The 496677-nt window shown below is 40.1% G+C and overlaps 13 protein-coding genes, 3 long non-coding RNA genes and 1 other non-coding gene across 54 annotated transcripts; 7 read left to right on the top strand and 10 right to left on the bottom strand.

Annotated features, from left to right (window-relative positions):
- The first annotated feature begins 944 nt into the window (after window positions 1-944).
- LOC116062836 (zinc finger and BTB domain-containing protein 7C) lies at window positions 945-20048 on the top strand. Of its 2 annotated transcripts, none has more exons than XM_031317574.2 (4): window positions 945-1148; window positions 17006-17743; window positions 17878-18551; window positions 19345-20048. In XM_031317574.2, exons 2-4 carry the CDS (start codon window positions 17033-17035, stop codon window positions 19958-19960), a joined length of 2001 nt encoding a protein of 666 aa, XP_031173434.1. In that variant the 5' UTR covers window positions 945-1148; window positions 17006-17032; the 3' UTR covers window positions 19961-20048. The 2 variants fall into 2 exon arrangements, with proteins under 2 accessions (XP_031173434.1, XP_035847343.1); XM_035991450.1 differs by lacking the exon at window positions 945-1148 and adding an exon at window positions 10394-10818.
- LOC116062838 lies at window positions 15443-19960 on the bottom strand. Its single transcript, XR_004108110.2, has 2 exons — window positions 19876-19960; window positions 15443-15531 (listed from the first exon to the last, which is right to left on the bottom strand). It is a non-coding gene; the product is annotated as an uncharacterized LOC116062838 (long non-coding RNA).
- Window positions 20049-34862: 14814 nt separating the features above from the next.
- On the top strand, window positions 34863-39415 carry LOC116062837 (sphingosine 1-phosphate receptor 3). Its single transcript, XM_031317575.2, has 2 exons — window positions 34863-35171; window positions 35657-39415. The coding sequence occupies exon 2, from the start codon at window positions 35733-35735 to the stop codon at window positions 36876-36878; it is 1146 nt and encodes a 381-aa protein (XP_031173435.1). The 5' UTR covers window positions 34863-35171; window positions 35657-35732; the 3' UTR covers window positions 36879-39415.
- On the bottom strand, window positions 38890-55851 carry shc3 (SHC (Src homology 2 domain containing) transforming protein 3). Its single transcript, XM_031317573.2, has 12 exons — window positions 54426-55851; window positions 48671-48741; window positions 46134-46197; window positions 45329-45448; window positions 44632-44685; window positions 44425-44476; window positions 44205-44334; window positions 43951-44104; window positions 43702-43795; window positions 43396-43587; window positions 41705-42030; window positions 38890-41554 (listed from the first exon to the last, which is right to left on the bottom strand). The coding sequence occupies exons 1-12, from the start codon at window positions 55095-55097 to the stop codon at window positions 41426-41428; spliced, it is 2058 nt and encodes a 685-aa protein (XP_031173433.1). The 5' UTR covers window positions 55098-55851; the 3' UTR covers window positions 38890-41425.
- A 23554-nt stretch (window positions 55852-79405) lies between these two features.
- sema4d (sema domain, immunoglobulin domain (Ig), transmembrane domain (TM) and short cytoplasmic domain, (semaphorin) 4D) lies at window positions 79406-123281 on the bottom strand. Of its 6 annotated transcripts, XM_035991445.1 has the most exons (19): window positions 96652-96739; window positions 93573-93706; window positions 91994-92139; window positions 91834-91896; window positions 91611-91709; window positions 91420-91513; window positions 91129-91245; window positions 89990-90141; window positions 88465-88640; window positions 88185-88341; window positions 87715-87937; window positions 86891-87003; window positions 86036-86208; window positions 85795-85840; window positions 85231-85612; window positions 83045-83275; window positions 81774-81986; window positions 81463-81554; window positions 79406-80500 (listed from the first exon to the last, which is right to left on the bottom strand). In XM_035991445.1, the coding sequence occupies exons 1-19, from the start codon at window positions 96720-96722 to the stop codon at window positions 80480-80482; spliced, it is 2703 nt and encodes a 900-aa protein (XP_035847338.1). In that variant the 5' UTR covers window positions 96723-96739; the 3' UTR covers window positions 79406-80479. The 6 variants fall into 6 exon arrangements, with proteins under 6 accessions (XP_035847338.1, XP_035847339.1, XP_035847340.1 ...); XM_035991446.1 differs by lacking the exons at window positions 79406-80500; window positions 81463-81554; window positions 81774-81986; window positions 83045-83275; window positions 96652-96739 and adding exons at window positions 108242-108300; window positions 114425-114540; window positions 123127-123281 and having other exon boundaries at window positions 84328-85612; XM_035991447.1 differs by lacking the exons at window positions 79406-80500; window positions 81463-81554; window positions 81774-81986; window positions 83045-83275; window positions 96652-96739 and adding exons at window positions 108242-108300; window positions 114425-114540; window positions 117970-118214 and having other exon boundaries at window positions 84328-85612.
- Window positions 123282-128587: 5306 nt separating this feature from the next.
- On the top strand, window positions 128588-155622 carry add1 (adducin 1 (alpha)). Of its 24 annotated transcripts, none has more exons than XR_004894977.1 (20): window positions 128588-128755; window positions 137197-137405; window positions 138482-138644; window positions 139052-139203; window positions 140341-140421; window positions 140619-140768; window positions 140850-140993; window positions 141226-141324; window positions 141672-141845; window positions 142407-142757; window positions 145373-145468; window positions 145595-145687; window positions 146045-146062; window positions 147291-147377; window positions 148251-148407; window positions 148635-149045; window positions 149893-149985; window positions 150951-150988; window positions 152842-152895; window positions 153343-153464. XR_004894977.1 is itself a non-coding variant. In XM_035991269.1 (20 exons), the coding sequence occupies exons 2-19, from the start codon at window positions 137211-137213 to the stop codon at window positions 152891-152893; spliced, it is 2532 nt and encodes an 843-aa protein (XP_035847162.1). In that variant the 5' UTR covers window positions 128588-128755; window positions 137197-137210; the 3' UTR covers window positions 152894-152895; window positions 153343-153554. The 24 variants fall into 24 exon arrangements, 21 of the variants coding, with proteins under 21 accessions (XP_035847162.1, XP_035847163.1, XP_035847165.1 ...); XR_004894976.1 differs by having other exon boundaries at window positions 150951-150984; XM_035991269.1 differs by lacking the exon at window positions 150951-150988 and adding an exon at window positions 151611-151626 and having other exon boundaries at window positions 153343-153554.
- Window positions 155623-157126: 1504 nt separating this feature from the next.
- Window positions 157127-169625, top strand: nop14 (NOP14 nucleolar protein homolog (yeast)). Its single transcript, XM_031317549.2, has 19 exons — window positions 157127-157338; window positions 157731-157913; window positions 159369-159503; window positions 160253-160394; window positions 160540-160685; window positions 161561-161692; window positions 161810-161932; window positions 162031-162162; window positions 162295-162616; window positions 162866-162996; window positions 163116-163201; window positions 163373-163508; window positions 163918-164019; window positions 164449-164602; window positions 164703-164862; window positions 167998-168145; window positions 168256-168374; window positions 168910-169065; window positions 169157-169625. The coding sequence occupies exons 2-19, from the start codon at window positions 157731-157733 to the stop codon at window positions 169251-169253; spliced, it is 2604 nt and encodes an 867-aa protein (XP_031173409.1). The 5' UTR covers window positions 157127-157338; the 3' UTR covers window positions 169254-169625.
- A 1266-nt stretch (window positions 169626-170891) lies between these two features.
- LOC116062829 (alpha-synuclein-like) lies at window positions 170892-181070 on the bottom strand. Its single transcript, XM_031317552.1, has 6 exons — window positions 180760-181070; window positions 180157-180316; window positions 179865-179894; window positions 178164-178294; window positions 173180-173251; window positions 170892-171502 (listed from the first exon to the last, which is right to left on the bottom strand). The coding sequence occupies exons 2-6, from the start codon at window positions 180275-180277 to the stop codon at window positions 171482-171484; spliced, it is 375 nt and encodes a 124-aa protein (XP_031173412.1). The 5' UTR covers window positions 180278-180316; window positions 180760-181070; the 3' UTR covers window positions 170892-171481.
- LOC116062830 lies at window positions 170892-187763 on the bottom strand. The gene is made up of 2 exons (XR_004895001.1): window positions 187707-187763; window positions 170892-171256 (listed from the first exon to the last, which is right to left on the bottom strand). It is a non-coding gene; the product is annotated as an uncharacterized LOC116062830 (long non-coding RNA).
- On the top strand, window positions 185595-263695 carry klf4 (Kruppel-like factor 4). 2 transcript variants are annotated; one of them, XM_031317551.2, is made up of 5 exons: window positions 185595-185969; window positions 260580-260691; window positions 261382-262273; window positions 262844-263014; window positions 263490-263695. In XM_031317551.2, exons 2-5 carry the CDS (start codon window positions 260602-260604, stop codon window positions 263663-263665), a joined length of 1329 nt encoding a protein of 442 aa, XP_031173411.2. In that variant the 5' UTR covers window positions 185595-185969; window positions 260580-260601; the 3' UTR covers window positions 263666-263695. The 2 variants fall into 2 exon arrangements, with proteins under 2 accessions (XP_031173411.2, XP_031173410.2); XM_031317550.2 differs by lacking the exon at window positions 185595-185969 and adding an exon at window positions 260167-260448.
- LOC118493058 lies at window positions 206801-224098 on the bottom strand. The gene is made up of 3 exons (XR_004895002.1): window positions 224087-224098; window positions 210037-210040; window positions 206801-206929 (listed from the first exon to the last, which is right to left on the bottom strand). It is a non-coding gene; the product is annotated as an uncharacterized LOC118493058 (long non-coding RNA).
- Window positions 263696-267057: 3362 nt separating the features above from the next.
- On the bottom strand, window positions 267058-276096 carry rad23b (RAD23 homolog B, nucleotide excision repair protein). Its single transcript, XM_031317764.2, has 10 exons — window positions 275857-276096; window positions 275169-275250; window positions 272926-273005; window positions 271937-272118; window positions 271770-271825; window positions 270705-270832; window positions 268778-268910; window positions 268530-268657; window positions 267820-268002; window positions 267058-267602 (listed from the first exon to the last, which is right to left on the bottom strand). Exons 1-10 carry the CDS (start codon window positions 275920-275922, stop codon window positions 267489-267491), a joined length of 1152 nt encoding a protein of 383 aa, XP_031173624.1. The 5' UTR covers window positions 275923-276096; the 3' UTR covers window positions 267058-267488.
- Window positions 276097-279259: 3163 nt separating this feature from the next.
- trnas-gcu lies at window positions 279260-279341 on the top strand. The gene has a single exon. It is a non-coding gene; the product is annotated as a tRNA-Ser (tRNA).
- Window positions 279342-285937: 6596 nt separating this feature from the next.
- znf462 (zinc finger protein 462) lies at window positions 285938-338461 on the bottom strand. Of its 5 annotated transcripts, none has more exons than XM_035991135.1 (14): window positions 338098-338460; window positions 333439-333665; window positions 310694-310944; window positions 305177-310410; window positions 304451-304585; window positions 301775-302205; window positions 300440-300558; window positions 298498-298695; window positions 295985-296243; window positions 295560-295723; window positions 294250-294473; window positions 291751-292051; window positions 290808-290940; window positions 285938-290428 (listed from the first exon to the last, which is right to left on the bottom strand). In XM_035991135.1, the coding sequence occupies exons 3-14, from the start codon at window positions 310902-310904 to the stop codon at window positions 290212-290214; spliced, it is 7626 nt and encodes a 2541-aa protein (XP_035847028.1). In that variant the 5' UTR covers window positions 310905-310944; window positions 333439-333665; window positions 338098-338460; the 3' UTR covers window positions 285938-290211. The 5 variants fall into 5 exon arrangements, with proteins under 5 accessions (XP_035847028.1, XP_035847029.1, XP_031173755.1 ...); XM_035991136.1 differs by lacking the exon at window positions 333439-333665 and adding an exon at window positions 336986-337029; XM_031317895.2 differs by lacking the exon at window positions 333439-333665 and having other exon boundaries at window positions 298609-298695; window positions 338098-338461.
- Window positions 338462-405493: 67032 nt separating this feature from the next.
- tmem38b (transmembrane protein 38B) lies at window positions 405494-418025 on the bottom strand. Of its 3 annotated transcripts, none has more exons than XM_035991595.1 (7): window positions 417559-417687; window positions 410621-410700; window positions 409205-409361; window positions 408586-408770; window positions 408401-408488; window positions 407469-407586; window positions 405494-406420 (listed from the first exon to the last, which is right to left on the bottom strand). In XM_035991595.1, exons 2-7 carry the CDS (start codon window positions 410649-410651, stop codon window positions 406127-406129), a joined length of 873 nt encoding a protein of 290 aa, XP_035847488.1. In that variant the 5' UTR covers window positions 410652-410700; window positions 417559-417687; the 3' UTR covers window positions 405494-406126. The 3 variants fall into 3 exon arrangements, with proteins under 3 accessions (XP_035847488.1, XP_035847487.1, XP_031173602.1); XM_035991594.1 differs by having other exon boundaries at window positions 410603-410700; XM_031317742.2 differs by lacking the exon at window positions 410621-410700 and having other exon boundaries at window positions 417559-418025.
- Window positions 418026-463674: 45649 nt separating this feature from the next.
- On the top strand, window positions 463675-486013 carry LOC116062885 (inactive tyrosine-protein kinase PRAG1). Of its 2 annotated transcripts, XM_031317660.2 has the most exons (6): window positions 463675-463947; window positions 467460-467801; window positions 467904-469657; window positions 479101-479240; window positions 480668-481431; window positions 483372-484532. In XM_031317660.2, the coding sequence occupies exons 2-6, from the start codon at window positions 467535-467537 to the stop codon at window positions 484530-484532; spliced, it is 4086 nt and encodes a 1361-aa protein (XP_031173520.1). In that variant the 5' UTR covers window positions 463675-463947; window positions 467460-467534. The 2 variants fall into 2 exon arrangements, with proteins under 2 accessions (XP_031173520.1, XP_035847435.1); XM_035991542.1 differs by lacking the exon at window positions 463675-463947 and having other exon boundaries at window positions 467535-467801; window positions 483372-486013.
- Window positions 486014-489083: 3070 nt separating this feature from the next.
- On the bottom strand, window positions 489084-492363 carry edf1 (endothelial differentiation-related factor 1). Its single transcript, XM_031317753.2, has 5 exons — window positions 492086-492363; window positions 490932-490983; window positions 490616-490776; window positions 489752-489845; window positions 489084-489665 (listed from the first exon to the last, which is right to left on the bottom strand). Exons 1-5 carry the CDS (start codon window positions 492161-492163, stop codon window positions 489604-489606), a joined length of 447 nt encoding a protein of 148 aa, XP_031173613.1. The 5' UTR covers window positions 492164-492363; the 3' UTR covers window positions 489084-489603.
- Between the last annotated feature and the right edge of the window lie 4314 nt (window positions 492364-496677).

Genomic DNA, 496677 nt, shown 5'->3' on the forward strand with positions numbered 1-496677 from the left:
ATATTGATCAAAGATGCTTTGAATGAGATTTTACAAGCATTCATTTTCCATAATTCAATTTTAAAATGGAAAAAAAACATCCAACCTTTATACACTAACACTGCTAAAGATAATAAAGCTAATGTATTTTTCTTTACTGGCCAAAAGTCACAAAATCACATCATTTTGTCTGAGTTATTAGACCCCATGGTGTCTACTGCTCTTGTATCACCTGATATGACACTTTCAGCAGCATTTACATAACTGATTACACCCTCTTATTATATTCCCATTACGCTGCATTATGGGCTTCAGAGCAGCACAATGGTTCTTACGTTTTGCCATGTACAAGCTGGTACAGTAAAGCACACACCCAAATACACTCTCTATCACAAAACCTTTCTTTGACTCTTTTCATTTCTACCCTGATATTTCTTTTGTTCGATACCTGATATGAACCCCTCTAGCTCCTGTTTGGCACAAGCAAAGACCCACCCACTGGTTCAACCCTGCATTATACTGCAACAACCTCTTCCCCACTCGTCCCTCTACCCTGTTTGAAATCTCAGGGCAGTTGATCATCAGCCTCAGTTTGGCTGTTTTATTACCAGTCTCAGTGTTTCCAGCTCTTGCTCCCGACTTGGCCTTTGCCCCAGCTCTGTAGCCTCATCTCTGGTTTCAGAGCTTCAGGCCCTGTTCAGGTCAACCAGCAGCCTTTCAATCCTCCACCCCCTCTGTCCTCCAGCCCCAGCACCAAGGCTCAGCTCTGCCTATTCCCAGCCATTACCATACCACCCAGTCCAAGCTCGCAAGCAGGTTTTCAGGCTTGGCCCAGTGAGTGTGAGTGCGTGTCACTCCCCTCCCCTAAGCACAGGTGGACTTCGTAGGGAACGCTGCCAAATACTTTTGGTTTAGTGGGAGGGAGGGGTGTTGGCTGAGGCTGGTGGGTGTAGCAGTTTTTGTTTTGTTGTGTTTCTTAGATAACCGTTTCGTGGAACGGTACCTTTTCACTCCTCAAAATCACTGACACACCTTCAGAGCAAATTTGAGTCTCTGTCTCGCCTGCTCTCACTTTCACAAGTTTGCCAGTGCTGAGACAGTGTTGAGTTTCCTGACAGGGACTGAGTGAATGAGCGAGGAACTGAAATCAAAACTTCACTTCTTAAAAGGTCAGTTACATCTTACTGTCTTTTTTTACTTTCTTTTCTTTTGTTTTTTCTTCTTCTCCGTTGTACTATTTCAATCATAATGAGAGGTTCATATTTTCTGTGTGTTGTGGCAAAATTTCAAAGCAAAGAGCTGTCGGCTACTCACTGAGCGCCAGAATCAGACTAAAGGATGGCTGACCTTTTGTAGAATCAGGTTCCCCTGTGTTCCCATTTTAAGTTGCAAATTGCTCCACGTCTCAAACTTTTTATAATAAGACATAGAGTAAAAAAAGGGATGTTCAGCTATTCTCAGTGCTGTACAGTAACTTTCCTGTGTGTGTCTTGCAACAGATGTGCTCACAACGAATGCCTCCCCCTTCACATAACAGCAAGCGAAAGCTGGAACAGATTTTAAAGACAGATATATATATATATATATTTTTTTTTATATATATATATATATATATATATATATATATATCGCAGCAGCAGCTTGTATAACTAATGATTTATTGTGTATTATCTAGATCTCTAAACTATATTTGTCTTCGTTATCATCACAATTCTGTCACCAAGAAGCTGCCTGAGTGGTTGTAAGATTAAATGTAGTACATGTCACATCTCTTAATTGGCATGACAGTATTAAACTATCTGACAAACGGGATGACATCTGTCTTCTAGGAATCTATCTTGAAATTCACTTTTATTTTCAAATGAGAAATTCATAATCAGTTAGTGATCAATTTTATACTTCAGATTCAGTTTCTCTGTGCAACACATGTGGGGGCAGAGGTGTGACATTCAAGATTATTTCACTCTTCCTGTCTGTGACCCCGCTACCAAATAGCATGAGTAAATGTTAACCTTTAAGAGTATTATAAAAGGGTGATTATGTGCCAGCTAGTGCATTGTTCCATCTTCAGATCTAAGATATTATACTTGAATGGTTAGTAAAATTATCAAGCTATATGTCAAGTGTCTTTTTCCTTTTAGTGAGAATGACATTGTCTTGGAGCTTTAGTGGTTCATTTCAAAGAATCTGCCAATGACTACACATTTAAACTTTTATATAAACTAATTTCAGTTCATGTAAATCATTTCAGTCCCCAGTTGTGGTCTAAAAACAGGTACAAATCTGATAACACAGCTTTTCAGCAGGTGAACTACCAAACAAAACTATAAAAAAACTGAATGAAAACCTTTTAAAACGACTAGAAATACTTTACATGTATAGAACAGACATGCTTCACCCTGAAACCTTTATCAGCCTTTATCATTAATGAATAAACCACACACACACAAGCAGAACCTACAGAGCTCTCTTCCTGTCACAGTGGCGGTTAGATGGGGATAAAGTGTAGAAGACACTACCACACCTACTCTCGTCACACACCCTCCTGACTACAGCCCTCTGTCTGCCTCTATCTCTCTCCAGGATTGAACCTGTTCCTTGCAGGTCTTTTGTTACAGGGCTTCTCTTACATTAGTGTGTTCAACAAACATTACATTCATGTTTGTACAATCTCACCTATAGTATACTGTATATGATAAGCCAATATTCAATATAAAGAAAACTATCTTTTCTATCTATCTCTAAATGCATCCTATAGTGTGTGTAAATGTGCATGTGCAAAGTGCAAAAGTACTTGATTGATAACATTTGAATGTGTCAAGTAAATGAGGACGTAGCTTAATAATTGCAAAATGGTGCAATGTGTTCATTATGAGACTGACAGAGTGAATGAGTCCACCCGCCTTCTTCCCACCTGACAGTGTGTGGGCATGCCCATGTAACAGCATTTACACAGCAATACACAATCTGATTTTAACCCCCCATGACACAGAGTCATCTTGTCATAGTTCTCTGAAATCAGTCTCAAATGCCCTGCTTAAGTTCAGGTTAATGCAACGCATGCAAGTTTGTACGTATACAATGGCCGAGTAGCTGTTTGTGTGTGCATGTGTGCGTGTCCGCCCTCCTCCGTAGGATCGAGGTCCAGGTTTTGTGTGTGTGTGTGTGTGGAGTTGGGCTGGGTGAGTAAGCCGCCCCTCACAGATGAATAGAGGATGGGAGGAGGCTTGAAGAGGCTGCCGTGGGTGGGAGGCCCGAGCCCTGCCAAAAAAGCTCCTTCTGTGGGATTTGTGGACTTTTGCGTTCCTCACGAAACGCAGTGCCTTGCTCAAACGACAAAGCCGCCAGGGAGGCAGGCACTCGCACTCCCAGAGGTCGGCTCGATCTCAGTCTCTCTGCTTTTCAAACTATATTCTTTCTTTCCATTTACAATTTCTCCATTTCCTCAATTCTCCTCTTTTTTCCTCCCTCTGTCCCTGCTGCTGCTTTTCATCACGCGTCAGTAGTTTTATTTAATAACGTGATTGATTACATTCACATACTTTAACAGGTACGTCACCTGGGAGCAACATCCTGCCCCCAACTAACTCTTTAGCAATTTTGAGAAACTACAGCCTGACTTTTGTAATATTAGACATTTATTATTATCAATGCATTAGTTTATAACATACGTTTCGAGGTATATTTTTATTTTAAAGTCTTACTTAATTGCAACACACCAGCAGCTACAGAGACCCAATTACCTCACAAATCACTTTTCATTTTTTCACTAAACTATTATTTCATGAATTCCTTATAATACTATAGCACTTAATTTAGCATAATATTTACTAATCACAGTGGATATGTCTCTTGCAGTGGTTTTTGTGTTCGCTAGCAGTGTCAAAGTCATCAGAAAAATATTTATTTGTGATACATTTCAACAGCTAAAATGTCAGTGGCGACCATAATTTGTATTGTGCAATGAAACATTTTACATATACAATGTGGGTGTTTCCTGAATGTTACCTAGATAATAGAAAATAGGCTTCTGTGACCAATGGCAACCCACCTAGCCTCAGACGAGTGACAGTAAAGAGAGACATGATTCTCAGCTTTGCAATCAGGCAAAATTATCACCTAGTAAATAAAAAAAAATGTAAGCTCTACTTTGTAGAACAGATCTGCAGGAGACAGAGTTGAATGTCATTCAGCATCAGGGTGTTGGATGAAGCAAAGAAGAAAGGGAAAAAAAGATAGCACGATTTCATAATGTCTAAAAGAAAGATATGGGTTGAATAAGTGGGTCCACCCACCTGTGTGTGAGAGGCAGCGAGAGAGAAAGCGGGGCTGGATGGCAGTTTTAGAGACATGAGTGTGTGGGTTAGGCTAGCTGGCCTGCTTATGCTATCTAATCACTGGGAGAGAAAGGAGAGCAGCATGCCTTGATCCACCCACCCACCCCAGACAAACAGCAGTTAGCCTGCTAAGTACTATATGTGGTCGCCTGCAGCTCTGGGCTGTACATGGGGGAACAGAGATAAAATGTGACAGACTCTGTAGGTAACAGACATTCAGCACAATTGTGTCTCATTCTGTGGCGGGGAGAAAGAGAGATGTGTCAATCTGGAAGCTACTATGGGTCACGACTGCATGTGAGAGAGTGTGTGTGTGAGTGAGTGTGAGACACGCTTGGTATGTGTCGCTGGTGAACAAGTTGGCCATACTCCAGCAGGTTTCAGATAAGAATACAACTAATGAGAGTTCATTCACTGATTTTTAACCCAAATTAGCTTTAATTAGTTTTAACCTAACCACTGAAAATAAGTAATGGATTCATTAATGAAACTCAAATATACACCAGTCAGGTAGCAAAAGGATACATGTATGTAAAAATGTTCTTTGTCTAGGATTATTAGCAGCCTTGTTAACATGAATTATGTTACTGCTGTGTTGATTTCATGGCTTCTCTTTTGTGATTTGGCACAGATACAGATTAGTTACCTGTGTGATACCCGAGCGGGTGGGATAAGATTGGGTGTGAGTCCAAAAATAGTTGACCTACGCATCACACTTGTGTATTTGTGAGTATGATAAGCATTTGGTTGAATGTGGTCCGCCACCTTATGTGTGTACGTGTGTGTGTGTGTGTGTGTGTGTGTGTGTGTGTGTGTGTGTGTGTGTGTGTGTGAGTGTGTGTGTGTCATGACAGGCATCTGTCTCTCCTGCCCTGCAGCCTGACTGGTTTTAATTAGGAGGTGCCAGAGTGCCCGAGGGCTCTCCTGCTGATACACACACATACACATGCGCACACACACACACACACACACACACACAAACATGCATACACACACACACACACACACACACACACACACACACACACACACACACACACACACACTACCTGAGGGCAGACAGAGGCTGTCCCGCCAAGGCTGGCCTCCTTCTCGTTATCACCATAAGGAGTTGTCCTCATTCACCCCACGACCCTCACAACACACAGACACGCACACACACAAATATTCACACCACGCAAATCAAATGAACACAACACAATACTGACATTCACTCAGAAGCAGCAACGTGGAAGTGGTGGTTGGGAGGTTTGAGTCTTTTTACATTTAGTTTGCAGTTTCGGATTCAGAATACATTTCAACGTAATAAATGTGGCCTTAAACATAAAGAATAATCATATTTGTCTTCAACAAACATCATCACAGACATTCGGGATATCCTCACACATGGCAATGTTATGGCCACCTGTGAAACACTGTAACTCTGACTCCTTCAGTACTCGCAGCTCTAAATATGCAGATTGTGTACTTTTCCTCCCTTCTGGCAAAGCTTCCAATAATGATTAGGATGTTTGAAAAAAAGAGAAAACAGTAGACGGTTAAAGGCAAAAACAGACAGGTCAGCAGAAAGGAAACGCCCTCAACTCACTCATCCGAATGGCATGCTCCAAGGTGAGTTCTAATGACCTGACAGATAGGTGTGTGTCTTTGTGATTGAGAGAGGCAGAGTGTACAGTAGGTTGCACACAAGCCTGCCTCCCGCTCTGTGTTTAAGCAACATTGCATCTGTGTGTGTGTCTGTCTCCGTCCTTGGACTGGAGACAGGGGGTGTAGACCTGGGAGGCTGCTGCAATGCTCTATCTCTAGACTGTGGGGGGATGATTGCCTCCCTTTCCTGGTTCTCTCCCACACCAGGCCACAGCTGGCCTCCGACACATCAGGGTAAAGGGCATAATTCAGGCTGGTTGTGTTTTTTTGTCTCTACAGTTATTAATCCAGGAAAGGTCTGGTACATACTTCCCTGAACTATTTTTTCACGTTATTTTGCTATGTACACATTGCTACATAACTTGAAACCTGTTGTGAGCTTCTCTCTCTAGTTTTTATTTTCATTACGGACACAACTACTTCTGCTGCTATTGATGTGTACAAACGAGTGCAGGAATACGAAAGCCTTCCAAGAGATACTGTGTGAAAATGTGTGCAGTTATTCCAACAAATCCCTTCAAATTAAACCACCAAATATGTAATTTGTCCATGTTGTAAAATACATCATATTTATAAAGTGGTATGGTTAAGCTTTGGTTAGGTTTACGCATTAAAACTTTAGGGAAAGATCATGTTAAAATGACTACTTCGGTGGCCGTTTAGCTCAGTTGGTGGAGCGGGCACACGTGCGGAGGATTGTTCCTCGACGCGGGAGGTCCGGGGTTCGGGTCCGTTTTCCCCCCTCTCTCTCCCCTTTCATATCTCTCTCGCTTCCCTGTCCAATGAAGGCAGAAATGCCCCAACAAAAAAAAAAAGACTACTTCGTTAGGCACAGGCACAGAGGCAAAGCTATACGTCATGATTGCTTCTGGCTTTGGTTGCGATATGAAAGGTCAGCGGCAACGAGGTCAAAGTTGAAATCATTTGAACTTTGAGCGCAGCGCAATTCTGGGTGGTGAGCTACGCCAAGGGTAGAGCTTCCTCCAAGTTGTCTCCACCGCTCCCCCCATAGGAAAACAATGGCACAGCCAGCGCAGAGCGGTTTTACCGCAGATCATGTGTAGGCAACTTTAAGGTTAAGGGACATTCATTGTCATGGTTATATTAATAAACATGTGGTTAAGGTTAGGGGACGATTGAGGTCATGGTTTAAAAAAACGACGGTTAAAAACGAGAAACAAATAGCTGTCTACCATATTAAAGTGTATGTTTTATTGACCTATCCATCAACCACTGACCTCCTATACGTAGACTTTGTCGCTTTATAAGCAAGTCACCTGACTTCCTTTGCTCCCGACAGACAAGACTCATCATTACTACGGCCACTAGAGGGCTTTGTCACTTGAGCATATGATGTAGCCTGTAGTGTGTATTCTCTGTACCCGAATCATAACATGTGATGCCTTAACTCCTTTGTGGATTTGCCTGCCCAGGGACTGCTGATTTTGAAATTTAGCTATTGAGCTAATTCTGGAACAGTCAATGACTGTCCATTGTCCCTGTTAAATAAATAAATAAAAATAAACATATGTTGTTTTGGGGCAGTTCCTGAAACAAAACAACTGATGATGAGGAAAGTCTCCATTAGCACCGAAATTTAAACAGTTATAGCTTCCCCCTTATAGAGTAGGTAGTGAAGGGAAAACCTTTTTTCTAATAATATTAACAGCATTAAGAGATCAGCATTCAGGGATACTAGGTCTCTTAACCATCAAGGAACTGAATTCATAATATGACAAGCCTGTGAGTGCGTCCTTTTGTTTTACTGACACATAGTGCTTTATGGTATGTGGCTGTATTGCTGCTACAGTTCAGTTTGAGATATTCTAATCAGTTCTTTTCTGAGAGAAATCTTACTGTGTTTGTTATATTGTACAGCATCAAAGTCTCCATGACATCAACTTCATGTAATGATGCTTCACACCTCATCCCCCCCTCCAAAGTGTCAATCTGGTGTCCTGGAACGTGTATCCTGCTGGGCGAAGCAGGTGGCAGTAAACAGGTACGTTGAGATGCCAGACAGACAGACAAAACAGATGACTCTTACTCAGCCCCTTGAGTCCTCGTGTTTTGTGACTGTTGGCACTCAGACTGAGCGACAAGACACACCACGTCTTGGTGTAGCCTAAGACTCACAACAGACTAAGGGGGGAAAGGAAACAATATTTCGCCTGATGATTATATACTACAGAATGATAAAACACTGAAGCACTAAGATCATTTTTCTTGCTCCTTAGATAATAATGTAATGGATTTCATGGTTGTGTAACAATATATAAAACTGTTGCAAGCATAGTCATCATGTAAATCTGCCCTATTAGCCATAAGGCATGCTGTACTGTGTGCACATTGCAGTTGGGCTGAATCACTTATGAATTTACACCCCAAAATGAGCTGCAGAGCAAATCAGTGTCTTTTACACATTGCATGTCTGTACCGTTACCACTGGTTTGTGCCTATCATGGCATATGGCAGTTTGCAGTACAAGAGCCTGCAGTTTTAGAATTAGGAACAAAGTAGTCCACACAGGTACCACTTACAGTGTGCTGCTATGACGGCAACGGCGTGTTTAGAATAGATAGCCAATCTTATAAGATGGCAAATGTTTTTCTGGCCGTCTGGCTGGCCTGCTAGCAGTTAGTGGCTAACCCTGTTTATATATACTAGATGCCAATGTGAGCTGGCCTCGGCTCTCACCCTGTACAAAACAGTGTAAACCACCAGGGCATGAACTGTGGTTTGCTTTAGTCCATGTTTTCCTCAAGGGGAAGTGGGCATAGCAGTCTGATGTACACTCTGATGTCTACTTGTTTGTAGAGGTTAACTCAACACAATTTGACTGCTTTCACAGTCATTATGATTTATGGATGGTTAGAAATATTTAGGTAGATTTGAAGGTCCTGTAACCACTAAGATAACAATGGCTGACTTCATAGTCTACCTATATGAATGAAAAAAAACTGCTCTTAATTGTTTGTTAGATTATTAAATTTAAATGTATTGTCTGTACCACATTTTTGTTTTTAGGTCTGTCAAACAAAACACAGTAACCTTTAAGTGTAAATGATATATAACTCAGAAGTTGAAACCTTACTATTATTCCTTAATTTAAATTAAGTATTACAAAGGGCGTGGATTATTAGTGTCACACAGGAAAGCCCAATGGCTGTTTTAGATACTGTGAATGTGCTAAGTCATAACATTTGGCCCGTCTGTGAAAGCAAAGGAAACACTCTCTTTCAGTTTTTTTGCTGTGTCACACACACACACACACACACACACACACACACACACACACACACACACACACACACACACACACACACACACACACTTGACACACAACCTGAGGAAGCAGTTTTGTAAGCCATGCTCTGTACCATTAAGTTTTGTTGCCACCAACTTGTTACAGCAAACTCTCCACATTTTCTTGACGTTCAATATCTCCTCAAACACCTGCTAAACAGGCTTCCTCTTCTACACTGAAGTCTATACAGAATGGCTTATTTCTACACCTTTCTGCATTAACTTCCTCCTACTCCAGATAGAGGTAGTGGTGTGATCACCAACTGTTACCCTACTTTGGCGGCTTTCTGACTCAAAACGGAGCTTATGCTCTCTTCAACCTGGTTTTTGAAACCTTGGTTAAAAAAGAAAGAAAGAAGAAAACATTTCAACAAAAAGGAAATTAACACAGTCAGTCGCTTGTGGTATTTTTCAGCATTTGTGGTTCAATTCTGTCTCAGATATCGTCAGCTTTTAAGTAATATTTCCTTTCAAATTAACACCACTGACTAAATCAGCCAGTTTTAAAGGGTTCTGAATATAAGGTGCCGCACACCAAAGTGTGTTAATGCGTTTTCAGTAATTAGTCTGTTGTGACTGAGTGTTTATGGGGGCTACACTTAACAGCATTTTACCCTACATTGTCTGAACACATACACAGACGTCTCAAAGAGCTTGTTCAATGTTAGTTTTGATTACAGAATTTAGTTTTGGCAGAGTTGAAAGAGAATAGCAGGGCTCCATTTTAAACAGGTGCAAAACTGAAACTAACTGGCTTTAAGTTGCAGTTGTTTTTTCTGCTTCTGTGTGACTACTTTTAAGTCATGTATATATCTTCATCTCAGCTTGAGACTAACCAACAGAGGTGCACAAAATAGTTTTTCAACTTCTCTCTCTCATTCTCCTTTCCTTTTTTTACCCTGCCTCAGTCTCCCCAAACAACCCCTTCGAGTTTCTCTGCCCCGGTCCCTTTATACCAAAAATCCACTCTAACACAACTAAAAATTCATTTTGTCTGACCTAAATCAGAGGGTGTCTGCGCCATGGGCTTATTACACAGTGCGCTTAAACTTGTGTTGTGGAGGAGGATGGGGTATTATTATCTTCCAGCTACCCACCCTGCTATAAAAACTAGTGGTGCGACATCTCCTCAGCGCAGTGCTGCTGCCCTCCCTCCCTTCCTCTCACTCTCTCGCTCGTCCTATGAGCCACACACAACAGTGAGCCTGACTCTTAACTCCACACTCTGCTACACAGACAGACCCAAGAATCACACTCTGCTCTCCTCTGTTGCGCTGCTTTTGCTCCTCTCCATTGGATATTCCTCCTTGGGTGTTTTTTTGTTTGTTTAAATGTATTTTTGTGAATGGGCATCCGTTGCCGGTGTGAGGAGCTTGTGAATGGACTGACTGCCTGGCTGACTGACTGATTGACAGACTGGCAAAGAGAGAGGCAGCTACATTTCAATTAAAAAGGGCAATGCTGAGAGGTCAAGTGAGGAGCAAGAGAGCCTCTTAGTAGTCTGGAAATACATGTGACACGTGACGGGAATCAAGAAACTGAAGGCACGGTAGGTGATGGGTGCTGAGAGCTGTGGAATGCTGGGGAACGTATCAAGACATGTGTGAATTTATGTGGAAGCCAGAGTTTTGAAGTATGCACATGGGTGTGTGTCTGTGCGTATATGTCTATAATAATTTGTCACATTGTTTCAGAGTGTGGGAACAAGCTTGCACTTGTGCGTTATGTTACAGTGAGCACACGTGCAACGCTTTGTGTCCTTTTTTGTGTTTAGAAGTGTATATGAGTGTTGTAGCCTACTGCTGTAGATCCTAAATGTCTTACAAGGTGCAAACAGGTCAATAAAGTCGCTTAATGACTCATGCTATTTCCAAAATTCTACAGCACAATATTTACACTACAGCGTAAATATTGTGCTGTAGAATTCTGGAAATAGCATGAGCGTTTATAGCTTCACAGCACGTCTTGGAAATGTCAAACATAGTAGTTTAAGTGGGCTTAAGTATGTGTTGAGTCTCCAACAGTAATTATACATTGCACTTTTAGATATTCCATATCTATATGACATTCTTCTTCAAATTCAAAACACTCAGGTAATTCATAAAGATAAATGGGATGTTTGTGAGTTGGGCCAAAATAAAAACATGTTATGGATTTGAGGCTGAGCTGTAAATTACTGTTTACCACAGGCTTTTTGTCAGCCAGCTTATAGTAGTCCTATTACCTCATGTAGTTACAAAATTCAAAAGTATTACCATTCAAATTGTTTACCAGTAGTTGTTTGTCATTCACGTATAAAGATTAGTTTGTACTCACTAAATTCTAAACTTACTAAATTAAAACAATTGTTAAAAATGCAGGATATAATTCAGTGTAAGTGGGAAATTAAATACAGAAAATCAGCTGCATTTACAAATGTAAAATAAGGGTATACTTTATGTTGTATTGTATCGCTGCTTTATCAGATACTGGAACGTTTGTTAAGTTACTTCAAAAGAGTACCTGTAGTTAAACACCTACTCAACAGGCTCACAAACTGTGACAGGAAATTCATTAAAGATCAATGTCATACTAATAATAGGTTTGCTTAATCACACATTGTAACTCTGATTATATCTCATTAGCTGCAGTCAGTTTTCAACCTGCACCTGCCAGTGTGTAGTGTACTAAAGGCTTTTAACTTTTTAATCTTCAACATGGTAATTCATGGAGCCATTTTAAAATATCAGAAAAATACAGATGGATACATTTTTAATCAATGCTTAATTATGAAATTGCAATAATACTGTATTCCTCTTTCAAGAATTTTTTTTATTTTATATTGTACCATTCTCGAATACAACTTTTTCTGCTCACTTGGGCGTCTTTACTCGGACAAAACAGAGATGTAGAGAAATATAAGTATGTAGAATAAAAAAAGAATCTGTCCATTGGATGGAAAATAGTTTAGAAGTAACATTCTTAATCACTGAGCCGATATTCAGCAGTGAACCATAAACTTTTGTTTACTTTGGGGGTGAGAGAGATAATGGTGTGTAGCTGTGGGCCCCCCTGAAGGCTGGAGAGATGACACTTAGTGCCAACGGGCTCTTTAAGGAGCCGCGCGAGTTAAATTGGCCTCCAGATCTCTTAAGACCAGACCCAATGTTTTCTTCAAATATTTATCATACTTACAATAAATATAAGTATTAATTAAAGGCATACATTATTGATTATCTTCTGAGGCAATTGTAGTGAACAATTTCATTGGTACACCTGTTGAAACATTTCAACAAGAATCCCTCTTAAAGTGAGGTTATGGTGCTAGATTTTACAAAATGTATTGAACTCGCAGGCTGATTTTCTACCAAAATGATAACATTTAATATAAGTCAGTCTGTACTGTTTTATAACAGTGTAAATGTGGAATAAATGTGCACCAACTCTGTGTAAACTTCCCATAAATAAGTTCCAAGCGACCCTGAACTTTTAAGCAAAACTTGTGCAGTTAAATGCTCAAATTTGGCCTTGACATTTCATCATTACTGTAAAGATAAAAAAAAAAAAAAAAAACAGCCCATTTTGTGTAACTGGCATTATATACGGTTCACCTGCTCAAGTTGACAGCAATTAAGATTAAAAACTCTCCCTCTGCGGCCTATAGGCTCCAGACAATTGTCATTTAAAACTCCAACCAAGGAAGTATCTCCTGGAGAAACTGTGTTTTACTGGTGATAATGGACTAGCTTACACAGTAGGTCAAATGAATGTCTACTCCTAATAAGGGGGTGAATTTTGGCTGTCAATACGATAAATTATTGGCCGTGCAATTGTCCGTCTGTGACAGTTGTTTAGCAGGTGTTTGCTATGGGCAGTTGGTGACAGGGGTAAACTTTGGCTGCTGGTGATTTAGCATGTGGGTCAGGTGGATGCACTGGCCTGACAGGGATAAACTAGGCTTTGGGTGTTGTAGCTTACAGGCCAAATGAGTGTCTGCCTGTGACAAGGGTCAAGATGGACATTAGCTGCTGATTTGTGGCCTGAGCGGTCAGGGCTGGGGACAAGTTAGCCACTCTACTCGGGGCATAATGATGATACAGCTGCAACAGGGACAGAGAGGAGGAGGAAGAGGAAGAGGAGGAGGAGGAGGAGGAGGATGAGAGGAGGAAGAGGAGACTGATTAGGTGGAGGAGGAGGTGGTGGTGGTCAGAGCCCAGAAAGCAGATGAAGTTCCTGGGAGAAAAATGACACTGAATGAAGGTGACACATAATTTGGGGTGGGAGTGCTGAGTTGAACGTGTTAGTGACTAAGTGAGGCAGGAGAGGAGACGTGGCCGGTACAGGCAAGCCGAAAGAGAGACAGACAGAACGGCAAGACTGTCCATTAGAGGTCAGTTTAATAATTTAGCTGATATTGATCCCGGTATGAATAGTTTTTACGCATGGAACTGAAATGCTTGTTCAGTAAATTAATTCAGTGATGCATGTGTGATGAACAGAAATAGGTACTATAGCTGATGATTGCAACAAAATATGATTTTCCATACGTATTTATTGAAAAATCATGTCACCTAATAATGGCAGATTGTTATAGGCTGACAATAATTTACTGAGTCAATTTTATCAATAAAGAAAAAAAGTTGGGTTGTCCTTCCATGACTTTACTGGAACAGTAAGATGGATAAAGAGCCAAATGACTTAAACAGTAATTATCAGAGCCCTTTCACAAGGCGTCCACACCCTGGCTGCTCTGATGGGTGGAGGGGGTCGGGGGTGGGGTGTAAAGGGTTAAGACTGTTTGGCTGATGAAATGTCGCTCCAGGACTTTGTGGTGGGAAAGCTGTGCCCTCCTCCCCTCCCTGTCTATGTGGCACATCCTCCTTAGATCCTTTCCACATTGTAATTAGGGGCCGGCCGCTAAGAGCTAGCGTTAGCTCGTGGCAGGCAAACAGTGGGACCAGAGGGGAGTGGTGCTCGCTGGGGCACCAGGCGAACAAACAGCAACAGCAGCACGTGTTTCATAGTTCCAGGAGTGGGTGGGATGGATCGAGAGCAAACGAATGACAGTGGGTTCACCAAGCCCTCCCAGTCAGACTCTTTTTCTCTCCCTTTTATCCACTCTGTGTTGTTCCAAGCTCTGCACTATTGTTTGCCTTGGCAGGCTGTTACAGGGAGGGGCCCCTCCGCTGGTGTTTGTGCAACCTGTTAGGGAACTTTTAGGGCCATCTGATCGCTCCCTTCTCTCACCTTCTACCCAGGCTATTACTTTTTATGGATGTTGTATACATGGTACATAATAGAAAAAGGATATTGTTCTGTCTTTGTAGAGGCAACATTTTTCCAGACAACAAAATCATTGAAAGAAAGTACCTGAGCTTATAGTACAGGATTTACATTACACTGTAGGGTTTGTATGAAATTCAATACAGATAGAATCCCTTTTTCCATTCATTATTTCTGTTTTAAATATACAATTTCATCAGCAACTTTCTCCGTGGCTCTTTTGTTTCAGTGTTCCCATCAGGGTAGTTTGAGTTCTGTGTAGTAGGTCTGTGGGCCTATATCCTATACCACCACCCCCTCTATAGACATTTTAATTATGACCACACTGTATCAATGGAATGAACATAGCAACAGTTACCTAGCAACAAGATCGACAAGAATAAACTACATGTAAGATTGGTGTCCAAGTTGAATACCTGCAGGTGAACTAAAGGATTTTCTGAAATAGTTTTTTTCTCCTCTGGTGTAATCCCCTGCAGCACAAAGCCAAGACACTCGATGCGTGTGTGTGTGTGTGTGTGTGTGTGTGTGTGTGTGTGTGTGTGTGTGTGTGTGGCTTTAGCCCTGGTCCATTTAGAGCCAGTCAACAATGCAGCTGTGGTAAGCGGGCCCGCTTCAAAGTATTTATCTACACATGCCTCCAGTGACCACCAAGTGTGGACGGCTAAGTTTAAGCTCTATTCATAGATGTGAATGAATGAGCACCCTGCCAGAGGAAGTTTTATCACTGTAACTGTAAACAACAGCGCAGTGAATCAACAGGTAGGAACTCAAGAAAAGTGAACAGGGATTTGTGTGTGAAACAATATCGAGCTCTTAAGTCACCGTGCTGTAAATCAAATGAGTGCAGAGAGGATAGACTGCATACGTAAGCATTTTGACAGGATACAGTATCTAGAGTACAATCTGACCTCTTTTGTCGTTCTCTTCATTTCTCACCACATCCCAATCACACGTCGTATTGTTCAAATGAAGGTATCAGCTTGCTCCATGCTCATATCTGGTAGAGACAGACAAGAGGGATGGACGTTATCACAGAAACTCTCACGCACTTATCACCAAGTGTCAAACAGAACAAGGAAAATATTATTTCAAGAAAAGCCTGTTTGAAGTCTTATCAAGATGATGGGTTTCCCTAACTCACACTCGCAACACGATCCTACAAGAATTTGTGATGGCACATTTAAGACAAATATTACCCGATATGATGTTTGCTCAAAGTGAGACATGCTGTATTTACCACTTGTTGCCTTTGGTGCACAGATGGCACACAAACAAGCATGCCTACAGTATATTTTAATAAAGCGAGACTCACTCATCATCGTTAACAATATCGGCTTCGGTTAAGAGCCTCTATCTACTTAAATATCAACGCTTTTTGAAAATACTTTATCTAGTGAATGCTGCTTGTCATCAGTGACACCGAGCTCTGGATCACATGTCACTCCTAATGCACTCTTGAAATCAATGTTTTACATTAATGAACAGTTTCATTATTTGCTTTAACACACCCCCATCACCTTCCTGTTGGCACTTCCTCCTCAGGAGAATCCCTGTTGCAAAACCAAGTGCAGCTTCATCCCTGTGATAACTAAAATATTTATGATGCTGGCGTTCGTTTGCTGAGGGAGTGAGAAACCAACTATGTGGATTTGCTTTGTGAAAATTACTGAGACCAGCGATCATCCAATAGCAACAGGAAATCAAAGAGAACATGTTCAAACGAATCACTGTATTCTGCAGGTATTTTCAGATTTCTCAAAGACTCATCTGTCCATGTGACAAAAAAATACTCAAATCAGCTGCACAATAAGAACTTTTATTTTTAAACTTCTTTGCCAAGTTTATTGTAATCCAAACCAAGATGGTACCTTTTGACAAATGTCCTTGTTAATTAGTTAGGCTTTATTTATTCAGGAAGTCTCATAGACAGACCAGAGAACAAATTGTACAATATGAACATTCTTTTCATATTTTTTGTCTGTTGTACAAAATAGCTTTTTTTGGATTAGGAAATAGTGTTGCAACTCTGGAAATGTGTTAAAAATATTTTTTAGGTGGCCAGGTTGGCTCAGTGGGTAGAGCAGGCACACATATATTTAGAGGTTTATGCCTCAATGCGAGGTCCAGGATTCAAATCCGACCTGTGATGATTACCTGCATGTCAATTAAAGGCGGAAAAGCACAACAAAAAAAAATCTTTAAAAAAATATATATTATTTTTTTAGTGTGTGACAGACTGAATACTCTTTTATCCTGACAGACTAAAGAGTCTCAATGGATTTTCAAAATACCTTCAAAACTGTTGTAAGTGTTAATGACGTCACATGAGAGGCACAACCCTAAAGACAAGACTATTAGTAAAACAACACAAGTGAGGATGAGAGCAACAGAGCAACATGTGGGTCCCACAGAATTATGTATTTTTCAGTTTGACCATATTTCACAGTTCACTGTTATTTCCTTCTTTCTAGATAAGCAACAGAGTCAGAGAGAGGAGCATGGTTCATCACAGAGAAGAGGACCTGATCGGGATCCCCTTCCCAAATCACAGCAGTGATGTCCTCTGCAGCCTCAATGAGCAACGTCGTGAAGGGCTGCTCTGCGATGTCATCCTCATCGTCCGTGACCAGGAGTACCGCACCCACCGCTCCGTTCTGGCCGCCTGCAGCCAGTACTTCAAGAAACTCTTCACAGTGGCCAACGCTGACGGCGGGGATCACCATCAAACGGCGGCCGTGTACGAAATTGACTTTGTGGCTCCAGACTCTCTCACAGCCATCCTGGAGTTTGCCTACACCTCCACTCTGACCGTGACGGCATCCAACGTTAAAGAGATCCTGAACGCAGCTCAGATGCTGGAGATTCCCTGCATCATCAACGTTTGCCTGGAGATCATGGACAGTGGGGGCGGAGGCAGCGGAGGGAGAGGGGAGGAGGGAGAAGAGGAAGAGGAGGATGCGGAGGAAGATGAGGAGGAGGAAGAAGAGGAGGATGAAGAGGAGGATGAGGGGTCGAGGAAGGACGAGCAGGAGGATGAGGAAGACAATGTCAGCGAGCGGTCCTTGCAGTCCTCGGAGAGCAGGGGGGGGCAGACGACTCCGGGGACGGAGGACTCGCCGCCTCCCAGTACCTCCACCTACCACCAGCAGTTTGAGCTGCACAGAGAGTCCTCGCAGTCACAGTCTCCAGACACCGTGAGAGGAAAACAGGTAGTTCACTGGATATTTTCTTATTTCTATTACTGATATTGTATTTTCAAGGCAAAAAAAAATAATCTGACTTTAAATGACTATTTCTAAGTTCAAAAGGCTGATGAAAAATATACATGCATCTTGTGTTGCAGGAGAGTGTGGAAAGTCGGGCTTTGAAGGATTTCTCTATCGAGTCTCTCCTGCAGGAGGGTCTCTACCCCCGTATGTCAACACTGGACAGGAGGGCCAACTTCTCTCCTCTCCTCCCAGGCTTCTACCCCTCCATGTGGGCCGCAGAGTTCCCAACCTTCCCCAAGCAGCTCCTGGACCCCAGCCACCACCAGCATCCCCACACAGGAGCCTCACAGCAAAGCAGGCTCCCCCACGCCTTCCCCAAATCTGCACCGCTTGAGGCTTCCAGGCCCCTCGATCTAGCTGTGAAAAGAGAAATCATAAAGGAGGAGATGAAAGAGGAAATCCCGCTCAGTCTGCTCCACGGCAACTTCCTGAAGGAGTTTGTCAGCTCGGGCCTAAGCAGCACCATGAACGCTGGGTCAGTGCCGTCAGAAGGTCACGCTCTGGGCCCGTTAAAGGATGAAGCCGACTTCCGGTCGTACCTGAGCTTCCTGAGTTCCGCGTCCCACCTGGGAGGGCTGTTCCCTCCCTGGCAGCTGGAGGAGGAGAGGAAGATGAAGCCCAAAGCGTCGCAGCAGTGTCCAATCTGCAACAAGGTAATCCAAGGAGCTGGGAAACTGCCACGACATATGAGGACACATACCGGGGAGAAACCGTACATGTGCACTATCTGTGAAGTACGATTCACCAGGTATGTGAAGCAGCACTTCTTCTCACATCATCATTACTTCACTAAAAGTGTTTCGTATTTAAAAAGCCACACAGAAATCAACTTGAGATCTTCCTGTTCCTGTGCGTTTTGACTTCAAAGCACGAAGTTATGTAAAACTGCAGGGTTAACAGAAAAGTACCCCATGCTCTTTTGACAGAGGTTAATATTTTTTCATCAAATCTCAATATCAAAGAGGTTAAAGTGGAAAGCCCCCTCCACTGGTTTCTTTGCATTAGTGATATCTTACTCACCAACATCCTCCTGCATTGGCATATTTTCCACCTGTATTTTAGAGCAGAACTGCATCATCTTTACTGACTTTTTTTTTTTTTTTTACTTTTTATTTGTCAACTTTTTCACATTGTACATCTGAAGTCCTACGGCAGAGGACTAAAAAAAAAACTAGGAAAAGAGCAAAAAAAAAAATGGGTTATGCAAAATCAAAGCAGCATATATACATCATATAGATATACATTACATATCTCTCTTTTCGGCAATGTAAACAGGCCATTTCCCCCATTTTTTCTCTCCCAGCTCTTTTTGGAGCCGTATAGAATAAGTCATTTGTTCGAGTAGGTGTAGGTGTTTAACAATACCAACAAAGCCAGTACTTTGTAATAGCTTTCTTACCCGCAGCCAACAGGATCTTATCTTTACTGACTTTTAAACTCACTTGTATCAAACAAAATCTAAAAGGGCAAATAAATGCAATGTTGTCAACCTTTCCACCCACAACACACTGTATGAAAACAGGGTTTTGTTCTTTCCTCAGACAAGACAAACTCAAGATCCACATGAGGAAGCACACAGGTGAGCGCCCCTACATCTGCCTCCACTGCAACTCCAAGTTTGTCCACAACTACGACCTAAAAAACCACCTGCGTATCCACACGGGCGTCCGTCCGTACCAATGTGAGCACTGCTACAAAAGTTTCACACGGTCCGACCACCTACATCGACACATCAAGAGGCAGAGCTGCCGCATCTCCCGCCCCCGACGAGGACGAAAGCCAGCTGCTTGGCGGTCCACACCCACCAGCAACTTCCTGTGCCCCCCCACTGCTGCCACCAACCGGTTTGAGGAGAACGGGTTAAGCCCTGCATACCAGGGAGTCAAGAGTCACGGACTTGGGGGAATGCTTGGCAACAGGGGTCTGGGATTTAAGAGCGGGGACGGCGCGAGCAGGGAGAGCAGGGAGGAACGGCGAGCAGAGGGGAAGCATGTCGCAGAGGAGGAGAAGGCAGGAGCAGGGAGGCAGAGGGGAGTGTTTGCCTTCGCTCTGGCTGGAGAAGAAGTGCTTACCCACTCTCCATTTTATGCTGCGACCTCTGAACCCTGGACCATGAGACTGGAGCGTGCTCCACCCATCCCTGAGCCGGCCAAATGAACTGTGGTCTGTAGAAGAAAAAAAGACAAGAAAGAAAGTCTCTTTAATCTCTGTGTCTGTTCTGCTTCAGGAAGCTAAAGCACCTTTTTAAAAAGTGAAAGTGAGATCAATGAACTTTTTGAAGTCTGCTGATGTGGCAGTAGTAAAACAGACTTGTTTCTTTTTTCTTTTAGAAAATGCAGCCTAATTAAATAATTTCACAGATGTCATGTTGAATAATTGTTTACAAATATTTTGATAGCATTTAAGAGGAGGCAAACAGTTTGACACTGCTAACAAGGAAAACATATCGGAATGCTGTTCTATATATTATTTGCGTTATTTATCTACAGGGTTGTCTAAAATACTATTAATTCAAAGACTACATAATTCTATGTCCTCTGAATTGAAGCAAGATGAGATGAGGCTTTTATGAAAAGTATTCATATGCAAGGAAATATAAATCTATAAATCAGAGCAGGACCTATTGCAGTTGATAAAATGTTGAATTAGTGACTATAATGAATGTAAAACAAATGACATGTACAAAATAATCAAAAAATGTATTGTAGAAAACGGTTATTATAACATTTCAGTGGAGTAGACATAAATTATTACAATACAATTTAACAAAATGCATAAATAACCTTCATCCAAACAAATTACAGTGAGTTTTATTTTGGATGGTTGTGTTTAAGTGTTAAAAAAGGACCAGTGCTTTCAAAAAACCCACTAAAAATGGTTTATCACAGGAGGGCGTTGTCTGGCACATGTCCTGTACGTATGTTTGATCCTAACATGGTTATTTAATGGTATTCCAAAACAAGGGGAACCCACTTGAAGTCTGATAAATCAGGACATTTGATAATGTGTTGTAATCCTTTCACTGCCTTGTTCTGATTTAAGATCCTCGTCTGCACTATTGTACATAGACAAAAAACTTTTTGGCCATGGTGGTGTTAATTACGGTTGCGTTGATGAAAAAAAAAAAATATATATATATATATATATATATATATATATATAGATCTTAAAAAGGCATCTATCCAAAGATGTGTACTTTGATATGTCACAGACTTGAATACAACTTTGTTCTAATGTTTATTGTGTCTTCACATGATGTACATTTCTAACTAATCAACTGCCGCTTTAGCTACAGTATGCTTGTGTTTTCTCTGCTGCAACAAATCAAGAGGGTTTTAGCCCTGTTTTTCATATGTTTATCTTTGATTTGTGTATAAAGAAGTTCAAAAATGATTTGAATTGAAATGGGAAAGTATTTTCTTGCTATTTATGCATATTTAAATGAATGAGCCTTGGCTATATTTTGCAAATCTGTTTTATAAAGACACTAAATGTAAAACTTTGCTCTTCTTTGGTAGTATTACTTTCAGAAAATAACCATGGTGTGTGTGTGTGTGTGTGTGCGCGTATGTGTGCGCGCGTGTGTGCATGCGTGTGTATGTGTATGTAGCCTATGTATTGTCCTATTTTAGTGAGGACCAATTTGAGATTTAGACATTGATAGTGATGAAGGTTTTCGAAAGTGAGGACATTTTGTCTTCACTTCTTTAATGCATTGCTCGAGTTGAAAATTTTGTTTTACGGGGGTTGGGGTTATGTATAGTTGTGATGGTTAGGGTTAAGAGCAAGGTAGTCTGGATCAACTGAAGTACATTTTCAGGATAAAGCCTGATCCGGCCCGTGGCTCACATGCAGTTAACTTTAACTCATTTAATATTTTCTGTGGTGTGTTAATATTTTTTGCAGAGGCACGTTCACTGCGTCCGGAATTTAGCGCCACCCAAGACAATTGTGATTGGTTTAAAGAAATGCAAACATCTCCTATAATGTATGTGTGGAGGGGCCAGACCTAACTCTGAAATACATTGTCAGTGAGGATCCTGCAAGGTAACATTAGATATTTTAACAGATTATAACAGTTTGCAACTATTCCATATTTTAGTTTGGCTAAATACACACTAGGTAAAAAAAAACACTGTCTTGGTTCTGATAGGTGACCAAATGGTTTTCTTCCCATAATGAGTAAAGTTAACCAAGTATAGAGTTGGTACTATATTAAAACCAAACTGGGTCAAATTTAACACAGTGATTTTTTGGTGTGTAGATTATTTCTAAAACTTTTGCATTTATTGTGCAATATTGCATTTTGCATAAAACTACTTCTCCAAAATGATTTAGTGGTAAATTAACTGGTAGGTAATCATTTATTTCCTGGGACATATTTTGCCATGGCTCACATCAATCTGAGAGTCACTAATACATATTTATTCATTCAATGTTATATGGAGAATTACATATATGTAGCATAGACCAATGCCACACACCACAGCATGTGTATCCCCTGATGGGTCTTTAAAATACATAACATTCAACAAGAAAATACATACAAAACAGTACAAAACACATACATTGATTCAATCAAATTACGATAAATCTCAGTACTACATTCATTCATGACTACATGAATGATCCTTCCTTATAAAAGGTTCCACATGTTGATCTCCTGAACAGACAAAGGTGTCTGTCCAAAGGAGGATTCACGAAAAAGGCACCTTACAGCTCCCCACAGATGCCAGAAACCCTAAAAAGGTACCAGCATGTCACTGAGCACCTTGGTAGCCTGGTTATTCCTGTTTTGATGAAGGATTAATATTTGCAAATTAAATAAACATATTTAGTTTCTTAACAACATGTCAGTGGTGGGATCTTATTGGCTTCCTAAGTTACACAAGAAATGAAATGTCCATGTTACAATAAAAGGGTGAGTAAAATTAGCTTCAAGTGTATAAGCCTTGTTAAACTGGGTACACTACCTGCCACTATGCTGTATATTGTTCACACCCACACAAATAAGACCACAGAAGGCGCCAGCTCCTCAGCTGGAGGCTAATAGGTAGGCATTATTTACTGTAATGTTAGGTCACACAACACCTGACATCCCTGCTGAGGTCAACTCTGGATTTGTGCCCGTATAGTACGTATGAAAAGAAAAAGTGTCATTAATAATGATTGATAACACACAGAGAGTGTGGGTAAAAGGTTTGAGGGATGGACAGATGGACAAACAGGAAGTTGTAATGGATGGTAAATGTGACACAGAATCAAATACAGTAAAATACAAATAATAGTATAACAGTATAAGTCAAAAGCAATATGTTACAAAAGTCACTGTTACAAGGTGAGCATTAGTCTTTTGGGGGGGGGGGGGTGGTGGATATTGACAAATTGCATATTATTACTCCAACTATATATTGTATGTGAGCTATGTACGGCTGATTACTGCAACAAATTATTTTATTATTATTATTATTACACGATCAAGTTGAAGGATATTGGAATCATGGTAAATATTGCATCAAATACATTATATTTCAATGATACAGTAATGTGGTTTAAAGAGGTGTATTGGATCAATACATAACTGAATACTAATGCTCACACTGCTGAGACTCATTTAGTCCTGTCTGATCACATTGACCTTGTGGCTTTGATGTTTTATCGCTGTATCGATCAAACCTTTATAGTCAGATCATTCACAGTGGTGCATTTTTATTATTGACTAAGAGTGTATTTGTCTTCTAAGTGCGTGAATACCATGAAGCAAGTTGAAGAGCTTTTTGGCAACAGTTAACTTGTTTTCATGATTTAAAGTGCTAATTTCATTGGCTGTGCTTCACACAGACCTCGTCTGTTTCTTTGCCCAGGCCTCTAGTGGAGATAAGTGGTACTGTAACTGACCCTGCTTACATCTAACATTATATGTTTCATCTGAATATACAGTGTGACATTTTATAAATAGTTTAAATGCCTTAGATTGATGTTGAAGTGACACAAATACATATCTGAATATAAGATTAAAAGCACATGAAAAACTACTGCTGCTGACTGTTTCACCATTTTAAAAGATTTTCCAGCCAGTGGCTCATTAAAGTAATACAATCTCACTGACTGTTTGAAACATCCCTTCCATCCTGATATGGCTTCATCCCTCTGGAGGGCGCCAAAGACTTAAGTTTGACTCTGACAGAATGACAAGAATGAATTTGACTTACGGTAAGACCCTCACAGTGAAATACATTGGGCTTGGAAGTCATTTTAAATTAATAATTAATAATTCACAAGAATCAAAGAATCAAAATAAGTCAGAAAAATATGTTTTGAGGTGGAAGATGTGTTGCTTTCTTATTTTTAAATTCTGGTGAAATAATAGAAAGATAAATTGAGGAAATGAAATAAAGAGACTGTGGTGGAAGCTTTTTTTTTTGGACAAATACAGCACAAACCACATCCCTTTATGTGGGGCAGAGATGGTCTGCAGCAGCTGCCTCCTGATGGTTTCAGTTATTTCTTTGCGCAGGATTTATTGGTGTGATGAATGGTTGCTGTGATAGATTTGTGCACCTACAGTAATGGAGTGGGCAGTGACCCATGTAATGCCACAGGAAGCAATAGCTTTAAGGAAAGTTCTAGTATTTTTAAAATGAATTAAACGTCGCAGTAGAATTTAATTCTGTGATTGACTTGTTAGGCTGTCAGCCACTGTTAAAAAAGTGTTGCTTTGAATGGATTTGAAACCATATTTGAAATTACTTGTATGCAATTTGGTTTTAGTGTCCCATCACTTAACCTTGTACGAACTAACACAATAGTCCTGTAACTGCTTTATAAAAAACAGACAGAAAATCGTATTGACAAATTTAAAAGCACTGATTATTTGTAGTTCAGGTGTGTGATGCTCAGAAGATATTTTGGAAAAGGTTGACTTAATTCTCTCATGTTACTTTAAGGACACTTATGCCTCTATTGTAAGTTTCTGTTTCTCTTTGGCTGCGTATAAAACTGTCAAATGCCAACACAGGATTGAAAATGTGTGTATATAAAGTCAATTGTAAATTGTTGAGGTTAGCCTAAATTAGATTAATGGCACCTTGTGGAGTTTTTTTCTAAACAAACAAAAGTTGTGTTGACATTAATGTTACTTACCCAAATGCACTGTGTGTATCCTTGGAGTCTAACAACCGTGTTCAACGTATTTCCTTCCTCATAAAACATTTGCAAAACCAATTTTTTTTAAACATTTTAAATCCTCCCGTTTGCATCCATGTTTAGTAGCTTGCAGTCTTCTTCTTTAATGCCTTTGTTGGAGCATTACTGTGTTATTTGGTGTGTTACTGCCACCTGTAGATCAAAAACACCATAAGTTACCTTTAATACAATAAGGTTAATAAAATGGAATCTAGTGCCATTGATTAATAAAGGTTTAAGGTTTATTTTTATTAGTTACACCTGTGATTTGAAATTCTGCATAAGGAGGAGGCAGGTTGGAGTTGTGGATGTGCTAAACAAACAGGACTGTCACCCAGGAGACTGGAGTTTGTGTCCTTTTACGTAAGTAAATGGCAAGTTTTTTTTTAACTTTACGGAACAAACGGTGCTAGGTCATGTTCTGCGTCATGTTGTCCAAGCAGTAGTAAAATAGCATCTGATTTGAATCCAAACCACAATCTTCTTCTAAACTTAACTAGACCTGCCTAAACCTAATCAAACTGTGACTGTTGTACACAGTTAATGATATGTTTAAAACTATGACCTATATCAGTGAGGTTTGGGGGACTTCTTGAGTGTGAGTCAAGGATGAGACACTTAACTGTGAAAAATCTACACCCACAAGACAAAGTGTGTGTGTGTGTGTGTGTGTGTGTGTGTGTGTGTGTGTGTGTGTGTGTGTGTGTGTGTGTGTGTGTGTGTGTGTGTGTGTGTGTGTGCGTGTGTTGGTACACGACTTCCTGAACCCCAACCCTCCTGAGGGGTGACTTCCTGACCCATTAACCCGCAGTCCTGTCTGGGTTCCTCTCTCTGTTTTTCTACTGTCACCACTCTGATGATCCTCTAAGGTCCATGTTGGTACACACAGCCTTCGTTGCCGTTATACTTGCACACACAAAGTTTTTCTAATAGGACATCCTCTGAGGAAGCTGTGCAACAATGCAGCTACACAATGCAGCTACAAGTTAGACCAGAGGGACTGTTGGCGGTAACACGGTCTGATGTTCTCCGCGGGGTTTCGGAGGCGCTGACGAGGAAACACCTACAAAACAAAGGACCTTGTCTGCGACAAGACCTCAAATACAAGGAACAATATGTATGACATAATTACAAAGCTTACTGATATCCACGTTAGTGGCTCTAAATTTACTGAGCGCTCCAAATCTTTCAATGCTGATCGAAGACATCATCACAGCGTTATTATTATTTGAAGAATTTATTTGTATAGAATTATATTGTGTGGTTATATAAAAAGAGGTCACAAATGCCTTAAGGACACAGGGAAGTGTGCACTGCCTACCTAGGTGGCTCAGACACATCTCACTCACTTCTTTTTTGAAAATGGCAAATAAATACATAAATGCACCTCAAATGAGGTAGTGTACGGTGTTTTGTTTTTTTAGAGAAGTTAATGGCTATTCCTAGGGTTAGTTTCGGTAGAGTATTCAATACTGTTGTATTAAGCAGACAATACAAGGGCAGATAGCAACTTTGTAACAAGCTTTAAGTCAGTTTTCACATTTAGCAACTTTTAAAAACATTGGTAGGAAAGTGAATCGGCTGAAATAACATCTGTTGGCAGGAGTTTATGAAATACACTCTTGCAGCAAGTTATTTTGAATAAAGAAGTACATTTGAGCTTCTTGTTTTTTTGTGGCTGTTTGAGGTCAAACAAAATCCTTCAAGACATTACAGATAACGCTGTTCTATGTATGACCTTTCCCTCCCTTAATACATCACAAGAAGCTCACCGCAGGTACTACTGCATCTTTCTCAGCTGCAGCTACAGTTTGTCAGCTGACCTTTATTTGACAGGACAGCTTAGACATGAAAGGGAAAAGAGAGGGGGAATGACATGCAGCAAAGTGCTGCAGGTCAGAACTGAACCCGCGGCTGCTGCGGTGAGGACTGAGCCTCTGTATATGGGCACGCGCTACCAGGTGAGCTATCCAGGTGAGCTATCCAGGCGCCACCTCTCAGTCTTTTGTTTGTATGCACCAGTCGATCACTCTGACTCCGAGACAATCCTATAGTCGTCACTGGCTGACTGTAGTAAAGTGTGTGAGTGTATGTGTGTGTGTGTGTGTGTGTGTGTGTGTGTGTGTGTGTGTGTGTGTGCTCTGAGACGCCCAGAGTCATATGGTCTTAATGAAATATGTATACAGTTTGGGAAAAGGGATACACGGCTGGAAGGTTTTACTATACAAAGCATTTTCACCTGTAAAGTCAAGTCCTTGTTAAATGTGTCTAAATTGTGACACAGCCCTCAGCACATATGATACAATACATCTACAAGGAAACATCACAATAAAGTGAATATCTCCAGGAGGACTGATTCTGCTTTTCTGGTTTATTCATATCTATTTTTAACAATGATGTGATGGAGCCACAATAACTGACAATTCTGTGTGAGGTATTGTTCCCTTTCAGGGAACTAGGCTGAATGTTATCGCATGGCTAAAACTGGAATTTCAAATAATACAATTGGACATTTTGATCCTCCTTGTGTGCACATCTTGCTGGAAACAACACACACTCACAAACCACTAAAGTGCAGCTGAGGACCTCAGGGAAACACTTGATTATCAGGTAAAAGAGTGTGCAGTGATTTAAAGTGACTATACAGGTATGTAACTTTTACACGTTTCTGATTCTGAAACTGTGTAATGTTCCATCTGATGATCATAAATGACCTCTAACAGGAAACGAGACTTACAGTGAAAATAACGCTATTTTTCTATAGTTTTTATTAATGTCTGTGCCCGGGTCCGATTTTTCACGCGAAGTCACAAAATGATTTACGGCAGGTAGACGGTGCTACTGAGCACACATTCTGACGGGTCACAGTTTTCGGTGTAACACCAAAAAAGCCTGTGTTATTGTATGCAGCCAGGTAAAGGGTAGCAGGAGATTTCTTTATATAGGCCTAATTGTATTTTAATTTTATTTTAGAAGTTATCTGCTGTAGTTATGGCTGATACTGGGGCAGGGCCATCATAGAAAAAAGGAAATTAAATGAAGAACAACTGGGATTGTAAATGATTCAAAAACGTCCCCAAATTGTCCGTCAGGTATGTAATATGTCTATTTCATTCATAAAATAACTTTAGATTGCACGATGTGGTTGTATGCCAGTAGCTTAGATTAAATTACGTCCCCCTTCCATTTAGCGCGGATGTTTTTTTACTTTTAGTCCGTGTTTGTGTTGGCCTATTGTCTTTTTGTCCCCCTGTACTTGTGTGAAGTGTCCTTGGGTTTCATAAAATGCGCTATATAAATCTAAGTTATTATTATTATTACGTTGGTTGCTACAACAAACTCTTAATGCTTTGGCTTGTGACACAGTGACAGTGATAGCCGGTTTAGCTCATGATACATCCAAAGTAGGCTAAGTTTGTATGCAACACTTGAAATGCAACAAAGCATCTGTAACGTATTCTCTTATTATAACTGTAATAGAGCACCGTAAAGAAAAGACCTTTAGGACAGCAGGTGTGGTAAAAACACTAAAGCTTTTGTCCAAAGCGGCCACTAGAATCAACACAAACTGAAAGTTACAAATAGCCACTTTAAATATTTGTTTACACAACATTATTTAAGTTCATACAAGCTGGACTTACTTTTCTCAATCACTAAATCATAGCCCTAAACTGTTTTTATTTGTTTACTCATCCGTTTTTTCACTAAAAGCTGTGTGATGTATAAAACTCCATAAATGAAGTATTTAATATAATTCGTTTAAAAACTTTTGATAATCAGAGTTTGAAGAGATAAACAAAAGAAATGATGGTGTTATGTGGATTAGCACATTTTTCTCTCTTACTTTTAGAGTCAATGAGTTACAAATACCACAAATTATTTTACAAAGCTGTTCTCGCCATATGTAACCAATGTCCTGTAGTCAGTATGGTCACGTCTTCAGTTAGTTTTTTAGAGAAACATCCTGCATCAGCTGCAGCAAATGTGGCTAGAGAAACCAAACCACATGACCTTAGTGTTTCTCTCTTGTTTGTAAAGGTTATTTATATGTCAGCAGCAACAACAGAGCCAACTAATCAATGTTCAACTTTAACATCTGTAGATATGTGAGGTACACATACTGGCAAGCCTGCATCTGGCATGTGCATTCATCACCTGTAGGAGTTTAGCCTAATGCACACCTACATTTAGTAATCAGGCCAGCTATAATGGTTTCCTGTACACTTACTATGCATCTTATTGTAGTAATTTCCTAGCTGAAGAGCAATTATTATTGATTCAACCGGAAGGAAGCAAACAGTAAGCAAACAGATGACAAAGAATCTTTAACTCTCTTGAGAAGTCAGCCTAAATCATACAAAAAATATGATTGATCTGAAATAAGAAAAATATGTGTTATTCTGAGTTTATTCTGCAGACATAGAAAAATGAAAATATTGCATAATGTCGTTCAACAACACCTGCCATGCTATTGCAACACCTGAGTGTCCAGTGGGCATTAGTGGAGAAACAGGACATTGATCTAACAGAACATCTACTTTAGATAATCTTATTATATAAAACTAAGTTGTGGGGAAAAGCAACTGAATGAAAGATCAATGAATATAATTCATGTAAGATGTGATATTTGGAGTCATACAGTATGAACTTTGCCCTCTGCTGCAGACTCCAGACTCCTCTCTAGTTAACGACGACCTAATAGCCATCCATTCAGCGGTAGGTCAGGCAATGACCAATGACTGCTGGACTGTACATCAATACAACAAGGACTGAGTACTACAGGCCTAATGGGCATGAGAGACAAAAGCCAGACCTCATGGTAAATGGACTATTACTGCACACTCACATTAACTGTCTGGAAGGCCAATGCAATTGCACTCAACAAAAAGGAAACGGTTTTGCTTGCAACCTAATGCAGTTGTGTTGTATTAGTCTGACTGACAACTTATCAGGGCCAACAAAAGTCTCAACATAAGCTCAAGACAGTCTCAGAATAAATACCAGGAACTGTGTTTACAACAGGAAGCACTGCTGAGAAAAGTCTCAAAATCTATCTGACGCTGAAGGGACCAATCAAATTTTACTTTTGGTCTAAGTACAACTGTAAGATATACCCATTAGTTCCCAAGAAAGCTGACAGTGGCACAACATACGCAGAAAGCGTCCTCATCATCAGACAGTATTCAATGAGATAGCCCACTACCCTATAGGTGCATTATTACAAAACAGAAAGGAAAATCTCATGCAAACAACCCAGAAACCCCAAATTAGTTTTTTTTTAAAGGCTTAACTGAGCTTATCGCATAAATAACTAATTATTTGGCATTAATAAAGTTACTGTATAAACATTTATAAAGGGTGCCTTAAGACAGTACCAGAAGAAACACTCATTTCAAGATGCTATCACAGTAAAAAGCAACACATGGCAAGCTTAAATGTTGTTGGTTTTGATGGTACTATATTAAACTATATTTCTGATATTTAGTTGCCATGTATGTAGAGGTAAGGAAATATTATGTGTGCTAACATGCAGCAGAGCAGGCAGTCACCTTGGCTGGGAACCATGCAATTATCACGGAAGCTTCAAAATGAGTCTACTACAGAAACACTGTGGCTTCTGGTTTTTTTCCAGGTCCAGTGTTAAGTGATTTCAGTCCATTAAATTGATGCTCGTACGATAATGTCAGCCAGTTTGACACTAGATAGTCTGTTGAGGAGCCAATGTAGTATTATTGAAGTCAGACCTATTGGCAGAACTGAAATAAAACCATCCGGTTAATCTCTCGACTGGAAACAAATGAAATGGAAAGTTTAAAGCTATGCACTTAATGGTGAAAGAACTAGAGGTAAGAGTGCTAAATATCCCTGCAGCAAAAGGAAGTGACAGAACTAAAGACCTATTTCTGTTTGTGTGGCCTTCTTAAATTGGCAGATCCTAGACTAAACTGTGCCACAGCTGAAATTATGCCTCAGTAACGTCTCCGAGGCCTTGTTCTGTTAAGTTGCATGCAAGAGACCGCCGTGCCTAGAAATACTGCTGCCACAAAGCCACAGGGCAGGAGGGGACTGTCCGCCTCAGATTTGTAGCCCAGACTCATGGGGTGTGTTTTTGCCTCAAAATGGCGAGGGTGAAATTAAAGGCAGGGTTTTCATGTAATTGCACATGGATGTGCCCACTGCCCACGGCTTTGACCCCAGCTCTTGCACTCTAATGAAGGGTTGAGAGCTTGAACAAGGCAAACCCTGGCAAAGTAATGGCTACAGTGATGCCGGCCAAATAGATTTTGTAATGTGCTTATAGTACTAAAGCACAGGGTCCTCATCTTTATTCCATCCGGCCATTCTCATTTAACCATTAGATCTCTTCTTTAAATGAGAGGCTATTATGCTACCAGTCACATATACTGCATAGTAATCTATTATGAATGTTCTCAGAATACTGTATACATGTAGGCATTTGCAAGTGCTCACTGCTTTATAATAAATAATAAATGGATATGCTCATCTCCTGATTCAAGGGAAGTTCGTTAAATGCTTTATATTTATGACTATATCTACAGACAGCAAGATCCTGTACACAGATATATTTCTATGTCAAATATCTCATATTCTATTTTATTTTAGCCGAAATCAAACAATGTCCAGCAATGGAAAGTAACTAAGTAAAGTTACTTAAGTGCTGTACTTTCAGGTACTTGTACTTTAATTAAGTATTTGAGGCAAATATTGTACTTTTTACTGTATTTACTTGACAGCTGTGAATTTTGGTTACTTTGCAGACTAAGATATGAATACTTCTTCCAGCCACTGACAATGTCACACATAAACTGTATACTGTAAGGTCCAGGGCAGGCTGTAGCTGAACAGTGGAAACTTTCCCTGAGGAATGGTTTTACCAGCTGTGAGGCCAACTATTCTAAGGGAAGGAAGGCTTTATTGTACAACAGCCTACTTTCAAATGAGGGGTTGCAGCTTGTAGGTTTATACTTAAATAATATAGCATTATAATAGTAGGAAATCACACATATGGTGCATTGATGATTTAGGGGAGACGTTCAGCTCCTAATGGCAGCTGCAGTATAGACAGCTTTAATTACTGTCCTGCTGACAAAGATGACAGGAAAATTCAGCTTCACTTAAACCAAAGAAGTGGTTGCTTATAAAGTAGTGAGGGTGGTCCTGCAAAAGTGAAAACCCTCCACCCATGCTCTTCTTCAGTAGTCTATGAATACACATAGACATAGACTCACTCTAACCACATATTATGGGTTTGTACTTGCTGATGGTTTCATATTTGGCTCAAAGTTTATGTAAATGCAGATGCAAGCCCCACATCACTGTAGTTTGCTGAAAAAACCAAGGTTTTTCCAACCATGTTCCCGGTCTGTTAATCCAGCTGCCTTTACGTAGACCCACTCTGTGATTGGTACCAGATTTGCTGCGGGTCCAGAGTAACTATTTGGCTTTTTCACTGAGATTTTCCCATTGCTGCTGGCACAGTGTGACCTGCAGGAAATGACTGAGAATTGTGACTGTAACAATGCTAATGGACTAATGCCAGACCACAGCTGTTTATTCAACCACACAAACATTCCTCTGGGTTAATAACCACAGACACTGGAAGAGATCTGCTATTTAATGATTTGGTCTGTGAGACAGTACAATATGTGCTTAGTTTAGGGGAAACTGGAGGCAGCTAAATGTGTGGCATCAAGTGAAGCAATAAGATTCTTAGCATTTGAGTCATATTCACAAACCCAGTGCACAATGCTCATGACTCAATTAATCTTGGTGCAATTTCTTGATTTTGTTTGAAAATCAAGTTTATTGTTTTAGTCACCTTTTGGTCATTTTATGTTTAGGTTAGTCTGGAAAGTCCTAAAATCTGTGCAGTGTAGATTCCACTCCGTCACATCTATTTCAAAGAGTCATCATCTGTCTTTCTGCCTCACAGACTCTCTGAGTCCCTCTCCTTGCTGCCAGCCCTGCCCATCCTTCCTGGATATGAGGTCATGACAGAAGGACCAGAACAAAGGATGGGATGCAGTCATCTTAACAGCATTGCTGTTCTTTCTCTTTTTAACACAGCAGGGAAAATCAGCTACTACTGTACGAAGTATAGGCTTTTGTTAAGGTTAGCTATGTTTATGATGTGTAACAAAATCTAGAGACAAGGCTTTTGTTGCATTATTTAAATGTACCTGAGCTTTGTACATAATATTACTGTGCACTTAGTTATTAAAGGGTATGTTCCTAGTTTTAGTTACAGTAAGTCTCTATTCTGTTTTTATTTTATATTTAAAGGTCCAATATGTAATATACTGTATACTGTAATAAATCCAAAAATGACCCCAATGCGTCATCAGATATTAAGGAAACTAAGCTAAGTTGAAATACTATATTTTCTGACAACAATGCTAATGCCAGTATTTTCTCCTTTTGAAATTTCCGTTCCGTGACGGAATTTCTGTTTGTGTTTTGGCCTGTGTGTTGTTATCAACTACCCAGTCTGTCAGCCAGGCCGGGTTGCCAGATATACCTGTAAAAACGTAAACCCAGCGCGCTACAGCTGTAACGTTAGTACAACCATGAAAGCAGCAAACAAACGAACAGGATCAACGGAGATAGATTCTACCCGATGTAAAAAAATTTGCATGTTTCTAACAGTTGCGTGACCAGAGACGTAACAAACCCCTGGTAAATATTGGAGATGTATTTGGAAGATGGAGACAGCTTAGAGCCCAAAAGGACGCAAAGTTGAACAGGTAGCATTAGCTTCAGGCTAATTTATCACTGCTACAAGGGACGGGCATTTTATGTCATTTCAACATTTATGCACTCACATTGAATTATATAGCTAGAGTACCCGAGTTGGTTACTCACAAAAACAATTGAGACACAGCCAGTAAAGTGATCCCGACTGGTCCTGGCTAACGCCGCCATGCTAACCCTGCCAACTGCTAGCTAACGTTACCGGAGGACCAGGCAAGCGGGCCACGGCTGTTTACAACGTGTTGCCTATTCAGCGGCCGTAGCCGACAACGGTGAGCTATTTTAAGCCAAGAGAGGGGGGCTGTAAATCGGGAAGATATGACTATGAGTTTGCAGTGTGTTTAGTGATTGTTGCAGTAATTCTAAGTCAATAAAGTGTGTTCAGTCGGGTGGAGAGGACGGCAAGGTTGTTGTGTTTTTAGCGGTTCCTACCGTAATTCTAAGCCAAAAAAGTGTGCCTGTCAGTTGGGTACAGAGCTCCGCGTGAGCACGGGCATTTATGACTGTCAATATAGCCAGCATCTAACGTTAGCTACTCCGCTGTGCTGTGGAGTAATGTTGGGCGATATGAGACAAGTGGCTAGCAACATTGTTGTGGATGCTGCAGTCTCAGCCTGGCAACCAACGTGAACTTCGAGTCTGGGGAGAAGGGAGCGGGGAAGACGACTCTCTCCAGTATTTAAATTTGTACTGCAGTAACTATTTTAAACATTAGCTGTAAGTATTACATATGGCACCTTTAAGTTTGGTGCAATATGCACCAAAGTTAAGTTTTATTTATTTATATTTTTTATGGAATTTTTTTGTATTTTGTTTCTTTCCAACCTCATTTGTTTTTCAATTAGAAATAAGTTTATCAATAAAGTACTGTAATTACTGTATCTGTTAATTTATTCTTTCTATCCATTCTATATATCTTTCCAATTAATGTTATCTATCTAGCCTGATAACTAGTGGGCTAAAGTAATTTGAGATAGCTAGCTAACGTTAGCTTGAATTAATTTAAGCTAGTTAGCTAGCTATTAAATTATAAAATTATAATATAATTTTGTAACATGTCTGGGACAATATTATTGCAACATCTCTTACAACATTATGAGTTTCCACATACCTGGCTGGCTTTGATTTGCTTCATGAATTGGACTGACCTCCAGCTCCGTCCCTGCTCTCCCTGCACGGAGTGAAGGAGGGGGAGGTGGGGGTGTGACTTCCAGCCAACCGTCGACAACTCCAGAGTTTAGACTTTAGAGATCAGTAAAAGATGAGGAACTGCTCTCTTCCACTGAGCCGAGTGAGTACGAGTTAAAGTTCGACATTAAATCTGGGAATTTGAGAATCGATCAGCAATGAAATGTATGTCTTTCAGTGTGCGTTTCACTTTCAACTAAACCCCGACTGCGAGCATCCCCGGGTAAGTTGTGTTAAGGCTGTCATTTGGGAAAACTAAACTGCTTGAATTGGCACAAACTCGCTAATTAAGCTACATCTAGGCTAATTTACTGTGATGTGGAATCGATTAGGTCTATAGTACATGATTGTGATTACAAATATAGCTGATTTAATGTCTAAAAAGCCTCTAAGTAAAAATGTTTTGCATTTTTTTTAATGAGCCCCTGGTAGTTTGGGCAATGGTTCAAGATTCCTATGTAAACAAACAAACAGCACTTGGTGTCTTTTAGGGTGTAGAGACTGTATGTTTTTAAACGTTTTCTGCAGGTATTTGCTATTAAAGATCATTTGTTACCAAAGGAATAAAGAAAACTAGCTAGATTATTCAGTTAAAATACATCAGATAAAACCAGTAATTGCTGTATTGCTGCATAAATACAATGTTTTGAACTATAAATTGGCTGCTTTCTGTAATAATACTCACGTTCCTCACATCTTCCACTGCAGTTGAACACGTGGATCTGCTGACACTGGACTCCTTGCTCACGTCTGACATCCAGTGTCAGCAGCCGGTGCTTTGAAGATGATCAACCCTCAGATATACCTCCACTACAACTACACAGGCAAGCTGGACCACCGGCCCAGCGTTGGCACAAGCCCTGGCACAGTGGACACCAAAACCATTGTGTTCCTTATCATATGCAGCTTCATCGTCCTGGAGAACCTCACTGTGCTGGTGGCCATATGGAGAAACCAAAGGTTCCACAACCGCATGTACTTCTTCATCGGCAACCTGGCGCTGTGCGACATGCTGGCCGGAGTCGCTTACCTGGTCAACCTGCTCCTGTCAGGAGAGAAGACCCTGCAGCTCTCACCTGCTCTCTGGTTTGTCAGAGAGGGAAGCATGTTTGTAGCACTTGGCGCCTCCATTTTCAGTCTCTTGGCTATTGCTATCGAGCGACACCTGACTATGATCAAAATGAGGCCTTATGATGCCAACAAGAACTACAGAGTGTTTTTGCTCATAGGGACCTGCTGGCTGATTGCTATATCTCTTGGAGCTTTGCCTATTCTTGGCTGGAACTGCCTGGACAACCTCCCTGATTGCTCCACAGTCCTCCCTCTCTACACTAAGAAATATGTAGCTTTCTGTATCACAGTTTTCATGGTTTTGCTCTTAGCCATGTCAATCCTTTATGCCCGCATATACATCCTGGTTAAGTCCAGCAGCCGAAAGGTAAGCAAGCACAGAAACTCTGAGCATGCGATGTCCCTGCTGCGTACTGTCATCATTGTAGTTGGGGTCTTCATCGCCTGCTGGACACCAATCTTTATCCTGCTCCTGGTGGATGTGGCATGTGAGCAGTACTGCCCTATCCTCTACAAGGCTGACTGGTTCATTGGCCTGGCTGTGCTCAACTCAGCCATGAACCCGGTCATTTACACTCTGGCCAGCCGCGAGATGAGACGAGCCTTCCTAGGTCTGGTGTGTGGCGTTTGCTTCAGAGGGAAGGCTTCTGTGAATGGCAGTGGGAACAGGCAGTCTCTGGAGCCCAGCCGCAGCAGAAGCAAGTCGTGGAGCAGCCAGAACAACCCCAACCAGAACCAGCAGAGCTCCAGACAGGCGGAGCTGGAAAAGGGGCAGGAGACGGACACGGCCCGTGGTGAGGTCTCAGTGGTGGCGGGAGGTGCTGCTCAGGCCGTCATTGAGAGTGACAGAGGAGACTGAACAAAGGGAGCAAGATGTGTACAGTAGGACGGTGAGGGTGGTCCTAATGTGTAAGCTCATGGGCTTGTGGAGTGGTCAGAATTGGTAACGAAAAGGAATTTGAGTTGTGATTGATTCAGAATGATGGATTTCTTAGACTGCAGGGAAGTGGTTTCTCCTGTGTGATATTGATATATCTGCAACATCCATAATTGGGAAGCGTATTAAAATGTCCACACTTGGAATTAGACTGATTAATGTATGAGGCCAATACGTTCAACGACACAATCAATACCATCTCTTTTGAAGTACAGGTCATATTTCATCACTGTCCAGTGAGAACCACGTATCTCCAACTTTGTTCATTTTACAGTTGAACTGAAGGATGAACTCTTTATTGGTCGAGAAGATAAACCATCGAAAAACCCATTATTATGGATTATCCGGAGAGAAGAAAATGCATTGTCACAAAGCTGAAAACTGTTTTTCTTAGCTAATGCAAATTGGACATTTTGGAGGTACAGGGTTTTTCGCAGGACAATGACGATTTGCTAATGCATGGTGCTCTTACGCTTGAAAGAAAAACATTTACCTCCGTGGTTACAGATGTGACCAGATGTGACCAAAAAAGAAGTGAAAAATCACCTGCAATGAATTAAGTGCAATTATAGTTATGCAAAAATAATGAAGAATGATTGTAGGCAATGATTAGTGTAATGGCAATGGAAGTTATTTATTATTCTCAGTCTAGTCTGTAATTTTGTATTTACTCAGTAATACTACAGTATGCTGTGCAGTTACTGTAATGAAAACTGCATTATAAAATTGCAATGTAAATGAGATAAAAAGCAAAAACCTGCTACTGTTTTCTTTATATAAGCAGCATCGTGTTCAAACCGCTTCTGTTATCACCGTACAATGAATTGGTGTGATGTTTAATAAATATATGTAGTTTTAAGTGATACCAGGGCTCCATCTGCTGGTTAATAATGGTAGTTATTATCCTCGATGCTGACTAGATATTTTCATAATATGCTGCATGTTCAGAATCTTTTCAACCCTCATTTTAGTACAAAAATGAAGTTGTTGTGAGCGTCTGTGTTTCATCTGATTATTCCAGTCAACTCAATCATCTTTAGAAGCATGAGGTCAGTAAACTGAAGGAAGAGGCATGTGAAATAGTAATACTTAACTACATGCAGCTGTTTTTGTGATGCAAAATATTAGCTTTTACACAACAAACCTCATGTTTCCAGTAGAGTGCAGTTCTGTCCTTGTTATGTGCAATGTCTTCCTGATTCCTTTGAGAAAATAACTTAAATGTTGATTCACTCATTTACAAACACATATGTATTATTTACTCACTTATTTGTTGTAGTATCTAACCATGCATGTCATTTTTATTTGTCCAGGCTTAGAGATATCCATCTCTAAGATGTCTTCAGCCACAACAATACAATTAATGGATTTGTGTTTGTGTTGCTCACAACATTGAAAAAATACATTTTTAAATATTCAACTGCAACATCTTTTTTTCTCTCTCCAGAAACCGCTTCCCTCCCTGTTACTGTGGATAATCCAAAGATCTCATTGTGAATCGGTTTGATGGGGACTACTTTTTTTTGTACAAAAGAAATACCTATTAAAACTGACAGTGTGTTCAATGGATTATCCAGAATAACAAGGACACTTAATTAAATGGATTGTTTACAATGCTCTCAGTACCCAAAAATAAAATCCCATTCTTAAAAACTATCTGCATGGAAAGATATCACGCAAATTATGTGAGAACATATATTATTATATGATAATGTGGATGAACCAATTCTTTAAAATATTATAGGAAACTGTGAGGACACTGGCTAAATGCTGCATCTACCATACATTGAAATATGTTATCGGTTATTACAGCAGATACAACAGAGATTCTACACATTCACGGTTTTATTGCCAACAGTCATACAGAATAATGATAAACCCATACAACCAAAAGATTAAATCTGTAAACATCATTTGGACTCTTTTTATTTCCTTTTTTTTTTTTTTTTTTTACTTTACCTGTTCCAAAATAGTGAGTTTTTGTGTGATTCCCTCTGACGAAGATTTATATTTAGAATCTGGAAATGATACATTTATAATATATAATAGAGAGGGAGGGAGGGAGAGAGACAGATAGAGAAAACAGTAGTCTCAAGCAGCAACACGCAGCAGGGCAAAACACAACCTCTAGTGAACAGGCATGCCCCATTGAAGATCAGCTATTGCACTTTGAAGAGAGAGAGAAAAGAGAAATAAAAATACCATTTGTACAAATAAAAGGCACATTTTCATCAACAGAAATCTGGAAAGAAGCCATGTTCTTTCTGTGTCCCAGCGTGTTTGGTTGTATAATTTCTTTATGCCACACAGCTAATCATCACGTTATCGGAGAGTTTCAAGTATGGAGTTGTTCCTGCTTTATATGTATATGCTTTGTTCAAAACCTTTGCACATTTGTCAAAGGTGATTCTACAAATTTGCTTTTCAGAAATAAAGACTAATCACAAAAGAATCCTTTACATTAGAATACTGCTTTTTTTAATTTAGCGCATTATTCCTTCTCCCAAGATATTAGATTTGATGAAATTATGTCACAAAGAAGTGGAATTAAAGGTAATGATGGATTGTTGTAAAACAAAACAAAAAAAAAAAAAAAAAAAACTCAATGATTCTTTGTGCCATTTTCTTCTCAGCATTCTCTCAAAAATGCCAGTATGTTCTTCTGCTCAAAGGGACACAAGGAATCAAGTCGGCTTAAACCAAAAGTAATCTGGTGGTGGATATTTTTCCATTTTGATCCCAATACTGTTCTTTGCTAAACATATGTGTTGTTGTGAGATGCATGTACTGTACACTCCCTCTTGCAGCAAAATACAGGCACATTATATTACATTGCATCTGTCTTGTCAAACTCATTGAACACATGCTGATTTTCGTTCAACTGAAGTGGTCCAGTGCATATCAAATACAATGCCCCAATCATTTGGTATCCATCAGAGTACTGACAATAGTAAAGATGAGAGCATTTTAAAAGTATGTAGCTAGAACTGCTGTGTACTATTTCTACTAGCCATTTCAATTGTTTGATTCCCTCTCTACAAACAACAGTCTGTATAACACGAAATGCAGTAAACTGCTCTGAGGAATGATTGTGTACAGTGGAAATGCAAATGACCTCTGACCCGTCAAGCAACAATGGTTTCCCCCCCTGTACTGTAGTATGTAAAGCAATACACAGCCTGCATCCTTTGCTACTAATAACACGAGAGAATTAAGGTGAGTGTGACTGACAGGGGTAAACCAGTATTTCTGTGATGACATCTAGTGGCAATACAGTAGTCTTGCCATAAAATATCCACAGAAATATAATATTTTTGTTGAACATCAATAAGTGAAGGTCATCTAATATTAAACATTCTGTATTGAGTGCACACTGTGTGTTTGTCTAATTCAGTCTCTTGAGAAGAAAGGGTGAATTACATCTTGGTAATTCGTCTTGGTACAACTGACACAGATGATCTAAGTGATCAAACTTTCTGATTGTGCTATTTATTTGTGGTCATTCAAATAATAACAATAACTTTTAAAAGTTCACCCAAAACAAATGCTAAAATTAAGAATGTGAAAACATCCATTGCATGACTCAAGCCCCAAAACTAATCATTGACTACACACCTAAAAAAGAAGAATTCAGAGAAAACCAATTCAGAAATAATTACTGGTTGAAAAGCATAAATACTTTTTACAGTGTCAGCATACACAAGCACCTCTTTCAAATAAAGGGGTATCAAGGTCTACGAACAATGTCCACAAGAACAGTTGATTTTAAGTCATGCGACTGCAGTGACACGAGAAAATACTTCATAAAAAGTTTCTTTAAAGCCATTGACAGCACTATGAAGGATGTCTGTTTGCACCCCAACACTTTGTGACTACTGCAAAGCAAAACACATTCAGTTCTAATCCCCAATAAAAGCAGATTTCATATAGTGACTAATTGAGTGAGCTGTCACGCTAGGTGAGATGAAAGGACATTTTAAATAATTATAAACAGCATTTGTTGTCCAAACTGTTTTTTGTTTCCTCGACCTCTTAGCCAACGTTTCCTGAACGAGAAATGTGGTTGTGCTTGACAGACAAAACTAAAATTTGCGGTTTTTATTCTAAAATACTCTTGTTAACACCTCTTTGAGGCTTGATTTGCACTTCATCTAAACTACAAGAACAATTGTCTTTTTTATCTTTTAAAACACCAAATCAAGATATTATCTCCAAATGCACCTATGTCTTCTCAAAAATATAGCATTTCAGTCATCAGAACAAAATAATAACAGTTCTATAAATCTTTTTTTTTCTTCAAATCTTGCTTCTTCCAGTGCCTCCAGTAATGTAACCGTGGGCCAATTTCCCAAAAACACTGTCAGCCCATAGAGCCTTCAAGCATCTTCTCTTCATGTTTCATCTTCAAGTTTCAGGATGGTAGGAGAGACTGTTCAGAGCTTCCCATTTCCCACCATGCATTGCAAGCATCACTGTTTCCTTCCAACAGGCTGTAAGAGACACAGTTCACTCCCAGCTGACACAATCGGCAGATTGTTGTCACGGTGATGGCCAATAAGATGGCTAATGCTGTCAAATATATGATCTTTTGTCCGTACCTTTGAAAAGAGAAAGATATATTAAATGTCTGTTGAAGTTTAATTTTAGCAAAAGTTGAGTTTTCTTCCACTTGATGCATTCCTACTCACAAATCAGTCATTTCTATCTCCCCTAAAACACACTCTACATGTCCTTTAACCCCATCTTACCGTGCCCTCAGGGTCCACCAGCAGTAGGTGTTTGGCAAGTCCATTGTGCATGCCTGTCAGTACGTAGGACCCTGGGTTGGTAGTGCTCTTACGAACCAGGAAGTCCCCGTCTTCTTTCAGCAGTTTTTCAGCGTCGCGGCGGCTCATTTTGCCATGGTACCACGTCTGGCCCTCCAGCTCCTCCTGTGCTCGGAAGGCCACCGAGCGAACAAGAAGAGGGCTCGAGTTGTCCACGGATGCTTCCTTCTGAAGACTGGAGACCTGGGACTGGGCTTGCCCCTGGGTCGGCGGATGGGACTGCGACTGAATGGCATCCTCGAAGGGCTCTGGTATAGGTGAGGGCAATGCCAAAATGATGAATCAAGAGAGGAATGATATCTGTAGTACAAAGTTTAACTTGACATGCTACAGCTGTCAAGACTCATAAACTATGCTAATCCATAATTTCACCTACTATAATTGTTTGTATAAAAACTTAAACACTCTCGGAAACACAAGATCATCATTGCTTTAACTTAAGAACAGTGTCTTAACTTCTTCATGGTAAAAGATTGTACCTAGATTACTAGTGTTATGGTAATTGGATAATCTATTCTATTTCACACCATTCCACTGATCGACAGGTGGTGGTTATACAGCAAGAAATGCAGAAATGTAGTAAGTAAACATGGATGTAAACGATGCAGGTTTTAAAACGTTTAAAAAATTGGCTTCAGGATGCACACAATGCATTTGGGTGAGCAACACTAAAAGAATCCTGACCCTCTGCCCTTCCTATCAAGTCAAACTGCCTTTCTATACCAACTGATTAACTAACAAACATGTTATTTCAACAGGATATGCATCACATTAAAGAAGTCTGCTGAGCTAATGGCGCAAATCCTCACTTTTATGACGTACTAGTACAGGCCAATTACATTTTCATCACTATATAATAACTTAGTACATATAGTACTGCAATTATTTACTTATTCAATAACTTTCCAAATCAACCAACTAAATTTTTCAGGGCGACCTCTAGCTTACCCAGTAGAGTGTGCACCCCATGTAGGCTGAGTACTTGGCAGTGGCCCAGGTTCGAATCCGACCCGCGGCCCTTTGCTGCATGTCGACCACCCCTCTCTCCCCTTTCCTGTCTTCAAGCTATCCTGTCTATTAAAGGCCATAAAGGCTAAAAAATATTCTTAAAAAAAAGATTGATCAAATTACGACTTTCTGTGCTGGAGTTGGTTAGTGAAGGAACAAAGTCAAATGTGACTGTTAACTTTAAAGAACTACAGTAGGTGGAGGATAAAATCTGCACTCAGAGTTCATAGGAGAACAGTTCACTTTTTAATGTTATAGTTCACTGCTCACATGTAATTTGTGTCATGGATTCCTCATACATAGTTACACACATCTTTATGTAACTGACCGTTCATGTATAATAATAGCAAAGCTAAGGTGGAAATTGAAAGGAGGAAAGAATAAAGCTGTACACTCCTCCTATTGTGTCCATACTGATATGGTGTGATTATAATACCACGCCGACGTCACTGAGAAACAAAAAGCTAGGAAACCTCTATAATTAAGAACTCTGAAGTCATTACAATGTTATTCTGAAAGCAAGGCAAATATCTTAATGAGTCCACTACTCAAATCATATGACCAAACAGAAAGTGAAACTTCAGCACAGACCCGCCAAGACTTACTCATGTCAAACAGGTCCTTCTGTGGGCTCTCTTTGGCTGCAGCTGCCATGCCCTTCGTCACATTTTCCGCCTCGGCCTGGAGCGCTGCGAGCACCTGGGCGTCAATTTGCTGAGTGTTCACATAAGCAGGCATCTCTCCTGTTTTCGGTGCCTGACCTTTACTCTCGGGCAGACTGTTTATATCAAATGATCCTACAGTAGACATTTGGAGAAACAATCATAGCCACAGTGTTGAATTGATGAAATTCAGCAAAATTAGAACATGTCCTATGTGTTTATAAAGTGGTCAAGCATGGACTTTCTTACCCTGTTGTATGAATATGGGCTTTCTTTCATCTCCCCAGTTTTCTCCACAGTGCCGCCCTTGGTAATATGTCTGATCGACTGAAACTGGGCCCATCTGATGACATACAGACACACAGTTATCAGTTAGGAGATCATGAGTTCATATTGTTAAAAAGACTCAACATTAATGATGTTATTGTGATTACGTCCACATGGAAAAAGTCAATCTGCTTAAGTTCCTAAGATCAATCCACATAAATTGAGTTGTACCTGGCATCCATCTGGCGCTACATTCTGATTGGTCAGCCTGGTGTCGATGAAGCCTCCAGGGGGTGGCATCTTGCCGGGGATGTTGTTATAGTAAGGATGTTCTGCTGACTCCTCCTCTTCCTCTGTCCATGGTAACTCCTCCATGTTTAATACCCTAAGAAAAAACATGGTTTGATCATGAAACTCAATACTGCCTGTGTGGGTGCGTGTATTTGTGAATATGTACTTTTGTGAGTGTTTCATGAACACTTCACCTGTCATGTGTGGAGGATAATTTGCTTGAGGGACACTGCAGGTACAGCTGGAAGCGAAGGTCAAAGGCCTGGCCGATGGTGCTGATGACATCCTGGGCCAGCCCGTCAGAGCACTCCAGGATGTGGCATGCTGACGAGGGCCAGCGCAACACTTTTTAATGAGAATGTTGCATGTGAGGTATGAGAACCTCTATAAAGTATCAAAGGAATGAACACCTACCTCTTCTGTTAACGGGGTCCTTTGCTACATAGGCAACATAATCGGTTGTGTCCTGAGAACAAAAAAAATACACATTGTAAACTGTTATAATATCATAATACCTTCATACCACAACTTTTACTTTCTGGTTTCTGGTTATCAAATATTTTTGTTATGGAGAAGTTTAGGTTTGAATTATCACAAGACACAGATGCCTTAGATACTTACGGGGTCTCCACCTGAAGCAAAGGAGATGGACTGCATGTGATGGTTGGCTATGATCTGACAAGAGCAAAATGATGCAGTACATATGAGTTAACAAACGTCTCTTTAAACACACACAGATAGATACAAATGCACATATGTGTAGGATTATTAATTATATTTATTATTTTTTTATTTGGCACCATCTGCTGGCAGTGTCAAGAAAGACACTGGGGTAAACAGCAAATGCACACTGTGACCACTGACCACCACATCCACAAAGAAAACTGGCTATATATATATAGTGACGTGCATACGAAAAGTCTAGCAAACATCTTCTGGTTATTCTAGCAACATCTGGAGAGATCATATGCTCATGCTTGTCTTCCTCTTAACTGTTCTTTTATTAGATAAAACTTAAATTTGATCACTTTTTTCATCTTTTTTAGTTGACTATGGAGATTAATTCTTGACCTTGGGGATACATACTGTATGTGTGGTAAATATTCTAAAAAGCAAGGTCTACTTACTTAGCTACTCAATGAGCTTTCTAGCATGTCCCATGGCCTTCTTCATTGTTTTCTTAACACACACACATAGTTTATGTGGTTGCTGGGGGGTTTGTGCAGACTCCCTAATACAATGGTGCTGCTATTTTTTTTTACACGTAGCATCGTGGTTCACATAATCTCATAATCGTTTACAAAAGTTGCACACCGACCTGTTTGCAGTCAGGGGCCATCAGGTTGAGGCTACTGGTGGAGATATTTAGGTTGATGGACATGCCAGCAAACTGCAGGTTGCTCTTCCCCAGGATACTGGACAGAGCTTTAGATGGTGGCTGAGAGGATCAGAGGACACAGACAAACACAAATAAAGCAAATTGCAGCAACAAGCAACAAGTCTCTTCTTTACCAATTTAAAAGTATATCTTAACATCTATTCTGAGAGAGAAACTAGTCGGTGCTGATGTTGTGTTATATACTCTTCCCTGACATTTGAACAAGCTCTAGAGAGCAGAGTAATGCTTCATTTCACACCCCACATTAAGACACAGTCTCCTCGCACACTGTGGACACACACCAAGCACATGCACACACACATGGAAGACAGACACACACACACACCCTCCTGATCACAGATATTGTGCACTACATGAGTCACTAAGCACTGTGTGCGGTGTGCAATGCATCGTGGGCTGGAGCTACGCCCACGCACATACAGTCCTCTCTCTCTCTCTCTCTCTCTCTCTCTCTCTCTCTCTCTCTCTCTCTCTCTCTCTCTCTCTCTCTGATTTCCCTCTCTTTTTACATGAAGGAAGGATGAGAGAAAAGGAACTTACAGAGGCTACATGCTATATATAGAAAGTGGAAGGGTAAATGAATATCTAATGCTGTTTCCTCTTTTTCTCGCTACTGTACCTTTCACTAACATTCATTTTCTCAGCTCTCTCAGTGTGGCTATCACTTCTCCCGTGACCACTCCATCTCCCTCCCTCCTCCCTCCCTCTCTGTCCATCCATGTACCTTTCTCTTCCGCAGAGCTCCTTTGGTCCCTGGAACAGCCTCACACACCAGGCTGATGGCTTCCCTAGAGGGAGGGCGAGAGGACGGTGAAGCCAAGATGGTGACCAGACACAGCCACAGAATCACAGTTATTTTGGCATTAAGTTAAGACTGTATTTACAGTTTCTACTCATGATTACGTACTTTGCCAAGAAATGTGTTTTGTTATCTTGAAAGGAACAAGTACAGCCATGCTAGTGGCTCTATGCTGTGCAAAGGCATAGCAGAATTCTCAGCTAAATGTCATCATGCTTGCACGCTAACAATGACAATGCTAACATACTGATGTTTAGCAGGTATAATATACCATGTTGAATGAGCATGCCAACATTAGCTAATTAATACTCATCACAAAGCACAGCTGATTTTAGCAGATTTTATTTTAGGGTGTAAGCTGGTGGGGTTTTTCTTTAAGTGATTTCTAATTGTTATGTGATACTCTAATAGTTAAATTCCTTGGATTTTTATTTTTTTTTACCATGAATTACTGCTAGTATTTATTTCTCTTCAGTTACACCTTTGCATAGTCTAATGTGCGAGTTACTGGACTATTTAGTAATCATTGAATGAAATAAGTGTTGGCTAGATGTACTGTAAGGGGAAGTTTATATTGTTATTATGTTATGTTATAATTTTAACTTCATGTATTTCATGTTTTTCTTTATTTAATGTCATTATTGTTTTATTTTTTAATTAATTTGCTGTTGCTGCAATCTGTTTTGGGTTTGTCTCTATGAATATATGGTGGATGAAATTTTACAGAGTCAAGATTCAATATGCAGTGCAGTTTTATATGGTGTCATTGGGAATATTACAAATGCAATGTCTCTCGTGAAACCATGCAACTGTATCTGATATAAAGCACTATACATCACAGAGGGAAATCTAAAACTGTCTTTAAGATGTGAAGTAAACCGTTTTATCTGCAGCGGCCATCACCGTGCTGTCATTTTAATGTAAAAGACAACAATATGTGGATTAAATAGGGGCTAAAGATAGAGCTGCTTTGATGCAGAAAAGTCAATTTTCTCTCTGAGACAAAGTGAATATTGGTTTCATGATAGAAGAAACAGAAACGTTCATTTTTGTATCCTTTCTACGTGGATAAATCACGCACAGCAGTCTGTTCTTTTAGAAAAGGCAAAGTCTAATAATACCAATAGCATGAGACATAACATTTTCTCTCTGTCTATCTGTCTCTTTATTAGAGGGAAACAGAAACGCACAGTGAGCGAGAGACTACTACTGTGTGGCCTTGCAGGCTAACGTTAGTCTGGACTGACTTCAGGAAGTCAAGCATAAAAGTGGACATGACACAATCCGATTCACTTTTGGCCTTTGCCTCACTGCACATTGGTCAACGATTTCAAAGATACACATGGAGTCACAAAAAAATTCCATGCAAATAAATTGTGATAACGGCACCCTAAATGTACTTTAAATAAATATAATGTCAAAATCACATGTCACATTTTAAATTGTTTTTTTTTTTTTTTGGATTACAGATTGAACTTTATTAATACGGAGAACGAATTTTCTGCTTGTAAATATAATTTTTATCTGCTAAGGCATGACAGAGAGCAGTGTTTTTCTTATAAAAATAAAGTGTTTTAATAGACAAAACTAAATGTATTATTTACTAACCCTTTGGTCACATCAGATTTTCACTGGTCAATTTGAACTGAGAATTCCTTTCATAAAGTTTTACTACAATGCAATTCTGATACTTTCCGTCTTTGCTCTACATGTTTTCTGGTGTTCTTCTTTTCGGTTTCCTTCTCGTTACTTTACTGCTCTCAAATTTGCTCCTACTTGTTTGCCTGGACAAGCTCTAGAGTCATCACTGTCAATCTCTTCATCACTAAAATAATTGTGCGTCTGCTGAAGTACACAAGTTATAAACACACACAAACCCATAGGTAGAGTAAAACAAAATAGCCAACTAGAAACTTAAATGCATCATAGATTTGTCACAGTAACTTTGAGTTACCAATAATAACATTCTTGCTAACTGACATTAGCATATCATTAACAAGCTAGCTAAGCTAGCATGGTAGCTAATGGTAAAAAAAAAAAAAAAAAAAAAAAAACACTTCACCAAGTTCATTCAAGAAATGGAAAATAAAATACTGAAAAAAAATAAACTGAAAAAATAAACTGAAATACAGTTACCTTATCTTATAACATCAGTTCGGAATTTTAGAAGTTCATGAGTATCAGCTAAAATATGATCTTGTAGATTTGAGGTTTTAAGATTTAGTTTTTGGTTCAATAATCTAACCGTTCAGACCTGATATAAACAAGTTTTCTGACGAGTTTTAATTCAAAATGTTTACGGTTTTTCAGTAAAGCTTTAAAAAAAAAAAAAAACTCATACCAGTCTTTTGTGCGTGTTGTTTGTGGGTTTAAACAATACTGATCCGATGGAATAATAACCGATTTGTTTTATAGGACATCTAGTGAATCATTAAAAGTCAAAATACCAAGTGTGGACGTACCTTGTTATTTGTGATCTTGTGGTGAAATCCAGGGACCTCATCGACCGAAGGACTTCTATACAGCCCAGATACTGGAAAGCAAAAATATCAAAAGTTACATGACTGGCATATCATCTTGTACAGAAAAACACGCCTGATTTGTTTGCGTCACCAATGCAAACTCACTACATCCAAATAACTGTTAGTCCTTTAATGTATACCAAATCACTACAACATAAATATAATATTAAGAAACCAAGGGGCTAATTCCAGAAAGGAAATTTTGACTCAACCAATCAATTTTTTGACCACTAGTAGCGTAGTCTATATCCACGACCTTCCACTTCTGGGATTGCTCCTTTGCCGCCGGAAATTCCGCCGTATGTTCTTCGTTTCGTTTCGTTTCGTTTCCTGATGTCCGCCGGTACCTTACGCTTTCTTTGTGTTGGAATTTTAAACTCCGGTCGATTAATGAAGACTATAATGGTTAAAGCTATAGTGCGTAGATTCTGCTGCCCCCATGAGGAATTGTAATGACAACAACACTGTTGGTGCGTCCACATGATACAAGCCTACCATGATCGCGCAGCACCCCCACCCCTACTCCACGCAGTTGGTAGTATGCAAGGAGTACACAGAGGATTAAAAAACATGATGGACTCTTCAGAAGAGGTAATTGTAGAATAATTAATTATTCACTCGAGTTTCTGCGTGCGAAAGTCACCGGACGACACAATCTTCTGAACACAGCCATACTGAGAAATACAGAGAGAGTTGTGTGGAGCTGATAGTCTTTGTAGCAACTCATTTGGTAATGGCTTGAAGGTAACGGACATTCATTAATATCAAAAAGTAGAGCTTTAACTGCTCCTTAGATCTCTGTAGGGTAAATTGAGACAGCTAGCTAGTACCCGTCCAATCTGAGTTTTCAGTTGCACGACTAAAACAACTTTTGAACGTACACGTTTCACCAAAGCAAGTTCCTTCCCGAGGCTATTTTGCAGCGGCACTGGGGCTTAGTAGCGATGTGGAGGAGGGTCTGGCAAAGAGAGACTGCTAGTAGTGTAACTGGAGCAGTATTTTTGTGAGCAAGTCCCCGACTGGTTTGTATATGCTGCACATGCACAAACACGCAACACCCATTCCTGTTATTAGTTTCAGGCTAATCCACTGATCGACAATTGGTGGCAATAACGCACCAAAGATACTTGTTTCAAGAAAAGGTGGTGAAGAAGAAGCTGTATACTAGCAAACATGAATGTAAATAATGCAGGATTTTAAAAAAAATGCTTAAAATAAAATCAACTTTGCAAATGTTTTATGAGGAAGAAAATGCATTCAACCCAATGGTTTGGCCTCAAGGACACACAATGCATTTTGAAAAGAAATACTTAATGAAAAGAAAAAATGTTTGTTTGCAATAAAACTCCACGGGGTAACTTTAAGTTGCTAATTTTGCTTTTTGGAATACCCAATACTCAACCGTCCGATGACAAACACTGTGATATGAAAAAACTAATGATTTAAAACTGTGCACATGTATATAAGAGTTGCACGCAGACCTAAACCTGTATTACATCAGCAAATTTGTATCATTGTTTTCTACTTACTAATTAAAACAGAAACATCCAGCAGGAGTTCACAAAGCCAAAGTCTGAAATGAGTTGTTGCAAACTTGGAATAAAAAAAAATTAAGTGATTTAGAAACTGCATCAGTGAGTTACTATGCCACGTGAGATGACTGTTGTCCTCCCATCCCATTAAACCATCTTTAGTACCAACCACCTACTCACATTACAACACCTCCTCTAAATTAATATTGCACAGACTGAGAACATTTTGTGCTGACGACATCCTGTTATCAGAATCACATCATAATCTGGCTGTAATCAAAACAGACATCCAGACACACTGACATATCTATTTCCACTCCTTTTTAGAAAGAACTAAGTTATTAGAATCATAACTTTCATATTATGAGGCCCCCTTCTCTCCAGTGAGCGTTTTGCAAGCACCAGCATACAAATTTTGTCAACATGACGTTTGCAAAATTTTAATGCTATCTATTTTCAGTGTGCACAATTCAGCAGGGCCAAAAATATATCAAACAGTGCTAAAATTGGTAGAGACCTACAGTATTCTGAGCACAACATGAACACATTTTCTCTCATGCTGTAGAACAAACAAAGTACATAGTTCACACAGTAAAACTGTGCTTTAAAATAATTATGAAAATCAATGGGAGGCCAGTTCTGAAGAGCCCATAAATGATCCCAGTGAGTAACACATTTCTAAGTGAGCATATGTTCTTTAACATGCAAAACTACAGATACACACACACACACACACACACACACACACACACACACACCACACACACACACACACACACACACACACACACACACACACACACACACACACACACACACACACACACACACACACACACACACACACAACTGGCTTTATAACAGGCAAAGACCAGAAACGTGAAGTCATATATCATACCGGCTACAGTTGTTTCTTACTGGAGGTTTGATGTTGTGCTCATGAATTCAAACATTTAGTTTATTTCCAAATGTAAAAAGTGGCTTTCATATCACTTATTTGCCCTCAGGTTAAACATGTTACAAAACGTGTTCCATTGTGTACAGTTGTTACTTTAGAAACATTTTATGATACAGTTCAGTTCTGTGCAGTCTAGACAGGATATGTCAAGTCAAGAGGATAAAGCACTTGTTCAATAAACAGGATTAAGTAGGCTAATGAAAAAAGTATTAATACATTTGAATAACATGAAACACTTGCACCAAATAAGGGACTGTTCGTTATTTAATTAAGGGGCCACCGGAAAAAGACGTGGCCCTCCCCTCATCAGTAATAATTTTCCTATGACCCTCCAAAACAATTTGAAAAAAAGGAATGACCCTCCCCTCGCGTGCAAGTTTGCATTTAGCAAAGAAGTACAGATACCGTTTGATTTTTACAGCCATGATGTACACAAGTTAACCTCTGCATTCTCATCTTACACATCACACTCCTTATTACCATAACCATTACCATAACAGTTATGGTGTGGTGGCCATTTCAGTAGATTTACTCACTAACATTGTTGTGGAAACACAATAAGCATGGATACTAAATGCACACTGCATGCATTACTGCATTACTTCAAATACTGAGTTACTCCTCTAGTAAACTAGTATTCATATGAAATAAAACAATAAAACATTGAGGCCATTCAGCAAAGGACGCTGGGATATAACCAATTCAACACTGGTTGCTATGGACTTGTCACTATCGTCATTGTATATTTGAGCACATAGGTAAAGCTGCCGAAGCTGAACATTATATTCCAAAACACATATGTTTATTTTTAAAGTTTTTAAGTTACATTGTAACAATTTAACAATTCGCCCTTATGAAATCCAATCGTGGCACGGCTGTTTTGGAACGCAATAGACAGACGCTTAAATTCAACTAAAATGTAACGGTGAACAATCAGTGTTGGACCTACAGCCTGTTGAGATGACTCTCCAAACGCAGAAACCAAGCGCAGTCACACCATAAAACGTTAAGACACGTTGAGAAAAAAGATCCGCATTTTGCCGCAATCCAATGACACAAAAAAAAGTAATCCACAGCGATCAGGAGATCCACAAAAAGGTAAATGATACGGTGTATCCAGCAAGGCCGATACGAGCGTCACAAACGAGGGCTCTCCACTTTGCCGTTTAAACAAAGTGGAATAAACGTATAAAAGTCCAAATCTACACAAAACCCGCAATCAATTAGTAAGCTGACATCACATGTATATACATGGCATTTAGGAAACCTTTATTGCAAGGTTGGCACGGCAAGATGTCCAGACTAGTGCAACAGTAACTTTCGTTTTTTGCGTCCTGCTGCTCCCATCGTCAGCCAGGTAATATTTTTTTTTACTAAAGCAGTATATGAAATCAGATGTATTACCTATCACCATTTAGTTGTTTTGTGTTATTTAAGATATTTATTTAATATCTGGTCATGCCAGATGTAATTAATCCACTCATTTTTTAAACAATGCAATTACCCGTTTGAGCCACTAGGGGGCAGTGCTCCTCCTGCCCCCCCCCAGCAAACTCCGCGTACGCGGTCAGACCCATCTGCTAGGGGGCCGAGACTGAGAGCTACATGGATAAATATGCACCAAACAAGCCACTTTGAAATTTTGCTCTTTTCATGAATAAAAAAGTTGGGTGTCACCCAGACTAAAAAATGTTGGATGACCCTCCCCTCAGCAAAATATAAAAAGACATGACCCTCCCCTATTTTCCTCCGGTGGTCCATTCCATAAATACCGAACGGTCCCTAAGTATGATAAACAGGCATGAGCAGTAAATAATTACCATACACTAACCAACACAAAAAGGATGGTGATTACTAAAGCAGCTTTAATCAATATTTTTATATTCACAACGATTCCCATGACTATTTGCGAAAGGGGGGATGAACCCTCAGAGAATTATCGCCCAAATCTGCAGTTCCCCTCAGCTCTAGGGAGCACTGTTGTTGTGGTTTGTAGCTAATTTTAGCAATTTGTTGTGGCCTTTTTTTTGCATAAACAAATATGGGCTAAAAGTGTGAGTGTAAACAGTGTCACTGTCAGTCAATGTCCTTTTAGAGTAATGGTGCATGATGCGCAAGGAGTGACCACATGACGTTAATTAAAAGTGCTGTGAGCATAACACCACGTTGAACTCAATACACACAGGACCTCAAACCACAGGAAAAGCAGAGGGTGGGGGAGCACGGACCGGACCCATTTTCCCTCTCACAGTGTGGATGCTTTCAGCAACATTGACTGGACAAATAAGCGCTCCCGTCCTTAATGCAGATAATGGAATGTCACGCTGGTCACAGATACTGTAGGCTTTGTTCAGGCAAGCTGTAGTAGGTGTCATATGATGGCAATCATACTGTGTAACTTGATTTGGAATATAACACATTTCACCTGGCATTGGCCTTCAGTATGCTCATTCAGCTCTACATTTTACTTTTTGTTTAATGTGTTGCCTACATAAAAGGAAGATGTTCAGGCAAATGCACACTTTACTGCTAACATGGGTTCAGTGAAAATGGTTTGTTGCATTTTTTAATTCATTTTACACCGTGAAGAGCCAGGGCTCAGCTTGATCACTCCTCATAGTGACTCATTGCCGGCATGATCACATTCACAGCTCTCATAGTTCTGCGCCAACTTGTGCCCTGTTTAAATGATGTATGATGGCTAACCAACATTAACATGAGATACGGATGCTATGAGACAAACATGCACTGTATGTCGTTTGTTTCTTCCTATTCCACCATTTTACTATCTGCAAGCTTAAACAGCCATAGAGCTCATAGATATGCACAATGTACAGAAATAACACATCACCATGGTTACAAAAGCATAACGCTGTGGCTCCACATGCACAGGACAGACAGTGTTTTTCCCATCACAGGTTTTTCCTATACTTTCCCCCAATATTGACCTTCACTATTTCCTGAATTATTCAATGTTCTATTATCTGGTCGCTGTTCCTTCACTTAGCCTTCTGTTGTAGCCAACCTATGTACACCCACTCAAGGGCATGTTGTGATGTGCCAATGAAACTACATTATCTCTCCTTCATCCCCCCACCCTCCCCTGTGCAGGTAGCTGGGCTTGAGTCATTGAAAAAAGAGAATTTGTAAAGAATGGAAAAGAGGGAGAGGGCAAAAACGGAAATGAGAAAGAAAGACCACCAACCTTCACAATGTATGTCACTCCTGGACCAGAGATCTTCTCGCTCGAGTGCAGCCATCCTCTGGAGGGTTTGCTCACCAGTCCACCACCTCCACCTGGATGCCAGTCCTCTCCGCCGAGCTGGAGCTCATCCAGCCTGCTCTTCTTGCTCATGCTGACGGCTGGCTCTAGCTGCGAGCAGGGGGTTGAATGGGAGGCCGAGCTGCACAGAGAGCTGCCCACACCAGAGGCTGCTGCCGCTGCTGTCGGCGCACTGGGGTTCGGGCCACTGGAGCAGCCTGAGCCCGATCCCCCACCCCCCTGCAGCTTAGACACAGCCAGGTCCTTGACAGCCGAGGGCAGACCCTTGATGCCCAGCAAGCTGCCTGAGTTGCTGAATTTCAGGCTGGACACCTTGTTGATGAGGGTACAGAGGGTGGTGCCTCCATCTTCCAGGTGATCAGAGCCGTGGCTGGTGGGGGTGCTGGAAGCAGTGGTGGTGGAGGAGGGCTGGACCTCAGTTGGGGGTGTGTAAGATGTCTCGGCTGCAGACTGGGGGGTGGCCGAGACCTTGGGGTTCATGGACAGGCCGTGGAGAAGCTCATCGACGGATGTTACTGACTCATTCCTGAAGCGGTTGTATTTGGTACGGTGAAGCATACCCTTCTCTCTCTTGCTCTCTCCACCAACCGACATGCACAGCTTGCCTCTTTCACAAGTGTGCTGGCAGATGTGGCTGAGCAGTGCTGATTACCCTCTCCTGTAACATAGCAGCAGCAGTACAGGCAGCAAACGCCTTTAAGCAATCACAGGCCACCTGACTGTAATTTTCTCTATTGAGGTTACAGTGGTGGTTGTGTTGAGCTGCTGCTGCCGCTGCTGTCGCCAAAGTCCAATCTGCTCTTAGTCAAATCCAGAGCTGCAATCCAATCCGTCAGAGGGAAATATACAGACACAATCCATGGAAACACAGCATTGGGGCAGAGGAAGAAGAGGATGGTGAGGAAAAAGGTCTCTAAAAGGCTGCCAGTGTTGTGGTGCAGCTTGTTTGGTTTCCAGTGGTGATGAGGCTGCTGCTGATTTCTAGCCTTAAAAATCAAAAAAGTACGAGAAAAAGGTCTATGTTGTCGATGATCACGGATACTGCGAGGGAAGAGCAAATACTCTCTACTGACTGCTGCCTGCCTGCCGGCTCAGAGCTAAAGCATGACTCACTGATCTGAGGAAACCTTCTCAACAAAAGGCTTGCTGAACACTGCAAATCACTTCCTGTTGGAGGGAGAGAGAGAGAAAAAAAAAACTCCCACTTACAGCACACTAGAAGCAATCAATTTTTAAATTCCCCAGTCTGATATTTATTCTCTGTAATTATTTCCTTCCCATTTGTTTTTCCGAGAAAAGGAAATTAAGAATGAGAGGTTGCTTGAATATTTAACTTCGTAAAATTACTGATAATTATTTTTATTAATTATTTAATAAAATAATTTGCTAATTTGAATTCATGTTATCCACAATCTACATCTTATTAAGTAGATGAACTGATAAAAGTTGTGATAAAAGGATGATGCACACAATAAACTAATCACAGAAATGAAATGAAACTAGTATCCATTTAATTGACAGCTACAATCCTGCCAAAATCTAAGAAAAATACGGTTGTTTTTAATTCAAGAATAAAACCTCTATTTAAATCTTTCATGAAGATGTCATTTTCCTAAAAGGATGTAGAAGCAACATATACAGTGAATTTCTGAAAGCAACAATACAGTAACATTTTAGCATGACTGGAAATACGCAACATCATTAATATATTGTCCATGTTAATTTTAAATAGCCGCAGAATATGGGCAGACATCAAACCTGGTTCTCAGTTATTTACTTTCAAAAACCTATGACTACTTGTTGTTTCTGCACAAAATATTCATAATCAGGCATTAACGCAAAAATGAATAAAGCATATCTAATGTGCAGCAGTATTTCTCTATCAGTATTCTGCAACAAAGGAATACAATTTCAGTTCACAACAAGGAAGCAGTCCAGGTTGAATTACATGAATGACAAAAAAAACACAGTAGGAACGACATGTTTCTCAGGCAGATAAGTCAATGAAACAACCAAAAGGATAACGGAAAAAGCCCATGAGCCTCCTTAAAACCAGCAGCAATGAAGCATCTTTGTCTTCCCTGTAGCGGAAAGCAAACAGCCAGACACCATTCATGTAAAATGTCCTCAGGAGCATCTAGCAAAGCCGAAAGACTGACACTCATTCATAAGCAGCTTCCGCTCTCACTCTGCTGCAGATTTCGCACTGCAGTCCCTCCCAACATCTCTCTTTCCTGCCTGGCAAATATAGAAAAAAAAAAAGACAGAGCGTCTGCGTTCTCTCCTCAGAAAAAAAAGGCAAACACAGAAGCAGGGAAGAAAAGGCAGACCCTCGCAAATCAAAAGGGGAAGCAAAAAGACAAAGGATGATAAGAGCAGAGGACAAAAGCATGCAATATTTAGTCTTTTATGTGAATGAAATAGCAGGCTGGCATACCAATGTTTCTGTGAATGGAAGCAAGGCCTTTCTGCCTCTGCAAGGCAATCCCTTGGGATGGCATGGTCTTATCCAATGAGGAGCCGGCTGGATGACTCATTCAGGGTAGGCTTGCAGAATAGTGGAAGAGACCATTCCAGACACAGGTGTACATTTTGTTTTCTCTTGACTGTCTTTTAAAAATGATATGTACATCATCAGATATGAGATGTTTGCATGATTTAATAAGATAGTGTTCTGTTTACAAAAAAGAAACAAGAAAAACATCCAGGAAAAGACATTAGAAGTAAAAATGGCACCCCTGTGATTTTAATTGTCACCATTATCAGATTTTCTTCCCCCACATTCATGTGAACAGTTACCACCTAAACATTTAATTAGCAGTTTACTGTTTATATGTATGAGGGCAAATATTACAAATGTACTAGAACTACAAATGTATTTCGGGTTTATAAATATGGTTAGGCATATATTTGTCAATAACATTTGTCTTTTGAAAATACAAGATTAGCATCCTATTTGATTTGATTATTAGAATTACATCATGCATTCTAATGTATTTTTGTTACATTTTAATCATATATCATCAAGTCCTAAATGTCATCCTTTGCAGATTTATAACCCTCTGAGACAGTGATCATTAACACATATAAATAAAATCAGCTTTTAGGTATTTGTCATCTCATTGTATTTTATATTAGTCTTACCTTTCTAGAAAAATAGAAATTAAAATTACTTGAATAAAGAAAGACTACACTTTGTGAAATGTGTATTTGCTAAGTGCTGCAGTACTGTATGGAGGCTTAGGAATAGCAATATTAAAATTAAATAATTTTATCAAATTGAATTTCAATTAGCTGGTATTCCTTTTTTCAAATTTTACTACTGCCAAAAAACTACTAACTGCTCTGTAAAATCATTTTCAGTGGTCCTGCTAAATAAACCTGTACAACCCTGCTCGTCCTAGTATGCTTATCTACCGTAAGTACCCAAACATGGTTATGTTAACAAAATAATATGATCTGATATCATGCTGTACTTTAATACCAGGGCACAAGATTGAAACACTGACAACAAAGAGACGTAGCAACAGTAACTAAGGGCTCATGGAAAGATCAGGATGAACCCTGCTGACTTTTCGTCAAGCACCCCCAGCAGGTCAACATTTTTTTCTTTTAGTGAACTATCTCAATATATCAATATATCAGTTAGATGGATTCCAATTGCATTTTTCTAATTATTTGGTTTATGACCAAATACCTGCAATCCTAATAACATTACCAAAAGCCTCAGCTTTACTTTGGTGCTAATTAGCATGCTAACACACTAAACTAAAATGATGAACATGGTAAACATTATACCTGCTAAACAGCAGCATGTTGTAATGCTGATGTTAACATTTAGCCCTTTAGCCTAACAGAGCTGCTAGAATGGCTGTAGACTCTTAAGGCCTTTTTATGCTTCTGCGTAGAATCGACGGTGTACCCCCGCAGACCCCTCTGTGTCTACGCCGGACCCTACGCTGTAGCCTGATGTGCACCTCTCGAAAAATGTAACTACACGTCGCTTGGCCTTGGCTTGGTAGCGTTGCATTTCCCCTGACTCATTTCCAGGTTCTCCTTCTCCATAAACAACATGAAATCAAGGAGAAGGTTAACTTTTCCTGCTACATATTTCCCACTTTGGTCAGAAAACACAGGGGAGACACTTTGTTTCTCTCACTATGACTCTAGAGTCAGCACACGCTCCAAAGCTAATCGCCGTCACTCTCTCACTTCTCCCTTGCTCTAATGGCAGCTACACACCGGACCAATAATCAGCCGTTGGACAGTCTGGCGAGGTCAGTGACTCGAGTCTGTTCGTGTTCCGTGCCGTCGTCCGTTGGAGGAGCTGTCAGCCTTCATTTTGGCCAACCTGACATGCTCAGTTGGAGACGGGGCAGTCGGGACTCACCCGGAAATGGCAACCGGGATGACCATGACTAAGCCTCTCAAAATCTGACGAAAATCTTTTAAACTGACCTTTGTTGATCTGAAATGAAGACAGATTTAGCAACTGCATGGCCTATTTCTTGCTTAAAATGTTTTCAGAAACACGTTTCGGTGAACTATTTTAGTACAATATGAGATCGTATTCTGAATGAGTCACCATTAATGGCCGGTTGAAAAATCCAAAATCCGGAAGCAGCAGCCAGACCCACGTGACGCGTTCGTCCAATCAGCTGCCGGTTTTCATTTTTTGGGCGACAATACAGATTAGCCTGCTGTTAAGGAGACGTATTACGTCTCGTCGCTTTGGTGTGTTCCGAGGCAAGTTTTTGACCAACTCAGGGAGACTGATCAGTCCAACTGCCTTTTCTGCCAACGGTCGGCCATCTGGTTGGTCTGCAACGGCCTTAACACACACACTCCCCACACACACACACACACACACATATGCCGGCTTGACGCACACACCAGCGCACAAGAATTTATCAGACCACTTACGTAGGCTACGGCGAAAGCTCTACGTGGAGCCTCCGCAGAACCATAACACAGCATTTAGTCTTGTTAGTAGGGATGCACCGATACCACTTTTTTTAAGATCAAGTACAAGTACTTATATTTGGGTACTTGCCGATACCGAGTAACGATACGAGTACTTAATAATCCCTCTGGGGTCCGAGGGTATTTTCAGACACACAGATGATTTTGGCCTTCTCGGATATGGTTGTCAATTAGAACAAAGCAGCATTTACAGTACCATGCCTTTTTTTCTATTCAAAGCTCAGTGCCTGGGCCCTGACATTTCCCCGGGCTAGTGTCAATAAAATAAATCATAAAATTCAAAAAGAAAAAAAGTTTAGAAAGAATGAAGAACGCAATTCGTCATTTACGTGCATATTAATTAGCCATGTGGATTTACTGATCCAGCGGGGAGGATGGTTTGTTTACGCCAGCAGCTAAGTTCACAAGATTTTGTCCAAATTTAAAGACTTATGGCAAACTATAACAGTTAAAACACACCAAAAGCTTTCGGTTTAGCCTGTTTGTGAAAAAAATAAATAAATCGCTCTTTACAGAGTAGCGCTGTGGTTGTTAAAACAGAGCTGTGTAGAAATCGCATGCAGAGCAGATTGAAAGATCGCTTTCTTCATGTTTATGCCTGTTAAGCTGATGAGAGACATTGGGCTAACACCGCTACTCCAAATATCAGTGGTGAAGTTTGCGGGCAACAGGCTAATGATGTGCTTTTTGATGATGAGATACTTATTTTCATACAATCAAGTATCAAAAACTGAGGTGGACACGCTGTTGGATGCTGTCCTCCTCTCCTACTCTTTCTTCAATGCCTAACAAATCTATCTATTTCTCTCCCTGACCCTGTCTTTATGATTGAGCAGCACTAGTTGAACCCTGAAAATATTGTAAACAAATTAATAACATAACTAATTGCACTGGTCGGACTGTTCAGCTCTGTTTCAGACTGATACCTCCAGTTCAGGCTGGTCCTCATCCTCAACACATGCATTTTTCAGTGTAAGAGTAAAAAAATGACATAACATTATTTATAATAAGTTTATTTGATTCACAGCTGCTACATATAGTGTTTTGACCTCGACAACCCAACTGTATTTTACCGCAAACTTGCGACTAGTTAACTTTCTAAAGCAGGCACAATCGGTTGTTTGCTAAGAGTCGGGTCGGGACTCCAACATTAACACACACTGACAGCATTGTATTCAGAATATAAAATATTTTTATAGTACTTTTTAATGTGTGATTGTGTAAAGGTGTTCACGAGATACCAACCTTTCGTGAACTTGTGAATTTCGCCAGCCGTCTTCTCCTGTTTCTCCTATCATGGAGACAGACGCTGTGTGCACGGGGGGAGGGGCTGTGTGTGTGTATGTGAGCGAGACGCAAGTGACAGAGACGGAGGTGAGCAGGGAAAGGAAATGCAGCTGAACGAATAAGCTGCGTGTTTTAAATAGCGTTAAAAAAAAAACATTATAACGAAACGCAATGTGCGGCGGCCGGTGTTGATAGTGCGGTGCACCACCACGAATTAGTGCCATTAACAGAGTTCTGATCATAGACTCTAGCAAGCTATTTCAATCAATAAAATCATTTTTAAATCAATATTTGTGCTCATATGGATCTTATACCGCTGATCACAAAGGGAGAGAGAGGGTGGAGGAAAGAAGGATAGCTGACAGCGCTAATGGCTACCAGAGCATTAGTTAGCTTCATGGTTAGCTCACTCACCGGGGCGACCTGACTTCCGTCGGAGAGCCGTGCTTATCAGCAGTAAAGTTAACCGTCCCGACCGGGATGCAGGCGTCATCAGTGGGTAACCTTTGTATGAGTAGCCGTGTAATAAGCCGTGTAATAAGCCGTGTAACAAGCGGGATAATGTAGAGCAAGCCGGTCATTATTGCGAATAGAACCCCTTCAGGCTTATTCGCGTCGTCCTGCATCACCCTGTTGGGGTTTTAATTCATAATCATGACGGGCTCGCTACATTATCCCTTACAAATCTAAAACATCATTGTTTTCCTACACTATTGCACTATTGTCTCAATGTGGAAATGAGAAAAGCCTGCTTACAGTACCCCTAAAGAAGGGTGCAGATCTACAACCGAATTGGGCCTTGTAGACATTCTTCTTCTTTTTTTTTAGCTCTACTCACGAATCATAGTGTTCTGTTAGCAGGTGTCCAGAGATCCTGAGGCACTGAAGGCCCACCCACTGTTCCCCTGCCACTGCGGAGAGAAACACAAGGGAGCTGAGTGGAAAAGAAAAGGCGGGAATATCTAGAGTATATGCTGCTGCTGGAATGACCATTGATGGCTGATCACTGGGGGTGTTTCCTGTGCAGTAAGCTGCATAGGCCACAGCGTGGAGCTTCCTGTATAATGGGGTCCATCTGTGGACAGGTCACAGAGAGTCTAATAAATAATGGTTAAGATGACACAACCATAAACAGGACTATCATCTTCCAATGAGATTCTTGTAACATTTTAACAACCCACAGGTAAATGCCAGGTAAAGACAACATAAATATGTCTTCTACTTATTATATTAATCATGCATATTATTAATCATGCGTATTAACTAAGAACTTTCACAAAATATACATATAAGTTCTCCAGATAAACACCCACAGTTCATAATATTAGTCCATAGATGTTAACTCTAAACCCATGTGTCATGTAATATAATGTCATTTTGTTTTTTAGATATTTTTTATTTTTTTCTCTTGGGTTTTTTAGGTTGTTTCCTTGTTATTTTGTTTTATACTTGTTAGTTTGTTAAGTTTCTTTTCTTTTCCTGTATGTGTCATGAAATGTTTTAATATGGTTTGATTTAATGTTGTTTTGGACCCCAGGAAGACTAGCTGGCCGTCTAGGCGTCAGCTAATGGGGATTCTTATGATAAACTATAAACTATAACATTTAATAGATGTAAGAATAACTACATGGTGTAAGTAAGAACATAAGTTCCATTGCAATTAAACATAATCAGATTATTGTCAGGTTTCTATCTCATTTTTCAGACATACATTAAGAGTGAATGAGAAAGGAGAGACAGAGGAAAAGAGCATCCATTGGCAAGGAAAGCATCAGACACTTCTCCACTTGACTACAGTTGCCAGGTTACCAAAAACATTCAAAAAGCAAGAGTTATTTTCAGACTAGCTAGAAGCTGATAGAGACTATTCTCTCACAGCTGTTTAGGTATCTCAGTGGCATTAGTAAGGCAGACAACTCCTCAAACAAGTTAGTTTTTCTCTCTGCAACACAGCCACATTGAAGGGACCCTATGAGGTACGGTGACAAAGTCCAACAAAGCACCAGCAAGGGGAGTTGTGAGAGACCCCACACTAGCCTGGCACATGAGTTGATAATATCCAAAAGACTGTAAAGGTCGAGACATACCGACCAGACGGCCGACCCTTGGCAGAAAAGGCAGTTGGACTGATCAGTCTCCCCGAGTTGGTCAAAAAAGTGCCTCAGAACCATAGACTGTATATATTAGTGGACAGCGCATCCGGTTCAGCAAAATGCGGCAAATGCGGAAGTGCCTTAAACCTGCATTCTATCTGAATTCCAGCAGGGGGCGACACGTGCGGTTGCAAAAAGGAGGTCCGTTTCTATAGAAGTCTATGGCGAAATGACCCACTTCTCACTTGATTTATTACCTCAGTAAACATTTCAATTAAGAGTTTATATTCTCAATCGCTAGTTTTAAGTCTTCTGCAACATAGAATGATGTTCATTTTTTGAATTATGGTCTCGTTGATTTTAAAATCGGCGATAAAGCGGGGATGTTTTAGGGCGTGGCTATGATGTGATTGACAGTTCGCGGCCTGTCAATCATGACAGAGGTTTAGCAAAGCTTATCCATGGCATGTAAACTTCACTTTGGGGGTTGACCAGCTTTCGTCTTCGTGACTGTGACAGTTGGTCGCCTAATAATGTCTTGTTCAACGTTCGGTTGTACGACAAGACACTCAAAGGAGTCGGCAGTTCAGTTTTTCCGGTAAGTAACGTTACATTTTGTTTTAATACCGTTTTTCGTTAGCCAACGTTAGCATCCCAATGAATATCAGTTAGCTAGCTAGATTGCACCTTGCTAACCAAGCTAGCGGGCTAACTAATAACGTTATGCAGACCAGACCGTATAAGCGGATTAAAATTAATGTATTTAACGTTACAGTCGTATACAGTAGGTATGCACAACGGTCTCGCCGGTAATCTGTTTTTAACCATATGTGATGTTATTGCTAATCGATGCGCATGTAATGGTAATGTTAGCTTAAAGTCAAAGCCTGATATAGCTAACGTTATAGTGCAAATTCATATAAATCCTATTCGTACGGGATTAGAATCATTTTGGGACCGCGTGTGATTTAGAAAGTACCCCCTCACATCTGAGTTTTGTGTGGGGCATTCGCACGGGACACGGAGATGGAGATGCTTTTACTTGAATATACTGAAATATATGTACCCCGCCCGAGAGTTGGGCAACGTTACCCGGAGGCACCCGAAGGACAGGCACAGACACCCACACAGCATCACCGTCACCCTCACCTCGGACAAAGCCGCGCTGGATCGCGTCGACGGACGGGGCAGTAGGCCAGAATATCCGTTTTTGCAATAAAATGTCGCACATGAAAAAAATATATATATTATTGTAAAGTTACATAAGTGTTCTATCTTGAAAAATCTTCAGTTCTGCAGCCAAATGTATTGTATAAAGCACCAGGTTCAATATTCTTTTCTCAAAAATCTAAATACATTATTTCAGACTGTTAATGTACCTAACAAGCATGCTGTTGCAGGAGTTACTAACCACTGTTGTTGATGCTGTTACACTGAGGTCTTTCTTCCACTTACTGTAGTTGTGTCTGCTAATCTATTTGAAGACCTTCTGTCAGCACATTAGTCTGTTTTAAGATGAGTCACATACATGTTACAATCTATATTTACAAATTCTGTTTATTACTAAAATGTAAGTAATGTAAGTGTTGCGTACAATACACATTGTCTAAGATAAATTTGACATGTAGGAGTATGTTTACTTAATACTGCATGTCCTCAACTGAAGCATGCCTTCATGTACAAGCTCATATATTAATATAATTCATTGTGATCTACCATCTCTTAACTACATGTTTGTCTTTACAAAGGTATCCACACTGAAAACTGAATGACCAGAGCCAGAGGGAAGACCTGGTGTATAGAGCAGCGTATTTGGTGCCATTCATCTTGTTGTGGAAAACAGATTGCATTGACCACATCCAAAGTTCTCAAATGTGTTCTGATTATAATGATGCCAGAAAATCATTTTCGGTTCAGCTTCTTCTGCTGAAAGGACAGACCAACTTTTAGCACTTTAGCAGTCATTGGTATTTAGAGGTTTAAAATTTGAGTCCTGTAATATTTGTGTCCTCTTATGTTACTGTTAGGCCTGCTGCTCCTAGGTAGCTTCTCTGTCTCTCCTCCCTCCCTCTCTCTGTCTGTCTCTCCTCCCTCCCTCTCTCTCTCTGTCTCTCCTCTCTCTGTCTGTCTCTTATTGCAGGAGTGGAGTCTAGAGGGTGGGAGTCTGGGTTCCAGCTGCCTCTCATCTACCACAATCAACCAACAATTTGTGATAATACTTTTGTTATAATGAATTTGCAATAACCTTACACAGATTAAACAGCACCTAGTGCATTTTCAATTACCTACTAAACACTTGACTATGTATGTCAAAATAAATATGTCTATAAATTAATCTAAAAGGATTTTGGTGAAGTGTTTTCATGGTGATTAAAATTGACAAGTACATAAAGACACACAAGAAAAGCACAAACTACATTTCCCTGATCCTTCTTTGTCAACATTCAAGTATGGTAACATTTGAGAAATCATATTTTTGTTGATTAAAGCCAAAATAGACACTTTTAATCAATTACAAATTCTATCAAATTACCAATGTCTTCTTGTATGACTACAATATTGTGTATGTTCCTATAGTTGCTTCAGAAAAACAAATGTAGCTTTAGAAAGACCTTTATTTCACATTGAAATGGGCATTAACTACAAAAACTACATAAACCACAAACAACACTGGCAATATTTTTAAGATTATGTTAGGGTTAGGGGTTAAATTGATGAATTAAATAATGTAGTTCACCTTTTACAATCCAGTGTACATTCCACACATAAAACACTGCTGTGGGTCAAGGTAAGACATGTCTGCATATGAAAAAAAGGGTAGTTGAATCACTAGTGTCACATTGTTAATTACAGTAGAAATGGTTGACATTACAAACCACAATATAAAAATATAGCTTAACATATAAAGCTTAAAACACTTGTGCAGCACTCTGTTCCGTCAAGTCCAAATGCCTGGGTAAAGAAATAGAAGCTGCCTTTACAATTAAAGTGAGCATAGTGTGACAGTCTGTTGGTTGTCTGTAATGCACAGTGGAAAAAGAAAAAAAACCCTGCGAGCCTTGTCGATCTTCCCCGGATTGTTAACAGCCCTCCACCTGCATCTCTGGGTGATGCCAGAGAAAATGGACTTACTTCTGAGGTATTGGGTGGGTGACCATGCCATCGTGGCTCTCCACACTCCTATTTGTGAAAAAAAAGAGTCATCAATTTCCATTTGAGCCCCTCATAGTTAAATATATATGCACACTAGCATGTAACTATACTTCATTAATTATCGGGGGAGAATACAGATGAATCAACAACAGTCTATTGTTCTTTAGTGTAACTTTAATTTAGTTAAATGAGCTTATTTCTGCTAACGTTAGCTCTTAAAAGCATGTAAAGGCTAATTGTGCCAACCATAGACTGATGGAGCAAACAGTAGCAAGACATTATCAGTGCATTATGGTTGTTACAGTTAACCAAACGTTTTAAGAAACTTTGTTATACATCTGCTAATACTTAGCGTTAGATAATGATTATTGATTATGAGCATTAACAATCCCCGTTTTGCATTTCGCTGACACTACGTTTAAATTAGGACAACGTAAACTTCGATTTGCAGAAAATTAACGTTAGCATGTTTTACCAGTGGCTAGCTAACGTTACAGACAATTTACATGGTAACTTCAGATACATTTACTTTACAATGTGACTCATCTTATATGTAATATAACTATTGGACAAAGATATATTTAAAACCTAGCGAAGCTATATTTTACCTCGAATTATGTATGCTAGCTTTCAGCAGCAGTTGCGTCCAGATTGCCAGTGAACGTGTGTAAGGTAACGTAGAGTGTAAGCAGCGTTGCCAACTCCAAAAAAAACAAACAGTCAGACACCGCCCAACAGTCTATGGCTCCTCCCTCACTCCGCCCTCTCGTCTAAAAACGTCACATCCGCAACCAGGATGGCTGCGCCCATAAACGCAAACTCGACGACGGATAACTGATCTCCACAAACCAATGGGTGACGTCACACATGCTCTGTCCATTAATATATACAGTCTATGCTCAGAACACACCAACGCGGCGAGATGTAGCCTAATAAGTTTCCATAACAGCAGGCGGCACTAATCTGTATTGTCGCCCAAAAATGAAAACCGGCAGCTGATTGGACAAACGCGTCACGTGGGTCTTGTTTCTTCGGAAATTCAAAGACAGACTGTCATGGCGGCTTGTTCAGAATACGATCTCATATTGTACTAAAATAGTTCACCGAAACGTGTTTCTGAAAACATTTCAAGCGAGAAACAGGCCATGCAGTTACTGAATCTGTCTTCATTTCAGATCAACAAAGGTCAGTTTAAAAGATTTTCGTCAGATTTTGAGCGGCTTAGTCACGCTCATTCCGCTCCCTGCTTCCAGGTTAGCACTCTACCAATCAGATGGGTCATTTGAGTCCGACTGCCCACCGATTATACATGTCAAATCGGCCAAAATGAAGGACGATGGCCCCTCGGATGGACGACGGCACGGAACACACCCAACAGACTCGAGTCACTGACCTTGCCAGACTGTCCGACAGCCGATTATCGGCCTCGTGTGTCTGAACCTTTAGACATATTTAATGGCTCTTGTACAGCACAACAATGTTTTTGACAAGGTATTTATGATTTAACATACTGTATGTGAAATGATGAAGCTGCTACAATCTGAGTGGAATATGAAAGAAAACAAGACAAGCAACTAGTCTAGAGCCACGCTAGAAAAGTCAGGATATCGCCAAAGTGACTACAATTCAGCCTGAGCAGTCTTAAATTACAAATCAAGCACTTTATTTCAATGGCTACTTGTCAGGTTTATTGTTTTCTTAAATTATTTAAATGTGTTGACAAAGGACATTTTGTGATGACCTGATTATATCTGTCTTATAATATGTCAGCAAGCAATGCATCATCAAGGCTGTGTTGTAGATGTTGATGAAAGCCTTTTACCCTTGCACAGTTAACCATTTGCAGTGCACCCATCCATATGATGCACATTGCACACATAATTTGGGTGATATGAATGTAAGATGATTGCAGAAGTGACACTGATCTGTGTTTTTGTTTATTATTTTTAAAGAAATGGCAGAGCAGATTCCGAAAACAAATCCAGTGTGGCAGGGTTTACATTTTTATGATGTAAATTGAGGGAGCAAAAGCAGTACCGGCTCCAAATATCGGCTCAAGAAAATCGGCAGCCTGTATCGGTCATCGGCTAAGGCTGATGAAAAAAAAATCGGTATCGGCATCGGCACTAAAAAATCCATATCGGTCGATCCCTAATACACAACCATGCTATATTTAGCCAAGCAAGTAGCAACTATAAAACTTCGAATTTAAACAAATAGGCAGAATTACCTGTCAAGAAGAAAGCAGGCAACTTTGGCGTCCCTTTTAAAATCCTTGCTCCTTATGAGCTCTTTCCATCTTGGAAAAGCCACTACAATATTAACTTTGGTCTTTGCCTGTCGCGTTGTCGTTTTAATTCTCTTTTTAACCTCCTTGGTGACTCCGTTACATGTCCTAGAGAATAGGCGTGATGCTCCATCTTCAACCGGCTTTCAAATCTGCCGGCAGTCGCTAAGTAATCTTCTACCCCTCCCTGGCATTCATCACGCTGCCACTGAGTGTAAAAGCGCGAAACGCGGAGGTATGTCCCTCTTTGGCTAATGTATTTTAAAGATGGAACATGGTAGAATAGAGCGAGTCACTCCTATGTATTCTGAATGATTCTGAATGGCAGATTCTACGCTTACCAGAATACTTTGATTAGTTGCTGGAAGTAATTACACATGAATGAGCACATATTTGTGAAAGAACAAAGGTTTTTTTTGCTAAGAATCAACTCAAAGAATTACACAATGGAGCTTTAAATAATATTGGGGGAAAAAATGTATATGTCCATTGCACCTGTTTGCTGCCACTCATTTGCTTGAATGCTCCAACACAGGGGTTTTCTAACAGCCATCTACTTGTTTCACTGTGGGATACATCCCACTATCACTTTTATAAGGCAATAATGGCAACAAATACTTAACCCCATATATATTCAGTCTATTTGTATTATATGGGACAGGGACACCTCTATATTTGATAAAAATATAAATTAAAGTTACACAACATTTGGTTACCATTATGTTCACACTGAATGAAACTGTCATTATCTTGCCCTACATCCATGACTAATATGAGCCTGTTTGTGACCACATTTCAATAACATCACTGTCTGTGGTTACACAATTGTGTGTCGTGTTTCTTAAAAGCTCATTGAAACACAATAAAATGAATAGCCAAGGGAAACAATATTGATAGCCTACTTGAAGAAACCACAGTGATGTAAGAATTTCCTGTGTGGACAATGTGTAGCCTTGAGAGCTCATTTTCATAATCATGTCTGGGGCATCATTTGAGCTTTCTGTGAATGGTTTCATTATAAAACCATCAGAAGCAGCGGAAGCACAAGAGGAACATATATGCATGAGTGTGTGCGCGTGTGTGTGTGTGTGTGTGTGTGTGTGTGTGTGTGTGTGTGTGTGTGTGTGTGTGTGTGTGTGTGTGCCTGTCTGTAGCCCTTCCATTTCTATAATCAACTAACCAAATACTGCTTAGAACAAATAATGCAACAAATTAATAATTGTGATTTTAATTTCTTTAGGGATACAGCACACCTCATGAGTTTATTGACAGCCTACTGTAATATTAACACAGTACAAGTGCAGTTTTTTGTTCCCGGTCAAAAATGACCGTTCCATTAATACTCATCATACAAATTTAAATAATACATTTATTCTTTGTTTTAAATGTTATTTTAAGTTAAATTCTTATGAATAATTTAAAAAAATGTATGTCTATTTGTTATGTATGGCCTGTGTGCCTCATTGATCTGAGCTTATACATCTTGAATTCGATCGAGTACTAAAAAACATAATTGCTGGATTATTTTGACTATAATAAATAATCAGATGAAACATAGTATACTGTTTATCACATATGTTTAGAAACCATTTAAAAATGTATACATTCACATAAAGTAACACCTGTTTGGGTCAAAAGTGAGAGATTTTCTGTCACTTTGGAAAAAGAGAGAGACTCTGAGAAAAGGTTAGCGTAGTAGGCGTGAAAAAAGCAGGGAAATATTTAAAAAATATTAAAAATAACAAAATGATCTATGGAAAGGAGTGCCATGTCTTTTTGGTACATGATAAAGTATCTGCATTCAGGAAAAAGTTGGACCTGTGTTGGGCTCACATGGAACACATGGATGTATTGTGGAACAGGACCACGCATGCATTGAAACACTTGACGACCAAACATCACAACTTTTTTTTTTTTTTTGCATCACAACTGGCAGCATTTTTTTTTTTTTATAATAATATTTAAATTAAAAAGACTTGTTGTCACTGATCCAAAACCGTGTAGCGACGTTGTTGTGTTGTTTATGTTAATGTTTTTACTTTTAATACTTCGTCTTGACTAATAACCATAGACTGTATATTATTAATGTGATGAAGTGTAAACGTACACATGTCCTTTCGAAGACGGGATGACAGCTCTTCCAGCCACCACTGCTGTATACCACTATAGTAGCTACATGCTAACGGCAGTAAACATGTCATCTTAGCTGGCAATGTTGTTAAATTCTCCCCAATTCCGGGTCACATTCCTGCTGAAACATGTCTGATTGGGTAGTGTTTGGTTCAGAAGCCTTTATCTGCGATTTCTGACGTTAAAATAAACCTGTTCGAGTCGTGATTCACTCGGATCTTTAACCCGAGTCTTTAAATTGACTCACGAATCGCGAGTCTCTAGTATCATTAACCCGGTTCAGATGAGTCCTACTACAATTCAATCTAAAATGATAACAGCGCCACACACAAACCTCTTGCAACATTAGCTTCTACTATGCTAGTAGGCCTGCACGATTAATCGTTATAAAATCGCAATCTCGATTCACCCTGTTCACGATTTAATTTTTAAATAACTTATTTTCTTATGACTTTGATTCTCATTTAATTTTACGAGCCAACTGCATCACAAACGCTACTACTTTCTTCTGTGAGTTTTAAACGTAGACTGTATTAAAAAGGTTTTAAAGCACTACCCAAGCGCTGTGATGCTCTCCCTTTTCTTCATTGTAGCCTCTGTGTTTACAGGCTTGTGGTGATGACCAATGTGCTATAGGTGCCAAAACAAAATCTATGTTTGGTACTGCCAATATGTTTTGTTTTGTCATGGTTCATGTGTGCAATAAACATTACACTTCGCGAGAAAAAAATCGTGGCAGAGAATTGTGATTATCAATTCTAAGCTAAAAAAATCGTGATTCATATTTTTCCCCAAATCGTGCAGGCCTATATGCTAGCCATCTTAGCTGCAAAAAACTCTATAACTTACAATTTCGTAGGCAACAGCAACTCCACAAGTCAACTCAAGCACCTGAGTGAGCAGCGAGACAGTCCCGACTCGCAGACTCAGAGCCGGAAGCACGCAGACCATGGGATTCACTCATGGGAGTCATCGAGGGCTCGTGAGTTGTCGGGTGATTCATGAGTTGTCGGTGATTCATGAGTTGTCAGGTGATTCATGAATTCTCGCACGAATCAGCCAGCTATATGAGTGGATCTGATTCAGACGAGCGAGTGAAGTCTCTCCTTGAGCTCAGAGTAAAGCAAATCCACAACAAAAGCCATTCTTTCACTTCTGAAATAACATAAAATGTTCTGCACGTAGCCTAGCTAGGCCTACTGTAGGTTTTGATGTATAGTATGTTAAATGCAATTAGGTCGAGCAGACAGCCCGAAACATTACAAGCTCGCCTCGGCTCGGCTGGCTCGGCTCGCAGACAACTCATGAGTTGCCGACAACTCACGAGTCCTCGATGACTCATGAGTTGTTGATGACTCGTGAGTTCTCGTGGGAGTCAGTCAATCCCACGAATCAGCCGAATCAGCCGGCTACGTTGTTATGAGTGGATCTGATTCAGACAAGCGAGCATAGCGAGTGAAGTCTGTCCTCGAGCTCAGGGTAAAGCAAATCAACAACAAAAGCCATTCTTTCACTTCTGACATACAATGTTCTGCACATAGCCTAGCTAGGCCTACTGTAGGTTTGGTGTAAATGTAAATGTAGTATGTTTGTCGGTACACGATCCGTTCTGCCTGCACGATCCGTTCTGCACATGCGCAAGATAATACTGTTTTACTGAGGATACGACCTGCACGATCTGTTCCACGCTAGCCTATGGCTAGCCTCCACCGGGAAGCTAACGTTAGTTTAGCTAACAGCTAATTCGGCTAACCGCTAGCTGACAGCTAGATTCAGTCTAAAATAACGTTAACTCAAACGTAATGGGAAAAGCAGGCTACAGCTAAATTAAGACTTCACAGTAATAACAATAAAGACAAGTATTGAGTGATTGTATTTTAAATGAGCACAAGTAAAGTAGAACTGACGTAACAGCTGTTATATATGTTAGGAGTTTGTTATATATGTCAACGTTTATTTTCAAGTTTTATTTTGAGGGTCTTTTAAAGTTATTACATGCTGTCTCAGCTAGCAGTTAGCCGAATTAGCTGTTAGCTAAACTAACGTTAGCTTGCCTGTGGAGGCTAACGGCAGACCGCTACAATCAGCTAGCGGTTAGCCGAATGAGCCGTTAGCTAAACTAACGTTAGCTTGCCTGTGGAGGCTAACGGCAGACCGCTACAATCAGCTAGTGGTTAGCCGAATTAGCTGTTAGCTAAACTAACGTTAGCTTGGCTGTCGACCGGAAGCGTGGAACAGATCGTGCAGTGTCGTAAATCCTCGTACAACTGCGTATTCGCGAACATTTTGCGCATGTGCAGAACGGATCGTGCAGGCAGAACGGATCGTGTACCGACACAGACAATGTTAAATGCAATTAGGGCGAGTAGACAGTCCGTAAGCTCACCTCGCCGACAACTCATGTTTTTTTTGTCTTCAAAAAACTTTATTATTCAAGTACAGATATACATACACATTGAAAACATTAAATGCATACATACACATGAAAAAAGGGCGCATGGAATTTACATTAAAGAGGTTGTAAGTCATTGTGAATGTTCAGTGTCCGGATGGCTTTCTTATTTATCAGTCCTATTAAAGTTTCAAAATATAATTTCATGTTATTTTTAAATGAATATTCGGTTTTCTTTCAGACCATTTACATTTATGGATATAACGTTTTCCAAATAAAATTAAAAGATTCTAAATGAAAACATAGTATTTTATCCAAATCAAAAGCTCGCCTTGGATGTAGCAATACTGACTCAAGTGACTCAAGTGACTCGCACAACCCGGATCAGTTTAGTGAGTGATTCAGAATAACCCGAATCCTTAAAAGGAATCGAGTTTGCCAGGCCTACATTAAAAAGTGCTGCCTCGTTCCACTATAATCTAACGTTAGCATACTCATAGCTAACTATTATGTAGCTGCAAAAAAAAAATGTTTTTAATTAAAAAATGATGTAGCTGCATGCATGCTAACGCGACATAGCGGAGTATATATATAGCTATATATGTATGTATATAGCAAGACTTTGAAACGTAAAAAATCACCAATAAAAGGCAAATACTAAACAACCGGACATGTCCCAGCAGTAAAGTGACCGGAATTTGGGGTGAAATGTCCAGCATTGAGCTACATAATAGCTAGGAGTATGCTGGTCTCTCACAGAGATCTCATTTGTAGCCCTGTTTTTACCTGATACTTTAATAAAAGTATAAACACATGAAGTGAGAGGTATATACACATGCTTAAACTTTATTTAAAGCATGATTAACCTGAAGCAGGACGGATCATGACTTAAAACACCAAAGCAAGGCTTCTAGCTCAGGCTAGCTAGCGTTAGCAAATTACCTTCAAAGTTGCATATAGCTAGACTATTAATTTTACAGGCTAACAAATACAGTGTGGGTAAACTCTTAATTTGAAAAACAATGAATGCATATCCTGCCAATCAGATTTAGCACCACCCACAGGGTAAAATCGGAATATTAAGTGTTTTTTCTGATTTCCATGCAAGAACGGGAAAACCAAAAATCAAGTCATAATTTCGTTTTTTAGTTTTTCTAAAAAAAACGGAAAAAATAGTTGTTTTCTCGTTTTTTCGTTTTCATATGTGAAAGCAAAAACAAATGAACGAGACCTTCAAGGATGAAAATGAACTGGTTGGTATGTCAAATGCACGTCTGGTTAACCATCCCAGCTCTGTTAAAGAGCGATGGATAGCGCTTCCCAAACTAGCCACCACCAAACTAGGTTAACTACAGCCTGTAAAATTAACCGTCGAGCTGTAGCTCTAAGCATTGTATTGTAGTGCTGTAGCCTTGAGTACCTAATAAACTAAAATGCTAACTCTAGACTATGTCTTTTTGGTACATGATAAAGTATCTGCATTCAGGAAAAAGCTGGACCTGTGTTGGGCTCACATGGAACACATGGATGTATTGTGGAACAGGACTCAGCCCCTGTGCGATTTGTACCACGCATGCATTGAAACACTTGACGACCAAACATCACAACTTTTTTTTTTTTTGCATCACAACTGGCAGCATATTCTTTTTTTTATAATAATATTTAAATTAAAAAGACTTTTTGTCACTGATCCAAAACCGTGTAGCGACGTTAGTGCTGTAGCCTTGAGTACCTAATAAACTAAAATGCTAACTCTAGACTATACAGAGAAGTTTACAGAACATCCATCAGTCATGATGCCGTCTCTTACAATATCTGTAATTTTCAATGTATGGAATTAATGGTCTTCAAATGCCTAAATAACGCTGCTCCCCTTCCCCTTTGCAGGACAATAATAAAACAGCGAAGTGGTACCAGAACCATCACCCAAGCAGCGTTAAAAGGCAATTGTAGCATCCCTTTCCGTAGAACATCATTTGCCAAAACTGCATTTTCAGTAAAGGGGCAAAATTATGGAACTTTCTGCCAGACCACTTGAAATGTATCCCAACATTAGCCACTTTAAAAAAGAAATACCAAATTGTGGCTAATTCAGGAACAATCTTGCTCTCATATTTAGTTTTTTACACTGTGCTTGTATACATTTTCATTTCATTTCTTTTTATTTCATCTTTATTGTATTTTTAATAATAATGTAAATCTGTATTTTTATTTGTAACCAAAAACCTTACTAGGGACAAGTGTCAAGAATTAGCTTTGGCTAAAAACACTATGATACATACATCAGATGACTGTTGAAGTTTATCTATGTTTTTTTGTATCTGTCCCTATCTAACTAAACCTTTAAAAAAAAAACAAAAAAAACTGTCATATCTGCATGAAGGTATTATGCATATAGCTGCATGGTCACAATTGATACTACTGTTATTATTTTAGGGCTGACATGATCCCGCTGTTGCTCATCTGAAAGACTGCTCCTGTGGTTTTATTATTTAGTGAATATACTTTCTATTGTCTGCTGTGCATTATCTGTTTTTTCTCAGCCAAAGAGTTCCGTTTGTATAAAGATCTTGGATCTTGTCTGTTGCTTATTGCAGCATACAACCCTACTGGTCCTGCTGCTGTCAAGCAACACTAGCCTACATCCAAAGTGCCTAAATGATCAACTTGTTGAAATAATCAATAAGATATTTTTGGGTCTGATCTATGTTAAACCAGTATCGGATATTGCCTTCTGAAAAAAGAACTTCATAATGTTTAGATAACTTTGTTGCCTTGACACTTGAGTCATGATGACCTAAACCCAAGGGCATAAGCTTCTCCTCGGACCGCATACCTCCTATGGCGCCATTTTGATGCTACCAAGCCATCACCTCCCGTTAGCATTCCATTGACTGCCATTCATTTTGGCGCCACTTTGACAGCGAATAACTATACATCTGAAGCGTTTAAAGACTCTATTTGTCCGTTGTTTATTTCTAAAGACACGACAATGTATAAGAGGCTCCATTACCTTGTATCTCACGTTATGGCTCCGTAGCAGACGTTTTTGTAAAAATAAGCTAACGATAGTGTCAAAACCACGCGACTTACTGTCGCATAGTAGAGGAATTACCGTATAGTACAGGAGAAGCTCGCAGGCAGTTTCATCTCACATTAGCTGTTTAAGTTTAATTACTAATGTTAACTAGCATTTTAGTTAGCAATAATTAGCCTGTGCCTATGTTATCTCCTTACATATACCTACGCGCTCCGTCTCTGCAAGATTGGGAATGATTGAGATTTCTCTTGGCACAGCTACCAGCAGACTTACAACTTTCAGACAGGTTGCTCACGTCACATTTATGTCGTCTCTCTCAGTTGGAGGCTGCGCAGTAATGCTCAGCGCTCACCGGAAAAGTGCTTCTAATATCCTTCACTGGTCTCCGTCCAGAGCAACGGGATCTGTTGGTCCATTATATATATGTCAATGCCTAAACCGTTTTTGCAGGATGGTAGGGGAAGAACCCGCCCTACTCTCCCTCTGAATGGCTAGTCCTCGTTGCCTGTTATGTTTAGGCAAGAGAGCTCAACAGTCCCGCCCCTCCACTGAGAGACCGTGGGTTCCGGAAGTAAATTTCCCATTCATTTCTCCCATTGGCATCTGGAAAAATCCGTACATAAAGAGTTTTAGACCATGCCTTAGGCTAACCAGATGGGACATGACTCATAAACATACAACGTATCATTTCGAGTAAAAAAACAAACAGAAAATCCTAAAAAAGTAAAAGGTACAAGACTGTGTACATATCGTCATCTCAGAGCGAAGGAACTACTCATCCCATAAACCACCGCGCGCCACTGAACAAAGGAAGCTAACGTTAGTTTAGCTAACAGCTAATTCGGCTAACCGCTAGCTGAGACAGCATGTAAAAAGACTTTAAAAGACCCTCAAAATAAACCTGAAAATAACCGTTAACATATATAACGGCTGTTACGTCAGTTGTAGACGGCTTTACCCAGTGATAAGTTTGAGTTAACGTTAATCAAGCTGTCAGCTAGCGGTTAGCCGAATTAGCTGTTAGCTAAACTAACGTTAGCTTCCCAGTGGAGGCTAACGTCAGAAGCGTGGAACCTGTCGGTACACAATCCGTTCTGCCTGCACGATCCGTTCTGCACATGCGCAAAATGTTCACGAATGCGCGGTTGTACAAGGATTTACGACACTGCACGATCTGTTCCACGCTTCCGGTCGACAGCCAAGCTAACGTTTGTTTAGCTAACAGCTAATTCGGCTAACCGCTAGCTGATTGTAGCGGTCTGCCGTTAGCCTCCACAGGCAAGCTAACGTTAGTTTAGCTAACGGCTCATTCGGCTAACCGCTAGCTGATTGTAGCGGTCTGCCGTTAGCCTCCACAGGCAAGCTAACGTTAGTTTAGCTAACAGCTAATTCGGCTAACTGCTAGCTGAGACAGCATGTAATAACTTTAAAAGACCCTCAAAATAAAACTTGAAAATAAACGTTGACATATATAACAAACACCTAACATATATAACAGCTGTTACGTCAGTTCTGCTTTACTTGTGCTCATTTAAAATACAATCACTCAATACTTGTCTTTATTGTTATTACTGTGAAGTCTTAATTTAGCTGTAGCCTGCTTTTCCCATTACGTTTGAGTTAACGTTATTTTAGACTGAATCTAGCTGTCAGCTAACGGTTAGCCGAATTAGCTGTTAGCTAAACTAACGTTAGCTTCCCGGTGGAGGCTAGCCATAGGCTAGTGTGGAACAGATCGTGCAGGTCTTATCCTCGGTAAAACAGAATTATCTTGTGCATGTGCAGAACGGATCGTGCAGGCAGAACGGATCGTGTACCGACAGAACCGATCGTGATTCGTGCAGTGTGGTAAATCCTCGTGAGGGATCGTGCAGGCATGCCTCCTCCCCCTCCTCACCAGCATGAGTTCCACCAATCAGAGGCATCACTGTGGGATTGTGGGATTGTTCAGGATTGTGGGTAATGAAGTACTTATCCAAGACATCGCGAATAAAATACATTTCTCTCTAAACAAGGTTAGTGCCCCATGATTTTTGGCGTCTATGTGAGCATATACAATCGCTTAATCATGTCGGCAAGCTGGTTTTAAGTCTACCATCGACGGTTACGATTTTATGGCTTATACTGCAACTGTCAATGGAGAAATTGCATTGTATTTTTACTTCCGGAACCCGATGTGGGCGGGACTGTTGTGCTCTAGAAGAGTGGGATTGGTTATGAATGTCAGGGTTAGCCAATCAGGGATGAGTTCCCTAATGAATATTCATGAGTCTTCCCCCTACCATCCTGCAAAAAAAAAAAACTCGCGTCCCGCCCACACCCGACTCCAGAAGTAAAAATCCCATTGATTTTCTCCATAAGGATTTAGAATATCAGTCGTAATGTCTAAATCATCCGAGGTAGACTGACCCCGAGCTACGTGGTTGTGAAACGAAGGTTTCTGCTCCTGTAGAAGCTAGAACTCCGTATGAAATCAACCTTGTTTTAAGAAAAACATGTTTTATCCTTGATTTAATGGAGAAAAACTACACTACCCACAATCCTAAGCGTAACAGCAACGTCTCTGATTGGTCCACCTCGCTGTTACCAAAGAAACGTTTACCGTACCCGCGAAACCACGAACGGCTAGAGCGAGCTTCTACCATTGAAGTCTATGATGGTTTCTGTACACGGTCTTGTACCTTTGCCTTTTTTTTGCCGTTTTCAAAAGGTTTTTTTGCGCCGAATCAAATGTGTTATGCTCACTATTCATACCGTAGCTGGTTGGCTTGGTTCTAGACTTAAAACTCTTTATAGAAGCAATTTTCGAAACGTCAATGAAACAATTGAATGGGGAAAACCACTTCCGGAGACAGAGCCGAAAAAAAGTGGGAGGCAGACGGTCACTGTTGAGCTCTATGAATTATTTTCATGTTTATTTTTTATTTTTCTGCCTGTGCTCCTTTACTTGGTCACATGAGGGCGCTATGGCTCCAGTTATGGTATATGGCGCCATTAATAATATAAAAGCATCACAGTACCATGCTGAGCTGCAGAAACTTGGCCTATAAACATTGATTTTCCTCAGTTGCATTTTTCTGTTATACATTAAATGTCTTATACTGAACATAACTATTTAAGGTCTAACCTTTTTCTGATTATTCCTAGTTATATTAGATATGTAATATTAAATGCCAATTTGTCTATAAATCTGTGAGGCATAAGTGTCTGAGATAAGGTCTGCAACCTACATCTAGAAAGGAAATTCGTTTTCAGTCAAGGATAATATTGTATCATTTGACAATGTCATAACTGGCTTCCAAGGAGAAATGCGCGGTGGTCGGTTGGTTAATAATTCAGATGGTAGAACGTGTTCCTGTGGAAAAGGCTGACGCGTCACTGTGCCACTCTAGTTTTGATCCTGCAGGAGTAAAAACCTGTTTATAAATGGGTGAATCACGTCTGTGAATATTTAATCGATCATCTGACATAAAAAGTGACAAATGTGCTTCATTCAAACATAGCAAAAAATGTGACGCATTGATGTTTAAGTCAATGTAAGCAACAGATATAACAAACTCACTTTATTTCTGCTTCAAAGGCAAATAGGTAGTCACAGTTTTAATGTGACTAAAAACTAACTGCAGACAACAGCAGTAAGATACAGACTAACAAATCAACCTATGCCAAGTATGGCATTTTGAATGCTAGGTTTTATCTGAATTTCACCAATCAGGAGTTACACTGTGATTGAAAAGAACCTTATGTCCCACAGTAACCGGCTCCATTTCCGTAATCGAAATCCTGTGAATAAGCTGAATATTTGAATCTCCGGAAAGAAAACAAATAAATGCCCAATAAAAATTAAAGACACTGTATAATCTCAAGAGAAAATGTCAAACAGCAAGGTAGCTTTGAAGGACAGCACTGGGGCTTTGGAAGGCGGTGAAGGTGTAAACATCTCTTTGTAAAATAAGCCAAGCTATAAACAGGTGCTGCACCCATAGACATAATGTACAGGGGGGATGTAATCAAAACTGGCCAGTGCAACCCACCCCAAAAACCTATGATAATTTCCTTTACATAAATAAAGACATTTGCACCATAAATTAATGCAGAAAGGGCACAAACTGTTGCAGAAAAATTCACCAGAAAATGAAGTGTTTGACGTTAAAATTTCAATCTTGCTCAAAAGTGTTGTGAAACACTGTTAAACCCAAAGTAACACCCTTGGCTGCACCAATAAATACAGTTCAGTGCTCCTCATATACCATCAGTGTTATTGTTCCATACAAGCACTGCTTCAAGGATGTTCATTTGCATCAGGGAAAATAGAAATAAATGCATATTTGGAAGGAAAGGCAGCACGTCCTCAGACCTTCATCTCGTCGTCAGTTTTGGAAGGAGTCCCCCAACACCATCATCACAGCCAGGTGAGCCCCCTGCACAAGCCAGGTGTTGTGAAATCTTCGCTGCATGCTCCATCAAACTCCTACATCAGATGACACTGAGACATTGTATATCCATCTGTTTATGTTTCAGTGTCAAAAGGTGAGGTCCACCTGGGCTGAAGACCATGTTCACAACCAGATACAGCCAACACAAGTGAAGCCCATGACATCTTCACAGAGCTCAATGGCCATCACAGTTTTCCTGTGGAGGGAAAAACAGTTGTACTATTCAAGTAGAGGATGCCAAAATGGATGAAATGTTAATAAAGGAGGTTGAACTAGCCTGGTTCCTGACCTCTGAATTGCTGCTCACATTTCAGATTGTATCAGTTATCAAATAATAATAGAACAAAATGGTAATTCAGTCTGAATACCACGCTAGAGTTAGGCTAGTTTACCATTTGGAAACTTGCAATGAGGGAGCTTGCATGTTTTTTAGGTCTAACTTGATGAAAGTAGAACAAATTCATCCAAACTAAACAAAGAGACTGGATCTGAATCTTGAAACTTTTATATGTTTATCCAAACTTTTACAGCTACAGATGGTTGATAAAATGTTACTTTAATAATAAAGTCCTATCAATAGATCTAATGACATGCTCCCAAAAGAAGAAACAGTAAATGTAGTGAAAAATGTCACAAGACATGTGTGCATATATCTTTGGAAGTACCCTTTAGTAATCCTTTTAAAAGTGTTTCGGTATCTTCCAACACAATTAGCTGAATGTGGTGAATGGATCACGTGGAACAGAAAATGTGGTTAAATGTAATGCAGTTAAATGGGATGGCTAAAATTAGTTAACAAAAAAGCTGCAGGGACAGCTAGTAATAGTTGAATAAGTGCATTTCACTTTTTTTCAAACCTTGATAAACACCTCATTCAAAAAAAAAGTAGAATTAAAAGATATTTTGCATTACACTAAAACGGTTTATTTCATGGAATATCAAACAGCTGACTTTAGCTTTGTGTCCCTATTTGCCCCAATGAATCTGGACACTGAACCTCTCTAGTACCTCTGGGGGGGGTTCAAACCACTTGCCTAAAACAAAACACTCATAGCAGGTTTAAAACTGGTGCATGTGATTCCAGTCAATCCGGCAACTGAACAATTACTATTATGAGGTTGGGAGAAAACACACTCACATGCACAAACATAGACCTACCCAGGCCTTTTCCCATCTTTTTAGCAGTTGCTCATGCTCTGTGAGTGCACCTCTCCATTGGTTCAAATCCCTGGATGGAATGCTCTCCTCATCTGTCAAATACCAACATCTTTAATGGAAATAATGGCAGCGGCATCGCTGACAACCAATCCCAAGCACTCCATTACCTCTCTACATGCATTACTCACAATATATCTCACATTTTTGAGACATACTAGGTTTTAACACACATATTGTCAAGGAAAACCGAACCATAATGTTCTACACACTGGACATTTTTTCTCAGCCATACAAGCATCAGGTCCAGATACCTCCAACAGTGAGGCGGAGGTCCACCTCAGACACGTCATTTCCCGTGCTGGCCTCAGCGACACAGTTGTAACGGGCGTCCTTGATCAGCGGCCCCTCTCGGAGCCAGCTGCTCACTAGTACCTTCCTCTGACCCAGCGGCCGGCGGTACTCCATTATGGGGGTGTCCAGACTGTGCCCATTTATTAGCCAGTGAATGTGGACATCACTGGGACCTGGGGGACAGAATAGGACTTCATGTTGACCCCCCTGATGGCCGAGACACTGACACGCCACATAGACATACTGTACATGAAAGGGAAATACTTGCCTTTGGTAGGTCCGTGTGGTGTTCAAGTTCCAATGAACAGTTTGAGGTGTGTGACTGAATATACATGCAGTGCAAAAGTATATGTGTAATGCCTGATCTCAGCTGTTATTGAACAGGCAGAGTCACTGATGAAAACAGATTTACTGAGTTGTATGTAGTTTGCATAGAATTTTTATAATTTGAATTCATCACAAGTAAGATTAACATTTTTCTGTATATGCAACAGGATCCTAATGTTTGGGCCACATACAGTAATTTTCTTTAGTCTTTTTTGTCATTATCATCCTTAATGAGTCCACATTGCTTAAAAAAAGGTGACGACTGAAGTAAAAAATGTAAGAAAACAAACCAGTGTTGAAAACATTTCACAATATTTATTTAGCCTCCCTACCAAGAGCAATAGTCCCAAAATGTCCCCTAGATTTATATACATCTTCAAATGGTATTTTTCCATATATACAAATATATTTACATTTGTTTACAGGCACAAAAAAAGATCCAGATAAAGTATTGAGATGCAAGACATTTGAGCCTGCAATAACACCCTGGATAAAAAAAAGGATCCACTTTTAAATTGTATATCTTTCATGTCAGACTGCTGTTACATAATACTATACACAAAACTATACCGTAGAATTGAGAATTGTGAGACAACTGGATCACTGAGAGGTTGACAGTTTAATATCGAATCGTAATACAGTTATCTTACCAGACACCTAAAATGGAGATGCACAGTTCTCTGCGAGTCCCACACCGTGAAGCAAAGGGCTGGCTTGTTTTAAACAAATCCAGAAACACACACACACACACAAACACTCCAGGTTAGTTTATGTTTGGGACATGGTAACATGCAACATGCAGAAAGGAGAGAGAATGAATGAAAAAAGGAGGGTTAGAAAGTGAGAGGAATAGGTTTCCAGTTCTGGAGGTGTGTGCCGAGTCAATGTCACAGACACCACTCACCCAAGGCCAGGCAGAAGAGCAGGAAGGCCTCCTGGGCATGAACCCCCCAGGCCTGGTCCTTCAGCAGGGGAGGCAACAGTCTCACCTCTGCCTCCCGGGCCTCCACACTGATGGGCTTGGTGGAGGAAGAAGTGGAAGAATAGGAGGAGGAAGAGGAGGAGGAAGGAAGGGCAGAGGGAGTGCTACTTCCAGAGGAGGACAGGGAAGATGAAGTGTCGGCAGGAGAGGAGGCTGTGAGGGAGGGAGTGATGGGAAAAGAGTATTGAGGAAAATAGGAAATCTAAACACGGGGTGACATGCAAAACAGACAAGAGGGACACTAATGGGCTAGAATCTTAATAAACTAATCTGCTGCAATAAATAAAATAAAAACCAATGAGGAAGATCACAACTACTTACACACAAAATATTACCACAGATGTGACTCATCTTAAATAATAATTATCTGAAAATGTTCTAAAACTGAAAGCTTCATTAAAAATACAAAATAAAATTAATTTTAATTCCAAGATTCCAGGGCTGTTTTAGAAAAAGAAAAACCGATGACTGATATTTTCAAGCATCACGTCGTATTTATGTTATCAGATCACATGGCTAGTAGAGGTTAATCCACAGGACCATCAGAGTTGTATCAATGTAGGAATGTCGACTTCACAGAAAAGAAACAAATGAAATACAGAGATACTCAACATTGTCACTGAAAGACAACGGTTTGATTTATTCCAGCATTTATCTATCATGCAAGTTGCCGCTTGCACACTTTTGTTTTTTTCCTGACCTTCAAAGCGTATACTGCCACCTCACTGGGTGAGAATAAGGCCCACATACCAGGTGCTGCAGATGGCAACACTGTACAACAAAGCTAGGCTATAACGTACTGAGCAAATCTTCCCTGAGAAATAACTGTAATGTTGAAGCATTTACTTAAGTCCAACAACCGACATGTTACTTCGAAAAAAAAGATGCAAAAGCTTCAAGAGATTATATTTCACCCAGGCTTTACAAAAAACATGACTCCAATTTGGAAAACACCAAGGTAACTTACCAATTTGGTAAACAACGTTTCCAATTTGGAATTTAAGAAATAGCTTTTCTCGGGGAGGCCTCTAGCTCACCAAGTAAGAGTGTGCGCCCCATGTAGGCTGAGTCCTGCAGCGGCCCGGGTTCGAATCCGACCTGCAGCCCTTTGCTGCGTGTCATCCCCCATCTCTCCCCCTTTCACATCTATCCACTGTCACTACAATAAAAGGGAAAAGCCCCAAAAAATAGTCTTTAAAAAGAAATAGCTTTTCTTGCTGGACTAAGCTGAGAGAGCGCAGCTTCTGTGAATACAGTTTTTGCATTATCATCATCATAAGCCCTACATCAGGAGTTAAATGTCTACGAGCAACGCCTGGCTTAAGCCTTGTGATGATTAAACTTCAGGTGATGCTGTACACTGAACATACTTTTATATAGGAGGCAACCATTTTGACTTGTAAGTTGTGGGAAGATGCAGCAAGAGTGTTGATCCCCTCTAAAATAGTCTATGCTGAGAGAAACGAAAGCTTCTGGCTAGCAGTAAGGTTAATCTGCATCTGCAAACTGGATGGGCTGAGATTCACATTCCACATCAAAGGGTTTCTCCTGGGACGTGCTGTCGTCTCCAAAAGTGTGAGAGGGGATTTGACCGTTGCCACACTCCGGCTCAGTCTCATACCCGGTGTCACGGAGCGCCCGGAGGTTTTGAGTGGTTTGGCTGCCGTTCTGCGTCGGCTGCTCCTTCATGTTCATTTTGTCAGTTGCAGATGCCTCCATCATTAGACCTTCCTCACAGTCCCGATACTCAGGCTGATTGGCACTCTTGTGACTGCCCAACAGGGCAGCTCGCAGCCGCAGACAGGGAGCTGGAAGATATTGCTTGTAGCAGTTGTACGCCAACGCAGCCAGAAAGAGGAGGAAAAACAGGAGGAAGAGGAAGAGGAGGGCGATGCTGTTGTTGTGCTGCAAATACTCTGCCGCTGGGTCCTGGCTGTCGGGGCGCGGCGCGTTGGAGCTCGGGGGAAGACGCTGCTTTGACAGGAACTTGATTGTGCTGCTGGGCGGCGGGGTTAGTGAGTCAGTTTGGGGTGGAGAGGTGAATTGGACTGTGGCTGTGAAGCTGGGAGGGGCAAGGGCCGACATTAGTAGGGCTCTGTCTGTCTTACCATTACCTTCAGCTGCACGTGTGCTAGATGTCTCCTGGCTGCCGAGGGTGGTGGTCACGTGGCCTGCCTGGTGCGGGGCTCTGGGCGGGAGGTCCAGAGTGAGGACATATCCAGCCAGGAGGCGGCTAAAGTTCTTCCCAGCAGCGGGGGCCCATTCCACTGACCAGCACTCATAGTGACCTTGATCCTCTGGAGCAACGCTGTAAATAAGGAGGCCGTTTTCGCCTATGAGGAGGAAGCGTGAGGCCTCGGTGAGCACCGAGCCGTTGGATTTCCACATCACCTGGGCTAGGTTGGAGCGTACCAGGCACGGCAGCTCAGCAGAGCTCCCTGGTTTCACTGTCACACGCTGGTAGTCCTTCAGAGACAGACCTGACGCTACGAGGCAAAACAACAAATGTAACTATCTTACATTTAGAATTGTGATATTTTACATTCATTCAGCTCAACTCAAATGTAGACTAAACATAGCATTCAAGTCATGTTATTAGGATAATCAGTATGCAGGGGTTTTACATTAAATTACATGTTATTAGGCCATATGTGAGCATGTCGAACCCTACCTGAAGGACACGTGTCTGCGTCACCATTCAGGTTCTGGATTAGCTTCCTGAAAAAACAAAGCATTATTTTCATAGCTATCTAAAATATGCCCATGCACAATGAATCTAGAGGCAGTATAGCAGGTCAAACTGGATGGAGTATCAGTAAAGACACATCTCGATGGTGGTTTTAGTGTCGTTAACCAGTGTAATAACGTGTGAATGGAGTACAGGTATGTAAAAAAAAAAAAAAAAAAGATTACCTAAGTCGTTGGCTGGGGGCATCAAAGATATTGACACAGGCAGCAGTGTGAGGGTCCCAGGCACAGTATGGGTCTCGAGCCAGGACACAGTCCTCGCAGGACGCATACCGGCCACAGAAGGCTGTGGGTGACTGGACTACACCCGAGTCTGAACCGGCGTACAGGGATCGTGTCTATAGAAGCACAAGGTTGTTCATGTAAATATGCCAAAGAAAGCATGCATTACAAAAGATATACACTTATAGATCACTCTGGAATTTTACTAGGTCCTTAACCATACACAAGTCTACACATCACTTTAAAAAAGGTAAATCAGCACAATTGCTGTCTGCAAAAGTCCAAAATACAAACTCCAGACAACCATAAACACGCCGCAGTAACGATAAAACGTGCAGTCTCATCTGATTGACACAACTGCAGGTCATGCTATCTCCTTGGTAAATTCCTATCGTGAGTTTTTTCACAGCAGAGTAAGCACATCAGAAAAACATGCAAATGCACACTTGCAAGTTTGCGTGAGGGTCGACTAACAAAAACACCTCTCTGTATAATGTCTCACAGTTTTACAGCACCACAAACGACACCCTCCAAAATGATCACACAGTTGAATCAACACCTCTAAAACGGTTTCAACAAAAACTGAACATTTGCATGACTGTTGTATTAGACTGCAACTGTTTTTAAACTACATATTTTATCAATTAAACTGGCAACTGAGTGCAGTATACCAACACATCGACACACTGCCTGTCTATGTGCAGTGTATATCTGCTGAGCTCAAAACACATGTTCTAATTCTTGTGCTGCAGGTGTCTCTTTGTACAGTTATTATCCGTTAAGAGTGAAGCTACTGACCTCAGAGGATAGCAGCAGGTTCTTGATGGACTCAGAGTTCTTCAGGAGCTGGATCTCCTCCACAATGTGAACTTCTCCTCCATACACCACTGACTTGTGCACGACTCCCTTATCTAAAAGATGAGAATGGTAAAATGTCAATCATTCAGCCAAGGAGGAAGCCAGATTAGCCTTTTAAAAACAAAAGATGACAATATGGGATGTACTGAATTAGGTAACACTTTACTTGAAGGTATCTACATAAGACTGACATGACACTGTCATGAACACATGACACTGTCATGACACATGAACCCTAACCCTAACCTGTCATGACAAAAAACAAATGACACTTAATGACAGAAGTGTTATGTCATAAAACATTTATGACTTGTTTATAATGTCTATGACACGTTCATGACAGTGTCATGTCACTCTTATGTAGATACCTTCAAGTAAAGTGTAACTCTGAATTATCAGTACACGCAGCCGATCAATTGAATGGTATCAGATATACTCAGACTGATCAGTTTCTTTCCCTTGTCTATTTTACCATATTATGCTCCGTCTATGCCAGCTTTCATTGGTGTTGTAAACAGACATTAACCACAATTATTTTGTATTGAGACATGGCTTTTAAAAAATTAACAATTATTTTAAACTGTAAAATGAAAAATGTCCAACGGCAGCTTGGCTAAAATAAACTTTGTACCGGGGCACTGTATCAGCACAAGAGTACTTATGAGTCAGTAACTCAGATTCAGGGGCTAATAAACTTGATGAGGAAAACCTTATTTATACCAGTCTAAATTCGAAATGTGTATTAATAACTAATGTGTTCTTACCTGTTGCAGTGAAGATGACGTCGTAAATGTTCGCATCGAGCGCACGGACCCGATCCACAACGATCTGAGTGTAGTTGACGTCTTTGGTGATGAGACGAGGCCTGTTGCCGATGGGCAGGACGGGGTCCTCCAGCAGGGGGTGGTCCTTAACAAACTGAAGGGTCTTGTCTGGCAGGTGGAGAGAGCTGCTGATGTTCTGCCGTCGCATCAGGTTGTTAATACACTGGTGGAGGAAAAAGGCAGGCAGGAGACATTAAATATTTTGTTATCAAGTATGTTCACACCCGTCTGTCTATTAAAAACGACACAAGACAAGCACAGGAATAAACTGATTTCTTTCCTATCTATTCATTTTCTTTTTACATCTGCATTGTCATTACACAATAAAGCATTTCCTGGATAGTTTGCCAAGCATTTACACAAAACTGAGCTCAGGTCTTAATTATTGGAGCTGTGTTAAAGGTACTTACTGCTCCAGGACGTGGAGTAGGAGTGATGCCGTTGTACCGGACCCACTTGGTGTGGGACTGCTCCACTGTGGCCTTCTGCATGTACTTGCCCTTGGAAAAGACTTCTTCCACAGCTGTCATGTTGTAAGCGCACACTGCTGACAAGCCCACGTTACCCCTGGGGGAAGAGAATGATGTGGGGGAGGGAAGATAAGTGAATTTAAAGGACCTGCATTATACTGACATATTTTCCCTTTCTGACCCCTACAGATCTTCTTCTCAAGATCTTCAAATCACTGACCACTGGGAGGTGAAGACCCCGTAGATGACTGTGTCCCTCCAGCCTGCCCCCTTCAGGATGAAGACATCATGTACTACGTTGAAAACAAAGTTGAGCTCAGGCATGGAGCACACCAGCTTGGCTTTCAGGAAGGACGTCCACTTCTTCTGCAGAGTGCGCTGCCCCCCAAGGTCGCCCTGTGGGAGAGAGGTTTATCAGCACATTAGGCGGTGGAGGGGGAGAGGAAATAAGGAGTGGGAAGAGGGAATGGCAGGTGTAAGAATGTGTGCAAGGGTGTATTTTCCACTGGGGGATGCGGGGAACATGTCACCATTACTTTTCAAAATCTTATTTTTGTCTGAGCCCATTTGCTTAAAACAATAAGTGCTACGAGTGCTTGGCAGAACTTCTTTGCCCAGCCTATATAGTTTTTTGATTAATATCTATTGTTTACAGTTAAAATTCTCCTTAAAAGACGCTAAAATTGAACATTAGTTAAAGAAAAGACAGTAGAGCACAGAGCTCTTTGTAGTAAAGATGCAAATAAAACATCTATCAGACAGCATCAAAACTATTTATAGGATTTTAAGATGGGTTAAAGCATAACAACACAAGCTTTAGGGGTTTATATAACATTTCTATTTTGTGTTATAACAACATTTAAACTAAATTATAAAAATGTTAGCCAATTTTACCTTTTTCTTCACCAAACATCCACCCTTGAGTATGTGTACAATTGATTCAACAGCTGTTAGTCTGATATATAATGAATTTAACTGCTGTGTCTTGTTTAAAATGAGTCTCATGGCTTTTACGGGAACTATAAATTGTATCAGTTTATTACTATTAGATCCTTTCTGGGAGTTCACAACAGCTTTGGCCATCAGTGGTGATATGGGATGGAAACGTCAGATATTAACAGACTTGTGAATAATGCCTGAACAGCTGCTCACTAAAAACATCTTTAAGATCTTTAATTGAGACATTTTGCATAAAAAATCCCTGGATTAGTGAGGTGAAATCTTTTATTTTGCATTATTCTTTTTTTTCTCTTTTTCAAACAGACAACAGTGTGATAATTATGATGCTCAGGGTAGATAGTTCCTGATGTAGGGGGAGAGATGGTCTGTTGAAGTTTGGTACAAAGCTAAAAATTGAACATATTATCTCATAAAAACTAAACTACAGTGTAGAGCCTTATGTGAAGCAGAAAAAAAGATCTCTTTGTGCACAATTATGTTATGTACACTACCGTTAGCTGTAGAAACAGGTAGTTTTAGAGACCAAATGCTCTGTTGTGATTTAGGTTATGCTGAAAAAATAATGTTCATGTTTTAATGCCAACTATATAATTCAAGGGATTTTATATATATATATATCCACTGACTGTAGTTGATTTGTTTTAGGATATGAGCTCAGGTCAGATCAAGAGAAGAGATACAAGATAATGGAAGGAGGAAGAAGGACACACACACAGACAGCAGGTGGATTGGGGCTAAAGAGGGTTGCTGCTGGTATGTGCAGATGGTACATGACGTGTACTGACCTTACAGACGCGTGCCACCCGGGGGATGAGCAGCTTGCCAAAGAATTCATACTCCACTGACACCTCGGTGAAGAAGTAGTAGATTTTATCATCCTCGCCATCTACTCTGTTTCTCCCTTCACTTATCACATCAGCAAACACAAAACTGGGCTCTGCAAGAAAAGCAGGGAGGAGAAAGAGGGAGAGAAAGGTATTGGTAAAGAAAGACTAGGAGGATTGATCTGCTACTGTGAAAGCCTCATTGTGTTCCTGCTGCGCAGGGTGCTACAACACACAATTCAACAGAAAGCTTTAGAAACTTATTTTGAACCCTAAACACCAGACACTAGGGATGACCAGATCTATAACTCCCTCTCACACACCTTATTTTTCACGAACTACTTGATCCAATTACTGGAGGTCTAAAGGTTAAAAAAATATTAAGTTGATGAGCTTCAATTATTGATATGAAAGAAAGTTTAACGGGAGAATTCAACTCCTGAAATTGACGTGATGCGAGAAGATCAGTCGGTCAGTCAACTTGCCGTTGTACCGTGGTGATACATAGTGGAGCATCTTTTACCTCATAAACAATTTGAACAATTTAATGTTGGCCTGATATCACGTTCCTCAAAGAATTAAAATGAAGTAGCAACAGCTGATATAAGCTACTGCTGGCAACTTTTGCAATTTTATTTGGTGAACACGACAGTCAGCGCCGGATACAAATGAGAAGCTACTACCTGAATGTTTTGTACTCTGCTCTTTGCTAACGAGAAAGAGCAACATCTGTGTAATTAGTCGACCCCAGCGCCTGAACTCTGAGTCACTAATACCGGTGCGAACAAATCATTTTACACATTGTCACACTGTAATTTTCACTCGCATGTGTGAGCGAAATGCTTGCACATTGGGTTGTCTTAAAAGAGGGCACCGCTGCAACACTAGCAGGCTGAGGTGGACGAACATGGTGGAGTAAAGAAAGGATCAGATTATGATCCGTTTTTATTTGAGCCAATACTGAACCAGTAAAACAAGTCTTGATCGGCCCAGATACTGATCCTTAGGTTTGGCTCGGGGCATCTCTACCAGGCACAAAATCTTTTTTCATCCATTACTTTATTCAAGATGTTCACGTGTTACATATTGTCCCAACTCACCATTGAGCCATGATGTGGAGTACTCTGTCCTCAGCAGGGACTGGGATGGAGAGTACCTAGAAATAATCGGTTCACTGCCTAAGAAGTTATAAGCTGTCCCTGAGTACAGCTCTCCATCTGATAGAAAAACAGGGAATAAAACAACAACAAAATGTTTCATTGTCCAGCGCGTCCATTTTGCCTTCCAAAAAAAAAAACAAGAGATTATTGGGGATTATTAAGCATTTTTACAGCGGGGCTGACAACCAAAAGAGCTCTTTGTGAAATGACATAAAACTGGCACCAACTCACCAACCATGACGGTAGTAAAGCTTTGTGATGGGTCAAAAGAGCACTTTCCCCGGCCATCTTCAGGTCGACCGCCCAACGAAAAGTCAGCGAGGTTCTGAAGGAAGTTCAGGATTAAATTTCAGTTAAAAGGTTGCTGTGATGATTGGCGAGCCCAAGCACATGTTTATTTGTGGCCATGAGCATGAACCTACCAAGTGGTCACACTGAGGTTGAAAGGCGTGCGTGCCGCAGACATACAGCTGCTCGTCGTCTATGACTTGGAGCACTCGAATGTAGTTTAGACAATCCCTCTGGAAAGCAACAATCAAACTAATTAGAACATACTGATATTTCATAATAGACTGTTTATTTATATCACTAAAACGAGTGACTGACACCGTAGTAATAAACATTAACATTAATTAGTGAACAGACCTCTCTCGATTTTCCTTTTTGAGTGCACATCAACATGTGATTTTCTGCAACTGTCCACTGAACCTTAAAATGGTTAAAAAGAAAAAAAGAAACTCAGAATTCAAATTTTTACAATTTTAATTTTCTCTGGTTTTCACAAATCTTATGCGTGTTTCGATACCTTGTTGTGTTTGACCGTCACATTCTTCTTGCTGAGCTCAAAGATGGCCTCCCTGGCTCCCACATACAGCGCATCTCTTTTCTCACTCAGCAACAGCGTGGAGTAGTTGAAGATCGCAGGCTCCGAAAACTCCATCAGATCTAAATCTGAGCACAAAACCATTGGAAAACATTAATTTAACATTCGGTTTTACTTAACAACGGTATTGAGAATTGAATTTAAAGCTGCTATAATACATATTATTTATAGTAACAATAGATCAAATGACTATGTGTAATGTGAAAAGGGCCACTTGTAGTGATAAACCCACAGATAATTATCACCAAACTCCACCACAACCATAATTCTGGTTTTACATTAATCAGGTGGCTAGAAACATGCTTTTCAAATGAATGCTAATGTTGCTACACGTCTGCTCAATGTGTATATATAAGTTCCTCATAACAACTTTATTAGATAATAATATGTCAGTGTTGTGTTTACAGCTTGTTTCTGCTGCCCCCAAGAGGCCAAAAGACAGTTAATGCAGGTTTAAGTTCATCTGAAGTAAATATCAACAATGTCAACAAAAAGGTGACAGAGGTAGTCTGTGAATAAAAGGCACCGAAACACAACTTTAGAGGCTGAATCCTCAAACGTAGATGTTTGAGACACGTTTCTGCCTCTCCCGAGTGAGTGTGTCTCTTGTTATACTGAGTGTTGTGATTGATGGCAAACTCAGTGGAGCGCTTGTGTCTGGCAGGCTTTGGTTGTGCCAGGTGCAAGTAGGTTCGGGTTGCAGGTGCCTGGACATAAACACCACAATGATGAAAGGAAATACCCTCACTGATTGACTGAAATAGTGACTGTGCCACAGTGAGCGGAGAAAACTTTGTTAAGGGGTGAGCTGCGCTGGTTCTCACATGCTTACTGGAGCTATTTATGTAAATGGCAGTGTGCAAACAGCACTTCCACCGGACGCCTAAACGTTCTAACTTGAGACCTGTGAGACTGAGGTTAGCCTGAGAAAACAGGTGTCCCCTAACTATCTATTGTGAAACTGAAGTTGAAAGAGTTCTGTATATCTATACAGTATGAAGGCTCAGTTCAGTTGCATTGCTAGTGGAGCAACTGAACTTTACGTTAGTGGCTCCCGTTTCTTGTTTTAAGATTGTGTATGCTCATAAATACCAAGTCAGACTAACAAGTAGGACTTCCTTAAATTGAGCGCCTGTAGACTCTCGGTGACTCAAGCATGATTTGAATTTAAATCAGCCCAGGGGTTTCAAAAGAACATTTACCAGAAATGGTTTCGATTTCTGAGGATGGGGTTTACTGTAAAAAGGACACAGAACTATACAAACAAACCTTTAATAATAACTAATATATTAAATATTTGATTAGTTGATACATTTATAATGGATTGAATAGAGAAGCAAAAGAATAACAAACAGCAAGTCAGTGTTACCAGAGCCAAAATCTTTATTGTAAGCAAATGTTTGGCATTTTTACCTAATAAATGGTCAAAACTTTAAACAATGCATCTTTCAGTCAATTAACAGATCTCCCAGAAATACTGTATAATGACATCAAGGCTTACCTTGGTGTCTCCAAGAGGTTCGAGGCACAGCGTGGGGTCCATGGGTGGAGACCTCTAGAAGCAGCCCCAGAAACACTCCCAGCACGCCAAATCCCATATTAGACTCTGATAACTTCGGAACTGTGAAGTTTCCTCTGCAAGGCAAAAAGTAAAAGCAAAACAATCAAACCTGACCTCTTTTACAAGGATGTAGAAATAAACAAGTTCCTCACAGGCTGATCTTATCATGCAGGACAGACACTAAAAAGGGGGCCGGCATCAAATCAACTTCCTTCATACTGAAAGCTGGCAGGATAGATTTATCGTCTTTGGTATCGCTTAGGAGGTTAGAAAAGCACGTCACACGCATTTGAATAAAATCAATGGAAAAATATATTTGGGACAGAAACTGCACAATAAAAAAACACAATGAAAGCATGTGTGAAATTCATATTTTCATTTGTGAAAAACAGATATTTCTCATGTGAAGATGTTAAAAAAAACAAAAACATTCTGAAACTAGAGCTGCAAATATTAGTCAATTGGTCAATGGAAAGAAGTTAGTTTTTCAAGCAAAAATGACAACCATTTGCTGGTTTTAAGTATTCTTCGCCATATATGACAGTCAATTCATATCTTTGGACTGTAAAATTGTGATGGGCATTTTTCACATACAGTTTTTATGTTATGTTAGACTAAATGATTCATCAATTAATCGAGAAAATAATCTGCAGATTAGGTGTTAATGAAAATCTTTAGCCCGATATGACATTTCGTTATGTTGTTGTAAAATATCACAATACCCAGCGTGCTTTTTTATTTCACTTTTTTTGTGCTTTATTTGCAAGGGTTTTTTAAAAACCACATTTAAGCCACATTTAAATGAGGAACAAATGCTACTCATGTCCTGTCTCCTTCGTGCTTTTGAATCAGTAGTCGTTTGTTTAACACACCGCAAAAAAAGGAAGTAAACTCTTCGCTAGATTTCAGAAACTATTTCCATCCTTTCATTACAGTGTTCACCTAAAGACAATCAAATAAATGAATGGTTGCTTTTGGAACTTGGAGCCATTTCAGAAATGTTAAATAAAGCAGGAAAAAACAGATGGGTGTGAAGTTCCATGTGAATGAAGAATTAGACTGGGGGCAGTGAGGAGGAAAGAGAGGGAGGGCTGCAGCACATGAGGGCCTGAACTAACACGACTTACAGTGGCAGAAAAACACCAGCTAGTTTGTAATACGCACAAAAACGACACACACACACACACACACACACACACACACACACACACACACACACACACACACACAAACACACACGGCCTAATACTCTGGCATACGTGTTTAAGCTCTATTAACAGTGCAGTTAATGTGGTGTGTTCTATGACCACTGTTTGACACTTCAGTTGATTGTTGGTATGTGCGTTATTATGCAACAATTTGCCACCTCGGGAGAAAAATCACTTTTTTTTTAAAACGTATTATTCTGCGCTGCACTATTGTTGAGACATAGCAATAGGTGTATCCGTTTGCCTCGGGTGATGATGACAACAATGACGATGATGACAGCATTCCTGGTAGCCATCAGCTCTTATCAGAAGCGGGTGTCGTTTTCCATTTATCCAATTTGTGAAGCATTGTGATCTTTTTGCCTTTCAACAGCTCTCTCTCCTGGTACATTCACGTCAGGATGTGTGCGATAAGGACTCCATTATGCTGCTCTGTGCCATTTAAGGAAGCGTTTCAGCGTATCAATCATGACATGTTATAAAATACTAAACAACGTCACAGTTGTCACAATAAAAATTTAGGACGAGTACATGAGTATCTTGAAATGCTGTGCATTTTATTCTGGAAGTGATGCGTCTCAAATATAGAAGATTCAGTCACTATAGCTAATAATATTTTTGTACTTTCATCTAAATTGTTATCTAAAATGGTGATATTCTCTGGTTGATAAAAACATATTTCAAGTCGCCTGTTTCAGGTCAGCAGAAAAGCTGGGGGGGGGGAGCTCATGCTTTAAAGATTAAGTAAAATATTAAAATAAATCTCTAAATCTGTTCACAATCCTGCTTGTAATACATGCAAGATTTGCCAAATGTACTGCAATGCAGGGCACATGAAAAATAATCTTTAATTTTCATGACCATCAACCAAATTCATTCTAACATGGACAGAAGAGTGATTACCTTCTTTCGCTTTGTCAATATTATCAACAATGAAATGGTATTAACTCAAAGTGATTAACTGACATCATTCAATTGTAAGACTCAAGTGCTTCCTGTCTCTTGATCCTATCTTGTGAAAGGGGCAGCATGGGGCGTGTCGGCACAACTGCAGCTTTGTACCCTGACTTTTCTCTCGTTTAACACAACTGAAGTTACTTTTTATAATATCGGAGAGGACTCTGAAGGCCAGGTGGCTCTGGTCAGTCAGCTGCATGCAGTTCTCTGAGGAAGTAAAGTGATCTGGCACAGATCAGGTTATTCTGGTTTTCTACAACATGCTCAAAAGAAGCTTAAATACCCGCAGCACACCTCCGCAAATGGGTGGGCCGGCAAGACAAAGAAGGGGATAAAAGGTTATCGGATGTCTTGTTAAGATGAGGATTTAGATAAAACTTTTCTCTCACAGAAACCAACAGGCAGTCTCACTCATCTCTCATGTCACAGTAATATGGATTTAAGCATTCAAGCTACTGAAAGGAACGGTGTTCATTTAAAGTGGCTGAAGGAAGACCTAGTGAATAGAAATGACATACAAGAAAGGATCTTACAAGGAAAATGTAGTGTTTTTTTCTTCTTCTTTTTTTTTATTAGGTCATTTGTCCTCATTTAAGATTTTCTAACCAAAATTACAGAACAAACGATACGACTACAAGAAAAATAAATCATTGTCAACCACTTTTTGGTGACCTAGTAGCACCACTGTGGCTCATCCTACTCAAATATAGGTTAGTAATCAGTTACCCAGCCGAGGGGGAGATATATCATGTAGCACAGCACGTTCAGACAATCAATGAGGGCCACCACAGCTAGAGAAAAAGAGAGAGAACGATAATTCATTATTGATATGGTTGTAAATAAGAATAAATTACCCCAAAGGTATGACCCTCCTAACACCAGGAGTTTTTGTGAGGGTTTCCATCCCGGCTTCAGCCCAAGCCATGGACTCCACTCTGCTAAAGAGCGGGTCAAACGCACAAGGACCTATTGTTTGCTGAAGATGAGGGTAGCCTCCACTCCACTCCACCCCCACGCCCCAATCACATCCACATCATCACTGCAGAGTGGGCAACAATGAACAGAGAGAGAGAAGGGAGGGAGGACAGAGAGCGAGGGAGAGAGAAAAGCATCACTTCTCCCTCTCATCCAGTTCTTTTACAGTCTTGCCAATCTAAATGCCAGGACAGCTTAGCCCTGAGCCAAGCCAGTGTTTTCAAAGATCACACAAGCCCATGAGATCTAGGTGTGGAAGCATCCCATAAAAGATGATCCATAAACTGTCTGATGACGGCAGGAGAAACTGTTAAACTGAGACAGGGAGAAAGAAAGGGAGTGACGTAGGCACAGTGTGAATGGAGGAGATAACAATACTGAATCCATGATGAAAACCCCAGACAGACTAAATTTCTCTCCGTTTTTGGCTTCTTTCCTATAGCTGCACGCTGCATAAATAAAAGCCTCAAACTAGATTCATCCCTCTATCAATCTTACCACTCTGAGCCCCATCAAGGGCAAAGCTTAAAAAAAAACTTCAAACCCTTTTGAGAGTCAGTGTTACAGTAGCAGAAAGAGCAAACTGGCAGCTACTCTATACTGCTGAGAGATTTAGAGGAGTGGCTACACTGGCCTGGGATATTTAAGACGGTGACCATGCTGGCAGGTCTCTTTGAGCCCTTTGTGTTCCTCTCTCAGCTCCTTTGGCTGAGCAGGGAGGTTGACACCTGCTTGGGGCCTTGGGGTTCCCAGCACTGTGCTGTTAACTGGGCACAGACATTGGCAGGCTGCCCACTGAGGACAGGGCACAGAGAGGGGGGAAACTGGAGCTCTGCCTATCTGTGCACAAGAACTGTGAATGTGTTAGTGAGTATGAGAGTAAGAGAGAACATTTGATCTGGAAAGTGATTTATTGACTTTATGCAACACAAATCATTAAGGGTGTGCCAACCATTTCATTTTAATGGAGGATGGTCATCAGAATAAATCACTGTATAAACAGATTTAACAGCTGGGTGGGGGTTTGCGGCTACGCACTTGTTTTTCCTTTCAGTACACACTGTTAGCTAATTAAGCATAACCACAATGACAATTAATTACCAAGGCAACCCACTACAACTAATAAGTAATTTCTGTACAAAAACAAATATATAGCCAGTTTTAAAGGAAAATAACTTAAGTTTGTTTGCACTTCTTACTCAAGGCAGAGCAGTGGCCTTGTAAAATAATAACTTTATTTATATAGCACTTTTTCAAACAAAGTGCTTCACAAGACAATACAATGGCCGACCAACAATGATAAAAAAAATGAAAAAGATATTATAAAAAGATACAGACTGGCATCTTCACAGCCAATAATCTTTGTTTAAAAGCAAACAGGTGTACAACATGTATCTGCAGGATTGTAATAAAAAGGGGAAATCCTAAAGAAAAACCCACTTAAAATGCTCAGCAAAATGTTGAGGCGGCACAGAAAGTCAACAGACTACAGTGAGAACTGTGGTGAAGACGAATATGGACCATTTTGCAGTAAGCTAAAACTTTTGATTCCATAAAGGTGCCTGAAATATTATGGAGGACAAGCTGACAGTTACACACACACACACACACACACACACACACACACACACACACACACACACACACACACACACACACACACACACACACACACGGCGGACCTTCCCACCCACATAACTGAAGCATGATACGGTCTAAATCCTGTACGATGCATGCATTTAGTGTTGCACTGTTGCTATGAATGGGAGAAATCTGACACTGAACAGTAAATCAAAACTCCCGTTAACCTATTGTGTTGACCATAAATCTGGCTTAAGTGGGAATTGGCACCTCAGCTGTTTTGACGGACTGGCTTCATTCAAATGAATGCAGGGCTCAAGTCGGTCTGAACATGAATTAATTAAGTAATTTGATTTTATTGGTGGTGATTGCCATTTGTTAAAATAGTAAAAAAGAAAGTGCTTATAAGGAAATAGTTAAAGTGGAATGAAGCTGTATCAACTAAACCAACCATGTGTGACTCAAGGATAAGTTCCCTGATGAAATGTTAGGATAGCGGCTTCACCACTTGCCACCTCATTTCCAATGCAGAGTGCAAAAAAGAAGCTCCACATCCTGTGAGCAGAGATACAGAGTGTGAGGGAGGGTGATGTGAAGGAGTTGGACATTCAGTGCCTGCCAACAACTCCAACCCCTCACTCCTTTTCCCCTCACTGGCTCTCTTTTCCATGTGCTCATCAGCATCAATGCACAGAGTTGCTCTTCTTCCTTTTGCTGCAGCACGCCAAGAGGCTGCTACTCATTTTCTTTTCAGCTCCGTCTGTTGCTATAATACTAACGGTCCTAACCACGCACAAACAAACTGTGTAATGGGAAATGTGCTTTAAGTAGTTCATTTTGTGGAAAGAATGTCTCTTTTGGCAGTTCAGAATGACATTTCCATGTGGTGCTGCGCACTAATCTTTGCTCCAAGTTGCTCACATTCCTCCTTGTGAAAACAACTTCTGCTGTTGTCAAGATGCTGCTTCACACCTCCATGTAAAGGTTTAAAACTATTGTAAATTCAGCACTTAGGAGTGGGAATTGTTTAACCTGTAACCATCGCAGGTCATTTATATCAAAGACGGTAGACTAAATAACAGAATCCCTAAAACTGAGTGCAAACAGGACCATCTGTACGACAGTACCCACCCAGCTGTGGGAATGGTGATAAAACAGCACTGACAATGTATGCTAATGAGGGTGCTTTGCTGAAGGATTTCTAATAAACCCGTCACATAGTTTGACATCATAACTGGTAGTAATGTAATGATCACGGGACTCAGTGGATATTGCTGAACATTTTTAATCAAGATCTAGATCAAAGTGCAGGTCACATTTGTTAAAAAAGAAAGAAATCATGGCCAGTGTATGTCCAGGAATAAATAAATATATATATATATATATATATATATATATATATATTTAAAAAAAAAAAAAAAAATAATCAGCAGATATTCGTTTTTTAAATCTTAATTTTTTTTTTCAGTGTCTCAAAGTACTGTTGGTTCTTCCTATAACAGCACTACTGTGGTGTTTGTTCTTGTATTCTCCAGGGTAGGGCTGGGACGATTCGTCAACGTAGTCAACGTCATCGATTACGTAAATGCGTCGACACAAATAATTTGCGTCGATGCGTCACTAAATAAAATAAATAAATAAAACTTGCGTGCAAATTCATTAATGTAATGCGAAACTAATGTAATGCGGAACTACTGTTAGAAATGCGGGTTCTAGGGACATCTAATCTGTAGCCCCGCCTTAGCTCTGAAGCTAGCCGAGCTCTCCACCTACATTCAGTTTTTTTGTCAGGTCGACGGTCCAGTTAGTGAGTCAGAGATAGCATCACGAAAGGACGAGTACGGCGAGTAGTGGCGACCCACAACAGTTAGAGGACCCGCCGGCCTCTTTAAGATCGCAAGTTTGGGAAAACTTCGAGACTGTATGGCTGCAGCATGGAGCCTCCCGTGTCCCGTGCCCTCCCGCCTGGTGCCGTCCCCGCCTCGAAAAGTTCGGTCTTCGGGTCAATTACAGTAGTAGGCTACGGGCGAGAGAGTGGTGTATAAGACGAGGACTGTGTGTCAGCGTTGTAGGGCTGAATGATTTTTGAAAATAATCTAATTGCGATTTTTTTCCCCAAATATTGTGATTGCGATTCGATATTCGATTATTTTTTTAAGCTCTTTGTCTTCTGTATTATTCAACAAAGACAAACAATAAATAATTTTATAGTATGAACAACACACAATTACACACTACACAGTTAAATAAGTAAAAATATAATATATATATATATACACATATATATATACATATATATACATATACATATATATATATATATATATATATATATATATATATATATATATATATATATATATATATATATACACACACACACACACACACACACACACACACACACACACATACATACATACATACCAGTGTTTTTTTTTTTTTACAGTGCACAGAGAGGAGCTGCCTCCAGCCCTTCCCCTCGTGAAGTTGCGTGCTGCCGTGTGCACTTGCTCAGAGAGGCTATCGTTGCGTTAGCTAGTTGCTGGTGTTCTTGACGTGGGATTAACTGTACTAATAAAACTGTTGAAACCCCGCGGCCACGCTGCTGTGAAAGCTCCCCGAACGTCATTTATCAGTCTGATTGTTACCCCTCTCAGTGGCAGCTCCTCCACTCCATATCTTTATAACGGAGCTAACCGCTAACCGCTAATCAGAGCTAATCGTTGCCTACCGAGCCTTGAGTTCTGTGTGCCTGTAGTCATTAACTGCATGTATAGACTCAAGCCCGAATAAAACCCTTCATTTTATTAAAATGGCTGTAAAAGTTTTAAACTACAACTCAGAGTTGTTTGAATGACAGAAATCTGCTCAAGGTACGACGTAGCATTAGCGTGCTAAGTTGATGCTTTCTCTGCGGAGTGCAGACTGATTTGCTCTTGCGTGTCATGTGACCAAATCGCAGCCTTTTAACAGCGATACTATCGCGTTGTTCAGCAGTTGTTGGGTATGTGAGTGGAAATCAAGGGGGTAAGCTTCGCCAAAGCCCGTCTACGGAAAGCCGTTCCACTCCCTATTCAGCCCCATTGTACCTACTTTGGTTGCAGTTCCACCAGAGTTCCACTGGGGGTGATCACGGTCCAGTGCAAAATGAATGGGACCCTATGGAGCTAGACGGCTAAATTTGTCTCTTTCACCTGATTGTCGTTGAGAAATCTCAGATTTGATTGTAGTTTTTGCAAGTTCAACATGGATTATAGGTCAAAAGTTGAATGAACGAGTACTTATGCCCTTTCAATTTGTTACAGGTTGAGTCGTTGTTGCCCATAACACGCTAGCATTCTGCTAATGAATGCCGATTGGTCAGTGAAAGACTGATTACGATCGGAGATCCCGCTTGACGGCATCCGAAGCAGAACCAGAATGCCAGAGTGAATATTTCGGCATGGTCTTTAAAACATTAGCAAACCTCTTTCTAGCACGTGTATTGACAGGGAGAGTCTAACCTGTCAGCTGTGTTGTCGATGCCTCGAGAGAACAAAGGAAGTTACTCAGAGCTTGCTGTAAAGCAGAATCTCTGGCCATATATGTGTATGACGTCATTGACATTTTAAAAGGCTTTTTAGAACAAAAAAGCCACTTCTCTAACACCCAGCAGTGTGTATTTTCTTAGCCTCCCCTTTCAAATGCAACATTCAAATTACTAGACAAAACATTACATCCTGAGAAAAGTGGATTTTGAGGGGTATAGCTCCATAGAGTCCCATTCATTCTGCACTGGCCTGTGAGCGCCCCCTATACGGAACTCTGGTGGAACTGCAACCAGTTCAGAAGCCAGAAGTAACGAGAGAGTGGAACTTCTTCCCATATTAGAAATTCTTTGGCTTCGCTTCAGAGCTCGAATCTCCTATGGCGCCATTTTGATGCTACAAAGCGATCACCCCCCGTTAGCATTCCATTGACTGCCATTTATTTTGGCGTCACTTTGACAGCGAATAACTTTACATCTGAAGCGTTTAAAGACTTTATTTGTCCATTGTTTATTTCTAAAGAAACACGACAATGTATAAAAGGCTCCATTACCTTGTACCTCACGTTATGGCTCCGTAGCAGACGTTTTTGTAAAAATAGGCTAACGATTGTGTCATAACCACGCGACTTACTGTCGCATAGTAGAGGAATTACCGTATAGTACAGGAGAAGCTCGCAGGCAGTTTAGACTTACATTAGCTGTTTAAGTTTAATTACTAATGTTAACTAGCATTTTAGTTAGCAATAATTAGCCTGTGTCCATGTTATCTCCTTACATATACCTACGCTCTCCGTCTCTGCAAGATTGGGAATGATTGAGATTTCTCTTGGCACAGCTACCAGAAGACTTACAACTTTCAGACACGTTGCTCACGTCACATTTACGTAGTTTCTCTCAGTTGGAGGCTGCGCAGTAACGCTCAGCGCTCACTGGAAAAGTGCTTCTAAAGGCCTTCACTGGTCTCCGTCCAGAGCAACGGGATCTGTTGGTCCATTCTTATATACAGTCTATGGTGGAAATACATCTAACATGCTACCGCATATCCGACGCCATCACCCAGATGTGCCAATCACTGGAACGAGACAAGAAAAACTGTCCAACTTCTCCTTCCTACAGTGCTTAACCAGCCTTTAGATTCAAAGAAGAGCTTGGATGTTAAACAAGAGCTTATTCATTATTTTACCTACTGTTAAAAAAAGCAAATACAGGCTACTCTTTTTGCACTTGCTCTTTTTACTTTAAGTTTTTATTTTTGTATTCCTCCTGAAAGTGACTTTATTTTGTGATTGGATTGATAGCCTACATCTGGCTCTAATCTAAATTTACTTGAACGGTGCAGTGTTAAACAATTTGAATAAATAGAGATTTGAACCTTATTGAAATTTGTTTTGTGTAAACTGTTAATTGAGCAATGGGAAAATAATCGCTAATTGAAAAATTAATCGTTAGATTAATCAAAAAATTAATCGTTAGATTAGTCGACTAATTGAAAAAATAATCGCTAGATTAATCGTTTAAAAAATAATCGTTTGGGACAGCCCTACTCCAGGGGTATATTGTGGGTTATTTGGAGCCGGGCCTGTATGAAAAAGTGAGTGAGCGAGAGAGCCTTCACTTGAAACAAAATACTAAGACCGCAGAGAATGACACACTGATGGGGACAGATGTCTGCTCCAATGTCATTTGCAGATTAATGGAGTTTGGCTATAGATGTGGCAGAGACTCAAGCACGCTCATATGTGTACACAATTATGCCAACTGGGGGCTTGAAATCTCTCCAGACAGGGACCAAGACCCCTTCTTAAAATACTGCCAGCTGCACCAGGGTTTTGGGTTGTTTCTCCCCACAGGCTGATGAAATATTTTTGACATTGAGTTGACAACCGAGGCTTTACTGTCTCTCACTACAGGCTAAGCGACTGGTATTACAACTTCAGCTGACTATTACACTTCCATCTGATGGTCAGAGCTACAGCCTGTCCCCCGTTTCGGAATCCGCCATCTAGCAGTATGTACTGATTTGGCCAAAACGCAGCATGTAGTATGCAGTATGCAAACAAAAGCTAAATGTCGTACGGATTTAAAAAACATCTTCAGTATGCATCAGACCAGTCTACATCGCCTACTGTGTCCCACAATGCAAAGCACTGGAATGGTCACAACGACCGGTCAATACTTTCGTTTTCCAAAAATGGAAACTGGCAAAGCCTGGCCTAACATAATGCAAAAATAAATTGATTGACCAGTTTTCATACTGTTTCGTTGGTAGTATGTAGTAGACAGTTTTAAATACAGCCGTTGTCTGACTCACGATGGCGATCAAAATCAATACAGCAGAACCAGAGATACCTTTTTATTATTCAACACTTTCTTCTTCCTTGTCAAAACTTGGTGCCTACATTACCCACAATGCAACTCAAGCACAAACAGTTATGCCAGTAGCAGCTAATGTATCCTTGAGCTGGTAGCCTCAAACGGAGATGAAGAGCGGGCTACAGGGGTCTGGTAACCTCACTTAACTCCACAACCCCAGATTTGTTTTTGTTTCCAAACCTGTAGTCTTCAGTCCCAAACGACACCAAGTGACATAAGGCTTTATACAACTAGGATGAGTAAAATTGGGGAAGTTCCTCTTACTTTCTTATTTGCTTAATTTTTCAAGCTGTCTGGATAAATCAACATGCAACAGTTGTGGTCCACGTCCAAACCATCTGGAATTCACTTAAGACAGACATCAGCCTTCAGTCGTGAGGTGCAAAGCCACCGTGTCAAAGCCACATCATGTTAACACAAAGTCATCTGAAAGCCAGTGAACAGCTGACAGACCTGCACTGCACAGCGGACTGTTGTTCATACAGAGAAAATCATCTGAAAACTGCGACAGCTGATGCAGCAGTCATTGTACATTATCCATGGTGAGCTCACTGGATGACAGATGGGAGGAAAACTTTTAAAAAGCCAGATCAAGGATTAACAGCATTATCCACTAGACTCATTCATTCACATCTACAATTAAGGCTGAATGATGACAAGGGGCACATGCTGCTCATTTATGGTGCAGGCTGGACACAAAAACTACTTCTGGTTATACTGAAATGAAGTAGGTAAAATTAAAATATAGGTAAACCATCAATGACAACCCAAATGTCTATTGAGGAAAAGAGTTTGTGTGAAGGCAACACTACACAGGGGATGTTAAATGGAAACCCTTCTATATAATTACTAGTTGTAGGGCCCCTGCTGAGCTAGCATGTCGACTTAAAGTGGCCACAGCAAAGGCAAATGAGGGGTCAGGTCCAGTAAAGGGTATATTTAGTCTGCCGATGGCAAGCTCTTAAAAACAACACGCCCTTTCCTTGAGTCACGTGGCGCTGAAAGATCTGAAAAACGTCCCTATATAAAATACAGGCAGTAATGAAGTAAGCTAACTAGAGGAACATGGATTGCTGCGTGGTGTTCCCCTTCCAAGTACTGAATGTGCCTCTGTAGTCTAACATGAAAACATTATGACCATGCGCTTTTTCTTTTTAGTTAAAAAGGAGAAAAAAAAAGTGGACGAGTTTTACTATTGACATTTGCATTGGCAAAAATAACAATAAAAAGGAACTTAGCTGCCTTTCATGTCGTCATCTTGATACAAGCCTTTTCAGACAGCCACGTAAGCCGTTTCCTGAAGCCATTAAGGCATTATTCAATATAAGAATAATGTACTTGTTGAAAACTGGCAATATTACTAATAATGCACACACAGTAGTAAATTGATAACATTTTCTGGAGGAAGACAACTCAAACTTCCAAAACTAAGCTAGAGGAGAGCACATTGGTGACACTGCTCCACTGAAAACACTTATCTTGGGGTGAATACTGGTACATTTTATAGCCTGGGGTGACATGGAAGCCATAGCTCACAGTAAAGTCATAAACCTTTCACTTGATGTAGTTTCCTTGAGGCTACTTTGATGCCAGCCAGGCCTTGGGGCGTATAATGTGGGACTATTTTTAGGAAGCTGCAAAAGCCCAGCTGAAGGTCTTGTGGTCCCGAGCTGAAAGCCTTGCGGTCCCAAGTTAGTGAATGGTGATCACATCGGTAGAAGCTTTTAAACAGCAATAGCCAAGGGCAGGTGACTTCAGCTCCCGGAGTGTAATAAATCTCTAGTTCTGGGGTTTGAGTCACATGACGTGGAATATAAATATATCTGATATGTTTGACTTTCGTCACATTTCAAACATTTTACTTACATGTTTTGGTGCATTGGTGAAAGAGTATGATGAGATAAAGAAAGCCTTTCAAATGAAAGTTACTAAGCTTTCCCACCAGTCAGGGGACATTTGAAGGGCTATAAGCATCTAAAAACCCTGCTATATTTTCCTCCTCTCCTTTCTGCCTTTAAGGAGGACTCCTTTCTCTTCTGCTTTTCTCTCAGCGGGCACTGATTTCATGGTGGTAATTTTGGCCCGACAGAGACAAAAACCTCCTCTGGAGTGCTGTGTGAAAACTCACCCCATCACACACACAGGCTGTCACACTAACAGTGTGTCCTCCTGAACTTGGCATACCAGGAGATAAAATACTAATTTCACCGTTTCAGCACAGCACAGAGGGGGGGGAACAGAACAAAGCCAAGCCGGACACTTTAAAACACTTATCAAAATGTTTTTCACGTGATCTGGCGGGCCGATTTAGGGCACACTTCCGTCCTTGTGGTAATGAAAATAATTTAAGGCATTTATGTAGATTAGGTCACTTAAAGGGACAGTTCACCCCAAAATCAAAAATACCTATTTTTCCTTTTACCTGCAGTGCCATTTATCAATTTAGATGTTTTGGTGTGGGTTGCCTAGTGTTGGAGATAACCAACATTATTACAATTGCATAATAATAACACTGGGCAACTGGCACCAAAACCATCTAGTACTGATCACTGGGAGACTGTTGGCATCAGCTGAGCCTTCGCTTAGCCCTGCCTCCCTTAGTTACTGTTACTAAGCATGTCATGTCAATTCTAACATCACGGCACATATGCAGTTTACAACTCAAAATTCAATGTGATTTTTGAAGCAGTGGGTCATTGATTTCACACAGAAGTAAATGCAAGCACGCTTCTCAGTTCTATCCGATGACGGTCGATTGGGTCGGCTCAAATTACATTTTATAAGCTGTAGCAACTATGAGTTGGTTGCTAACTATCTCCAGCAGACTTCTTTATGTTTCCAGCTGACTTGTTTTAAAATAAAAACCATGTTAAAAGGTTCTTAAACTTGATGGCTACATATATGATATCAAACCGAACAGTTGTAGTTAGGTCTAACATTATAACGCACAGCGTTATAAAAAACATTTATTTTGTTCTTACCGTAGACATTTAAATCCTGCCTTTATTTTAAAACGATACGTTTCTCTTTTACAAGAGAAAAAGCTTTGGAGGTTGAGGATTAAGCAATATATACTTTTTAGGAAAGATAAGGCAATCTTGAGTAACGAGTTATTTAGTTGCAGGTGTGTAAACTTCCCCAAACCGAATGAAGAGCAAGACGGAGCTCCTATTGTTATCGTCAGCAACTTTGCTCCCATTCAGTCAACATGTTGCTCCTTAGCGGGGCTTTTTGTAATGTTATAAGTAACGTAGTTGGTTAAAGATACACTCCTTAGGTTAGCCAGAAATGCAAATATTGTAGACATACACACTGTTAAATCCATAACTTACACTTCTGCATGTGTTCTTGTTTTTGAAAAGGCGATAAAGAAACTAACGTACAAACACTTGAGTTTAGAGCCCCATTTACACTGCTTCAGCATTTGGAGCAATTCAAAGATGGACAGGTCTGCCGAGCTTAAATACGGTTGCTAAGCTATGATTGGACAATCACTTTTGGGGGAGTGGTTTAGTGAATGGTCAATTGCGGAGCAAAGCTTGTTGCCTAAGAGGCCACTGAGTGCAGGCAGCTGCGCATGTGAACACCATGTATGTCACTATGAACATCATAAGATATAAATAAGACATAGGCCATCAGCTTGCTTCAAAGCAGATATGAACAAAGAGGATCACAACTTAAAGAGGGAAGGAAAACCAAATCACATGGTGAGAGCAAACGACAAAATGATTGGTAAAAAGTTAAAGTATCATTGCAAAAGGCTTTTCTTCACAAGCACCAAAGCCAAGCAGAATCAAATCATAGGTGGATTGCCCCGGTGTGGTCATGCAGGGGGAATAACAAAAAGGAGAAAAGCCCTAAGGTGGGGAGGGGTTGGCGAAGCATGCAGCATTCATGTTGAAGCATGCAGGCCCGTGAGCAGCTCAGTGCCGGTCTGCACAGCATAAAAGGGGGGAGGGAGGGAGAGGAGTAGAGTTTCTGACCTGTGGCTCCTTACAAGATGCGACGCTCTTCCTCTGGAGAGAATTATAAAATCCTCAAGCTAGGGAGGGGGGGGAGAAGACAGAAAGATCAGACAAGACAGTTATGTAGTGTGTGTCTACAAGAGGGAGGAAGCAGTTTGTGTGTGTTTTGCATGTGTGTGTGTGTGTGTGTGTGTTTTGCGTGTGTGTGTGTGTGTGTGTGTGTGTGTGTGTGTGTGTGTGTGTGTGTAGGTGTGGCTAGTTGTCTAGACCATGGTTAGACAGATATAATGATGAATCAATGAAAATACATATTGCAAAATAAAACTGACATTGAATAACATTTACAAAGACATATGAATATGATATACGAATATCAACCATTTGTCCATCCAAACACACAAGTGAGGCAGATAATTCTTAGAAGGACAAAACAATTATATACTGATTTAAATTTCCACTGACAACTAACCCGGTGATATCATATGATGTCTGTCAGGATACTGTGCTAACTGTTTATAACCAAGGACAAATGAATAGCGTGCAGCCATATGATAAACATTATCTTGTGCGAAAACCATCAGGAGGAACCTGAAGCATGACTGCTATATTCATTTCCTCTTCTTTGTTCACCACAGAGGACTGACTGTTCGCTGTGGCTTTTCACCATTTTCCAGTCCAGCACAATTTTGAAGATTATCATGATTGTGGAATGCAGAGAAAATGCAGAGAAATGTTGCATTATGCATTGGCTAAAATAAACTTCTACATATTTTTTTCGCACTTACATCTAGTGAGCTTAAATGTTTCTCTTTTCAACTGCAGGTGGATTCAAACGACTTGTCATTAAGAGCACTCTACCTTAAAAAAAAACAACCTGAAAACTTACTTACAGAAGTATTTCTCCTAGGTCTGCATCGCACAATTATTTTCTCAATTAATCTATTTGATTACCACCAACTAAAATTGTTTAAACTTTGACATCGCTCACACAAAGATGATGATTGAGAAAATAGGTCTTCAGGGCCTTTAAAAGTCTGTACAGCATCAGCAGCACTGGAGTTAGGCATCACCAATGAATCAAGATGAGAACAAAGACTTTAGGGAATAATCTGCATCAGCAGCAACATAACAGTCAGCTGGAAAATTCCTTTGCTTTTCTTTTTCAGTGAGTGAAAACAAGATTTCATAAGTCAAAGGGAGGGAAAGTAGAAATCTTCTTATTGCCTTTGTGACAGATGGCTGGTCCTCCATTCACAACACTTTCCAGTCTGTTCCCTTAGACTGCTTCCCTGAGAAAAATGAAAACCTTTACAACAAGGCTGAATACATTCTCCCTGCACAAGTACACACGCTTTATTCCCACAGTCCACTACAATCCAACTCTGTTTGAAAAACATGGGCTTACATATTTACTTTGCCTTGACTATAGTTCCGTTTGGGACTTTCTACTGGTGCTTTTTAAACAGGACCAGAAGTGGCAAATTATCTCTATATCTCAAAAAAAACTATTAATGTATCTTTAAATAAATAAAGATAAACAGTAACCTGACTGACTAAAGCTGTTGCTGACAAAGCAACAAATACTGTCCCAGAACAAGGAGACAAATCTTCCCGACAACTGAATTCAGGTCACCCAAATCAACCCAAATATGCAGACTCATTAGCATTTGCTTGATGGGGTAGGTTACTGTAATGCAGTTACTGCTGCTCTACTGTATAAAAGAATAATCAGATTATGTTAAACAGAGATGATACACACCAGACTACAAGCATGGGCAGGTCACTTACAACTGATCACATTTAGGCAAGACATAACTGCATGTTATTCTGTAATATCCTGTAATGAGTTGGTTGCGGTGGAGAATATTTATCCATATTAAGATTTTGTATTGCATTTCTTTCAACTAATATAGATTTTAGCTGACTTTAAATAATAGCATTTTATTTCAGATCAGTTTCATGGTTGCTATCAGTGTCCCAAAGCCAGAGGATGATTCTTCATGTAGATCAAGGTCAAGAGCCATGCTTGACAGTTGCCGTGAGTTGCCACTTTAAGCCTTTAAGTATCACCCTGTGTTTTTCCATCTTCCTCCAGACTTTACCATTCTCCTGTCACTTCCAATCCTCACTCAAAGACACACAAAGAAAAAAATACACGATGCAGCAAGTCCCTGCCTCTCGCCCTCCTCTGACAGCATCAATGGACCACTGGGAGAAGATGACAGTTGCGCAAGATTGATGAGCTGTAGGCCAAAGGGTGCGGCCCCCTTGACATCCTCAGGAAGCACTCTGACTTCGCTTCCCTCGGCCCCCACAAAACCCTGTGACAGCCAATACAGACTTTTTACTATGCACCCACAAATCCCAATGACATCAGTGACACTGTGCCTTCACGTCTCAATTCAAGATGTCCTGAGTGGGTGTCGAGCCCGGGTGTGAGCCCAGCCGTGCCCCCAAACCACGCCCTTGGTGACACAACGGTCTGGAGAGGGCACAGAGAGGAAGTGGAGATGTCACAAGTCTGTTTTTTTTTAAATTGATGAGTGGACTTGAATGAGGACTGGGCAAAGACTATTCAAGCCAGAACAAATGTATTAATAAGCCCTACTTCCGAAACCCAGCCTATGGTAAACATACTGACAGGAAGGGCTATTGAGCTCACTCCACTGTGACACCTGATTTTCCCCCGAGCTGATAAAAGATCCCAGCTCAAGCTTTCGTCTGTATCTTATGACCACCACAATTCAATTTCTCTTACAAGTACCCTATGTATTATATGTATTCAGTCTTCAAGCGTTTTTACTCTCAAGGGTGCAACTTCTGACCAAAACACTTTGGAATTTAGCAGATGTGTAACTAGAAAACATGTTGCAGCTTTGTGTAAGTGACAGTTAAAATGCTCTTAACCAGCTTCTGATGGTGGTTTTGGATCCTTGCCCCCTGAGACTGACATGAATACACACACATGTGGCATCTTAACGGATACAAATACACAAAGCAAACAGATATACAGTAGACTGGGAAAGGGCCTCTCATCTCTATGACAGTGTGGTTATTCCAGTAAAAGCACCCCCCACACACACACACGCACGCATGCATGCATGCACGCACGCGTGTGCAGCCACCTTTACTGTCTATCTATAAACATCCCAAGTCTCTGACAGGGCTGTCAGCGTGCACCACCACAGGTGGGGGAGGGAAGGAAAATGAGAGGGACAGACGAAGAGAGAAAACAGAGTTTGCTATGAGAGAGGATATTCGAGTGTGCAAATTCATACAGTGGTTGAAGAGAGAAGACAAAGAGAAGAACAAGGAGAAATGAGTAGGAGGAGGATTCTCCTCATGGAAAACAAGAATGAAACCATTAAAAGGCTTAAGGAACAACTCATTTTTCCATCTTGCTTCCGTTTTCCCCCCAAATAACGGGGGCACCCAGTTGAAAGTACAGTCTACAGCTTACATTTATAAATGTGTTTTAGAAAAGAAAAAAAAAAACTTTATTTGTAAAGTAACATATTTCCATATGACTATTCTCTTTGTGCATGTGGGGCATTGTTTTTCTGTCCTACTTTCATACATGATGCAATACAGTGAACCCTGCTGCAGATCATTTTGAAAGAAGCAAAAAACAGAGGGTGAAATTCCAGTTCATTCAAATCCTGGATGGAGGGTGCACGGACTCTGTACTTTCTCACACACACACACACACACACACACACACACACACACACACACACACACACACACCAGTGTGCTGAAGAGGATTAACGCAGGCTTGAATTTCAACAGAAAGAATCCCCGTCTACAAGCACTACAGAGTAAATCAGGCTTTAGAAACTTTCCTCATCCCAGAGCATCCTGGTACAATAGGAGACTGAACTTAAAACCCTGCAATTGAAACATGTTCATTTTTTAAGGTTGTGAGAGCACATTTTCAGCTGGATAATCAGTTCCCGAATCAAAAGCAACATCTGCATGGAAAACACAGTCCTTTCCTTTGTTGGAAAGTGTTACACAATTGTGAATGCAAAGTATTTAATTTGTTCTAGATGCGTTGGCGGGCTTGCATGTATCTGGGAATATCAATTGGAATGCACATATCTACAGGAATGTCCACTGATATCCCACTATGTGTAAATGTTTGCTAGAGTGAAAAAAGGGGGGCATTTGTGTGTGTGTGTGTGTGTGTGTGTATTAGAGAGAAAATAAGTAGCCGTCTTCTTCTGCCTTTGTATGAATTTTAAGTAGTGCCATGTTGAGGGAGGCTTTGTTCACCGTCACTGTCGGGGGCACGTCCTCCAACTTTTCCGCTCACTTCCTTTTGGCGTAACATTTATCATTCTTCCCCGATGAACAATCATCCTACAACATGGACTACCATCTAGCGCACAATGAAATACCACCCCCACCTTCTTTCTGGTTGCTCGGATACCTTTCATCCAACGGGACAGCTTGTCAACAACATCATCACTTACTTAGAAACTCCCAGCCTTCACTTAACTTCAGCAGAGCCATTTAAAAAAAATATTGCTACATCTCGTTTTCAAAATAAAGCTTCAAAGAACATCTTTTTTCTTTTCTGCCTTTATGTTGCATCCAAAATACTTAAACTAAACGTCTGGCTCTGCAGAAATTGCAATGCATCCTTAAGGGAACGGCTGAAGTGGTACAACCTTCTAATTTGCAAGAAAAATTCCCCTCTGGGCAAATATAGCATTATCCGGCTCTACTAACCAATTAAGATGCACAATATTTTATACTGACATTATATAGAGCTGTTAGCAGGGGAGCTATCCTGAGGCCTGTTTCTTAGAAAGACTGAGTTCTCTCTCTCTCTCTCTCTCTCTCTCTCTCTCTCTCTCTCTCTCTCTCTCTCTCTCTCTCTCTCTCTCTCTCTCTCTCTCTCTCTCTCTCTCTCTCTCTCTCTCTCTCTCTCTCTCTCTCCTCTCTCTTTCTCTCTCTCTCTCTCTCTCTCTCTCTCCTCTCTCTCTCTCTCTCTCTCTCTTCTCTCTCTCTCTCTCTCTCCTCTCTCTCTCTCTCCTCTCTCTCTCTCTCTCTCTCTCTCTCTCTCCTCTCTCTCTCTCTCTTCTCTCTCTCTCTCTCTCTCTCTCTCTCTCTCTCTCTCTCTCTCTCTCTCTCTCTCTCTCTCTCTCTCTCTCTCTCTCTCTCTCTCTCTCTCTCTCTCTCTCTCTCTCTCTCTCTCTAACGGTGCATTAATAAGTGTTGAGATGCTGGAGGTTGACTAAGTGCATACAAATAGTGATTCCCATCAACCCTATTTCATCTATCAACACTACTTTGGAAACTTTACAGTATGCATATACATCTCCTCCACCTCTTCACTGAGTCCTGCACAAGCATAAATCATCATTATCACCACAATTCATTACAGCATTCTGAAAACAACCTGTTTCTTCGGTTTTGTTCCGGGACAAACTTCTTTTTTTTTTTTTTTTTTTTTTAAACTGCCCATTTCATTTTCTGTAACTCAAGCACATAGTAGGCCCGGCCTTGTTAGGCCTTCGCCGTGTTTTTACGCCTATCCCTTTCAGCTGACTGGTCTGCACCACTTATTCCGCTTATTATGAATGCTGACAGCAGATTATTTTCCTTACTGCACCCTCATTCTCCATCCTCTATATAGATGAAATCCAAAAACACTGGACTGAGAGACCAAAGGCAAAGTTGACAAAAGGAGAAAAGAGATAGGGAGCAAAGAGACTGGGTCCAAAATGAAAAGGGGGAAGAAGGAACCACGAAAAAAGGTGGAGAACACAGAGAAGGAGCAGAGGAAGAGGTAGTACGGCAAAGGCTCAAAACCCTTTAAATGACTGTGTTTTGTCAGGGAAATAAAGACCACCTAACAGCAGCAGCAACATACCAGCACAGTGAACGAGAATGCAAATCAGCCCTAATGCAAATGTCATACGTCTTCAGGGGCAAAACAGACGGTCTTTATAACCAACCCCCCCAACACAACACACTTCTCTCTGTGCTACCAGAACCCCCCGATTCTCCTCCACTGCTGTACTGAAAACACACTCACACAAACACTTCCAGGAGGCAATCTTGTGCAGAGCGAGAGTGTGTAATCACAAGAGACAACATCATCTTCTTACTTCACACTACACAAAAGGGACACAGTACAGTGGGCTCTTTACACAAATACAAACACTTTGAAAGAGAAAGAGATAAACTTACTTGTCTGTCATGGCGTCGGCTAGCGAATACTGATTCATTAAAAATCCTTTTCACTTTTCTTCACGCAGTTGGAAATGGTCGAGGGAGAGGCCCAGGGCAAATGTCACAACACCAGTCTACAAGAGAGGGGAAAAGCAACGCAAGCGTAAATCATTCATTCGCACCTGCAGTAGATGGACAGCTGCAAAAGCTGCAACTGACAATTATTTTCAATATCAATTAATTGTTTTGTCTACACTAACAAAGTGTCAGAAAGTAAAGAACAATGCCTGTTACAGATCAAGGTGATCTATATGCATGTAGGTCAAGTAGCTAGATGAGTCAATGCTCTCTGGTGAGAAACAAATACTATTTAAAACAAGCAAACCACTTCTACTGCGATGATTACTGCACGACACGTCTGTGAAAATCAGTGAAAATGAAAAAAGAAACCCCCTTAAACAGGCCATCGACCAGGCTAGGACTACAGCTAACTTTGCAGACACGCTTCACTTGCTCACAATTAGCCTAGCAAGGCCCGGTCTCTTCAACTGGGGGATACTGTTACCATAGTTACCAAAGCAGCCGACCAGCCAGCTAGCTAGCATAAAGAGAGTGCACCAAGGAATCCTCCGGGCCCCAATCACAGATGAAGAAGGCATTGTGTGACTGAGGAGCAATGATGACAGTTTTGGATCGGTGCAGCTGGTTCCTCATCCGGCATCAAAGCTTGCATAATCCATAAATCATCACTGATAAAAAAAAGCTAATACAAATTATCAAAAGGGTGTAACAAATGCCAGAATAAAAAAATCAAAAAAAAAAAAATCTATAAAACACACCTCTGTTAATGATGCATATTCCGGAGGGCACATAAATCAGCAGCTGTTCACTGCCAGCATTCAGATTTTTAATTTTTAATAAGGCGACAATGAGACGAGGCGCATCCTCTGTCCTGCTGGCTGATGAGCAACCTCCAAAACCCGGCATTAGCTTTTCAGCTTATCTGCCTTTAAGAGATTACGATAGCAGCACATTAAATTCATAGTTCAGATCCGGTTATGTGTTAAAACACTGACATAACAGATTGTGACCTGCTAGAGTGGGATTTAGGTTCCGTAAGCAGATAAAGGTAAGATGTATACATAATGAACCTGAAGCAGAAAAGCAAAGCTTTTAAATCATGTTTTACCTCAGAAATATGTCTATTTCGGCTATTAATCCAACACTGATCAACAAAAGAGGACTTAATGGTTTTATCGCTGACAGCTCCAACTGGAGGGAGACAGAAGAGTGAGGGTAAAGCCCACCCAATCCTATCTGCCCCAAACCCAGACAGACAGCCACCAGCCTCAGAGGCAGCCAGCGGCAGTCTGTCTGTCTGTGTGGGGATCTTGGCTCAGGATGCTGCTGTGCCTCCTTTTCCCTGCTTTCCTTTTACCACATCCCTGAACTCTGAACGTTGTGTCTGCAAGACCGCTCTCTTTTCTGATGCTCTTTGCTTTGCCTGTCAGGTCTGTCTGATGGCAGAAGCTCAGTGAACGTTTGTCCAGCGCAGAAACGGGCATTAGCTGTATACACCCAAGTAATCTCCGGTAATCAATTAAGTCCCATTTCCTCTGGTCTCTCAGCCACTGTGTTTATGAGAAATATTTTTATAACTGAAAGACTCCAACATCGCATTTACCTGTGAAGGAATTTGACTGAATTGGGGTGAAATTTGAACGAATAGTGCCAGAATCTGCCAATTCTATTGTTTTTTTAATCCTTTGAGTTAAAGAGGCTCCACCAGAATGTTATGGACCAAATGTCACCGCAGTTGACAATAAGTCCATTTCCAGGCATATCCTTACATTACTGAAATATGCAAGAATCTATGCTTTCGCACAATGTGGCAATCCACCCCAGTATGAGAGCTTTATATGAAAAATGCCCCATGCTCGCCCATGCATGCTGTTGTGATGATGTATGCAGCGTTTTCCTGCAAAGCCAGGAGTTTCTTACCCAAAGCCCAAAATGAAACCGTTGCCTTCTCACACAAACAATGATACAGTGCCTGGATGCTGGCGTTCCAACATAATACCAAATGCAGTGTACAATAAAGAACAGTCAAACTATGCTGCAAGAAATCTGCAGCTGGTGGTTAAAAAAAAAAAAAGGTCACGTGAACGGCTAGAATGGTTTCTACCAGTGCACGGCTGAGATAGAGATATACTCAGAGCCAGAAGAACAGTGCTCTTTGAAGTGGAGTGATAGCACTTGAAAAGACACATTAGATAGGTTTGATCTACCTAAGCCCAGTGCTCACAAACAAATCAAGCATCTTTGTTTTAAAATCAAGTGTTTCGATGCCCGGTTAAAGAGAACAATTTGTGGCATGGTGAAGGAAAAAATGAAACTGAAATGTCCAAGTTGAAAGGGCAATGCCACTCCTTCCCCTCCTGAGGGGGATATCTCCTGACAACAGGAAGCCAGGGGAAGACAAACTGTTTCCATATTTAAAGCTTGGCAGACACTGTGCAACTTTATTGTTCTTGTACGTTGGGTGTAAATCACACTACACATTTCAATCTGCCTTTGTGCACAGTCAGAACCTATGACTTTTATGCTCACACTGTACGGATCAATTGACCTGCCACGACTTGGCTCATCACAACAAACGTAAGCACAGAACCCTTGGTTGGTTATGTCTAGTGACAATTGCAATAAAGTTTATTAAAACAAGATGGCTGCATCCTCAATGATGACAAAAGAGAGAACGGCAGCATTACTTTGTGTAATTCGATTAGAAAAAAGTAAAATGTAAAGCCACAGATGTCTGGAAGATGCAGACAATATGGTCTAAATTTTGTTTAATATCACAGCAGTCTCAAAACTATAGTTTTAGCCACAACATGTAAAATACTACTCTAGTAATAATAAAATAAGCTAGCCGTAGTTTGGAACCGATCTTCTGACAGCAGCCATGAGGGAAATCGGACCGTGGAACTGTTAAACCTTAAGACAGCCGACCAGAATTTCGTATATGCCAGAAACCCATATGATCGTTAATCAGGCGTTGTGATCCAACTGCATGCCAATTTGGCAGAAATTCGGCCCTATTCTAAAATAAGTCAGGGGCCAATTTGGACCAAATCCATACAGTGTCTGCCTGGCTTTACTTTTAAAAAAAAAAAAAAAAAAAAAAACAGTAGACAACAGTGAAAATCTTTCTCTTTCAAATCTCGGCTCATAAAAGTGAAACAAAAACCAGCCAAGATGAAAAAAAGCGGCTAATCTATGTAAAATGTGCTGGTATTTCCTCAAATAAGGCACAAAATAGTAATAGTCCCACTTACTGCATCATGAAAACATGCCATCCACCACAACACTGAATTATTTACCTCCCAAATGCGATTTGGGTAAAAATAGCATGCGCTGTACTGGAAACGCTCTCCACTGCACATAGTGAGCATAAAAACATATCTGGTTGCTATGGCAGAGGAACAAGGTGTTGACATTGTGAGACGCCAGCAGTCAACACACTCACAGGCATCCACACAAGCTGTTTGCGATGTGAATCTTACCATAATCTGAGTGGGAAGATCCTGCAGGTTGAGAGAGAAGAACGCTAAAAGAGGCTCTTCCACCCGGGCTCAGTCACACTGTTATTACTGGGAAAGTCAGCAATGGTTTGCATGACAGATGAAAAAGAAAATAGAATATGATCAACCAGCACGAGCAGTCTGTCACCTCCTCCCTCTCTACTCCCCGGTAATGCTCCTTCTCTCTCTCACTCCCTCCTTCGCTCTCCCTCTGCCTCTCTCTATCTTGCATTTGGCTGCAAAGAGTGAAGAGATAGTAATTGCATTAAAGGGCTGTTTCACTTTAATGCATGTCAGTGGCTGACTGTCTTCGTCTGAGTGTGTAACAAAACGCCCAAGACCACCTTTCCCCTGTCACAGCAGTCAAATGCTGCTCGCCAGTGGAGAGCGACAGTGCAGAGATCGCGCTTCTGGAAAGCGTCAATGCACACAATTGCTGAGGAGGGGGAGGGGGATTTTGGGGTGGCGGTGGAGTGGAGGAAGATGGGGGGAGGGGGCTGAGGTTAGGGTAGTGTGTATCTGCAGGGTTGCATCTATTGTTGTGGGGAACTTTTTTTTGTGAATGGGGACTGCAGGTCCAGCTGCTCCCCTCTCTCAGCACCGTATTTAGCCACTGATACACTCAGTTAACTGTTTATTAGGTTCACCTAGCTAAAATTAATGCAGTCTAATACAGTTTCAACACAAACAGAACATAGAACACCCCAGAAGGTATGATTTGTTTTATGGCTGTTGCATTAGTACACACACACACACACACACACACACACACACACACACACACACACACACCTCTAACAATGAGCGACAATCTGATAAAAGGAAACCTGATTAAAATCGGCTTACTGTAAATTAAGTTTCTGTCATCATGCAACATCTTCTAAATGCAAAAACTACCACCTTCAAACAAATGCTGCTGAAATTGCACAAAGACAGAGAGCACCTTCTCCATTCAGCTGAGTCACACAGTGACAACCTCCACAGCAACAGAATGTAGGCCTACTGTATGTAGTCCAGCTTCCCTCTCCATTCCCTTTCTAGCTCCCTGCTCTGAGCAACACAACGCTGGGAACCTTTTCAAAACATCAAGTAAGGAGTCAATAGTACTGCAGCAATGCATCAGTACGCTTCCTGCACTCTCAGCAAAAGCAGTCATAGCTGATTTGAAACCACTGTTCAATCATGAGACATCTCTGGAATGCAGCAATGCATTATGCTTGGCTAGTAACACACATAAAGCGCCTAGACATGCCACTGCTGCTGATACGGAGCCAGATGCTTCTCTCTGCCAGTAGGAAATGATTCCAGCCTGAGGGTGTTGGGGTACTAGGGTGTGGCAGGGGAGGTTTGTGCGCGTTTCAAAAGGAGGTGGGGGTTGCCCCAGATGTCTGTTTCATAGACCCAGCACAGCACACCTCAACATCACGGCACCACAGACTGGCCCCTGACCTCTACCCTTTAACTCCTGCAGGACCAAAACAATGAGGTTGCTGCAAGACATACATCAAAATCGACTACCTTGTTTCCTAAAAGGCTCTTATGAAAGGACGCTATCGTTGTCATGTGCATCTTTTAGTTGTGAGCGCGTATGATTTTAAATTAAAAAGTGAGTCTTGTTTGCTGAGGCTACATCTACATTACAACGTTTTGGTTTAATAACGAATATCTTTTGCTACGTTTACGCCTGCCTCGCATCCACACTACCCCGGCGTATCAGAGCCTCTAAACCAGAGACCAGACATTTGAAAACACTGCTGACCCCATTTTGGTTTGAACACTCCAGGGTTGCTTTTTAGTCTGGACGGTCACAACCTTTGACCTTTGGAAATAAAGATGCACATCAGTCAGTCTGGCTTTCATTACTTTCAGTAACAGTTTCTCCTCGTCCTCGGTCCAAGCAAATAAATCCCTGGTCTTACTTTTCGCCATTGTTGCGTTTTCTTTAAAGTATTTTCTGTATTTTTAAACAATACATTTATGATTTTCAAGCACAGAGTAACACCAGCACACGCATGCCCAGTGCATGCGAATGGTCATGCGAAATTAGTTGTCAGACATGTTAATATGGACGGAGATTTGTTTTGCTACTGGAGCTAAAACTCTTGTGTGGACGGAGATCCTCTTTGTCCCTTAAACGCAGTAGTGTAGATGTAGCCTGACTCCACTGCCAGCAGATTCCTTATAATTAGATTGCTCTTGTGCAGCAGGGAACAATGAGGGATCGTGGGGTTGTGTGTGTCTGTGTCAGACATAGCACCTTTTACAGTGACCTCCACAGCAGGAGGTGAAGTGTTACTGCCCAGACCATTTACAGGTATTCCAGCCTTTTCTACCAGAGGAGACTGGCTTACGACCAAACCCAGCAGAGAGGACGAGAAGAAAGCCTCCGACGGCTCATGAATGGTCACCCTCAAATCCATTAAGAGTTTATTCAATTACCTGACAGTCACTCGCTGTAGGCATGTGAAGAAACGTGGCGTCTCTTAAAAGTCTCCTTTGAGGTGGTCGAATAATTGCATTGGGCTCTGAGGAGTAACACACACAGCGCTCCAGTAAGAACCAATTTCAATGCTCCCAACTTTTTTTACAAGAGAGAAATTTGACAAACAGCCAGGACTTGATCAGAAACCCAAACAAGGCATCCAAGTAAATAATCCCTGACATCCAAAACAAGTGCCATTTCTGCACAAAGTTCAAGTTTAAAACAAAGCTCTCTTTCAGCCACGCAGTTCCCATTTCCCATCCATTTTAAATTGATTAAAAAAAGGAATCTACAGACAGGCTTGCGTGCTTATGTGTGGTTATCATACACAAGCCATAGTGTTGTGTGTAATTTCATTTAGCACATGTGAATCCTGTGCTTCTAATGAATGTGAGAAAAAGACTGTCTGGTTCCTCCAGTAATTGAATTTAAATAAATCAAACAGTCGCACATGTTAAAAATAGACTAATACGCTTTCATGAAATGGGAAGTACTGGAAAACAACATGCATGCAAATATTTCCTCCGATAAAAAGCAGGTAAGGGAAAGTCTGAAAGTCTAGAAAGAAAGACTACAGTTTCTTTTTCTGCCTAGGACTATGACCAGCAGAGAAAAGGGAATGGAAAAATAGATTTCCATTCTTACACCAGCCTATCTATTTTCACACAAACTAATCCATCTACCATATTTACCCTGCTTTCCCAAGGCAAATCCAAAACCTGCAAGAGGCAATGACAACTTTACAACGCAAACACAACCTCTAACCTGAGGTTAGTGTGACAGACCGAAATGCCTGAGCCTCTCAGCGGCACGCAGCCACTGGTTTAATGATTTGTCTGCTTCTGGTGAATGATCACACAGCAATATCCTGTTCTGGCTAGTTCTCCGGCACCCCTGAGGGTCTGGTTGACATGATTCTGGCTTGCCCGGGTGCCACCCAGCCCATCATATTGACAAGATCCGGCTGGCTGCCCCCATGCCTGATATGACCCAGCAAAGGACCTGTGGAATCAAACTCGATGAGGCAGAAGAATTACTTATTGGGGCCGGGAGGGACTGGATGCCATAGCCCATACATTTTGGGGAGCCCTGAGAGAAGAGGAGGGGTGGTAAATGTCACTAACGAAGCAGTGGAAAAACAGATTTAGAAAACACAACAGCTGTATTTAAAAGGGAAAACTAAATAGCTGGCATGTTACAAAATTCCACAGTGCTTATGCAATGTGAGCTTGTATATAATCAATGCGAGGGGCATTTCTTTACTGTTAAGTGAGGAGCATTCATGCATTCCCAAGAGCATGTGGTAGAGACAAATAGTGAAATTTGAAATCCTTCTGTTTATCAGGAATAGGGCTGCAACTAATGATTACTTTCAGTATCAAATAATTGTAGATTTTTGGCCTAAAAAACATTAAAAAATAGTTTAAAGAGACCCATAACAATTTGCTGGAGCCTAAGGGGACGTCTTCAAATAGCTTTTTCGTCCAACCCACAGTCCTAAACCCCATAATTGTCAGTTTACTATAATGTAAGTAAGGAGAAGTAGCAAATATCCACATTTGAGAAGCTGGAATCATCCGTTTAGCATTATTGCTTTAGATTCATTTTCTGTCGATCAACTAATAAATCAACTGTTTTGGCTCTACGCCGAAGAACTATGGCTTGTGAAGGCATCGGTCTCTCCTTCACGCTCTCAAAAGCCTGAACTTCATTTTAGGGTTGCTGAAGGTTAAGAGAAGGACCACGGTGATGATGGTGTAGATTGAATTATAGTGCACTGAGCCAGGAGAGTCACACATGAGACACAGGGCTTCAGGTAACCAGGCCAGAGGGCAAATGGTGAGACAGAAAGTTACTCCATAACTTCTTATTACTCCCTCCGGTCTACACCGACTAAGACTAGACATGCTTGCAGGTGAAAGGTTTATGATTATCCACTGATGAGCCCCAGCACTGGCCTTCTGGCACAGGATGCTTTCAAGGCTGAAGAATTATAAACTTCAGAGACAAAAGTGCATGCTGCAGGATATTATTTCGTTTGATGCTCCAACCAGCTTTAATATAAACTGTGGTAACGTGGATATGTGCTTCAAGGCTGTCAATAAAAAGTCTTTTGTTGTTGCAGTGAAAGAGAACCCTTTATTTATGCATGCCAAGAGTAGAAACCTCTGAATGACCTCTGGGTGCCAGAATGGCACTTTGAAAGTGCAAGGGGAAGTTTAATCTTTAAAAAGATTTGTGTGAGCACGGCTGGTGAACACGTAATATTATATTCAGAAGGTATTTTGCGCGTCAAGGACAGTGACAGCGACTGCGTGGACTCTTGCCGCAGTCGTCCGCTAACATCTTATTTTTTTCCGCAGTTCGGCTTTAAAACGTCGTGGGAAAGTATTTTAAAAGCTTTATGTGCCGTCAAAATAAGTGGAACTATTTGAATTATAACGCTGTATTTTTCTTCTTTTTGTGTCTCAATGGGGTTTTTCGGCTTCAGTGCAACAAGTGCAGCTGAGGTTGAAGTCCGCGACAGTACGCATGAACACGACCAGCGGGGCACAGGCTGAAATAACTTAGCAATTTTGAAACAAGAAAGCCCCGACACTACTTAGCTAGCGCTAACTCAACTGTGCACTTAAGTAAAAATGTGTGGTGCTGCTCACCGTGGGGAAGTATTCCTTGTTAGTCCTTGTATGTACGAAGATGAGCGTCGGTACAGCAGCAGCGTGAAAGTTTGGTTGGTTGGTCGCTCTCTCTCTCAGCTCAGCATGGCGGCTGGGGCTAGAGACTGGATTCAAACCTCTCCGGGCTGCGATATCAACAGACAGGGGGAGGGGGAGGGGGAGGGGCAGGGGGGAGGCGGCGGTGGTGGTGGTGAGAGACCCAGTGGTGAAAGAAGTAGGCCTACTCAGATCTGAGTAAAGCAATCTAAAAAATACTCCGTTACAAGTAAAGGTCCTGCATTCAGAATTTTACTCAAGTAAAAGAACAGTAAGTGTTAGCATAAAAAATGTAGGCTATATTAGCTTAATTATTGATGCATTAATGTGTTTATCACTTTAATGTTGCAGCTGGTAAAGGGGATAATTATTTTATATAGGCTACTCCTGGTTAGCTTGTGAATGAATCAATTCAGTCTTATCTTAATCTATAATATTCGCCTATATCATAATATATTAGTTGATTGCATTTTGTATTATTAATCTGAATCTGCAAAGTAACTGCTAATTATCAAATTAATGTAGTGCGTTTCAGAGGCAAATATTTTGCTTTTTTACTCCATTACATTTATTGACAGCTGGAGTTGGTTACATTACAGATTAAAAATTCAAAGTATGATGCATTACTATATAAAACTGGCAAACACAATATAAGTAGTAAGTTAAAATGAGCTCTGCCTCCCCCGGCTATAACATTGAAACATAATATGTTAAAGTGGAACGTCAAGGATATAGACTAATGCATCTGTAGTAATAGTCCGATAATATAATGATATAACACCCTGAAAACGGCAATTCTGCATTGCTCTTAAAACTTCTGTACTTTTACTTTCTTAAATTTTGAATGCAGAACTTTTTCAAAGGTTTCTTTTTTTATTTACAGGTATGTTATTTGGGTAAAGAATACTAAGCATTTTATTTTAATTAACTAATTAATCAATTCATTCAATATGTCCTCTGTGGTAGCCAGCTACAGCCCTGGTGAAGAATCAATACCTTAAACCTTTGGTGTAGGGGAATCTCTAGGTGGGACCAGTGGGTTTAAAAGGTCCCTGCAGGAGGTCAAAGGTTATACAACATTTTCATAAAGGAGAAGTGAATCAAAAACACAGTGAAGGAAAGACAGGCTGACCCTTGTCTCATTGTGCAGGGCAGAGAAGGAGGGAGAGGGGCTTTCCATGGCACTGCAGGCTGAATACAATACCATCTTTGAGTAAAAGACAGATTGCTGCTTGTGGATGATAGAACAGCGTCGCACTCTACCTCTGTGGCTGCTTTGTGGGTTCACTGAATAACAAATGTTGAGAAATTTACCTGCCCAATTGAGCTCCAGTAAGTAATGTACTTTTTCTTCGCCGCATCCTTAAATATGCCAAAACTCCCAGGCATCATCCGCTATACTACAAATTGTTTATTTTCATATCAGCCCCTAGTGATTTGAGAGCTCAGGGTTAAAGGCTGGCTGGAGTTAAAAGGGGACAGTAAGTGCTGCCTGAAATGAATACGTAAAGCAGCTGGGTTTATCTTCACTCACTCTGTGACATGTGCTGCTAAGAGAAAACAGGTGACTGAGGAATGTGTGCTGAAACCCAAACGTAATACTGGTGCGCAAATGATTTGACGCCACTTAGATAGATCTGCATTTTTAAAGTTTATTTTTATGGACTTTATGTAGGTTTTTCTTGTATTGTTTGCCCCTCTTTTCATGATCCATCTCTCTTTCACAGAAACACAAATTCTACTTGTTGGTGGTTAATTTAATAAAAGAATGCCATCTTAATGCGTCATTTGTAGATTTGAAAGAAAGAGGGACACAAAGACATCACACAGTGAAGCTTATTTTAATGCTGCTCTAGATAAGAAAATCAGATAGGCTAATGCCCAAAATGTAAATGCAGCAGGAACAGAGAGTCACATACACACACACAATAGATGAGAATTAATAGAGTTAGGTGTAAATTTCCAGTGTAAGTATATGATCTTCATGCCTGAGCTCTACAGACACACCAGTTGGATATATTTAGAGTCCCTAGCTGGTGTATCCATGCTACAAGGCAGACCACAATGATTCACAATACTGGAAGGGCCAGCGCTGGTCTGAGATCAGTCAAGAGGGGACTGCATGTGTGTCGACTGGTACGGGACAGGATCGACACCACAAGAGTCAGAGGTCAGGGCCACTCAAAGGTAAATACAGTTAACTCAGGAGTTTGAAATGAAACATTACCCCCTATATGACTTTTAATAATACGAGAGTCTGCAAAGCTTAAGTTTTATTATGCAGCAACTGTTAATGCTGATATACTTTCTAAAGGTCTTACAGCTATGAACGTGGTTAAATGTGTCAGTACAGTTGCCGTACACCAAAACAATGGTGTAATGTTGCTCAGTGATTACTTGACTAACCATCAAATATTCACAACAATGTCTTCCCTGTTTTTTGAATCACTGAAGATAAGAAGTGTAACAAAGAGTAATATCACAAAAAAGACAAGAAAGGAATTTGCAAAATAATTACTTTTGTTTTGGTTTTTTTACCTGCTATGGTCAACCATCTTAAATTCCATTAAATAGAAATAATTCCTGTGGGCCAAACATACAGAAGTGCAAAAATGGCAGAAGTTTGGTTCAACTTGCTTTCTCACTTGAGTAAATGCAATGGCATATTTTGTTATAAGTCCACACCAATAATAGTGTAATATATAAACTCTGATCAGGTTGACTTCAAGAAATACCATCATTATTTTTGCAATAGTGTATTACAGGTTGACTAACACCAGTGTGGAAAAGCAGTACCATCTAGTGGCGAATACCACACGTCATCCTAATATTGCATGAACCGTTGCCCTTCGCGCTCACATTGCTGTTTCTTGCGCGTGCACAGACCCATGGCACATACCCTATATGTGTCCCGGGTGTCCCTATTTGTTGCTTTAGTTATGATGAAAATAATATATGTGCTTCAGCTACATATATTTAAAATGTTCCATCAGACATCATGGAGGCGTTATTATTGTGATGTTTTCACCGGAAATCCCGCCTCACTTCTCTGCAACAAATCAATTAACTGCGCCCCCTGGCGGGCACTTAGAGGTGAAGACTAAATGATTGTGTAGCCCTATGGCCCTTTGACTGTGCAGATGATTTGGCTAAAATAAATTTAAAGTAGTGTGTACAAAACAGGCCAACATCTCCCGAGCCCAAGTACTCTATGGTATTGATTATTTTGTGTCATCTTTCAAAGAATGGACACGCGTGTTTTAAGTTATGCAGTGAAACCACAACATTACCACAGTACCAGACTTCTAAAACAGTTCCCAAAAAGTGTAACTTTATCAGCAGCAATGTGTTTGTCAACCTCACAGCTTTGATCACAATGCAAGATCAGTGAGATCCCCCAAAAGGTAATACGTTCAGTTGCATGTCCTTGCACAGCATGCCATCTGTCCAGCCAGCTCACATGCCCAAGCTGAGCTGAGGTCTGAGTTGTTTTTGTGTTATACAAAATGGTACACAGAGATGATTACTAAGTGCTGCATCAATACCGGAGATGTATACATTAAAATGTCTCCTGACAATCTCAGGCCGTTCAATTCAATGATGGGCTATTATTTCCATCATAACTCAAACTTCATAAAGCAACAGATGAAGCTTGTTTTGGCTCTGTGTAGTTGAGCAAATACAATCTTAGACTTTCATTTGATCTTATTTTGTTTATGAAAGCATGTAATGTATTATTGTGAGTGTTGCTAAAGCTTGAAAATATTTTGTCTACAAAATGTGTAGCACATGTTTAGAGTGTAGTTAGTATATGCTGCAGCACAGGAACAAGCAGATGGAGGAAAAATGTTGTGATCTAAAATGTAGTGTCATGCCATTTAGGTTAAAAGTTAAATTATATGTAGCAGCTTGAATATAAAATGCAGGTTTTAGACATACATTGTGAACTCTTTGTTCTTTCATTTTCTATGGCAGCTTTCAACTTATTGGTGTATACTGCCACCAACAGTGGTGGACGTACTCATATCCATTACTTAAGTAACCAATGACACACAATGTAGAAATACTCCATTACAAGTCAAATTTCTGCATCCAAAATCCTAAAAAGTACAAAATTAACAACAAATTAAAGTATCAAAAGTGAAAGTATCCCTTAGCAGAAAAATGTCCCCTGTGACTGATATATAATTATATATGACATTAGATTGTTAATACTGATGCATCAATGCAGCATTTTACAGCTGTAGCTGGTCGAGGTTAAGCTATTTCTTTTTTTTGGGGGGGGGCTTCCCCTTTATTTTTTGTTAGTGACATTATATAGACAGGAAAGGTGGGAGAGAGAGATGGGGGTGACACGCAGCAAAGGGCCGCAGGTCGGATTCGATCCCGGGCCGCTGCAAAGGACTCAGCCTACATGGGGCGCACGCTCTACTGGGTGAGCTAGAGGTCACCCCGAGGTGAAGCTATTTTAACTTCTTCATTTGCAGTTAGGTTGTTTGGTCCAGTGGTTCCCAAAATGTCACTAGATAAATCTAGTGACATTCGGTCAAAAAGTCATTAATGGGAGAGGAAAGAAGAAAAACAAAACAATTTGTTCTGATACTCACATCTTTCTTCATTTTCTGGATTCCCCACCCATGGATTTTTTTGTGAAATATTGAATATTGGATTGGATGTACATTTTTGGGCCTCAAACAGTTATTAAAATGAAACAATGTGGGCGCCCAGATAGCTCAGTCTCTCTCCCCTTTCATGTATTCAGCTGTTCTGTCAATAAAGGCCTAAAAATGCCCAAAAAATAATCTAATATAAAAAAAAAAATGTGTCTTTGATTCGTTGACATCTGAAGCATGATAAAGGGCTCCAACTAGACACTGCTTCTTTTTTCTTTTCTTTTTATAAGAGGATACAAGTCAAAAAGATTGGGATCTAGAAAGACCAGCAAGACCTTGAGACCAGTTTAATCTTGTGTTATATTTCATTAATTTATCACGTTTTAATGTGAAATCTTAATCTAAAAAAAAGCAAATGCATAGTAGGCCAACAGTAAAGAGTAAAATATTTCCCTCTAAAATGTAGTGGATTAAACGTAGCCTATAAAGTAGAGTAGCATACAATGTGAATACTCAAGTAAAGTACAAATACATTAACATTGTACTTAAGTAGGCCTACAGTACTTGAGTAAGTATACTTTGTTACTTTCTACCACTGACCACCAATAGGACAGGTATATCTTATCAGCTTCATGGGTTTAGCATTAGCAGTAAAATGAAAAACATGGATGTATTTATACCCAAAGCCCCTTTCTATGGGGCGGGCAAAATGCTCGTGCTCCAACCACTTTCCCCGGAGCTGTCACGTGCCTCCGGATGTCCAATAGCGAGCCACAGATTAACCAGTTTGCCGCACCCAAGTAGGATGATGGTGGCTGGGCGGAGCGACGCAGGGACGACGAGCGGAGAGATATAAACCCACTCTGAGATCACCAGGGTAGGGGATAAAGATAGTGAAACCCACCGTCTTGATTTCACCGAGCACTGTTTATATATTTCATCACTTCATCAAAGAGAGGGTAAGCTCGGAACCAATCGATACTGTTTGCATTTTCAGCGGTTTGTCCGGTACAACATGATCCATGTGTGTGTTTTTTAACGTTTGTTCCACAGTCTCGTTGTGTTCCAGTGTGGCGCTCTCTCACTGTTTTGCTAATATGTTGCTCGGTGCAGTCTGCAGAGAGGCGGCTGTGTACGTTTTCACACCGTAAAACGAGCATTTCTGCGTTTTAGTGTTATTAAAAGAACGCGCCTGAGCTCAGACGGTTTCCTGCGTTGAACAACAACAGCCCAGGGGCACACACTTGTGCATGGTGTTTGTCGTTAGCCTGCTGCCCGAGCAGGCCTGTGGTTGCATTATTTTGCATTTCACATGCTCACAGTTACTTGAGCTATTTAATATGGGCTGCTCTGGTCGATGCGTTTCCTAATGTAGTGTGTGTCTCTGCACTGGGTAGGTCTGGTTCCAGTCTGGGCGTGTTTTGGAGCCGAAGGATATCTAGTTGTGTCGTGATGGAGCAGTTTCCTGTTGTTCAGATGGCACCATGTCCTGCATAATAATACATAATAAGCACAGTAATGTCTTGATTGAAAGCGCATCACCTGTCATTTCCCAGTACAAGAGAAAACGATATGCCACACTGCATCAGATAAAGTACTTTATTAATCCCAATGGGACATTGTGTTGTTACAGTAGCCAAGTCAAATCACGTATAAGTGACATGCATTAAACACAACATATAGAAACCCAAAAGTAACAACACCAAATATACAGTATACATGCATGGTAATACACTGTACATTAGTAGTGTAAAATGCAATAAAGTTAGGCTATATCATGATATTTATGCTTGCTTAAGTGTGTTAACACAAAATGTATCCTCCACAAGAAAAAAATCAAATGTTTGCCTCTTCAAGCATCCTCCATGAATTTGCTGCATTTCTCGGTTTTATATATAATTGTTATTTAATCTTCAAGTTTGGGGCAGATGGTCGGACAAAACAATGTCACCTTGGGCTTTGTGAACTTGCGATGACTGTTATTCACCAATTTTATGACATTTTATGCACTTAAAGATTGATAGAGTAGTCGAAGATATAATTGATAAATAATGAAAATAATTGTTAGTTGCAGCGCTATCTAAGAATGAGTTGTAATTCTAGTAAGAGTGTCAGTTGGAGGTTTGACAGGCGATAATAACCTGAGATTTTGTAAAGGTTTAATGTGCCTTGTTGACAGTTAGCCATTTGTTTTTAGCCCCAAACTGGAGAACATAACCACTAAGCTGTTGCAGTGTCTGACTTCTTTGTAAAGTCCCTTCCCCCTCATACTGTATGAGGATTAGCAAACCCAAACTGCCTGATAAAATGTGTGAGTGTTAAGGGATGGTAACTCCCTGGATTTGGTAATTCTGTTAGAATGAGTGAAATTCCCAATGGAGGAAGCTTAGCTCTGTCAGTCTGGCTTAATGTTACCACCCTCAACACACACTACTACACATATACATAGACACTCACTTTAGATACAGAGTGTTTGTTTTACTCCCACTCCCCACGCCCACACCCTTGACTGCAGTGCAGCTGAAAATGTGTTCCTCATTTCAAGTCTATTCTCTCTATTTCACTCTTTCCTTCCTTCCTCCCCATATGTGATCACTTAGCAGGATTTTTTTTTTTTTTAAGTTTGAGATGTGTACACAGTCACTTAAACTTGTATTTACGCCACCGAGGCCACTAAAGATCGAGTCAATATAGGTGTCTATGTTTGGGTCAAATATTTAACCAGCAGAAGGCTGCACAGATGTAAATCATGACAGTACAGCCCAAAGTGGGGCCTAAGGAAACTGTACAGGGAGGGGTGTGTTGTTTCAGAGAGCAATCTTCCACCACTATGTCCCATATGACATGTGACAGCCAGATAAACCCCGAGCCACTGTACTCGCACTCTAACACAACACAGAGTCTGGCATGGCCTTGGTGGTCCGCAGCAGATAATACCTTTCCCATGAATATATTCCCAATACATACAGCACATCTAAACAACAATCATGTCGTTGGCTTCGTCTCAGGAGCTATTTACTTATTTCTTAAATTAAACTTGGATGCATCTCTTGGCTCTAATCTATCTGATCATTCATTTAATGATAGGGTGGAAAAGGTGACATATTTACCAAAGCAGAGGAAAATCTTCTCTTTAGCTGCTAAAAGCTAAAGTTTGTCTTTTGCAGGAAGCATAAATACCTGGAATCTGCACCGTGTGATATAATTGCATAGTGGAAAATGGATAAAGACTTAATTTAATCTAGTGGGTGAGTGGATGACGATGAACTATAATCCTTTAGCAGTCCACCTGACTTCGAAGAAGAAACAAACTTCGGCACAGTGATTCATTTAAATGTTAAAATATCTCCAAAAAGACGATTATTAGGTGAAAAATAAGCTTTGGCTGTGCACGACTTTACTATAAATTATACAACTCACATATTCCCCATTTCTACTTTTGTCCCAGACAGGAAAGACAATTTGGCCAAAATTCCTCTGCTGCCATCTCAGTATTTCCCTGTCTACTCTGTTTAGCTTAGTAAGATCACACAGATGTATACCATGATTTAGAGATTCAAAAAAAAAAAGAAATTAAAATGCCTTTTTTTTTTTTTTTTTTTGCGTGCAGCGTGGTATGATATTTATGATGACAAAGATAATGGCACAAGTTGAAGCAGAGTATCACAAGTAATGTTGCAAGACCTCTTTTTTTTTTCTTGTGGTTTGAGCAAAGAGGTCAGTAATACACACATTTATTGTTTCCTCCTCATGTACTGTATTTTAGTTTGTCTGCTGTTAGCTCATGTTTACATAACGCTGTGACTTCTATGTGTACGTCAGTTACTTTCTGGTGCACAAACCATACATGGGGCAGTGGTAAAATGATACCTAAGGCATTCCTACCAGTTTAGTAGTAGTTAGGGCCTGTAAAAAACACACACACACACACACACACACACACACACACACACACACACACACACACACACACACACACACACACTAAAAAGCAGTTGTTGGTGGATTCTTCGTCCCCAGTAATGTCAAGCATCCAGCTCAGAGATATAAAGAGCCTTGTCCGAGTGCTTCTCACGTCTGAAAACTGCTTGAAACACCAACTGTACACACACACACACACACACACACACACACACACACACACTAAAACTGTTACAGAAAGACCAACTTTTTTTCACACCATAATGATCTTTTCACTGCCGATGGCTTGATTGGCATACTTTTGGAACAAACTAAATGGATCTTTTTGCTTCAGATTGCTTTATTTTTTCAAAGAGCTTAGTCATGCTGAACATTTTTTAAGTGCAAGCTTCCGTCTCTCAAAGAATTATGATAAAATTGAAATATGCACAATGTAGGCCTAAACCCAGTGCATTAAAGTTGACAAAGCCAGCCACTGAGGGATAGCAGAGAGCCTGGTGCTTCTCTACATATGCTATCTCTAGCTTTTCTTCCTTTCTCCTCTCCCATCATTTGCTATTAGCAGCCTCTGTGGAGAATGGAAACATCTGTATTTAGTGGTGTCATTGCAAGTTCAAAACATCAGTTTAGTCAATCATCTAGACGGAATTCAGTTGCTTGTTTCATTTTCCTTTGCCAGTGTGCACTGTTGTGGTTAGCAGCACATAAGTTATGGGTTTCGAAGTAAGAGGAGCTTTTTGCCTGAGGAATTTGATTTTTCTACTACGTTTGAGCGATATGCGATGATGCATATTGTAAAATGATATGTGTAAATGTGTCAACTATCAGACATCTCTTAATATTTTTGAGTTTATTCAGCCTTTGTGGGAAATGCTGCACATCGATTAGCAGGACTGATTTTTGCATCGGTGAGATGAGAAACCTTGATTTGTCAGGTATTTAATTAATCAAAGTGTAGTTAACTTTATCTACAGTTTCTTAATTGATTCCCCAAAAATGTACTAGGTCTAAATTAAGAGATTTAACTAGCAGTCTGTGGCCAACAAACAGGCAGCACAATGAGCACATATAGTACATCTTTGTATAGGCTGCTCTTTCCTTTGCTTACATTTGTGGTGTTAGCAGGTCTAAAAAAAGACAAATCCAAATGTCTCACTCAAAGACAGATGGCATATATTGTACTGTATGAATGTGATTCATCGTCACATTTTTCCTGTTGCTTGGAGACAAGAAAACCCTTGGATGTATCCAGCGCAAGGGTTTTCCACAGTGAAATGTAGGCAGAAATAGCAGCTTTTGATGTGCATAAGCTGTTATATTTTCTGTTTATCAGAGGTCCTCAGTAAACAGACAACTGTCAATATCTTAAAGTCCTAGCAGGCACTCTATAGCAGTGTCGATTTTGCTCTTACTCTAGTCAGAGATAAGAGACAGTCTGGCACTTGCCATCAGTCAGAGCTGGCCCATAGCAGGTCTTTCTATCCACAGCTTAAAAATAAAAATCTGCAGGCTGGGGTTAACTCAGTCATGGTGTCTCTTATTTTTACTTACTATAATTTAGGAAGCTAGCCTAATCTGTGATTGCAATATGCAACTCTGTCTTTACATGGTCACCCCAAAACCAACTTTGCTTAAATAGTTTTTTAAACAAATATTATTCTTTTTCTGCTTTTGGAGAAGCTCTTATGCCCTTTTTTTTTTTGTTCAAACCTGCAGGGCACAGAGTGCTGTCAGGCCAGACAATACAGTGCCAGGACCAGATAGTTATTGTCAGGGCTGCTATAAACTCCTCAACATTTGGAGGGTGGTGCATGAGTTACATATTTAGACACACCCATGGTTCCACTCAATGAGTACAGGATACTTTCCAATACAGATTATTTAATGGCTGCGGTTATGGAAGCCAGGGTGAATCTGCCTTCAGGGAGATGGGCCATGACAAGATGCTCCATTTGTACCATTCCTGCATTTATTTATTTATGTTATTATGCCTCTCTTAAAACTTTCTGGTTGTCATGACTTGTCCCATCCCTGATGCACAATGACGGGTGCTTCTGAGTTTTCAGTTAATATCTTGATACTGAACAAGTGCATTTATAGAACTGTAAAATATCTTAGTCTCCCTGCACATCAGTCTCATTCCATGTGATATGAGTAAAAACCTTGAAACCTCATATTTTATTTTATTAATTGGTTCAATTCTCCATAAAAAAATATAGTATTTGATTCCCAACTTGACTTGGTCTTAATCTAAAACAAATACTATTATTAAGTCAGTGTATGTTGCATTTCTCGAGTCCCTGACATGTTTTGAATCTAACGTAAAATGAGGTGTGCGCCTTGTGACACTGACTGGCTTGCAGCATGATGTTGGCATACAGCTGTTACATAACGGCAATCTTTAAAAGCTGTCCCATGTTTCCATGGTAATGTGTTTTGGTTTCCATAGCAATTGCACTCTTAACAGCAGTGGAGGCTAGCCGAGCCCCCCTGCACCTACATATCTGAGGAGAGATGAGAAGTGGGGGGTCTGGTGAGCCTGTGGTTGTGAGATGACAACATCGTGCATAGATAGTGAAAGCTTCCTGCATCTACGACCATTGTTATTGCTAAATTGTCCAAGAAATAAGCAACCTAAGGATCTGGACATAATTTACACCACAGAAAAAGATGCTCTGGAGATGTTTATGTTGGAATGGTGTCTACTATTGCACAGCTGGATTCAGTTAACATTTGTGGGAGGGCAGAGGGCAGCGTGAAATTACTTCATTCAAAGAAATGCTCCGTGAGATGGCAGTGAAAGCGACCTGATTCAACTCCATTACTAATATTTGTGATGCACAATACGCCTGTATTCCCTTTTATTCTCCTTGCTTTGTTTACTCTGACATCGAGGTCATTATACTGACACAGAGCAGAAAACCCAAGGAAATATGAAAGCCACAGAGAAGATTTCTGCACATCGTCTGATATTCTCTTTGCTCCTGCTGCTCATCTTTCATCTTTCTCCGTCATGCAGTTTTAGTGATACTTATGGTTCATTCATCATGTATTTGCAGGCGTTAGCAGATTTTGTGGCTGTTTGCACTGCAGTGTTGGACCGATGGCAGCCTTGAGACAATCCAAAGGATCCTATTACACAATTCCTGCAGTGCTTTAGTGCATAGAGAGATGGGTCATTGTGAGCAAGATTAGCACTGATAACAAGCCTAAATTCTGGTTTTAGTGCTAACGGTGGATTTCTGAACAAGTATATTCTGCTCTCTAAACAAAAAATCAGCAGCACAAATGTCTTATTTTATTTTTTTTCCAGTTGTCCCGTTGTCAGCAGACATGTTTGATTACCATCGTTGCCGCTAGCAATAAACACCAACATGAACAACAGACAGCAAACGCAGCATTAAACACGCCTTAGTAAAGTGAATGAGATCAGACTAGCAGTCTAGAAGCATTTAGTCCATCTCCTGTAAACCTGGCTGACACAGGGCAGTCTTGGAAGGGCTGCAGACACTGCAGTGTAGTCATTAACCTAATAATAAAATCAATAATAAAGATACGTTATTATTGCCATGCAACGGTGTTGTGTGTAATTGTTTTGGTACTGCATGGTAGCTTAGTTCCAGTGCTGAAAAAAGAGAGAACATAACAAGCAAACGGGCACCAGTGATGATGAATTAACATCCTGGTACTTTAGTTTGTTATAAACTGATATACAGCATAAATAAGATTTATTTAGTTAAACCAGCCCGCTATGAGGTAACTAGCCTAGCAAAGTAGTTGTTACTACCATCTCAGCTTTTGAGTCTAGTGGAATTAATGATTTCTTGTGAATTAATGAATTATGTTTATTAAAGGTAATTATTAACAAATGGTATAGGTGGAAATAACCCATTTTTTAAATATATATTATAATACTGTGTTTTCACTTCATATTTCCATTTTACTGAAGGCAGAGTGCAGCTTTTAGGTCTTATCTGTGGTTCATGTCCGTTAAGTGTTGTTGTAAAATGATCAGTCTTAAAAAACATGTTACACAGTTTACCCAGTCAGCTTTAAACCTTTTTATTTTTTTCTCTCTACAATGTTATGTTGTGATTATGTAATTTCCCCTCATTTAATGTGTTTATGAGGTGAAAATGGACCAAACATTGTTGGCCTAGAATTAGCCAAACCGGTTGCAAACACAAAAACCTTGATTGGAGCAGGTGACCTAAGATGTGTGAAAAAAATGTTGAGTTTGATGTGGAAAATCTCAGTACACCAATAAAAGTGGCCAGCCCTGCCAGCTCTCAGTGTGATACTGGATGCTTTGGGTTTGGTCTGCAGTCGTCATGGTAGTTCTGGCTGAACACTTTTATTGATGCCCAGCCGACTAATGGGCTCCATCAGTTTCTGCCAGAGCAACCCCACATTACCCATGCATGCTTGCACACACACACATTTCCCTGTGCTCATAACTGGGTCTGCATCCTTTAGAGTCAGGGCTTGAGTAGTCTGTTCTGTGACAGACAGGCGGTGACTATTTATCCACACATACACCCAGCCAGCTGGATGGACATGGATCTATAGGAAATCTGTCTCTTCAGTCTCTTTATGTCTCTAAACCCCTCCCTGTTGTCAGTTGGAGGGGACACATGGTGATAATTATTTATCAAGCTGATTGCTACGATACCTTTGGCTATATTTCCTTTGCCCAGCCTTGACAGTTGAGTGGTGTTGTGATTCCAGGAAACACATTGTGGAAATCAATGAAAAGCCATCTCAGCTGGGAAGAGTGTTCACATGATCGTGACAGGAAGTTGGGCAGAGTGTGGTCTGTGTGATTGATTTTCTGGTCTAATGAATGGCGATCCTTCCGTCAGCATCTTACTTCCTCCTACTTGATTTTTCCTTAATTAATTTATACCAAACATTTAAGAAAAAAAACTTTATAATTATATATAAAGTTTCAAACGGACAGTAGATGATTTAATAGTATGTATTATTAGTCTGTTTTAATCCTAATTGATATGTTTTAGGGATAGACTGATTATTGTCCCTAGGCGATCATCGGGCCGTTTTTGGGTAGTTTGCAGATTATCTCTATCTGCGTTTTATTTGCCTGATAACCGATAAAGTTAATTAAAAAGTGCGCTACTTTGGCCCTGCTACAGCTCTGTGTCTGTCCCTCTGCTTTGGTTTCACTCACCACTGAGTCTGACCTTATGTCCCGCCCACAACACTATCTGACTGTCTTTTACTGTGTATTATGTTATGTTTCTAATTTATTAAAGAATTGCTTAAAGCATTTAAACAAAGTTTTGTGTTTGAGTTTGTAACATTCCAAAATCTTAATTTTGACTTAAAGATTTCCATTTTCAATGTAAATGCATATCGGTTCCAAATATCAGTTATCGGTTTCATTAACTAATAATAATCGGTATCTATATCGGCCTTGAAAAACAGTTCAAACATTATCTCTTATCACTCCCTCCTACAGGAGGCCAGCCCAGGATGAACGGCAACTCAGGTGCCGGCGTGGTGACAGCCCCCCCTCCCACCACAGCCCCACACAAGGAGCGGTACTTCGACCGGGTGGATGAGAGCAGCCCGGAGTACCAGAGGGAGAGAAACATGGCACCCGACCTGCGGCAGGACTTCAACATGATGGAGCAGAGGAAGAGGGTCTCCATGATACTACAGAGTCCGGTCAGTGGAGCAGACAGATTAAATATATTCAGATTCAGGAGCATATACTACATTTGCTCGACACTCACTACATTAACTGACAAAAATACTGTGGTCATACTGCCATTACCAGCATGGTAAAATTTGAAAAGGCTCTTTTTAGTGTAAAGGCAGCAGCCTTCTCAACAGCACATGATGGATCCAGATTATTCCCCATCAACAGTGTGTGTGAGCAGCTGAATGCTTAGGACAGAGAACAGCACTGTGTACAGGCCTATTGTATGTGTGAGAAGCACGGATGTATTCAAGTCCTGAAAAAAAGAGCCCAGAGTGGTGCCTATATGAGGTTTTTACTTTGTTAGGGTCAGGTCAGTGTTTTCTCTGTATCTCAACCTTATGTACTGTGAATATGAATTGTATGCAAATTACACTCAGTTGCCTATTTATTAGTTTCCCTAGCTATATCTAATGCAGTCTAATACAATTCAACAGCAACACACACTGCAGCCTCCAATCTGACCATAGTTGAATCAAAACCTCTTTAAAACAGTTGCAACAAAAACCTAACCTTTGTGAAGGTAGGATGTATTGCAGTTTGTTGACTATTGTATTAGAAGGCATTGATTTGTGCTAGGTGTACCTAATAAACTGGAAACAGAGTGTATGTTTGGCTAATGTGTGTACTTGTGTGGTTGCCTGCCCCTCTGCCAATATGGCGTGTCTGTTAAAAAGCATACATTTAAGTTCATGTTACTTAAAGTAACCTAAGCACACTTATCTGTCTCAAGTTTCTGCAAGTTCATTATTATACCTTTTTATTGAATTTAATAAAAAACCTAAAAGGGTTAGTACACTGTATGCTGTCAGAAATTGTCAGCAGTGATGTGAATTCGCAGTAAATAATGGTATGGTTGTTAAAAGCTTGTACACATGGTGCCAGGGTATTAAATTTACTAAATATGGAAGTTGGTTCTAAAATTTCCGTAGCCTCTTAATCTCGAACAAGCCTTCTTTGTTTGGTCATTATGCCCCTATGTGTTTGGTTTTTTTGCCCTTACATTTTTTGGTGTTTTTGTGTCTTTGTTGATGACCGGCAGGCATTCTGCGATGAGCTGGAGACAATGATCCAGGATCAGCTGAAGAAGGGGAAGACGCCCACTAGCCTGTTGGCTCTGCAACAGATCGCAGACTTCATGACCACCAGCATGCCTTCCATGTATCCCGCTGCACCTCAGGGAGGCATGGCGGCGCTCAACATGAGTAAGCAGAGAAGTGTGTGTGTGTGTGTGTGTGTGTGTGTGTGTGTGTGTGTGTGTGTGTGTGTGTGTGTGTGTGTGTGTGTGTGTGTGTGTGTGTGTGTGTGTGTGTGTGTGTGTGTGACTTTTTGACCTCAGCCCTGCTATGTCTGTGCTCACAATGAGGAATGCAGCATAAGCCAAAGTTAATTATTGGACAAAGAGTCCAGTTGGATTCAGACTCCATCTAATTGCTATTATCTGTAACTGAGATTATTTTCTTTCCCGCTAGCAAGGAATCAGGAATGGTTGTTATTTTTGTTTGGTACAGAGCACTATATTTGACAAATTTTTGTTTCTTTTTTTTCTCACTATTGTTTTTATTTGTTGTCAGCCTCTTTCATGTAAGCGAACCCTGTCTTCTCCACTCAGGTTTGGGTATGGTGACTCCAGTGAATGATCTGCGTGGCTCAGACTCTATTTCCTATGACAAGGATGAGAAGTTGCTCCGCTGCAAGCTGGCTGCCTTTTATCGGCTCGCTGACTTGTTCGGCTGGTCCGAGCTCATCTACAACCACATCACAGTAAGATGAGATTCTTTCTTTATAATATAACTGAAAATGTTGACTGAATTTGTCATTCAGCAGTTCATTAAGATATATTTACCTTAATCTGTTCCACATAAAGAACTTGCCTGAAAATTATCACATTTAAAAGTAAAAATCCAGTGATAGTTGTCTGTGCATTCATAGTAGGGATGCTAAAAAAATAAATTCTGATCCATAGCTGACCAATGTTAACCGATCATTAACTGTTACGACAAGCAGGCAACGAGTCTCTGTTCACCTGTCCGTGAAGCTCGGACCTGCGTTCCGCGTCCATGGACAGCTTTGGACTTATACCGGTCACGCAGCCACGTGGACATGGATGGATGTCGTGGACACAAGCAGCCACGTTCATGGAACCGCTTGTGCGACCGACACAAGTCTGCAGCTGTCGGCGGAACGTATGTCCGAGTCTGTTTCCACCGCATCCAGCTGCGAGGTTGTAGCTGTGTGTCTGCTTGGCATACTCTGTGTGGGACGGCCGATTTAACCCGCTAGTCCTCATATAGCGGCGTGTGTCATGTAGCAATCCGCTGTGATCGTCGTCCAACAGAGAGCCACAAAATAGCAGAAAGAGAGCTTAAAATTTGCAATAGCAACTTAAAGTGGCAACCATTAAGGTTTTAGTTCTAGTTGATTTAGAAATTCTATTAGAGTGAAAACAATGGAATTGTGCTGAGAGTTTAGCAGTCTGTAGCATATAAATAGAATATTTCTCATTCTAGAGCTGGAGTCTTGTTGATATATGAGCTTCAATTTTTCATAATAAATGTTGTTTTTTCCTGTTTTACTGATAGTATTAATCAGTCAAAATTTGTAATGTCGCTTAACGATTAAATGGTTAATTATTAACATAACCTAATCCATGGGTACATTGCAAACAGGAGCTAGCTAATTCAGCATTTTTTTAATGGTGCCATTTTGCCAAAATGTAAACAAATATATGCTCAAATTCAACAAATAGTGGCCACATTGTACATGTTCAATGCTATGTGGGTATATGATCTGAATTGTAGGTTTATAATATATTCTAAGAAGGTATGCTTTGGTGTGTGTAAGTGAAATGAACATTAAAGTAACACTATGATCTAATGTGACTGTCAACTGGTCCTTTAGGTCAGGGTGAACTCAGACCAGGAGCGCTTCCTAATTATCCCTTTTGGGCTCCTGTACAGTGAAGTCACCGCTTCCAGTCTGGTGAGAATCTGTGCTGATCTTTTATTAGAACTGCATGTCTTGTCTTATGGTTTCTTTCTACTTTTATATCAGTGATATCTGTGAGCATTGGTGTACTTCTCTTGTGATAAAATATGTTGTAATAAGTGAGATTCTTAAGTCATTCAACTTAAACCTATTGTTTTGAGTAACCTCTTGTTGTCTGCCCTCCTGTCCAGGTGAAGATAAACCTTCAAGGTGAGATAGTTGACCGAGGAAGCACCAATCTCGGGGTCAACCAGGCCGGCTTCACTCTCCACTCTGCCATCTACGCTGCACGGCCCGATGTCAAGTGTATTGTACATATACACACATCTGCGGGTGGTGCGGTAAGGAACAGCACATACAAATGAATATACCCGATATAAACACAGAGTCTGATGTCATTTGTTGCGTCTGTTTGATTGCAGGTGTCCGCCATGAAATGTGGCCTGCTGCCCATCTCGCCTGAGGCACTGGCCCTGGGTGAGGTGGCCTATCATGACTACCAAGGCATACTGGTGGATGAGGAAGAAAGTACCCTCATACAGAGGAACATTGGGCCTAACAGCAAGGTAACAGCAGAGTGTATGTCTGTATGTGAAAATAACAAACAAGATCAATATTGCTTCCGCAGCAGCTGTGCAAATGTCAATTTGAAATGTAATAGTTTTATTGGAAAAACCTGCTAAATTCTATTTATTTATTTTATTATATGATTTTATCTATTTATTACTTCTGTAACACATGAGACTGTGCTTTTCTTTGCCTTTTTTTTTTTTTTTTTTTATTTCTCCTCTCTTCCAGGTGCTCATTCTAAGGAACCATGGCTTGGTGTCTGTAGGCGAAACAGTGGAGGAAGCTTTCTATTACATCCACAATCTGGTCACTGCCTGTGAGATCCAGGTAGGAGGCACGCTGAACTCTGTAAAGGAAATATGAAATATCACTTGGGAATTGCATGTAGCGCATGGACATTTATTTATGTCAAAAGTATTATCACTTTGCTTTTATTGTGATATGATGTATAGAACCATTTTGTTTTCATTTCGGTTGTTGTATTTGGCACCATATGTTTGTCTGCATTTTTCATAACAATTGTCTTTGTCCCTTGTCTCTCCACATTTTTATGTGTTCATTCTTGATGTCTGTATGCGTGTTTGTGTGTGTCCTCATGTCCACATTTTATTTTCCTTCTGTATTCTGGATCTGTCTGTGGTTTGTCTGTCGGTATCCCTCCCAATTTCTTTCAGGTGAGAACACTGGCCAGCGCTGGAGGGCCAGATAATCTGGTGTTGCTGGACCCAACGAAATACAAGTCCCGCCCGCGGGTCCCGGAGCCAGCCATCGACGGGCCTTCTACACACCCCAAGTGGCTAGTTGGGGAGCAGGAGTTTGAGGCTCTCATGAGAATGCTCGACAACTTGGTAAGTACAAAGAGAAGGGGGAAACGTTTGCTGTGGAGTGGTAGTTCTTCATTCTTTGAACACTTTTTTTTAATTTAATTTTAATTTATTTTTTATTTTGGATAAACTGTCCCTTTTTTTAATTTCTGGAACCCTGGCTACTGGATGAATGACTACCCACTTCTCCACTCTCTCAGAGTGTAGGCTTTAAAGCAACACTTTAGGTTTTCCTCTATACCGACCACAATGGACAATATTGGATAGTGGTAAAACTGACTCAGTAATGTCAGTTACACAGCAATCTATCTAAAGTTTGCTAACATTAGCTAGCATTAGCCACCATAAGCTACTGGTCATACCAGACCAGAATGTATTGATTTGAACAACGCCGTGTTCTATTGCCGATTAAAGTAATGTTTTGTTTAAGAGAAGAATGTATTATTTCTTCTTTTAAAACATAGTCATAGTTACATAGTGTTTACTTAAAAGTAGCTACTTAAAAAGTATTTTAAACATTGATATACAGTTGGTGTATTAATGATTTGTTAACCCCTGTTTTATGTTTGTCTTCCTGTTTCACAGGGCTACAGGACAGGCTACCCTTACCGCTGCCCAGCATTGCGAGACAAAGCTAAAAAGCACAGTGAAGTGGAGATCGCTCCCTCCACCCACGGTGGTTACTCATACGGGGAGGACAGTGACTCAGGTGCTCGCTCCCCAATGAAACAGAGCTTCCAGCGCGGCCAGCGTGACAAGACCCGCTGGCTCAATGCCGGCGGCCGGCCTGACGAGCCCTGCGAGGATGGGCCCGACGGCAGCAGTCCCAAGTCGAAGCCTAAGGTGTGGACGAACATAACACACGATCACGTCAAACCCTTGCTGCAGTCTCTCTCGTCTGGTGTCTGCGTGCCAAGCTGTATAACCAACTGCTTGGTCTGTGCCTACCTTATTGTTCATAGTAAAGATTTTACAGCTACCTTGTTGGTGGAAATGGGCAGGTGGTCGGCATCCTTAGGTTCTGGGGACAGTGAGGAGTAGAAGTATAGTTCAAAGCTGAAACTGTTGTAAGTGCTAGGCTAAAAATGGAAGTTGGTATAATCCTGCTTTTCACTACTTTTGGGCTTTTTAGGCTCACTCACTGTAATTTCAGATGTCCTATTAACCCACCTTTCAATGCAGTTAACTCTGCTCTGTTAATTACTTGGTAGCATAGCTGTGAAGATTTGTTGACCCTCCTTGCTCAGTTTTCCCTTCTGGTCTCCTAATGCTTCATGATGCCGGGCCAGCTGCCCAAAGCATGCCCCACTGCATGTGTAGTAGTGAAATGCATTGTTGGTGTTGCTGTTTTTCCCAGAGGAGCGAGCAGCAGGGGTGTGGCATGAGTCCTCAAGTGGGCAGGTGAATGTGGCAAGACACGGTGACGTTGCTGCTAACCACACTTTTGCTCACCGCCCCGCAGTACACACACTCTTAGTTTTGTCTTTGCATGTTGAAGTTGTCCTTTTAACTTTGTTGCTCAAACACGATTCAGCGAAAAAGGACAAAGAAAATGCAACTACAGTGAGTTTTGAGGCTATATTGTTGAGCGTATTAATAAGATTTACATTGCCCGTATAAATGAGGGAGGTGGTGGCATGTCTCTGATAATCTTTTATTAGAATAACAACAGATACATTATAAACATCTGATAAGAAAAAAGAATTGGTATAAGAAAAAAAGCCAAATTTTGCTTTGCCAAAGGGGTTATGCAGCCTGCTTTTCTAATTTTATTTTTCCTCAAACACCTTCAAGTGCTCCCAGTTGTACTTTTCTGTTTTTTTCTGGTTTCATTTTATTCTGAAAATCGTATTTCAACCCCTCAAGGCCTGCATGAGTGGATTTGTTTGGAAAACAAAAAAGCCATACAATTTGACCTGACTTTTGAATCAATTATCTCCTGTTGGGAAAGTAGGAAATGTTGTGTTGTGAGACTCTTTCTCAGTGAGTATATCACTTTTACATGTTCATCTCATACTCAACCAACCCAGCTACTTCCATCCAGAAACCTTCCCTCATCTAGCCCCTGGTTTGGCAGCTAACCAGCCAAGCTTAAAGTAAACACAGGAATAGAGTCATGAGCTTACGCTTTCCACCGCGAATTACATGCCTAGTTTAAAAAGGTTAAACAAAGTATTTTGCATGAAAGCTGAAGATTTGATGTGTATATTCACCCGCTGCTCATTCACTTTGGTGCAAGAAGTGGGTGCAAACTTTATTTTTTTCCCTCCAATCATGCTGAGCATTACCAGGTTTACAAAAACATTGTGAAAAGTAGGTGGGGTATTTTTTTCCACATTTAAAAGGAAAATGTCAAGACACTAAAAGGTTTCATGCTCTGCAGGAACGCTACACTCTTGTCTTAGTTTGCAGCGTTGTGGCTTTTCTTTTATCCCAACGTGTGCGAGTGTCCTCGGGTGTGTTTCTCTCTTATCTCTGTCGTCCTTGTTGTTGTGTATCAGCCTAGGAAATGACTATGGTGATGCCAGCTCACCCCTCACTGCCACTCTCGCTTCGTAAGCCAGCCTCATCATCTGTCACCCACCCAGCCATCCATCCCTCTTGCCACCCCCCCCCTCACTTCTCCCTCCCTGACCCCTTTTACCTTTTCTTCTCATTCTGTGATGTTTTCAGTTAATCTTCAGTGTGCTCCTTCTGTTTGTTTTCTTAATCTAATAGCACATCAATGATGATGACAAATGGTTTTCAGTAGTACAAGTACACTGTTAGGCTTTAGTCGTTGCATTTTTAACGGTCGTCATGCGCGAGGTCTGTCATCAGTTTCTGACTGAGCATCAGTGACACTGATCACTTCAGAATTATTAATCCAAAAACGGCGTCTAACCATAGGGAGGATTTTTAAAACGGTATTTCCTCTCTGTGTGGGCTCCTAAAATCTGTCGTATGTCAAGCTTTTACTTCTCAGCAGCTTTAAAAAAAATCATGAACCACAACTCTTATTGTATCACTTCAAGCTGCCTCTTGCAGGTTCATCTGCGAGTTTCTGGTGTGTTAGCATTGACTTTTCTGGATGAATGAGAAATTAAAAAAAAAAAAAAAAATTCCAGAATACTTGATAAAGTCCTTCCTTTTTTTATGACATTTAAGCTTAATGCAACAGTTTCTCAGTAAAAAAAAAAAAAATTGGATCAATCATGTGTCAGGACAGCTCTAGCGCTCTTCATTTTAGATCATTAAGTCACTGCACCACATTACTGGGAAAATACAATCTAATATGGGTTGATAAGTGAGCATCAGAGAGGTAATGTTGTAAAACAATCCTTCACTTAATTCATAGAAGTAGAAATTAATCTCATCATCATTGGTTCACTTTTTACATTTAAACCCTTTTACAGCCATCCAACGTTTGTCCATTTCAGTTCAGCATGATTCATGTATTGTGAAGCCTGCATAGTATTTTGTATATCTATTTTTGTGCCTGGGTTTTCATGTCATTCAGTGTATCTGGTTTTAGTTGTTTTTTTAAAAAACATTTTATGTGGTGTTTACAGTGGACAAAGGAAGACGGACTCCGCCAGTCTGCCGCAGCCAATCAGTTCATCCCAATGAACACCAACCCAAAGGAAGTCCTGGAAATGAGGAATAAGGTATCACGTTTGTCTCCTTTTTTACTGCCTTTTTACTTTTAGTGAAGCAAAGACCATCTGAGACTCCTGAGGCACATGGATGCACGATAAGTTTATCATTCTCTTTATGACTTCAAATGTTTGTAGATCCGGGAGCAGAACCTGCAGGACATAACAACAGCAGGGCCCCAGTCTCAGGTTCTGTGTGCCAGCACCATGGTGGAACGCTCCTTCACCCAGGTCAGTGTTTGAACTCGGCACATACAAACCTCGCTGCTACAGCAATCCTGACCTGGAGATGAATATGTGTCTCATACTGATAATATACTTGAGAGTCTGTGCAGTTTGGTCACTTTTATGCAGTTTAAATAATAATCCTAATATATTCTGTCCAGGTCTGGAGTCACCCCCTAAACCAAAATGCTGCAAATTGTGAATAGTGTGGGTGAAGTTGTCCTTAGCTTTAATAAAAAACAGTGACCTCAGTTTCTGAAGGAGTAACTTCACCACTAATAACAGAGAGCAAAACATAGCCTCCATGTTTTGACCCAGAGAATGGGGTGACTTTGTAACTGTCACATTATTCTTTGACCACAGAGATTGTCAATCTGGCAGGTGAGTTGTGTTTGGGAGAGGTAACCTCACTCTGCTCTCCAAAACTCCCAGCTCAGGTTGTGGCCATATTCATACATTGTTTTTGTTTTCTCTTCTTCATTTCCTTTTTTATATTTTTATTCTTTTACTTTTCTTTCCGGTAGTACAGAGTTGAGGCTGTTATCTGTCTCAGCACTTTCAGACTAGTCATTTTGAACTCTTGCATTGTTCAACTAGATCCCCACTGCAGTCCAATATACTTTTATTTCTGTGCATGCACTCTTTATCCTATTTCGATATGTGAAAATGGAAAGAGGCTTAAAATTTGACTTAAGAGTTCAGTTTGCATGGTTTGCCCTCCCTTCGCTGGGCAGCTCAATTCTTCCACTTCCTGGACATTTAACCCAAACACCATGAGCAGCAGGACATGGACATGAAACAGAGCTGCTAATTATTTTAAAGTGCACATTAACCAAGTTTTAGGGCTACCTAAAACTTATCCCAGCATGTCCGTAGCTAGACCAAAGGAGGCCTTGGTGTACTGTTATTTTGTTAGATTCAGATTGTATGGACTGCATACTGTATAGAGTATAGAGACCCCCCCCCCGTGTGGATCGTTTGTCTTTACAATGCATGATCTCGGCTATTTGTTCCATCACTGCTATGCTTTTCACAGCCCCACATCACTTTCCAGAACCATCTCGCTTTGCATTTCCAATGCTTGTGAATGTCTCTATGGTATATGTGTATGCAGAGGTGGAAAGTAACTAATGAAAGAGGAATGGAAAACAATTAACCCTACTCTTTACCAAGATTTCACACATTCTTCTTTTTAATGAAGAAAAAAATGCAACTACTTTTTAAAAAGGCAGACTTGCAGAGCTTTATAACCAGGAGGACGTATTCACTTTAAGCCTCTTTTCTGAAAGGTAATCTCTCCAAACTTTACATTTGGGAGACTTATAAGTGTGTATTCTTATTGAAATGGTCATGGTCAGGTTGACAAATTGGATCCCTGTTACCCAAAGTAGTAACCTCACATGTGCTTGAGGATTACTTTCATATTAGTACCTAATAGCAAGATACCAAAGTACTCTTTCCACCTGTGTGTGTATGTGTGTGTGAGAAAGGTGGAATGTTTCTGAATGTCTGCACACATTCGTGCCTGCCTGACAGACTGCCGATTTGAATGTGCTGGTGTTTAAGAGTTGGGTTGTGCTCCCTCCCCTCACTGGGTTTACTATTGCAGGATGCCCCTCTGTCTGACTGTACAGACACTATTGATGGCCTCGATGTGTCCGAGGGGTCCTATAGTCCTGCTAAATCAATTAGAAAGGTACTTACTGCTCCAGTCACAAATATTCACCTGTACTTCACATCATCCTCCAGTCTTTCCTCTGAGTCTGCAGATAGACACTTGATATCTGGGCTTATATAGATGAAGTGAATAATAGTGCTAGAATGAGGCCATTTTCTCTCTTATGCTTGTATGGTGACCTAGTCTTTCCTACATGTTTATGAACTCTAGAGCCTGAGAACTTTGGATACAGTTAAATTTAATGTTTGTTTTTTGTGGCAGCTAGGATTCTTGAAAGGTTGGGTATCTTTGCTGTCATGAGTCTGTCTGCAGGAGAGATTTTCACCTTTGTTTCAAAATGTATTGTTGAAATGGGCAATAAAGAGGGCAGGTATTATATCCAGTGATGGTGGTGTTTTTATTCAGGTAGGAATAAAAAAAAAAAGTCCTTGAATAAAACTAAAGTTTTTGGTTTAAAGAACACAACTATTGTAAGTTTACTGCAGCTATGCTTTTTCTGCTTCACTTTGACTTTTTTCTTGTGTGCCTGGTGATATAATATTGGCTTGAACTTTTTCTCAGATCTGTCCGTGCTTGGCTTTTATGCATCAGTGTTGCTGTATAAAATGAAACAGGAAAAATGTTGCTTATTCCTAATATAATAAGAAGTAGCCTGTTATTTTACATCATAACGTGTGGATTTTGAAATGGTGAAACATCATCTATGGCTGATACTTCTGCTCACGCTGCATCATAGTTATGTGTGTAAACGGCCTCTGATCTGATAATCCAGTTCAATGAGAATTTCTGCATTCTACAGCTAGTTTCTTTTAAATATATATATGGAATCCTTCTATGTGTAACCTGCAGTGACCGTTACCTCTTTCTACCTTCCTTCTGTGTGTCCTGAAGGGGGAGCTAGTGACCGCATCCAAAGCCATCATCGAGAAGGAGTACCAACCCAAGGTTATCGTCAGCAAGCAGGGTCCCAACCCCTTCACCAAACTCACCGACCAGGAGCTGGAGGAGTACCGCAAGGAGGTGGAGCAGAAACAGAAAGGGCCTGAAGGTAAAGCTGACGAGTGGAGATGATGAAATGTATCTAAGTATAATGTGAAGGGGGAAAAAAAATACTTTCCACACCCCCTCTACCATGTTATTGTTTTTTATATATATATATATATATATATATATATATATATAGCGCTATATATATAGCTGCATTTTAAAATAAACATGCTCATGATAAAATTTTTAAAGGATATATGCAATAAAAGAATATTTACCTTCCTGCAGAATCACTTTATCTCTCCATACACACACATACACATGACACAGTGCAGGGACGAGACGATAGTAGGGAGGGATCAGCCTCCAGCGTACCCTATCCTGAGCCTGAAACGCTACCGAGGGGTCGAGCCTCCGTCTCCACACCTCTGCAGTCTGCCACTGAGTCACCCAGCTTAGAGATAGCCCCACCTCCAACTGCCACACCGGCCTCTGAGCTGGGCTCTTCCTCCATCGTCCTCTCCAGTGGGGCTGGGCCAGCTCAGGGCGGCACGGACTCTGCAGACGACGTTTTTTCGACAGCAGAAGAGGTTTTTTCAGCTCCAGATTCCCCACACAAGGAGTTCCACTGCGCCGTGGTGCGAGCCCTCAGCAAGGAGCCCTCGGTGGTAGAGGCAGCTAAGGCAGAGCAGGCTCCAGGTACATCAGATGACGCGGAGTCGTGCCTAAAATCCGGCCTTCCGCTTCCCTCCTCCCCTGCTCAGCCCTGGTCCGTCTCGCACACTGCTGCACTGGGAGTGTGGATATCCCTGCCTGGTGTGTCCTCTCCTTTTTCTTGGGGTTTGGAGTCTGCTGCCATTGTTTTACCAAGCATCCTCCCTACCCACAGTTCAATCTTCGAAGCCTTTGCTTGATTATTTCCCACCCCATCCCCTCTCTCTGATGCCTCAGAGGCATCAGAGTTCTGGCAGATCAGATAGCTTTCTGCAGTTTGATTGGACGAGGAGCTGAGTAGAGATGATGCGAGGAGCTAAAAGCAAGCTCATTCTAAAATTTGAAACCATCCCCCTCACTTTGAGGGCGCCCTCTTCGCAAGTCTAAAAGTGCTTTTGCATTGGAGTGTTATGCTAACCTTTTTTGAGGAAGCTGTGTCTGAGCTCAGTAATCCAATCAGAGCATCCCATGTGTGGACATAATTGTGTCCTCCTTCTCTTCCTGCTAACATGTCCTGGATATGTCTCTGTTGGTGTCTACTCTCCCTCCTGTACCTCTGACTGATTTCCAATCAAAATGAACGGTAGTTTTGGTTGGTTTAGCTCTTCGGGATAAGTTAAGGTTGATTTTTACTGGTATCGTTTAAAAAGCGTTTGCAGTGTTCTCCTGATTAAAGCTTCCTCCTTGGTTTGGTTCTTTGTGTTGTCCTCTTTCATTTGTGTTGCAATGTTGTTGGTGTCGACCTTTTTTAAGATTCTTTGAATGTTCAATCAAAATTAAATTATTATGTGAACAGTTTCTGACGGTTTAATTTCTGCTGATCTTCATTTAGACCAGGAGCAGCTTGAAGAGCCTGAGGAGGCAGAGCCCAAAAGTCAGAAACCCACCACCACTCCACCCAGCACCCCCGTCAGAGCAGAAGAAGGTAGGTTGGCCCGACATACTTGACACTCCTGGTGCGGCCTGGTTCAGCATGGGTTTCTCCAGTCCTCTTGCTGGGTTTTGGGGCTTTTCTAGGGTCTACAGAGGGAAAGCAGAAGGCTTCTGCCCGTCTACCTGCCTGCCTGTCTTGGGGTCTGTTCATGTTGTGGTCTTTAATAATACTACTACAGGTGCTGTGCTGTGTTTACTGTAATAACAGGCCAAGAGGTTTTGATTATTTAATCAGGTTTATGCTATAAGAAATGGGAAATGGCAGGCTTTCAGATGTAATGTCAATTAAATAGTTTGAAAAGACATATATTATACATACATCATTAGGGTTGGGTATCCGATACCGGTGCTAAAACGATACTTTTAAAATGGTGCCGACATATCAGTGACATATTGAATAGAAAGGACAAAATTTATTTGTCAAATTTAGCATTTATTGATGGCCCTGTGCAGACGTCACACTATTTTTTTATGTTTATTTTTCTCCCTCTTGGTCTTTATTACTATTGGATTACACCTATGTGAACAGTATCCTCCATGATGATACAAGAACGGGCTCTAAGAGTTCTTCATTTATAAAGTAATTGGCATTATTCCAGTCATACACCTCAAGTTTTCCCTTTTTTAAATGAGCTACAGTTCACATGAGGGAGGAAGGTAATGAATAGCTTTGATCGCAGGTGTAATCTAATACCTGAAATGTTGTTATATAACAAATGTCTCGATGTACAGTAACTCCTTTGCCCCTTCACTTCCATTCTCCATCATTTTGGAGTCTACTAAGAATGGTTCCCAACCATTCTTTTAAGATTTTCTTCTGCCGTTTTTATTTCTCTATTTCACTTTTTTTTTTTTTTTTTTATTTATTTTTGTTTAACACTGTGCCTGTGGTTTGATCTGCATAGACATTTGTTTCTACTTGTTCTTTTTCTTCTTTGTGGCTGCGATTACAATCAGGAGATGGAAATACAAAAGAGTACCTGTTGCCATAGTAAGTACGTACTGTTCCAACTCCTCACCACCCTCCTAAATCACCTGTCACCCTCTATTCCTGTTTTTGATCATGTACCCTTTTTTCTTTGCATGGCTTCACTAGTAGAGCTGTTCTGTGGTCTGAACTAACCCTTATTCTGGGGTTTGAGACTGTTCAGTCGGTTTTAACTCTGAACTCCTCTGAATCTCTTTCTTGGGGTTGATGGGGGTTATTTCAGAGCTCCTCCCTTTTTTGTTTTGTTTCCCGTTTTCAAAAAAAATGTAAGAAAAATGACTGACAAGAAATAGTTATCTTAATTCATTTTCCTTATAATCTTATTTCAGGTGTGATCCTTAGATCTGTAATATCATGCATTAAAGTCCCATTTACTGGACTGATAGTGACCTGGTCCAAACTAAAGTGGAGGGTGTTCCTGAAGTAAATCTCACAGCTCACCAAAACCTTTTTTATGTTGGATAACCTCTCTTTTCCTCCTGCCAATGAGTCACTGTCTAATTAACCAACCTCTCTTGCACATGTGCACATTTTATCAATGTTATATGACACTGTATATTTGTGTTCCATGGGGGGGGGGAGATCAGGTAATGTTTTGAAAATGTGATGAATGTTTGTTTGTCTTCCAGACGAGTCCTTTACCAGGTACATCAGTGCTTTATTTGGGTGTGGCTTTCCAACCAGACTCACTGCTGTCAGCTTTGCTGAGACTCTCTGTTGGTTTAGCTTGAAAGGATGGTTGAGGTCCGATGCTTTTGGCTGTGTGGTGTTGTTTAGTCCATTTTATCTGTGTGTGTGTGTGTTTGGCCCCATCTCCGTTCTGCCAGAATAGAGAGATGTAAAATGAAGACTGCTGTGGGGACTAGTTGGGTTTTCTCAGGTCTTCACAAAGGGATTTTCTCTGTGGCATGTGCGCATTATTAAAAATGAACAAAGCTGTAGTTGTGTTGCACTTGGCTGCACTGTGTCAGCTTGTATCTGAGCTTCAAGCTGTGGTTTGGATGCTGTTTGGGCCATTAATCCTGGAAGGTCTGCTGGAGCAGAGCTTCTGGATCCAGCACCAGCACTTGTTTCTTGACTCTTTTTAGCTGGGAGTATTTAAGTTGTATATAAGGATGACGCAGGCTTTTCTACTAACTATCTGGTGATGGTGCATGGACACTGATGTTTGCAGATTTTTAAGATTAACTAATTATTTTTATGTTTAGCTAGCTAGCCATTATCATTAGCCCTGTGCATTTGATCATGTCTTCTGACTTTTTAATGTCAAGTTGACTCAAATGAAAATATTGAATATTTGCTAAACCGTCTTAAATGTGGATTTTGCTCAAGCTAACACGCCCCATAGTATTGCAGGGCTGCTTAGCCCTAGTATTAAAGTATAGTATGATAAGGAAAATCTAATAGACTGTTAACATAACCCTCTTCAGAAGCTTACTATAACATACTTGGATAAACACAAAGGCTAGATTAATTTAAATATTTAAAAAACAAAATCAGTATTAGCAAATTGATGTATCATTCCAAGAATAATTTATAGATTACTATACTTCATTGTGATCTATGTAAACGGACATACAAACTGTTCTTGCACTCTTTATTAAGAACAAAGGGAACATCTCGAGTTAGTCATACTCCCAGCAAGTGGATTAGATTGCAGTCAAATGATTATTCAAGGCCTAATTTTAACTTATTTCACCTGAGGGCTGCGCCAGTTCTACAGTAATTTAACTTGTTCCCCTCCCCTGACTTTTTATGTAAATTCGCTTGTGTGGTCATGTTATTAAAAACTTTGAAAAAAAAAAAAAAATACAATATTTTCACTGTTGTAGAAATTGATTTTTGCTTGTTTGTACACAGGGTGCAAATGAGCCAGGGAACTGCACTCATTAAGATTTCCCTCATTAAATGAAGGTAAATCAGAAAAATGCTGTGTAGCAGCTTGGGATAGTGATTCAATGAGAGATGCGTTTCTGTTTTGTAATGTACGAGAGACGGTGCATCTTGGTTTGGCTTTTGATCAGAGGAAAGTTAGTGTGTGTTTGTGAATTTAGTGGGAATGTTGCCTTTGGAAGTGTTAGACTTTTTTTTTATAATTCGATTGCTTAAAGTCGGTATCATCTTGAACTGATTTTTTTATCAATCATAGATGGATAAACTAAAGAGCCAAGTTGTGTGGTCTTGTGCAGTAACGAGGGAATGCTTTTTTTTTTTTTTTTTTTTTTTAAAGTAGAAAATCATGTGGATTTAACAGCTTATTCAGCGGTCGATATGTAGTAGCCTCAGTGGTGTGTAAGCTCAGCAGCACAGATCCATCAGTTTGTCCTCTGAGGTCAATAACACTCTCTCTTTCCCCATTAGAGTCCCTGCCAGAACAAACCTATAAGGATGAGAGTGACGCCGCCACCCTGAGACAGACCCTTCCAGATTTAACACCTGATGACCCCTCCGATGCCCCAGCACTTCCTGCAGAAGACTGCCCCTCTGCCCCTGCCACCGCAGACGCAGCTGAGGTGGAGGAGCCTGCGGACGCTGGCGACCAGGAGGGAGAAGAGTCTCCCAGCAAATCACCCTCCAAAAAGAAAAAGAAGTTCCGCACCCCTTCCTTCTTAAAGAAAAACAAAAAAAAGACAGAGTCCTAAATTAGAGAATGTTGGATGTTGGATCGGTCCTCAAGTCTGGCCTCTGCCTCTTTTCATTTTCGCTTCTTGTCTGCTATCAATGCACCCTGCGAGCAAGCCACAGTAACACACAGTTAAGCTTTTTTTTGTTGTTTTGATATTATTTGTCGCTGGCTTATTAACCTATTTTTCCTCGTTAGTGTGTGCCAATTTTGTATACAGTGTAAAAATGATTGATTGCACAAAGGTTTTAATTATTAGAGGCTTTTTAGTTGTGAGTGATGCATTCTGTCTAGTCCACTCCATCTGGCCTTTGATGCATGTCTATTACTACAGGCCCACACTTAATTAGGGTTTGAGGGTGAGATTTTAGGGTTTTATCGACCCTCATTTATTTTAAAAGAGTATTACTAAACTGTTGTAACCACTAGAATGTATTGGGATTGTATCAAAAATATGTCAGTGTCTTTCAAAAACCGTGAATGCAGAAAGAGAAGCTTTTACTCATTTAACTGGTGGTCAATTTGGACAGTGAGAACTACAAATTGCATAGTGCTAATTTTACCCTGTGAAGCTGTGCACCCATGTAAGTACATGTTAGCGGGCCAGGAAAACAGTTGGGATATTTTCAGGTAATTAATAATGGAAAATGCAGTCATACAAAGTCAATATTAATGTTTCCATAATCAAGTGTTTTCATTAAATCATCCACAAGCTAAATTCCATTTGGCCATTTGACTTTTTTATTTTATTTTTTTTAACTCAAAATCTTCTACCCACACAAGCATTAAACACGGCCTTAACTTACAGTTTTAATGAATCCGCGGTGCTGCAAACCTGCAGATAATCATGTTTGAACCTGGTGATGTTGAGCGTGGTTCACAACCATGTCTGAGTCATCCCGGGAAGCGTCAACAAGCTTTGTGCTTGTTGATTATTCCAAGGGTTGATAATATATTTGCTGGAAGTCTTTTTAGTATGAAGGAATGTGTAAAAAATAAATTCAGTTATCTCAGTTTTTTTTTTTTCTCTCCATTTATTCTCATTATTTGAGCCTAGCTTTGTTTTGCATTTGCCCCTTAATTTCTCTCAGTCTGTAAAAAGTCAGAAGCAGACAGAAATGCTACATATTGTGAGATTTCATTTTTGTTCTCGATTTATGTATTGCTTTTTCTCACAACGTAGATTGAGCCATGATTGATTGCGGTGAGAGAGCACTGTGAACCTCCTCTTTTATAAACCACTGTCTGGGAGCTCATACAACACGTTCTATTATAAACATAGATACAATTGTTACAGTACGTGAAAGCTGCATGATCAATCATATGTCCGAACCCTCAACCTAGACTTTCCTGTGTAAAACTCCACTCTGAGCAAATACGACTTTGTCATTGAATACCTGTGTGTTTCCAGCTGCAGCAAAAACACAATGTACACTGGAGAAGCATTTTCTTTTTAGGTCACTGATGTGTAATCAATGGTGTGATTGCAAATGAGCGTTGTTTAAGGTTGCAGGGCATTAATACATAGGCCATCTCCATGCATTAACTGTTTTAGTTAAGGTTAGTCGTCAGTCTAACTCGTGATGAACCAAAAGGCAAAACTAACGGGAAGCATCACCTAATCTAAGGCGCTTAATAAACCTTGGTTCATGACAGATGGTGTATCTACATCATCACATACAAGCTGAGAATGTCTAACTCATGAAGGACTTTGTGTAGAGTACTTAGAGTGTGTACTATCCTTTAAATGAGTGTAACTACCCCTTTTATTTGAATTATATATTTTATTTTAGGTTTAGGACTAAAGTCCTTGTTATGGTTTTCATTTGAGTCAACCATAGATTTTTTTTTTTTTTTTTTTTTATCTTGCAGCTATGCTGATTTGTATTCTCTGTCTGAACTACTTCCAATTTAAATGTCTCATCATTATACCATCTACAGACTTAATACTTCCACCTATCTTTTCTCATGGTTCTGCCTCTTTTACAGCCATGAATAAAAAACACTATTGAAAATCAGTATTGTGTGACTGTAGTCATTTACGTAAACAGATTAACTTTCCATAAACCATATTTTTATTAGTTATTCAAACCAAATTTAAGAGCAGACGTTATAAAGTTACCTAAGCTAATGTATGATCAGTTTAGGAAAGCTTGGTAACAATTAGGAGCCCTCGACTCTAACATTAATATAAGAAATTGTTTTGGTATTATAATTCATGAGGCTAATAAAATGAGATTTTCAATAACATCCATTTACATTTAGTTAAAGTGTAAAGATTTAATTCCAAATTCTCTTTTATATGTTTAAGTTTGTTTCAATAAAGTCACATTTATATAGATCAGTGGTTTCCAACTTTTTTTTTAACTGCATGTATGAGTTGTAACCTCTATCAAAGAGGGATTTTCTCTTTTCAGACTTTTCCATTTGAGTATGTTAAATTGTCAAAGAATATAGTATTTAACAATATGAATGCAAAAATTTGGAAAATGTTTAAAAAAAATAGACTATTTTGTGTTGCAGAGCTTCTTTTGTCATTCATGTTTGCAGGTATTTGGCCATAAACCAAAGTATTGGACAAAATGACATTTTGGCCAGATAAAAAGTCAAGAGATCAAGGTTATTACACTTCATCCTCTGGGGTCCATGAATGTGTATAACAAATTCCACAGAAGATAGAAAGATATTTCAATAAAGAGCTAAAATGTCAACCTCATGGTGGCGCTAGAGGAAAAGACTGAGGACCCCCAATTAGACTACATCGCCTGTGAACCATGAATGTACCAAATTTGGTGTCCATCAAGTAGGTAAGTAAAAACTTTTGACCTGCTGGTAGCACCAGAGGAAAAGTCAGTTGAAATGTTACCTCCAAGGACATTTGAATAATCTGTTGTAGGCTACATTTCATGGGAAATCATCGGATGGATGTTGAGGAACTCTGAACTACAAATGTCAACATCATGGTGGCGCTGGAGGAAAAGCCTGAGGTTCTCCAAAGTCAGTAAGATTCATCCTCTGGGGACCATGAACGTCTGAACACAATTTAATAGCAATCCATCTCTAGACCAAGGTGGAGCAAATGCAGTTTCTGCAGATACTATAATAAAAGATATTTATTATTGTTATGTTACTTATGGAAAAATACATATACACTAGTATACAATATGTAGACTAGCCTACTTTATATTTTACCCAGTTTTCTGTGTAACCCGTGCTCTTATCGGAGTCGGGTTGCTGCAGCCTGGAGACGGGAGGTGTCACTATCCGATGTGAGTCGAGTGCAGATGTGAGTTGCGCATGCGTCACTTTGCGACCTGCCGCCTACACACTTGTCTGTAAAGACCCCTAGTATCTTATTTTTGTTGTATATACTGTTTAAGCTGTAAACACGTTTTTGACAAATGTACAAACACATTGTGCCTTGAATGTTTGTATGACTGTTGTATAATAAAGATAAAAAAAAATAAAAATAAAAAAACTCTTGTCTTATTGTAAAAGCTTGTCAACGCTAGAGGCGCTGTAGGGAATCTCACACCGGAAGTAGCTCTTTTCTGCTTCTTTGTTTTAAACTTTGACCTCAGACTTGTGCATGCTGGAAATGGAAACCCAGTGAAACAACGTGGATAGTTAAATATTAAAGTGTTATTTATTAAATTCAGGGTTGGCAGAGCGTTAGTGTCCCATGTTTTCTTCCGCCTGGATTTAATAACTCGACTCCTCAGCGCGACTAAAAGGTAAACGCTGCCTCTGCGTGATAACGTCAGTTTGTTTACCAATTGTTGTCGGCTCATAGCGAAGCTAGTTAGCTGTAAAGTAGCTCCAGGTTTTGCCTTTTGTCGTATAATGGTCGTTTCTATTACATGTTGTTATACTTTTGCTTTCATGAGTATATTAGAGATACTAGAGTCTGTCAGAGTATTCTGGGAAGGAAACTTCATGCAGGAGGGATATTTGCACCATTAACGTTATAGCAGCACACATTCAAAATGTCATGGTTTTCAGTGCCCATTTAATTCATGTGGTGTATCAAGTGAGAGTTTCTCTCAGATGGAGGTAAGGCTGATGAACAGAGTCTGTAATGTCAGTAATGTTAGCTCAATATGTCCACCAACTTACTCTGTTACAGATGGGGAAGGCACCCAAGAAGAGGAGCATGGCCGACAAGGTCCGCAAAACCAAGACTTCAACTGAGATCAAAAACAACCCTTTTGAGGTGAAAATCAACAGGAAGAAATTTGATATTCTGGGGAGAAAAAGCAAGCATGATGTGGGTCTGCCTGGCGTGTCTCGATCCAAAGCCATTAATAAGGTACGAAAAAAAAATCTCAATCTCATGTTTTTACTCCTACACCTTCAGCAACTTCTCTCTTTCTGCAAGCAATTACACAACCAGAACATTTCTGCTACCTTCAATTTCTAAACTCATTAAATGGACAAACATATTTGCTTTGTAATCAAAATGACATTCATCATGTCTGCAGTGATTCGTTGCCAGGTGACCGGTCTGTGAAATAAATAATTCATCAAAACACAGGGGCACATTTAATTACATAAATAGATAGTTTTCATTAACACGTTTTTTATGTTTACATAAAGCATATTCAAATATTGATTTGTTTAATAGATTGTTTCTGGCATCAAACACCATCTGCATTTTGATACTGTGAAATTTACGGTTTCACCTAAGAATTATAAATAATTATAATTCTACATATAGCACCAGTTCAGTCCAGCTAATGCCTTGAAATCAACTTTACTTTTTATACATTTATTACAGATGGTGATTATTTAATGTGCATTTAATGACGTGATGATTTTTGGGTTGATGAATAATTCTGACTATTGAGATATTCCATAATCGTGCAATCTTCTTATGCCGAAAAATGCTGCGCGACCCAACATCTCGGAGGATTGCATGAATTTCTTGATCAGTCAATTGGATCCTTATTACTTCAACTGCCATCAAATTGTATTTTTGTAATCATAATCGGTGTAATTTTACAAAAGGCAAAAGTGATGAGGTGCATTACCGACAGCAGCTGACTGATTTTACCAACCAAAAACGTAGGAGTTCTCAACTTTAGGCCCTTTATTCTTATGAATTCCCCCTATTTTGGCCAGTCAGGAGATACTTATTGCCTTAGGATGTTTTGTGAAAATGGCACCTGGTTCTTTGACCAAAGTGACCAAACACTCAGGGAACTGCAGCTTCACATAGAAACCATAGAAGTGGGAAATGTCAGTGTTAGACAAATCTGGGCAAAACAACAGAATAAAGAAAAAGGACGGCAGACTCTGAATAAAACATAAAAGATTCCGCCGCCTGATGAAATGAAAAATAAAAGATAAACTCTTCTACTTTAGCACTGTATCTGGCAGTCATGGGTCACAGCTCATCATCCCTTTAACACTATCTGTGCTGTGAAGCCTGGGGCTCACAGTATCATGCTGAGAGGGGACAGAAAGTACCACGAACTAAGCACAACTTAAAGTGAGGACAAAAGTAGAATCTGCACACTTTATTAAATATTGCTTCTAATTTATGATTTTGTATTTATGTATACATGTGAGGTTTTAGCTGCTTATCAGATCATATAGATTGATCAGTAATGCATTGACATAACTCTTGGTGCACACAAAAGGAACACATTTGTAACTCTGTTATGAAGGATCAATGTTTTAGTAGCGCGATGGAGCTTTGTGTGTGTGTGTGTGTTTTGGAGTGGACAGAAATCATTTGTAATTCTTGATTTTTGACATGTAGAGAAAAGAAACCCTCCTGAAGGAATACAAACAGAAGAACAAGTCCAGCAAATTCATTGACAGGCGTTTTGGAGAGTATGACACCAAGATGGCACCAGAAGACAAAATCCTGAAGAGGTTCGCAATGGAGAGACAGGTCAGTGATGTAATGATTTGCATTACGACACACCCAACATCAGGTCTTGCCATGCACGTCACCTTTAAACTAGTCTATATCCACGACGTTCCACTTCCGGGTTTGGTCCGGTGCTGCTGGAAATTCCACCGGATCACACTCTTTTCGCCCGGATGTCCTTTACCTTCCTTTTTGTTTGTGTTGGAATTTTAAACTCCGGTGGATTTCTGAGGACTATGGTTAACTGCTCCTCAGATCTCTGCAGGGTAAATCCAGACAGCTAGCTAGACTATCTGTCCAATCTGAGTTTTCTGTTGCACGACTAAAACAACTTTTGAACGCGCACGTGTTCCACCAAAACAAGTTCCTTCCTGAGGCTATTTTGCAGCGGCACCGTGGCTCCGTCCGGCGCCTAGCGCCGCCCATGACGATATTGATTGGTTTAAAGAAATGCCAATAAACCACAGCACGTTTTTCTCCCATCCCGGAATGCTGTGTGGACTAGCCAGACCCTCCTCTGCAACGCTGTGGAGGAAGGTCTGGCAATGCGAGACTACCTTTAAACTGAATAAACCTTGCATTCAGACAGATGTGAAAACAGATTGAGTACAGTAATACCACTATCCAAGGAGCCGTTTGTCTCTACTTAGACTTCCTTCATGTAGCTACGGCCTTCTGAACTTTTTACATGAGTCATTTGTTACTCACAACGTCAAACAAATCTCACTATGTATACTAAACTCTCAGTCAAACTGTGCTTTATCGTTCAGCGTAACCATGATAAGAAGGATGTGTACAACCTGAACGAGGAAGAGGAGCTGACTCATTACGGCCAGTCGCTGGCTGAGATGGAGAAATTCAATGACCTTGTGAACAGCGACGATGAATCAGAAGAGAAAGGTCTTTTGTCAGGTGAGATTTGCTGGGGTCCAAACACCAAATGAAACAGAAAGTTAATTTAAGTTTTTCCCCTCCCTCTTTTATTATCAACCCCCCCCCCCCCCTGCTTTTTTCACAAATCGCACCCTGAGTGACACTATTTCTCTCTCTCATCTAGCTGAGCTGACCGCCTCTCACTTCGGAGGAGGGGGCCTCCTCAGAAAGAAAAGCTTGGGGGAGCAGCAGGAGGGGGAAGGAAGCCACAGGGCCAAGTCCAGACAGGAGCTGATCGAAGAGCTCATCCAGAAGTCCAAGCTGGAGAAGGTGAGCCAGTAGCACAATCCTTTTGGTTAACTTGGTTTCACGCAGACCTTTTCCCTCTGGTAAATATGGATACAGAGATATATGCCCACAAGTGAACTGCACTCTCCCCATATGGAATTGTATTTAGTCATTAAAGAAAAAGTCAGGGCATATCTTATATTTTAAAAAAATCTCATAATCTCATAAAAAAACTAAACCAACAGTGAATTGATCTCACTAACAAGTGGCTAAAGTAGCTAAAGCCTGATATTGCTTGATCCTCTGTGTCAAAGAGCTCCATTGTTGTCCAAAAACAATTAAAAACACAATTAAATGAGCCACACCGTAGCTTCATTACAATGAACACGATTGTAGTTCATTTTGAGTGAATCCCACATATATCTTCCTGTTGCTGTAAATACTCGCTAGCGCACCACTACTATTAACTGCTAATTTATGCTAAATGTCATTTATTCACTGTATAATAACACAATGCCATACACAGTCCTATATATTTACTTCCTATATTTAGCTAAAAGTTTATTGTTATTCTTATACTGTATTTTCTATACTGTATTTTTTATATCTATTTATTTTCTATATAAGTGTTTTGTAAGCTGCTGAAATCTGCTGCTGGAAATCCAGTTTCCTTGCGGGAGTCATCCCATAAATCTAAGTCTCACATTCACAGCTGAAAATAGTCCCCAACAAATGCCCCATTTATTCCTGTTTGAGGAACTTTAGCTTAAAACACCAGTGCCCAGCTGTTTTAAGGTAATCCTTCAGCATATTTTAAAAATGAAGGAATTCTTGAGTGACCTGTTTTTTTTTAAAGATTTGCTTGTAGTCCAGATGATTAACTTCTGGGTTTTCTTGAATTTCGTTGACGTTTTCAGCGGGAACGACAGGTGCAGAAAGAGGAGGCACAGGAGCTGACGGAGAAGCTGGACCAGGAGTGGAAGAGCATCCAGGCTCTGATGGTGAAAAAGACGCCCAAAGGTGAACGCGTCGAGGAGGAGAAGCCCAAGGTAGAGTCACACCAGCCAATCAGCAAAATGTTGTTCCTCCGCTGTGCGCCTGTTATTCATCAGTGTCAGAGGCTGACGTTTGTTTTGTTCTCTCCCTGATGCCTCTGTGCGTTCCAGCTGGAACAGTATGACATGATGGTCAGAGAGCTCGGCTTCGAGATGAAGGCTCAGCCCTCGGAGAAGCTGAAAACCCCGGAGGAGCTCGCCCGGGAGGAGAGGGAGAAGCTGCAGAAACTAGAGGTATGTTCGCTTTTATCTCAATGACAACAGCTTCTTGTCATCAACACACAGTTGAATGCTCTGTGTGATAGTACAGTTCGTCTTTCTGCTTTCTCCAGGCTGACCGTCTGAGGAGGATGATGGGAGACGAAGTCGGGGAGAGTTCTCAGAGTCAGATCCACATGTCTGCTGATGACCTCAATGATGGCTTCATCCTGGATACGGACGACAAGAAGACCCTGTCTTATCAGGTAAGAGGCGACGCTATACGAAGGGCCTGTGTGATAAAGAACGGGTTTGTTTCTGGAATATTCCTCTCTGGTTTTGTTGATTCATGTGTTGATACAGAATGTGTTTAATTCACATTTCTTTTGTGTGCCCAGGACGGAAAGTGGAACATTGGAGAGGAGTCCGAGGAAGACAAGGGTGAAGATGAAGAAGAGGGACAGAGTGGAGAGGAGGAGGAATCCGAGGCAGAGGAGGAAGATGAAGATGGAGACGAAGAGGAGGAGGAGGAGGAGGAAGAGGAGCAAGAGGGCAGCAGTGAGGAAGAAGATGGTCACTCTGACCTAGAGTCCGAGCAAGAAAGCGAGGATGAGGAGGAAAAACAGGATGAGAAGGCCAGTGCTAAACCGAGTCTGAGCAAAGAGGAGATAAAGGCCCAGCAGGAGGCAGCTAAAGCCGAGCTTCCATACACATTTACTGGTAAGTACGCACCGAAACAAACGTATGAAACTCAGGACCGACGTCATTAAAATCAGACCTCAATTTTACCCTGATTAATAATAAAAAAATAAATAATAATAATACTAATTATTTTTTCAAAGTAAATTTCTTAACTTTCCTTTTCTGTTGGAGTTGACTTCTCTTCATCATCTGAATTAGAATCATTGGAGCATCTTGAGTAAACCTGAGATTAGGATCATCACCATTCTGTGTTTCCTCCTCTCGTAGCTCCAGAGAACTACAGCGACCTGAAAGATTTGCTCCATGGCCACACGCCTGACAACCAGCGCCTCATTGTGGCCAGGACTCAGAAAAGCAACCATGCTAGTTTGGCTGTGGGCAATAAGCTCAAACTGCAGGTACAATATAGCAGGCTATATATTTTTGGAAATGAATGCTGTGCCTCGGTCTCGGTGGCCAGTTTCAGGTTGCATTCAGTGCCGTATGAACTTAAAATGTTATCCTGTGTTTGTCCCAGAAACTGTTTGTCTTTCTGTTGGAGTACATCGGAGAACTGGCCACCAGGAGTCCGCCTGAGCTCACCACCATAGATAAGCTCATACCGTGAGTTCAAAAAGTGGCTTTCTTTCACCTGGTTTTACCTCCTCAAATTTTTAGTTCTCGAAACGAAACATTGTCTGCTCATTTCTGCGCTGTTGTTTCTTTTCTCTCTCTCTCTCTCTCTCTCTCTCTCTCTCTCTCTCTCTCTCTCTCTCTCTCTCTCTGTGTGTGTAGAGAGTTGTACACTTTGTGTCAGATGTTTCCGGAAGCAGCGTGTAAAGCCATGCAGAGCATCCTCGGAGACGCTGGTCATAGCATGGAGGAGGTGCTTGAGGTCAAAGGGCATGTTGCTTTCCCAGCACTGGACATGGTATGGATTTGCTGTGAATACCGTAAACATGTTGAATGTTTATCAGGGTGGTTTAGAGGTTTTAAATGTTGCTTGACCGCCCTATATCGATTCTAGCCTCTGCTTAAAATATTGTCCTCTTGGTCAATGGGCAACAATGTAAATAAAATAAATGGTTAGATATGTTGTACTTACTGTACATCTTACTACAAATGCTGACTTGAGCTTTGATTCATGTTTGATTTTAGTGTCCTAAGAGAGTATTCACTATCAATAAAAGTACAGGTTCAGTTCAAAGTAAGGGAGGTGCAGTTTGTCCCCTCCCATCCTCAGTGGAAGTGATGCCCCTTGCTCTTTCTATCAAATGAGAATATTCGTTCTTCTGTATATGACAAATGCAGCTACAGTATGTTTGTTTTTGTGTTTCAAGCTCATCTACCTGAAGGTGACAGCCCTGTTGTTTCCTACCTCAGACTTCAGACACCCAGTTACCACTCCAGCGCTGCTTTACATCAGCCAGGCTCTCACCAAGGTACACACAGTCTTCAGTGTGTTTCTTATTGTCTGTATCATTAGAGCTTTATTTTGTACCGCCTTGACTCATCCTGCCTCTAGTGGGATTTCGCCATCTCTCATTCTGTTTGAATCCAGCCCTCTTCCTCTCATTAGTCATCTTTTTTTTGTGTGGAATTTCTCCAGATAAGAAAGAAAGGGCATAACTCAAACATTTTCAATTATTCATTATAAGTTTTCCAGGTCAAAACAGCTGTATGAAGTTACACTGGTATTTTCTTTCCAGTGCTGCAGCTGAAACACTCACATGGAAGTTATGTTGAAGTGAATCTCCTCCTTAAATAGCACAAAATCAATGTTAAACGAATGGATTTTTGATTTTCCGCACTAATGCCATAATCATACCTGCGTGTGTGTGTGTTGTTGTCTGTGATTTGTACGTCCTTAGTGCCCAGTGAGATCATTACAGGACTTGACGTCCGGTTTAGCACTGTGCTGTCTGGCAGTGGAGTACGTCTCGTTTTCAAAGCGCTTCCTGCCTGAGCTCATCAACTTCCTGGCTGGAACGCTACATCTGGCCGTGCAGGACAAGACCGCTCTAGGTAGCTGCACACACATTTCCACAATTCAATCACGCCTTTTATTTGGTGCCAGCGTTCGTAAGGTGAAACCGAGCTGATAGACCTTGACATTGTGTTGCAGGTTACACTGTGGTGCTGCCCTTTAGGCCATCAGGCAAGTGCAGTGATCTGCTGGTGTTGTCAGACTCCGAGTCCTGCCAGAGCTGGAGCAAGAAAAGCCTTCCATTGTCTGCGACCCAACGCCTGGAACTCAAAAATGAGCTCGGCAGAGATCACCATAGGTAGGAGGGGAGTACACCTGGAGGGAAAGAAGCTGGTCAAACCCCTAAACCATACACTCATTTTGATGTTATTTCAGTCAGTTGGCAAAACAATCTAATAATGGCTAATCTATTTTTACAATTTTCTGCAACAACATAGAAAAACACGTTAGTCAGCAATAACCTAGGAACCCATCTTTTGGCCATGAGGTACCAAATTGATTAGATTTGAAAGCTAAGTAGGCAGGGTGAGAGATGACTATGAAGTTACATAACTTTATGTGATACAGTTGTGCATTGAGTAGTTTAGAACAGCCCGATTATGATTCTTTCATCCTGACCGTTCTGTTAACAGCAGCTAAATCTGCCCTTAACAGCACTTCACAAACTTTCATTCTACATCCCATCTTTAACCTCCTTTAATCTGTGCACCTTTAACTGTATGGACTGGAGGAATGATTATAGGGAACTAAAACATATTTCAATGCAATATGGGCATGTGAGCAATGTTTTGAGAAACAATGTGAACCTATCCAGGCTTATCAGAAAGATTTTAAATGACACAAGCATTTTTGTAATTTCTTTATTGAATTACTGCCCCTGGTTTACATTGATCACTGTTCCAAAATGATTTATACATTAAAGCCAGATACTGTTTGTATACCCCTCTGTACTGTATATACAGCTGACCCCCAGAGACATGGCATTTAGACACCACAGATCTCAGAATCCCTTATTGGCCATGTAGAATTGAGTATGTAACAACACCATGTAATAACAGGAGTGAACACTTGCTTGGAGACAATTATAGGCCCAGTAGGAAGAGAGGGAGGGAGATTAAGTGTGAGAAAACGTTTTGTCTTCACACAGCTTCTCACGTTCAGTTTGGACCAGAATGTGACCACCAAAAAATAAAACGGCGATAAATCAAGTTAGAATGATTAATTTACATTTTTTTTTTTTTTTTTTTTTTTTTTTTTTTTATATATAAGTGATGAAAAGACAAGCTTATTTGTTCTTTTGCAAAAGAAAAAGACAAAATGGAAGCACACAGACATGCACTCATCACTCAGATCTCTTCTTTAACCAGTTGCTTTACAACACTTGATAAAAGATTAGCATGTCATGCAGTGCTGATAAAGAATGAGTGTGTACTGAGGGTCTTTATTAATGCATAGATAAGATAAGCCACCATACTGTGTTTACCTGTAACTGTGTTTAGACTGTATGGCTCAGAGCTGATACATTCGCTCGTGTGATTCTGATGAGTCGCCAGCGTGGTTTCACACAGCAGCTGGTGTGTGGGCACCAAGCAAAACTTGCAAACAGACTTTAGCAGTCCATGATTGTGCACAGTGTGTGAGAATATACATTTGTATTTGTACTCAACTAAAATAATGCTCACAACATGCCATACATCACTCAGACTCAAACACGGTTATTTTGGAGAGAAATTCATTTCATTTATTGGCTATATTTGTCAAAGAAAAATAAGTATACCTGCAATTCACGCAGAATAAACGCCATTTAATCATCTATGTATCTAATATCAATTACAAAGATTAGAAATTCAAAATCATTAAGCGCTTTTTTTTGTCTGTAACCATTAACCAAAAGAAGGATTTGTTTATACGGTGTTTCTATTGGAAAGCAGAAGTATTTTAATTCCCAATAACTCTGACTGAGGCATGCTGCAATCCTAAATACCTACTCTCTAAATCATCTTTAAAATACCTTGCCTTAAGGTCTGATCCACACGGTTATGAACACAGAGCTGCATGTGACTCATGCTCCTCACACCTGGGTGGCCGGTCCTATCCTGTATTCCTTCAGACGTCACTGTGACTCATGCCACACCAGCAGCTGTGTGTCAGGAGTCTAGGAGCTGTGGTTAGAGGGATGCAGCATTTGGGTAGGAAGGGGCAGAGTGAGTGTACACTGCATGAAGGCCACAGTGTGTCTAAATGTGTAAAGATGAATGTTTTGACACACAGTGTTGAACTCCTGGAGTAATAGTGAGGAACAGTTCTTGTAGACTCTACACAAACTGTCCTACCTATTACTCTACAATGTAGACTAAACTAGAAACCGTAGAAGGAGCTATAATTTCCACCTCTCGCATAGTATTTCGCACCTCTTCTGGCCTTCAGGACAACATGAATCTGTCTTTTTATTTCTCTTTCTACAATATTTTAGTTTATGACCAAATACCTGTAAAAGTGATGGCATCCCCATCAGGCTCAGCGCTACTTTTTGTTTAGTGGCAATTAGCAACATAACATGCTAAACTAAGAACATTATTGCACATTACACCTACTTAATATCAGCTTTCTAGCACTGTCATTGCGTGCTAGGCTAGCATGCTGACGTTAGCATATAGCTCAAAGCACTGCTGTGTCTGAATACAGCCTCACAGAGCTGCCTGCTTGGCTGTCAGTGTTTCCCCTAGGTCTGTGGAAGACTTAGGTGCATGTATTTGGCAGGGGGTTTAGGGGCCCTCCCTTAAGAAAATCTTATTAAAATAAATGCAATTTAACATAATTTTAGACCATTATTATTACTATATCTGTGTCTAACACATTGGAAAAGCTAGAGCAGATAATATATAAATAACACTCAAAAAGCTTGCTAAAGAAGTCCACTGGGGACCAACTACAATCATTAGATCTGAGAAAGGTCATTTAGTTAGTTTTTGATGTTTTTTTGTTTTGTTTTTTAACAACGTTTTATTAATTTTTCATTGCAAATACCATTTAGTTGATTTTACATTCGTTCGGCTTAGGTGGTGCCCAAAACGACTTGGGTGCTGCACCTAAGCCTTGATTGAAGACAAAAGTGAATCTAAGACTACGCAAAGATAGAAACGGTTCATTGTCCCAGGAAATGTGTGTTTCTCCTGAGACATGAACATGTTTCACGCTCTAGATACACATACATTGGTCATATGGTATATGTATAGGGTATACCGCACATTCATAAATATGAAGAATGAACGACACTCCTGCCAACATGCCAATGGAGGTAAGGCGGAGAGTAGATTGAGGGGGTGATTGAGTGCTGTGGGTGTGTTGGGTTATTGAGGAGTCTAATAACCATGAGAAAAATATCAAAATGTAAAACTGAGATGATCGTCCATGTTTATGTATCACTCCGCAGGTTGATGTGTCTGTCTACTTGCCTGGACCTGGTGAAGCGGTGCTGCCTGCTCTACAAAGACCTCACATCCTTCGCATGCATCTTCCAGCCAATCAGATCGCTGCTTTCCAAACATCTTTCAGCCCAAACATTACCAGAGCTTTTACAGGTTGGTGCCCAAAAGAGGTTTTGATACGAGGTCTATCTTTTTCTCTTTCTCTCTCAAAGTATCCTGTTGTCAGTTTCTCCTTAATAATCGTGGTTGCTGTTTTGTTGCAGGAGCTTCACAGTGAGATCCTGGAGACCATCAGCAGTGCTCCTGTGACTCACAGTCGGCTGGTTTTAGAGAGGAAGAAGCCAATTCCTCTGAAGCTGCTCACACCCAAGATTGTTGAAGTGTAAGTGATAATCCAATTAATTACAAAAGCAACACGTTTTCATTATTGTTGAAATGAGTTGCCACGTCACAAAGCTGAGGTAAGGCATGCACCAGTGTTGTATCGAGACCGAGACTTTGAGGGTTTGAGTCAAGACCAAGACCAGATTTGTGTTGACAGCCAGAGCTTCTTCTCCTGTCTCCTGCACTTTCTTGGGAGTGCGTGTAAAGGGGGCAGGGAGAGGGGGGTTTATGGTAACAAATCTCAAATTAGATATAACTCAAGTTATTGGTTGCATTTGCAAGTTTTAACACATAGGCATAAAGCAGACAATGCAAGGCAATTTAGCAAAATCCCTGCAGTTCCCTGCAATAAAATCCCAAGATCGAGACAAGACCGAGTAAACATGCGGTCGATTCCGAGACGAGACCTTCAAAAAGTGAGACCAAGACCGATCTCGAGTACTACAACACTGTTAACTGTAAACACTGGTATGCACATTTGCTGGTTGGTCATCTGCTTGAAATATCTCATTTGCTTCTTTAATATTTGCCAGGTTGGACTATGGAAAGAAGCGTGGCAGCACCAGAGAGGAGAGAGAGAAGGAGCGACTGCAGCACAAATACAAGAAGGAGTTCAAGGGTGCTCTGAGGGAGATCAGGAAGGACACGCGATTCCTGGCCAGAGAGAAGCTGAATGAGGTCATGAACAGGTATGGATAACACAAAGGGTCCGTCAGAATGTTTCTGTGAAATGGTTCTGTTAGTAAAAGCTTCTAACTATTCACACGTTCTGTGTTTCAGAGATTCAGAGAGAAAGAGGAAAGTGAGGGAGCTCTTTGGCAGCTTGGCCACTCAGGAGGGAGAGTGGAAGGCCCTGAAGAGGAGGAAGAGGAAATGAAATACAGAATCTCAGTCTTCATCGCTTCTCTCCATCATCCGTTCCCTGTCAAATGCCATCCAGATATGGATAACAGACTGTACAAGGTTGAAATTTGTGGAACTGGGAACTGTTTTGTACTTTATGGATTGTTTTTAATCGAGAGATGGGATCAATTCAACTTCCTTGTCGCAACACGCATTTTATAGTGACAAATAGCTGTCAGAAATGCACACCAAGTTGTCGTTTGATGCAACAATCGGATACTGTTAGTCAACACAGCAGTGAATACTTGGTCTGCATTCTTCTTTTCTCCCACCAGAATCCATCAATATAATGTGCTTACATCCAGAAAAAAATAAATGTCTCTGTTCTCTTACTTTCCATCAACAATGCATATGTGTTTTTCTAGTCAAGCTCAGTAAAGTAAGATTTAGGGTTATTCCGACTATGATGAAAATGTAAAATCATTTTTAAGTCATATATTTTTGTGACAGTCTTCCGGAGAACTACAGCACCGTGTCATAAGTTTACATAAGCACTTGAGTGCAGGAAGTCTAATCCAAATTAAAGTGATCAATGCATGTATGGCTGCTATTTTGCACTCACCTCTCAAAACAATGATAAAGTAGATAAATGTATGTATTTTAAAACATACACATGATATGTGTAGTTAGGTACAATGCCAACAATAACATCATCGAGTCATAGAATTCTGCACGGATGTTCAGGAAACCGCAGTTGACAGGTGTGGAGAATAACAAATGAGGATGCGTACAAGTGCAGGCCTCTGCAGGATTTATTAGTAAGAAATGGAAGTTAAAAGTAGAGAATTAAATGACCCACTCTATTGAAAAAGAGTGGGAGAATTCAAATTCAGCAATCCCTGAAATACCTGCTCTGAAGTGGTGTAGTACAAGAAGTAAAACAAAAAGATGTACTGCAGCTGTAGATGGATTTGTTGTGAGTAACATACCACAGTACAGATGGCCAATAAAAATGGAACATCAGTCTTGGCGTTAATGAAGCAGAGCTGTCTGTCGGAGGTAAGATGCCGGAGGAGATGGTTACAAGGACAGACCTTGGTAAGTGCATGTCCACCTCCTTTTTCTCTCTTAAACACATTATGGAGCCTGCTACTGGACAGCAGAGTACAGCACACAATCAAGGCCAACATGTTCTATTGTAATAATAATAAACTGGTTGATTCAGTCTCAGTGGCTACAGGCAGGATTATTACTGCCTTTAAAGCAAATGCCAAAAGAAATATTTTCCTATGATGAAAGAAAACAGTACATCCAATCATGAATCCTTATTTTTTTAGCACATATTGAAATCCTTAAAACAGCAACCTGTTATTGGTGCACATGTTGTCCCCCAGAGGACGCAACTAACACACACACACACACACACACACACACACTATTGTTTCTGGCTGTTTTTTGTCCTACTTTCTCATGAGATAATAATGAGAGGGGATAAGACGACTTGACATGCAGCTGAAGTCAGGCGTCGCATTGTCTTAATTTACACTTGCAATGATTAATATCATTACCATGTTTAGCATATAATATTCATCAAAATTAAAACATGTTAAAAAAATGTGAATTTGTGTCATATAAACATACAAATAAATGAACAAAACCTCGGAATCAAAAATTTTTAAACATTTTATTTAACACTTAACTCCAAATAAATTCATATCACAGCGGTTAAGCCGAGTGGTTTTACATGCTCTTGGATTTCAAAAGTCCATTCAATATGACATATATTTGTTACAGCAGTGATAACATAAAAAATACAATATGAATGCACAAATAGCTCAGCACTTTATAGTCCACCGCAAAAAAACAGTGACAGTATACAGACAAAAATAGAGAATATCATTACGATTCCATTTCAAACTGATCACTGTAAATTGTTCATTTATATAGAGACACTTAGGTGCTTGAAGTGGTATATTTCCATGTTTGAGTTATTGACATAGTCACACAGTTGACAGAAAAAGTACATATAGACACACACTCACACAACATCCCTCTTTCTCTACATTTACACATATACTGTACAGACATACTGTACGTAACAACACAAACAGAAACACACACACACACACACACACACACACACACAGACGAGCAGAGACTCCATAAAGGACCAAAACGAGGCACAACGGGACTTGGCAGAGCGATATGGAATGTTTCGGTCATTGATCATTGATCATTGATCTTTGATTGTGAAGCTCTAAATCAGTTGTCATCGGTGTCGTCCTGAGAGAGAAGAGGGACAAGAGGTAGGCAGTGAATTTACTGTCCTTGAATGATCTATACAGCATGATGATATTACAACTGTGTAAACCAGTTGAGGTATTGTTACCCTTGTAAGCTGGTTTGTTTATTACTCTAGCTGCTGTCAGGTTGTTGTCTTTGCCCATACCAAGTTAGGAATGTTGATTTGTTTTTCAGGTTTGGAAGAATATAAAACAGTTTGAGGAGAAAATTACAAACTAAAATGTATGCAATTTAGTACACTTTAAGGATAATAGCTGCCAACAAATTCCATGTGACATACAAATATTTGAATGTTATTTAAGGTTGAATGTTCCTATGCTTCCCCAACTCCTTCCATCTGATTTCGTTAATTAGTTATGGGCTAATGAGAGAACAAAAAGCACCACAAATCTACCCATGAGTATACAGTGAACCAAATTACTGTATGTATATATATTTTAATGTCCTAAGGTCCATAGACTGCATCCAAACATCACATTAATACATTCTACTGTAATACAGCAGTGGTGAAATCTGTTCACTCTCACAGAGGTTGTTTTTTTTTTAAGATTATATTTGGGCATTTTTAGGCATTTATTCGACAGGACCGCTGAAGACATGAAAGGGGAGAGAGCAGAGGTGTGGACTCGAGTCATGTGACTTGGACTCGAGTCAGACTCGAGTCACGAATTTGATGACTTCAGACTCGACTCGACAAAATGTACAAAGACTTGCAACTCGACTTGGACTTTAACATCAATGACTCGTGACTTCACTTGGACTTGCGCCTTTTGACTCGAGAAGACTTGCTACTTCCCATGAAAACTGGGGAAGAAAATGTTCACACGGCCGCACCGCTCTCAGTTTATCTGCATCTGTGAAAAAAATGTGCACCACCTGTATGCATGCAGAGAGCACGCACGCTGCCTGCCAATCACTGTAGTCCCACGTTGTTTTGATTCGACAGCATCTAAGCAGGGACATTGCAAGACAACCAATGAAGCACAAGCAACAACGCGCCAGTTGGCAAAATGATACCGAAGATAGTTTCGTTTGGCTATAAAAATTACGAGGTAGTCGACAAAAAAAGAGTTGCAATTTGCAAAACATGCAGGCCCTTATTTGATTAATGTCATTGTATAAAAAGAGATTTAAATAAATACAAATCTTACAGACATACATGATTTGTATAAATTTTATTTCTGTGGTAAGAGGACTTGAAATGACTCGAAACTAAAATGGTAGGACTTTGGACTCGACTTGAGACTTGTTGGCTTTGACTTGTGACTCGACTCGGGACTTGCCTCATCTTAGACTCGACTTGACTCGGGACTCGAGGGCAAAGACTTGAGACTTACTTGTGACTTGCATAACAATGACTTTGTCCCACCTCTGGGAGAGAGAGGGGGAATGACATGCAGCAAAGGGCCGCAGGTTAGAGTCAAACCTGGGCCCACTTCGAGGAGGAGTAAACCTCTATATATGGGCGCCTGCTCTACCAACTGAGCTATCCGGGCGCCCATCACAGAGGTTTTTTTTAACCTAAGGCTCATCAATAAACCTACCCCTGTCTGATACTGACTGCAAAATATTTAGACTGTCTATCTTCTGTTCCTTCTTTAACTTTGAAATTCAGCTTTATATTAATTGTATTGACTATTGCTAGTGGAGTCTCACCTCTGTAGCATCAGCAGGGTCAGTATCAACCGGTGACTCTGCCATGTCCTGTACTGCTGAGGCTTCATCACTCTGGAAAAAGACAAACAGAAAACATTTTTATTACTGTCAATATGATCCAATTTGATATATGCATGATCTTAACAATAAAGGAGGAGGGGCGTTGAATGCAGAGAAGTGCCATTACTGTAACCAGCTGTGTTTGTGCACATATTAAGCATATTAAATTAATTCACTTTTTCTTTCACTCTCCTCTCTTATTTGTGTTATTACTGACCTCTTTGGGAAGCCTTTATATACACTACTTTTTGTGGCCAAAAACGAAGAAAAAAATAGACACAGGTAGAGCTGCAACGATTGGTCAATTAAGACATTAGTTGATCAACAGAAAATTTATGTTAATGTTTTTCTTGGTCATACATGATACTAAACTAAATATTTATGGTTTTGAACTGTTGGTCAGACTAAACAAGACATTTGAAGATGTCACCTTGGACTGTGGGAAAGTATCATAGGCATTAATTACTATTTTTTGACATTTCTTTTGACAAAATGGTTAAACAATTATTAGAGAAAATAGTCAGCAGATGAATCGATAATGCAAATAATTATTAGTTGCAGTAGGTAGACACAGATGCAACTCCAGACTATCAGAACAACATCTGGATGCACGTAACTCAGATTATAATTATATATTATTATATATATAATGTATACTATTATATAACACAACAACAAGTTTGAATGTAAACAACCCACAGATTTCACCCCTCTCTTGCACTCACTCATTTCATAATGGTCATTTTTGGTGGTCACTCTAGTGAATGGGCTGCTGCGATACAGACGAGGCATAAGTGGGCTAATGAAGAGGTGGGGGTGTGTGACGTCTCTCCTGTCTCGCTGACAGGGTGGCGTGATACACCGTGCCATTGAACTGACCTTCCTTAATGGGGAGTGGTCACAGTGCGCTGACATGTGCGTGTTTGTGTGTGTGTGTGTGTGTGTGTGTGTGTGTGTGTGTGTGTGTGTGTGTGTGTGCCGCGCTCACCGGCGCCTGACATAACCTTAAACCACTTATTGCACCTTCTCATCCTGCTGTTGCATGTAACACCACCCATAAAGCCTCCATCTGTTTACCCAACAGAGCCGGAGAGATGCGTGCTCATGTAAACACACAAACACATAGTTGGACTGCCAATATACACCACCTTGTCTTTTCTTTACTGTGGTCAGATTAAACTTTGGCCAAAAGTTAAAGATTTGTTCGTTTTTCAGGACAAATCAAACCTGAACTATCTGTGTAAACCATCTTTCAAAGCAAAAGTAATTCCTCACCTCCTGTCAGTATTGTTTCAAAGCAGAAATAGCTTCCTGGGGACGGGGAGTACAGCAGCCTCTTTTATTGCATGTTGCGGAAAAGATCCGAGCAATAACACGTGTTTGTTGAGACCATTTTCTAGTTCCTGTCAAGTCTTCTCCTCAGATCCCCACTACTCTACCTACCACTCTCTATCTCATTGTCATTTACCTCTACTTCTACCTTTTGCTGTTTTCTGAATGATATGAGTCACCAGCAGCTGATGAATTGGTGAAACAACTCGATGAGGAGATTAATCTGACTCAGCATCCCACCATCCTCTGTGTGTGTGTGTGTGTGTGTGTGTGTGTGTGTGTGTGTGTGTGTGTGTGTGTGTGTGTGTGTGTGTGTGTGTCAGACACAGGAGACAATCTTTGATGGCTCAACCTGGCATCAATTTTTTAAATGAAATCAATATTAATGACGTTCAATGGCTGAGCCGCCTGAGGCAATGATGGTTAAATGAGCACTATCTGCTGCTGTCTGCATGTCAGAATATCAGGATTTAGTTGTTTTTATCCATGTTTATTCCTCTGTCAGTCAGACCACCATTTTACCATCAGTCAGTACACTCTGTGTTTGTTTGTCCATCTGTTTGTATGTGCTGCCTGCAGATTTGGCTTGTCAGAGTTCTTCATAATGAGCCTGATCACAAGCCAGGTGGAGCTGCATCAGTGTTTTATCTCTCAGGGTGAATATTATCTATCTAGCTGCCTTAATAACACAACTGCTAACAAGGATGAAAGGATTCAATTGAATGTTTGTCTGAAATATCACAAGCATCTTTTGATAATGAAATCAAATGCCAGCAATGGATGATGAAAACAGTAGGGGAAAAATAATTTGATAGCTTCAATAAAAGAACTGCTAGTTCAGGTGTCAGTATTGTTGCCACTGGCTGGAAAATAACTTGATAATTTCTTTGGTCTCTTATCTTTTTATATGGTACTTTTCACTGATTGCAGCCAATTAAAGCAGAGCTGAAGACATGTTTGTGCTTATGTGTGTGTGTGTGCTGTTATCTCTTGGTGTCTAAGTTGTGTTTCATCGCTAATTAAGGGATGGGAGATCGAGCATCACAACAAACATTTAACAAAGTGTTGCCGTTGCCCAGGGAAATATTTGATTGGCTTATCATTTCCTGCTACTCACAGCGATGTAATGAGAGAGGAGGGTAATTAGTCATCCTTTCAGAATAACATCCAATTTGAACACCTTATTAATCCAGATATAAACCTTGGGGTAGTGTAACTGCTGCTTTGACAACAAAAGATTGAAAAGATGTTTTTTTTTAAAACAAAAGCAGAGCATGAACATGAGGGCCATCTGTTCCTCTTGTTTGAAGAAAGAGTTTCTGCGCTAATATGAGTTGGTGTCAAGTAAAAGTAAAAATGTAGAGATTTATGTTAGGGATTTGTGCACATTGGGAATCTTTGAACAAGGATTATAGGATGATGTTTACATTCTACCCTACCTAACCCAGTTTGTCTCACCTGAACTCACTGCGTGTATCCTTGAGCTCGCACAAAACTTTCTCATAAAACATTTGTATTGTAAACTCAATTTTGAAAGTATTTGAAAAATATGCGCTGTTTACGACAATGTTTACTTTCAGTCTTCTTTTCGGTGAATTGATGTGCTTTTTTGTGCATTGCTGCTACCAATTGTTAATGAGTCCCGAAATGATAGTCAAAAGTGTGTACAGTGTCCTTAAGCGTGTGCGTGAGATACAAACAAAACAGGGACCGACTTGTGGAAGCATTGCTCCATAGCTCTACTAGTGGTTGAAGAACTCAATGACTCAAGTCTCAAAAGATGTTAAATGTTAATGTGAAAATATTTTAGAAATACTGAAGTCATGAGTCTAACTTTTCCCAATTCTCCTCAAGTTTTTGTTAATTTTTTTGTATTTCATTTATTTAGTTAAATGTTCAATTGTATTGCCCAATATGTGCCAATATCTATGTTCTCCACATTGTTTTTTGATTGATTAAAAGTTTGGCTTTTTGTAGGGCTATAATGATATGTCTAAGAAATACTCATTGCTAGTAAATTCCCAGAACAAAATACCTAAGACATGACCTGTCTTAAGTGTCCTGAATGGTAGCTACGACCCTGACTGCATGTACAAATCTACATGACTAGCCCAAAATCCTTTCTAGAAAAAGGAGAGTGCAAAACAGAAACGTTAAAAGAAATTATTTTTCATATTTGATTTGTCGCAGCAATGACTTGTTTGCTACAATAAACTGCCTTCACCTCCTCCTCCTCCTCCTCCTTTGGACAAACGATGGCCAGACTGACAAGATGAACAATGCAGGAAAGCTAACAATATGTAATGGCTTTCATTTCAGAGAAGAAAGACTCACAACAGATATGAGAAGTGATGACAAATGACTCAAGGTCAGGAGGCCATTTTGAAACAGTGAAGTATTATAGCAGCCACTGTCATGAAATGGAGGGATGTGCTGTGCTGCAAACTTTAAAGGTTATATTGTATATCACCAGTCTGTGGAGAAGTGTGAATATTTGCTAAGTGTGGTCAGAAAAAAATGAAAGCATTAAAGTCAAACTGAAATTTGAATTTTTTTTTTTTTTTTTTGCCTCTGGCTAGACATCTCCAATGGCAGCAGTGGACTGACGTGTTACGGCCAGTGTTGCTAGGAGACCCACAGGAAACTTGCGTACTGCGCTAACTAGAATCACTGTGACGTTAACATCAATCACTTCTGGCAGTTGGTTTGAATTATGGGGATATGTGAAATCTGTGAAATTATTTTTGTTGTCATTGTCAGCCGTAACTGTAACCTTTAAAGATATATAGTTGAACACGTGGTCCGACCTATCTGATGTTTCTGCTGTGCTCATTGTATGTACTGTGCTGCTTTGTTAGAAGTTATTGTACACAAACACTGTGATTGTCTCTATAGCATGTCATAGTCCATTAAAGCAGAGCCCATGCAGGCCATTAGCAATCTAATATGTCTGTCCCCTTACAACATCCAACATTTGGAAAATGGAAGTTGGAAAGCTAGGCTACCACCCCTGATCAGACAGAGCGTGTTTGCAGGTTGCACCCTTCTATATACAGTCTATGGTTGCACTGCACTGCCTTTTTTGTTTTAGATGCTCCAATCAGAGCGATGCCAATTGCGTCTTTTTGTTTCCTTGCTATGCATCCACCGAACCACCCATCCTCAGCCAACCTTTATTTTGCTGTAAAGTTAAAGGATGTCTGGCGCTTTTCCGCTCTGAGTTAAAGTTTTTTTCTCTCTCGTTGAAATACAATTACAAAACGTTGCCCCAGGCTGTTAAAACATGCTCTGTTTGATCGGGGCCTTTCCACTTACAAAATAAGCCATGTAGCTGGTTAGCTGCTTGTATGGAACTTAAGTGATGTTATGAGCTATTTATTTGTACCTGCCCACAAAGATATTTTACCAATCAAATTACAGTTGGGCTCAAAATTCACACCCAATGGAGAACACTGCTGCAGGGGGCACTATTATCAACAGAAAAATAATTATATCTTAAATTTGGTACACTTTTAACACACTTTTTAAACACCAATAAACTGATTCCTTAAAAAAAACTAAAAATTCAGTTAAACTTTTAATGAAGCGTTACTTGTTTGGTAGGATCCTTCTTGACCAATCCAGTGGCAGCGGCAATGTTCCCTGCACCCTCCACAGTTTTGTGGGCCACAGCGGTAACCCCGGTAACCATGGCTCCACCCACATGAGACACTCCAGACACAGCTGTAGTGAGGAAAGATGAAGAAGGGCATTTGTGCAGTGTGTTCACTGCTTGTTTCTGTTGCCACAAAACCATGACATGTATCGAATTGAGCATGGTATGTGCTTTTTTAATACATTCATTTGTAAGAGAAAGGTTGTGATACTTCTCCTTTCAAAAGTTACATAGTCTCATTTTATAAATAGCACTTTTACCTCGATATAGGATATTGTAGCACCAAGATAAATCTGGATTTTTTTTTTTGCCTGCTCATTTCCTATTTTTGAAATAGTGTGCTCTTATGTGGTGGAAGCTACTTTCTGCATTATTACCCGAATTCTATACGGAGTTGGGTAAAAGAGTTATTAAATACTGCAATGCTTCTACTTGGAACGCCCTACAAAGTTATTCAAGACTGGATCATCACCTGTAGTGTAATTTAACTGAAAAACCTCAGAAACAGACTGGATTCATTTTCCTTTTATAGACTTTTATAGACAAGTTTCAGCACACCGTTTACAGTTTGAGCAATGCATTGCTGTGTAATGTGTGATTTTGCATATTAGTGCATCTGATATTACATGTGCTTCTTATGACTTTTAAGTAAACCTTTTGTGTAACTACTTTGAAGAGGTTTATTGTAAATCAGTTATTTTAATTCAGTGAGGCTTCATTCTTAAATTAAGGATAAAAAAAGTCAATCAAAAAAGACATTCTCGGTGCATAGCCTACGTTCACGACAAAGCTGCTCGATTGAGGGTCACTCAGTGCTATTGTATTTACACCAGTGGTTCCCAACCTGAGGATAAGGGCCCTAACAAGGGTTGACAAGTTAAATTCGAGGGGACACTTTATTAGCAGGATAGGACAGCAGAAAGAAAAACATTACACAAAATAAAGTTCATTTTTATTTGTCTGTTTTTGAACTGGTCACATACAACCAGTGACATGGGGTCAGAAGTAGAAAATTGTTTTAGGGGCTACAAGCCAAACACATTGAGAACACATGCTCTGCACTGTATGGCGATGGAGTGTTACACATAATAATAAATCACAACTAAGCTGCACTTTGCCATAATGCATCATACCTGCCTATGTGGACCTTCTGAATGCATGATTATCAGATCATAGGTCTAATGTAGGCCACTTGATCCCACTGAGAAAAAAGATATCCTCCCTCATTTAGTGGCTTTAATAAGACATTCTGTATAATCCCAGTTTCCAAAACACTCACTTTACTTGCAGCTATGATACAACAATACAGCCATTTCCCTGGATGCCTATAACAGAGTCTCCCTTGGCTTCTCTGCTTGTTGTGTATGAGAAATAGCAAGGCCTGGCCCGTGGAGAGTTAAAGCGGTGAAATATGACACCTACTCACCTGCTGAGTTACAGTAGCCTATCTCTCTTACTGACCATCTGAGGATCCAGTGAGATTACATCTGTGTTTGCTTTAAAATCTACTTGTGTTGAAAAATGTTGATGTTAACAAGAAAGATTGGATATACAAAATGTGTAAATTCATACACTATTGATTTTTTTTCTCTAACGTTGTAACGATTAATTTTAGCCGGCATTGATATGTGGTGTTACCTGTTGTGACTCCATCCTTTGTTTTAGAACCTGAAAGGAAATGCAGGTGTAGCTCAATTAGTCAAAAATATGAACATAATAGTAGCAACCAAATGATCAAAATGCCCTGCTTCATTCATGCTCAGAAGAGTGTTGAATAGTCAGAGTTGTGTAGTTGTAATATTAATGATGATGATATAGGCTATAATAATAATAACAATAATAATAATAATGAACAAACAACGTTTTAAAGCTTTCTGTCCCTTTTTTCCTCGTAACATGGTGATCAATCAAATTAATTCCCAGCACCCACCGACAAACATAACCCCGTCTTTCGTCATCTCAGCTGCTCCAGTCACTCCCTGCTTGGTTTTCTCCGCCGCCGCCACGACCCCATCCCTGGCTTTAGAGAAACCCTTCATGAACGCGTCCATGGCTGCTTGATTGGCTCCCAAATTAACACGCACACACAGCTGTGAGGATGTCAAAACACACGCAATGAGAAGACACTCTCGGTTCCAAGCGCTCGGTATTACAACGTGTGACAAGACACACAAACGATGCCACCGCCCTACTTTTCTCTCTGTCAGGTTTGTCAAGCCAATATCACCGTCTGAAATAGGCTATATAAGCAGTTGATACAAGCAGCCCTGCTCTGAGGCTGCTCAAAATCCCACCTGTAGGAGAACTGGTTACAGCCCAATTGAGAAACCATGAATGGATTAAGGCAAGGCTACTATTCATTGAGCCTAAATAAAGAATAGGGAAATGGACCTATATATACCTATATAACCTATATATATTGCAATGCGATAGGAAAATAAAATAAAGTAGTAGCTGGTGTTGTCATATAAAGGATTTAAATATATTTGTAGGAGAAAGAGAACAAGAAATCAAAGAGCTGTGGTTCACGCACCTGTTCGCTTCAACTTCCTTTACGGCGAGAATGTGATAAATCTTCCGGGATGACAGCGGAGATTCCCCCCAAAGAGCAGTAAACCCGTTTTATTGTCTCCAAAACTACAACTACTCCAAAAGCCGACGTGTGTGTAGTGTCTTCCGAACAGACAGACGGACACAGACAGAGAGAGAGCGACAGACAGACGCTCCACAGGTTTGACAGACGCCTCCTACGCCTCGGTGATGGAGAAAGAGCGATTAAACCCCGTGATGCTGATGCGAGAGAAAAGAAGAGATGCTCGCTGTCTGTCTGTCTGTCTGTCTGTCTGTAACACACACACACACACACACACACACACACACATACACGCACACACACACACACACACACGCACACACACACGCGCACGCACGCACGCACGCACGCACACACACACACACACACACACACACACACACACACACACACACACACACACACACACACACACACACACACACAGATTACGTAGTTCTTTCTGTACGTGGGTTGCCCAGCGTGTAGGTGTAGCATGCTCTGAATGCATCTGCGGCCGAACTACCAATTAGTGGCAGTAGGCCTATAATTATGCAAGAGATAACAGACTATTCACTGTTCCCATATGTGAGTAAGATGTTAACAGCTGCACAGCAGGTCCCAGAGGATTTTTTTGCATTGTAAAGGCCATGTTGGAATTAGCTTGCGGTAAACAGACTGTGTACGATCATTCACACTTTTTAATATCCATATAGTGGAAACATCTCTTGATAAGGCATGTGTTTCTATAAAGGGTTTTTATAATGGGTTTATAAGTGGCACATCATTTATTTCGTCTGTTTTACAGATTAGTTACAAAACATTAATACGTATTGGTTTGCCAGGTTGTGGAAAGTCCCTCTATTCACTCTAGCATCACTCTATCCACTTATTAACACTTACCACTGCAGGTTTGATGATTAAAAGCCTTTATTAATAACTTATTCAACATTTATAACTGCATACTTGCTGACTTATTAGAAAGTGAAAAACCCATGAGCATTTATTGATGGATTACAAACATTTATATATTCTCTATTATCAAAAAGAAAGTAGCTATAAATACAACCTGGTTCTGAATAATCTCTTCCTTTCTTGTGACCTTTTCTTCTGGGTCATCCATGTCACATTTTCAATGTCTTCACATGTTCCACAGTTTCTGTCTATTTAGGGTCATTTGGTTGTCAGTGGTGTGTAACACAACTCTAACCATCTACAGTGTAAGTAAACAGCTGCAAAGTTATAAAGCAATGATTTATGGAAATTCATCAACAGTACTGTAGTGCTGGAACAAGGCAAGTTTATTTGTATAGCAAATGGCATTAAAAGTGCTTTGCATTAAAAACATACAATCAACACAGCACAGAGTATTTTTGCAAATTGTCCTCATTTGTATAATACACACAAAATACATAAATAATTATGAAAAGACACAAGCTGGAAACATTCACTACTTCTTCTGGCTACTTCCCTTATCACATGATGCACTATACTTCTGTTTCTATAGCCTCTATAATGCACTTACATATTGTGCAGCCAATCTATAAAATTTTTTTCCAACAAAAATAAAAATAATGTATGTAATTTCAGAAACAGATCACTTGCTGAAAACATGGCTCTGAATCTTAGAACATGACATGAGGTCTGAAGAAGAAGAATTGTGAACAGAGGCCTGATGTGAGAAAAAAGACAACACATATCACCTTTAATTGTTCAGGGAGGGCCACTTGAGAGCAAGCTCTCATTTCCAATGACACCCTGATTACATGCCATATAAAATTACTGAACATAGTAAACAATATATAATATACAGTTGCAATACACAGTATACATAAAACAATTACAGAATGATAAACAACTCAAAATGCACATGCACATTCAGAATACATGGACTCATAAAGAAGACATTTAAAGTGATTAAATGGAATCAGGCTGTTCAATTTCAGTAGAATCTGCAGGTTATTCCATTTATATGGAGCATAATACTCAAATGCAGTTTTGCCTAATTCTGTCCTAACAAATGGAATATTTGGGACCAAGAAATCACTATTGCGAGTGCCATAGTGACACAATTTAAAATTCAGCAAGCTTGTTAAATATACAGGCAAGCAAGGCTTTGCAAATAAATAAAATGCAGTGTTTCTCCCTTCTTAGAGCCAAGGAAGTCCACATTTTGATAAAGGAGACAATGGTGGGTACTGAATCCATCACCAGAAATAAATCTAAGGACAGAGTGATAAACTGCATCAAGTGGCTTTAATGTAGAGGGAGCCGCATCAATGATATGTACGTAATCTAAAACTGATAGAAACGTAGCTTGAACAATCTGTTTCCTACAACTTTGGGTGAGGCAAGATTTATTTCTACCAAAGAATGCCAATTTTGGCTTTAATTTCTTTATACATTCAGGTATGTGTGTTTTAAAAGACAGCTTATCATCCATCCAAATGCCCAGATACTTATAACTAGAAACTTACTTATTTACATATAGTAAATAAAAAAGGACCCAAAACAGACCCATGAGGAACCCATTCACAGATTTTTAAAAATCTGATTGATATCCATCAGCCACAACAGCTTGAGATCTACCAGATAAATAATTCTCAACCCACCTACATGACGCAATATTGAAACAAATGTTGTTGAGACGCTCTAAAAGAATAGCATGATCCACTGTATAAAAGGCCTTTGAGATGTCAATTAAAAGGGCAGCACAACTGATTATCTTGGGCATGAACAATATCATTCACAACCTTAGAGATTTCTTGTACTGACTTACAGATGTGCAAAACAATAACTGCACAAAAGGATTAAGCTACAACAATGACAATGAGTTTGATGCTAGAGCGAGAGACGGAAGTCTCCTTTTCTCATCAAACTCCAATTCAATTATGCTTTTTGAATTTTAGCACTGGTTGTTTACTTTATTCTGTACTGAAACCTCAACACATACTGTTCAGCGACTCTCTTTACATCCACTGCCAAAGGTTTCACTTTCCAAAATATCTGTGAATGGCAAATTCTGGGTGGTGTCAGAGGCTCCAGTTTCACTCTTGCATTGGTATACAGTTACAAAGTTTTGAAGAGTAAAGTGCAGCATTTGTGTTGCTCTGGAAGCAACTTATTTCATAATTTTTTATGCATTTATAGTTTTTAATACTACAAAAAAACATGGTTTTACTCCAACAGATAAATTGTCTAAATACAATAGACATAAAGAACTTGGAAAATTTCAAATGGCTGTCATCAACTTGCCAAATTCTTGCCACAGAGCAAAGCTTTTTGGCCACCCAAGCAGTGTGGCTTTAGGGTCAGTAGGCTGGTCCACTATTTGGTCCAGACTGAAATATCTATAGAAGGATTCCACAGACATTAATGATCCCTGGAGGAATGACTTTGGTGACCCCTGGTTATTCATCAATTTGTTATACTTAACAGCCTTACAGAGCCAGTAGTGGGGCTGTAGACTCTTAAACTTTTTAGATTACAACCACTTATCTATACCACCAGGAGTTCAAGCTTAACATTTAACTAAAGATTAGTTAAAAAAATTAGTTGCCTCTAATGAGGTGAGACACAAATACTTAATGTTGCATTTCACTCTCCCTATCCATTGTTTAAGCATGTTTGCCTTTATTGAACAGATTGTATTAGAGAGGCAAACAGGAAACAAGGGAAGAGAGAGAGCCTTAACCATTAGTCTGCGCTCCCTCACATTTTGACAGCAAAATGTTTGCAGCCATTTCCCTGGTTAATGCTAAGTGGTTAGTTGATATGGCTTGCTATAGTGCCATTATGTCCAGGCGCTGCATTGGTGAGGGCAAACAGCAATACTGTGGAGCCTATTGGGTGTGTTTGAAAAAAGGCTGGGTACTCAAAGTGGTTTTGCACTCCAGAAAATGAATGAAATCAAGTATGAACGTGCTACCCACTGAGTGCTGAATGGCACTGAAACAAATACATGGCCTTTATCCAAGGGAATGAATGAAAAGGATTTATTATATGAGAATTAAGAGAAGAGTGTAGCATTCATGGAACTAATGGAAAAGGCGGTGCTTATTAAAATCGAGAAGTTAGCATGATAATTGTCCACCTAATAGACTCCCCTAATGGACGATATGGTGAAAGCACTAAAACAATCAAAGTCTTTCTGAATGTTATCCATTGAACTGATCAGTTCAGGAGCTGGCATCTCTGTCTTGAGTAACCAGATGGCTTCAACGCTTTCCCTCCACTACCGTTCTGTATCTTTCAGTGTCTTCTCTCTACTCAGAGCCCCAGTCCCTGCCAAAGTCTTTTGCTATTTTTTCTGCCTGTCAATCATCATGTACTTTAAATATATCCACAGCACATATCATGGCAATGGGGCCAGTAGTTGCCAAGATTTTGGACAAACAAGTAAACCTTGACTGACTGATATCACTTATCTTTTGGATCCAAAGCGGCAAAACCCCACCTGCTGGCAGCAGAAAAAAGTGTGGTTTTAGTGGCACTGAGTAATTTAGAAATTATAATTCTGGATTAATGCATGACATAAAACAGTATTATTATTATTATTATTATTATACAATGTAAAGCCATTGGCTGGATATACCTTTTAAAATGGTGTTCTAAATGCACATGGCTCAAAAGGCCGCTATGGGATAGCCCCACGCGCAATGTCAAGTGCCTCGAGTGTGGGAAAACAACAGTATGCATGCTCAGAGTGCTGATTGCCACACTGCCATCTGATTGGTTGTTTGCCAAATAACCTGCTGTTGTCATTTGCTCGTAGATGCGGTTAACCGATGTAGCAAGATGATCTTCTACTCTACAGCACAAATATGAAAGTCTGCCTTTTGAAGAAAAACTTTAAATTAAACACCTCGTTGCCCACCAGCCGCAGGCTATTGTTATAAACCAAATCTCGGGTAAAAATAAGCAGTTTCAACGTAGAGCGGCTCTCCGGGATAAAAGAGGCTAACGTTAACTGCTAGCTAGCTTGTCAGAGAAGGCCGTTTTTTGCTTCCGGTGTGTTTTATTCGAGGGGATGGTACTTGCCTGTCTAAGAACCAACAGACTTTCAGGACCTAAGCATCTTTCCGAGGGGATTACCAAACATGAAAGCAGCAGGACAACGCGGTGAAGTTGGGGGAATTGAACAGGAGGCTATAACGAATTGAGGAGAGCAGGTATGTGCCCACCAGTTGGATTATCACCTGTGTTAAACTGTGTGGGGAATGTGAAACGGTGTATAATGTCGAATTGTGTCATCATTTTTGAGTCTGGTACAGCCTGACTCTGAACCATAGACTGTATTGATATTATACAGTCTATGCTCTGAACGGTAAAACTGAGATTAGTTCTCATATTCAAGTTTATGTTCTGCCTGTTCAGCAGGTTGTTGAGGATTCAGAGAGGATTTGAATTGTTATTTTTATTCTTAATTTTTTATCATTTTGGTGCTGGTGATTTTCCTTTGGGGCTGGCTAAAACCTCTTTGGGGGGCGCCAAAAAATCCTCTATTGCAGGAAAAAGCCCTGTATACATAACGTTATCACTGTAAAAGGATCTGCATTAGTCCAGGTCATACAGGTAATTCATGATTAGCTTTGCTACAGCAATGCAGTCAAATATATTTATTTTATAAAAAAGGCAGCAGTGGTTACAATTTCTGTCTTTGTATTTTTAACACTACAACATGGTCCCTCATTTAAAATAGTTCCGGATTAGACAGTAAGATTAACATATTTATCATGTTGTGAGCTTAAAAGCAGCTGAGTTGATGGTTAAAGGTCAGTCAAACAATGGAAAATTGTCAGCACCACACTAGATCATACATGTACTCAAGGTTGGAAGTTAACTTTTTTGGTATATTCCAAAATCTACCAGCCACTCAATAAATAACCATTGTTTTTTTTGGCTGGTGAGTAAAGCAAATCTAGCAGCAACTTGCATATTTTACCAACTTGTAAACCCTGGATGCACTGATGCACTTTATAAGTAGGGCTATTTAAGTATGCAGAGCATTTATTGATTTGCTTTTTGTAGCTTGGTATGTTGCAGTGTGTCTGATATTTTAGCATTTAACACTGGGTGAACAGACACAGAAAATATTCAAAATATAACTTATACTGTAACGTTGCACCTTTTTAATAATGAAACCTGAGCCAAACAATAACTTGAATCATTATCCGAGAGAAAATCCTCAAAACAAAAAACTTGCGTAACCCCTGTGTTTGAACACTTTAACTATACATTTCTCACCACTGTTGTCTAAGCAATATTTCTCATTTTCTCATGGATTCTCATGCTATGTGTTCAAATGCTCACAATATCACAGGTCCGAGTCCTGCTTCACTGTGCTGTCAATCACTCGTAGAGAGTGGAGCCGTTATGGCCCCATGTCATTTATCACTAGCTACAGGGGACAAGCAGGCTCATTACTCTGTGTGCTGGTGAGCCCCAGGCTCAGTAGGATGCAGCGGCTGCACAGCTGCCCACAGGCTCAGTTAGAGAGGACCTGATGGATTCCACTCTAATAGCAATGTAGCATCAACCTTTTTTCAGATTAATGCTTGTTAAAATCCTGTAATCCTGTCTTGGTCTAGATGAGTGTTCAAATCACACATTCAGGTCATGTTATACTGGCCATTTATGTGTGTTTGTGTTTATATTGTTGTTACTGGTGGTACTCGATGAGAGGCCTCACTCTTGTGGCAGCATGAAATGAAATGACAAAATATTAATTATTTGAATGTTATTCTGTTATTCTGTTGTCTGTCAGCTTTTAATTTGACCATACTGCATGGACAAAAGAACAGAGAGGGAATGGAAACTTCAGAGACAGAAAGACACAAATATAAAGACAATGTCTTTAAAACTAGACATACTGAAGCCATTGTTGCGGATTGTATATTTAAAATGACCACACACACACACACACACACACACACACACACACACACACACACACACACACACACACACACACACACACACACACACACACACACACAGAGACATCAATGTCTCACATCCGTGGTGATTCCCAACCTTCATCAATATCACCTGTCATGTTGTGGATGATCAAATATTTATTTTTATACAACTGAACAGTCAATGTTTAGGTTTTTCATTTCAATAGGCTATTCATCCATTTTAGCTGTGGATTCAAACTATTTATCATTTAGCGATTTAACAGTTTTAACCATTTATCCATTACGATTGGCTAACGATTTTAACCATTTTGGCTTATTAATCTTTTTTTCTCTGCTTGCTTTTCACACTCTTAGTTGCCTCAAGGTGTTCTGGTGTTTATAGCTGACTATGTGGACATTTTTAAAATATTTAAATTTTATCAAATGTATTGAGCTGCTACACAATCTTTCCACTTATATACTCCCTTGTGAACATCCAAAGATCCCTGGTTGGGAATCGTTTATCTAAATTATTGAGCCAGACAGTCAGATTTGAACTCTGGGCTCACCTCATGCATATTTACTCTTATTTGCCATATTAACTTTCAGATTTCATCCATTAAAGGATGGGTTTCACTTAAAGTAATTATTAATCAGAGTATCAATGACTCTGTAATGTTACTGATCTATACTCACTGTAAAAAAAAAAGAAGGAAAATACCGTCTAACAGATCAGATAGTGAGCCAGTCGTTGGCAGAACTAGTTTCTTCAGCTCAACATGAAGATGCCTTTTACCTCCTTATACCATCTTATTTAAGAAAGCCCTCCATTTTGCAGTCCATACATGTTAGCCTACATTTTGCATTAATGATTGTCATTTCTCACAGATACTGGTATATTTTCCATTTGTAGGTCAGGTAGGGCAGGGGTGCCAGTAAAGCAATATCATTTATCTCACTGTCATCTGGACTACAGATCGTTACGGTTTGCTCATTTTCTCCAACATGCTGTAACACCATTAATCATTTTGATGACAACAAATGATCGGTTTTTACTGTAATCATTGGACAGTGGTCGAAGAAAGACGAAAGTAGTGGATCAGGGCTCACCTCTCATTTTCAGTGGGCAGCTTAGAGAGAAGTATGTCATGTAAATGCAGTATCTTTCATCAGCGATGTCGATCAATAATGAGCAATCCATAATAACGTGCTGCTAGTTCTAGTCATAGCAAGCCCACTTGAAAATCCAATTGAAAGTTTTACTTATTGAAAATCCTCTTTAGTTTTATTCAAAAGAAATAACCATAAACAGCAGAAAGTGACATTTTTTTTGTTGTTGTTCCTCTTTTTCATTCTCTCTAAATGACCACCCTCAATGAATCACCATTGAGACGGATAACATAACATGAGTTATACAAAATTGCATCTCAAAATTTAAAATTCAGAAGGTTTAAGAAGGCATTGCCATCCTTTGTATGTCTATAATACAGTTTGCAAATTCAGGTTTTTGAAATCTTCTTCTGTTACGACTGAACACAGTGCTATCAGTACATTGCAGTGTGTGCATGAAGAGAGGAAGACGCTGTCTGGTGCTGCACAGTAACCAGCGAGGCATAAAGAGGCTTATATGGATAAAGACACATCAAAACCCCAGTAGGACTGTGCAGCTCTGCCCTGCTGTCACCAGTGGTCACACAGTAATTGGTGTTTCTTTTTCTATGCGTGCGTGCGTGCGTGCGTGCGTGCGTGCGTGCGTGCGTCCATGGAGATCCGAACCAGATTGGTGTTGATGAAATAAAAGCACAGAACTTCACAGTGACATTTTTCCTCATTAAAGATGGACTGACTGACATCTAAAGTTACAAAATAATCGAGACTGAGATTTGGAAATTATACTGATGATAAAAAAAATCAAAAACAATAATAAGCGTATTTTATTAAAGTAAGAATAATGATGCTACTACTGCTGTGAATAATAATTGCACAATTTCAGGCATATAGCAGCAAACTACCTTTATCATGATTTTATTGTTATGTATATCGTGTTCAGGTGTATTTCATGTAGTGTAGTGCCACCTACTGAGGGATGTATGCAATAGCTGTCTGAACACACTGACCTGAACGAGAGGAAAGCAGAGCTATTAAAAGCCATACGCATACAAAAAGATGTAACTCTGACTGCATTTGAATTGCTTTAGAAGTCATATTGTCAGATTTAAGATGGTCTTGGGGAAGTAGGGGAACCCTTAAGAGTACATTGCAGACTATTGCTTTCCAAAGGTGTTTAGAAATCGATAAATTAGATGAACATGCTTATCATTCCTATATCACTCTGTGTTCTCTGGCTTAACGAGCACCAAATGCATCAACGCAAGCATCAGGATGATGAAATCTCGAGGAGATTTAGACTGCCAAGAAGAAGAAAAAATCAACAGCTGCTCAGAAAATATTTTCTGTGGCTTTAAATATAGAGCTTAGGTGTCCATCATGCAAATTCAATGCTGCTGTGAACCAAAAATATTCAATATAATTTCAGTTGTATCATCAGATTTACACTTTGAAAACTTAAGAAAGCACTCACACATAAACACCTACTACATGTGCATTTTCCTCGTCTAGGATGCAGTTTGATCAGTTTTTTTCTTTTGGTGGCCCATCCGTTCCAATAATGGCTCACAGACTCTCACTCCCACTGCATTTGCTTTGAATCATCAGACACTTTGCAGATCGTGGAGGAGAGATGACGGGTTAGTTAGTCACTCCTTGGGCGTTGGTAGATGTTCTGATCTGAAAGTGGGTGCAGCAGCAAGAGGTGAAAAGGCGATTATCCGTATTTCCTCTGTACCATTTTTTTTAAAAATTATTTGTTTAAGTCAAAGGTGTCTGAATACGCTGCAGAATATGTAATATGATCACCATGAAAGGGACGTTTGCTAATTTGTGTTTGTAGCCCTCTGTTCATTGCAATATGTTTTTGCATTATTTAATTCTACTGCTTGAAAGCAAGTTTTGTTTAGTTTCGTTGTAATTTGCATTGACCGACTAGTAGATATTTTAAATAAAGTCATGTAAACTGACTGTAATTTCTTAATATATTTTCAGTGAGTCATACAGGATATAGTAGTTGGTTTGACCCACTACATGATCGTTTTTAGGGAGTGACCCCAGTGACTATGACTAAGCTAATTTCTGTACTTATGGGGTGCTACACAGATCAACCCTTACCTTTACGCAATACTTGTCAAATCACATAATTTTTTCCCTTTCCCACCCATCAATGGTTTCAGGCATTCTGGTTTCACTAGTGAAAATCTCATCCGGTTATTCTTTGATCCTGGTGGTATCGCTTTACCAGCTTTATTGCTAAAATTCCTAGGAATAGTCCGGACGTTTCCCACCTAGACGTTGTAAGCCTTGCAGATTGTTGGCTCTACATACTGTAGGTGTAGGATGCCTGTGTTTTCATGGCTTTGACACACTTTGCCTTTTGAGGTCAAACGGAAATCTGTCAGTGTCTTACACAAGTTTGACATTTATTTCATGATGCATTACTTTCCTTGTATCATGGTATTACAAACTGTCTGCCTATACAGAGAAATAGTCACTAGAGGGCGCAAAAAGATACTAAAACAGCAGACACTGTTACATATCTGAGAAGTGTCACGCCATATGTAGACTTAACAGGATCTGGCTTGACACATTTGTAATTGTTTGACTTGCACTTACATTTGATCATTTAACTGATCAGAGCAAATAATAATGGTAGGCTAAATGCCACAGCAGACTAATGTTACATTCTGACTGCAAAAGTCCTTTATCTGTGGATTTGCCATAAATTGTTAGTTAAAGAAGTTTTGAAAACAGCACAAATAAAGAAGAAAAATATTCAAGATATAAGAGTGGGGGGATGGTGGAATGAAATCTTAATATTTCTTTAAGAGATCTCGGGAGAGAGTGAGTTGTGCAGCTGTGATATCGGCCTGACACAACAGATTGTTGTTCACAATCACCCTGAGATTGTTAGCAGTCCGGGCAGATGGTCATTGAGTCTGCTGTAGCTGGCAGGATAAATTTGTCCATTCCTCAACTCGAGCATTGGAGGAAGGCAAATATAATTGATATTATAAGAAGGAGAAATTATGTGAAGTGATGATATGAATTCGGTAGAGAGAGAAAAGGGGAAGGCAGCAGAGAAGAAGCTACATGATGAACACTGAAATCTCCAAAATCTAGTTGGGAGTAAAGATTACAAAAGGTGGAAATCTGCTTGTTTATGACTGAGGTTCTTAACTAGGCAATCACTTGTCACTCCACTCCACCCCAAACCACAAAGATCAATCCTGCAGGGTTGTTTTGTCTTAATTGCTCTACATTTGGGAAATTAAAATTCAATTCAATGATTATCTTTAATATGCTTGTTTGCCACTGAGGGCAACCCAAATTCTCCAAATGATAGCTCTTACATAACACTACATTTAGTGAAAGCATCAGCAGTATCACGCCCACTGAGATGATAGTTGGCAACATGAAAACATCTTCGTATCTAGGTAACTCCTTGATGAGAAGTGAGAGTATGATTGGGATTTATGATAAAGCTTTGCCACGTGACTGTTTAGTTCTTCATCAGTGAGGACTTTCATAGTACATCTGATAAGACTCTTTCAGGGGTCGCATCAGATGTGTGGCACATGCTGGTAGCAATTTAGTGCATCTGTTGATATCCAAACACAAAACTAGAAGAACCTGCAAAACCTCTGGGTGACTCATCTGAAAACCCACCTGGAAAAACAGGGACTGCTGAAACTCAGATTGAAGTGATACCTTTCACTCCCTAATCTAATGTGTTCTGTCACTCAGAACATGAAAACGCAAAGTACTTTATGATACCAGTTCTGTCGGTTTGGCTCAGACTGAAATGTCTCAAAAACTATTGGATGGATTACCATCCATGACAGACATCCATGTTAAAAAGTTACTGACTTTGGTGATCTCCTGACTTTTCCTACAGCACCACCACAAGGTTCGCTAGCTGGTTTGATTTGCATTGATATGGATCTTATCTCAGTTAGCTATTAGGCTAACTGAAATAAAACCATGCCAATCTCTAGGTATGGTGAAGGGTATGTGATGATGCGGGGCTACTTTAATTCAAAAGGCCAAGGGAACTTTATCAGGATGCATAGTATCCTGGATCCATGAAGTAACTGGCCTTTAAAAATAAAAATCTGCCTTCCTCTATGGGAATTTAACATAGGGGTATGTATAATTATGGCCCCTGTATTTTAAGGAAGAACATTTATTTATTTACAATACATTATTCATTCACAAAACAAATTGGTGTCCTTAAAAGGTCGGATTTTTCCTCATTTTTTTAATTAAGGCATTAAGATCAATTTCCAAAAGATGATTTTTTTTATTCCTTTTTTTTAGTCAACTTTAGCATGGGTATGAATACTTATGAGCAGCACTGTATATATATTATTATTATTATTATTATTATTATTAGAGTTGAGCCGGATACTCGGCTGAAACAAGTATCCGGTACAGATAAAGCACTTTTGCCGAGTACGAGTATTATACGAGTAATACGAGTCAATATCTGTGCTCAGATTGAATAAAAATCCTCATTGGGTAGCTGACTGTGTCTGCGTTCTGTGATAGGCTAGTCGTCACAGCGCCCCTCCCCTACACACATACAGATTTATTGTGTTGCTGTGTCCCGCTCTGCTCGCTCACACAGAACACTGAGAAGAGAACAGCTCTCTCTCTCTCTCTCTCTCTCTGTCTCTCCCTCAGTCACTCAGGTTCGCGGGTCTTTTCCGTTAACGTTTAGGGTTTCTTCAGCTTCAGGTTTGTTTTTTACTTCGGTTTGTAGTACTTATTAACCAGTAGAGTTCTGGTAAACGTGGGGTTTGTTCAGACGTGGTGCTTGGTAGAATGCGACTCGCGTTGCGTCTCTGCCTGTCGGAGATTTTTTTTCTTTTTTAAACCGTCAGCTGGCTCTAACCAGTTTTTTTTTTTACTTCACACACTGAGTGTCTGACACTTTCTTGCTGTATTTCATATAAAAAATAAAGCCCCGCCCATTTCAAGACAACCCGACCCACTTCCGGGTTAAATCCCGTCCATTTCCGGGTTAGGCCCCGCCCAGTCCGAGTACAGATACAGATAATTCATATGGTTAACAGATAGAGATACAGATAATGCTGTACTCGCTCATCCCTAATTATTATTATTATTATTATTATTATTCATTTTATTTTATTTATTTATTTTTTTTTTTAAGTTTATGGGTAAACCTTCAGGATGAGAAAAGCATTCTGTTCAGTGTCACATAAAGGAAACACCGCCCTTTCCCTTTTTAGCGATTAACTTACTTAGATTAAAAGGAAAAGAACACAACTTTGTCTCAAATAAGCCTTTGGTAAACAAAGCTCTCCACTAAATGACAGTCTGTGCTACAGCTCAAGAGGCTCCAGCACAATCTGGACGCTCAGTGATTAATAATCCATATGTAAAAGCTGTCTGCATGGCCGATAAGAGGACGCAGCTGACTGTCGTGACTGTCAAATGTTTTTCTTTTCTCATTCCACAATAATAGGTTCAAAGGAAAGTCAGGGAGTTTCAGAGGGAAAGGGGACCAGTTTGATGGATGGTTGACTATACAGTATATACAGCTGGGATCCCATTGCTCTTGTTTGGTGAAGCTCAGCAACTTGGATCAAAAAGGACAACCTCGAAGATTTAATTAGTTAAGGATGTCTTCTTCAAAAACATTTCCATTAAAGATGAGAGAAGACAAAGAAATGATGATAGTAGGAGTTATCAAGTTCAAGTGACTTTAAGGGTATGAGTCCTAGAAAATATTTGGAAATTTCTGAAATCCAAAGCGTGTTAAGTTTCCATCGGCTTTAGGTATGTGAGGGGAAACACGTTTTTCCTGGGTTGACCAATTCAGTTACCCCCACTTGGAGTTTTGACTGGCTGCCAAGCGATTCATGAGGCGTACTCACAAATTGTAACATGACGGTGCATCCATCAGATGTTCATTAACCACCACGGCAACTGGTTGCAGGTCGTTTGTCTTGATTTCTTGCCGTTTAATCGACAAGACACTCGGTTACAGTTAGCGTGACGAGTGAAACCAAGTGAAATCTTAGTTTTTAGGCATGTTTGGCCTATAACCACACACACACACACACACACACACACACACACACACACACACACACACACACAAAACATGCACACACACATTTTCCTGTGGAATTGGATCTGTGTAGTGCTAGGCCTACATGGGTCTGTGCCATGGATCTGTGGTTTTCAATACAAATCTCTGGCAGTGAAAGAGGCATTTTCACTTTGGCCTGCTGCTACAGAGCATCAGTCACTGTTTCATAACAACATGCTTTCCTTGTTTTCTCAACATTACCCAGCAACAGTGAAACCAGGACCAAGACATATCTAACTCCCAATCTGTGTGCTGTAAAACCATTAAAAACACTACAGGAGCTGTTATTTAATTTAAACTGTAATGATCTAATTTACATTGTTAATTGTTCAACATCTCTGAAGTTTTAAATATAAAAACTTAATTCGCAATATGCAGAACATCTGCCTTGGCCTCAGACGTATACATTTGCGTCGAAAGATGAGGTGCTACAACCGCTGACACCCAATTCATGATATCATGTAAAGTGTGTGTGTGTGCGCCAGTGTTGCTGTTGGAGGGGATCCAGGCTTGCAGATGGCCCTGGTTTGTGTTTGCACTGAACGGCTGCAAGCCTCTTGCCTCCCTAGTGACCATGACACACACACACACGCACACACACACACACACACACACACACACACACACACACACACACACACACACACACACACACACACACACGTTTGTTTCTCTATCTTTGTGTGGACATGTCATTGACATAATGCATTCCCTAGCCCCTTACCCTAACCTTAACCATCACAACTAAATGCCTAACCTTAACCCTTACCCTCACCCTAACCACAACCTAATTCTAACCCTAATCCTAAAACCAAGTCTTAACCCTCAAACAGCCCTTTAACCTTGTGGGATCCAGCATTTTGGCCCCCATAAGGCTGTGCAGACCCCACAAGTATACTGTATTCCCCGGTCACGCACGCACGCACGCTCGCTCGCTCGCTCGCTCGCTCGCTCTCTCTCTCTCTCTCTCTCAGGCCGATGCATACTGACTTTTTCAAAAGGGTCAAAAAACTTCTTGAAACATATCTATGTGCTGATTTGATGCTGCAAATGATTCTTTTAAATGACCTGAGTTAATCTCATTGGACGATTTATGTGATGAGACATGCAAATTGAAATATTTATTTCACTTTCTATTGCTCATAAACTATAAATCCAATGCAGATACCATGTTGGTACCGTGTTTATATCTACAATACAAACATAATGTAATCTTTTGTGTCTTGGGAAGGCCACAGTGTTATATCAGTTGTGACGTCTTTCAGGTGTGTCCTTGTTCATGTACTGTATGTTGTGTATATAAGACTGTGTTCTATTTCTTCTCAAGTATTAATAGAAGGTAACACGTAGAGGTAGGTACAGTAGGTGTACCTGCTCTCACCTGAACACACTTGCTGGCTGGCGGCCACTACTATAGCAACAACAATAACAACACGCCAGGAAAGCCTTTTGGACTTCCTGGGAGATCCTCTGGTATGCTCAAGTCCGGGCCAATGTTTGTCGACTCAGGAATGTTGCCTGGGCGACCGGAGGCCGTGAAGAGGGAAACCCCTTATCTGCTGACGTTGTCGTTCAGTCGTTGATACAGTTCAAAGGCCTTTTTAGGTAGAGACGGAAAAAAGAAAAAGACACACACCTTAAAGGATGGTCTATATACAGTATGTGTGTCACCATGGAGATACTGTTTGGGTGGAGCGTATGCTCCACAGGGCATGAATGCTTGCAGAACTGAGAAAGAGAAAAGAGGAAAAGGGTGTGCCTTGGCTTTGACTCTGAACTGGTAGGCTTACACTTTCAAGCAGGAACTCCAAAGACGTAGATTCATGAATGAGCTGAAGACCATAGGCTTGTTTATGTTGGTGAAAGACAGGGAGGGTTGGATTTTCAGAATGAGAAATGTGATTGCGACAGTTTTCTCTCTGTTGTGGTGTAAGTGTTGTTTGGTGCTTTGTGAATCTGATGACGACTTCAGATCTGGCCTATTTTTTTTTTTTTAAATGGAGATTTTGTGCATGATGCAGAGAAATAAATTTCTGTCTTTTTAGGCATACAAGAAATACATCTCAGAATAGGGTCATCTAGGATGCTATCAAATAGTGGGATATTATATAGAATAGAACTTTATTGTCATTGTCACTTGTACAACGGAATTTTCAAAAGGACTGACCCGGCAGTGCGTCATTCTTAAGATATGACCAAAAGTAGTAAAAAAAGAATAAAAAGATACATAGCAACATGAGCATCCTTACATGCACAGTCACCAGTGTTGGGAAGGATACTTACAAAACGTATTCCGTTACAGAATACATGCCCAAAAATGTAATTTGTAACGTATTCCGTTACATTACTCAATCTGAGTAACGTATTCTGAATACTTGGATTACTTCCACATTGAATTGCATTTTAAAAGTGTAGGAATGCGGCCATCACATACAGCTTACTAAACAGGCCTATTCTGGTGTGTTCTTCTGTTCTAACTGGCTGAATGTGTACCTAAACAAGCAGATAGATTTTTGTATTTGTAGTCCCGAACTGCATACTACAAAAATCTAACCGCAGTCTAAGCTACCACAAGCTAATTTTAGCTAACGTTAGCTAGCATGTCAAACGGGGCTAGTCAGTCTTTCAACGGCTCTGGGGCTAGTAAATCAGCACGTAGGAGAATGTAAAGTCGCATGCCAACTATAACATAGCAAGGTGACCATTAAAACTACAGCAGACGACTACCCTTGGCTAATTAAAAAAAATAACTTACTTTAAGATGCTTCTTCAGGTTGGAGGTGGAGTAATTTGGACGCTGAAAGGAGGTTGGTTGCTGGCAAGCAGAGGTTGCACTGCACTTCTCCCTTCTCTTTCTTTAATGTGAAATGCTGTTTGAATTTCCAAGATAGAAACGCATTCCTGCTCATTTTTTCGTTTTCATATGGGGGCTTCTGGGAAATGCATGGAGTTGCCTTAATTGTCTGACTGACATGTGATGTGCATTCTTCTTAGAAAACAATCCGTTTTTAGAAATGTCTCATGATATATTGTCTCTAGAAGTGTATTATTCAACTTTAGTTTTTGTTAAAGAAGGAAAAGAAAATTGCAATACTCAATACTATCGAATCACAATACTTCTAGAATTGCAATAAATTAAAATTGCAATACACATTGAATCGACACCCATGTATTGTGATAGAATTGAATCGGGACAAAAGCACATCGTCCCAGTCTTAATATGTAATCTTCTTTGTGATACAACAAAATGCTTTTCTACCTTCTACCTGTCTATACTGTTAATAACGTCAATATTTAATCTTTATGGACCATGTGCTTTGCGTGGTACCACGGCAGTAAAATAACACATTTTGCCAGATAAAGACCTATATACTGAGAGCTATATGCTGAACAGAAGAACAGAAGGTGATGAGAAAACGGAAAAGCTTCATGGCTGGGGATCAAAATATGTCAAATGTCTTTATTCACACATGCCAGCTGACAAAACCTGCACAGATGGTGCAGATTGTGTCAGTGCTCTGGTGGCACTTCAGTCAGTCCTGATCATAAGTGTCTGTGTCCTTAGTTGGCTATGTTGGCTCAATAGATCACAAACCCGAAGGTTTTTATTTGCAATGAAAGCAATCCCTTTCAGCTGGTGGAATTCTCAGACATATGCTTATTCATTCGGCTTGATCTTCTACAGCTGAGAAATTTCAGGATAGGAATTTCCAGACGAGTGAACCAAGGTCACATTTATGATCTGAGAAACACAAAAAACAAAACGACAAAAGCCAAAGTAGCATTGTTACGCCTCAGATTGGCAACAGAACAGTTTGCACTTCAACATGCTCAATCATGCACATGTAATTCAACCCAAAACAGTCTCTTTAGTTGTATTTCTCCCACAATTCCCCCCAAGTTTGGTTCTGCCTTTACTAAAATCGAGAGAGATCCCTCGTTGACATAGAGGCAGAATAACTGAGGAGTGTGCTTATAAGCTTTAAACGACTGATCTGATCTCCATGGTCTTATAAAATAATAAAAAATCTTTAATGCTTGTGTTTCACCCTGTAACATCATCTTACCTCTTCCTACGTGCCAAATGGAGCATTAGACAGGAATCATACACCACTACGTGTTCATTAAAAAACGCTATCCCGTGCCAGTATTAATAATTTAATGCTCTGTTCTCAAATTGAATCAAATGTTCTATCAACTGGAGTCCATCAGACTCGGTGAGTGCATCAGCCTGCAGTCTTTTCCTCGAGAGGAAAAGGACAAGAAGTGCTCATATTTATTGTTTGGCTACAACTGCTGTGTTCCATTTTCATTGTTGAAACAGCATATCAGTGCATCAAAATTAAACTAAAACTAAAGTAACGTCTATGTGAGATCCATCAATTTTTGAAGGATCTCTATAAAGAACTTAGTTTTGTTTCGTTGTTGCACTGACTAAAAGCCAAACCCCTGCACCAACCTCAAACACTGCACCGACACAGAGCAGCAGATCAACACAGCTGCAGGGGTGAGATATTTTGCAGAGTGTGAACTGTGAGTGATCTAGCTCAGATCATAATTTTTATGTTTTTTTTCATTGATGCGATCTTTGATTTGCATGCAGCAGTTATGATGGTTTAACTGCCCTTCTTGATTTATTTTTGTTTTTACGATTTTAGTCCCTTATTTGTAAAACACACACTGATGTTTCCTGTATTGTTTCCCTAAAGAGATGTGTAAACATGTATTTATGAATCCATAGTGATGATAAATCTAAGCCAAGCTAAACCATTGATCAATATTACACCATGTCTTCCTATGGAGTCCTCAGGAAGATACCCTGTTGGACAGCCAACAACATCAAGTGACCTTTCCTTTGATAAACAACATTTAAGGATGCAAATACACTTAATCAATTTGGATAATGTTAATATATGCGTTAAAATATTGATTAGGGATGATCTACCTCCTAGGAGGAGAAGCTCGTTAAAAAACATAATCCCCTGAGCATCCAGCCAGCAGAAAAAGATCAGATGGGGGTGTTTATGCTGAGGTTGACCTGCTGAATTAAAGATCAACAAAAATCAAATGTACCCTTAAATGAGCATCAATGATTTATGCCTAAATCCTACTTTCGAAAACAGTATTTGTTTAATATATTTATTTTTAAGTGGACATGTCATGTCTCAGAGGTGTGGGTATTTCACAACTGAAAATGTTAAGTATTTTCTTCCATATTTTTTTCCATACTTTACTTTTTTTTTAAACCCAACAACTCATACCACCCGATGTATTAGTTACATTGCTTTTCTACAACTATGTCTGATGAAGACGTGTGCAGATAAAAACTGAGAAGTCTTTATTAAGCACTGAGGAAGATTTGATGCCTCCACAACAGCTCCTTGATGACAGCAGAAAACAGTGTGCTCCCTGGATAGTAATGTCCTGAACGTTGTTTTTAGTGCTCGTTTAGCTAAAGGGGAAACGCAGCACATCATGATCTCGCCTGTAGTGCAACATGAATGGCAATGTGTGCTATAAAACTTGCAATTGGCGTTACGATTTATTTAGAGCGAATAACCGGTTGAGCTGGTTCCTTAAAGCAGAGATCCACAATGAAACCTGGGAACACGTGTGTAAATCATTTTCTATAACCGCGCCTACGCCCTTGTATGCACCAGTTGTTTCTATAAAGAAACAAAGCAACACACATGCAATTTCAAGTGTGTGTGTGTGCGCGTGTGAGTGTGCGTGCAGAAGGTGGTTCATTTTCCATGATGACAGTGAGAATCCTGTAGTGCACCTCTGAGGACAAACCTGTTTTAATGTTTATATCTGTGAAACAGTAACGATGATGACAGTAACCACATGACAAGATTTATACCACTTTAATGTCTAATGTGCGTTAAGTACGTATGGGGTGCCAGGGGGCGATTAGCTTAGCTTAAGGCTGTAAGCAGGCGGAAACAGCTAGCCTGGATCTCTCCAAAGTTCAAAAATACACCTACCAGCACATCTAAAGGTCACTAGTTAACATGTTTTATCTTGTTTATGTTCATAATCTTTACACAAACAGAAATCTAAAAATGAAAAGTTGTGGTTTTACAGGGGAAATTCTCACTGTAATCATTTCTTGGCAAGCAGTTGGGTGCAATGATTTCCTAAGTCTTACATAAACAAGATACAAATTAGTCAGCTTTAGGTACTGGTAGGCGGTGTTGGGGAGTAATGGAATACATGTACCGGCGTTACGTATTCAGAATACAAATTATGAGTAACTGTATTCCGTTACAGTTATAATTTAAATAGTTGGTATTTAGAATACAGTTACATTGTTGAAGTCAATGGATTACATGACGATACTTCACTGTTTCACGAGTTTATTGACTCTCTAAATAAATTAAGGCAACTCCATGCATTTCCCAGAAGCCCCAATATGAAAACGAAAAAATGAGCTATTTGCATGATCAGTCACAATGGAGTCGGAACCGGCACAACAGAGCCAGGGCAGGAATGCGTTTCTATCTTGGAAATTCAAACAGAATTTCACATTAAAGAAAGAGAAGGGAGAACAAAATATAACTGTGCAGTGCAACCTCTGCTTGCCAGCAACCAACCTCCTTTCAGCGTCCAAATTACTCCACCTCCAACCTGAAGAAGCATCTTAAAGTAAGTTATTTTTTTTAATTAGCCAAGGGTAGTCGTCTGCTGTAGTTTTAATGGTCACTTTGCTATGTTATAGTTGGCGTGCGACTTTACATTCTCCTACGTGCTGATTTACTAGCCCCAGAGCCGTTGAAAGACTGACTAGCCCCGTTTGACATGCTAGCTAACGTTAGCTAAAATTAGCTTGTGGTAGCTTAGACTGCGGTTAGATTTTTGTAGTATGCAGTTCGGGACTACAAAAACAACAATCTATCTGTTTGTTTAGGTACACATTCAGCCAGTTGGAACAGAAGAACACACCAGAAGGCCTGTTTAGTAAGCAGGATTTGATGGCCGCATTCCTACACTTTTAAAATGCAATTCAATGTGGAAGTAATCCAAGTATTCAGAATACGTTACTCAGATTGAGTAATGTAACGAAATACGTTTTGAAGTATCCTTCTCAACACTGCTGGTAGGTGGATTTTAAAATGTGGATCGAGCCAGGCTACAGTAGCTGTTTCCCCCTGCTGCCAGTCTCTATGCTAAGTTAAGATAATCGCCTCCTGGCTTTTGCACAATAGAGTTGCAAAATAGGTGCAAAGTGTTTTCCCCCATCTTGTATTCCTATTACACTTTTTTCTTTAAACAATATCCTCATGTTACCTAAGATAAAAACACATGACTCTCTCAGATAATGTAACAATCCTATGTGATTTTTTTTTTTAGAGATGATGTTTAGTTCATCATTTTGGCATTGTGGGCGACTCTAAACACTACAATACCCATTAGCCTCCGCTGCTGTTGGATGTTTCTTGGGCCGTGTAGTTTACTTCCCCCACCCAAAGTTTTTATGTTTTACAGATGTTCCTATCTTTTGACTTATTATTAAAGAAGCAGATATTTTTCTGTGATTTATATAATGATTCAACCTGGAGTTTCATGTCATTCCAAGCTGTAGAAGAGCTCCAGCTGTGAGTCACGTAACATTGACTGGAAAAATGAATGGGACCCACTTCACCACTCTAATACTTAACACACAGACATGAGAGTCAATCTCTTCATGTAATTCGGCAAGAAAGTGAATAAGCATATTTCCCAAAAATGTCTTAACTGTTCCATTTTAAAGGAGTACTTCCCATAATGCAAATGGATAGCATCTTTTGTTAAACCCTCTCTGCCTGGTAAACACCCACCATCAAGCTCCCAGTTTGAGCGCTTTTAGTTTAAAATTTGTAGTCACCAAGCTGAGACGTCTCAGTGATGTCACTTGAGTAATTTTTAGAGACTTAACAGAAGACATTACACAAGTGTTTTCACAGGCTTATTAGTACTCTCCATGACAAGTTGGTTGACTTTGACATGTAAAATAAAGGACTGCCCTTTTAACATAGACTGAGTTAAATTGCAGCTTCACTTGACCTAACTTTGCCTCTATAATGACCCCACTCATGTTGTCTCTGTACCTCTAGTAGTTAAGTGTTACTGACTGAGCTAACATTATAGTGGATGCCCTGCTGGCCTCAGGTCACAGATGGCTGACAATTACAACTCATTGTGTTTCCTACAGTTTTTGTACAGTACAACACCCCTCCCAGCCTTGTCCTTTCTATCCCGGTTTCCCAAGCCGCCTTCTACCCCCTTAATCAAAGCATAGTAAGATTTAGAGAGGAGGTAAACACTCTGGTTTTATGATTGGGCCCCTTCTTACAGCGTGGCCTGTGTAATTGGAAAGCCCTCGGTGACTATTTTAAGACACTAGTGGGAACAGACTCCCATATGTGTGCTTTGACTGGGAATGGGGCTCTGTCTTTTTCTCTTGCGTTCCCTGATTGCTAAACAAGTATGGTGTCTTTAGCTTGTTGTCTTCTATGTTTACCATATTGTACTGAAAATACAGAAAATCAAACAAACGCTTAAAACAAATATCTGCTGTCTCACCAGTGCAGTGATCTGTCACTTGTGACAAAAAATAGGAATTTCACAATTGAGAAAAGGGGGGGAAAAAGCTGTATTGTCACAACTGGCTGTGTTTTTGAGCAGGTTTTTTACTCAGACCATCTGTTCTTCACACTGCTCTACAGTCCCTGACTGCCAACATCCCGCAAACCAAAATTAACGTTGTTTCACTGTGAGTAAAATGTTTAAACAAACAAAATATCACCAGTCAGCGTCTTCTCTCTTCCCCTGAGTCGGCCATAATAGACTCTTTGTTCAGCTAAAATTATAAACTCTTATTTTGGATGTTGTATGCATGTGTCAACTGCTGCCTTGTGCGTCATGATGATACGCTTGTACCTAAGATCTTAAGTTAGAATTTCTGTAAAGAGAGAAACATGTTCTCAAATAAGTCACACACTAAGTTCATCACACTAACAAATATGAGCATAGACTCCTACAAAAAAGGGAGGATATCCTTTACCAAAACTCATTACATTGCCAAATTACCCATCAACAAGGTGAAATGAGGCAGTCTAACCGCATGTAGCGACAGATTTATGGCCCACATGTGCTTCCTAACCTGAAGTCCTTGATTTGGGTAATAAAGGTTGGGAAATTGGATTCTAGGTACAGCATGAGGTGGCAAAGTTGAGACATACATATTTCCATGTCACTGAAAATAGAACTGACATAACTTGTCTGTCTTAAACACTGTGAATCACAGACAGGAAGCACCTGCTGGTAAATTACTTTACTCAATTTAAAAAATAAATAAATACTCAATTTAAAAATAAATAAATACCATTAAGTCAAAAAGTCTACAGCCATGCTAGCTGCTCTGGGCCATCAAAATCATTACAATTAATCCTAAGGGGAACGTAAATGTGTGTACAATATTTGCCTCTGAGATGTAGTGAAGTAGAAGTATGAAATTGCATAAAATGGAAATACTCAAGTAAAGTACAAGTACAAAATTTGTGCTTAAGTACAGTTCTTGAATAAATGTACTTAGTTACATTCCACCTCTCACTTTTAAATGATGCTGTAGTAGGTTGAGAGAAAAACTAAGAACTCTATATCTTCACATGTAAAAAAAAACCCTCCATGGTACTTGTGGTAAAAAGATCTTTTTTTATATATAGAAATATAGTCCCATAACGCCATTTAAGTAACAAGAAGGCACGGCCCCCCAACTCCAACAAATAGGCCTATTACCACATGAAAGACGTGCTCTGCTCTAATTCCATTTGCCATTATAGCCCAACATGCGTTAAGTCCCAGCTTTACAGGGCGCACCTCTTTATACAGAGGCTGTGTTTATCAGTGTTTCACCATACTGGTATATGACAATGTTTGATGACCAGGAAAAAACAATGAAGTCAATGCAGTCAAATTTAACATTAGTAGACCCAAAAAGTTAATTTGTCTACAAACGTCTGTCAAACACATGCCGGGACACCTCAAACTGCAAACAAGGTTGATTATGACTCTTTCTATCATGAATTTTTAATCCATGGACTTTTTATATTTGAAAAACTTTCCTTTGAGTCCAGAAAAGCGATTTTAATAACCTGTGATGTCACCACAATGTAAAGGTCGAGCCTGAACTGGCGTGTGGGGCCAGCGGGGGAAATACTACTGCGCATATTCAGTGGACCACACATCACAAAGTAAATCCAGAAGCTAAGAGACCCTTTTGGCGGGCAACTCCATTGAACTGAATAGGCCCCATTTTGGGATCTGGTATCCAGTTGTTATTATTATGCATCCATGGCTCGGTCACACCAGCAATTGTGAAAATTTGGACTGAAATCTGCTCGTGGAGGCAAGATAAAATCGTGGTGGTTTCATGTAGAGTTTGAATTTTGGGAACTTTGGTATGAGAATTCATGTCGTGACCACTTGCAAACTGTCTTGGCAATGTTGACATTTTGAGGGAACGGAGAGAAGTGAATCCTTGCAAATTGTGAACATGGGAATCTTTCCCACCTCTACCATCCTTCCCAAATGATGTGAACACAGCATTACAGTAACTATGAAACTAGAGCCAGGAGGTGCTTAGCTTAACTTAGCATAAAGACTGAAAACAGGAAGCTGTTTGAGCTTTAGAGGCGTTGTATTATGTGTTATATGGACCTGTGTCTGCAATAAAGCTTTATATTTGTACAGTATAATTGCATTTTGGAGAGAGCCACACTAGCTGTTTTCCCCTGCTTTCAGTCATTATGCTTAGCAAAGTTAACCGCTTTCCAGCTCCTTCTCCATATGCACAGATATGAGATATATTTTTATCTAACTCTTGACATGTCAGACTATTGTTTTAACAATGACCAAACTTGGTCATTGGTTCATAGTATCGTATCAAAACTATCCAGTATTTAAAATGAATAAAACGGCAGCAAACGGGCATCTTAAATGTGCCAGTGAGAGCCGTGCAAAGGAGCTCTGCAACGAGACACAGCAAGTGTGTTTCCAGATTTCAAAGTTAGCCACAATCATTACATTTGATTCCAGAAAAAGATCAAAGAGAGAAGGGAACCCGCACACTGCAGGAAAAGCTCCTCACTAGAGGTCTGCAAAAATAGATGCTTTTTTAAATTTCAACCATGTTCAAAACTCAGTGCACATTTCCATCAATGAATCCTCCACAGTGCACTATATGATATACAATGAAAAATATTGGAATGAAAAGATGTTGCCACATTTTTAACATGCAATAAATGACAAGCAAAATTAGAGAATGATTGGTTTATGGGTGTCCGCTGTGGCAACAACCAGCATCGCCACACTGTCTCTACACAATAAAACAATAAAACCCAGTGGCAGTAAGTTACTTGACAGAGGTTCTGGTCACATTCATTGTTACAAACATAGATACACAAAATTTCCAAAGAAGGAAGGACCTGTGTTAATGTAGCTTGTGCAGCCAGAATAAAATGTCACTTCTATTTCCTGCCGTCAGATTTTAACTTTGAACTTGCCTCTTCCATTTTAAAAGGCGAGAACGCTTTACAACTTTGTGGAAAGTCTTTAAAAGAGTCATTTTTCATTTAAAGTGCTCATATTATGCTCATTTTCAGGTTCATAATTGTATTTAGAGGTTATATCAGAATAGGTTTACATGGTTTCATTTTCAAAAAAAAGTGGTACTGCACATTGCTGCAGCTCCTCTTTTCACCCTGTGTGTTGAGCTCTCTGTTTTAGCTACAGAGTGAGGCATCTCACTTCTGTGCCATCTTTGTTGGGAGTCGCACATGCACAGTACCTAGGTAAGGACAACAAGAAGCAGAGTATGAGGGCGTGCCATGCTAGCAGCTAGGCGAGCATTATAACGTATTACAAAGTGACAGAAGTAAAGGCTGGACTACAATAGAGCTGTTTGGAGCAGTTTGTGAACAGTGTTTTCTGTGGGAGATGGTAAGTCACTTGGGGTTGGCTTTTTCACTTTGTAAACTTATAACATGCACAAAAAAGATATATAACATAATAAAGGAAAGGGAAAAAGCCAAAAAGCATAATATGAGCACTTTAAATAGCCAAGATTGTAAAAGAAGGGGTTTCCAGATACAGGTGGGACATGTTAGTTTTGTTAAAGGACTGTGTAAACATTTTTAATGTTTTGTAACTTATTAGATTTTTTTCCTGAGCGTTAGTTTGACGTTAGCCAAGAAATAGTCTGGCACAATTGAGTTGTTGTTTGGATTAAACAAATGAGATACAGTCTAACATGTTTATCAGTGAGCTTTAGAGGTGCTGGTAGGCAGATTTTTTTCCACCTTCCACCACCTTTCCACCACCGCTTTCAGCCCTCATGCTGACCTAAACTAACTGGCTGCTAGCTTCGGCTACATTTTTACTGTAGAGGCAAATTAGAGTAGTATCAGTCTTCTTATCTAACTCTGCAAAAAAAAGGAAAATCAACATTTTCCCCTAAATGTTGAAGTATTTCTTCAAGCTGTTCTGCTTAATATGTGTGCAAAAGCAAAAACAAAATGGTGCCTTTTAAACAAATAATGCAAGCAAGCACTCACTCTTTCCCACATTCACTCAGCAAGAATTACTGTTGAAGAGTATACCATGATGCCCAACTCTACTGGCTCTTCATTATAGTTAGCTTAAATTAACAGCCACGTCAATAACAATAAAGCAACAGTAGGCAAGCTAATGAAATACTGAGCTGTTTCCAGCGTGCGAGTCTGACCCAGACTTAACTCACACCCACCAGCATACTTTCCCCTTACATCAGCAAACAAGAAAACTGCAAAGCTTTTTATTATTCATAAAACAAGATAATATAAGCTGTCACTGGCATTGCAGACAACATTGTGGAGGGTTTTTAAACTGTGCATTACGCTCTAATAAAATCCCCACTTTTTATTCAATACAGCATGTCTAGACTATATTTTTATTATCATTATTGCCAGTAGCTAATTAGGATTTTATTGTGCAACTCAATTGGGGTTTTGGTGTGCCTTTGTTTTTCTAAGTTTTTGTCATTCCTTGTGTCTCTGGGGGAATGTCAGTGGACCAGCTACTCAGCCACCCACTCAGATTCAGAGCTGATGGATGAACCACAAGGAACCGGGGACCGTCTGCATGTCTCCTCGAGCGTCACACTGAAATAGAAAAATAACAACTGTGCTGTGTATCAGACACACTGAAAGGAAACTCTGCAGCCAAGATGTTTACCAGCTGATTTGACAAGACAATGTCACATTAAAATATAAAACTTTTAAAATACACAGGCCTACGCATTGTAGATTGTCCCTACTGTGTTTAATGTACCTTGCTTGCAGTCGGTTGTTTCTCAGGCCTACAAAAACTTCAATGGGCAAAGCAAGGAAAACAGCCAGGACAGGTTGCCAGTTCATCACAGGGCTAACCCACAGTCAATGCTGCAATTATGTTTGCTCCTTAAAGTATTTGGCAACACAAATGAATAGCATATAAATATATTAAGAAGAAGAGGAGGCTGCACCTTGAACATTTAACCAATGGAATGTATTTGCAAGTTAGTGTCTCCAGAGATCCATTTCTGTGGAATGTGGGAGGAAACTCAGGCAAACAGGGAACCAAGGCTTTGATTCATTGGGCCCTTTACTTTTCTGCCCCTTTACACTGTGCACTTCTGTGTATGTAATACTGTTCTGTTGTTAATTCGTTATGGCATATGTTTTTAGCCCTGCTGGCAGCTCTAAGGATGGTGGGTTGGTTGGTTGATCATTTGGTCGACCACAATGTCCAGGCTGAAAAATAAAAAAAACTAAAGCATGATTTACCATGAAATACATGATCCCCAGAGAATGAATCCTACTGACTTTGGTGATCCCCTGACTTTTCCTTTTGTGGCACCATGAGGTTGACATTTGTGGTTTAGAGTGAAATATTTTACTTGTTTTTGTCATGATACGGGGAATTTGAGGACCCAAAAGCAGAGATCAGACGAGGTAACGTTTGATCTTAAGGATTTATTCACAAAAAACAAGGTACACACCAACACAGAGAGTCCCGAGTGCAGAGGGCAAAAACTTCTTCCAGAATCTTGAGAAAAACAAGAACAGGGAATCTAACAAACAAAAGAAGTCCAAAAACCAGGAAATAGAGACACAAGGAAATCCAGGAAGTACAGAACTTGACTTGGCTGACACATGGAGACTATACACCAACAAACAAAATTATCTGACACAAGACAAAGGGAACGCAGAAACTAAATACACAGGGTAAATGAGAAAACCAGGAAGAAGGTGACACTAGGGCTGGGGAACAGGTGAAACACATTGGGAGTGGGCAGAGTAATCAAGAAGGTGGGAAAAAAACAGGATGTAAAACTAGACAAGACAAGGGGGAAAAACAGACTATCAAAATAAAACAGGAAACAGAAATATAAACAACCACAACAGAAATATACACGACAGAACCATACACAACAGAAATATACACAACAGGGAACAGAAATATACACAACATCATATACACAACAAGGAACAGAAGTATATACACAACAAAATATACACAACCACAACAGTTTTACTATTTAATGGATTAAAAACATCTGAAAAACTATGGAATGGATGATGAAATTTGGTACATACATTCATGTCACCCTCAGGATGAATTATAATAACTTTGGTGATTCTGACTTTTCATCTTGCCTCATCATCATCAATCGTCACATTTTTTAATTTAAAGTAGTAGAAGGCAATTTTTTAATTTGACCTCTACTTTGGTTCATGTCCAAATACCTGCAACACTGTACGTTGTAGTGCCATTCAGCAAATGTTAGCATGCTAATACGCTAAGCTAAGTTGGTGAACATGGTAAATGTTATACCTACTAAACACTGGCATGTTAGCATGCTGACGTTAGCATTTAACTCAAAGTACCACTGTGCCTACAAGTACAACCTCACAAAGCTGCAAGCATGGACACAATTCTAGAAAAATCTGTCAGGGTTCCTGAAAACGTAATCCATTCTCAACCACAACAATCAAACTTTGATGTTATTACTGCTCTTTTTAGTCTGACTGACAACTGACATCTTACACTTCTGTTCAGTGCAACTACTCTGCTTTGCTGAGACTTTTCACCCATTACTGTATTTTACCACACTCAGTTGATGTCTCCTATAACATTATGTATTTTGTGGATAATTAAAACCTGCTAATGGTAGCTACTTCCCTCTCTATTGTAGCTAATGTTCTTCCCCTCTAGTGATAGATGAGTAAATGGAGCAGATTTCTGCTTGAGCAGCAAAGTGCATGAAAGACAATAATTTAATGTTTTTTAATGAATTGAGCTTTATGTTGCTCAGTGTAAGTATCCAAAATCCTGAGCTGAAATAGTTCCTATGACATATGAACCATTAACACAGAGTACAACAAAGCAGAAAGGGCATTTTCTGCTAATCTGCACTGACATTTACCTACTAATGCATTTCCAAAGAAAAAAGTAAAATGCAGCGAAATTCTGTGAGAAAGGACCATCTTTTTAAATTTCTCTCAGAAATGTATTCAATGATTTCCAATATGCGTTGAAACCTTGACTTATGAGCTCATGCACTTGAATGTAGGTCTACATATTATGACACCACTCTGTGATTGACAGATGGTGGGGGGGAGGCTGAAGGAGGGTTGAAGCTGTGGAGAAATATGAGTGAGACATATACAAAGAAATAGAGGAAAAACTGAAACTGAAAGCAGCCCACAAGCTATATATAGGACAGATGTGGTGCTGGTGATGCTCCTTTTAATAGAGGTGGTTGTTGGTGTCAGGTTACCCCCTCCCCTCTCTCTCTGTGTCTCTTTCTTGCTCTCTTCCTTTCTCTGGTGACTTTGGTCCTGGCCTACAGCTCTTTATTTACCCCCTCAGACCTCACATTTACACTGCAATTACCCCTAAGGACGTCATCAACTCACTCTCCACTCCACAGCTGTCAGTGGTGGCACCCAAAGGAAAGAGTTGGACGTGGGGAGGGGCTTCCTCGAGATTCAAGGGTTTCATCGAGGCTGTTTGTGTCCCAATGACTAAGACATAAACAACAGGTGTTACATATGGAATGCCAGGGGCGATAATCTAAGAAGGGATTAGCTAAAATAGCATACAGTTGATTGGGTGACGCAACAAGAAACTTGAAGCATTGTTTGGTGTTTGGGATGGCTGTAATGCCTAGCTGACCCTCTGGCATACACACACAGGCTGTTTGTGTGTACTTTTTATATGTCTTGTCTGTTCGTTTATTTGTCTTGTTTCTTTCTTCTGGGAGATTAAGTCCATGCATGCGCTGTCTTCTTGTTATGTCATAGATCGATAGTCTTAGCAAGAGCTGCTTGCTTTGGAGGTAGAGCTCTGAAGCAGACTTGGAGAACCTGCTCAGGGAGAATGGACAGTTTGAAGTTTGAAAGTACCTAGTTTACCTAGTCTTAATCAAAAAGAATTTTCCCAGCCACGCCTTACCACCTCCACAAACTGGAGGAAAACCCTATAGTACCAGCACAAGTATGGGCCTACTGTTTCATAGCAAATTACCTGAATGAATGCTCTAACGTGCACTTGAATAAAACCTAAAACGAATAAGAAATGGATGTACCAACAGACATATACATTTCAAAATTAATTTACATTACGTTGATGTAAGTTACTGTGTGTTGTCACTGATGAATAAATGAATAAAGTAGAACTGAACTTAAAATGTCTAAATATGGACTAAATATTTCTAAATCTATTTACTAGGAGGAGAGGTTAAACCGTTAGAGCCTTGGTAGAGAGACATTCCTGATCTCGTCGAGCACTTGCAGAGTAGTCTTGGAAATGATTTCTGCCTTTCATTTTTTGCTCTTTCTCTACTTTTTTCTATTTCGCACGCATGTACGCACACACAGCCGTGCGGCTGCTTGCCAAGCAGTAATCTGATGGGCAGAGCTGTACCCAGATGGTTTGATTCATATTCCTGCTGGTTGTTGCTGATGTTAAACAGGTGCTACCTGACCCTCATTCCACTGCTGCTCTGCCCTCCTTCGCTCCACCATATTTCCTCTGCATTAAAATCCTCTTCCCAGTCCTGCTATTTTTACTGACAGTGGTGTTAACAATGAAGTGCTGTAATTACTGGATGGAAAATTGACTTTTAGTGACATACTGACGCCTTTTTATTTTGCCAATATTTTAATCAGAAGCCAATCACCGTTTTGTATAAACTCGGCCGGAAGCCACCCTCTCCCAGACTGCATTGTGGTGCCTACAGTTATTATGTTCTGTTAATGAGAGCTTCTATCCACGGTAGTAAACAGAACAGTTTTGTATGTGCCATTGTAGCTGCTAATGTTGATATACCGTGGGCAATACTTCACTTAGCTGGATTGCTGGGCACAGGCATATCGAGGCGTTTGCCCATTTTGCCTAATGATCCATGGTGTGATGATTGTTTGTCTTTTTCTCTAAGGGAAACCATTGATTAGGCAAATATTTTTACTGGAAACAAATCTGATTAAAATTCAAAGAGCATGCATTTCAGACTTATTTGTTTTCTTTAATTTCCCAACTGTTTTGCCTGAGTTCTGCATTTTCTTTAGGCGATACAAGTTAACATGTAGCCTTATCTAACCGATATGATTCAAAGCAGCTAGGCACTATAAAAAGCCTCCTCATTTAATTACTGGGCTTGCGGGAAAGCTGATACCCTCTATTTATTTGGCCAAACATTACAGTTCCGGTTGGGACAGATGAAACACACTCCTGCCATCAGTCCCCTCTTTGGTGATGTTCTGCAAAGTGTTTAATTATGTCAGAAATTTATGTTCTGAGAAAGTTGATCATTCAAATTTGTTTCCCAGGCCCGAGAAAACATCCATGTACAACCTTCCTCACTGCACATGTACAGTTTGTGCATGCAAACTGATTGAAGTGAGTACAGAGGAAATCACGTGGGAATGAACTGCCAGCTAACTTTATAAAGGCTTTTCAAAAATGTTTAGGTCATCAAAGGTTTTAAAAGTCCTTCCTGTTTAATTCATAGAGAGTCCCAACAACCTAAAACCTAAAAGCCGTTAATCCCACCTCAGGGCCTAAAACAGCCCTAGTTATCTTTCTTTCTGCTGAATGGGGAGATGAACAAAGAGAAGAGCGTAAGGCGGTAACCCAAGCTTTGGGCCTGTGTCGCTGGATAGCGTGCTGACTGTGAGAGGCCTAGATTGCGTCCTGTGTTTCCCGTGCCTTGGAGAAAAGAGTCAGTTTTCCTTGGCGGTGTCCGATGTCGTTACCTGTGTATCCTAGTGGATGAAAGCTGCGTACTATTATGGTACTACAGTAAATTCTACATGACTCCATGAAATGGATAATTTATAGCAACCTGTAACGTAAAACTCTGTTGAGAGTCATGGAATTTATTTTGCAAGCACATAGAGACTAAGAAAGTTGAAATGTTGTAACTTAAAAAATCCATCTTTATTACCATTTTTCTATGAGTTGCCTGCTTTTTTGGAGCACTTGGCGATCATCCTGCCAGTCATCCTATACTTGTCTCTGGGAAGGCCAGGATAAAGTGACCAGAGAGGATGTTCTGGGATAAAGTGACACAAAGCAGCAGGTGTGGGAAAAAATGGCTCAGTCTATTCTGCCCAAACTCTGGCTTTTCCCAAGGTAACCATCAATAGCTTAGATTTCCAACCTGTGCGTGCATTAACATTGTATGTGTGTGAGAGAGCGAGAGAGAGGGAGAGAGAAGAAAAAGAAAATGGGGGGAGGTAAATGTTGCAGGATATGGGTACGGGGTGAGAAGCATGCAGAAGTGTTACACCACTGACACATTAAGGTTAACTTCCTGAAAGGTAACCGAAGACGTCGTTATGCTGGATCTGCCGCCATTGTTGTTGTTGTTGTTAGCTCCTTAACAAGCAGCGCCCTGTCGGTGAGCCAGCCATTACAAGGGGTTTGAATGTAGGCGCCAGGTTTGCTAAAGAAGATATATCTGATTCTGCTGCATTGATTGTGATCCTGTCCATGAGTCTGGCAATGTTAAATCAGTGCAATGCTAAATTATTGGAGTACACTTACAAAGGAGTAGTTTGCCAGTTTGGGAAATACACAGTACGCTTTTTCGTTTTCTTGACAGTAGATGGTATGAGGCTACTGTGGCCCTTGATAAGCAGGGTGTTATGCTAAGCTAAGTTAACCATCTCCTGGCTGTAGCTTGATATTTAACAAACAGATATGAGAGTGGTATGGCTCTGACTTCTCTTAAAGAGGAAATTAAAGGAGGAAACTGTATTTCAAGAGATTGTATAAACCCCTTTCTTGTATTTACAGTACTCTTCCTTAGCTATTACAGAGGTATTCAGGTATAACTGTAGTAAGACAGACAAAGCATAACACAGATAAAACGTAAACATGTGGAAGCCTGTATGCTGTAGAAGTAGTCTGACAGTCATTATTTGGCTCATATTTCACTGAATGTAGCTCTATTTACAGTATATTAGCAGCTTGTGGTTTGAGGATACATACGTTCATGAGGCTTTGAAGGGCAGAAACATTCTTTTCGCTGATGTGTGTGAGGCTGTTTGGTTCAGCTTGTACCCCCTTTGGCCTGTAATAAGTAGAAATCTGGTAAAGTCCTCACTACAAAACACAGGGTGGTTCATTCCCTGTGAGAAATCTGCTCGCATTACTCACACTGCTAATGAACCGTACCTTGTATCTGTATAAGAAGTAGAAGCGGAGTGGAACATGTCAAGCCTAAAACAGACAGATGACTTGGCTTACACAAGGTTAAACTTATACCTTGATAATGCATAGCAGCCTCATCTTCAGCCCACAGCAATACATGCTGAAGACACTCCAGAGAGAAAAGCAAATATGCTTACTCAGTTTCCCTGGATTCCCTCTGAAGTGTTGCTCGCTGTTTGCTGCCAAAAGCACAGCATGATTTTGTCATAATTTCATAGTTTTCCCCTCCTTCATTTTTTCCTCACTTTATGGCAGACTGAAACCCTGGTTGCTGTGATATGCTGTTTTGTTTATGTGTCATCTAATCTTTCTTAAGTAAATGCATCATCCCTATGCGTTCAGTGAACCTCATGGGAAAGCCTTGTAAATGTCCCAGAAGGTGCACTGACATCGAAGAAAGAGTTTAAATGAGGGTAAAGTACATACGGTAGGCTACATGGAGAAGTAGAAGTGAGGTAAGCGCAAGAGCGAGAGAGAGTTTGGATGCAAAATGTCACAAACATCTGTTCCTCGATGATGCAATTGCATCGGTTTTGCAGCTCAATGTAGCTTTACGGTTTTATGAAATGGACCAAACCCTTCATCTTGAGCTTGCACGTGGCGGTCCAGTGTGGACATGTTGTATGCAAACCTGAAAAAGAAGTCAAACCTTTGAAAGCTCACATGAATCATCAGCAATACAGAAGCAGGCTGCCTTTACACACCCTTTTTCCTATGCAGTGAGAACAGCTCTTTGTGTAATCTAACTGATATAAAGCACGCTGCTATGCGTTTACACGTAAGGTAAAAAAAAAAAGGTTTGACATTGTTGTTGCATGGAGTAATGCCCAGTAATTCCAGATCCTCACTCCTGCCCTGATGCCAAAAAGAAGACTCCCCACGCCTTGATCTTGCCTGAGTCAGCAGAGTGGGGATGGTGCCCTGCAGATTTAGTCCATGTTTGTGTGAGCGGGGCAGAAGCAGACATGGAAGGGGGGTTGGAGATATAATTTCATACACAAGAAACGCAAGAGCTGAGCTGTAGCTTAGGCAACTTTAATGACATAGTGTGTAAGAGGGAGTAAAAAGGTATTCAAGAGGTAATAACATAATCATAGTAAAGCATGGGGTTCAGTTCTATTGTACTGCAATATAATATAAGTGACTCAAACAGTCTTCCATATTATTAAGAATTAAAACAATCTGCTTTGCTTTGTCATGCTAAGCAGAACTATGAAATCATCACTATCAGATTATTTACTATTTGCTCTTACTAAGGATTATTATTATTTAGGTAAAAATCAATCAAGACATAAAGTGATATGAAATACTATCCATAGTTTCAGTTTTCATAAGTTTTTATGTATCAGTGATATAAAGCATGGCGACATCACCCACCACAAAAATGAATATATATATATATATATATATATATATATATATATATATATATATATATATAAAAAGGAATTTATATGTCGTATAACATAAGACCTTGTCTCTGACATAAGTGCTTCGACCTCGCTTCACTTCTCTTCTTTCGTGGAGGTTGGAAACATTAACACTATCATAATTTTTTTACAGTTTTTATTGCTCCCACTGACACATACATTACATGTCGCCTGTGTTTTAGATGCAAGTGTTGTTACTCTGGTCGGCCTCTCATGAGCAACACGAGGCTGATGTATTTCATGGGATGTTTCAAAGCATCGGTTGGGGATTTTATATCATATTCTGGAAACACTCATGGAAAATGACTTCTCAGGGTGTGTTATTGGGTTCATGGCTAATTTATGGACATATCGAGTGCATAACACTTCAGCTGCTCTCAGTGTTTATTGACGGATAGCTGGAAGCTGTCGAGTCAATCGGTAATGATGTGTGTTTACACATTGAGGCAGCATTCAAATCTGAAATGATCTTGGACATAAATAGATGAAGATATACTTTAACAAGGTGTCAGCAGCTATAGATTCAAATTCATAATTTCATATTTTACAATGTGAGATTGGCCCAAATGCAATACTGAGAAAGAATGACATAAAAGTTGGTATTAAAGTATGTTCATCTTATGTTTCGGAAACGTCTCATAAAAACATTTGTACTTTTGTAATTTAAATTGTAAGTATGTATGTACTTGTATTAAATATATTAATCTTTGGCTATAAGAATATCAGAAAAATGAAAGGGAATAGTTTGACATTTTTGGAAATACTCTTCCCGTACCCTTACAATTATCTCGCCTAACTCTCTTATAGCTGTGTACAACTAAATGTAGTGCATTATAAACCATTTATTAAATGTTTGTATGCTGCTTTTAAATGCTAAATAGTGGGCCTTAAAGTGTCACCAACAACAAAAGCATTGAAACACACCAGCTGAATAGCTATACATCTTGTTATTATAAAGGTGAAAAACATATTTTGCTAAACAATTTACAATCTAACATTGTCAAAAAAAATCAAAAAAAATCATTTGTCAGAAGTTGATTTGATTGTGCTTGTAGACACCTTTTACGTATTCTGCTGTAACGGTATAATATTAAAGGTGCTCTAAGCGATGTTGGGTGATGTCACTTCTTGTTGACGTTTGAAGTATTGTCAAACAAAACGGAGGCTAGCTCGCCCCTCCCTCCTCCTCATCCCATCCCCTCCCCCTCCCTTCCGTGCACTAACCCCCCAAACCCCACCCCCAAATCCTTCTTGTCGGTGATTGGCTGGAACACTGTTAATGTTTCGTGGTGCAGGTTGGTGCAGTTTGTTTTTGTTGCCGTTTGTGGAGCCTGGGCTGTCTACAGAGACCGTCAGGGGACAGTCAGCTCACGGATAGTGAGGAGATGTTTGCTGTATATGACAAAAAATATTGTAGCCTAAAAATGCGTGACATCGCTTAGAGCACCTTTAATAACATAGTTGAACTCAAAACATTTTGTAGGGTGTTATGAAGAGCATCTTATTTTCCTAAATGTGAATAAACAGAGTATAAAAAGGTGTTTTTGTCAGATTGCAATGAGCGGAAGAGTTATTTCAATTATCTGCAAATGCATGCAGTGTACTGGAGTTCGGCCACATCCCTAACCTGATCTGTCATTTGGCTAAATTTTTTTTGTTTTATATAATGTTGCTCCTCTGTAATCTATCCAACTTGTTACTCCGCAGAGAAAGAGAGTGCGAGGGAGAGAGATGATTGTGCACAAGAGGAAAGAGAGAAGCAGATGCTCCCTCAGGAGGAGGGTTGCGCTGCCCACCTCCTCTCTCCCACCAGTCCCCTCTTTTAATTCTAACAGCATATGGACACTAAAGAAAGACCACAGGACAGGACACACACTAGAGAGGACAAACGGAGAAAGCAAGGGGGTAGGAAACAGTGAAAACGATAAGAATGTTGGTGGCGGCAAGGAGAAAGAGAGAAAAAAAGAGAGAGATGTGAGAGGGGCCGCATGTTTTAAATAAATGTGTTTTCTGAAAAAATTCTGAAATTAGAGCTGGAATGAGACCGAACGATGGAAAATAGCGAGCATAGTATTGCTCACGAGGCAGCAGGCAGCACGCCTGCTGAGGCAGGGTGCGGTGAGGATATCCTTGACTTAGTTTGCACCTTTTTCTGGCCCGAATCTAATCACTGTCGAACTGTAGGAAGTCTCTGAGGCTTATCAGTTTAATAAAACCATGTGCTTTGATTGGGGGATTTGACATTTAGTTTACAGTGACAGTTTTGCTTCACTGAGAGGTTTAGGTAGTTTAGAATTTCAGTCCACCCAACACGTGTGGCTCAGAGGTTTGAATATAATGTGCTGTATAACCACGGTTTCACCCAGTAGGCCGCTGTTCTTGTCCCGCTTGAAACCAATAGTCAACATTGACTTATGTAACTGACTTCAATTGCGTACGTAAGTTAAGCTACATAACAAATGCACTTACATTAACCCAAACCATTATCTTTTCCTGAATCTAACCAAGTAGTTTTGTTTCACAACACCGTTCGCTGGTAAGTGGATGTGTAATCTGGGACAAAATACGTTTTCCTCGAAACGTAATTAAGAATGCAGTTTATTTATATGGGAATGTTGTTTTTTTAGGAGAAAGGGTTTACTGTGCAGAGGTGCTGGGTGGATTCACAAACGATTATCTAATAACTTTGTAACTGCCTCCAAAGCCATATAAATAAATGAGATATAACAAGAGAATATGAGATAATGAGTAAATAACAAAGCTGGAGATGTTGCTTTTTACTTTTAATGGAGCCCACTGTTTCCAGTCCTTGCGCATAGCTATGCAAACACATCCTGGAGGTACAGTATCTCTCTGTAGGTCCTGCAGGCATGAAATTGTTGTTTATATAGAGACAGAAAACACGTTTGATCTAATGTTCCTCTTAATCCAAAATATCTCACTGCTATGGTTAATAAAATATCCATGGTCATAAAAGAATGGCAACACAAAAGTCAACCACTGTGTTATGTTTGATGTGAGGTCATTCTCTGAGCATGATACTACAGTGTATTGCCCCCATAGTCAACCTGAGTTTGCTTAGCAAACTCTGCAGGAAGTGTGGAGTCATAAACTCCAGCTTAAGGTTTATTTAATTTTATCACAATAATCAATTAGGGTTTTATTACCTGGCAGGGGAATACAAAGGAATATATATATATATATATATATATATATATATATATATATATATATATATATATATATATATATATATATATATAGCACCAGGATGTAATAAAAAGCATATTACAGCTTAGAAGCACACGTTTTTTTTGTTCTTGTTTCGTGGCACAAAAAAAAAAAATCTATTGCTTCCTCTTTATATCATTTTGTTCATCTCTTTTTTCTTTTAGGCAGAGAAAACATTTACACGCACGCTCGCACGCTCACACACACACACACATGCGCACACAGCATGATGCTGCATTTTATTTCCAGTGTTCATGTTTGCATCTTACTGATGGTTTGCTGTGTTTCAAGTTTCTGTGGTGGTAACTTCACTTCATTGGCTCCCGGTACAATACAGAATCACCTTCAAAACTTCTGCTAATCGTCTATAAAGCACTTAATGGTTTAGTTCCTCAGTACATCTCTGACTTGCTCACTGATCACAACCCCATCAGGCCTCTCAGTCATCATTAGGCAGAGGTCTTCTAGCTGTACCCAGAATAAGATCCAGGTCAGGTGAGGGGGCCTTCAGTTACTGTGGTCCTGCTCTCTGGAACAAGCTGCCTGATGACCTGAGGTCCAGTCAAGACCAGTAGTTTGGTCTTGACATTGTTGCTAATTACTAGATCTGTCTTTCATACCCTTTCAGCATGATGGAAATGTAGTTTTTGTCTCCATAGGACAAAAGCAAGTCAGAAATCAAGATCTGAATAATCTGGATTCAATCTTTTAGGCCTTGAAAACCTGAAGCCTGTCAAACAGCAATGAGTGATTGGGTCCTACATGAACACACTTTTTCTGCCGGTTGTTTTTGTTATTTCACTTGAGAGATTTCTACCTGTGCTTATTTGACTGTGCTCTCCTCTCTGGTTTAAAGTGGGCGGGACTCAGTAGCAGAGCATGTGAGCGGAGTGGAGCGGGAGCGAGAGCGAGCGGGGAGCGCGAGCGGGCGGGTCTTAGACAGAGCGCAGAGCGGCATTTTTAAAAGGACGGAGCGTCGCTCTATTTCCCGCTCCAATTTCGCTCCGCTCACACCACGAGTCTGAAGCATGCTCAGTCAAGCCTGACCCAGAATCCATCTGTCTTGCACTGTCATCAACAGACTATTTCCATTCAATACTCGGCTCAATAATGGAGTAGATTTTTTCCTTTTTTGGAGCGAGCGGGGGGTGATTTGAGTGGAGCGCGAAGCAAACTGCGTTGAGCGATAATGAGCGGAGCGGCCTGATGTAGCTTTGAGCGGGGGAGCGGAGGGGTGAACAGTTCCGTGAGCGATGAGCTGAGATTCTCACCGCTCCACTCCGCTCATATGCTCTGCTCAGTAGGAAAAATACAATATCACGTACTTCCGTGCACCAATCAGGATGGAGCAAATATGAAATTAAAATCTGATGAAAGTTAATGGGTTTTTCCCAGGCAACTGTCAATCAAATGGGATGAAGCCACACAGTTTCATTTATTTTTAGTGTAAAAAACTGAATAAATAATACCACATTTTAAGTTAAATGTTGCACATTAAGTCATTAATATATAATGTTGGAGAGAAATACTTTGTCGTTTGTGTGTTGAAAGGACTTTCTCAATCAGAACTGTTGCAGTTGCTCATTACACCCCAGATGTTGCCTCATGTGGTACTGATGAGCTCATTTCATTGGCCAAATGACAAATCAAGCTCCTTTTCACTCGCAACAAAACAGTATCTTAAGCCTTCGCCTCGGGTCAGTGCAAGAATTATTTGTCAGATGAGACTTTTTAACCTCTGAACTTGGCGAGAAATATCATAAGAGGAGCATGCACTCATTTCACAAGAGGAATGGTTCCTCTGAACTGCCTCAAGGTGACGTATCGAGCAAAGAATGTGCTGATTTCAGATGTGGCGAATGGCGACCATGATGATTGTCAAATCGTTACAGTGTTGTTATTGAAACCATGTTTCACTCAGCAGGAGAGACTCGAGCCATTTTTAAGGACAGTGAACCACAGCAAACGTAAAAGCGAATAATTAGCCGATCTGAGGGCTGATTTAAAAGCTTGTGATGAATCAGATTAACACTTGGATCAGGCAACAGTGGCAGATGATCATAGGATGATTGATTCCTCTGATGATTGACTGTTGCAGTTTCAGCTTTTAATCAGCTTTTTGGATTAAACCACCGCATTTGCTGCATACTGTAAACAATCTTGTATTCAGTGTGGGATGTGATGTCTTATGGAATTCAGTTTCCTGTTGAAATGCTGGTGTTGGTCTGACACTGACACCAATGAAACAAAGACTCACAACGAATACTCTGCGACTTCAAAATCTTCAATTCTTAAAGCACATAGACAATGAAGGATTGAGCAATATAAACATAAATGACGCTGCACATTAAAACAATGCAACTGTGAAACCCAGCTGAGACTTTATATTGGCTTACAATTATTTTTGGGATGTCTGGAGTTTGGTATTTAACCAGGATTAATAGCAGGAGTTTGTCAAATTCCTGTGGTTAAAACCCCCAGAGAAAATCATTGTTTGCAAATGCTAATTGATTTAGCAAGTAAGAGACATTAGTGTTCAATAACTGGTTTAGATGGAGCAGATTGCTCTGAAATTATTGCATCTTATTAGGAATTAGGAATGTTCCCCTCTAAAGGCAGTTAATCATTTTCACAATCTAATTGGACAGCTTATTTTATAAAAGTCATAATGAATCTTTCTTATATCAACATCAACGCAGGGTTTGAAAAGATTCCTCAGGGAATGGTCTGACTGGCCACCATCAATCTTTCTGTGTTAAGGGGGAAAAATTGGAGGTGGTTAGCACATTATATCATTATAGTAATCATAACTTCACTTAGGCAGAGTGTTTGGGGGTAAACTCAGTGATCCTAAAAAGTGTTTACAATAGCAATCCTAAACATAATTTGAGATAATGCTGACTACAGTATTGCTCAATCTACAATGTTCTGCTATTATTAATTCTATTAAAATGACTGCTATATCTGGCAGTACAGCTATTGCTAACTGCTGCGGTTCAGTTTTACCCAATAGAATGTAAAAGTAAATTACACAAGTAAATGGAGATATGATGACCCCAACTTTTATAATGTCTTGATTTGTACATGTTTATGCATGTACAGTATATGTATGTAAGTATATGTGTCTTGTGTTTGCCTATAGTCTATATCATATTTAACCGTGCTAGATTGATGAAATGGTTTGATCTCATTGTGAGCCGCTGCTATCAGAGCCTGAAACGTGTTTACTCAAGCGATGAATTGCTTTTCTTCCCTGGCCTGAATCCATATAATCATCTTTAACTCAGTACCATTCTGGGTTTGTGTCACTGCATTTTCATGATAGATAGCAACAAAAGATCCCAGAAAAGTGGAGAACACAGCAATAACACAGCAATAACAAAGCAATAACAAAGTAATATATCCATATTAGAGGTTAACATTGTGTGTGTGTGTGTGTGTGTGTGTGTGTGTGTGTGTGTGTGTGTGTGTGTGTGTGTGTGTTTGATGTTTTTGTTGAAAACACATTATAAATTACAGCAGCATTTAATGTCAACACAACAATGAGGTGCTAGATGCAAAGTAAAGGGATCACCAAATTGTTACAATTTATCCTGAGGGGAAGATGAAAGTCTGGACCAATTTTCGTGGCAATCCATCCAACAGTTTTCGTGACATTTCACTCAAAACCACAAATGTCAACCTGCTGGTGGCACGAGATGAAAAGTCAGGGGATCACCAAAGTCACAAGGCTTCAACCTCTGTGGAACAGAGCAAAATTCCATGGCAATCCATCCAATAGTTGATGAGATATTTTAGTCTGGACCAAAGTGGGGGCTGACTGAAAAACCTGCATTCAAACCAACAAACCAACATGCACAGAGCTATGCTGCTATTATGGCATTTCTGTGATAGAGCTGGATTGCATTTTAAGTGAAATGTGTTACTTATGTTTGTTTGGATTAAAGATGAATCATAATAATATATTTTTTTTCAGTGGTATTGCATAATACATTGACAATATAAAACCTCTTTTGTCCTGGGGACATACATTTTTTAGGAAACATTCAGTGATGGTGGCTTTTCGCTGTATCCTAACCAGTGGATACACTAATGATGTGCACATGATCCAACATCCAAATGAACTCATAAATTCAGATTGCATGTTGTTGACATAAATCAAAAAACAGATAAAGTGTTCAAGAAAGGGATTATGGTTTGGCATGTAAAACAATTTGGATCAGATTATGGTTAAAATTGAGAAACTAAAGTTAGGATATTGTTTTGATAATGGTTAAGTAAGAAATCTGTTTCCTAAAAAGTGAACCTCTCACTCTCACAGTAGAAAACTCCTCTGTATGAGCTGGGAATTAAACCCAGGTCACCAGAGTTTAAGGCCATATCCACCCATACACCAACCCGACCACAACACCCTCACTTTCCACCAGTGAGTGGATTTGATGTGAAAACCACTGGCTGGTTCCTTCACATAATCCTCACATGGTGGGAAAATACCTCTGTCTTTTTTCATGAACATGAATATATTTGCATTTTAGAACTTTTCATGAACATTTTGTGAGGGCGTTGATGGATATGAGTAGCTCATATGAAACTACATGCAGGGAGACATATCAAGAGTTTTATTGATGATGAAAACGGACTTAATGACTTAAAGGTCCCATATTGTAGAAAGTGAAATGCTGAAGACCTGGAAACGTTGACCAATCAGAGCAGACTTGGCTTTTTCAGGAGTGGGGCTTAAAGAGACGGGCGATAAAATGTAGCGTTTCAGACAGAGGGTGAATATAGGTATATTCCAAGCGGCAACCTTCGGTGCTGAAAAATGAAGCCAACGCGGAAGTGCCTAAAACTGCAGTTTATCGAGTGGCCACTTGAGGCTGGCTCCAAAAGGGTGTCAATCCGAAGACCCCCATGTTAAAATGGGCACATTTACAGCAGAATGGAGGGATGTCCAGATCCGATCACGTGATCGGAAATCGGGCCCGATCACGTGGTTTCAGACTCGATCGTAATCGGACGTTACCTCCCGATCAGGAGTCGGATATATATGTATATATATTCTCATTATTTTTTAACACATCTATAGTTATGCGGTGGCACAGAGTTAGACCCTTTTGACTCCACACAGAAACAGCAACGCATGCGGCATGACATCACTTTGTTGCAGAGACGGTATTGGTTAAATGCTGGCAAAGTAGAACACGGAAGCAGCTTGAAGTGGAAAGCGTGAGTATGTCTGCGGTCTGGAGGTATTATAAAGTTGAATTATTATAGAAGTATCGGATCGGGACTCGGTATCGGTAGATACTCAAAATCAAATGACTCGGACTCGGACTCGAGGGCAAAAAAACCTGATCGGGACATCCCTAGAATTAAACATGACGGTATAATTAGGGGGTTCTGCTTTGAGTAACAGATGTTCTGCCATCAAAGGAGGCGAGTATAGACTGTAGGCTTCATTCAGCCCGCCTCTGCTCCATCCACTCTCCACCTATTTGCCCATTTTTGGATGAGCCACTGCCAAGATGGTGAACGGAGCAACCGGGAGCCGCCCATTTTGAGCTGAATTTTGGCTCTTCAGAAACCTATGGGTGGTGTCACAGTGTTACGTCCATATTTTATACAGTCTATGGTAAATTCAAACAGACAGTGAGTGTTTTTTTAACATTAAAGCATGTAAACATGTTTTAGTAAAACCCAAAATACAAGTAGAACCTGAAAATTAGCATAATACGTGACCTTTAAGACTATCTCTGATTGCAAAATTAAACCTTTTCCCAACTTTTCTTTTCTCTCTGTCTCTCTGTTCCAAACAGCACTGACAAAGATCCTAATTAGAGCCAGATATAAGCTGCAAAATTCTTCTCAATGGTTAACTGAGCACTGATGTCAGAGATGCAGTGGGGGTGAAAGTTGAAGCCATTGATTCACTTTGCCTGTTAGACTATGAAAAAGTTAATGGGACAATATGGCTTTAACTTGTATTCCTTGTTTGTTTTTGATAATCTGCTGTACTTCGTGTGGAGTATAAAAAGTCAGTGTAAATCTACAATAGCTACTCATTCATTTAGATTCATTGTTTTGAACAGAAACTTAATAAAAATCCAATTAACGTTTAGCCTTTTAGTGTTTAAAGACTTTAAGCCCAACTGGAATCAATCAACTTGAAACAATTACATGTAATTTACTGGGTTTACATTGTGGACTCGCAATGATGAGACATTTTGACTTACAACACTTACGTGTTCCTTCAATTTGAATACCGTATTTTAAATATGGTTTGTTTGTAATGATATTTCACATTTAGAAAAGAAGGATCTTGAGCTGGAAGCTTCTATAAGCCTGGTGACTTATACTGCAAGATCATAGCATCAACAAGGAAGAGGAAAAAAAGGGTTTTCATACAACTTTAACTGATTAGCCTTTGTACAAACACAGGGTTGTATGAAAGCTCATTATAGTTCTATTAGAGTCGTCTTTTGGCCACACATGGTTTAGATTTTGGAGAGGTCAGGGGTCATCATACATCTTACTCAGCCAATAATAAGTATCAGCATGAACTCTCACCTCCATCATCTTTTGCCTATTGCTCCAGACGGAGGGATTGAATCTCAAAAGTCTCATTAAATTGTCTTCCATTGAAGTTAATTTGCGCCATCCTCGTGCCTTAAGTCTGTTTTCTTTACCTAGCTAATCCCAAATGCATCCTTTTAACTATGATGCTCTCTCCTTGTGTATTTTCCCCAACAGTACCTACATTAACGCTTTATACACAAAGCTAATACGGCTAAGCAACAGTTTGCTCTTTGCTGGATTTCTGTGAAGAGGTCAAAAATAGAGGCTCACAGAAAATGTATATGGACAGGATGATGCACTAGTGAGACGGAGGGACAGAGCAAACATGACACCCTCAGGAGAGATAAGTCAGACAGACCCCCCAGACGTCTGTGTGTTCAGCAAATGTGATTAGGGGTCAATTAGGGGAGGAACATTTTGACACATGTCTTATATTTGCAGTGAGAAGAATGAGATAGCGGTGCAGAGGAAGGTGGAGATTGTATGGTGGATATTCAATACGCTGCTGGTGTTAGAGAGGCTATAAGGTACTGAGGTGCATTTAAGTTTGTGCCTCACATTCCAAAATATATCTCCTCTTTGATTGCAGTTTTAATAGAGCCTGACTTGTGTTTAATACATTCACAAGTTTTGCAGTCAACAGTTTTCCACACTACTATTGTTTGGAGCAAAGTTACCTTAGCAATTGTGCTTTTGGTCCATTGCAGGACCAGGCTTTAATTTTCTTTGGGAATCAGTCCACAACAGTGAGAAAGTACACATACAAGACTGACATGACCTCACATTTCTACGTGCGTACATAAAGTCAGTAATATGTCGAGGTTTCCTACGTCATTGGAGAGCTCTGTGAAACTGCTAAAGCAGAGCTGGAAGTCTTGTTTTGGTAAACACTCCTCTAGAAACCACCCCGATCAGAATGTGGCTTGGCCTGCTGCCAGAATTAATATGCGGTTAATGACAAGGTTTGGCAAGCTGCCCTGCTCTATTGATCCAATGTGGATTCTTCCAGTCCACTTTATTACCCTAATGTAAAACATTCATCACTGATCATTTCTGCTGTCCAACTCAGCTGAACACTGAAGAGTATATGCAGTCTTTTTACTTTGTCAGGCACAGGGTTCTCTCGCAGAAACTGCATATTTCAGATGATCAGATTTGCATCAAATTTACATACGTTTGTCCTCTACACTCTTAAGTAGGTAAGAGCCCACTACTTCACTTATACAGTAAGATATGCAACATCATCACAAGTAACAACTGTGTCAGATTTCTGTTAGGCAAAAAGACTGCAAAAGAACAGCAGAACAGTTTAAAACAAACATAATAAAATTCAGTTTATGTCTCACATCATGAGCCTGGCTAAAGAGTATTTTGCTTTAGTGAATGTAAACTATACGTGACAACATCTGGAGGTGATCTATGCAGCATGATGTTAGCACTAATGCCTGACAGCAAGCGGGATGGAGAGAGGGTCCCTTAAAAGCAACATGGGCTGCTCTGAATGAAGCTATTAATCCAGCTGTAGACTTAATGTACAGAGTGAAAAGAGCTTCAGTGAGAGCTGGGACCTTGTCATATGCTCATCCATCCGTCTCTGTCTCTCTGTCTGTCTCTCATTCTGTTTCTCTCTGTCCCTGGGATGGGCTCCAGGTGTGTTGTAACAGTGTGGTTGTTTCCATGGTATACACTCACCGCACAGGCGCCAGAGTGCTGTGGTTCCTCAAGATAAGTTTTCATGAACAGTTGGTTTGGATGAGCCAGACACAAAGTCATAATCTTTGTCAACTTTCATTAGGGCAGTTTTGGGTTGACCTTGTCAGACTCATGCCGCACTCATCAGTTTGACTGAGTCCAGCTGTGTGGAATAGCCAGTGAACGATTGAACTGTAACTCTTTTTATTCAAATTCTGGTCACCAAATAACAGTTGCATGATTTGATTAACGAGTATTTCCTGTTTAGCCAAGATAAAGCTTATTCCTTTCTGCCATAGTGCTCCACTGTTATTAAAACACACCAATGAGCCACACTGTTGCACTGCTTCACATGTTCCTTCTTTCCTCCGTTTGAATGACATTTTATGAAAACCACAGTGCCCAGCTGTATATTTGTGACCAGTTCTTAAAGATCCACACCTTCAGTAGGAAGAAATGGGCTCGGGGCTGAGTGCAATAGACAGGGTTAGGGAAGTTGGAAAGTACCGAGAGACAACGCACATTGTTGGTTTTGGTCTTTTTAGGGATTTGTTGACATTAACAAAAATATAGATTATGGTCAGTCTTCTCCATTGTCTTTTTTCTAACTAGCCACCAAACTGCACTCTTTTTCTTTGATTTTTATTTTTACTTGGAAAAAATTGAAGTTAAAGTATCAGAACTATGTTGTTTGGTAAGGAGGGCTAAGATAAGGCTGAGGCTAACACACTGTGTTTGGTGGCTGTATGAATTTCACCATTTTGACAGACATAGGGATGACTAGATCATTTGATATATATATCCTTTAAGCACAGTTTTTTTATGATAATTCTTTTATTATTTTTATATTTTTGAACACACAACATACAGAACAAACAAATACAATCGAACAGGAACCAAAACCCTCACCCACCACCCACCCCCCACCCTCTGCGGTCTCGAGGAAAACAAAACAAACCAAAATATAAGAAAACAAAAATCACACCTTGCCTAGTCGCTCTCTTCTAATTCTTGTGGTGTTGAGGTCACCAGGACCGATACCTGTGCTGCTGTGTTTCTCCATAGGTCTATAGTCGATGACTTGGCTTTATTAATCCTTGCTGTAGAGAGCTCAAGTATAATTTGGGGCAGTGGTGGCCTAAAGGTTAGAGATGCGAGCTTGTGACCGGAAGGTCGTCGGTTCAATCCCCAGACTGACAGGATAAAATCTGGGTGGGGAAAGTGAAAGAACAGCGCTTGTCCCTCCCCCATTACCACCACTGAGGTGCCCTTGAGCAAGGCACTTAACCCCAACCACAGATCAGACTGTGGTTGTACTGGGCAGCTTCCAGGTATGAATGTGTGAATGTGATCAGGGCGTTCCTGCAAAAGAGAGGCTTCCTCTCAGTGAACCTTCCCTGAATAAATAAAGGTTAAAAAAAAAATAATAATAATGTCTAGGAAATACGCCAACCACTGTTTTATACAGAGCAAGTGGGGGGGGAGCCAGCGTTGAGCTATCATTTTTTGGTTGCGGTTGAGCCGGCTAGCCAAATTTTCCCGTCTCCCAAGCAGGTGTAATTTAGAGTCGTCATTAAGTAACAAAATAATTGGGTCAGTAGGAAGTCGACATCCTATCACATCAGATATTATTGATGTTGTTTTATTCCAAAACTCATGCACCTGTTCACACTCCTAGACCATGTGTAGGAAAGTTTGTTCAAGTTGACAGAACGTGCAATAGGGAGTCGGAATGACTTTAGAGACGTGTCTCTTCTGAGGAGTCCAATATGTCCTACAGCATATGTTGAAGTGGATCTGCTTGTGATTTGTGTTCTTGGAACAGTGGGAAATGTTGTCCCAAACTGTCTCCCAATTAATTACATTACCCTCAGGGCTCAGCTCTCGCTCCCATTTCTTTACTATTGGGAGTTCTCCTATGGATACTTGCAGCAGTTTAGCATAAATCTTTGATACTAATCCTCTCACAGGAGAATCACCAAGCCATTTAATGATTGGGTGCACCTCAAGACTGTTCCCGCATGGTACTCCATAACATTTTAGGGCTGATCTTAAAGTGCCCATATTATGAAAAAATCACTTTTTCTGGGATTTGGGGTGTTATGTTGTGTCTCTGGTGCTTCCACACACATACAAACTTTGAAAAAAATCCATCCATGCTGTTTAGAGTGAGATACAGTTTCTGAATGTGTCCTGCCTTCAGTCTCTGGGTGAGCTGTTCAAAATCGGCACGGCTTGTGACGTCACAAGCCGAAACGAGCAGGCTAACCGCAACCATTAGCTCGTAGCGTTAGCATGCTAACGCTAATGCTAACGCTAGCATGCTAACGCTAGCATGCTACCTCGTTCTCAATAGCAAAGCACTGCTACAACACACACAAGTTCACCATAATCTACAAAAGAACTACTTACATGTGCGCCCTCATTTAGAAGTCTCCCAGCTAATCCTGCCTTGTAACTGACCGAAGTTGTAGAAACAGCCTTTCTTTTACTGTCTATGGAGCTAGCTAGCTGACATGATCTACATCTGAGTGCAATCAAAGATAGTACAGAAGAAGAAGAAGAAAAGAGGTCTCACTCTGTAGCTAAAACAGAGACCAGCTGAAAAGAGGATCTGCAGCAGTGAGAGAGAGCGGTACAGTACAACAAAAATATGGTGTTTTTTGAAAATTAAACCATGTAAACCTATTCTGGTACAACCTTAAAATACAATTATGAACCTGAAAATGAGCATAATATGGCTGCTTTAAAGTGCCCATATTATGAAAAAATCACTTTTTCTGGGATTTGGGGTGTTATGTTGTGTCTCTGGTGCTTCCACACACATACAAACTTTGAAAAAAATCCACCCATGCTGTTTAGAGTGAGATACGGTTTTTGAATGTGTCCTGCCTTCAGTCTCTGGGTGAGCTGTTCAAAATCGGCACGGCTTTCTACGTCACAAGCCGAAACGAGCAGGCTAACCGCAACCATTAGCTCGTAGCTAACGCTAGCATGCTACCTCGTTCTCAATAGCAAAGCACTGCTACAACACACACAAGTTCACCATAATCTCCAAAAGAACTACTTACATGTGCGACCTCATTTAGAAGTCTCCCAGCTAATCCTGCCTTGTAACTGACCGAAGTTGTAGAAACAGCCTTTCTTTTATTGTCTATGGAGCTAGCTAGCTGACATGATCTACATCTGAGCTACTGCGCATGTGCAAGTGCAATCAAAGATAGTACAGAAGAAGAAGAAGAAGAAAAGAGGTCTCACTCTGTAGCTAAAACAGAGACCAGGTGAAAAGCAGTGGTGAGAGAGAGCGCGGTGCAGTACAACAAAAATATGGTGTTTTTTGAAAATTAAACCATGTAAACCTATTCTGGTACAACCTTAAAATACAATTATGAACCTGAAAATGAGCATAATATGGCTGCTTTAAGCGAAGATAAAGGAAGAAGGATGTCCTAGGGATCTCAAAGCTAGCTCTCAGGTCTTCAAAACTTAACATACCTTCCTCATTGAATAGCTGGTCTAAGGTATAAATGCCTCTGTCACTCCACTGGTTACAAGTAAAGGGTTTGTTACCAGACATAAGGTGTGCATTGTGCCATATTGGGGTATTCAAATGCCACTTATTGGTGTATCGTAGGTGCTCCTCCACCTGTTTAAAGTTGGTCATTGTGTTGGTGATAATAGGGCCATAGGCTAGCATACACTTCTTTGGGCACACACCTGCAAAAGCAAGGTCTTGCAGTCTTAGACTTCCAGTGAGGTTTTGCTCTATTTCTCTCCATGGGACTATAGATGAGGGGTCCATCCACACTCTGAGGGCCCGTAGCTGAAAGGCTCTGTAGTACACTTTAAGGTTGGGGAGGGACAGGCCTCCCGTGTTTGTGGTACGTTGCAGGGTAGAGAATTTTAGCCTAGGTTGTTTATTATTCCAAATATACTGCCGAATTACGGTATCAAGTTTCTTCCAGAAATGTATTGGTGGGGGTAAGGAGATCATTGTACTTAAGAAATTCACACAAGGAACTATGTTAATTTAAACAACAGCAATCCTGTACCGTAGCGATGCCGGCAACGCAGTCCAATTGGCCAGATCCCTTTGAACACTACTTAGTATAGTTTCATAGTTGTCCTGGACAACTCGCTGTAGCGATGCATGAATGGTGATGCCCAAATATGTAATTTTGCTTTGGGTTGGTATTGTATCACTAATAGCTGATGTCACCTGTCTGTTGTTCAACAGAAGAAGATTAGATTTATTCCAATAGATTTTATAGCTGGAGATTGAGTCAAATTCGTTAAAGATCTTAAGAATTTTTGGAACAGACTCCTCAAGGTCAGAGATGTAAGCTAACGATATTGAGTTGTTATTGGATTTAATCTGGACATTACATATTTTATGTTGCCTTATGGCTTGGGCTAACGGTTCAAGAGAGATTGCAAATAGCATGGGAGAAAGCGGACATCCCTGTCTCAAGCCCTGTGCGATGGGGAATGGCTCTGAGTGCAGGCCATTGGTTGAGACTATGACCGTGGGATTCACATATAAAGTACGTACCATGTCAATGAATTTGGCTCCCAAACCAAGCCTCTCCATTACTTGCCACAAGTAGTCCCACTCTAGGCGGTCAAAAGCCTTTTCCACGTCCAGTGATAAAACTGCTGCCGTTGTTGGAAGGTTTTTGGCTTCTTCTATTACATGGAATAATCTGCGTATATTGTCTACAGTGTGACGCTTTGGTATGAACCCTGATTGGTCGTGGTGGACTATCTTCTCAATAAAATGTTCTAGGCGTAGTGCCAAGACTTTGGAATAGAGCTTAATATCAATCCCAAACAGGTCTAGTGCTTTCCTATATTAAACATGAACAATGTTACAAAAAACCTTAAAACTAAGTCCCAACCATCTATTAAGTTCTGAAATAAACTGTATGAAAAACAAATCAGCCATGTAGGAGTAGTAGACATAGATTATAAAATACAGTCTAATCAAATGCTCCTTATAACTCGGCTCCCAAGCTCATACATTATGTTTCGACCAGGTATTACGCTCTGAAATAGGCTGCGTGGGAAACAAACCATGTAAGAGTAGTAAATATAGATTATAAGAATAACATGTTCTTTCAGTCTAATCAAATATTTCTCCACAGCTTGACTCTCAAACTCACACACCATGTTCCAACCAGCTACCAGTTTCTGAAGTAGGCTATGTAAAGTGATCAGTCCGTGTCCATCATGTTTTCAGCCTTATCAAACATTCCTTTAAAGTCAGGTCGCCAAACTTACATGCAGTGTCCTCAGTCGCCGGGTCCGCCCACTCAGGCTCCTGCACCGGACAAGAGGTCCCCACACTGCCGTCCGGGCCCGATGGCAGCTCCCAATCTGGCTGCGAAGCTCCCCGTCTCCCTCCTCCATATCCAGATCCCAGTTGGACGGTGAAAGCGCTGTAGTCAGGCTTAAAGTGCAGTGTTGCATTGGAATCACGAATCGGGCCTTCCTGTTGTACTTGTCTCGCCCCCTGGATAATTGCCTGACGGTCCTGGTATCTCAGACACCTGAGAATCAGTGTGCGCGTCGTTGCACTCTTGCCGTAGATCCTGTGTGCCCTGTCAATTTCGATGGTAGCCCTGTTCCGTAAGGAAGGGATCCATTTTGGCAACTGATTTTGAAAAAATCCAACTGGGTCATCGTTTTCGCTGCCCTCTTTCAGTCCAATGATGCACACATTATTTCTTCTCGATTTGTCCTCCAGTTCGGCCAACTTCAACTCAAATTTCTTCTGGTCATCAATACAGGCTTTCACCGTGTTTCTCATCTGTCTATTGTCTTTTTGCGCCTCGTCTAGTCGCTGGATTAGGTCTCTTACTGTAATTCCCTGTCGCTCAAGCTCTGTCCTGATGTGTTGTAGCGAGGTATCAATTTCTGCTAACGCTTCCTTCATTGCGATGCGGACCGCTGATTGAAGCCCGCTTTGTTGCTTTTCCAGGACCCTGGTCATAGCCTCTTCCATGCGTAGATCCGCGTTAGCATGAGAATCCTTGCTAGCCGTCGCCATGTTAGCAGAGTTGGCAGAGTTCTGTGCTCGGTTAAACGTCAGCGAGGCCTGTCTTTTCGCTCCTGCAGCCATTCCACTAAGTCACCGTGGTAACAAATGAAATGATTGATGTAGAATAAAAAAGAATAGACCTGATTTTTAATGAAAATGCGGAGAAGGGGCGAGGAGCTTCAGCCTCGAGCAGCCATGCGATCGTCGGTCACGTGATCTCCCTCTAAGCACAGTTTTTTATTGAATATAATTTATCTTTATTTTAGTAGAAAATAGATTTAAAGATATTTAGAACTGAAAATAGCCTTATTTTGTGGTCACAAAACGAGGTGTAAATGTTAAAAACAGATTATAGAAATGATCCAAAAGATGAAGGCTGAAGCAATAGATTTATAGTTTGATTATAGACATTAATATGTGTATGTTTGTATGATTGTGTGTCTGCTGCTCACATATACACTCACCTAAAGGATTATTAGGAACACCTGTTAAATTTCACGTTAATGAAATTATCTAATCAACCAATCACATGGCAGCTGCTTCAATGCATTTAGGGGTGTTGTCCAGGTCTAGACAATCTCCTGAACTCCAAACTGAATGTCAGAATGGGAAAGAAAGGTGATCTAAGCAACTTTGAGCATTGCATGGTTGTTGGTGCCAGACGGGCTGTTCTGAGTATTTCACAATCGGCTCAGTTACTGGGATTTTCATGCACAACCATTTCTAGGGTTTACAAAGAATGGTCTGAAAAAGGAAAAACTTCCAGTATGCAGCAGTCCTGTGGGCGAAAATGCCTTGTTGATGTTAGAGGTCAGAGGAGAATGGCCCGACGGATTCAAGCTGATAGAAGATCAACTTAGTCTCAAATAACCACTCGTTACAACCAAGGTATGCAGCAAAGCATTTGTGAAGCCACAACACGCACAACCTTGAGGTGGATAGGCTACACCAGCAGAAGACCCCACTGGGTACCACTCATCTCCAATAAAAATAGGAAAATAAAGCTACAATTTGCACAAGCTCACCAAAATTGGACAGTTGAAGACTGGAAAAATGTTGCCTAGTCTGATGAGTCTTTATTTCTGTTGAGACATTCAGATGGTAGAGTCAGAATTTGGCATAAACAGAATGAGAACATGGATCCGTCATGCCTTGTTACCACTGGGCAGGCTGGTGGTGGTGGTGTAATGGTGTGGGGGATGTTTTCTTGGCACACTTTAGGCCCCTTAGTACCAATTGGGCATCGTTTAAATACCACAGCCTGCCTGAGCATTGTTTCTGACCATGTCCATCCCTTTATGACCACCATGTACCCATCCTCTGATGGCTACTTCCTGCAGGATAATGCACCATGTCACAAAGCTCGAATCATTTCAAATTGGTTTCTTGAACATGACAATGAGTTCACTGTACTAAAATGGCCCCCACAGTCACCAGATCTCAACCCAATAGAACATCTTTGGGATGTGGTGGAACGAGAGCTTCATGCCTTGGATGTGCATTCCACAAATCTCCATCAACTGCAAGATGCTATCCTATCAATATGGGCCAACATTTCTAAAGAATGCACCTTGTGTGCCATGAAGAATTAAGGCAGTTCTGAAGGCGAAAGGGGGTCAAACACAGTATTAGTATGGTGTTCCTAATAATCCTTTAGGTGAGTGTAGAAGAAGCGGAAAAACTAAAATATAGACAATCACCAGTCTTCTTTATGGTGTTTTTTTCTATGTTCCTCCCTTTTGGCAATTGTACTGCATCTACTGTATCTAATTGTAATAAAGCACTGTTCTCTAAAAATCACAGAAAATATCGAAAAAGATAAATGCCAAAGATCCTCAAATCCTCTCTTCTTTTATGTCTTCTCTTTTGGTCTTACTTTACCTTTCCTCTCAAACCTATTTTCATAAATGTACCTATTCAATCCCCTTTTTGCACCTGTCATCATATTTAAGCACCACTTTTCTGTCTCTTCTCACCATGTGACGCCTTACCTCTTCCCACTGGTCCATACCATCCTGTCCCATCCCATCCTGTTCTGTCACGCCTCGCCTTTCCCTGTCATCCCACCCCATCCTGTCCTGTCCAATCCCTTCCAATGCCGTCTCATTCCTTACTTCAGATTATTGCCTCTCTTCTCATGTGTCTTTCTTTCCTCCGATCTCCCCTGATCCCTGCCTCTCCCCTGCTTCGCATTCCTCTCTCCTTTTTCCTCTTTAATAAGTGCTGTCACTGTAATATTTACCTCACAGTTGAAATATTGACAAACACGATGTGAATCTGCCCAGAAAGCCCTTTTATAAACAGGACGAATTAGCCAAGGAAAGCCAAGCTCCATCTGGCTCAGATTGTTTGAGTTAAAGCAATTGCGTCTTTTAGCCTCCCCTCTGCGCGTGTGCTCACACACACACACACACACACACACACACACACACACACACACACACACACACACACACACACACACACACTGACATGTGCAAAGGGTGAAGGAATTGTTACAATCCAGCTGCCTCCCATCCATGGCTCATCCGCAACTGCCAAGAGATGATGATGCTGATGATGAAGTTGCACTGGACAGCATGCCAGCATTGGTCCCATGATGACATCATAGGCTGATGTCATGCAATCGGGTGTGGTGATTGGACAGGCAGCTGAGAGGGGTTATGTGTGTGTGTGTGTGTGTGTGTGTGTGTGTGTGTGTGTGTGCGCGTGCGCATGTTAGGACAGGGTGAAAATATGCAGTATCCTCTGGGGCTCTCTGCAGTCAGTCAGAGTTTTGGATGGACACTCACTATTGCGTTTGTACTGGAGAAGGAAAAGATTGAGGAAGAGACGTAGAAGGAGGAGGAGTAGGTGGAAGAGCAGGAGGAAAAGTAGAGGAAAGAAGAAAAGCAGGAAGGAAACGGATAGAAAACAGTGATGTAAAGGTGGCAAGTGTAAAAGAGACTGAGAAATAGAAGAAACAAGACAAGAGTCTACAGTCCTGCTACATTTATTTCAGACCGACCAACCAACTGATCGATCAATCGACCAACATTAGCCATGCCGTTAGCATGGTTAAAAATGAAATAAATAAAGCAGAAATAGAAAAAAAACACTGCTGAGATCCCTCTGTAACAATTAGTAAAAGTAAGAGTAATTATACTGTAAGTGAAAAGTCTTTCTGCAGGTATGCAGGTCACTGGAAACACGTACTAGTTGTAGTCAGCGATTCAGCTCAAAGGGAATCCAGAGCACCACATACCTGTGATAGCACATTTAATCTTATCTTCTGTAGTCTATCATTGGGGACACCTGAGGAGTGGGTTTTTCTTAAAGCTTGTTTTTCCGCTCCTGAGAGGAAAGTCTGGTGTCATTTCTTGGACTTCGGTTGGCCTCCTTGTGGCAGTAAATTGCATCACAAACCTCCCACGCAGTCCACAAGCGATAGGAGCATATCAGCAGTTGTGGCTGTTGTCACAATAGTGAAAGAGACACAAAGTTATACTGTACTGACTGCATATAAAGTCAAATATATAATTATTAAAATAGGTAGGATCTGTAGAAAAATTAACAGTAGACAAACTTGTTTCCTCAAAATAGAGGAAAGGACAAAGAGTCTTTATCAGATATCAGTCGAAGATGAGTCACGTGTGGATGAAAGTAGGCCAGTCTGAGAATGAGAGACACAGGTGTGTGTGTGTGTGTGTGTGTGTGTGTGTGTGTGTGTGTGTGTGTGTGTGTGTGTGTGGCAGAAGTCAGATATCAATGCTGAAGATGAAAGATAAGACCAAGTTGAGTCTTTATCAGATATCAGTCGAAGATGAGTCATGTGTGGATGAAAGTAGGCCAGTCTGAGAATGAGAGACACAGGTATTCGTGTGTGTGTGTGTGTGTGTGTGTGTGTGTGTGTGTGTGTGTGTGTGTGTGTGTGTGTGTGTGTGTGTGTGTGTGTGTGTGTGTGTGTGTGTGTGTGTGTGTTGTGTGTGGCAGAAATCAGATATCAATGCAGAAGATGTAAGAAAAGAGCAAGTTGACCAGGAGATATTTATTTATCAATGGTCTGCTGGGACCTGATGTACAGACAACTGGTAGCCCTGCTTGCAATAGCAGAGCTGAACCTAGCTACCAAACTATGACTGTGTTTGGTGGCTGTATGAATTTCACTATTTTGACAGACATAGGGATGACTGGATAATTTGACGTGTGTGTGTGTGTGTGTGTATGTATATATATATAATATCCTTTTTTATTAATAGATTTTTATTTAAGTAGTAAAAGAGATTTTTAGAACTGAAAATAGCCTGTAAATTTGAAAAACAGATTATAGAAATTACCTAAAAGATGAAGGCTGAAGCAATGGATTTATAGTTTAATTATAGGCGTTCATATGTGTATGTTTGTGTGTCTGCACACATGTATCTTTTAGATACATGCTTTTACAAAACCAAAGCTGCACTCACTTTTAACTGCCTCACCCATTTCATTATGTGTGACATTTACATGTTCTGTTGTCTTGTCTGTTGTTGTTAGTGTTTGTCTTGCCTCTCAAACTATGAGGGTGTTGCATGATTGTTATTGTTTTTATGTTTTACTTTTTATGTATCTGCCTTGGACAATAGATGAAAATTAGCTATGGTGCTAACTCTAGCATATTTACATTGTGTACTTGTACTGATGTCCATTAATATGCACTGTCCCTATCTAAATAAACAATTAAATAAAAAATAAATAAATAAATAAGTATGTTAGAAGAATGTGGAGCTTTTGTCAAACAAGCGGGAAAAAAGAATCATTAACCAGCGAGTGAGATTTCTTGAAATATATTTTATATCTTAATACCTACAGCTGCTGAGCTGAGAGTACCACGGCTGTGTGTTACATAATTTAGGGTTTTGCTGCTATGACGCAACTTCAAATATGGCCCCACAAACCCAGGAGGTTAGTTTATAGACATGTAATTTACTTTTATAAGCCCAGCTTTAGTAGTTGGGAGTCAAAGATGAAGCAAGAAAAATAACTGCCAATGTTTGCATGGCCCACTTGAGCAATGCTCCACTGCAGAAGGATAAAAGATCATATGAGGAAATATGGACACATCTCTTCAATGTGTGTCAGTTTAAAAATGTTTGTTTTTATTCTCGAAATGAGATGTACAGTATCAGCTAAACGCATACCTGACGGTAAGCACACAGATTTACTAATACAGTGCAGTTTCTAAGTATTTGGACAGTGAAATGACTTTCATTGTTTTGACTCTACTCCAGCAGTTTGGATATAAAAGGAAACAATGACTGGCGGGTTAAAGTGCAAAATATCAGTGTTAAGGGTGTTTAGGGTGTTCACATCCATACTCTGTGAACATTGTAAGAATATTTACACACACCCAAATGGGGGGATTGTATTAAAGAAAGGCTACAATGATGTGGATGTAAACCTCCTCAAATTATTTTCATTTCAAATCTTTAGTCTGTAAGTCTAAATACTTACAGACTGCAACAACATCACTAGTGTTAGATGTACTGTACTGTTTTACAATAAGGAAATATTTGTTTGTAACTAATATTTTGTATTATTTAACTAGTAGTTTCATTGTAGAATGCTTAATACGGATAAATAATGGGGACTGCCCATTGATACAAATGCCCATTATACCAAAACCCCAATAGTTTGAAAGTTTTGGACTTTAGATATTGCAACATTTTGGTCAACTGATATTAAAAATGCAATCACAAATGTATATTACAAGTTTGACTGGAAAACAAGCACAGTATCTGTGATACTGAAAGTTTGACATTTTTGGGAATCCGCTTATTCGCTTTCTTGCAGAGAATTAAATGAAAAGATAAATAGCCTACTAGTCTTGTGTTTATATGCTAAATATGAAGCTACCACCAGCAGCCGGCTAACTTGGCAAACAAATGAGATATAACGCGTTCATTATTGAGCTTTAGAGGTGCTGGCAGGTTGCCTTTGGACTAGTCTATATCCTTGATGTTTTACTTCCGGGATTGCTCTGGTGCCGCAGGAAATTCCGCCGGATGCATGTATTTTCCGTTTCCTTCCACTTTCTTTGTGTTGGAATTTTAAATTCAGTGGATTAATGAGGACTATTGTTAGCGTACAAATCTAGACGCACCCTAGTAGCAGCAAATTTATTTTGCAGCCAGGGGGGGTCTAGGCACTCTCCGTTGGCTTGCGAGCTGGAAAAACCAAACTCTGGTCAGGCCAATCACATCATGTATAGAGTTGGTAGGCGGGCTTATGGCTGCTGCTGGGAACAGCGGTCTTCTGGAAGACTTGGAGTTAAGCTTTTCTTTGAGAAAAGAACAAAGAACGGCACTGAAATCATTCTTAAAAAAGGAAGATGTGTTTGGAGTTTTTGCCGACCGACCGGATACGGCAAAAGTTTAATCTATCAACTAGCTTCGCTACTTTCTTCGTTGCTCTGTCTGGTTGTAGCGCTATCCTATTGCGTGCAGAGGAAATTTCGCCCCTCGGATTGAGCCCTGCCAATGGTGAGTTCCCAGACCCAACATCTTGATGTGGGTCTGGCTTGTCAGGCTAGACTATTGTTGACTGCTCCTCAGATCTCTGCATGGTAAATTCAGACAGCTAGCTAGCTCTCGCACGACTATTTTGCAGCGGCTCTGTGAGGAGTTTAGCGCCGCCCATGACGATTCTGATTGGTTTAAAGAAATGCCATTAAACGAGAGCACGTTTTCCTCCCATCCCCAAATGCTATGTGGAGTAGCCAGACCCTCCTTCAGCGTGCTTTGGAGGAGGGTCTGGCAAAAGCGAGACTACCTTTGGACAGAGCCAGGATAGCTTTTTCCACCTGTTTCCTGTCTTTATGCTAAGCTAAGCTAACAGTCTCTTGGCTGTAGCTAGCTCACATATTCAATGGGCAGACATGTGTTATCGATCTTCTCATCTTACTCTCAAAAGAGAGCAAATAAAATGTAGCTTTAGCTTCCAAAAATGTTGAACTTTTCCTTTAAAAGGATTTTAACATATAACCCACACATGCTGCCGGGCTGGGAGAAGACTGTCTGACTGTTACACTGACAGGCGCGGCTGACAGGTAGTAAGGTCTGCAGTGGTTGATCCCTGGCCAGCAGGGTGTGGGTTCACTTCCTTTGCCAGCACTGTGTCAAAACTCTGGCACAGAGCTCCACGTCCTCTGGTGGGTGGAGATTGTGTGTTGTCTGGTGATGAAGTGCCCCGTCATTGCAGATGAATGAAGGAGGGGATAGGAGAGTGACATCATAGACATCATTTGAGATGTTTGTAAGCATCAATGGGTGTACACAGATGGAAAGATATCCAGCATGTATGAAGGTGCTTGTATTTGTGTGCACAGGCACATGGGTGTGTGCACATTCCTTAATCATGGATGGTCCCTTCTACTGTGAATCCCTCCAGCTGACAGGAGCTTCTAGTTGTAGTAATTGTCTTTTTATAGCCACAGACTGAGGCGCCCCTTGACCCAGGGAAGACAAACAGACAAGCACTTCAAAATCACCTGCTGGTCAGTAAAGAAGAAGCTTGCTAAATGATAGCAAAGGAAAGTGAAAGAGGAATAAATGCTTTGAGGGGAATTTAGGAATGTTAAAATGTCATTGGTCCCTGAGGCCAATCAGAAAAAAAAACTCACACAAGTGGCAGTAGCCGCTCAAGACGTTACATAGCTTTTGCTTCATTTTGTTTCTCTTGAACTACGCTTATCTGACTTTTGGCCCCCATAAAAGAGCCCTGTATTGTTACTGAACAGAATAGTAACAAGATTAGACCTGGCTCGGCTTTGTGTGTGTAATAACTCCACCTCTGTGGCATTCATAACACAGGCCTGGGTCCCAGTTAAGAGGGAAAACGGATAAAATAAAGCAGCGGCAGCGCTCTTATCCGACTCTCCCCTCCCTATGCCTTTCCTTCCTGCGAAATCAGATCTGAGCTCTGGCCTGTCTCTCCACCCGGCCCCCCGAGAGGGTGGCTGTCTGTCCACAGCACTTCCTTCTCCAGCAACACGGGTGGCGTTAGGGCTGTTGCGTAACTACAGGCCAAAGGCACGATGTTATGAGGTCATCTCCCTGTGACCAATGTTATGCCTGCCTACTCCTCTCCAGCCAGGCTCAAGCCCCAGCCTGCTCCTCCCTTCCTGAGTGCATCTTGTGATGTAGGCTAGTGAAAGTAGGTCTGAGTCTGAGGTTATGTCCTGCTACAGCTGGCGCACATACATGGTTGGAAACAATTACATTGAGGCTGTTATGTCATAATTCAACCCAACAAATATATCAATTTACCTTCTGACACCTTCTCAACAAAGGGAGAAATGAGAAGTGTCACAACGTTAGCATTTATTGCAGAGCTATTGTATTGAGTTGCATTAGAGCAGAGAGAGAGTTTGCTGGTCATTTGTGGTGTTACAAATATGTCAACTTTCCTTTAAAGGAGAATTCCGGTCAATTTTTACGTTAATCTTGATCGCTATAGCTACGCGAGTACTTTCGATAGAAAAAACCCCGACCCGAATCAGTGCAGGTAACACGGAGAAGCTGCAGCTACGTACTACAAGCGTCCACTGAGCTAAAACGGCAGTGGTCGGGGCAAGTTTTAGAGTGCCTTTGTGCCTCTTAACAGACATAAAATGCAATTAATATGTCTGGGCCACATGAACAGGGCCCTTACGTGTCAACAAGATGCGTTTTCAACTCAGACATTGTTTAAATTCACCTACCATGGTCCCTGTCTCGATCCTGCTGGTAGCTAGCTTGCCCTGCTAGCTGATAGCCATTAGCCGTTAGCTGCTAGCTGCCGTCCGGTGAGTGTATTCAGACAGGCTTCTGTGAATAATCCCTATAATAATCCACGGGGCGGTGGTGTGGATATGTCCTCCAGAGGACAGGTCATGTCACGTCTTGAAGTGTATTCCCCCCTAAAAAAAAAACGTAGTGCGGTAGTAGCTGTTAGCTGCTAGCTGCCCTCCGGTGAGTGTGTACAGCCAGATAGCCGTTAGCCGTTAGCTGCTAGCTGCCTTCCGGTGAGTGTATTCAGCCAGACTTTTGTTATAACCATCCCAATAATAATCCACAGAGCAGCGATGGTGTTGCTATGTCCTCCAGTTACTGAAGGCTAGCTTTAGCTTGCTCTTGAGCAGCAACTTCATCTGCCTGTTTCCCCTCCGTCTGACTCGTTCTTTCCAACTCTTGTGAGGCTAGTTCTTTGTCTGTATACTCGGGTTCGAATAACCAAGGACGACCATCAAACTCAAAAGGCTCTTCCGTGTGTTGTATATCTGCTATATTCTCCATAGTTACGTTACTCCAAGCTTCTTCCCTTATAAACAACTCCGCTCTTCACTCTGTCTTCACATACTACTCCGATCTGCGCACTACTGTTTACCTTTTCCTGCTACAACTGAATTCCCAGGAGACAGCGCGATGCTACAGCTAAGCTTCAATAATGCTATTACTGTGCAAGCCACAGACATGTTTATCCCGTTTCCATGTAGTTACATAGTCACTGATATGGTCATAACAACTACAGTGCTCAGTTACCTATTTTGAGGGGGAAATAATCTAAACCTTTCGCTGCGAAGGCATGATCTGTCCTATGCAGGACATCCACCAGACCACCGGGCGCTCCGTGGATATATGGCTGGAATACTGCTGAATACACTCACCGGACTGCAGCTAGCAGCTAACGGCTATCTGGCTGTACACACTCACCGGAGGGCAGCTAGCAGCTAACAGCTACTACCGCACTACTGTTTTTTTAGGGGGGAATACACTTCAAGACGTGACATGACATGTCCTCTGGAGGACATATCCACATCACCGCTCCGTGGATTATTATCACAGAAGCCTGTCTGAATACACTCACCGGACGGCACCTAGCAGCTAACGGCTATCAGCTAGCAGGGCAAGCTAGCTACCGGCAGGATCGAGACAGGGACCAGGTCACCAGAGTAGGTGAATTTAAACAATGTCTGAGTTGAAAACGCATCTTGTTGACACGTAAGGGCCCTGTTCATGTGGCCCAGACATATTAATTGCATTTTATGTCTGTTAAGAGGCACAAAGGCACTCTAAAACTTGCCCCGACCACTGCCGTTTTAGCTCAGTGGACGCTTTTACACGTAGCTGCAGCTTCTCCGTGTTACCTGCACTGATTCGGGTCGGGGTTTTTTCTATCGAAAGTACTCGCGTAGCTATAGCGATCAAGATTAACGTAAAAATTGACCGGAATTCTCCTTTAAGTCACTTGTTTGTAACCTCAAGTATTAATGTTTTAGACAAAGTGCTTGTTGCCTTTGATTTTTGCATCTTTCTGAAACCAACAATCCGACAAGCACGTCCACTTTATGCAGTTTGTCCAGGAGTGCAAAGATAAGAAAGATTGAAGGATCTCAACTTCTCTCTCAAGCTCTTTTTTTCACACATTTGTCATTGTGTCAGTCGTTGTATCAATCGTTCTGTCAGTTCTGTCCACCTCTTTGGGTCAGACTGACTTTTCCTCTAATGCCACCAGGAGTTTGACATTTTGGGATTTTAGTAAAGTATCTTGACAATTATTTGGTGGATTGCGATGAACTTTGGTACAGATATCCATGTTGCTGAGAGGATAAATCCTCGTTAACCTAATTTTTCCTATGGCGCCACCAGCAGCAAAGAACCACTGTGCAGCCTCTCAAAGTAGTGGAGTGCAACCCCAGGAGTGCCTTTCAGGACTGCCTTTTTAAAAGTGTGCGGCATTATCCACGTTTGTATGATTTTTTGCGATAACAAAAACACACAAGAGATAGAGTTCCTGGAGATAGGTCCTTGAGGCAGTGTAATGCCACCAGGAGGAGGCTATGACTGTAGGCTTTTTTGCTGTGCATACAAGTATGTCAATTTCGGAGGGTATTGACTTTAGACGTGGTCTGACGACACGTCGTACAAACTAGCTCATTTCAAGAACATCGAACCCAACTGCCTGCCACATAAAAATAATAATTTTCTCATGTACTATTTCTAACTGGGCTTAGGTCTGACTTCGACAGGCCAAGAAGAGGAAATATTACATTCTGACACCTTCCCACAACTCACCCTTCATCATATAACTTCTCTGCCTGCAACCTCCAACAATATAAAACTGTGTCTTTGTGCTTATCAGTCAAAGCATCAATGAACTCAAACAGGAAATGCTTTTTAAATGACCACGCTGCCCTTCTACCATAACGCTAACCAATTAGCTGCCAATAATTAAATGCTTGTGTGTATTTACGAAATGGACCCTGGCTCTGAGCACAGTTATTAGTTTTGTTTAGACAGTGAGGGGGGACACAGTCTCAAAAGGTCTCTTTGAGAAGCTCCTCAGGTGCATTTTGTCATTGCGGTCTGTGGCCTTATCTGATGAACTGTGAGATAAAGCTTGCATTCTGTGGACTACTTTAACATTTCCTATTGCAAAAACTACAACATTTTGTGCTGTAGATGGTCACGACATAGAGTGGAGACCAAGTGGCGCACAGAAATGGCGATAAGCATCAAATTGCTCCCATCAGCGACAAAACTGTCTCTGTTTCTCACATTTTGTGGCTCAGGCCATGGTCCCCAGAAAAAGGGCGTCTCTTCAAATGGAGCTGAATAAGAAACATTATGTCAGTAGGCAATAGAGAAAAAGCTATCACAGCATTTAGGTAAGGAATGACAAGTGGTCAAACCATTTAACATCTATCTTGGTATACAAGTTTAATGTGTGAGTGGAGAGTTTTCATAACTTTTGGGCTCAGTTCATTTGCCATATTTTTATACTCATAAATGAGTTTTTATAGGGATCCTAAAAATGAAGTACCTTCAGAAAAAGAATTCAGTAATGTGTGAGCAAACAATTAAAATCACTTCCAACACCTAAACTGAAATGAGAGAAGCCACACAGACTTCCTAGTGGGCTTGGATAATGTGGGCACAGCATATCATATTCAATTTGAGTCTGAGCTTGAATCATGTAAGTCACATATTGCTTTGCCATATCATTAATTCTTGATATTTTCGATACTCGATGAAGATGCTCCACCAGCATTCACTAGTCAGTGCTGCTATTTTCCTGTCTTGCCACTGTTACTGATCCAGTGTGTGTACAGTTTAAGATAAAAGGCTGCTCCTATCTGTGGGCAGAGGGTGTGTACACCAGATCAGCACGCACATTATCGTCAAGTGAATATTTACACTCTGGCCTGGTGCCCTGGCTTCTCTCTCACAATGGCATGTAACATGCTTTCTCTACCTCCATGCTCACTGAATGTGTCCCGACACTTCGATACGTCAAATGTTCACATTCCTGTTGAGTTTAATTCAATTTTCAGAACATAACCGGAGCTAGGTTGTATATTGTCAAATAGACAAGCTGATACAGTGACAGCATTGATACTTTGTGGAGCCAAGTGTAATAGTATTGCTGGCAGTGTCTACTGTGACATTATAATTTAGGTAACACCCTCATTATGGCTAAATGGGGCTGTAAGAGTGACATAATACTACAGAGACCCTCAGCTCAATGGAAAAACCCCTCAACAATGATCTGTCTTTAACCCACAGTTGTGTTACTATGCGTCCCCAACACCTGCTGCTTGCTATTCTGCCGCTTTTTTCACACTTTTAAACTTTATCTTCCCACTTCCATCGGTCTCATTTTCCACATTTCTCTTTTCTCTTCATGCTTTTCTGCTGCCTCTATTCTTTTAATCTTATATCTGCCTGTATTTTCCCCTTTCTTGTTTGTTTTCTTGTTTATTTGTCTTATCATTTCAGTTTCCGGGTCCTTCCTCCTTTCTTACAGTGAAAACAAAGTGCTACACTGTAAGAGAGAAAGAAACTAAACAGCTAAACATTTCCATGGAGATATTCAGATCTCAGCCTGACTGCCACAGTGAGTTGCGCTGTTTTTTTAGTATTAATTTACACCATCCTGGTACAGGGACCTAACAGTACAGCAACAGTGATGTTGAGGATGATGAAGACAATAATAATGGTAAGAGCAATAGAATACTACTTTCAGGTCTGTAGCGGCTGCTTACGCACGCATCAGAATGAGTCACAGGGAGGGGAGGGTCCTCCCTCCCTCTGCAACTTTGTGGTGAGGTATTAAAATAGCGAGGAGAAAAAAAAAACTGGTTTGACAGACAGTTGCACAATCTGGATTATTTGTTATGGAATGCAGGGTTAATCGTGGTGGATGTGTTGATAAGGGGGAATGCATGCACATTACTGCACTGTATATATGAAGAACAATTAAACAGGCAGGAGTTGAGGAGAAAGTTGAAAGAAGAGGGGAAAAAAAACAATATGGTGTTTGGAAGAGAGGATATTTTAATCTAATCCACCCTCAGGTTTTGCTTTGTTCTTTTACATTAAAGGGGTATTATTTTCATAGTTGTGATGATCATTTCTATCATTTATTTTCACGTTGTACCCACCAAAGTAATCACTGAGATCTGGGAACACTTTGACATTTCTGCAATGAGTTCAGATGGGGCAAGAAACAGTTAGAGAGATCAGGCAGGTTGTGGACAAGCCATCAGTTAAGCCAAATGATCTAAACCACTTTATTTGGAGGCATAACATACAGCACACTTCAAATGTTGGTAATGTGTCGTAAGTATGGTAGTTATGTTTACAATGTTTACAATAGTCCAGTTGACTAAACCTAACCCGTATAAGTAGAAAATGTTAACATGCTAACATGCTAAGATTGTTAACAAGGCAAACATTACTGTATATGCTTAACATCAGCATATTGGCATTGCTGTTGTATGTTAGCATGCTGATCTTAGCATTTAGTAGGGGTGCACGATTCAGAAAATGTCACGATTCAATATCGATTTTTATGATTTTTATGATTTAGGCTCAAGATTCGATTCAAAAACGATTCTTGATTTAAAAAAAAAAAAAAGATTCACAGTATGTAAATGTAGTTACTTTTCACATGCGATTGCAGTAGACATACAATTTATTATAATTTTTTTATTAAAAAATATGAATCGATTTTTGGAATTTTATGAATCGATTTTGAATCGGTAGAGCTTGAATTGCGATACGAATGTGAATCGATTTTTTTGCACACCCCTAGCATTTAGTCTAAAAACAGGCTCACAGAGGCCTCACAGAGCCGCTAGCATGATTAGGTGAGTACAATCTTAATATTACCCATAGAGTTAGCCAAAGCTGGGAAAATAAGACAAATAGACAATAACAAATGTGTTGTAAAAAACGGTAATTGTCTTTTAACTCTTTGAATAACCACAAACATTTGCAAAACATCCTCCTAAGTAAACATTATTAGTATTTTGTTTGATGTTCAAAATCCTCTGGGGCCGTCTTTAACCTAGATGGGAAACAGAGGTGAGCTACTCCAAAAATAGCTTTATGTCTTCCCTGTGGTGCTTCCCAGGTCTGTGACAGAGGAGAGAAACTAACTATAATTTTCTAAGGTATACAATACACTGCGCCTCTATTCATACGTCTCTTTCAGACACACAAACACATGCAGAATGTGGAAATGAGGATACTCATAGCTCCTGGGTATGTGTGAGCTCAATAACACAACCGTTTAGTCCTGACGGCACTTCAGTCACAACAGAGACACACACTGTTGATTGTTCTTCTCTTCACTGTGGAGTCATGCACTTGTTTGCTCTGTGCAGGAAGGAGCCCCTTACTTATTTAACAAGAAAACACAAATACAAGGCCGGCTGAATGAGGCCTTTATTGTTAACATGGGTGTGCTTTAAATAGCTAAATGGCTTTTTCTTGCTGTATGTGAATGTGGTGACACTGGTGCTGAAGCCTCCAAGACAAACAAAAAGTTGTATTTTTCCCTCTCCATTCATAGTGCAGGTGTGCACGAGTGTGTGTGCACATATGCCTACATTGTGTGCATGCCCATGTCTCACTGGCTTTTTGTAAAGTTCCATAATATGTCGACATTTCACCACAGCACAGTATCCTGCATCACATTTTCCCTGGGACAGATGTAGCTAGCTCACGTCTGCCATGTATGTGAGCAGGCATACATACTGTAGCTTGGCATTGTGGGGTAGTGGAATAAGTCCACACACAGTCTCATACAGTCAACAAGCTGGACAGCATCCACTCTGGCTGTAAGGTCTGTAAACCAACGCAGGGCAACAAGGTCACATAGTTAGAAACACAACCGCTGCATGAGTCACACGGGTTCTCTTAAAAGGTCTGGTGGCTTGAGGTATCGTTGGAAAAGCACACAAAACCATCATGTTATAATAAAGCGAGAGAAAAGTTTGAAAGATATGTTTTTCAGATAAGTATCCAAATTATTTTGAATCTGTCAACTGATCAAAGCATTCATTGAAAGACAATTGTAGAAGTGATTTCTCCAACGAAACTGGCACCTCCTCAGGTTCCAATTTGGCGTGTTCACACAGGGAAAATGGCAACTTTACAGCACGTTATGCTTTCAACACTGCAGCTTGTGGAGGCAATGACCAGCAAAACACATCAACATTTTTTACACTGTCTCATTCTCCATCTCACCATGGACCCTCAACTGACATATTCAACAATGGTGTCTGATTACCTGTCTTTTCGTGAAAGTTTTTGGCATCAGTTCTCCTACTCCTACTCCTACTACTCTGCTTAAAAGGAGAATTCCGGACAATTTTTACGTTAATCTTGATCGCTATAAATATGCGTGTACTTTCGTTTGAAAAAAAAACAACCCGAATCGGTGCAGGGAACACGGACTAGCTGCAGCTACGTGTACAAGCTTCCACTGAGCTAAAACGACAGTTGTCGGGGCAGATTTTAGAGTGCCTTTGTGCCTCTTAACAGACACAAAATGCAATTAAAATGTCTGTGCAACATGAACAGGGCCCTTACATGACAACAAGGTGCATTTTCAATTCAGACATTGTTTTAATTCACCTACCCTGTCTCGATTCTGCTGGTAGCTAGCTCGCCCTGTTAACTGCTAGCTGCTAGCTGTTAGCTGCTAGCTGCTGTCCATGATAAGTGACTATTGGTGCTTTAATAAAATATTTACACAATGAGATTTTTGATAAATAATCATCATTAATGTGGATATAATGACTAAGTGGGTAAAGGCAAATAATAGAACAGTTACAACAGTCTGGTAAGTTCAGAAAATGACATCGCTTTACTGTAATGCAGCCTTTAAAACCAGGAAAAGACAACACGTGCCATATTACGATATCCAAAATCTAAGACGATATCTAGTCTCATATCACAATATTGATATAATATCGATATATTGCCCAGTTCTAACCTCAAATCACAATGAGTAAATTGGGCTTGGATGCAAAATTGCATGCAAATTCAAAGGCAGACAGGGAAATAAAAGGAGCTTTAGTCACAGCAAATCAATTTGTGGTTTAATAATGTATTTGTTCATCTCTACAGAGGGAAACTTGTTAATATTGTTAAATATTTGTTAAAGCTCTAAAGCTCTGTTTCTACCAGTATCATGCACATTCATTAGTCTTCCTATGGAAGTACCTAAAAAAAAACATGGACAACTGATGTGACCATGATCAAGTGGCATCACTAACCCTAACCCCCTAACCCCGCTTTTTCCAATGTTTACAATACATTAAAGAAGAATGAAATTGTTTCTACTTCTTTTCTAGGCCATCTTTACACAATTTACACAGTTTCCCACCAAAGAATGTAATAAATAAAATCTGTGGGCAAGAAACACACTATTTTGAGTGTTAAAACAGACGTACATGTATTTCCACTGATGGCCAAGCTTTAACGATTACCATGCTTTTGTCATGTTTATGGGCATTTATGTGGAATGTTTTGCCAGGGGAATCCTAATTTAATTTTATAAGAACTTCTCAGTGTTTTTTCTTTTTGCCCCTCTAGCCTATTTGATTACAGTACCATAGCCTACAAGCTGCGTCATGAATGTCATTAACAGTTGGTGAAATTACTTTAATGCCTTTAAAGTGCACTATTGATCGCAGTTGGTATGAAATCAGAAAGCCTCTGATGTCTTTTCAAAAATGCCTGCAAATGAAGAGTGCTTTGCTGATGTGGCACATTTCCCATTTTGGTTCTAACAAAATCCATGTGAACCTACTAATTTAGTTCACTTCTAACAGCCAGTTTTCTTTTCAGACTCTTTAAATCCATGTGTCTAATGAACTGCGTGTAGTAGCTCTCTCCTTCTCAGTCTCTGTGTGTGCACATGTGTGTGTCGTGTTTATGCTCTGTATTGGAACTTTGCTTTGGCTCAAAGGAATAGCTTGACATTTTAGGAAATAAGCTTATTTGCTGATACCACTTTTATGTTTGTACACAATATATGTAGCTGGAGCCAGCAGCCGGTTAGCTTAGCTTAGCATAAAGACTGGAAACAGGGAGAAACAGCTAGCCTGGCTCTGTCCAAAGATAATAAACCCGTCTACCAGCACCTCTAAAGCTCACTAATTAGATGTTCTGCTTTCTTTCCTGGCAATGAAATAGTCCGCCACGTAAACAATCCTTGGTTTTTAATTAACAAGATATTACTTTGTTTAATTGTGAACTTAAGAGGTGCTGGTAGATGGATTTTGTTTACCTAGAGAGCCAGGCTAGCTGTTTGCAGGCTTTTCCAGCCGGTTAGAAGCTAAGCTAAGCTTACCGGCTGCTGGCTCCAGCTACATAAATTATTTAGCATACAAGCATTAGGGTGGTATCAATCTTCTTATCTAAATCTTGACATGAAAGTGAATACGCATATTTCCCAAAATGTCGAACTATTCCTTCAAGGGGATTCATTAGACTATCCCAAAAAGAATATCCATTATAATGTCCATTAAGTTCGACATGCAAAGATAATGCTTTCACCACTTACTTTCCACTGCCAGCTTTAAGTATCTTTATGATAAATGGCATGGTATCAGATTCGTACAATGAATATAAATTTGACCAAATAGGTTAGTTTTATGACATTTCATAGTTAAGTATTTCATTGAGCCAAAATAGCTGTAAATGTAAGAGAGAGAGAGAGAGTGAGTTAAAGGGTGGAGAGAGGGGGGCTGTTAGTTCATGAGCTGGTGGCCCATCTGCTTTGAGTTACTGAAACCCCCCTCCTCAATTAGACTCAGCATGATGTCAATAAAACGTCAGACTGGAGAAGCTATCACTTAAATTGGGCCTGTCAAGTATTGTTCTTTCCTCAGCATTCCAGCGGGGGCGATCAGTCTGAAATGATTTGTAGTTTGATTAAGGTTACCACAATGTGCCATTTCTGATTTGATTTGGGCGCTTGGCTTGAAAACGTTGCCATAAAAGTTGTTTGCCTTTTACTGGGGAGATAGATAGATAGATAGATAGATAGATAGATAGATAGATAGATAAACCGTGTTCCAAATTATTGTGCAAATTATATTTTACACAGATTTTCCTTAATAGTCGATGCAAATGATAGTCAGTATAATTTTCAAGTCACCAACCGTTATTTTTTTCAAAAATACAAAACTCAAAATGCAGAGTTTCAAAACATTTTATAGGTTGTAAAGAAGTGAAATGGTCATTTGCTGAATTTGCAGCATTAGGAGGTCATATTTACTGAAATCAAAAGCTATTTCAATCAAACACATCTTAACAGGGCAAGTTCCATGTTAACATAGGACCCCTTCTTTGATATTACCTTCACAATTCTTGCATCCATTGAACTTGTGAGTTTATGGAGAGTTTCTGCTTGAATTTCTTTGCAGGATGTCAGAATAGCCTCCCAGAGCTACTGTTTTGATGCGAACTGCCTCCCACCCTCATTGATCTTTTGCTTGAGGATGCTCCAAAGGTTCTCAATAGGGTTGAGGTCAGGGGAGGATGGGGGCCACACCATGAGTTTCTCTCCTTTTTATTCCCATAGCAGCCAATGACACAGAGGTATTCTTTGCAGAATGAGATGGTGCATTGTCATGCATGAAGATAATTTTGCTACGGAAGGCACGGTTCTTCTTTTTGTACCATGGAAGAAAGTGGTCAGTCAGAAACTCTTCATACTTTGCCGAGGTAATTTTCACACCTTCAGGGACCCTAAAGGGGCCTACCAGCTCTCTCCTCATGATTCCGGCCCAAAACATGATTCCGCCACTTCCTTGCTGACGTTGCAGCCTTATTGGGACATGGTGGCCACCCACCAACCATCCACTACTCCATCCATCTGGACCATCCAGGGTTGCACGACACTCATCACTAAACAAAAAAAAAACAGAAAAGCAGTAGCTCTGGGAGGCTATTCTGACATCCTGCAAAGAAATTCAAGCAGAAACTCTCCATAAACTCACAAGTTCAATCGATGCAAGCTTTTGATTTCAGTAAATATGACCTCCTAATGTTGCAAATTCAGCAAATGGCCATTTTCAGTTCTTTACAACTATTTCGTTGATGTATGTTTTGCCATCTAATTTCCAGATTTATGCCTGAATATTAAAGTTCACAACACAGGGAGGTTTGGAGAAACAGTGGAGACATTTATGTTTCTCCTCTCTTATTGCACTGCAAATTTATTAGGAGTTCCCTGGTTTTAGCGACGGGAGTTTCCCAACAAGACTGTCTCCTCTCTCATACAAACCATGCATCATCCTGCAGCGCCTACGTGCTGATATCCAGAATTATTATTGTCATTTTAACTTTCTGATTGCAGGCATGTTCTCAGAGAGTGAATCCAGGGCCTGAAAAACGGCGATCCATGGAAAAGGTCACACATTCCCAACCACTCCCAGTGGGAAAACAGGAGAGTCCACACCTTCTCAGGAACGCAGAGTCCAGCTACCCTGAAATCTGACAACAATTACCACATGAAGTTTGGCATATTATAATGACATTTTTGTGCAGACCTCGACTCAATGGCGTTTAGCCAGTCTGGAGATCATGTGTAGGCTATTTTGTAGTTTTAACAGTAAAAGCTATCCATTTATAGTATTTAGTCTTCAACTAAATATGTTGGAGAGCTCAAACTTCACATAACAGAGTGCAATGATACGCAGGCTCAAAGCTCTGTAAATCACAAACTACTACACGTACGTACTATACTACACGTTGATATAACTAAACCGCCAAGCCTCCATCAACATTGCATCTCGATTTCCAATGTGCCTCTTGAACATAAAGATTTAATCAAGTGTTGTGAAAATGTGACAGCCACGGTTTAACAGCAGCGCAATGAGAGCATAGACGACCAGACTAGCTGCCTTTGAATCAATGCCAGAGCGCTCTTAAAGGTTTAAGAATGCTGGTGATTGCTGTAATTGCTGTGCAGCCAGGGTCTGATACAGACTCATACAGAGAAATAAAAAAACTTTAATACTCATATGTTTCTATAGGAACCTCTCTTAACATTGTAAAGATGTGTTCTTGGTTTACTGACAGACTATACACTTAGCTTTTATGGTACAAGCGTGATGGTAACAGTTCGTGTTAAATTAGATTGATCTGTAGCTCAAGTTCCTCTAGAATATACTTTTAGAAGCCATAGATAAGGGGGTGGACAAAATAATGGAACCATTTTAAGATAAAGCACTATGTTGTTAAAAAGGCTTCAGATTTGGGTCGTATTAAGCTGCTGATTAGCTGAACTGTAAATGTGCTATTCCCCATTGGTCAGCTTCAGCTTGTGAGTGCGATGCTTGTTTTCCGTTGCAGTTCGTCTGTATTTACCACATGTTATCATGAGTTCTGAAATTCTTCCTATTACAAATTCTTTCTTCTGCACCTGCACTTTAGACACAGATGGCTTGGCTTCCTTGGAGCTCAGTTAAGTGTCTCCTATTGCGTCAAAACTTTAAAAACTCATATCAAACAGCCAGATCTCTTCTATAGCTAGATCTGTACAGATACTGCTGACTGGTAGTCAACCTTAGATGACCCATTTTCCATGCAGCGTTTGTAAATGTGATTAAAATACCGCAGGACTTAAGTTCTTTTCCATGTTTACATTATGTTGTCTACACCTTGTTTATAGATAGTACACACAGTATCTCTTCCTTATTTATGCAGACGCCTCAGCCATTTGGACTGTGAGTCATTTTAAATAAAACAATAAGTATAAAGCATGAACAATCAGGTTGAGGGGTTGAGTAACTTAATGCTCAGCTCATACATTTTAATGAATCCAAGATAACCAGAATTCACAATCTTTTGATTATTTTTCCATTGCTAATCCCTAAACATGTAACTTTGAAGTTATTTCAAAAATACATTTGTTATTAGTAAGAGTTTTACAAATTATATATTTATATTTCAGTTTGACATCCCATGGATTAAGAAATGTTATTTCCCTCGAGACTTGCCTTTATTTGCACTTTATTTCATCGTAGGGCTCAAAGATCTGATTCATCCCTGAATGTGAATTGCTTTTTCGCAGTTAAAATACACTGCACACTAAAAATCTGAATGTTCCTAGTTTTGGTCACTATAGCATTGACACAATACAGAGTACCCATGGCTGGAAAACCAAACAACAGTGTTAGTGATGTTTTTTTTATATTACCGTTTTTACCTTAAAACTGCCACAAATGTATCCTGAGTTGTACAAAACTGCAAAGAATACACAATAATAAACAACCAGTAACAAATAGTGACATTTAAGTTTAAAAGGAGCTAGTGTAGAGTTCGTATTCATACCACGTGTTGACCAACGTGTATTTATTAGATAAACATCCAATGGTTTTATGTGTATTTAAACTAAATTAAGGCTGACATATTCTACATGCTCTTCTATTTAACTGACATGTGTCCACTGTGGATGTAGTGAAGCAATATAAATCAGTCAAACATTACAGTCTATGACATGAGGCTGGTACTCATTTAGCTGGTAGTGAGGTTAGTGCAGATTGAGACGTGAACTAGTCCAAGTTCTCTGTATGTCAACAAGGTGAGCTCATGGGAAGTCCCTGATTCTCCCATGTCAGACAGACAGAGAAACACATTTTCTTCAGCTCTGGCAGCCCAAGTCCCAGGCCTTTACTTTTTAGAGGCTTCTAATCCTGGCAGGTCCATGGTCTGACGTCACAGCCCCCCTCCCCCCCCCTCCACACCCTCTGTCTGCCGACGTGCCGTACCCACACTCTCATTTCCTCCGCAGCTCACGAACACCAATCTCTGCTCTGGTCCTTTTGGCTTCTGACGTCTGAGGATCTGATTTAAACGGACTGCCTCATCTGGCCAGCTGAGGGGGTTAAGCTTTGGGGAAAGGCGGTGCTGAGTGAATATGTGGGCTGGTGTGGGTATGAGGCAGCCAACCAAGCTCCCTCTACTCCCCTCAATCACTCTTCCCCACTTCCCTGGTCTCTTAGAGCTGCATCACATGACCAGGAAGTGTGGCTCCCCTCCATTTCCCCTTCTGACAGAAAGGAAATATTGTTAACAGAGGGGGCCGGCACTGGGCTCTGTTACGTCGCTGGTTAAAAATAACTGGCATATTTAAGGTTGCCGAGGAATCCCAGGGCAGGCAAAGGCTGGACAGCCTGCCGCCCGGCAGGAGCTCTCTCCTCGCTCCCAGTCTGTTTCTCGCCAACTTCTCTCTCTCTCTCTCTCTCTCTCTCTCTCTCTCTCTCTCTCTCTGCTTCCTCTTCTAAACCCATTTTAGGCCCTGCAACATCACCACCCAATACCTCAACCACATTACCCTACACCTGTGGAAGCCCACCACTAAATGATATGATGTGATGAATGCCCAGTGTTGGTTGGTTGCATCCCAGCCTGACCCCAGCTCTGTCCAGCTATATAGGCTTGGCTGGGATTGTCCAAACAAACAGCCCCCACTGACTCAGATCTCATCCATATGCATACCATCACACAGCTGAACTGTCAACCTGTCTGTTAGCATATTTTACCTTTGTAAAATAAATACAAAACTATTTTGTCATAAAAATGACCAGAGCTAATTTATTTCACAGTGATGATTTATATACAAAGCTCTGCTTGCTGGTGGATGTCTGGACCACAGTAACAAGTGTGGTGATCTCTTTGGCCTGGATCCATCAGGTGTTTTTAGATCACAGAGCGTTTTAGATGATTATAAATGAAAATGTCAAGCAGTCCTGGTCAGTGTAATGACTGAATGGTTTAATCAACCCACATCATTTGTATTGTGAATGTTGTACATATACTGAATGTTTCTAACTTTTAGTTATAGCTTTACACTACAGCAATTACAAAACATGATACAGTATGAAACTTATGTAATTTATGAGAGCATGTAGTAGTTTGTAGGGCTGAAACATTTATGAATCTACAACTATTTTGATATTCATAAGTCATTTTTCTAGCAAAAAAGCCAAGCACTCATGGCTTTCCAGTTTCTAAAATGTGATGATTTACAGATTGTCACTGTTTTATATCACTGTTTTGATTGCATATCTTTTTGGTTTTGGATTGTTGATCGGACCAAACAAGCACTTCAAAGTTGTCGCCATAAGCTCTGGGGAATGGTGATGGACATTTAACTAAATGATTAATTGATAATAAACAATAATAATTAATTGCAGCCCTAAAAGTTTGTGTTGATGTAAAAACATCAACATCAACTATATATATATATATATATTGATATAATTACATTAGAGCTAATGTGAGGTGGAGTGGAGGGAAGTGCAGCACGGATAATCCAAAAAAGCTTGACTCAGCTTTCATGAATTAAGGAAAGAATGAAAGCTATGTTTTAATTACTGAACAGCATCTGGAAGAGAGCACTGAAAACCTCAATATCTGGAGTTATGATCCGCTGGTACTCATATTCACTTGGGTGCTATCCAGGAGGGGGAACTTTACTGAGAGACACCAGTAGAAACCGTGTCAGTCACATGCACACCAAAATACTCAAGAGTTGTGCTAAGTTATTTGACTACTTACACTCTATTTACATAATATCAATGTTGACAACTGTGGGACTGGATTATCAACTGTGTTTGATCTCGATTTGAATATTACGATAACCACAAATTTTACGAAAATGTGACATCTAAAGTATCAAGTTTGTACTCAACAGTTACCCACAACAACATTACCTAAATTTGTCCACATCTGATTCTTGCAGTCATGTCACCAATGGCGTTAGCATAATGTCAATATCTGGAACTGTGTAACACTTGAAACTATTTAGTGTGGGCAGGGTATTCTCAGCACTGCATCCAGTTGATACTGTAAATGTTGCATTAACATATTCCACACAAGGGTTTGGTGTGAGTAACTAAAATAACCATGACTTCATTGTGTCAGGAAAAGCACACAGTGGTGTCATCTTCTCTTCCTTTATCTCTTTTCTCTATTCCTCATCTCTGTCATTATTGCGATGCAAAGCACCTCAGTTGTCAAAGTCAAGCCTTTGTTTTCAGGATCGTTTTCAAAACCATTATCTCCCACCATAAAGAATATGGCTATAATGACACAGCTGCCATTGTGTTCCTACCTGATCTTCAAGAACAAGACATGTAGTTCAAACATTGTAGGTTTAAAGCCATCACTTCTAACCACGCAATTGGAGATAAAGGGCAGTACACATATTACTGTTTGGATACTCGTTAGATTAAGTGTTACTGTTAATATATCAAACAGTAAATAATGAGTTGCCCAACAGGATACACTTTCCATTTACAAAGTTCCATTGTAGTCAATAGGTTTTTTTTCCCACCAGCTTTTGTTTGCCAACTAAAGAAACATACATTCATGCAATTAAAATGTTTGAATGAAGACACAACATACGCTGACAGTAACTGTGTTCTGTTGAAGTGACGGCATGTTTGTTGACATGCCTAACAGACAAGATCCTGATGCAGCAGGATCAGTGGCGAGCGCTTTGTTTGCTCTTACATTGAACTCTTGAGTCAATGTGTCTAATTATGTTGAAGAGAAAGGTTTGTGTTAGCTTGCTAGCTCTGAGCAAACACTGCCTGAACCCAATTCAAACTCAACACTGAACAGTTCTCAGCATTATAATGTTCCCATGTAAGGTAAGTATTTTCCCATACAGAATTTTCATAACTATACTGTAGTGTTAAATGAAGTATTTATTGTGGGGCTTTTGATAATGGGCAAGAGTGCAATTTGCAAGGGAGGCCAATAAATATATCAGGGTCGCTTGCTATAATATTGTTGTCCCCAACATCTGTTTTAAGAAACATTACACTAAAATGTAGAAACACAGCAGCTCAAGGCCTATCTATATTTCCTATAAATGTCTGACATTTGTTTCAAGAAAACAATGTGTTAAAGACTAATTATCTTTGAGAATTTTGGCTATGCATAATTGATATGTCTGCTATGTATATGTGCATATACAGTTTGTATACAGTACATCTACCTGTAGACATATATGCTACTTGTGCTGCCTGTTAAATGATATCTCTAATATTTGCAAGCAATAGTGTAAGAAGTATTCAGATCCTTTACTTAAGTACAAGTACTAATACAACACTTTAATACTCCTGCATTGAAAATGTTACTTAAGTAAAAGTAAGTATCATCAGGAAATGTCCGCAAAGTATTAAAAGTAAAGGTACTCAATGCAGAAAAATCCTCACGTTAGAAACTGGAAACGATCAAAACTGTTCTGTCAATTACCTAATTGTTTAATCGGCTAATTATTTCAGCTCTAGGCCTACTTGTAGGCTATATATAGCCTACAATTAGGCTATATGTATCTATATATATCTATATTGTTGGGTACTTTAATTTATAATAAAAAATAAATAAACTGTTAAATAAACTGCTAAACTGTGTTTAGTATGCAAACAAATGTATTTGTAAAGTAACTAAAGCTGTCAGATTAATGTGGTAGAGAAAAACTACAATATTTCCATCTGAAATGGAGTGGAGTAGAAGTAGAAAGTGCCATGAAAAGAAAAGACAAGTTAAGTACAATATCTCAAATATGTATATAAGTGCAGTACTTGAGGAGGTGTACTTAGTTACATTCCACCACTGTTTTCAGGTGCGTGCATGAATTGTATGGGGATTGACTTCTATTGCAATCCAGTGATGCAATGTAAACCAAACGTGTGCCCACAATAGGCCTACTTTGCATAATTACCTATAAGCTCTGGTAAAATCATTGCACTCATTTAGAATATCACTTGCGGACAAACAAGTGGAGCAAAGACAGATGAATAACAAAATGTTATTGTTTAGGATGAGTTTTTTTTTTTTTTTAAATGTTTTAGCTAATGCAATAGACTACCCTTTTGTGGATGCCCATGCCTGCAGGTGACCCTCCCGGCATGATTAAATAATACTCGCTGTTATCCCCATATCAGCCGGTCTGAAAAGATGCGCTTCTTCACCCACATTTTTCAGGGATCACAGCAGAAAAGATAGGTGCCGTTGCTATGAATACAAACAAACCTCTCTCTCTCCCTCTCTCTCTCTCACCGCTCGTCCCAGCCTTCCCCATGTGCTCCCTCCCTCGCACTAATGTTTTTTCGCGCTTGTTGCCGAGCAACGAAGGCGTGTCCAGCTCTAGTGATTTAAGGATACCTCTCACGCGGTTTTCTCAGTTCAGGCTGCCGGTTCCTACATGGCTACAGGCGCAAGGGGTTCCCCCGTACGTCGCCTCTCTGTCTTCCCGTTCAAAATTGCTTTAACGTGAAAAATTCAAATCTGCCTGGCTGCTTCTACCCGGCGCGCCCATCAGTGGCAGCATGTACTGGAATATAGTATAGCGCGCGACGCGGAGCAGAAACTTTCCCCGGGATACTGAATCCAGTGCAGTCACACCGAAGAGCAGCCGAAAGGACTCCACAAACCGATTCTCATAGATGAGGTGTGGACCTTGAGCAACTTTTGATAACAATATTTTGTCTGATGCACATCTACTTGTGGACTATAACAGACTGCGCTCGCTGTTCCAGGATCACTCCACAAGGATTTACCATATTATCTGTTCAATTTCAGGCAACCTCCAAATGACGTCGAGATGGCTTTAGGTGGGACGCTTCTGCCATCCATATCCACGTTCGCCAGCGGACCCACTGTCAAGAGTAAATCCATAGGAAGTGCCAATTTAGTAAGTAATGTTAGTACGTGGCCACTTCTTATTACTACATACGGAAGCCAAATAGCCGTAGGCATCAACGAATCTGTTAGGGAAAATATACAGCTTATTTACAGTGTAGTTGTTTTGTGTCGCTCCCATGTTATTATGAACACAGTCAGGGCTTGACACCATGCTCTACTGGGGCATGCACCAGTTTACATAGGCTACTAGCGAAAGCGCCATGGGATACTGCACCCCTCCTAAGAAAACATCCTGATGCCCACTATGATTATTATAATATTTATTAAGAATGGGTTGTTTACACATTGATTGCAAGAATCCTCTGATGGTTGTCTGAGCTTAAGTGTTACTTACCCATGCCACCACTAGTGCTTTCCAGTACAATTTCTTTGTGAGTGAGAATAATCTGTATTCTAGGAAGTGCTCTGTGCCAAGGACACTTGCTGCACCAGACTGAGCTCCGTAGCTGAGCTGTCAAAATAATCACTCCATTACTGATCCTGCTTCTTTTCTCCTTGAAGCATTGACTTATACTTGTATCTGATGTCCTTATATATTCAAAACAAGCGCTCGTTTTTTAAGTAGGACGTGAAAAGTGTGGTTTTCTTGGCTTCTTTTTGTATCTTATAAACTGTAACACGATGCAAACAAGCAGCTTATACAACTAAAGCCATTAATGCCTCTGTAACTTTCCTCTAGAGATGGAAGGAGGAGTTGTCCCATCTTAAGAAACCCAGTGTGCCAACCGGAAGCAGCTGCTCTGACCCAGACCATCCCACTGCAACAAGCACAACAAGCCCCAGCATGTCCAAGAAAGACACAGAGCCTGACCTGGACTTGGACTACGACTTCATTCTGTCTAATTCCATTCTGCAGCAGCAGCTGCAGCAGCAACAGCAGCAGCAGCAGCAGCAGCAGCAGCAGGAGGAGGCCATGGCATGCATCTCTGGCCAGACCCTGTCTCCTTCCCCCAGCTCCTTCTCCTCATCTTACCCTCTCCCCTCCCCTCAGGGCACTGCCAGTGAGCTCCTCTATACCATCCCAGATATCAGTGACGTCTCGCCCTCTGGAGGCTTTGTGGCAGAGCTCATGAGACCTGAGTTGGACCCGGCATACCTCCACCCCACTAGCCTCCACGGCAAGTTTGTGGTAAAGACAACAATGGACATGGGAGAATACAGCCTAGGCGTGAACGTAAGCAAGGCTTGCGTTACTGCTGTGTCAGACCCAACTCCTTCACGTGCCTCACCGTCCTTTGCATGCCACAGGATAAAACAGGAGAACCCCAGTAACTGCACCATCTCGCAGCCCATGGACCTACACCTGGCTGGGGTAAACTCCCAGGGCCGAGGGAGCCAGCAGCAGCGCCCATGCCAGTTAGAGCTACATGGCTTTCCTGTTGGAGGGAGATCCATGACAGGCGGCAGGTTATCCTCATCCTCTTCCCTCTCCCCAGACAATCCTCTGAGCCGGGAGCACCAGGTTCTGGGACACCCCCACTCTCAGATCCCTCTAGCTCCCCAGGGATACCACCATAGCTCCCCGCAGGGCTACACTTCCTACCCTCAGCCATCCTCTCTGCAGTACCAAGGTTAGAGCACATTTCTTTTTCTCATTATTCTCTTGTAATCTCTTGTGGCTGTTGAGTGCAGTAACTTAAATGTGGGAAAAACTCAAAACAGACTAACACAACGGATTATACAACATGAATATAAAGTCCATAGAGTCTATTTAAATGCATAGTATACAACCTGTAGGGATTTAATTATACCCCCAAAACGGCAGTTCAAAAGTATTGAAAACTGCATCCCATGGTCAGCCAAAAGTCAACCAGCCAAAAGAATATATGACATTACCAGATGTTTAACAAAATATACAGTTATTTGGTTGTTTTCATAGTATTAGTGTTAATTGTCCATTGTTGTGCCCCTTTGCATTAACTTTTACAATATAGTAATTTGAAGTTGTTTACAACATTTGGTGTTTGTTCCAAGCCTTTTACATTTTTGAAGAAGGCTGATGTTATCTTTAGCATCTTAAAATTGATGAAAAAAATGATTAAGGACATTCTGCAACTTCTACTGTATATAGAGTGTGCTCTCTTTTATTTTCTCTAAACATTTGGCACCATGATGATGACCATGATCTTTTGACACCACAGAGCCCCTCATGATCTCCAGTGGGGACTGCTTGCCAGAGGAACCAAAGCCTAAACGTGGTAGGCGCTCCTGGCCCAGGAAGAGAGTTGCCACACACACGTGTGACTATGTTGGCTGTGGGAAAACGTACACAAAGAGCTCCCACCTCAAAGCACATCATCGCACGCACACAGGTATGCAACTGTATGTTAGATTTTCTTTCCAGTGGTTTTTTTCCAGTGTTTTTTTGTCAGCCATTTATATCTGGTTTGAATTAAATGATGTCACATACAGGTAGCTTTCTGGATTCTCATCAAGAAACATTTTTTATTTACTGTTTAACTGTTTAATGCAGTTGTTTCATACTATTTTCATTGTTCAGAGCTAAAAATTATCCACAACAAGCACGTCAAAGTGAATTATTGAGTCATGAATGGGGGTTAGGTGGGTGGGGGATGGGCTAAGGTGACTTGTTTGGCAGGTGCGGTAAAACCGGTTGATACTGATCCCTGCTCAAATACAAACCCCAGGCTGATTAGCTTGGCCTTTTATACACCAGCTGTAGGACAGGACGGACCTCTTTTCTCCTCAAGGTGGAGAAGGTTGGACCAGTTTAACCTCGGGGCCAGCACTAACTGCTCCATATGTGTATTGTTTTACCATCAAAAGGGGAGAAGCCTTACCACTGCGACTGGGAGGGCTGCGGTTGGAAGTTTGCACGTTCGGACGAGCTCACACGCCACTACAGGAAACACACCGGCCACCGGCCATTTCAGTGTCAGAAATGCGACCGGGCCTTCTCGAGGTCAGACCACCTTGCTCTCCACATGAAGAGACACTTATGAGACTTGGCGATGGATGAAGGCTCCAGGGGGAAAAAAACGAAAACATATGTTAACAAGAACCCTGAACAAACTTGTGACCTACACTTTTTAGAACCATAATTTGCCTTCAAGCCGTTGCCAAGCAACAAGACAAGCTGTGGTGTTCACGGCAAAACAGCATTACTCCCTCAAGAGCCTAGAATTTCTCTCAATCCCGTCTTCGCACACTGTGCAGGTGACTTGAAAAGACCTCTCAGTCAGGGTTGTAAACTTTTATGAAAGGGACCAAACTGGAATTTGTCTTATTTAACCGACAAAACTTGGAGGACCAGGTGCCAACAACTTTTAACTGGAAATGTATTTTTGTCAGGGAAACCAGGAGCAACAAACATCTCCAGAGGCCTTACACCAGCAACATGCCAATATAGGCTCGGTTATCATCTACACACTGTTCAAAATACTGTATTAATAAATACATCTATATTTATATACACATTTCACCTGCAATGCCATTAATTTCAGGTACAATTTTAACTTATACAAATTGGTGCTGAGTGACTCTGAAGGTTTTTTTCTGATTTTTAAAAAAAAAAAAAAAAAAAAAAAAAAAAAAGGTACCAAAGATTAAGGAAAATATACAAAATGGTGAAACTATGAAAAAAGTGCCATATGGTTGTTTGTGTGTTTCTTGGAAACCTTTCTTCCACAATCTGACTTAAATCAGGTGAACACTTCACTTCTAAATGGTGATGGCAATCTTCAATGCACTGCAGTTGCAAAGTGCAATAATTTATGAGACATTCGTATTTTTGTATTGAATGAGTAACTCTGAACAAAGATTTTTTTTGTTTATAGCCAAAATATGTAATATAATCTTAAATTTTGTACATTTGTAAATAAAAATGCTTTGTTATTGTTTTGTATTTTACACTATAATAAAATAAAACTGTATTTGAAATAAGGAAACAACAATGACCTTTGTACTCTTTTACCCTATCTACATCATTACCCTATTGAAAAGAAAACAAGAAAACATAGATTTCCCTGGCAGTGTAATGGAGAAGCACATTTAAATGGCAGCAATATCTCACAGTCAGCTCACACACAATATCCCCCCCCTGATAATAGCGATTATCGCCGCAGGCAAACTAACACAATGTTGCCGTTTAAAAAGATTTCCAAAAAAACACACTGCTACAATGTCCTGTTTCCATGGGGTTCTCTTTCCACCTGTCAGTGGGAAGAATGGGGAGGATAACCAAGTTACTGGCTGACATTCAAGGGTGACACCAAATCTGACTGCCACTCTGTGCCGGAGCTCTCGGGTGCACCATATGAATAAAAAAACAAACAAAAAACCATAAAGGTGCTACAGTGAGATAGTTCCTTAATATGTTTCTGCTATATGATTATGCATCATGTATGTAATGTATCCAGCTACATACATTTTGTTTTTCAAATAAACATGAATGAATGAAATTACATTCCTGAAACCCTGCTATATGCTTAGTGTCCACTCAACAACTGAGTTACTTACACAACACTGAAAGGAACCCCATATAAAGTTTATGTTAACACAAAATGTAATAACTGCATATCTATATTAAAGTATGTTAAAAAAGGAAATGTTTTCCCCACAGAATTCTTTACAGTAAATATAGGTCATGATTGCAGTTCATTAAACATATAGTAAATCATTTTGTAAAAATATGATAGCACTTTTTAATAAGTAATACTTTAGAAGTTTCAAAATTGATTAAAAACGTCATGTGCTTAATTTCCAAATGCTAGTTATGTATTTATTTAGATAATTTCCTTTTTTTTTGCCCATACCATTCTACTGTAGAATGTGTTACACCCCCACAAAACATGTCTTGAAATTTATAAATAGTACAAATAATCGAATAAAACAAGGAATTAAATTCTATTAGTGACACATCTTTTTAAAAACATAAGAGCCTATGTTTAATGTGTAACATTTGTATTTATAAAAAGGCCATAAGGTCTTAAAATATGTATTTCAAGTGTGTTTAAAGTCACCGGGTAAACAAGGAAAAACTATTGCACTGATGTACTTGAACTGCTTATTAATACACAGTAAAAGAAAAAAAAGCATGCCTTGATTTTCACTCATTTTGTGGTTTCTTCAGGCTGGCAAATGGGGCTTGCTTACTGTTGACAAATGTTGAAACATGTTGTGGTCTCTGTTGCCCCCTATAGGTTCATTCAGTTTTAAGCACACTCAAGGCTCTTGTCGTTCAACTTTTATTCTTAAGTGGAGCATTGTAGAAAGTCCCTTTAAGGCCTTTAAAAGTAATTCTACATGTTGCAGTTCACTATTAAGCCTGAGGTAACCTGCAAAATACAAGTGGTTTAGATCAGTGGTTCCCAACCTGTGGTCCGGGGACCCCTCAGGGGGGCGGCAAAGATCACAGGGGGTGCGCAAGTCTTTATCTGGTTTGAGGTTAAGGTAAAAAAAAAAATATTTGCACGTTAAACAAATTATAATACACTAGAATATATAATGTATACAAAAGTCTGTATAAAAACTATGTATTTTTGTTCTCGCTTAAAATTGTAGGCAGGCTACTTAGGCCAGACCTCCGGGACCTCATAACCTGGGACCCTTGCTGTCATCAGGTCAGCTGCTATCATCCTCGTTTTTCCTGCCGCCACGGCATCACTATTTTATGAATGAAACATGGCGGAGAAACGTAAAAGTGCTGATAACTCCTCTGTATCAAAAAGAAAGTAAGGATCTATCTAGAGAGTTAACTCAACTTTGGTTTCGGAGGGGGGGCTCAGCTTTTCTTAGACATAAGTAGGGGGGGCGCCAAGGAAAAAAGGTTGGGAACCATTGGTTTAGAGGACACTGATAAAGCTCACATGAACATGAATTATGCTCTTTACAACCTTTATAGAGTAAGTTTTTTTGTTTAAGTATATTACATGTATTTCAATACATTATGAATTGATCCTGGTCACAGTTTAGGGTTCATTGCAACATTTTGTTTGCCCTATAATTTGGAGGTGTGGTGTATCAGGCAATGATAGATTTATTTTTGGGGGGTTGTGGTCTGGTGGAAAGAATTTCTGAATTTTCTCTGAAAAAAAGGCAAAAACATACCAATAAAATGGATCAATTCATAATCTTGAGCATGTCAGATTTATACAGTCACACTCCATGTAAACACAGCAGAATAGGCAGCTTTCATATATTTTGAATTGGATTTTTCTGTAAAAATGTCAACCATTGCCACTAAACCCTACCACATGTATGTCAACTGTATACATGTTAAAATGCCTTCACATATTATGCATTGCAGTTCAGACTTCTTTACACAGCTCCTGTCCACACACCTGTTGATTTACATGCAAATGAGGGATGTTAAATAGAAAAAGAACCAGTGCCATACATGTTGCTTGTTTATTGTGCACAGCTTTAATTTTTCAAATCTCCATTACTTGTCAACTTAAAAAAAACAGAATAAGAGTGCATGAATACTGTCGGATCTATCCTCCTGAACAAACCTAACTTTCAATGTGACGCATACTGCAAACTACATTGATTAACTAAAGTGTTTTTTTTTTTTTTGTTTTTTTTATCAATAGCACACAGGTGATTTCTGATGCAAAGTTATTGTACTTTAATTGTTCCTCCATTTTAAACTGATCACAAACAGCCTGTCCTTGTCCACAGGCTGATAATGACCCAGTGTTATAAAGAAAGGTGAATGTGAAAGTGCTGAATAAATCATTTTTTTAATGTAAAAGGCTTGTTGTACACATATAGTTAGCAATCAAAAAGTAGAGGAAGAAATAAGAAAAAAGTCAAAATGACGATTTAATCATCATCAAAGTTCTGTTGTAAAAGGAAGTTGGCAGCCAAGTTCTCGTTCTTCTCACAAGCAAAGTAGGCTTGTATAACGAGTCCCTCTGGAAATCCTAAAGCTTTTAGCTGGAATGAGAGAAAGAAGAGTTGCAAATTAGCCAAACAACATTTTAATAAGCAAATGAAAATGTGTGCTTCATGTTTAATAGTCTGAATGTTCAAAAGTCACGATTTTGGCAACATCATTAGAGTTGACGCATCATATTCCAGCACGCCTAGTTAAGCAGTACTGAACTTTGGACTGAGAGTAAAGGGTTAGTGACAGCATTGGGCTCCTCCTCACCCTCTCAATGGCCTCTTTCTCCAGTGGCGTGACCTGGATGTAGCTCATGTGACTCCCGCCGGGTGCATCACCTGCTACCCCTCCGGCTCCCACTGCTCCTCCTGCTCCACCTCCAGCCGGCACTGCCTCTGGGTTGGGTTCATTCAGCATCTGGATGAACTGCTCTTGGTGGCTGCTAATCTCCTACAGTGGTAAATGAGAAGTTTAGGCATGGACTGTGGAGGCATAGAAACTATACACTGTTCCTGTGCACTTATTACTCTAAGGTGAGGCAAAAATGTATTAGAAAAAAGAATTGCCTCCTATACAATTTATTTTTCCTATACATCGGAGACTCACAAGAGACACATTTAAACGAAAAATCCTGATTTTTAGTCTCTATTATGGGTAAAACTCCAAAAACGATAGAACCTACAATTCCCATTATGCAACTCAGAACTGTCTTTCACTAGACGCCCTGCCTCCTAAATCCTTGTCCTTAAAAATCCCACACCTCCAGTTTGTAAAGCAGGCTTGTTAAAACGTTTAAGTCCCAAGTCCAAACTGAGATAAAAAAATGTTTCTAAACTTGGCTCCCTCCAGAGCCACAGAGGACATTATACAACTGTTTTTAAAGGCTGAGTAGTACTCCTTGTGCCGTGTACACTGAACTGTGTGCCTCTCTAAGTGATTTAATTAGGACTGTGTCAAGCACCCCCACCCCCACCCACCTGTAGCAGCTCAGGGTTTTCCCTGCCGATCTCCTGCAGCAGGGCAGGAAGCAGGGCAGCATTCTGCTGGATCAGCTGTCGCATCACGTGGAACTGGGGCTGATTTCTTAGGAAACTCAAGGGGTTGCCTGAAAGGATGAAATGTCAGTTTAAGCAGCAAGAAGCCAGACACAGAAGGATAAAAACAGAAACAAACATTTTTTGTCATTGAGACTGCTGGAATATGCAGAATAGTATAGGACACTTACCTCCTCCAGCACTTGAAGAGCCAGTGTTGGCAGGAAGGCTAATACCACCTATGGGTGCAGTAGAAACTCCACTCACTGGAGGCACCACCGCTTCAGGTCCTGATGCATGGCCTGGATCTCTGCCTGGAATACCCTGAAAGAAAAGTCAGGAAATACAAGTTATTTGAAAAAAACATAATCAACATAGTATATGGTTGCCACACTTTGATTGTGAGACTCAGGATTACTCTACTTCAACTTCAGTTTAAAGTGTGTGGGTCACATTATGTCATGTACACATTTTAGGATTTTGATTATTTACTGTAGGAAGCAACCATGTAATGAATGTCACTGGCAAGTAAGCTAACACCTACATATTAACACATTCCAAAGTAGGGATGTAGCGATTACTGGTGTAACGGTAAACCACGGTAAAAATGTTGATAATAACAATTACCGTTTTCATTTAAAATATCATTATTATCACAGTGGATTGCCACGGTGTGGAAACCGCGTGTTCCCAGCTTCCGAGTCTCCTGAAGTTGCCGCGCAGGCGCACTGCATAGCCTACAGTGCATTTCTTGAAGTAGGAATCATGGCGTGAGGACATGACAGCGCTCAGGAGCCTTGTGAAAAAGGCCATAGTAACACTGCTCTCTCTCTCTCTCTCCTGAGATGATGTGACGAGAGTCATCGCTTTGATCTCCTGCCAATCACTCACGCTCAGACAGGAGAAGGGGACAGAACAGCTGTAAACAGACTTTTTTCTTTATCATTCCTTTCCCGTTTTCAGACTTGTTGAAGTGATGTGTGTAGCCCAGAACGTAAGTTTAAACTATTCTGTAGCTTGTTAAACTGTCATGGGTTTTACTGCCTCGTTATCTGTGTAAACATTAAAGCTACGTTTATTCATATTTCAATAAGTGTTCTGCTACGATGTGGTTTAGCCTGTGTTACGACGTGACATTTATTTGGAGAGAGAGAGATATATATTATCGCCTTGATAATATTGCTGTTGCTGTGTTTCTTATTGCATAGCTGAGATGTGCAGATTGTTTTTTATTACTTGTGCAGCCACGTGTAACATGTAATGTGTTGATATTCAGGTTGTGTTAGGGCAATTTGCTAGCAACGTGCAATCGCCAGTAAACAGCCTAGCGCTGTGAGCCACGTGCTTAGCTCTTAAAGGTGTATTACACGGTTTGCTCCGTTACAGATATGTGTGCTGTAATAGATGTGGCTTATTCTCAGTTTGTTTTACTGAGTAATATGTTACATTTATGTTAATTATTACAGAGAAATGAATGCAATTCTCAGTATTCTTTCTTGTTATATGCTGGTGGCTATAACATTTAGTTTTTGGTAAATAATGTTTATAGTAAGTCTGATGCTTATTAATGTTATTATTTGTTTATATTTCAGAACCACATCCAACTTCACATGTAACGTCAAATACAACTTCATAGTTAACTTCATTGTTAAGAGTTGTAAATAAATCTTCCTGGATCTCAAAGTCAGACATCTCTGGTTCAAGTTCTTACCGGACACCCTACAGCGGGCCAGTGTTTCAGTAGCCAGTTTTGAATAGTTTTTACAAGCCTATTGCCTATATTTTTCTAATATAATAAACACTGTTACACTTTTTGAAACTATTTCAGCTTGTGTAGGCCTATCAGTGCTTTCTGAACATATCGAACACACTTTTAAAAATACCGCGATAATACGGAAAACTGCGATAATTTTGGTCACTATAACCATGAGGTTAAATTTTCATACCGTTACATCCCTATTCCAAAGGCAATGTAAATGATACATGTACAAGATCCTGACCTGAGCAGGGATACTAAGCTAACCACACAGAGGTTTAACCTATCATGGGTTACGTATCAATCCAGCAATTTGCTCTCAGACACATTTGCTCGGGCCACAGACTAAAGACTGTTCTTACTGTGAGCAGGTACTCCACAGCTCTGTCTGGGTTGTTGAAGCTTGCTCTCAGAGCTGCTACCACCTGCTCCCTCTCGTAGCCCATGAGCATCATCTCGTTCACCATGGCGTCATATGATGGGCCCGTCACTTAAACAAACAAACAAACAAACAAACAAACAAACAAACAAACACACACACACACACACACACACACACACACACACACACACACCCTTAATAGGCGGTCAACAGCACTGTGATTGGCCACATTTAAAGCCATTTCAGAACAAATTAATGTCAAGTTTTCTTTTAGTATTGAGCGTAAACATATGCATTATTCATTTATTTTATAACATGGGTGTCAAACAGTCAAGGCCACCGGAAAGGTAGACATAAATGTGTTTTAATTTAAAGAAAATTAACTAATCTTTAAACATTTATTGACATGGCACTTCATTTAATGACACATAAAATAGCAGCATGCTGTCAAACAGAAGACATCTTGCTCAGATGTTTTTAAGGTCACAGAAAACGCAACTAAAATGTATTTAATATAACAGCATTATAAACAAAACTCACTGCATGCATCAGTTGAGCTTTGACTTTAATGCAAAAGAGGGCAAGAGCATTTTAGGAGTTAGCAAACATTAAGATCCATTTCTCTACGGTGTCCCATAAAAATGAACAATTGCTTCAAATTGTGAAAATTCACATCAATGGCTGCAGGAGTCATAATAATTAAGACCAACAGGCTTTGCTCTTAACACAGCAATATTTGTAAAACTGAGAGCATATTGGCCATGGGGAACTGTGGGATTATGTTTTGGCTGCGCTGCAGTGTCCGGCTGCTAATTGATTACGATGCATCTATGTCAGCATGATATGGATATCCAGAGAAATAGGGTGGATCAAAATAAACGATTCATAAGTGGGCCCACAGATTTATTACATACAAGATATGGCTTAAAGGCATTGAGGCAAAAAAAGTAATTTTTGTCTAACAAATTGTGTGGCATTTGTGACAAAGCTTGTATAGCAGATTCATAATTACATATACAAATTAAGTTTACAAATGCAGCCTTACCTAGATTTGAAACTGCCTCATTAATCAGGTTAGTGTTTGTTGAAACCTCAGAGCTTCTGCAAGAGAAAACAGAGCTTGGGTGAGGCGTGATCTGCACATCACTTCTCAAAAAAAGACCATAGAGACACCAGAGAGATAGTTAAAGACAAACATCTACCCATCTTTACCCGACAGGGGTGGAAGCTGGTTCAGCAGTGGGAGACTGTCTCTCCTCTGGTTTGTCGTCTGTAGAGGTAGGCCCTGATGTGTTTTCAGAGCTGGACGATGAGGCAGGAGTCGCTGCGGGAGCTGCAGCGCTGGAAGCTGAAGTGGCAGGTGAAGGCTGTGGGGCGGCGGAGGCCGTTTTAGCCTGCGAGACCATTTTTATGATATAAAAATATGTTACATATCCAATATTACTGAGTCCCAAAGGGTGATTGTCTTATAAGTGGTCATCAATATGTATTTTACTTTGGAGTGTTATTGCTTAAGCAATGTCTTGGTGATCCTAAATGATACTGATAAAGGTCATCACTCCTATGACATAACTTGAGTTTGTTTCTGATTAGGGTCGCTCAATAATGACTTTAATAATGTGCATTAACAGATACAAGATCCCATTCAATTTATTTTTTCCAATGTATTAAAATTGGTGAAACTATTTCAATGGGGACAGCTCTGCAGGAAGAAAATATATCCTAATCATTGTTTTCTACATTGTCCTAGTATTTTTGTAATATATTTTTTCGTTAGTGTTACAGCAGGTAGATTTGAACAGGATCAAGACAGCTTCTCTCTTTCTCCAGCATGAGAAAAATACTAATCAAATTCTTATATGAAATACAGCAATGTCATTCTAGGAAGATAATCTTATCTTTGTTTGGAACAAGTTAACTGCAATGTACAGGAATATATAGGAGTAAACCAGAGCCAAGCAGTGACAACACTGACCCCACTCCACGTCAGCAGACGTGATCACATTGTGAGCTACTTGTTCTAGTGCACCATAAGAGCCTGTTCAACAGCTCCCACAGACATAATACAGGTGGTTGGCAGTGGAAAGAAAAGGTTACAAAACCTAATCAATGTTCAGTGTTAGCTCATTTTAATAGCATTCAAGGGTTTGCTGTTCTATAAAAAACCTGCCATTTCCTGAAACAACTTCTAATTCACAAACCTTTGTCACCATGACGACCACAAAGTTCTTTTCATCGATTTTGTATTCTTTGAGGGCTGTGTCATCGCTGAGGACTTTACCTGTGAAGAAATAAAAAAAAATGAAACATAATTCTATTGGCTTTACCTGGCATTAACTCTGAAACAACATGCAGGGATGCAGCAATAGATGGTATCATATTTTATCACTGAATAGAAGGTTGCTGAGTGGATACATCACCTGCTTTTGTCACCACATCTGGGTCTTTTTGTTATATTGTTTTCGATTGTGTTATATTTCTGAGAAGCTGCTTTAAGTAGGTCACACAAAACTCCTGTCTAAAATGCTACAATACGTACGTACTAGAGTGCGGATTGGGCTGCATTTTTCTGTCCGAGCCCGGCCCGTGTCCGACAGGCATTAAGATATTTATGTCCAAACCCGACCCGAGCCTGACACAGTTAAAATCTTTTTTTTTTCTCATACTAATGACACATGTACGTTTGTTTGTGTGGAAAGCCCGCTTTTATTAAGCAACTGTAGGAAGGCATTCGGAAATGTCAACAGATGAGCGCATCAGCACACACGGGGCAACAAGCGCACGTTAACACAGGCGCGCACCTACATAATAAGCTTTTTTAAATTTAAAATGTTCAATGCCTTATCGTGCTGATGTGACCGAGCCCAACCCGAACCCGAACATCCTTTCTAAATATCTGTCCGAACCCGGCCTCGGTTCGGGTATCCATCCTCTAATACATACACAGTGCCTATGAAATGTATTCAGCCTCCCTTGCGGTTTGTCAGGTTTGATTGTTTTAAAACGCAAAGTACAGTGGTGTAATGTGGAATTTTTAAGTCTGACTAAAATCTTAATTACCCAGTACCTTGTTTTCACCATCCCCAAGGTTTATCTATCTATCTATCTTTTGAAAGACAGATAACTGCAACGCTTGCTCAAACAAATGAAGGTGGGCATGTCATGGAACACATTAACCAATCTGCATCATTTGCAGTAATCTGGCTAACATTTTCCTTCTTTGGCAGGTTTCTTGCTATAGGCTTTGCGCTATGGCAACAGGAGATTAAAACCATTTGAAAAACACAGCCCTTGCTGTAGCCTTAATGTATCTGCTTTACCCGCTAAACAGAAAATACACTGTTAACCAGCTCTACAGCACTGCATTTTTATAGCTGTACAATATTACTGAGGGTCTAAAATGACAGACATTTAGACCTCTCAATGCAAAGGTAGAACCAATCTAGTGTGTGGACATTTACATAATGCACCAGCTACAACAGATGTGGAAACAGATCCTTACTTATAATTACATCAGTTCTATTCCAACTTATCAAAATTTGACACAATTTAGAGGGAAGCAAAGGGTTGGGCAACTTCTGTCTCAATAAAAGCCATTTAAAGGCTAAATCCTTGTAAACAAATTCAACAGTCAATAGACAATATATTAATTTTGTTTTTCTGATCCTGTGTAAGGCTTGGCTACATCCGTTTTGTTTTAAAACACAAAAGTAGAACAAACTGCATTTGCTTTCATGCTGGATTATGAAGAGAATCTTTCAAACATTGACATCTTATTTTGACACTGGTTAGAGATTTACTCTACCCTCCCCATTTCTACACAACAGTATAGGATATTTTACAAAATATTACAGTAAACAAAACGCTAGAAGATATGTTACAATGTATTACAGTAAACCATTAAAATGAAAACTGTGATGCACTCAATGTAGGCCCACTTCAGACTTTAAGAACACTGTGATACAAATCTACTTGCTTGGAAGATCTGTGTTACCTTTCATGACAAATATAGGCTTCCTGTGACTGCACAGAATACAACATCCTGTCAATATAAACACTGATCCAAGTATGAATCAGGAGAAACCACTAGCATGAAGGCAAACTGTCAAAGGTAGCTTTGTAATAAAGCTTTGTGTAATCTACATCCACTCATCAAAGTGAACACCAAGAGAACACACTGGAAAGTAACAATAAACGTCCTTCTCAAAAACAAAAACATTGGATAAACTATCAGACTCACAAATGTATTGCTGACATCCCTAAACAGTGTAATGGGTTGCAGCACACAATAAATAAATACAATAAAAACACCGGGTATATGAATGTGTTTTTTTACTTCAGTTACTTTTTTTATTTCGATTGACTGAAAACAATAGAAGACAGTGACAAGCTCTTTTTTATGTTAAGATTTAAGAAGAGTTAAATACAGCCATAACATACATACCAGCATAAATCAGCTTTAATCCAGCCACTGAGAAATGTTCCTTTCCTTTCTCCTGTTCAATCCTCTCTTTTAAGGTTTTCACCTGTGAAAAGAATCATGACATTTTTGTGTGTGTGGTTGTATTTTGAGAGGCTTGACTGCAGTGTGAGTCCCATAGGTGTAAAGGAGCTGAAAAATTAAATAAAGATTTGTACCATAATGTGTAATGCTGTAATACTAATGCTGTAATCAAAATGTTTAATTCTTATTATTAATTAACTTAACTGCTAACGTACGGTCGCAAATGTGTAGCTAATTTTAATGTGTTCCACAGAAAATGAACTGTGCTAGCTAATCATAACTCATTGGTTCACAAACACTTCAACGGTAGTAAGTAACGCTGACGTTACCTTGTCATCCCCCCATCTGGAACGATAAGTGGGATAAGGCTAAATGCTGACAATACTAACTACTTTCATAACCAGTAACGTTATTTAATAAAATTACGCTAATTGGTCTCATGCCCCGCGTCAAATAGCGGCTATATTAACCCGAATGATTAGTCCTTCTAAAATATATCCGTCGTGTCTCCGCAGACCCATCTATCGATCGTCTAATTTGAAATGGTAAAAAAACTAAAGTCCTCCGTTCCAGAACATACCCAACTCCCACTCCACCCCCTTCACAAATGCATGGTTTCAACTCTCACCGTCTCCTCTTCATCGATGTCGATTCTGAACGTCTGCTGTTGTAAGGTTTTCAAAGTTATCTGCATTTTGTCGTCAGAGTTTTTATTACCGGGCCTAGTTTAAACGTTGTAGATCCAACTTGCAAGAAGCTTGTCTGTTTTTGTTGGCTCATTACAAACTGTCAGCCGCCATGACTTTTCGCCTTTCTTCTTCTATGTAAGATATTTAAGCTACAGCGCTCCTAGTGGTCAGCGTTGGCACTGCAGTGAAACTGCGGTATATACTGCTGGGTGGTTTAACAGGACCCAGTCAACTGACAATATCTTATAAGCTGATCATATGTTATTTATTTGAAATATATATATATATATATATATATATATATATATATATATATATCTTCAAAATAAATAGTAACATTGTAGTTAATTGTTGATAAATGTAGTAGAATGCAATACCTGCCTCTGACATGGAGTGTGGTAGAGGTGTAAAGTAAGAGAAAATTAAAAAAATACTCAAATGGATGTATTTAATTACGTTCCACCATTGCTTTGATTTCACATAATTAATTAAATATCTTAACTTGACAAGAGTCAATTTGACTAAGTGCTGGAATTGGAAAGTGTATTGATTGCTTGATTGAGACACAATATAATTTCTTTGCATCACTTCCACTTTAAAAAATATGAAGACAAATACCTCCAGCACTACAAATTCTTAGTATTTAAGTATTATAACATGAAAACATAGGAAATATATATTGTTTCCTTTAGCTCTCTTCACCCTAAAGAACCCCTTATGAATTGAATTCCTAAAAAGCATTTTATTGTCACTTATTTTGATCACAATAGTGCATTGCAAAACAGGGTTAAGTTATAATATGAGTAGAGAAACATAATAGTGAACAATAATGTTACTTTACCCTACCCAAAATATAGCCTTCATGCAGGCTATATTTGTAATGTCATCCCAGCCCCACTCTTACTGTACAGTAGAAGAAGCAGTCAGAGCAACAACTCACCCTCAATCAAATACATTGCTAACATTTTAATTACATGTGATAAAAACATTTCTTTAATTTTTCCTTTAGATAAATATATTGTTGGTGCTTCTTCATCATGTAGGCTATATCTAAAGACTGACATAAACTTGCTTCCCTTACTGAAATTAATTTAGCATGTAATGCTGTTATCACAAGTTTCAACAATCCCAGGTCCTTCAAGCATGGAGGAATTTCAATATTATCCATCCGGCGCTCAGTATGCAGAGGCTTTATTGACTTCTGTCTCACATGCTGCACAGCTCTGACTCTGAGAGGACTGTTAAGTGCGGAAGATGCTGGAGCTCAATGGGGTCTCTTCCCCAGGCCACTTCTCCCTTATTCTCATATCACTCCCCCTCACTTTCTATCGCTGTAAGTGGGAATCTGTTTATCTCCCACTCCTCTCAACTGTCTCTCCCTGTTCTTCTGCCACTCTTATCTTCTTCTATCCTGACTTTCCCTTCTATTGCTTGACTCAACTCCCCCCCCCTCCCCCCAGGGCCCTCATGTGAGGAGGGCCCAAAAAGATGCTAGAATGAATAGCGGTGGATGCCTTACAGGGACCAGAATTTTGTTCTGCGCCCCTGCCACCCCCCTCTCTTTCTTGTCATCCAGTTATTACGACAGAAGCAGTGTCCTTGCCTGCCTTGGCCCGAGCACACATTCATTAGGCATTCCTTATGCTGCTCCACTCAGCAGCAGTGTCCTCCGTTCCCCTCTCCCCACTGTGGCTGTGCCTCTTGCTCCTGTCTCCAGGGGTCGTCAGTCTGCCATCGGGCCCCTTCTGAAGTTGCAAGCCACAGAGATTATAGTCTAATCCCTTGTGACTTGGAGATATTTTTAAGCGATGATGTTAGACATGTGAAATAAAGACTTGGCCTCTTCTAAAACAGTCAGGATAGGAAATGTAGATGGCATGTGTGAAATTGAGACTTTCAATATAAAGACACTACACAGACTTCTCCAAGTGCTGTTTTTTAGTGATATGGGGAGATGTTGAGAAAAAAAAAGGACCAACAGTGAAATATAAAACTTGCCGATCTCAATGGCTTGTGGTATTTAGGGCGCAAGAGCCGCAGCATTTCATGCATGCACATTTCACAGACACACAAAGACGTTCACAGCACACACTCACGACTCACTCACTTACTGCATGGTTTGCGGTTTTGGTCAGCAGAGCTCTTGCTGGGTGTGGAGTGGAGTAGAATAGAATAGAGAGAAAGAAACAGAGGGGTGGAAGGGTGTAACACAGAGTGAAGGCCACTAAGATGCCTTCTCAGTCCGAAGCTATTTCCTGTGGACAAGCTGCCGGGACTGTTATTGCTTGTTCCAAGGGCTCTGTGCTACAGAGGAAATCCTATATGTCACTGAAAATGGGAAACATGTTGCACAAAAGCTAGACTTGATGAAGACATTTCAAAAAGCATATGATTAACTTTGGAGGAGGGGTAATTAAATGTGTGAGCAACGGCATTGTTATTAGAAAATGCATTTCCAGCAGAAAATGCTTGTGAATGCTGAAAAGCTAAATTGCTAAAGCTAAATTGGATTGCTGGCATAATTGCGTAAGAAGAAGGTGAAGTAGGAAAAGTGGGAATGTTTTTAAGTACACATTTCATTGAAATTTTGAATAGCACCAATAATGGATTACACAAAAAATATTTTAAGGTTTTAAAAAAAAGAAAATATACATATTATAGCAGTCAAAAAAGTGATGAAAAAGTCATAGTATAGTATTTCGGAAAAAGTCACAAAAAAAGTCATAGTATAGTATGTTAAAAAAAATGATAAACAAGTCATAGTATAGCATGTCGAAAACAAGTAATAAAAAAGTTATATGTCGAAAAAAAAGGGAAAAAGTCATACTATAGTATGTCCAAAAAAGTGATAGAAAAGTCATAGTATAGTATGTCCAAAAAAGTCAGTATAGCATGTCGAAAAAAGTCACAGTATATGTAAAAAAACGTAAAAAAAAAAAAGTCATAGTGCAGTAGGTCGAAAAAAGTGATAAAAAAGTGATAGTATAGTATGTCGAAAAAAGTCTTAGTAAAGTATGTCAAAGAAAGTGATAAAAAAGTCACAGTATAGTATGTAAACAAAGTAAAAAAAAAAAAAAAGTCATAGTGTAGTAGGCCAAAAAAAGTCATGAAAAATTAATAGTATAGTATGTCAAAAAAAATGAAAAAATAAAGTAGTAATAGTAAATAGTATAGTATGCCTAAAAATGTCAGTATAGCATGTCGAAAAAAAGTCATAGTATATGTCAAAAAAAGTAAAAAAAAAAGTCATAGTGTAGTAGGTCAAAAAAAGTCATGAAAAAATAATACTGTAGTATGTCAAAAAAATAAAAAAATAAAGTCATAGTATAGCACATCACTGCAGATGAGGTGGCCGAGTGGTTAAGGCAATGAATTGCTAATCCGTTGTGCTCTGCACGCGTGGGATCGAATCCCATCCTCATTGAACTGGAGTATGTTATTCTGTAACCTACACTTGTCAACAATATAACTGCCTGCATCAAACAGTTCTCTTTGGGAAATCTTATCAGTTTGCCCCAGAGAAATGCTTATGTTATATTTTTTTTACTATAGTAGGTTGAAAGAAATCATAGTATAGTATGTCGAAAAAAGTGAAAAAAGTCATAGTACTATATTATGTCGAAAAAGGTTATAGTATAGTATGTAGAAAAAAGTGATAAAAAAGTCAATGTATAGTATGTCGAAAAAATTCTTAGTAGAGTATTTCGAAAAAAGTGATAAACAAGTCATAGCATAGTATGTCGAAAAAAGTTATAAAAAGTCGAAATATAGTAAGTCAAAAAAGTGATAAAAAGTCATAGTATAGTGTGTTGAAAAAGTCAAAGTATAGTATTTTGAAAAAAGTGATAAAAAAGTTATAGTATATTATGATAAAAAAAAGTGATAAAAAGTCATAGTATTGTAAGTCAAAAAAGTGATAAAAAAAGTCATAGTATGTCGAAAAAAGTTACCAAAGGCATAGTATAATATGTCGAAAAAAGTCATAGTATAGTATGTCGAAAAAAAATGATAAAAAAAGTCATAGTATAGTAAGTCAAAAAAAGTCATAGTATAGTATGTCGAAAAAAGGCTTAGTAAAGTATGTCGAAAAAAGTAATGAAAAAGTCATAGTATAGTATGTCGAAAAAAGTCAAAGTATAGTATGTTGAAAAAAGTGAAAAAAGTCATGGTATAGTATGTCGAAAAAAGGCTTAGTAAAGTATGTCGAAAAAAGTAATAAAGAAGTCATAGTATATGATGTCAAAAAAAGTGATAAAAAAGTTATAGTATAGTATGTCATAAAAAAGTCATAGTATACTATGTCGAAAAAGGTGACAAAAAGTCATAGTATGTATGTCAAAAAAAGTGATAAAAAAGTCATAGTATAGCAAATCGGAAAAAGTAATGAAAAAGTCTTAGTATAGTATGTCGAAAAAGTAAAAAAAAAAATCATAGTATAGTACGTCGAAAAAAGGCAAAGTATAGTATGTTGAAAAAAGTGAAAAAAGTCATGGTATAGTATGTCTAAAAACGTGATAAAAAGTCATAATATAGTATGTCGAAAAAGTCATAGTATAGTATGTCGAAAAAAGTAATAAAGAAGTCATAGTATATGATGTCGAAAAAACTCATAATATATTATGTCGAAAAAAGTGATAAAAAAAAGTCATAGTATAGTAAGTCGAAAAAAGATGATGAAAAAGTTATAGTATAGTATAGTCGAAAAAAGTTATAGTAGACTATGTTGATAAAAGTGATGAAAAAGTCATAGTATACTGTCGAAAAAAGTGATTAACAAGTCATGGTATACTATGTCGAAAAAAGTGATAAACAAGTCATAGCATTGTATGTCATCCACATCAGTGCAGATGAGGTGGCCAAGTGGTTAAGATGATGGGCTGCTAATCCATTGTACTCTTCTCACGTGGGTTCGAATCCTGTCCTCGTCGAATGGGAGTGTTTTAATCTGCAACCTCTAGTTGTCAACTACATAACTCCCTGTATTCAAGCAACTCTCTGTGGGAGGTCATTCCAGTTTGCCCCAGAGAAATGCTAGTGTTATGCTTTTTTTACTATAGTAGGTTGAAAGAAGTACTATATAATATGTCAAAAAAGTCATAATATAGTTTGTCGAAAAAAATGATAAAAAGTCATGGTATAGTATGTCTAAAAACGTGATAAAAAGTCATAGTATAGTATGTCGAAAAAGTCATAGTATAGTATGTCGAAAAAGGTGACAAAAAGTCATAGTATTGTATGTCGAAAAAAGTCAAAAAAGTCATAGTATAGCATGTCGAAAAAGTCATAGTATAGTATGTCGAAAAAAAGTGATGAAAAACTTATAGTATAGTATGTGTGGGTTTGAATCCACTCTTCATCGAACTGGAGTGTGTTATTCTGCAACCTTTACTTGTCAACAATATAACTGCCTGCATCTAAACAACTCTCTTTGGGAAATCTTATCAGTTTACCTCAGAGAAATGCTAGTAGGTTGAAAGAAGTAGTATATAATATGTCGAAAAAAGTCATAATATAGTTTATCGAAAAAAGTGATAAAAAAGTCACAGTATAGTATGTAGAAAAAAGTGAAAAAAAGTCATAGTATATTATGTTGAAAAAAGTGATAGTATACTATGTCAAAAAAGGTGACAAAAAGTCATAGTATTATACGTCAAAAAAAGTGATAAAAAAGTCATAGTATAGCATGTCGAAAAAAAGTGATGAAAAAGTCATAGTATAGTATGTCGAAAAAATTCAAAGTATAGTATGTTGAAAAAAGTGAAAAAAAGTCATGGTATAGTATGTCTAAAAAAGTGATAAAAAGTCATAGTATAGTATGTCGAAAAAAGTGAAAACAGTCATAGTATAGTACATCGAAAAAAGTCATAGTATAAAATATCGAAAAAAGTGATAAAAAAGTCATAGTATAGTATGTTGAAAAAAGATGATGAAAAAGTAATGGTTTAGTATGTCGAAAAAAGTTATAGTATAGTATGTAGAAAAAAGTGATAAAAAAGTCAATGTATAGTATGTCGAAAAAAGTCTTAGTAGAGTATGTCGAAAAAAGTGATTAACAAGTCATAGCATTGTATGTCGAAAAAAGTTATAAAAAGTCGAAATATAGTAAGTCAAAAAAATGATAAAAAGTCATAGTATAGTGTGTTGAAAAAGTCAAAGTATAGTATGTCGAAAAAAGTGACAAAAAAGTTATAGTATATTGTGATGAAAAAAGTGATAAAATGTCATAGTATTGTATGTCAAAAAAGTGATAAAAAAGTCATAGTATGTCGAAAAAAGTTACCAAAGGCATAGTATAATATGTCGAAAAAAGTCATAGTATAGTATGTCGAAAAAAGTTAATAAAGTCATAGTATAGTATGTCGAAAAAAAGTGATAAAAAAAGTGATAGTATAGTAAGTCAAAAAAAGTCATAGTATAGTATGTTGTAAAAAGGCTTAGTAAAGTATATCGAAAAAAGTAATAAAGAAGTCATAGTATATGATGTCGAAAAAAGTGAGAAAAAAGTTATAGTATGTCATAAAAAAGTCATAGTATACTATGTCGAAAAAGGTGATAAAAAAGTCATAGTATAGTATTTTGTAAAAGTAAAAACAAAAAATCATAGTATAGTACGTCGAAAAAAGTCAAAGTATAGTATGTTGAAAAAAGTGAAAAAAGTCATGGTATAGTATGTCTAAAAACGTGATAAAAAGTCATAATATAGTATGTCGAAAAAGTCATAGTATAGTATGTTGAAAAAAGTCTTAGTAAAGTATTTCGAGAAAAGAAATAAAGAAGTCATAGTATATGATGTCGAAAAAAGTGATAAAAAAGTTATAGTATTACTATGTCGAAAAAGGTGACAAAAAGTCATAGTATAGCATGTCGGAAAAAAGTAATGAAAAAGTCATAGTATAGTATGTCGAAAAAGTAAAAAAAAAAATCATAGTATAGTACGTTGAAAAAAGGCAAAGTATAGTATGTTGAAAAAAGTGAAAAAAGTCATGGTATAGTATGTCTAAAAACGTGATAAAAAGTCATAGTATAGTACGTCGAAAAAAATCATAGTATAAAATATCGAAAAAAGTGATAAAAAAGTCATAGTATAGTATGTCGAAAAAAGTCATAGTATAGTACGTCGAAAAAATTCAAAGTATAGTATGCAGAAAAAAGTGAAAAAAAGTCATGGTATAGTATGTCTAAAAAAGTGATAAAAAGTAATGGTTTAGTATGTCGAAAAAAATCATAGTATAAAATATCGAAAAAAGTGATAAAAAGTCATAGTATAGTATGTCGAAAAAAATCATAGTATAAAATATCGAAAAAAGTGATAAAAAAGTCATAGTATAGTATGTCGAAAAAATTCTTAGAGTATGTTGAAAAAAGTGATGAAAAAGTCATATTATACTGTCGAAAAAAGTGATAAACAAGTCATAGCATAGTATGTCGAAAAAAGTTATAAAAAGTCAAAATATAGTAAGTCAAAAAAGTGATAAAAAGTCATAGTATAGTGTGTTGAAAAAAATTTAAAAAAGGCATAGTATAATATGTCGACAGTTTGTCGAAAAAAGATAAAATGTCTTTGTATAGTTTGTATAGTTATAGTATTGAAAATATTGATTAAAAAGTCGTACTACAGTATGTCGAAAGTCATAATATAGTACGTCAAAAAAGTTATAAGAAAGTATATATACTATATAGTATATCAAAAAAAGTGATTTAAAAACTCATGGCATAGTTAAAAAAGGGATAAAGTTATAGTATAGTATGTTTAAAAAAAAAGTGATTAAAAAAGTCATAGTATATCGAAAAAAGTGATTAAAAAGTCATAGTATAGTATGTTAAAAAAGTGATAAAAAAGTTAAAGTTTAGTATGTTGAAAAAAGTGATAAAAAGTCATACTATATGTATATGTGTATATATATAAGAAATTGATGAAAATTCATAGTATAGAATGTCGAAAAATAGTCATGTATATTATGTTTAAAAAGTGATAAAAAAGCCATAGTATAATATGCTGAAAAAAGTAATAGTATAGAATGTTGAAAAAAAATTGATGAAAAATTCATAGTATAGTATGTCGAAAAAAGTTATAAAACAGTCATAGTACAGTATGTTGGAAAAAGTGACAAAAGTCACACTATAGTATGTTTAAAAAAAGTGACAGTATGTCAGAAAAAGTGATAAAAGTCATAGTATAGTATGTATATCAATTTTTCAGACATACTATATGTATGTCTGAAAAAGTGATAAAAAGTCATAATATAGTAAGTCGAAAAAAGTGATAAAGAAGTCATAGTATAGTGTGTCGAAAAAAGTGATGAAAGTCATAGTATAGTGTGTCGAAAAAAGTGATGAGAAAGTCATAGTATTATACGTCGAAAAAGTGATAGAAAAGTCATAGTATACTACGCCGAAATAAGTGATAAAAATGTCTAGTATACCGTTGAAAAAAAGTGATAAAGTCATGGTATATTATGTGGCAAAAAGTGATAAAAAGTCATGTATGTCGAAAAAGGGCTAAATAGTCACGGTATTGTATGTCGAAAAATAGTCAGAATTTAGTATGTTGAAAAAGCGATAAAAAAGTCATAGTATAGTATGTTATACTATACTGGTATGTTATATAAATACGAGTAAGAATTTTTTTATGTCGAATAGCATGTCGAAAAAAGTCCAAGTATAGCATGTCGAAAAAAGTGATAAAAAGTCTTAGTATAGTATTTAAACAATAGTCATAGTATAGTATTGTGAAAAAGTGATAAAAAGTCATAGTGTAGTATGTCGGAAAAAGTAATAAAAAACTGATATAGTATGTCAAAAAAAGTCAGTTTAGCATGTTGAAAAAAGTCATAGTATGTTGATGTTTAGCAGCTATAATGTTAACCACCAGTTCACCATCTTAGTTTGGAGTGTCTAACATTTGCCAATTAGCGCTGGGCTGATGACAGTGCCATCAGGTATTTGGTCATAATATATACTACGCCATTTGTGCAAGTACCAACGTCTACAATATAACTCATAATTCTGAGCCTGTAAATAATGTTGATGTTAATAACGTGTCTTTTAATCTACTGTGCATGGGCACTGTTTGTTGGAGTATGGAGACTATGACCTACATTTCGTTACATATGTGCCTGCACATTGTGTCAATGACAATAAAATTTAACTGAATAAAAGTAGAGGGATCAAGTCATTACTATGGTAGGAGGTAAAAATGAATGTCTACCAAATTACCAAAAGAAAGACACTTTAAATCACAAATGTGAACCTCATGGTTGCACTACAGGACATGTCAGGAGACCACTAAAGTCATTAGGATTCATCATCTGGGCACCATGAATGTCTATATTATACATAGATATAATATTTCCATCTGTACCAAAGTCACGGACCGACCAACTGCTAGCCCCAGAGTCATGATTCTTGCATGGTTTAACATATCTTTTGCTCATGGACCTGCTCATGACTTCCCATGATTTCCCAAATTATATTTGTTTGTCCAAGATGAAACAGCTATGGCAACCCTTCTTACAGTAAGTATTCTGCACCTGGAGGCAGATATTTGTGTTGGTTGGCTGTATTTGTTTAAACAGAATGAAGCTAATAAAAATGGCTTCTCCCTACGAGAACCATATCCAACACAAATCTGCATGTAACAACATAAAGTGCTAATTTTCAAATTTGATGTTAGTTTCATAGAAAAATAGACAGGTGATTTGATTGGAAAAACAGCACTTCCTAGTTCTTGCTCCTTTGGCATCACTTTGCCCTTAACAGTGAAGCACTTCACTTACTCAATTTGCTATTCAGGAAGATTGCTTGTCAAGGAAATGTGTGCTGATATGCATAATTCAATGATTTAATCATACATAAAAGTGATATTATGCGTGATATCAAGTCTGAAAAAATATAAGTAAAAGTGCAGCATGTTTTTACAATTTAACCCTTAACATCTTAGTGTTAAGCAAGGAAAACTGACATTTCAGAGCCCTAATTGAATTTACACAATGAGTCTGTACAAAGAGGAGATAAATGCAATTAACCGTTATCTGATAACTTTATTATCAAGTTAAAAAAAGACAATGAATTACAATATTTACAGAATATCCAGAGATAAATGGAATAAAATTGTAAACAATCATTCTAGGCAACATCACAACCCACCATCAGGTAATCAGATTTATATGGGAAGAAAGGCAAGAAGGAGAGATTCTAGTGTCAAACTATGACAACAGTCTGAAAAGAGAAATGCATCGGAAACAAACTAAACATATATACAAGTATCCAGTGTGTTGTCAGCAGAGGCTTAACTTTGGGTAAACTGGGAATATTACAGTCTAGAGACTGCACACAGTGAAGGATTCATAGTCATTTTCTATTAAAATAATCACACAACAACAAACAATTTTGGGTTGACAGCTTCATTACCCAGATTGTCCTAATTTATCATCTGTTTGCACTGGGCTTTCAAGCTGGGCAACAAGCTGCCCTACAAAGCTTATTTCTACAACAGTTTTCAAACAGTTTTACTTTCAAAAAGCTACAAGCTGGTCCTGAAAAACAGAAAAGGGCTTTGAGATTCAGCACCAACTCAACAGGTTTTTAAGGTATTACAAGGACTGAGGAGCATAGTGGGGCTGCTACATTCCCACCTCTTGTTGACTGGGTAGACTACTGTTAGGCCTACTTGGAGCAAGTGAGCTGATGCCCTTACTGGAGTGCCAGATGTTGAATTGGACATGAGTCAGCTAGATTTTAGAGGGATCTATGGGTCGACTGGGAAACCAGATCGTGGCCAAGCCCAGAAAAGGGTCAAGCAGTTTAGGTATTTTTTTTTTCTTCTTGTTCACAATAAAAGCCATGGCCACAAATTAGTAGAGAACTGCATCATTTTCCTTCACGTGTTTAAATATTGTACAACCACACTGCTCTTCTGCTCATTCCCATTACAGTACAAAAAGGAGATATTTTTCATTGTAACCAGACATTGTACAACAGCGTAATAATGTTGGATTGGGGACTCAAAAAGCCCTTAAGGGTTAGCTATCATCTTTAGATTTCTTTTTTTTTTTTCCCTTTCTTTTTTTTTTTTTTTCTTTTTTTTTTTAAATGAGAACACCTAAAGGAAAAAAGGGTTAAAGTATCCTTTCTGAAACACCACGGTTCAAACACTTAACAAGTAATTTAGTTTTCTATACATGGCTGCAAACGTGGTTCGCCTGGGTTCCAAACCCAAATTTCCTATTTCCATCAAAGGTTCAATGTTCAGGAAAGACAATCACAGCAGCAACACAGCAGGCTTGGTAAATGTTTTGGTACCAAGAACACAATACATTAATTGTGCTCCTTTATGAATTCGACATTATAATTTAGTTATCAGCCACTTTATTTCCGATTGTTTAACGTTGCTTATTGGTCTTATTGGAATTGAATATAAATGTGTCTTAATAATTGCTATTTATTATCTTATAAGGCTTTAGGGCATTCAAGCAGCAACTTCCAACAAATACAATCTCTGCCTTTTGTCAGTAATAACAATAACATGAGAACTTTGTCTAAAAAGAAGCACACATATGCAGGCTATGACAGTTGTGCCAATAAATAATTTAAAGGTGTTTAAGTTGGGCGATTTGACACCTTTAAAATAAGTCAATGTTCAACATATAGTCCCAGTGGCAAATAAACTCTATACATGTGGAAACAATTGGTTTTTAGGACTTTTCGACTTGGTTACACTTGTCTTTTCAGTGTCTATTGCGTCACCACTGGACCACAGACTGTAGAAAACATGTCTGTGGCATCAGCCATAAGTTTCTAAAGGGATGTCTTGAAGCCAAGATTTGAGTTTAATGCTTAATGCCAGCCTGTCAGTCATTTGGAGCCTAACAATCTGAATTTAGGCGATGTGGAGGGACCTGGATGGAGTTGAGGTAATCACCAGGGCTGACTGTGAAAGGCAGAGACATCTGTCAATCAAGCAAACATTGCTCCACACATACCCAGTTTAGCATGACATTTCATTTGTGATGCTCACAGCATAAAAAAAACATTCAGCAGAATTTATATTCCTTTCACTCCAGATAATATACAGTAGTAGTACACTCAGAACACATTATCAACAGTTTTCAGGGACTATTTATTTAGTAGAAAGTAGTTCCAATGAAAACTGCATTTTCTTTAATGCTGTGAGTATAACAAATTAAATTCCATCCACTTTCATTGGACCGACAGAAATCTCAGAGACCGATATCTCAATCCCTTGGCAAATAAACCAAAGCTATTGCCATGGCTAAATACCACTACACCACATCTCTTTGTACTGGTACTCACTCAATTGCTGCAATTACAATAAAAAAGTCAAATCTAATTTCATCTAATCTGCTCTTACTTAAACAATGACTGTGAAAATTGCCACTAAGACACACATTAGAAGAAGTGAAATTAGATTGTGAGGCTATAAATTATTGTAGTAAATTGATTTCCTGGTTACTTCAAACCAGCTGTCCTTTTTAAAAAAAGGTATAATATGTAACTTTTTCCCCATTAAAATGTCTAAAAATGACAAGACCAATGTTATATATTTTGTTGAGTTGTGTACTTACATTATCCTAAATGTTTCCAACAATTTTCAAACCCAGAGAAATCTGTAATTTTAATCAAGGTTACATTTGCGCAGTGTTGTGGTTGTCTACCAGAAGCTGTCATAAAATATTTTTTTATCCAGTTTTAAACCACATTTTAACTCTTCACTTTTTAGATATTGGTTGTTTTTTTACTATATATCTTAACCGGATGAAAGATTTTAGTCCGAGACGTCCTTTGTCGGCAAACAGCTTTAGAAAAACACAGATTTTTGATGTGAAACTGTTTTATTCAGTGTTTTTACTGGTTTTAATCACCTGCTCCGTTGTTTTGGAGAGGAGGATACCTATGTGGATAATTCGGCTCCCGGTAAAAACCCGATGAACACTGAAGAAATCCTAACCGGGAGAAGCTGACTGCAATGACGTGTGGTGAAGACAACAACTCCCCTGATCCCACCCTCAAGCTACTTCATGACGTCACTCAAAACTCCATCTCTTGATTAAGAGAACCCTCGTGGCAGAAAATTACATATTGTGCGGTTAAAGCAATTAAAGACATTTAGTGGCCATTAGAGGAACTGCATTTTAAGGCACTAGCACACTGGCTTCAACACTCAGCCGTGGTAGTCAGCCTCCTCCAAACTTTGCATTAAATTGTCATTTGGGGATGCACATACAGTATGTGCAGAGCTGGATTCTGGCAGGTCCAATTGTCAAATTTGCACCGAAAAGACAAGTGTAATCTTTATTGATCACAATGATAAATATCACGCCACTGTTGTAAAAACCTGTAGTTATATGTTCCAGGCTAACCTTTGCTATGATCAGATTAATAGATACCTATGTCAAATGGATACAGTCGTGACACATTAAACATAGCTCTGTTGTTATATTGATCTGCTGAGTGCATAGGTCAACTGTGATCTTGTTTAACCTGGACTACAAACACCATTATATGTTACGGGGATGGGAGACTTAAACTAATGCCATTATTTTCATGATTTCATCGGTGAAATATCTGGACAATGAAATAGTACAGTCAAAATGCAAAGGGTGCCACAGGCTGAAGGCTTATACGTAGTATAATATTAAGGGACCTAAAATATAGCAATTTGCTACAAACATTGGGGGAAATTGTCAGTATTTCTACGAATAAAGAAAACATGATTTGTGGTTTTACTAAAATAGATAAGGTGCGACTCTTTCTCAAGGAATACTTCGACACAATTAACACAAGGCTAAAATGAAAAAGCTCTACAGTGGGCCACAGTTTAAATGCTTTCATATCTTGTTTATTTATTTTGGGTAAATTTAAAGTACTCCTCTTTTGGGAGAGTGTAAAAGGTGCTTCAAATAATAAAACACAAAATTTTGTTAATCATTTTGGACAACATTCTTTATAAATAGCTTAGTTTTTATCTAGGTGGGATCTTTCACTGTAGATTTGACCAGAATGTCAGCAATAAAGAGTTCTGTTCACTATTGGTTACCAATATATTAAGATCTGTCCTAGGGGACTGCCCATTTAAAGACCTCAGCCATTTTATGCAGCACAATCTAATACTTAAATATGTAACACATAAAATCTAGTAATGCGCCAACTCATAAGAAGTCACTTATTTTTCAGTTTCAATCTTTTTGTTTCCTTTGAAGTCCTATTTAAAGATCCAACTCAGTGTTGATCCTACCCAATGTTATCAGTTTCTAGCACAAGAGGCCACAATCAGTTCAACCAAACTGTTGATCATTTTTGGTGTTGAGCATTTCTTTGTCTTCCACATACTGGCTTGGACTTCTCAGTGACAAATCAGCGGGGTTCCCTTCCTTGTTGCTGGACAGGTGCAATCCTGTGTCCATCAAGGCCGAGGCGGAGCCAGAGGAAGATGAAGCTGAGGCTTCTATTGCGGAGGTGGTGCTGGTGTCCATCTGACTGTTGTTTACCATCCTAGCAATGAGGGAGGGAGCAGAAATAAGTGCTTTTAACATGTGGAAAGATATGAACAAACATAAGACTAAGGACAGAGGGGGTACAATTTTAAATATGCATATATACTGAATATGCATATATACTGAATATATATATATGTATGTATATACACACACACACACACACACACACACACACACACACACACACACTAATACATGCCAATGTTTACCAAGAAGCCCTAAGCACAAAGTACGTTAGTCCATATTGTTGGCACAAAGACCAGAAAGACAGGTAACAGGACCATTGTGTACTGTGCCGTGTGTAAGGAAAGTACACAACCTCACACACAAAATGAGAGTATAGAGAAGAAGATAAACAGGAAAAAAATACTAACATGCCATGTCGAAGGACATGACGTTCCCACTCAAGGCTGTTGGTAAAGCAGCGGCCACAGAACTCACAGGGAAGACGCTTCTCTGCGCTGCTCGGTGCAGAGCTGCTGCTGCTGGTGGGAGATGCAAGGACCTCTGGGAAATGGAGTTCAAATGATTGGTCAGTCTCAGAATAATTTCACAAGTGTTCATTTCCTATTTGCAACAATATTTGAAAACAATATTATTGATTATTTATTATCAGCAACCAATAACAGTCAAGTACACTCAGTGAATAATAAGATGGAAGAATGAAATGCAAAAATGAATTCAGAATTACAAGACTGTGGCTATTTTGCAAGAAAAACCCTGCTCAAGAAAAAGCGTATTATGCATGCTATGGGACGCTCAATGGTGTTTTAAGCCCCCAACGTCGACTTCAAGGGACCTAACCCTAACCATTGCCTAATCCTAGGGCCTTCCAGGCAGTGCTGCCTGGAAGACGACGTTGGGGACTTAAAACATCAAATACCCTATGGGACTTCCAATATTCTGACAGTATGATTGTTTTCTTACTTATGGGCCCATTTATTTGGCTTAAAATGCGTCACAGGAGATTTTCACACTGATCACAATTTGATAAAAAATTACTGAGAACACAACAGAAAATGGCTTTTCAGCAGATAACAATTGACAATGTAATCCCAAAAGATTTTGTAAAGAAATGTATTGTGCGATAGGCTCATATGCAGCAGCTAAATAGTATTGAGTAGAGTTCTGGTCTTGACTAGCTGGGGGGGGGGGGGGGGGGGTATACATTTGTTCTTTCAGCAAACATCAGTGTGTATTTGACAATATAAGGCAAATTATCCTTTGGGTATGGACTACGTCAACAGAGTAGGGATGAATATGAGTAGATAATATGTTAAACAGGAGAGCAACAAAGATGACTTCATTAGTATTTACCTTGTAGGCCAGGCTTTTCCTCCTCCACCTCCCTGACTTCCTCTTCATCTTCCTCCTCCTCCTCTTCCTCTTTGATGTTGTCCTCTATCTCTTCATCATCCATCTCTCTCTGTTCCTCCACTATGTTCTCCACAATCTCCATTTCATCTTCATCATCCTCCTCCTCTGCAACTTCTTTCCCATCTTCAACCATCTCCAAGATTTCTCTTTCTTCTTCCTCTTCTGCGCTGCTCCCTTGTTCCTTTATCATCTCCAGCTGGTCCAGGTTGACGCGGCCCATCAGCTCGAAGTTCCGAATAACCTGATCAGAAACAGGGGGTATTAATCAGTTTGGTATAGTGTGCTTTGAGCAGTATTTATCTTGTCTTTTTTTCTTCAACAAGACTGGTTTCTATCAGAACAATGCAGCATAAGATGATCAGTAAACAAAAATTTAACAAAGATGAAATATTTAATGACAGAACCAGCTCATTCCATTGCCTATGAATCTTGTTGCAAATGATGTCACGCTTTCTGAGCAATTCCCACCTCCCACACAGCTGTAGCTTTGCAACATCCTTCCCAGCAGCGACAATGTCTGTCCTTCCACTCCTTCTACAATGAATAAGCTCTCTGTCTCAACCAGGAGGAGCCCTGCTCTGTCATTCTTCCTTTCAACTGCATGTCAACAATGGACATAAAAGTTTTACAAGACCTTTTTTGGCCTTCAGCTACACATAAAAAGGACCAAAAACTCCCGCACATGGCTAATCACTTGTACTCACTTTATTTATGATTTTTTTTGTCCTCATACCTTCATCATTAAAATTCATATAGACAAACAGCATATGTAAACATAGCGGGGTCTTCCGATCATAAAAAAAAGTGAGCACAAGTGATTACCAGTGTGTCCGATTAATTTGTTTTAGGGTTCTTCCAAAGAAAGAGTTTTCAATCCAACACATCTGTCTGGTGTGCAGCAACTTTTAAGTGTGACCTTGATCCACAGTACATAACATCAAGATAACAATATTGATTTCACGATAACACAATAGCACCACTTCTTTGCCAAATTATCTGAATGAGAAAGGTGTGTAATAATAGCATGCACATCTTTGCTCCTCACAGTGCCTCATGTCAGCCAAACTTAAGTCGAAACAACGTTTTTCTTGGATTTTGTTACCTTTGAATACGTTATTTTTTATTATCTGTATATGCATCATGTTAATTATCCATTCATGCATCATCTATACTTATTCCTATTTTAAGTAATAGGAGGGCTGGACCTTATCCCAGCATGCATTGAGTAAAATCAGGGATGTGAAAAGAAAGAATTGAAAAACGATAATCGTGCTGCCCTTCTAAGTTTAATGTACTCTAAAATTCTAAAATGCCATCTGCCTTCTCATATCATCATATAAATGATCCCCATTAAGACAGACTGAGAGACTAAACCTTTTCTCTCCTCGATGTGGTTAGAATATACTGAAGCTCTAGCAATCCGATAGATATGCGCCTGGTCATCTTATTCCACTGTATCATTCACTAGTCACTGGTATTTTTATCTCCTTATCAAGGTGCAGCATAGAGTTGAATTTTGGCTTTATAAGCTTGTATAGCAATTATTTTATGTTGTTTTAAGAAACCATGTGTTTATATTAACTTTTAAGGGCATTTAAATGAAAACATAAGAACAGATGGAAGAACAGAGGCGTTTTGTGAGCCACTTGTATACTTTCATACTCCTGATTGACTTAGCAACCGACTATAATTGGAATATTCTAATAATTTCTTATCTAATAAAGTTTTACACATTTTCAAAAAATTATACCACACACACAATAAACGATAGTTGCGAGGTTTTCCCTGCCTAAATTCAAGGTGGGCTGATATGGATTTTAGTTTGAAACCGCTGCAGGGAGTAGCTTATTTACATTTCAGCTCCTTTTTTGTCATCAGTCAGTGAACATGCACAGCAAAGAGCTTCCAGCACTGAAGTTACCAACCTAAAATCACCAAATAAACAGTCTTTTCCTGTGCTGTTGCTGCACGCTACGTGGAATAAATAGTTGCTGTTTACTTGCCTAATTATAAAGATAATTTCTTTTAAAAACTGCTTCAGCTCTTTTAAATAGTTCTGGGTAACTGGGATTCAAATATTTTCCAGATATGAGCTCTGTTTTTTGTTTTACAATCCAGAGCTGTTTAAGATATGTAAATTAGATTTGGGATCAAATCTTGACACTGCGAATATAGACAGTTGATTGGCACAGACCTCACGATTACCTCCATTAAAACCAGCAAAGACCCTAATGAATTAATTGAATGTTAAGTGTGTAAAATGTAAACATCTCATGTCCCAGCAGGCTGATTATGAGTAAACCATGTTCAATAAGACTCTCCGTCGGACATAAGCCACAAAGTCTCTTATTATATTGTAAAAATCAATAACGTAAGGTACATCAATTTAAATTCAGTTACACAAAACTCCATGTGTATCATATTTGGACTCCCACTGACCTTGTGCTCAAGGCGCAGATGCTCCTCTAGCTGGCTCCTTTGACTGCTATCGTAATAACAGAGCTGGCACTGGTAGGGTTTGATCTCAGCATGCTTCTGCAGGTGCAGCTGCAGGGCCTGGTCACTGGAGCATGTGAAGGTGCATTTGTGGCAACGGAATATGAGGCCCTGCAGGTGGCGCGACAGCTTGGAGCGGCTGACCTCCAACGGAGCCACGCGCTCCTCTGGTAGGGGAAGAGGAGAGAGTGGAGTGGATTATTAGGTGGGATAAAGGAAAGGGAAGTAATGATAGAGCAGGGGAGAGGGAGAGAATAAGAAGAGGAGATGTGGGGGCGCAGGAGAAATATCAAATGACACACACACAAAGACACACAAATCCCAGTTGCTTGGTTTTGTCGGTTTCAACACAACACTTCCTCCAAATAACTGAAAATAAAAACTACCCAAACACCCCCCAACAAGCTGTATCGACTTGTCACATAAGTTCCATCTCTCTATGCTTGCTTTTAAATCTTACCTCTCTGTTTTCTCATGAACACTCTCATATGCTGTATGTCATAATTAGTTTGTTTGTAATTACTTTGTTTGCACTATGTTTACATTTCTTATAATGGAATACAAGATTAATATCAATGTTGTCAGGAGAAAAATAATTGTGTTCAGTTTGTCAACCACACAGAAAATAAGTTTGATAAGCTAGCTTTGTAGAACTTCCTTAAACCATTTAGTTACACCATATTACCATTGCCTTTATGAGGTTTTTTATTGGACGGTGATGGCATTTAAAGGAATAGTTTGACATTTTGGGAAACTGCTTTGAGAAACTGAGTTAGATGAGAAGATTGATACCACTCTCATATCTGTGTGGTAAATAAGATGTTTGAGCCATTTAGCTTAGCTAAGCATAAATACTAAAAACAGGGGTAAATAGCTAACATTAACATGTTTCTCGTGCATTTAATCCATACAAAAATCAAAGCATTACAACGACAAGTTGCAATTCTACAGGAGGTTATGCTGTGTTCACTTCATACTGTTTAAACCATAATTACAAACAGCTGAGTGGGAAAAACCATACGAAACTGTAATTCAGAGTCGGATATATTGGCATTCTTTTGGCCACTTCCTGTCCCTCCAGGAAGTCACTGCACCTGGGTATAATCCACCAGTAGCTGTTTCCCTGTTCCCAGTCTTTATACTGATCTTGATCTCCTCATCTAACTCGACAAGACAAAGTGTATTTCCCAAAATGTTTAACTATTCCTTTAAAATGTTACTATGTCTCTGGTTCCATTTTGCATGAAGTGTACCTCTGTGCAGGACAATGTGGTCAATCATATTGCTCTTGTGTTTTGTGTGGTAGAGGCAGAGAGGGCAGCGCAGGTCTTTAGAGAAGTGGTCAGGTGCGTTGTTGTTGTTGTTGTTGTTGTTGTTGTTGTTGTGACCGGCCTCCACATGCATGGTGAAGGTATTCCTGAGATAGAGTCAGAGACAGAGCAAAGGATCTTTAAATCATTGAGGGAATCTATCCAGTGATTGTCTATCTTAGTATCTTTACAGTTGAATACACTTTGGAATTGGAAATTCATTTATTAGGAATGTATGTTACTGTTATTTTATATTAATAAATATACAGAGTTTATACACTTTGCATAGCATCTATACTCACATAAATTGCATATGAAATACTATCTCAAGCATTTTCCTATTTTTCTCTGCTGAAGTCTTTCCTTACTTGTAGCAGGTGAAAAAGGAACAGTCTTTGCACTTGAAGAGCTTCTTGCCACCATGGCGGTCCCTGTAGTGCCGACGCAGGCTCTGCATGTATCCAGAGCTGAACTCACAGAACTCACAAGTGAGGATGCTGTCTGGTCGATTATCAGCCACTGTTGAGCCACCAGGTGTTGAGCCGGAAGACATTTGACTGCGGGAGGCTAGCTGGTAATGACTAAGCTGCTGACGAACATCCGCTGGCTCCTCTAGGTATGATAGATCTTATAGAGGGGCAGAGAAATTGAGAGAAACCTGTGTATTACACTGTAACATACAGTTCAAATTCACATGAAAAAAAGAGAGTGAGACCTTTTCCTGTGCATGCACAGAACAGCCAACAGGAACATTCTCTCTTTGGGAAATGACCTGTGATTGGCCAAAGTCTCCTGTGACGGCTAGATTTCTGAAGCCTGAATACAGAGTCAAAAGGATGTGCAGAAGTCTACTTTTCTCTCAGACCACTTGAATTACAATATACTGAAAGATTATAGAACGACATCAAAAATAAAGTGATTGTTTCTTCTACAAAATATATTCTGTACATACAGTATACGTAATATTTAACAAGAGGCTATCAGCAGACAGCAGTTGGGACTATCAGGAATTTAGTTGTGCTCACACAAAATGTCCCCCTCCCCCCTCTCAGATACAGAAGTATAACTATGACTGTCATCATTTGTCCCCTACCTCTTTCCCTCCTCATTCCCTTTCTCAAGTGTCTATAATACCACTGAGCAAGCTCATCTTCTCGCCCTACTTTGAGCCTCCAACACATCAATAAATAAACCACAGTGTGACACTAATAGAATATCTATCCATGTGAAAAATGCCTCATTCAGCACTCAGAGTATGAAGAAGCATGGAAGAAAAAAAAACTCTCTTTTAAACTTTTACTGTATAGAAAGCTTGAGATCCAATTTCTCACTTTTGAAGAAGCGGTAGAGGTATTCAGAAGAATCAAACAATGCCACAGTTGATTCATGCTTTTAATATCCTCTCTGCATTGTGAAGATGTATAGAGATGAGATGGCAGATGGAGAACAAATTCTGTCGTAAGGTTGTGATGTTTCTTGGATTTGGAAAAAACAATCGATTAAATCTCATAAAGGATAGGTGTTGGAGAAGGTTGAAAATATATTTTAAGAATGACCTTAATAAGCATAAACATGTGAGGATTGGGTTGGCGTTCAAAGACCTTGGGTCTTGCATTCATAGTTTTAGAGCCACTCAAATGTTATTCCTTTCAAAACAAACCCCTACTCCACTTCAAATATCAGCATTTTAGAGATTCGACTGAAGGTAGCTAGTTTAGCATGGTAGAAAGACATTCCATATGTCAGCTCTGCTCTTTGTCAATGCTTCACTTGTCTTGGTAGGGCACAGCTGACAGTGGTGGTGGTTGGTGCATTGAGGAATGCTGCCCTGTTTCAGCTCCAGGGAAGATTCCACAGCTCCAGCAGCAAGGTGACAGCTGCTGCCAAGAACAGTCTGCAAGCTAGAGCAGCGGCTGCACAGCCACTAAAACACCTAAAACATGGCATCACATCAGGGAGATAGCTGCTGCACCAACCTACAGTGAAGGTGTCTCTCTTTGATAGGAATATTCTGTAAAGAAAGGTGTCTTATTTAATCAACATTAAAGAAGGCTGAGGTAGTCAAATCTCAGCAGTCAAACTCCTTAATTCTCATATTAATTATTCAGTATGTGCGCATAACACCTTACCAAAGACTATGACACCTAATTGTTGACCCAAACTGCTGATTTTCCATATTTATAGCAAATTTAAGGTGTTACATTAATAATATAAAAATAAAACCGCTTTGGATAAAAAGTCCCACCAATTTTTTTTATTTTTTTACCATTTTTAGTCCCAATGTTGCCTTTCAAAATTAGAATGCGAATGAAATAGCTCTTAAATTGGGTTAGTCAAGAGCATGATGTGTGTTATATAGATTACATACATGCTATATCTGCAATAACTAGTCAATTAATCAACAGGAAATTAATCAGAAATTTTGATATTGGACATTCATTTTATAAACGTGCTGGTTTCAGCTTCTCAGATGTGATTATTTGATGCTTTCCTTTGTCATATCATGATAGTTTAGTGAATTTCTTAGGGAAAATTAAATGGGCAAACTACATATTTGAATACATCTCCTGGACTGTGAGGAATTATAATGCATAAATGCTATAATGCATTTTATAGATCAAAATACAATATTATTCATTATATCAATTAAATAAAAATAATATATAGTTGCAGTCTTAATATACATATTAAACAGACTACATAGACATCATGATATGGGCCTGTTTCTAAAAATATTTCTTGGCTCCAAAGTTAAGAAACTCTGTTTCTGCATTACAATAGATTCTGCTTTGATGCTCAATTGAGATTTTCCAAATCTGGCCTGACAAGCCTATCATATGATCTTATATTTATTAAAATGACATTATGCAGGATCTCATACCATCCGGGGCCAAGGGAGTCTGCTCTGTGTTACTGGCCAGCCGTGAGGGCCTAAGGGCGCCATGAGCAGCCTGGGTAGCAGCCCGGAGTTTGGGGAGGGTCAGGGCCTCACCATGGTCTCTCAGAGAGTGCTCCTTCAGCTGACTGATGGTCATTGAGGAGAAGGGGCACGACAAGCACTTGTATGTGTACTGCTCACCTGGAGGAAAATCGAGAAACAAAGGTCAACAACTTGACCGCGGTATAAAATTAACTGTACAAGGCAGTATTAGATGAGGATCTTAAAATATTCTTTATGATAAACATAGTGATAATAAACACATCCTCCACCGCAAACAAAGCTATTCCCATCGGAGAAAATCTGTAGCAAATATGTCACTTAGTGCTCCTCTTGGACTAATTAGCGTAATTTTGACAGAAAAAAATATTGAGCTGCAGTGTTTATTAGAAATGTCTTGAGGTAACACACATAAACATGATCCACATTCCAACTCCTCAACATATAACTTCCTTATGGGCAGTTTTTTTTTTTTTTTAAATTGGAAGTTACAAAGTTGTATGTAAGAAACACAAGTGCTACATTGTGGAACTACAAATAATTTAGTTGACTACCTGTAAGTATAAAAGGCTTTAAATGTAAACATGAATATACTGTAGTCTCACACTGCCAGAGGGAGGCACGTCTGAAGGGGAGGCAAATATTATTAAGGAACTTATTTCCATATTTAGTAGGAAGCTTGTTCGCTTAAATAAAGTTTTGTGCAGGTTGATGAGCCATGCACAAAGGACATTTCATATTATGCTTACAGCTAATCTCTGACTCATAAATTACAGTCATAATACTGACTACTTTCTTTTGATTCATGCTGTTACAGTGTGTGACTGTACTGATGTTGTTCGGCTACTGTGTGTGTTTCTGGCAGCTTTGGTGGAGTTTTGGTGGAGTTTTGAATGTGCCCATAGGGGATTTATAGCATCTTGCTTCCTGTAGCTGTTGCTGGATATATTGCTGGATATATTTGCTAAACAACCTAATGCAAGCGCCATTCTGAGGAGTGGCGCCATTACAACCAAATCTGATGAGACAGCAACATATTCTAACCAGAAGTTGTTTTAATAAGGAAACTACTTCCTGAGTGAACTATTTCTGGTAAGAACATGTTTGGAATAAGGCAGCTCCTGAATGTAGATGAATCAATCAAAAGTATCTTAGGCTTGCTTGACTGAAAGCAAGGTTACAAAGGAGAAGAACTAAGCCACAATGATAAAAAATGTAATGCTGATTGTTTTCACAAAGTCTACAAAATCGCAAAACTCCACTTTTCAAATGTAATCTCAACTCAAAATTGGTTTGTGCCAATTATCCACAGCAGTTGTTAACTCTTAGTGCTGTTTCTTGCTCCAATCAGTTCAGACAGTTGAGAGCACTGATGCCTTTTAAAAATTGGTCTTTCTAGTTTGGCAGTTTTGAGATTGTTTTTTTGCTCATGTATTGATTTCCAAGGTGAAGCTTTTTTACATTTGCTTGAATGTCTGCCGCCTTGCTCCCTCAACAACAGAAAACGATCACAGGCGAAGGATTACATCTAACTGAAGACAGCTGTAGCCATTCACCTTTGAGACATGCTGAGGGCTTTATCACCATATTCCCAAATAAACAATATTAATAATAAATAAACCTGGGCTATTTGTGCTAAAATCTGAATCCAAATATGAATCTTTTGGATGTGCTTAATTAGGTGTATCTAATGTACTCGGTAAATGGTGAAACTGCTCCTCCAGCTAATCCACTGGTTACACTGTGCAGGATAAGCTAAATCAAGCACATCATCTTTATGTGGAAGATGATAAACAGGAGGCTGCTACTCAGGCCCAGGAATACCTTGTTAGTCATGGATACAGCAGTAAGATGTGATTTAATGTATGTATGTTTGTGTGCTTACCTGTGTGTGCCTTATGCAGGTGGCTCTTCAAGCGACTCACGTAGGCAGATTTAAAGGGGCAGAGTTTGCACTTGAAGGGCTTGTGGTGTCCGTGGTGAGACTGCACATGTCTGTCCAGACTGCCAATGAGACAAAATATACAAAAGGAAAAAAAAACAGAAGGGAGGGTATGAGATAAGAGGATAAAAAGACGGGAAAACAAATAGATGGATTGAGGACAAAATGATAGCAGATAAAGAGAGAAAGTGACAAGAATAGAGTACAGGAAAGAAAGAGAGAGAGCTCTACTCAACAGCATCCACTTTGATGATTTCGACAGCAGGGTTTTTCAGCAGCATCTAAAGCGCTCAATTCTGTAAACCTCACAAACAACAGCCGCACATTTCCAATGACTACAGAACAAGGAGCCGTGGGGTGAACTCATCTACCCACAATCCCTTGGTAGGAGAGAGCGTGTGAATGCCTGTGGGGACAGTGGCTGTGTTTTTAATGCCAGCCTCGTAGGTGGCATGGGAATGCAGCTTCTTTCTGGGTCAGGGCACATACAGTACAGAGGGATTACACCTGGGAGCTCAGAGGAGATGAGGACTCTCTCTTCCCCTGTGTCTCTGTGATGGATAAAGCAAATCACACTACCAAAATGTCTGCCTCGCTGTAATGTTTGTCTTACTCTCCTAGGAGGCAGGAAGTCTTAGCGAAGCTTGAGGATTCAAAGGGGTTGTGAAAGGGTAAACACAATAAGGTGTAAAAGTGTGCTCTGTACATAATACATTTAAAATCCAGTTGATATGTACAACAGCTGGTAGAAGACTGGTAAGCTATACATGGGTAAGAGTTTAAAATGTACTGCTACCAGGGCTACATATTGCACACTATTGATTGTATGGCTGGAGGTATTTATATTCTATAATTACCTCCCAATATAGTTGGCCATTCTCACACTGGATTTAAATTGCCTTCACATGCATGTGGGATATACAAGAAAATTATGCATGCATGTAATCTAGCGTTATTTTTTTAAATAAAAATAACGCTTTATGTTATTATAATATATATCTATATAAATGTATTTATTTATTTATAATATTATATACATAATTTTATAATATAAACCCCACATGCTGACACCACCGGGAACCACAACTGGAATTAACCTTATTGAAAAGCACAAATGAAAGAAACTGGACAGTCAGAATTGATGAAAGAGCAATGGAGGATCAATGGATTAACAGCAAAGTTGCCCAATTTACTCTAATTTACTCCTACACACAGGGCACTCTAATGTAGAAACAGTGTTAGAGGTGTCATTCATAGACTCTGCTCCTCCCTCCTTACTTGTGTCTGAACGGTGAGACGAACTGGCAGTACTGGCAGCTGTATTTGTCCTCTCTGCTGAACAGCGCCATGGCTGAGTGGCTCCTCTCATGGGACCTCAGTCCCTGCATGGACATAAAGACTCGGTCACACTGGGCACATGGGTGACCCCCTGCTGCTAATCGCTGCTTCAGTTCGCCCTCTGACACCACGGCCCTCGCTGCAGCCACGAGGGCTGCTGCCCTTCCTTCAATAGCATCCGTTTTTGGTTGCAGTGGCTCAGCGGCAACGGCAACACCACCAGAAGCTGTGGAAACCAAGGATTGACCGACCATCGTAGCCGCGGGTCTCTCGATGCCATCGGCTTTAGACTCAGCTGCTTCATCCCCCTCGAGGTCGCCGTTAGTCAGGCTCTCTGAAGGCAGGGTCAGGGGGACCTCGCTGACTTCCTGCTGCAAAACAAAAAGGAGAAGTCTCAGATCAGTAATTTTCTGTGCCTGTTGATTTTGTCTGTCACAGCCCTTTGTTATGTGGATGCACTACACAGCAATAAAAGGAGAATGATTAAGGGTAACAATTAATTTGGATAGTCCAATGTTGATACTCAATCAGCTACCAGATGACAAATATAGCTGTTCACTAAAGTATCACTTAAGGTCTGGCACCTCTAACTGTTTTTCCTAAATCAGGCAAATCATGTTAAAAGCACATAAGCAACAGTTAAGCATCTGTATAACACTGGTTCTGTATGTGCTGTATCAGTGCAATCATTTCAGTTAAGTGTTGGTTACAGCTTTCTCACTTACGTTCTGTAATGTCAATTGGATACATATGTGCTGGAGAACTGAATGTTGGAAGATCAACGTAGAAATATCATTGACCTGAAAGTATTTCTATGTAACGCACTTTCCTTAAACACCTGTCCAAACTACTTTAAGCTGCGGTGTCAGCCTGTAAATGAAAGTGTTTCTGGTCCAAGAACGTATTACTGAAAAACATGACTTAACAGTTACCTGAGGCCAACTCCATTCCTGACCTGAAACTCAGTAGTCTGCAGATATTTACTGACACACCATACTTAGTTAATATTGAGTTGATTGCATTATCCAAATAGAATGTGACATAAAAAGTCCAACCACTCAAATCTGTCCAGGAGCTTTGTTACATATCATTCCCAACTGTCCGCCATTTTTTAAATATATCTCTCAACCGTATAAGAATAAAATTCTTCTTAACAAAGTCGATCACAATATGCATCCAGTTTCCTATGATTAATAAACTTAATTACTAGATGATGCTGCTTAATCACCCAGAAAATAAATGGAAGGACCTAAAACAAGACCTTGCACATTCGCACATCTACCAACAACAACTCAAACTAAATGCTAAACAAAACTCCATCTATTTCCTCTTTCTTCATCTGCTGATGTACTGTCTGGTTTCTGTAATCGTCACAAGTAGACAGACAATCACCATGACTTTTTTATTGCCCCGAGGAAGCTCATTCTTTCTGTGGAAGGACCTGACCCTGCACTTCATGCAACCATAAATAAGATGTAGCATCCACAGGCCCAACCTTGCCATCCAGTCTGCCCTGACTGCACTGTCAGCCTGATCCAACTGTATCAGAAACCATTGCAGTTCTAGAGTTGAAACTGTATTCATGATACTATAAAAAGCAACTTTAATTTCTACCTTACAGTGCCTTGCTCAAGAGCACCTTGGTAGTGCCCAGGAGCTACCAGTCCAAACTCCGTATTTTGGTCCATACAGCGACCCTCCGGTTCCCAACCCAACTCCCTATGGGCTGAGCTACTGCCATGATTGCCACTTGCTTTACAGGCTAACATTTTATTCCATATACTGAATGTACCTAAAAGTCAAAGTTACAACAGACTACATCTTAAAAACATAAAAGACAGACGGAGTGTCTGATGGAAGAACCAGTCCTTCATTTGGGTGAGGCGTTGGATCCTTAGGCCTTTTCCCCTCACTGGCAGCCTCAGTGGAATACTAATGTTCGAATAGTTACCCGCCACTGCCCTAAAAGTTATGGCTCACCACTCTGTTCTCCAATACCCCCCACCCCCTCCCCTCCCCTGCAATGGGACAGCGTTGCTTGTTTTCTCTGGGGGAAGCTGACAGACTGCCTACCCAGAAGCCACCGTCAGTAATAAACAAAATGAGAAACAGAACCTAAGTCCCGTGAAACAGATCACTGCAGAGCTACGAAGATGAAGAGTTAGTTTACAAGACAGAAACACCAGGGACAGCCAAAGTGGGTCCTTTAAGGATGTTAAAGAATATATAACGTTGATATCTCCAAATAATGCATACTAATACTATTTAAAGCTAAGCTAAGCTTACCAGCTGCTGGCTATAGCTTTATATTTATTTATGGGACATATATGAAAAATCTTCTCATCTAACTATTCCTTCAATGGATTTTACAAACAAGTAAACAACAGATGCCGTTTTGAAAAGAAAATTGTTTTTAATTTAGCCATAAATAATCATATTAATTCATATTTGTCATAATTATTGTTTACATTATTTTACCTAAATATGTTTCAGCAATGACATGTGTGTTGTTAATATGAACATATTTCAGACTTAATGTAACAAAAGCCACAGTTAAATAAAACAAATACTATAACAGTATGAAATAAATTTAAAAATAAATCTAACTCCATTTACCTTGACATGTCCCTCTTTGACCTCTCCATACTGGACGTGCTTCCGAAGGTGGTTGCAGATGGCTCGGAGGGTGGGGTGCATCTCTATGCAGAAGTTACACCTGAATCCTATGGGAGCTTTATTTACAGGGCTTTCCTGTTCACAGAGAGAAACATGACCAAAATTTGCCGTTTTATTCACAGTTTTTGTTTTCTTTCCGTTTGACATCTTTTTCAAATGTATTTGAAAATGATTTGAAATAAAGATGTTTATTTTAAATTATATGATTTAACCTAATATCAGTGTGTAATCTGCCAACAACCAGCTAATGTATTTTGTCAGATGGTACTACTATTTCTTCTCTGAGATTTATATTTTCACCATGAAGTTAGAGACAGCCACTGTCCTCAAATATACATTAAATGGTATTTTAATCAACGTATTATGAAATTAATTATCACACCTCATTATCACCGTTACAATATTTCTGGTGACAGTGAGGGGGCAATTTAAAATATACAATACTCTCAGTGATAAATTATGTCTCTGTGAACTGTTTTCCAAAATCATGGGAGCCCATGACTCCAATGACTTAAGAAACAGCTGTAGTATGATAGACAGTAGTAGTTTATAGCATCAGAAGATTTATTGTATGCTTTAAGATATTAATGGCAAAAGGAAAATCAAATCATGCCGGTTTTATTCTTTCATTTACAAGCTTTAAGGGAGACTCGTATCTTCGCTCACCTTCTCAGGTTTGGTCTCGGGCAGTTCTGCGGCTTTCTGTTTGCTGAGCAGCTGCCTCCTCCTCTCCAGCCTCATGGCCCTCTTCTGAAACTCCTCATTGTGGTTCAATAGATGTTTGGCCAGAATCGGGAGAGCCAGGAACTTCAGCTCACAGTGAGAACACTGGTACAACTCAGAGTCCTCATCCCCGTGATCGGGGGATACCACAAAGTCCCTCTTCAAGTCATTACTGTGGTGGTCGTTGTAGTGCATAGAAAGCAGTTCGCCTGTGCTGAAGGACAAGCGGAAGCATTTTAGACACTTGTAAGGCAGCCATTCGACCTCTCCGTCCTGCTCGGTTTCAAGCTGAACCTCCAGCATTTCCTTGTCATCCTCTGCTATTGAACTGACAGCAATCTTCTCAGGTTCTTTGGCATAGATAACGGTAAAGTAGCGGCCAAGCTTGCTGGCATGCTGCTTCTTGGGGAAGACACCGGGGTGGCGTTTAATGTAGTGTGAGACAATGCTCTTCCTGCTGAAAGCCTGGAAGGCGCAAAGAGAACACCTTCGTCTCTCCACAGCCAAACGCAACTCTTCACTCATTTCTGAATTGTCCCCTTCTGACGGCAGGGGTGCTATTACTTTGTTAGGCTTTTCGGTCATAGTTTTGGAAGCAGCCAGACAATGGGTATAATAGGCATCAATATCATGCCGCTTCTGGTAGTGTGCTGCCAGACCTTTGCGTATAGGATTTGTGTAAGAACACAGAGCACATTTGAAGACATTGTTTTTACCCTCTGGCTGAGCACGGACGTTGTTGTGCTTTATACGGTAGTGACGAGCAATGCCTTTCCTGGTGGAGCAAAAGTATTTGCAGAGCTGACACTTGAATATAGCATGTTTCTCTGTCTTATTGATGGGTAACTCTGAGTGGGCAAGGTCCAATTCACTGACCTCCTGGACCTTTGCTGCGCTTGATATATTTCCAGCACTGCATTCGGGTACTGGCTCTGTTTCTTTACCAGGAGAGAAATATGTCACAGAGGAAGAGAACATTTCAGAAGCCGACTGATTGTGATATTTCTCATAATGGATTTTTAGTTTCTCCAGTGTCCCATGCGTGTACGGGCACATTTTGCATCTGTATGCGCCATAGCCTTGCCTTTGAGTTTTGCACTTGTCATCTCCTTCATTTAAGTCAGGGATTTGCTCTATATCATCAGCAAAGTCTTCTGCAGTGACTTTCACTAATGGGTGTCTCTTTTGATAGTGAGTTAGGACACCGTGGATTCGGGAGTTTACATACGGACAGTGACGACATTTATACACAGAACTGGGGTTGATGTCTGCCTCCTGTGCAAAATCTGCAGCTTTTACTTTCATGCCTGGGTGCTTCTTTCCATAGTGAGTGAGGAGGCCATGGAGACTGTTGTACTCTGACAGACATACAGTGCACTGATAAGGATTGTTAGAGATGGAAAGGCGTGGGTGTGGAGGAGGGGGATTGCTTTCTTGAGGTGTAGTGACAATGACCAGTGGTCCATCATCTTCAACAGGCTGGCAATCGAGAGACGCATGTTCTTTGGCAACCTGCTGGTGGATCTTTTCAGCTGAGCCATTTCCTTTGATAATATCCAAAAGCACAGATTCATCCCCTTTAATGACCCAAGGGTGGACTGCCTGATAGTGACTAGTGATGTCCCATATTGTACAGGCCTCAAAGGCACAGTCTCTGCATTTGTAATGTTTAGTTTCCATATTGCCCCCTTGTTGAGTGGTCTCCGGACCAGCCCATAGCTTGCTGGCCATGTATGTGTAATCAACATTGTGCTCTGGATGGCGTCTTTGGTAATGGAGCAGCAGGCCTTGGGGTTCAGCGTGTGAGTAAATGCACCACTCACAGTGGTAGCCAGCCTCCAGAATGCCATCTTGGTAAGCCCAGTGTAAAATGGTCATAGCTGTGGCTTTTACAGTGGGGTGCTCTTTCTTCAGATGCTTCTTTAGGGCATAGATATAGGGGGATGTGTAGGAACAGTGTCTGCACTTCAGGGAGCGCAAGGGCGTAGTGTTTTCAGGGTCTGGAGGGGCTGGGATCAAGGCTGAAGAGACACTGCTTGACTGAACCATCTGTGCACGCTCGCGCTGACTACGGACAACTGCAGTGTGACGACGCACAAAGTCAGCGTTGGCCTTGGTTTCCCTATGCTTCTTCTGGTAATGAATAAGCACTCCTTTTACAGTGCGGTTGCCATAATCACATTGCTGACAAAAGAACAGCTCGTCCTCACCTTTCTCACCACTTCCTGGTTTAGGGCTTGTGTTGTTAGATCCATCGTGACCGTTATTTTGAAACTGCTTCAAAAACTGTTTGGGAGCCGCAATTTGCAATTCATCCATTAATTTCATCAAACCGGGGGTGGGGGCGCCATGTTTGATATATTTTGCTGTCACTTTTACTTCTGGGTGTCTCTTTTGATAATGGACCAACACACCAACAACAGATCTGTTGCTGTACACGCAATGTTTACAGTAGTACATTTCTTCATCTGATCCATACAGCTCTGCGCTTGGTTGTTTTGGAGTCGTAGCCATGCTGAGATTATATGAAGAGTTTGCAGCAGACTGTGATTGATCCACTGAGATGACCTTCATGGTTTTCTGTATACGGAAATAAGACGCCTTTTGCTCTGGGTGTTTCTTCTGATAGTGGACCAAAACAGAGTGCATGTTGGGGCTAGCAAAAGAACACACATCACAATCATAGACGACAACATTACTACCCACAGATTCTTTGAGAGGGTCTGTCTCAGCACTGGCTTCAGGGGTCTTAGAGACCGTTTTCAGCACTGGGCTGGAGGATGACCTGGGGGTTGATGTGGCTGAGTTCAAATTCTTGGGGCCAGAGTTTAATATTTCCCTCAGGGTTTGTGATTCACCCGTTTTATGGGACTGCTCCACTACATAGCTGGAGAAGATCATAGCATTGTTGATTTTTACTGTAGGGTGCATTCTTTGGTAATGGGGCATTAGGCTCCTGACATTGGGGCTTGTGTACGAACAAAAGCGGCACATGTATACCAGATTTGGTTGGTTGAAGTTCAGCACATTGCTTGCTTCAGGGTGGTGATCCATGTAGTGTTGGTGCAGATCGTTGTAATTTGTGTATTCGATGTAGCACTCTAAGCAGCGGAAGACCGCGCTCTGGTCCTCGGGGTCCAGGATGTACTTAAAGCTGAACTTGATGTAAGGATGCATCCTCTGGTAATGGGTGCTGACGCTGCGAGCTGATTTGTTGTGGTAATCACAGTGTTTACAGTAGAAACGTGTAGTTCCCGGTTCCTCTGAATAATCAGCGTTCTCTTGAATAGCACTGTCGCTGGGTTCAGCAGAGATGTTTTCACTATCATCTGAGAGAGTCAGTGATATAGGAAGGTTTCTAGGTTTTGACTTAGGGTTGCTTTTTCTTTTCCCTATTCTGCCTCCCTCGTGAGAGATCATTGATTCTCTTGCATGAAGCTGTTGTGTGTTATAATTGAAGACAGGGTTTTTATTGTCATGGTTTCTACCCTCTTTATCAGAACTGGTGTGATTTTCTCCTGCATCTTCATCATCCATGTCATCTAGGTTTATGATCATGTCCTGTTGGCTTTGGCTTATCTTACTTTGAAGGTTACTGGCAATTTCATCAATTCTAGTTCTCTTCTTAACCGAGGACAAATCCAAAGGCAAGTCATTAATGGACTTTCTGGCTCTTTTCCCTGTTACTAAGGGCTTTTTGGTGGCAAGTCCTAAAATGGAGGTCTGGGTTTTTTGTAGAAAGATTGGAGAAGCATCTATTTCAGAGTCGGTCTGGTCAGTCAGCTGGCTTTCAAAGACAGTGGGATCTAGGTCATCACAGTAGGAATGCTTGTGCTGCTGGTGAACCCTCAGACCTTTCAGAGTGGTGGTAGAGAAGCTGCAGAGCGTGCAGCGATGAGGGTTCTGCTGGTCGTTCGGTGTGCTGGTTACCTTTTTTCCATTGACTTTGGAGCTTACATTACCCCCGTTAACTGGCTCTGTAGCATTGTCATTGTGAGGATCTGGACTATCAGTTGTTAAGTCCATGGTGTCTAAATCTGAGGACATGTGGCTCTGTTTGTGCGTGCCTAGTTTAAGAGGGCTGGTGCAAATAAACGGGCATTCATCACATTTATACACTGTGGTTTTACCAGAAAGGTGAATGTTTTCAATGTGGCGGGAGATGCTCCGCCTGTGCATGGTGAGGAAGGAGCAGAAGGGGCACTGAAAACGGTTCATGTACTTTCTAAATGGTATTCCTTTAGTCTCCAGTAATTTATTGTCCTCGTCAGTTAAAAGCTGCTTTGCATCTGCTGACAGGGTCCCAGTATAGCTAGGATCATCTATGTCGCCCAACTCTTCCTCATCATCATCCTCTAAGCTGCTACGAGAGTCCTCCTCATTAAATACGTTGGCATCCATCCCTACGACGCTGTTGGAGATGTCAGCTGAAGCAAACCTCTTGGACAAAATGGAGGAACCTGTGCTGTTGGGTGTTACTGCACGAATCTGTGCATATTGAAAGGTAGAGATCTCTGGGACTGTCTTCTCTGACATGTTTTCTGCTGTTTTTCCTACTGACTCTTCCTTTTCACAAACGTCAGTTAAACTCATCTTTGATCTAGTCGGGCTTCGGGAAGCGGAGGGAGAATCTGGTTTGGGTGAGCTTGCACTTGACTCCCCTTCCAGCTCCGCAATAGAAGAAACTATCTTGACCTTGTCACTGTGTTCCTTCACCACGTGATTAGTCCAGCTGTCCTTCTGGTCAGTCTGATAGTCACACCATTCGCAGGCAAATGTTCCCTTTGTGAGCACATTGGCTGAGTCTAATTCCTCTCTGGTCTCTGCATATTCTGATGGATCTCCAGTGCTCTCAGAGGGAACCTTGCTATGATACATTAGTTGGTGTTTCATTATCCTTGCTTTGCGTGGAGACTGGTATGCACAATACTGACAAGAATACACCTTTGAATGGTCATTGTGCATTATAATGGTGTAGCTGGACTGCTTAGCTGTCTGGGAGGAGATTCTTGCATCTGAATCTTCCTCTACAACATTATGCACTTTTTTGGTGTGATTTTTTAAGAATGACTTCGATCTGAAGTAACGAACACAGAACTTGCACTGATAAAACGGCTGGTGGGTTTCAGCTGTCTGCTTTTGTTGTGTTTGGTTGGAATTGTCAGTAGAGATGGGGCCTAAAAAAGATTTAAAAAAGTATGTGAGATGTCTGCTGAAAAATGTGTACATTTAGTTGTTATTTAAACTTTGTTGTTTCGGTTAAAAAAAACAGTAAATAAGCAATATTCTGCTTTTATTAAAACATTCTGTTGTTTCAGTCAATAAAACTAGCAACAACTCATACATGTTAAGCTCCATGAAATCCTTCTACTATGAAGAGTTATTTGAAACCAAAACAGAAGTGTTTCCTAATCCATAACAAATTAAACTGTAACATCTGATTTGATGTGGTGGACATACTCATTCCAGCTTTAGGAGGCGTATAATCCTTGTCATCCTTGTCCTCATATTCCTCCTCTTCCTCCTCATCTTCATCCTCGTCTTTCAGAGAGTCAGACTCATCTGCATCTGCAGGCTGCAGGAAAACAGTGTGCACTTCCTGAATGTGGGTCTTCAAGTCATCGTATGACTCGGCACGAAAGTCACAGCCGTCGCACTGCAATACCTCCATTACTGAAAAAAGGGAGCACTCCCTGGAAAATCAGGGAAACCTGCAATGAAAAAGAGAGAGAAAATTATTCATGAGGACTTGTAACATTTTCCAAAGAGTACACGGCAGAATACATGTCTAATTAAGTGGGTGTGATTGAAAATAAAAGTAATGTATACGAATTGTGTTAAAATATTCATATGAGCCATTTTTACATTGCAAGTTAAGGGGTATTTACTCGTTTGTACAGAGCTATTACAATGCAGGCATAATATTAGTCTATAATCCTTAAATATTCAGTGTAGTGAACATGCCCTTCCGTGAAAAATGAGCTTGGTAATGATCAAGCATGATTACCAATGGCAATTCCTGCTGTGAACAAATAATAATCAAGTGCAGGTTGGATGATGCACATTTTCCACATAAAAGGTATAAGACAATGGCCAGCAAAAGATATACTGCTTTCAAATAATCATGATTATGTGTTCAAAAGAGTCTCATCTTCTAGCTGTATAGAGCCTCTTAAAGTTGCATTTGAAAGAATTTGGTCCAAAATGTAGCACATTGTTGAAAATTTGGCACTGGAGGGAAACAGTAATTTGAATCTGGATATATGAAGACACAACATACTCTGAATTTATTTCTTTATGGCTGCATTGATGTTGAATAATACATGGAAGTGATGAGATGGTATAATAAAAGCTGAAATGTCACGGAAATATTGTAAAAAAAGTTATATTCCCAAAAATGTACTAAAGAAATGGTTTTATTTTATGCAAAAGCGCAACAAATTCCTGTTGTTTCATTATCAAGACAAAACCACACAGATAAAGAGTCACAAATTCATATCAAATTGAGATTATTTTCACTGGAGCTGTCCACAAACTCTGATAGAAAACCATACAAAACATGACAAAGAGGAGAATTCAGCAGATGCTGATGTTACTCAGAATACTAAGAAGGTCTCATTTTTTAGCATAGCATCATTCTAAGAACAATGGAGGACAGAGAAGGGATTATGGCCTGATTGTCCCATTTTTATTACCTTGGGATAAGCAACAGCTGGAGAGCAGCTCCACAGCTCAGTATTTAGAGCAGACTATTCCATCAGATTGTATCAACTGCTCTGAAATAAGATTGAATGAATCAACGGAGAGATGAAAGCTTTATGCAGGCTTCTCTCTTTGCAGTTTGGACTTGGCCAGAGAAATGGAAGTTGATGATGTGGCCATCATTTCACAGCTCTTTCATCATCACTTTCTTATCAATTGTCATTTTGTCTTGCAAACCATATAATATCACAAATAGCATTTGTAGCTCACGCAGTTCTGAGATGCGTAGTTAAAGGGCACACTTTGCAAACTTGGCTCACAAATCAAAACATAATATTACTCCAACACCACATGGGTTTAGCTTTAAAATGCAGTAATAACACTGTGAGTGAATCATATTACTGTTGTATGTCTGCTAATTATACTGTAAGTATTAGGGGTGGTACAGTTCATGAAAAAACATCCGAACCGCTCGGTTCACTAGTCTCGGTTCGGAGCGTGTGTGTCGCACGGTTCGTCAGTACACTGTTAATGTGCACTAACCACTTACTGCCGTAGTGCCCACTTTCGACACCTATGTTAAAACACTTAATGGAAACGACAAGGGGGATGAGCGTGACGAACGCAACACATGGCAGCTGATTGGACGAACGCGTCACGTGGTTCTTGCTGCTCCCGAATTTCAAAACAGACTCTAATGGCGTCTCGTTTTGAATACGATCTCGTATTTTACAAAAATAGTTCACCGAAAAGTGTTTCTGAAAACATTTTAAGCGAGAAATAGGCCATACAGTTGCTGAATCTGTCTGCTTTTTTGATCGACAAAGGTCAGTTTAAAAGATTTTCGTCAGATTTTGAGAGGCGCCGAGCCGACCGCTCCTCAGGTGGAGTGTGGAGTGCTGCAGGTCACGTCACATGCAGAAATGTCAAGTGGGAGAGATAAGGAAGGCTGCCCGGAGTTGGAGGATGCGCCAGCATCGTATATAGTCTGGTGTGTGGGAACATTTTGGATTTCATGTTACCTATGATGACAGCGGAAATAAAACAACAGATAGAACTGCCACTGTGTGCATGTATTGTGCAACATGCATTCAATATGCTAATTTTAGCTATATATCATATGCTGAAGTATATTTCTGGAGTGTTAAAGATTAAAAGAAAAAATAACAAGAACTGTACAGAACCGAAAACCATGACCCTAGAACCATGATACGAACCGAACCGTGGATTTTGTGAACTGTACCACCCCTAGTAAGTATATGTCAAGAGATCTAAAAAGTAATCCAGCTTCAAGAAAATTAAAGAAATGGAACAGAAATTGAACCAGCACCTCTTTACAGGAACTGTTGTGAGTTTTACAAAGATGATATGTATAACAAGGTCCCTATTCATATCTAAACTGCTCATATCCAAGGACCATGCAGAAAGATGCAACTCACATGGAGGATCTGTAATGTTATGGGTATGGCTTTGTAGTGGGATTCATTAGGTCTGTCGATTGCTCTCCATGGATGCATTATGGCCTAGTATGAGGCCATTTTGCAGAACCAAGTGCACCCTGTGGTACAAATGCATGTTTCCACATTTCAAGATGATTACATCCCCAAACCTATAAGTATGTTTAAAAGTAGATTTATAAACACTATGTACACCTTCAGGTATTACATATTTGAACCTACGCACAGTTGGGCCTTGTATGACAGCATTTCAAGGTGGATTAAAGCACTTGTGAATGCACAGGTGGCCATTCTCCTCCTCATTACCTGCTTGCTATAATATGTTTTTTTTTATTTCTCCACCTCCAATTTATGTTACGACCTGATGTCTAGGGGTAAACCGGACACAACATAATGTGTGCCCCCCCCCCCCACTCTTCCCACTCCCAAACATGGCCAGGACAAAGAATTGCAAAGTAACAGTCTTTTTATTTTGGAGATGAGGCCCCAAAACAACAAACAAAACAATTCTAAAGGCAAACTAAACTTACCTAAGCCAAAACAAAACGTAAATAAAAGACAAAGCTCTAACCTAAGCTTCTAATAACAAAAACAGGAGAAAAAGGGAACCAACAAAAAAAAGGACTTCTCACTCCTACCAACTGCTACTAGCAAATAAGTCAAAGAAATATGTATTCACAGATAAAACAAAATGGTTGAAGGATAACAAATCCAAGAACCCAAAACAACCATTTGACTGAAGGCTGTTAACATTACTCACAACAACTGCAAACACAAGACACAGGTTTACACAGGCACATGTTGGGAATGGCAGAGTGAAGAGAGAGCCAGAGCTCCTGTCCAATGAGGCTTAAAATAGCTGCTGTCCTCCAGACGACCAATCAGGAGACAGCAATCAGCTCTGCTGGACCAATCCGGTGTTCACACCTGTTTTTCATTACCTGTGTACACTCAGGAAAACAACTGATAGAGCAGGGCACAACAAACCACAAAACATGACCCCAGGGTCATAACACCTCCCCACCCAAGATCAAACATTTTCAATAAAAAGTTTGACTCAAGATCTAGACAGAGCATCAGCCATAACGTTTTCCAAACCCTTTTTGTAACGAATCTCAATATTAAAATCTTGCAGTAACAAGGACCACCGCATGAGACACTGGTTGCTATTTTGCATCCGAGACAGGAACACAAGCGGATTGTGGTCAGAGAAAACAAGGGTTGGCACAGGACTAGACCCGAGGTACACTTCAAAGTGTTGTAATGCTAACAGCAAAGCTAAGGCCTCCTTCTCAATGGTGCTGTAATGTAGTTGGTGTTTCTTGAACTTTTTGGAAAAATAACAAATGGGGTGATCAATGCCTCGCTCATCCTCCTGCAGGAGCACTGCGCCCGCACCAAGAGCGCTGGCATCTACCTCCAGCTTAAATGGTTGAGTGAAGTTTGGGGCTGCGAGCACAGGTGCACTGCAGAGGAGAACTTTGGCATTTGATGGAGTGTTCTCATGTGGTCAGACCAGGTTGATGAATAGGCCACTATGTCATCCAAATAAACCTCACAATTTTCCACACCACCTGCATGTACCCTAAATAATGTACGCTGTAGAAAAAAACCTTGAACTACAAGTCTAAAACAACAATAAGGTGAACGTATTGAAACCTGTGCGCACACTAGGGTGTGTACACAAATCCAAACACACAGACGGTGTACACTGCATGTCAGTTTGTAACTGTTAGAAACAACAAGCACAGAAGCTGCAGCGTACAACAATGTTTTTTTTATGTCTCTCTTTTGTGCCAAACTTCTTTGTGCACTGACAAACCTTTTGGTATTTTAAGATATTCTTTGCCAATGTTTTGCCTTTACTGTACAACTTGACAATTTCTCGACTTAAACTAAGGACATCACAGATTATGGCCCATGCTGACATACAAGGAAGACAACTTTCATTTAAATGAAATTACCATTGAAAATAGTAACACACTGATGGGCACATATATATACAAAGAGGATTAATAGTTCACACTGCAAGCATGACTTTTTGTTGATCCATTGTTCTTAATGGTCAAAACTCTACATCACAATACACCACGATTCGTGTCTATAATATAATATATATAAGCATCAGTTCTCCTTATATTCTTGCTGAAATGCCAGAAGATGAAGAGGTTTCATTAGTGGCTGTAATAATACCCAAAGAAATAAAAATATATTATAAAAAAATAATAAATATCATTCTATAAACACTATAATACTATCATAATCAACTTTTACTGCTTTGATTTAGGCCTCTAAGTTACATTCTTATTATTAAACAGCTTTATAGCGAGAGTTGCATAAATACAGCACCCCTATGTGTTTTTCATTAGGGCAATGAGCTTTATAGAGAACACATATTTGTTTATTCAGCCTGATGTTGCAATTAATAGGCCAGAAAACATTTTTTTTTACAAATTTCAGTGCTTGATATTATGAAATTATTATATATAATATAAAGTCAATAGCAGGTCAATAAAGTATGCAAATAAGTAAAAGGTTGTGATTTCATAGGAAATATAGCACACCATATAGGCCTCTTGTTTTTTGTTGGCCCTTTAGATTTTTCAGTTTGTCCACAGATGAGATTTATTTAAAGTTAATGTGACACGTATGCTGACATGGCAATTCCAAACTTAAGGTGGAACCGAGCCGATTCTACACATCAAATTCTGTTTACAGGTATTGGTGAGCACTGTATGTGGGAGATGTAGGTGTCTATCCTGAGTCCGACAATGTTAGATAGAAGTACAAAGCTAAATCTCTGCAGTTCTCTTTTAATGTCTTCAATTCTGGCCACAAGTTTGCCAGGCTCTAGATAGGAGAAATTAAAAATATTTGCCCTTGCAGTGCCCTAACTGTGCCCACACAAGTCAGAGTGTCTTGCAGCACAATTTTTTAACTGCCACAGGTTTATTAACATGTTAGCTTGAAACAAAAACACTGCTTATATTCAACATAAAATTATAAAGGTTATAGAAAATGTGTTAGCACGTAATATTTGCAAAGTAGCTCCAAATGTGATGTGTTGACATAGATCTAACTAATTCTAATTTTAGCCATTAGTTTCATTTTTTTAAATAATAAGATACTTGTTTTAAAATGTTTAAGTGAACAAGAACACATTTTACAGGTCAAGTGTAATTTATTTTCACTACAAAAACCAATTAAACAAATGATGAAATACTGAAAGAAAATTGGATATTGTGTCACAAAATCAGCTTTGATTTTAACAGAGATATAGTGAAATATAGCTTTAATACAAGGACTGGGGGTGGGATTAAATAAGTTATCTTCTTCCCACTCCCTTTCAGGTAGAAATTGATCATTTTATTTATATATTGTATAATTTTCTTTTGTTACTATTGTCTGCCTGAAATAAATGAATAAATGAAAATGAATGAAATCAAATTCAGTCCACTAATCTGGAAACTGCAAAAAAAGAAATTTCAAGTGAGATCCAGCCAGAGACAGTTGGGAATCCCTCCCTGCTTCCCACACCCAACTGGTCAGCCAGTGGAGAGCTCCATGTGAGCCAGCCAAGCTGCCAGTATGTCCCTGAGCAACCAGGGGATCCATTGTTGTTCAGGGTCAGGTTACAGCCTCACCACGGGGCCCCACCCTGCTCTCTTGGCAGTTCACTGCTGTTTTGAACAAAGTTGCCTCCTAATGCCAGGTTCCTTGACATGGATATCAAGAGAATCCTTTCGGAGAGAAGGGGAGTGGAATGCCTGGGGAGGGAAAAAAAGCCTCCTACACAACCACCATCTGCCTTAGTGTTGGCTGTGTCTTTTCAGCCAGTCGGTCCCTGCGCCACACCAAGTTAATGGTGCGATTGTGTAACTGCTTTCATCTAGTCAGCTGGGGCTCTAACAGGCAGCAACTGAGCTGCTCAGATCCTCCTCTGAGCCGTGCTTCAAGGGCAGCCATTTTAGGAGCTGACTATGTGCGCTTAGGTGTTCAGCCAGCACACAACATGGACCCACAGATCTGATCCTCTTCCTCAAAGGCAGGCAGCCTGACACTGGAGAGCTGCTGACAGAAATCTATCTGCCATATGTACGGTACTGTACCCAAGCCCTCTGCCCACACAGCTCAGCAGAAAACATCTCACACTCTTGCCAGGCTGACTTTGCCTGGTCCTTTCATTTCTCAGGGACATTATCTCTAAATGAAGGGATTTTCCAGATAAATGTCAGAAACCCCGTTCCAAAGAAAGGCAGGTTAGAGCGAGCGGTATGCACCGACAAACACACTGTGGAGGGAAAGTGACAACTAAGTTCCACAAGGGGTCTAAAAATGTGAGGCATGTCTGAACTTCTTTATCTCAGAGCTCTGAAACCCTGATGAGAGAGGGCAGAGAGAAGCAGAAGGGGAGAGCAAGCCTGAAGGGAAAGGGTGGGAGGAGAAGGGAGGCGGCGTAAGTGCACGACAGAGCCACCTGGAATATCTTCAGTGGTAAGCTACTGAGGACAAAGCGTTTAGACTGGGCTCCCCAGATTCCAAAGTCTACTGACATTTGTTAATCACCAACCGGTCTCTCTGCATCGGCGAGCTGTGCCAGCAGTCACACCCTCTACTGAAACTGGCTGACAGCAGCTGCTCTGTCTGAAAGAGGACCTTTGAATAAGCCAGCATTAAGCTGATTAGGATGACAGAGGTTTTGTCCTTAACTGTTGGTTAGTGCTACCATCTCATGCAGCCGGGGAGAGAAAATATTATATGGCAAGTATTCTGGCTCCCGATAATTCAACTGGCAAACAAGACGGGATGTGCATCTTGTCAACTTGCACTCCCTCAATTATTAATGGCCCATTGATTGAAAATGACAGCCTGCTTCTTAAAAGAAAATACAGTGGCAATAACAGCAGGTAGCCAGAGCCATGGCATTGATTTTTTTTGCAGAGATGAGATGACAACATAAGAGAAAAATCAATATATCTTTAGTTTCAAGAAAGTTATTAAAGTGCCCATATTATGAAAAAAACACTTTTTCTGGGATTTGGGGTGTTCTTTTGTGTCTCTGGTGCTTCCACACACATACAAACTTTGAAAAAAATCCACCCATGCTGTTTAGAGTGAGATACGGTGTCTGAATGTGTCCTGCCTTCAGTCTCTGGGTGAGATGTTCAAAATCGCTAGCATGCTACCTCGTTCTCAATAGCAAAGCACTGCTACAACACACACAAGTTCACCATAATCTACAAAAAAACTACTTACATGTGCGCCCTCATTTAGAAGTCTCCCAGCTAATCCTGCCTTGTAACTGACCGAAGTTGTAGAAACAGCCTTTCTTTTACTGTCTATGGAGCTAGCTAGCTGACATGAGCTACATCTGAGCTCCTGGGCATGTGCAAGTGCAATCAAAGATAGTAGAAGAAGAAGAAAAGAGGTCTCACTCTGTAGCTAAAACAGAGACCAGGTGAAAAGAGGATCTGCAGCAGTGAGAGAGAGCGGTGCAGTACAACAAAAATATGGTGTTTTTTGAAAATTAAACCATGTAAACCTATTCTGGTACAACCTTAAAATACAATTATGAACCTGAAAATGAGCATAATATGGCTGCTTTAAAAAAAAAAAGAGGGAAAGAAGAGCATAGGTGTAATACTTCAAATGCTAATCTCTTTAGCCCACATTCCTCACCTGGTTTATTCAAAAGCTACAGCACAGAAAGATCTCATTGTGTCAGCTGAAGAGCAGAAAGCACTGCATCACAGGACCAGTGAGAATTTGGCCTCTTGCACAAACAGGAGATAGGGAGCTGAAGATCAAGATGGCTACTCCCATCCTCTGATGTCATCAGCCAAGAAGAACTCAACATACCAGATCTGATAGTGTGCTTAACAGTTGCTTATAAACAAATAACACACTGCATAATAAAAATGTAGCAGGATGTTTGCAAAGCTATTGTAGTGGATTGGTATATGAACAGGCGTTTGTCTGTCCGCCAGCTCTATGGAGACAAATGTAAAGATAGATTAACAAATGTTAAATGTATCACAAAAAAATGTGTTACAAAGCAGCAAATTTATGATGAGACTAAACATCTTTCAAACTCCAGCCAAACCACATTCTATATATTTAGCTGACATAATGATCATAGTCATCAAGAATGCTCCATAAAATAAAAACAGAAAATGAAAATTATGATTATTAGATTAAATTTGGCTCAGAAAACCATGCCAAACAATCACCATCTCTGTTCAACCTCACTACAACTGTAAATGTTAAAAGCGTATATCCAAAACAGCTAAACCTGGCTTCAATGTCTAAAAACTTGGCTTCCAAATCAAATATTGGATCTAGGTAGCAGTACACCTTACTTAGTGTGAGTAGAATTTGTTTACGTGAGTTCAGCTTACATCTTACATTTATAGCATGCACAAGAGACAAGAAGTTTGATGCACACCACTATGGCAAAGCAAACCAACAGCTTCTGCATGCTGGCACCCTGGCTCTCTGTGTAATTAACTAACATTCAGATTCTATGACAATCTCATCAATGCCAAAAAAGAAATTCACCTTTTCTTAGTATTCCCCACAGTAATCATTTGCACCTGTCATTTGGGCACAAAAGTAAAGTACTTTCTGCCATGAAATATTCCAACTTGTGACAGGATGCTGCAATAGAAGAATACATTCAAATGGTATACTACACTGGTCAAAATGAGAGAGCATTAGCAATTAAATGCATAATGCATATGTTTTATAAAAATAGAAACTAGCTCTTAAAGAGCTTACAGCATCAGTGCATTTGTAAAAAAGAAATTGATGGAACTAGAAAAATTAAAGTACAATACTGGCATGAAAGGCTTTTACTGTGAAGCAGCTGCAGGCATGTCATGTACACTGAAGTGGCTGCAGCTAGCAAATGTTTTCTTTTTCCATCTGTTGATGAGTTTGTCATTCAGTGTACTATCAATGCCTCACATTTGAGAAGGCAAGACCATCAAATATTTGGTATTTGTGCTAGGGCTGCACAATATGAGGAAAATATCAAATTGCGATTATTTTTAGGACCCAAGCACTGGTATTAGCAAATTAGCAGCAGTGCTAATTTGTGCTTGAAAATGACCGACTAACGACGACGATTTGATTATGAAATCAGTTGCTGATTCATTTTCTCTCCATCAACTCATCGATAAATCCACTAATAAGTTCAGCTCTACACTGAAGCAAACCAATTATGTTTACATGTCACCTTTGTGTCATCAGACCAAACAGAAGCGAGGGAGGTAGTAACATCAGAAGCTGATCTTCCCCCCCAAAAGCTAATACTTCACCTATATCTTAATTATAATTAGTTTTTTTTTTAAGTTAGTAGAACATGAGAAAAAAATTAAGCTCAGGCAGTTTTCTCAGTTTTTATTTGTACTTCCTTATTGTGCTTATCAATGTTCTTAACGCCTTTGTTTAAAGTTTTAATTCTATTTTATGCTAAGAGACAAAAAATACTTTTTTGACTGTTACACACATCACAACAAATACATCACAATTGTGATGTATTTGAACTACGAGGCAATCCCATCAGACAGTAACGAAGATGTTGTTGACAAGCACTAGTGCAGAGTTAGCCTGTTGTTCAGTTTAATTATAATTTGTGTACTGGTTTGTACATCCCTGAATATCAAATTGTCAATGCACATTTATTTTAATCGGATCACCTACTGAGATATTGTCTTTCCCATGCTGTGTGCGAGCCTGCCCACCCTTGTTATCACACTTTTTGTTTTAAGTTTGGTAAACATTTAACTGCACAACCTGCTTTTCCTGAATGTGCAAATAAAAAAACCCTCTGTGTCTCTGAATCTGCGCATTGTGCCTTGACTTGAACTAACATTCAGTCAAAATAATGACAGAAATATATTGAAATCTATTTCTAGAAATAGATTTCTAGAAATGTATCTGTAACTCAGACTCCTGAATAAAGAAAAATATATTTAAATATAGTTCTACTTAAGAAAAAAATACATTTTAAATATGTTTCCCATTATAATTGTATTATTATTAAAGTGCCCGTATTATGAAAAAATCACTTTTTCTGGGATTTGGGGTGTTATGTCGTGTCTCTGGTGCTTCCACACACATACAAACTTTGAAAAAAATCCATCCATGCTGTTTAGAGTGAGATACAGTTTCTGAATGTGTCCTGCCTTCAGTCTCTGGGTGAGCTGTTCAAAATCGGCACGGCTTGTGATGTCACATGCCGAAACGAGCTGGCTAACCACAACCATTAGCTCGTAGCGTTAGCATGCTAACGCTAACGCTAGCATGCTACCTTGTTCTCAATAGCAAAGCACTGCTACAACACACACAAGTTCACCATAATCTACAAAAGAACTACTTACATGTGCGCCCTCATTTAGAAGTCTCCCAGCTAATCCTGCCTTGTAACTGACCGAAGTTGTAGAAACAGCCTTTATTTTATTGTCTATGGAGCTAGCTAGCTGACATGATCTACATCTGAGCTACTGCGCATGTGCAAGTGCAATCAAAGATAGTACAGAAGAAGAAGAAGAAGAAAAGAGGTCTTACTCTGTAGCTAAAACAGACCAGGTGAAAAGAGGATCTGCAGCAGTGAGAGAGAGCAGTGCAGTACAACAAAAATATGATGTTTTTTGAAAACTTACCATGTAAACCTATTCTGGTGCAATCTTAAAATACAATTATGAACCTGAAAATGAGCATAATATGGGTGCTTTAACATTTGCGATCATGCACCATTTTTCATTAGGTAGTTAAACATTCTTAAAGGTCAGTTATTTTATTTTCAAAGTAAACAACTCACTTTCTTCGTAAGTGAAAAGTGAAGTAAGTGCTTTATGGAAGGAGGGCATTTTAGTCAAACTCCTGAGGTATTAAAGAACATTTTTTTTTCTGTTATTTTATAAAAATATTACATTGCTCCTGATGCATTTACATCAAATACTACTACTAAAAGAACCGTGGCTGTTTTTCAACAATACCTGTCCTTATCACAGTATGTGTATCTGAAGGCTCAAGTCATTGTCCTGAAATTTAACATCTGCTGATGCAAGTATGGGCCAAATCAAGCAACAGCAAGAAATATTTATTTTGGCACCCAACCTTTAATCATTCACTTTACCAGATACAACTGAGGGACTTTGAAACAAGAAAAACTGAGGTAAGAATTGGGTTTCAAAGTCAAAGTTGTTTTTTTACTCATTCGACACCTGGTGACTGCATCATTAGGTGTAAGATTCAGAGCCTGTTGATGATATCATTCACAACTGTGCTGGCTTACACTTCACTTTCAATATTAGTTACAATGGTAAAAATTACAGCGTTTGGTAGACCAACAGTAGTCATTATTTTGGCACAAAAATAAATATAAATGTATACTTATTCAATGTATTTTTTCATTTGGTGCCTAATGTGGTGATGGACAGTTGAAGATATACTGTTTTATGAAGTCAATTAGTCGACTGACAGAAAATGAATTGGCAAAGCAAAAATGCCAAACAATCAAATTCTAGCTTCTCAATTGTGAGAATGTCTTGCTTTACTTTGTCTTATGTGATAGTAAACTGAATACTTTGGGGCTTTAGACAGCTGGTCGAGCAAAACAAGCATTTTGAAGACATCACCTCTTGCTTTAAAAAATAATTGTGATGGACATTTTTCACTATTTTGTGACATTTTATAGACCAACAATTAAACAATTCATTGGGATAATAGTTGCCAGATTAATCGCTGACAAAGACAATAATTAGTTGCAGCCCTGCCTGAAAGAAGTTTAGAGCTACTTCAGTACAATTTTCCCTACAAGTTTTCCATTTCCGACTGTAAAATACATTGAAATAATGTACAAGCTGTATTAACATTTTTGAAAAAAAATCTTAATCATCAACTTCATATCCCAAGTAAAATCTCAACATGCTGGAAGGGAGGGCTAAATCTGTTAAAAAATGACAGTATGTGGGGCTGGACTTGACAGGGTTCTAACTGTATTAACTCCTAAAAACAGATTAAAAACAGGCCTCCTGAGATGGACCACCATAACAGGTGAGACTCACTGACTGCCACTACCATCCCAGCTGCAATGAGCTGCAAATACAGCCACGACAGACACTGGCTACAGGGTCAGAACAACTGAGTCACTCCTTCCACATCTGTGGAAAATCTTAACATGCAATTTCTGTTTCTGCTGTAGCAAACGTACTTAACCTTAGCGTCCTTTTTAACCAATAAAAAAGTTTGATCTGCAACGACTGAACATTCAATTTCTGGATATAAAAAGTTTTAATAAACTATTAATTGAGTTAAGGTCTAAGCACAAAACGAGACACCACATTGGTGTAAAGTTGTACGCTTGCAACTAACGATTATTTGTTCTGTCTTTAAAATGTCCAAAAATGGTGCCAATTATAATTTCCCAAAGCCCCAGGTGGCGTCTTAAAAGGACAATTCCGGCGCAAAACGAACCTAGGGGTTAATAACAGATGTGTACCCACTGGGGACAGGGAAAGTAAAAATAAATCGCTATTTTGTACCACTAAAAAGGCTCAAAATATCACCAAACTTCAACGGTAGCATAGTGTGGGTCCCTACATGTTAACCGAAGCATTGAGAACTTTGTAAATACAGACAGTTTATTGAACGAAGAGCTGCGGGAGCTCCGTGAAAGGACTACGAGAGAGAGAGCTATGCCGCAACAGAGCCTCATACTTCGGGAAACTGGTGGTGTACCTGCGGACATTGTGAAGCTATGGCCACCGAACAGGAGTGTCTGTGTTGCACCGAGTGGGATTTGTAAGTAAACTAGACAAGTTATGTTTTACATCGGTGTGATTATTTCAGATATATTGAGCAAATTGCTTTTGATTTTAATTGCATTGCCAGCTGTAAGTCATGACTGGTTTCCCGAAGTACGAGGCTCTGTTGCGGCATAGCCCTCTCTCTTGTAGCCCTTTCACGGAGCTCCCGCAGCTCTTCGTTCAATAAACTGTCCGTGGCCTCAATGCTTCGGTTAACATGTAGGGACCCTCATTATGCTACCGTTGAAGTTTGGTGATATTTTGAGCCTTTTTAGTGGTATAAATAGCGATTTGTTTTTACTTTCCCTGTGCCCCGAATACTAGTGTTGTACGCTAACCAGCGGTCCGCGCTAGCTTCGTTCAAGCTACAAACACAATCAATTAGCATGAAAACATGTCCCAGAGAACAACAGAGTGGGTACACTTCCGTTATTAACCCCTAGGTTTGTTTTGCGCCGGAATTGTCCTTTAAAATTCTTTGTTTTATCTGACTAATACCCAAAGATCAACCGTTTATTATCACATTATACATGCCAAAGAAAAGCAGCTAATCCTCATATTTGAGAAGCTGAAACAACAGCCAAATACAATTTTTTTTGCTTTTTTGGCAAATAAAATAATAAAAAGGTGAAATAAAATGTCCAGACACATTTACGACACAATTCTTGCACATTCCTGCTGTATTGTTTATGGTGAGCAGACACAGGGCTGCTACAGCCACTGAAACCACAGCCCAAGGGTAACCAGGAAGCATAATTAACGTTGGACTGTCTTACTGTCGGCTAACACGCAACCATATGTGCATGTGCCTACAATCTCTTAGCCAAGCATGCACAACATTCATAAAAGAAAGCAAATACACACACATGCACACAGTTACCAGCACCACCTCCAATACACACAAGGGTCGGAATTCCAGCGTCAACTTGTCTTGGATTTTGTTTTGCCTCACCTAAAGGTCTCATCACACATTAAAGCCATGAATATGTCATAGAGCGTTATTCCCTAAAAAGGATCTCCCAAGAATCTTTTAATACATACTTTGGAAGTTATTTTGGTTCAGATTAGGAATGGTGCCCTCAAATGCAAGCCAGCCAAAATAACAATGTCTGGTTTGCAGCGATTCTTTGGCATGCGTGCAGCTCACACTCTCGTTGGCTCACAGTTGGCTTTTATCTGTCGGCACTGTAGCAGATAACAACACCGGTTCAAGAGAGAAAAGCTGGTCTGACCTGAATGACCTTCATATTCCAATACTGTGCTTCTGCCTAATCCCTACACAGAAGAATAACATATTGACAGATTCAACCACAACACTGCGCAGGAGTCTATTATTGTATTAGTAAGCATGTAGTCTTGCATTGCCAGACCTATCTCCACAGCACTGTGGAGTAAAGTATGGCTACTCCACAGAGACATTCTGGGATAGGAGGAAAAACGCTCTGGGTTGTTTGCATTTCTTTAAACCAATCACAATCGTCTTGTTCCGGACGCAGCGACGGTGCCTCTCCAAAATGGTCTCGTTGAGGAACTTGTTTTGGTGGAACATTTGCACCCCACAAAAGAAAATGCCACATACAATATTAAATGAAGTTGACTGTTCACACAGTACAGTAACGTAACCTATTTAGATTAGCTGCAAACATGGATACATTCAATGAAAGAACCAAGCACGCCTGCCTTATTGCACGATTCAAATTTCAATTTTCAGTATGTAGTAAGGTTAGCTTGCTAGCTTGGAGGCTGTTCTTGTTGTGAAGGGGCAAAGCTTGTCAGGCTTATTCTGGCAATGTACTTCTGTTGATCCAGACTAGTAAGCATGTTAAGTGGAGACACTGTAGGTGTAAGTGCTGACGCTTTTGCTCATAATTTTTTACTTCTACAGATTTTTATGAAAAGTAGATCAACTGATTTTAACACTGTTGTTATGTCCCCTTGCACCCATATAGGAAGATGCCAAAGTTTACAGTAAACAAAGTATTCATGCTAAAAGGAGAGCTTAGACAATGAAGAGTGTGGAAGAAACGTGAACAAGTGGAGAGAAAAAATAGAGAGAAAAATGCCAATGAGGTGCAGATATTGCACACGAGTAGGGCTACAACTAACAGATTTATTATTAGTCTGTTTACTTTTTTCTAAAATGTCAAAAATATGACAAATGTCCATCTCAGTTTCCAAAGACCCAATGACATGTCTTCAAATTCCATGTTCTGACCAAACAAAACCCAAAGATATTCCATTTATCACAATATAACACATAACAACACAGCAAATCCTCACATTTGAGGAGCTGAACAAATATGTGGCATTTTAGCCATGGTCAGTCCATCACTTTGGTCCAGGTGATTTTTTAATCCAGATTTTTTTGTATATTTGAGTTTTAAAAAAAACATTAGCCCTATACATACAACTGCAGTGTTAGCTGTCTTCTTGGCTTCTAATGCGTTGATTATTGTATAATATATACGCATAAACACATGTAAAATAACCCACTTTAATCTAATAGATTTTGACATTTGAATGAATTTACAACTTTAATAAAAAGGTGTTTCTCTGGGCCAAAGCACACAATTCTCTGTGGACTAATGACATATATGCTGTTTTTGAAGTTGAATTGCAATATATATATCGTTATAATTGAACTTGCAGCATGAACACAATGAGAAGTAAGTTACTTACTAAGATTTGAAGAAATATGGTCAAAAGACATTTTGGGGATGATGACCAATTGGAGTGGTTGTTTAAATTTAATATACATAAGTTGGCGACTTGTGTTTCTAAAGCTTGGCAAAAAAGACTAGAAGGTTTATTTGTTTAGGGTATGTTGTTACTTTAGCATCTGGTCCTTTGTCCTAAGTAATGGTGTCTTGTGTGGGCTGGGCATATTTTGTTGTATGCATGACACAGTAATAAAATTATTCATTCATTCATAATTTACAACACCACAATCTATCCACCTGAATGTGAAAGATATATATATATACACACACATGAGCATATCTGTTTAATTACAACAGCCTTTCAGTGATAAGAACAACAGTGAGTTGGACAGTGACCTCCCTCATCTCTGTCTGTGATCAGAGCAGTGAGCTTCCTTAAATGATGTCTGAATACACAGAGATGAGACATTGATTCCACCTGGCCGATCAATGGACCAGGCCTTTTCAGAGGAGATGTGAGGAATCAATAATGTTCAGTATAAACATTTTGTCATAACATTCATCAGACATCTGCTGGAATGGAATGAAAGGGAGGGAATGGCATGGAATATACAACAGAGAAATAGCAGAATAGAGCTGAAAATACAACAGTAATGCCATCACATGTTCCCGTTGGAATGCATTTTAACTCACAATACTTAGAATTATTTGAAGCTAAAATTACATCCAAACTTCAGCGTAGGCATACTTTCCAACTCTGATGATAGTTTTTAATAGATATTTTTAGTTTTTAATCTCTGATATGCTGAATAAAAATTGCAGATTAAGCAGCAACATTAAGCCAAATCACTAGCTATTCAGCAACACATTTGGATCCTAATACTGAGACCAAATCATGTTAATAATGAATCAACCAACTGTGGAAAAAGTCCAAAACATCACTGGGAGTTAGTAAAATAATATAAAACACTGGTGTTAATCTTCCCATAAATCTGTTTCAGGAAGCATATGGCATTGAAAAAGTAGGTCAACCATTAACCAGCTAACACGGCCTTGACCAGAAACATTCTCCTATAGCACTCCTTCACCTTAAATCCATTTCAAATATCTAATGTAAATCAAAATACTCTGTTAACTTATCTTACAAATTAAAAGGTGAATTCATGAGAACTAAACTCAGTTCAACACACTCACTTGCTGCTAGAGCCTTGCATGGTTTGGTAGCTTATGGTGGATAATGTTAGCAAACTTTAGATAGATATTGCTCTGTATTTTACTCTTCTCTACTTGTGCTACTAATAAACTACATCTTAGCATTGACTATCATCCAGTGATTGGCATATGTTGCCACTGTTCATCAAAAGTTACATAGGATCGCTTAAAATGGAGCTAACGGTCTGCCCATGATGCAGGACTGCTCCGTTTGACTCACTTTTGGAGACAGGAAGTGCCGCCCCCCCATTATTATGTTAGCTCACTAAAAGTAGTACATACATACATACATATATATATATATATATATATATACATACACATATATATATATACATACATACATATATATATATATACATACATACATATATACATACACATACTATATATACATATATATACATACACATATATATATATATATATATATATATATATATATGTATGTATATATATAGTATATATATGTAGTATGTATATATATATATGTATGTATGTATATATACATACATACATGTATCGTGTATACATACATGTACATACATACATACATACATACATACATACATATATATATATATATATATATATACATATATATATATATATATATACACACATATATATATATAATTTTATTTTTTTAAATAGCTACAGATTTTTTTTCCAGTAGAAAAATTACTTTAAATGTAGTTTCCTTTTCAGATTTGGTCTTAGAATTTTTCAGTTATTACATTACTCAGGAAAAACACCATTTGCTTTTCATACGTGAATTTAGGATATTTCTTTTCAACAACAATAAAACAGCTTTTTTTTTTTAAAGGAGGGAAACATTTTCCCAAAAAAATTCTTAAACTAGTATCTTCCTTTTCTGGCCTACAAAACAGCTGTGTAGTTTGACCTGTACTCTATATTTAGGAATTAAGATAAAAAATTTCTACCTTGGTTTCGTCAGATCACAAGTTCCATTTCCTGTCATGGGAATGGACCACATGCTTCCAAAATTAACATGTGGATTTTGGTGAGAAGTAGTCCTTCCACTCAGCTCAGAAGTGTTAGGAACACATGAAACTCTTGCTAAGCGTATGTTGTGGATAGACTCTGCTATACAGACCTTCAGTTATTTTTAGCTTGCTGTTGGCCTCTTGGTAGTTTTTCCTTTAGAGCTTCCTCTTTACGTGACCATCCATCAGAGCAGGATGATGACCTGATCTAGATAAGGTCTTGATGGTGCCATGATTCCTCTACGTCTTCAAGTCCGTCTTCACTATGTTCCAGAAAAATATTAAAGGGTATTTAATCTTATGTCTGAGTCTTTCGACAGTAACATCTAAAAAATGTTGCGTTGGCTCCTTGCTGTCCATGCTCGTCTCTGTTCACTTTGATATTTAAGGAAAATCTCATAAAAAAATTATTTAAAAAATCTAATTATATCACTTCACTAAAGCAAAAGTAGCTCACTTCTTGATTTTCAATGCCACTAACTAAATCTTAACACAATTACAACCCAGAATTAATGAGGTATGTGCATACTAGCACAAAGCAACTACAAACCGTAGCCTTTTTTGTTTAGCTTTCTTTTACTGGTTACTTTAAAAAGGTCCCATATTGTAAAAAGTGAAATTCTTTTTTATATATATATTTTTTATTATAAAGCGGGTCGAGGTGCTATATGAATACTGTAAAAGTATCAAAACGCTCACGTCAGGGCTTCCGTATAGTTGTGATGTAATAACTATATTTGTATATAGAGGTAGAAAGTGCAGCTACAGTGCTGATGCGCAGATGCAGAAGACCTGGAAACACTGACCAATCAGAGCAGACTGGGCTTTTTTGGGAGGGGGGCTTAAAGATACAGGGGAATAATATGTGACCTTTACCTGAATGAATAACACAAAGTCTGGATTCTTTTTGGTTAACATTCAAGAAACCAGCTCCGTAATCCCTCATTGTCTCAGAGTACTGGTAAATACAGGTGCACAGCCTATCACACGCTGCAATCCAGCAAGCTTTGCTGACCTGTCTGCAGCCTGGCCTTCACTGGTGTCACATTCAGAGGGCATTAAAAAGAAACACCTCACCGCTGGAGGCCCAGGGGACCCTTAAGGATTCTGGGTAAAGGAAAAGATAATGTAGGTTTACCACCATCCTATTAAGTTGACTGAATGCAAGTCTATTGAAACAAAATGAAGGAGATGCAGAACTGATTTTTTTTGTGATGGGTGTTTATACAATATTACTGCCCTTTAAGCTGCTTTACTTATCAATATCATGCTTGGGATATCATCTGATTTAACATCAAAGTTAAAGCATTGTATGATACAAACATGTGCCACCTCAGTAATACAGGAAGAGCAGAGACTAGAGGATTGGAGGATTTTGATCTTTGGACCTCAAAGTATTCTGCTGATGGAGGCCTTCAAGCAAGACCTCACATCAAAAAGGGAGACAGATAAGCTGAAAGAGAGAGGGAGGAATGCTATTAGTAATGCTCCTAGTTACAAAACTATGCTAATCCCAGGAAGAGATGATAGTTTTCTATTTTATGTCTGCATCGTCCATACTGCAAGGTCAGTCAGTGCATGTGTCAGTCTGTCCCTGTCTGACAGATGGTTACCTGACATCACCCACATAGTCAGACGGCCTTTAATACTTAATATCGCTGCACTCACTCTCCTCTTTATATGCTGTCTCCAAACCAAGACAGTTCATTTCTCAATCAAAGACATCCAACTTGCTAATTTTGCCACATGTTTCTCTCTAAAGAAAAAGAAAGAAAGGAAGAAGCTGGCCATCATGGTACAAGTAACCTTGCTCCAAGGGTAGCCTTTGTGTTTAGCAAAGGGCTCAGATTGTTCCTCCTGAAAAGGGGGACGGCTGCAACACAGAGCACTCCGTAGCAACATTTGCCCTCTTTTGCACAGAAGATAATGACCAAGCAGGATAAGAGGAGACGAGCATTAATGGCCATCCTCCGTGTAGCTACTTTCTTCAGGTTGTCATGGTAAAAACTCACAATACTTTATATATATATATATATATATATATATATATATATATATATATATATATATTTAATTACTACTCTATTCAATATGCCGCTTACAGTCTTTTACATCAGAGAAATTTATGTGACCTTCAAGCCTGAAATCTTCACAAAGCAACAAAAACAGAAAAAAACAGAGGCTGGTAAATCCCTCAGCTAAAGCCTGCTGGGTGTGAAGGTTAGATAATGAATACCCTTACATAGTCACTCTCTTCATTCCTGTTAACAACACTAAAAATAAATCTGATCTTGTATGTTCAATGTAAAAACGCACCAAATGAAAAAATAATGCAGGTAACAGAATTCAGAACCCAGGAAATCGAGTAGTTAAGTGAGAATACGAGGTGGAAGCAAGCAGACGTGCACGGTCACGGTCTCTCTCTCTCTCTCTCTCTCTCTCTCTCTCTCTCTCTCTCTCTCTCTCTCTCTCTCTCTCTCTCTCTCTCTCTCTCTCTCTCTCTCTCTCTCTCTCTCTCTCTCTCTCTCTCTCTCTCTCTCTCTCTCTCTCTCTCTCTCTCTCTCTCTCTCTCTCTCTCCTGACAGAATTATCTTCTGCATCAGAGCTGAGGCTGGGCCAACGCTCCACACAGAGGACTCCATTTCACGCAGCCAGCCCCACTGTGGCCAAGGAGACACTGCCAATCACGCTGGAGTATCAGTGGCATGGCCATCCACCATTTTGTGCTCCTCAAGGTCTTTGACTGTCCTGCTCAGCTGAGTGGAGCTGCCTCTGCTTGCTCTGCTATCTCGTTACACAGATGGAAGTGTTTAACTTTAAGAGCACAGACCTGAGCGAGCAGCTTCCCCTCCTGTCTGTTCCTCTGCTGACTGTCATGGCAGTCAGCAAAAGCAGAAGTGAGATGTGTGGTTTTTGTTCGCTGCAGAAGACGGCCACCTAGAGTGCGGTTCTGCTGTTCTTCACAAGCTGAAGACAACGTCCTCAAGAGATCTGAGGATTGTGTCTCTAAATACGGAGCTTTCAATCACACTGCCATACAAAACATTCTGAAGGTATAAGCATCTGTAGATTACATCAAATGCAGGTGATCCAACATGTTCTACAGTAAACATGTTGTAGTGCTTCTATGAGATAGATAAAAAAAGACTGAAAAGCATAAAACTTTGGGGCAACCCTTTAGCAACATGATTAAATATTCCATCCAAAAATGATTAAGTGCACAATTTAATTAATAGCCTTAGGCGTGATTATTTTTACAATTTTATATTGGAAAGAATAGGTAGATATATTTGGTTTTCTCAAGAGGTTTCTTCCCTCGAGCTTGAGGAGAAAAATTCTCAGAAAAAAGGATTCTATCAAGTACTGTACACAAGTAGGCTACGGCGAAAAAAAAATGATTTGCTGCACCACACACAATACATAAACGATAAATGTTCACAGTCAGAGGTTCACAGTCACATCTCTGAAAACATGCTTCATTCAAATGTTCTCAAACTGAAACGCACAGGTTCATGACCAAAATAAACACTGCGGAAGAGTCGGGCAAGTAAAGGATGTCCAAGGACAGATCTTGGAGAGAAACCAGGAAGTGTTTTTCCACAAAGACAATCACTCCAGGAAACCTTCCATTTCACACGGCCCTGTAGTCCATCTAGCCGAGGAAACCATTTCCTGCTGTAAATCAATCTGCTGCAGTCTCAAATAAATTCTGTATAATCTCAAACAACATATATGGATGACTGGGAACACAGACAAAGGTCAGCTCTCAAACCAAACCAACTATGACTATGAAATGATTTCCATCTCGCTATGAGCAAAACCACCTTCTACCGAAGGCTTTTACCTCATCTCAATCAAAAGTCTAAAACCTTGTTTTCATTCCTGTTTTCCTTTTATCTATTAAAATGCCTTCAGCAGTATCCAATTCCACTAATTCACCAAAAAAACAGATCACAAGAAAGGGCTGTGAGATGCACTGAAGGGTTTCTTGTAAGCAGTGCTCAGTGGAAATCTGCCAGAAAACACTGCAATGCTGACTTCCTTGTAAGCCTGACATGGCAGTTACTACAGTTACAGGGAGTGGGTGAGGTTACAAGCTAGTCAGGAAGGAGTATTTCAGAGTGACCAAAAGAGGACACAGGAAGCACACCCCCCCCCCAAAGTCAAACTCAGTCCAGTTTGTTCACGTTGGAGGAAAAACTATCTCTTTTGGATATATTTTTAAAGCTACTGGTAAGTTTATCTGATAAAAGAAGAGGTGAGGTTTCTCTCCAGGTTCTCCAAACCGACCTCTTGAGGCAACTCAACAAGTTTGAGAAGGGAAAGATGAGAGACCCATCAATATTAACTTACCACTGAGACCTCCTTTCCATGCTCTTAAATATTTAATCGTCCTTGGACAGCTCTGTTGCTTCGTAGGCCGAGCCAGTGTGGATCCCTTCTACAAGACCACTCCTGTTCCTGCTCAATGAAGGCCTTGTCTGGTGGCACCACACTGCCCAAGGAACGGGCGTCTCCAAAGAATTCAGGATTTTTTCCACCACAGGCAGCTCGAGGCTGACAGAGTTGGTTCACTGTGTCTTATAAGAGAAGGGCACAAATTCGGAATTTAGGCTAGAAACCTGCAGTGTAAAGGTGGATGGCTTAATTTATCTTAATTTTCTATAAAACAAGCCCCCTATATCAGATAGACACAACTGTGCGCTATACTGAGCTACAAGCATTACGTGTTCCAGGAGGGGAAAGGTGACATTGAACTGTTGATGTTCTGATGGAAGAGAGGAGGAACCAGTTCTGCAGCAGTGTAAGGTGGCAACTGACAACAGAAACTGGAATGACACCTCTAGCAAGCCAATTCCTTGTTCCATTTAAACCCCGACATGATGCTGTTTAGTTTTTCAAATAGGCCTAGTTACACAGCATTTAATTATTCAAAGGATCCCAGCAGATTTTTACTGTAACAATGCCGTGCTTTCATGTCTAAATCAAATATCTAAATCGTGAAAAGAATTTGTTTATGGACTGAGGAAGGGTATGTAAGCAGAAAGTAGTGAGGTTTTTGCTGTGCTGTAATGATTATAGTATTTTGGATGTGGGGCCTGTGTGTTTCAGCACACTTACAAGTGTAGCATCAGGGCCCGGCTGCATCTCGTGAGCCATGCATCATGTCAAGAAAGCACTCACTGGAGCATTTCAATTTGCTTTTGTGCGTCTCCCTGGCCTTCTTCACTGCCCCAGGTAGAGAAGAATGGAGGAGTGCATCACCCAATGTGAATGAGTGAATGGGGGAGAGGAAGGGGTGTGTGTGTGTGTGTGTGTGTGTGTGTGTGTGTGTGTGTGTGTGTGTGTGTGTGTGTATCAGAGTGAGTGATGAGCTTCACAACCACTTCCTTCCAGCGTTCAAGCCATCACAGAAGTCTCTCTTGTTTAATCCTCTGTCCTCTCTGTGGAGCTTTTTAAGCGTAATCCTGAAATACCTTGCAAAAAAATCCAGTTATGTAATTCTTTTCTAAAAGTATCTACCATAGTTCAGTTCTGTCCTGTCACCTTAAAGCTGAACTGCGAAAAAATGTCTTATGCGGAGGTCATGTTCAACCAGTTTTTAGCCTTTAGCAATCCAGATACGATATTAGTATTTCGTCAGTCACAAATTTGGACCATGAAATCACAATTAAAGCAACAAGGGTCAATGTAAAAACATTACAGCATCTGATAGCACGTTGCAATATACTACACTAAATGTAATCTATTTAATAAATAAATGAAGAGTAAATATATTATACATGGTGTATGCTTAACCAATTACAGTTCCTTTAGAAATATGAAGATGTAGAGGAAGGGCAGGGTAAACAATGTGGTTTGCCTAAAGTTCAAGAAACCAACCAACCAGTATTTCTACTCAGGAAAACCAAACCCATGTTGATTGTATGTTAGTTAGTTTAAATTAATTAAACACACATTTGTTTAAAGATATGCATCATGTAGGCAGAATATTAACTAAAATACTTAAGATACTCAATCCAATTTAGTAGGGCTGTAATTTATGATTATTTTCTCGATAAATCTATGTTAATTTTCCACAGCCCAATGCCGCATATTCATGTCTTGTTTCGTCTGATTAACAGTCTAAAATCCAAAGATATTCAATTAACTAACTTATTATATGACAAAGAAAAGCAACAGTTTACAATTATATCAGTTTACAATTATATAAAACAGAAAAGAGCAGCAAATCCTTAATCGAATAATCATTTTAACTTTAAAATTTAGACACAGGTACTCTACAAAACAGGGCCTCAAGATACAGGAGCCACCTTAGGGCCTGGTGCTTTTCAGTTTTTAAATTACTATTAGTAGTGTTTACAGTATTACAAGATAAATTTGTAATTAATCTAATTACAACAGAGTAATTGCTACACAAAGAACCTGGGGACTTTGGGGCATCTGAGAGTCTGGGGCCCCTGTGCAGTTCCCTACTTTGCCCTGTTAGTAATCCAGCCTGGGTTTACTATACCACTACAACACTACACTATAAAAATAGAAATGCCTTCTCTGCTACAGCAAGAGCAAACAGCCCTGACCTGACCCACACAAACTTAGCTGGTGAGTTGAACTGAAAACCTGAGCACACAGATTAGCTTCTAGCGTAGCACCAATAAGCATTACAATTGAGAAAGAGTCAAGAATGTGTTGAAGGCTTGTGAAAGTTACAACAGGAACTCTAAGTGCACAGAGGCAGCAGCCATTGAGACAATCTGAGTAGAAAGAAACATCACAATCACATCCACAGTTAAATCACTGGGCTCAATTTCAGAACATCCACCAGACTATATCCATTCCACCCGTCTGTGAGACAAATGTGTCAACCGCAGCAGATTCCTGCCCTGCAGTCCCCTATCAGCTCCTCCTTGAGAACCTGTTTGCCCTGCCACGCCAGGGAGAAGGAGCATTGCCACCATTTTGAGTGCTCTTCTCAGCCCCAGCATTGTCGCAGCACAGTGTGTCAAGCTCACAGTCTCCTTGTCAGCAAGATTTCACACTGTGGCCAGGGAAACTGCAGAGTGTAGCACAACCACACACACACACACACACACACACACACCCTTCCTGACAGGCCGGTCAACAGATACCTTTAGGATATAATGTGTGAAAAGTCACCAAAGGCTTTACAGTGGACATAGGGTGGACTACAACATGACAATAAATGACAAATCCATTTGTCCAAATAACTTTTAAAGTATTTTAATATACTTGAAACAAGCAAACAAAGTAAGTACAAATTCGCAATAACAGTCACACGTGTCCTCCAATAACAGCAGGGTCTACTAGCTCCTGTGTAAATAATTAGTCTACAAATTATGAGTATGAAGACTTTAAAACACTTTACTTTTGCATTTAAAGCCATCACAGTGTGTAGATAACAGCAGCTGACCCCTAATTTCATCAAAAACTCATCCAAAACACAAACAAACAAGAATCATCTTGAGAACTTTCATTTAAGAAACTTTCTGCACTCTCTCTCTCTCTCTCTCTCTCTCTCTCTCTCTCTCTCTCTCTCTCTCTCTCTCTCTCTCTCTCTCTCTCTCTCACACACACACAGAAGAGTATTTGTGTGTGTCCGTGTGTGTGTGTGTGTGTGTGTGTGTTGAGACCACTTTGTTGAACATTAACTACCTGCATGGCCAAAACACTGCATTATTCGGCATTAAAATTCCTATCTCATCCACGTGTCCCTCAGACAGCACAATCACAAACATGCTGTCCAAAAGTGTCATCTGCGAGTCTTACACCAAAAAAATCCCAGATATTTACAATCCAAACTGCGTTTAATCATGCAAAATGAAAGCAGCAAGTTCTATGGAGTTAACCTTGAAAGCCCCACTAAAGGATCTAACCTCACTTTTCAGAGTTCTTCTGCTTCCTGTAGCAGGCTCAACTTCCGAGCTGAAAAAAGCAGAAGAAGAGGAAGAAGCAGAAGAAGAAGAGGTTATGGCCGATTATTTATGAACACAACCTTTGTTCTGGCGTGAGGGATCCTGCCTGTCTGACTTCAGGGCTCTCCTTGGAGACTCATCTGCTTTCCTCCATTTTATAGTGAATCCCTACTAGTATGACATACCTGACTTGAGACCAGTGACAGCAAACAGGCATCCAAACAGTGCAGGGGACACGCGGGTAACAATGTAGCAATAACAGCAAAAACAAAACATTAGAATACAAATATATATAAAGCCACCATTTCACAAGCATTAAGATATATCTAGCTCCAACCCTGTGGAGAACCGACTCAAAATCACCACCAGAAAAGGTTTCTTTTTTCTTTCTTTTTTTTTAAAAGAAAAGAAAAAGAAAGAGGAGCAGGGGAGGGGGGAGAGCACATATAGCTTCCTCACACTGGACATGGCTTTCATAATGTGTGTGTATGTGACTGGACCAGCGGATATGCCAGCTCCTCTGTGTCGCTAATGGAGGCTGGTTGGGAGAGGAGAGCAATCCGTGCAATGGCTTCTCCATGAAGCTAACGCGCAACAACACGCACGACCGGAGAAGGGACGCACAGTCGGGGCCAATAATTCCCCTGACCAGACATGTCAGAATAACAAAACCATCCGCTCCGGTGCTGATGAAACACGCAGGCGACCCTCTTTACACCGCCGCGTCCATTTCCTTGTGTCACTTTGACAACAAACCGAAGGCGACATAGCGAGGAAGCGGCAGGGTTAGGATATTAACTGGGAAGCGAGAAGACCCACTTGACTTTGGCTGCATGGGTGCCAGCCGGAGCACCCACCCGACTAAAATCTCGCCCCGGCTTCCTCTCCCAAGTCGGCTGGACCTGGACTAAAAGGAGAAAAGGTGGTGGGGGGGGAGGATCAGCTCTTTCCAGGTCATTCACGAGGCGCTCTCCAAATTATATCCCATGATCTACCATACCGACGTTCTTGCAGACCTTGAAAGCCCAGCCGATATCTTGGCGAAACTGGAAATATAGTGCAAGAGGAAAAAACTCACTGGTACAATCTTCTCCTCAAGCGATCCTCCCAAAAGTTGTCCTCGTATTTCATGCGTGCGCCCGGTCGGTCTAATGGATGATCGCCATCTTTCCTGCTTCTCCTTTGCTGCAGCTGCAGATGACCTGAGATCCGTCTGTCTCTGAATAATGAGCAACCACACAGACAAGGAAGACAATCTGCAAAGCAGGCTACACAAAGAAGTTTGGGAGACTAGCAAGCACCAGAGGGTGCACAAGAGTTTACGATGAGACGAGGGAGCATCAGCAGGATGGACAACGTCTATGTATGAGAAGCTCATCCTTCATCTAGACTGAAGTCAGATAGCCTGCAAAGCCTTATCAGCGGCTCGGACCACCACTAGATACATGCGGGTTCTGTGAATATTATATAGGCTTTCCATACTGTGTCTGCCACGTCATGGGGTTATCTGCAGTTCACTTTGGTGGTGATGATGCCGTTTCACAATTCAACCAGACAGAAAACAAGATAGATAGATAGATAGATAGATAGATAGATAGATAGATAGATAGATAGATAGATGTACAGAGTTAAAACAGCCCAATTTTATAAAAAAAAAAAATCCAAATACATTCATCACAATCAGAAAAAGCTTTATTGCCAAGTACATTTTTACACATACAAGGGATTTGTTTTGGTGTTGTAGGTGCATGTCACACATTCTCATAATAAAATATATAAATATAAGCTATGTTTAAAAATCAACAGTCCCATTCAACACTGCCTCCATCCAATGATCATTATCATACTCCCCCAAAGGTTGATCATCTTTATTCAAATAAAACCAAAACAATACATTTTTACATAATTGAATCCATTCTGTCCCTCATTCAGAATAGAAAAAAATGGCCGATGTGTTGCAGTATGTTGTCATTACACTGTTGCTGTAAAGTAGTCATGATGCTGCTGCTGCTGCTGCATGCTGCTGCTCTGTCCACCAGCTGCTAACAAAGAAGGAGCCCAAGACAAAAGGTGCAGGGTCCTGCTCAGATGTATGTCACTGTAAGGATGGGTGAGTGGGAGGGGGTTGAGCAGTAAGAAGGGGCACGCATCGGAGGGTGGGTAGTGAGGAGAAGAGTCTACCTTGCATGATTGAGCGACCATAATGTCATCTGAGAATGTTTATGTGCCTTGATGGCTTTTGTTGAAAAGAATTTACCATGGGTTGGTTATGCTTATTATACCGTGAACGATGCACTTCAAAATATTTTTATTATTTACACAGTGTAAGGTTTTTTTTCACATTACTGCACTGTAAGATATTTTTGATATGATTCTATTGAGTTCTTTTGTCAAAAGCAATTTCATTCAAACCGAGTTAAGATTAATGCATTGCATAATGTAAAGCTCACTTTTTGTATAACTGACCTTAGATGATCTTTAACTCTTGCAGCTGAATGCATGATTTTAGGTTCACAATAAAGCTTATTTTATTGAAAGTTACATTGGTCCTAGGGTGTCTATTTGTCTTACAGAAAATATAATAAAACACAGTCTAACACATTCATCTAAATGCCAGTATGTTTATTTTAAATATTTGTTATATTTACACATAGTAATTACTGTGATCTGTATGATGTACACAGCTGTATGAGTTAGATGTGTTTTCCTTTTGTCTTTTGCAGACAGTAGATGGCAATAACATCTGGTCTCATTATAACAAAAACATGTGAACTGTTCTGCACAGTTTTCTTTTTTAATTAAACAGCAAGTTTTTATTAATTCAGAAAAAGTTGTTTGAATCCCAGAAACTTTGTTTTCCTCTACCCAATACTACTGTGACACCTGAAAAACTTCAGCCACAAATCTTGTGAGCAGGCTCGCTAGTGATTGTTCGCTGAGACACAGAGGAATTAAATTTGTGTAAGATATAGACGTAGTTAATCATGTTTGACAAGTGTTGGTGTTGCCTCTTGTGAGATTCCATTATGAATTATGGATTGTGGAATACATTTTATATTTTGTGTGGAATTTAATAGAAAGCTAAGATAAGAAATGATATTCAGTCTTCGTATCACCAAGCTCCTATCATGGTCACCAGTGCTAATAATTTACAAGGGATAGATTCTCAACAATGCTGTTAAGCAGTGTGATACAAACAGTGTCTAAAATATGGGACACCATGGGATCTGAATCATGTGAGAATATAAAATATATAATGTGCTGTTAAGCATAAGGTGACAGATGGAAACAGGAATCAGCCTTTTTTTAAATGCAGGTCCATAGTGCCAGTTCTCCTGTTGCAGTGACGTACAAAGCCCCATGTATTTCCAAAAACACTGTGGCAAATGATCACTTGGCCCAAAAATGACTTCCTCCCCCTTCATGGTTACCTTCGATGCCTTTTCTTTATTTCCTTTTTTACTCAGAGCATCTTCAAGATAATTAAAAACACACCAAAAATACCTGTTTTATGTATGCCAATTACATTTTGATGTCTCAACAGATCTTTGAAGGATTGTCTATGGAGGAAAGACGTGTGAAATACACACGCCCATGCAGTCACACACACTGTGTTGACAGTGCGTCCTGTGGGTGCCAGGTAGCAGCCGGGCTTTATCATGCTGCTTGGACATATGGTTGCTGCGGCAAATCTGATTAATATGGGATGGCCAGGAGTCCAGCGTACAGCAGAGGACAGACTGCACCAGGACATCCCCACTGGTCCGGCCTCCCCCGCACACCGTGCCAGGCCTCCATTCAGCACAGCTAAAAACAGACCAGTCGTCAGGGATTCAGATGGTCTAAGCGGTGGGAGATCAGGAGGAGTGGGGGTGCTGTACAGATTTAGAAGGTGACCGGTGACTTTTTGGATGCATTAATATTCATGAATTACTATTTCACTAGGAAAATCTTATTCCTAATTAAAAACAAGCATCTCCAGTTAATTATTTATTTAGTATTTAGCTAATAAAAATTTAAATTGGAAACTTACTGCATACTTTCCTCTACTGTATGCTGGTGAGAACTCAAATGCACCTCCTTGAAAACTTTCCAAGACTTTAATTGAGTAACAACAGAGTCCTGTATGGGTCAGCAAACATTACCAGAGGTCCACTGTGTGCCAATGGAGAGGGGACAGAGAAGATACAAGGAGATACAATGACAGCCGTCTTCAACTACAAGTCTGATTGTGCTGCATGTTGTCTTGTTCTTTTTTTCATCTCTATGAATTTTCCCCCTCATAAAACACAGATAACCCCATACACACACAATGAACACATAAACATTAATATGAATTGTGTGTGCCAGTTCAATTCTTATGTCGTTTTTATATTATCAGGTAAGACAGACAGCAGCATGAAGGGATTCCTCAGACATGTCTTCTTAATTGAAATGGATTTTTTTCTAGGAGATTATGATGAAAGAAATGGCAATACATATTATTGTTTCTTTCATCAGTATATACACCATCTCCCCAGAATTGCCTTTTCTCCAAAAAATTACATTGCAGCTCTACCGTATGAGAGATCACTTGAATTACAAGACACAAGTATAACAATGTGAATAAAAATGGAAATAAAAGCATTGGCTGTTGCCTTGGAGGACTTTCAGACAGAGATGTTACATCCAGCAAATTGTCATGGCATGTGCCTAAATGGAGAAATGATCATGAATTATTAATGGTTCAATTACTATTTCATTTAGATAAGCCCTTTAACTCGTCAGAAATGCTTCATAAATGTCTTCAGGATTAACAGAAATGGCTGCTCAGGCATCTGTACTGTTGGATCCGGCCGGTTTTGTGTGAAATTTGCATGTTTGCATGTTCTCCTTGTGCTCACATGTTCAACTGTCAACTGCATGTTGGGTCCAGCTCCCCATGACTCTGAACAGGAATATGCAAATGTCTCTGAGTCTTTATTTAGTTGGGATTTTGTAGCACATGTAGTTTGAAGTGAAAATTTCCTTCAAATCCAAAAGAGAACACAACAATCAATCACAACAGCAACACAGGGTATATCACATTTACCTACTGTGTAATCTGAATGCAATTTTTTATCAATTTGAACTTAAAATATTCTTTTGAATGAGAGCACTTGCAGAGATCAACAATTTGTGATGGCAGACAAAACAAGGGAGCGTTTCATTTTTACTTTCAAGATTGAAAATGCTGCTGTTTCCCTTAAAATATAAATACTCAAAATGTTCCTAATCATCATATGTATAGAGCATCTTTAGTTATTAAGAGCAAATTGTTGGAGAAGACAATCAAAAAACATTTTATGACACTACAATTCTTCCCCACTGACCTTCAGCAAAAAGCAATTGACAAATATGCATTTTCACTTACTTCAATCAGCACCTAACAATTGCAAAGCCATTCGTTCACATATCAAGGAAGATAAAAGTCATTTTAACATTTGAACCTTGATGCAGTCTTGTGAATACAGTTTGCAAGAAACTCCCTGATATCAAAAGAATAGGCCCAAACAGGACAGAATGGCTTCAGGCTACCAGCAAACTGCCACCCAGTGATTTGCATATGCAGTCCACAGCTCGTTTAGCTATCATATTCTAATCTGTAGATGTTGTCAGTGGATGTATCGCTTTTCTAAAGAGCTGAGGGATTGCTCTGCCACTCCCGCTTATGTCTCATCTCCCTCATGGCTGCCTGGCTGTGACTGCTTCTCTGCTGCTGATGGTACTGATGGTGCGTACGAGCAATCTGTGTACTTGGACTGTATGCAGACAAATGGGTATCTCTGGATTCTTTTTTTTTTCCTCAGATCATCAACAAGTCAACTCTTGACATTTCAAATTTAGGAACAACTAAAAGACAGTAAAAATAGCTAATGTTAGTTTCAGTACTGGCTCTGAATTGTATAATTAAAACACTTAAGTGCATATTCTTCCACATTATGCTGAAATACATTGATATTGATTTTAACACGAATAAAAGTCTACAGCCATGCTTGCAGCTCGATGAGGCTGTCCTAAATTCGAGCTAAATGCCAAAGCCAGCATGGCAAAAAATGCCCACACTGACAATGCAAACATGCTAATGTTTTGTAAGATATAATATTGGATATAATGTTTATCATGTACATAATAGTAGTATGCACATTAGCATTAAACACAAAGTACAGCTGATGGGAATGTCACAACAAGTCCTACAAACCATACAGTGCTACAGGTAATTTATTCCTGTCTTTTTATACGACCCACAGGAGCGTTTCATAAATTAGCGCGCCTAGCGGTGGCAGGAAATACTGTCCACAGTATCGCTTTCCGTCCTCATATCTAAAGTTAAAAAATACTTTTTTCACACCACAACAGGACATGAACCCCGGTCTCCTAAGTGATTTTCTGGGTTTGTTTGACAGTCCCACCACCCCAACCTCCTTACGAGGAACTTGGTGCTATTATACTTTGTCACTCCAGTGCCTGCTTTGCTCCCATCACCACTAGAGGGCGATGTCACTATAAACATAATTTGTGTGGTCGTAATTGCTGCTTGAACAAACAACTTATGTGGGCATTTCAAATGTCAGTAGTTTTGCAGGTTCTTGGTCATAAACCAAAAGTAAAACAAAATTCAAGACCTGGCAATGGTGCTATATGGCAAGGGGGGATTAAGGGACCACCATATTACTTTTAGGTAATTAAAAGTAATATTAGGCTATATCTTGAGATATTTCACTGGATAAGTGAAAATGTTGACCCACTGGTGCTGCTAAAAAAGATCAGGGATCACAAAACCCATTAGGATTCATCCTTTGGGAACCTAGAATGTCTGTACAACTTGTCAGGGAGCCATGCTGTTGGATGTCTAAAAATGAGTAGCACTTACTAGTCTTTTGTTTATGTTTTTTATTCTGCTGTCAATTCAGCTTGCTGCAGTTGAAAATATCTGTGCAACTTGTAAAGACATTGTTCTCTGCAGATTTTATAATAAAGTGCTTTGCCATGTTTTTTTGCACAATAGAAATACCATTCCGTGTGCACGCGTGTGTGTATCTGTGTGTGTGCTGGTGGATAATTTCTCATCATGGGGGAATTTTATTGCTTTCAAGTCCTCGTTCCCTGACCTCAGTGAAGTGATTGCCTCTGATAATGCCATTAACCACTGCCCTGCAACTCTCTGGGGCACAGTCAAGAGACTGAGAATAGAAAATACTTTTATTTCAGAGAGAGTTGTGGATGTTTCTCACCCTTGATTTATCAATAGGACAACATTGACCACATTTATTTGCTTCTAACTAACTGAATCATACATTGATTGATCCTCACCTACTAAGCATTTCATTTGTATAACAGTGGCTGAAGTAGAGAAAGATGAATGAATGAGCAGTAACCAATCACACTCTTTTGTTAAAAAAGCTAAGGCCGGGCGCCTGGTTAGCTCACCTGGTAGAGCGGGTGCCCATATATAGAGGTATACTCCTTGACGCAGCGGTCGCGGGTTCGACTCCGACCTGTGGCCCTTTGCTGCATGTCATTCCCCCTCTCTCTCTCCCCTTTCAAATCTAAGCTGTCCTGTACAAATAAAGGCCTAAAATGCCTAAAAAATACAAAAAAAAGGCTAAGGCCTTCTTTTCCATGTTTATTGTTGTAAACAGCAAGATAATAGAGCATGGTAATTATATGAACATTTTGAGTTTGGTATAACAGAAAGAAGAGATGATGTCAAGTTTTTTCAAATTGCATTTTATTACCTCCGCCAAGGAGGTTATGTTTTCGGTTCGGTATGCTTGTCAGCAGGATTACGGAAAAAAACTACTGGCCGATTTTCATGAAACTTGGTGGAAGGGTGTAGCATAGGCAAGAAAGAGCCCATTCAATTAACCTGTAATGATCTGAATCAAATCTGCCAGTATCGGAAACAGAAACTATTTTTCTCTTTCGTTACCATTGCAAGAGAAGGCATGGCCTCGGTGGAGGTCTGCGCTCTCCTAGTCCCCTTCTAGTTTAATATTGTGATATTTCTTCTCTATTGATATAGGATTTTGTAAACTGAGTTTTGCACACAACATGTTTGTGCGCAACCATTTGTTCAACTTGGATGTTTTTAACATTTTGAGCCCTGCTAGCATTATTATTTGTCAGTTTCTCAGTCCACCACTTTGGTCCAGACTGAAATATCTCAACAACTATTTGATGGATTGCCATATGTTTGGTAAATACAATCATGTTCCCCTCAGGATGAGTTGTAATAACTTTGGTGATCCCCTGACTATTCACTATCAGATCAAAATTTTAGAAACTAATGATGTTCCCATCAGCCTCAGCTACACTTTGTATTTAGTGCAAATTAGCAAATGTTATTATGGTCACATGCAAAACTAAGAGAACAGTTAACAGTATATCTGCTTAGCATCAACATGTTAGTGTTGTTATGGTGAGCATGTAAGCATTTAGCTCAAAGCACCTTTGTGCCTAAGTACAGCCTCACAAAACCACTAGCATGGCTGTAGACTCTTGGTCTTGTGAGTTTTACATAAAGCACTTTGAGCTGCATCTTATGAAAAAAGATGTTATGCATGCAAGGTTTATGTATTTGAATTTGTATCTCATAGTTTTTTCTGAACCATCTGATTCTCCTGTCTCTCGCTCCATCCTTTTATCTATATTTCTGTCTGCAGGCGGCGTCCTAGGTGCCCAGTCTTTATCCCCATCTAACAATAAATCTGCTCTACCACAGGAACTAAAAAGTCCCCAGGTGAGAGCTGTGCAAAGAGGCCCTCATATCAGGGAACAGCCAAGCATACAGTGGACAGTGGCATCTCTGGGATTAAAAACTGCTGCATCCACTGTTCCCCTGGCCCATTGACGGATGGATAAAGCCTTGGACTTTACCTTATTGAAAGAAGGAGAGTGCCCGGGGAGCCATGAAATCCATAGACCCTTCTTTAAATGGGTTTGTAAGAGGCTTCCGCCTAGCAAACCACGGCTGAAAGAGACCATTAAATAAAGCCCAGCTCCTCAGCAAGAAGCTGGGGCAGATTCATCAGAGAGGAGGAAGCAAAGATAATGATAGCTCATGGCCAGATGTGAGACGTTGGCTCCCCTCGCATGTCATGTGGGACCATGTCAATAACAAAAACAACAAAAAAACAAATTGTTTCTCACTTTCTTTGGCCATGCTCTTTTGGGGATTGTGTTTGCAAATCAGCTACATATAGACAGAAACATCATCACATAATGTACACACACGTTTGAGAAAGAAAACAAGAGTTAATTCACCCCAAGGGTGGAGCATTTTCACAATCTTTTATTAACCACCTTCATCTTATTCTATCACAGATCTTAGGCCACTGGGTGTGAGTGATGCAGGGGACCACCTACAGCATATGCTCTGTCATTTTTATACGACTAGCTGTGAATTAAGAATCAGGGTGCGGACATTAGTCCATCTTCTTTCTCCCTTGGTGGTTTGGCGAGACCGTCACAGCGAGAGAAGGTGGGATGCAACCTGGGCAGATTTGAATATCAATGTGGTCAGATAGGATGGGAAGGTGCTGAAAGGAGGGAGGAAGGAAGGCTGAGGAGGGCCTCTGGCAGGACAGTGGGTGAGATGGAGAGAGAGGGAGAGGGATATCCAGGGAGGGACAGAGAGAGATTTGTCATTTGCTCTCCGTTCCACCTGATCCCCTGTCATGAATCCTGCCAGGGGGGAAATACACCCTGATGTCTGAGGGAGACAGAGGGAAAAGGATGAGTGAGGTGGCACGGGGTGGAGGGGTGGGGGAAAGCAAATAAAGGAGTGGGAAAGATGGACAGGATTGAGAAGGAGACAAAGGAAGGCGAGATAGAAAAAGAGAGAGACACAGTTATAGAAAAAAGGAAGAAAATATATGCATACCATTGCGTATTTGAGGTGCCAAGTCCTGAAATGCAGGAGCTAACTACAGGGCCTGGCAGGTATGCAAATAGGAGGATGTACCAGTGCACCACCAGATTACTTTTCCTGCATTTGCTATTCATATATTTGCAAGGTGACTCACTTCAGACAAAGCAGGTGATCAAGAGCTCTTTCCTTTTTTCCCCTCTTGCCTTTCTCCTTCTCTCTTCCTTTACATCTGAATAGCAAGGAGCAGAGGAGAGCAGGCAAGGTATGATGGATCCACAGCCTCAGCAGAAGTCATAAGCCTTGCAAATGCCGCAGCCTACAGTTGCATGCCCACAGATTTGATATGCATTCCGTCAGCAAACCCTGTTTAATCCATTTTGCTGTCAGCCCCCCTTAAAAGCATCTCGACAAATATAGGGAGAGTGCAGGAGTGAGACAAACAAGACACCAACATGCACTGCTTACAATCACACCTGAATCACTAACATTAGAAATGTCCGTCTTTTCCCTTTCCTTCATCTGACCAAATTTATTCAAATTGCACTCTTGCTGTCGCTATCTAACAGAGATTCACACTCATACATAAAGGGCTGACTTTCCCAAAAGCATCTAAGTACTGACATCTCCACTGACTGATTGCACAGAGTTAAAATTGTGACTAAAATACTTTTGGCAACTAAAGCCCAGGTTGCTAATAGATGCACTTGACTTTGGGAACATTCTTGAAAATTTGACCTGCCTCCTGCTGTTCGCTTAATGAACATCTAGTAAAGCAGAGCTCAGCTACCTCTACATACAAATATTATATCGTGTTAGAAATGATATATCCTTTCTGTTTCTAGATCTGTGTTTTTCCTTGACAGTGATTTTGAAAGTTGTTCCTTAAATCTCTTGAAACCATTATCCCAACATTGAGATCCTGGCCCCCAAGTGCTTCCATCATCAATGGGACCACTTCAGTCCTTCCACATCCTCTCTAGTTCCTGTCTCAGCCCCTGTTTTTCCTCCAGCTTCTCACATTCCTTCTTCTTGATGTTGCTGCCACTTGGGACCACTACATGTAGCCTATTTCCTCTGCTGTATTTTCTTCGTGATCCATCATTGCGCTGACCGGTTGTGTGGCCACTACTCATTTATCTAACCGGACCTGGAAGTCCAACAGGATCCAAGCTATGCTATTCTCAACCTGTTGTGTTGTCTCTCTCATGACACCTTTACAGATGCAGCTACATGTCACATTAATCTGGTTACCTCTGCCAAGGAGGTTATGTTTTCGGTTTTCTTCGTGATCCATCATTGCGCTGACCGGTTGTGTGGCCACTACTCATTTATCTAACCGGACCTGGAAGTCCAACAGGATCCAAGCTATGCTATTCTCAACCTGTTGTGTTGTCTCTCTCATGACACCTTTACAGATGCAGCTACATGTCACATTAATCTGGTTACCTCTGCCAAGGAGGTTATGTTTTCGGTTTGTTTGTTTTTCTGTCAGCAGGATTATGGAAAAACTACTGATTTTCATGAGACTTGGTGTAAATGTGTAGCATTGGCCAAGGAAGAAGCCATTAGATTTTGGAGTGGATCCAAATTACAGGGAGGATACAAAAATTGGCCTTAAAACAGGTCAAACTTCGAGTTTGTCTTCTGATAAATTACATGGTCGCGCTAGAGGAAAATTCAAGAGAGCCTCAAACTCATTAGGATAGTGTCTTTGAAGCATGAATGCCCGTACTAAATTTCATGGCAATTCATCTAATAGTTGTTGAAGTATTTCAGTCTGGACCAAAGTGGTGGACCACCCAACAGACCTACATACAGCACAAATATTCAGTGCTCAAATACCAAGTGCAATGGTCAGAAATAGAGTCAGTTGCCATTAGTCGATGGGGGATCTGCAAAGGCATGAGCAGACATATGTCTCCAGGTATAGACCTATGTAGCCTATATTCAGCATATTGATCAGGATGACAGATCCTACCAGGCTCTAATCATGCCTCTGTGGGCTTTGTCTTTGTGAGATCTCAGAAGTTCTTCCTTCCAATTTTATTTGATTTAAGCCTTGTAAGCTCTCATTAAACACAAGGGAAAGTACAGCGGGAATAACATTTCCTTTATAAAATCATGAATTCAAAACATTCAACCATCATATTAGGATGGATACAGGATATAAACAGGATATCTCTGAGCACACACAGCGCTACAAGGTGCCACACTCTCTTCAAGGTCACACTTCATCTCTCCACCAAGGCTGTCATGCAATCACAGGAAATAAATGAAAAGCATGTGGCATCCTGAGGAGGGAAACCACAACAAACACTAGGCTTCTGTGGTCGTCTGAAGGGGATTTTGAAAACGGTCCATGTTTTATAAATCATAATAATCTTTAAATCATTTTATTTTTAGTTCTACTTTTGGCAAGAAAACTGCCAATCATGTCTGGAAATGTCCATGCGTGTTCAAGATGACAGCCCCAATATTTGTGAAATTCATTTTGAGGTGAATCTCTCCTTTAGGTTAAATCTCAGGAATCAAATCCAAGGCTCCAGGCAACATTGTGACCCAAATTTCTTTCAGTGGCCAGATCCCTCACATGACTTGGTTGTTTCACTTCACCCAGTTCTGGGTAATGCTCTGTTTCCCCCCTGATCTTGCAATATGTTTTAATATCAAACATTCCAGTAATAAAATACACTGTGCATGAAATTATAAAAAGCAGATTCATGTTGCCATTCTATGGCTGCAGCTTCTCAGAAAGACAAATTCTTTTTAGCCAGGAAAAATAAGGGACATTATTTTATATTTTATTAAGTGCTATTGTATACAAGAATCAGAATCCTCAAGTTGGGAAGAAAAGATTAGACAAAACAGAATTTGTTGTCAGACCAATTTTTGGCAAATTTACTTGATGAGTGAAGTAGAGAAAAAACGTTTCTATATAATTTGTAAACATTGCAGAGTAGAAAAAATAACTGGTGTTAATGGAGGCATCCACACTGTGTGACACATTAATTTTTCTCTCAAAAACTATCAGCCTGAATGGATATTTGGAAAATCCAATTTGCTCTCTATTACTTCAGGATAATTAAAGTGCTCTCCACAAAAATGAGGACACTTTGTTATGTTGTCTTTTTCCTTGATTCCCCAAATCCAGTTAAGGTCATAGATGTCAATAAAAAGATATGCAAAAAGCAGGTATGAAATATTAAAGCCGGGGCATAACTCCAGGAAGCACAGAAGAAGTTGTCGGCATTTAATTTCACTTCTTTGTTGAGGTTTCTTCCTGAGACAGTTGGTGGTGTCAGCAGATTCACACTGCTGGCACAAAATTCATGGGACAAGTGTCCATGTCAGCACTTTCTCCCCCCTCAGCCAGTGTATAAAAGGACATCACACTTGTCAGTCGCAGTAAGCCTGAAATTATAAGGACAAATAAAATGGTGCGTATATGAGCGGGGCTTTTCAAAGAGGATGTCCTTTTGGCTGAACGATATGATAACCTGTATAGGTTCTCACATGGGCTGACAGATTGTGTAGCTTCCTTGTGTGTGTGTGTGTGTGTGTGTGTGTGTGTGTGTAACGTCTATGAGTTAGGGTGTGGTAGTGTGTGCACAGTCTGCGCTTGTGTATGTGTGTGTGTGTGTGTGTGTGTGTGTGTGTGTGTTGGTAGGGTGCCAGCATGTATTTGTGTAATCTCTGCATGCTTATTACACCTTAAAGTTAAACTGAATTCAAAGTCAAACAGTCTTTTGGACAAATTTGTAGAAAATGTGTATGTCCAATGTTTACGCCCACGCACCCACCCCAACCTCCTCCCTACGCGTCCGGCCACGTTCTTATACAGCGGTCGTCAATGTAGTGAATACAGCAAAAAAACGTGGAATGCTTACAAATTACAGTGCTTAACTTTTAGTAGCTTTTTGAACAAATGGTTCATGAGAACAGGCTGATACAGTATGTCAGAGATCAACTTCTGTGCACTACTACCACCAAGGATATAATAAGGAATCTATTTTAATTCCAGTTCAACCTTAATATAAGGCAATAACACCCTCCATGAACCTATGTCATGCAACCATGAACACACTGATACTCAGTGCAACGTTGTACAGTGAGTGAGTGTGAGGTAAGTTAGGTTAGGCATTAGTAGCTGGTAGGTGTGGATTAAAGTTTGTGCTTATTAGACAGAGCTAGCAGAGCTATAATCCACATCCTCATATTCATCCAGCATATATACACACACCCAGCCTACATACAGTACACGGAAACAAACACCCAGCTCCATTAATAAAAAAAGGTTTACATCCATTAATTTTGCACGAACAAATGGCAGGATCCTTTCAGGTTTTACACATAGAGCTGCTGATGTAACTGGGTGGAAATGACAGCAGGGTTGCAGCAGGTATATAGGTTGAGATTGTATCTGAGAAAACTGTGAGAATGGGTGTAATGTTGCAGCGACTAAATTTAGAAGTTTATGGCTGTGGTCTTTTTCTGTGGCTTCTGTATCAGTGAGATAGAGCTGAAGCAGAGGTCTGCAAAAGTCTAATTTAATCTAATCTAATTAATCAAGAATAACACACAAACGTTACACAAATTCTGAAATCTCTTTTCCTGAGTCCAGCCAAAGAACAACTTTAATGGAAGTTTTGCTCATTTATATCTCTTTCTATATATTCCTATTCCTTTATGCTGATGTGTCACAGCGACACGTATTTTGTAAACTTTTGCCAAACCTTTCAGGCTCATTCATTCCCATTTAATTTCATGAATAATAATTCATGAGACATCTAATTCAGTTGGGAAAGCCTATCCATTAATCTATCAGTTGCATCAAAACCTTTCCATTCTTACATATTTGTTTGTTTAAATAAATGCAAATTTAAAAAAGAGGAGGACCCAGCAAGAGCTACAGTATATAATTAAAATACACTTACAAAGCCCCCCTTTACATTAATCAATTTAATTAAAATAAAAAAAACATTAATTAATCAGTTGCTAAATAATAATGATTTCTAATTGTGCATGACAAAAAAGGTTCTCTGTGTACACCAGTGAAGACCTGTTCTGAGATATTCCTGGAAAGGAATATGGTGCATTGCCACATTAAATGTTTTCAATTCCTACAAACTGCTATGAAGATAAAGTGTGATTAGATCTGTTGTAGTGCTGCTATGTTATTGATTTTAAAGTGCCCATATTATGAAAAAATCACTTTTTCTGGGATTTGGGGTGTTATGTTGTGTCTCTGGTGCTTCCACACACATACAAACTTTGAAAAAAATCCATCCATGCTGTTTAGAGTGAGATACGGTTTCTGAATGTGTCCTGCCTTCAGTCTCTGGGTGAGCTGTTCAAAATCGACACGGCTTGTGACGTCACAAGCCGAAACGAGCAGGCTAACCGCAACCATTAGCTCATAGCGTTAGCATGCTAACGCTAGCATGCTAACACTAGCATGCTACCTCATTCTCAATAGCAAAGCACTGCTACAACACACACAAGTTCACCATAATCTACAAAAGAACTACTTACATGTGCGCCCTCATTTAGAAGTCTCCCAGCTAATCCTGCCTTGTAACTGACCGAAGTTGTAGAAACAGCCTTTCTTTTACTGTCTATGGAGCTAACTAGCTGACATGATCTAAATCTGAGCTACTGAGCATGTGCAGTGCAATCAAAGATAGTACAGAAGAAGAAGAAGAAAAGAGGTCTCACTCTGTACCTAAAACAGAGACCAGCTGAAAAGAGGATCTGCAGCAGTGAGAGAGAGCACTGCAGTACAACACAAATATGGTGTTTTTTGAAAATTAAACCATGTAAACCTATTCTGGTACAACCTTAAAATGCAATTATGAACCTGAAAATGAGCATAATATGGCTGCTTTAAAGGCTTGTGTGGAAATGGCCTTTGTTTTATTTCTCCTGACTGACCCGTTTTATAAAATGTTTGGAATAAAACTTTAAAGTACCTTAAATTCCTGAAAGTCTATTATATATTCTACAGCCACTTTTTCCCATAGGCATTTTATAGAAAATGTTGAAAACAATCTGATAAGCATTTGAAGCATACAGTAATTGCCTTTTTGTTGCGTGGAATGAGATTTGGAAGAGCATGATGTCAACAACAGTGCAGCAGGAGTGAAAACAACATCTTAATGATCCAGTTAGTTTGTGAACTAATTGGTGTACATCAACAATGACAGCTCTGCGAGGTTTTCGAACCGCAAGGTAATCTTCTTTAAATAAGCAAAAACTTTAGCAGTGTAGGTGGGTACACCTCAATGGGAAGTGTATGTGTCTGCATTTGTTAACATTAATTTCCTGCTGTTGATGGACACGTTCTTCCTACGTGTGTGTCAGGCCACATTTGATGATGTCATGATCATTTTCACAACCAAAATGTTTGTAACTGAGTGAGTCCCCCAGGTATTTGTCACCATTACTGACCATTTCGGATTGTTGCTGTTCTGCTTTTCATTTTCCTCTATCCTGTGCATATAATCATGAGGGAGGGCACGGCAGCACAAAAAGCCAGCACCTGTGTAAAAAACTGCATCTGAAGATCTACCTTATCTCAGAAACACTGGAGGCAGCTTGTCAGGCTTCTGATGTTTTATATTCAGGGGTAATATCCGGATTGAGATGAACAGAGGAACCCAGGTGTATCTGGCCACTGTCTGTGCAGAATTCAATCAAAACCAAGCCAGAGCTGATCCATCTCCTTTCCTCCCTCACTATTTCTCTTAATTTCACTTCAATTCACAGTGCTCTCTGGCATGAATTATAGATGAACGGTATTGCCACAGCATCTACTAATAAATATTTGTCTTTTTTGACCATTTGTATCTGTGTATTCTATACATACACTATATATATTCAATTTATTTACAGCAAAACTCAGGCAGTTCGTCAGGCCAAGGAGGCGGAGCCTACAGAAGTGGGGTCAGGATCTAGTACAGCAAGACCAGAAACACACTGACGAGAGAGATCAGTGTAGCAAAGAGAAGCTACTATGAAAAGCTGAAAAACAAGTTCTCAGGCAACGACCCTGCATCTGTGGAGAAGCCTGCAGGACATCACCAACTACAGGAGAACATCCCCCCCCACCCCCACAATGTAGAGACCCATCAACTGGCCGACAACCTGAATGGGTTTTACTACAGGTTTGATAAGCCCACATTCATACCCCTCACCCGTTTTGATCTAACAACCATCTGCATCCCCTGCCATCCCCTCACCCCCACACTGACCCCCCACCTGCAATGTGAAGAGGATGTGTGTCAGCTCTTTCAGAGGCAGAAGATCAGGAAGGCACCAGGCCCAGATGGCGTGTCTCCCTTCTGCCTGAAAGTCTGTGCTGACCAGCTGGCCTCCATCTTCACATAGATCTTTAACAGATCACTGGAGCTGTGTGAAGTGCCCTCCTGCTTTAAATGCTCCGCCATCATCATGGTCCCCAAAAAATCCACCATCACAGGATTAAATGACTACGGGCCTGTCGCCCTGACGCTAGTGGTCATGAAATCCTCCGAGAGACTGGTGTTGAGCCACCTGACATCACAGGACCCACGCTGTAGACAGCAGGTGAGGCTGGGGAAAATCTCATCCAGCACCCGGACCATCAGTACTGGCACCCCCCAGGGATGTGCGCTCTCCCCACTACTCTACTCCCTCTACACCAGAGACTGTACCTCAGGTGACCCGTCTGTTAAACTCCTGAAAATGTAATCGTTGGCCTCACCTGGGACAGTGACGATTCTGCATACAGACAGGAGGTTGAACAGCTGGCCCCTCTAGTGTGGTCAGATCAACCTGGAGCTGTGGAATCCACAATCTCTCAAGACCTGAAGTGGACATCCAACATTGACACAATCAGTAAAAAGGCCCAGCAGAGGATAATAGGCTTGTTCGAGATGAACTGCGCCTTGCATGTAAAGTGGACGAGAGCAGGCGGCAGCAGCCTGGGGCAGAGACAAAAAGCTGCGGTCAAGTCGAACAGTTTTCAGCCGTTTCCAGCAGCCTTTAGGCCGAACAGGGAGTCACATAAACACTCACATCCTGTTAGGTCCGATTCCAATTTAATACAATGTTATCAGACCCATATATCAGCTTGTACACAGTCAGTAACAGTAAAAACAGTTTTTATTATGACAGAGTAGCTGTCAAAATGCTCTACATGCGATCTGTTGCTGATGTTAATTAACAACACACTGTAGATGATCTGTAATCTGAACAGATTTAGTCTCTCTGACTTCTAAACATAACTATCAGCCACACAACATGTGGTTTGTACAGAATATGCCTTTAAATCAGACAAACATCAGTTAAAATCCTTCCAATTCAAAATCAATAAAAAGTTTATATAAAAAAAACATCATCATGATGAGTCGATTCTGAACCAATCAGCTGTTAGATCAGCTGAGAGGCCGGCGTTTCCCAGCATGCCCTGGGTCTGCCTGGGTCATGCAGTCTGTGTAAAGCAACTGCACTGCCTGCGTCTCAAACCTGCAGCCGCCTTGATCTCGTGAGGTTATCGTTGCCCACTTGTGCATGACGTCAGAGCAAGTCGGGATCAAGTCGGGATCAAGTCGGACACAAATCTAACCAGCATGCATTGGGCGGCAATCGCTGGTGATCGATTCTGCACAGACCTGGCTCATCTCGAACAAGCCTGTTCTTCCAACTCCAGCTCTGCTAGTTCAACCTGCCTCAGGAGCTGCTAATCCAGTTCTACAGTGCAATCATCCAGTCTTTTCTCTTCATGTCTATCACTGTGTGGTTTGGCTCAGCCACAGGAACAGACTGCAGAGAAAATCATTGGTGCCAATCTGCCCTCCATCCAGGACTTATACTCTTCCAGAGTCAGGAAACGGGCAGCAAGCATCACTACAGACCTCTCTCTTAAATTCTGTCAACACATTGTATATACTGTCATATCCACCTACCTCAGATATATAAGCAACCTGTTACATAAATAACTTTTTTCCAGCACCATTTGCAGTTTTGCATTGCCCTATTGTCTTACTGTTACAATCCTGTTTGTTTACATGTGTGTATGTACGAACTTATGTGTATGCATAAGTATACACTTGATTTAGTACATACAGTATTTCCTCATTTCCACTGCCATGCAGATAGTTTTTTTTCTGCACTGGAAATAAGTTCTGCCAAAGAAATAGTCCCTATGAAAACCGTTCATGTGTTCTTTGGATTATTTTTCGGTAGAGAAATTGAGACATTGTTTCTGGGAGAGCACTTTAAATGTTATGTGACAAAGTAATCTGTAAGCTTAAAGATCCACTTACTAGTTTTTCAGAGCATTCAAACACACCCACTAGGTGCATGCTTGGTCTAGCTAAAAGCTAATGTGCTCATGGTAGATCCTCCAGTAATGACTTCTGCATTTCCCCAGGAACTTTTACCTTCAGTGAGGTGTGTGAAGCCTTTTTGCTGTTTTTGATAACGATCCCTGTGTGCAGAAACTATGCAGCTCTTTTTGCTTTTATGTTTGTGGGCTGTGTCTGTTGTATTTACATCCCTGTGTTGTCTGCCCTGGTTATGCTTTACACTGCTGTTAAAGGGACAGGTTATTAATTGTATGTGGACTAATAATGTGTGTTGCACTCGCTGCGGTGTCCATATCTCTTTTTATTTACTGTTGGTCATTTCTGTTTAAATGTCTGAGTTCTGTCCTTTAAATAACAAGGGGGGGGGGGGGGGGGCATGCTCTGTGTCTCACATTTGCTTCTGTGTGTTTGTGATCCCACTTTGTTGGGCAGGGGATTGGATTTTTTCTCCATTTGGGCCACCAGTGATTAGATGAGTCTATGTCTGAGAGCTTAATCCTTGTTGGAAGGAGCACCAAGTTCCACACGCACACACACACACACACACACACACACAAAATACATTCACACTTGCAATTTAAGATCAGATGTATCTTTTTTTCTTTTTTAAGTGGAGCTGCATCTGCAGGGAGGCTTGCGGCCCTTATGGCACAGGCCCAAGCTGCTTATTGATGGGCAGATTTAGCCATTCATTTCACTCAGACATTCCTTTGTCAGACCCCTCACCCTCGCTTTCTCTCTCTCTCTCACAACATACACACAAACACACACACACCATGTGTCAGATGAAGCCAGCAGGGGATGGAGACTTTGTGCAACAGGCCAGAAGTTCAAGAATTTATCATGTCATTTAAAACACCGTAGCATAATCCTGTCTTTTTTCTTCTTCTTCTACCTCTGTATTTTAAAAGAAAAGTTTATGGACTAAATAGACAGTGAACTGTACATCAGTGCATTGTGGGTGTAAATTTGCCTCAGCCAGAAGGACAGAGTGGTTTTAGCATAATAATGCAGCTTCTCTACTGTACATTAATATTCATATGTACAGACTTTGCTGCTGCTCTGACAACTTGGCCCCTCTTGCACCTGCCAGACATGTGTCACAGCAACCGAGTGCATTTGGACATATGCACATTTGTGCATACATAATCTGTAACAGTTTCCTGTAACTTTACATTTAACACAAATTTACTTTAGGCAGTAGACAATGTTCCTTCTCCATTTATAGGAATGTTTATTTGGATTAAGAGGTTACAGTTAAAATTAGATAAATAAATGCATTTCACTGGTGCTATTACATCTTGTATCCACCCACCTTCATCCAGTGGTAACTTTATCTCCTTCTGTTTCCTGGAAAATTTAGATTTGTATTGGATTTAAGGCTCCTAAAACACATTTAAAACACTTGAGAGAAAGACAGGGGTGACTTTTGAATTGGGGGCACAATTGTCAATAAGTAAAAATGTGGTGGACCTTATTTTTTTAAGTTTATGGGTAGGACTCACATTTAAAGCCCTGGTTGTTGGCAATAAATAACTGTACAATACAAATAAATGCATTGTCATTAAATAGCTGCAGCCATGATTATGAGACAATGAGCCCCTGCACACAGACATGTAATTGTTTTGCATCCGTTTGTGGTCATGTTGCGTCTCTTGTATCTTTTTTAGTGGTTATTATGCACATTTGTAGTCATTTTGCATCTCTTTGTGCACTTTATTTAATATCTATTGAAATCAATCAATCAATCAATCAATCAAGGGACCGTTCGTTATTTATATCAGGGGCCAACAGAGGAGTTTTGGGATCTTTACCGAAAATAGACCTGACCCTCCCTTCACCAGCAATAGATTTTGAATTACCCTCCAAAATGATACGGAAAAAAGGGATGACCCTCCCCAACAATTTATTGATCCCTTCTGTACTGGATTGCGCTTGGCAAAGACATACAGATAGCCATTGTTTTTTTACAGCCATGACATACATGACTAAACCTCTGCATTCTCATCTTACGCATCCCACTCCTCTGTTATGGTGTGGTGGCCATTTCAGTAGATTTACTCACTAACATTGTTGTGGAAACACAATAAGCATGGAAACTAAATGCACACTTCCTGCATTACTGCATTACTTCAAATACTAAGTTACTCATCTAGTAAACTAGTATTCACATGAAATAAAACAACAAATTGAGACCATTCAGCAAAGCACACTGGGTAATAACAACTTCAACACTGGTTGCTATGGACTCGTCACTAGGCTTCCTCAGTCATTGTATATTTTAACATATAGGTAAAGCTGCCAAATCTGAACATTATCCAAAACTCCATTTCCCAGATGAGCGTCAATTTGGGAGCTTGCATGCTATCACTCCTTCCTTCTCAAATGGCTGTTGTGTGTGTGTGTGTGTATATGTATGTATGTATGTATGTATGTATGTATGTATGTATATATATATATATATATATATATATATATATATATATATATATATATATATATATATATATATATATATCCCTGTAAAATTCAGGATTGATTTTAAGATTTTAGTGCTGACTTTCTGAGCCTTAAACGGTCAGGCCCCACAGTACATCCTGGACCTTTTGAAGCCATATTTCTCTGGCCGGACTCTTCGGTCCTCTGGCCAGAACTTGCTTGTAGTCCCTAAGACTCGTTATAAGACCCGAGGGGACCTCTCTTTTCAGTCTGTTGCTCCCAGACTGTGGAACGCCCTGCCCCTGTCCATGCGTCTGGCAGACTCTGTTGTCTCTTTTAAAAAGGATCTGAAAACATGTTTATTTAGGAAAGCCTTTGGTTGATGGATTTTCACTAGTGTCACTTTAATTTTACATATGTATATACATTTTATATTGTTTGTTTTACCTATTCTTTTGCACAGCACTTTGTGATTTTATCTGTGAAAAGCGCTTTATAAATAAATTTTACTTACTTAATTACTATATCTATATATAGATATAGATATATAGATATCTATATATAGATATAGATATATAGATATCTATAGATATATATATAGATATCTATAGATATAGATATATATATATATAGATATAGAGATATAGATATATATAGATATATATATATCTATATATATAGATATCTCACCAGGACCGAAAGGATATTTGAGTCGGGTATGGCTGCAGCCTGGAGACCTTCCGTCTCGGTGCAGTCCGCAAGCTTTGACTTTTCAAAATAAAAGCTTGGGTCTGGTCCGTTATATATTCGTACGGTGTTTTGGATGTTTTTGAACTAAACAGTACGGCAATTATTTTTTCATCAGATGTCTTAGTCACAACACAATGGAGCTAGCAAAGCAGTTTTGTGTTTATATGTGCGAGCGGGATTTATGCAGTTTGGGAAATCCCACGGTCTCTAAAGCTACAGTTCAAATTGTCTGGCTGACTAAATAGGGAGGGACCCATCTGCTAGCGATAGGGGCCGAGACTGAGAGAGCTAAATGGAGCTACATGGATAAATATGCACCAAACAAGACACTTTGGAATGTTGCTGTTCTCATGAATCCAAAATTGACCCTCCCCCCTAGACTAACAATTTTTGGATGATCCTCCCCTCAACAAAGAATAAAAAGACATGACCCTTCCCTATTTTCCTCCGGTGATCCAAATTCTTTCAGGAAGACTTCTAAATTACTTCTAAATTACTTCTAAATTACTTCAATCACCATCAACCACTATCTCTCCCTAAACTTTCAGCTGTTAAGAGGCGTTCACTCTTCAGTAAACCAACCAGAATTGGCCACGAAATTCATGATCCAATCGCCCAATCCCAAAGTGAGCCCTGAGGACTAAGGACTAAAGACTCACAGACTGAATTGATCTCAGGTGCTAAGTGAGTGAGTGTGTGAGGCCACATGGGCTCAGATAGGTATAAATGGGATTGGGACAGCACTTCAGGACAGCAGATCTCATGTTACCTTGGCGACGTTTAATAACAAAGACATTGCTGACACTTGCCGGTTTGGGAATTTTTATTTTAAGTTTGTTGCTTTCCACACGGCCAAGGCACAGAAGACAGCTGCCTGATTCCACATTTTTTCAAACTCTTAGTTTACAAGCTGGACAACAGGTTTGTCTGTGTTCCGTGGTCGTGTGTCGTGCTGTTGTTTACCTTCCGGATTTTCCTATGGTCTCCGCATTAAACGTCACAACGCTTTGAAATGTGGGTAATTCCCTTTTGTGAAGTCTGCATCGATGCAGACTCACGGAAAGGGCTCGGTAAGTGTGTACTCAAACCCTCACGCCCTTTGAAATTCGACATTGGGTCAACCAAAACTCCCTTACGAATTTCACGAGAAGGCACAGCAAAGTCTGTGAGTCTGTGAGTCCGGACTTTGGGATTGGGCCATTCACAGCATGACATCCCACTTTAAATGTCTTCTCTCCTTGCTATCAGCTGTCTTTTCAGGCAAGCGTGCAACCCTCCTCCTCCCCTTCCACCTCCGGGCATTGTCAACCACGGCAACCTGAGTCCCTTTCCGGCAGACCGGTCCTTCGTTCAGCCTCCGGGTTCCCTCTCCGCCATCCCCAGTGTCTAGGCTCCATCGGGGGGGAATGTCTGGTTTCTATACCCCTTTAAAATATTTTTAATGATTGAGTCTAATCCCCAAAGACTACATTTATGCTTATGTACAATAAATCTTTGCATATCTGAAACGAAGTCTCTCCTGATTGAAATACAGAAGCATGTTGATATGAGGGGAAAATATCATGGCAAGTGTCCTATTAAAAAAAGAGAGAAAGCATTTTAGTGTCCTGGGTTTTACTTTATGAGGATTCTTTGTATGAAACTCTGTGATCATGCCACAGCAGCTGCCATTTCCTCTGTCCTTCAGTGCGACTCATGCATCCTCTGGCTCCAACACACATCATGTTACTCATCCCAAACCACACACACGGACACACATCATCTTACTCATTTCATCCTAAATACAAGGCCTGCTCAGACCATATGTCATCACACAAGGCATCTACGAAATTCATTGAGCGGCCCATTCTCCTTGAGAATTTTCTCCATGCATATAATGAAAAGGCCTGCAGATATAATACACATGAGATGCAGCTTCTCTACCTCTACAGTCCCACCCTGCAGAAGTCTTATCTGTGCATTCAAATGTGATCTTTTTCAAAGTTATTTGAAATGCCTGTCCCTTTACCAAACCCTTTATCCAAGTGATGAAACTGTGCATGTGTGTGTGCTAGAGAGACATCTGGGGTCCGTTTCAGAAAGCAAGTTTAGTGAAAACTCAGTTTGTTAATCCTGAGATGAGGGAAACTCTGGGTTTTCTGTTTCCGAAAGGGTGGAGAGAGAGAGGGTTAACTCCAGCCTGTTTCAGAAAGAGAGGTAACTTAACCTCAGAGTCAGTTACTATGGTAACTGAGTCTGTGAACCTAACCTGAGGCCTGTACTACAAATCAAGATCAACATGTCCTGGATTTATTTCAGCTACCCGGCTTCACCTAACCTAACAACCGCGGTCCCGCATAAGCTGTATCATGACGCTGGTTATCAACTAGTTCAATCAACCCAGGGTTTCCCAATCCAGCGGCGCGCGCGTTCACATAAAAGAGGCGGTGTTTGCGCACCACGACCAATCGCAAATATCTACCAGAGCCGCATATTTTACATAAGAAGAGCAAACTATAATTCTACATAAATATGAAGAACACACAGACATGGTTTTACATGCAAAATGCAAGAAGGAAAGCTGGCAAAAAAAGCCGACGCTGTTTTGCGTAAATCACAACGCTTATCCTATCAATATCACTTCCAGTGGTGTAGTCTAGGTGATAGCTCCAGGATGTCTAATATACCCACTTAAAAATGCCCAATGACACGTAACATACTTTCTATTATATTTTTGATACATTTTGAATTGTCATCCGTGCTTTTTTCTAAGTTATCTTTTTTTTTACCGTAAATTGGTGCATAAAAGTGTATCGGAATGCAGGAAATAAAGTCGTTGATGCTTAAAATTTCCCTGGGGGAGGACTCCCAGGCCCCCCCACTATGATATGCCCCCCCTCCTCCAATATACAGTACAGTACACCCACTATAATAGCCTACATTAGACTACACTGGTCCTTTCCCATCAGTCAGGCACAAGATCTGACCATAATTACACTTCTGCTTTCCATGAACTGTCGTTGCTTTAGCCTTTTATTTCAGTTGCAACCCCAGCAGTGGTAAGCTGTGAGAGAAAATAAAATAATATCAAAACATAATTCTAACCGATGTGCGTATTGGCAACACACGGCTGAAGAAGCCGACAAATAGCCTATATGTAATTCCCTCCGCTTCAAATCTATATCTTTCATAAAGATACCCATCAGTGAATGTTAACGGGGTTGTCGGTCTCTAAATGTTTTAACTTTATGAGCGCACCTCTCTCTCTCCGCCCACCGAGCTCCACCGGATCTTCTAAGAACGGTGACGCCGTTATCAATCGAGTATTGATTGGTCAGTAGGCGGTGCTTTTACACCGGTTGATCTCTAATCTCCAACATAACCTGCTCCCGACCAGGTTAGGCGTTCAGCATAAGTTACCATGGCGATTGAACCCGATCACAAGTGATCCACCTTCGTAGTACAGAAAACCCTGGATTGAACCTGAAGTTAGCTCGTTAACGCCAAATCTCGCTTCATAGTAACAGGCCTCTGGTCGGGAGCAGGTTTTCGTCAATAAACCTCGAGTTTCTCTCAGTCTCCTCCCTCTGACACAGCGCTCTTTCATTTCCTCATTCATTCATTCAGTCAGTCTGTATCAGGCGCATTTTAGCGCAGTTTGTTATCTGCATGAATAAAAAAACAGGGTTAATTTATTAACTGTTAGGCAGACCATAAAACGTTTTTTTCTCAAAACATGGCATTTCCTTTTGTCGAGGATCCCGTTGATGAAGTAGCTGTATTACTTCGCAGGGAGTTAAACATACGTCGGGAGATGATATTGAGGTCCCAACTATAGACGCATTTTCATTTCCAGATACTAGCCTACCTGTTTGAGTGGTATCCTTTTTCTTCCCAGTCTCAGTTATGTAGCCTACATAACTTTATCCTTCCTCATATCACTAACGTCACCCATTGTGGACATGCTCTTACATCCCAGCAGATTCTTTGTGTCGCATTACGTTTCTTTGCAAACGGCAGTTTTCTTTATACTATTGGTGATATTAGTAAAGCCACTGTAGCAAAGCGCCGTCAGAAGAATGTGACTCGCTCTGACACGTGTTGTAACCCTTGTGTTGTCCTCCGGGTCACCGGGACCCGTCCAGTTTATTTGACGTTTTGTATTGGCCTGGCGTTGAGCTTCGGGGTCCTTGGAACTTGCACATTTCCTCTAGCAGCAATTTTCTCCCATGCAAATTCTCTCTCTTTTGCAGCAGCTGCTATGTTGCTTTTTTCACGAAATATATGTTCAAACTCGCTGTATGTGCCCATGAATATTTCCTGCCAACCAGTTTGTTTGTGGTTGTTACCATGGTGAATCGTAGTATCATGGCTCCATTCATGCTGCCTTTTTATAGTGGTAGTGCACGCGCTTAACTCTGAGTTGATTGAACCAACTCAAATCAGCTGTTCTGGAACCGAAAACTCAGAGTTTCATCTCAAGGTAAATCAACTCAGAGTTCAGGGTTAGACTTTCACTTCCTGAAACGGGCCCCTGGTCGAGCCTCTCTCCTCCTTCTGTAATGATTTGACATGTCATTGTGGCATTTCATTATTTGTGACCCCCTTTCTCTCGGGCAGGACATATCTTGCGGCACAACAATGGAAGCATGAAGGTTGAGCGATGCATCAGAGAAATCTGGTATCTTTCAGGCGAGAAAGCAAGAGGCTTGTTTTTGTCATTTAATTGAGAAACAAAAGCAAAGGTGATTGAGGTGGAATTAGAATTGAAAAAGGGGAGAAGCAACAATTGGAGATTATCACTGGTGGTCGAGAGGAACAAAAATTGGGTTTGCAGATGAAGAAAGCCAGTGTTTATATTGCCATGTAGACTTTTGGTCCCCAAACAATCACATTTCGTTTGTGTTTTGATCTACACCGGTTCTCCATGGATGACACTGAATTAACTATTCGGCAACCTGTTCTGGATGACACTTTTTATTGCGACAGAGATAGTGAAAAATAGTTGGTTCCTTGCATAGACGCCTGGCTTGTTCTCTCAGAGGTGAGCACCCCGCAATTAGTATGCAACAAAGACACCTCAATGTGGTTGCAATCTGAATAGAGAAAATGAAAGTTGTGGAAAATATGATGTTTTCAGAGCCTTGGGAGAAAGGAGTTAATATGCATGTCAGTCAAGCCTACAAGCAACAGATAAAGCCGAGCAACCATTTAATGCCTGAGAGTGAATAAGATATTGGTGTGAACTAACTGACCGGACGCTGTTTTCAGAGTCAGTGACCTCCAAACCAAGATTTATGCAGAGCAGGGGAGTGAGGGAGAAGGGAACAGTGATTCTCATTTGTCCGAGACGTCATTCAAATCGGAAATGGAGTGACACTTCAATTAACTCCAACAAAGTTTACCTTGGTCTTCAGAAAGGCGCAGTATTTCATTTCTTCCTGCAGGATTAGCCAATCATATTTCCAATCTCAGACCTGTCACCATGGTGTTGCTGCGCGGCAGCTGGTAGTCATAATGACAATCTATTCTCAGGAAGTGAAGAGCTGTTTTCCCTCAATTTTCCCAACCAAAAAGGAACATTGTGTTTTTACTCCCTCATAGCTCCCTCTCATATTTTCTTCTTCTTGATAAATACAGTTTTCATACCATCTTTTTCATCTGTCTGTCGGTCTGTCTACCTTGACTTTTGCATGTCTGTTCATCTGTCCATCAGTCCCTCCATCTGTCGGTTATTATTTTCTGTCTGGCTAGTGCTATTGTTTGGAAATACAACCAGACATGTTTTCCTGAAATGATACATTGTCCCTAGACTATAAATACAGAAGAATATTGGTCAAAAAAGGCAACTCACTCTTTCCCAGCATTCCACCTCTAGGCTGGGTCACACCAGAGGCTTGTGTCTACATCACAGATAATGTTGGCCCAGGCCAGCCAGCAGCAAAAATACTCCTAGCATAAGTCCACAAGCCTCCTCCACAGCCCGGAGAAGGTTTTCTGCAGTCTAACACCTTCCACTCTTGAGAAGAAGATTCCATCATGGCATTAAAGAATTGGGATTAGTTTTGAAGACACATGCTTGGGGATTGTCAGGATTTCAGTAAAGCAGCAGATATGGACCTGACATTGTTCCAGATGTTGTAGCAGGACAGCTCTAGCCAGCGTCACCTCCCCTCTGCTTCTTGGAATAAAGCTCCAAGAGACAACTGAGGAATGCAAGCAGATGTTTAGCATTACTGTACATAGGCCTAGATTGGCTTGCTTGTCCCATGATGGATGTCATGATGGCTGACTAAGAGTGACGCTGCCTCTGCTGCAACCAAGGACGTCCACAATGATGCAGTGCGTTCTCTTTAAAAAACATACATCAGAAAAAAACATTACTGCTGTCAAAACATTATTGTAAAGTACAGCAGAACAGATCAGGATAAGTAGGCCATCATGCAGCCTTCAACAGATGACTCTAGAATAGGCTTACATTTCTTAAAGGGGCACTACACCGATTTGACATGTTAAATTCATAGTCATGGGTGTCACTAGTCAGCCTGTGAAAACTGCTGTATAATGTCTTCTGTGACATCGCTCAAGTATCTCAGCTTGGTCAGGGAGACTTTTAAAAGAAGCTATGCATTACAAACTGGGGGTGTGAAGTGTTTACCAGGTTGGGAGGTTGTTGTTGTTTTTTTGCTATCTGAAATAGCCGTTATATTTTGCTCGTAAATTAAATTTGAAAAGTCTCTCGCCTCCTCGTTCGTCCTCTTATATCTGTCTTTGATGACACCCGCCATGTCTGCAAAGAAACCTAAAAGTTATTCTTCTTTGTTTTATTGATTGCAACCATACAGTGACCTAAAACGTATGCGCAATTCATTATTTATTCGGCAAATAACGTTTCCATCAGCGTTTATCGCATAAGCCATTTACCGATTAAGAGAAAATCTGACGAGATCGAACGTACAAACAACAATCAATGGATCAATCAAAAAAAAAAAAGGAAACGGCAGAAATTTGGAAAAAGTCCAAAAGTCACAAAAATGTAGTATGCTTAGCTGAAACCTTGTCATGTTGATAAAAACAAAATGGGACACTTAGTGAATTAAACATGGCGTGCATAAAGCACGTGACAGCAGACAAAAACATCAGTGTGGACGATGAAGAGACTACAGCGTTCTACACAAAACAAACATAAACGCCATATTTCCATCATGTTTTCCACATCATTTTTGTATATTTGAGGCTCTGTTAATTATGTCACCCTGTTGTTCTGCAATGATTTAATGATGCTGACTGGAGAATTAGCATCAGCAACTGTTGATCTCGATGCAACAAACTCCTAATATTTGCATAACAGTAGTGGATGGAAACACGCATAAATTCACCTTTTTTTGCTGATTTTCTGAAAATTTGAAATACAATTTACACTCAATTTGGATGTAAACTAGACCACTCTTGTTGTGTTCTTTTAAAACCCTTGTGCTGTCTTCCCTTCAACCTTGAAAAAAACACTTTTTTCCCGACGTTTTTGACGCCTTTTTTTCACAATTTCTTTTTGCTTTTTCCAACGTTTTAAATTTTTAAATTTTTCTTCTACACATTTTCAGCGCTTATTTCTACATCCCATATTTTCTGATATAAAACAAAAATTTAAAAACGGGTCAATGTGACCCGAAGTCAATTAAGCATGACAACGACCATTACCAACCTTAACCACATTGTTGTTATTGTAACCATGACAAAGGCCCCCTACCCTAATGTAGTAATTTTCTAACCCAAAGCACAATATTTGGATTTTCTTTTCTTTTTTTTTTTAAACCTAGCCAAGTCAGTTATGTGCCTAAACCTAACCAAACCTTAACTCCGGATTTCCACTGAATGCAGAACGTCTGCGGACCGGCTCCGCTGCGGGACGGCTGCGTGCTCCGCCGTCCGTCAATACCCACTAGGTCCGGATTTGTTGCGGCACGGCTGCGGCCATGACTGACAGCTGTAGTCGCAAATTCATGTAGAATAGAACCACAAAACCAACAACAGATTGTTTCCATCCAGAGGAGTAGAGGGGAAACTACTCTGAGCTGTGTTTTCAAGGCGTAGTGCAGGGAAATATGATCCGCCGTGAGCACGGTGTATTTTATTTTGAAAATTAACCGGATGTTTATTTTGTTTCTGTGCTCGACTTCCTGTCCCGCGCTATCTGCCGTGTGCTGAAATGCTGCGGAGCTCTCCGGCGTCCGGCAAAAATAGAAGCTCTGCATATCTGCTCCAGAGGGCTGCGGACCGCCGGCGCTGTGCCGGAGTCGGAACGCAGCCGTTCTGCAGTCAGTGGAAATACACACATTGACTTTAATGGAAACCTAATGACTCCACCGACGTTACGCAGCCGGTGGAAATTGGCAGTTAACCACAGTGTTGCCACATTGTAGAACATATTCATTCTTCAACAGTGATATGCACCGGATTTGTAATGTATTTTGTCGTTTTATTTGGAGGACTTATTGAATTAAAAAAATCAAAATAAGTAAAGCATGAAGATAGTCTAGTCACTAAGCTTCATCACATTAAACATTACTTGCATTTTGAAAACAGTCATTTTATAGAGAAAGAGCATTTTACTTTTGTCATTCAAAAGTTGTGGTTTAGGGTTAAAATGTTCACTTGCTCATTTCTTTGAATATGCCTAGATCCTCTGCTACTCTCCATTGTATTACTTGTGGGTAAATGTCACCACAGAGAACAGATGTATGTTGACAATGGCTTTTTCTTTTCTACCACCATCGGCTATTTGTCCCTCATTTCTGCAAAAATTAGAACTGCTGTGTTATTGTCTCATTTGTACTCTCTGCTGGTGGCATCTTTTCATTGCTCTAAAACATATGACCCTTTTTTTACACCTTAAAATTGGTGATTGCACAATAAGTTTGAGGACTTAATGTTGCGTTGTAATGACTTGCGTTTTGTATATTGAATGACAAAACATGAGATCACGACTCAGCTAAAGTGTAAAGCTTTTGCTATTTTGTTCATATAACCAGCATTGGTATATTAGCAATTGTGTGAAAAAAGTAATATTTAAAGATGTACCGTCAGAGTCAGTTGAGCAGAGAATTACTTGTATTCCCTAATTTATTAACTGGCTGTCATAAACAAGGCAATCTTGAAGTCTTACATTTACTTCCTCTCCCCCTCCTTTGTCTCCACTCTCCTCTCTTCTATTCAGCTGCATTATAATCTTACCTCTCAGCTAACAAGTAGCCCTAATTGAATTCATACAAGACATTATAAAAACATAGCGTATACTCATTAAAGCAGCCATATTATGCTCATTTTCAGGTTCATAATTGTATTTTAAGGTTGTACCAGAATAGGTTTACATGGTTTAATTTTCAAAAAACACCATATTTTTGTTGTACTGCAGTGCTCTCTCTCACTGCTGCAGATCCTCTTTTCAGCTGGTCTCTGTTTTAGCTACAGAGTGAGACCTCTTTTCTTCTTCTTCTTCTGTACTATCTTTGATTGCACTGCACATGCCCAGTAGCTCAGATGTAGATCATGTCAGCTAGCTAGCTCCATAGACAGTAAAAGAAAGGCTGTTTCTACAACTTTGGTCAGTTACAAGGCAGGATTAGCTGGGAGACTTCTAAATGAGGGCGCACATGTAAGTAGTTCTTTTGTAGATTATGGTGAACTTGTGTGTGTTGTAGCAGTGCTTTGCTACTGAGAACGAGGTAGCATGCTAGCGTTAGCATGCTAACGCTACGAGCTAATGGTTGCGGCTAGCCTGCTCGTTTCGGCTTGTGACGTCACAAGCCGTGCCGATTTTGAACAGCTCACCCAGAGACTGAAGGCAGGACACATTCAGAAACCGTATCTCACTCTAAACAGCATGGGTGGATTTTTTTCAAAGTTTGTATGTGTGTGGAAGCACCAGAGACACAACATAACACCCCAAATCCCAGAAAAAGTGATTTTTTCATAATATGGGCACTTTAAGCTCCTCAAAATGCTGCAACAGGTTTTGTTCTACCTCAACCGCTACACCTTCGACATGCAATATTCATCAGCGAACAAAAAACAACCATCCTACGTTAGATCTGCGTCACCAGATTATCAAAAACCACGCGAGTCACACATAAAACCCCCTTTTTGAGTCAAGGTGTCATCCTGTACGTGCAACACAGGCTCATTCCAGCTGATGCAAACATAACAAATATTATACCTTCCCTAGCCTCATGTGGTAGGACATGACTCCACTATCACTACACACTTCAGAATGTGCATCCATGAATATAAAGTCAACGCTCCATAAAGAAATAGGTCTCAACAACAGCATCTAATAAGGATATTCATACTGTATGCCAAGACATGCATGTGTAAATATAACTGAGCAATGTGATGCAAAGGCAAAAGAGACGAAATGAGAGACATGAGAAATACTGTAAGGCAACGGAGAAATGGAGTTGCAAGAACTGTGAGCTGAATTGTGAGCTTGTTGGTTGAAAAGCAAAGAAAGAAAAACGACATCATGCAACAGTTGTTTACTGTTGCAGCATGACCCTGAACCTTACACATTGAAGTTAATTTTTGCTTATATTAGGTAAGACATGCCCTTTTTGAAGATTAACACCCAAGTAACACTGTGTGACGACCTGCGACACAACAACAAAAGTAATTACTTGTTACATTCATTTCCTTACAGTTCAGCTCCGTCGACTGTGTTTCTAAATAACTCCAAGCCTCCACATATATACGCCTTGACATATTCTGTATTTAACATGTAGAAATAGAAAACAAAGCATTATGGTTTAACCCAGTCTACCTTTTGGGATATTTCCTGATCATTAAAAGCTTAACCTTAGCCCCATTTGTCACCTCAGCACTTCATATCTTTGGGGAAAAGTTTACCTTTAATTCAGCAACGGTTTGCATGCTCAAAGTTTTTTTTGTGATCTCACAGTTGTATGGTTTCTGTCCGGAATGATAAAACATTTCCACGGGGCGAAACCAATATTTAAAACCCAATATTTCCACAGAGTGTGCTGCCACTCTGCTCTTCTTCACTGATAACAGTCTGTTAAATCTGCTGGCACAGTCTGTAGAAGTATGGATTCAAATGTTGGTTTCACCTCGGTCAAACATTTTATCTTTTCGGGCAAACAGAAGACATCTGGGGGTTTAAAAAAATCCTTTGAAGATACGACTATTCCTGGATAACAGTTTGAAAATAATTAATTTTGACTTTACCCCATAAAGTCTGCATAGGGAATACTATGACTGAATCACGGTGAACTACCCAGATCATTGCTAAATGTCTGCTCAGCATACCAGCTAAGAAGACACAACATGGAAATATGACAGCTTTTGGGTTGGGCATTTCTCCTCTTTTTGTAGAAGCTAACAGCCTCCTCACACCTCCAGCCTGGACGTCTGTCCACTGCACGCACAAAGACCAAACGGATATCAACCCTCCACCAAACTGCTGTTTAGACGGCAAAGAAGCCGATCCCCAATTGTATAACGTGAGTGTTCCCAGGTATAGTAACTGTCAAGTAATTACTGAATTTCAAAATATAATCCCTTACACTACTCCTTGTGTCCAATACTGATCACAGAACATGTATAGTGCCACTCGCATGTCTAAAGATGCCACCTCTGAGTAGAATAACGTGTTCTGAAAATAACATCTGGCAAGCCTGGCTGGAACATGTAGTGACACAAGCCTAGAAATAGAGCAAGTGGAAAAATGGCCTCAGGGTTAAGCAGGCAACAAATACTCTTGGCTGATGGCTAAATTAAAAACATAAATAAATAAACCTCAAATCTTCTTTCGTTGTTTGTCTCCATTATAAGGTAATAATGTCATAGTGGTTTCGTAAAGTCTTCAAGCAGACAACAGCCAGGGCAGGTGATGAACTTTCCACATACTTTCTGTTTCCAAAACACTTAAACATGTTTACAGGCTCAGACAAATTCACATTTGATTGATAGCATTTTTACACATTGACTACCTACCCCATCAGCAGCATTTCCTTTCCAACTAATCATAGTTACGTTTCCTGGAAAGGTTACAAGGTCAACAGAGTTTAGTTGAAAGCCCGAGACACACCAAGCCGATAATCGGCCGTTGGACAGTCTGGCGAGGTCAGTGACTCGAGTCTGTTCGGTGTGTTCCATGCCGTCGTCCGTCCGAGGGGCCGTCAGCCTTCATTTTGGCCGATTTAACATGTATAATTGGTCTCTCAAAATCTGATGAAAATCTTTTAAACTGACCTTTGTCGATCTGAAATGAAGACAGATTCAGCAACTGCATGGCCTATTTCTCGCTTAAAATGTTTTCAGAAACACGTTTCGGTGAACTATTTTAGTACAATATGAGATTGTATTCTGAACAAGCCGCCATGACAGTCTGGCTTCGAATTTCTGGAGAAACCAGACCCACGTAACGTGTTCGTCCAATCAGCTGCCGGTTTTCATTTTTGGGCGACAATACAGATTAGTGCTGCCTGCTGTTATGGAGACGTATTACGTCTCATCGCTTTGGTTGTGTTCCGAGGCACTTTTTTGACCAACTCTGGTAGACTGATCAGTCCAACTGCCTTTTCTGCCGAGGATCGGCCGTCTGGTCGGTGTGTCTGCAGCTTGTAATCGTCAGCCAAGTTCAGTTAATTTTAAAAGCAGTATTCAAACAATTAATAGTTTATAACAAACTAATGTAGATGACAAAACTGATTTTTCATGTAAAGCAACCATAACAATGAATGAGTGACAATATAACATAGCAAGTATTAATTAATGCATTAATTATTCTTATTTTATTGTGTGTATTATTTATGTATTATTATTATTGTGTGGATAAAGTACAGCTTTCTCCACTAAGACGGCCACAGACCGAAAACTGAAAAAAAGTGGACCCTGAGAAAAAGCTATAATACTTTTTATACTATTATGAAAACAATCCCTATTTTTGATAGATTGCACTTTTTCTGCAATAGACATTCAATGTATTTACATTCAGTAATTAACTCACTATTTAGTAGGTTTCATTGTTTGTGGCGGAGTCTGCCATTCCAACATTGGATTCTAGTTGGCTTCACGCGCACAACAGATTCACAAGAAACATGTATGTAATCAAGTGTAATTTTATTACAGCCTCTATGTTTACCGTTAACTTGCTTTTATTTTTTGCTATTATTAATAACATTTGCCTATGGGGTTGCTTTTATTGTGAAGCAGTCACAGGAAACAGTATGTACTTACGTGTTATATTTAACCGCACTCACTGTTACCATCATAACAGGCATCACTAAAGTTTTTTTTCAAACTATTTCTAAGGTAAAGTATGAACTGTCAAGCTCAACATATAAATGCTTAATATTGGGGTTAAAGTAAAGTGTTACCTTTTGGTCTTTTATGTTATTGGTGAAAGCTATACTATTTCAAGAGGAGGCTCAGACGAGTCACCTCTTTTCGCTGGGTATCAGTCTTTATCAAATGCATAAGCTTAACACCGCTGACCTTCCCCTAGCTAATGACCCTTGTTATCACACGGGCTACACCCAAGCACTTTACACCAAGGAGACAGTATAAACAACAGCCTTGGTTGACCGGTCTTCAATCACACCTCCATAATGGCAGTTACCTTGGCACAATGATATCCGTCATCATCATCCAGCATTAATTTATCAAAAGGGATGAGGCATTAGAAACTGCAGAGGGACAAGACATGGTAGAGCAGTGGCAGGGGCTCCCTCTGGTGTGATGAAAAAACACTGGGAGCTCCATGCTGTGATGGGCAAAATAGTATGTATGTCACAGATGTGACAAATTATGTTTTGGGAAATTGAAGTGTTTCAAAGAAGATTGCCAGAAGATTATAGTAATTTGAGACTTTGTGAAAGTTGACTTAAAATGTGCTGGAATTTGGGAGGAGAACTATTTTTGTTTGTCTGTCTTACTATTTATGTATCTGTCTGTATCTATGTTCTCTGTTTCTATGGCACACACTGGCACTCTTCTATAGCACCCAATTAAATTATGCAAAATATATTTAAAAAATAACACAATCAGGGCTGTGGCTACCATTGAGAAACAACATTTAGAGCTTTATGTTGGGAAATGAAATAGAAATAAAATAGAAGCACTTTGTTTTAACGGGTCCATTATTTCCAGCCCAGTCTCATGGCAGTTCGTGAAATGGTCACGTTATTTAATCTATTGATTTGTGTACTGAACACGTTAATGTCGTTATTTTCGTGTGGTAAGCACGAATTTTAAAGTAATGTATTTCAATGGGAAGCATATTTTGTGATCACAGAACGATTACGGTAGCGAGTAGTATTGATAAGGCGAAAATCCGCGCAGGGAGGTTGGTTGGGGTGGTGGATGGGTCAACACAGGACTTTCACCCTGGAGACCGGGGATCGTGTCCCGCGTGCTGCAGTTCCTTTCCGCGTTATTCTCTTCCTAACCACAACTGTCCCGTTGTTGTCGGCGTGTCCTGCGTGTGACGGTTCCTTTCCCCGTTCTTCTTTTCCTAACAACTAACCGTCCCGTTGTTGTGGCCTGCGTGTGGTGTTTCATGTCCCTGTTGTTGCGTGCCACAGAGACCGCGGATCGTGTCACTGCGCCCGGGGATCGGGGATCGCGTCCCGCGCGTGGCGGTCCGTCCCGTTGTTGCCGGCGTGTGGCGTTTCATTTCCCCGTTGTGGTGTCCCCCAGAGCAGCCCAATTTCATGGCAGTTTGTAAAATGGTCACGTTCGAAAATCGTGACCTGTACACAAATCAATAAATCAAAATAACGTTTTCACAAACTAGCATGAGACCGGGTTGGTTATTTCCTAGGAGAGAACTACGTACCGATTAAAGGGAAAATAGAGACAAAGATTTGAGACTTTTTTTTTTTTTTTTTTTTTTTAAATCAGAGGTTAGTTAGTTCTGTTTATGTGGAGTTGATGATTTTTAGTCAAATAAATCCTTCATTTAAATAAAACCTACAGAAAATATACTTGAACAGCTAAGTCACTGAATGAAATCTGAAAAACACAAAGTTCCCCTCCTGCAACTTACACAAGTGTGATGTAGGAACTTGAAACCTCCAGTGCACATACGCTGAGAATGAACTTTAGAGTGAAGTAGGACATTTCAAAATGAAACATTTAAAAGGTAAATTCTGTGTGGTAAAAATCATACTAGACACAATTTATTATTTAAAGCAGAGCATTTTTTTATGTATTTTTAACATGTCTGGGGGGGATCCTTAAATATTTTTTATTTTCTTTTTGGATAGTTAGAGAGGGTGTCAGAGACACTCTTCAGTAATTCTAAAATCCTGGCGACGGCGCTGTAGATAGGGTTGGGTACCATTTGAATTTTAACGATTCCGAACCGGTACTTTTAAAACAATTCCGATTCCTGTTGTTGAGTTGGTATGCCAACCAGCTTCAAACTTTAGAAAAATGACCATATTTGGCTTCTCTGGCAAGATACGACACCTCTCCTGACGTATGGCATGTCCTGCACAGGAGAAAACTCTCTCAGATGGTGTCCAAGAGGCCTGTACACACAGGTATGAGTTTGAAAGGGCAGACAATTTGGGGAGGCTGTCCCGCTTCCCCCAGCACCAGGATACATGGTCTTGTCCTGAACGATGGACTAGCAGAGAAAGTGTAATATGTTTACTAGCGATCACGTGCAGTGAATGGTTAATCTGCCTTTACGTCCATTTTGGTGAGCCCAGAGGGAAAATATGGCATTTTAAAAGTAGCCTGCATTTATGATAGCTAGCTAACGGTAGACTACAGAGAAAGTGTGATATTTTTACGTCTGTTTCTGAGCGTGTACAAAAAGCCATCTATCAGCAGTGATAGTAGAGTGCATGTCGGAGAATAGCGCGGACACGCGCTTCACACCGCAAGCGGGCACGTGCGCCACTTGGCAGAAAAGGGAGAAAGAAAAAAAAAAAAAAGAGTCTGCTGCTGTCCGGAGCAACAGAGGAAAAATATTTCAGTCGGAACCGAAATTTGCGTTCTAATCCGGTCCGAATACTACCGTTTGCGTAGGAACCGGATCCACGGTGGAATTGGGTTTCGGTACCCAACCCTACCTGTAGACAACTACACAAAACATGTTGTACATGATTACCAAGCATTGCAGAGCATGAACAACCTGCAGACGCTTTTCATAGTCTGAAACAAGCTTTGTTTTACAGTAAGCAGCATGTTAATGTAACCGTGGTAGGTTTACAGACAGTTCCATAGGGCTGAAGAGAAGGAACTGTATCCCACAGTAAGAGTTTTGGAGCAGATGGTTGCCTTGGTGTGCAGGCTCGGTGGCAATCCTTCCTGCCCTTTTTTTGTGTGTAACCCTGGCATCACACAGCTTCTTCATGGAGGGCAGCTGACAACCATTCACCCAGTCATCTGCGCAGACACCATGTTCAGCGTGTCCTTGGTGTAGGAGGAGGTGGATTAGAACCAGGTTGTGGTGGAGGATTTGAGGATGTTTTCAAACGCAGATTTGTAAAACTGGAGCAGGATTGGCGAGGAAAATGCTGGACTTCCAGATGATGTGAAAATCTTTTTGATTTAACTATTGAGATTTTGGTTATGGTGTAGCAACCCTATCGCTGGACAAAATGGCAATATTGGAAGATTCTGGATAGGACCGCCACTTGCCATCGCAGACCTTCTCACTCACTGCCCCTGGGCTTCGGGCCGGCCCGTGCTGTACCTTCTGGAGAAGGCAGCACCACCAACAACCCGCTTATTTTATCAATAAAGGGCAATTTTTTGTATGGTCTCAAGAGTTTTTCTTCCCTGCACAGTCTGATGCTCAGGTTGGTTCAGATGTTAGCATTGTTAGCCATGTTGTGTCAGCTAACACATAAGGGGAAAGCAGTGCTGGCCGCTCTTCCTCAGCCTCCACTTCATCAGCTAAGGTTTATATCACATTCTGCCTCAGTGGCTAGTAGGGTTTGTGTCACATTGGTTAGATTGAATGCTATTGCTACTTGGCTAACCCTGCTAATACGGGCAACAGTGCTAATGCAGACAAGACGGCTTCACTGTGGAAAACATTGCACCTCCCCAATAGCCTTGTGAGTAATACCGTTAGCTGGGTTAGCTTTGTTGACTGTGTTAGCACAGTTAGTCACGTTAGCTGCCTCCCCGGCTCTATCATCTCCACGGCTCTGTGTGTCCCCACACGGCCCGTATCTTCATGGATGTATTAGCTCTTAGCGAGCTCATAGACTTAATCAGTGTGGACTGGAGCATGTGAAGGCATCGCGCAGGTTAGCGCTGCAAATCTACCGACGACACACAGTCGACACCTGCCTGCAATAACATCGTAACACCACAGCTGCCACTAGAATCAACCTAACAAATCTTTCGGTAAACTATTACAGTTAATGTAAGGTTGTTATGGCAAATAAAAATATGCACTTTGGTCTCTTTCCTAATTGTTTTCAACTGATTTTTAATGTTTCATGTAAAGCACTTTGAATTGCTGTTGCTGAAATGTGCTATACAAATAAAGCTGCCTTGCCTTGCCTTTCCTGAAAGTCAGACACGCTAAAAGCCCGTTCATCTACACAACTTCCACATCCGGACTTTCTGCCTCGCTACATATAAGGTCACACTACCTCCTGTGTTTGCACTGAACCTTAGCATTCACTCTTAAAACTATCAGGAGAATTCTTGTGTATTTGTCTGAATTTCTTCAGACCCCTGACTTTTACAAACCAAACCCTTTAGGAATTCAACTTAGTTGAGATTAAGCCACTAATGATCAAGGGTTAATGACCAGACCGATATATTTAGAGGACAATAATCCAACAATCTCAACTATTTTGAGGTTGCTGGCAGTGCTTCCTAGAAGCGATTCCTCAGTCGGATCGCCACGTTGATCTGATCACAATGTACCGCTACCCATTTCCCCGTCCTCGCCAGACATTTCCTTTGTGTCGTGTACTTCCGCTTCCTGTTCTTATCATCCCTCTAAATTCAGTCCTTACTCCTTATTACTATCCATTTCATCACTCTGCAAAATCCACCTTTTGAAGACACCACATATAGAAGAACACACACACACGCTTGCCCAGTTTACAATCAAGTTGACCTGTGCAACAGTTATACAGCTGATCCTGAATGCCTGTGTAAAAATTAATTCATTCAGTGTTGTTTGCTGTAATACCACATGAAAAGCTCTCTCTACCTCTGTCTCGCTCTTTTTCTCCTCTCTCTTTCTGGTTGGTTTCTAATGTATTCAACCCCTTTGGTGGCCTCTAGCCAGCCTCGCTCTTATGTTCTTTAACAATGGAGAGGGAGGAGGTCACTTGATGCCTCTGCTTAGCTCGACTCTGCTCTCTTTTGCTCTCCTCATATTCCCTAAAATGCTGTTTTCCCATCTCTCCTTTCTTCTGCTTTCCTCGCCTTTTTTTCTGTCTGCTCCCCTCCCCTTTCGTTTTCTCTCTAGCCCTCTGGGTGAGGTTGTCCTAGCCAGGACTTCTCTCTCTCTCTCTCTCTCTCTCTCTCTCGAAAAGAAAGAGCTGATATGAGGCACATTACAGCAGACAGGTTTCTTCAGAGTACGATGTGACTCTTGAAAGTAAAGAAAAACGTCAGGAATGTGATGCCCATAGAGGGCAGTTGTTACATACCATGGCCATTTCAGAAATCAGGTTTAGTGAAAACTCAGTTTGTTAACCCTGAGATGAGGGAAACTCTGGGTTTTCTGTTTCAGAAAGAGAGGTAACTTAACCTCAGAGTCAGTGACTATGGTAACTGAGCATGTGAACTTAACCTGGTTGGGAGCAGGTTTTCTTCAAGAAACCTCAAGTTTCTCTGTCTCCTCCCTCTGACACAGCGCTCTTTCATTTCCTCGTTCATTCATTCAGTCTGTATCAGGCGCATTTTAGCGAAGTTTGTTATCGGCATGAATAAAAAAAACAGTGTTGGTTTATTAACCATGTTAGGCAGACTATAAACGTTTTTTTTTTCTTAAAACATGGCATTTCCTTTTGTCGACGATCCCGTTGATGAAGAAGCTGCTTTACTTCGCAGGGTGTTATGTCGGGAGATGATTGAAGCCCCGACATTTTAATTTTCAGATAACTTCCTATTTAAGCGGTATCATTTGTATGCTTATAGGCTGCATAACCTTATCTTCCTCATATCACTAACGTCACCCATCTTGGGCATGCTCTACATCCCAACAGATTATTTGTGTCACATTAATTTTTTTTAAAACGGCAGTTTTCTTTACAACATTGGTGATGCTGAGCATTTTAGTAAAGCCACTGTAGCGCCGTCAGAAGAATGTGACCCGCTCTGAAACGTTTTTTAAACGTTTTTGTAGTGTTCCCTGGACACAAACCAGTAAGAGCCATTACAAATATGTTCCACATGATTGCAGGTGAATGAGGTAAACCCTTTGAAATAAAAGATTATGAATTATAATTCTGTTAATGATGGTGCTGCTGAGTGGGATTAGTAGGTGTAGTACTTTTTCGCCCACAGTATTGCACCTAAATGAAATAGATTATAGGTTCAATATCATTTCACCAGTAATATTGGGCTATAGCCTACTTATGATTAAATATGATATACACTATATTGGAATATACGCATTTACTCCAGCAGCACTTTCTCCCACGCAAATTCTCTCTTTTGCAGCAGCCGCTGTTGTTTTTTTAACTCATTGTATGTGCGCACGAGTATTTCCGCCGACCCGTTTGTTTGTGGTTGTTACCATGGTGAATCATAGTATCATGGCTCCATTCATGCTGCCTTTTTATTGTAGTGGTGCACACGTGTGAACCTACTCCGAGTTGATAGAACCAACTCAAATCAGCTGTTCTGGAACCGAAAACTCAGAGTTTCCCATCTCAGGGTAAATCAACTCAGAGATCAGGGTTAGACTCAGAGTTTGTTAAACCTCCTTCCTGAGAGGGAGCCCATATGTAGTACTTTACAAATAATACACAATGAGACGAATCATAAGAATCATAACTACACTACATGGCCAAAAGTATGTGGACATCCACATATGATTGCTGAATACCGTAATTCCTCCAATAAAAACCAGGGTCTTTATTTACCTTAACTGCAGAAGGTAACAGGCTTTTATTTGAAGCCGGCTTTTGTTAGAGGCAGGCCTTTATTTCTAATACCATCTGTTTCCTAAGTATAAAAAAGCTATGACTTTTTAAATTAAAAGCCATAGCGTTCCAGTGGACATAGACCATTCATTTTTTTTTTTTTTAAACATTTGCAAAAATAGCACCATATCCATACAGCCAGACAGGATTAGAGGACGACAAAGCAATTTGGGTCAGAATGACTCAAACACCACCATTGTGTCAGTTTGAACCCTGTAAATGTACCGGGTATTTATTTCAAATACAGGTATTACAGTATTGCTGGTACATTACAATAAAAGCATATGGTAGTTTTGTAAAACACATTACTGGTATGCAGAGCATCAGTTTCTGATTAACGTTACAGACGGTAGCTATAACCAGCATGAACATGAAAAAAAAATCAATGTTTTCCTCAGAGCTACACATATGCTCATATATACGTGTGTGTGTGTAATAGGCCTACGTCACATCATGGCATCCAGCGTGACAACATAAAAACTAAAAGATCTGAGGTAACACTACTGCGGATACCAGCAGCACAGTCTGTCAGTATCTAATTACATTCAGCTGCAAGCAAAATCCGAACAAAATAAAAGGATATTGCTTAAATATTAACATCGTCGCAGCTTACTTTGATAAATGAAACTGTGCAATTACCCGTAACAATATTGGGTGGTCAGTCCTCCTCCTCAAAATCACCATCCTCGCCATCAAGAACTACAAGTTAAACAGCGCCTCTTCATCTTCCTCCTCCTGAGGTGCTTTGTGCCAGTTCTCCCGGCCCTGCTGTCAGACCTGAGTGAGTGCATCCAATAATACTTTAGTTGAGTACCATAATCCAGAAAAACAAAGTGTGTAAAAAAGCATGGATATATTGTTGAATCTGTTAAATTGGTAGAAATGTACATTACGTTTTAACTTTAATTCACATTATATGAAAGGCACCTAGGAGATTATCCACAATAATTTTCTTTATTTGTCCCTGTTGACCACACCCCCGGGCACTATCAGAGGCCCGGCATTTAATTGACTACCAGTTTTTATTTGAAGAATTACGGTATCTACTTTCAAAACCATGAAATAGCATCCAATCTTCTGTGAAGACTTTCCACAAGTTGTTGGAACCTGGCTGTTGGGATTTGCTCTCAGCCAGCCTAATGAGCATTAGTGAGGTTGAACGCTGATGCTGGGCGATAAGGCCTGGCTCGCATATGGTGTGTGATTAGGGTTTAGCCCTGTCCAGGGGTCCGTTTCAGAAAGCAGGTTTAGTGAAAACTCAGTTTGTTAACCCTGAGATGAGGGAAACTCTGGGTTTTCTGTTTCAGAAAGAGAGGTAACTTAACCTCAGAGACAGTTACTATGGTAAGGGACTGTTCGTTATTTAAGGGGCCACCAGAGGAGTTTTGTGGCCTTTAAGCTAAAAAGACTTGACCCTCCCCTCGCCAGTAATAATTTTTCTATGACCCTCCAATCTGATTTGAAAAAGAGGCATGACCCTCCCCTTATATGCAAGTTTGCGCTTAGCAAAGTAGTACAGAAGCCATTCGATTTTTTACAGCCATGACGTACACGAGTTAACCTCTGTATTCTCATCTTACAGATCACACTCCTCTGTTATGGTGTGGTGGCCATTTCAGTAGATTACTAAATGCACACTTTCTGCATTACTGCATTACTTCAAATACTTACTCCTCTAGTCAACTAGTATTCACATGAAATAAAACAATAAAACATTAAGACCATTCAGCAAAGGACACTGGAAAATAACCAATTCAACACTGGTTGCTATGGACTTGTCACTAGGCTTCCTCAGTCATTGTATATTTTAGCACATAGGTAAAGCTGCCCGAAGCTGAACATTATATTCCAAAACACATATGTTTATTTTTAAAGCAGATTTTAAATTACATTGTAACAATTTACCCTTATGAAATCCAATCGCGGCACGGCTGTCTTGGAACACAATAGACAGACGGTGGTGGAATTCCCCGACACTTAAATTCAACTAAAATATAACAGTGAACAATCAGTGTTTGACCTACAGTCTGTTGAGATGACTCTCCAAACGCAGAAACAAAGCACAGTCACAACATAATCAACATAAAACAAAACAAAAAACAAATCAACATCAACATAAAACGTTGACACGTTTTACGACAAAAAGATCCGTATTTTGCCGTAATCCAATGACACGAAAAAAAAAGTAATCCACAGTGATCAGCAGATCCACAAAAAAGGGTCACGGTGTATCCAGCAAGGCCTATACAAGCGTCACATTCACCAGCCAGCTCCAAACAGGTGAACGAGGCCTCTCCACGTCGCCGTTTAAACAAAGTGGAATAAACATATACAAGTCCAAATCTACACAAAACCCGCAATCAATTAGTGAGCTGACATCACATTTATATACATGGCATTTAGGAATCCTTTATTGCAAGGTTGGCACGGCAAGATGTCCAGACTAGTGCAACAGTAGCTATGTTTCCATCCACACGTTTTTATCCGAATTAAGTGATATCGAATGAGAAATGCCTTATGGAAACAGTAAAATTCGATTGAATTTCATGAATATCGACTCAAATGAAATACGTTCGGTCTCATCGGATTTTATCTCGATCGATATACGGCTTATGCGATAAACGCTGATGGAAACGTTATTTGCCGAATAAATAATGAATTGCGATTAAGTTTTAAGACATTTTATGGTTGCAACCCGCCACAAAACAAAGAAGAAGAAGTTTTAGTTCATTTCCGCCCAGTATTTCCGCTCTGTTTGCACACATGGCGGGTGTCAACAAAGACAGATGGAAGTGGACGAACAAGGAGACGCACTACCGGGAGTGCCAACACAAATGTCCCTTATGATGCAACGATCGTCTACTACAGCCTGTAGTATGATTGATGGCCAGCCCTTTCTATTGACTAAATCCCTGTAGCCTTCAGCAGGGGGTCTAATGGGGACGTGAGTCCCGTCTATTGCACCATACACCTGTGGCACAAGGTGCGCTCTGGAGTTACGCAGCAAGATATCATGCGCCTCATCCACTCCAGGTAGGTATATATACCTTCGCATCATCCTCATTTGTATGGCATTGCACACGGCGTAAACACACCGGTGCACGGTGGTTTTGCTGACTCCAAACGTTTCGCCTACCACTCTGTACTCTGCGCATGGAGACAGTTTGTAGAGTGCAATGGCGATACGCTTCTCGGTTGGAACCGGAGGGCGATAGCTTGCGACATCTGGGGAAAGGGAAGGGCCAAAAAAATTATACAACAGGTCATATGTTGTCTTGGTCATCCGAAAATGCTTCAACCAAAGGGTTACCGTGAAGTGTCTCTGAACCACGATCTCCCAGAACTGTTTGGAGCGCTGTCACTCCCACACCACAGGCCGCCTCCGTTGTCGTCGGGCATTTACGTGCATCTGCATCATCATAGCAACGTGTTGATAGTGTCGTTTTCTTATTATAGCTTGACATGTCACTATCAGCTGGCACATAAGCACTATTACAACTTGTGCAATATTGATCATTTGTTGGTAGATGGCATGATCCATTTTGTCTAGCAAAATTTTGTTCGCAAAAGTTAGCTTGAATGTTGTGCGATTCAGTGCGAAAATGAATGGAAACACCTTAACATGTCTAAAATCAATTCAATATACCAATTTGATCGCAAAACAGCATAGGTTTTTATTCGCTTTAAAGCCGTTGGATGGAAACACACTTTCACCAGCTTTATTCACATGAGTTTTTTTTTTACCGAACTTCAGATAATTCGACTGACAAGTGGATGGAAACTTAGCTAGCAAGTTTCGTTTTTTGTGTCCTGCTGCTCCATCGTCAGCCAGGTCATTTTTTTTTTACTAAAGCAGTATATGAAATCTGATGTATTACCTACCACAATTTAGTTGTTTTGTGTTATTTAAGATATTTATAAAATATCTGGTCATGCCAGATGTAATTATTCCACTCATTTTTTAAACAATGCATTTACCCGTTTCAGCCACCAGTGCTCCCCTACCCCCAGCAAACTCATCGGTCAGACACATCTGGTAGCGAAGGAGGGCCGAGACTAAGAGCTACATGACAAAATATGCACCAAACAAGCCACTTTGAAATTATGCTGTTTTCATGAATACAAAAGTTGTATTCATGAAAACAGACTAAAAAATGTTGGGTGATCCTCCCCTCAACAAACAATAAAAAGACATAACCTTCCCCTATTTTCCTCCGGTGGCCCATTCCATAAATACCGAACGGTCCCTAACTGAGTCTGTGAACCTAATCTGGTTGGGAGCAGGTTTTCTTCAAGAAACCTCGAGTTTCTCTCAGTCTCCTTCCTCTGACAAAGCGCGCTTTCATTTCCTCATTCATTCAGTCTGTATCAGGCGCATTTTAGCGCATTGGTACGTATTGGTTTATGTTAGGCAGATTATAAAACGTTTTTTTCCTCAAACATTGCATGTCCTTTTGTCGATGATCCCGTCGATGAAGAAGCTGTATTAGTTAGCGAGTTTACGTCGGGAGATATTGAGTCCCGACTAGATGTATTTTCATTTCCAGATAACCGATTTGAGAGGTATTTTCTTCTTTGTCATAATGTCACAATGTAATGATTTATGTCGAATGCCAACATTCAGTGCCAATGAAGGAAGTAGCAATTTATGTGGCGAGGTGGAAAGTATAGTGGGTTATGCTAGAAAAGTACTAGTTCATTTGAGGTGTTTGTTTATACCTGTTCAGAACGACCACACTCCAAAGCAGGGTAAAAACAGCCACATTTTCCTGTCAGACATGCATAGTGTTGGACTAATTTATATGCATGGAAGTGAAATATAATGAAAATAGTTGCGTGTCCCCAATTCTGAGGTCGGAAAGGTGTGGTGGCGTTTCTGAAGCTATTCGACCAGCCAACAAGCAGTTCTGATGCGGTATACTGGCCCTTTAAGAGTGTGGAGGTCTGGGTGGAGACAAGCATGTGCATCTGACTTTCATAAGGAAGGCCAAGAGTTCCTTAACCATACTTTAACTGTACAGGGGGTTCTTTGCCTTTCTACAATTGATATTGTAGGAAGGCATCATTTTAAAAATGATATTTAACAAAAAATGTTAAATGCAATTCAAGGTTTTGCAGAATTGTCCAATATCAAGCAAAAGGGTTGTTTTTTCAATGCCAAACTCAGACCCCGTTTTGGGCGTAAGGGCATTGTAATGTTGAAACAACAAAGGGCCCCGCTGAAATTGTTGCCACAAGGTTGGAAGCACTCTGTTGTCTAAAATAACATTGTAGGAGTTCCCTTAATTGAACCAAAGGTCCTTGCCCAAATAAAAAAAAAGTCCTTCAGGTAGTTTAATAAATTTAAATCTTTCATTCTACCTGGAAGTTTTAAAGGTAATCATGATCAGAACTTTGGCAGCTCAGTCTCCTTCTTACCACCTCTCTTTGAGCCGCATCAGGAAACAGCAGCTACTGCTACTACAGCCTCATTCACTATATGTGGAGTAAGCAGAGGAACTTGCCATCAGGTCCTGATCGACCTCCCCTCAACCCCTCCGCCCCTCCATCCCGGTCCTGGACCCTGCTGGCGGCCATGATGAATGATTCATCCTCCCAGCAAATAGAGCTGACTCATCGCTGCATTTCAGCTCCATATATTTCCAAAGTGGGCAGGAGCTAAATGGCTTTACCAATAGCCTTGCCTTTTTACCAGCTACAGCTACTGTACCATCTTGTTCTGCTGCTGAAATTGCAAAAGAAAGAAAAACAGTATTGAAATGTAGTGCTGCACTTTGAGTAGAAGCCATGAAGGCCTATTTATCTCACTGGGTTGCAGTTAATTACAGTGTAGTGTATCTATATATTTTTTGAATGTACTGTAGGTGTTTTGTATTTAATGTGCTGACTCATAAGGTCATTTCTCATTTCAAATGATATAATTTATTAAATGGTCATCTTGAAAGCTAGGGTCGCTAAATCGTCAAAAATCTGACTGAAGTCAATGGGCCTCATTCACCAATATCTTCCTAAGTTTTCTCTTAAATATGTTCTTAATAAAGTCCCTAAGAAAAGTCTACGTCGGATTCATGACGTGTTCTTAAACAGAATGGTTCGCACCTGTGTTCTTAGGATTGATGAATCCCACGTCTTCGTAATTGAAAGCGCGTGCCAGTTGTTCATAATTAGCTTAAGAAAACGCCCCGCAAATTCCCCTATAAGGACATGACACTTCCTGTGCACCTCCTGGGAAGCGGGAGACTGCATTCAAGAGATGGTTGTTGGAGTCGCAGATGACTTGTACATTGCAGTGGTGGAGGAAGTACTGAATCTCAGTACTTAAGTAAAAGTACAAATAACCAGAGACATATTTACTTTAGTAAAAGTAGAATATGTCCACTACCACAAACAAGGCCTGGCTTTTAAAAGAAGTTCCTATCCTAACCAGCATAAAAACGGAAATATGTTGTTAGAATCGGAATGCGGTTGGTTTTATTCATGGATGTATTTTAAGACGGTTTTATTTTCTTTAACCATGCAAGTAAGTAAATAAAAAGTGTGTGAAGCAGCGAAAATGGGGAGATGTGAAGAGGTCCGGCCAAATAAATAAGATACGAATGCGTCTTACGCTGCCTGGCAGAGGAGTAAACGACGCTGTGGAGAGGCAACTATGATTTAAAAACAGGAATAAAAAAACATTTTCATTTTCACTTTTACCGGAGGCTGTATTACCGAGGGTCAGCAGCACTGCACCCGAGCTCTGGAGCACCGGAGCCAGCTTGGAAGCCAATGAAGGATCGGCAGTGCCCCATATATATCTATGGCAACCAAACTTCACTGGTGAGACAAATGTGTGACGGTCAGGAAGACGGTTACAGAAAATGTAACGGAACATTGTAGAAATGTAGTGGAGTTAGGGCGGCCTCTAGCTCACCCAGTAAGAGCGTTCGCCCCATGTTGGCTGAGTCCTGCAGCGGCGCGGGTTTGAATCCGACATGCTGCCCTTTGCTGCGTGTCATCCCCCATCTCTCTCCCCCTTTCAGGTCTATCCACTGTCACTATATAATAAAGGGAAAAAAGCCGCAAAAAAATAATCTTTAAAAAAGAAATGTAGTGGAGTAGAAAGTATAGATAATTGCTGCAAAATGTGATGAAGTAAAAGTCAAAAGTATGCACTATTGATTCTAGTACAGTAAAATGAAAAATGTACTTAAGTACACTGCCCTACAAAGGCAAAAGACCTTAACTCGCTAGAGTGTGAAACTGAGAAAAATGACTTTAAAGTTTCTGTTTTGTCCAGACAAAAGTATTATAGGTAGGACTCCCAAAATTTGACAACTAGTTGCTATAATGAAGAAATGTTTGTATGCAAAAAAATCTTGAGCTCAAAATTGACCTTTGACCCTTGTTTGGCAGTTACTGTACTCTGCCTTTGTATCATGTGCCAAAAACAAGGAGTTGTGCAAAGGCAAAAGGCAGTAACTGACATATAATCAATATTTGCTTGCTGTTCACCATACTTACATCCATTATAAGAACACCTAACCAAGGTCTAGTCATCATGGTATTAGTTTTAAATTATATAGAAGAACTTTGGTTGTTCCTATTTAGTGCTATAATGATCAGGATAGTGCGGCAACACTAACAGTTAAACAGTATGACAGATAAGTTACTTTGCAGTACAGTATAGAATATGAATAAATACAATAAATATTTTCTCAATAAAGATAATTATAATTGAATACAAAGTATTTATTGTTTAACGATAAATATATTATGTTTAACACTTTTGCAAGGCACTGTATCCGTGTCATATTCTCATTAGGGGCTGAGCCCCCCTAAAGGTCTGATCCTAGAATTGCCCCTGGTTAAGGGTCAAGGGCCACCAAACTGCTCACGATGCACAGTCAACAAACTCAACTTGGATTACTACTTTTTAACTCTGAGATAACATAGACAGAGTTGACCGTCCATTTAGGTTAGCCTACTTTGTACGGACGTTAGCGAGAACTAGCTGCTATTATGGATTTGTGTACGATCTGACATGAACACCTGCAAGAAGGAAATACAAACATGTATGGATTGTTGTGGATACAGCAGATGACGTGCATTGCTATGGATTATATCTTCCATGGATTATATCGGATTGCATGGAAAGGTAGGATGCCTGTGTATTTAATAATTGGTTTTCGGTGTCTGATGTCAGGCTTCGTCAAGTGAGGAGGTATGTCAGCATCACCGTTAGCGCTACGTGACACCGATTAAATTTAGCTAGCTCCGGGCTGTCACTGACGTTGACAGATCTGAACCATCGCCACTTTATTTCAAAGATGTGTCATTTGTATGTTACGTGGTTTGGTGACAATTAAAAGCGGCAAACTTTGACAGTATGACAAAGCCAGAGTACAGTAACATCACGGCGGCACAGTAACATCTCTCTTGATGCCTGGCTAAACAAAGTCAGAACACCGTAACTCAACTTCAGCGTGCCGGTGTTGCACCGAAATCTGTGACCCATCGAGATCAGTGTCCCCCTACCACAACCTGAACCAAACCCTTGTCCCTAACCTTAACCACGGAGGGGGGCGCTACGCTTTTAACAGGAGGGACACAGATCACGACGGGTCACAGATTTCGGTGCAACATCGGAACAAAGGCAAAGAGCCGTAACAGCTGTTACGGTGTTCTGCTGTGGTTTCTCGTATCGTTTTGGATGTTACGGTTGTCATAGACCTTTATTTTCTCGTTAAAACAATCAAATTGACCCACGATATTTACATGATAAAGGAGGTCTCAAATAACCCAAAAATGACTAACTCATTTTTGACCAAACATGATGTTACGGCGTTTTGCCTTTGTAGGGCAGTACAGTAACGAAGAATTTGTACTTTATTACATTCCACCACTGCATTTTGGCCCTATAAATAGCGCGATCAATCACCAAATAACGCAGGATTTAATCAGTTTAATTGCTGATGTAAATTGCAGTGTAAGTGTTTCTTTGCATACTATGATTTTTCTTTTTTCAACAAATGTTCAGAAATACATTACAGTACAATACTATCATTGTAAACGACTGTAAAATTAAATAAAATTACAGTAAACCAATTATTTGGAGCAAATTGTCATCACTCAAATGTGCGTAAGAGTGCTCTTGAGTGTTCGTAGATTTTGTTCTTAGCTGAGAACAAATTCAAGATAAGAAAACATTAGTGAATGTCAGAATCTTCGTAAAAAGTGCGTAAGTGGGGTTTAAGAACACATTTCTTCGTAAGAACGGTTGGTGAATGACAATGTCTGTCTCTTTGAAGATATTGGATTTAAGGAGTTGGTGCACACAAATATTCTCAAACACAGTGTGACATTCTGAGATGGACATTTTCGTTCTGCTCTGCTGCAGTGAGCTAATGGTCAATAACAGATTCATTTTCATAATTCGTGTGAATGGGCTGTGTGTTTGTGTGTCCTTCACTTCCTTCTCCGGCAGATATGGACATTTGAAATTCTGTACCAGCTTCTAGATTGAGCGGGGGGGGGGGAGGATTACTCATCTGTCTCAGATATTGTGCTCCTTGGTGGTGCTTGGCTTTGCGGCTGACTTAATGAGAGTGGAAGGCTTTGTTGTTGTGAATTTCTCTATTCAGCCAAAAGAGGAGGAAAGGTGCTCCACTGAGGAGAAAGAAAAAAAAAAATAAGGTAGCTACTCTCAGCTGCTTTTCTCAGTAAAAAATGAATGACAACTAATACCTGAGGGCACTTCCTTATCTCCAGCCTGTCAACATAGACAGGCCATATCATTCAATGGGAGCTTTACTCAATGGGAAAAAGCCATCCACCAATGAGAATAAGCCCTTTCTTGAAAACAGTGGTGCTCTATCTCTTACTGTGACTCGGTAACCTTTATCATACAGTGTTTATGGAAGAATGGTTCCTCACTCGGCCAAATACTGAGACTCTTTCATTTCCTGATTTCAAAGCAAGGCTGTGATGTTCTCGGCTTAGAGGAAACAGGATGGGGTGAGGAGGCAGGAAGTGCATTGTGGGACAAAGATGAGATTATGGGGTGAGGAGAGAAGATCAGGTCGAGATTCAAAAGCTGTGCTGACCGCAGGTGGTGTTATTAATGTGAGTGCGCCTGTGAGAACGTTGCTCTCTCAGACATTTTTTCTTGATCCCGTGTTTAAGGATCACATTTTAACTTTCCTGCTGTTTTTGTGCAAAAGTGGGGAAATGGAGGAACATCATCACTGAATGAGATGATAGACGCTAGAAAAAAAATACATATGAGAAAGATGCATGATGCCACAAGGCTCAAATGAACATACTATCCTTTTTAGGATCAAAATTAAATTGACTCTTGTTGATAAGGGTTATTAATAAGGTAAAAATGCATGTAACAAGAAAATGGAAATTGTAATTTTCTCTAGGGTAACGAGATAAAGGTGTACATGGCTGTGCAGAGAGAGACAGGGACCTAAAAAGAACACTTTACATTTTGTGTAACCCCAGAATAAAACCACTAAAACCACATCCTGCAGGCCCACTGAGACCACAACTGTCTAAGCTAAAGAAATTAGCTCTTCACACGCATTGTGGGAACTGTCATATATAGAAAACTCACTCAAAATAGTCATGTTAATTGGAGACCACCTTTAAAAAAAATAAAAAACGGCGCTCAGTGTTGCTGAGCTCTGGCAATTTCCTGATGAAAGACAACCACCCAGAGAGCCCCCCCCCCACACACACACACAAAAGTGTCTCCCAAGAAGAAATCGATGACCTTCTGTGGGAGGTGGCGATATGCTGCACAGCCCACTAAATAAGCAGCCTCTGGCAGATGATGTTAAATGACGGTGGGAGGAGATAACACATTTGGTCAGAGTGTTTCTCTGGTCACTTGATAGTGCAAGGAATACAAATGTGAAAACAAAAGAAAAGATATGAGGTGAAAAGCCAGTCATAAGTGTCCTTCCTTTCTGGTGACCGACTGACAAAATGACTGCCATTCATTTGAAAGACAAAAAAAAAAGTTCTAAACACGATATATTTTAAAAATGATGTACAAATACAATGCAATAATGTCAAACACGCAAAATATAGAGATTTTATGTTCTGTATAGCACACAGATATTGTCTAAAAACCTTCTTACCTTTCCCCTCTGACACTTTCACTCTCAGTTCTCCCCAGTAACACCAAGTATGGTCTACGTCTGATATTGACAGTGATGATGAAGTATTGAGGACCTGTAGTCTCCAGAGTTCTGAGTGGCTTATATCCACTTCCATCTCTCTCCGATATGATTGGTCGCTGAGTTAATTGTGGAGGTCACGGATGGATGGGGAATTTAACTTCTTCCTTGGAGACGACAAAAACTAGATCACTCAGAAGGAGACGGCATCATTAAAAGTAAACTATTGCTATAATGATTGTGATCTTTTCTTTGTTCTTTGTAGACGATCATACCGTGATCAAAATTTAAATGAATATCAACCTTAAGTCACTGAGGGTGGAAAGAAGTGCTGCACACAACATGATGTTGTCTGGTATATACAGCTAAATTCCTGTCTACTATTTGTTTTCATGAGGAAAGGTGTATTTTTAGGTATTCCTAAATCTTTTTCAGGTCTATTGGAGCACTCTGGGCGAACACATAAATATCCAAATTGGCTTGTGGATAAACAATAAGTTATCCCCACACCGAAGACAAACTTCTTAAAACATACAGTTATGTACAGGGTTTCTGTGGAATGGTTACAAAACACTATTAGAGACAAGTGCTTAATCAAAAATTAAAATGATTAACTGTTATAATTACAATTTTTTTTATTAGCTATAACGTTTTGTGTGTTTAAAGTTTTGAGTGGATTGGTTACAGTTGGGAAAAAACTGCCATGTACTTCCAAGCACCAATCAAAAATCAGGAGCACTTGAATCAAACTGATGACAGGTGTCACGATTATTAAGTGTAGCCCACTCACTCAATTCTAAGTGGTTACAGGATTATCATGTGCCTAGGGCTGGGCGATATGACCTAAAAATAAAATCCCCGATTTTTTCCAAAAAAATCCGATTTAAGATTTAAATCGATTTTTTCTCCCCCTACTTAAATTCAATCTGCAGATGACAAAGAAATTGTTCAAAACAAGTTTTCAACATTGGCCATTATGATTATTCATGCCAATTGTGTGGAAATATAAATTGGTTTGAGTGTTTTCCCTTTTTTTGGATGGGGGGTGCTATATATATTCAACAACAAACAAACGGATGCGTGAGATAAAGCTGTTTTCACACATACAGGTAATTCACTTCTCGTTCCTCGCTAAAAGTTCAAATAATTTTAACGTTATTGCGCAACCTCGCCCCTATTTTCACCTGTTGCTGAGTAACGTACATTAACATCCCATGGTCTCTTGAATGTAGCATACCTGTAGCAAGCTCCTTCGTAGTAACTAGCGGTAGAAACAAACGTCGAAGAGGAGCTCCGTGCTACAGAGCGGCGATTGCTAGTTGTTTAAGCCGCTACAGACCTCCGTCACAGCTGGGTCGTATCAGCGGCATTTAGTAGATGTGTTGAGCCGCAAAAGAGTTCCTCAACACCGCCTCTGGTGCCCCGCATGGTGGTCCTTTAGGTCAGCGGTAGCTGGTGGTTCAGTTATCTGAGAATAGGTGACTCTCAGCCGGGGACAGAGCACCGCGAGCTGCCGGTCATTTTGGCAGAGATTACGGATAAGTAAGTAATGAAACTACTAGTTAAGAAAAGAATTAATGTTAGTCCCTGTCGCTGCCATGTTGTTTATGTATCTCTATGGCAAACGCGCGGGGCGAGGGCTGAGCCCGTTCGGAGCTATGGGAGCCCAGAGGGGAGCGTCGGCGGATGTTAAGGAGAAAATCGATTTTCATTTAAACAAATCGACGTTAACTACACATTCAAGTTAATCGATAAAATCGATTTATCGCCCAGCCCTACATGTGCCCCTTTACATCCGATAGATCCGTTGCATGGGAGATAGTCTATATCCTTGACGTTCCACATCCGGGATTGCTCCGTTGCCGCTGGAAAATCCGCCGGATTTCACTCATTTAGGCCGGATATCCGTTGCCTTGGGCTTCCTTTGTGTTGGCATTTTAAACTCCGGTTGATTGAGGAGGACTATGGTTAACCTTTTCTCAGATCTCTGCAGGGTAAATCCAGACAGCTAAAGACTGTCTGTCCAATCTGAGTTTTCTGTTGCACGACTAAAACAACTTTTAAACCAACGTGACATCATGACTTTGTGTAAACATACACGCCACTTTCCTAAAGCCAAGAGGCGTGTTATCTGTACACATTTTCAGCTGTCTGCGTGTATGTCTACATTGTATACAGCTGACTGCAGGTTGAAATGAAAAAACGGTTGGGATTAGGAAAAATGAAACGGGGTTGGGTTTAGGAAAAGAACAAACGTGGAAAGGAAACATCACACGTGGGACGCGATTCCTGCTCTCCTGGGTGAAAGTCTTGTGTTTTACCCATCCACCACCCCAACCAACCTCCTCACGCGGATTTTCGGCCTTTCATATGGCGTCAATTCACACGCAATCGCAAGGTAATGTAAGTCAATAGAGGCCGGTGCTTATCACTTCCCAAGACGATTGTGATTGGTTTAAATAAATGCCAATAAACCAGAGCATGTTTTCCTCCCATCCCTGAATGCTATGCAGTGTTGCCAAATTAGCGACTTTGTCACTAGATTTAGGGACTTTTCAGACCCCCTTAGCGACTTTTTTTCAAAAAAGCGACTAGCGACAAATCTGTATTGTCCAGCGGGCACGCAAGGTATTTCTCTCCTGTGGCCGCCAAAACAGTCTCCTCTCTCTTCTGTTCTGTGACTCACTGCGGAGCAGCCCCTCCCCTCTCTCCTCATGTGAAGCAACACTGTGCACAGTGCGCAGGCAGGTAGAAAGGGGAGAAGGGACAGGATGGGGGCCCGGTGTAGGTATGAGAGACCGCGGGACGCGACGGGAGAAAGACGCTGCTGAGCTGGCCTGGCCCTGGGCAAGCCAGCCATCTTTAAGAATTCTTTATCAATCTTTTTTCCTCACTTTGTAGAATCTTTTTTTACTTCAAAGATAGGCTACCTGAGTAATAACTATAAGGTAAAATAAATTCTGTATTGAATTTGTGATTATTTGCAGACCTGCCAACCTTGAAGAAATGTTATGAGTACAACCCCCACCCCCCCCCCTCCCACACACACACAAACAACCCACCGCCAATGTATGCTCCACCATTGCCCACCCACCAGTGAGAAACCTATGAGATACCTAACACCATAATACATAATATATACATGGCGTCTGCAATCTGAAAATGTAGGTGGAGAGGGGGGAGATTATGATACTCTCTGATACTATGAGTAGGTCATATTCCTGCATATTTTTACAAATATGAATATCACACACACACACACACACACACACACACACACACACACACAATATTCAAATACATTGTTTGGCTCATCACTACCTCCTAGATTACAATAAATGATTATTACTGTGTAGAGGAATGGATTGGATGAATGGCTGTAGGTGTAGTGAAACTACACAAATGTTTTCTTATACTATCCTGTTTAATTTGTGCCTATATATTTTTGTTAGTCTAACCAATAGGAGGCGGAGTGAGCTAATAAATAGGCCTAAGTACTTCTCTGTTAAAGATGAGAGTCAGACCAGGTTAACACATAACCTTCTTCTGATTACTAAAGGGAAATGAAGTAGTCTAAGTAATGATTTACTCATAAAGCAACTTTAAATAGGCCTAAAGCAACTACTAAAAAAGCACAAGATTGAAGCCTGGCAGAGACACAATTATAGGCTACTAAATAACATGGGTCAGATATTTTCAGATATGCTTTTAAAAGGTTGACATGGGTGACATTGCATTATGTCAGTTGCCATCACATTGGTCTAGCAAAGCCCTATTGTATGCTATGCATCATTAACTGAGCTCGTCACAGCTGGACTCCCTGTTATGATGTCAAGGTCATTATTTATGTTCATAAATTCAATTAGGCTAAAAAAATAGCCTAACTGTTACCTTTATATTACGTTAATCAGCACCTGGCCTGTCTAAAACCTTCTAGTTTTATAGCCATTCCATCACTTTTCTAACCAACTAATGGGAAAGATGGCGGGTGTGATAGGCTAGCCTATTGACACTATGAATGTTTTTTTCTTATCATCCTTTTATTTTTAATATTATTATGTTTCGGGGGGGTGGGCGAGGAGTATTTGCAAGAGTGTATGGCTGCAGCCTGGAGACCTCCTGTCTCATGCTCCTTCCGTCTCATGCCTGGGCATGTCCAACGGTAAATTCAGATGTTCAGAATACGACAGTAAATTCAGATGTTCAGAATAGCCTACAAAATTGTGAATTATTTTCTAAATGAAGTCACGGTTAAGTTAGCGGGCATGGGAGGCATGAGAAGGGGAGGTATCCAGGCTGCAGCCATACCCGACTCAGTATTTGTGTGTGGGACTGTGTTCGTTACCTGTTACCCCTTCGTGACTGATATCGATGTCTGTCTTGCACACAGTGCAGAACGCGTGATGGAGGTAGCCTGGACATGTGGAGGCAAGGCCATCTCTCCCGATAGCTGTCAAGAAATCGCTGTGGTTTCCAAACCTTTTTTTGAGGCGGTTCAGCCATGGTATGCAAGTCTACAGTTATCCGGCCAGCCTGGCTTGCTTGAGGCACTGAATTGAATTAAATGTGCAAAGCATTTGGCTAAGAGGGGCAGGTGGGCAGAGGGTTAAAATGCAGCGCTCTGAATGGCTGAACTCTGACTCTGAATTCACGCTGTGGCTCACAGCGTGAAGTGGAGTGAAAAGCTTTCGGCCATTCAGAGCGCTGCATTTTAACCCTCTGCCCATAGAAACTGAAACCGGCGAAATGAAAGATGCAACAAAATGTGTACCTAGAGAGCAGCGAATCGTACAAGCATACTTAAGGGTCAAAATGCGTGTCGAGCGCGAAAAATGCGTACATGTTGGCAGGTCTGTATTTGGCTAAAGATTTCTATTTCTTTCTATCTACCTTGCTCACACAACCACAAAGTTTTATGCAAATGATTGCGTAATGGCGTCACAAATATGCAAATGAGTGTATGACGTCATCTAGCTACTTTTAGCGACTTTTGGAGCTAGTGCTAGCTACTTTCATTGGAAAAGAGTTGGCAACGCTGATGCTATGTGGAGTAGCCAGACTCTCCTCCAGCCTGCTTTGGAGGAGGGTCTGGCAAAGCGAGACTACATGGGAGATGAATTGGTGAGGGGTACTAAAATGTAAAATTAGGATATGTCTACAGTAGCCAACAAATTCAGGTATATGATATGACTCTGAATAGGGTGCAGAGAGGCCTAGTTAGCTTATTCTTTAGCTATACTGTTAGTGAGCCTAAAACTCCCATGCATTCACTCTTAGCCACTATAACTCTTATTTAACACAGGAATCACATTACTATCACACCTGAATAAACATTAAACCACATTGATTGAATGTCATACAAGACAATTCACAAACACTAATGAGCATACTAAAGCTTAACTATAAATGTCCATATCATTACCGTTTTCAATGTCCATACTCACTCAGAAACTTGGTGGCAAAGTGGGTTTCGGCAGGCACACAGTCTGTTCTCCCAGCTCATGAGGGTGATAGTTAACTAACTAGCTAATTAGCATCTGTGCACACGTGGCTTTGTTAGCTCCACTTCACCAGGGTTACACACTGACATTAATTCCTTTCGGTCTTAACTTAAATGAACATTAATTTAACAGATATACTGAACCTAAAACCAACTATTAGCGTTTCAATCTGTTTTTTTTCGTTACGTTAAGTCCCTCCCCTGTCAAAAGAACCCGGTTGGTTACAAGACTCCTCTCTGATTAGTACTGATTGGCTAGTAAAAAAAATTGACTCCTGGCCGCACCTGAGAGGTTCAAGGGCTACTTACAACAGAGGACATTTCAGCATCTTACCAAACTATGTGTTTCTCTATGTTTATGCAAAGTTATATACCAGGGATAAGTGAACCAGCCAGTATTATTTTTAACAGAAATACATATCAAAGAACAATATATAAACAAATTTAGCAGGGTGCTACATAAGTGTTAAACAGAAATACTTGGATATGAAACCAAAGCTACCTCATGGTGCCGCAGCACCGACTTTGGGAACGACTGTTGTACAAGTCAGACAGTCCCTGATGATCTTATACCATATACTCCCTGTTGAGAAGGTACAATAGACAACATGTTACTATACTATCTACTAAAAAAAGAGATACAATTTACAAGTATCATGAACACTAACATATTTAAATTAGTTAAATTCAATTCAAATCTGTAAATGCTCCTGTAAAGGCACTCCACCTGACAAGATGCTTTTAAAATTCTATTGGTTAACTGTTCATTCCATGTCATTGGCTTTCTTATTTCATTGCCTCTATATTGATGCCAGGGAGAGCAGCAAGATGAAGAGTTCCTCCAGAAACACAAGCACAAAACTGTTCCTGAGCTAGTCAGGTTAATGATTGAAAACAAGTGGGCAAAACTGGGAAATAACAACTATAAATACTGATGCTTTAGAGAGCTGGGATCAGGCTGGAGCCGTGTACATCAATAGGAGCTGCTCTACCTTTACCTCATTGTATGCAGTGAAAAGGAAAGTGAACATTTTTTGCACTGCTTTGAGACTATAAATGTAAGTCATTCTGAAGGTGAAATTTAAAGGTTACAGCACCTGACATTTGTCCAAGTGGTAATTTTTAATTCGAAGCACATCAGATATTTATTGAGGGCTCTTAAGGCTTAATATGAAGTGCTGACCTCCGTTCTTTTATGGACATTCAAAGGAATAGTTGTAGATCCATGCATCACCTCACAACCACAAGACCATTTTGTTAATTATTCATGGTTGCCGAGTAGAAAAAAGAAAAGCCTGCGTCCAGCGACGTGGGCGCTGGACGGTCTTAAAATAGCAAAGACACTTGCATCAGGCTTTGCGCCAGGTGCAAGATAGGGCCCTAAGTGTTTGTCTTCTTTGACAGTGATGTTTGTGCGAACATTTCTCTTGTGGTTTACCCTAATTCCACATTCATACCGACTTCGGCCCTGTTTGTAAAAATGTAGCCATGTCATCATTGCCAGCGTCACAGCAGGGGTGACATCCAGCAAGGTGTTGCTTTTGCCAATCACATACATGCAAGCACACATTCCTGGTGGATTACAACGCCTTATTTTTACTGCTTACCTTGCGATCATTGCGACCAAAAAGCAAAAGGATAACTGAGCATTTTTTTTAACTCACCTCATGTTGTCTTTACTCTCAACAATCTCCAACAGCATCAGGAACTTCTTAGATAAAACAAAAGCAGCCCATGTTGACCAATCAGAGTTTGTGCAGTCACCATGTGGTAGACGCTAGCTATGGAGCCTAAGCACGTAGCCGCTCTATCTACTGCAGAAGTAAAAATGAAGCTTAAGTTACCAAAAAACACATCTAGCTTATTGTCTGAATTATTACGGAACACATTGCTTTGCAGATGTGATACTAATCCATTTTGTCACTGCAGTTCCTCCAGGAAATGTATTGAAAGTTCTTGCCATGCCACCAGGCCTCATCCAGATCCAAAAATCCAACCACCACAGTTGTTTCTTTCACTCTTGTTACAACTCACTCTGGAACATCCTCCCACAAAGTCTCAGAGAAGCGAAATCAACGCACATCTTTTAAAGGCCTGTTTGGTTACTTTAGCTTTTACTTGATTTTCAAACTTTTACTTAGTCCCCTGAGGAATAAAAAAGCAAAGAATAAAAGAAAGAATAAAAAGTCCTTGTTTGTTGCATGGCTGCCCACAGTGGGTGCTCACACTGGCTATTTGTAGCACTGGGAGCTCAGCTGGTCATGCTTTTTAAGGAGATATTGTTGGTAGTGTGTGAACGATTAACTGGTGCAACACTAGCAGTACTTTGGCATGACTGTACTAGATTTTTATGTGGAGTATTCATTTGTTCACCTGTTACAGTGAAAATGGGTTCTGCCAGATCTTCATCCTGTGCTGGCAGTGAAATCACAATGTGGAGATCTGTGAACCTAACAAATACAATGCACATAAGTATTATCTAAGTTAGATAAAAACAGCTGGTGGGTAACTGTTAACATGTGTACTGCAGCAGTGACACTGGATAGGTAGATGTTGTAGAGCCGTCCTTTGACTTGGTGTTCGGCCTTGTTTTGCAGCTCTCTTGGTCGGACTTGTGCATTCCTTTCCAGAGGCAGGTCGCTCTCAGTGCCAGGGTAAGCTGGAGTAACAGATGGTTGCTGGAGCAAGTCTGGCCTTTCCCCTGGTCTCTCTCCTTCTCTCTCCTCATAATAACCCCACTGCTGTTCTCATGGTAACACTATCTGCCAAGTCTGAAGGATTGGATTTTTACGGGACACATGAGCTCAGCACTGTACCAGCGGTGGACACTCTGCTCCCACTGTCTCTCTCCTTCCCTCCTGCACCTTCATCTTTCTTTCTGTCTCTATTGAATGTTTCATTTCTACCTCCCCGCTGGCCCAGGATCCCTTTGTCTCCTTTATCTGTCTCCACCTCTCCTCGGCTCATCTGTCATCGCTGCTTGTTGAGTCAACGGTCGCTTCTCTTCCTCCTTCTGGTTTTTGTTTCATCATCCAGAAATCCCAACCATGACCGAGCTTTATCAGTTAGCATGTATAAATCTAACTCCAATCTAATCTTTTGCATCTGCTGCGCTATTGTTCCACTTTCCTTTGTTTCACTCTATCTTTAAACAGCTTGCCCCTACTGTATCATGTTCTCCAGACTGTGCTGATAGTCTTATCACAAGACTGATGGTTTCATCTTTAGAGACGATCTCTCACCTTAAAAGAATGGCACGCATTTTGGTGGTGTAAGGTTCTTGCGTTGTGGCTTGGTTGCCTGTTGGTGCTTTTTTTGGGAAGGTAATCAGCAACACACACATGCATAGTCCCATACAAACACACTTATTAAGGATATTAGATTTAAACAGGCACAGCATGGTGTAGGAAAGACAGCCAGCTGCTCTTTGGACCAACTTAGATTTCTGAAACAGTGGCCATCTGTGGCACGCCGATTGAGGGGGTGACTACTCTGAATTCAAAACATCTACAAATCAAATGCAAGACCACACACACACACACACACCCACACACACACACACACACACACACACACACACACACACACACATTCGCCTAACCCCTGCTCCATCAAAAAAGAAATTCAAATCAAAAGAGTTAAGAAATGGAAGCTGGCTTTCTGCGTGTCTTGCCATCTTTCCATCCAAAAGGTGAGCTTGCCTTGCTCTCTCTACCTCCTCTTTCCCTCTTTCTTCCTCTGATGGCATTGTAAATGGAATGAGTCTGGTTGCATTGCTGTATTACGGTGGGATAAAGTATCAGTGCTGGTAATCTTCCGTGGATTAATGGCTTCTTCTTTATCTGCTGCGGCTGCTCTGCTCAGATGTCTGGCCGGGCCAGGAGCCTCCTGCTGGAATACTAATGACAGACAGACAGACAGACAGACAGACAGCTCCTGCTCTCCCTGTCCCCAGCCCAGCCTACGGGAGGTGTGTGTGTGTGTGTGTGTGTGTGTGTGTGTGTGTGTGTGTGTGTGTGTGTGTGTGTGTGTGTGTGTGTGTGTGTGTGTGTGAGTGAAAGAAAGGGAGCACATATGTGTGAAGTGCATGTGCAGTGTAGATAGAGAGGGCGCACAGCAGAAACAGAGGAGACTGCACGTGTTAAGTGTGTGTGTGTGTGTGTGTGTGTGTGTGTGTGTGTGTTTGTGTGTGTGTGTGTCGCCCCCAAGACCCTGTCGCCTCCTTTTGTGAGGTAGTTGCTGTCCTCCTTGTCCTGGCTGACACCTGCTTTGCATACAGGAGGGGCCAAGCGGAGAGGAGGGGAGGGGCAATGATGGTGAAATGAGGGTCCCCCAGGATGTGAGAGAGAGAGGGACACAGAGGGGACCAAGGAAGGAAGGGAGGGAGGGAGGGAGGGAGGGAGGAGGAGATACAGCAGATTAGTAGAAGAAAATAAAGAAGACTGATAGAGCGAGAGAAGGAACCTGAGAGAAAATTGAGAGAGTAACAATGGAAAATATGAACAGATCCCAGCGCTCATGTGAGCCACTGACAGAAACCTATTCTGTAGTAAATAACCTGCTGTAGGGTGTAGTCATTGTGGCGTGGTAGCTCCACTTCCATTCCCTTAGCAAGGTCACATTTATCCCAAACAGACCCAGGGCAAAGAATATAGGTCCTTTTATGAAAAAGAAAAGGACCAACACTGAACGCCATCTGCTTCCTCAGTCAAAGAAGAAAAGAAGAGGAGGAGGAAAGGAAAAGGAGGGGGAGTGACAGAAGCACACCATGTACCAACTACTGGCCATGCTTGCGAACAGAAATACAGAGGAGAACAAAAGAAGACTGTACACCCTGAGCTTACCTCATTTCCAAGGTGGAACAGGAACCAATATAAGAGCAGAAGCACCAGCAGAGCATCCAACCAGAGTTAAGTGAAATGCCAACATCTGAGGAAACTTCACATCAAACTGTTCTCGAGAAATGTGGCCATATTACCATAACTTCATGAAGCCAAGAAAATAGAGTCTTACAATTGTTTTCTCTGAGCAGATTGTAGTTGGAAATTGGAACAGCAACATATTTGTGGTTATTTCCATTAGTGTGCAGTTATTGCTCAGTCCTGTCATACACAAATGGACAGGTTTTTTCAGGCACACCTGTTCAATCTAAAGCAATCCAAGACAATGGCCCTGCCTTAAATCATATCTTTGTGAAGCTTATAACTGTCAAGTTCAGTTGTCACTGACTCAGAGAGGTGTTTATTTATCAGTGGCAGTACATTGAACAACTACCAACAGCTGTTTTATACTTCTTTATCATGTTAATATAAAGTGATATGCAAAAGTTGGCTCATTTACGTCAGTGCAAAGTAAGTGAAAAATCAATATAAGCTAACCCTTTCATTCTCCAGTGTTTCTTTTTCTCACTCTCTAACACACAAACACACACACACACACACACACACACACACACAGCCAGCTTGCTAGTCACATTATAGTGGCTCCATTTTTTGACATTCTCCTCACAGCTGTTCTTTGCAAGTCAGATCTTGAATGGTGACACGACAGGCAATGGCCGTTTGGTTATGCGTTCAGTTAGAGCTCTCTGAAGAGACTGCTCTGTTTGTATGTGTGTGTGTGTGTGTGTGTGTGTGTATGTGTTTGTGTGAGAGAGAAAGAGATGTCATGCATACAACACCACAACCTTGTCATGATGCGACTCCCCATCCCCCCCACATTTTTCTTACTTTCCTCCATTTAGTATTTCCTCCTCTCTTTCTTTCTTTCTTTCCCTCTATCTGCCTTTCTTCCTTCTGCCTAACTTGCCTAACTGAGTCTTTTCCTGTGTGGTCCCAAGCAGCTCTCGTCTTACTTTCGTCTTACTTGAAGAGATAATGAGTTTGATTGCATCACCCCCAGAGTCATTTGACAAAACTTTGGATTACAAAACACGCTTTGATCATTAAAAAAGGAAGATGCCAGTGAAGAATAGTTATTGCTGTTACTGTATGAAACTTTTTAGTCCATTTCTTTTAAAATGAAATAGATCCATGTCAGACATCAGCTCAGAGGGTGCACACAGCCCCAACAGAGATCGTGTCAGTGTGTGGTGTGAGGCCAAACAACATCCAGAGACATCACGTTTAGACACCACTGAGCTGAAGCAGGTGCACAGCCACAAGCCAGTAGATTGCAGCTGGTTTAACACGTTCATACTTATTTTAATGGAGTGATGGGAGGTCTGCAAAACGTCAATGAGATCACTGAGACTGACTGGAATTAAGCAAAAAATAAAAACTTACTGTAGATACATTTTTGTCTTATCACTAAAATAAAAAATAAAAAACTATAAATCTGGACAAACATTGGCTGACCATGAACAAAGATGCAATGAGTGTGAATGTGTGTGTTGGTCATGTTTGTTTCTTTGGAGAAAGAGAGGAAAACAAAGGGCCTTAGTCTCACTGGTGGTTGGAGGGATTTGGTGAGAGAGCGCATGTTGGCGCATGTGTGTTTGTAGGTGTGCATGAGTGTGCCCCAGAGCTCTTTGTGCCTTTTTGATAGACTCAGCCTTTGTTGCCACTCTACGTGTCACATGCACATGCAGCGACAAAGAGAAACTAAAGCACACACTCATATCTACATACAAGTTGGCTGGTTTTGCTATACTGAAGAGTACCGTAGGAAGAGCACACAGAAGAGTCCCTGAAACTCTATACTTCTTTTTTTTTTTTAAATTGTCATTTGACCTTTAAAACATCTAGGAGGTAATTTTATATGTTTTAAAAGTCATTTTGGATTATGGTGCATCCAAAATGCCCTTACAACCTAAAATGTCCTCACAAGAATAGTAAACTGTCTATAGTCAATTCTCACAAGCACAGCTAAACCAGACCACACACACACTCAAACACGTGCAGGCAGCTACCATTGGCTCTGCAAAGAGGGTCCCCTCCTGTCCCCATCCCTTCTTGCCTGCAGCTGCTGGCCAGCCTGTCAGTTCCCAGGCATCAAGCCATCAGAGATGACGCCTCCTCACGCCACCAAGTGGTTATCACCTGTCCTGCACTACTCAGCAACAGGGGCTCTATCCTCCAGGCAGCAGTGGAAGTTAAGATGCTACCAAAAGTGTTTATAGCTTCATTGATGGAGTTTTAACTCAATGTGTGTGTTTGAGTTAAGAATAAAGATTCAAACTATATGATAAAGCCACATAATGGAAATAAATATAAACTGTAATATAAGTCATGTTAGTTGCACCATGTACGCTTTATTGCCCTGTGTGACATTTTTTGTAAGTCCACTTTAAAAGTAATGAATGTTACCTACCAAATAGTGGTACTAATTATTAATATTTTGCCCCACAATTCTAGGGGTAAATATATTCTATCAGGAGAACACAAGTCAATGAATGAACAACTTAAAGGATAAGTCTGGCATGAATCAACAAATTCCATGAAAAGACAAACCAACCGCGTAGTAGTCTGTCTCGCAATACTTTCTGACTTTCCCCAAACTCATTCTAAAGATGTAAATCTTTAACAACAAGTCACATATATGTATAGTTTAATAAAAAATAAAAAAAGGATAAGTGATTTCCTGAAATGGCTGGTCACCGCAGTATTTTTGCAAAAATTACTCAAACACAAGTAAATAGTGCATTTATTGGGGGACTATTTCAAATGCAGATGCGCTAGGGAGCATTTATGGCAGCAGTACAGTTTATTTGGGATTGCATGAAAGTTAACTAGAGCACACATGTGTTCATGCATACACCCATTGTTAATTTCGCTCTTTTCATGGGATTTGTTAATATAAAAAAATAAAGAATATCTCTAGATTTAACCTTTGAGTCAAATGATGAGAGACAAAATAAAAAGCAACAACAAAACAGGTCACAGACACAAGCTGTCAGTGTCAGACGCACGCACCCTGGTGGCCTCCCAGTATTTAGTCAAGCTGTGTCAAGCTCAAGTGTGTGTGTGTGTGTGTGTGTGTGTGTGTGTGTGTGTGTATCTGGTTTGGGTTTGTTTATGCCATGGTCTTGGTATGTCCCTGAACTCTGCTTAGACTCTGGGTTCAAAGTCATGTGTGTGTATACAGTATCCTTGCGTGTGTGTGTGTGTGTGTGTGTGTGTGTGTGTGTGTGTGTGTGTTTGTAGGAAGAAAATCTGATATTTCTGAGCCACAGTATGCCACATCCTTGCTATATCATGAGCTCTACTCAAACGCCACTGTGGATTCAAAGTCAAGTTTATAGAAATGTGTGCATGCATTGTGTTTATTAACCTGTTTATTTAAGGATTTGTTTTCTGCACCTGACAACCGGTCAACTGACAAGCAGGAGTCTGGGAATAAAAAAAGATGCTGAGATGTGCCGGAAAGCAGTTGAAGCGCACGCAAAAGGTGCAGGGGCTCAACAGTGGGGGGGCTGCTCAGTTCAGTGAGTAATTGTGGTGGGGGTCACACAGGTCTGGACCTCATTAAGAGAATTGTCTGGGAACTTTCAGGCTCTGAGCTGTCGTCATGTCACCTGCCTTTTAGTCACGGGAGTAAGGAAAAACAGAGGCTTATTAACATGTCTTTCAGTTTTCCAGGTCACACAGTTCACCATTAGAGGCAGGAAGATCAACACACACGCTAACACAAAGCAGTTTTGCAGCAAATACTTTGAGATACAAGCCTATGCCTGACATGCACACATCTGACATCTTTGGACTGTGGCGTATGAAAAGCAGGTACGTCATCTCAGCCAGTATTTCTTTTGATCGTCTTTGAACGTCTTCTCTTTTCTCTTGAACGCCCAGCCCCCCCCCCCCCCCCCATTCCTCTGTTCTTAATTTGTATTCACAGGGGGGTTCTCTGCCGTCTGAGGTTACATAGATGAGAATTGGGGGGGATTTGGGGGATCTCTCTCCAGCAGTTTTTTAAGTGGCTGAGGTATCAATCAGGTGCTGATGTTACACTGATGCAATGTTTTAGCCTTTAGAGGAGGTTACTTCTGGACGCTGTGCTGCTTTATATCAATTTACCAGCAGCTAATCTAGATATCAGTTAACATTTGACAGTTTATACTGTTAACAGATGTGCAAAGACAGCTACCTGATGTTTGGTTCTGTATTAATTAGGAGCTTTCTATCAGGGACATTTTAAAATTTGACTAATGATCTGTTTGCCGCTTTAAAGTGAAGTAATATTGAGTTGGGTCCGTAGTTCCTGACAAATCTGTCTGATAAAGCGGAGGCAAGAAATCACAAAAACACATTTTATAGTGCATTTAAACCGGTTTACTCTCATGCTTGCAAGTGTAATTCAAAGCATTTACCAGAAGAAACTGCATACAATAAAAAGTTGTCATCCATTTTAAAATACATTCAAGAGTGCAATTATTTAGTATGAAGACAAGAATATAGAATATATAGAATATAATCTCTCTTTAAAAAATCGTTTCTAATCATTTCATAGTATGAAAAACAGCATTTACATAAAGCAGAAAACATTCAAAGATCAGCAGGTGCACAACTGTTCCCAAAACCCAGAGATTCAATTATTAATTATTATAAATATATATAAAAAATCAAGCTACACATTTTACTGCAAGTGTGCAATCTGCTCGAGGATAGTACGAATTTCACATCCAGCATAAATATTACAGTACTTTAAGGACGGGGTGATTATCCAACAATAAGGTGCAGGTTAGTTTTGAAGTCAGCAGATTTACATTTTTAATTTTTTTTGTTCTCAGGAATTATTAAAAAACATGTTTTAGATGGAACAAAAACATGTCTTGATAAAAGAAAAATAGCACATAAAGAAGTCCTGAAGTGACCAATCTGAATCAGAAATGACTCCACAACCCTGCTTAGAGGTGAAAAGGCGCTATGGGGCAGAGGCTGACTATTTGCTCTTCTTGCAGTTTGTTGTCTCTGCGTTCTCTGACTCCTCTTTGGCTTTGAGCAATCCACTTTGTCCGTTGACAGGAGAAACCAGGGTGTTCTTCCCCGCTACTCTATTTCCACCAGTTGTGGCAGTTGAGGTCGTCCCGTTGGTTGCGCCGTTTTTGATGCACGCTTTCTTTTCCTCGCTGATGAGGGCAGCATAAGGGGAGTGGCCGGTGAAAAGTGTCTTATAGATGGCCGACTCAATGCCAGCGAATGGTGAGGTGGAGGAGCCTGTCAGCATCATTCTTGACTAAATGTGTCAAGATAGAAACAAAATGTTTTATTAGGTTTAGAATATAATATGTGACCATCTAACCACTTCCATAAAGTGGAAGTGTCTCAAATTCCTTCACCATAGCAGCTGTCTCTAAAGCAGCTATAATCAGTAGGCTATATTTAAACTCGCTTGTGGAGTCTTGTTTTGTTTTATCTTTTGTGTTGACCCCAGGAAGAATAGTTGTTACTTCGGTAATAACTTATTGGGATCCTAAATAAACAAATAAAAATAAATAAACCTACAGAGAAGTATCAGCTGACTCTTGCAGTTGTATGTAATTTGTCATTTTTCATGGATAGCCAAAGTGATGTTGGCCTAGTTTACACATAAACACACTAGGTACGCGGATAACGCATTAGTATTTACTTCTCATTAGGGGATGAGTGTATATCTGCATCATCAGGAACACAAAATAATAAATAGCAGATTTGGACGGAACTTTTTAAATCTGATGAAATGGCTCAGCGTTAATTTGACAGACCAGAGACGGAGGGCGCTAACAGAATGAGAGTTGAAAGAAGACATGGTAGATTTATCTGTGTCTCAGTCAAGAGCACAAGTTTCCCAGAGAAGAGAGGATGATGCAAGCTGATGAAAATGATACAAAAGCCTGAGCCCTACGGGTAATACCGAGTTAATGTGAGTCATCGCAGCTAAAACTTCAAAAAAGCAGAGGGAGAAAGGTCACTTAGAAGACAAGACACTACAGATTTGGAGGGAGCTACGGCACCAAACATTTTAGACCTGAGTTAAGATCAAATAAACTAAGAAATGTATTAAATAGTTGTAGTTTTTGTCATGAACCAAAACACACCGTCCTGGTGCAGAATCAGAATCAGAAAAGGGTTAATAGCCAAAGTAAGTTACACTTACAAGGAATATACCTTGGTGGTTGGTGCATACATACACAAATCTGTATCTTATATCGTATTTGGTTTGTATCTGAGTCACTACCATCGTGGATGTTTATTCTTAAGGTCAGTGTCAGGTATGAGCTACACCAAATATACACCACACTGACCTTGTTGACGACAGTGAATATGGTGTAGATGAGCATCAGGTGGTGCTTCTGGAGAGGCAGATAGTGGGTCTGCTGCAGAGCAAACAGCACCGCCCCTATCAGGGTGATCTTGGTGGGGCTAAACAGACATGCGATAAAAGGTTATGTTATGTTAATTAAAGTTGGTTGTGATATAATAGATGACACAAATAAATCAATAAATAGCAAGGGTGATAACTTTATACACATCACATCTATGTTCTTGAATTATTATGCACAAATGAACTAAACTGGAGACACACGTTATCACTGTAGATGTACATGGCATCCCTTTGAGTAAATAGCTCAAATAATTTTTTAATGCTGCCTTAAAGTAACAAAAAGAACATGTTTGATAAGATTTGTATACATAGGTGCTAGCTGTTTGGTTTGGAATAGTTCGACATTTTGGAAAATACACCTATTCACTTTCTTGCAGAGAGACAGATGAGAATATTGATACCACTGTCCTGTCTGTAAGGTAAATATAAAAGGTACAACCAGGAGCCGGTCAGCCTATTTTAGCTTAGCATAACGACTGGAAGAAGGGAAAAATAGCTTTCCTGGTTCTATCCAAGGGTAACACAATCTGCTTACCAGCAACTCTAACGCTCAATAATCAATAGGTTATTGTCTTTGTTTGTTTAATATGTGTAAAAAACAAAGTGTAAAAATGACAAGTTGTAGTTTTGCATGAGGGGATGTGCCAGACTATTTTTTGTCGGGCAATCAGCAGAGATTCCAGGGAGTGACTGAGCCAGGCCAAGAAAAAGTCCAGCAAATAACCAACTGTAACACCACAACATGTACAGCAGTCATAATTTCACAATACACTCACAGTGTATTGAAAATTTAGTTTTTATAAGCACAAAAATCACAAATATAATATTGATAGAGTCCTGTAGAAGACTTACTAAGACATTTTGAGGAGCTCATTAGTCTCTGGTTTCCATACGCCTCGAACAAGCTGCTCAAAATTACTTATCAGACCACCTCCAGCACCTAGTAGGAAAGACACATTTGCTTGATACAGATTCATATTATTCACACACATATAATCTATTTAAAAATCATCCTGCATGCACCATCAGCTACCGACCTTTAGCCCACCCAATGGCAATCATAACCATCAGACTGTCTTTGTATTTACTGTGTGCCTGGGTAACCCCTCCGAGCACCTTCCACGTCCTGGTCACTTCCTTCATCCCTGACAGCACTAGCCTGAGAGGCAGCAGGGCAGCACAACAGTACACCAGGTCCATGGGGCAGTAAAAGACTAGGTACCTGTAGAGACACATATGGCTCAAATAAAGAGTGAACACACACACACACACACACACACACACACACACACACACACGCACACGCACACACACACACATACACACACACACACACACACACACATACACACACACACACACACACACACACACACACACACACACACACACCTCTGCTACCTGCTGTGTGTTAACTGTGTTCATTACACATTTTGACAGTCACTGACTGTGACAGTACCTGACTACACCAGCAGAGGGCACGCTGTATTTATTGTGAGGAGAGTGTAACTATATAAGCCACCAGTAGAGGGTACCAAAGTGTCATCCAGGGTCTAGTTTGCAGTGGGCCTCTCACTAATGTTCCCTTCCTCTCTTGCTCTTTTCTCAACCTACTGTATATACTAGGCCTATATTATTCAGTCTCAAGATATTTACCATGTGATTGAAGCAAGAAGAACACTGGTGCTGTTGGACAAAGGTGCAACAGCTGGCTCGGCCAGCATGATGGCAGACAGCACACCTCCACCAAAACAGAAGAGCATGGAGCTGAACCAGCAGGCTAAGGGGCTGACTCTGGAAACCTCAAGAACGCCTGCACAAAAACAGAAGTATATTTTTCAGCAGGATCAGTGTGATGTGGATTTAGAGATCTGTAAGAGGCGGGGAAGACCCTGCAATCACTGTTGTTGTTGTTGAATGCTTGCCATAATAAGCATTAAACATCAGGATTTACACAATGACAGTAATACTACCTAAGAGACAGGCTTTGTGGATATGAGAACATTTATTCTAGACTAGCCATTTGTGAAGTCTACAATATTGTTGTAGAAACCAATTCCACTTTAGCATATCAGGGTATTACAAGGAGAAGTGGAGTTTGATACATTGGCCTTCCTTCCGGTCTGATGCATGCTTCTACTAGTCCCTAAAACTGTGTAAATATTAGCTAGTAATAGGAAACAAATAAAGAGATGTTTGTCAAGCACAGTTACATTATTTGCTTCTGGGCGTACAGTTCAAAGTGCAGAGCAGAGGCACGACATTGGCAGTTATAAACCATATCGGTTCACTGCAGATAACGATCAGCTGCTCAATGCTCCCTCTGTGCTTCCACACTGTATTCCTTTTTCCTGATATTATGGTATTAAATGTTCTTATTGTAAATCTTCACTATGAAACGAAGGTTTGGTTGAACTATTATTTAGTTAAAGTGTCAACACAGGTTTTATTGACAAAATTCCAACACTGTGATTTTTCATATCCTTTATACAACTCTATCTACTTTTGCAATTGGTCCAACACTTTCCAAGACCGACTTGTCTGACTCTACCACAATTAATGTCACCAACGTACACTAAGATATACTTGTTATCTTAACCTCACAGGCAGAGTGCTCAGTCAACCCTGAGCCACCTGCCCCAAGTCACTATGGCCGCACACAGGACCATACTGGTAATCTGAGGATTACAGACAGATTATAGACTCCTGGAGAGAGATCGGTAAACCAGGAGGATTTATAGCTATATCTGCCTCTTCTGCAGACTCCCAGTGGATTCAGTCTGCTCGGCTCACTTATTAACTTTGCTCTCACTCACAGAATATGGAAATGTTAGCAGTTTAGTTACCACTAGTTTAAAAAATAGAAGTGTACAAAGTTGTGTTTACTACATTTTTCAAGGTTCTAAATGAGAAACATTTAACAACAGTTCTAATGCTAAAATAGAATGGACAAATAACTGTTAAATACTAAAAGAACCAATACAACAATGTAAAGTAATAGTAAAAGACTTGCATTCAAAACCCTACTTGAGTAAAAGTAAGAAAATAATTTACTTAAGGTATCAAAAGTACCAGTCAGGTAGTTTTGTCCAGTTGTTTCCATCCTAGGGGTTGGACCCCACCTTAGGGTCACCAGATAAATATGACGGATCCTGAGATGATTGATGGGGCAGGAAAGAAGAAAAACAAAGTTCTGATACACCAATCTTTAATTTTTTTCTGACTTTTCTTCTCTAATCTTTGCTTTTTTGTGAAATAAAATATATTTTGACCACTTTGGGCTTTAAACATTTATTCAAATAAATCAATGTAAGAAGTTTAGAGGGGAAAAATCTCATTGGTGGAACTGCTAACAACTCATAGAAAACATGGAAGTACATGAGACACATTCTTTGATGCCTATGCATATCTTCATTACTGGGTCACTATTATAAACAAAAGGCAGGAATTCTGACAACATCTATGGTTATATTGACCCATTTTACCACATTTGAGTGAAAAAAAGCTAAACACATATATGGACGTACATATATGAATGGATAGAGAAGTGTCAGTGTATAAGGAATATAAGAACCATGTCGATGGGACATTCTAAGTGACTATTAATGGATTTTGAAACTCATATTATTTGGGGGATAACCATGCTCTACATTTTGGAACTACAGTTCCCTTAATTTGGGGGCTATATTTGTTTACATTGTAGCAAATAGCACCATTAAAAGTATGCCAAATTCGCTATTAGCAGTTCCTGTTTGCAATAAATGTACCCATGGATGTACAGACAACTTTCACTGGATTACTTCTCAGGCAGGTTCTTGAGTTATAAGGAGCACTTTTTGAGTTTTAAGTGGATTAATAGAGGATCACAATAATATCCTAGAGAAGTGTAGGCCTAAGTCACACTGAAGTTCCTTAATAGTCTCCATGAGCTGTGTGTCACAGCCACTGCTGCTGCTCGAACTACTGACAGTGTTGGAGAGCAGGCCAAACTAAAGTAAATACCTTCCCGTTGTTTATAGAACACCGGTATGCACTTGTCTCTTCTTACATCACAGTGTCTTGACATCACGTCTCTCCCTTCAACTCTCGCATGCCCCCATTGGCTAGGCTTGGGCCGGTGTAAAAATGTTCAAACTGGTTTTACTGCATATTAGGCCAAATACCGGACCAACCCGATAAACCAAATTTTACTACTAGGTGTTGCACTTGATTCAGCCGCCCATAATGAGAGTGTAGTGACTCCAGTCCACTTGGTGGTGGTATTGTAACTCTAAGCCATGACTTTATACCTGCAGTGTTCACACACGCTCAGCTTTTTCAGCTCACCTCTTTCATCGGCTTGAAATCCGAAATGTTGCCATAACGACGGCGCAGTTTTAGTTTTTCGAGGCTAACTCTGCCATTTACCATCTCGTCACCCCCAAAAACAAATGAACCCTCTAGTAAACAAACTCAGCCTTTCAGCCTTTCACCCTCCCACCGCTACTGAAATGTAAAGTCCTTCAAATCGCCACTCGGCAGTAAATTGCTGTCAGACACTAGCGACTAGCATTAGTTTGTTCGTTTATGAACATAATATTATGTTAATCACATTGTCATACTGCTTATACCATTGTTAGCCAAGCTACTTGGAAAGTTCAGTGAGCTAAGCTAACGCTACTGCCCAAAACTGATTGCAATAGAACTTGGATTTAGTGCCATGATGTCGTCAGCACAGGTTGCTAATGTAGGCTACTTTTTAACTTAACAGCTTGCATACAATCAATCTCCCGGCCATTTTTCACCGCAGAAAGCTAGGGCTAAAGCTAATATAGTTAGCCTAAAGAAACAAGGCGTCTGTCCCAACTAACGTTACAATTCAGAGCCGTGATGCTGGAAACGTAACACTAATCTACAACAGCAGTCTGTTTCTGATATAACGTAATTTACACTGATTTAAGTGTTCTTGGATACACAGTTTGTTGCTAGTGTGTGACATGCAGGTCTGCACACACAGCAAACCACCAATCACAATCAATGTTGATCAATTTATTTAACAAACAAGCAGGCGCCGCTAGTCGACCACAACCTGAAATTTGGAGGAAGCAACATGCATGCATTATTACTATCATTCACTTTAGCCTGGATTGATAGTATTATATGAATACAATGGTGTCATGTCAGTCAACCAGTGTATTTAACCATCTAATTTCCCTCTCCAAAATCACTTCAGAAGAGTATTCACAGTAGCCTAGAAATCTAGACGCACCCTAGAGGCAGCAAATGTAATTTGCAGCCAGGGTCGTCTAGCAACTCTCCGTTGGCTTGCGAGCTGGAAAAGCCAAACTGTAGCCGGGCCAATCACATTGTGCATAGAGTCGGTGGGCGGGCTTAACATAATGACAGCAGAGTTACGACGGTTCCATGTGAATTCCCTGCTACTTGAAAACAAAGAAGATGGCTGCTGCTGCTGGCGAACAGCGGTCTTTCGAATCGGCTTCGGCCGCGACTCTGGAAGACTTGGAGTTAAGCTTTTCTTTGAGAAAAGAACAAAGAACGGCACTGAAGTCATTCTTAAAAAAGGAAGATGTGTTCGGAGTTTTGCCGACCAGATACGGCAAAAGTTGAATCTATCAACTAGCTTCGCTACCTTCTTCGTTGCTCTGCCTGGTTGTAGCGCTATCCTATTGAGTGCAGAGGGAATTTGAAAGACAACCGTTTATCCCGCCCCTCGCATTGAGCCCTCCCAATGGTGAGTTCCCAGACCCAACATCTTGATGTGGGTCTGGCTTGTCAGGCTATAGTCACAGCGCTTACTTGCATTAGTGTTTGTAAAGCATTAAAGTTCAACAAAGAATGGTTCACATCATTTTTATTTTCTATGTAGATTAGAGCTTAGATCGGGCCCAAAAAATCAAGCCTGACCCTACTCGAGCCCGTGCACGTTGTGTCCAAGCCCGGCCCGGCCCGACACATTAACAGTAATTATGAGCCAGAGCCGATTTAAACCTGACAATTTTTTAATAAGTGGACTGTTATAACTGACGTTCTCAACTACAATTCCGAGTTGTTTGAACTACAGAAATCTGTTTAGAATTATCTTAATGAATAACGGTAATGCAACAAGGACGAAGCATGTAAACTGCGCTGTTTGTTTATTCAGAATGGAATGGATCGCAAATGGACCCGAATGAAGAAACGTAAAAAAAAAAAAACTCGACCCTAGCTGCTCCCTCAGCCGAATAGTGTGGGTAACAGATCAAGGCAGCAACATAATCAAAGCCCTGGGACCATATAGGAGACTTTCTTGTCTTGATCACCTAATTGGCCGACAACAGTGATGCAGAGGGGGGGAGACGCGACGTAGCACAGTTTACCTCACACTCAAGTCAGTGCAGGACATACACCCAGAGCTACGGGAGAAGCTGGAGAGGCATAGCTTGCTCCCCACTGAATAAGGCTAATGAAGTAATGATTAAAAAAACACAAATGCTTGTTTAAGGGCCAGGCCCGGCCCGATCATAGCGCCGTAAAATGTCGGCCTGGCCCGGCCCGTGGGGAGTGCATCTAATGTAGATGCACTCCCCTACAAAATCACCCCAGTAGTCGAGAATGATTTATTATTTCCAAATAGAGCTATTTATGTCATCTTGTAAAAATTAGTATTTTTTTCATTTCGCAATATATCGCATGAAAAAAAAAATATCACAATGTCAGTTTTTTCCCAATATCGTGCAGGCATAGCCCCACCCAGTTTGAAAGCATCTGCTATACACCAGAGGTAACTGGAATGATAGTGAGTGATAAGAAGTACAATGTGGCTGTGCAACTGCAGCATCAAAGGCACAGTGAGGTATTACTATTAACAAATTTTAACAGTTTTTGTGTGTGATATGAGTTTCGTAACAGTGACACAACCAGACCTTTTTTATTTTGTGTGTACATGAAGTCTGGTGTAATGAACATTTGTGGTTCAAAACTAGCTTCCACAGTTAGAAGAGGAGGAGCTTTGAAGAAAAAAATGAACATGTCAGACAGGAAAGAGCAGTTTTAAAATATGCCAACACCCTGACTGTCATACCCTTTCCTCCTGCAAGAGCCTCAGCCTACATGAGACAGAAATGTTCAGTATCAGTGAGTTTGGTCTTACAACAGTTGTAGCACTCTGTTCACAAATGCAGCACATTGCTTACATAGTAAACAGGGTCGTTATGTCATCACTTTAAGTTCCAGAGCAAAACAAACTGCTGCAGTCAGTGTCTGAGCCCAACTGGCCGACCACAAACTTTAACAGAAATGTTTTTTCATATAAGAAGTGGTAACTTTTGCGCTATAATTTTTTTCAAAACGTAATTTCAATATAGCACATATTTCAGTTTTTAGGTAGTAAAAAACTGTTTTTCTTACATTTTACAGAGAAATATAATACACTGGTTGGAGTGCTCTGACATGCTGGGCTACAAACACGGATCTTTACCAGATCAACTTCCTGTTTCCTGGTTTGCATTTGAAGGAGACACATTTATTTACAAGTCAAATTTGAGAAATACAGGCCAAGTTACCACAGCTCTAACATGTCATACTGGTTGTATTTCCAATTCCTCTTTTTCTCTCTCGCTCTTTTTATCATCTCTAATGAGAAGATACAGAGTGGGCTCTCTCTTCTCAGTTCTCCCAGGAATTAAAACAAACCAAACACAGTTCCCTTTTTGGAAATATCTCTCTCTTCAGAGCCATAAACAAACATAATTGTTGTAATCTGAGATCAGTTTTGCCTGTGAAGTCTGTACATGAGTTAATTTACATGCATATAAGTCCAGAATGAAGGGGATATTGAGACAAGTCTTGTAACTGAGAAACAACTAAGTTGTTGCTGCTGCAACCTGATCAGAAACAGTAATTTAATCCTTAACCAGAACAGTATATCTCCTTCCGCACAAACAAATACACGTGATCTCACCTTGTAAATAAGACATCCCTTCTCTCGTCTGAGATAGATACATAAATAGATGGAAAAAAGTGGCTTATCTCTGGTTATTTTTGGTCTTGAAGAGAGAACCACTGATTGACATATAGCCACGGGGGCGGCAGTAGCTCAGTCTGTGGGGACTTGGCTAAAAAATACATAACCAGAGATAAGCCACTTGTTTTCTTATCGAGTTATATAGTTTCAGGAGCGAGGAGGCATGTATTATTTACAAAGTTAGATCATACAGTATGTGTTAGTGTGTAAGGAAGGAGATATGCTGTCCTGGTTAAGGCTTAAATTACTGTTTTGGATCAGGTTGCAGCAGCAACAACTGAACTGTTTTGGTTATGACACAGGAAAAAGAAAATAAATGGAATTGTTAACTGGGTTAAGGGCATTCCTTTCCTTTTTGGGGAAAAGAAGAACTTGAGCTGGCTCCCCGAGTGTTTTTTGTGTCTTGACTTTTATTCCTGTTTTATTGAATTTCTTTTGAAATGATCCTGAGATTTAAACCATTCTTTTGCTATTGTCTCCGTAATAAGGATTGCGTGTTGTGTTTGCTGATCTCTAGTATATTGTTTGTCCATATTTTCACTCTATGTGTCTAGATAGATAGATAGATAGATGTGAACAGAGGACGAGGGGTTAAAAGGTCATGGGAGCTCAGATGCTTTGAAAGGCAAGTCCCAAAATAGACTGTAGATTTACAGCAGCGGGACTACAATGGACTGTGTGTGTGTTCTTCTATGTTTGTGTGTGTGGAACATGGACTCACTGTGCAGTTAAAGTCCACCTGTCCCTGTAGACACTATCTCAGGGACATAACATAGTTGGCTCAGTGACTGCCTTTGGTCTGAGCTGATATGCTCAACTGCATCTCAGTGTTGTGTTGTAGATTTAGCTAGCTAAATATACACTACCGGTCAAAAGTTTGGGGTCACTTAGAAATTTCCATTCCACTCCATTACAGACAGAATACCGGCTGAGATCAGTTGCATTGTTTTTTTAACCAGGGCAGCAGTTTTCAGATTACAGTATGTGCTTACATAATTGCAAAAGGGTTCTCGACTGTTGTAGAAAGAAGTGGCTGATCTTTAATGCAATATCTACATTGCCCATTATCAGCAACCATTCATCCGATGTTCCAAAGGCACATTCTGTTTACTAATCTGATATCATTTTAAAAGACTAACTGAGAAGACATTGGAGAACCCTTTTGCAATTATGTAAGCACATAATGTAATCTGAAAACTGCTGCCCTGGTTAAAAAAAAACAATGCAACTGATCTCAGCTGGTATTCTGTCTATAATGGAGTGGAATAGAATTTCTAAGTGACCCCAAATTTTTGACCGGTAGTGTATGTGTATCTATTAAGCTAAATATAGATTATAATGATCAGTTGATTATTCAACTTAAAATAATAACAATAATATAATAATTTTGGAGGATATAACATAAGCTACTTGATTCTGTAGGAAAATTAGTCTTGGACTCAAGTACAGTAATGTATAACGTTAGATGTAGTTTGTGGTGCTGTTGAACTGTATTGCATTATACAGAGAGGATTTATGTATTATTTAGTCTACTCTACCCTCATTACCAGGGTCGTGATAAATTGGGTTGACAAAACAACTGTTAATAAACAAATAATAATATATAAAATAGGGCTATTATGAGTCATGTAACTTTTAATAGCAGCGAGGCTAACAGTGTTGTTAATGTGAACAATAAACATGTTATTTAATGTCCTCATCACCAGAAAAGAACACACTTCGGACAAAAGAGGGGTCGGGATTTATAAAACAAATTTTTTTAAAGAGATTGTATGTTTTTTTTTTTATTTTAAATTAATTTACCACTCAATAAGTTAAGTTTAGGTGTGTTTTCATTTAAGTTACAACACAACATCCCGAGTAGCTGCGTGGCATTTTGGTGGAGATCTAACGTTACTAGGATAGCTGTAACTTTATGTCTGTTGTCAAAGTTGCACCTGGTCAAACTTGGTGAAACGTGTTTACGTTGAGACCTGTTGAACTTTAGCTACGTCAGACAGCCACTTACCTGGCTGCTCCCTCAGAGCCATGATTGACACGATGTAGTGCGCCATGTCAAAGTATGGAAACATTGACAAGTTTGCCAGTCCGTGGGACAGCTCGTCCAAATGCAACACCCCGAACAAATCCATAATCTTATCTGCAAAACTCCTTAGCAAGAGGAAGCTAGTCTAGTTAATCCCAGCGAAGAGTTCAAGTGGAGGAAAAGGCACCGGTCCAACTCAGAGCATCAGGGCTTCCTCCACCGCCTGTAAAGTCTGACAGTGGCCCAAACAGCTGTGTGTCTTCGGATAAACTGCTGCCAAGTTGCTCACAACTGGTTAGTTGATCGCCGCTCGTCGCCAGGCAACAGATCTGGAACAACCAGATGGTGGTCACCACTGGTGTCACCATGGACGACGGGCTCTGACGACGCTGTCACCGGCCATGGATGTAGTCACCAGCGCACCAGCGCATAGCAGGAATTCCTGTTCCGTGTTCCGCCATGCAAGTGATGTGGCAGGCGGAGCCAGAGCGGCTTAGTGATTGGAGGAGCTAGAGCTGACCAGCCAATCACTGGTCTTACCAATCACTTACAACAACAAAAGCTATTGTTAAAGGTATAGGTCTGTGCCTTTAACAAGTGGAGCCTACATGTGGAAATGACACATGGTTATATTTTACATAAACATTATGAGATACAATTAATATAATGTTTTGATTAACATGTTATTGTTGATGTTCTCTAAAGTGACTATATGCAACTTTTAAATGTTTGTGAAACTGTGTAATTTTGTATCTGATGATCATAAATTACATGCAACAGCAAACGAGACTAACAGTGAAAAGAACTCTATTTTTTATATAGTTTGTATTAATGCTGTTTCCCGGGTCCGATTTTTACGGCAAAGTTACGAACTGATTTACGGCAGGTAGATGGCGCTATTGAGCACACATTCTGACGGGTCACAGATTTTGGCGTAACACCAGAAAAGCTTGTGTTAGTGAGTAGGCTATGCAGGTAAAAGGTAGCAGGATATGTCTTTTTATAAATCTAATTGTATTTTCATTTTATTTTAGAAGTTATCTGCTGTAGTTATGGCTGATAACTGATGCAGGGCCATCACTGAAAAAAGGAAATCTGTCGGGCTTTCAACAGATGGAGACAATTACAGGATTGTAAATAATTCAAAACTGACCCCGAATTGACCCTCAGGTATGTAATATGTCTATTTCATTCATAAAACATATGCTAGATATGCTAATACCTGTTACATAATATACTAGTTGCTAACTTTTTATTATTTAACAAAATCAATAATAATCCCTGCACTGCAATTCCTTTTATTACTCTTCAACCCTAACATATAATTAAGAATTTGACACATATAAATGTGATTTTGAGGTATTTCCAATTGCTTGTGGTAGCCTATGTGATTTATAAAAGAATTCCAAAGAAAATGTTTGTTTGAATGCTTTTGTTCTATTCCCTCCTCCTCTACACCCACACCTCTCATTATTCATTGATCAATACAGTTTAAAGTCCTACCAACTATAGTTTGTACAATTAAAGAAAAGTAGAGCCACATTTGTGGTATAAAATAGACACCCTAGTATTGATCGGGACTGACCTTACAACATTTTGACAGCATTTGTTTTAGCTACTTTATCTCCTAACATTATAAAGGCATGCAAACATGTGAGTGGAATGCAGAAAACAATCACTCAGAAAAGCTGCAAAGGTAGTGTATCATCACTAAAAAAACACAATATATGGTAATCATCACTTAGTCTTTAGTCTCACATTAGGTCATATTTTTACTTTGACAGTACACAGAAACTTAAAGGAAGTGCTGACACAACAATCAGTTCACTACTATTCATGTTATTTGCAATAACGTACACATGAAAATACGTAAAACAGATTCAAAATGTGTAGAGGAGGGTGGCGCTGCAGTGATCCTTTTCAAACTCCTGAATTTCTCTATTCAGTATCATATCAGAGTCACTGCAACATCAGTGGTTTCATAAAATAATTAAATTCAAATAATGTATTTCAATAAACCAAAAATATGAAACATTAACAGAAGCTGCGAGGATGTTTGTATAATTTGATATAGCGAAAAAACGGATTTAAAAAAAAGGTTTTGAGCATGAAACACCCAACAGTCTTAGTTAGTCAGTTAGTCTTCTGGTCAGCAAGAGCATGACACCTGGTGGTAGCTTCATATTAATTTTTTTCTTTGTCTTCTGACGTTTTCTTAAACATTTGACCTTTAAATACAATTGAATCAGATCTAATATTAATTTTTCTGTGACAGCAGGATCTATTCGCACCATGGTAGCTCCTCCTGCTACTATTGAGACACAGAAACATCCATCCTCATTTGTTTTCTGGGACAAGCCTTTTCACTACTACATGGCTGGACTTAACAACTGAAAAATACTCTTTCTCTTTTAACCGTTATTTTTTATTTTTACATTTATATAATACATTAACCTATACAAAAATGAAAATTAGTGCCCTCATAGATATTGTATACACCTTCTAATAAGCAGCTGCTGTATGTTTGTGAATTTAAATCAACTGCTCTTACACTCAAATATTAAATAATAGTAAATGATATGTGAGTCAAAACAGTGCAATGTGTAAAGGTATTTCAAGGGCTTTTGAGAAGCTGTAATGTGAAGTTATATCCACTAGATGGAAGCAGTCAGCCATCAATTCAATGCATTCTGCTCTCATAAAATCTTAATGAAACATCAGAATCAGCTTTATTGGCCAGGTTTGCGTAAACAAACAAGGAATTTGACTCTGGTTAATCTTTGCTCTCAAAGTACACTTTAACATATAAAGAATAAAAACAGAAAGGACAGTAAGAAATATAAAAAAAATACTGTTAAGTATACAGTATAACAATACAGTAGAATTTACAAAAAATAGAGAGAGAGGAAGGAATAGTGCAATATCAGTATAATCTGAAACGCACAAAAACAAACAAAGTACTAGAGAGCGAAGTACAGAGGCTGCCATCCGTGGTGCCATCTTGTATGTAAAGAACATAACCATCCATCAACAGCAACAGTCTAATAATCAGTTATATCATGTTCATATTCATGTTCTCATGATAAAAAAGATAAATCAGCAAGTGAATGCATGCAGAAGATTGTCAAAAAGAAAAGTAGGTGATAAAGTTGATAAAGAATTAGTTTATTAATTTACTTTGGGCTTAACTGACGTGTGGAATAGTAAAAATTGGTGGTGTTCACCTTTTTGTGACCTTTACTACACAATCCATGATGATGTGATTATAAAGCCATAATGAACATGGACTGATAACATAGAAGAGGCACAATACCTAACATGGCCAGGTGATGATGTAACCACATATTTAAAACTGCACCCGCGACCACTCCTGTGTTTGTGTTGGTAGCCGGCAGAGTGCTGAGATGTGTATCAGCTTGTTGAAACCTCTGACTTGTAAAATAGGCTATGTCGTCACTGAAAGCTGTACATTATTACAAGAGCTATCATTTTAGATATCGCCCAGCTACATTGTGACACCTCCCATAAATATATTATAGGACCGGGGGTCCGGTCCATCGGGGTCAAGGCTCACACAACACAACACACACACACACACACACACACACACACACCTCATCAGTATTCTTCCAGTAGTGCAGGATTAAACTGTGTCGGCAGCACCAACTGCACAGGGGCAGCCTCTCATTCTTCGGATTTCTGGGGCCCACCTTTAAGACCCAAAGGCTAAAACTGGGTATTTCAGAACAACTGGAATCTTTATTCAATTACGTCTGTGGGCCCCAAGCCTGTCCCCTGTGTGTTACCCCTGCAGTTCAAACCCCACAGTGCTGTCTTCACAGCGAAAGTCAGGCAGGGATGAAGCCAAATGAAGTGTTTCTAATGAATATGTACATGGAGAGTTTGCTGGTCTTGGAACAGCTCCTGTTAGTTGTGTGAAACAATTGAAGGTCAGGTGTGTGTGTGTGTGTGTGTGTGTGTGTGTGTGTGTGTGTGTGTGTGTGTGTGTGTGTGTGTGTGTGTGTGTCATGTAAGTGTCAATAGTGGGGCAACATCAACTGAATCCATCCATCCATCCATCCATCCATCCATATATTAATATAGGTCATTTTCTAGATTAAACAAACTCAGGGAATTCAGGAAGCCTTTAAGTTGACTTCCTTAATTTCTTTAGACAACTGCAGATCCTTTTTCAGCTTATTTACACTATACTGTATTTACACATCTGGCAGTCACGTTGCAACATAAGAATTTATTTAAAGTGTTTGTCCACCTGATGAATTTAATTTAAGTCCAATATACTCTTCTTTTAGCTCTATTTTCTTCTCCACCAGCTCTTGATGGAATTATCAGGCTCTAAGTTGCTAAATCTCCGCTGTGTTCACCAGCTAGTTGCAAACTTTGTCTGTCTGCCGTCTGGCCCTGGGCTAATGGAAACTTACAGTGGATTTTGTTTGAGCTTTTTTACAGAAAAATTCTGCATCTGGAAACGATGATGCTAATGAGAGTGGTAAGAGTGAACCAAAACAGTAAGGTTGCAGGCCATAAAAGTAAAACAATGAGTTGAAAGATGCTAAAACGACCCGTTGAGGTAAAAAAGAACTGCACAGTCAGGTCATAATTATTTGTAGGTTTTGTCGCTACAAGAGACCCCTTTTACTTACTTATAGTCACTTGTTCCATTGTTGATATAAAATATTGATTATGGCAGCTTTAAATTAGATGTTTTAGTATGCATTCCGAGCGCAGAGGAGGACCATGTAATTGTGTAAAATAAAGTCTTATTGTGTTCATCGTTTACCAGACTATAGCTGTCAGAAGTGTCTTACTGTCTGTTAGATTGAATGGGTTGTGATAGACTAGATATAGAATATACATCATAATGCATATAAAATAAACATACGTTTTTTGTACAAACGTTTTTTATTTTGAAGAAGAAAATGTAAAGAGAAGAAGGTGGTAGCAGGACACAAGCAACACCTCATGAAAGATGACATAACGACAGAATGAGTAATCGTGAAGAGGCTACACATCTGTTCTGATTACACTGTTGTTCAGGTGTTGTTCAAGTGCCAAAGTCATGTGGAATTCCCCTGAAAATGTAAGCTATGACACACAAAAGGTCAACCGACACAAAACACAGGACAGATGAAACAGAGGAAAATGGCACATGGAACTCTGCTGGTCTGCATGTTGTGGTGTAGCAACAGAGCGAATTCCTTGATATGGTGAGCATTATGCAGTACACCAGCCCATTAATCAAACTGAACCACTGTGCAGATCCATTGTTTGTGTGTATGTGTGTGACTCTCTCTTTGCTCTGCAGTAAATTACTTTCCAAGTAATATAAACTTCTACGACAGGATTTTTTCCATCGAGTCAAGCAGAAGGTCATGGTCAGGGCCATGGATTCAGTTATTTGAACAATGAAAGTATGTTTGGGAAGAAATATCTCAAATCTCTAGACAAAAGATAAACAGACCAAAATGTGGCTTTAAGTGCCTTATTCAGGATTGCTTTACAGCTGTAGCTGATTTTGTCTACCACGCATTCTTGGACTCTTGTGAATCATTCATTCAAACAGCTTTTAATTATAGCGTGAAACCTTAATCTTCCTAAACTGCTTACTTATGCACTACAAGTCTTTTTCAAAGTTGATTTCTATTATCAATGACGGATGAGTTTTTGACAAGAACAGGACATATTACAGTAAATGCATTTACAGCACATGACAACATGTATCGCACATTTCTTTAGTTCCCTTAGTTTAACTTTTCTCCCTAAATAAAACACATTGTTTTAATTAAACCAGTGGTTCCCAACCATTTGGCTCGTGACCCTTTTAAAATAGCGTCTTAGCTGGGGTTCCTATAGTCATGTTTCAGATGTTTCAGAGTTGAGCAGTTTCTCCAATGAGAACTCTAAACGCTTTCATAAATAATTTGTGAATAAAATTTTGAAAATCACAAAAAATAGCAGAATTAATTATCTCACAAGCTGTCAGATTTATCTTTTGACCCTTTGGAAGGACCCGATAACTAGGTTGAGAACCACTGGACGGAAACACCGCCCAGTGGTATATAACAGCAAACGAGTATAACAGTAAAAAGAACAATATTTTTATGTTGTTTTATTAATGCCTTAGCCCAGGTATGTTTTGAATTGGCCCTCAGGTATGTTATACATCAATTTTATATTTATATTTTATAAAATAACTTTACAATGCACGATGTGGTTGTACGTCAGTAGTTTATATTAAATTACGTCCCCCTTCCATTTAGTGCCCGGCTTTTATTTCTTTTCAGTCCGTGTTTGTGTTGGCCTATTTTCTTTTTTGTCCCCCTGTACTTGTGTAAAGCGTCCTTGGGTTTCATGAAATGCGCTATATAAATCTAAGTTATTATTACGTTAGTTGCTACAACAAACTCTTAATGCTTGGCTCGTGACACAGTGACAGTGATACCCGGTTTATCTCACAATACATCCAAAGTAGGCTAAGTTACCATATGCAACACTTGAAATGCAAAGATGCATCTGTAACGTATTCTCTTATTGTAAATGAATGATTTTTTGTCTGAGCAAAACATTCATTGCAACTATATGACCTCCCGGTAACGGTAACTCAGTAATACAGTGGCAATACAGCACCGTAAAGAAAAAGCAGGTGTGGTAAAAACACTACCGCTTTGTCCAAAGCGGCCGCTAGAATCAACACAAACTGAAAGTTACATATAGCCACTTCAAAACTAGCTCCACGTCAACCAGCTTCAACAGTAAAATACTGCTTATGCCTTCATGCATCAATCATCAATGTAATATAATAATGTATCAGTCATAGGCCATTTTACTGCAGAACATGTAGTTGTTAGTTTAAGTACATTTTACTGGTAACACTTTTACTTAAATAACATTTGAATGCAGGACTTTTAGTTGTATTTAGGTGTTCTTACATTATGGTATTGGTACTTTTAGTAAAGTGAAAGATGTGAGTCCTTCTTCCACCACTTTGATTAAGTAAAAAAATTTCATCAGACCCCTGCCTATCTGCTCTGAAAGCCAGAGTGAGGTAAACAATGTCACAGAGATTTGTTTACATCAACGTCTATCCCAGACCAGGTGACGCGTCACCTTCAAACGTTCATCCCCAGCAACACTGCTTAAAACAGAATCTAACTCTAAATTGCTTTGGAACAACCTTGTGGAATTGTGTGGTTAGCTTTATATGTCAAGCGATAGCGACGTGAAACCAGTCATATAAAGTTACAGCTGTTTAAAGGACTTCATCTAGTTGTGTTTGTTTCTACTGAAGATTCTTTACACAAACACAAAAGCAATTCCTGTTGGGATCAACTTCCCAGAAGAAGGACAGTAACAGCAACAATGTTTCAGCTATAAACACAAAGCCACATAGCTTGATGATGCTTTGTTCATTTTAAGCAGTGTGATGAACAACTGAGGCTCCTCTCGCTGCCATGAGTCTCATGATCAAACTTCCTCAGCAGACACAAAGAAGTTGGTTACACAAAGACTCACTTGTCTTTATCCTTAACACCATGTTTATATGAAAACACAAGTGCTGCCTTCATAATGACTGCAAAGGTCAAAAGGGGTTCAGGATCAGTTCCTTCAAGTTATCCCACCCCTTCCCCCTCTCTCTTGGCCACATCCAGCCAAATAAAACCACTGCAACTAGTTTCATCAGACAGTCAATAGTTGCATTGATCTGGCTTGCATTCACATTGATTTTGGATACCTAAAGTGAATGTGTAAATGAGCAAACACTATTCCTGAGCTATAGCCACAAGCATATAAATACATTTAATCCATTCACTCGCACTAGTCAGACTAAGTATTGGATTTTTTTTTCAAAATAAAATCTCTTTAACTAAAGAGATGAATTAAGCCTATCTGCTGTAGCAGTGTGCTGTTAAACCACACTCAAACACATTTTAATGACCCTAACATTATCTACAGTAAGAATAGTTACATTTATATATATAAAGACAATAGAAAGTGTCTTTTCTGAAACAAATAAATATAAAGTGTTAAATCTCTGCCTTGCTTATTTGCTATTTCAGACTTCCTTCATAATTACTTCGATGAGTGCTCTAGATTATAATAATGTGATTAATGTGATAATACCACAATGCTGTATTTCAATCTTTTCCGACAGTCATTGCCTCAACTCAGGCTTTATCTCTAGCTGAGTGTTTTGACAAAGAAGAAAAACAGCCACTGTAGGGCTCACTGCATGAACAGAAGGGCTGACTATGCATTATGTATATGTGTGCGAGAAAACCTAGAGGGTGTACTGTGGACAGTCTGTGTAAATATACGTGTAAATAGCCCAAGTAGCTTTTCGGCTGAGGAAGACGCAAAAAGGCAGGCCAGTCCTGAAGAAGACCAACAGGATAAACCAGAACTATTTTCTTATCGCCAGCAACAACCATTGTAAAACTGTATTCATGACAACAACATCACATGTGCACACACAACAGTGCTGCATAGTTAACCAACTAACCGTCAGACTGGATTGGGCTCTTTGCCTGAAAGGGATTAATCATCACACTCTCTACAACAAAATATACATTATATACATGGTGCTTCTGGTTAAAGCTGCACCAGTCAATATTTTTACATTAACAATGGATCAGTTCAGAGCATTTTACCTTCTTTCAACTCACTGTTTTGGTATTACGGCCCCTAGCTTTAATAGTTTGTTCACCTTCACCACTCTCATCATCGTTGCTTTTCAGACTCTTCTTTTTAAATACATTTAGAAAACTCCCACAAACTGTCTGACTTACTGTTGGAATATTTATTAATTTACGACATTTCGATCTGTTTAACTTTCATCAGGTACCTGAATTTTTATCCAAGTTGGGCTTTCCTCCGACGCATGTGTCACATATTTAGGTGTGCAGAGACATTTTTTAAATTTGTTAAGGGACACTTTCAGTAAAAACTTCATTATGTGATAATATGTCAAGTGACCAAATGAATGCTGCTTTAAAGCCACTTTGTGTAATTGTTTTGTAATTGTAGCATATTTTAAATTATTGAGATGGCTTAAGCCAAACTGGATGTTAAGGGGCTAAGTAGTTTAATTTGGCAAAATACTGTATTTGTGACTGTAAAATGTGTGCATCATCATTGATCTGCTATCAGCTGTATTAATATGATAGTCTGAATGACATACCAGTTCCCAATGCTGCAAATCCTCTCACTGACACAAGTTTTACCCAGAAAAGTTCTAAAGTGAAAAAGTCTAAAGTGTACCGTTCCCTGTGACTGTGACGCATGGGACGATGTGGTCTCTACAGCATATCAGAAGGTCAGCCACTGAGTCAGATTGTTGTTCTCCGCCTCAGGAAACTAGATGTATGTGGGACATTGGCTGCCTCTGGGTCTGGAGGGAAAAACCTCTCACCCTCAAGACCTTTCCACAGTCCTCTCAGCTGCCAACCACACACACACACACACACACACACACACAGACAGACAGACAGGCGCACGTGCACGCGCACACACACACACAAACAAACACACACACACACACACACACACACACACACAACCTAGACACATAAATGCACTGAATTCTATCTATGGCATCCTCAACCAAGTGTGCTGGTGTGTGTCAGCCTGACCACACAACGATGCAGGGAGTCGTGTGGCTGGCGTCACTCTGTGGTAAATTAGTACTCATGTTATAAACAGATTATTTTAGTCTCTGATTACGTGCGTACCAAATGATGGCTTAGCTTAAACACCACTGACTCTGCCCAAGTGTTGTCTCTTTGATTACACAGAGGAGGTCTGGATGATAATTATGTATTATACTAAAGAAAGTTGCACAGAATGATTTCCAAAAAAGGTTAAAGGTATCACTAAAACGTCTACTACTGAATCTTCTATAAGTGGAATGGAAAAGTTTGTTGATTGGGATTATTGCAGTTGCTATTGATGGAGTTTTTGGTGGAAAGTAACTAATTACATATACTCAAATAATGTACTTTTTAAATCATGATACTTGCACCTGAGTGGCTTTATACCTCTCCATTTCAAAGGGAAATATTCTACCTTTTACTCCACTACATTTATTTGGCTGCCATAGTTACTAGTTAATTTTCAGATTATGATTTTACATAAAGAAACCCTGAAGAATATGATTTATAAAATACAATATAAAATGAAATCAGTTGTTGCCAACATTTTTGGCTTGTGAACCCTTACTGAAAAGCAGTGACTTGTTGGGCTCCACTTTATGTTTCTGATATCTTTGAGTTTTTAGCAGTTTCACCAAAAGAGACATTCCCCCTCAGAACTTCTCACATGGGTCATTTTAATAAATCAGATTTATCTTGAGACACTTAGGAGGGGCTCGACCCTTAGATTGGGAACCACAGGAGAAAACTACCTAAATGTATAGTTACCGTAAAACCAGATCCACTTCGACCTGCTCCAAGTAAAATGCTGCTTACACATTGATGCATCAGTATTAAGAATAATAATGCCATATATAATCAGAGGTCTCAAAAGTATTCACATTCATTACTCAGGTAGAAGTATAGATACTAGGGTTTAAAAAGACTTCTGTAGAAGTTGAAGTATCAACTCAAGCTTTTTACTCAAGTAAAAGTGTAAAAGTACTGGTTTCAAAACTACTTAAAGTACAAAAGTAAAAGTAATGTAAGGGGAAAAAATGCCATTAAGGACAAAAGCTTAGGCTGCGCCACAGGGGCTTATAGTGCACTACCCCACCGCCACAAAAAACATTTTTCTAAAGGCCATAATGACTATAATGTTATATTAAAATGTTAATGTTGAAAAATTTGGGATGCACCTGTTTCAGCCGCATTCATGCCCATTGAAAATGAACGCATTTTAGTACAATGTAAATACATTAAAGAACCATATATGTGTACTACTGAGCATTAACATGTCTTTCATGGAGCGGGAGATATGATGACTAGTTGCCTATAAGTATTGTAATGGTGCAAAAAGTCAAACTTCAGAGGCATGTTATTAATAGCCTTTATTGGAATGTAAATGTACATCCAAGCTTAGCTGCAGGAATTTGTGAGGGCAACGGATGTAAGATAACAAAACTGGACAAGAAAATTGCCGGTGCTTGGTTGGGACATTTCGCTCAAGTTCTCTTGAGTCTCTGCCACGGACATCTTGGTACTAGGCTACATACGTCTGCTATTTCCTTGCTGGAGTGTGACGTGATTTGTGTCATGTACAGGTGCGATGGATCATTTACAAACCAATAGGGTGTCGGAATGGTATATGTTTACTTCTCATCCAACCACAATCAAATTCACTCTATCCGGATGGCGCGATTTATCTGGATAGTTTTTTTTTTGTGTGTGTGTGTTTTTTTGAACGATGACAAGCCAAAATAAAAACAAGCTGAACTGAAATAAGAGAACGAGGCTATTTTGAAAGTGTAAGGAGTAGAAAGTACAGATAATTGCGTGAAAATGTAATGAGTAGAAGTAAAAAGTCTGCTGTAAAATAATTACTCCAGTAAAGTATAGATACCCAAAATTTCTACTTAAGTAAGGTAACAAAGTATTTGTACTTCGTTACTTGACACCTCTGTATATAATAATATATCAGTAAAAGGGGCCATTTGACTACATAAGTACTTTTACTTTTGAAACTTGAAGTATATCGTTGTACAAGTAAAGGGTCTGATGTACTTCTTCCAGCACTAATGTAAAGAATATGTCAAGTGGTTATGATGGCTTTCTGATTGCACCGTCAAGTTTCCCTTTCCATTCCCTTCTCCATCTTTCTCCGGATGCAGCCGCTGTTTCCGCATACAACCAGGAAATGAGGAGTGTTAAATGCTCCTGTGTGTCACACCAGGGTAACGCTAAGAATTACACACGGACTAGCTCAGTTTTTCTGTTGAACCCCTTCCAGTCATTACAACAAATGAAACACCTCTGCATGCATCATACACTCAGACACAGAGGCGGAAAGGGTGGAGGGTAAACTACACCCTATTTACAGACCTCATCAACCTCCTCTCTCTCTCTCTCTCAAAAAACACATGTGCACTTTCTCTTTGCTACCATGCTACACCATATCATTTTGAGAAGACCAAATGTGGGTGTTGTCTGTCTCTGGTGAAACCACGCCACACAGCTGGTTAGAGAAATGGCTGTGGCAATACCTTAATAGAAACTATGACTGTTTATGTTAGTCAGAGAGAGTTCAGTGGAAAGATAAGTGGCGATTTGAAAGAATTAACATCACCAAAATGACATGATGTACTGTATACCCTCCTCTGTGTGTATGTGTGTGTGTGTGTGTGTGTGTGTGTGTGTGTGTGTGTGTGTGTGTGTGTGTGTGTGTGTGTGTGTGTGTGTGTATGTGTGTTCTTGTTTAACTATATTTATGGGGTACAAAAACCGGGAGTCCAGTATACTTGTGGGGTCCGGACAACTTTGTGGGGCCAAAATGCTGGACCCCACAACTTTAAAGGGCTGTTTGAGGGTTAAGACTGGGTTTTAGGATTAGGGTTAGAATTAGGTTGTGGTTAGGGTGAGGGTAAGGGTTAAGGTTAGGCATTTAGTTGTGATGGTTAAGGTTAGGGTAAGGGGCTAGGGAATGCATTATGTCAATGACGGGTCCCCACAAAGATAGTGAAACGCACTGTGTGTGTGTGTGTGTGTGTGTGTGTGTGTGTGTGTGTGTGTGTGTGTGTGCAACTCTACTCTTTGGAAATCAGGGACTTATGGATCACAGGGTAACAAATAAAATTTGCAGGTTTAACCAGAAGACACGTATACTAAGAGTGAAAGCGACAGCAGACATAAAACTCACTCATTGTTGAGGTCAAGCAAGTAACCTTTAACTTGCCGACTATCAGTAGGGGAGATGACCCACACATTGCACCCTGGGTATGTAGGCCATGTTGTTCCCATAACAGAACCAAGATATGATTGTAACTTTTTTAAATTATTTGTTTTTTTAAGGGCATCATTTTTATACTTTTAGACTTTTTTATGACAAATTATAAAACAGGTAGCTCAAATCAAGCAATCTGACTGGTTCATAGCTGTAATATGATAGCCACCTACCACGGCTATGATGTCTAATTAGACAACAAGACATATAAGACAAGTCTAATTAAAATAAGTATCACTCCGCGTCTGAGAAAGAAAAACGTTAGACTAACAACCTTACATCTGGTGCCACTGAGGGAAGCCGTTCATCTACACACACTGCCATGACACAGAGCTGGTTTAAAATCGGCAAAGTATCCCTTTAAGTGTACGTTACATTTAGAATATTTTAACCACTTTACCTTGCCGTCAGACAGCCTTTTCCGACAGGGAACTAAAGCCGTTATCTATGCTCTCTTCAAAGCCACCAGACAAAAACAGTAATTTTACCTTACTGGAGTTGCTGCTCTACTGCTGCCTCGATTGGTTAGTTGCTGCTCTACTGCTGCATTGATCAGTTAGTTAGCTAGAGAATAGGCTACTATACTACTGTATGACATTTTTCTACTATGACTGCATCACAGCAAATGCCCCCGAGTAGGACAAGTGCCTTAACCAATCTCTCACTCAAAGCACTTTTCGGACAATGTATTGCTACAGTATATAAACTGAATGCATACTATGTATACATGTTTTTACTGTTGTCTACTGAAATCTAATCCACTGCATTAAGCAATAATGCACAAGTGAAAGGTTTGTATTGTAAAGCATCTGCAGAAACTACAGTAGGCTATTTAGTGTGTGTTAATGGTAAACTAACATTATGCACATATATAACAATGGACTTTCAGAAAACGGCGGGGCTAAATCTAAGTTTAGTAAGAGCAGTAGCATGAGAGTAAAACAAAACTCTACACACAAGAGGTTGTTTTAGCATTCAGTTGTAGTATGTGAGGAAAAAACACATTCTTCAACTCTTCTTGTAATGCTGCTGGTTTGCTTCTTTCTCTTTCTCTATCTCTCTCTGATTATCTGGCCTATTCATTTGGACCACAGTCCAGTGATCAATTTCTCCTCTTTCTCCTAAAATCACAATTAACAGGATGTCCGACACCAGGTCAATTAAAACGGCTAAACCCACTAAGACACTGCCAAAGGCTCTGCCCACTCACTGTTTGCTTTTAACTGGTGAGGAAAAAGAAGTGTTTGTGTGTCAGTGTGTGTAAGGATCCACTATGGGAAAACTGGCAATGTTTTGCACTTAGTGAAAAGATATGGGCTTCTGTGTTAAACTCAAGGCCAAGTCCCAACTACAGCATTGTAAAGCTTGCTGTCAAGGACAGCAAGGACGGAATTAATTATGTTTCCTTAATCCTGAGTGACACATGTTTATGATTGATGCAATAAACAACTTGTTCCGTTATTTTCTTGAAGGTAATTCAAACATCACCCCCATGTTATCAACATTATTCAAAGTTCTGCCTTTTATAACAAACATAATTCACCCTTTGTACATTAAATCCCACTAATTTCCCATGCAGCTTCAGACAGACATTTAGATTAATCAAGCCTGACTTGAGCGGTTGTCGTGCTGGGGAGGAATGCTCCTCTTGACTCTCTACGTGTTTGAGGATAATTGCTACTGATTACTATGTGTACTCACTGCTCACTGATGAGGAAAGACTCAAACACACATATGCTCACAAACACATAGACACACTTTGTTGTCCCCAAAAGAAACACTCAGTGTACAGACAAAGGCGCATGTGTGCCGATAAACACCCCGTTATCTGCTTCAGCACATACCTGTAGAAGAGGAGGCTTGTTTATTTGAGCTGCTGTGTCTCTTAAAGACATTCCAGTGTGGTTTTCCCACGCTTAGGGTGGTGCTGCTCGCTGGTGAGGGTAGTGGTGGTGGATGGGCTTGGGGCAATGGCCTTTTGGATTTTGTGTGTATAGTCAGTGCACGAAGGGCTGAAAAAGCTTCGTCTGTCCACCACAATACATAACTCACATTCCTCTGAGACATGTCCAAACATGTTGGAAAGGATTATGCAAGGACACACACACTTTCTCACTGATGTAGTTTTTTGGAAAAAGGAATGTGGGTATATGCATGCATGTACGTGTGCCTACCTGGATGAGGGGATTTTAATACTGCAGGATTACTGATGTTTTTTAACTTTGATCTCAAATCAACCCACTGCATCTAAACACGGATGCAAGATGCAGCTTTGCCGAGTTTGAAAAGAGGGCAGCAACAGTCAAGCTTTAAAAAAAAAATGGGCTGGATAATCCCGCTATCATTAGAGACACAGTTAAAACAGAAATAGATGTTATCAGCAAGGCTCCTGTGGCCAGACAAAACTGAAGATAGAAAACGGTTTACTGTCTATTTTTGCATAGACATGCATGAGCATGCACGCACGCACACACGCACGCACGCACACACACACACACACTTTGCTGTTAAGGCCCACTGCAACATCCCCAAAGCTCCCATTGTCAACGTATGTCAGCAGTGTTTTGGTGAAACCAGACTCCGCAGACATCAGAGGGCCAAAGAAGCAAAGCAGAGAAGAAGGATCCTCCCTCTTTCTTTCTCACCCCCCAGCTGCCAGGGAGGGGCAGCTCTGTGCCCTGATTTATACCCTGCAGGTGTCCGTGCACGTGTAATGTCAGAACAAATCGGCCCCTTCAGTGTATTTTACTATTTAGATAAGGCAGTAAAGTGAAACACTGAGATGAATGCTTCACACTTTGAGCCCGCTCCATTAATTCTGCACTGTAAAACTCTGCCTCTAAGAACCTCTTTCTGCTGTTGCCACTCCACATTATACATTTCTTTAGAGGCAAAACACCAATGAACATCAACTGTTATTTATCTGAATTAAGTGCTTTGTAATATTTTCTTGTAAAAAGGTATAAATAAACAGCAGTCAGCGAGTTGTTTGTGTAATCCATGACAATGGACTCCAAAACTTACAAATGCCAGCTGTATATGCCTGCCATGTATTCTTAGATCACAAGATAGGACCATCCATCTTCATCTGCACACTGAAAGGGATATAGGGAACAACTGTTCTGCAATGCACTCTGACTCATATGTTTATGTACCTTTACCCATTGGTTTATATCCAAGAATCTGCTCTAATATTAAATGTTTAAAGGATAAGACTGGTGATATTATTATCAATAAATCTCATACAAACAATGACATCAATTAGCCACATTGTTGCACTGAGTGACTTGTCATTAAAATAAACACTGGCCCTGTAGTTTATATTGAGTCAATCCCACATAATCCGTCCTGCTGTCATAAATGCAAAATCACCACGTGTATGAACCCGCAGCTGAAAATCCCCAACAAATGCATTTTTTACTCGTTTGAGTAGCATTTAATTATCGATTTATTCATATTTGTACCGTATCTGTGAATTGTCCTTTATGTACTACTCTTTGTGCCTTTTAATTGCCCCTCGCGGTCAAATAAAGTTATTTGAATTTAATTGAACTTGCCAAGCACTAGAGTTACCACAACGTTGAGGAAAGTATTTCACTTAAAAAAACCAAAAAACAAAGTTACATTTTGATGACGTCATCAGTGATGGGCCGAGAGATGGACAACACATTGTTGGTTTGGTCTTGTCACAAATCAATACACCATTAAAAAAACAGGATTCCGGCCTGTGTGTAAACATGATTGAGTCTCGTCTGCTGAAAAAGTGACAGACAATGATGCTGTGAAGTACCTGTTTGCCTGCATGTCTGTGATGTTTACAGGAAACACAGATTGTGTACTGTGGGTCTGTTGACACATGCAAGCACAGATGGCACATAGAAAACATAAACAGTATGTCTTTTCTTTGTAAGGTGTTGACAAGATTACAAGTATCAGATTCAGAGAGAACAGCAAGCAACAAAGGGAACTATTTCACTTGTATAAATCTAGGAAATATTTCTAGCATTTATTGATTGCATTGTTTTTTATCAGCAGTTCTCCCTCTGTGTCTTAGTTTCTGCCTGAACCAGCCCTCCCTCAAACACAACCTCAGAGTCCGTCTCTTCTTTCAGTTTCCCAGAGGGATAGTCTTGATAAAGGGTATACTATTAGAAAAGGTGGAGGGAAAAGTGATGGGGTGATAAGAAAGAAAGGCAGTGGGGTTGGCAGTGGGGTGCTGGGGGGGGGGGGGGGGCAGGTCAGTGCTGAATCAGCTCTTCCTAAAACCCATCACACGATCTATTCCAGAGTTTCCCCAGGGAGCAGTTATGTTCTCAAGGCTCCACGCTCTATATAACGGGAACATTCATTGGACAGACAGCACTTAGTGACAGGGATCACATTACTGGGACGGGGAAATAAGTGGGAGAAAGGCTTCGTGTAACTGCTCATGTATGTAACAAAGACTGAAAATGAGTCAAAGCGTGAGAAAAGTCGAAGCCCACGTGATTAAATATAAAGATCCGAACATCCTTGAGGGTAAATGTACAAATGATGGCTCTTTTATGGCTGATAAGTTTCCATGTGAATGCCTGCAAGGTAAAAGGGCAGGCTGGTGGGATGATGTTTTTAGCTGTGTCACCATGCAGTGTTATTTCCATCTGTCCCAGAAGGACAGTGTGAACTTAGGTCATATACTCTTAAATATGATTTAATGTCTTTCCATATCTGTCAAAACAGTACTGCTTATCCCCAGATTCAGCCCACTCAGTGCATCTCGACAATAGGGAGAAACCTGGAGTAGGTCAAGGATCATCATTTAAAAGTCAGCCGAGCTGACCAAACCGCCAAGAAGCTGATGCTCGTATACCGCCATTTGTAATTGGCTGACAGGAAGGAAACGGATGAATACCAGGAAGTAAGGTTCATTGAAAAGACTAAACGGCTGCAGTGGCCTTGGTTGCTAGCGGAATGAAACATGAAACATTCCCTGAGTCTGCCCAAGTCTGCCTGCTGTTGCTTAGCAACACTGATTAGGTTTAATCACCGAGAGACCTTTATCTGCTTGTGACTGCAAATTATGCCCTGCCCTTTGGAGAGGTCACTCAAGATAGTGTGTGAAGTCATGATATGCTGATGTGTATCTGAGGATCACTACATCAGTTCATTATTCTATTGTAATTAATTCTTTTCTGATATTTGGGTGGTTGATATGGATAAATCTTTTTATTTTTTTTTATTTTTATATTGCGATATCGGTATTTAGCGTGATATAGTACATTTTCTAGAAATTCAATTAGAAAGCCGGTTAACTGAATTTTCCCATCTGACTAGTTATAAGATAAGAATCCTGTCAGCGAGGTCTTGAATATTCACTTGATGATTACATATTGTGTTAAAAGACTGAAGCTAAAGCTGCATGTCTCAGGTAAAAAGTCAGCATCCTCACACTGATGATCTATGTAAAAAATAAGGAAAATTTTAAAAATCTGCATGATTCTTGTATTGCAGTGTACAAGGGCAAAATCTTCAGTCAGGCATCAGGGAGACCCCCTGGCTTAGAGTGAAAGTGGAACCTTTATAAAATTTTAAAATAAAACATTAAAAAACAATGCCCACACACCTTGCACAAAGTCAGGCTTGTTTTGAAATTTTTTTATCAAACACTAGGTATTTTTTCTCATGTTGGATGTACAGTAAAACACAACACATCTGGAGCGATAAGAAATGTGATTTTTAGTAAGCAGATAAGAAAGAAGTATTCCTTTTCGTGCTTTACTGTTTTCACTATCCATTTATCAAAAAACATTTAAGACTACGTCTCCACAACACGTTTCTCACAATCAGCACTCCACCTTCTCTCACACTCTCCCTTTATCGCTGTGAATTCCCTCCTATCACCTGATCAATCTCCTTTCTCTGCCTCTCATTGTGTGCATGTCTGCCTCACCTTTCTTCCTCAGTCTCATTCTCCATCCTTATATGGAAACAACAGGTAAAAGCTTTTCTTACACGGTTCCCTGAACCTACAAAAGAGGGGAGAGAGAGCAGCCATCTTATAGAGGCCATAAATGATTAATTACAGGTTTGAGATGTTTTCATTTCATATTCCTCTCCCACAGGGTATTACTTTCTCTTGTAGGCTACATCTCATGTAAAAGTGAACGAACAATGGAGATGCAGGGAAGAGGAAGCAGAGCAACGGTTAGAGTGTTGCAGTTTTGAATGACTATTAGAAATACCAGAAGAGCAGAAAATGAAATAAAGATAACAAAAATAAAAGTTTTTGTCTTAAAACTAATCAAAGTCCAAGATTATAAATTAACATTTTCACGTTCATTATTCCCCCTCTATCACAATAATACTTTAATTTTTAAACTTTGGGTACCTTATTCTGAAGGTGTCTGTATCAAAGCACTGTAACCCCACTCCATTTATCATTTTCAATCTACATTTGCTCTACGCCATCAAAAGCATTGTTCTTTCTAGATTACTCTAGCAGTGCCTGAGTGAAGCACAACTATGTGAGCCAATTGGATTTCTTGTGTTACTGTGTTAAGAGGCATAACAGCACTCACAGACATATACTGTATCAACACACTGCGCCACAGGACAAAAAGAGACAGCTAATGGACCACAGCAGTTATTTATCAAACCGCTGATACAAAGAGACAGATGGCAGGATGTACATACGTATGCGTATAAGACAGCTGTGGCTGTCATGCTTGTTTGACGTAGACCTTCCCAGGTCTTGCTTCCTGGCTTTCACTTAGAGGAGCACAGTGGGTACTGCATTTTTCTGTGTGTGTGTGTGTGTGTTGTCTAGATGCGCGTCTGTCTGAGGGGAAACCAACGCTTTCATGAGTGTGTGTTTTTCTACACTCAGGTTTCGGTACCAGCGTCTACGTGTACGTGTCATGTCATGCCTTCGTCAAAGCGCGTGTTCGCAGTAAATCTCACACTGTGCCTCAAAGCAGTTGGCAAGGAGATAGAGACAAAGGGAATTTTCTTTAAGCTGTAGCAGCTCTTACGTGTGCATTCCTCTCATACCAAAAGCCGGCCAACGCCAAGATTAAACAAAAGAAAGATACCTTTGACTTGTATATTTATTCAGGAAGTCCCATTGAGATCAAAGTTTGTGAGACATGCACAAAAAAGCAAATCAATAATGCGATAAATGAGAGACACTTTACAAATGCTTTACAAAACTTTCAACACAGTTTAAATGCATGCTAAGTTGATTAATAGAAAATGCTGCACTGAAATATGCAGTTCACTTCACAATAGCTCATACATTAAGCTGCTTCATTTTAGTAACACGCCCCTAAAACACTGTCCATCTTTGCATAATTTTGGTGATTTTGACTCTTTTCTCCGACTGCACTTGTTTGTCAGATTTATGCATTAAAAGAACACTCCACTGACTTAGCATTGTCAGACTCTCAATGTAGTTTTTTTTTTTAAAAAAGGTTAAAAATAGATACAGCAGAACCAGAGTTATCAACTTTTTAAATCCACATATTCTCGTCATAACCTGGTGCCTACATTACCCACAATAAAGTGACATCACTTGAGGCAACATTGAAGGAGTTCCCCCATTAATTAAATGATAATGTCTGATTAAATGATCAGTTACAATAACACTTTTATGGAGTTTTTTTCCCAGTTTGACATAGTTATAGTTCATGTACAGCTTTTGTCCATTGGATTGGTATGTATTCGGAAACAAATGTCAGTGTTAATAATTTATTATGCATCTAAAATGGCAAACTCACAGTCATCTAACTTTGATTAGTCATGCATGTTGACACATGAGCAACACGAGTCGGTGCTCATGTGAGTCATTTTAGTCACCAGCTAATAAAACCAAAAGGTGTCTGAGTTTGCCGTGTCATTAATTTTCATTTTTTGTCATCATCATCACATTCTGCTAAATGGTTGCTCATGACCAAACACTTAAACAATGAGGGAAGTGTGTGTGTGGGGAAAACAATAGGTTTTGTGTTCCAGACTATAGGATCCTGTGTGCATGATCTGACTGGACCTTGAAGAGAAGTAACTGTCACTTGCTGGCATCACACAGACAGGAAGCAGATCACTGATTGATCTAGTTTCAGTTCCCCTGGCAGCTCAAAAGCAGGAAGTCAGAGGTATAAGCAAGAGTGGCCACAGACAATGACCAACTTTAAAATATATCAGTAAAGAGGACCACACACTGAACCACACAGACTTATACACACCATGACTATCCTGGGACTGTGTGCATGATTATGAGACATGATGTATGACCAAAAACATGCTTGCACTGCTTTCTTTTGTGTGCAGCACCCTAAATGAGCTTATTGTTTCACTATCTGCAGAAAAAAAACACACTCGGCAGATTCCTCATTATGACCGAAATTTATCACATTTCCCACAAAATGTTTTCTCATCAAAAAAAGAGCTTGATGGAAACAATTGGACTATATTCTGTGCTTGCAATTGGAGCTGAACTGCAACATCTCTGCATGTATGGAGTAATAATCCATACTGGCACACATTTGGATAATTCCAGGATGAATCAAAAGGAAGCACCAAGAAAACTGCTACAGAAGAAAACTCAGTGGCCTAATTTGAGTTCTCACGTGTGAACTCACGAGTTAACTTACAATACTAAGATTGTCCAGAGCTACACTGCAGTACAAGAATGCTGCATCTTTATTTGCATGTCATCTACATGGATCATCAGCTGCTGGGGATGATGATGAGAATGTTTTCACAGAGTTCTTGTTTTAAAACGCATCAGCCACGTACATTAGCTTAATTAGCAAGCTAGCTATAGCTGATAAAATCAGCTACCGACAGTTGTCATTTTGGCCGACGAAATTGAGAGTTGCCAACTACAAATGAGAAGCCCACTTTTGTCTGAATTCAATGACACACTGTTTAAAAAATAACTCTGAATTTCAAGCATTTCATTTAATTTTTTACAGTCTATGATTTCAAGTGGTAAATCTGCCCCAGTTATTATTGTAAACTGTAATGCTGGGCGAAAAAACTGAAAACATGTCTAGTTTTCAAACACCCAGCTCAGGATTATGTGTGTGCATAAATGTGTGTATGCACAAAAATAATTCCTCTTCTGCAGTGCTGGGTGTAACGCGTTACAAGGCTGGTAGCAGAGCAATCGTGGCAAGCGAGAACAAAGCTAACTTTTGAGAGCGTTTTAAGCTTCGTGCCACGAAGTTGGTGGCTTTTTGCTGGACGGCGCTCTGAGCCAGGCAGACACAAAGCTGACAACCTCATAGATGGATGCGGTGGAGATGGCCTCATACATACACGCAGCGGACTGCTGTGGACTTGTGTCGGTTGCACGGACACGCAAAGATTTCCAGAAAAGAGGCTGCATGTGTCTACGACAATGCACGGACCATCGTAGCTGTGCGACCGGTACATGCATTCAACCCGCGCTGGACTCGTTCGTAAAGAATCAGCCGTCACTCTGTGAGTAGAGAATCCAGTCTGCACTGCAGTGTAGTTCAGATACTTCACTGATAAACCATAGATTGGCTTTATGGTCAAAGATAGTTTTTGTATAATTAACTTCAGTCTCTGCCAGAGATGCCTGCTTTTAAAAGTAACGTAAAAGTAACGAGTAAAGTAAAAAGTTACTTTCCATAGGGGGTAACTAAGTAAAGTAACGGATTACTTTTTTAAGAAGTAACTAGTAACGAGCAAACACTACTTTTTAAATGTAACTTCCCCAACACTGCTCTTCTGTCAACACTCAAGTGAAAAAGTGCACCTCAAATTCAAGGATTTCAAAGTGATCCAAATGTAGCTCAGCGTAAATTCTCTCAGGGAGACTTCATTAACGTTAACACTCTTCTCTTAAACTGATCAGCTGGTTTGTGGGAATTAAGTTTGTGTAAGCCAATCAGAATTGGGCACATATGTTCAAGCCAATCACAGCATGACAACCATGTTTTAAATCTCTTCCCTGCTTCTGTCAGTTGTCTTTTCAGACGAAAGCGCGACCCGCCTCCTCCCCTTCTACCTCCAGGCATCTTCAACCACGGTGTTCTCGGTCTTCATCCGGCTGATGGCTCCCTTTTGGCTTTTTCGTCCGGTCTTCAGGTTTTTTAGTCGCCACCACCAATGGCTAGACTCTATCGGGGGATATGTTTGGGTTTTTCTAAACCTCTAAAAATATATATATACCTTTTTACGATGGAGTCTAATCTCCAAAGTTTATGTACTTCTTACTTTGCACTTGTAACTTACAAATAAATGTTTGCATATTTGCAACGAAGTCTCTCCTGATTGAAATAGTTCTGCAGCCCCAACTAGCATTCTGCAGCGGTGACTAGTCTAATGATTAAAAAAATAGCCATCCCTCTCCCCAAACACTCTCACACACACACACACACACACACACACACACACACACACACACACACACACACACACACACACACACACACAGAGCATAGCCAATTAAGTAAGATGAGCAGCAAAGCTTGGGGTTACTGGAAGCACACAAAAGGCTTTTGTAGAGCTGCCCCAAACTGACACACACTGGTTGAATGTATGGGAAAAGATTAACTATGCATACATTACTATGTGGCCAGCAACCATTATAGACTCCTGTGATTCACACAGATTGTGCCTCCTTTCTATATGTTCACACTGTTTTACAGTAAAGTCTCTCAGACCAATTATTTTGAGAACTGAAGCATGTGAAAAGATGTGCCTCAAACCCCCCAGAGGACAGAGGTTTCCATGTTCACATGCCTGAATTTGACAACATTTTGAACGTTTCTTTCCTTCATTTAAAAAGCAAAGTAGTGAAAGCTGGAGAGAAAATGGAAGAGATTAAGTGGCGTCGGGGAAATAGAGGGAGAGCGGTTTGGACAAAGAGTGACCCCTCACACAGCAAAAAAAAAAAAATCATTGTTCAAGCATAACAGAATCATTATTAAATGAGACAAAGAAGAGGAAAAGAAAAGGAAAACAGAAAGAAAAGAGAGACAGGACAGAAGAGTGGGCATGTCTTGACTCATCCAGACAGACAATAACTGACTGACACAGTGTCTATGGTAATAATTCAACATATTGTGTTTTTGTTGGGAAAGAAAACCAGAAAAGACGAGTGTGAAGCCAAGATAGGATTGTGGCTGGATTTTTTTTAATTGTGTATCTGTGTTGTGTATGCATGTTTATTAAAATGTGTTGTATATTTATATTTACTTTGTAAAGTCAATATAGCCATAAATGTGAAGTAAATAGTTAATAGACAATATCAGTTGTTTATACTATGAATAATTAGCTCATTTTTAAGTATTCGGTACCCACACTCTGTTTCTTATTAAGCTATTTTAATCTTTTATCCTGAATACCTCCCATCTCACAAAATACATACATTTATGCAAACAGATGCCAACATGGGTGCACATAAAGACAGTTGATTTGATTTCTTCACACACCTCCATCGATATCATGCTCCAATCTGCATGGGGTTGTATGAATTTGAATAGTTGCTTTTCTCCATCTTTACACGCACGCACGCATAGAGTGGTATCGATCTTCACATCTAACTTTCGCCGTGTTTCCTAAAATGTTGGAGGAGCTGAGGTTTATGTTTGATTTACATTTGTCATTCATTTGTAATCTATACTTTATAGATTTTTTTTCTTACACACAAACTACTGCATTTCTAATATGAAGCATCAATGAAAACGCATAGATACTCTTGATCTCAGTGTGTGAAGTGATAATGAATTTAAAACAACAATACACAGTACACACGTACCAGAGAAGCAATTATCATTGCACATATTCCTGATCTAACACCATGTGAAACACTCAGTGTGAAAAGTTCAAGAAAACATACAGGAGGATGCACATGTTCATATTCCCTCTGTGATTTATGTGACATTTACAAGAAGAGAGTTTTGAATGCCATCAGATTTTTCCTTCCCTGTTCAGAGCAGGATGAAGGAAGAAAGGACTGTAACCTCGAGGATCGGTTGTTCGTTTTCTATCTTCTTTGATGGTGACAGCGTCAGCGTGGAATGCAGATCTAATCATCACCGTTGGGAGAAATTGTTACACTTTCCATTTTCCCTCGCTTGAAATAGTTTCCACGAAGCGACAGAGACACAGTGAAAGAGAATGTGCCCGTATCTGGTGTGGGTTTGTGCACGCAGCAGGTGTTTGTTTTTTTCTCTCCTGAACTGAGGATTTGAACGAGACATTAGTCCAGCAGGACACAAGTCTATTCTGAGACCATTAATCAAGCAATTGGCTACAGGATTAAGATATAACCCTAATATAACCGTCTGGAGCGTTCTTCTGCTTTGGGCTAAAAACAAAATATTCAAACGAGAGTTTTGGTGTTGTTATACAGTTAGAGGCTTTTCCTTTGAATAACTTAATCATTAGCAAGATGCTGCTCTTCCAAAGTGGCTGTCACTGTTGGTACATGTCAGTGCTTTTCTTCTTTACTTGTACTGTACTTGGATGAGGATTATATCCAACTAGTAGCAGTCTGTTTTTTTATTTCTTTTTTTCAGTTGATTAAAATAGGACTGTTTTTATTAGCCTAAATAAAACCTCCAACCAACTCGTGAAGCTAACTTTAGCTTAATTAGCTAGCTACAGCTGATAAAGTCCGAAAGCGACAGTTTTCATTTCAGATGACAATCCCAGTTTGGTCTATAGCCTACCTACTGCATACTGAATACTACATGCTACATTTTGGCCAAATAAGTACATACTGCTAGTATAGTAGGCGGTTTGGAATACAGCCTCTGTCTGAAATTAAGGAGCCATTGTTTCCAAAGTTACTGAGGATTTTGAGTAGTATATTTCTTAATGTCATCATCATACACTGCATATAACGTACGGTCAAATCAATCTGTTAGTTTACAGCCAAGTTTTCTGAGCTGATCAGGGGTTTTTTTTTTTAGTACAGCAAAATGTTTATGATACAAAGTCTTTAAATTGCAAAACTAAAACACTACTGAATAATTGAAAGTGTTGTTCCCTTGTTCAAGCTGGAAGTGAACAAAAAATCAATTGCAAATTTGGGACCTAAGCCAAGACTTGCCCTGCCATTTCCCAGGGTCACGGACAGCTAATAAATGAAGTACAGCCTTGCTAACAAATAAAAAATGGAAATGTCAATATGTTTCCTCATCCATGAGTTGTTAAAACAATTAAAGAGAGAGTTTTTTTGCCCTTTTCCAAACGGCAGAGTAAGTCTCTTTGTCTTTGGATCATCTATTATTGCTGGAGGCCGGGGTAATTGCACAGAGCACCATTTTCTGATTCAGCACTTCCACCATGTTAGAAAAGCAATCAGGATTGTCCCACAGCGATCCGCTTTATTGCTCCACTCACTCTGTCTTTTTTCAAATGATGTGGAGTGAAACACAGAACAATGTTCAGTTATGCTCTAAAGCCAAATCAGGCGGAAGTTTTTCTCCATCTTGTCGAATCATTGTGTTTGTGTATACGTGAACTCTCCATCTGTAGGACGACATCCTCATTGCTGAGGTTTGCACAACAGGAAGATCTTGTCCATTGTCTCATTACCCAGGATTTATATTTCTTCATCTTCTCTTCCTCCCTCTATTGCTTCTTTTCCTCTAACTCGCCATTCTGCTCTGCTTTCCATCTTGCTTTTTTAATTCTTTTATTTATTTGTGCATTTGTTGTTTAATCATAAACATGCACTCTTTTTTGTATTTAAACCTGCTAAATGAAATTACTTGGAAGGATGGAGTGCCCACAAAATAGGTTCAGCCTAAGCTTGTTGAGTCCTGTAGTTCAATGTTACAAAACAGAACTAATACGTTATAGTTTGAATATATCAATATTGCGTTGATTAAATAACAATTAGAAAAGCATTCCATCACATTTGAGAGATTTATTGGGCACGTCTGATACAGTTGGCTCATTTTATTGATTATGTCTGGAGCATTAGAGCAAATCCAGCTCCAGAATACAAATCTGACCCATTTGTCTATTTTAGCTCACAACCAAAGTAGAGACTGATTAAAAGGGTTTCTATTACAGTAATATGTGACCCAAGTCTGCAGGCAGATCAGCATAAAGGCCAGAAAGTGACACAGTGAAAATTCATCTGTATCTGTAGTTAGTTGTTTAGCTAACCACTAACATGCTTGCCAGCCAGGCTTGCACTGGTCAGTCACAAGATTTCTCCTAACTTATTTGTATTTTCGGTATAGTTTTGCCTTTTGCTCCCCTCTAGCATTTTATTCTCTGGATTTTGCACTATTTCAGCCAATAAAGAGATATTGAGGTTTGAAAAAAATCTCTCTGAGCAAGCAAGCTTGCTTACAGTCAGTTAGTTTGGTTGCAAACAGGGACAATAAGTTCACACAGTTTATTCCAAAGACGTACTTTTGACTCCTGTCTTAAATGTCCTCTTTTGTGGAGCGGTTATACTCCGACACAGAAGGTTCAATTTAAGTGGTCAAAACTGTCAAGACGGCTTTTTATTAGTCAACTGCACAAATTGCATTGCATTGCACTTGATACAAAATACTGAATTAATTGATTTCACCATTTTGAATGCAGGTGTAACCGTTGCTTAATACCAGATTGTTTTTCTCAAAAAAGTTCAAGTCCAAGTTCTCAAACGTAATTCCGTATCATATGTGCCTGGGACGTCTACTTAAATGCTTCATCTAATTCAAGAATGTCTTCATTAAAACAAAATAACATTCCTGTCCCCAAAATGTTTCACCATACTTTTTGATCTTTTTAGTTCAATCTTCAACCTTAAGAATCAAACCATGACCATTTTGTAACACATCACCAGTATTACCATTTCTGTCCATTTCTGGTATTTATCTAAATTGTTTCACTTCTACATCCTCAAAATTACACTGCTCCAATTTGTTCTTGTGTCTAATTTTTGAATAACTAAATGAGTGTGAGGAGAGGAGAGGAGAGGAGAGGAGAAGAGAGGAGAGAAAGATTGAAGACGTTAGAAGGGACACACAAAGACTCAACTGTAGCCAAACATTTGCCTCTAAACGGACCACGGCTGAAACTCCAAACTGAGCACACTTCGGAAAAGAGTAATAGAGCAGGAAAAACCTGCACCTGTGGCTATTCTGTCAACAAATGACAAGCCATCAGTGATCTCCGTTGTGATGGGGCTCACCAGACACATGCAAAAACACACACAGAAACCAGACAGGAATTCCTGGTCCCCCCCCTGGCCCCCCAGACAGGTGCTGATTAAGACAGCAAAACCCTTCTTTTCTTCTTCTTGTACCCTACTTGGCTGAGGTCAAGAGACTGAATATCAGAGGAAAAAGCAATATAGAGAGAGAGATGAAGATTTCTTCTAGACCACCCACCAACATCCTCAGGATCTCCTCTTCCTCTTTTTTTTCTCTCATGTATAAAATCAGAAAAGCGAGGGCATGTCGCCAAATTCTCCCGTCTCAACAGTGTGCCAACTGATTGTACCGAAAAAGCTGTGCAGCTCTGTTTGGGATAAATATGCAATTGGTGCAACGACTAACTAACCTGGGCTCATATAACAAAGAAACACACCTACTAAAAGGCTAACCTAGCTCGTAAAATTAATTATATTGTCTTCTCTCCCTGCGTGTTGCGTTTAGCGAACAACAAAAATGAGAATAAGCTGGCTTGGATGAGTGTATGTCTTTCCTACTTATAGAGGGGTTTGTGCTGTGTTAAACTGACTCACCCAGCCGACATGTCGTTTCACGTTCCACATTTCCGGAGCCAGGCCTGCTAGTGTCCATCATCAGATTTTAAAAGGTGTATTTACAAAAGTTGTGTTGTGGTAAAACAAGAATAGTCTTTCAGCGTCTTTGTCTTTAATTGTATTCTCTGTGTGGTTGTGTGTGGTTTGCAGCATCAGCCTGCAGCGTGCTGTTTCTGTGATAAACAATCTCAATCTGAATCTCCTGAATCAATCGCCATTCTGCCGTTTGGCCTGGGTTAAATCAGCAACACACAAACACAGCCCCTCATGTGTCATGTCAGTACTGGCCCTGTCCATCAGCTAACCATGCCCACTGTTCTAAATAAACTAGACTGATGTAACACAATGAATGTAGTTTTCTATTTACTGGCTGACAGCAGATAAAATCGGGGCTTCGTCAAGTCTCAAAGTTTCCTCAGAAGCTGTTTTGGAATTTCCAAACAGATAGAAGGAAATCCATACACATTCATAAAGCCTTTTGGTTTTGTTACGTTCTGTCCTCTATCCTCTTTTAGATGAAGCTGCATTTTACCTCACAAATCCTTTTTAAGTTTGTTTCTCACTATTACATTTCATTACCAAGCGATTTGACTCCCATTCTCAGTGATAATAACTCTGGACAACCCTCCATTCTGCTGAGCGCAGCAGTCTGAAACAAACTCTGCTTTTAATATTCATGCTATTGTTGTGGCTTTCCTCGCCCCGTTGTTAATCTGGAAGTTGTTTGATATGTGAAGCCAAAGCGCTCTGGGGTTTCTTGTGGTGGTTATTGATGGAGAATGGTATGTTCTTTATGATTGAAGGATCAGTGAGATTGTGTGGGAGTAAGGACAGCACTTCCTCTGTGGGTAGATGGGATGTTTCTGGTTATTTATTCTGTGGCCTTTTTTCCCCTCCTTACGCGAACAGCATAAGTTTGTGCAATGATGGGTCTGACAAGTCAGTTTTTATATTTTATGTGTGTGTGTGTGTGTGTGTGTGTGTGTGTGTGTGTGTGTGTGTGTGTGTGTGTGTGTGTGTGTGTGTGTGTGTGTGTGTTTGTGCGTGCTTGATGACTTGCATGCTGTGTGTCTTTGGTACAGTATGCCCCTGTACTTTACAGCACTCATTAAGCTTGGTTGGATGGTTACTGTAACTCATTAAAGGCTGGTTTGGCATGGCCCAGTGCATGTGTATGGACCCATAGAGGGATAAGATTTACTCGGCACCAACTGAGGGGATGAGCAGTGAACAGAAGGTTGATCATACAGTATATTTTGCTCCATTATGGTGCTGCACTTTATAGGAGTATTTGGATATTTTCTTTCTTGCCGTGAGTTAGATGAGAAGATCAGTGCCACTCTAATGTCTGTGCGCTAAATATGAATCTGCAGACAGCAGCCGATTAGCTTAGCTTAGCTTAAAGACTGGAAACCAAGGAAACTGTCCAAAGGTTACAAAATCAACTTACCAGCACCACTACAGCTTTGATTTTCCGATGTTTCTAGCATGACCCAGCCGTTAGTGTAGACGTAAGAGTGGTATTGATCTTCTCATCTAACTTTTGGCAAGAAAGCAAATATTTCCTAAAATGTCAAACTATTCCTTTAAACAGATAAAACAAATCCTACTACTTTTCTATTAACAAAATGCATCCAGCAAAATACTGTTTACCATTCTTCTATACATGGATTTTTTACTACTATTATTATCATCATCATCATCATCATCATCATCATCATCATCATCATCATCACCATCATCACCATCATCATCACCAGTGTATTATTGGTGGTAGTTGTGGTCATTATTCACAGTAATAATGACCACAACATTACAGTTTCACAATGAAACTGTAATAATAATTATGCCTCATTCCAAATTTAGTTGAATCTCACGCCCCATCTCTTTCTCCCTCGACACATATATTTATTAATCACCACATTTCAATTTAGCGCCATAGACTCTGACCTCCTTTCTGTGTCTGATAATAACTATGAGAGTGAGCAGGTGCTCTCATCATCCTAATGCACTGGCTGGTAATGCGATCTCCTGGATAGACGGGTTGTAAGCAAGCTGTTCTTCCTCTGTCATCTCTTCAAATCCCATGGGGCAAAAATTATGCTCATCTGAATTATTAAAATGGACATACGTTTGAATGACTTATCATCAGGTGATTTGTTTTCTTTTTATCTTAGATTACCTGTTTCTAACGTGTCTTTTTTATTTCTTTTCCTATGTCTGAGAATAAACCTTCCTCCCTATTCAGAACATGACTTAATGCAAAAAGCACAAACCGCTGTCAGTGTTGAGTAACCACTCCCCCTCCTGCCTTCTAGTTCTCTCCCAGCCAAAACAAAACAGACTTGTGTCCAAGTCTGCAAGATTATGTGTGCATGTGTGTGGTCAACCATCAGCAGTATAATGGCACTAAGTGCCAGATGTGCCCCTGTTACATTATAGATGATAGTGGCAAACATAAGGTCTGCATGGGGTTTCCACATCAATGTCCCCTCTTTGTCTGTCTCTTAAGGCCCGGACACACAGAGCCGATAATCGGCTGTTGGACAGTCTGGTGAAGTCAGTGCCTCGTGTCTGTTCGGTGTGTTCCGTGCCATCGTCCATCCGAGGGGCCGTCGTCCTTCATTTTGGCCGATTTGACATGTATAATTGGCGGGGCGGGCACTGTTGGCAGTCAGACTCAAATGACCCATCTGATTGGTAGAGTGCTAACCCGGAAACAGGGAGCGGAATGAGCGTGACTAGAGTCTCTCAAAATCTGACGAAAATCTTTTAAACTGACCTTTGTTGATCTGAAATGAATGAATCTGAAAATGTTTTCAGAAACACGTTTCGGTGAACTATTTTAGTACAATATGAGATCGTATTCTGAACAAGCCGCCATGACTGTCTTTGAATTTCCGGAGAAACAAGACCCACGTGACGCGTTCGTCCAATCAGCTGACGGTTTTCATTTTTGGGCGACAATACAGATTAGTGCATGCTGCTGTTATAGAGACGTATTACGTCTCGTCGCTTTGGTGTGTTCCGAGGCACTTTTTTGACCAACTCTGGTAGACTGATCAGTCCAACTGCCTTTTCTGCCGACGTTTGGCCGTCGGCTCTGTGTGTTTGGGCCTTAAGATCTGCTGCTACATGGGGAAAGTTGTTTGAATTTGTCATTGTCATATTGGTGTGCGTCTAAAAGTCTTCAAGGTCCAGTTCAAATCCCATTTAGTCGTCCCTTTTCGCAGTCAAAAATAATGTCAGTGGTTTTTCTTTAAATGTATTGTTAATAGCTTTTTTATAACGATCATTGGGAAAATATCAGAAATACTCTTTTTTTTGTCTCAGCAGCTGGAGGGGTGTGTTGATGCTTGATTGACAGTAGCTGGCAGGCTGAGCCCCAGCAGGGGAATGAGAGACAAAGCAAACAAGGTAAGTATAGATACGGACCCTACGCCATTCCCCATGCCGTACCCTACGCCGTAGCCTGACATGCACCTCTTAAATAATGTAACTACACATCACGGCAACACAGACTGCAACAACTGTGATTGGTCCACTAGCCTGCAAGCTAACAAGCTAAGGTGGAGGACAAGGCATGTGTTCATGTTTGTAAGTTAGATAATAAGGAGAAAGATAGCTAATGTGGGTTTTGTTCAAAGTCTGTGGCTCTTATGTTGTGTAACAGGCTGCTGTTTGGCTGTGAGCGTGACTAACAACGGTGACATGGTGTGTTGTTCAAAATGAAGTGATTTGATTGGCTGTATGGAAACCAATGCTCCATCTACATATACAGTGAAGTAACAGTATTCAGATTAATTAATGAAAGATAGGCGGGCACCAACATGAAACCAAAAAAACACAAATTTCCCCCCTTTGGTTTCTGATTTTTTTTCCTCAAAGGAATGCAAAGGACATGTGATTTACAGAGTAGCTATGCTGTACCAGACAAAAAAATAGCTGACCCTGTTTTTTTATCCTCTCCCCTATCCTATCCTTTCTTCTTCTCCTCTCTCTTTTTAATTTGGTGGGGCAGATGTTTGGGTGCAGCAGAGGTTAATGCATCATTCTTCCATCTCCTCTGAGACCCGTGTCCACAGCCCTGTTTCACGCCATTATAAAGTAACTGTGATACACACACACACACACACAGACACACACACACACAATATTGAATATGATCTCTTTCACTCATAACATGTTTTTAGATAACATTTTAGAAGATCCTCACCCAATCCCTTATTTTGTTGATCAGTCTGGCAACATAACATCCACATTTGCTCAGCTTGTTTAAACATTTAAAATAGAGCAAAGCTGCACCTTTGGGAAATACAAACAGTTGACAGCAGGATCATTACTACCTGGATGTTATTGGTCTGTAGTGACTGGAGTAAATGTTTGTGTGGCTTAAAGCTTCCCACAACTGCCTCTGTTATTAAATTAAAAAAAACACTTATTATATTTCATATCTCTGACACATGGTTTAAATACTGTATAGAGAAGAGGACCAGATAAATCTTCAATGGTAATTGGAAAATACAGTAGATATTATAATACATGTAAATGTATTTAATTGAAAGAATATTTTCGGAACAGTGCATATACGATGGTGATTATATTAATCATTATAATGACAATCATTACAGCAATCAGGATATTACTATCACAGCTGCTCGTAAGCAAGATGCAGGAAGATACGATGGCTGATTTGAATGCAGATGAGACAACCTACTGAGGGAGAGGTAACGCATGTAGACGCTTCTCTCTGTGTGAAACTTGGAAATGCAAATCAGGTTTACCAATCATGACAGGATTACCGGAAGGAAGCATAACTTGCATGCAGACTCCGTTCCTCTGACGCTTTATTAACAGTCTATTCTGGTTTACACTGTGAACGTATTTGTTTTGATCCGTGCCTGGTCAAAAATGTTTTATTGTGCGACGCTTCTGCACTGTAATAACCCTCACATATTGATTTCCTTTGAATTTATTTATAATTAATGCCACTTGGGCTGTGTTTCTCTCGCTGTATTTTAAGAGAGCAGTGAAGTTTTGCAATGAGGCAAATTATAGCAGTTAGATGCTACAGAATTTATTTTTACTAATTTTATGTATATTTTGTGCATATGTATTTGAAAAAAAAAAAAAACTATTCTATTGCATTCTTCTATTCAATGCAATGCGGGAACATTTTTTGTTTTTTATCTTTAGTACATTTGAGATTTAAGATCTTGCTAAATGTTTCCCATCTAGTTTACTCTAGGGTTTTAACACTGATGTTATTGTTCTTAAAAAAGAGGCTTGTAAACAAAGACTCTGGTGAGGAGCCACATGCATGCTTGACTAAACCCAGGCCCTTTGTCTCTGGTTCTGGTTCAACACACAAATGTAAGTGAGTGAGGAATCACTGGACTGACAGGTTCCCTGCAACTGGAGCTGACTTTGGCTTAACCTGTGTGGAATTTCAAGGTTTAGTGATCAAGTTGCATTCAAGAGGCTGACCAGATATGAAATGTTGCGCATTCCTCAAACTGGTCTCAGAAGTATAGAGGGATCTGATGAGCAACAGCTATATAGAATTTTTGATGGAACAACCAAAAGTAGGATCATATTTGAGTATTGAACCATTTCACATTTTGAGAATCATTGTAGCAACTTAGCAATAACTAACATGTCTGACCCAGAGACAAAATGTATTCATAACTAAATGGAGGTTCCCTTTCATGCAGCACAGTCCACTACATTCCCACTGACGTATAAGTCAATTTAATCTCTGCTAAACTTAGAACAACCACCACCAAACTCAATGCACTCTGATACAAATATAAAGCTGTGATACAGGCACAGGGGTCAACCACAGCCTCTAAATAAAATGAGAAGTAAAGTCGTTCAAATCTGCCGTTTTCATCTCTGTTCCCCAGACAGACAGAAGTTAGGCTATTTCTGAAAACATGACTGGCTATTTTTACATGCTGGAAATGTCACCCTCTTGTTTACTGATTCTCTCTCCGACTTCACGGCACACCCTCTCCTCTCTTGTTCTCTATCCCACTCTGTCTGTGTGCTTTAAACCACAGATTTAACAAGCAAAGATTAAGACGAAAGCAGATCACACCCAGTTTCGACTTTATAAGACGTGTCTTTTCCACATCTGCTGTTATAATTATAAAGCAATCTGCCTCTACTCCCACTAACTGTTCTCTGTTTTTTCTCATTTCCCTAAATTTGAATTTTTCTTTGTGTTAACCACCCAACTTGTTTTTTGTTCTTCCATCACCTTATTTCTACATTCCCATCTCTGTTGTTAATATCCTCGCAATTAAAGTTAACAGTGTTCTACACCAAGTCGCTGCATTAAAAAATGTAATTTACTGTATATGCATGTATCTGGTGAAATTGGACTTCTGATAAACTTGGCAACCATTTAATCCACCATGATAGTTGGCGGAACAAGACAGTGGAACAGGGAGCCAATATAAAAAAAAGACGAAGTTCTATTAGTTCCTATAATAGTGCTGCAGCTATCGATTATTTTAGGAATCAAGTATTCTGCTGATTTTTTCATTGATTAATCGGATAAGAAATACTTTTGCTTTACAGTAAACAGCAATAGCAAATATACAAAGAGGTTTCCTTTTTTCTAAAAAAGCAACCTTTTTTAGGGATCGATGCTAATATTTTTAAGTATGGGCCACATGGGCCACCAAGCCCCTTATTCTGTTGGCAAAAGTAAATTTTTGATGGCCCAAATGTAAACCTTTTTTGCCCCCTTCCCCTTCTTGCCTCTGGCTCTTTGCACTGGATATGCAAAAGAGCTGTTCACTAAGCCCAGGTAAATGTGACTGTAGAAAGCTTACAGCAGGGCTATTCAACTACATTGTTCAAGGGGATACATTTTAAGAAGGCTAATACTGAGTGAGGAGAAAGAATAAAGAATGCAGACATCACCGGCATGGTCCGGTGACGTCATTCACGTGCATATAGACGGGTTTCCTGTTTACAAACATTACAGGGTGCGTGCGCATACCAGGGGCAGAAAGCCAGATTGGTGAGCTGGTCCGCTACTGCAACAACCTTAAGTATTTAAGCTTTCCTTATTGTTTGTATATAACTGCTGACTCAATAAGTAATTAGTTGGATCTGTTTGTCTATCTTTAATTTTGCAGTGTTACTGTGATATATATGTATGGCTATAATTATCGTTTTAGGCTAATGTAATAGCCAATGTTAGCAGCAGGGTTACCCCTGAGTGTACCCCTATGGTTGGTTTATGCCTTAAAATAATGGCCAGGATTCCCGGGCGAAAGGTACGATATGTGTCTCCATTTCAAAACATCACTGCAGGTTGACTGTTTTTAACAGCAGAGGTTGATTGTGGGCGAGAGGGCGACAACACTGTCGTGGTTAGCTCGCCGAAACTCTACTGCCACTGTCTCGGCAACGTTAGCTAATGTCCGCTAGCATATAGGCTAACTATAGCCAGTTAGCTTTGTGTGTGACGTAATAAAAACCCACATATCTCGTAGGAGCGAAGCTTAATATTTTATTCAATAACATTATTGTACAAAAGGAGCACTAACGCCAAAGGCCTTATGTTGACAACGTGGACGCAGATATAAGAAACTCCAAAGGCAGTCGTAATATTTACCTAGCAGGCTAGGCTAACGCTGTTGCGCTAACGTTAGCAAAACATCGGCGTAGCTTTAGCTAGCAGTCTAAACTTGTCTCGAGTACGGACCTTTAACTATCTACGGTCCGGACTCGAGTACTACATCCCTGACAGGTAGATATTAGCTGAACAACTGAACAAGCTGCAACTTTTCTGATTGATACAATGGGAGCCTGACTCTTACATATGACCCCAATCTGCCCTTCTTATGGCTTGAAGCCATAACCTCCGCCGGTTTTTGGCAAAAGCATGCTTCCCTCTAGGTATGTTAAACATCAGGCACCCATCACTGGCTCTGTTTGTGCAATTTACCACGCAACAACTCCTTAGCATTTTGACTTACACTATGCTGCTACTACTACTAGCTACACGAAACACGTCTTCTTTCTGCCCCCTGGTTGCGTGCGCAAGCAGTGACGATGTTGCTGAGAAATCCATGTATTAAGTAGCCATGAGGTTAATGCTCCAGGGGGGAGGGGCTGGTTTGTCTCTGGCAGCAGTTAAGTTTACAGACATTTGTCAAAATGTCAAGATTAGTAGCAAACTAATAGAAAGTTAGATTACAAACCGGAAGCTTTCGTTTTAGCTTGTTTGTAAAACATCGCTATATGCAGAGTAGCATGCTGTAGGCTAGTTGTGGAAAACAGCGCGGTGGACGAGAGCAGCAGACATTAATTAGCTACCTTGTGTCAGGTTCGTTCCGTGGAATGGATGAGTAGACTGGATGTTTTCTACAGAGATGATGTAGCAGCATGTTTGCAGCTTAAAATGATCCCAAACTTTCTGTCGTTTTCTCTTGCCTGTCTCTTCTCTTAACCCCTCACTATTTTCGCTAATCTGCGCCGTCAGCCTTGTGTGTTGTGCGCTAGTAATTATCATCCGTGCGGAAACACAGTGAGCCGTACAACGTTAGTTACATTGATTAAACAAAGCTGCAAAATTTCTTTTCACATCCTAAAAAATAAATTAGTGCACCTCACAGTTTAGGACATGAAAACCCAAACTTAAAATGCTTTATAATGGAGGAGATGAGCCTCTCCATCCACATTTTGCTGAGGCCCGTTAAGTCTGTCTTTAACAATGGGCTATCTCCGAAACAAACAAGAAGTAAAATAAAACCACCTAAGTGAAAGTAAATTTACTTTGTGAGAATCACAAATTATGATAATCATACACTTGTGAATGTTTTCTCTACCAAATGTTTCAACATTTATAAGTGCACCCCAACATCCACCCCAGAACCTTCCTACAACTAACATGTGATACAAGAACATACAACATTTGGGGGTGAAATGTTCCAACTGAACATAATCTTGGTAGGTATTACATTTCCCTCAAAACATAATTGATAAAATAAATCAGATACATGTGAAGGTCATTTCTAGTAGAAAGTGTCAGGTAGGAAGTAGACTAATTACACCTGGATCTGGCAGTGATATTATTTTGAGCAAAAACAAGCTTTAAAAAAATTTTCATCCTAGAAAAAGGATTAGCGATAGCAAAAAAAAACAGTGAGTGAGTTTTTAAATATTAATTAATACTGATAAAAATTCACATCAGTGTGCACATGCATACACATCCATAGGCTACATGAGCATTCACACATACAGTAAAACACATGCACAGTCAGCAATGAAAGAATCCACTGCATCTATTGCACACATGAAAAGTAAAAAAAGCTCTTATAACTCTTTTAATGAGCAGCGCTCTCGTCTTTGGTGTTTGACATGATATAAAGACATGTGACCTCCAGGAGGCCATCAGAGGGTGGAGAGATGAGGGGGGGAGGTGAAGTCTGGAGGGTACGTGTGTCTGGGAACCAAGTGTTATTCACACGCTACTCATCACCATACATCTCTGTTCTATACAGAGCCTCAGGCACTTCACCGAGAGAGGGGCTTTGTTAGGAGTCCTCTGAGTGTTTGTGAGTGAGAATTATAAAAAACCGCCTGTGGATCAACAACTGTACATTTCATTTGTCTCCATCTGACTAATCATGGGTTCATCGTTCATTCATTTACTCATTTGTTTCTCAGACCCAGAATGCCCTGCATGAAGAAACAAGTCAAAGGAAAGCCAGCTGTTCAGCCCAGGAAGCAATCAGAACAAGACAATGCTAACATGATTCCAGCTTTCCCTCTCAAACTTGTTTTGTTTAACAGAAGCCAGCGCATATTTAGAAAGTTGTTCACTTGTGATGTTTCGCTACACATGTGGCAGTAAGTGGATAACAAGTTGAAGAGGGTTGTTATTATCCACAAAAGAGCCAATTAGAGCGCCGCCTGTACTAAATCCCTTTGTTAAGGACCTGAGAGTGACAACAGAGTGGTCACAAAGCTCACAACTCCATGCCAACTATATCATTCACACTTCCTAAATCCTTGTTTCAGGTAAGCTTTTTTAACAACAACAAGCTTTTAAATTAGCTTCTTAAGATGCTGTGTTAAATTAGAAATACAGAAATAAGAACAGTCGTGCACTGGGGCTCAGATTGAGACTGGAATGGTGGGTTGATTTCACTCTTCTCTTGTTTTTTTATATTTGTCTTTCTTTTGGACCCTTTGTTTCACCCCAAGCTGATTAAAAATGTAGCCTTTGCCTCTGAGAGTGCACCTTTCTTTGTTCATTCATCATCATTCAGACAAAACACAGATAGTTAGGTGGGTTCTTTAATAATAGGCCACTTAATGGATACGTATGTGTGAGAGAGGGAGAAAGTGAGATAGACAGAAAGAGACTGCACATCCAGTCAGTCAAAGTCTGTAATCACAGCACTGAGGATGATCAATCTTCTGGGAAACACTGCGAGGCAGACAGGAGGAGACCGCAGGGTTAGACAATGATGTAATGTTTGTGATATGTCGAAATTGGAAGTCACAACTTAATGTCCATTGGCGCACAACTCATAGCATTCCTGTTAGAAAGCAATATGAATAATGAATACTTTGGAGTATTACAGTAGTTTATTGTATGGAACTGTGATGGACTATCTTTCTGCACTTGAGGGAAATTGTTTCTTTAGTCAGTTCACTCTCTTAGAATTGTGGCAAATAAACCTTAAGTATCACATTGTTTGACTTACTGCATTTGTTTTAATGAACTGTATTGTCTATATCATTTCCCATTTTAACTGTGTGTCCCATCACCTACAGTAAAGCTATTATCTCAGCAGCAAAGTGTTAAATACCTCTTGTGACTTGGGTTTTCTCTTTGTTTCCTTCTGTTTTCTTTTGTATTCTGTTAACATTGTATTGCATTACTTTATTTTCAGTGGGGTTTTTTTTATTTAGGTTTGCTTGTTGTCTCTGTAAAGTAAATTTCACATGATTTTGTGATGAAACTGTAAAAAATAAACCTGACTTGACTTGTAAATACTTTCAGAGGCTGGATCTGCTGATGTCCTTAATACTAATGAAATGGTTTTATGACTTGGCCTTCGCAGAGGGAGTGGTCTTACCATGATATCAAAATCAGTTGTGAAGCAGGTGTTTCAGTCACTTGCAGGCATAAAAAATATAAATGCAGTCATTCCAGAAACACAGCAAAAAGCCAATAAGTCTTTCTTTTAGTTTATTAGGTACAAATGTGCAAAACTTGCAAGTTTTGTTTTATTTATTTATATTGTAGTTTTCAAAATGCTGCAAATGTATTAAATGTAATAAGCATTTTGATGTGCATTTATTTATCCATAGTTTTTTTACTTTATAAAGATGCAGATTTCAAGCAGAAACCTGTTGACATAATTGCACATTCATTAAAAGACAAAATATTTTTTTCTTACGTTTATGTCTTTGGCTTCATTTCACTACTGTTTGGTTTGGCCTTGTCTTGTGGTTTGTGGTTACTTAAAGAATGTCGACATTTATAAGGAATCATGTGGTACTTTGGAATATATGATTGTATATAGGTAAACCTCCACAATCACGTTCATGTCACATCACAAATGATGTGGAACATCTTAGAAATGTATGAGCTCTTTTTTTAAACATCATCAGTGATTTTAAAGTATGGGTACTACATAACAAAAGTTATCTGAACCGTTTCAGCCCATAACCATTTCTTACCGTATACCAGTGAGTGAGGCATCAAATCAGCCAGGTCTTGACAACTTTATCGCATTTTGGTGAGAGGCATACATCTGGAGAGTAGATCTGGTGCATGATCAGATTTGTTTTACTTAATATGCTTCTGCTGCAGGTTTTGAAATCTTATCATATATTAAGTGTTACACAGACAGCAGTTATAGCATCATAGACAAAACAACCATACTATAATGTATGTCTCTCTCTATCTCTGTGTGATTTGTGCTTTGGCTTGGGAGACTCGGGTAAAACTGCAGGCTCTCTGATTTGGCACAAAACTCTAACAAGTAATAGATTCCTGTTACCACAATGGCAAAGCTCTTATAAAGGCATTTGACAATGATTTAGATTTTTGTAGATGACCAGAGCTCTGTATGTGTGTGAGAGAGAACCCCCTCTGAGAAAATAGGGCTTTGGCTGACTTGTTAAAAAATGTTGAGCCCCCCCATGAACTCACACACTCCCAGTGCCCTGCTATGATAGCTGAGGCCTGGTCGGACCTGGGCATCTGTAGACGGCTAATGCATCTGGCAGATGGCTCTGTGTGTGTGTGTGTGTGTGTGTGTGTGTGTGTGTGTGTGCACGTGCATCTGTTTGTGCTTATGTGTGTTAAGTATTCAAGCAGCGCGGCAGCCCCATCCCAGCACAAACAGGTCAATGGTGTGCAATAGGTATTAGCGCAGTGTGAGCCAGATGAGTAGCCAATCACAAACTGACCAGCTGCTATGTGTTTGTATCACTGCCTGACAGACATGTCTGTCTGAAAGTCTATCAGCTTTGACCCTGCAGACTGTAATGAGATTTTACCTTCTGACTGGAGAAAAATATGAAGTATGTCTCATGTTTCTTTTTACGATCCTGTGTACATTTATCCAGCAAAAATGTAAGTGTTATACCATGGCTACAGAAAATAGCAGGTGGGACACCTCAAATAAAGCTCCGGTCTGTAGTTTAACTACTGTTTTAAATCAGTATGACAGGTAGGCCTATATAAAATTGCAAAAAAGGAGGAAGTGTTTTCCTCCCTGTAAATTACCATTTTTCTTTGAATTATATCCTCCGTGTTCCTTCATGAAGAAACACAGAAGTCTCCTGAATAAATTTACATTATTGTATGTTAAAATTATGGCAATGTGTTTCAATTATTTCAACTTTGAGAAATCCATCAAAAGACTGGTTGCGCGGGGAAACAAATAGCCCGGCTCTGTCTAAAGTTCAAAAATATTCCTAGCAACACGCCTTAAGCTCACTAATTAACATATCTCATTTGATCAGAAATAGAAATGTAAGAATGAGAAATTGTGGTTTCACTGTAAATTACCTGCTGTATAATAGGCTCTGTATTTATTATTATTATTATTTTATACAGGAAGTTACTGCCACTAGCAGCTGTTTGCCATGCTAAGAAAATTGCCTCCTGCCTCTATAGCTCCATGCTTAAAGCAGTAAAGAGAGTGGTATCAACATTCTCATCTAACTCGGTAAGAGAGCAAATAAGCAAATTTCCCAAAGTTTCATACTATTGCTTTAATGTTGCTGGGGTTTGTTTAAACCAAAATGCTCCTTGGGTGTCTCTTCTTACATGTTTATGTACACAGGCATGAACCTCTGACTTCTTATCCAAGAACCATTTATTTTCTAAAGCGTCTTTTGTACTTCCATTTCCTTCCAAGCCTTGAAATGAAACAGAACTTTTAACTTGAAACCCTCTAATAAGACTCTATTAAACGGCAGGTAACTATAGCAACAATACTTATTCTTCACATTGTGTTACCAGTTAACTCCTAACCTAACTATGGCCTACAAGCAGAATTTCAAAAATGGATGATGATTTAAACACAGGCTCTCTTTGTGGTATGCGTGTGATAATGCACTCTGGATGTGAGGTTTAAATAAAATAATGAATTGCCTCTACCTCAGTAAAGTTTTGAAATAGGATAGCTCATGGTCTAACTTTATGACACACTGTATGGTATACTATTATGAGTAATATGGGTAAATTAAAGTGAGATCCCATAAGAAAATCCCTCAATCTCTATAAACAAATTATGTGTCCTATTGATGGTTAAGTGTTTTGTGTGTGTTTCGTAATCAGAGAGAGAGCCTGTCGGGACAGGTACAGGAATGCAACGATGGAGGCAGTGGAGAAATATCGTCATGGGAGACTGTGTAGGTGATAGAAGGTACTGTATACAGAGTGGGTTTATGTGTTTGATTGTGTGTGTGTGTGTGTGTGTGTGTGTGTGTGTGTGTGTGTGTGTGTGTGAGGTGCTCTGTCTTGCCTTGTCTTTGGATTTCTACACCAACTCCTCTACACGACTGCCATGGCAACCTAGAAGGGGAAAGGCACTACATCTGACACCCATCTCTCCCTTTGACACACACACACACACACACACACACACACACACACACACACACACACACACACACATGATTAATTCCTGCCGCCTAGCTCTCAGAGGCATACAGTTACACAAGGGGGTTACGTTTGACTGTTCAGGTTTTAAGAGGGGTGACCTGTGGAGAAGAAAGTGAGTCCTGAGGGAGCTGGTGTACATTCAGCCCCTCTCGCTCTTTGTAGTGTTTCCGACAAGCAGTAAACAGACTGACTGCAAACAGAAATTCCTTCCTTCTTTCATCCTTTATTTCAAACACCTGTTGAAAATGTTCAAATTTCACTTCAACTTTAAAAGTTGAGTTTTCAGGTTTTTTTCAGCAGAGGAAAATCTGAGAAAAAGCATTGTGTTTCAAATAGGATGTCTAATGTCTCAAGTGACTGACTAAAAAGTATTCTTCACATGCAGGCCAAATGCAAACAAAGACCTTTTGGTGTCGTGACAGGATATCTTTTATGGGGCCTCCTGTGGTAATGGGAAGTGACACACAGAAACAGGCAGAAACCTGAGCATCACAAAACCTGGTTTGTTAATTAGTTCAAACAAACACAGTAAGAGGGTTAAACTCTGAACTTCTCCTCTTGGGAAAGAGAAATCTATAACCCTGGAAATCTCTGTGGCAAAGACTTTTGTTGCACGTCATACCCCCCTCTCTCTGTCTCTCTGTCTCTCTTTCTGGTATGGACGGAAAACTGAAATGTTTTGTAGAAGGTTGATGACGACACAGCATTTTTAAAGACTGCATATATACATTTTGAATGATCAGCTAAGTGCATCTGTCCGATACAAATCTACAGAAGAGCCCTCCTAATCTACTGTAAAAAACAAAACAAAAAAACATACTCTGATATTCACTCTACTGAGCTTTTATTCCTAACAGACCCATTTTCAGCAGGTTAATATTAATCTACATATCATGACTGACAGTAGACTCTGAGGGAGAGATCCGGTCCTATGTGACCTGAGTAATGCCTTCAATCATCACAAGAAGTCTATTTCTTGCTACTTTGCATTAAAACCCACTTCTCTCCTCGCTGAATTTAATTTGAAATGATTGTCCCTTTAATAATTCATCCATGCTGAGAATAAAAAGCGAGCAGGTACATCAGTCTGAATGCTGGCAAAGCAGTGGACATGTAGGGCTGTGGAGCCTTAATCCATCTTTCTATGCCAAATTGGATGAATATGTTTTCAAACATTAAATATTCTATTATTTATTTAATATTCTATACTTGAGTGATAGTGGTCATGGTGCAGAGGTACAGGCGCATCAGGAGACAACATACATCATATAGAGTTGCCAAAGTGCTGCTCATATTTCAGCATCCTGACATTGTATCTGGGACCTGGGCAGTTTATGGTTGGCTCTTCTCCAACAGCATCTTCATGTTGCAGTGTACAGAGTACAGAGAGGTTGCCCATATTCCAGTCTCTCTCACACAAACTCACAGCTGTCTGCAGCATGTCAACAAACTGCTAATTGATCAGTGTGCATAGTGTGGCAGAGTCTCTAATGGCCAGATTAACGTTAAGTAGCTCTGATTCCCTTCATAATTTAAGGAAGCCCTATAAAACATGAGCAACTCCAAATGTTTTATGGGACACGCTGTACACAGCCTGACAACTTTAGCCTCATGCCAGCACAAGCAAGAACTGCGCATGTGGCATGCAATACATTTAGACTAATGGCATCTTTGATTTATCAGTAATAATTTATAGATATGTGGTGGTTTGGTCGATATAACATGTGAATCATGAAAGAATCTAGCAAAAGAAATATATTTTCCCACACTTAATTCTTTTTTTCTTTTAATCACCCTTGTGATTGTTCTCCCTATGCAATTTCTACTGAAGAAAGTGGGAAAAGGTCTAAGTGATTCCAGCTCCCTGCTATGCTCCTCTAATTTGAATGTTCCTACAACATGTCAGCACTAAAATCTTGGCTTTTGATGGAAGATTTATCTCAGTGTGTCTGGGGAAACAGTTTTATATGACAGCCCTTCCTGTGAGCATGCAGAGTGACACCACATCTAGTTAACAAGAAGATTCTTAGCACAGATACACACTACTAGAACAGGATATACTACTTCCTGCATTAATTTAATATAAGATTAAATAATAATTTGCTATTTGCAGGCCAAGTCTAAATAGCAGAATGTATCTAGAAGCTTCCCTGTTTTTTTATGCAAAGCACAAGTTGTTTTAAATATCCCATTATGAGAATTATTACATGCCTGTACTGCCAAAAATAGATGCAATGCAATACACTTTTAATCCTCTTGAGAGGATTGTGACTCTATCCAAATTCAACAGGTGGTCTTGTAAAAGATATCACTTTTCCTGGATCCAGTCTCTGCTGTGCCACTTATGATGATTGTCTCAGCTCTGCTATAAATCCTTGCGCGAGGTTTAGGAAACTGGTGGGTTCTGTGTCCAATCGATTCATGTACATGGATGTGTCCTTTCACAGGAAGTAGACCAGAGCAATGGGGTCCTCAGAGAGTAGGGAAGGGCTACTTAATTTGGGGGTTAACAGATCTAGTGCTGTGTTTTCTCTTCAGGGCCTGTCTTTTTGGCCTTCTTATGACAAACTAAAGAAAACCATAAGGAAATGTATGATAAGAGCACAAAATAGAGCAGATTCTGGTTCTGTTTAAATTAGTCAAAAAAGCCAACTGATAGAACCTTGATGCAGTGTTATTTCACAGTAAGTCATCAGAGGAGATGCTCAGTTAAAAGGTTAATCTCTACGGATGACCGCCTTCAGCCAACACAGCGGCTGTGTTTGTCACTCTGTGAGTTCTGCTTCTCCTTTTGCTGCCTCTAATGGAAACCAGCAGGGGTCCAGCCTGGCTCGGTAATAGCGGCAGTGTTTTTCTATCGCTGTCACCCCAGGCATGATGAACAGAAGCAGGAGCAGTCCAGGGGGTAGTAGGAGGGAAGGGGCAGCAGAACCCAGGGAAACTTGTACACATCCACCTTTACCACATCAAAGGGCTTCTGATTAAAATGAATTGCTTGCAGAATAAACCTGTACAGCCCATTGGGGGTTTAACCCCAAATTGTTTGCTTTTATGAGACCATGTATCCTTTACCTTAAGCTCCAACTTTAAATTTGGGGGGAGGTTTACAGTCCTGTAATTTTCTGCAAATCAAATGACAGCTGGGTTGTAAAAAAAAAACATCCTTATGACAGCTAAAAGAACAATAGCCTTAATGAAAATCTGTGAGAGTGGCCACTGACCAGACCGCACGGTTGGTTCGGAGCTCCTCCCACCTCCTTGCGCTCTCTCCACACTGCTGCAGAGGACTCCTACTCCGCCTCAGCACTCCACCTCTGCACAGAGCAGCAACAGCAGCAGCAGCAGCAGTAGCAGCGAGAGCCGAAACCAGCCTGCAGCAGAAGCAAATTCCTGGGTCATTATCTGTCGCATGTGGAATACCTGAAGACAGACGGATATCGGCTTCTGCGGGAATTAGAAGAGCAGATACGACACAGTTGTGTTGTGGATTTTTTTTGTCTGTTTTTCTTTTTTGAGAGCTTTTGTGTTGCCAGGGAAGATAAAGTCCGAGCAGGTAAGCAGCCAGTCAATAAGCACTAGATAACCTTGGCTACTTTAGCATGGTTACATTGTAGCTATTATTTTTTTCTCCTGTATACACCTATTTTGTTGGTACAGCGATAGCCTATATGTTGAGCCAAGTTTTTACATTTTCTAATTAAGTATTGTATTAATGCATAATAAAACAGCCATTTTTGCCAGTTCCCTGGGTGCGGGAGGACATAAAGGATTATTCTGCTACAATAATGTACCGTAAACCAAACTTGGCTACAGGCGAGACAAGTGTTTAGCCAAATATTCATTTATCAAATCCAAAAAAGGAGTCTTAAACCGAAATACATCGGGTCTGTAACCTATGCCGAATGTGTGTTAACTAAACGTGCAAACAAAACATTCAAATCAGCGGTCTTAAGGTGGAAGTTTTGTGGTATTTGTCAAAAGTTTACAAGTTTTGGCGGAAATCCCTACCGAGTTTCGAAAAAACAGGTTGTGCCCTCCCCATGAATGAATGGGCTGTGTGAGTGAGGCAGGCGTGACAAATGTTGCTCGTGAAAGCATTTGTATTCAAAGTGGGTGACTACGCGCTGATGTGACCTGGTTATCAGACCGTAATATGGACTATAGGTTGTCTAATTATTTTGATTATGAATGACTGGACTGTGTTATTGTATAGTAATTGTAAGTCTATTGGCCTTTTTTGGCACGGCACAGCAATTCACTTAAAAACAGTCAGTAGGATAATGTAGTGAATTATGTAACAGTAACCCCTAGTAATAACCATCAGATTACCTATATTTAATTAAGGCTGGCTCACGCATATGTGCGTGCGCGCTGCTGTGTTTGGGGGGGGGGGGGTATACTGCTGGTGCTTGCTTGCTTGATGCTGCAGAAGGATTCAGACAAAGTGTAGTTTTACTAGCTGTTGAGTGTTGATAAGCCCTCTAACCGTTACCTTAATTACTCCTCTTGCTCACCATATCTCTGGGCTATTTAAAATGTTACCATTCAGTCTGACATTGCATCCTGACTGCATTCCTACATAGTTCTGTGTTTTTCAAGGGAAACTGACATACACATTTGGCTTTAAGACTAAGGATATAATGTTTAGAGTCCCTCACATAAGGGTAGTGGGTTTTAATTTATCAGCAAAATTGAATGTGTTTTTTGAGACATCTAGTGGCCAGGCGACAGTGTGTGATGTACAGAGGTCATGGGTACATGTGGCTTCAAGGCTCAATGTCTTTATTAGGTGGCCCAAATGTATAAATTCCACACCAGACCAACATCGACTTCAAGTAATTTTTTCTTGCACTCGTCTTATTTGTCCAGCCCCCGACTTCTAACATGCTCATGAGATATTTTACATAGTCTGTTTTTTTATTGAAGGCAGGCCTTGAATTTTGTCAATTGGCTGGACTTCTCGCGGTTATGCCCTCTGTGTATTTTTACAAGAGAAAGTGAGAAATATTGGACCTTGAGCTTGAGAAGGTGTGGGGAATGTAGACAGCGGGGGCTATCTCTGTTCAAACAAGCAGGGATGAACACGTAAACAAGAAGAGGTAGAAGAACCTAAACTGAGGTGCAGTTTGAGATGTGTTTCTGTTTTCTCTGGAAATACAGAAATTAATCTGAAATTCAAATTCAAATTAAATTCCCACATGTCCACTTCTGTTGTTTTCTTTAATTCCCTGCAGGGATAGTGGAACAACATAGAGTCAATTGTCCCTGTCAGTTTGGTCTTAACTTACTGAACACACCAGTGTTCTGTCTGTCTATGCATTGTTATTGCCTGATTGTCCCACTAAACCCCCTAAACAGCTTCTTGATTGGCAGTCATTCTGTTCTCTACAGCAGCAGGCCTAGCACATTTATAATCAGTCATCGCTTCATATGACTAATGCACAAGGCCAAAAGATGTTAGGCAAGGCAGTTTCCTCTGTTGTCGCAGGAACGGTTAAACAAACAGTGAGCTAGTGTGTGCTTTCCTGCCCAAACTGAGTCAGACAGAACAAAGAAAAATGTAAACATGCATTATCTTTACCAACAGGAAACGCTTAATTCCTATAGTATTAGTAAATGGCAAGGTTTTTAAACTGGAGCCATGAATTACAAGGAGTCTTAAGAAGTCCAAGCATTCTTTATTTTTTGTTCTAGTGGTTTTTGTCAATAAACAATTGTATAAATCAAGAATCACTGTGGCTAATACAACAAGTCATATTTAGGCTAACTGAGTGCATACAATATATATACCACTTTTAATTGTCTTAGGTTTTTTTTCTGGATAATGAGTCTCGATGGTGGGCTAATGTTGATGTTTATCATTGCACCTCAGCACCTTGTTGAGAGGCAATTCAAGCTGTGTAGAGAACATAAAAAGACACCCAGATGCAAGGAAACATATGATCTCTCTGAAAAGGTGTTGATCTTCTCACTGTCAGACCAGTTAAACAGAAGAGGGAGAGGAAGGAGGTGTGTGTGGGTCAGTTTGTTTGTGAGAGGAGGACACACATGTTGAGTAGGAGTGTGTGTGTGTGTGTGTGTGTGTGTGTGTGTGTGTGTGTGTGTGGAAGGGGGATGGGATGTTGTCGTGGTTGTGAGATTCACCCTGGTGAGACTTTAGACATTCCTGACATTCCGACCTCCGGGATGCTTGAGGCTCCTCCGTCTTCTTCTAGCATGTCGGGGGCTGAAGAGGACTCTGGAGGGCTTTTATGTCCCTCGGCTCACACCAGCAGGCCCTTTGGTTGAACAGAAACCACATACCCTCTAATTTAGGAGGCCATGGGAACAAGTAGCAGAGCACACACCAAGTCTTCTTAAGTTACATCTGTGGATGACACTTAAATCCTTACGGAGGTCTTCTATGAGCTTGGAAAAACAGCCTGGACCTCCTCATCACTGTCTTCACAATTTCAAGTAGACGTCTGAACTTTTTTTTTTACTTACTTTCTCTTTTTTAATTACCAAAATCATACAACTCAGGTGAAAAATAAAGACAAATAATTAGAGATGCAGCTATCCAACTTTTTCTCTCCAATTCTGATACCTCAACTCAGGGTATCTGTTCAGATCCGCTTACCCACGCATTTTAGCGAAAACAACAAACAAATGTTATATGACATTGGCAAAAACACTGTATTTAATGTGGATCAGTCATATTATGGCCGAACCCCAATCTGCTTTATAAGGTGGCGTATCGAATTGGTGCGTCCCAAGACAAAATAAGCAGTCTGTCAAACATTTTTGATGTTCTGAAACTCTGTTAGTTGTGTGTGTGGAAAAGGAAATGATGGGATAAATTAGTGAAGAGAAGTGAAGAGGGGTTTGTTGAAAATTTGTTATGTAATACAAGCAGTTTTACTTAGTCCCATGGACATGTGGGATTCTGATTATGATACAACCTATGGGCAGAAAAGTGATTACATAGACATCATGACTTCATTCTTTTAATAATGTACCTCATTCTTCTCTCTCCTCTACACTTCTGATCAACATCTTGTGACGTTGCAACCTTCTGTGAGTCAGCCATGATGGTCCATCCGGTATCTGCCACATCACTCAATTGCCACTAATGACCGAACCTTATTTATCAAACCAAAGATGTCAGCGTGCAGCGACTTTGCAGAACACGTGTGGAAACCCGGCTCTTGTAAGAACTGCTTCCACCCGCTTAGTGCACACCACAAGACTGTCAGCGGCCTGGATGGTGTGCCAGCCGCTTGTTTGAAGAGCATCCTGGGAGGCGATGAAGAAGCGGTAGTAACAGCGCCTTCACCTTACAGCAAGCCAACCATCGCAGTCAGACCCACTATGATGAGCCTTGATACCAATGAGTCGATGACTGATGTCAACATGAACATAGAGCAGGTGATTCTCTTACATTTATCTTTCCTGTAACTAACCTCAGACTCTATTACTGTTCAGAATGACGTATCTGTTCTTTAATGTGTGCTCATGTTTATGTTTCAGGAGAACACAAAGAGCCCAGTTCAGCGTTTGGGCCTGAAGAAGCTCCTGGACCTGTCGTCTCTTTACATTGACAGTAACGGCTGCAACAAGGCCCATAGAGAGGCAGTTCTTCAGAGTCCTGAAACCAAGATGGACTACAACAAATGCTTCTCTCTGGCTTCCTTATCCCCCAACACCCTGCCTAAAGACTCCATGATCATCAGCAATATCTTCGTCACCCAGGAGGAAGGGAGAGGTTCTCAGAGTTTAAAGAAAAATGCCAATGGAGACACCTGTAGACAGCAGAATACAACTACCACTAAAACCAAGAGCACTTATAATGGAATTAGTGTGACTACCATGGCAAATTGCCAGGAGTCCCATCAGGCATCTGTGGAGATACCTTTTTCTGTGGATATTGTCCCTTCCAGTCCTGCCAAAGTTCATAGCAATGGTATCAGCAGTGGGAGTCCTGCTACTGTTACAACTAAGACATCCAGCACTTCTACCACTTTTCCCACCACAGCCTTAAGTGTGGACACCATTAGCCACAATTCCGCACCATCGCTCCACTCTCCTCCCGTACTGTCTGAACAGAGCAGCCTATTGAACTCCTCTTGTTCTTATCATAGTAGTACAGATTCACTTCCTGGGGCAGAGGGGTCAGGAGAAAGACAAGTTAGGTCAGGGAGCCCCCAAAGCCCACCAGCCATGGGTAGCTCACAGTCATCTCCCAACTCTCCTAATGGACAGCCAGACTCTGAACCCATTTATGCAGAGAGCACCAAGAAAAAGCGCAGGCCGCAAGGAAATGGGTTGCAATCCCATCTTATGTGCCCAAACCAGACTAAGAACTCATCCCAGGGCTCTGAGCTTTTAGGAGAGAGTCAACGGGCCACCATCACTGTAATGGCCGCTCACACAGAGGAGAACAGGACTTTCTTCCTGAGCAGTCCAGATTCAGCCATCAGCACCCAATGCAACTTCAGCCCCACAGCACGTAAAGACCCCAGCAGCCCAGCCTTCCACTGGCCCAGCCCCAGCCACAGCTTACCCTCTTTGGTCACAGAAGCCAGCCTTACCCCCGCTCTCCACCCCAAGCCTCAGTCTAGCCCACCCATTCCCCCAAAAAGGACCACCCGTTCCCCCAAACTGGGCACATCTAGCCTCTCACCATCCATGTCTTCTCCAGTCCCTCTTCCTGATCTCCCCAGACTGGGTACCTCCAGCCTCTCACCGTCCATTTCGTCTCCCGTCCCTCTCCCTGAACTCCCCATGCTTTTCCTTGTCTCTGCTAGAGAGGGCCACTTCAAGGTCCATACAGAGAACCACAGCTCAGCAGCATCCGAACGCTGGCACAAGCCCCCGCACCACGGTTCTAGCTGGAACTGTTGCATCGAGGAAGAAGAGGAGGAGGATGAGAGAGAGCGGAAAGAGGGGGAGAAGAAGAAGTTGGCCGCCAACCCGGGGACAACCTCTCGGGTGTCAGGCGTGGTCAATGGTGCCGCTGTCTGGAAGGAGGCCAGGGACTGGAAGGCCCACAGCAGCCCCCCTTCGATGACAGAGCCAGGCACGGCCCCCCCGGCTGCCCCCAACAATGGTGCCTGTCAGGGGGAGACTGAGGGCACCGGTGCAGAGGAGGAGGGCAAGCATAACGGCAGCATGCCGTCCAAGCAACCGTTGCCTGGCGGCTCATCAGAGTTGCTGGCAGCAGGGAAGGGAGCTGGCAACAATGAGCCCAATCCACCGCCTCCACCACCTAAGAAACTGCACAGGTAAGAATAACAAAGAACTTTTTGTTTACCATTTACACAATAACAATTATTAACCCTCAAATAGGACAGAACACTAGTACTGTATCTGGGTATCACTATATTTGATGCATTTAAAAAAAATATATATATTTTCTTTATTGATTAACCTATTTCAGTTAATCATGTTGACAGAAGAAATGACAAAATGCCAATTAGAAGTTAGCGGAGGTGTACGACAATAACATGGCTTACTCAGATTGACCAATAGAAACAAATCATCATAAAGGTATTCAGTTTACTATATGAAGCAATAAAAAGTAAGCCGTTCTTGATAATTAGGAAGCTGTGACCACTAGATGACGAGTATTTTCTGTAGATAAAGGACTTAGATGAGCTAATTATTAATCTCACCATCGTCATTCTGGTTCATAAATTAGTTCCAGGTTCACTAACTATTTTTGATGCCATTTTTTAAACTCTCTTTAGTGCAGCTTAAAAGACTCAGTGGTGCAAAGTCTTATCTGTCCACATGTCATTTCCAACAAATTACCTATTATACATTTCTTATAAACACTTGCTATAAGATGAATGCTGTGCATTCAGCAAACTTAAACTGCCCATTATAGCACATATTTGCGTGCCTTCTCTTACCTGTGAGTTGCATTAGAACTAATGGGACTGTAATTCAGCCATGGCACTATGGTTTCATTATATTCCATAATTTAGCACTTACAGCATGCACTTAGTTTAAATGCATAAATGTGTTTTGCTCTCTGATGGTATAGTATATATATATATATATATATATATATATATATATATATATATAGTGTTGGTGCTACTTATGTAATATAAGTATATTGCCTGTGACTGCACATACATGCATCTTACGGTTGTGTGAATCTTACTGTGCCTTCTCCTTTCATAGAATCATTATTCAGCCTTGAATCAGCCTCCATTCTTGCAGCTTGTGATCATTCAAACTGTTCCGGCATATTCCTCAATGCAAGCCTTGTTCTATTCATGCCAGTAATGTGACTTTTTCAATTCTAATTAACACACAAAATGGGTCTGTTAAATAGTTCCCTGCTGTGTCACATTGCTGTAAATTTGTTTTGGCTGCAGCACAATATACAGAACTGTTGAAAATAATAATAATAATAATAATAATAGGCCTTGTTCCATTGATATTGTCATACAGGGACAAAGCTGTCATTAGCAGACGTTCAGGTGCATCTTTGGGCAAAAGAATGTTCATATTTGAACTGTTGGCATCACTTACAGGATGTGCAGAAACATACATTTTCACCTTTATTCAAGACACACATTTTTGTGGCCTACTCCGCTTAGGGCTTCTAGCCTACATAGCCATTTATTAGCAGTAACATCTGCAAACATGCTTTAACCTGAGTCTGCGTGAGGCTAAGAATACACTTCGCTGTCTGAGTCAGCTACACCAAAGAAGAAACAGAGAAGAAGCCTCGTGTTGCAGTTAGTAGAGCATCAAATGATCTCCTCAAAATAAACTTTGCTTTGTCTGGGACGGTGTGATGAAGTCTAACACACGACTGTGACTTCCTCAAGACAAACAGATGTTCTGCCATCTTGAGCTATTACAATTTGTGTGTTTTGCTGTCAAAAACACAGATTGCTGATCACATTTCTAGGGCACTTATGTTTGTGGTAATTCTAGTAAGGACCCGTCTCTCCTGTTATGACATTGCCAACATTCTGCGCTGATAAAAATACACCTTGTTGTGACACATGTGGGAACACGCCTCGAGCCAGCCAGCGACAGTTGTGGCTTTCCAAGTTTAAAAGTGGGTTTCGTGTATTTAGTCAAGTCTCCCCGGTCACCAGGCAGTACTGGAAACTCAATGACAAAGTCCTGCAGGGAATCATAATCTATATCTTGTCTGCAAAGCAATCAAAACGTCATGGAAATGTTTATTATTGACAGAAAAAGGAATCTTGTGTGTAGCATGAATAAAAAACATGTACATGCACCCCGTGAGGCATCATTTTGATGTGCTGAATCATTTAAAAGCCACAGATGGTTGGAAAAATCTGCCTCCCAGAGCCTTTGATCACATGGAAAACACCAATGTTTCCCTCTTTTGTTCCTCATAACAGGTCAACCTACATATCATGTAGTGGGTCAGCCTAAGTGGTGTGTTTGTGCATGTGCCTATGTCATGCATGAGTGTGTGCATAAGTACTCTTTAATGGGAAGGCGTGTCCACTGGTCAGTGAAGGTTGCCAAAGGGAGGGGCTTTAGTGAACAGATTGTTGCCCCTGGCAACTCCCAAACTGTCCCAGTCTTGGTTTATATCTGTGGTCGGTTGCCACCAATAGAAGTAGAATTTATAGATCAGCCATGTGGATTCAAGTCCACTGAGTTTGACTTGGGTTTGATTGCCTTTTGCTCTCTAAACTATCATTCCAAGACGTGCTGCCCCTCCCTCCACGGAGCCACCCTGATCCCTTCAGTGCAGCAGAATAGATAGCATCTTGTTGCTGTCTGAAGTAAACTACTAGGTCAATGAGTGAATGCTATAAATGAGATATGGGTGCTTAAAATTTTGCGCATCTAATGGACACTGTTGCTTTTCCTGCTGAGAGGGACTTAAATACACATATGACTCGTATGGAGCCAGGGTTGTGTTACTACACATGGCGGGGCTTTAGAGAGCCACCAGTCTGATCCAGGGGCATTTTGTGCCCGCCAGCCCGACAAGGACCTTTGCCTGTCCAGCATGAGGTAGGCACCTGATAGCACATCTTATTCTCATATGTGCCCCTTAGTAAGCATTGGTGATGCATCTATCATTAGACTTGTGAAGCAAAGTGGTGATGTTCTTGTTCGTGCAGGAAAATGGTCGCATTTTGAGAGTGTTTCGAAAGGAAACCACAGAGCATATTTTCACACCTCTATCAGGAGCTCGGTAGTTGAAATTGTTTTTTTTTACGGCACAGTGGCAGATGTGGTCAACTTTTTGCTCATTCTTTATTTCCCCTCTCTTTCACACCCTACCTATTGCTCATCTTCTAATCATTTTCTGCCTAGATTATCTTTAATTATTTTATATGAGCCCATCCTGTTGGTAAGATTAAAATACAGGTAAGATGAAGAGGATGATAAGTGAAATTGATTCAGTGTTACTTTATGTGATGTGGGGAAAATCAATGAAAGTGTACTGAATAAGGGAAAGACATAGCTGACAGGGAAGAAGATAACAAGGCAAGACTGGAGCAGTTTGCAAAAGATAAGGATTGGTGTCAAGCATAAATGGATCTTTGTTTCAAATACATGGTTTATATGGCTATATAGCCATGGTAACTATCAAGGGAAAGAAAAAATGCATGTCATTCTTCTCTGCACTGTGTTGTAACATACAGAGGTTGCACAATAACACCGAAACACAAACACAATATAACAGCAATGCAATAAATGCTACCTTTTGGAACAATATTTTCCAATACAACAGCACCACAAATACAGTACAATCAGTTACTCTAGTCTCACCAAAACTCAACATTGTAACCTTCCTAAAGGTTGTGTATGTTGCATGGCTGTTGTAGGGGATTGCATTACATTGTGCGGGTGTTAATGATACCACCTACACTCGAGTGCATTGTGCATGAGTTAGCCTGCTTTCCTACCTGACTCCCCCGTATTTTAACAAAACCCGGAATTATGTATCAACATTAATGCGTTACAGTATTTCATTTCATCACTCTTAATGCTGTATAACCATCTTAGATTCTGCTTTTACTAAAATATCATTGTCTCTACATAAAATAGCCCTGGAGAGCGAATGTGTGTTTGACCGTTTGTGTTTGGCCGCATTTGCACACCAAAAAGATACAGTACTTCGTCTACTACGTCATTATTTTATACTAGGGCTGTCAAAATATTAATTAAAAAAAAATAACGCAGATTAATCTATTCCATATTGAACTTTGGCCGTTCTAGCCACCATTCGACTGTAAAATGAAGGAGGGAGACGAGAAAGCGCTGCCTGGATCATTGATTGGAACATTTACTTATAAAAATCTTCTTCCTGAATAGGGTTAGGTACCGAAATCCGGTGCTAATACGGCACCGGTACCTTAACGACCGGTATCTACCGGACCGAATAGCAACGCAAATTTCGGCTTCTCATTTCAGCGTCACTGATATGTCTGCACTGTCTGCACTCTCTGATGTTCTGAAACAGACGTTACAGGCAACAGAAACATTGCTGCACGTGACGCTAGTTAACACTACACTCAACAGCAGCTAATGTTAGCTAGTAGCTGGATTAAACACGGAAAATGCTGACAGCTAACGCTAAACGGTGTAAAGTGTGACTGTATTTTACTGTAGAGGATTCCAACACCGGGATGTAACAGTCTGCAGCTGCTGTTGTCAGAAAAAAAAACAACACAGACGGTGTGTTCAATGAAACTGGTAACCTACAGCTTCGTGGTGCATTTAAAGTTATTGTATAAATGCCCTTCTCCCATCTGGTGGCTGTTTTTGTCGTTCAACAGCAATTTACTAGTGAAATAAGTTATTGTTATAGTTATTACATTATTATTAAATCATTTAATTGTGACCATATGGCCTAGAAATAAACAAGCCGTTATTTAATGTCGCCGACTGTTGTTTAGTACCCTTTTTTTTTTTTAACTTTCTTAAAGAGTATCGGTTCAGGCATCGTTAAGGCACCGGGCAACAACTATGTATGCGATTAATTTAGATTAATTAATCACAGAGTATGTAATTAATTCGATTACATTTTAATCGATTGACAGCCCTATTTTATACATTACATTATTATATTATATATTTATGACAGAGAAGGCACTAAATAGGAGTCAGGAAGTGAAACCAGTTGTGTGAACCTGATCCACAACAACAACACTGCAGTTTAGTTTGGGTCTCATTTTACACTGTCACACTGCTATCTGTAGCTAGTTAGCTGTAACCCCAATCCAATCCCCTTTTAAACTCCCCCAGCTCCTCTCACACTGTTTTATTAATATCACACACACACACACACACACACACACACACACAAGATAGCATGTGTTGTCAACAGATCCAGTGTGTTACTTATTGTAGCATGATTGTTTACATTCCAAATCTGGGTTACTGTCATTGACGGCTGATTGCAGAACGCAAACCTTGTGTGACAGGTTAACTGGGGCGATCACGATATCTCACGTCAGCTTTTGTTTTAGCAAAAGAAGTGATTAAATCTATTCTGAGACAATAACCAATTAAGATGTTTATTAATATATGTTAAAACAAGGCTTTTTTTTTTGTCATGAAAATTGAATTCAGTTAAAATTCATTATTCATTTTGATACTGTCTCTATCAGGTTGTAGACAACAAGTGATTATAGTGCTAGACAATTAGCTAGTCATCAGAATATTATTGCCAACATATTGTATAAAATTACAATAAACAGAATATATATTTGGGTTTTTTTTTTATCTAAAAACTGATGTGATGACTATTTTCTGACATTTTATAGACCAAACAATTAATCGGTGAATCAAGATATTAATCCTCGGATTAATTCCTATGCAAAATAATTGTTAGTTTAAGCTCCTAAATGCTTATATATGTGTAGAGATGGGTATCGAATTTATGAATGCGCCCACAACAATCAGCTGGCTAATAGTTACTTGTAATCATTAACTCATGTTGTCGTATAATTTACTTAACTCCGTGTGTGGGCTCCAGGCTGCTAGCATACAACATACCTGGGGCAACGATAGAGCAACTAGCTAGATGGTCGAACACTTTACTTAAATGTTTTGAAAGATTACTCGTGTTTCCGCCCTTACATGCAAAATACTAAAATGCTAAATTATTTGTCAGCATCAATTATAGTAAAGTGTAACCACACTTTTGAATGTTAAGTTCTCTCCACCATCGCTAAAACAGGTTTTCGTGTGTGTCTGCGCAGCAACATGTGTGAGTGAGGGCTCAGCTGCCCCCGCCCCTCGCACACGGGTTCTGAGAGAGAGAGAGAGAGGGAGAGAGAGAGAGGGAGAGAGAGAAAGAGAGAGAGAGAGAGAGAGAGGGAGAGAGAGAAAGAGAGAGAGAGAGAGGGAGAGAGAGAGAGCGGGAGAGAGAGAGAGAGAGAGAGAGAGAGAGGGAGAAAGAGAGAGAGAGAGAAAGAGAGAGAGAGAGGGAGAAAGAGAGAGAGAGAGAGAGAGAGAGAAAGAGAGAGCGAGAGAGATATCTTTCTTTTGGATTGGGAATAGCAAAAATGCATCGTAGACGAACGTCGTAAATCAAAAAGAAATTGGAGTTGTGATGAAATTATTATTGCTTTTATGAAGCAACAAATAGGCTATCCCCTCCAGTACCTATAGCAAAACCGATAATGTCGGAGCTTAACGATGCTCCGGTCTTTCATAATTTACCCCCGGGGCCCTTTTAATACCGGGGTTCGATACCCATCCCTACATATGTGTATGTTTATTCTTACACACAGTCCTAATGTGAGTCAAGGTCTTTTTTGCATGCCCAGAAGGCTCATTAATCCATACACAGCCTCCCGCAGGACATAAGCAATGACATTCTTTCACCAAGGAAAATCTCATGTTTTGGATACAAATCTGAGAGATCTAGAGTGTGACATGCACAGGCGCACACATGCACATAGACTCATAATTCCTGTGCCCATTATCATTTCTCCGCTGCCTCAGCATTTCAGCCGTTCTTTTGTCTGTAAAACGATAGCGGATCCTTTAGCTAACTGCCCACAGAGAATACCTAACCCTTTGTCTCCCCCCTGCACTCCTCTCCTTTTCTCCTCCTCATCTGTTTGTTCTGCTGATTTACGGTGGAATTGAGTCAGGGCCAGCAGATAAATGGATAGAGGAGTAATTTTGTGATGGAAGAGAGGAAAGAGAGATGAAGGGATGCTTCCCTGAGCCATTAGCGGGTATAATGAGACAAGTGAATGGCTGTCACTCAGCCTAATTGTCACCTTGATTAGGAAGTCTGCTCATGCACAGTTTTCATTGGTATTATAAGTGACCATCATGGTAGTCAGGCAAACTAAACAATAGGGCTGCAGCTTTGGATTTTTTTAGTAATCGAGTATTCTGCTGATTATTTAATCGATTAATCGGATAAGAAATACTTTTGCTTTACAGTAAACAGCAATAGTAAATATACAAAAGAGGTTTCCTTTTTTCTAAAAAAGCAACCTTTTTTATTGTCTAAATTGCATACAATTACAGGGATAGATGCTAATATTGAGCCACCAAGTCCCTTATTCTGTTGGCAAAAGTACATTTTTGATGGCCCAAATGTAAACCTTTTTTGCCCCCTTCCCCTTTTTGCCTCTGGCTCTTTGCACTGGATATGCAAAAGAGCTGTTCACTAAGCCCAGGTAAATGTGACTGTAGAAAGCTTACAGCAGGGCTATTCAACTACACTGTTCAGGGGGACACATTTTAAGAAGGCTAATACTGAGTGAGGAGAAAGAATAAAGAATGCAGACATCACCAGCATGGTCCGGTGACTTCATTCACGTGCATATTAAGTACGTTGAACAGTCCGTTCTCTTAATACATGCATGCGTCCGTCTTGCGTTATTATGGAACCCACGCAACTTCTAGGCAAGACCCGCCCTTCAATAGCATTCACACACTACTATTAGAGAGGCATCCATGCTTACGCAAGGGAACGTAACCCGATTTGTTCAGGTCCTATCCCCTGACCAATCGGCTATCCTAACCTTAACCACTCGAGGTCAATGCCTAACCCCAACCAATGGAGTTGCTTCGGAGGGCGGGACTTGCCTAGAAGTTACGTGGGATCCATGATAACGCGTCAGTCTTGTGTCCAGCGTCAACCCGTTGTGCGCTTGTAATAATTATCCGTGCAGAAACACAATGAGCTTACAACGTTAGTTACATTGATCAAACAAAGCTTCGAGGCAAAGAATTTTGCATCAAGGATTTTTAGTAATCAAATTATTCGAGTTACTCGAGGAATCATTTCCTACTGAACAAGAAGAATGCAAAGTTTATTTCTAGCAAGTAAAAAGAAATAAAGCAAGGTGATGAAACTTTAAAGAACTAACAATTTTTCTTTTACAATAAAAAGCTGAATTCAGAAGCAATAAAACACACCCTTAATCAATTCAATACCCTGAGAGGTTTCACTGCTACAGCTTTTTCAAAATAGTTTTGTGGTATTCTATGCCTTTATTTATAGTCTGTAGTAGAGAGATAACAGGAAACAAGGGGAGAGATGGGAAATGACATGCAAACAGCTTTACCTTGTCTGGTATGACCCATAGGTAACGGTGGCTAATGTTATGAAACTGCAGATAGATTTTGCTGTGTAACTGACATTATTGGAGTCAGTTTGCTGACTTTATTACCCCTCACTTCTTTACGTTACGTGTCATGCTCTAGCATGACAGAATTTCAACCGTTTTATCACAAAAGTAGAATGAGAAGTAAAAACACCCAGGTTACCTTTGATGGACAGTTTTCTTTAAAAAGGATCAAAATTGATGCAGCAGAACTTGATGCTTTTTTTTATTCCACACATTCTTATTCTTTGTTAAAACCTGGCGCCTACATTACCCACAATGAAACTCGACGCTGACAATTTGGTCAGAGATTCAGATGTGTTATGCTAGTAGTGGCTAATGTAGCTAGCCTCAAGCAGAGATGAGGAGTGTGCTATGGAGTCTGGTGAGCTCACTTCTTTAAACTCCACACCCCCAGAGTCTTATCATTTTCAAACTTACAGTCTTCAGACCACTTGAGACAATTTATCAGACTTTGAGTCACAAAAAGCTTTATATGACTTATTTCATAAATGCAGCAATACAACCACAGACCTGTAAACAGACTTTGAATCTTGGGAAATGTAAGGGAATTTACCTGTGTTCAGTGTTCAGCAAAGGTTACATAGTTTCACTGTAATGTAGTACCTGAGGCAGTTCACTGTCTTCAAGAAGGGGAATCAATACCAGAAACAAGTAAAACTGCCCTATCTGATAGACTCATAACGTGCCCTAAGATTATGTTTTTAGTTTTTAGTGAGGTTTGTTTGTTGCAGTTATAAATCAACGCAGAATCAAGAAGTGTGCGGCTCGAACAAGGAAGCGAAACTACTCCTGACGGTACGGTAATTTTAAAGGAAACAGTGTGCTCTGTTACTTGCACTTGTTAGTTAGACATATTGCGTTAAGAAAGCATTGAGGGGAAGTGGGGTGGTTCCACACACCAGATGCACAAAAAGAAAAATATTCTTTTTCAACAAAAAACCTACAGACTAACCAGCGGACGCTACTCTTTGCTTGGCTGATGTTTGGCAATGATGTCAGCAATGCAGACAGAAATAATATACACAAAATATGGTTTGAATGCATGTTTGTTTTTATATTATTTGTCCCAACATATTTACTCTTTTGTTTTTTTTCCATTACAGAGGGTGCAGTAAAATGAGTGGCAGCAACATGGAGCTGGACCGCTGCAGCCAACAAGGATCAGTAGAAAGCCCTACTTCATCTCTACGGAGCCTGGGAAGCCTACCCCCGGCCTCCACTGACAACCTGACTGCTGACACTGGTAAGTACCACTCACTCTCATATTATTATATTTTGGTGCAGGTCTATTTGCTGCAGTAGAAACGTGCACAGGGAGTCCAAGGATCATATCTGTCTGATAGAGTAGCTGATAACGCAAATAATTTGTTGTTTATTAAGCAAGTCAGGTGCTTTTACAGACGTGTGCTTTAGTTGATATGTTTGCCTGCATGTGAGTTGTCTTGCTGTTCAGACACTGTTCACCATGTTCAACTATGAAGATTCACTTTGTCCAGAGTGTAACTGTGCAACAACAGTGAAAAGAGGAAAAGGAGCGCTGCAGTCCGTTAGCTTATCTCTTCTCTTCCTCTTTTGTGAATTCACACTTTGTATTCATTTTCATGACGTGAGTTTAAGATTTCTACAATCACCAAACCTGAGACATGTCTCAGAATGAGTGGCATAAATCCTTGGTTTAGAAGTTATTGTCATCCTTCATATATCCTCTGTGGCGCAGACGCTTGTAATTGCTGTAACTTCCTGGCCAATGTTGTTTGAAGAGATAATTATGGACTCTGATAACGAGGGAAAAAGGGCTTGGCTACATCCTATAGAGTACTTTTTTCCCCCTTTACAGTCTTCCCCCTCTGTGAAAGCAGTTATTGAAGACTGCACCACACAATTATCTCAGTATCTGTCTCCTCTACTGTAATGTCAAGTTCCAACTTTAAGTCTTTAATTGATAAATGGATCATAATTGGATGGATGCTTTAAGTGTCAGCTTGAACCCTGGATTGTGGAACTTTCCAGCTCTTTTGAGGAAACGAGGTATGTGTTTGTGCTAAGGCTGAGCAGTAGGCAGTGACAGAAGGGGTGTAGTAAATAAATCAAGTTCACAGCTGTCACCCAGGAATATGTGAGTCTGTGAGTACAGTGGGGTTACGGGAAATTAACTCACAAGGACATTGAAAAGCAAAGGATATACTGTGTGAATCCAGTGAGAGAGAAAAGCCTCCAATGGTGTGTCTGTGTGCCTATTTTCCAAGTTGACATCTGTCGCTTAATTCTGTGTAAGGAATAGTTTGAGAACTGCTTATTTGTTTTAGATGACACTCTCACATCTGTCTGTTCAATATGAAGCCACGGCCGCTTAGCTTAGTTTAGCATAAAGACTGGGAAGAGGGGGAAACAGTAAGCCTGGCTCTGTCCGAAGGTATGAAAATCTGCCTACCAGCACCTCTCTATATATATATATATATATATATATATATATATATTGTTTGTATCAAACAAGATTTGTTATATTTGTGTACTCAAGTATTTTTGTTTCTTTAACTATAATACTTAAGTCAAAAGGTGGGTTCCTTATATAAGCAGTACACTGTACTTCACTGATCGTGACCTAATGCTTACTTTTATTTTAAGCAGACATGCTGACTATAATAATTTCATTTCTTTTTATCTTCTTAGGTTCTCGGGATGCACGGATGTCTTGTTCCTCTCCCTTTTCCAGAAGTCCAGTGGCCTCAGCTCCAGGGTCTCCTCACCCGCCCTCCTTTAACAGCTTCAGTAACCAGCCACCTCCACTCCCAGAGAAAAAAATGGTCAACCGCACTGTGTCAGCTCCCGATAGCGCGAACGGAAGACCTTTTGTCCGGGCCTACCCACGCCTCCCATTCACTGGCTCGGAGAGCAATGTGTGTCGACCTGCTGATGTTAGCTCCCGGTCCAGTTTACCGTCCAGCCCTGTTGACCCACAACCCATTTTCTCTTCCAATGAGTCTCTGGAGCGTTGCCATGCCCCGCTAAGCCGACCCTCGAGGTCCAGGACACTGGATGAGCCGCTGAAGACTCACGGGCGTCTGGGTGTCCACTGCCGAAGCAGCGTCACCTGCTCCTCTTCCCCCCAACTCAGCGTGCCCTTCTCAGCCTCAGAACCGGGTTCTGCACCAAATATGGGCTCCAGCCTGCAGCTCCAGACCCTTCTGAGTAACATAGACAGTAGGGAGGGAGTGTACTCCAAACTGGGAGGTCTGTACGCCGAGTCTCTGCGGCGCTTGGCTCTCAAATGTGAGGATCACTTCACTCGCTCCCAGAGGAACCCACTACGGTTTGAGGAGAGCAACTGGTCTCTGTTCAGGCTCACCTCCAACAAGCCAAGCTGCAACTCAGGGGATGCTGTGTACTACTCTGCTGCCTGCGCCTCAGACCCCAGCAACTCCTACGCTGTCAAGGTAATCCCTAAATACTAGGCCTAATATTTTATATAGTGACTTTGTCAAATATGTGCTTGGAATAACCATGTTCACTTCCAGAATGTCTTAAAGTTATAATCCGTAATAGTTCAGTACCGATTCATTTGTCAATACCTGTGGTTGCTGGTGGTAACAGTACAGTGTAATACTGCAAGTCACAGACTTCTGAGGGCAGCAAACATGACCAGCTACTTTGTCAGAAATACAACAAAAGCACAGCTGGTCAGTCTATTTACAGCGTCGCCAAATAAACTATTTTGTTTGAATTAGGAAATTAGTCAATAATAAGCACTTTTACATCATTCACACAACAGCAGGACACAGGGAAGTTGGTCACCTTGCTGATCCACTGTCAAAAAAATACCAAAAATGACCATGTTACACAATGATTGTGATGACACTGCGTTTCTTGTTTCACAATAAAAGCCAACACACCATTTGGACACTTTTAATGTGAAGCAGCAACAACAACTAACAAGGAAAACTAACGTATAGAGATTATTATTGCAGAAAAATGGCCAACATAAATAGTATCAAAAACAGGATTTGAGGGAAATCTTAGGGATTATAATTTTAATGCTCAAGAGTAACAGAATTATGTCCATAATTTTGCAACATCATCACTCGACCTGATACAGTTTAAATGTTTATTTAATTGATTTTTACAGGGATTGAAAAGTATTTGCTGATATATGAACATTATCATTATTTTATGGATGGCCTGAAGTACAGAAGACAATATGTGTAGTATTGTACATAAGTGTTGGTTCTGTGTTTGGCTGTTGGTTGTGTTTTCGAAATGTACAGATTGTGTTTATTCTCTCCACTCAGAGTTTATCGTCAAGAGAGCAACTTTCAGCCCACTCAAGCTCATCTTTACTGTTTTTTAAGGAATAATTTGCACATTGGGTGTTGTAAATTGATCCTTTAAGCAGGGATTTGACAGTTTGAGGATAGAAGGAGGAGATTAAAATTGGGCAGTGGTCTTGTTTGTTCTTAGGCTACAGATGGGATGGCCCCACTACGGCACAAACCTTCGGGGCATGTAGCGTAAATAACCAGGAAGAAGAAGGGTGTGGATTCAGTCTTACTAACCTTTGTCCCAAAGTCATTAGTGTTGAACAAAGCAGCAGCTGTTTGTACAGTATGTGTTGTGCCACAGCATGGGTGCCCAGCCTTGCTTAATATCTCTAGGCCCAAGTAATCTTTTCATTCCAGGCAGGATTTATAGACAGACACACGCACGCACACACGCGCACACGCACGCACGCACGCACACACACACACACACACACACACACACACACACACACACACACACACACACACACACACACACACACACACACACACACACACACACACACACACACAAAACAGGGCCATTCAGCACAAGTATGAATGATCATATTATAATCTAAAATCAGCATTGGTTAGTGTTATACAGTATGTGTTTAACATTATTGATTGTTATTCAGACCAGTGTGTTGCTGACTGAAACTTGAACCCCATGAATGTGGATTTTAGTCCAGCTGATTACTAAGAAGAGATTATATTTATAAATCTGACCCCAACACAAAATGGGATTTGTAACATTTGTACGTTTGTTTCAGAATTCAGATTTTATTGATATAAGTGTGAATTTTCCCACATCTTGCAAGGGAATGACAGGAATGCAGGGGCTGTAGTAGTTAACTTAAAGACGTTCAGTTTTGTAACATTGATTTCACTTGAATGAGAGCAGGAACTGAATTGGCATTGACCTTGGAACCTCGCTAACAATAGTTCCTTTCTTATGTTTCTTGGCTCCACTCCCTTACCATCTCTGTGTGGGGAATTCTTCTCTCCCCCCTCGGGCTCATTCTTCTCCTTTGCTTCACCCTTTCCTCCCACTGATCTTTGTGTTTATACCTCTCCAGATCTGCAAGAGTCCGTCCATGGACGCCAAACAGGGCCATCTCTACGGTCTATCAGTGCAGCAGAGCATGCCTCCCCACTTCAACCTCCAGCAGGACTGTGGCCACTTTCTCGCTTGTGTCCCCCAGAGCATGTTGCCTTCTGACGAAGTCTCTCTGCCCACCACACCTCCTTCATCGCTGCCTCAGCCCTCCGTGTCTGCGCCTGGTCAACAGGTAGAACGAGAGCGAGTGGTGGTCATCACCTCTGAGATCCCTCGGCAGACAGCAGCTGACTTCGTCAGGGAGTGGGCGGCGTTCCATAAAAGTCAGCCCGAAGTCTATGAGCGGCGTGTATGCTTCCTCCTCCTGCAGCTCTGCCATGGTCTGGAGCACTTGAAGGAGCACGGGGTCACGCACCGCGACCTCTGCCTCGAAAACCTGTTGTTGGTGCCTCATCTCCGCAGGCCCTCCCAGTTCCCCCAACAAACCACCACTGACAACGGCCCCAGTAACGGTTCAAGTGGTGTAGACAGTCAGCGTCACCTTCCCCGGCTCCTCATCAGCAACTTTGCTAAGGCCAAGCGTCGCTCCTCCGAGGATGCTGCCTCAACCAGTGTGGACCCTCGCATCAAACGTGACCACGCCAGATTGGCGCCTGAGATCGTCTCAGCAGCCCAGTACCGTAAATTTGACGAGTTCCAGACAGGCATCTTGATCTATGAGCTCCTCCACCAAGCCAACCCATTTGAGGTGAGTCCAGCTCTGAAGGAACAAGACTACCGCTGTGAGGAGTTGCCTCCAATCCCCTCTGTCTCCCTTTACTCCGCCGGCCTCCAGAGGCTGGCCCAGCTCTTGCTCCAACCTGACCCCATCAAACGCATCCATATCCAGGAGGCCAAGCGCATACTGCAGAGCCTTCTCTGGGGCCCCAGGAAGGACCTGATGGAGCAGCAGCGGGAGAGACATGGACAGGGAGTTGGCTTTGTCGATGGATCCCGACACGAGGGCCTCTTGAACTGGCTGGATGTGAAACGGGCCCTGCTGATGATGAAATTCGCAGAGCGTTCACTGGAGCCCGAGAGGAACGCTGAGCTGGAGGACTGGTTGTGCTGTCAGTACTTTTCCTCGGCTCACCCTCTGTCTCTCTGCCATACTGCTGAACTGCTCTACTCGCTAAAGTGACGCTAAAATGTGTGTGAGTGGAGCCAAATTAATGTGTGAATGTGTGTATGAGAAAGACCAATAATGTCAAAGTTAATGTCCTGACACTATGGATGGGAGATACTGTGAACCTACCCAGTGTTTGTGCTACTGCTGCATGCATGAGAGCGGTGCATCAACCTAACCGTCGTCCACTCTCTACCTTTTACACAAACAGTATCTTGACACAGACTGTCAACTTAGCAAAGAAATAACCAGTAAAAATGCAGCTGTTTTTAAATGTTCTTGTAACAGTCAGACATATGGACAAAAATCACACAAACATTCACTTACCGACTAGAATCCCTTTGTGCCAGTGAGGCTGATAAATACATCTGTAAAAAAGGAAGAATATGGACAGTATTCATAATTCTGTAATACATTTACCAAAGTGTCATGTTTGACACTGTATTAAGACATTTTACCCACTCAGAACAGGCTAATAATTCATAACCTTATTCTGTGTCAGCCAGCTTTGCAAAGTAATGCTGTGTGATATCTATGTAAATATGCAGCTAACTTTTAATTTTAATAGAAATATGAGGTCACTAGCACCTTTTCTGTCCTGTTTATTCATAGGCACATAGTGCTGTACTGTATACTGTGTAAACAACACAAATTTAACTGTTCTTTACCATTACCGATAATGCAAATTCCTCAGTGAATACTGGTGTACTAGTACACAAGCCTAGTCACAGCATTGCACAATAAAGACTTAGTATGAATTAATCATAAGCCATACTGTCTAACACAACTCAATATTAATTGGATTGACAAAAAACAATTGGCAACATTGCCGATTGCTTCTACTGAATGGATGCCCAGTTTTTCCTTGTGCTTACTTTAAGTATATATTTAAATATTTTGACATTTGTCACAGTGCCTTTTGTTCTTTGTATACGTTAACAGTGACTCAAAAGCCAAATGTAATTATTACTGATCATTCGTCCTTTGTGAAACTGGCCTTTCACCAAATGTTCTATGAACAACTTTGTACAGTAATTTGTAGATGATATTACAAGAAAAATGAGCCCAAGCAGGTCTTAAAAAGCCATGAATATCAGCAGCAGTTAAAAAATATTTATGTTATAATTTGTTATCCTGTAGTAGTCACTGGAATTTCTCTGTTTATTTTCATATGTGGATTATCAAGTTATTTGTTTCTTTGGCACAGCAGCAGCTGGGCCTGTTTTCTTGCCTCCTGTGTCCCATGTAGGCTGCAGAGAAAGCTTCAAGTTAACTTCACGTATTTTATCTCCAACAAAGAATTTCCTAATAAAGTCAAGAATTTAACAGCCTGCACCAGGTTTTAGTCCATGACTGACTGATGTTTCTAATGTTGCAGAAAGAAGAAAAAAACATATTCAGAACTCACAACTAATACATTATTGATTTGAATTATTTTGTGTGTGCCTCAACTATTTGCATCTATCAATAAACTGTGCATATATTTTCTCACAGTATTATCTGGTGTTTTGACCTTTTTTTGGATGCATACCCTTTAATGAATGGGCTATTAATGTTATTTTGGCATAAGCAGCTGCCTCTACTGTGAAACTACTAGAACACCTGCAAAAGATTTCAACTTTTAGACAGACATTCCTTGCAAATGGTAAAATTCAATAGGAAATGAGGGCTTGATTGGAGTCCAGTCCTCATGTCTTGTGACACAGGGTCTTGGGTGTTATTTTGATGTACAACATGCATACAAAGTAACTTAGTCTTTGTTATGTGTATTGTCTTACTCTATTTTCCAACTTAAAATTCCTTTTGCTCTAAAGCACATTTATGCAAGGCAGTGCGGCATCTATTGTAATTGCAAAATGAAAAATCTAAACCATGTAACAACCAGGGAAATGTTTGAATATACATAAACTACAGTAGTTCTTTGTGCAGGGATTAAAGCAATTGATGCAATTTTCAAACTGAAGAAAATATAAAAAGGCAAAAAACTAACAAAGAAAGCCAGCTAATGGAGAAGCATCTACTGTTGCAGGGTAGACAGAGAGCGCATTGCACGGATCAACACAACAGGTTGTATGTGGAGTGGAATCTCAATTTGAGTTTGGAGCCTCAGGCCAAAACTAGACCCCAGACTTCCAATCCCCCCCCCCCCACGTAGCTTTCTGCTTCACATCACTCCTTCAAAACCACTGGCTGCTCCCTTGTCATAGGTGGAACTATGTTGCTATGGTGTTTTGACCAATGGAATGGCATTTCCAGGAACGCAGTCAGTCTCTGTCTCCCTCTCTCTTTCACACACTCACCGAGTGAAGCAGCCTGTTGAGCAAAAATCCAAATAACCCCCTGGTAACAACAGTAAGGCTCCCTCCTTTGTTTGTCCAGTGAACACTGGTCAGGAGGTTGCATACTTTATTTGAGCAAATATGCAACCCAGCACACCGTCTTCAGCATAGAACCTAAGAGGACAAAAAACAAGACACATTATTTAAAGTAATGTGAAACATAGAGGACAGTTAAAGGAAAACTACACTCGTATTCCCAGTACACAAACGTACTAACTGTTCCCCCACCCCACCACAGTCACTACTGTGCATCCAGCCATAGTTACTTTGTAATTACACTGTCATTATGTATATTACATCCAACTTTCTATACCATCTATTGCATCTTTCCAAAAGTGCATTTACCTACTTTTCTTGCACAATTAACCTCCAACACACCATACCAATACAAAGACACAACATATATTTATATGTGCATGTCAGCATTTCTTTGGAAACACAATAACTCCCCCAGAAACCACATGCAAGTATGTTTACTTAAATGACTGTGAATGGTGCTTAAACTATATTTAACCCATACTTATCCATTAACCCCACTAAAACTGTTTGGATATGTCACGCTCATTGTTGGCTGGCTCAGCTGGCCTTAAGAAAACTATTTAGGAAAGTTCTCAGCCAGGACAAATTTCCATCCACACTGTTAACTTACAGCACAGCCAGTGGCTGATTTGACAGTAGCCCAGAATGCTCCTGCTCCGTCAGTTCAACATTACTACTCACTTCACTAACAGTAACACTGGGGAGAATTGCCAGATGAAGGTCAATGGAGACGTAGGTCAGCTAGGATTGTCCCCCGCCTGTGTCTTTGCTGTTCTGGTTCCATGTTTGACCTCATAGCCTGTGGGCTCCTGCACACCACTGTTTGCAACAATTTGCCTCCTCGGGTAAAGCACTCACTACTGCTAATTAAACAGCATACGTTACTCCTTTACAGATTCTACTGTATGTTAGGCTATTTCCCCCCCCAGAAACACAGCTCAAACCCTAAAGCCATGGACCGGCCCTATAGTCCTTTTTCACAGGACATATTTTGACACGTCACAGTAGGAGAATCACATGTCCTTTTCTGGGATGCTTGAATATCACAGAGCCATTTTTAATATTAGTTACACCTCACCTGTGCTTTTCCTACTATGACTAGTCAGAATTTCAGCTGTGAAAAAGGCCTGTTAGGAAACCCATGAGTATAGTCACAACATGGTTCTTCAGGTGTGTTCTGCTTCCTATTACATTTCCTTGATGCTTCTTTCTAATAATGGCCACATTGATTTACAGATGTGCCAGGGGCACCACAGGGTCTTATCTCACCAAACCAGAGATTGCACTGTCGGGCTCAATGGAGGTTTATCAGGACAGAGGACTTCATGGTTTGCACTGCTTGTATGCTCTTTTTCATCTCTGGCAGTCTCACCTGAGGAGGCTTCTAACCTTGCTCAATTCTTTGTTTACATCAGTCCCCACTTGCACTTCCCCTTACCATGCTGTTTGTGATTTTGCATCAGTAGGGTCCATGAATTTTTAATAAAAACATAAGGCAGCCTTACCACTAACAAAAGAAATGCCATCTAAAATATACATTACAAATGCCTGAACATTTTAAAAAATCTCTGCAAAAAGTGCCTACGTTCTTAATTGACACTGTTGTTCAAATTATGCACCTGTGCTTTATCAGCAGTTGTAAACATTTAAATGTATAGAGCAAGATTTACTTTTTGGAAGTCTTAAAAAACGAATTGCAATGTATGTACCATGTTAGTGTTTTTACATAAAGCAGTCAAAATGTTTTGCACAAATGTCTAACTGCATTTCAACTTTTTTGCACAACAGTCCAGATATTTGTGGTACTATTCTGACATCTAGTGGAACAATATTGCTACTACATCCAGTTTTCAGGTTGTTGCAGCACTTTATTCTCCCAACAGCGATCCAAATGTAGTTTTGATTGAATATGTATCGGTTTCTAAAATTCTTGCCATATAACTAAAGTCATGAAAACTAGCATTTCCCTTAAGTTTTGTACATTCAAATCAACTGTTTCTGATACGATTAGTGCCTCCTTTGTCATTATGAAGTATTCACTTCTTGAACATTGAGTTCAGCGGTTACAAATAATATCCGAGTTGTTAAGAGACAGCTTTGACAAAACTGCAAAGATGACTTTTTAGGAATGTTTAAGAACACTTAGTTATGAAATACTGTGCTACAGTGGCTACAAATGCACACCCAGTAATGTCATGAACTGTCAAACTTTATTTTTTAGATCAAAACAAAGCACAGCATTAAAAAAAATTCAACACTGTAAATACACCCACTGTCTCAAGTGTGTGAAAAAGATGCAATCAAGCACTTTTGGCTTAACATGCTCAGAATTAATGTCAAACTAGTTTGTTTGGTCATGAAAAATAAGTCTACTTTTTGAATGGGCTTACATTACTATCAAAAAGTTTAATTTATCATGCCAAAGCCTAAGCAGACATAGGTGAAAAGAAGGTTCACAGAACTTTGAGCTTGTGACGTTGAAATATGTTCGATCATTCATTGATTATGTGGTCAAGTAACTGTTTCAATATGCAGCCTGTAATGCAGTGGAGAACCAGGTCCTCAGGCAGGACACAGGTGAGATCAGCCCAGGTAGTGGGAGGGAGGGATGGGGGAGACGGGAGGAGATTTTTTGAGGGTGGGGAAAGGGTTTTGTTTTTAGAAACAGGGAAAGATGGGACGGGAGGGCTGATTTCGAGGCTTTGTATTCATTTCTTCTTGGGTTTTGCCTCCAGTGGTAGGCCAATATCCTTCCCACGCAGTTTCAGCCCTGTTAATGACAGAGGATGAACATATGTGTTATAAAGCTGGCAATTAAGACATAATATTCAATCATTTAATTAAGAGTATTCTTACCAATTGCTCTCTCTATCTTGCCCAAGACCTGGTTGTTAGGAATTGCTTTCCCACACTCGTAGTCCGCAATGACTTGAGGCTTCTCGTTAATTTTCTGAGAAAAAGATTTTGCCAAAAATAATATAATAAATTTTGTTTAACAAGCCATTTCTTTTAGAGCTGCATTTTCCACATTATTGCAGAAAACTCACACTAGTGTTGAATTTTTTCAACAACAAAAAAGAGGAAATGGTCATGTAGACATGTTTTTATTAACTTGATGATAAGAAGAAATGATGGTAAGGTTTGCACAGGAAATGGCTTTACTTGCTGGATCAAAAAATACTGCTGTCTGTTTAGTAAAAATGAGCTTTAAGATTGTGTTATACTCAAAGTAAATTGTATAATCGTCATATTTTGGCTCTCATTCACAATGTAATATGGTTTGTGTGTAATTATTTTATACATGCAACTGATTGATACTTTCAAAGTCTATATCCTAGCTAAGAGATGGTATTCAATAAGAGGCAGTGTCTCACAGATCTTACAGCCTCTTTTGGTCAGGGAACCCATCAGGCTTTCTACTTCCTACTATTTTGGCATTAACCTCTAAGCGGTGTTATGTCAAATGTGGCTGCAAATTGGTTAGGTTATTACAATATGTGATGCAATGTGCTTCACTGTTACTTTGTTAGCTTTGTCTTAGTTTTCTACTTTTAGGTGTTTTCACCCTCTGTACATCATTTTGTGCAAGTGAACTTCAGATTCACCAACATACATAATCAAGGTAAACAATGTTTTACAAATGCAGACAAAAAGGCATCTCTTCCAGCAGCACTATCAATTGTTACACGTTTTCAATGTACGAGAAGTCTGTATACTCACAGTAGCCAGGTCTTTCTGGGTCAGACCGTTATCCTGTCTGCCTTGCTGAATGTACTTGCCCACCTCCAGGGGAACCCTGTCATGGTGAAGCTCCTCTGTCTCCCGGTCCAGTTTGGCTGTGTTCTTTGTCACAAGATGCTGTTTGTTCTGCCCTGCAGACCCTGTGTGACAAGCAGTTGATCAAAGTAAGCCTTGGGCATCATCCAGGGAGGTAGATGTGCAAAAACAGCATCATCACAGCACAGCAGTTAGTCATGTTTTGCCTGCAGAATTACTATATGGAAATTAAAAATGTGTACAAAAAGTATAAATTTACATTTCTTGGATGTCTCAACGTCCTGCCCACGTCTCTGAGCTGCAGTGATTGCCTAGAAAAAAAAATATGAATATGTACAAATCTTACATTTCAAAATATATTCCTGATTCAATGACTGTAGCTTGCATAATGACCAGAGCATGCTCTATTCAGCATTCGGCTAACCCTGATTACAAATCACGTAGTTAGATAGCTAGCTAGCTAATAAGTAACGAATCTGCTTATCTAAGTATGACGCATAGCTAAGTTAAACAAAAAGGACAACATGAGCAGTCCTGTCCGTGCACAACCACGCCAACTTTACAGCTGCTTAGGCTGTAACGTTAACACTGTATCTTTCGGCCAACATTCTCCATTCGGCCAACTCTAAAATTTCCTTCGGGATGAATAAAGTATCTATCTATCTACATTCACTTCCCATAATGGACTGTAGCAACATGTTCCCACATAATGTTAAAACAGCTGTTAACGTTACAGTAACTAACGTTAGATGTGTGCTGATTTGTCTCGGTCATTTAACGTTAAGGATATCTAGCTACCTTTACAGCACGACCTTCGGTGTTTAACTAGCTAAAGTTACATGTTTTGCCAACAATCATCAAGTTACCAGACATCTGCATGGGGGTCGGGCATGACATCTTATCCCACTTAAAAGCTAGCTAGTTATGAGCCTAGATTGTACTTTAGTTAGCCGAGTATCCTTTTAATGTTAGCTGGCTAATGCTAATTGCTATTTTTGTCACCGTCACATATTTAACGTTCATTATTGCAGTGAGAACACTAACAGATGATACGTCACCCCTAAATCACACCGCCTAGCTAGCTAGCCAGTTAAGTTAACGTTACCGTTACATCCCGGCCGTTATTAACGGGTTGAAGAAAGCGACAAACGGCCACATCCACTGTTGTTGTTATTAGCTAAACCCTTCATGGCTAAACCACGGAGCATGAGCAATGTTTCCTGGTCAATTTAACCTGTAACCACGTGCAACGTTACCACGTTTTACTAACTTAATACACTATGAACTAGCGGTTTACTCGGGTGTTCACTATAACACCAACCCCGAGTTTTGGCTGGTTTAGAGGATCAATAGTTAGTTAGCTAGCTTCAGAACAAGTCAGAAAAACAGACGCAACGTTTGTGAGGTGCTAACCTGCTTGGATTTGGCCTGTGCAGCAGTCGGCCCCTTCTTCCTCAAGACAGTCACGGTATCCCAGTCACTTTCTGCCATGTTTTCAGGGGTTCACTCGTTATCCGTAATATTTAATAAAGATACAAAAATAAGTACAACTCAGTGTTCGAAATTACCCCCTTCTAAGTAAGGCAGCTAGTGTTACTTTAGCGGACTAGACACTCCTTCCAGAATTATCATCCACGCGTTCTGCCAAAGCTTTATTTACAACAGAGTGATGAACAGTCAGTCACATAATTCGACGAGTTTCAGCAGCGACCTCTGCTGGATGAGCAACGCTGACCTACATCCACATGCCAGGTTTTCCACAATGGTTTTCCACCGTGTGATGGTACATAATGGACTATTGCACATTTAAAACACACATTACATCAGACAGGCTGAAAAATCACAGTGCCTCTTATCCAGATGTTACAAAACATCAGTTTCTATCTGTTGGCTGTTTTTGAGAACAAAAATTAACAAATTGCCTACTACATAGTTATTTATCAGGAATTAGTTTAGACATTACTCTGAATAATGTATTACTGAGTGTACCAATATTGTGTTTTTTTATTTACACAAAATTTAAAAATAACAGTTTAGAGGATTTCACAAACTTTACACAAAGGTAGCATGGAGATAAAATTAGCCATGATTTTAATAAAAATCTTGCATGTTCAACAACACAACAATACAGGACATAGAAAAATGCAAAGTATTACACAAACATGTAAAACTTAGCATCATAATGAGTAAAAATGTACCAATAAGAAAATGTGCAAAGAGTTTTGTTTTCAACCATCAATTTGGTGAAAGCCAGATGTACAATATTTTGCACTAATTGCAACCTTTGTTGATCTACAGGCCACAGTCTACCAGTAACAAGACATTTCAGAGGCAGCATCACTGTTGCGTCGTGTGCGGATGGGGGACCAGCCAATCTCTGAATTGACGTCCTCAGCCCGGTGGAGACGTCCCAAGCGGTAGCCATGTTTGGAACCCTGTTTCCCTGTCCATGCGCGAGGCTTGGGATTCATCTGAAAATAGATTAAAAAAATTATTGAAGAGCATTGTACACTGTCCGATGTATTTCCAAGTCTCAGAAATAGTCTAGAAATAACTGAAATGGCAAGGACCCTAAGGTGGTTACTGTATTTCTACCCAATTTGGGGTACCCGTTGTGTTGTCTAGAGGGCCTGTATCAAAATGTACTTTTTATACAATTCATATTTCAGTTGGAATTATGCTTTAAAGTGCATATCCTCAAGTACATTTCTGTTTAATCAAATCATCAGTAACTAACTGGCATACAGCAAACCCAGGACATGGTAGTATTCCAGTTTTGTAATACTGGTTGGCAGTGTTGTAGTACTCGAGACCGGTCTTGGTCTCACTTTTTGAAGGTCTCTGTCTCGTCTCAGAATCGACCACATTTTTACTCAGTCTTGTCTCGGTCTCGGATGAAGAAGACTCGGGATTTTATTTTCAAGACTGGTCAAGACCACAACTGCAGGATATCACTAAAATTGCCTGTGTATTGTCTGATTTATGTGTTAACATCTTTACTGTGATTGGATGTATAACTTCCTGCTTCAAATGCAACCAATAACTTCTAGTTTGAAATGTGTTACCGTTAACCCCTGTTCCCCACCCCCCTTTACACGCACTCCCAAAGTAAATGTAGGTGACAGGAGAAGAAGCTCTGGCTGTCTGGGAGATCTCAGCCAAATTGTCAGTAATAACATTTTATTTATTACATTTATTCTATTTTTTAAAGAGTTTATTTGCAAAACATCTAAAAGAAAACACAGTAGTGTGTAAGTTCTGCAATGTAACCCTAACCGACACAGCTGGGACCACCTACATTTTTTATCTGCACAAAGTAATGAAGCATAAAGGAAGGTAAGTGTAAGTGACGTTAGCTAAGCTAGCCAACTAAAGTTATCAATCTGCCTCTGTACCAAAACTCTCCAGAAATCTCTTCACCCCCTCACCCAAAGGGATTAAACGAATATTAGCTATACATATTAGCTAGTTGTGTATATACTGTATGTTTCAGTTGTTTGGTCTGGTTTTGGTCTTGTCTCTGTCTCAACCCCTCAAAGTCTCGGTCTCGGTCTCGATACACTCTGGTCTTGGTAATGACTTGGTCTCGGTTTAGGTGGTCTTGACTACAACACTGCTGGTTGGTTGCTAGAACTCTAGACACAATGTTTTGGGGGGACGTGTGTGTGTGTGTGTGTGTGTGTGTGTGTGTGTGTGTGTGTGTGGGGAGATCTTGTACTAGTCTATATCCACGACATTACACTTCCGGGATTCCTCCGTTGCACGCCGGATTTCACTCTTTTTGGCCGGATGTCCGTTACCTTCCTTTTTGTTTGTGCTGGAATTTTAAACTTCGGTGGATTTCTGAGGACTATGGTTAACTGCTCCTCATATCTCTGCAGGGTAAATCCAGACAGCTAGCTAGACTATCTGTCCAACCTGAGTTTTCTGTTGCAGGACTAAAAACAACTTCCTGAGGCTATTTTGCAGTGGCACCGTGGCTTTTCCCGGTGCTTTGCGGCGTCCAATACCATTATGATTGGTTTAAAGAAATGGCAATAAACCACAGCACGTTTTTCTCCCATCCCAGAATGCTGTGTGGACTAGCCAGACCCTCTGCAGCAGAGGTGGAGGAAGGTCTGGCCAAGCGAGACTATTCTTGTACCAAAAAGTTGAATTCTCATGTGCTATTTATATAATAAAAAGATCGATACTTGGCGTCCGTGTATCAATAAAAGTATTCACACGGAAAATATTGCAATACTACTGTATGCTGTATCAATTTTTTCCCCCACCCCTATGTAAGACCCTTTTTATTGTAGTATAATATTCACAGTTCTGTTTAAAAACAACAGACGAGGCATACTGCCAACTTTTGTATGCACATTACCCAGATCCCCTCTGAAACGCTATCCGTTTCTCACCTGAACAAAAACCGTTGTGTTCATGTGTAGAGTCTCCACTCGCTCTGACAAGTGATTCAACCATTCCAGATGGTCAGCGATAGACTGGGTAAGATGATCACTGTTGCTCTGTATCAGAAGAAAATAATGTAAAAATAGAAGAGAGCGCACAGAAAATCAATTTTGATTAAACAGTTTTTCTTATTCTAGATTGGATTGCATGCTGAACGTACTCCAGACAAGTTGTCCTTCAGTTCAACAGCAGCAAAGCGAATATGCTCCAGTTTGTCAATCTGCTCTTTCAGCCGGTCGTCAAGCTCCTGCATCATCATCAGGCCTTCATCGGGCCTGACACCGCCCTTCTGGGTCGCCATCCTGGGTCACAGAAAAACACTTGTTATTCAAAGAAAACTGCAACATACTGTGACATGAGGTCTTTCTTAAATGAAAATCAAAAATTTCAAAAAAGTGGGCACACTTTAGAGATGGAATCCTATGATAGTAGCGTTAAATAGTGTTAAAAGCTTTGCTTTACTGTGTATCCCTCTGGTGGTTAAAAGTCAATGGAAGCACTGTCACCAGCAGTGACAACCATGTCACTGATCATAAGAAATACAACAAATATTGGTTTTCCCATCAATTCAATATTACTTGCAACTGGATTAGAACCACACACACGGGCACACAAACAAGAGCTCGACCCAGGTAACGTAAAATGGCTGACATAGTTTCCTCTCTGGAGCGGCATGGATTTTTACCCCTTTCATTTGAGTATTAACGATAAACTTTGAGAAGAATAGTTTTGCTAGCGTTTGTATGTAGGGATTTTATGTTTTTAGCTAGCAGCACATCATGGTCGCATATCAAACATAGACTGTAGTCTATGATATCAAACGTAGGATTCGGTTATTCGCGCATGGAACACATCACGGTACAACATGTCTCTACTACAGCGGGTGCTGGGGCCGACAAAAAGTTAAAAACAGAAGTGAAGTTACCTTGTTATATGACGAAAACACCCAAAATGCTCGGAGGTAAAACGCCAAATCCTGTGGCGTAGTATGAGATTTCGCTCTGCGACCACAAAGGGAAAACTTTCTTTGTCCAGACAAGCCTCTTTTTATCCTGCAAAAATCAGGAATGGGACACTTCTGACGTCACGTAGCCTGCTTTTTACAGGCGCATTATTATTGTGATGGTACGGTGTTTGTTATTAATGAAATAGTGACCAAACAATGGAGAATTGTCGATTTGATTACATTTCAAGGTAATAAGAAACCAACTTTATTATAATCTCACTCAATATGGCAGGTGATTTAAAAGTCAATTTAGTAGTGCTGACTCATAAAATCCTAAATTATTCAAATTGCATTGCTGAAATTTAAGTGTCTAGAACAGTGCTTTCCCAACCTTTTATATTGTGACTACTTTAAAATAAGTATACTATTTGTGACCCCTCATTACAGGTCATTCGTGTATATAGTTATGAAGTTATTATACGTAGTTATGAGCAGTTAAACCAAATGTGAAAGCAAAAAAATAGAGAAATAAACAGACACATTGTTATAATTTTCTCTCATATCCCTTCGGGACCCCTTAGACTCATCTTGGGACTCCTTGCTC

Source organism: Sander lucioperca, chromosome 14 (assembly GCF_008315115.2).
Source record: "Sander lucioperca isolate FBNREF2018 chromosome 14, SLUC_FBN_1.2, whole genome shotgun sequence".
Taxonomy (NCBI): domain Eukaryota; kingdom Metazoa; phylum Chordata; class Actinopteri; order Perciformes; family Percidae; genus Sander; species Sander lucioperca.

What these genes read in the sequence shown, in the direction of transcription:
- rad23b (XM_031317764.2), bottom strand. Translation starts at nt 275,922, where the DNA reads ATGCAGATAACTTTGAAAACCTTACAACAGCAGACGTTCAGAATCGAC. An exon ending in TGGTCGTCATGGTGACAAAG is followed by an intron (nt 272,119 to 272,925) that starts GTTTGTGAATTA and finishes ATGGTCTCGCAG; the next exon opens with GCTAAAACGGCCTCCGCCGC. An exon ending in CCAGCTTCCACCCCTGTCGG is followed by an intron (nt 271,826 to 271,936) that starts GTAAAGATGGGT and finishes TTTCTCTTGCAG; the next exon opens with AAGCTCTGAGGTTTCAACAA.
- add1 (XM_035991261.1), top strand. Translation starts at nt 137,211, where the DNA reads ATGAACGGCAACTCAGGTGCCGGCGTGGTGACAGCCCCCCCTCCCACC. An exon ending in TCATCTACAACCACATCACA is followed by an intron (nt 139,204 to 140,340) that starts GTAAGATGAGAT and finishes CTGGTCCTTTAG; the next exon opens with GTCAGGGTGAACTCAGACCA. An exon ending in ACACATCTGCGGGTGGTGCG is followed by an intron (nt 140,769 to 140,849) that starts GTAAGGAACAGC and finishes GTTTGATTGCAG; the next exon opens with GTGTCCGCCATGAAATGTGG.
- znf462 (XM_031317892.2), bottom strand. Translation starts at nt 310,904, where the DNA reads ATGGAGGTATTGCAGTGCGACGGCTGTGACTTTCGTGCCGAGTCATAC. An exon ending in CCGAGACCAAACCTGAGAAG is followed by an intron (nt 304,586 to 305,176) that starts GTGAGCGAAGAT and finishes CTCTGTGAACAG; the next exon opens with GAAAGCCCTGTAAATAAAGC. An exon ending in CCACATTGTCCTGCACAGAG is followed by an intron (nt 294,474 to 295,559) that starts GTACACTTCATG and finishes TTCCCCTACCAG; the next exon opens with AGGAGCGCGTGGCTCCGTTG.
- klf4 (XM_031317550.2), top strand. An exon ending in CCATAGGAAGTGCCAATTTA is followed by an intron (nt 260,692 to 261,381) that starts GTAAGTAATGTT and finishes ACTTTCCTCTAG; the next exon opens with AGATGGAAGGAGGAGTTGTC. An exon ending in ACATCATCGCACGCACACAG is followed by an intron (nt 263,015 to 263,489) that starts GTATGCAACTGT and finishes TACCATCAAAAG; the next exon opens with GGGAGAAGCCTTACCACTGC.
- shc3 (XM_031317573.2), bottom strand. Translation starts at nt 55,097, where the DNA reads ATGTCGGTTGGTGGAGAGAGCAAGAGAGAGAAGGGTATGCTTCACCGT. An exon ending in TTGCTTCAGGTGGAGACCCC is followed by an intron (nt 44,477 to 44,631) that starts GTAAGTATCTAA and finishes TTTTGTTCTCAG; the next exon opens with GACACAACCGATTATGTTGC. An exon ending in TAGCGCCAGATGGATGCCAG is followed by an intron (nt 43,796 to 43,950) that starts GTACAACTCAAT and finishes GTATGTCATCAG; the next exon opens with ATGGGCCCAGTTTCAGTCGA.
- LOC116062829 (XM_031317552.1), bottom strand. Translation starts at nt 180,277, where the DNA reads ATGGACGCGTTCATGAAGGGTTTCTCTAAAGCCAGGGATGGGGTCGTG. An exon ending in AGACGGGGTTATGTTTGTCG is followed by an intron (nt 179,895 to 180,156) that starts GTGGGTGCTGGG and finishes ATTTCCTTTCAG; the next exon opens with GTTCTAAAACAAAGGATGGA. An exon ending in ACCCTGCTGATGCTACAGAG is followed by an intron (nt 171,503 to 173,179) that starts GTGAGACTCCAC and finishes CTTCTCTCTCAG; the next exon opens with GACGACACCGATGACAACTG.
- edf1 (XM_031317753.2), bottom strand. Translation starts at nt 492,163, where the DNA reads ATGGCAGAAAGTGACTGGGATACCGTGACTGTCTTGAGGAAGAAGGGG. An exon ending in CGTTGAGACATCCAAGAAAT is followed by an intron (nt 490,777 to 490,931) that starts GTAAATTTATAC and finishes CTTGTCACACAG; the next exon opens with GGTCTGCAGGGCAGAACAAA. An exon ending in CAAGATAGAGAGAGCAATTG is followed by an intron (nt 489,666 to 489,751) that starts GTAAGAATACTC and finishes TGTCATTAACAG; the next exon opens with GGCTGAAACTGCGTGGGAAG.
- nop14 (XM_031317549.2), top strand. Translation starts at nt 157,731, where the DNA reads ATGGGGAAGGCACCCAAGAAGAGGAGCATGGCCGACAAGGTCCGCAAA. An exon ending in AGAGAAAGGTCTTTTGTCAG is followed by an intron (nt 160,395 to 160,539) that starts GTGAGATTTGCT and finishes TCTCTCATCTAG; the next exon opens with CTGAGCTGACCGCCTCTCAC. An exon ending in GCAGGACAAGACCGCTCTAG is followed by an intron (nt 164,603 to 164,702) that starts GTAGCTGCACAC and finishes ATTGTGTTGCAG; the next exon opens with GTTACACTGTGGTGCTGCCC.
- LOC116062885 (XM_031317660.2), top strand. Translation starts at nt 467,535, where the DNA reads ATGTCAGCGTGCAGCGACTTTGCAGAACACGTGTGGAAACCCGGCTCT. An exon ending in CCACCTAAGAAACTGCACAG is followed by an intron (nt 469,658 to 479,100) that starts GTAAGAATAACA and finishes TTTCCATTACAG; the next exon opens with AGGGTGCAGTAAAATGAGTG. An exon ending in GCAACTCCTACGCTGTCAAG is followed by an intron (nt 481,432 to 483,371) that starts GTAATCCCTAAA and finishes ATACCTCTCCAG; the next exon opens with ATCTGCAAGAGTCCGTCCAT.
- LOC116062836 (XM_031317574.2), top strand. Translation starts at nt 17,033, where the DNA reads ATGGTTCATCACAGAGAAGAGGACCTGATCGGGATCCCCTTCCCAAAT. An exon ending in ACACCGTGAGAGGAAAACAG is followed by an intron (nt 17,744 to 17,877) that starts GTAGTTCACTGG and finishes CTTGTGTTGCAG; the next exon opens with GAGAGTGTGGAAAGTCGGGC. An exon ending in TGTGAAGTACGATTCACCAG is followed by an intron (nt 18,552 to 19,344) that starts GTATGTGAAGCA and finishes TTCTTTCCTCAG; the next exon opens with ACAAGACAAACTCAAGATCC.
- sema4d (XM_035991442.1), bottom strand. Translation starts at nt 96,722, where the DNA reads ATGGCTTGGGCTGAAGCCGGGATGGAAACCCTCACAAAAACTCCTGGT. An exon ending in TGACGGTCAAACACAACAAG is followed by an intron (nt 91,897 to 91,993) that starts GTATCGAAACAC and finishes AACCATTTTAAG; the next exon opens with GTTCAGTGGACAGTTGCAGA. An exon ending in CGTCATCTTCACTGCAACAG is followed by an intron (nt 87,004 to 87,714) that starts GTAAGAACACAT and finishes CTCATCTTTTAG; the next exon opens with ATAAGGGAGTCGTGCACAAG.
- LOC116062837 (XM_031317575.2), top strand. Translation starts at nt 35,733, where the DNA reads ATGATCAACCCTCAGATATACCTCCACTACAACTACACAGGCAAGCTG.
- tmem38b (XM_031317742.2), bottom strand. Translation starts at nt 417,682, where the DNA reads ATGGATTTGTTCGGGGTGTTGCATTTGGACGAGCTGTCCCACGGACTG. An exon ending in CTTCTTGCTTCAATCACATG is followed by an intron (nt 408,771 to 409,204) that starts GTAAATATCTTG and finishes GTGTCTCTACAG; the next exon opens with GTACCTAGTCTTTTACTGCC. An exon ending in TATTCACTGTCGTCAACAAG is followed by an intron (nt 406,421 to 407,468) that starts GTCAGTGTGGTG and finishes TGACACATTTAG; the next exon opens with TCAAGAATGATGCTGACAGG.